This window comes from Strix uralensis, chromosome 12, assembly GCF_047716275.1.
Source record: "Strix uralensis isolate ZFMK-TIS-50842 chromosome 12, bStrUra1, whole genome shotgun sequence".
Taxonomy (NCBI): Eukaryota; Metazoa; Chordata; class Aves; order Strigiformes; family Strigidae; genus Strix; species Strix uralensis.
Genome location: NC_133983.1, coordinates 3,198,975 through 3,665,180, shown reverse-complemented (window position 1 = coordinate 3,665,180; position 466,206 = coordinate 3,198,975). Strand labels below are relative to the sequence as shown.

The following is a 466,206-nucleotide window of genomic DNA, read 5'->3' as shown; positions in this document are numbered from 1 at the left end:
CGTCTGTCTGGTGGGTAAACCAGTTCAGGAACTGATGAGCCAAAACCATTCGGCTGCTCTCGTTTCAGCCAGGCTGGTCATCAGCCGGCTCCACTCCCTGATGCTGCTCAGCCTAGGGACCAGCAAGGTGTGGGGACAGGGACAGGGACAGCAGCGGGAAGGGCAGCCATCGGCAAAGCCCTCTGCTGCCACTTTGGTGCTGCTACGGCAGTGTCTGCTGTACAGCTCGGTCCCAGCACTGTCCCTCTCGCAGTGCTCAGTGCATTCCTGCTCCCTCATCCTCACCGCAGAGCTGGGGGTCAGCTCGCCTGCCCTGCGGACACCCCAGTCCCTCACGTGAGGGACACAGCCCCCATGATGGAGCCTGGGAGCCATCAGCACCCTGTAACGAGGAGCAGGTGGGGTGTCAGCTCACAATGGGCTCACTGATGTCCCCAAGGCCTGCTGCAGCGAGGCTGGGGACAGCAATCCCCTATGCTCAGGAGAGGATGGTGGCAGAGACCCACCAGTGCAGCCAGTGGCTTTGCACCCTGTGCCGTGCCAGGAAACCTGGGCTGGTGAAGGCTGGACACCCCTGCCCCGCCGAGCTGGGACCACGAGCAAACCCCCAGTGTGACCCTTTGCACCACGGCGTACCCAAGGGACCTGGACACCCCAAAATCCAGGTGTGCAGTGCATCCCCCCAGCTCCTGGGCCATCACCGTGGCACTTGGCCTGCCCTCCCTCACCCTCCTTGCCTGCGAGTGCCGTTTGGGGCGTGGGTGGGAAGGGAAGGGAAGGGAAGGAAATGCCTTTCCCCGGTTTCACCAGCCCCTGCGGCTGCGGGGAGAGGCCGGGACAGACCGGGAAGCGCTGGGGGCTGCTGCTCTCCACACCACCATGGCCACGGGAGGCCGTGGCAGGGCTGGGCCCCGAAGGTCACCCTGAGCCCATGCCACTGGCGGGGCCGGCTGGGGTGGCAGGGTGGTGGCACAGCCGGTGAGGACAGCCTGGTGGGGTCACGGCCAGGGGTCCCCTCTGCCTCCCCCAGCACCCCACGATGGGGTGGTGGCCATTGTGCCCCCCCTGCACACGCCTGGGGTCTGGGGTGCCCACCCGGTTCAGGATGTGGGCGCAGCTGCCTGCAGCTGAGCACCCCGGCTTGTCCGGATCCGCCTCCATCCCCACCTCGACCCACGCTCGCCTGAAAAACCTTCGCCCCCGCCAAGGAGCCGCCCTGCCACGCCGGGGCTGAGCTCACCCACCAGACTGGGGCCGCCCCCAGCCACGGAGGGTGTCGGGAGAGCCCCCCAGGCAAGCGGAACCTCCCAGCCCCAGCACCTCCTTTGGGGGCTCCCGGCAGCCTCTCGGGGCTCCTCCCGCCTGGCCCCCGAAGGATGTGTCTAACCACCACCCTAAAACTTCTCCATGGGACCCCTCTGCACCCGCTTGCTGATGCACCAAGGATGCACCATGGTCAGGGACGTGCCCCCCCAAACTCTGCTGCTCCCATCGGGGTGAAAAATTAACCCACCCCCCCAAAAAAGGGACTTTCTCCCCGGAGCTGGTGGCGGGGTGACGCCGGGAGCCCGGTGGGGAGGTGAAGCCGACACCGGCCACCACAGCGGGTTTGGCATTCGTCTTGATTAAAGGCCTCGCTTAACACCCGCCCGGCCGTGTCTGACAGCACCCCACAGCCGGGGGGCCAGGGCAGGGCCGGGGGGCTCCCCATTCCTGAGCCGGCAAACCCCACATTAATCACTGGCTGCAGCCTGGTGGGGCCGGTGACGCCAAAATTTGCTGGCACGTGGCCAGCCCTGTGGTCAAGGGTGTCACCCCAAAGCAGCTCCCCCCCAAATCCCAGCGGCTGCTTGGAGGGAAGGCTTCCCAAAAAATGGGAAGAAAAGCTCCTTTCTTGTCGTTTCTTTGTGATTTATTTGTTTGTGGTTCTCTGAGGGGTTTGGGGCTGCTTGGTCCCGGCCCCCCCAGCTGCAGTGCCAGCCGCCTGGGCTAATTGCATCTGTGAAATTTAATTAATATTGAAATAAATCTGCAAACAGCGTGGGGGGATGTAGCACCTCGTGGCAGGTAACATGGGGGTGGAGTGGCCCCAGGAGGGACCCCAGGGGGGACCCCCACTTTCCTGGGGGCTGAGCAGGGACTGGCGCTCCCTCTGCCTTGAGCACTGCTGAGCTTGCGGCACCCCGGCAAGGGCAATACCCCCGGGGGGTCCCCCACACCCCCCATAACTCCCTGGGGTTGCCCTATACCCCCCAAATACCCCTCCAGGTACGCTCTCCCCGCCCCAGTTGCCCCCCCCGGGCTGCCCCTACACCCCCCATTCCCCCCCGAGCTTGCCCAGACTCCCCTTCTCCCCGGGGTGCCCCTGGTGATCCCCATAACCCACCCGGGCTTACCCAGACCCCCCCCCGGGGCATCCACTCCCCCCATCCTTCACCCGCACCCACCCGTGGGTGGGGACCCCCCCCCCCCCCCCCCCAACCCCCGGAGCAGGGCACCTGCCGCGGGGCGGAGCCTCATCCCTTCGGCGCAGCCCAACGGGCGGGGGGGGGGGGGGGGGGGCGTGGTGAGGGGGGGGCGTGTCCTGGCGGCATATGCATGTATGCAGATGAGCAGGTGCGGGCAGAGCGCGGCGGGCAGCGGGGCGGGCAGCGGGACGGGCAGCGCGGGCCATGGCGGCGCCGCGCTCCTTCAGCGCCGCGGAGGTGCGGGCGCGCTGCGCGCAGGGCGCCTGCCTGGTCCGCTGCCGCCGCCGCCTCTACGACCTGAGCGGCTTCGTGCGGCTGCACCCGGGCGGCGAACAGCTCCTGCGGCGCCGGGCAGGCACCGACGTGAGCGCCGCGCTCGACGGGCCGCCCCACCGGCACTCCGCCAACGCCCGCCGCTGGCTGGAGCAGTACTACGTGGGGGAGATGGAGCCCGGCGACGAGCAGGTACCTCCGGTTGCCCCGCGGCCGGGCTCTGCGGCTGCCCCGGGGACGGGAGGTGCGGAGTCTGCAGGGTGCCCCCGGGGCCGGGGTGTCCCGTGTCTGGGGTATACAGAGGCTGTAGGGTGCCGCTAGGGCTGGGGTGTCCCGTGTCTGGGGTATACAGAGTTTGTAGGGTGCCCCTAGGGCTGGGGTGTCCCGTGTCTGGGGTATACAGAGTTTGAGGGTGCCCCCACGGCCGGGGTGTCCTGTGTCTGGGGTATACAGAGTTTGTAGGGTGCCCCTAGGGCTGGGGTGTCCCGTGTCTGGGGTATACAGAGTTTGTAGGGTGCCCCCACGGCCGGGGTGTCCCGTGTCTGGGGTATACAGAGTCTGTAGGGTGCCCCCACGGCCGGGGTGTCCCGTGTCTGGGGTATACAGAGTCTGTAGGGTGCCCCCGGGGCCGGGGTGTCCCGTGTCTGGGGTATACAGAGTTTGAGGGTGCCCCCACGGCCGGGGTGTCCTGTGTCTGGGGTATACAGAGTCTGTAGGGTGCCCCCGGGTCTGGAGTGTCCCGTGTCTGGGGTATACAGAGTCTGTAGGGTGCCCCCGGGTCTGGAGTGTCCCGTGTCTGGGGTATACAGAGTCTGTAGGGTGCCCCCGGGTCTGGAGTGTCCCGTGTCTGGGGTATACAGAGGCTGTAGGGTGCCCCTAGGGCTGGGGTGTCCTGTGTCTGGGGTATACAGAGGCTGTAGGGTGCCCCCGGGTGTCCCTGTCTGGGGTATACAGAGGCTGTAGGGTGTCCCCGTTGCCGGGGTGTCCCGTGTCTGGGGTATACAGAGGCTGTAGAGTGCTCCCAGGGGATATACAGAGTCTGTAGGGTGCCCCTGGGGCCGGGGTGTCCTGTGTCTGGGGTATACAGAGGCTATAGGGTGCCCCAGGTCTGGGGTGTCCCACGTCTAGGGTATGCAGAGTCTGTAGGGTGCCCCCGGATCCAGGAGGTGCAGTGTCTATAGGGTGCCCCAGGTCCAGGGTGTCCCACGTCTAGGGTATGCAGAGTCTGTAGGGTGCCCCCGGATCCAGGAGGTGCAGTGTCTATAGGGTGCCCCAGGTCCAGGGTGTCCCGTGTCTGGGGCATACAGAGTCGATGGAGTGCCCCCAGGTCTGGGAGGTACAGCGTCTATAGGGTCCCCCAGGACCAGGCTGTGCAGGGTCTGAGTAGCGCTGGGTCTATAGAGCACCCCAAGTCCAGGGTGCACAGGGTCTGAGCCTTATGGGGTCTATAGGGCACCCCAGGTCCAGGCTGTGCAGGGTCTGAGCCATACAGGGCACATAGAGGCTGTGTGGGGTGTATGGGCTGTGGAATCTTTGGGGTGCATGTAGTGTATAGGGTGTATAGGGCACCCAGGTCCAGGTCTGAGCCGTGTGGGATGTGCTGTGTGTTGGGTCTGAGCTGCGTGGGATGCTTGGGGCCTGGCCTGTGCAGGGTCTGGGGCATGAGGGGTGTATGGGGCAGGAGGTGTTTGAGGCTCCTGGGGCCTGAGGGGTACAGAGTGCAAGGGTCTGGGCGCATGGGGCACAGCGGCTCTGGGGAGGTCTGTGGGGCCGGGGTCTGTGGGCCTGAAGGTAACGAGGTGCAGAGGGTCTGGGCTCCTTGGGGCCCGAGATGGACCCTGTCCCAGCTGCGCCGAGCCTGGGACCTACGGCGTCCCACCCCATGGGCACATGGGCTGGGCCAGGAGGCAGGGCCACTGGGTCACCCTGGTGTGCCAGCACAACCTGGAGGTGTTTGGGTCTTCGGAGGGGTGTGGGACAGGGGGACGGGCAGCTCAGTGTTGGCTGTAGCAGGGCCACGTGGCACGGGGTGGGCGATGGAGTGGGGGGCCAGGGTGCTGGGCGCTGGGGTCCGCTGGTGACAAGCGGCTGCTGCTGGGAGTGGAGCCCGGCCACCTCGCTCACTGTCTGGGCGTGGGGTGGCCGTCACTCAGTGCCGTCCCCGCCACACCAGCCCCGCGCTTGGCCGCTGCCCAGGCGGAAGGGAAAGTGCCCCGGGGAAGCATCGCCACCGCCGCCGGGTCAACTCCCAGGAGTCAGCGTGGCACCGGGCGCTGCCGCCCGGATTACCGGCCCTCACCGGCATGCCGTGGGCAGGACGCCCGAGCAGCGGGCCAGCCCGGCCCCCTTTGCCACCCCAGCAGCCGCTTTCCCCTCCGGACACCCCGGCGAGGTCGGTGACCGGTCGGTCCCTCCGGGCTGGTTGTTTGAACTGGGTTCTCCTCCCCGTGGCACAGCCTCGGCCCCGATGGGCGGCAGCGCCACAGACGGGGCTTTGTTCCTCCTCGGTGCGACGCCTGCTCTTTCCCCGGATCCCGGCGATGGCACCTCCTCTGTTGGGACACTCGTTGCCGCCGCCGCCTCGCAGGCATGACAAGCCTGACGGGTTGGGGCAAAGGAAGGTACCGGACAAACGAGTTCTCGTGCCGCAGCCTGCGCTGAGGGGAATTGCCACCGTCCCAATGCAAATACACAGTGTGATAACGCCGGGGCGCAAGGGGATCAGACACTACCTGGCACTAGATAAACTGTCCCAGGCTGTAACATGGCGGGGAGGATGAAAGCTGCCCGTGCCGCGTCCGGCATGCACCTGATGTGTGAGCTGCTCTGCCGGACTCGCCACCCCCAAAGATATCCCCTTTGGAGGGAGATGGGGGGTGTCCATGCCCTTGGTGGTGCTTGGGTTCTTTCTTTGGCTGCTTTTGGGCAGGCGTACCCCAAGTAGCAATTTGAAGGAGGCGTTGCATGGTCCCGGTCCGGCTCCGGACCCCCACGGCTTTGCCTGCGCCTCTTCTCGCCCATTGGAGGTCCCAGGGCTGCACCATCCCCATGTTGAGGGAGGCGGGAGCCTGTGGTCCCGCAGGCATCCAGCATCCCCTGCTTACACCCAGGGACTTCGAGGGTTTTGGAAAAGGGGAAAAAAATATGTTAATGCAGGAGGGGTGAAGAGGAAGATGAGAACCAGCCTTCATCTCACCAGCATACCTCTCCACACCCCTTCCTGTGGCTCTCGGGAGCTCGGCTCCATCCTTCAGCCGCAGATCCCTCTTCTGCATCACCCAGCCCCGTTTGGCAAAGGACAAATTAACCCCCAAACTTTTTATCTATGCAAACAGAACGTATAGGGGAGATCAAAGTGAGAAGTGATAATTGCCCAAACTAGACAGTGGATTTTAACAGCCTTGCTAGAGGGAAACTGGATCATCTAATTACCCCTCCAATTTAAGCAATGAGAGACTTTCATCACAGCCTCTTTGGGGTGCGTGACGTGGCTGTGAGTCACGGTAAATCCCTCGTCCCTCTCGGGGTTGGTGTCCTCCCCTTCCTTTCGCCCACATCGCTGCGGGTTGGGCTTGTCCCGGCTCTTTGTCCCAGCCTGAGCTCACTTGGACGTAGGCGCTCGCACGTTCTTCAGGGGTGTCACAAGAAGTGGCTTTTTTTATTATTATTGGGACAAGTTAAATTCAACCTCCTTTTAATAGTCCTGCTGCACCCAGTGTTTAATGGGCTGAGATGCAACCCGGTGGGGCTCTGCCAGCCACTGCCTGGGAACCGCGATGCGTTTGGGATGGTGATGCTGGGACTGTGCCACTGCGGGTGGGGACCTCGCTTGGGCTCCCTGTGCCTCGTGGGGTGTCCTTGTGCTACATGCCTGAACCTGCACTGCCAGTGCAGCCTGGCCTGTGAGGACATCACCAAATTGAGCCGTTTAGGAGCTCGGTGAAGGTGCTGGAGGCTGTGGGGTGACGCAGAGGCACGGCAGGGCTCCTGCAGGGTTTGACTCGCTGGGAAAACGGGCACAGGAGACAAAACCCAGGTCCGGGCTGCTGGCAGAGTGGCTGTCTGCAGGCAGCATCGCCCTGCTTGGGCCAGGGAGGGATTTCCAGCTTCTCCTCCTGCCTGAGTCCTCGGCACACCGGACACCACGCCGGGACCATCCCTCCTACCTGTACCTGCTCACATCACAGCTGGATTTTGTTTTTCTTTTAGCACCGTGAGCCCTGCTGCGGGGCAGCACCGCGGTGGCGTAGCCACTGCTCTCCACCCAGTGTGGGACCAGTGCTGGGCTCCCCACCTGACCCACGCCGGGCAGCGGGATGCTTGGAGGTGGATGCCAGGTCACCCAGTCACCATGCTGTGCCGTGCCCTGGGTGTTTGGCCCCGTTGCCTGCTGGCAGGAGAGCCAGCACCTTGCTGGTGCTGCCATTTTCCAGGGTGGCGGTGTGGGAAGGCGGCGCTTCATAGGCGTTAACTTTCCCTTCGTTACATCAGGCCTCTTGCACATCTTTCCTGGCAGGACCTGTTTGCCTGGGGACGAGTCAGATGCATCAGCATCACCCACAGGTGACAGGCAGAGCCCAGCACTCGCAAAGACCCCTCCAGCCTCCTTTGAACCCACCTTTTATTTGGAGGAGGAGGATGGGCAGAAGCCCCAGCACTGGTCTGGGTGCTGCTGGGGCTCAGTCCCCATGGGGCCCCTGTGTGCTTGGGGCAGGCAGAAGCATGCTGCTGCTCCAGGGAGCAAGCTGGGGCACGCAGGCATGGCTTGCACCCCGGTTGCACCATGGCTGCCCGTCCTTTTGGTGCCAGCCCCGGGGTGAACAAGAGGAGAGCTTTCTTCCTGCTCCCTGGCCGAGAAAGAGGAGGAGGAGGTGACTCAGGTGAGGCTGGGTGCTGGAAGGGAGCTGCCGTAGCACTCAGGGCAATGGCATCTTACTGGTGGCACCCATCCTCCCCAGCCTGGGTGCTGCTGGCAAGGTAGGGTCTGAGCCCCCCCGTCCGCCTCCCTGACCTGGGAGGACAGGGAAGCCTCTGGCCATGGTGTGATGCTCAGGCATCCGTGGGCAGAGGAGTTAGAGGCATGTGGACATTTCAGAAAGGGGAGGAGAGGTGCCGGGGTGTTGCAACAGCCTGGCTTACCTAAGCATCCTTCCTGCTGCTGAGGCTGCGGTGAAAGTGGTGAGGTGGCGCATGGGCTCATTTCTCGAGGGATGGAGAAGTTGTCTCTCTCTCTCTTAAAGCCAAACATTCTTCCAAAGCACCTGCAGGGAGGTACCAAAACCATAACTTGACCATCCTCATCTGGATTTCAAGTCATCCCACCTCCCCTGGGATTTCAGGTTGTCTGGTGGAAGGACAGGGCATGCAAAGTTGAAAATAGTGGTGGGAACCCTCGCAGAGAGAGGTGTGGTGGTCCACAGCACGAGCTCGCGCCGACGCTCTGCCTGCTCCAGTCCAGCCTGGCTGGAAATATCCCCTGCCCTGCCTGCTCCCCTGGGGCGAGGGGCTACCCCGGACTGGGTAGCACAGCTCCTGTACCAGTGGGATGAAGCTTGAAATCTGGCTAGCCTGGGAAAGGGGTGGGAGCCCAGCTGGCAAGGAGTGCCTGCTGTCGGCAAACAGCACCCAGGCCCTGCCTCAGCGTCACCAACACGGCACAGAGTAAAGTCCTGTGCACCCCGGTGAGGTGACGCAGGTCCTCCTGCATCCCAGCTCCTCCTGCAGCTCCCGGGGTGGGGAGTTATTCCCAACAGGGATGCGATGCCCTTGTGTCCCTCAAGGGAATCGCATCCCTCTCGGAGCAGCGGGGAGAGCATCCGTCGAGGAGCTCCGTTGGTGCTGCAGCTGCCAGGAGAAAATTCTTGTTGGCTGCAAGTGGCACGGCTGGGAACCCCGGCGGGCATTGCTGTGCCGGGGCTGCCGTGCCGTGCCCGGCTCCCGGGTTAATGGGTAACTCAAGGTGACAAAGCAGGAGAAAAGGCATGTTTGGCACGTCCTGCCTGCGGAGCCGTCGGGCTGCCGGGGGGCACGGCTGGCTCAGGGCTTGCACAGACACGCTGCGGCCTCGCCAAGCCCCCCACCGGCGGCAGGGCCAGTGCCGGAGCTGGCAGGGCTGCGGGAAGGAGGCCGGTGCTGGCAGCCGGCGATGCGTTTGCTTCCAAGCATCAGACGAGGCAGGTTTCTCCTGTTTCTCAGCCAGCCCTGGCAGCAGGACCACAGCCTGGGCTTCGTCCTGCCACACCAGCGCGTCCCCCGGGCCTCAGCATGCCCTCTCTAGCCAAAACCAACCCCCCACCCCACCTTGCATGGCCTGTGGCGAAGGTGCCCGGCCCAGCGCCGCCCTGCAAAGGGCACTCTGCCTTTTTCCCTGGGGCAAGTGAGGTCCTGCTGCATTTTTTCCCCTGTGCCCAGAGCCAGGATGGTGGCAGAGGCCATGTCACGCTCCCCTGCTCTGGCAGCCCGGCTTCCTCAGGGACTGAAACGCCAAGCTGGGCTTTGGCTGAAGAGCAGCAGTGTTGGGGGGGGGAGCCCCACGGCGCCGGCATTGTGAGCGCTAACCCGGCGATGCCCCTCGCTTCACTGGCGGCGGCGTTGGCTCAGACTGGCGCTCACCAGGCCACTGGCCTGCGGGAGGGTGAGCTGCGCTGCCGCACCGCCCCTCTGCCAGGGGAAACGATGGCCAAACGCAGCCCGGTGGGGTGGTCTCAAAACCGGGCTTGGGGGGAGGTTTCCTGAAGGACCCGAGCACGCGATGCTCGGCGCACGGTTCGAAGGGCAGCGCAGCTCGCTGGTGGCCGCATCCCTTGGGAACCTGCTCTGCAGGAACTGACTGACTTAAATTCATCAGATTTTTTCCCTTATTTATTTAGCAGGCGGGCGCAAACTCATTCTGCCCGTGCCCCTGGGTGGTGTGGCCACTGCCATCCCCAACCACGTCTGCCACCAGTGCTTCACCGTGGAGTTTCCTTCTCTTTTCAGAGCCACCCCGAGCCGGTGGATGAGAAGGTGGTGGAAGCTGCAGCCCAGAGCCCAGCACGGATGGATCCCCGCTGTAAAACAGTGGACGTGGAGACAGTAAGAGCCGGGGTGCCTCCAGCACACTGTTTGCCTGAGTGCTCCTGGGGCAGACGAGGTCTCCTCTTCCCCGCCTGAGCACTGGCTTTCTGCTGACCCTGGGATGGGAGGGATGCTGGGAGGGAGCCGACCTGGCTGCTCCCGCCCTTTCTCCCAGAGCAGACAGCATCGCTTGAGCTTTGTTGCCTGGGTGTGGCCATGCTGGGAGGCTCCTGTGGCAGCAGCGTGGGTGGAGGTGGCTTTCTCTGACAGTAGCTGTGTCCTTCGAGCGGGACGTGCTGCCAAGCTGCACCTTGCTTGCTTTATTTTATTTTTTCTTCCTTTCTTTTTTTCTTTTCTTTTTTTTCATTTTTTCCTCTTGACTGAGCACCAGCAATGAACACTAAGGGATCCCCCACCCCAGACAGGGCAATCCCCATGGTGCCCGGTGCTTCCTGCCCTGCCAGCTCCTCTCTGAACACACCACGGGAGCAGGGATTTGTCCCCAAGGTGCCTTTGGACGTCCTTAGCTTTCATGGTACCATCTGGCCGCCGTGCCTTGCACAGCCCCAGCTCACAGTGAGCATGCTTTTATCTTGCAGAAGGACTTTTTTTTTTTGAGCAGGAGAACACCTTCCCCCTTTCTTAATATTTTGCTGCTGACTGCCCTTAAAAGCAAATCTGCCATCCCAAAGTGACCTTTTTGCTCTAACTATTCCCCTATCTCCCTGACACAGGGTGTCTCCATCCCTGATGGAGAGCTGCCAGGCCTGGGGCTCGGCCGGGCGAGCACAGTTTCTGTCTTGGGGCAGAGGTGGGACTGAGAAACCACCTTATCTGGCCGGGCCAGCAGAAGACACGTCCAGGGATGCTGAGTGGCAGCAGAGGCAGTGCTGCCAGTTGGGTGTCTCTATTTTCATCCCGTGCAGACATGCGCACCTGCACAGGTCCCTTCTTGCTCTTGTAACCATCTGAACACAGTCGCTGTTCCAGTGCCTGACATTTGCATTCCCATCCTGTATCCCTGCTCCCCATCCTTTTCTGCTTCACTCCTCACTGCCAGAGCACTGGAATGGCTGCGGGTACCCCACGCGTCCTCTCCACAAGGAGAAAAGCCCTTGGCTGGGGCAATGCCATGGGGATGGGCTCCATGTCCTACCGACGGCTCGCTGGCATGGCTAGTGAGCAGGGAGCACCGCTGCTCGCTATCTAATCTTGGCAGCTCCTGGGTGGGGAAAGAGCCTCGGTTATCAGAGCCTGACACTGAGCCAGGTCCAGGTACAGCCGCCTTCACCTTGAACTGTCAGCAGGTACCCGGTGGCACGGGGGCAACCTCAGCCCCGCGTTCCTGGGTAGATGGGGCTGATGTGTGCCTGGCTCTGCTTGTCTGCCCCACACCGCTGCTTGTGGGGAGCTTAGGGCTGCTTGGAGCAAGAAACAGCTGCTTGTGGGGCATGGGAAGGGGTTTGCAGCCCGAAATCCTGCAGCTGCAGCGCAGCTTTGTGCCCAGTACTGGGGTGGTGTGTGGGTCCCATGGGGGTACAACCGCTCTCTGCTCCCCAGGACCTGGTGGACTGGCAGAAGCCCTTGCTGTGGCAGGTGGGCTACTTAGGGGAGAAGTACGATGAGTGGGTGCACCAGCCTGTGGATCGGCCCATCCGCCTCTTCCACTCGGATCTCCTCGAGTCCCTCTCCAAGACGGCGTGGTGAGCCCCCGGGGTTCTGCGCCATGCCTGGTGCCTGCATGGGGAGGGGGGGACAGCTCGCCACCCCACAGGGCACTCCGTCTGACATCTCCCTCTACCCCGTAGGTACGTGGTGTTCATTGTGTGGGCTCCCGTGGTGCTCTATCTCAGCTGGGTCAGCTACACCTCCCTCGCCCAGGGCAACACCAGGCTCTTCTCCTCCTTCACCACAGGTACGAGCAGCAGCAAAGCCTTTGGGCTCGGCTCCGGGGGGTGGACAGCCATGGACAGGGGGAAACCTCTGCATCCCTTCCCCATCCCTCCTTCCATGCATGCTCGCCACGAGCCACATGCAAGGGTGAGCCCCTGTCCCCACAGCCACCAGCTTGTCCCCTGCACGAAGCCGCCTGCGCTGCTTTAAAGCTTGAGCTCACCCACCTCCATCCCCTCCTCTCACCCACACCATTCGGTCCCCCTGGGAGGATCGATGGAGGCATAGAGCCCACTGGCCCAGGGTGCAGCCCGCTCCTGATTGCCTCCCTTCCCTCCATCCCCAAAACCGAGCCCCACCAGGACTGTGGTGCGTGCCCCCCCCCCGCTGACGCCCACCCCGGGCTGCGGCTGAATGCCGGCGTGGCGGGTGAACAAACCCGGCTCTCAGCGCTGCCGGCGTCGCACAGTGCGGGGCTTGTTTGCCCGAAGCGCTTGTCCTTGAATCTCCCACTGTCTGCTCCCCCGGGAATAACAAGCGTGGCCGGGGCAGCCTGTCTTCTTTGTTGTCCTTTTTTTTTGCTGGGCTCCCTATTTTTTTGCAAGGTGCCACCCGGTGCCAGCTGTGCCTGGCTGCGGGGTGGAGCGATTTACACAGGCACCCCCCTGCTCCTTGAGGCATTAGGCACCTTGCTGCCGAGAGATTTTTGGTTTTTTTTTTCTCAAAAATGAACAGGTTTGAGGGGGGATCTGAATTCTGCTAGCGAGGCTGCAGGACTGGCAGCCGGCCCTGAAAGGAGGAGGTGGCTGAAAAATGCTCTGCGGGGGAAAGTGCCCAACAAACCTATTCTTTTTCCCCAACATAAAAAAAAAACCAACGCCAGCAACACTGTTTAACCCTCACAAGTGCTGCCTGTGCAGATAAGGTCCCTCCTGCCTTGTTCTGGTGGGTGAAGCAGCTCTGTAAGGATGGGGCTATCCGTGGAGTTCATGTCATGTCCAAGCTCCCAGTGGCATCTGGGATGCAGGGGACCCCCCTCGCCAGCTCCTTACGGCAGCGAGAAGCCGACTGTTTCTTAAAGAGCGTAAATTAATGGGAATCAAAGGAAAATGTGCTTTGGAGCGGTGCTTGGGAAGGTAGCTCCCTGGGGAAGCTCAGGGTGAGAGGGAGGGAGAGCCGAGCTTCACCCCGATGCCTATGGGAGGATGGCGATGGATAAGAGCACCCGCACGTTGCCTGCCCTGCTGACCGCTGCACGTCTCGTTGTGTAGAGTACTCCATCCCCGTCCACAAATACTACTTCCCCTTCATCTTCCTCCTGGGGATGTTCCTGTGGTCCCTGCTAGAGTACCTCATCCATCGCTTTGTCTTCCACATGAAGCCACCTGCTAGTAACTACTATCTCATCACCCTGCATTTCTTGCTGCATGGGCAGCATCACAAGGTGAGTCGCAGCTTACGCCTCCACCGGCACCCGCCGGGCCGTGGGAACCGTGGCCTTTGCTCAGGCGGAGCCTGTTTGTGCGTGTTCGACGTGACTCGTGGCATCTTCGCCCCAAGCTTGGGCCCTTACCTAATACCGGTGAGGGCTGCAAGACGGGCTCGGTGGAGCTGGAGTTAAATCTGCAAGCTCCAGTTGGGCGAGGGGGAAGACCAAAAAAGCCATGGGCTCCCTCTAGCTTCACTGGAGGAAACATCCCCATGGAGCTTGGGGACCTGCCAACCAAAGCCACTGCCTGCCCGGCCACCTCGGTGTGGGCAAGGGGCTGCTCTCGCCAAGGGTACCTCTTTTGGGGGGGATTTCTGGGGGCTGCTTTGATGTTGGCTTGTCCTGAATGGGTGTCCCCAGTGCTTGGCAGGGCCCAATGCTGGGGCCCCCCAATGGTGGGGACGTGAGGTGAGCTAGGAGCTGCCTGTCCCACCGTCCTTCTTTGCTTCCAGTCTCCCTTTGACAGCTCCCGCCTGGTCTTTCCTCCCGTGCCAGCCTCGCTGGTGATCGGCTTCTTCTACGGCGTCCTGCAGCTCCTGCTGCCCGAGGTGCTGGGGCTCTCAGTGTTCGTCGGGGGGCTCTGCGGCTACGTCATCTATGACATGATGCACTATTACCTCCACTACGGCTCGCCGAAAAAAGGCACCTACCTGTACGGACTGAAAGCTTATCATGTCAAGCACCACTTTGAACACCAAAAATCAGGTACCACCGTGTTCCCTGCGCGTGCCAGCAGGGACAAGGGGTGTAGAAGCCCCGTCTGCCTGCATGTGTGCAGCTGATGCTCTGAAATATTTGGCATTTGGGATACCCAGGTGTTGCTGGGGATGTGGCCTACGAGCTGCTGCAGCCCCCATGGGGCACGTTTCTCAGCCCCCAGGTTGAGGATGGGGAGCCAGCACAGCACGGGGGCGAAGGCAGCAGCCCGTCTTGCTGACAGGCACCAATACCACCCGGGAATGCCGGGGTGGAGGCAGAGCCCCTGCGGCGCTGGGATGTGGGTGCCCGTCCCCGCCCGGGGCAGTATCTCCTCCTGCCGGGAGGCGTTGGCGGGCACAGGGTGAGGCCCCAGGCTTCCCCGGGTCCGTCCCACACCTTCCCCAGCCCGGCACTTGCTCAACCTGCCCTTTGCCCGGTTTCCTAGGAGAAAACGCCCCGTCCAGATAAGCTATCATCCATGGGGCTGGTGGCATGGCCCAGCCAGCTCCTTCTGCTCCCGCAGCTCTTCCTCCTCGCCTTGCCTTCCTCCCTCCCTAAAATGCAGGCAGTCCTCCCTCTTGGCTCTGGCATTGCTGGCAGCTGTCGTCACCTTTGCACCCAACCAGGTCCCATCCCTGCCACATGCCCCTCATGCTGGCTGCTCCCAGCCCCGCTGGTCTCGGTGACGGTGGCACCGGCTCAGTTAATATCGAGCGAGCTGCACCCTGTCCCCGACAGCATCCTGGTGACGGCGGTGCCGTGGGCTGAGCGCTCTCTCCCCTGCTCGCAGGCTTCGGCATCAGCACCCGCTTCTGGGATCACCCCTTCCGGACGCTCATCCCTGAGGAGACCTTCGAGAAAGAGGACTGAGGGCCCTGGTGCGGTGTCTGGCTGCTGGCTCCGTCCCTCCGGGGCTGGGGCTGACACCCCTCCCCAGCCCTCTGTGAGGCCGGCTGGCCCCTGCCCCCTTCCTGGGGGCTGTGTCACAGCGGTGGCCCCACACTGGAGCACCCCCGTGGCGCGCTGCGGTCCAGCTGTGGTACTGCTGAGGGGGACGCGGGGGTGAGGATGCGGGGAAAGGGGAGGAGGAGGTTGTGGGGCTCCCTGGGGGGCTCCTGCCCCTTTCTCGCCGCCCTCCTGCTCCAGGCCACGGATGCACGGCAGGTCTTGCTGCCCAAGAGATGAAGTGCCTGATGCCGCCCTCCCTCCTCCGTCCTGGCACCTTGACGGAGCACCCCCCGAGCCCCTGGCCCTCCTGGGGTGTCCCCTGCCCGGGGCATCCAACACGCTGCAGTTAACCCCATCACCTAACTTGTGCCGAGGGGCTTCTGTATCCCGGATCCTGCTCCCGGCCTGATCCCAGCACAGGGTTTTCTTGGCCTGCAGCCCTTTGGGTGGGGATCCTGCAGGTCTGGAGTTTGCCTTTTTCTAACCAGTGCACCCATATTTCTCTGCCAGATTTATCAAGTTCATGTTTTTTGTAGACATTGGCTACTTGAAACTCAAACTCCAATGAACAGAATTGCTACGAGATGCCTTTTTTGCTGATCCTGTGATTATTTTTTTTTTCTAATGTTTACTGCAGATATTTAAAGGTCTGGAATAAAGTTATACATAAAACTGTAGACACTACAATTGTAAATAAACTGTATATTTTGAAAAATAAAGCCTTTTAAAAAGGGCCTGGTGAATGTATCCCTCAGGGCTCCCACGTTCTCCCACCCTCGGTGCATCCTTTCCCATCGCTGATGGCCCTCGATGCCCCGATACCTTGTGGTTGCCTTTCTCGGCTCCCCACGCTGACGAAAGCTGTGCTGTTGACGCTGGCGAAGGAGATGCTTTTTGCAGGGAGGAACCACAGCAAACCTGCTTGACCCTGGGCTCTCGGTAAGCGGAAGCTGGCCGAAGCCACCGCTCAATTCTCCGAAGTTGGGCAATGACATCACGTGCTGCCTCACGCTTCCCAAAATCAGCCTGGCCCTCTGACGAAGCCACCTGCCAAGCTTCCTGCGCTCCCGGCAGAGGTCAAGCGCTGTTTCCAGCACTGGTGCCCGCAGCCTGCTCCTTTTGATGCTGGGGGGTCCTGAGCCTGCGGGGATGGGGAGGGGAACGGAAGGTCCCAAAGGACCAGCATCCCTCGTGCAGGACGGGTGTGCTCGAGGGTCCTGCTGCCCGAAGCGGGAAGCTCAGCAGGGTGCCGAGCTGATGCCGAGGGTGTTACAGCGCCCTGGGCCAGCCTTGTCGCAGCTGGCGGCACAGCAGAAGGGGTTGGGGTGCTCAAAATATCAGCAAGTGTCAATGTGGGGTGCACAGCCTCCCCCATTGCCTTCTTCCCGATGTGCTCCTCGTGGGCAACTCCATCTTCCAGCAGGCAAAACCCAGCACAGGGGGATACAGCTTGCCTGGCCCCTTCTTCCGCCACCCCGAGCAGCTTGCCAGGAAAGGGGAGCTGAGGGGGCATGGGAAGCCGCGGTGGGTTGCACAACATCCCTTCCGCTGCCGGCCGGAGCAGCAGCCAGGGAAAGCACCCTATAAATTCACGCTCATCCTGCCGTGCCTTCCCAGTCTGCAGAGGCAGCCGAGGCGAAGGCAGCAGAAGCAGAGGCGAGCGAAGCGGGCCCAGGTAAACCCAGCTGATTTCTCTTAGCAAGCAGACGAGCTTCTTCCTTGGGGGCCATGCTGGAGAGAGCCTGAAGAGGAAGGAGAGTGGCTGCAGCTTGTTTCTGGTGCGTTTCTGTCTTGTTTCCAGCCGGCAGAGCCCGGCACCCTTCTCAGCACTGGCTGCACCAATGGTGCAGGTGGCTGCTGCTAGTTTCCCTGCAACAGGGGCAGTTTTCTGCCCCCGCTGCCTGGATGCGGGCTGGGGAGCTGGAACCATCTCTGCAGGGAGGCTGAGCACATAGAGTTTGATTTAAAGTCTTAAGTGACAGGGCTACAGGGAGAAAATATAAAGAAGTTGGGGACACCGGGACTGTGAAGGCGTGAAAGCTTTTATTAGATGGGTGACAACAGAGAGAGACATTGGCTAGAAATGAAAATGGATCTTCATGGTCAAAGATGTAGGTTCTGTGGGCAGGACCCCAGGGTGGCATGGGGCCGGTGCTGGGGAGCGCTGCCCAGGGCATGCTCCTTGGGTCATTGCTGACTCTGCTCATCTGTGTGTAAGCTCTCTGGGAATGGCTAACACTAAATTAATTTACATACATCAAGCTAAAACATCTCTTGCTAATGCAGAGCGAGATGTGCCAATACTGCTGCTACCGATGTCTCTGTTTGCGTGTGCCCGCTCTGGTCTGCACGAGCGGCTGCGGTGCTGGGCAAAGCAGAGAAAGCAAAACAGCCAGGGGAGGTATAAGGGGCTGTAGGAGAACTGGAGGGTGGTGTGCCATGTTAAGGCTGTTCCTTAGGGTGGAAGTCGTGGAAGAGCCGCATCCGGCTGATCTCCGAGCAGTGCCCGAGGCTCATCTCCACCAGACGCCACCAGCCCACATCCCTGGTGGCCAAGCCCTTTTCTGCAAGCATGGAAATTGTGGAGAGACTCTTCTCTGTGGCCCAGGCCATCCACGCCCAACTCGAGCAGGTGAAGTGCTGTAAGCACCAGTGCCAGCGCCTCGTGGAGCGCATCCAGATCCTGCTGGAGCCCGTGAGGATCCTCGAGGCTCAGCCACACAAGTACATCTCCCACCAAGAAGAGGAACTGCTGAAGAAGCTGCTCCGAGCACTGGGGGAAGCCCAGAAATTGGTGATGAAATACAGCCAGGCCAGCTGGATCCAGAAGTTCCTGAGAGCCCGCAGCACCGGTGAGGAGTTCATCTGGGTGAATGAGAGCCTGGAGGACATTGCCCAGGGACTCTCGCTCCTGTTGCAGGCGGAACAGAAGCAGTCTTTCCTGGAGGCTTTCCAGGCAAAGACATGTCGCAGGCAGGACGCCGAGGACCTGAGGGATGACAGAGCTTTCTTGGACCAGGTGATCGCAAGTAAGTGCGCATTTAGCAATCCCTCTTTCCCTGAGACCAGCGGTTGACACCTCTCCCCAGCTGCTGCCCAGCTTCGGCTCAATGGCCATGGCCAAGGAGACCCAAAGGGACATTTAAACCATGAGAAAAACTAACTGCATCAGTCCTGTACGTTCATCAGCAGCCTCACCTCTGTACATTTCTCTCCCCAGGTACTGAGGAACCTGAAGATGTGACCAGGGAGATCTACATCGACAGGCAATGTATGGAGAGCAAGGTAGACTGGATGCAAAGCGAGCTGAACAAAATCATGCGCGTGATGGAATGTAAGTTGGCGTAGCACCTCTAAGCACCCTGTGCACTCTGTCCTTTCCCCCCGAGCCCTGCCTAATATATCCCTTGTTCCCTCCCGGTGCATGGCGGGAGCAGGCTTGAAGAAGGTCAATGTTGCTAAAAGAGAAGACATCACAGAGATCGAGCGGGACCACCTCACCTTCTACAGCCACCTGCAGGACACTGAGAGCTACGACCTCTACGAGGGCGAGTACCTCAAGTACCCCGTCGCCATCAAAACCTTCAAGAGGCCGCTGACCACTGACCCAGCGTGAGTTGTCCTGGGTGGGAGTGACACGGGGCAGCCAGGACAAGAGGGTGCACAGCGCTGTGCCATGCCTTGTTCCAGAGATCTCACTGTGCTGTCCCTTTCTGCAGGAAGGTGAGAGACATCTTTGAGAAGGAGATTCAGACCCTGAAGAAGTTTGAGTCTCCAAACATCCTGCGCATGTATGGGATCTGCATTGAGGAGAAAGGTAAGGGGTGTCACATTAATGTCACCCTTTCCCTCCCCTGCTTGTCCACAGCACTAGCTGGTGGCAGAGTTTGTCGTGGTCCCCTCCCAAGAGGTGGCACAAGGCAGTGTGCTCAAGGTTTCGCCTTGCAGATGGGAGCCCCTGCTTCTCGATTGTCATGGAGTACTGCAAGCACGGGACGCTGCGGGATGTGCTGACCAAGCAACAGCATCTCTCCTGGGAAGTTCGCATTCGGATGGCCCTGGGAGCCGCCAGAGGCCTTTACAGGTGAGCTCCTGTATAAATCGGTAAGTCCACCTGATGATCCACAGGCCACGCTCAGCTTCCTGGTGTCTCTCAGTAAGCAGTGGTATCCTGTTAGACACTGTTTCCACCACCTGGGAACAGTGGGATGGGAGGCAGGTGAAGAGGTAGGCAGTGGGTTTGGATGCAGTAGTGTCCATCTCCCTTGGTCACTGCCCCCTACATCTGGCTTCAAGCCTGCAAAGGTCTGGAAGGGAGAAACCCTCTTCCCCACCCCCATAGGGCAGCTTCAGGAGCACCCTACAGCACGGCCAGTTCTCCTTATGGGTCCTGCTCATCCCAAAGGCTCATTATTTTGCCCACAGCGGCTCTTTCAGCACCTTCTGGAAAGATTGGCTTGGCAGGGTTGGTCCACCAAGACAGGCAGAGAGCTGCTGGTTTCTCTGGGTGCATGTCAGTCCATCTCCTATGCAGCAGGAGAGAGCCCCGAGGTGGGGATGGATCCATCATGTCTTGCCCTTGGTTCTGTCTGGCTGCAGGTTGCACCAGACGGAGGAGAAGTCCCGACTCCACGGCTGCATCTGCAGTATCAAGTTCCTGGTGGCCGGGGATTACTGTGTGAAGGTAAGGACAATGCTTGGAGAAGCTTTTGGGAGTTTTGCATGTTTTTGTGGCTGTCTCCCCACCACCACCACCAAAGAGATTTACAATGGTCCAGAATAAAACCTGGGATTAGAGCCATCTCTCCTGTCACCTTAGACATTTACACCTCAGGTTGTCATTATCTCTGTTTTATCATCAGCAAAGCGAGCGTTTCTGAGCCATCCACCCCGGGATGAGCTGAAACTAGAGCAATTCACCTGCTTCCACCTGTGTTTTCACTTGCAGAAAGACCATGTGCCAGGCCGCACACACAGTTGCATGCCCAGGGCACCTCGCTCTGTTTTCTCCATCTCAGGACAGTCCCCAGCCATGCCACAGGTTTCTGTGTTTCTACCACTTCTCCCTTTCTCTCTCTCATTCTCTTAACCAGCTGTCAGGATTTGAGCTGTGTGAAACAGAGTCATCCATCAAGAGGAAAGCCAAGAAGAACTGGAAACAAGTCTCTATGTTGGCTTATGTTGCCCCTGAGAACCTGAAAGACATCAACTACCCCTACAAGAGGCCCTGTGAAATATACAGGTGTGTGTGCCCCTCCTGGGAGAGATGCCCGTAAGCAGGCAGATGTCTGGCAGAGTAGCTGTTGAGCTGTGGAAGAAGGCCAGGTTTAATCAAACACATAAGCAGCTGTTTGCAGTTGGCATAGCCCAACAGTCCCCTCTGTTAGAAAGGAGGATGACATGGTGGGATGAATGCTGAGACTCTTGCTTGTCTCTTTCCAGCTTTGGGATCGTGCTGTGGGAGATTGCAACCTCCAAAATCCCATTTGAAGGTGAGACAAAGTATCCGGTCCCCTGTGTAAAAGCCACACAGCCCAGTACTGCTGCTGTCTGGTGCTGGATGCTCCCTGCTCCTTCCCGGAGCATCCCACCCTGTGCAAGTCCCAGTGGCAGTGCCTGGTGTGCCTGACTCTGCACAACAGCTTCACAGCTTCTCCTGGGATTCCAATTCAGTAAAGCATTTCAGCAACATACTTAAACCACAAACACGCAAGTAATTTTTGTCTCTATTTGATGTTCCTGTGCATTGAAGCATAAACGCTTCTCCTTGCTCCGCTGGAGCCCAACGGCGTCACGCCAAATACTGGGGGGGTTCACTGCAGATACAGTTTGGGTGGCTTCTCTGTTGGTTTCGCCATGCCATGGGCCGCAGGAAGGCTCTTCGTGTGCCTTCGTACTGGGTTTCCTCCCCAGCACCCTCCTGTGGCAGCAGAGTTCCATCCTGAAGCTCCTGTTTGCACACGTGTTGTCTAGGCTGCACTCCTGAGGAGATCATGGAGAAAATCTGCAACGACCATTACCAGGACCCTGTTGGGGAAGATTGTCCTGAAGACCTGCGGAAAGTCATTGACCAGTGCCGTGCCTTTGACCCTTCCCAACGCCCTTCTGCCGAGGGTAAGTGTCCTGGACATCTGCTCCAAAGGTCTGTTGTATCCCTCAATCACCTGCTTCAGCGGTCAGTTAGCCCCTTATTTTCCATATGAATTTGTCTGCCTATGTGTTTCGGATCCCTCCTTCACCTACCTTCTCATGCTAATGAGTCCCCTAGTACTAGATCTCTCTTCTGTAGCGTGACGATACAGTTAACATTTACCCATGCCATGTCACTAATCACCAGGCTGTTCATTTGGCATCACATAAGAGTAAGCTTTTTTTTCTCAGACAAGTGCTGAACTGGGAGCAGGGGTGTGTGGGTTAGTCCCCTCTCAGGCCCTGCAGATCCCATAAGTTGAAGGAGCAGCCACCATACAGTGCAGGAACATTTGCTGCCTTGGGCTTTGAGCAGTAAATTGTAATCTTGGGAATTGCTCTGCAGCGGGGAAGATTTCAGTGTCTCTGCAGTTGGTCTGGGTCTGATCAGGTCTCCATCAGAAGATTTAACAGAAACAGCAGGAAAAGATAGAGGAATCTGGTGTGCTTGAAGGCACAGAGGTTGTACCCTTCCCTCAGTTCATCTCTCTAAGGGCAGAAAGCTTCCTTCCTTCAGTCTCATCTGCTCCATCCTATGGGCACAGTTTCCATACAAGAGATGTGGAAAATGGGCATAAGAAACCACTGTGTGCCGTGCTCTCTGTGCCTCCATCTCCCAACAGCAGGTCCCTCAGCAGACCCTGCTGCAGGGAATCGCCTCGGCTGAAGTGAAGACACCCAAAAAATCATCAGAGACGTTGGCAAAGCCGCACTGAGGATACAACCTGTCTTTATTACTCTAATCCAATGTCCAGCTGTGCCTGTGTGGTGCTGAGCTGGAAAGACATCTTCTCGCTGCTGTTTCCAAGCATCTCTCTGTATACGTGGCTGCTTGTCTTTGGGCTGTACTCACCTGTGTCTGCTCAGGCCTGTCCCCTGCTAATGGCTGCCCAGTCACGCAGGCCTGAGGAGAGAGTGACTCCATGTCCCAGTTGTTATCAGAGGGAAAGCTATCTTCTCATCAGGGAGGGGGAAAAAAAAAAAAAAAGCCTACAACAAATGTTCTGTTTTGATTAACGCCATCCTTGTGTTTTGCAGAGATTGTGGACTCGCTGGCTGACCTGCAGAGAAGCAGAAACCAAGGAAGTTAACCGCAGAAAACAGGATCGGGTGCCCAAAAGGAGCCGGGCACCTCGGAAAGCAAGCCAAGGGAAAGCAGCAGGCCTTCCTCCCACAGGCCAAAGCACGCGGCTCGCCCCTCTTCCCCGCCTCGCTGAGACCCATTGTTCAATACACGTGTATTTATTTCTGTATGCCCAGACCTTCACCTCTCCAAGGGGCCGTGCCTGGGTTGGCCTCAGAGGCAGCTGGCGGGCAAGGGCACCCTGCCACAGACCCCCCGAGACACCGCCCCGGGGACTCCAGGGGAGGCCGCAGGAACCCCAGGGGCCGGGGGGACCAGAGGGACGCCACCCAGCCACCTTCCCCCGGCCCCGCCGCTGCCCGCGGGGCGCTGGGGTCCGGCTCCCCCCGGGCTCCCTCAGGGCTCCCTCCGGGCCCGGCGGGCCCCGCCGCCATAGCAACGCCCCGCCCACCTCGATCCCTGTTTGAATCCGCTGGAGCTCCCGCTCTTTTCGCCCCAGCCGCAGCTCCCCCAATGGAAACTCGTTCCCCGGCGCTTGCCCCGCCCCCTACGGCTGCCGGGCGTCTGGCCGCCCAATCAGCCGCGCCCTCCCTACGACGTTCTGGCCAATCAGAGCAGGCTCTGGCTCCCCTCCCATCGCCCCCTTCACCCCTCGTTTCGTCAGACAGACGGACAGAGCGACTGTCCAATGAGAAGGAGGGCTTGGTCCCGGCTCGCCCAATAGAAGCGGGCGCAGGGTGGTGGCCAGCCAGTAGGGCGGTTGGGGGTGGGGCGGCGCGGAGCTCGAGCGGGGCGGTTGGGCCCGCTGGCAGGTGAGCGGCGGCTGGCGAGGACGGGTCCCACGGCCCGGGTGTCCCCCACCCCGGCCCGGCGTCCCCCGAGCACCGCGGGCGCGACTGGGACTCCACGGCCGGGCGCCGGGGAGGGGTGCGGGGTCCTGCCGCGGCCTGGCCTCTCGGGGGCCGGGCGGCGGGAGGCCTGGGTGATGGCGGGCCCCGGCCTGAAGGGCCGCGAGGCGCCCACGGGGAGGTCGGGGATGGCGTCCCGAGCGCTTGCGGTGCCTGCGGCTGCCAGAGGAGAGATGTTCCCCCTCCCGCGCCGCGTGTGTGACTAGCTCTTAGCTCGAATCAGTGAGCCCTGTAAAAAGCCAGAAATAAACGCGTGCTTGTGGAGCGTGCTCGTCACTTGGTTTGGATTTTTTTGGTTAACTGTGTGAAAACAGCTGCAGCGTGGTAACTCCCGGAGCTGTGGAGCGGGGCCTGGCTTTGCCCGAGCAGCGCCGAGGGAGGCGGCCCTCCGCAAGGGGAAGCTTGTGCTTCAGCGTTCAGCCTGCGGGTCAGGACTGCGGAGGCTGCTGTGAGGCTGCCTGCTGCCCTGCCCCGCACTCTGTCCTCTGAAAGCGCTCCGGCCGTTCTCAGCTGGGCCCAGGAAGCTTGTTTATGGAGACCTTCCATCTGCGGGCTCTGCCAGGGAGCACTGGCCTTTGCTGCCTCCAGAAAGAATGGCAGTATTAACATCTCTTTTTTTTTTTTTCTTTTATTAAGAAATCCACAGGGTTAGTTAACCCGCAATGGTGAATATATGCAGTATTTTGAAGTCTCATAGTTAATTTATGGGGAAACTAAAGCGTCTGCTATGCTTATAGGTAGCAGTTTTATCATGAACTAGTGCTAGAGAAGCAGTACTTGATCGTTGAATATTATTATATCTTGACTATGACTGTTCTGGTGGGAGGTGGCATTTAACATCTATTTTTGGCCAAACAGGCTGAATTGATTGTTAGGATAAGAATTATAAAATGATTCGTAAGTTAGAATTTCTTAAAAGGTCTATAAAATTATGTGCGCCTTAGTACATCCCCCTCTACTAATTCTTACGTACATTTTTCTGGTTATTCTTTGTACTAAGAGCAGCCTTTGCTCTGTTTGCACAGTGCCTAGCCTAATAAGTTTTGGTGTGTGCTTTGGGCTCTTAAGTAATGCTAAAGGTCTACAATTCCCAAGGCTTTTCAGGTTTTTGATTGCCTAAGTATTTTTTTGAGAATGTGAATGACCTTCAGCAGCTTGCAGAATTTAATCCACACCCCCATCTCCAAAAAAGGACTATATTTTTTTTGGTGCACCTATTTAATGAAATAATCTTGAACTTTTTTTGTGTTGTAAGACAGCTTGTAGAACAGGGTGACTAAAGTGCTCTAATTTGGTGGCTGACAGCAGCGTAATAATTAGCAGTGCACAGACTGTTGTCTCTGTTCTTCAAACCTAAGGTAGCACTTCTATTTAGGAGGTAACCTGAAATCTTTATCCCAAAGATGTTTGCAGGGCAACCATCCTTAAATAATATATGTGAAGTTTTACTGCAGATTTCGTGTTTATCTAGTCTCAGGCTGAATAGGGATCCACAAATGCTGATGCTGTAGGTAACTTGCTACCTGTAACATCTCAGTTGTGGGTTCTGCTGTGATACCCTTTCTGGGTTTGCACGGTGTTGGTGAATATAAAGTACTTGGAAGGCCTGTTAAGTGAGCTGTGGGTAAGGTTGGCAGTGATCTGTTACCGTAATGGAATTTTATTTGAAGAAACTTGAAAATAAACCCACCTCCAGAGAGCGCGGTGTGATGGACACACAGCTGCATTATAGAGCTTGTTTCTGGCTGTATTTGTGGGTGTTTGTGCAGTGCTGCTCTAGAATATTTCCAAACTCTCTTCTCCAAGATCCATATGAATTTACTGGCAAGTAAGTGATGCCAGCAAGACACCCTTAACTTTCCATACTCATCCAAAGGTTTACTTAAGTTGATTTTGCAATGTGCCTTTGGTACTAGCTGCTGTTGAGCCAAAGACTTGGAGTCCAGGACTCTGGGAGGGTGCTCCCTGCTGTACTAGCTCACGTACGTGTATTGACTTGAGATGGTTTAGCTCTGCTGCAAAAGGACAATTTTTCTCTCGAGTCTGAATTCTAAAATCTTTTGTAGTCACTGACTGCTGCACCTGATTCTTGCTACCGTCAGGCTAGAAGTAGGGTGCACACTTGCAAATAAATACTAGTTTTCTTCAACTCTTTGCAGAAATGGCTCAGGAAGAGATGGAAGTTGATCTCCAACCAGTGGCTGGTTACTCTGTAGAGAACCTCAGGACGCTTCCCACAGAGCCCTCTGGTCACGCAGCGCTGTCCTCCCATGCTGCAGTGCTCGGTGAGGGAGGAGGCAGCCTTACAGTTCTTCCTGCTGCTGATGCTGTTGGCATAATAAATGCTGGTACGAGGGAAGCAGCTGCTGAGCCTGACCCGCAGGTGGGTCCCGCCGTGGCTCTCAACAGACTGCAAAGGCTGCAAGGAGCGTTTGACCCGTATCGGCCCGTGCCACAGGTCACGCAGCGTCCGCGAGTGAGGAGAGCTCGCAGGCAACAGAGGGTTGGTGGCTCCCAGAGGACAGTCAGCGCCAGGTAAAGCAGAAATGAAGTTGGGTCTGAACTACACTCTTATCAAGTCTGGCATTGTTTTAAAACTGCCTTGCTTCCTGGCTTACAGAGCCCAGCTCAGCCCAGGTTTCGGCCAAATTCTGGGCAGCTCATATACCTTTTAAGCTCAATAATGGCACAGCGCTCTCTGATCTCTTCTGGCAGGATCTTTGCTCTTCTTAAGTGTATCTTCCTCTTTCTTATGTTGGCAGTGGTGATGTTGACTTCTGAGCCCTTCTATGCTTTCCATCTTGATGCAGAGCTTCTGCTCGCACCATTCCCTCTGCTCTGCCAGATTCCTGTCGGTGCTTCCTGCAGCAGTGCTGACTCTTGGCAGTTCCAGCCAGCATTTAGCTCGGTGGAGCGTTTCACCTTTGATTTGGGGATTGCCTGATTAGGTTTTCTGGTGACAATTGCTGCAGAAGCTTTCACAAACATGCAAACTAATATTTTTCTCTAGGGTTTTTTTTTGTTACCTCCGGGCAAAGAAAATCAAAATGCTATGTTTAATACTATTTGTGATGGGGTTAAAGCAGGATGCCCTCCAGTCAGAAAGAAATAGCCATTTCTGGTTTGTTTGGGTTTTGTCTCATCTTTGTAGCTTTCGTAAATGCTGTGGGTAAGATTATAATTAACTGGAGCATTGCCTTTGAATTCAGTGAGACCAAGAACTCCTCTCCTCCCAGATGATTAAACATAACTGTACTGTTTGCCCTTGATTTGTGTGTGAAGGTCACTGGAGTTCTCGGGGCTAGAAGGCAACCTGACAGACTTCTCTTTTGAATCAGAAGGGTAATTGAGATGATAGCTGAACTGATGGGGGGAGAGGGGAGGGTGTTTCTATCCAGGGATGAAGTTCCAGTAGGAAAGAAGAAGGAAAGTAGAAAGTCTAGGCCCAAAGTAGTCCATGGAATGAAACTCTGATACAGGCCTCGTGTATCTAATATTGCCAGTGGCTTTGGGAACCAGGTCTAAATTAGGATTGTAAAGTACAGGTTAGGAGTTCCTTAGGCTATTAGCAAACAAGACTTATGTCTTTGCTTTTCTTCTCTCTAACCCCCCCCCCACCCCACCCCAAAAGAAGACATCATCATTGCTGTAATGAGAAAGGAGATTTTCTTTGAGCTGAGTAAAATGAATGGTCGCTGTATGATACTGTTGATTGTTCGTAAAGTGGGCAATTGTGTGGGATTGCTCCTCTACCAGAGAAGGTCTGTTAACTTTGATACCTTCCTATTGCAGTCAGAGCCTGGGAATTTTACTGCAAACAAGTGTGGAGGAACATGCTGAGCCTTTAGCTTACCTGAAATAACTGGCTTTTATTTCTTGCTTTTCTGGACTCAGGGCAGCATTGGACAGTTACTTTCAAGTCAGCAGGACCCAAGAGCCAGCTACAGGACCAGTTCCACATCTGGAGCCCTCGCATATTGTGAGGGACAACCAGGAACACAGCTCAGATGAAGCAATAGTAGTGAGCAGCTCTGACAGCAGCTCTTCTGCTGAGGAGGAGGAAGTGGTGGAGGCTGCAGCACCGCTGTTACCATCGGCCCAGGAGACACCTCCAGCAGCTAGCTCGGGAGGTTTGTGCTATATTTGAGCTGTGTAGAGACTTGATTTCAGAAACTCATCTTGCTGTTTCAAAACTCAGCGGGGAAATCCTTTCAAGCTTCACGACAGACGGTGCTAAGAGATCATTATGCCCACAGCTGACAGGAGCAGGTTGCTACCACAAGGCTTTCTGGCAAGCAGTTCCTGAGAGCAGAAGCAGCAATGGGGGATTGCTACCATAATGTTAAATACAGTCTTTGCTGTTTGCAGGCTGCTGCTTATAAATAATCCTGGAAATGTTCAGAATAACTTCAGGCTTAGAGATTAGTATTTAGCACACTTCCGCTGTTATATATTATCAAGGAGTGTTATTGACCATTGTCACATCTCTGGAGATCAGCAGTGCTTTCAGCTTTCAGAGAAGGATCTGATTCAGTATTTTTTTAATGATTTGTGATTTCAGTCTGCTTCAATTTAGAGTTTTCTTTTCATTTCTGTAACTTCTTGTGACAGTTAGCTGAGGAGGTAGAGATACTTAGGACAGTGGGCTCTTTGTCTCTTTCTTTCCTTGGCTTTTTCTGGCTTGCAATCCTTTATCTAGACTCATGTTCACAGGCTGCCACGTCACTTCGATGACATTGTTTGTGGTGAACATATGCAGTTTATGTAAGAGTGACAAGTAGTTAACTTGCTAGTCAAGGTTATTGATGCTCAGAGAATATGAGAACAAGGTTATTTTTTGACTTCAGTCTCTAAGGAATGTCCTTAGGCTTCACTCTCTGCCCTTAGTTTTGTTTTTGACTGGCCAGCTCACCTTGACACCTTTTTTGAGGGTACATATATGAGGTGTCTTTTGAACAGATTCATTCTGCTTGCTTTGAGCTACTCTTACACGTGACAGGAGCTCAAGCTGTTCTGTGCTGTCTAATATTGTGTGAACATATGCTCTCTGTAGGGTTTTCTGGAATTCCCTTGTCTTTTTTGCTTATATAAGCCACTGGTTCCTGTTCAGCCCAGGACCACAAAGGCTGAAAACTTCATTGACATTAGCCAGGGTTAGGTGATACCTCTCTACTGGATTGAGAATACCTGCCTCGAATACTAAATGTGACTAAACTGTTTTGTTTTGTCAGGAGATAGGGGGTAGGCAGTGATTCCTGCTCCTTTTTTAATATGCTAGTGGTGGTAATCCAAACATAGTGTTTCTGTGTGCCCATGCTTCAGCAGAAGGGCTAACAGAGGCCCACCAGAAAAACATACGCCCCAGAAGAATTGATAGTTCGGATAACTACCAGCTGGAAAACTGCTTAAGTCAGGGTGAATGGACAGATAGCATACGGTAAATGCTTTCTTGGCGCATGAAATATGCATGCTTAGATCCCTTGGCAAAATAACTTCTTCATATTGGTGTCTGTCTTTCTCTGGGCATAATGATGCAGGATTCTATCCTTAAATCAACCTAACTAGAGACCTGTACACGGATATATTTGTTTCCAGCAGGACAGAAAATCCCGACAACAATTGCTGTCTTTAAAAGACCTCTCCTTTTCCACTGAATATGCTGAAATTCTGCTGCTTTCTCTAAAAGAAAGAGTAGTTTTTCAGCACTACCATGGGTGTATAGAAGGGCGTATGCACAGACTGCCTGACCTTCAGATCCAGGATGCTGATCTGAAGCTTTGTATGTAACCTGTGTAGCTGTTGCACTGCTTTCCTTATGCCCCGATGCTTTCTGGTCAAGTCAAGGAGAACTCCTTTCGCCCCCGTTATGTATCAGTTCATTTAAGCAATGCCTTCTTTAGTTTCCAGTCAGGTCCAAGCAGACCCACCTCAAGCTTTGTCTCAAGCTTCTGCAGAACATGGAAGTCAAGAAGGTGAAGAGGCTGAAGTCCAGCAAAAGCAGGTAAGATGACCTAGATGCTTTTGGAGACAGATTAAATATGGGCCATGCTGCATTTTTCTAAAAAAAAAAAAAAAATTGTGTGTGTGTTTATTTTTAATCCTAGAGAACTCCACTAAAGAAACTGGAACCATCAGTTCCTGTCGTGCCGCCGGATGAGGAGGAGGGGGATACCTGTGCAATCTGCTTTGAGCAGTGGACCAACGCTGGGGACCACCGTCTCTCAGCGTTGCGGTGTGGACACCTGTTTGGTTACACCTGCATTGAGAGGTGGCTCAAGGGACAAGCAGGGAAGTGCCCCCAGGTAAAATGGACACTTATGTCCACTGGAGAGGACTTGCTAGCGGGTAACTTGTGCTGCAGGTGTGCTCACTGTAACTGTTACAACTGCTTGCTGCATGAAGAATCCACTTTTGACTGCTGTCAGCAATAACCAAAATCACCTTTATTTTGATGTAGCTAGGCCAGGAACAACTAGCACTGCTTTAAAGGGAGAATTCTGACTTGGATTTTCTCTCTGAAGTAGAACATTTGTGAGTAGCAGACTCAGAAGTTTGAGAGTTCAAGTGCTAAACCTGTAATTGGTTTCAGAGCACTGCACTGTGGTCCTGGAGTGTGGGAATGGCAGACAGATTCCTAGAAGCAATTAACTTTAAGCATAAAGAATACGTTATTGGACAAGAAATCTGTTTGAGAACCGTTTTTGGTCAATTAAGCTTCTGTTTGGAGCTTTATCTGCTTTTGCAGCCTTTTAAGCAGGTTGTTTGGGTAGCTCGCAGAGAGTGAACTGAGAAACAAGTTGCATCCTTAATGTCCATTTGCAAGTGGAAGATCTGCTTTTTAAGGTGCTCTTTTTGGCTTACTTGGGTAATACTGATCTCTTTTGATTAGACCTACGCTTTTGATGTGCTTCCATTCCTTACTCCGTTTTTTCCAGAAAGGAATGTTGGCAAAAAATAGGTCAATGAGTACCTTGTAAATAGGATTCAGCTCTGCCACTTCCCGAGTTGGTGGCTGGAAGCCCAGGTTTTCTTTGGCTTTGTCATTTTGAGAGCTTCCATAGTCTTACTTGACTTGTTGAGAGGAGGCAATCCTGCACAAAGAAGCTTCCTGTTGACATGCACTGTGATTAAACCTAAAGAATCACTGTTGCCATAGCAAAGGCCCAAACCTTATTTTTCTCATCCCTGTCAATTCTGTGTAAGCTTTTCTTCACCCACTCCAGGCCCAGACAGGATTCTCAGACCTTCCTGGCATCTGTGCTCTTTGGAATTTTGTGACTGCTTTCTTCTTGAACCCTAACAACTCGTAAGGGGTGCTTGCCCCCTCTTTTTCTTCCAGCGATGTACTTACTGAAAATTTCCTGGGAGAACTTGCTCTGGAGAGAACCTTGCAGCTAAATCATCTTCCCTTCGTTTTCAGTCGCTGTCCTTTGCGACTGGGCATTCTCTGATTGAATAGCACAGAGTTGCTGTGCGTGGTGCTCTGTATACTAAGTGGCTTGAGTGCAAGTTACTGTGAAATTGCAGCATTCCTGATCCTGCCAGTGACAGCTGCTGGCTGCCAGGAAAGCTGTCTTAGCCACTTACTGCTCTGCAAGGCAGCTCTTTACAAAGGGAGGGGAGGTTGTCTGATCTGAAACTGTTGCCCATGATATCTTCGTGCTACTAAATAATAGAGAAGTCTGCATTTTAAGTGCACGTAGTAATTTAATGTTCAGCAGAGCTTACTTGATTTGAGTATTCACTGCCTCTTTTCTGATCAGCTAAGTATATTTGCAAAACAGTGAGCTTGCAGATGTTATAATTTCTTCCAAGTTCCAACTCAGGGGGAGGTATTATCCCTTCTTTTTAAGGTGAATCTAAACTACTAAATGGTCACAGCCAGATGCACAAAATTATTGAAATATCTGACTCCCCGTGTATCGCTGAAATCAGTGGGATGTCAGTGCTTCATACTGACACTGGAATGCTTTTATGGATTTGGGCCTATAGGATTTGATTAAAGGAATATAGTATGTCAATAACAGAGTTGGGAGTATGCTCAGGGGTTCCAAGATCGTTGTCTGTTGGCCAAGCAGCCAGTTTTAATGCTTTCAAAATAAAGGTTGGGCTGGTGTTTTCTTTTAGAGCTTTTGTCCCCCCTTTGTCTGATTTTTTTTTTTTTTTTTTTTTTTTTTGGGTCCCTGGAACTTACCTGACCATGCTGTGTCACTGGTGCTGTAGCAGAATAAATTTAGTGGGAAACAAGGAGATGCATTTTTCAAGTTGCAGTAGGATACATGACTGAAACTGTTGTCGCCCCGATTAGAGCTCTGGTGTCTGTATGAGGGAGCGTCTGGCAAACGTGCTGTGTTAATGTTTGTGGTTTTGTGGATTTGTTTTCAAGCAGACAACCCCTCCCTTCAAACCTATTGGGATTTTTCAGAATAATACCTAGCAGCTTGTAGAGGTGCATAGTTTAGATAGTTAAATTCTTGTAGATGAACTGAACTTGCCTTTTGTTTCAGTGCAATAAGAAAGCAAAACGTTCTGACATTGTGATCCTGTATGCTCGCACTTTGAAGGCGCTGGATACCAGCGAACAGGAGCGCATGAAAAGGTACGGAGTCTCCACGTAGAGCTACGACCTCACTGATTGCATCCCACTGAAAGCTGCAGTCTGGCTTCCACCTCATGCTTTAATTGCCTGTATTGTCTAAAGCAACTTGTGCATTCTCTTGGGGATTATCATGAGTATGGGTGGCTTAACAAACCAAGGCCTTGCTGGGTTGCACGTGTCTTACCTGTGAGAAGAATTTTCTTTTGGAACAGAATTCTTGAGTTTGTGCTTTGTGGCACTGAAATAGCTGTACCCTGAAATGTCATCATGGGAGAACATGCAGAGTTGTTGCCAAAAAGCCCTATATTGCTAATTCATCATTAGATGAGAAAAGCGAGGCATAGTTAGAAATGCAAGGGGGGTGAATAGCTGACCTTTTCTGCCATCTTTCCTGCATGCATTAAACAGAGTAATCTCTCATATGAATCACTTTCCATCGTGCTTTGTCAAACTCTTCATGTAGCTTTACTTACAAAAGGTCAGCAAGCATTACTATGACTCTACTTCCCCCTCCAACTTAAAGGTAGATTTTTTTTGTTGAAAAAGGAGGAGCGGGTATGAAAATGGGGACTAATTTCTTTTCAGTAAGATGCTGACACAGATATTATTCTGAAATTAAAAGGCTGCAGATATCTGAGTTCTCCTGAATCTTGTAGTGAATAGAATTTAATTGGGGTCATCTTCACATGTCTCTAACTATACTGCTGTTCTTTCAGTGCAGTCTTTCAATAGAAGCCTCACTATCCTGGTAATTATTAATCAGAAATGATTGAGGAGTAACTGTCAGGAAGGGAAAATATCTCTTCTGTCCAGATTGCCACTTCCTGATGGTGTTTGAACTGTACCTTTAGGAGGGTCACACTTCTTTTACTGGTTTGACACTGCAAAAACGATAAATAGTATTTTTTTCAAAAGCACAGAAGGCATTTGGGTGTTTAAATCTTGTTATCTCTCATGGAGAGGTAGTTGTCTAACTGCTGCTTGTGTCTCAGAATCTCGCTGCAGCCCTTCCCCACTTGCCCTACACCTCCTCTGCCTCCTGTTTTTGTTGGGAGGTAGACAGCAATGACTGCCTGTCAGTCCCGTGAAGTTGCTGGCAGCGACTGCTGTGTGGCACACGGCCACGAGTGGAGGACAAATGTGGACACTGATGCAGGCATCAATATTGTTTGCACATAGCCTTGAATTAGGAGTAAGATCATGGGTTTTGTTCTTTGCCTTCAGGCTCTGGGTACTTGCGTAAAGGATGTGTTTGCTATGGTTAAATACAGCATTTCACCTGTTTCTTCTGCAGAAAAAAAAAATTGCATGAAGAAGCTGAAGTGAAGTGACAGTGCATTGTGAACATGCAAGGCTAGGTCTGTATATTTAGAAGGTACTTAGGCAAGCTAGATCTCCCTGCACATGAACTGCTGAAATAACTGCAATATTGCAGCTTTTGAAGTGCAGAATGCGGTGGTCAACGTTACAGACCAAATCTACAGATAATTTTAAGGAATACTGGTGTTTCTTCCCCCTCTAACTGTTCCTTCATACATAAAGCCTATATGAAAGAGAAATTGAAGTATGTTATCAAAACTGCTGCTGCTAAATGATGTGCACTTTTAGGTTAAAGGTGAGGTATGGCTTCTATATGGGCAGTCACAGAGAACTTATCTGTATCTGTGTATTTCTGATACAGCTATATTTTCCTGAAATAGAAAATTAGTTACTGGTAGTAGAAACAAGCTTGAAGATCTTGCTGTGTTATGACTTGCTGTGTTACTGACATGGTATATTACATGGACATTGATGGTAGAGAATTTGCTAAACTGTTTCTGTAGGGGGGAAGAAAGTGATTTCTCTTTCACTCTTCTCTACTAAATTAGTACATTTGGAGAGGGTGAGGAGAAAGGCTGTTGTTTCTATGGAACAATACTTGAGTGAGTCATTTGGTACGATTGCATAACTGAGAACATCTTGGGGTGAATGTACTGGATGAGCGTGGTACCAGATTTTCTGTAACTTTTGAATTTACCTGAACAGGACTTGTGTTGGGATGAAGTCTGAAGATAGGAAGTGACAGCCCAGAGAAGCATCCTAGATAATACCTAGTCCTAAGGATTGCCTTTTCTCTTGTTCCTCCAGCTCTTTAGAAAAGGAGCAAATGTTGCGGAGACAGGCAGAGCTGGAATCTGCACAGAGCCGTCTCCAGTTGCAGGTTTTGACAGATGAATGCAGCAAACTCCGCAAACAAGTTCAGGTGAGTCTCATGCTGCTAATACACAGAGGATTCCCTTTCTCTTCAACCTGTGTTTTATATGTTCCCTTAGAGGAGAGAAGGCAGGCTTCCAGTTTTAATAAGCAAGATTTAGTAAACTCAACTGGTGAATCATCAGGAGTATCCTAAACATCCCAGGCTGCCATATTCATGTATACTACATAACACTGACTTTTTTTTTTTTTTTGTGCTTCTAAGACTTAAGCAAAGTTGCAAGTGCAGTTTAGCAGTAGAGTTTTTTGCTGCTGTTGCAGATTCCTCCTCAGGTTTGGTGGTGCCTGGAAAGGCCTTGTAATACACACCATACTTATTCTCCTCATCTTTCTCTCAGCTGCATCAAAATAAGTTTTGAAAATATCTACAGTAAACCTGTAATGGGACCTGTTATCACTAGTTAGTCAAGAGCCTTTGAGAAGTAATTTATGAAGAGGTGTGGCTATTTGCAAAAACAAAAGAAAACAAAAAAAAGCCTAATTTTTTTGTGAAGGTCAGTCAACGTTCTCCTTAAGCACCTTCTGGTGCCATGAGACCTGGCCTGTCAGTAGGGTAGGCTGAACAGCTGCTGAGAGGCACCTCTGTCCCCTTAGAATGCAAATTACTGAAAATAAATGACCGGTTGCTAAATGATTTCTTCCTTTCTGGCTTATGCAATACTGCGATATTTTGTAACCTATCACAGCTGCTTTTGCAGGATTCCTGTAAATTGTGGACTCTACTTGGTGCTTCCAACTGTGAATTATCTGGCATGTTCCACCAGTGCTAGGTTTTCCAAGAGCCTGTTTCATAGCCAGTTTGCTACTCTTTTGTTGTATGAAGTAGATAATATCTAATCTCTTGCTGTCTAGCAACTCACTTAATTTTATGCTTTTCTCTACTTCTGGATTTTTTTTTTTATAGCCTTGGCTATTCATGTCTGTAAATTAAGCAACATCCTCTTTGTTGAAGTCTTCCTGTGTGACATAAGATAAGGCTTTATAAGTTGCTTGCCTAAATTCCTGCATGAAGCTGTATGCTCATCAGAGCTAATAAGAAAATTGGTCCACTTCAAACTCTGGCTTAAGAAAAATGTGAATAAGATAAAACTGCGGGTCCATAATGTCTTCCTGCAATTCTTTTGGTGTTAAATGATAGAGTATCCAGTCTAACTGAATTGAAGTCGCATGTGTTAAAGATTAAGTACCCTGTGTTCTTTCAGCGCTGGTTCAGTATTTATACTGCATTCATCACTGTCCTATAGTGGTTAATGTGAATGCTGGAAGCAATTTTAAGGTGCTTGTTTATACTGTGACTAAACTGAAAGTAAAACAATTTGCTGGGGAGCAGAAAATCAGCAGGAAGTCTGGAATAAGTCTCTAAAGTTGTTTGATTATATTGGGAGCATATCTCTGACAAGTTCCTTGTCTTATGAGAGAGGTCATCTAGTAAAGCAACTACTTGCATAGAATCGTTTAGGTTGGAAGGGACCCCTGGAGGTTTCTAGCCCAACTCTAGTTGGGTAACTTCAGCGTTGGGCTGGGTTGCTCAGGGCACTGTCATGCCAGGCGTTGAGTGTACGCAACCAGATCACACAACATCCTGTCTGGACATCCCATTGTTTGACCATCCTCACTGAGAAATTGGTTTTTTTTTTTTCCTAATGTCTAATCTGAACTTGCCTTATTACATCTTCAGTCTGTTGCCCTGGTCCTTTCAGCAGGCAGTGTTACTGATGGCGTAAGAAAACAGTATGTTTAACTGGCATATAAAGCTGTAAGTCAATATAGAAACCAAAGTGCTGTGGGATTACAAAAGAAATGTGTGCAATATCTGTACACTCAGAGGGACGTTTGGTATGGCAAAGTTCAGTTGCACAGAACTTTATTGGAACAGTTTTGATGTTCATTGGTTGCGTACAAACCTTGGTGTCTGAAGTCTTAGGGAAAGCAAATGCCATCGGTTCCCCTCCAGAAGTCATTGTGTGAATCATTTTTTTGTTGCTAACAGCCTTGAGAGCTGTGCTTCATCAGCAGTCACGTCACTAGTTATGACCTGGTTTTAGGTTTGTATGCATTTTTCCCTGCTCTTGTCTGTTAACAGTATTGTACGTTGTACTTTGTTATTGAAGTATTTAGAATGATTGAGGCTAGAAAAGGGATGTTTTCTAAGTCTTTAGATGTATGAAAATACATGAGGAAAGGAACTTGAAGTCGAGGGGAAAGAGGGTAGGTAGTTAACTAAAACTCTGGAAGAAAGCTCTCAACTGTTGTTTCTATTTGCAAACCTGCCGCGTGTGCCGTGCCAAGCTATATGGTGTGCACTGCATGGCAGGTTCAGACTTGCATTTTGGAAACCTGGGGAATCAGATGGGAGCTATTGCAGTACACCTCCTGAATCTGCCAAAATTTTCAGTGTAAGTTAGCTTCATTTCTGCAAGTGAGAAACAGTAGCTCTGTTTGCATATGGAGCAGTAAAGCGAGGCCTGGCAGGGAAATGGCAGGAGATTGCATGCTGCTGTGGAGAAGAAAGCAAGTGTAATTGTGAGCCTTGCAAAGGTCAGTTTATATTGCTTGATGTATTGGAAAAGCTTTTTTAAATAGGATTTTCAGAGCATCCAAAAAGAATTGGGTGGCAAATTATCAATAAAATTTTGTGAACCTAACACCTGTAGAAAAATTTTAGGCTAATTGTTTTATGACATAAAAATCTTTCATCTTTGTGATCTTTGTGTTCACCTCCAGTTGATGTCTGGGGGAGATCTACAAGAAGTAAAAGCTGATATTTCATTCAGCTGTTACTTATAGTGAAGCCAATTAAAAATGCTCTGTGACCCTTTGAATTTGAACCTGAACCAACGGAAGGTGGAATCCCTGTAGTGCTGCAGCACAGCTCGAGGTTGTACCGTCCTGTGTTTCTCTGTTAAAGCAGGGCTGGGGCTGTGTGGTGTGAGACAGCAGGCATGGCTTCTGTGAGAGGTATGTGGGAGCACAGCCAGAGAGGGACAGTCATCTGATAACTGCCTTTGTCTTTAAAGCTTCATACTGGCTATTAAGATTGTAACCTAATACTCAAAAGAAAAGTGTTCTGAATTTCTTGTAGCTGGTGGTTTTCCTTTTGTATTCATTGTGCTCTCCTGCTTCTACTTATCGTGCATGCTCCTCAGGAAAACTTCTGTTGTATATCCCCTTCTTTCCCCAACCTGTGTGACTGTGTTCATTCATCGCTACAATGGTAAGCTGAAATCTAGGAGGTGGACACATGAGTGTGCTCTCAAGGCCCTTAGTTAACACCAGGCATCAGGAAAACTTTGCAAAGCATTTTGAAGGAAAGTATAGGCTTACATTGCCAGAAGAGCATACTTTTGAGCACAATTAGTGGAATTTGTTCTGCAGAGCAACATTTTTAATCACTGTGGTAATGTGTCTCCAGTAAGACTTCCTGATTCTGCTGGGTTCGTCCATTGTGTTTAAATGTAAACATGGTACTAATAGTCCTTGTGCTCTTAATTGTCTGGTTTCCTTTTTAATAACTTGTGTAAAAGTTGAATGTTGAGTGCAGGTGACAAGGAGTTTTGTAAACTTCCCAGAGCAACAAATAACTTTAATCTTTTCTGATCCTCGGTGGTGGTAGTATCCTCCTGCCTTTTAGGAATAATAAGTTTAACTTCTGATTAAGTCACTTTTTTCTAAGTTACCTGTGTTTTCACTGACTACTTTAAGCCCAACACTATAGCTTCCATCATAAGAATCCTGGCAACCCCCACACCTTCCTCCCCAGGTTGTTTTGTCTTTGCGTGATCTAATGGGATCATCTTGAGTCTTCAGCTTCAGGTTTTTTATTCCCTTGGGGAATTTGCAATGCACTTGATGCAAAACAGGTCAGACCTCTGTAAAATATCAGAATTGCTCTCCTCTTGAGCAGTTTCCAAAAGTTATAGGTCTTGATGATAACTATTAATGTAGAGCTTGATCTTTGATCTTGTGTCTTTGAGAACTGCTGCCTTGCCTAGACAGGAGTTAAGTGGTAGTGGCTGGTTCAATACTGAAGCTAGCTTGCAATCTGCTAATGTATTCATAATATCACTCTTATGGCCCTTAATTGTTTAAAAATTACACAGTATTTGAAGCATATCTTGCTCAGATAACAGAAAGCAAGTAGCAATTTTCTTAATATATACATTCCCTCCAATATCCCTGGGGTTCTGTACGGTCTGGTTTTGCCCTTGGATTGCAACAAGTTGGTCAACGTGCTTTTTTGAGGGACATTTTTAGTTGACTGACATTATGCCAGTGCCACTACTTGCATACCCACCTCACCCCTGACGATCTCTGTGGAAAGAGGAATTCTAGGAGTACCTTATTGCTGATGGAAGCTGCCTTTGGCCATGTCTCTGCTGAGCATCCTTGAGCATTCATCAGCTGAGGTGGAGGAAGAGGGGGGAGGAGGTGGTGGAAAACAGGGCTGGAGCTCTTGAGAGTTGTGTTGTTCCTGGAATTTGCTGCCCAGGATTTACAAGAACAGGGTCATCTTCATTAAATAGACTGACTTGTTTCCTGCAACACCCTTTATGTTAAAACTTGGGCTTTTATTTTTTTATGGGGCATTCTGAAAATTCTGGAAAATGGTTTTAATTGACTTTCTCTTGTGGTTTAGCCGCATGTAATACTTGGCAGTTCATTCTCTTCTAAACAGCATTGATCTGGTAATAATTGTTACTGGCTTTTATGTGTTGCCCAAGAGTCCTCTTTCACAGGGTCCAATACATACAATAACAGACTTTGAGTACACTCTGCCAGAACTTGCATAGCATTTGAATGCTTTTGTTGCTCACTGTCATAGTCAGTGGACTTGGAAATCCAGCATTTCAGGAACAGCGTGGAAATGGGACCATATTTTCTCTCTTTATCTGAGAACAAGTACAGTTGGAGCATTTGGAACAGATAGCATGGAAGGTTACATCACAGTGACGCATTAAAGCTCTTTGGGTTTTTTTCTTTGCAGGAGCTGAAGGCTCTGGTGGCCCAGCACAATGCGAGTGCTTCTCAGCAACCTGGCAGCTCCCGCACCTGCCCCCCAGGCGGTCTCCCCTCCAGCCAAAGCCAGCGCAAGTACCACTTGGAAAAGGTTTTTGTGGTGTCTCAGACTGGGAACTGCAGAGTAATGGCATACTGTGACTCGCTGAGTTGTCTCGTGGTATCACAGCCTTCTCCACAGTCTACTTTTATTCCTGGTAATTAAGCAAGTCAAGATTTGGGGGTTCATAGATGAAAGTAAAATGTGTTTTCTGCTTGCTCCCTGCTCCCCACTTCTCTGCTTGACCTCTGCATGTGCCTTGTAAACTGGGAATACTCATAAGATCCCCTGCAGTTCATCTGGCCCCTGTGCTGGTCGCTTCTGCTTAGTGAGGTAGCTTCTTTCCCCTGTCACTTCTATGGCAGAATTCTAGCAGAGGGTCTCTGGCTCTTCTGCTGAAGTGCCACATCCACAAGAAGATAAAAGGTGTGTCTGGTCCTTGCAAAGGTGGGTCTTCTGAAAGAACAAGGGGTCAGCACACTAGGGCCTGCAGAGAAGCTTCCAGTGCTTGAGGGAGAAATATTACCCCAAACTGCAGGTGGATTGATCCATGTGCAGCTGATTTGTCAATACTCTTTTAAAAAAAAAAAAGCAGGGGGGGTGGGCAAAAAAAAAGTTTAATATGACTGATAGGAGCACTGTTTCCCAGTGAGGAAATAGGAAGCCAAGAAATCATGGGCAGCCCTGCTTTTGTCTCACTGTTAAGGGCAGGGGCAAGTGACCTGACATCTGGACCAGCACCAACTTGCTTTTTCAATGAAATAGATGTAGCATTAGAGTCTGAGAGAGTTTATTTGCAAAGTACTTCAATGCTTGCTGAATGATGACACTTACTTTATTTGGTTAATGGTTTTGAGATTAATATGCCTTATCTAGGCATAACAAAATTGTTTTCTGCATTCCACTGACCTTATTTTTCTGGCTTTTGGAGCCAGGGAATGAATCTCTGAATGGAGGCTTTGTGGTGACTCTTGTAGCACACAGGCTAAGTTCACCTGTAACCATTCTTTGCAATGACACTTGTTCTCTTAAATAGCCATGTAATCCTACTGTGCTTGTTTTTATCTAGGCAAGAATGTCTTTGAAAAAACTGGCTAAAGAGCAGCAGGCTCTTGTAACAAAAATTGTAACACTGATACTGAGTTTGCTCTTGCTGGCTGGGATCCTTAAGGATTTAGGCCTGTTGCCTTTTGAACTAAAGAATGATTTGTGGCAGTTCTTCTCCAGAACAGCAAATAACGTTTACGTGTTCACCCCACCACAGGCTTCAGAACAGACGTTGTAGTTCTGGCACTGAATTGCTGGTTCTACATGTATGCCGCTTTGCGGTAACCTGCTTTATCCTTACTCTGTGACAGGTTGTGGTGTTAAGATGATGAGCGTGGCCAACCTGAAGAGCAGTCAGTACATCCCCATCCATAGTAAACAGATTCGGGGACTGGCTTTTGGCAGCCGAGCAGATGGCTTGCTGCTCTCTGCTGCTCTGGACAACACTCTCAAACTTACCAGGTGAGCCCTGTCCCAGCAGAGTTTTGCTTATGTGCAAGAGAGTGGATTGGATTTTGTTCTGTCTTGCTAGAAATGTCTTGCAGCAACTGCTATTCTGCTTTCTAAAAGATGCTGCTAAGATGAGATCAGGTCTGTATATTCTCCATGCATGTGGGAACTAAAAGAGGGAAAGACTTGTTCATGCTTTTGGATCTTTTAGGTGGAGGTGTTATGGAGCCAGCTGTCTGTGATGCTTTTCCCAGAAGAAAACAAGAAATTCAACACAGATTGGCCAAGCTGTCTTGTGAACAAACGTAGCATAATGTATAGATGTGAAATTTACTATTCACTTGGTTTTCTGTTACTGCAGGGAAGTGTGAAACATGGAAACTTGTATGGCATAAAACAGAAACAAGGGGTGTTTAGGTTGGGCGCTTTCTTCCCTGTGCTAACCCTTCCGTGGCTTCTCTGATTTTAAACTTCTTGCAGAGCAAGAAGGAATTCATCTGAGACACAGAAGGCATAGACAGCACTGTTGAGCACATGCTAGAGGAGCACAGGTTCTCTGGAGCTAGCAGAGGCTTAAAGCAGCAGGTTGAAGACTAATTATGCAGAGGCTGAGAGAAAAATGTGTCCAGTCCTGTTAGAATTTATAGTCTATGACTGTTTTCTTGCTACTGTGCTGCTCTTCAATCCTAAACTTAAGCTGCTTCAGAACTTTGTTGGCTGATTGATTCTTATTGAGTTATGTTAACATCTTTATGCACATCTGTCTGTCAGTTAGTATAGGGTTAGGCAGGGTATGTGTCTGTTATGACTGATTAGTCCCAATTCTTTCCCACGAGCGAAGCAATGGAGAGAACTTAATCCTGCAACAAAAATGTAAAGAATGTTGCTTTCTTCTTACCATGTTGAAATGTTTGCTAGACTAGTTAAAAGTAAACAAAACTGTCTGTCTCCTATGCTAAAGTCAGCATGTCAGATTTCTAACCGATGAGGTTGGTATTCTTTTCCTGGTTTAATCTGGAGAGCGGCTCCTCGTCACAGTATCTGCTCCGACGTTTGACTCCCCTATCTGCCTCTCACTGCCTCGTCTGCATCGGAACTTGTGATCCTCTTGCTTTTGTGCTTGATCCCAGAATGTCCTGGAGTTAAGTGCTTGCTTCAGCAGCATCTTTATACTTCTTTCAGTCTCCCTATGAAAGAAAAGTTCCCCTTTGGTCATCTTTCTTCTCTAGTTATTGATTTCATAGTCATCCTACCAAAAGGAATTATGCTAGATGTCCTTAAGTCTCCTGGTCTGGCTTGCAAGAGTTTAAAATAGCACCATGACTTTGGGGTTTTTTTTCCTGTTGTTTTGAACCAGACGCTGTTCTGATATCAAACTCCCTGTTTCCCCAGCCAGATTTGTCTTTGTGGTTGTTCCCCTTGTACTTACCCGGGAGCAATGACTTGCTTCTCTGGAGTTCTGAGCATAATTACCTCCCCTGGGGAGAAACCCATGTGTTGCAAAGGATATCCAGAGTTACTTTGATATGTGCTTTCTTCTATCTCGCACTGTTCTCAATGTGCTGAGCTTCTGCTGACAGCACTGCTCACTGCAAGTATGTTCTAATCGGACACCAACTTTATCTGCTATTCTGGGTTGTCCCCCTCTGTACTCCCCTCTTCTTCCTTCCACAAATTGTTTCTAAAGAATTAACACTAAATGTGCTTTTAATTGTCTACCCCGCTCACTGTCTCACTCTTGCTTAAATTGGATTCTTTTGAGGCATAAGCACTGTTACTCTTGTGTGTAAAAAAAAAAAAAAAAAAAAAAAAAAATTAATGAGAAATGTAATCTGAAGAGATGTGATCTCAGGAATATGCAGTATTACGGGATTACACTAGAGTTGCTTCTCCTAATTGTTTCCAGAAAAGTAACTTAGCTTTCTCTTTCCAGTAAGGCAGCTGAGACCCTGCTCTGGCATTTCCTTTCCCAGTCTCCAAAAATCAATCTGGAAAAAGAAGCACTGGTCTGAAAGAATTATAAATCACTTGGCAATATCCAAGTGATGATTCTGTCTAGATTTTCCAGATTTGTGTCTGGAATAAAGGAGGAGTTAATTCAGAATTCAGTCAAGAGAAAGGCTTCTGTCTAAAGACTTTTAAAAGCTGTATTTACTTACCTTAATTATGCTATTTTGTCATCAGTAGATGCTTGTGCCACAGGCCAACACTTTGCTCTTCTTCTGCAGCTTGGCAACAAACACTGTGGTGCAGACATACAATGCTGGCCGTCCTGTCTGGAGCTGCTGCTGGTGCCTCGATGATGCAAACTACATCTACGCTGGATTGGTCAATGGCTCTATCATGATATATGATTTGAGAGACACGAACTCTCATGTCCAGGAACTAGTCCCTCAGAAGTCCAGGTACAGTGTAAGGACTTTTCATTCCTTTCAACTTCACTAATATACATTAAGCTATATGTTTAGCTTAATAAAGCTTCTTTCATAAATCACACAGCAATTGTAACAGTTTAAATTGTTTTATGTGAATCTCTTGTTCAAACATTCAAATTTAGCACAGATTTGAGAAGCCTTTCATGAGGTTGCATGGTACATGTATAACTTAGTACGAGTGCTTGGCACCTGTAGCTTTTCAAGGCACACAGTGGTCAGAAATGGACCCACCGGTGCTGCCTAAGCAGGAGAATTGAATTTGTTTTGGAGTTGGGTTTAGTATTTAATTCGGAAAGCACAAATTAGAAAGAGGTGCGAGATGCTGGTACTTCCATCTCTTCTATTCAGGGAATCAAATGCTGATTTACACGCATCTGATGTGTGCTGTCTCCTTTAAAACATGAGGCTCAGTAGTTAAGTTGAATTTCATTTGTTCTTGAACTCATTGGGGTTCCTTGCTTGAAGGACCATTTTGTAGCCTCCTTAGGCCCTTTCTTTGCAATGTGGTGGGAGAGACGAGCTCTGAAGTGGTGAGGCAGAGCACCAACATGGCTGCAGCTGGCAGCACTGACTCTTACCAGTCCCACTTTCAGGTGCCCCATGGTATCGCTGTCCTATCTGCCCCGGATGGCCTCAGCCTCACTGCCTTACGGTGGAATATTAGCTGGGACCTTGGAAGGAGCCTGCTTTTGGGAACAGAAAGCTGACAACTCCTACCGGCCTCATCACCTGCCACTGGAACCTGGAGGATGCATCGATATTCAAACGGAGATCAGCACACGGCACTGCCTCGCAACATACAGGCCTAGTACGTTACGGCACGCGTCTGCAGCGCGCTTTGCCTCGCCGCTCTGGCCTGCTGCTCGTGGAGTTCAGCAGCAGCTTTGGTGCAGAGGGCACAGCAGAAATGTAGTAGCTGCCCTAGCTGGAGCAATGAGCATCTGCACATAGATAAGAATTGGGTGAGGGCAAAAGGAGGCAGCTGCAGGGTGGTGTTGCTGGTATTCCTACAGTTAAAACTTGTCTGCAATTCAGTTTTCCAAAGGTTACCTTTTTATTTCTGCCACACAGGTAAAAATAACCCATGTGTGCGTTGTGTGATGATGGAACTGACTTGCAGCCCGCTGACAGAGGCCTCGGAAGATGTGGTGTGTTCTTCTAACCCGGTTCAGACTTTCAGTGCTGGGCCCACCTGCAAGTTGCTGACCAAAAACGCCATTTTTCAGAGCCCGGAGGAGGATGGCAGCGTCTTTGTGTGTGCCGGTGATGAGGCATCTAATTCAGCCCTGGTATCTATCATTGCTCGCAGTGTGGTGGAGGGTTTTATTGCAGTTTTTAGGAGAGAAGCCTTATCAGTCACAGCATCAGTGTGTTTTGGTGGGAATTGTCTTGTCACGCACATTACCCTGTGCAGACTGGACTGCTGCACTTGCTGTAGCAGGTGTAACTCTTTGATGGCGTGGGACACTCGGTATCAGCCAAGGTCCACATCCGTCGAAAGGAATGTAGGCAGCGAGCCCCAGTTGTCCACCAGAGGAATGCAGTTGGGCACACTGGCGCAACTGGGCGCTGTGAGTGGTGTAACAGGCTTGGTGGGATAGCTGAGGTGGTATGTGCTGCGAGGGGGGACGCAGGCTCTTTGGGACTGACAGGGAAGCTGAGGGGAAGGGTTGCCCTTTATGTGAAAAAGCAGCTCGACTGCAGGGGATGGACAACAGGCTGCGTGAGTCAGGGTCAGAGGAGAGGGCAGTCTGGGAGATGTCGTGCTCGAGTCTGTTAAAGACCATCCAAGCAGGGTGCAAAAGTAGAGAAAGGGTCCTATAAGTAACTTGAGGAAAGTCTTTTCTCTAGAGAGAGGAAGCTCTGTTCTGTATGGAAGGGGGGATTTCTGCAGCCTTTGACCCTCTCTGTCCCACAGCTCTGGGATGCTGGCAGTGGCTCCTTGCTGCAGAAGCTGCAGGCTGACCTGCCTGTGCTGGATATCTGCCCCCTGGAAGTGAACCAAACCCACCTCCTGGCTACTCTGACTGAGAAGACGGTGAAGCTCTACAAGTGGCAGTGAGAGTGGTCCCTACGCCTGCCAGAGGCTTTCCAAACGTGTTGCTACCTGCAACCCTACACAACCGCTCCGTCCCAGGCTCTGCTGTCCTGCACGTGCTGCTTACAGGAGAAAGGAACCACTACAGCACCTTTCTGGCAGTAGGCAGGAACTGGGATGTGCTGGTGCCTGGAGCAATTCCCTTCTTCCTCCATCTTCCTTTTTAGGTCTACCCTTATTTCTTCTTAGGTCAATTTTCTTCAGTCAGACTCCGCAAGCTGCCTCAGCACAGCAGTAATTCTTGGACTGTCTCCAGCGTGTGTTGCTGCACTCTTTTCCAGTGTGAATACAGCACTTGCAAATCTCTTCTACGAATCAACAAAATAAGAGGAACTCGAAGACCTGAGACTCCCACCGCACTTTCTCGTGGAGTCCTGGTGTGATTACTGGGTGATGAAAAGGTGGCGATATTGGCATCTCGCTAGCGTGGCCGATACTCGGTGTAAAGGCAAGCTCACTGCTTTAGAGAACATACTCCCGTGTTCTTTTGAAGGTCTAGGGTCAGTTGGCAGTTATTGCCTGATGAGGACAGACCCTGTTTTGTACCTGTGGAGAGCACAGGCTTGGAAAATCTACAGAGAACCTTTTTCTTTGTGTTTGTTGTTGTTTTGTTGTTTTGTTTTGGTTTTTTTTCCCATGAGCATATACTTTGCACTGTAATTCATTAATCTCTGCCCCCATTTCCTCCTTCTCTCTTTCCTGCTTCACCCACAAGCAAACTTGGACAGTTTGGTTGTGGAAGATGAAACACTAGAAGTACAGGTAAAGAGGAGGAGATGTACTGTTGGCTGCTGAAGTCTGTGGTGTCCTTAAAGACAGCAATGCACTGAGACAGTACCTTGGAAAGGAATGCTGGCTGCTGTTTTTTAGGTTTTTTTGTTTTTTTTTTTCTTTCTATTTTTTTCCCCCCTTTGAGGAACTGGTGGAGACTCAGGGATTTCATCAGATTGCTTTCACTGACCTTTTGCCTTCCTTAAATCATAGTTACCAGTTCACTGGCAGGTCACAGGCAGCTTCCGGTTGTATTTGTGTGCAAGTGTGCTGCAGACTGGCTGATTTACGTAAAGCTGAGCCCGTGGGGTGGGTTCGCAGCGCAGGGGATGTGTGCTGGCCAGGTACAGTGGGCTCTTGGCACCCTTACCATAAATATGCTGAGGGGTGTGAGAACGTTTATCTCCAGGTCAGATCATGGAAGAGGACTTAGATTTCACTTTATGTTTAACGAAAACTTGCAAGGATGTCGGAAGCTGCAAGACAAGTTCCCTGTGCTGGAAACTTATCCCTCGGCACACCTCTGCCTCTGGCTGTGGTAAGCAGCATCTGTTCTGTTTGGATTGAGTGTGCCACCACTTAAATTGCCAGAACAGTTTTATTTTCTGAAGTCTGAGGCTTGCACAGTGTGATCCTGTTTGTCTTCCCTCTTAAACAGAGATCTTCTCAATCTCATTTTTAACTTTATATTTTTCTGTATAGTATTTTGTTCCTATATTTTTATATACTGTACAAATAAAGTGTTCATAGTTTATCAAGTATAACTGGTGCTGCTGTCCTTTAAAAATATCTCAGTGATATACACTGTGTATCTTGTGAACATCAACAAGCATCCCTGGATGCAGGTGAGGTTTCTCATGCTTTGTAGTATTTTCAAGTCACACTTGGCTTCAAACTGAAATAATGGAGGCCTTTAGTGACAAAATAGTCCTCACTGAACCACGCTGCTCTGACCAGGTGAGGGGAAAGGAAAGGGTTGAGCCAGGCTGTGCACCTGAGACGTCTTTTAAACTGGAAACAAACTCACTGATGTGAGACTTTTCGGCATTTTAATGATGATCGGGAACAAAGGGTTAGTAGAAAGAGTAACACTGAGATGGTCTCCAGTAAGACCAGCTAAAACCAGAAGGAGCAGGCTGCACTCTGACAACTTAGTGCAATGAGCTGCTTGTTCTCAGCCATTTTGAGGCATCATTTATGCTCAGTCAACTCCAACCCCTTCTCACAAGAAATTTGGGGAAATATTAAACATACACAAGAAAAGGAATTAAAAGGCCTCTTAGCTTTTTGATTTCCTAGGTAGCACTTGTTTTCTACTTTATACTGCCCTACAGGACTAAGAAGTACAAACTTAAATGCTATTAAAATAATAACGGAAGATGACACTTCCATGCTCTCTCAGTTTTCAAATCCAGAGTTTAAGAAAACTTTCAAAGATTTGAAATGTGAAGAACCTTGTAACATTGTCCTACTCACAGGTTTGCAGCAGGTTCTGGAAAAGAGCACCTAAATTGCATGCAGAAAGCTATCAGTATTGAGGGCTGATAAAAGGTCAAATGTGTTAATTAAATATTTGCTCATCACTGTCTAGAGTCAAAGGGGCAGATTCTGGGATAGAAGGAAGAAAAAAAAATCAGTGTCTCTGCAGGGTGCAGGGCAGCTGTCATTAGAGGCTGAGCTGTTTCACTGGCGTTTTAGGCAATAAGCCACTCTGTGGCTATTTCTGCCTCTGTCTCTGGGAAGATTTTGTTATCGTGAAGCAGGGCGGCCCCTTGGCAATTCCTGTAGTAAATCTGATGTGAGGCAATAGGTAAAGCTGGGCAGCGCTGTGGCTCCTGCAGACGGCCTTGCTCTTAGCTCTGCACCGGCATTTTTTTAACATTTTTCTCCAGGCTGTTGCAGGGGAGCACCTTTCCTAATTTTAATTCTTGCAAAACCAGGCCTGAGGGACAGCGTTGGCCAGAGCTGACTGCGGTGGCAGCTTGGCAGGAAACCCAGGGCCCGTGCCGGTGCTGAATACAATCCAGCCTGGGCAGCCCCTGCTGCTCAGGTGTGGGGTTGGGGGGTGGCAGGCTGGGAAGGGGAGGCCGGAGTCAGAGGGATCCGTGTTTTCCTGAGAAGGGCTGTCCTCCACCTGTCCCTCGAGCAGGAGTGACCCAGCGTCAGGCGGGGTGATGGGAGCGAGCAAAACCTGGCCAGGGGAAGGTCAGGAGGCAGCCAGCTCCCTGCCTGTGCCTGGCCTCTGCACCACGGGGGCTTCACTGCCACAGCACCCACCCTTGCGTTTGAGCTTTTGGTTCGTAGTGTCTCGGGGTGAGATTTTTAACAAATATAATGGAAAATGTTGCAGATGGCAAAAGGTAGTGCTAATAAAGTGTGAGCGAAGAAGTGAGCACGGCTTGGCATGCGTGCATGCAAGGCAGGACCTGCCAGGGCTTCACTTGGCTCTGGCCGTGCCTGCTGCTTCCTGGAGGGTGGAAAAGCAGCTATTTTATGTGTCCCAAACCAAATTGGATTAAACCCAGGCAATGCAGCAAGTGAAACAAGCAGCTTAATCTAAACCTTGTTACACTGAGGTAGCCAGAGCATCCCAGTAGGATTTCATTTGGTTCCCCTTTCTGGTTTGCAAGGAGACGTGGCAGGATCTTCTGCTAATGTAGATCAGCAGATTTTCTACCAAGGCAGTAAATCCCTTAACAGAGCTGGCTTTCTGCTGGTTTATGAAGGAGAGAGAATATGAGGAAACGGAATTCAGGGAGAAAGAAGAGGAGAGGAGGGAAACAAAGGAACAAGCAAGCAAAAACTAGTTTTCTGTTGGGCTTGATTTGCATCAAATACAAGAACTACTAAATGCGAAAGAATGGATTTCACTGCCAAGAGAGGTAGGGAGAAAGGGGCAAGGTCTCCCCTGCTGGGATGCGCTTTCAACTTTCTATTCGCGTATCTGCAGCAAAGGCTTTGCCCAGCTAAAATGGGGTTTTAGCTGAGTGCTCAGACACCCGTTGAGTCTAGCTGCCTCCCTAAAGGTTGTGGAGTTGCCTGCGAAATCGAGCAGAGGGGGTCACGGCACCTTGGCAGCAGTACTGACCCTCTGCTGAGCTGCTGATGTCCCCTGCAAGCGCTCTCTGCCTGCAGAGTCAAGCATGTTGGTGTAAACAGCCTCCACCACTTAAGATAACAATATTTATCATTGTTTATCTGTTTTTGAGATAGTTAGAGATAATGCTGAGAAGGCAGAAACGCCTCATGCTCACATTACTTCTTTTTGCTAAAGAGGGGCTGCGCTTGGATGGCAGCCAGAGCTGCGGGTGCCCTGGTGTCACAGCACTGGGTGCTGCGGGGTGGGTGTCCGCAGGGAACTCCTCCTCTGGTGCAGGGGAGTTCATTGGTAAAATCTTGGAGCTGTAGCAGCATCTTGAGAGCATCAAGGGCATGTGAGATGTTGCCCCTATCCCATCTCTTGCAAAATAGTGCCTCTAAGTAGAAAAAAAAATAGAGGAATTTGGGGAACTATGCCCTGAAATGCTTATCTAATCCTTGGGACAAACTTAGCAAGTAACAAACACTGTCTGGCCTGTGCTGGTCAAAAGAAAAAAAATTCCTCAAACTAATTTCAGTGATTATCCCACCCAGTGAAGCGTAATTAATTTGCAGGTCCAGGGGGTCCAGTCTCACATCAAGTCCAATTTGGTGTTTCTGCAAGCGGCAGAGGTGGCGGAAGGGGGAGCGAGCCCCCTGTCCTTCTGACAGTGTCAAGCTGGGAGCAGCACTGAGTGCTCGGGAAGGCGGAAGCAAGATTGGGATAGAATTGTGGCAGGTTGGAGGAAGGGTTGGAAAATTGCCCTTTTTTTTTTTTTTGGTAAAGGTAGGTGCTAACTGCAACACAGAGCTGCACACGTATGGGGGGGAGCAACAAGCTCTGCAGGAACAACCTGGGGCATCTGATGGTTCAAGAAGCAAAGACGTGTCACCAGCATCGCTCTTTTGTGAAAACCACAAATGTCACGTCGGCCTGGATGAGGAGTTATGCATAAAAGGCACAAAGCTGCCCTTGAGCTTGACACTCATGAGGCTGCAGCTGGAATATGGTCTCCTGTTTGTCCACAGCTTCCTTGGAAGCTAAATACTGCTGTGGCCCTCTGGTTATTTCCTAACGTGGACGAACAATGGTGCTGCAGGACTCTCAGCTATGAGAAAAGCTGAAACAAAGCGGGGCTGAACCTGTACATGTTGTGCAAATAAAACATGAAATACCAGGCTAGCGTTGCTGCCTTGGCCATCAAGAAAAAGTGCTAAATGTAGCGGTAACAAAGCACCCAACTAGGTTCTCTGCAACAGCATTTGCTGGTGGAGATGATCATCGGTTGGGAAAGTTTTGGGGGACCCACAGTGTTGGAGGGAGGCAGCTGAGCCAGTCTGCGTGCAAGGAAGAGGGCCTCAGGGTGCCGTGTGGAGGCTGAGCTGAGATTCAGAGCTGTGATCATGGCTACATGGGAGTGAGTGGTCTGTAGCTAATTAAAAATTGGAGCAGCTCCTCTGCGTGGACTGAGGAAGAGCTTTTCTCCCTGAAGTGGTGAGCTGGAGGGCGAGGATGCTGCTGGGAAGGAGTGAGAGGCGTCCCAGCATCTCAGCTCACCCCAGCCTCACTCTGCAAAGCTGGGGGCAATATAAATGCATTTTATTGCTTGAAGCGGTGAGACTTAAATGGGCTGCCTGCTACAAAAGCAGACGACTGCAAGCACTTAATGCAGCACCCACAGTCTGAGAGCCTTGCTGATAAAATGCTTAAAATGTGGCAATAAGGGAATTTCTACCAAGCCTGTGCTGAGGGAAAGGGGCTGCTGTTGTAATGAGCTGCTGGGGTTATTGCACGGGCAGAGATGTCGCTATGCACAAAGAAATACCTCTTCCTTGTTTAACTTGCTGCGTGGACACAGTGAGCGTAGGGCTCTTTTTATGAAACGCTTATTTAATGGTGGATTACACAGGATGGTAAAATCCAAGGTTGGGAGGAGGTTTCCCTTGAGCACAGGATGCTCGGCAGAAGTATGTGGGCTGCTTGTCAAAAAATGAGCCTCTGGAGAGCTCCCAAGGGTGTGGGAAGGAGAAGAGAGCTGTAACCCAGCTCCACTGCTCCTCTCCGTCCTCGTCCTGCGACGGGTGGAGGAGCAGAGCCAGCTCTCGCGCTGGGCTAGCTCTTCAAATAACTTCCACTAAGCCAAATGGGCTGCCAAGCACGGGCTGGATGTTGCTGGGTTTTGTTTTTAAGTGTTCCCAGCTGCGCGGACCCTGGGTGCCAGCACAAAGACACTTTCCCAAGTGCCGTGTCCCAGCATGACACTCGCAGAGACTTTGCCAGCTGACCCCCCCCTCCCTCTCCTGCCCTTGTCTCCACCTGGATGAGGTGGCTGTGGGTTGGTGGCCACGGTGCGCTCCAGTTTGCTCGTGGTGCTTCGGTAGCTCCTGGCGTGGTTAAGATGGCTGGTGGCATCCCCAGAAGAAGGGCTTTGCCCAGGCAGGACGAGGCAACCTGGAGAACTGGAGCAGCCCTATAGCTCTGCTTCACGCCAGCTCACCGAGCCAGGGCAGACCCATGGAGTGCCCTGGAATTCAGGCAAAAGCTTCTGACTTTGGACCAATGCTGGCTTGTTCTGGGAAAACTGCTCCTGGAGTCAATCAGGCAGAAGAATTGAGATGGGATTCTCCCTGTTTCCATCTGCCATTGGAAGCAAAGCTGAGATTTTGGGGTAAACCCATCCCGGGAGTGTGCTGTGAGCTGGTCTGGTGAGATCCTGCTGCTGGGAGACTGGGAGGGCACCCAAACAGCTGTGTTTGCTGAGCTGGTGGTAGACCTGCATCCCACTGCTGCTGTCGACCCAACACCTGGACAGATATATTTTTACTGTGAAATTCAGAGGTCTGGCTGCCGGGGTGGCGGGGGCCATGGCATTACCAAAACACTGCTCCAACGGAGGCTGCACAGTTGCAGACACTGCTTTTAGATTATCCGTCACCAAATTCAGCATCCAACTCCCCCTTATTGCCCTAGGAGGAACTTGTAGATCCTATCTACAGTGGGATCAGCCATTGTAGATTCTGCTTTGGGGACAAGGTCCCTCTTACAGGAGCACCCGTTTCTCTCCATCCCCATGAAGAAAGCCTGGAGCCACGATTGAGCACCACATGCCAAATTCAAGCCACAAAACAGAGGGTCCTGCACTGAAAAGGTAGGAGGTGCCACCAACCCACCAAACCCTAAAACAAGCAGTCTTGTGGCACCCCCAAAATGTGATTTTTCTGCCCTTGCTCAGCTGCCTGTTCCCTGGGAGGTACCCTAGGGCTGCACCACCCCGGAGCAGGTAGCAGCATTTATCCTGTCCCCTCCTGCCAGCCTGGGCATCCTGCCCCAGGAGGGGCCGCAGGTGCATCCATGCACGGGCAGATCACCCCGGCGTGGGGAAACACCGTCATGAGGGTTGTGTGTGTCGGTGGGGTTTGCTGCCCATCTCTGGGATGATGCAACCCTTAATTGCATGATCCTGTGCTGTTTGTTAATGTGAGCCCTTTCTTGCCCACAAGCATCCTAGCTGGCTGGCAGTCAGTATTCAGTATTCTGTGGTTTTTTCCAATATTTTACACAAGTTTCTGGTTTTTTGAGCAGCTATTCAATATCTTTTCTTCATTGTTTCATATGTGGCCCCAAGTTTTCTTGACTGCACACTGGTCCAACCCTGCTCTGAGCACCATTTCCTCATGGCCTCTCCTACATCCTCTATCACCAGGGCAGTTAAGAGCTTCTCAGGCTTTTAACGACTCTCCTCAATGTCCCTCTGAGGAGGATGGCACTGTGAGCTCCATTTCACGGGTGGGAACTGAGAGATTTAGGGCAAAAATTGGCCACAGCTTCTGGATACCTGCTGTGGGAAGTGTGGGGCCGGGCTGCCTTCCCAGAGGTGTGTGCCCTAGGGCATGGCTCCTCGCGTCCCCTGTCACCGGTGCTGCAGGCTCAGCAGTTCGGCAGGTGCTGTCTTGCGTGGCTGACAGGCTGTGGAGGCCACTGTGGGGCTGTGATGGCGGCCGGGGGCTCTAATGGCGGTCGGGGGCCATGATGGCGCCGGGGGCTGTGATGGCGCCTCGCCCTCGTGAGGCGACGACGGGCGGGGCGGAGCCACGGGGGGCGCTGGGGGCGGGGCCAGGACAAACCACGCCCCATCGCCCCGAAAGAGGCGTGGTCGGCGGAGGGGGCGCGGCGCGGTGACGTCACCGGCGCGCTGATTTGCATACGGCGTGCGTGCCGCTGGGTGGGCGGGCGGTCGCGCCGGAGGTGGCGGATCCAAGATGGCGCCGTGCGGACGTGTCCGGAGCCGCTGCCCGGGCCCGGCGCTCCTTCTGCTCCTGGCGCTGGCGGCGCGGCCGGCGGCGGGCGGCCCTCCTCCCGCCGTCCCCGCCGCTGGCGGCGGCGGTCTGGCCTTACCGGGGCAGGCGGTGGGGCCGGGCGCGGCGGGGCCGCGAGGTCCCCGCGGCGGCGGCTCGGGCAGCGGGTGGAAGCTGTCGGAGGAGGCGGTGTGCCGGGAGGACGTGGTGCGGCTCTGCTCCAAGCACAGCTGGGCCAACAACCTCGCCGTCCTCGAGTGCCTGCAGGACGTCCGCGAGGTGAGCGCCGGCCGCCGGGCCGGGCCGGGCCTACCCGCGGCGGCGAACAAAGAGCGGGGCTCCGCGCCGCCCGCGCCCCTCAGCCCCGCCGCCACCGCTCCTCGGCGGAGCCAGCGCGGCCCGGGCCGCCGTTCCCTGTTTACCTCATGATTTTTGTTTTAAAAAGCGGCGTTTGCGTGCAGGCCGGCGCCGGCCGCGCTTCCCGCGCTGCGCCCCCGCCGCTGTGGAGCTTCGTGTGAGGGGGACGGGCCGGCTCGGGGAGCCGCCTGCGGGGGTGACGGGGAGGGCAGGGGCCTCGGGAGAGGAGCCTCTTCCCTGCCGGCCCCCCTCTTTATTTGCACCTCCGGGCTCTGCGCTGCCGCCCTAGCAGCCCCCTCTTGCGAGGGAGAGGTGTCGGTGGGATGGCTTTGTGTTGGCTTTGGTGCCTTACAGGGTTATTCGCTTTCAGAGGTCTGGGGAGAGCCCTGCCCGCGTAGTGCTGAGGAGAGGTGCCTGGCTGGTGGCAGCAGTGACCTGAGAAGGGGGTTTTTTCAGGTTCAGATTCCCACCTTAGCGTAGAGCTCAGCTGCAGGGGCGGTTGGTTTCCAGTGATTGCTTGTGCGTGTATGAAACTAGATATACAATTTTCAGACCTGGCTTAGTTTACGTGAGCAGGCTGGCTGGGCAATCTGTGTTGTTCCCAAACATCTGTCATGAGTGGTTTAAGTCTAGCTCAAGGAAGAACTGAGTTGCCACCTCAGAGTCTTTCCTAGCTCCATCTTTTCATTCATTCCTTGGTAGTTCTTGCTCAGTTTGAAGAAGCCTCTGGGGACATGTCTTTGGTGAGCTGTTTTGGTGGTGAGGTCTGTTTAGTTCTTGGCTCCTCTGCTGTGAAGTCCAGGAATGTCAGGCTGGGTCAGTTAGAATGGTTATTCCGTTATTGCAGAGACAGCAGATGGCAGTGACTTAATGGTTACTCTCGTCAAGGGAAGGCTTGAACCAATAGGTGTCAGTGATTAATTCCTGTCTTAAAATCCAAAAATAATTTAGATTTTTTAAAATCTAACTTCATGTTTTAATTTTGGACAGGTAGTTTAGAGAGACACTCGTGGCAGACTTCTTAAACGAGTCCTGATGCACCATCTGTCACAGTTATAAAATGCTCTGATATTTGCTTTATGAATAACTTTATCCCTTCCTGTTTGTTCCACCTGTCTGGGACCTTTTGGACCCCCTGGTAGGGTGATGATCTTGGGAGCTTTGTTTACAAGCGGTGGCTCACAAGCTACCAGCCTGCCAAAAAGGCGAGCTGGTAGTGTTCCTTTCTTTCCAGTTGTGTGGCCCCTCCCTTCTCTTTTCATAGTTCCAGTGCTTATTGGTTTTCTGCCATTTTAGCGAGGTGGACTCTTTTATTGTCTAGTTTTTCAGATTTTTGCTGGAATATTTTTGTCATTTTACTGAGTTAAACACGGAGAGGGGGTGGGTGCTGGGCTAGGGCACAGGGGTGTGCAAGGAGAAGCAGAAGATGAAGGGATACTTTGCATCACACTATTTTCAGCAAGTACAAGCCCTTATGTTGGTTCTGCATATCTCATGAGAACTCGGCTGTCTTTTGAATGTATATCTTGCTTGTGGGTTTCTTTTTCCCCTTTAAAAGCCTGCCTTGTTGTCTAGTTTGCTGGCTGTTGGTCTTGTCTAGCTGTAATGCTGTCCGATATCCGGTGCCAAAGGTGAGTCTTTTCCTGGGGTGACATCCCAGGCATCAATAGGACATCTTGGGGTTGTTTTGGCTTGAGTTTTCTCTTTGAAGGTGCCCGTCTGTAGCCTTGTCCTTGCTTGTCTGTCAGGCTGTAAAGAGCACTGTCAGTTGTTCGCCTGCCATAATGCAGATGTGATGGGCTGTATCCTGATGTAAAAATGACTTTCCAGAGTGCTGCTCTGAGAAATGAAGATAACTGTCTTCTGTGTATCCCTACTGTTTTAACTCTTGATATTTAGACTCTTGAGTTGTCATGAGTTGTAAACATTGGGTGGCACACTGGGTGATAGGGAAGTGGGGTCAGATGTTATCTCAGACGTTTCCTTTGCATTGGGAGTGACAGCAGTGGAAGTAAGTGACATATTAGCTGTTACTGTTGATACAACTTTTAATTTTGACCCTATAGCATCTGACAGCTTGTTTGGACAATACCAGGAGTGTGACAATTACATTTTAAAATGAGTCTGTCATACGAGCCCATTTAAAAAAAGTTGTGCTGTAGTAAATGGAAGATTTGGGGAAGTTGCTGTGTGTGTAATAGCATCAGTGAGGACAGTATTTGGACACTCCTTTGCTACAAGTAGCAGGTAAGATTTTTAGATGCAATTTGGTGTGGAAGCAGCCTTTTTTTCATAGGTATTTAAGATGGTCTTACTTTTCTCATAAGTATTCTTCTAAAGTGGCAAAACTTTCAGTTTGAAGCTGAGAGCATTGCTGTTAAGATTATCTGTTGATTTTTCTTTTTAATGTGATACAGAAAAGCTAGGACACTTATAAATCTGAATAACCAGGAGAAACAGCTACTTGAAACCTTTCTTTTGAATCCATAAAGTGTAGGTAAGAGGTGTGCTTGTTTTGTTAGCCAGTGTGAATGCAATCACATTAGTTCAGTGTCTGCTGATTTGTTACCATGGATGTCTTTAAGTCCTTCCTTGTTTTTACTGGGTAGTTCTGAATCTAAAGAACAGGGGGTCTGTGCTTGACTGGTACAGCAGCCTATCTTGTAGGGTGAATTCAGCAAAGAATAGTTTGAAATAAGAGAAAATGGTAACAAAGTCCAAACAAACCAAAACCCCAAATCGTGAATTTTGAAGTTTTGGTTTTGAGAGGTTACTTGGAGAGTGTCAATTTAAAGTATTATCAGCACAGATATTTAAGCACTATGTATTTTTAGATATTTTTTTTTTTTAAATTCAGACGTCCAAACTGATCTCAAATACTTTACCACTGATTTTCCACTGGCACAGCACAGCGTCTGCTTCTGCAGGTGCAGAACTCTTCTGCGTTTCAGGTGGTTCAACTGTTTGAAAGATAGAAATCAAGGGGCAGTCATGCTTTCCTGCTTTCCTTTCATAATAGAAGAATGGAAAGGATGCTCCTTAATTGGAGGAGGTAGTGGTCAGAGGTAGTCAGCTTAAACCTCTTTGAGTACAATCAGAAAATAGAATCAAAATCATGTTTTAGTGCGTTTGCCAGATGGCTTAATTTCCTTCTAGTTAAAATTACTTGTGCGCTGGATATGTTACTCTTTTGAATCACTTAAATTTTGTCATCAACGTTTTAATTGTTATCCAAATAACTTTACGCCAAGACCTAAAAAGAGTAGAACAGGGTGCTGTATACTTCTGTTTTTCAAAAATGTGTTTTAAAGCAGTTTGTTTCTGCACCTATTCTGATTGCTAGTGTGTTTCTAGAGAGACTTCAGAGCTTGCATTTCACTCAACGTCGACTGCAGCCTTTAAGCCCTTTTTTATGGGCTGCCTGTTAAACTAATTTTCATGGTGGTTATAGTATAAATAAACCTATGAAATATTAATATATTTGCGAGGTAGAAATTTTTGCATGATTAATGATGACTTGCATTTAAAGCATGAGTGAGTTGTTGAATTTGAGGTAGGAAATGTCAGCAGGTATGAAAATATCTTAACCAGTGTAACTCTCTTACCTGGCTTATTAGCGGAGCATAATTTTACTGTTAAAACATACCTTAGGTCTGATTAATCGGTGAATTAACTTGATGTTATAAATGTTGAACTTTACTTGCATTGCACTTGTAAAGATTATGTAATATTTAAAGCATTATATTCATCTATATAACACTAATGCATTATAGGCTAAGTAGTTTTTCTAAGATCAAACAGTCATGCTTAAGTTGAGATTAGAGATCGAAGTTTTGGCCTTCGGCTACTAAGAACTGGCACATTTCTTCTGTATAAATGTTTCATTCCTCACTCTGTATGTACCTGAGCTCCTTAAGTGGTCTGATAAAATAGCGCCAGTGAAATTACCTAAGTTTTAAAATTATAGATGGAAAAGAGAAACCAGATGATAATGCATGCTTGGAGTCTTTATGTTTTTTGGTAATACTGTAGTTGTAGGAAAAGTCATGTGTGCTCAGTCCCCGTGCTTGTTCTCTAATTTCTTCTTGGTAAGGGGATTGGAAATGTGAAGGCTTCCCTGAAGCTTTTTGGTCGCATTGAGGCGGATAAGTGTGATCTGTCACAGTAGCTAGATTCCCCCCGCCCCCTTTTATCTCTGTAATTTATTGAGTTGAAGGGTGAAGGTTTTGTTTTGACTCAACATGCGACATTATCTCATATTTGAGCACATACTCACGTTATTTCCAGCTCTCACAGCTTTCCTGTGCGTAAGTGGAGGCTAGCATTTTAAGTACCTTTCTTTGAGGTGTCTGGGCTGTGGCAACAAACAACTGTTTACCTGTCCCGAGCTGTAAGTAATAGAGGGCTGTGGATTAAACATAGCACAGGGGTGGCCTAGTTTTTAGGAAATGCAAATAGTGAAAACACTGTTTACTGAGTTGGCCATCTCCTTCAGTACTTATAGTTTGTTTTGGTCGCATAAAACCTCCAGGCGTTCTCCATGATGTTCAGGTGAGCTGTTTTGAATGGAAACTGCCTGTTTCTCAGGATTGTATGTATGTGGCTGTGGGATGAAGGCTGTTCTGGTTCTCAAATCATTACTATTGCAAAGGAGTAGGCACTTAGTATTCCAGTGATGCTCTTACAATGCCTACAGCATTATCATCTGGTTCAAATATCAACACGCAAAGGGATTTTTTTTTTTAAAGGCAATGATCAGAAACCTGGAAAATGTACCTTAAGCCTTACCAAGGGCTTTGCTTACACCCTCCCTATTTTCTAAGGGATATTGACCTGGTGATGATTCAAAGCCACCTGTACAGGGCATGGGAGTTTAAGAACTCTTACATCCTTAAGAAGAAAAAGAAAGGAAGGAGAATTCTTACCTGTAGTTGAAGTTGAGCTAACTTAAAGTAAAAATTTGTTGCAGTTTTAAGAGATTAATTATTGGGCTGTAACTGGATGCTAGACTCTGTATGAGTTGAAGCCTGTGCATCTGCATTAGAAATTTCCAGATACCATTCTGTCTCAAACTGAATTTAATGAAGAATTTACAGTGGTTTGTGGCAGATGCAAGTTAATTTGCGTGGTCAAAACTGGTCCCTCCTGCTTCTAAAAGTCATAAAATGGAAGATGGATTTGTTGAAGTCAATGGAAGGGAATGATTTGGCCTAGGAGGAAGGGATTGAGACAATTAAGTTTTGAAAAAATATGAGCACCAACAAAAGAAAATGATGCAGTTGAGGCTGGAACACTTTCTGAAGCTGTTTCTCCTGAGGCTTGGTTTCTTAACTGAGATTAGCCACATTTTTGTTCTGAAGTTCTTGTTTTTCCTTGTGTTCAGATAGTGTAAGCCCAATTTCCTCCTGTCTTTTGTAGTTAAGTCTTAAAGTAAAATTATAAATACACTTTAAAAGTCTGATTTGTGTTTAGGTTACTTTGGCATCAACCTCTGGCTTCATCTCAGGATGTAGCAATATTTAAAAGTACCCTTTTCATCTTACTAAAGCCATGTGTGAGCTGACTAGAGGGTAAGATGGTCTCTCTCCTGCTAGGTCCTGGACTTAGTGTTTTGTGAACAGAACATTAAGCACAGGTTCTTGGTTCTTCATATTCTTAGTGATCTTAACAGTTGCTGTGCTTCTGCTTATCTGAGAGAGTTATTTTTGTGGATTTTGGGAGTATGTGCAGTGTTTTGGGGTTTTTAGTTTTGTGCTGTTCTTGGCAGGCTGATACTTGTGGTAGCTGGTTATGTATTAGTCTGGCCTGGGATGTTTGGCTTAATAAAAGGGATTATTTTATAAGCCTGCTCCCTCTGGTGAGCTGGCGCTGCTGGACTGCTGCAGCTCTGAATGCTGAGGAGGGAAGGAACGGAAATACAAGGGGAGAAATAAAGTTTGATGCAGGCTGCACAGTCTGAGCTTGGCTCAGGATGCGCTGAGAAAGCTGTGTTATGCAGAGGTCTGGTTCTGGGGAGGTGAGTTACTGAGCCAAATAACTGAATTTATTGGAAAGCAAAGGCTCGGTCAGTTGTGACAGTAGGGACAGGTACAGCTAGATTGTGTTCTCCTCACTTGCATCCTCTCCTTCCTCACACTGCAGGGATCAGGAGATCTCTGTAGCTCTGGTGCTGGTTTGGGTTGTCATGGTTGGAGTGGAGTGACTTGATGAAAGTTTGTTCTAGGCATATTGTGTGCTGTCTTTCTTTCCTAGTGTAGAGATAATGTCTAGATGTTCTTCGTAGTGTAGCTTTCCTACATGTGAGTACCACTTTCTGTTACTTTCTCAAAAGCTTTGTGGTTGTTCTTCCTAAGAATAAACCCCAAAGATTTGGATGAATAAAAGGTCTAGGTAATTGCTTTATTATTTGAAATCTTGCCTCAAAATAGTGTTTTGATCTTCCGACTAATCTAGTTTTAAGTTTTGTGAAGTTGGCTGCTATTGTATTAAAAAATTTCAGTTCTGTTAGCTGATCGTTTATCGCCATCATGGGATACTTTCATTTTCTGGATGTTCAGTTTATCAGTATCCATAGCAGTGTGTTAGGTGAGGAGCAGAGATCCTCCCTTCCCCAGGTACCAGCTTGTAGCATAATTGCAACCTCTCTTCATCAAGAGTGGATGAAAACCCGTACTGTTCTACTCCTGAGCAGAAGTGGCATTCATAAAAGCTGTGTCCTGGCACGCTGGTGTCTGAATGTCTGCAGCTCGGAGCTGAGGAATTTCCTTCAGTAGTTAGAGAGGTGTCTGTTTACTCCATGCTGTCTTTTTGAGGGTGTAGTGCCTGTGTTTATTTTATTTTTTTTCTTTGGATAAGTGTGTCTTGTAGGTCTTACAGCTTTGTGAGCTTAGATTTCACGTGTTTGCATTAAGAGTGCGTTACTTGGTTCTAATGTCTAAAATTCTTCTTAAACTGTACATTTGATGTCTTTATTATTGTCAGTGCTGTGGCTTAAGACTAATGGAACACTTCTAATATCTCTTTTGCCGTGTAACAACCTAGGGACAAATGACTATTAGTCATGCAGGACAGGAGTGTTTATTTGCTGCATTTGTTATTATTTGCATCTTTGCCTGAAACAATGCGTAAGAACTGCTGAGGTGACCAAAAGGTAGTATTTAATGTAATAAGTATTCGTGGTTTCTCTACATGCCTGAAGTATTTTACTCTTTTGCGGTTAGTGGTAGAAGTGTGTGCTCTTCTGTCAAAAACTTCTTGTAGTTTCCTTATTTGATTCTCAGGAGTTTTGAGTCTCTTCTAGAGAACGCAGCTGGTTATGTGGATGTAACTACTTACATGTAACAGGGTAGGTTAATAACAAACAGCTATTCCAGCCCTGCTATGCAAAATCATTCAGGCAAGTGTGCTGTCTTTTGTTTAAAAAATGCCTAGCTTAATCTGGTGGCAAGTTTGCTGTCTAGATCTCTCGAATCTTAATAGGAGGCTCACCAGCCTTCATCATGCTCAGTAGTTTGCTAATTGAGACTTTCTTTTCTAGACTGTCCTGTCAGTTCAGAGTAAAATACTTTCCACCAAGTGAACTACAAAACAAACTCAGCAGAGCATGCATTCTTCTAAGTGTTGAAGTAATTGCCCTACAAAAAGTTTTGATAGAATTAAAAAACCAAACCTGCTTGGCTTAGACTTTCTGTAACAGTCCAGGCTTGATTTGAGCTGAGTCAACTTTTCTTACACTGTTCTCAGCTGAGTTGAAATATGATCTGGAAGAGGCTTACAGTAAGCTCTTTCATTATCAAATTGATTTTTATTTGCTTGTGTCAGTGTCTCTGTGGCCTATCTACATATGTCATAAAACCAGGAAAACTATCCACTTTCAAGTAAAATCACTACAACGCTGCAGTTGTCATAATTTACAACATGAATTGTTCATGAGACTGCAATTTCTTAGCCATGTTCATGGTGATTTAAACAAATCAATATTAATGTGATCCTTCTTATCGTAGAATTCAGCCAGACTAGTTAAGATCTGGTCTCCATTGATACAAGGTCTGGAGTAAATGCAGGTGCAGAGAAATGTTGACCGTGAGTTTTATTTGTCAAGCATTTGATGCTGCTATTCGTGTGTGACGTTTTGTTGACTCTGCTGCTTTTTTTGTTTGTTATCTTTGAACTGATGCTGTGAGCACTGTATTGGTGCTTCGATACTTGAGACACGTGAGGGGTGAGATGCTGGGTCTCTCACTGTAACACAGCTGTTCAAATCCATGGTGACATCTGTCTTATCTTACCGAAGACTGTAGAGTTGACTCTGCATAAGCAATGAGCATGCTGATGCAGTATTTCTTGCTGCCAGTCTTCAGACCAAAGGTTCAGTCAGTCTGCTTTTCAGTAACGTACATACGTTGCAGCTAGCGTCATTAAAGTGTGCAGAGGTCTGAGTTGCCTGTTGTAGTTGGCAACTGGGACTGCATTCTTAATGAGTAGTGTAGAACAGCATACAGGAAAATCTTTTTAGGCAGCGTGGAACTGGAGAAACTCAGTATGCTGTAAAGTGTGGTTTGAATAGGAGATTTCTTATGGCAACCTTAATGATCCATTTTTTCCGCTTAAAACAGTGAGGTGAATTTTCTGCAACTGTGTGCTTTGCAGTCAAGGATTCAGCAGGATAACAGATCAATGCTTGCTGGAGGGAGATACAGGTTAGAGAATACTTAACAGCAGTCGCTGCTGGAAAACACAGAGCTGTTTGAGTCACTATCTGCAGCAGAAGTCAAAGATCTTGTGGATCTAACATTGCTTACTTTTTAGCTGAAGGCTTCCAGGCAGCGATCAGCAGCCATCTTCACTTACTTTGTTTCTCGTTAGCCGTATGAAGCAACGTTATTTTTCAAAGCCAAAAAAGAAGAAGCTGAAGCACTAGTTGTGTAAGTCTTCCCTGCATTTTTATTAAACTGAGTACTGGAATGGGACTCCCATGGTGAATGCTTGTCCTGTCTCTAGCAATCCCAATGATAACAGCATCATCTGGGAAGGTGTGGTACTCAGGGATGTACTCTTCCCTCAACTGATTCACAGCTCTAAAGGTGCATGCCTATTCTATTGGTATTGTTAATAGCCTTAATTAGATGTATATACAAAAAGTACCTGTGCTTCATCAGGCATCGAACCTAAGGTGGCCCATCACTGGTAATCCTCTTCTCCCTGACTACAGAAATAGCAGCCGTGTATGGGGTAGACTTTCCTGGAATAATGCAGGGCTTGTTCTAGCTCAGGTACTCAGCAGTGGCTTGAGCTTGTCCACATCAAACCCCTTTCGCGTGCTCTGAGGCTACGTTGGCTTTCTTTCTACGAGCAGCTCGTAGGGCCTACGCAAAGGGGAAAAGCATACAACAAACCACAAACTACAGGGCTTTTTGTTTCCCTCCCCTCCTCCAGGCATTTGTCAACTCTTCCAGCATCCTATTGTATAAACCCATAGTCTAAACTTGTTCTGCTAGGGAGAATGCTGATGGAATTTAAATTCTTTTTGTATGTCAGCTCTTCCAAAGTAATTTCCCCAAATACTTTCCTCCCTTGAGACATTCCAGTGAAATCCATCATGACTTTGTGATGCCCTCAAAGATGATTTAATAAATGTTGTCTTCTAATGTCTATTTTACTCACTAGGGTTCACAGTACCTTAAAGCTGGAATACTTGCACAAAGCATTTTCTGAAAATTTTCTAAAAATACTGGAGAGCTCAGGTAGACTGTATGGTGTTGGCATGCAGCTGGGAGGCATATTGAGTTTGGATTTCTCTGTTGTGTAATTAAAAGAGATGGTGAGAATCGGTGCTCCAGTCACTTTACCTGCTGGTTGTTGGTTCACCACAGCTGTGTTATCCAGTGTGTTGTCTGAAGTGATCTGGGGCGAATGGAAATAGGCAAAAACCTTCCTATGGCTTAGAGCTGTACATCATGAACAACTTTAAATAACATGGCAGCGTATTGTTGCCATCTTAAAGTGATCTTTTGTCTGTTGGGAGATGGAGTTTGATTTCTGACTGTAATCACTTCTGCGTTATCTAGTGGGATCTCTAAGTTGGAATTGGAATCCTGTTTGGAGATCAAAGTTTTGGCTTCCTAATACTGAGCCATTCAAGCAGAATGGTGAAAAAGGAAGATGTTAAGAGCAGGGTAGCACAGTAGTTTGTGGCCTGTTAGACATTAAAATGTTGGAGAACCTTTGTATACCTTTGAAACTTTATTGTCTCAAGTTTTAAGGCAAAGTATTATTTCATATAACTTGATTGTTCTGATCTTAAATTGAGCCAGAAGAGTCTTTCTGAACTGACCTTTTGTTCTCAGGAACCATTTAAAACAAACTTGTGGAGGCTGACTGATATTACAATTCACTACCTTGGGAACCATGTTGCAGAAAGTATTTCTGAACAGCCCTTTTGGGGCTTGGCATGGTTTTCTTTAGGTTCTTTGTTTGTGTGTTGCACACTTTTTGTAGCATTAAAAGCCATAGAATAACATGAATCAAGAGGTCATCTTTGAAAGGTATCTAAAATAATGCCTCAGAGCTGTTGAAACATTGCACGTGAGTAGGATTTGGGCGGTGTGAGTACAGTGCTGTTTGCTCCCACATTTACAGAGCTCTCATTGTTTTGTTTTGCCCTCTATAATAAGTTCATGAATTTGGGTCCTATTCCTTGGTAGCACTATTTTGGGTATGTTTTACTGCATGTTCAGACCTGAATCCAGGACTTCATCAGTGAGCTTCCTCCTGTGTATGCTGGTGAACCTGAAACTGCATGGATAGGTGAGTCGCATGGGTTGTCAGTAGATCAGCATCTTATAAGAGGAGGTCAGGGCAGGTGGGGAGTTGAACAGCACAGCCGCTTTGCCAGTCATGAAGCCACCTGGAAATGAAGGGAAGGACAATGATGTCAGGGTTGTTCTCCTCTCTGCTTCTGGAAGCTGATGTGCAGAAGCTGAGAGGATCCAGTCTCAGGCAGGCAGTGCTCTTTGCCGCTGCTTCCCTGCTGAGCCTCTGACTTCTCATGGGGTACTAGAGCAGTAGGCTCATGTTGAGCATCTGGGCATGTAGCTGTCCTTAATAGTCAAGGTGGACACTCTTCTTGTTTTGCTGTTTTTTGTTGTTTGTTTGGGGTTTTTTTAACATGGAATTTTTCCTATCCCTTCCTATTCACATGTCAAACCAAAGCTGTGCTGGTCAAATCATCTTAATTCTTTCCAGGTCAAGATACAGGAGCTAGTATTCTACTTGCTCTTGTGTGGAAAGTGCTTGTTTTCCTAGAAATACACTGTCATATTCGCTGATACTGTTAAAATCACAGAATTGGCCTGATGACAGTGAATATAGTAGCTATGTGTTCAAATGATTGATTTTGTAGAGAAGCAAATGAGAGAGTTCTGTTAGAACCTCTTCTTGGATTGCATGGCATACTGCTGAGATTTTGGCCATGGAAGTATTTATCTTGAAGTTCCAATATTTTTGGTCGGGTGTGGTGACAGTAGAAAGCTGCTGCCTTTCCCTGGAAGAGGTACATTATCAAGTGAATCTTCCAGAATAACAGTGACTTGGAAAGGATAGAAACCCTTCCTATCCTGGTGTTCCAGGTAGCAGTAGTTGTTAGCAGCCACCTTAGTAAAGCACATCTCACATCTTGTTCTGAGGACTGCTAAGCCCTGGTGCCATTCCTGTAGAATGACCCCCGTGGATATGCTCTTAATTTGCAGCCTCATCTGGTTTTTGTCTTACTGGGTTGCTCACATTTGTTCTTTTCTGGGTCTGGCTGTCCAAGCTGAAAATGGTACTGTAAATCTGACAGGTATCTGAGGTTGGTGACATCTTGGGCTGGACCTGGATGAGAACCTGTGTTAAGATCCTGCGTCACTTTTGGAGCCGCTGGCTAAAATAACTCTGCTCTGGTTTCCTCAGCTACAGTACTTGGCAACAGTAGAATAGTATACAGGCTGAAAGCGTGGGCAAAACAGCGAGTCTGTCTCGGTGCCGGGAACAGAGGTGAGGTTTGGGTTTGTGTTTTTGTTTGTTTTTTTCTCTTTTTTTGCTTCTCAGCATTACATGTTCCATAACAGTTGAGCTTTGCCTGTATAATCTTGGGAATGAGTAGCATCTCTTAATGGTGAGCAAATTGCATATTTTTTAAAACTAGTCTGTCACCTGAATGAGACATAGCTATGTTTGGTTTTCCTTACCCCAAAAAAATATGAACACATTTAATGTTTACTGGCAAGACTTGCTGTATCAAAAGATAACAGTGCGTTGGGCATAGATCAGAGTTACTTGGTGTTGGAGCTTGCTAGCTCTAATCCATGGAAAGTGCTTCGTGAAAAATACGGAAGAGGTTTTTTTGCCTGTGGCATCTCAGAGTCTTAAAAACATTGTGTGGGATTGAAATGTTGCTTCATCCTTCTTCTGGAGCAAATCTGTAACTTGTTTTAGTCCAAAAGGAATTCTAGGACTACAAGAACAGCAATATGCTATTTCTATACCAAAATGCCTGAGGCTCTTGTCAAAGAGAAGTGTGATCTGGAGTAGGATATTACTGCCCTGAAGAGCTTGCTGCTTCTTAGATTTGATGTTCACGTGCCTGGTAAATACTCTGGGTTTGACTGCCCTAGGCATTCATCCTTCAGGAAAGCTGGAACTCTTCCTTTTAATGTGACAGAGACCCTGGGAGCAGCTGTGGGGGAGGAAAGGGGCACAGGCAGCTTGTCCTCAGATTCTCTAGATGATGTGTCTTGCTGAGTTTCTCACGCATGTTTACGAAGTCGCACGTGACCTGCTTGAGAGTGTAAGAGCCTGAGGTACGTGTGTGCTGAATATTGCTCAGGACTTTGGGAATATTGCAGCGCTCCGTCTTGCCCTTGCCTGTAAGACTGTGGACACGGTTGGGTAGTTTTATCAATGAAACTTGCTGCTTGCTGTTGAGAAAAAAGCGCTCATTGAGGAAAACAACAGATAAAAGTTATCAAAATAACCCTTGCTCCCTGGAGAGCTGCTGGTGGAGTGGAGAGGGAGGCCTATCAGTCACGCTTGCGTTTGAATAACATGACATAACATAGTATGAAATGGTCTAGGATGAAGGGAACAGGGGGGCTGTACTTCCAGCCCCATAGGCTTGCTTTGTGTTCAGAGCTTGGTGTGTGGGATTTAAATGTAGAATTAAGCTTGGTAGTTTTAAATCTTGGCATGTGTCAGGCTTGTCCAAGCATAAACTGAATGCAGAACTAAAATCATGTGTATCTCTTACATGGATGTATTGTAGTGGAGTACATATTACCTATGTGATCGGGGCCTAATTTTTTATAAGGTGTTTGAATTTTTATGAAATGTCCTACTGAACCTAAGCTGAGATTTTTTTTTTCTCTGAGCTGTTTAACAGATTGCAAGTAATATGTGCAAGTAATCTGTTTCTTTTCTTTTTTTAATTAAAAAAAGACTCCCTGGTTGACTTCATTTGGACTGTTTGACCATTTACTTATTGTTGAGGTATCCACGTCCTGAATGGTGATTTTGGTGGGTGTTTCATATAGTTTATGCTGTAAATCTGAGGCAATGCTCTAGCAGAAAAGAGGCAGTGGCTCGCTCTGTGGAATGGGTGAAGTGGCTGCTCTGAGTAGTGAGGTCTGTGGCAAGTGGGGAATATATGCTAGAGATGTGGCAACAGTTACAGCTAAATTGCTGCCTGAGGATTCCAGATTTCCCTATTCCTGTAAGGGGAAACAGCGTTAGCTTGGATTACTTTGTTAACAATCTTCCTTCTGTTTATGGAATAAGCTGGCCTGTCTGGTCACTCATTCAGAATTGTTCCAGTTTCTGGATGAGGTGGTCAGCTCTTCTGAAGGAGTGATTTCCCTGGATAAAACAGTGCACGTTCAGTATAGCTTTCAAGTACTAGATGTAACTCTTGCACCCTAAGCTCTTACTGCAGTTGGTTTCACTCATTTGTTTCCAAGCTGTTTGGTTACAGAGCTTTTCTGTGTTTTAGTGCTCATTTTTGAAGAAGGGATCGTCTTGGGGATGTGTTTGGCCGGTTTGGGGGAGGAGTGCATAGCCTGTGTTTCAAGTGATAGAAAATTTAGTTTGTCCTCTCTAATACTGCACACCGGGACATTAAATAATGACAGTAATAGTATGGGCTAATTATATGTGTATATTCTAGGCTTGTCCTTTCTGAACTGAGCATTTTGTTTATCATGGTCAGAGGAAGATGATTAAAAGATTCTAACGAACTTTTCCTGGAGGTTTTTTGTGCTTTTACAAATGCCTTGTTTGTAAGGTCAGTGTTCCCTGGAGGTTTGCATGCCTCAGCCAGCCCTTGATACCTAGCTCTTGTCCCACTTTTTATGCTGTCTTAGCGATGTGTTAAAACTTCAGCAGAGTACTTCAAGAGAGCATTCTCTGAAAAGCCATGTCTTGCTTTATTCTGTCATGCTTTATGATACTCCTGGGAAGAGTGTTTTCAGGAGAGACTGAAGTGTGGTGGCTTGCTGACTAGGTAAGGCTGCTTCAGGTGCTCAGCGCTCTGGTTACGAGTCTGGGAGCTCATGGGATAGAGAAAGATGCACTCAAATTGCACGTTAGCGTGAGCATTCATATATAGGGAGGTAAAACTGAGGCATGATTTTAGGATTATGCACTGCATATTATGCACTGCATGTTATTAACATAAATCACAGTGATGGGCAATAGTTGGAGGTCTAGGCAATTGATGAAGTGAGCACTGATTAGACTCACAGAAGCAAATTAGATCCGTAAGTAATAAGTTTCTAGCAGTTGTCTGCTTCACTGCTAAAGGCTGCTGCTCCTGTGGCCAGGGTGGCTGAACAAAACACACAGCACTTCTTGTGCAGGGAAAATGGGAGCTGGTTTTGGTGTGTTTGTCTGTGAATGGCAGCACTTAGGAGTGGCTGCACATGTTTCAGGGGTCCCTGCTCCAGATACACTCGCTCTTGGAGAGACTTGGACAGTGTCAGCTCGTGCAGGTGAAACCTTGGGGGCTGAAGTTGCAAGTCAAGACCCTTTGGAGGAGCTTGATACTAAAGTCAGGAGGAGAAAATATTCCAGTTCCCTGTAACAGAAATAGGGCAAAGACTTGGTGAAGCCTTGATGGGAAAAGTTGTCCATATTATGGGAAACTGGGCTTAAAGGGGTTAAAATTTTGTACCTGTGGCACATGGCTGTGTAAATGAATTCAGATTAGATATCTAGGGAGGCTAATGGAAGCATGTTTTAATGAACCCTAGCTAATGACTCTATTAAGTTCTTGATCAATACCCATGAGACCTCAAACTGCTTGCAGATTGTTTTTTAAAAAACCCTTTTATATATACATATATATTTCTTTATATATATAATTTTTTTTACATCTGCATATAATCAAAACAACTGGAGGCTCTTGGTTTCTAGAGTTCCGGTTCACTAGGGCTTTACATATTTGGAGGCCATCTGTAAATTAAAGCTGAAGACAAGCACTTTGAAAAGTATTAATTGTGAATTTTTGATGGGAAGTACAAATGTATAAATGGGCTTGAAACAGCAGATAGTAGGGGAGAGCATGAGTTTTTGGAATAATCTTTAAGTGTATTGAAATGTGTGGGACGATTAGTTGGATTACTTTAATGTGGTCTGTTTTTTTGCTTTAGGGTTGGAACCTGTTTCGCATGCTGAGTGTAGACCAGACAAGGCAGACGTATGTGGTTTTCTAAAAGAGGAAAGAGTTCTTGTAAATACTTGCTGGCGTATGTATGTTCTTAAAAGTGACCTATATAAGGACCACCTCTTATGTTATCTCAGAAACTTGGTTTTCTCCAGAGTATTGTGTATGAATTTCAGTGGACTCAACATTAATATTAAATAAAAATGTCAGGCAGACAGCCTTACCCTTGAGGGATAAAGTACTGTCTTTAAATTGGTTCATATTAAGGAAGTTGGAATAGGTTTAGTCTTTTCTGATTGAGTTAATTAGCAAAACTATTGCATGTTCATAGTTAATACATCACTCTGTGTGTGTGCAAATGGATAATGAATGCAAAACTGAGATTAGGAAAGGTAACCCTTCAGCAAACAGCCTGCAACACCGTCTCCTTGAGTTTTGTTTCATGAATTCTTTGCAGTATTCAGCAAGAAATGCCAAGTCTGTCAGACAGATGGCTTTTATTCTTCTGTATATTCAACCCATTGCAGCCTCTGGCTCTATTGGTAGCAGCACTGATTGTATCAATGGAAAAGTATCTGTGCAGCCTGCTTTGATTTGGGTAGTGAGAGAATGACTATGCACATGAGGGCTTTAGACAGCCTGTCAGATGTATTAATGCTGTACCACTTGAAGGCTTGCCCTCATTCTGTACTTCAGTGGCAAAGGGGTATGAGAAGATTCATGTGCCTTGTAAAAAGGAAGTTAGGAGCCTAGCGGTCTCATTAAGGGAATCCCAAGTAGAGCATTCTCTGTATAAATGAACATCAGGTGGTGTTAACTTAAAAACACCCACAAACTCCAAGCTGTAGGTCTTACTGAAGATTATAGACCCTCTCTGACACCCACTGAAATGATTTAGTGGTTAATGGGCCGACTGAACAGATCCTTTGCCTGGGAGCTTTTCAGAATTGAAACTGGCAGGCGGTTCAAGGAGCCAGTTCCTGAGGTATGAGCAGTCTGCTGAAAAGCTATTTTATTAGACCCCAAAACTCTGTTAACTTGGTAGAAGCCTTGAGAGGGATGTTGTCACTTGCAGCCAGAGAAACCAGAGCCCAGCTGGGTCTTGAACTTTGTAAGAGAGAAGTCCCCGGAGCAGGCAGTTAGCAAACAGGGTTAAGAGGTAATACAGAAATCATGGGACTTTCTGAGGCAGAATCCAGCTCATTGCCCTCTTACAGAAAACCGAACACACCCTTTTCATAAATTTGAGATCCTTTATCCTGTGCTATCTGAAAGCAGCAGTGTTACGTTGTGTTAGCACACTGTTTCCTTGAAGTTTTCAGAAAGATCAGAAGATTGAAAAATAGCCAACAAACTTTGTTTTCCATATTCCTTCAGAAATGGGTGGGAAAGTTGGAATTTTATGCTTTAGTGTAATTGTACAGTTCGCTTTCTGTGTTCTCTCATGTTCCATTTAACGTTCTTGCTTTTGTGCTTAATTCTTGTCTGTTGTTTCGTTGTTGATACGGCTCTTGTTTAAAAAAGGAAAAAATCCCTGTCATGTTATCAAGAGGTTGTTCAAGCATGGCTAGAGATAAAATTAACTGTTAAGTCAGTGGTGTGTGCTCAGAGGAGTGGCTTCGGATGGTGGCTCACATTCCCATACTAAGAATGACCTTAGGCAGTGATATAAAAAGACAAGGGTGGGCAAGGGATACCAACTGGAGTGAAACTTTTCATCCAGTGGTGGATATAAAAGGACAAGATCTAACCTTAACAGCGGGTCAGTGGAAGACGGCTTTTTTTTTTATATGCAGAAGTCGTAACAATTAATTATTTGACAGTTATCACCCTTTAGTGCCTTCTGTGCTCATACAAGGCATCGCTGATCTGACTTGTGGCCTTTACAGAGCCTTTACTGAACAGCTTCAGTAAATGACTGTAATCGCAGTGATTCTGTGCTGCAATCTTTGTAGTTAGTGTCCGGCAAGAAGCGGGGGATCAAATACGGACAGGCTCTCTAACTGCTGGGCTTACTGATTATTTTGTGATTAATATGCTTTTTGCCTAGGTTCTCCTGGCTGTGCTAAAGAAACTGCTGTACAGCTGTGGATCATATCAAAGCCTTCAGATACGCTGGCAAATCTTTTGAGAATAGGCAAACATGTTCTGGAGTTTTACTGCAGTGAATTCCTAGTGCAGTTCCCATGTACTGGCTGAAGGATTTTCTCCCTGTGTAATCTGGTGTTTGCTTGGATTTCCAGAGCACGGGTGTGCTGGTGAAAAATCATGTGTCTGGTTGATGTCATCCTAAGAAACATGCAGAAAAGGCCATAGCCATTGAGACTTCCTAGGAGCAAAATTGATGAGTGAACACAGTAATAGTACTGGGTTTTCATCCTTTTCTGCTTAATTTTCTGTGGTTCCCTGGCTAATAACATAATTGAATTTTAAGTTTTCCTCAACCTCTTAGGTACTTGAAAAACGCAGGTTTTTTTTAATGGGTCAGCTACTGGCAATTGAATTCATTGATGTAGGTATTATTAAAGAGGCAACACAGCTGGTGGTCTACATTTTGGTATATTGATGGTTGTGTTCAGAAATCTGCTTAATTCGCTGTTAAAATCGGATGTCTGGATGTGTTGCTGTATGCAGACTCCTTTGCAGGCTGTCTGCAAGTAGTTCAAAAGCTGTTCCTTCTTAAAAATCAAAGAGAACCTTGCAGCCAGCTGAGCTGATAGAAAATCCTTTTCTTGATCTCACAGCAGCTTTACATTCTCCTGCAAGGATATCCTGGACCACATCTTTGGAGCTTTAGTTCGTTCAACTGGAATGTATTTACACGAGGTGCTTTCTCTGCTGTTGCTGGTTTATGAGGAGCCTCCTGTGCCACAGCCTGTCGCTGTTATGCCAGTTGAGTTGCTTGCAGGACTGAGCTGTGAACTGAATTCCTGAGTGAACTGGAGGTTGCAGGGCAGACCCGAGCCTTTGATCTACTGTTAACTTGAACGTGCAGCTCCTCAAACAGTTGCATTTGTGATGGCCTTCAGGGTGCCAGTGTGAACAAAGAGCCAGAGATTGGTATGGGATGTGCAACGAGTGGAGCAGGGTGGATCCTTAAGCCTGGTTTGAAGTGCCACGCTTCAGCATATTTGGTCCCCAGAGTGGCAGACCAAGATCTAGCAAGCCCTACAGGTAAAATGGTCAAGGAGCTGGGCAAGACTTAAGTCTGTCTCACTTAAAAGCACCTGTTATAAGCATGAGAGATGTACATGAAGCTCAACTTCTGGAAGTCTTAAATCAAGTCCATTGCCTATGACTTTGCAATAACAACTGAAGATTGAAAATACAATATAGTGTTGAACTGAGGTGCAGCCTTGTAATAGTATTGCTCTGTTTTGAAACCATGCGGTTATTGTCTGATAAGTTGAAGTGATCAATCTTGGAGGTTCTGGAAAAAATGAAATGAATTCTCAGAAGTTGAGGTGTCCGTGAGTCTCATGTATGAGAAACAGCAGCAATAATTCAGTTTTATTAGACTTGGCAACATAAGATGCCTAAAACTAAGCTGAAGGGGCATTTGATTTAAGCATAATACTATAAGTATTAATGTATAAAAGAAGGTTCAAAGAGAAAAGATGCTGCAGAGTGCATTTCCAGGTAGTTAAAATGTCCGTAACAGCTTCTTTCCTTGCCGCCTCCTTTCTTCTTAATCCTGCCATTGCCAGTGAATGTGACTACTGAGCGGAACTGGATGAACATGCGGACACGAGAGCTGCACAAATTTAACCAGTTGCTAAGCTTTCTCTCTGGCATAGTTTACCTCTACTTTTCTTTCAGAATTAATTCTGTTTAATTTTGTATTGTGGTAAAAGGAGGCTTTCTGGTTAGACTAATTTGCCGTTATTTTCTCTAGCATTGTTCAGACTTGCTGGTTTGTTTTGCAAGTCTCAAAAGATGTCTGATATTAAACCAGCTGTAGTGATCTGAGATATGCGTGTATGGAAATGATTGCTCTTGGTCAACAAAAGGAGCACCTTGATTTACAGTGAACTTCTGGGTGGCTCACAGACAGATGGAAATGTGCTTAAAAGGGATATAGACTTTATGGAAATGCTTCATTGTCCTTTCAAGTCAATACAGAAAGGTTGTCTGGTGCAATTTTCTGGTGACCTGTTTCTAATTAACATGCAAATTAACTTCTTGGTGCTGGAGATGAGGATTGCAAATACGAAGTGCTAATATGTGTTAGGCTGGGAAATCCCTGGCATCTGCTAAAGCCCCAGCACTGTCTACCTCACGTTTGCTGCTGCCTGCAGAGTGGTTGCCTCTGGAGGAAGAGAGCTGCTGCAGCCTGCTATCAAACAGCTCCTTTGTCTCACTTTAAAGAGAAGAGATTTTAATTTTGTGATGTTGATGCTTGTTGCCCCTCGTAGGGGGTAATTTGGGTGCATTTACAGCCTGGTTCACCAAAACTGGCTGTTGTGAAAATGGCCAAGATGAGCTACTTCAGATATATTTCCCTGGAGGAATTGCAGTGTTTCGTGAAGTAACTTATTTCTTTGTACTACTGTTACAAATGCCAACTAAATGAATAAATTAGCATATTTATTAATGCTTGTCATCACTTAAAATTTAGTTTTTCATTAAACGCTGCTGTAAAATTTATATTTAGAAGGTGGCTTTGATCTAACAGGTAGAGATGATTAATTTAGTAAAGGTCTGGTCAAAAAGTGAGGTTGTACCTTTGTCCTTGAGGCATCTGCTTATTTTGATGTCACAAAACATCTTATCTTTCCTCCTTGGCATTTTTGTGCCAATATTCCCTATCACCAATGATTGAAACAGCTGATTTAGTAACACATTTTGGCACAAGCTGTATAAGGTACAATAAAACCCCACTTGATTTTTCGGATCGCAGCTTTTTTCTAGTGCTGGCAATTAAGAGAAAGATCTTTTGTGCAAACTGAGCAAATTTGAAATGGAAAAAATGAAGCAAATAAGTGCTTAAAAGCCCTTTTCTCCAAAATGCAACGAAGACAATCTTTGGAAGAGAATTATGTTGAAACGTTTAACTGTCAACAAAACTGGGCCTATTTTAAAGTGGAGGAAAAATGACTTTTAGTTATGTAAGTCTGTTCAAAGAGTTAATAACCAAATGGTTTGGTTGCAGATGGAGGCAGCTCTCTGCTCACTTGGCTTCCCAAGGCACGTTGTGTTGTCACCTGGCCTCCTGTGAGCTGGCTCCAGTGAAGACTGTGGGACTGTGTGTGGTCAGTCCTAACCTGCTCCGTCCTAAACAGCACTAAACTGCACCAGCAAAGGGGGATGGAAGTGAATCTGTCTGAAACTTTGTGCTAACTAGGTTAAGGCAGTGTAGTAACAAAATTAGTTTTGTAAAAAAAAAATTGTAGTTTAGATTAGCATGGAGGCTGTTAATGAGCCTAACTGAAAGGAAAGACTTCTGAAGAACCAGCATGAATGACTTTTAAATTCAGGGGTGCTCTTGCATAGGCTGTACTTCTTTTTATTTCGGAAGATATTGTAAATCTGCCTTAGAAGAATTAAAGCATTTCAGCAAACCACCTGTCAGCACCTTATGTTACGGTGCTGCTGTGTAAAGCCTGAACACCACACACCTTTCCTGGCTCTCCTGTCTTTACAGCCTCACTCTACTAATCCTACTTCCAACTTTAAATAGAAGATGAGGAAGAAGGATCAACTCTTCAGTTTGAATAATTGATGGATTAACTCCGATTTGCTTATCTTGAAGGGCAGTAAGAACCAGCTTCTAGCGGTGAGCCCCACCTGCATTAATAAGATCTCGCTTGTTCTGACAAGGTTTCCCGCTGCACAGCAGAGTCCTTGAAAGAGGCAGCCTTCCAGAAACGTGTGGGAAACTACCTGCATGTTTTAGAGGGTGTCTTACTGCAAAAAGTCAGCAAATTTAGTGCCAAGTCTGTGCAACTGTCTGTTCCGCTTTTGAAGCGATGTGTAGGGAAATTGGCTATTCCAGATGTTTGGTACTTCCATGCAGAATCTCTTCCTCCAGTTCTGAAGTCAAACTGAGCGCTTGTGATAACTTGCTGAGCTGAAAATAGCAGAGTTAGTGTTTGTCCCCTTAGACCGGACAAATCGTGTTGCACCCACCTCCCCCTTCCCTAAAAGCAAGCCACAATTAGTCTCGGTTTGCAGAAGCAGCTTTTATTTATGTAGCTGTGGAGCTCTCATCCGCCTACTGCTGCGGATGCCATGTTCAGCAGGTTATATTCATTTGGCTCTTCTTTAGGATTGGGGAGGCTGGGATCAGTCAAGGACAGTTCACTGGGAAGCACAAGAGAAGAATATATGCTTTAGTAATATGTTTTCTTCACAGTTCTGTGTTGCACAAACAAGTGGAACAACTCAGTTTCCTGAAGGCTGTTGTAGTCTTGTGCAGTAACAATTGGTTACTTGATGTAGGACCATCATCGCTGAAACAGGGTAGCATTGCTTGTACTCTAAGAAACAGCTTTGCAAGTTCAAATGGGCAGAAGCTTATATGTCTTAAATTACTTGGAAATGTGTGAATCTGTGGGAAACTACAGCGCTAGCACTTGTGGTAACAAGCCTGGGAGCTTAGTCAGAGCAAAAAAAGCCTTTCTCGCAGTGGTTTGAGTTGGGTTTGGCGTACGGGCTCCCTTGTGGTTGTTGCACGTCTCTAACAACTTGGTGTTTGCCTGCAAAAAGCTAGGTTTGCAAGTCTTGGGCTCTAAAATGTGATCACAGATATAACTGATAAGGAACAAATTAGCTTTTTTGCCTGTGCTTTTTGAGTTTCGAGAAATATAGTGCATCTAGCACAGGGAGGTGTGTGCGGTACGGTGAAGACTTCAGAATAAGTCCTGAGATTTCCTGATATTAATCTATAATTCACTCGCATTTCTCATCCAATTTGCCTGAAGAATTGGCAGCTACTCTGGCACAGTGGGAATTTTTTTGTTTATAAAAATTACTCTTTTGAGAGTCAGCCAGGCTGTTCTGTGAGCCCACAAGTGTAACTTCCTTGGAGGTTTGTGCCCTTCTTTGGTTTCTTATGGTAAGAGCTGCTCCCAGGACTTCAGACTGGTAACCTCACTGGTCCTGTACAGAAGAGAATATAGAGATTTTCACTACTGGGGATTGGTTTTGAGGGAGCAGGTCCACAATAGCTCAAGTTGACCTGAGTTACTTGCACTTATCCTGTGTCATCCTTCCCCCCAGCAGCACCAGCCCTTGAGGCTGTTGTGAGAGGCTTCAGCTCAGTGGAAAGCAAGAAACTAGCAGGAAACTCTCACAGAAGTTCTTAAGGAGAAGCAGGGAAGGTGGTTTGGGTTTGTTTTTTTCCCTTGCATGGTCAACTGATGTTATAGTTCAGCAGCTGTTTATCAGCTTCCCGAGTTGTGATAGACTTCGCCTGAATGACTTTCCTTAAGTACACCTAAAAAGTACCAAAAAACTTTTTGCTTTGTAACACAGATGCCTGCAAAGCTCTTTATCACTGAGAAGGGTTAGATGGACACTTGATTGTATTGCACCTCTGTGCATCGTGGTAGTGATCTGTCTGTTGCTCCCTGCTAAATGCAGGTGACAGTGAAATGTCAGTGCTTCTGCAGCTTGAGAGGTGTAAAGACGATAGGCTTGTCTAAGTGGGGGGGACTCTTTGCAGTACAGTTACGCCACCATAGTTACGTGTAATGCTTTGAGTGGGGTTTTTTTTGAGTTAATTGTTTTAGGGTTTGTCTTGGAAAAAGGATGAGCTGAAACAGGAGAAGTTTCTTGTGCAATAGTAGATGAAAATTAAAGTCATTCCACAGTATCTCTTCTTGATCCTTGGTGTTAAGGCTAGTTTGGTTATTTGCTAGATTAACCATTATAAAAATATCCTTGTCAATCTGGCTGCCTTGGGTAATCTGGTAGATACTATGTTATGGTTAGAAATGTAAACTTGAATTTACTAAATTCAATCTTGCAGGCTTCGGGAAGCCTCAGAATGTTACTTTTGGATTGCCTGGCCTGTAATTAAATGAAAAATGTCTGAACGTGGTAGTTCTTAATTTGCTCTAAGGCTCTTCTGTCCTTCTTGCTTTCGAGGGCAATGAGCGTGGAGGTATATTGCTCTGCCTTTTAGGCTGCCTGGACAAAGAGCAGTGTTGGTGCCAAGCCTGGCACTCACCACGAGGTACGTATTTTTCAAAATGCAGCTGATACCAATGCATCAAAGGGAAAAAAAATCTTTAAATTACATTTAAAGGTCCCTTCCAACCCAAACTATTCTAGGATTCTGTGATGTTGCTCTCGCTGTGTAAGTCGTGTCTCTTCCTTATTGTGCTGTCTCTGTTCAAATGTAGTTTACAGAAAACCGTGTACAATAACTTTCCATTTATTGGGGGGTTGGAAAACCCCTAAGGAGTGCATCTGAATGCTGAATAGTCACTGAAGAAGGTTTTGCTCTTGAGTTCCTTCTCCATCTGCTCTCATTTTTATATACCTCAAACTATTGTGTCACATTTGGGCTCTTACCCAGACAATACCACTGGAGCTTTGAATGCTCACTTTCAGTATATATTTTGTTAAGCTTTCATTTTCACTGAAAAAAATAATAAAGTAGTATGTGTCTCATAAGAGGTAGTATCAGTTGCTGCTGTGCCAGGTATTCATGCAGACCTACTAGGGACGCTCCTACCTCTTGGTGTTACTTGGAAATATCTGACTTGTTTCAGGAAATCTGATGTAGCTACTACCTCTGGTATTCTGGGTTTTATCTTTCTTTAAAAATTGTCATGGGACAATCATATCTCCAGCCTCTTCTCTACTCTGTGTTGTATGGTAATCCTAAAATGCACAGATAAATTGTTAGGTAATCTGGTGGGTAAACTTTTAAGTTTTCTTTTGCTTTTGTATGGAGATTGACAAGTTTTTGCACCCAGCAGAGCAGAGTTAATTCTCACCCTGAGCAAGAACTCTTCAAGGATAGTCAAAGACATCGCGCGAGACCAGACTAGGTGGTTTTGGTTGCATGTTCCCAGAAGTATGCCACTGCCTCACCATGGATATGCACATTTTGTTCCCATGCCACTTGGATAAGAACAGATCAGACTCTTGAAGTCCTATTCTCGGGTGTTACCTGCTGGGGAAAACATGTTTATTCTGTTTATTGGCCTGGACAAAATAATCTCCCAGTGTTATCTGGTTCAGCAGTGAGGACTGTCTGGGCTTTGCCATCAGCATACTGGAAGTAATCCTGAAAACTAGGTATTGTCTGTTAGGCATTTCTGTGCCGAACAACTTCAGCCACAACTGGGCTTCAGATGGTAGGAAAACCTTGCTTTAGTGCGTAGCTTCAAATAATTTAATAGTGCATAACTATTGAGACAACCACCAACGACCAGAGACTAGAATAAGGTGTTTTCTATCAAGTGGCAACTGTTGCCTACTAAATACTTCAGCTCTGAAATTCTCTTTTAGATATGATTGAAAATTCAAGTTATAGCAAGGAGGTGTAGTGCTGCCTGGGTACTTGCCTGCAGCCCTTCCAGCCTGCCCTGGCTGGTGCAAGCAGCTGGCTTTTAGGTCTGTATTCCTCAGCCTTGTAATTGATTTTGCTGGTGTCAGAAATAATCAGGAGGAAGAATAACCAGCCGTTTCTAGAGCAGTTGAATTGTTGATTAAATTCCCATATTTTGACAGGTGAAAATTGTTCAGCGGTGATATTGGTGGTGGCACTGTGCGGAGTGGTGTGCTGTGTGTTGGTACAGAGCTGTCTGCAGCAGCGGTGTAGCATGGCAGTGACTAGCTTATTGCTTTTCTCCCCCCTCCCTCCCTCCCTCCCCCATTATTTTCTCTCTGTCGTTATTAGCAGAGAAGCTGTAGGTGTGCTCAGTCTTTTTAATTGCAGCTTGTCTTTATTCATAGCTTTTTAAGTAGGAGTTATGGAAACAGTAATTGGAAGGATTTGCGGGCAGGTGTCTGGCTCTCCTGCATACCAGTAAGACATCTTTCTACTAACGTTGCTTTCCAGAAAGCTCTTCAAGCTCACTTTTAAAATCCAGCATCAAACATGTCTTTTTTTTTTTTTTTAAAGTTGCTCATCTGTGCAACACTAGTCAACTATAATTTCTGCGTTTGGCTTAAGGGAAACTGTTACTGATCTGGCTGCTTACTGTGGTATCATTTTAAATCCTCCAAATTACCATTACGGTCAGAATTTCCAAGCAGAATGCTTGGCTTAACGGCTCTATATAGCTATTGAGCTGAGTAGTTCAAGCTGAAAAACCCTAGTGCTTTTTGGAAAGGAGCTCTCAAAAATACAGAATGCATTAAAAGCCAAGCTTCTATGGCAGAGAAGACCAGTACCTATGGAGGAGTGTGCTGCATCTCAGTGCCCCAGGCTTCTCCCAGGAGTAAGGTTAATGTAAATCCTTATCTAACCTCGTGAGGAGGTCCAGAGTTTAAAGAAGATGTACGTACAGTTTTCTGCGTTTTAATCCTTTAATCAGTGTGGTGAACTGAAGAAAGGTACTTGGTTTGGTCCTGTAACAGGGCTTTTGTTTGTGTGTTCTGAAGGCGAGCAGAATTTTTATTTGGTAGTTTGTTACTAATCCCATGGAAACCTTGCCTTAGCAGTGACTGTAAAGACTTATGTTGATTTTTCTGCTGAACAAAATCCAAGCAATTTTATCCAGGGTTAAAATAAACATTAGAATTTGCTTTTCTTCCAGTTGTATAAAGAAAACATTATGATTCATCCAGGTGAAAAGTTCTGTGGCTGTGTACAATATCATGCTGGTCCTGTGCTTTTGAAGAAATTGTGCCCAAGCAAAGGAGAAAAAAAGAGCCATTTAAATTAGTTTGTGTTTTATATCTAGTCTCTTAAAGTGACTTGTGGCTTGCATCTGCCTTTCCCCTGTATTTTGTACACAGATTCCTAAATAGCCTGAGCGCACTGTGTGCTATGAATCAGGCCTGCCAGTGCATTGATGACTCATTTCCTTATTGGTGCAGATGTGTATAGTAAATGTTTCTGGATAACTCTTTTCATATGAAATGCAGCTCCCCTGTGAGAAATGAACAGGCAGCAATCACTTTCATTCAGTGTGCACAAAAACTCGGTCCTGGAGAAAAGCTCAAATGGCTTTTCTTGCTGAAGCCTGCGTGGTTAGCTCGTAGCAAAGGGTAAGTCTTGGAAACTGCTGTGTGGTGCTGCTTTAGGGTTTTTTTGATTTATTTTTTTTATCTTGCTTCTCTGTCAAGCTTAAAAACAAGCTGCCATTTAAACCAGCACAGTTCTTTAAATAAATGTTTAAAGCATTTACCTAATCAAGTATGTCATGCTTTTCAATAAGACTTCTTTTGAATGGCGTGCTCTACCTTTTGGCCAAGCAGGAGTAAGCACTACTATGTTTTTCATATCAGGAAAGGCATTAACACTGTAGCTTTGCTGAAAATCTGTTTCACGCACTTGCGCGTATAAAATCTAGGTGTGTGTTGCTGAAGTATAGCAGAGATGAGGCAGTAAAGTAAAATAAAGTGCATTAGCCATGCTGCGTTGCCTGAGTCTCCAAGAAGAAAAATGGCATTTCCGATTTTGATGCTGGTGCTGAGGTCTGCAGATGAGCGCTGCACCTAGCAGCTCTGGTGTGAGTCACTGTGCCCGGCTGCCTTTCCTTGCCAGGCTGTTTATAACTTGGTTTAATGTTGTGATGTATAATCTGTCTGAATGCAGAATGCCGAACGATGTTGTGAATCAGTTGATTTCATCTTGTCTTTCTGGTCTTTTCCTTTTTCTTGTTGTGGCTCTTATGAAAGGAGAACCAGACACTAGGGAAATCAATTTACCACAACAATTTGTGTGGCTCCCAGGCAGATTGATTTAAATAAGCAAGAAGCTTAGATTTGAATAATTTCAGTCTTGCTTGAACACTCTAGTAATTTTTCTAGAGTTTTCTAGTCTGGTGATATTATTTTGCAGCTAATTTTAGCTTTTATTGCTAAGCTTGGTATGTTTCCTGACTAAGTTGATATGATCTGTAATTATTTAAATACTTGCATCTTAATGTTTCTATCTTTTTTTAAATAATGTTTAAAAATGGCAAGACATTATCTATGGAATTAGTTTTCCATGCATCAAGCTGCTTTTGGATAGAAATGGAAACAATTAAAATACAAAAGATGAGTATTGTTAAGGTAGAACTGAAATACTCAAATGCGGGATCAGAACAGGTGTTTTACATGAAAAAATTGTTAATACATTAGTCTAGCTTTCCTGGTCATCATGACCTTTGAGACTTGAGAATAAGTGATTTTTATTTTTCTTTCTAATGATCAGAAAAAATGATTTTTTTCAGTTCCTGTTCAGTGCCTCAGCTTCAAGGTATTGAAGCGAATGCAGTTGTTATTGAGAACCTATTTTGTCTGCACTTGTGGAGAAGGCTCGTTTGTCAGAAGCTGGTGGTGAGTTCCCAGAGGAGAAAAGGAGAGGTTTGGCAGTGTGTTAGCTGTTCCTAATCAATGGCTTCAAGAACAGAAGTACCCACTCCGGGTCACCTGTCACACAGCAGCCCTGTGACATGATTTTACCAGCATCCTCGTGAATTTTGAATTCAGTGCATCTTGCTCAGTCTTACTGCTTGGTGGTACCATCCATCAGATGGATTCGGTGGTTGTTCAGTTCTCCAGTGTGTGAGGAGAGAGGACCCAACTTCTGACAGCTTGTACACTCTTGAACTTCTTCAGTTTCTTGGTCAGAGAGGCCAGTGGTGGGTATCTCTTCGTGACTAAGGCTTCGCTTGCCTTATCCTGACTGATGTTTTTTGTCTGACCCAGGTTGCATTTAACCATAATTCATGGCAAAACAGGTAACTGGAGCTGTTTAATTGTGAGTGTAACAGGATGGATGCCCTACCTAAAGAAAGTTTTGGAACTTACTGCTGAGTGCCTTCTAACTGTTTTTTATAAAGGACATAAAACTGGTGGTAGATTATTGTTAGCTGTTACTTGGGAGGCACAGCTCAGTGCTGCCTTCTGAAGCGCAGGCTGGCGTAGGGAGCAGGGATTATTTTGGACATGCATCCCACGGGCAGCCCTTCCTGTATGGGAGGGACTCGAATCAGGAGCAGGGCACTGTGCTGTTTCTAGGACTCCCTAAAAATAGCCTACAGACTTTTCCTGCTGAGTTCAGAGGGTGATGGTGAGAATCCAGCAAAACAGATCTCATGGGAAAAACTCATACAGGGTTGGAGAAGTCCTGTGGTCTGCCGAGGCAGTGTCCTAATTCTGTGTTGCAGAGTGATGCTGCCTGCAAGGTGCCGTGCTTGCGAGCTGTGCTGTAGACCTTAATAGGCGTTAACACTTTGTGCTTATTTGCACGTATTCCCACTGTGTACAAAGGCAGTGCTGTTCCTTGAGTGAATTTATAATAGCCTCTCTCAGTGACTTTTGCTTCTCTAGTGTAACGGGATGTGCTGTTTTGAATAACCAGAAAGTTTCAACAGAGAGCTTTCTTTGGGAGAATTGGAGAATGAATAACATAGCAAGTCCAGCTTTTTTCTGATACAGGCTGATCTCTTAAAGTGTTTTAAAATCCAGACTTCTGGCCCTTGTAAGTGGTGTCAAGTCAAGTCTCAGCTCCTGTGCTACGTTTGACATAATGAACTTGGGTTGGAACATGTCCTAACAGTGTTTTAATTGCTGTCACCCTAGCATTGGGGAGCCTCAGGTTGCTGTCAGGTTTTCCCAGCAGCTGCACGATACCTACAGCTTTTTCAGTGAGCTTGTGAGTGTTGTAATGAAGAAAGAGAGGGTGGATGCAGCCCAGGAGAGAGTGGTGGCTGGGCATGGTTGTTGAGCATATGTCATAGGTTTTTCTTCATGCTTTGAATAGTACCGTGATAAAACTGACGCATACAGGGGATGATAAAGTTGGTGATTGTGGTTAATGCTGAAGCGTGAGAAGAACTGACATGGTTTATTTTAACAGCAGGGAGTTGCCTGGCTCAGGATTCTTGTTCTTCACCTGCCCCTTATTGCGAGGAAGAAGTGAGTGATGTGTTGGGGCCCTGCAGGTCTTCTGAAGAAAATTCCAGTGTTGTATTTCAAATCCAGCTGTCAGAAGTGGCTGAACACTGCCTGCACTAAGGCTGCCTCTTGCTTTTGAGGGAGACTTCCGCCTTGCACTTCATCTGTCAGGAAGGCATTTGGACTGACAGCCACGGTCCAGGAGACTTTGTGTTTTCAGGAAATCTCTCGCAAAGCTGGCACATAGGGTCCCTTGGTACATCCTGCCCCCCACTTCGGCGTTGCGAGGTAACAAAAGAGAGGCTGAATACCACGTGAGAATTCAGGAGCACATAAGCCACGTAGAAAGCTCAGATAGTCCTTTTCTTGTAACAGCAAGGGACTAGTGCTGGGTGTTGTGCAAGGACTTTTGATCCACATGTAACAACCAGGACTTTTTGGAAGTACTGATGTTAAATGTAATTGTGTGTCCATTGTTCTGATTTGAAATACTGTGATAGAGGTAACTCCAGGTTTATTTTGTCTCTATCCTTAAAAAATTGGGGCAGGTGGAGGGAAGAGTAGGGCTCTCACCACTGTCCTGAAGGAAGGAGGAAAGATTTCAAAGTAAAATTGTTCTTGTTGTGGTTTGTGGTTAAGGCTGAAGCAGCTTCTTTGAGGTATTTGATTTTTATTGCCTCTAAATAGAATAGCTGGCAGCAGTTAAAAATAGCTGAGTCTGCTTCCCACCTGTTTGGATGCTTGTCTTATTTTAGTTCAGAGGTGGAATGTGTGAATGTAAATCATCAGGATTAAAGCAGCACTGCTCGTGCCCCTGAACGATGGGCACGAGATGCTTATTGTGCCTTGGTGAGGATAGGCCCCCTGATTGATGTGACACATGTGCCTTGTTGAAAGAGCAGGAGGAAAATGCTACTGGGAAAGGATCTTTGGGAGCACTGTATGGCTTTCAGTGTGGAAAATTGGAATCATGAGCCCACACGTTAAACAACAAAGACAAATATGAATATTGGCTGGTTGAGTGTTTAGAGTATTGTTCTCTGTTGATGCTGAATGAAGCAAGAGCCCTCGGTGGGGGAGCCTGGTAATGATTAGAGATACCATCCAGCACATGAGCAATGTTAGTGTAATGAAGCTGCCTGCAAGTGGGGAATGTCGGAGCTTGATTGCTTTGATTGGCAGCATAACACTTCATTAAGTTGTGGGAGTGGGGAGATGAGTAAGCAGTGTTTGCTCTGAAACCTGCGCTTGAGTGCTGCACTCCTCCTGTACCTTGGGACACAGAGCTTTTGGTATGAACTTTTTTTGTAGCTTCCGTGCAAAGCTAATTTAGAAAGGATTTCTCTAATTCCAGGCCATGTGCATCCAAAACATTATTCTCTGAGGAGCAAAGCATGGTTAGGACAATGTGCTTCTATTGGGAGACAGGGGCTCCACCACGCCATGCACAGCAACCTTTTATTTTGTGCAAAACTGAATCTCGTTTGGGAACTCTTCATGGCTTTTGGGAAATTTTCTGCAAAGCTCCACCTGGGGTACTATAGAGTACGTACGGTCAGAAAATGTGTAATCTCTGTATTGAGAATAAGGGATGAAGTTTGACTTACTAAGAGACGATGAACATACTTGATAAAAGCTTTTTCATTAGCTGTTGCGCTGGAATTATTTGTTGGGGCCTCCATTCCTTTTTTTCACTCATTTCTCCTCTGCATCCCCCAGCAGATGCTGTGCAGTATTGCTGAAGCTCATGCTGTTGATTTTGCATCTCTACTGGAATACTCCTCGATGATTCTGGTTGGGGTTAAGGCAGAGAGTCATCCGGGAAGGTAGTTTGAGAGTTAGGTTGTCTCAGCATAGCTTAAATAGATGTATGGGCTGGCTGATGCTGCAGGTGGAGATGCCACTGTGCTTTCCCAGTAATCTGACTGGTGCTGGCAGGACTCCTCTGTAAGCACATTTGTACTAGCCTGGCAGAAAACTCTAAAACAGCAAACAGCTTTTCTGTTGATTTGCTGGGTTTTGGACTCTGCCGTGAGCTGGAGCCAGCGACAGGGGTGAGGAAGACAACAGACACCCGGCCACCTTGATCAGTGGGATATCAAGTCAGTTAAGCAGTCTACTGTGGTTTCACTTGGCTCTTTCTAACAGCTCACCTTCTTTCATTCTCTCTTGTGACACTACCAGCATCCTTGCATGCCTTTTGGTCTAAGATTTTTGCCAGTGTTGTGAGAGAGCTTTCCAGGAGCAAATCCTGAAACCTCCTGGCTGGATCTGCAGCTTGGTGTCGATGCCGTGCTTAGTAGCAGAGCTCTGTTGTGGAGGAGTGTTATGGGAAACATTATATCTGGTAGTAGTGCTGCCAAACTTCTGTGGCAAACACATAATTTCAGGGTCTGCCTTGCTCCACAAGGCACTGGGACTGGCTGCAAAGCCTCCAAGAGGAAGAAGAACAAACAAACATCTGGGGCAAATTTGCTTTGATCATGCCGAGTGTTAGGACATGCTCTGATGCGTGGATCAGCGTTGAAATGAGAAAGGTCCCTGCTAAGAGGGCTTAAGGGCTTGAGAGTCCCCCATGCAGGGAGGCAGAAGCAGCAGGGACAAGAATAGCTTGTGCAAGCAGGCTGTTCCGCACAGCGTGGCACTTCCAGCGCGGAGCAGCTGTGCAGCCTCCAGACACCCGCCTTGCAGCTTTGCACAGAACAGCCAGCTGGAGAAAGGGATCTGCTGCTACGAAGTAACCAGCAACGATATTTGGCTTGTTAGGTGAATAGAATGAGTGTGTTTCCTTTAATTGCACCATGATCTGTGGTCACTTTTGATGCATCAGAATTAAAACTTGAGCGTTTTCTGTCATTTTACTGCCAATGGTATTTGCAGAGGGAGGGATCTCTGCCGTGGAGGAAAGGCACCCAGTCTGCTGGAGACTTTGCTTAGTGTCAAGCAAATGTGAAATAAGCCAAACATGACAATTGCTAAAATTCTGTTGACTTCTCACCAGAGCTACGTAGGAAGGGGTAAGACTTGCTGAACTGTCTTGGTGTTTAAGCAGATACTGAACACTGGATCCTCAAAGTACAAGTGGACGAGGCCTGCTTCATCCTTGGCTCCTTTTTCCCTGGCTGCTGGGCCAGGAGATCAACACATGTGCTGGTGTTTTTTGATCTTGTCTTGTGATATCTTTCCTTGAGTGAGCATACGTGTCTTAATAGTGTCACACCCATGGAGGATATAAAATGTCAGCATAGATAGAAAAGTTTGTGGAATCTAGAATTCAGTGAAAAACAGTTGCAGAATTTGGTGGTTGGGGTGATTTGGTACTTGTACTTTGTGTGTGCGGGGGAGTGGCTAAAGAAATTACTGCTGGTCCTGATAATTTGACTTTCATATGCAAAGTTCTGTATATGTTTTAGAGGTGGTTAGGTGTTTGTGTATAACTCGTATTATTAAGTTTGCATAAACTAGGAGTGCCTAACCAGTGTGGAAGTAATTATTTGCTCAAGTGATTTGCAGCGCTGCAGACTTAGGCTCTCTCTTTGTAAGTGGGGAAAAAATTATTTATGTGAAATAAGTAAAGTATATGGAAGCTAGGAGCTTGATAACTTTGGTCCATGATATATGCACAGTACCATACTTCAGGCTGTTTTTTTTTTTCAAAGCATGAATGATAAGTGTAGAGTTTTTTTGCTGACATGACAACACTGGGTTTGTTTTTAGTACTAACAGTTCACTGGCATTGGAGAATATTTCAAGCTCAGCTTAACAAGTTTAACTTTTATTGCTCACTAAATGTGTAATTAAATCGCAAAGTCTTTTCATCTGTTTTGAACTTAAATTATCACTGGTTTTAACTTTTTTATCACACATGACACTTTCAGGATTGCAGGATGTGTGAACACGGTTTACTGTAGCCATATGCTTGTTGGCACAGAACTCCAGGATGTTTCAGTAGGTTTGAAGCATGGGTGGTTGTGTGATGTGTGGTTTTTCTTCTTTTACAAAAGCTGTGTTGATTCTTGCCTAGACTACTGTATCTGCTCTTGTTTCCACAGATTCTTCTGCAGAAACATTTCTAGCAGTTGCCTCAGACAGGGATCAGGTTTGCAGGAGGGTGGCTCCCCCAGATCTCTCCTTGATTGCTATCGTGCATCTAGCCTGTGCTGTTTTCTGGTGTCCTAAGTCTAGCTAGCTTGATACCTGCGGATTGAATCACTTCATTGTGAGTTTGCTGTCCGGGCTGGGTGTGTTTGATGCGAAGGGATTGCTGTTATTTGTGGGAAGAACACAGCTAAGAAATCACTTTTCCCTTTATCAGCTTGATAGCCTCCTCCTTAGAAGCTCCCGGGTCAGCAGGCCTGCTGTACCGTTTCTCTACAAATATTATTAGTGATAACTGTGTGTGTTTAGGTCAGAGTGGAAAACTTCAATGCAGTGGCTAGGAACCATGAGCTGCCTGTACTGCTTATCCATGTGCACCGTGCTCTGCAGGGTATTGTACATGTGACAATGCAATAAACCGGACAACATCCGCAATCTGGCTGGGCTTCTGTCTACCCTCTCTTTCATGGGAAGGTAGCTGCTTTAATTAACATCCTTACCTAATTGACCTGTTTGATGTTTTTGCAATCTGTTCCTGAATTTAGGAAGAGAACATCTACTGGGTTCATCCCATCCACAAGCAAATTGCCTTTCTATTTTGCTGTTTTGCTCTAAGCTGGTTCTTGGAGGTTTTTGCCTGAGTGAGTCCAAAGTCTGTTGTTTTCAATACCTGAAGATTATCTGTAGTTGGTATTTGAGATGTGCCTGGTCCTTACTTTTCAGCCAGTGCACTGTTACTCCTGCCTTAAAAGAATACTGAAAACATCTGCTGTCATGCCCTGCTCCTGCTCTAAAGAGGGATTACATTTTGGGAATAAAGGCACTGGGTGACTGACTTCAGACTCTTCTATTTGCATGACATTTGCAAGGGAGCAAAGGAAGGAAGGTCAGGCAGCTGCTGGTTATTACGGTAATCCCTGCAGAGAGTTCTCCCAAGACCTTGAGTTTTATCTATAGTAGTTGATTAGGATTCTTACCTTGCTTTTCAAAATCCAGTGGTATAAATTATTTTTTAGGATGCGATGAAATAAGACCAAATCAAGTCTGTGTTGCATACACAGCTGAAAGGGCCCCTGCCTCTTGAGCTGTGGGGGTGATAGTAATTGCACCCCAGACAGTGTGCTCTTCACTAGATGGTGATGCATGACACTGGTTCATGGTATAGCTATGACTAAATAAGTATTGCTGGGAACCAGTGTGATAGTGGTCCATTTCTGAAGCTAAAACACCAATGCCTTGGGCCTCCTTGAGCCTGGGTAGTGGTGGTGGGTTGCTCATTTGCTGTATCATTTTGACCTAGTTTTATACCACTGCTGGAGCAGAAAGATTTAGAAAGGGATGTCTTCCACAGCTTGTTTCAGTGAATTGAGATCTGGTGAGTGAGAAAAGGCAGTTTTAAACCCAACACGGTGTTGACGACCTCATAGTCTGGTGGTGATATGACTTCATACAAACCTTTGAATTTCTCTGTAGAGTCCACAATACTAATGCAGTATGATTTGTGTCTGTTGTATGTGGTTGAATGGAAGGAAATGCTTTTTCTGTTCAGGTTTTCCTGTAGCTGGTACTTGTTCTAAACTCTGCTTTTCCTGGGAGGTAGGAAGTGGTGTTCGTACTCTGGAATCTGAGTGTTAGTGCATGAAGGAGTTTGGAGGGCTTTTTAGAGAACTGCAAAGAAAGGCAACATATTCCCACTGAAGCTGCTAAACAGCAAAAGTTTCTGTGAGCCCAGAGGCACATGTACTTTCTGTAAGTCTGGTTTTAATCCCTCAATTAGGAGATGTAAGAGGAGTCCTTCTCCCTCACTAATCGGTGGAACGTCCTCCTTGCTGTCAGCTTCCTCTCCTAAAATGCCTTAACTAGCATGTGGTGTGGATCTGGGCTGTTCCCCTCCTTCCCCCTGCCCTGGGGGGTCTCCGAGCATCCGTGTTCCTCAAGCTCATCATGCGGGAATGACACAAAGCAGCTTTTCTTGCTCCTCAACTTCACTTAGTGGTAATATGAAACTTACCTTTTTTTCTCGTGACTTTTACTACACAAGCATATTGTTCTGAAACTGCTCTTGTTCGAAAGGTTTCTTGGGTGGATGTAGCGGATGGAGTGCCACAGGTTGTCTCCTTAGAAAGGCAGAACTGGTGTGGGTTGCACCGGGGAGGTTTTTCTTCCTTGAACTCAGCCAGTTCATCAGACACAAGATTAAAAACAATTATTATTTTCCTTTTGCTTCACTTCAATTGGGAGAAGCAGATCAGCATTGCCACTGAACCTACCTCTCCTACACTTGCAATGGTGAGAGGGAAGAAGGATCACAGCTTTTAGCTAGCAGGTGGTCATCTTGTTCCACATTTAAAGGATTATTGGCTAGATCTTATGCTTTTGCATATTTAAGTACTGAACTGTGAATGTATGCAGTACTAAATCTTAGTTAAGGTCCCATTTAACTTCTGTTACTCTTCTCAGAAGAGTAAGGCTTGATGGCTCCGAGCTGAGGTTTGCTGCAGAGTGCAGGGAAGGCTGATATTTCAGTGTGCAGTATTTTAATGTTGTGTGTTTCAAGAAAAGCTTGTTTAAGCTTCCCAAGTCAGTGAGAACCAGTCTGTTATCTTCTTGGGCTCATCTTTCCAGAAAAACTGAGCTTTAATCTTTGGTGGATCTCTGAAGCAAAGGTTACTAGGTTGGAGGATGCAAAACTAACTGCAGCAACCAAGAAGGGTTTTGGGAGAGTGCTCGCCAGCTCTTGTTCTTCTGCTTGCAGATGTGTTAGTAAGTCCTGTCCTCCAGAGGAGAATTACAGTGCTAGCCTATATAAAGAAACTATCCTTGACTGAAAGGCCAAGACACCAACTTCAGTGGAGGGCATTCTGACTCTCAACTTTTGAAATTAGCTTAGTCCAAAACCTCCATCTGTTGCTGGATGATTAGAATGGGTGCAGAAAATTAAGGAAAAACCACCTTGTAGGTCATGATAGTGTCGGTCTTACAGGCTGCTTTAAAATACTGTAATTTAGATGTCATCTTAGTTTTCAGGTGTGAGAATCAGTTCTCCAGTCTGAAGATAATAAGCCTTTTAAAAAAAAGTTGATATCTTAATTTTCAAATTTATGATTACTTTGGGAGATATGGTTTTAGATGGTCATGGTCTGACCAGACTGCAATTAATTACTGTGATCCTTCAGGTACCATTTTGGTTTTTATGTTCTAAGTGGAAAGGTAATTTCTGCCCCTTCCCACTATACAAAATAAAAGTTCTTTAGTTAATAATGGCGGTAATTAAGGACTTGGAAATGTTTCCCATGCTCTTTTTCCCATACATTTGTGTTTGTGCTCTCTGAAGCAGCAATGATGCAAGTCGTGCAGCTATACGACACGCAGTGTCATGCAGCAGCACGTGCTTGCGCTGAAAAACTCTTTGGCTATAGGCTGCTTGTGTCCAAAACTGATGAAATGCTAGTTTTCTTACATCAGATATCTGAGTTCTGATGTGTTGGTGTCAAAGCTTTGAGTGTCTGTGGCTCTTGGAGCATGTCTGGCATCTTAAATATCAGTGGAAGCAGACTTTGTGAGTCAGGGTTGATTTTTCTGTGGGTATGATGGGCAGGTGATTTTGTCCTGCATTTGTGCTGTTTTACTATGGAGATGAGATAACGGATTTGTACGATTAACTTTTTTCAAGGAGTTCTCCATTGTGGAAGCTACTCAAGGAGGACAGGATGGTTTGCAGCCACAGGTCTTTCCGAAGCAGCTCCCTGTGGAGCGTGGGTGTTTCTCTCCAACACACTAACTGGTCTGGTGGAGGCTGTGTGTTAGGACCTGTCAGTTGGATTGTCTTGAGTACATAACAGTACCTTCATTACTATAAAAGAAAGAATATGGGGAATATTTTTAAGAGATGTATGAATATTGGATGTTACCAGTTTCTCATGGTTGAAGTTGTAAATTTTGGGGCTGCTTTGGACCGGCCCCTTTATGTACAGCTGAAAGGAAAGATTTTGCTTCTCAAATGGGGCGTAAGAACATTTCAGTCTAGGGGAGGGAAGCGAGTCCTGCCTTTCTCCTTCAGTTGTATGCGTGAAACTTATTTTTCTTTAAAACTCTGCTACCACATCTTTGTTTTCCCACAGATGCTTTTTTGCTGCCTTAGTTTGGGCAATTGGGCCAAACACAGGTGCATTCATTATGTTTTTGCAGCGTCTACATAAATGTTGCTACTTTTGTGCCATTTATGTTCAGTAGAGTTAAGATAGCATTGTGTCTAAAGTACCTGTTATTTGGATCTTTTTGGTGCTTAGATATCATCACTTATGCAGGTTTTAAAATTTCCTATTGCTTATGTAAAATTGTTTCTTACAATGAAGATGAGTTGACAGTATGTTAGTTTCTGTAAGTTTATGGTAATGCATCACATCAGTAGTGAACTGACACTCCTTTTTTCTCCTTTCAGCCAGATAATGAAATCTCTTCAGACTGCAATCACGTAAGTATTGCTTTGTTTTATTCAGTCTCTAGCTATGACATTTGCATCTTATATCCATTATCAACCAATTTTGCATAGTTTGATAGTTTGCAAAAGGCATTAATCAGGACACATTTGGGTTTCTGGGCTGTCCTATGGAGGAAGAACACAAGGTGACTTCTTTAACCCAGTAGAGCCACTGTGGTCTTACTGGAGGCTTCTAAGTGCAACATACTTAAAAGCTTTGTAAACTGTACTTCTGTATCAGAGGAGTGTAGCAGACGTCTTTCCTATTTTATAGTTGGGGGGTGGTTCCCGTGAGTTACTGGGAGCAGTATGATGTGCTCCTTTTGGGAAAAATGTGAGCAGAACTGAATTTAAACTCTTAATTTCAGCTGTTGAAGCCTTCTATATTGCTTTCACAGCTGCTAAATTCTTAGACTCACTTGGAAAATGCTGTGGGGGTGTGATATTTAGAGGCAGTTTGAACCACTTGGCTGGTTTTAGAACAGATTTCCTCTCAGCACTGTGTTTAACTGTGAGCAAACTGTTAGCCAGTTTTCAGGCTGTCAAGCTGACTCTTCAAATCCCAAGACTCTTAAAAAATTTTTAAAAAAAATCATCAGAGCTAAGGTTGGTATTAGGTTTCCTTTGGCTTCTCTCATTTGCATTCTGTTAGAATACACCGTATCAAGATCCTGAATTGTTTGGTTAGCCCTGGACACAGTCAAGTGCATGCCTCAATGATGGACTTGGTTTCAGATGCTTGAGAAGCTATATTTTGGTTTATTACTGGAAGATATATTCCAGAAATGAAACCCGGCCATGCTGTACAACTAGTAATTTCTGACTGTGTTTATAAATTAACCTTTAGCACTGCACTGCCTGACTTCATGGCAGCTGTAATTCTCTGTTGCACAGGGTTGGATCAGATGGAGGACACATCATGTTTCTGTTTAAGTCTTTTCTTCTTTTTTGAAAAAGAGAAGTCTTCAGTAATTAAAACTTACCTACCTGACATTTAAATGTGCCAACAGAAATTACCTGAATGAAGAAGAAACGGAGAATTCTAGAAATCAAAGTTGGACCTTTCCTCTGCTGGATTAAATGGCAGTGTCTCTGCCACAAGGCAGATGTCAGGCTGCTGTGGATTATAGAAGCCATTCAGGAATAGGAAGTCAGGCAACGTCTCATCTTCCCAGGCAGAAATTGAAGGGGAATGATCAAAAGCTAGACCACAAGAGAGGCGTCTCATGTTCAAATGTTTTCTTTGCCTCTCTCTGCAGTCTTAGGTAGTACAACTGCTGATCATCTCCTGGGAAAATACTGCCTAGCGCTAAAATCGGGATTTTTAAAGCAGCAAGTTTAACCTTCCTTCTGTCTGTGGGAAGGTTCCTTTGGAGAGCATCTCATTTCAAGACTCTCCAAAGTCTGAGATTACATATGCGGAGATGTATTCTTATGGTGTTGGACCTCATTCTTGTCCTTCCGATCCTGTCTGGGAGAGGTCTACAGCACTCTCCGCGAGGACAGGTTCCCTCCTTATTCACTTCTGTCTATTAAACCTGCATATTTACAAGTTCGTACTCCCTCTGAAATACCCTAGAATCCCATCATCTCCTTTTTTTAACTTTTCACAAATCCATGATATGAGGTGTGGAAGACAGTGCAACTGTGCCGATTTAATTTTTAGTTCTCTGTGTGTGCTTCCACCCTCTTGGAGATGATGTAAAACTGCCTTCCTGGTGCATGATCATGTGTTTTGTTGTTTTTTTTCTAGTGTTTTGTGTACAATTGAAACTTCAAAATAAAAGTTTGACCAGACTGTTTATCTTTTTGATATTAATTTGATTTTGTCACAGAGGCAGAGTATTTGAAACAAATCTTTAAAACTATTTAAACTTTACTGAAAAATGTTTAAATGCAACTTGAGTTCCTAGAAAAAAACAGATGAGCTAATAGAGCTTCTCTCAGGCAACATCTCAGCTATTAATTTGCTGAGGCTTTGTTATCTTACCCTGTATTTTTACTTTATGGTGCCTCAGGAGGACATCTGGGATGTGTATATATCTGCAGAGTGTGACTTGCCCAAGATTGATTCTTGCACAATGACCCAATGCATCAAGGCTCCTGTGTGAGCTAATCTCTGGCTCCTAGAAGAACAGTCCTTGCCGAGGCATTTTGCAGTCTAGCGTCTAATGTATCATTGTGCTGAGCAAGAGGGAGAACTTCCTATAGGTCTGAAATGTATCTGCGTCCAAAAAGTTGTCTGGTCACAGCCCCTCACAGAAGGAACCAGCTGCATTGTCTCCTTCCTCTTCTGCTAGGTTTTTATTAGGTTTTCAGTATGAAATCTGCTCGTGTTGAGGATTTCATTTTTGTTAGATCATTTGCATCAGGCAGACAAGCCATGGTGCAGAAAGGTATGGTGGGCTAAAGACATTGCTAAATACGTAGCTGGTAGCAAGTTACAGCTTTCATTGTTTCATCCTTTCAGTTATGAAATTGTCTTCATTAGATATATTTCCTTGTAATGAGTCAGCTCATGACCTTGTGGAGAGATTTCTAATGGCATGAATTTGTTCAGTATGAGAAAATTATTGCAGAAATGGACAAAGTTGTTGGCAAGGAGACATTACATTGATTGTTGCACTGTAGAAGGATGATGGTACAGACTGGGAATAAATGATGTTTCATTATTTTCTGAAGAAAAATATTTGTCATTCACCGTGGGAAGCTCTTAAACCCTCTTTCTACAAATGCTCTCTCTATAGCTCTTGTGGAACTACAAGCTGAACCTGACTACAGATCCAAAGTTTGAATCCGTGGCCAGAGAAGTCTGCAAGTCCACTATTGCAGAGGTAAGCCAGAAGAAAGGCATGGCTGCTGTTGTGGCACTAAGGTTCTTTTTTCATTTCTTTGTGATAGTGAATTAGTGTGCAAATAAGGTTTGGGGAAGCTCTAGTCTTGGATGCCAAATTACTAGGTGTAATGAATTTGATCTCCTTGCAGAAAAAGCCAGTTACCTTAGTGGTGCCAGACAAAGGGGCGGGGGAAAGAAACGATAAACTAAACCCATCAGCTCTCACCTGACCTTTTGTCAGAAATCTGTTGTGGGTTGGATTTGTCCCCTCTTCATCAAGTGTTTGACAATTTTAACAGTGTTAGTGTAGGAGGGGTTCAACTGAACTCAGCATAAGGCTGATTTTGGATTGTGTCTTGCTAGCAGAAAGAATAAGCACGTAGGCATCAAATGATGAATCAACTTTTTTTTTCTTCAAGGCTCAAAGTTTAATTACTCCAAGGAGACTCTGTTAGGAATTTCCCCTTTTTAGGTTGCACTAGGAGTTAGTTCTCTACCTCAAGCATCAACACACCTCAGTCCAGCTTCAAAGATTACTTGATTAATCATTTATTTCCTTGTGCTCATGCTAGAGCTCTGGAGGCTGTGCACTCAGCCACACAGGAGCTGCCTGAGCCTGAGGTTTTTTCCCTTTGCTTGGGATAGTTTTCAGCTAGACTTCAGGGGAAGCAGTGGCACCAAGGCTTTTTACAGCAGTACAGGCTTCAGCTGACTTAATTCAGTCATTAAACCGTGCTCTGAAAAACATAATTTGTATATCCACCGGAATTAACTTCAACTACCCATAAACTTGCTTTTTAAAAAACCTGTTTGCTCTAGATGATGGCCCCTTTGTGGCTTTTAAAGTAGGTTTTCTTGAAAGACAGTCAGTTGCATGTATAGCAGGTTGTCTCTCCAACCCCGGTTTGTGTTGGCAGTTGATTTGCCATGGATCTAGCTTTCAGTGGTGCAGACTTGCTTATTAGACAAGAGGAATATGTCAGTGCTCAGAGCAAGTTTAAGATGAGTGGTTCCTCAAGTCCTCATGTTGTGGGTTCCCCATTATTTACAAAGTTTTCATTTGAGCTGAACACACAGAGATCTGAGAAATTGAGGATGTCAACAGCAGCCTGGCTCCAAATGTTTGGGAATTAGTAGTGTAGTTGAGGGGTATTCGATCGCTTTTTCTTCATGGCCTGCTAGGGTTCTGCTTCCCCTTCTCAGTACCAGCTGCCTTGCAGTAAGAATAGAGTTAGTGGGAAACCATTATTTAGTATGAGGAGAAATCAAGAAAACACTTAATACAAGAAGGCTAGAATATTAAACAGTGGAAGGAAAACAGCCTGCATCGAAGGGTTACATTGTGTTTGGAGTTCAGTAACTCCCAAAAGCAAGCACTGCAAAACCTGTTAAATCTCACTTTTTCCAATCATAGGGAAGATTATGTTCTTCTGTTTTAAGTCATATAGCTGCTGCAGAATTTTTACAGTCAAGGCATTCTTGAAAATGCTTTTTCAACAGTCTGTTTATGACTTCTGTACAGTGACAGTCTGACATTGTTGTAAATGGTACCCTCTAAATCTGGGATATGATGTGGGAAGAGCGTAGCATTTTAGTTGTACATCAGCCACCAGTGTTCATCTTATAATTGTGGTGAATGATAACATGAACTGCTGGTATTTTGCTGTTTGGTGAGTGCTTTTTATTTCAAGAAAAAAAAGTTGCATAAGTCACAATAATCTCGTGTTTGATCTTCTGATACTTAATACTAAGACAGGTGCATAAACTATTCCACTAATTTTTAAAAGTATTTCTAAAACACTCTTTAACATATGCAGTGGGAATATACTGCTAACATACAGTATTAGCCTATGAATATTTTTCTTTAATTCACATTAACAGGTAGGTGTTTTCTTGCTGGTGACTGAGCTCTGATTTTAAGTATTGCTTTGTATTAAGAACAAAATACAACTAGAAAAGTCATTTCTAGTAAAAGTCATTTGGAAATGGGTGACTGTCCCAACCAGGTTCATTCTGAAAAGTCCACGTTTAATTTTATCAGCTAAATATGGATTTTAAATACCAACTTTTTTCTCAACTGTTGCGATTTTGTAAGTTCTGGCAATAATTTTAATCTAGAATTATAGTTGGCTACCAGATAATGGTGGTTGTTTCAGAAGTGGCCAGGCAATAACATGATTGCTTGGTCTTTTATGCAATTCACTGGCTCAGGCCGTGGAGCTCTGGGGCTGTTTCCAAAGCCAAGCTCTTCCAAAAACAGCATGTTGCTGTTGTGTGCTGGTTTGGCTTGCGGTACTTGAGCTGAAGTAGGGCCAAACCGAAGATGCAGCTTTCTTGGAGAAAGCTTGCGCAACTCTCTCCCTTTCACCCTGCAATGACTCATACATGTTTTCACTTCAAAATGTATTTTAAGCGTTTTCTATAACAATTACATTGACCTTAGTAGCTATGTTTTTCTAATAGCTATATAGATTAATTACAAAATGTTCTACCAGCCTACATCTGCCTTCAAATAATGGTGTTTAAAATGTTGCATGTTTTATTTGTTACATAGAAAGCAATGGCCTCGTAAGCTGCGGCAGCAAGAGATCTGTTTTGTTCATCTAGTCTGACCTGTATGACTCTGTCGCAGTATGCCCCGAGTTAGTTTTCCTTTGAATTAAAATACATCTTTCTAGAGATGACGCTTCATTTTTAAAAATTTCCAGTATAAAGATTCCAAGTCGATATTTGAGAACTGATTAAATGGTTCCCTTAACATTGCCCTTGCTTGGTGTCTAAACCCGCCTGGATTATTGATTGTCATGGATCTCCTTTTAGACTGATGAGCCCTTCAATATTTGTACAGGAACAAATCTTTGATGTAATGAACTCAATCCAGGTATCTATTGCTTGAAAAACTGTCACCACTGCACTTCAGTGTCTGGCTGTCAAGCATGCTTTCTGCGTCGTCATGGCTGCAGTTTTCAGCGTACTCCTGAACAGGGAACACCAGAACCGGACACGTATTCCAACATGGGCTTCCCAGGGCTAAAAAGAGTCTGTGTAATCTTGGTACTCTTTGGAGCAAGGCATTGCACCGCTCCTATCTCAAGATTCCTCAGGGATAGGGAGGAATGGTGGTTTCTGATAAGGAACCATGTTTTTCACTTCCCTTGGAAAGACACTGTCAAAACTGCCTGCATCTTTTACTTCCAAAGGTGACCTTTTTGGCCTTACTGTCTGCTTCCCTGAACAGTGCAGGCTCTGATTTATATTGGGGACCTGTCTGTTCATGTACACTGCTTTTCCAATCCCTGCACAGCTTTCAGCTTTTGTTAGCCACGATTTTTTTTTTTTTTTAGACCACTGAGTAAAATGGTTTAGTATCAACAATCAGTTCCTCTAAGAGCCTGATAAAAATGAATTTGATGACGATTTTCCTTTATAGTAGTTTTCAGCTTCCAGCAGGTTATAAACAGTTCAATAAATACTGCACTGACTTTTGAATCACCCTCACTTGTAGCCAAAATGTTGTGTTGTAGGAGGTCAGGTGGCTAATGGGGGTCCAAGTATGATTTAGTGATGTTGTAATATGCTTGGTTTTCTAAATAAAGGTTTGTCAAACTAGCATTTTTCCTACAAATCCACTTGATTGCAGGGGTACAATGTGATTATTATGAAAGATTATTATTGAGCAAGAGGGTTTATAATTCTCAAGGTCACTGCGTTTGCTTTCTTCAGATACTGGCACACATGAGGTATTTCTCGTTTCTGAAATATTTTCAAGTATTCTGACTTACTGAAAATCAAACTGAAGCCTAGAGGGTTTCTTTGCCAGCAGATTTTGAAGCTTCAGATGCAAGTTTCTTTGAGGCTGCTTTTTTTAAAAAGGTTAACTTCAGTAACTGCAGCCACTGTATTTTTATTCTTTTTTTTTAAACAGATCAAGGAGTGTGCAGATGAACCAGTTGGTAAAGGCTTCTTGGTGTCATGTTTGGTGGATCACAGAGGCAACATCACTGAATACCAGTGCCATCAGTACATCACTAAAATGACAGCCATTATCTTCAGCGATTATCGGTTGATCTGTGGCTTCATGGATGACTGCAAGGCTGACATCAATCTGCTGAAATGTGGCAGCATTCGACCTGGAGAAAAGGTATCCAGAGAACATGTAGATTGTCAGTTGGCTTGTAAAAGTCATTCACTTAAGGAAACTTATGTGGAGACTCTGCAATAGTATTATTGTCTTACTTGCAACTGAGAAAATACATGGCATATCTCATCTGTCTGGAAAGGGTGATGTCCTGATTCTGTACAGTACCTTTTCAATAAATATGTATTTGTTCCTCTGTGGGGGACTGCTATTCAGAGATGACTTTCATTTGTCTTTCCTTACTGCACTACAGGTGATCTGGTAGGTCGTTGGCTTTTTGCTCACGCTCTGTCAGGCATGACTCATATGATGAGTCCCAACAATAGACTTAAGCAGACCTGTTCCTAGGCTTATTTCACAGTCTGGTCGGGTCTGACGCAGGAAGGTTATCAAGGTGGTGTGGCCTGTGCTATAACCCTTTCTGCTTTTTCAGGCTGTAGTTGATAGAATGGATCAAGAGCTTTTACCTGTTGGCTTCCCCATTCCTCTGCCCACCCAAAAACGGTTGAAGGGCACATATTACCTAATGTTGTATTTTACTAGTACAGACTTACTAATACTGTACTGGTTTTACTAAATCAATGTTCTTCTGCCATATGAAACTTAGGCGGAGGTTGATGAAAAGAAGAGTTTGTGGTGACTAGATGCGGGGTTATTTTCAAGGCACTGTCTTTCCCTGTTTACTCCAGCATAGCTAATGCAGGCAGCAATTATATAGTGCTGCAGGAATGAGTGGCTTCTTTTATGGTAAGTTTTTATGTTTAGGGATAAAGTTAAAATTAGCCTATCAACTTTTTTACAGTGCTTTTCAAATTATAGCTCTTATGCTTTTAAGAGTTAGTCTCTTAAATCAGCTATTAATTAGGAGGTGAAAAGATTTAACCAAAAATACACACTTTTTTTGGTTTTAAAAAAAGTTTCCCTAGTTGTTTGAGATACTAGCTGCTGTAAGCAGCTTCACATCCATAGTGTGTTAAATTAAAGTGCTAGTGTATTCGAGAATACTTAGCTGAACAACAGAAAGTACAAAAATAAGTACTTGCTTTCAAGAACAAAAGCAGCCATGAAAGTGAGAGGAACTTGCAGGCACTGCAGGTTCAGGCTAGTAACAGCTGAGTAACTTGTTTTCTCCATAAAGTAAAGGCTCTCTTCTAGCCATCACCTGAAGCTCCTCATGAAAAAAGGAATTGTTTTTAACAATCAGTATAGAATCAGAAGTGTAATATGGGAGTCCTGGGTGTCAGGTCTACATACTACCTGTGGCCTGACCAAATTAAAACAAATTAAAATTGAAATACTTACGGTAGCACTGAAGGGTACAGTAGGATACAGAAGGATTTCATGAGTCTAAGTCAAATCTCATGTAGCGGAATTGAAACCAGTGCTGGTGTAGCTGCATAACCCACTGTGTTGGTCACAGAAGTTGAGATGGGTGAAGGGTGAGGATGGCCGAGGAGATGAAGGTGACAAAGCATCTAGGAGAGGGAAATGAATGTAAATGTTGGGTCACCGGGTTTCTGTGGGACAACACAGTGAGTCACTAGCCAAACTTTTATGGGGGTTAGTGTGGTTTATGCATATTCCCCACTTTCTTGGTACCCAACCCAGAATATTTTGCCTTGGTTTGTGAAAACATTGCAGCCTGTCATGTGATGTCTTTTGTTGTGCTGTCATCCTTGGCACTTAGAGCAATTTTATACTTTATTTTATACTGCTATGGAAACAGCTATAAATGGCTATGCAAGCATTTCTTTTGTTGGTGTTCTGTTTATCCCTTCTCTGCTTTGGAGAAATCTCATCTAATTTACTCCCATCAGATGCTGGTTCAGGTATTATTTCCATGCTGTAGCTTCTGAGACTTACCTGTAGAGAAACAGTCATTACCCTTTTGTGTGACTGAATGTAACTGTGAATTTAATAAATAGGACCTGGGCACCTGAGGAAGAAGATGGGGAAAGAGATTCATCTCTCTCTCTTTTTATGGAAATAAGTACTACTAGACTGCTAACTCCATCCACATCAGGGAGCTTCTAGATGACAGTATGATAGCTTCATCATAGTAACTAGGATAAACTGGCATTTTTAAGTGGAAAAAGGCACTTTAGTAGGTATTCCAAAATGAGACTGCCTTTTGAAGCCCCTATGCTACCTAACTGTTCTCCTTTTCTATACTTCCTTTTAGTTTTAGCTTGCTTTCGACTTCCTAATTGAATTCTGTTCCTGCTGGGTTTGTTGCTCCTGATGTGGTGATTTCTGTACTTTCTTTTCCACGTTTCTTGTTGGTTTTCTACTTTGTAAGAGCAATAAAGTACAATTTAGAAGTCTCCATCTGACTCTAGACTTAATTTTGCTTTATATAGTAGAAAAAGCTTTCAAATGACACACCTGCAGCCTAAGTCTTGTAAGCTGGTTTTTTTTTTCTTCCAGTTAATGGAGAAATATTTAATAGTAGTTTCAGTCACCTTTCCAGTTGGCTATTGCACTTCATAGCAAATCTGATCTCCTGGTATTGAAAGCTTGCTTTGTCTTCATGCAATAGGGATCTAATTTGAAGTTGAAATAGGTAATTGCAACAGAGCTTTTCTTCTTGGGCTGCCTATCAGAATGAGCTGCTTTCCCAATCCCAGTAATGTCCAGGATTGTATCAAGCTAGTGGGTAGTGTATAGTTTCCTGGATTCTGGATTTAGGCATGATGTCTGAACTGGCGTTGATTATTTGCCATAATGAAGGCTATGTAAGTGTCAGTTTACATCCGTTGTTGTACTTTACCAGATAATAGTATTTTTCAGGTTCCTTAAAAAAGACACACTAGGAGACCATTGTTTTCTTACTTTTTTTCACCCTTAAGTGCTTTTGAGTACAGTTGCTCTCACTCTTTCCCTAGTTTCATAGAAGTACTGGACACAGAGGAGGAATGAGTCAAAGTGGGAAGAGATGATAACGCTCAGCTCAGTCTTTGTTTACTCAGTGTAGTATTATATCAGTGTGCTATCAGGTGAATTACTGGGAATTAGTTAATCTAGGAGCCATCCCCATAACCCTGGTGTCCGGGTTAGCCAGGTGGAGTGCTGAACTGGAACTTGGGGTAGATCTGCTGGGTTGTTTTCCGTAGCCTGACTGCTCTGGCTTCAGCAAGCCAGTATGGCCGTTCAGTGCAAGGTGCTGTGCTGGTGAGACAGATTGTGTTTTACCCTCCTGTCTGCTGCTCCTTTCTACTCCTGACACTTTTCTGGTCACTTTTCTAGTTTCTCTCTGCAAGTCTGCTGCTAGAATAGTCATGAACTTAAGGCATGTCCAGGTTCAGACTGAATAGTCTTTTTCTGGGGGAACTTCTGAAAATGACAAAAAAAAACCCCAAGAATTGCAAAGCCTAAAATATAGGGAGTGGAGTGGGGGGAATCTCTGCTGGAAAATGAATAGTAAGAACAAGGTTTTTAAAATTCTCTGTTGACCTAAAGCCGTGTACATGGAGTTTGAATTTCGGTCGGAGGAATTAAAGTCTCCAAAAGTGTTGTGCTGAAGGGGGTTTGCTTGGGCACATTTAGAACTTCGTTCCATTTTTCTGTGGCTCAAAGTGCCATCGGACAGCACTATCAGTTCATAAAACTAGGCAGAGTTTCAAGACACTCTAGACTAGATAACTATCTGGTATGTTTAACAGATCTTTGCAACTTTCAGTTAAAATTCTCCATTTGAGGTTGATAATGATGGTGAGACAACAGTTCCGAGAAACATGTGTGGTTTTTAGATTTAATCTCTTGTATTTGTGTGTTGCTCTGGAGAAATGAGGCCTAGACTCTCTCGGCCCCTGCAGCAGTTTTGGGAAGTCCTGACTTGTGGAATGAACTTAAAGGTCTTCAACTCTAAGGTAGAGGCTTTCTGACAACAGGGTACTGGATAGAGGAAAAGCTTTGGGATTCATTCCAGAGCAGAGCTGCAGCAGGCGTTTGTAACCTTGTACACAGCAGACAGCTGGTGCTGCAGCAGGACTGAGAGAGCTCACGCCGTGGGATGCCAACCCTTGGGTGCTGAGCTGGCCCCCCAGGACTGGTGGCACATGGAGTGCTGGTGGCAACAGGCAGCTCTGTGTGGTGTAGAGCTGCACAGTGATGCACGTACCGCAAATGTGTGTCAAAGCTGTCCTGCCATCCTTAGGATGAGCTTGTCAAACTTTTGCTTGTCAGCTGCCTTAGAAAAATAGTTGAATGCAGCTGTACGCATGTTTGTTTTCCCCTCCAGTCTGCAGTAAGAGATTGCACAATCTTAAATACAGTAGGTGTTAGCCTGTAATTAAAACTTGAAGTGATATTTCTCTAAACCAGATTTGTAAAGTCCCATCTGTATTCTGTTTGACCAGTAGCATGGCTGCCTTCATGCCCTTTTGAAGAAATGAAGAGTTAGGACCTCCTTAAGCTGACTTTAACTAGTCAGCGCTAGCACTCAGGGACCTGATACCTGCCTGAAAACAAACCCCAGGTTAGGTCAGTAAATCTCCCAAACAGTCTCAAGTGGGCACAGGAACACTAATGGCACCACAAGAAGGCATGTGAATCCTTGGAGGCAGGAGAAAAGAGCAGGACTGCATCTTCCAGGAGCTAGCTGTGTTGACTTGTGTTTATTTCTGTGAAGTCTGACATGTTTTTAAATTGCTTTAATGCAGGGCAGCAGAGCAGACAGCACCGCAAGATGATCTACCCAAATGTAAAAATTGTATTTGCAAAGCAATGCAATAAATTAGTCATTTCATGTTGTGTCCCTGAAACGCAACAGTAAACATTCAGCATCCAGCATATGGAAATTGGCTTTCACTAGACTAATAAAAATAGGTTTACTTTCATATATAGTATGACTCTGACCAGGAATCTAGATCTGTGCTGCAAGAAACCAGGAAACTTCTGATTTTCCTAGTGGGAAGAGCTTGCCTTGTGCCCTCATTGCTGACTTGCAAGTGAGTGAGAGTAGTCTTGGCCTGCCTTGCCTCCCAGCTCCAACCTCACCTAGGCTGGAGCAAAAAACTGCCAGAGGGGCTTAAAATTTTTGTTTTCAATCATTTAGACTTGCCGGCTCCTCATTTGTAACTGCAGCCTGTGACTGACCACAAGGATTTGCAGAACAGTGTTTGTGTTTGGTGTGGTTATGGATAAATGACAATTCTAAGTAATGTGGTGAACGTCCTGCTAACTAGTACTCCTCGGATCCCTTTTGGGTTCAATCCTAAAGGGACTGTTGATGTATATTTATTCAAAGATGCTGATAGCTGGCCAACATATGAAGTTGGCCGGTTTCCACTCAAAGAAAAGAGCAAACCAAAATACGGAGTTTTGGGGTGTGTGGGTTTGGGTTGTTTTTGCCTTTTTTTAAGGGGAAAACTACTTTTAACCCTTTTAAACTGATGTTACTTCTGGGTTGTGACTTTAATTGGCCAATTTTGCTTGTGCTCCAAGTGCAGCAGAGTGAAACAGGAATGAAGGGCTGCCTGCCTGAGGAGACGTGTCAGAACAAAAAGATTTGGAAGAGTTGCATGGGATTGAATAGTCATGGTCACGTTTTATGGAGACGGCTCTCTTATTCATGTTGCTGCAACAGCAATGGATGAACCTACTTGACGGAGCCAGCTGAAGGGATAGCTCCTAAATGGTTACTGCAAATGCCAGGTTGATGTATGCTTCAGGTAGTCTGATATAAGTTTAGTAGCAATATCCTCTCACAGCAGAGCAGCATAAATTGAGGTGGTCTTCACAAGAAAAACTTGCAGAAGCCTTGAGAGATCTGTTCCAGAAGACTTCTTGTTTATTAGAGGAATCAGAGGTATAGAGGGGTTATGGTTCCCTTTCTAAACACATAAAAAGGATGTAGGAAACTAAATGGAGAGTTGCCCTGCTTCTTCCGGGCTTTCATACAAAGCTGAGGCGCGCTCTGTTTATTGGCAGTCGCTGCCCATAGTCCAAATTCATCTTCAGGCTTGCAGGACGGTGGACGTGGCGTACAGTATTGGGCCAGAACGGCTTTGTCCGAGACTTCGTCTACTCTTGAATGCTTTGCTTTTTTTAGTCCCTTAATGGAGGAATTAGCATTAAGAAGTCTACATTGGACAAAGCTGCTTTGTGGCCTTTTTAGCATCACTAATTATTACCACCAAAACTGAAGGCTTGTCTCAGCACGGAGGAACTATGATTTTTCTCTCCCCCAAGTATGTTCTTAATGTGATGCTATTGCTTGCAGTTGCCATGGTGCGGAGAGAGCTATGTCAGATTAAAGATAATTTGGCTGTTTTGGTAAACTGCTCTGAGCAGTGTGACTAAGTAGTGATAATCTCATTAAGTCACATTAAAACAAACCCAGGGCATTGGAGGAGGGGGATTTCACAGTGGCCATCAGCAGGATGGTGATGTATAAAGCGTGTGGATAGCACAGATATTAACTGTTGCCTACTAAGAATGTAAATGCAGTTTAGGCTGAACTTTTGGAAGGCTGTATGTAGACTGTTTGTTGATTAATTTAGGTGGTGCTTATCCAGAATCACAGATAGTTTGATTACATAAGTGGTTGATTACAGGTGTTGTCTTGCTCTTCTCGTGTAGGATGCCCACTCGCAAGGAGAGGTGGTGGCATGTCTGGAAAAAGGCCTGGTAAAAGAGGCGGAGGAGACTGATCCTCGAATTCAGGTTTCTGATCAGTGTAAGAAAGCAATTCTTCGTGTAGCTGAACTCTCTTCGGATGACTTCCACTTGGACCGACATCTCTACTTTGCATGCCGAGATGATAGAGAACGGTTTTGTGAAAATGTGAGTAGTTTCCCCTTGCCTTCTCTGCTACACTAATTCATTCAAAAAAAAACAAAACCCCAGTGGAAGAAGGAACGGAACAGTAGAGTGGAGTCTGGGCAAGTTCGTGTAATACTGAAAACAGGCACCTTGTAGCTGTCATTTTGCAATAAATCTGGTATTAAATTCACTCACCCAACAAACAAGCATTACTTCCAGCGTGTTAAGGAACTGAATTGGCATAAATGGTTTAATGGGCACCAGAGCTGGTGTGACAGGGCATGGAACAACTTGAATGGGGAGGAGGCAGCAAAGGTAAGTGACTGCTCCCTTCTGCGGTGGTAAGCCTGGTCTGACTCTACTCACAGCACTCCTTATCCCCAGAGCGATGAGCTGGAGAGCTGCATTGTTCAGTCTGAATTAGCTTGTGTCAGCTGAGTGTCTTCTCACTAAAAGGGTGATGAACACAACCAGATTTTTTAAAAATGCAATAAAATTTTAAAGATTTTTATAGTAGAGGAACTATCACTGTCATTTGAAATATTAACTTTAATATATTTCTAGTTTGAAAAATAAATCTCTTTAGGTGTAGTTTAGCCTCCTTGTTAAGCATTACAAGTCTTATCTTTATTGGTAAATGTTACTGTTCTTTTTCACAGACTCAGGCTGGGGAAGGCCGAGTCTACAAGTGCCTCTTTAATCACAAGTTTGAAGAATCAATGAGTGAAAAGGTAGGTATCTGTCTTAGTGGGACAAATCCTTAATGCAGAAATCATCAGATCGTTCATCAGTCCAGGGTACATTATTCTTTTCCAGTGTTGAGGAAAATCCATCATCTATGTCGTAGGATAACTGACTGCTTTAACAGATGCTTTTACTTTGATATGTTTGTGTTTCCAGCTACGTGCTGATGGCTTGAATTAATTGTACTCAAGTTACAGCCTTTAAAGTTAAGAATTTAAATAAATCAAAGCTTTTAGGTGGGTAATCTGGGAAGGTAGACTTGGAGCTCAAGTGGTAGCATTGTGATTGAGTGTTTAAAGTAGAAGTCAAACTGTGCTGGGGTAAGCCTTGGATAAATGCTGTCATAACATACAGATTAGAAACAAAATGCCTCAGCACAGGAAGCTGTGTGTGTTTCAATTTTTTGTTTTCAAGGCTATGAGTGTCTGAATATGAAGCGGGACATTCTGTGGGAAAGATACACAGTTCAGTTACTGACACTTGCCTTATGTTTTTTATGAAGATGTGGTTTTCAACAACAACAAAGTTGTTCTAGAAAGCTAGTCCTGAAAATGTATTGTATTGGTGTAGGTGTTTTGAGAAGGCAAAAATGCCTTCAGTGATGTTGGAAGCAGCATCACAGTGTTTGGGATTATATGGAATTATATCATCTGTCTGAAAGGATACAAAGTTGGATATCCATAAAGCCCTCCTTGGAGAAGCTCCACTGAAGGAGCCCAGTTCAGAGGCCTGGCGGGATCAGACTTATTTCCTTTTCTTTAAATGCATTAGCTATCTGAAAGCTTAGTTCTGATTAACAAATTAAAAACTGAGAGAGTGATCCCTGAAGGCTTGAAACAAAGCTTCAGTTTGTACAAACACGTTACTGAAATGGACGGCTATTTTTGCTTACCCTGGTTTTGGCTGTGTAGGGACAGTGGGGTGTTTTTTGAGGGGTCTTTTCCATGGTCAGCTGTCTAAGATATGAATGTAAGATACTGAGAGGTTAGACAGAGCTGTAGCAGATGACTTGGTAGGGATAGAGGGGTGGGTGCTCTGACGGCGCAGTTTGCAGAGCAGGAGGAACACAAAATCTAGTTCTCGCTCTTGTAGCTGCCAAGGTTGGACCATCTGCAAAGTCACTAGTTTTGTAGAAGCTGTTACCCAGTAAAAAGTCCCTCCTTGCTGGTGACATAGGCTGCTGCGTACACATGTAGCCAACAATAGCTGCCTAGTGGGTGGCTTGCTTTGGGTAATCCAAAACTGCTCGCCAAGCTGGGCTCCCTGGCTGTACCCAACCTTCCCCTGCTTTGGGGGATGAGGTATCATCAAAGCAAGCCTTTATCTCCCTGTGTTTGGAGCTTGAAGTCTGTCCAGTCCCAAGGTCCCAGTCATGGCACAGAGACAGGACCGTGAAGGAGGGGATGGGAATATCTTGGAGTAGGGCTTTGCAGGTCCTGGAGTAGCTATGGGGAGGTATAGGAAGCTCCTGTAGCTGTAGGGCTTCTCTGTTCCTTGTGCCAAGATTGCTCTCCCCACCCTACACATACACAGTTTTTCTTCCTTTCAGATAGTCCAAGAATGGACAAATTTGCCTGAGCTGTTCTGAATTATCTGCCACCCTCGGATTTAATTTTCATATAATTTAAACCAAAAGCTATGAAGCGTAGCAGTGTTTTTACAGGCCCTTTTTTGGATGCAATTTAGAGGGTTGTTCTTGCAGCTGCTGGGTTTGGGTTTGGCCGCAGTGCATCCTTGTGAGCCTCACCGGTTGTGGGAAATGGCTAGAAATTCCCATGGTTAGACTGCTTTATCTGCTGTCATCTGTTCAGCACGTTACAGAGCAAACACAAAGAACACGCTATTTTGTAAATGCGACTGGAAAAAGTTGTTTCTTGAGGGCATGCGGTGAGCATGTACCACAGCTGGGATAAATGTCAGCAACTGATCCTAGTTACCGAGAATGAGTCACGCTCTCAGCCATAGCTCTTCACAAAAAGCTGGATGAATGTGCAGTTTTAAGTAGTGCACTGCAGAGGGCTGCTGCCTTTAAAACCCTTGATCTGTTGCCCTTGGTGCGCGTTGTTAACTGCGTGGTTTCTACGAGACAAATGAAACTTAACTGCAGTCCAGCTTAAACGCGTGAATTTTAAAGCATCGGTTGCCTTTTAAATACAACTTGAAAACTTATCAGCAGCAGGTTTAGCTCTCTGTCAGCAGTGTGTGGAAGCTCATTCAGCCATCCCAATGTGTCTCCTGCAGTGTCGTGATGCGCTGACGACCCGCCAGAAGCTGATCGCCCAAGACTACAAAGTCAGTTACTCGCTGGCCAAGTCCTGTAAAAGTGATCTGAAGAAATACCGCTGTAATGTGGAGAACCTCCCCCGGTCTCGGGAAGCCAGGCTTTCCTATCTGTTGATGTGCTTAGAGTCTGCTGTGCACAGAGGTACGTGGAGTTGAATCAAGGGGTGTGTGACTTGCAGGGACCTTGATTTTAAAAGTTTCTCCTGGACCTTCAGCTTCAACATGTATTTACCATCTTCTTCTCCAATAACCTTTTCCAAACTTTGATTCAGAGGCAAGTTTCCTCATCATAATGCTTTCATCACTGTTGTTTTGAAGATCGGAATAGCTGAGTAAACCTCTGACACTGACTGCTATTGTGTAGACAAGAAGTTTAAAATGCAGAATAGCAAATCTCACTTGGACGGATGATGTGTAATTGCAAATCCTTCTATTCACTGTGAATTCAAGCGGCTCTTTTCCTCCTTTATGTAGTAAGCATTAAATATGCTACTAGGTTAAAACACAGAATAGAGAACCTGTTTATCATCACTCAGGGAAAGCCAGGGTTACTCAGTCCTCTGCCTCTTGTAAGTGATATTCTTTCTTTGCAGTTCAGTAGCTTAGGTAGAGGCCTTAATTTTTCTAACTCTTACCTAGTTTTTCATATATAGAAGGAAGGTGTGAGAATATTCTTTTTGTACATTTAAGTTAGCTTAAGCTGGGAATGTCCTAACACTAGTGGCTCTCCTAAAGGCATTAGAGGGCCCTATACCATGCTAAAGGTTCTCTGTGAAATTGCCGTAGCACGTAAAACAACACATTATATCCTCTAGATCTGCACTGGAGAGTTGTTTGGTTTTCCTCTTGGCATGCAGCTGGATGGTTTGTGATTCAGCAGCAGGGCTGTATGCTGCAATGCCTCTGGCACGGGAGGGAAAGGCTGCCGTAACACCATAAGCAATCTGTGCATTTGTGAGTTTGAATAACTCATTCCTTCTGATTGATGTGGAAATGATGTGTGCTGTTTGTGGAAAAGTTGTGGGTTTTTATTTTTCCTTTTCTCTGCAGTAGGGCAGGTGCTTTCCTGAATTACATGGAGAAAACTGCTGTTCAGTTGTTAACTTCCACTTTCACGGTGGAACAGGTTCTGCAGCATGTGGCTCATCCAGGAAGCATAGCCCAGGAGGAACACTTAATTATTCCACGCACCTCCCCGGGTCTGTATTGCAACGCCTGGGAGCCCCTGTCGGGGTCTAGGACCTCCGTTGCACGGAGCCTTGTACACATAGGTTGTGATGGGGACTAGGGGGAGGGCATAGCAAAAAAGCTAATGTGTTCCTTTTGATTAAAACCCCCCCAAACTGTTTATATGGGGACTGCAGGAAAACTTACAGCAAATCTAAGCGTTTATTAAAGCTAGATTTCTCTGCAGCTACAGTGGTTTGGTAGACACTCTGTTATATGCTCTTGGTAACATGGTCTATTCTGGTTTTTGGCTTCCTGAGCAAGTATGTGTTGTTGCTCTAGAAAACCTTTTCCTCAGAGAAAATGTTTAACCTGCTGTCCAGGCAAATTCCTCCCCCAGGTATGTATCAAGCTGGTAAATTACCAGAGGTGCCTTCCATTTCTACAGTGGGAAAACAAGCCCTTGAGTGTACGGGGGAAAAGCTGATCTGTGCTCCAGACCTGCAGATCCACCGAGTGTTTTCAACTGTTCTTCAAAAGCAACTCCTGTAATGTGAAATCCAGAATAAGATTCTCCTAATCTTTCAGGAATCCTTTTTTAAAAAACATGTATTGAATCCATAGACCAGCTGTATTTTGCAGGTTCAGTTCAATGACGGGAGTTACCGTAACAACTGGTTTAATCCCTAGTGTGTCCATTCTGGCACATTTGCTGCAATCTGGTGGCGTCCAGAGTGTGGACATCATCCCTATTCTTCCAACATGATGGCAGCGTAGGTCAAGAAGCTTTAATGCTAGATCATGTTGTCTTCTCTTGGCTCAGGTCGACAAGTGAGCAGCGAGTGCCAGGGTGAAATGTTGGATTACCGGCGCATGCTGATGGAAGACTTCTCGCTGAGCCCAGAAATCATCCTGAGCTGCCGAGGGGAGATCGAGCACCACTGCTCAGGCCTGCATCGGAAGGGTCGCACCCTGCATTGCCTGATGAAAGTAGTACGGGGCGAAAAGGGAAATGTCGGGCTGAATTGTCAGCAGGCGGTAAGATGCTTTTCTATCACTTTGCTTCTAGGTTGCTCAGCTGATAGTAGCACCGATTTGTCTGTTGATTTTTTTTGCCTTGTGATGGAGATTCTTCTTGAGGCAGTCTGACTCTGCCAGGTACCAGTGAATGCTGGAGGCAGTCGTGTAATTGTCGTGGTATGAAGTGTAACTTGGTATCTAGCAGCACACGAGTAATGCGGTTTTTCTTCAAAAAATACATTTTGGACTGTTTGTTCTCCAGTAGTTGTTCTCCAGCAACTCTCAAGTCATGGAATTCTCTCTGGGGTGCAAGATACAGGGAAACTTGCTTTTTTATAAGTGTTGAAACATTCCCTCTCCTTCCCTTTTCCCCCTGTGCCCTGTCCTTTGAAATGCACTAAATCTTCTCAAAGTACCTTTCCGCTCAGTCTTATTTTTGGTGTTTCATTCAGCTTAAATGATGGAAGTGAAACTTCAGGGCCAGGTAGGTATGACATACTGCTGCACGTCATTGTAGTTGCAGCCACTGAAGGAAATGTTGTTCTTCTCCAAAATACCTCTTTAAAACGGGATGATTCTTTTGCCTTGTTTAAACTCCATTTTGGCCCAAATGCATCCGGTTTGTGTTATTTTTAAATTGAAACAATTATTTAATATTTATTCAAACTCATTTGTGCTTTTTAATGTGATATTACATTTTTTGTACTTAATACCTGCTTTTAATGACCTGTGAGCCTGGAAAAGTGACATCAATGCAAAAAATGTCTAGGGAGTGTTAGTGCTGATGTAGGAATTAGGCTCTTGGCCTCCTGCAATACATGGAACCGCTGTAGTCCATTTTCATTGTAAATGTGGCTTAATGCCTGAGCCGAAAATGTTGCCAGTTTGCGTATGTTATGAAAGAAAAATGAGTATCTGTTAAATTTTTGTAAGGGATAGGATGCTTTTATGATGAAGCTTATTTCTGCATAACTACCAGGTGTATTGGTGCAGCAGCTGTAGAGTTTGAGTCATTTCTGCGGTGAGCTGTAGTGCATGACTTATGCTTTGCAACATCAGTGTGAAAAGCTGCATACTTGTTTCTGTTTAAATATTAAATTGAACTTGCTGCCTCAGAACTTGATTATTTGCAATTTGTGGGAAGATCAGTCCGTCTTAGGAATAACTTCCAGATCATGAAGTGCATGTTCAGAACAAGTCATAAATCAAGGCAGGGGACCCACAGAAGTGATAGGAGATTTCAGACTTTTGGAGAAAAGGAATGTCTATAGAAATCTATAGGAGTTTTTTTCAGTTCTCTTAAATTTAAGCTACTGCTTTATTTTTGTACAGTAAATTGATGCAACAGCAAGGCTTGTCCATGACTCCCTGTCAAGTTGAATGACCTGTTTTCTGTTCTCTGTGCAAAAGACAGCAGGATCAAATTAAGTGTCGATTTTATAAAATATGTTTAGTTTGTCTGTATTTTTATGGGCAAGAAGAAATAGATGATTGCAAGAATAGGATAAACTATCCAGTGTTCTGTTTCCAGAGGACTGGCACGGTGCTATTATATAGCTGCCTACAACCTGAGGTACTAAACGCACTTATTGTTGATATTTTTGTATTTGAATGGTAATGGTTGACTCAGCTGTCACTGGTTTTGCTCTGATTCATTGTGTTAGAATGAGTTTCTGGCTTTTACCTTCTGTGGTAGGTAAATTATCTTTGTAAGGAAGAGAATATTGTCCCAAACCCTTACAGATACTGTGTGACTTGTGTGAGAGACTCAAACTCCCTGTCATGAGCTTGGCCCATACAACAGGCCGTGAAGAAGGCAAGTTAGAGGTCCATCCCATCATAGTAGCTGAAGTACTTGAGTTCCTTTTGGATACCTAGAGAGCACCTTTGTATGCTTCTGCTGAGCCACAGATGCTTTACTGAAGCTTATTCTCGGCTTCTTAGCTGCCACGTGTCAGTATAGTTCAGTCTTTGAGACATGTGGATGGTCTCAGAAGTGCTTTGGTAAATTCATTCATGGGGGAAAGATTGACCTGTGTCAGGGTTTCCAAAAACTGTAAGCAGACTGCATCAAAGAGCATGGACTGTTTTGGGGTTTCTTGTCTACAATGTAATGTTGGTGAGAGCTCCTATCACTTTGTACCGCCAGTGGCTGCTCCTCTGCACACAGGATGGCTGCTTCAGCCATCTCCTGCTTGCTTGCTGGCTACTGCTTGTTCCGCGTGGCTTCAGCCCAAGTCCAGCTGGACCAAAGCTGACTGATGTTGGTCCTTGCTTTCTGATGTTCTTGGGCGATTCTTATTTCAGGAACATGGTGCTGATGCTCTCGGATTGAACTTTGATGTGGCTGTTGATGGTGGAGCCACTGGTCTGTGGCCTCTCTACCTTATCACCTGCAGAAACAGAGGAAAGCAACATGGTTGCTTTGGGGTTGTCCCAGCAGAGTTGGCTGCAGTGCTTCGGGCCCATCTCCAGATGTTGTCTCTTCTATGTGGAGTCAAAAACTTGTGTCTCTGTGCTTTTAAGTAGCATCAGTAGGTAATGCTAAAACAGCACTTTGATTTCTTGGCTGGCTCAAAGCAGTAGGACTGGTCCTGAAATTGTTCAGACATGCTTGCCTAGACAGTTTGCTTGAGGAAATTGGAATGGGAAGCATCTAATTTGGATCTGTTTTTACTTACTGTCCTGTCTGTCAAGGTTTGCTCTGATTCTGTTTGCCTTATGAAAGGAAGACGCTTGCCCATCTGCCAAAAACAACACAAAAAAATCCCAAAACAACAAAACATAACCAAAAAACCTGCATGATTTTCTTTTCCTGCAGGAGCATCTGCTCATACCCTTTCCTGCACGAGGAACACGAGTGATTCTTTGTACTTAAAACTGTCAGTGAAACGCGTTCTCAAACCTTCTCAAACCCCAGTCTCTTGATCTGAGAGATTTTGTTTCTTGTGACACCTCAACCAGAATGATCTTTGCATATGAAGAAGCGTGCCTAAACCCTAACGTCTTAAGAGCTGTGTGGTTTTTTTGTCTCTGTTTCGATCAGTGAACTTGCCAAAATGCCTAAATTTTGTAAATAGGAGAGGAATGATGGCTTTCTGTGTGGCATAAATGGTTCAGCCTTAAGTTCTAAAAATCTCCTGGGTGTTTGGTCAGCTGTATCTTGCCTAACTGTAGGCTTAAGTACCTTCCTCACCCCAGCATACCACAGCACCACTCTAATGTGCCCTCTTAAGGGCTGTTTGCAGTTTGACTTTGCCATCTTGGAGAGCTCCCTGCCTGTTCTGAAGCAAAGGGTAAGGCTCCTATTATTTATACTACTAATGTACTTCTATGGGAGCATGCATTTAATTAAGAAAAAAATTATCATCTGAAGGAGATACTGGGAAGACATGCTCCAGAAGTAGTAAAACAAGTTCTTCTTTACTTTGGGGAAGCATATCCAGCTTGGATATGTTCCAGTCATTAAATAGTCTTCTGCAAATGTCAGTGTCATGTTATTCTTCTTCAAAGATGGAGATCCTGCACATAGGGAGGGCGGGTCTGCCATGCTGTAGATCATCGGACAGCAGATATAAGTGTCCCTTAATTGTGAGCATCAGCCCATAAAAGGGCTACAGCTGTACTGGCAGTGTCTAGCACCTATGGTGTCGCTTAGTGAAGCAGTATTTTATGCTAGAGCTGCTGGCAAACTGTTTTTCAAATATGTGGCTGTTATGTTGCTCTGGTCTTGTCTTTTTTTTTTTTTCCTGTTCAGTCCCTTGAGCATGGAAAACTATAATCCTTGCTAAAAGGGCAGATATTTCTGCTTTCAATTTCTAATACAGCTAATTAATTGATAGTTACTTTAGCTCCACATCAGGATAAAAGTTCAGATGATTATAAAGTTTTATCCAGCTGCTTTTCAGCTACAAGGGTTTGTTGTGGAAGGGAGGAGGATCCTATAAAACCTTCACTTTTATCACTGGTGCCAAATTATTCCTTTGCCCCTGCAGTTAGGGCAGCTGGCTCGCTGCTGTGCGTCTTGCATGTGGTTGAAGATTGGGACTGGGAATCCTGCAGTCGTGCCAGAGAGACTGGGAGGTGATCTGGTGCTTCCAGGCTGTTGTACCCAGTGCACTTTGGCCTCTTCCACTTGACAGCAACACAAATACCACTTAAACTGAGACCTGAGGAAGAATCCTGCCTACGTAATGCTCTGGCCAGTTTATTTAAACTGTGTGTGTAAGAAAGTGTCGGGTTGGAGGTTCTATTCACCCATTTGTCCTCGAGGGAGTAATCCCACTAATCGTACTTGATTCCTTTTGCTATGTAAATATCTGCCATGAAGCAATCCCAGCACTTTAGTGCAGAGTATTGCCCATCTGCACAGGCTATGTGTGTGTGCATGCCAGCAGAACTACCACGTTCTTCTGCTTCTTGCATTGACTCTTACAAAGCTTGTTACGGATGTATCACTTCTCACTTTTCCTGCTGATTAAGGTTTAGTTCCATGTTAGGAACTGGATCCCGTACTGGCTTCTGTTGGACCACTGTCAGAGTTGTATAAAATGTTTCTTTTTTATTATTATTTTTTAGTGAAAATACCCCAAGCATTTTTGAATCAACAGCTGGTGCCTGCTAGGCAGCACTCTTTCGGGCTGCCTGCATCTCTTAGAAACTGAGGCTGGGCCTGATTAACTTGGGCCAAGAGCAAGTTGCAGGAAATCCTGCGTTCCTCCCAGGCAGTCTGTGGTCTGTCTTCTTGATTACAAGCTTCCTATTGGATAAATAGCACTAGCTTGTCTTTTCTCCAGTTCTCTGATGCTTTTTTCTTCTCTGTGTTCTGTGATGTTAGGGTTTTGCCCCTGAAGGTTTCATTGGATGGTGTTCAGGTGCAGACTTCGAAAGGTGGAGGATAAAATTGTAACTGTGCTTTTGATTTAGTTGGGCTGGGGGCCAGTAGCAAAAATCATTAAGTAAGTGTCAAGATGTTAACAGCATAGACCATTTGATGTTGGTGTGCAGTTGCCTTCTAAGCAAGCTCTCCTTTTCCTCCAAACTTGTCAGCTAAAAATGCTTGCCTGTTGAATGATGATGCCAATTCGCCCTGTGTCAGTCTTTGGGAATTCACAGCTTGGTGGAAAATGAAGTGGGACGTGAGGATCTTGGACTGAGCGATGGCCCAGAAAGCTACCCTTCTCCCCAAAACGATAGGTTAAGTGAGATGATGAGATTTACCCAATGCCTCCCAAATTCACGTTCAGATGTCATGAGCTACGTGAAGATGACCTGTCTGTATCTGATTTTGAAGCTCAGTGCTGTGGATGTTAAATTATGTTTCCCTATTGAGACAGTTATTTTTCTGACGCTTTAATTGTAATAACTGTTTCACAAGAAAAAAGGACTTGATGAAACTGTTCATACTCTATTTATCTATGACAGTTGAAAATATTTAGAAGTCGCAAAAGGAGTGCAGGGATATCACAGCTTCAAGTTGGCACACCTCGAAATCTCTGGAAAGTTTTTGTTTTCATCTTTCACTTATACCATGGCTTCTCTTAAGTAGATAAACACTTTCGTGTTTTTTATATATATATATATATATATGGTATTACATATAATTTTATATATTTAATCATATAGTTTTATATTTTTATATATTAAAAATTGTTTAATATAGACCAAATTGTGGTTACTCTGGCTTCTCAAATCTTGAGCAGGCATGCCTGAGGAAAAGATATTTCATGGGCCAGCAGACCAGGACATTTTATCCTGTATTTCAGTGAAACCTTTGTGTTCTCTCCAGGCAATTGAAAAGCACTTTTAAGCTTCGTTTGTAGTTAGGCATCTGGTCTTTAAACACTGGTTTGGGTTTCAGTTTAGAACAGTAGATAGTCTTCATGGAAGTGTGAGAGATTTACATGTTTGGTATCATCAGTCTTATGGGATGAGGGTGGATCAAAAATACAATATTCAAATTTTACCAGTTTCAATTTGTAAATTGGTATGTAAGTGGTCCAGGTACACACTTGACCTTCAGTATGTGACCAGTCTCATCCAGTGTTCCTGGTCTGCTTCATAAGGATAATTAGGGTTCAGCAGCACTGGACTCCCATGTCTGGTAATTGAGTTGGCAGCACAAGCATTTGAAATAAGCAACTGTAGAGCAGAGGTCATACGTGGTAGTGTTGTTATTGACATAAGTTGCCACGCTGACAAGTTGTAAGTGCTCCCATTTTGATGATTATAAATTGTTTTCCTATCCACAATTTCTTTCTTCCAGCTTCAAACACTGATTCAAGAAACTGACCCCGGTGCAGATTATCGCATTGACCGAGCGTTGAACGAGGCCTGTGAATCGGTGATACAGACTGCCTGCAAGCACATACGCTCTGGAGACCCAATGTAGGTGGCTCTCAGTTACAACTGATTTTTGTTTCTTCCGGGCATCCCTGAAGATGGTGTGGCTGACCAGTATAGATACTAAAACGTGTTCAGAAATTATGGACTCCAAGCTAGCAATTCTTACAGGCTTGGAGGTGTGAACTGAGCTTGGTCTTCATTCCAACTGTATAAGCAGGCTAGTATTTTTATAACAGGGCTGGTTTAACACTGGTGAAGGATGTAGCTATCTCAGGTGCTTGGATTAAATTTGTAACATTTGATGTGCTAATTTCTCTTACTACGTAAGTCTTTAGCAATATCACGAAGAAAAATAACAAGCCTTGAAAGGCCGGTTAAGCAAACCCATACTGAAGAGAGAAATGTCTCCTTTATTCAGGTCTGATATATATTGTCTCCTGAGCCAGATTTTACATAAAATATTCCTTATGACTTTGTCATATATCAGACTTGCTGAGATAACTAAAACAGTGGGATTTAAGAGGGTACAAATGTGCTATACAGTTGGTTTAGATGTCATCTTTTTGAAGGAAGGAAAGGATCCTCACTCTGTTTGAACCTGTTATCTGTGGTTCATTGGAAAGGCTGATTTGGCAACAGCAACGGTTAGAAGGAAGCTCAGCATGATTATAAGTCTCTTGCCTAACTTTTTTTACCCTGTTTTCAGGATTCTGTCTTGCCTGATGGAGCACTTGTATACTGAGAAGATGGTAGAGGACTGTGAGCATAGGCTCCTGGAGCTCCAGTATTTTATATCTCGTGATTGGAAGTGAGTACTGTAAAACAAGAGTGATCCTCACTTGATGCTTGTGTTTAGTGTTTTGTATGCATTAGCAATTCCTTGTAAAATGGTATAGCTTATGCTTGTTCAGAAGAGGACTTTTAAGCATGCCAGGTCTGTAGGGCATTAATGTTGGGCTGGAACAGAGAAGCAAAAGCTGCTTAGACAAAGTAAGTGTGATGTCCACTTAAATCAGGTACTCACTTAGAAATGATGCAACCCTAAAAAGTGTCAAGTTTGAGCTCTGAAATTCAATGCATCTGTAATTAAAAGAATTCTCTCTGGGCTTACTGAAGTTGAAGGTCACTTTCTGTGCAGGTGGCAGCCAGTTTTATCTGCTCTGAGCGCTACAACATGAGAGTTCGGAAAACCAAACTAAGTATAACAAAGAGCCACTGTGTGAGAGGCTCCCTGTTTTCATTTCTGCCTTTTTTCAAATTCTCTAGGTGTGGTTACAGCCTGTAGAGCAGATATAATTCCCTTTGGAGCACTGCATTTTCAACTTTCTCATCCAAAGATGGCAGTGCTTTGTTTTAAATATACACAGACCCCCTGTGTCTCTGTGGGTTAAGATGAAGAGAGTATAAATTTGATAAATATGGCTAGTGAAGAAAGAATAAGTGTTTGGCTTTTCTTCTGAAGCAGGTTGAGAGGTGAGGAAGTAGAGTACATCAAATGGGGTTACTGCAAGAAATGGAGTAATTGTTCTCAGTGACCACAAGGAAGTAAGGCCAGAAGTCATGGGGTTTGATTACTGCAGAGGGCATTCAAATCAAACATTAAGAAAATATGACTCATAGCTGTATCTATGGGCAGCACTGCCAGTAGTTAGGACCTGACGTGCTCAGTGAACCTTCTGCTTTTAAAATACATGGGGCTTCATGGATCAGAGAGTTTAGGGCTTTGTGGCCATTTATTTGGTCATCTTGATAACTGTCTCCGTGGGTAGACAAGAATACTTCACTTTTTTCCTCCTCTTCCTGTATCCCTTCATTGCTGGTTCTCCTGCCTTGCCATGTTTCCAGCAGGTAATTAATTTCTTGAGCCAAATTTAAGTGATTGGAAGAAGGAAGACTGAGTATTTGCATTTTGCTGGCAGTAAAGATAATTTAATTCATAATGCAGGCTGGGCAACATTAACTCATCTTTCTTGTTTAAGCAGTGTTTCCTAGGACTGGCTTATAAAAACTGTTGTGTTAACTGTGCACCTAGCACAGATGCCTGGAGAAGAAATTATTTTCTTATTATCATTATTTATATAATTGTGTCCACTGATAATCACTTGATGTTTGCCTTCCAAAGTGTTGTAGAAATCTGAAGTTTCCATTTTGGAAACTTGGCAATATGTCACTGAGCTTTAATGTAATTAGATATCATCTTAAGAGACTGGCACTTGCAGTTTTCTTGCATGCAGAAGTAAGGGATGCTGAGTCTTCAGTTAGCTCAAACCCAGAGCAGACAATAATCAATCTAACTCAGATTTTTATGAAACTGGCATTTCAAAATGGCAGCAGTACAAAGTACACATAAGATATCCAAGCAAAACATGGTACGTACCTGCCTTTCTGCTGCTTTAGGACATCAAGGAGATGATTTCTCATGTGTCAGCGTTTGGCTGGCATGCTGCAAAAGAGAACGGGAGGCGCTTCAAGAAGCAATGAAAAATTGAAGACCTTGGTGTATTTTTGCAAGATTAGGGCGTTGATTGCAAATTGAGTGACAGGCATTTTACGACCTCTTGGTTCCGTTGGTTAGATGCTGCTGCTGAATGATGTGTTGGTGTATGAAACTTGGAAGTGGATTTTTCTGCCCCAAAAGCATTTCAGAATATGAAAAACGTTAAAGGTTTGAATGAAGTGCTCATGATAACTCTTCTGTTTGCAGATTGGATACAGTCCTTTACCGCAAGTGTCAGGGAGACGCCTCCCGTCTATGCCATACCCATGGCTGGAATGAGACCAGTGAGCTGATGCCTCCAGGGGCTGTTTTCTCCTGCTTGTACAGGCATGCGTACCGCACAGAGGAGCAAGGAAGGAGGGTAAGTGCTAGTGCGCAATTTACTGCTCTTTAATCTGTGATAGACGGGTTGCATGGCTGTTTGGAAGTTGGACACCTGCTAAAACTGCAAGAACTTGCAAAAGCTACTTAAAACCGTTTACCATAGGTGGTACTTGCACTGCTTTGGATGCCCAACTCCTCCTCAAGCGTGCCTTGAAGGTCTGTGTTGTTGTAGCCGCATCAGGATGTAACAATTGCCCGCAGGGGGAACCGTGTGCTGACAACATCTTATGTATGTGTGTTTAGGCACAGTGCAAGTCCTTCCCCTTGTCTTTCCAAAGAGGAATGTGATTCCTTATAGATAGCTAGCATAGCTGCAAAATTGGTTTTGTGCAAAAAGGAGTTCCAAGCCCAGCTTTCCTAGGCTGTTACTGATTAAGTTTTGATTTGAGTACAACTTCAGATTATAATTCATTAAATTCTTCCTATTGATATAAAACATCCTTTCAGTTCTTTGGAGCATACTGTACTGGTAAATGTGCTTATGCTGCCTTTCACGAAGACAGTAGGGATCTGACTTGCTGCTGTGCAGTCTGGAGATCCACCATGGTCACATTTGTTTGGTTCAGAGCTACTCTTTTCAAGTTTGCTGCCCTCTCGTGCCTTTATCAAGACACTCCCTTGAAAGCAGCTGGTTCCATTTCTTTTGGCGCTCCTAGCCACAGCCCCTAAGAGTTGGTGGGTCTACACAATGGCCTGGCTTAAAAATTAATTTCTACAGCTTGATTTAAAAGGTCTTTTGTGGCAGAGGTCAAGTATTGATTGAAAGCATCTCTCTTTTAGGAATAATTTTTTTAATGCAGCTTCTTAGTCTGCTGAGTTGAGACTTTTTAATTCCCTTTTATATTAGTGCTGACCAAAGAAATCAATAGCCTCCCTGCAAATAATCTATCAGAGAGAAAAGGCTTTTAAATGTATTTTTCTTGTGGAAAGTAGGCTAAGGGAGCAGCTGTCACTTTGAAATTTAGCATTTGAAAGCAAACTCATCAGAGATCTGTAATTTTTTTCTAGTGCTGTCCACAGAATGCTAGGTAACTTCCAGTAGTTCGGATTTTTAAATCTATAAAGTTTTAAGCCTCGATCAGTGCATTTTAGGTCTGACAAGCACCATACCAGTATCCCTTGATTTTCTACAATTTGTTGTTTCCTCAGTCTTGCAAATGCTGTCTCTGATGTGCTGCAGTGGGGATTGCTGATGAGAAGTTACAGCTGCACTATATTGCCTCATTCTGGGCTTCTTTTTTGGTGTTGAGGGCATGAGCTATTTTGACTTTCTTTTCCAGAATGGTCTGAGGCTTTGAGTGAAGGGGGCATTGCAGCAGATAATCTAGGGACCTACCTTGACATCTCATTTCAAAAGCAAGGTGAAGGTTTAAGAATATAAAATTTATTTTAGTGGAATGAAAGGAGCCTCCATCCAAACTAAATGACAGAGCTCCAAACTCTTTTGGAGCCTGAATCGCTTGCGGGAGCCCTAGCAGGCTCATGCTGAGCAGTTCAGGATTTGTTCTGTACTTTCTGGGGTTGCTGATGGCATTCGTGCTCGCTCAGTACCTTACCTGACAGCATCTTGTTTGCACTGTAGGGATTTAGAGACGCTCACCGCTCTTTGCCCTCTTTGCAGCTATCACGAGAGTGCAGAGCAGAGGTGCAGAGAATCCTCCATCAGCGTGCCATGGATGTGAAGCTGGACCCAGCCCTGCAGGACAAGTGCATGATTGACTTGGGAAAGTGGTGCAGTGAAAAAACGGAGACAGGGCAGGTACTGTACACAGTAACACTGCTAATTCATTTGCAGAGCTGGAGGGGTGGGAAGGGCAAGAAAGGGGATAAAGGGACATCTTACTGTTAGCTATATTAAAAATGCTTTTAGTTTGAAGCATAATCTACACTGGACTGAGAGACAGAGGTGAGATGAAGCTTTGCACCTACTGCATGGCTTCAGTAGGTTCAAATGTGTAAGGGAACGAGAAGGACTTTTTGATGAAGGAACCCCACCCCACCCTGACTCTTACTTTTAATATTCTGTTACAAGCTTGTCATTTCCCACATAAACTTTATCCCATTTCCATTTGGCAATTACTGACATGCTTCCTGTGTTTATACATAACTGAACTAACATCTGCTGCTACTTAAGAAAATTTCAACAAATACTTTCATGTTAAATTGTTGTGCTCTAGTGTAGCTGTAGGGGAGGAGCCGTTGAACAGCAGATGCGGCAGAACATACATCATTGTCTTTTTGAAGTGAAGAGCAAATTAAATGTGATATTCCAGAAGTGAAAGCACATCATGCTGCTTTTGAGAACAAGCAGTTACATCCTAGACCAACATTCTCAATAACTATTATGTGTATGTGTTCTGGGAGTGCCAGTAGAGGAGTGGGATTAAACGACTTAAGACTTTACAAGGAGGAGGGCAGTTTTGTGTGTGTTGCACTATTTCAAGCCCAAATTTTCAAACTGGGTTCTTGGATCACACACTAAAATGTCTGTTTTTGTAGGAGCTGGAATGCCTTCAGGACCATCTTGATGACTTGGTGTCTGACTGCAGAGACATAGTGGGAAACCTCACTGAGCTGGAATCTGAGGTGAGCAGTTTTCAGCCTGGGTTAAAGGCAGTAGTTGAGCATGTCTAGTAAGCATGTCATTTTGATAGTGATGAAAAAAATGAGGTTAGAGTAACTGCAGAAATACAGCGCTCTGATCAAGCAGAGACCATCCATTCTACCCCATACAATATAAGTTTTCATGTGGGATTCTTGAGGAAGAGAACTGAACAGCAGTTCAGGATTTTAGGCTGGTGATGACATTTCTCCTGCTTAAAATCAATAATGGTGCTGAAACTAAAATTTCTTGCCCAGGTAACCCAGTTACCCTTAGTACAAGTCAAGATATGTCATGGGACTTAATTTCTTCTTGGTCTTGCTTGCAAGTAGTTTTGAGTACCATATTGCAACTTCCCTCCCTCTGTCCCAAAAATTTTGCAAGAAGTAACTGCCAGGTGCATCATTAGAGGCTTTCAGTGAGGTCAGCAGCTTTACTTATTTTATGAAGCTGCATATTTGACTATCTTGGCCCAGACTTTTTCCCGTGTCTCTTAAAGTTTACACTGTGCCCTAGGGAGAGCTTCCTTCCAGTGGTTATAAAACAGTTTGCTCAGAACTATTATTAATCTTTATCTCCTGCCTAGGTGTAAGGTGATTTCTGGTGCTGTAGCATCCAGTTTGCAGAAGGTTGGCTGAAGTATCGAAGCAATGAGTTTCTGTGGAGAGCAGGCTCTTCCCTTAAGCTGGAAGGCTTGTCTTGCATTTGCCATGCTGTTGGCAAGAGTGACCCCTAGGATTTCCAGAACCGAAGGGCAAAGCTCTCTGGATTGCATCTTTCTAAAACCCTTATAAACTGGCTTGACTTTAACTTGTTACCACAGGTTTTTCTCAGAGCCTTTTTTCTTGTCCATTCACTATGAAAATGAAATACTGCGTATTTTTTGCAGGACATTCAAATTGAAGCCTTGCTGATGAGAGCGTGTGAGCCCATTATCCAGACATTCTGTCACGTGAGTGCTATTTAATAGTGTGAATGTCTTTGGGGGAAGAAACACTGTTTGGGAAAGGTTAGAGACTTTTTAGTATTAGTTCTTGGTGTTCATGCTACACTTCAAAAGTAAAATCAGACGTAAGCAGTTACAAAAGTCTCTAATTAAAAAGCCACCCTAAACCAAAAATTGTTAGTTCTATCTAGTATTCCTGCTGTTGTCAGAGCCCTAGCATAAAAGCTAGAGTTTGGAGATGAAAACTGCTCTGTAGTTGGAAAAAGGCACTCTTTGCAGTGGGTTAAAAGCTGAACTTTTTTCCTTCCCCTTGCCTTTGAGCAGCGTGTCTAGCCACTCCACTCTGTGCAGCTGCTCAGCATTGCTGAAATAACTTCTTTCATTGCTCTAGGATTGAGTTGTTACATAGCAATGAAGGCACCTAACTGTGGTACTTCATGTAAACATTGAGGCTCTGCAGTATGTTCTCCTGAATCTATAGTGGGCATGTGCCTGAGATGATTCTTTTCTGGACTATGTCTATGAATACTTGCATGGTACAACTCTCTTGTGGTCAGTTAATGGTGAGTGTAAGCTCACAATACAGTGAGACCGTAAATTCCATTATTTCCTGGTCACAGTGGGCTCAAAGAGGATAAAAATCATGACTTGTAAGAGTAGCTCATTTTTAAGCCTTTCATCTCTTCTTCAGGAGGTTGCAGATAACCAGATTGATTCTGGGGACCTGATGGAGTGTCTAATACAGAACAAACACCAGAAGGAAATGAATGAAAAATGTGCAATCGGAGTTACTCATTTCCAGCTGGTAAGCAGTGCTTTTCTCCACTGTCAACGGAAGCCTCTTCTGTTCGTTGAGGATGTGAATTAGCTAATTATGAAACCCCTCCTTCTTTGAAATTGATTTCTCACTATTTAGAGTGCTCTTGTGAATTCAGACAGTGGTACTTGCGTGCCTGGTCATAAATGGTCACTTCTGGAGATGATTTATTTTCAGGTTCTCCTTCCTTCCTGGCATACGGTAGATAGGTCCCAGCTTCTTCAGCAGTGCAATGTCCCCCTTGCTTCCCCATTAATAATAAGTTGTGGACGAAAGCATTTACTGATTGTATAATTCAACAGGTGTTCTTTTGGGCAGCATTTTTCTTTTCTATTTTTTTTTTCTCCAGGTGACCAAAGTTGGTTTTTTTCCTCATTTCTCTTTTGCAGGTTCAAATGAAAGATTTTAGGTTCTCCTACAAGTTTAAAATGGCTTGCAAGGAGGATGTGCTGAAACTTTGCCCCAACATCAAAAAGAAGTATGTAGTACCTGACCAAACAGCAATGTGAATGTAGAAATACGTGGCGAAGTTAGAGGATATTTCATGATGGGAGAGAAAGCACTGGACTTCCTTTTAAAGGCTGATTGTTTTGTGTGTTTTCCCTTAGTGACTGTGTTCTGCAGATGCTTAAGTTAGAGGCATTGGCTGCCTCTTTAAAATTACTTCTGCTTTACTCTTGCATACAAGCCTGTCCTCTTTATTTTTCTTGCTCTGAAAATAGCTAATGGTTACGATCAGTGGACTGCATCTCCCAAGATGTTTTATATCCTTGCTAGATTCACTGTCGTCTTGGATGCTGGCTACTGTTGTTCCAGTTTCTGGTCCGGGAGGGAAAATATCCCACTTATTTTAGCTGGTTTATTCATCTCAGTATAAGGGTTTTTTTAATGGCCTACTGCAATGATGTAAGGCTAAATTATACACAAGGTCAACCCTGTTCGTGGATAGCAAGTCTATTTCCATTTTATGATATAAATGCCCTTCCCATAATGCAAAAGGATTGTTTGCAATGCCATGTAGGTATTCACCTTCACCTATTTCTCAGATTAAGTAAAGCTTTTCTAAAGTTTTCATGTGATTTAAGAGCAGAGGTATTGCTGGGCAGGGCTGTGGTGGGATTTCGAATATCTTCCTGTCTGCTGGTCTAGCCTCCGGTTAGATAGCATCAGATACAGGTTTTAATCATGATCCAGTTGCTCTACATAGAGCTGTACTCAGGTTAGAAGTAAGCATAGATGCACAAGGACTTTATTTTGTGTTAGGATTCTCGGGGTCAGTTTCTGTGATGTTGTGATCTAACACCGGTCTTGGCTGGTCTAAGTGGAGGGTATACGAATAAAAAGCTATTTTCTTTTCCGCAGGGTGGATGTAGTGATCTGTCTGAGCACAACTGTGCGCAATGATACTTTACAGGATGCCAAGGAGCACAGGGTCTCTCTGAAGTGCCGCAAACAGCTGCGTGTTGAGGAGCTAGAGATGGTAAACATGCATGAAACACTTGATCTGCCTGCTCTTCTAGCGAGGTCCTTCAATTAAAACTTCCCGGTTTGTCCACCCTGGAAAAAAAGAAGCTCATTTGTAAGATGTATCCAACTTATTTTTTCCACTCTTCTTACAACACGAGGCTCAAATGCCCTTCACGGTGAAAGTAATGATTGTCTAATGCCTTAAATATAGTCTCATGAAGGCTAAGGCAAGCTAAGTGGTCATTGGAATTTCAGCTAGAAGTGATTATATTTAGTGTTAGATAGCAACGTGCTGCACATGCTGATGTCCTTAAAAGTCCTCTAGGAGAGAATAAAAGCTTCATTTTACAGACTGAGGAAAGAAGCACAGATGAAGCAACTCGACTCCAGCTGCTCTAAGTTCCTCAGTGGATAAATAGGAGTAGTATGTGTTCTGGTAGGCAAGGCTGCCTCTCAGCTTCCTGCTGCAGTGCTTGCAGCAATACACATTTAAGGTCTTTGTCCAGTAGATATTGTTCGAGCATGAAAGCTTCGCCTTAAGTAGGCCCATATCAGAAGAGGCAGCACGCTTGCCTTTTGTATGGAAAAATTCAAATGCTGGGTTTCACTAAAAGCAGGAAACTTCATTCACATCCTCCAGGTCACCCAATAGATAGGTGGCTATTAATATGTAAGATTTTAGTGGTCTTGGACATTTGTGTTGATGCCCTGTTGGGAGGAGCAGTGGAAACAACTTGCCAGCTCTAAAATTCAGTTTAAACCCTTTCTTCAGTATAAAAAGCCAGCTGATCCTCTGCATGGATTTGCAAAGTTGGTTTCCCACTAATATCACTTCCCACACCCAAGACCCTTAAATTCAAAGAAAGAGACCAGCCTCTTGTGAGAGTTGCTTGCTTTTTGTGAGTAGGTGGCTCTGGTTAATATATTAACAAAGTAAAATAGTCTTGTAGAGTCCTACTTAAAAGTTCCTATTGTAATTTATCCTGCAGACTGAGGATATCAGACTTGAACCAGAACTGTATGAGGCTTGTAAAAGTGACATCAAGAATTACTGCCAGAACGTGCCCTACGGCAATGCTCAGGTAATGGATTTTATTAATAATTTATAATTTAATTTGTACTTTCATTTCAGAAAACTTCTGAAGAACACTTTTGCCCCTGTGAGCGCAGCTTTAGATTTTCATTTTGGTATCACCGAAATCTTTTGGCAGTATTTTGGAACATTAAATATTTTTTTTTTTTCACTGGTTCACAAGCATTAATCCTGGGTGCATGCAATGCTGTGAGCACTTCATTTTTCAGTTAGTGCTAGTTCTAAGCTCTTAGCAGCTGATTACTGCAAATGTTGCTCAAGACTTCTTATGCATAATGTCTGCAAGATGAGGTTTGGTGTTTTGGAGGAAGGCCAGGTGACCTTCTTCATCTCCTTAAATCTTTGTGAGAAAAGATGATCTTAAAGCAAGTCCTGGTAATGACTTTTGATAAAATCTTGTCACTGGGGACTTAACTGCACAAATCAGGTGAAGATAGCCATTAGGGCAACACATAGCTGTGCATTTTGAGCAGCATATGACAGAATCACATCAACACTGTTATGGTTGTAATACTGTGTTGTAGATTATTGAATGCCTGAAAGAAATCAAGAAGCAGTTGAGTACCCGCTGCCACCAGAAGGTGTTTAAACTGCAGGAGACAGAGATGATGGATCCAGAACTGGACTACACGCTCATGAGAGTCTGCAAGCAGATGATCAAGGTAATGGTAGTGTGCTGATTTCAGAGGGTGAGGTTGGCATATAAGAGCTCTATCAGTTTTGAGCTTCCCATAAAGGCTTGTTACAAGACTGCTGTGTTGTTTCAGCAGCATGACTGCTTTTTTGCAAAGTAATCTGTTTCTTAACTCTGAATCAGGCTGAGGTTTCTTCAGGGCTCCTCTCTTTCAACTTTACTTCCTCCAAATATGAGATCAAAGCCTGTGCCCTAGTAAATTTGTCTTCCCAACTGCCTGCAGAATGGAGGAGGAAGTCTGTGCTGAGGCTTCAAATACAGTTTTCCTCCAGTTGGTTTGGATTTGGATTGGCTTTTAGCAAAGGTGAAGAAGTTATGATTACAGAGAGGAGTAACATCTTCAGTTCACTGCTGACTTGGTGCATACGGACTTTCATCAAACTGATAAAGCAGGCAAAATTATGCAAAGTTTAAAATTAAAAATGCTAGCTTAAAGTGGTACCACGTGGAAAGCATCAGTGATTGTTAATACAACCCATGCTTGCACAGTAGCCAGAATTGCAAGACCTGAAACACTAGCAAGTGTGGTCTGTATGCAGTACCCTGACTGCATATTGTGGCCGAAGCAGAACATCTTGAGAATTTATTGCTCTCCAGTAGAGGCTCATGCTCTTTTTTAAAGACCTGTAATCTCACCAAAATGGTGAGGATTAGAAGATACAACAGCCTTATCTTACACCTGCAGAATTAGTTTCCAACAAAAAAAGTTAGTACCGTGGTCTGAATTTTGGGTAAGCTGGTTCACTTTTGACTAGTGAATTCAGGGCAGGAATGGGCAAATTAGTATCAGTGAGCACTCCTCTGCTTTCTCGTTCTGTGTGGTCTTACTTTGTCCTGAGTGTTACTAATGAAGTCTTTACCTGTTGCTTTCTCCAGCCAGCATTTATGCAGAACAGCTGTATGTGTATAGATTTAAAAGATTCCCTTTTTAGTTTCTAAAATAAAGGGGAGTGAAAGTAATTGAGTATGAGACCAATAATTTGGTGGGTATTTCTTGCAAAATGTGCTGTAATTTAAGAATAGAAGATAAAAGCAAATTTCTTTTGATGCTGCTGACACAAGCTGGTGCCTAGAAGCCAGTCAGGACTGTATGGCTTAGTGCTCACTCCATAAGCAGAGATATTCATGCCCATAGTCAATTTAGAGAGTAGCACTCCTCTTTTTAATAGAAGGTGTTGGGGCTAGAAAGTGTGTTTGTATACCGCTGGGTTGGGCACGTGGTTGTTCTCTTCTCTCCCATTAATATAGTTGTGGGTTTTTTAAGTGCTTAGTGGTGAAACTTGGGTTTTTTGGTTTTTTTTTTTTGTAGCGGTTTTGTCCAGAAGCAGACTCAAAAAATATGTTGCAGTGTTTGAAACAAAACAAGAACAGTGAAGTGATGGATCCTAAATGCAAGCAAATGATTACCAAGCGCCAGATTACACAGAATACAGGTATCCTTGTCTGAAAAAAAAGTCAATTTACCTGCCTGAGCTGTTGAGTGGTCTGCATGGCTGAAAGAATATTTGCTTTGTTTTATTCTCCCTCGTGGTTGACAGTGCACACACTGACTTTATTCAGTCAAATTTTTGAAGGTCAGCATGTGTTTTTGGATCCACTTTATTCCTGAAAAAAATAGTATTTTTTCACAACAGAATTTTATTTTTTTCCCCAAAATTAAATTTACTGGTGGTACAGTGTCATCCAGGGAATTTGTCAAATCTCTTTTGGAGTGATATCCTGTAATCTGAAGAGATGTGTACTCTAATGAAGTTCTGTCATCTTTCCTGGTTAGATTACCGCTTAAATCCAGTGCTCAGGAAGGCCTGCAAAGCAGACATACCAAAATTCTGCCAAAATATCCTGAATAGGGCCAAGGATGATACAGAGTTAGAAGGGCAAGTCATCTCATGCCTGAAGTTGAAATATGCAGACCAGGTGAGTAGAGCTGGTGCATGCAAATGAGAATCGGTGCGGAGCAACACTCATTGAATAACAAATCAAACTTGGGCTTGTGGTCTGTGCAACGTGTGTGTAACAGGCTGTACGTAAATGAGTTTGTATGCTCCTATACAAGTAATATACAGGTTAAAATGAAAGGTGATTGATTTATGAAAATAAAGGTCATTGAGTGGGTTAATGACTTTCTCTGCTTAATAGCGTCTCTCTCCAGACTGCGAGGACCAAATTCGAGTGATTATCCAGGAATCGGCTCTTGATTATCGGCTGGATCCCCAACTTCAGATGCACTGCTCTGAAGAGGTAGGAGAAGTAGCTCCACAGCTACTTTTTCAGGATGAAAACTCCCTTCATGCTTCATGAAGTCCCTTCATGTAACAGATTTTTGTTTCTTAAAATGTGACCTCTCCTGATACTTAAAGAAAAAGCCCTCTAAACTGCTTCTAGCTAGTCAGGTTCTCTGCTTGTGACTTCTGCCCAGTGTTCAAGAATTGCAGTTTCCTGTGCAGTGCTAATATGAAGTTAATCTTTTCATCTGGGATCTCATCAGTTCTTGTGACTATGGAAAAATACTGCTTTCCTCTTGTAAAAAAAATGTGTGTTAGTTCTCTGGTCTTGTCAACCTTAACTGGAATACAGTCAGACTTTTGAGCTTCCACTTTTGATAGCCAAATCCGCTGTGCCTCAAGCATTGCTTATTTCCTACCTTAACATTATTTCAGTGCTGTTTTCCTCCCTGCCTTTCTCCTCAGTACAGCAATATTGACTTCTTGCTGTTGGGTTTTGAAGGGTATGCATATTGCATGAGCCAGGCTGCCTTTGGCTCTGGGGATTCTGAAGGGGGGAAAGTATCTCATCGTGTTCTCTAGCTGCACCCTGTGATGAACTAATGCATTGAGATACAAATGTGCTAAAAGCCAGAATGATTGTTGTGAACTACTTATGCTAAAACACCTTTTTCTAAATAGATTTCCAGCTTGTGTGCAGAAGAAGCAGCAGCTCAGGAGCAGACTGGGCAGGTGGAAGAATGTCTGAAAGTGAATCTGCTAAAAATAAAAACTGAAATGTGCAAGAAGGTAAAGGAAATAAATTGAATGTGCTCTAAAAGCAGGGATGGGATGCTTTTTCCAGATTACAGCCCAGGCCATGTTCTAGCTAGTATGAAGCCAGAGCTCTGCAAATTTCCTTACACAGCTCAGTTCTGGCCTGCAGCAATTCAACTCAGTTTCAATGTGCCAGTGAAAATTGTGCCGACAATGCCTCCTTTGCAATTTCAGGCTTGGATCCTTTCTTAATTATGGTTGCCAAAGTTTCTTGTTACTAATCTGTTCTCTGTTGCTGTCTCCGTTGCAGGCTTCCTGAGTGCTGGGTATGGCCTAGGCAGTGGCTATGATCAAGGGCTGTATGAATTGCCCTATGGCTATGGCACCTTATTTCAGTTCTAAATGAAGTAACCCTGGCATATTGACCTTGTATTTTAGATTAATAGGGGTATTTTAATGAACATAACTGTGGTAACCCTTATAAACCAGGACATTTAACCCAGCCTAAACCAGCATTCATAGCCTTATCCAGGGGCAGTGGTGGTTTTTCGCATGATCCTGGATTTACAAAGATGAACAGAAACATTAAGTGGTATGAGTTTTGTTCTCTCTTCTTTTTTTGAGATATACTTGTAATTTCCCCCTCCCCAGGAAGTACTCAACATGCTGAAGGAAAGCAAAGCAGATATATTTGTTGACCCAGTGCTCCACACAGCCTGTGCCCTAGACATCAAACACCACTGTGCTGCCATTCCACCGGGGAGAGGACGCCGTAAGTGCTTGTGCTTTACTCGTATAACCTCTCAGTCCCGAGAGCCTTAAGCTGCATTTTCTTACCAGCTTTATCTTAAGTAGAAGATATTTCCACCAGTCTTCTGCGGGTAATAAGGTGGAACAGCTGCAGAGGTGGTAGAAGATGGGTATCAAGAAGTCCTTCCTTGTGTCCAAGGAGGAACCTATTCAATCCTGATACAATATCCTTGCGGCCTTATCTGCAAATTTAATGAGTGTTTTACATTCCATCGTTCATATGGTTACTGACAATAGTGTGTGATACCAGATCCATAACCCTTCTATAAAATCCCTCCTCAGTTAAACCCCTTTGAAAATGAGCTCTTAATACACATGGACTGAAGTACATGGGCTCATTTTTCAGTGAAGTTTATCTCCCACCCTGTATCAGTTTCACAAGATACAGCTCCCAAGCTTACTTATGACAATGTTATATCAGACTGTATCAAAAGCTTCCCTAGAACTAAGCTGCTTCTCTAACAAGCAGATCGGTTTGGTTTCACAAGATTCATTCTTAGCTAATCCCCTTGGTCCTTCTTTCTTTGTGTCAGTCTTTGTCCATGGTTGGCTTCTTTGTTTCAGTATTTTTGACAGATAAAATTAAACTGAAGTCCTTTGATCTCTTTTTTTTCTTCTCTGCTTAAACATACTAGTTTTTTCTTTTCCAGTATTACAGAGGGTAGGTAATCTTTACTACACTTTCTAAGTTCATGTAGCAGCTACAGGCTTTGAGACTTCATCAGCTGTTCCAGGTCCTCCAAGACTGAGTTCAGCAAGTTCAGACCACTTGAAGCATCATTAAGCGTTTTCTAACCCATTCTTTTCCTGTTTGAGGTCAAGCTCTTGCACTTTGTTACTGCTATTACATTAGCTAGCTGAAGAGTATGTATGGCTGTTTAAGGAAAGCTAGCGGGGAAGAAAGTTCTGAACTTTCCCATCATTCTGAATTTATCTGGCTTTAAAAATAGCAGTCAAGTATTTTCCTAATCATTATATTTCGTGCTAGTTACCGAGTGCCTTTCTGAAATAATGAATATCCTTTATTCCTGTTTTGTCATAATTCTTTTGATGTGTGTTCTGATGTGTTTGCACTGAAGGTGTGCAGAAGTCTGTAGCTTAGAGAGGGATCCGCCTCTTGAGTGTTTGAACTGACAATTGTGTTTAAAAAGTCTGAAGTTAGTTTAAAGTTTGCAGCCTGTTTGCTATGAACAAACGTAACTCTTCACTGCAAAGCAGAAAGCATCCAATTAGGGATGATTCAAGTAAGGCAGCATAAGTATAAAATACAAAATTTTATGTCAGTGTCTGATATGAGCATATAAAAGAGCTTATGAGTTAGCCAAGACACTCTGTAGGCACCCAGAACATCGTGATCCGTTTCCTTTCACAGGACTGTGTGAAAACTCAGGAAGTGAACCGTTCCAAAATATTTTGTTGATCAAAAGAAACTCCTAACAAGCCTAAGGAGATAACACTGTGTTTTTTCCTGAGCTGCATTTGGTTTTAGTTCTCTCTAAAGGGTAGTGGCACAGAATTTAGAGAACAGCTCATTGAAGGTGCAAATTTATAAGACTTTATAAAATTTCACGTAAATCACATGAATTACATCTTGTATATGTACTGTAATTTCTTTTTGGAAGTCAAAATTCCTTGTGCCTCAAAATGCAGTATTAATCATGAATCTCAGTGAAGTTGCTAGCTTCAGGGGTACAACAGGGCTTTGTATATAGTCTATCAGGCGGGCTAGTCTGCTTAGAAAGCTATGTAATCATCAGCCTTTATGAGAATTGAAGTGTCCCTTTTCAGCAGCCTTTCCATAACATGTTGAAGCCAGTTTCTGTTTTGTAACACCATCTTCTGCACATTACAGAAATGTCATGCTTAATGGAAGCTCTGGAAGATAAACGTGTGAGGTTGCAGCCTGAATGCAAGAAACGCCTTAACGATCGTATTGAAATGTGGAGCTATGCCGCAAAGGTGAATATGTAAAGGATTTCCTTTTTTTTTTTTTCCCTTGCATTAGATCTTTCTGTTGCAAGCTATTTCTGAAAAACTTCAACTGTAATGAAATTCTTGTCTCTGATGTTTAGCATTTTGAGTTTGGTCCAGAAAAATTGAAGTCAGGTCTCCTCTTTTGAACTCGTATATCTCAGTCTCTCAGTGTCTGGGATGCATCCTCCTCAACAGTGCAGAGTTAAAACTGTCTCTTGTGCACACAGGGCTTGGTCTCCTGTAGAGGAGGTCTGGGGCAATGAAATAGTCAGCAGAACTTCCTGTTATAAAGCTGTCTCCTGAGCAGAAGTTCCTTCAGATGAACCATTGCAGGCCTGCTTGTTTGTGGCTCAGGCCAAGTCTGATGATGACAGGAGGCAATAGCAGGACCAGAGACTAAACCTGATGAATGCCAAGGCTGAAGGTCACATGGAAAGCACAGCTTGGCTCATTTATTCCCTTCTCACCTCCAGGTTGCCCCAGCAGAAGGCTTTTCTGACCTTGCCATGCAAGTTATGACCTCTCCGTCCAAGAATTACATACTGTCTGTGATCACGGTTGGCATCTGTGTACTCTTCCTCATCGGCCTGATGTGTGGACGCATCACCAAGCGGGTGACAAGAGAGCTCAAGGACAGGTAGAGCCTGGATTGCCTGCTGAAGAAATGCCTGCCCAGTGCCCAGTTTTGTACAGCCCTCCTCTGTATAGTCTACCCACCCCCTCTTGTGAGAGGAGAATAAAAAAAAAAAAAAAAAAATTAGAACAGCAGCAGGTGTTGGCTCAGTTTTCCCATCCTGGATCTCATCCACAGCATCTTCATCCTATGAAAGTTTGTGTGCAACATTGGCAACCCAGCCAGCAGCTTTTGTTACCCCTTTGTTAGCAGACTCTCGTTTACCTGCCTGTAGACAAGTCTCTATTGTACTGTTGGAACTGCCTTCACTCTCCAAACCAGACTGATATGACCTGCAGCTCAAGCAGTTTTTAAGTAAATTTTTAAAGAAAGACATATATCTGCATACCGACTATATGATTTAGGTAATGGTTCATACTGAAATCTAGTCATCCTCTGTGGCTGGGTGAAATTGAGGCAGGAAATTAAAGGGTAAATTGCATTACACCACAGTTGGCCTTGTTTTGGACATCTTGCTCATCTTATGTAAAGCATCTTCAGAGCATAGTCTTGGACAACCTAAGGACACCAGTCGCTGGTGTCATCTTCTAGTGAATATCCTGCTTTTGTGACTGTGGATTTTTTTTGGCTGAAAAGATGCCCTCCCTTTCTTCCTCTGCCACTTGCAAGATAGAATAAAATACTGACCAGGATCAAATACTCATGCGAGCTGTACAACTTGTATATCAGTAGATTAAAGACACGGTGTAGACGTGAGGCATGTAGAGCCTGTCAGTGGCGTACAGCGCTGCTGTCAGCGGGCATTAAGTGCCCCGATCAGTTACTCGGTCAACTTTTTTATTAGCGACGATGCAGTAAAATTCTAACACTCCTTTTATTTTACCTTGCTGCTGCTAAGCTATTACTCTTCCAAATTAACTATCTACAGATGGTATTGACACGCTGGTGATACAGCGCTCTGTCAGTGATGCAGAAAGCGACTGAACACTCAACATGCTCTATCTGTAAAACGGTTACTTTGTGGGCTAGTGCAGTGGTTTGTAACTGGCCTGTCTGGGTCTTAATGGTTTGAATGGTAGCACTGAAGAATGTTTTTCATTTCCACAACTACAGTTGATAGCGATGATAACTGATGTTTTCTGGGAGGTAGGACACAGGTGCTGGTCCAGAAGGCCAAACAGGAGTGGATGGGAGGGTGATAGTGTTGTATGAAAGGCAGAAACATCTGGATCTTTAAGGGAAGTAGCTTCCACATTGTTACCATCAATGTGTGCGCTCACACTCTATATAGTTACACTTCAGAACCTGATACTCACACCTGAGTGCCTGAAGAAGGTGTTTTAGAAAAGCTGCACCCAGTAGTTGTGGCCTCTTCTTACCATCATCTTTGTTCCTCAAGTACAAGGAAGCGGGGGAGGTCATAAGCCACGTGCTTTAGCTGAAACATTGAGTGAAATCTAGAAGTGACTGCACGAGAGTCCCAGTGTACAGTAGGATATCCTTTATTTGCCTTTTAGATGGGCTCACCTGCATGTGCTGCAGTAAAAATCATGTGCCTGAAACTGTCCGACTTAGGCTGATGCTTGAACCATAACTTTATTTTCCCACTTAGCGCACTGCTAGGTAAAACCTGACATTTCCAGTTCTCTGCATTGTTCTCTAGAAGAACTGGAGATGGTTTTGAGACATCTTTGGAGTGTGGGCCAGCTGATTCTGATGATGCTGCGTGTACAGAATGGCGTATGCAAAATACTGTGAGCTTTTGCTGCAACTGAAGCTTTTTGCAAATGTACCTTCATCCCACTCTGAGGATGGACAGCAAACTTAGGGATATGGTTTTAGACTTACTATGCTAGTGAGTCTTTCACAAGCACTTCTGGTTTTATATCAAAGTGTTATGAACACAAGGCAAGCAGTAGCGAAAGTCTGAGCAGTGAAGGTTCGGTGGAGAATTAGTGCATGGTAAGATTGCAGTTAAGTGGTTAGGCAGAACAGAACAAAAATTAAGCCTGAGTTCTTTTTCTCACCCCTTTTCCCTGGTGCTAACGGAGCTTAACTGGCCTTCTGTCAATGTGAAGTGGAGCAGAAGAGGAATGGCTGATTGTGTCTCTTGAGGTAGCACAGGTGTATAACATCACAAATGTTAGTTTGGCAATTATAAGCGTATATTGTTTCACTTGACAGAGTGCTGAAATTACTGCTGTAGAGATGGGTGTGTTCGCAGAGCTGCCGGCAAGGGAAGTGGGATCTTTGCGCAGCCTTGCTTGCTTGGCATGAGTCCTGCTTCTCAAAATGTCTATCAGGCATAATTAAATTGTTATCGGAGGGCTTTTTTTAAACTGTTGTGACTTTTTGAAAAGGCATTTTGTAACCTGATTAGCTTGAAAAGCCTAATTAGATGGTTTATTGTCTAGAAATAGCATCTTCCACTAAATTCCAAAAGACGTTGCAGTGAAAATTGTAGGTTTGTAGCCACAGTTCTGAATGTAAACCCTGTTCAGTTCTGAAGGTGACTTTTTTTAATTTCAGATATAAGGTCATCTGTTTTTTTTCCTTTTTAATCGGGAGAAGGTTAAGGTAAGGGTGCCTGGAGCGCTGTGTTAGGTGTCTGGTAGTGTTGGTCTGTAGTCGATGGTGTTTCTGACTGTCAGCAGGCTCACCTGAGAATTTGGTTTCAGTGTGAGTGCTCTGGGATGGTGTTATAGGTATGTGCCTGGAGGCCCTCTGAAGCAAAGGTCGGGTACTAAATAAATTTCTCAGATGCCCGTTGTCACTGTAAGGGCACAGATCCACTATTTAAAGGTGTGACACTGGCGATTTTATCATTGAGCATCCTTATATCTTCATGTTTTAAAATGGAACCTCCTGCCACTGCTAGTGACTAAATTTGATTTTTTTCATGACTAGAAATCTATCAGTCCCAGTCTTGAAACATCCTCCTCCTTTTCCTGTATACCTAAAATTCTAGAGGTCTCAAAAGCACAGAAGCCCACACAAGTACTCTTCCAAAAATAACCTGCCTGTGCTGTTGCCAACACAACATCTTGCCTGCAGGTAACCATTTGCCATTGGTGGGGAAAGAAAGAAATGGTTATAAGAAACACTGCTGTTGCCTTGAACTTGAGGAAGCCTTTTTAAGTTCTCTCATCTGATTGAGAGTGCTAGAAATAGCTGCGATCAGCCAAGAGAAGAGTGTTGATGTGGCAGAACCTGGGGTACCCTTTTCTCTTCATGACCTCTCGGTGGAGAAGGCTGCCTTCCACAGAATGCAATTCAGGAGGTGGTGGAGGTTGTTTTTTTTTCTTCCTTGTCACCACAAAACCTCTTGGAGAGCTTATTCTAGACATGGTGATGCTGATGCTCCTGGGGGTGTATGGAAGAGCTAGATGACCGGGACCTAGCAAGGCATGCAGCCTCCGTTTCCCCCCTGCTACTGCAAGGGTTAACAAGTTATGTTTCCTGGATGATGGCATGTGTTTAGATGACATGGCTAAAGGGACTGTGCATGATGTGCACCTCATTACGTCACTCCTGCTAGTCCGTTAGTGTTCATTCTTGTTGACCTTAATAAGCTTATTTATTGTTTACCTAGTGGGTCTAATCAAGTCCTTTTACTGAGTTTCAACTTGGGATTCTGCTGCCTTGCTTCTGTTGTTCAGGCTGCTAGAGTAACTCATCTGGGTGGAACAAAATTCCTGGCACTTCAAGTACTGTCCAGCGAGTTGAGTACTCGTATGTCTGTGTCACTGCAAAGGGCTGGGAAAGTCCTAATGAAGTTCAAATAATTCTGTAACAATTTAAACTTTTCACTCAGAATCTGACATCAACTCCATGCAAATATACTCAGTCTTGCTCTGAAAGTATCCACAGTAAGCACATTGTATGAAAAATAATGGAGAGGAGTGAGTGTCTCTAAGTACAGAAACTGACTGCAGGTGGGCACGGAGGGAAGAAACGTGACAAGCCAGAGGGATCACTCGAATCCCATAATGTAGAGGAATTGTGTTCAAGTTGGATGGTGATTTCTGTTAAAACACAACTTTATTATTTAGTTGAAAGATTGTAGTACTTTTTTTTTTTTTTACTTTATCAGTTTTGTTTTAAAAAAGGTAGTTTTGAGGTGTGTGTGAGTGCATGAGTGTGGTATGAAACCAGAACATTTCATCTAGCACTTCTTTCCCTATTTAAAACATAGCTCTGTGGACTCAAACAGCTGTAGTGTTGGTTTGTATAAAAGTACATTCTTAATTTTGGGGTTCAAAATCTTAAAGGCAGCTCCCAGGTACTGATCTTTGTGCAGTCTCCCCACCTGGAGGCCAAACCTGCTGGCTTACTTCCACCGATGAGTCGTGGTTAGAGGGGACCCAAATCTCACGCGTGAGGGGAAAGGATTCATCTGGTAGCGCTGCTTGTCCTGCACTGGGTGGGATTCAGCGCCGTACCCACTCCCCAACACCCAAATATCCTTCCGTAGCTGACCGAAAGCAGGAGATCTTCCTGAGCGAATGGCTGCACCCCAAAATCCCACCCCGCTGCCCCCCTGTATTTACTGAGTAGAAGCGCTTGCGTAGCTCTCACCTTGGCAAATACTGAACTAGGGGAAAAGGGAGAGGTGTGGCTTTGTAGACACTGATGCCGAAGGGAGGTGATCAGAAGCTGTGATTAACGTTTGTGTTGGACCGGGGAGCGTACCAGAGAAATCAGAGGCGGGTTTTCGGGGAGATGAGGGGTACCCCGCTGTCCCCCTGGCGAGGGCACTGCAGGCCTCCCCCACAGTGTACAAAACAGACCCAGAGGATTCCTGTTGTACAGCAGAAGCTGTTTGAACTTAGTCTCTTTTTTTATTTTATTTTTAAATGTGACATTAACGCGACTTTTTTTGTAAATTGTTTTCCCTTTCTGTGTATAAATCCTGGCCGGTCCTTGTTTTGGTTTGGTTTTTTTTTTTTACATGTCCATGCTGTGTAATTTTGAGATGTTACTGAGATTCTGAACATAATAATGTGCATTTTTTTCTGTACAGATGAAATGGGAGAATTTAATAAAAAGAGTCTGCAGGTTTTTACTTGTTGTAGTTTATTTCTTAGGGCTGGTCGCGCCCGGCTCCGGGGGGGCGGGGCATTGCCCTGTCACTCCCCCGGCCGCCGGGCTGGGGATTGGCCGGCGGGCGGGTGACGCAGCGCGCAGGGGCGGCTGTCGCGCCGCGGCTGGCGGCCGTAAAGCGCGGAAGGTCAGTCCGGCCTCCCCCTGCCCCAGGTGAGCCGGCGCGGCCCCGCTGTCCCCGCGGCCCCGGCCCGCTCCCCCGGCCCCCGCCGGGGCTCGGCCCGCCCGCCGGCCCTGGCCCTCCCCTCCACGCCTTCCCGCCGCGCTCGCCCGCGGGCCTGCCCCGCTCCCCGCGCTCGGGGGCTCCGGCGGAGGCAAGCAGGCCCAGGCGGCGGCTCCCGCGCCCCCCCGCTTCCCGCCGTGCCCCCCTTCCCCTCAGGGTGGGAGCGGGGAGCGCGGCGGCCCGTCACCTCTCGGCAGGGACCTGAGGCGTGGGGCAGGCTGCGGGTAGGAGAAGCCAGAAGCCTGCAGCTGTAAGGCGCTGAGCGCAGGCACAGGGCGAAGTGCCCGCTTTGGGCCCCGGGCTGAGCCGCTGTGCCGGCACCGCGGCCGGAGGCCCTGCGGAACGGCTTGTGGTAAAACTGGAGTTACCGGAGAGCACGTCTGTTCCTCATTCTAGTTGCTCTGGCCGCAGACTTCGTTTCCTTATTCAGGTAAAGGCCTGACAACATTAATAATCAAACTTATTTGCATCCTGTTAACCTCAGCCTTTATGAAAGATTTCAGAGCGTGGTCTGTGCCTGCTGGCTCTCTCCAGTCTGCCTATTGATGTGAGAGTGTTCTCACCATTCTTCTCCAGCTTTAGTCTGGTTCCTTGCTCATTGTCAAGTTACCCTGATGTCAAAACCAAAGGTACAATGCTCTGTACCCATTACGTGATCCAAGTTTAAATCTTAATAGCAAGGCTGTTGTGTCAGGACTGAATAACTGCTCTTCTGTTTGTTTACTCATCAGCTTTCCCATGTCCACTTATACCCGATCCACCACGTGATGTTTGCCACTGCCAACCTTGTATATAATAAGTGGTAACATGATTCTCGTCTTTTCCTTCCTAGAAGGAGTGGTACTGAGTTAACATCTGAGCACATCTATTTGGTGCTTTAAGAAAACTGTCAAAAAGCTGCCGGGATGTTTCTCCGATTACTGTCAGATGTCCGGTGGCGGGCAGCTAACCCAAAATGGAGAAGAATGACCTGCTCCCGGCGAAGTACCTCAAGTACAGCAGAACCTCACCCAATTTCCTTGCCAGCACAGGCGCAGGTTGTCATCTGTGGTGGTGGAATCATGGGCACCTCCGTGGCATATCACCTTTCCAAGATGGGTTGGAAGGATATAGTCTTACTTGAGCAGGGCAGGTAAGGATTTCCGGTAACAAAACAAAAGAAACAGGACTTCCATGTGTAGCAGCATCTGCTGTGATATGTTATTTCTACCTCTTCGCCAGGATTTGGACCCATGGAATAAGCTTATACTGAACATTAGTAACGACACTTACTACTTCTTCCCAAGCACAGGGCAGACCTGTGTGTGAGCGTGGTCAGTTAGCCTTGGTTAAAGGCCAGACTCCCCCACAGCCACTCACTTTCCCTCCTCAGCAAGACGGGGAGAAAGTGGGCTGAGAAAGCTCACAGATCAAGATAAAGACATGGAGATTGCTTACCAGTTACTGCCGTGGACAAAACAAACTTTCCTTTAGGGAGAATTAATTTAAAATAATTAAAGAATTACTTTTTTTCATGCCAGTTAAAATAGATTCAGGTAGTGCGAAACAACAAACATTAAAACCCCCTTTCCTTTCCCATACTCAACTTCACTCTTGCACTTCAGGTTCTTTCACCCTCCTCTCTCCACCCCAAGAAACACAGGGGGTGAGTGGTTGGGAGTATGATCAGTGCCAGGCTCCAGTGTGGGTCCTCCATGGGCTGCAGTTCCCATCACGAGAACTCTGCCCTGGCATGGGTTTTCCATAGACCACAGTTCCTTTGGGAGGTATCCATCTGCTCTGGCATAATCACAGGTAATCATGTAAAACACAGCACAGCTGGTGAAGATGGACCGTGTTAAGAGAACTAAAAATCTGTGTAAATCATCCAGCCCCTACTGACCATGTCTGGAAGTAGGATGTGATACACATATGAAGCATTACACCACTAGCAAAGCTCAGAGGTGGCAGGAGATGTGGAGGTTATAAGCAAACATCACTAAACCAGCACGCTGTAAGCTGGTAAAAGACTTGGGTTATCTGGTTTGGCTGTTGCAGGATTTAGTGCCCATCTGTGTAACAGCTAAAGCCATTACAGTTTGGCTGAGTACAAGTCTTTGCGTGCTCCTCGGTGAGTTGGATCAGCAGTCTGTGGCAGAGTACGTAGATCCTGTTGGAAACTGACTGTACAGCCCTTACCCGAGTTTAGATTTCTCGTTTAGAGGTAGATTCATGTTATTTTCATTTCAGCAATTTAGGAACCCTGGGTATGAGACACTGCTAAAATTTTGAAGAGTTTGAAGAGATGTTTATTGCAGCAGTCCCCCTAACTAGGTGCTGGACTGAGAATCTTTACCATCTAGCTTTGAGCTTCCCACCTGATGCTGCCTTCAAGAATAAGTAGCTGTGATTCCTTGACTTTGCATGACTGGGAAGCAGGTAGAATCAGGTTCTTCATAGCTGCAAAGAGAGGAAATGGGGTAGTTGCATCTGGAGATGCAACTGGAGAGCTGCCAGTCAGAGAGGGACCTGGGGGTGTTGATTGACAGCTGGATGAACATGAGCCAGCAGTGTGCCCAGGTGGCCAAGAAGGCCAATGGCATCCTGGCTTGCATCAGAAATAGTGTGGCCAGCAGGGACAGGGAAGTGATCTTGCCCCTGTACTCGGCACTGGTGAGGCCGCACCTCGATTACTGTGTTCAGTTTTGGGCCCCTCACTACAAATAGGACATTGAATGACTCGAGCGTGTCCAGAGAAGGGCAACGGAGCTGGTGCAGGGTCTGGAGCACAGGTCTGATGGGGAGCGGCTGAGGGAACTGGGGGGGTTTAGTCTGGAGAAGAGGAGGCTGAGGGGAGACCTCCTGGCCCTCTACAACTCCCTGAAAGGAGGGTGCAGAGAGGGGGGATGAGTCTCTTTAACCAAGTAATAAGTGATAGGACAAGAGGGAATGGCCTCAAGTTGCACCAGGGAAGGTTTATACTGGATATTAGGAAGCATTTCTTTCCAGAAGGGGTTGTTGGGCGTTGGAATGGGCTGCCCAGGGAGATGGTGGAGTCCCCATCCCTGGAGGTGTTCAAGAGTCGGGTTGACCCAGCGCTGAGGGATCTGGTGTAGTTGGGATCTGTCAGTATTAGGTTGATGGTTGGACTGGATGATCTTCAACGTCTTTTCCAAACTAGACGATTCTGTGATTCTGAGACCTTGTGAGCAGTGCTCTTCTGAGTGAAATTAGGTGCTAGGCTTCATTTGTAAGGGAGTGTAATCTTTACTAGTTTAGAGTGCAGTATGAATACCCCATTACAGATGCTGTACCAGCTCAGTCTGATACAAAATAGAATATTGCATTAGCAGAAATGTCTTATGGTAAGCACAGCACGGTGAGACTGTGCTTTGACTGTTTCAGTTGTCACAGAGAAGGGATGTAGCAAAAAGAATGCCTTACTCAACTGATTCTTTGGTTCAATTCCTGAGAGAATATGGACACGCTAAGCCAAAAGCAGCCTTGTCAAAGGCTTGCATAGGCAAGTGGAAAAAAGCAGGATTGTTTTAGCAGCAGCAAAGATGACTTGGAAATATTGTGGAAGCAGGTTGCAAGAGAGATGCTTAAATATAATTGTCTTGTCTTCCCCTATTTATGCTGTGGGGAGTTTTTAATAGATTTCTTCTCTACAGCAGCCCTTCACCAAATAGCTAGATGGACAGTGGCTTAAGGGCAGTGTAAAAAGGGCAAGAAATATGTGTACCTATCTATGGAAGTTGCTGCACAGTAAGAGGGACTCGTTCTTACTGTAAACCGCAAAGATGCAAGATTCAAATCGAAATTTGTTTTCATTTGGGGGAAATCTTGCTACAGAGAAAGAAAGTATCAGGTTGGCAGGTCGACTTAAGCATAAGGTAATTTTATTTAAAGTGTTTTCTTTGAAAAATGTCAGTGTTTAGAACTAGTTAAAGAGTAATTATTTTGCAATACAATGCATTTTCAAAAGTGAGCTAAAGGAAAAGCATTCTAGAGGTTGCATTATCCCTGCATCATCCACCTTACAGCTTTCGGTGTGATGTTTGGGGGAGAGGTGGCTGTCTGGTGTGTGCTGTCAGCAGAGCTGCTGGAGCAGCCTGATGGGGGTTGCTCACCTCTCCACCTGTCAGCTGGATGAGGCCTTCTTCACAATCTCCTGCAGGTTGGCTGCTGGTACCACTCGCTTCTGTGCTGGCATCGTGAGCACAGCCAGGCACGTGTCCATCGAGCTGAAGATGGCAGACTATTCAAACAAGCTCTACCAGCAGCTGGAACAAGAGACGGGAGTGAAAACAGGTACTGAAAGTGTAGTCATTGAGTAATCTTTGGGAAACTGAATCAAAGTATTGATGCTGAAATACAAAAGTAATTCTACACTGTCTTACGAGTTGGTGGTTCCTGTTCAGAACCGATACATTTGGACAGAATCAGATAGAAAGGGATGTTACCAATGTACTCAGAAGAATGGGAAGAAGAATATCAGATGAGCAAACTACCTGCAAACTGTGATGATTTTTATATTGTCTGTAACTTGGGCAAACGTAGGTGAATTTTCACAAGGACACCAAAAAGTATATTGCAGCACTGGAGCAAATGGCCCATTTCCTGCACTGATTCACTTCTTAAAAAGAGAAGGTGGTTAACAGAAGCACGAAAGCGTAGGCAAAGCAAGGTATCTTGCTTAAGTCTCATCCTGGAAGTAACAAGAAAACGTTGTGTTAAAATTCTTTCTCTCCCTCCAAAATGCTCAGGCATGTGCCTGATAGGAAGAACTTGGTCACTGAAAGTTTTCTGCTGACAAGGCCTTGTGGTATATGTCAGATTCAACAGAGATTAATAACTGTGCCTGTAATTAAGATTAGTATTAATCTGTTGCAGATGGTGGAGTCACAAAATGTCTGCATTTAGTTGTTGAGGTTTTATTCTTCTGAGTAGTTGTTAAATCACTTTTTTGCCAGTAACCTCTCTCTCTTTTAATAGGTATCACGTGTAAAGTTTAGGGGTTTTTATAAACATGAGTAAATGCAGTAGAAAGAACACAAATCAAAATTAAATTGCTTTTTTGAAAAGTTGACTAATGCAGTTTTTAATTACTAGCTGGTAAGCATTTAAAGTTATTTGGGGATCTGGGGTTTCCAGGCTCCTGAGTAGTGGAAGTGACAGGTCTGCAATTACATTAAAGCAATGGGTCTGAGATTAAAAAGGAATTCAAGATCCTGTCCAAATCTGACTTGACTTTGGTCATTGTCACAGGGTACATGAAGACGGGCTCTATTTCACTGGCTCAGACTCAGGATCGACTAATCTCTCTGAAACGCATTGCTTCATCGCTGAAGTACGTGTAAGCAGGAAATAAAACTGATCTTAAGTTTGCACTAGCTATCCTGCAAGACTAATGACAGCATTTTTCTTACGTTCTGTGGCAGTGTAATGGGGATACCTTGTGAAATTATCACCCCAAAGCAAGTGGCACAGCTCCACCCACTGATCAACATCCATGACCTTGTGGGGGCCATGTATGTGCCAGAAGATGCTCTCGTGTCATCTGCCAATGTGAGTCTGGCTCTGGCAACCGCTGCCTCACGGAATGGTATGAGGTTTTCTTACCTATAGAGTGCTCTCCTGCATGATAGTTATCTTCCGTCCATAAAAAAAAATCATGTTCTGCATCCCTTTTGGTATTGTAACTGAGCACTGAAGACCAAAACTTAGTTATTTCTGTAAGGTTCGGATTCTTTAAAACCTATTTTTTCCTCAAAAAACAGACTGAACTTTTTTTAACATACTGAGTCTTCACAGATCTGCTGTGATAGATCAGGCACGGATTTGTGGTCCTTACTGCTTATATGTTTCTCTGAATAAGCACACACTCTTTTATCATAAAAACAATCCTTCATAGCATCTGACTCGAAATTACACATCAAAAGAGTTTTAATTACCTACAAATGCAAAGGTGTGACTGAGTCTTTGTGGAATATTTCATTGGGCACATAGGCTTTGGAAATGCCTTTGGAACTGTGGTAATAAATGCTGTTTGCCCAGCGCTTTGGCAAATTTGGAGTGGTCTAGAAGTGGGAGAAAGGTTAGATGTGGTAACAGAGGTGAAACTCTTTAAGGATGAAAGTCCATCAGATTGTAAGAAGCTACTTAGGAAGATACCTCTCGTAGTTGCTTTTAGTCCAGCTTTTTTTGCAGACTGTTAATTGATTTTTTCACAAAATGACTGATTTCCTAAAAAAAGAACCAGTCTTACCATCTGAAACTACAGACTTTCTTGCATAAAGAAATCGTAATGGAAAGAAATCTGTAGTTGAGACTTTTTTTTTTCATGTTGCTAATACTAGGGTGTATTTATCACCCACATTGTCAGATGGGAAGAAGTACTGTAACTCTTCACACTCTCAGCCTTTAAATTATGTACAAATTGTACGCATGACATTTTACAAATAACAGGGTTTCGCTTAAGAATTACTGGGTCAAGAATAGAAATTTTGACTTAAAGAGAAAATAAGTGTTTAGGTTGAGTTCAAGGGTTTAACGTTAGCAGCCTGACACAATAGAAGGAAGGCTTGTGGTATAGTCACTTTCTTGTGTGCTCTTCAGGTGTCCAGATTCATGAACGGACGAGTGTCAGTCATGTCTCAGTCCAGAAGGGTCGTGTGACTGGAGTCGAGACCGACAGAGGACAGATTCAATGCCAGTACTTCGTCAACTGTGCTGGCCAGGTTGAATTATTAAAATTTTTCTTTCATTTTTTCCTTTGGTTAAGAACATGTGCACTTTCCTCAGGGCTTTTTTTGTTTTTCTTTTTTAATTTTTTTTACGGTTTGTGCTTTGGCTTGGTTTACCAGAGTAGATCAAAGTCATGTTATTCAGCTTCTTAGACCAGCAGGGGTGTGAAGGGGGAGAGCAGTGCTTGCTGTTTGTTTGGCACCAAAGGCTGGATGCTAACCTGCTGAGGCGCACCCTGCGGCTTGTTGGTACAGCTCTGGCCGTGGTCTCTCTCCTCGGGGGTGCACCCTCTGACAGGAAGAATTTTGATTTGGCTTTTAGTGAGACAGTTAAGTCTGTCTCTACCATTCTCTCTCCCCCCACCCCAAAAATTCCTTTTCTTCCTCCCCTCAGTGCCATGTCTTCTCTACTGTAAAAATACATCTGATAATTGATGTTTCTCAGCTAGCAGGTGGCTGCCTTGTTAGTATGGGGTCTGAACAGTACAGGCACCTAAATCCTGACTATTCTAGTGGCTGAGCCTAGTGTTTCTCTTTGGTGTACAGATCTTACTTTTTTTGTAAGTTTTGTAAGTTGATACTTCTTAGTCTTGCATCAGGGCCCCGCTTTTCTAGATCTTCTGTGAAGGACAGAAAAACAGTCTTTATCCTAAACAATTCAGATTCTAAGAAAAGAGAAAAAAATCTGTGTCTGTTTAAGGTTTAGGGTACTGAACCAAATCTTACTTGGTCTTTTATGAAAGCAACTCACAGAGGTGAGCTGTGCTTTTGTCCTGCCTTTTTTACTGGAGTTAGTTTTCTTCTTCTGCATTCTAACCTGCACTTTTTTTTTATTTCAGTGGGCTTATGAGTTGGGCCACTCGGGGGAGGAACCAGTCAATATCCCACTCCATGCCTGTGAACACTTCTACCTCCTGACACATCCTTTGAAGGAACCTCTGGCAAGCAGCTTACCAAGTAAGGATTCTTCAGCTCTACCTCACTTTTCTCGGTGAACTACATCTGCCTTTCCAAGGCAATGTGTAGTTTATGACAAAAAGGCCAACTAGGGGCTATCGCTTCTCAGCTCATTTGGGATTGTGAAGTACATTCTAGCTGAATTGCTCTGAATAGCCTCTTCTGGTGGTAGAAAGACTCTCTTTCCTCACTCTTTGGAAGGCTTTTGCTGCAGAAATTGATTTTCAGAGTTTGTCAACTTAGCAGGAGAATGACCTTGACTCTAGCTTGACTAATAGGTGTGTCTGAGACTTAGATTGTTACATTTGTGGGCTGGAGAGGGTGCTAGCCTTGGCACTGTGTTTTCCTTGCAGGCTGCTGTCCCCAAATGGCCCATCTATTCCTTTCCTCCAACTGAAGCTAAGGCTTTACAATGGCATTTACATGTCTATGAGCTGTAGGGGCAACCAAACACTTGAGGTAATTGCTCCTCCCCCATGTTCTGGCTTTTGGATCTCTTAAAGAAAAGCCCTTGTGTTTGAAAACTGTGGTTGGGAAGTAGAAAGCTTTGCTTATTTATTCAGTCCTTAGCAAGAGTTTCTGCTTCTAGTGAGTAATGTATAGACTCTCCAGGGAATTCAGAGTCCCTGAGTGCCAGAGTCCCTGAATGCTTCATTTCCACTTGACTGAGTAATTTAATTTTTTTTTTTTTTTCATGCACACGTATATATTCACAGCTTTTCCGTACATGGAAAAAATTGCTACGGAACATGTCAGGTGGAGTATCATAAATGCTTCAAGTTGACACTACCACTGGAAGAAGCAATCCAGGCCTGACTGCTTGTCCTCACCCCAGTGCTGCCCACCTTCTTTGTGCTGGTGGCCTGCAGCAAACTGGATCAGTGACACATCCCCATTAAAATTAACTGTTCTTAATATAGGAAGAGAAGCGGGGAGGGGAAAACAGAACATCTCTTGGTGGAAGGTCTGGTCTTGGGTGCAGTTCCAGTGGAACTAAGCCAGTATAATAGCTCAGCAGTGCCACAAGGGATCTGCCTCCCTCTTGTGTCCTCCCACTCCTGGTAACACTGTCTGCTGGCTTGGGTGCTCTTCAAGTTCAATTCAGTTTACTATGCTGCCCAAAAGTTAACAGGCGTAGTTGTGGTGGGAGTTAAGGCTGGTTTAGTAATCTAAACTGGCTCACCGAGGTGTCACATGAGAACCAGAATGGTGTGAAAGTGTGGGGATGGGGGACTGAGGCTGTCCCTTCTCATGTCAGGAGGCGACTAGCTTGGCCCAGCCTGTCACCAGTCCCCATCGCTGGTGTTTGTGGAACAACAGCCTGAGATAGCTATCCCTTCTCTCAATTCCCTTCCCACCTCTTTTCTTTCCTCTGCAGCTATTGTAGACCCAGATGGCAGGATCTACATACGCAACTGGCAAGGTGGCATCCTCTCGGGAGGCTTTGAGAAAAACCCCAAACCTCTCTTCACAGAGGGACGGAACCAGCTGGAGATTCAGAACCTTCAAGAAGACTGGGATCATTTTGGTATGTTAAGGAGGAAAGATTCTCACAGCAATGAAACACGTGGCTTCAGCAGAAGGCAGACTGTTGTTGACCAGCTAGCGTGTGTCTGCCTTTACCTGAAAGGTGTGGGAAAAATGAATATTCTCTCAAATTCATTCATCTCTTCGTTTGTCAGTAATTTGGGTAAAACCCTTTTACCAAGGACTACATCGATACCTGTGTAGTGTTTAGAAACACCCGCTACACCCTGAGCATATATTAATTTCCTCCAGTGCAGCAAGGTACTACATAAACTTTCCAATGCTGTTCTTCGATTTCATTTGATTTTTGACTGTCAGTGCCACATGCTGTGCTCCTCTTGTGATGCTGTAGATCAACACTGTTGACCTGCCATGTAGCCGTGGTATTTTGTTTCTGCAGCTCTCTTCAGCAGTGTCTGCCAAGTGCATTTCCATCAGCAGCGGCTGCTTTGTGGACATAACTTGGTATTGTTGCTTCCCAGACTTCATCCCACCATTGACAGTGCTGGTTTATTATATTACAAATGTTCTGTCTTTCTCTTCCCATTTTATTTGATTCTACTTTTATATTCTGTATGTATTTTTACATGGAGGGCTCTTTATGCAGGAAAGAACATAAAATGGTTTAGGGAGTCCTTCCCCCCTCCCCCCCCCCCCTTTATGCCTGGTAAGTTTGTGCGTGCCCTCTCAATTTTCAGATTTGCCTTTTCTTCAGGGATCCAGTTTTCCCTCTTTGCATCCCTTGTGAATGCACATGCCTCTTTATGTGACTCCAGGCACAGGTGGATTTTCGCTGATTTCTTTCTGCAGTGGTAGTATGTTCTTCCAGCTACTCCCCAGGTTAAACTGATTAATTTTACTTCCGTTTCTGTGAGGTGCCATATTGACACCATAAAAGTTTAAACTCCAGGGGGTGGAGCCAGGATGGGGTGCAGTTTTGTGCTGGCATATGCTAAAGTTTTTTAGATCTATAGATGCCTACAGACTTGCTTGAAGAGAATAGCTTCACTAATGAGTTGCCCGAGCTCTGCACACACTTCATTTTTGGTTTTCTAGGTACTGCTGAAATGAGAACTCACTGCTTGCAGGCACCCACAAATTGCTCAAGTTTCAGAAGAAACTGCATGCCATGTTCCAGTATTACCCTTTTGTCAGTTCAAACATACTGAACAGTTGAGCAGAGTCAGAGCTTACTCAGCCAATATTTGATCCTTTTCTAGGACTGCAGTTCCTGTGGTTTGAGCTCTTGCGTTACTGCTTTGATCTTTTTCGTTGGAACACCTTTTGATTTTAAAATAGCCTGTACAACTGCTTAAATGTTGGGCTGGATATGAGAATAAATCTAACACTGATCCTTCTTCTTATTAATAAGGAAAAAGTATGTAACTACAGGCTCTGACTCTGGAATTCTCATGCATGAGAGAGGGAAGGGAAATAGCAGGTCAGAAAGACTGTTTCTGCTTGTACCTTCTTAGGTAATGTGAAGTCTGATTATTTTACTCTCTGTGTGTGAATCTGAGGAGTGTTATTAGTGCTGATTCTTGAGGGCTTTTATCTGGAGTACTATGCAGAGGTAACTTCTGGACAAGAAAAACAAAGTAGATAGCTTGTCCCTTTATTAACATTCTCAAATGTCAGACTGTGAAGAATTGCCGAGGGACCTTTCCAGCGTGACTGGGCAATGAAGTGGCAACGAAATTCAATGAGGATAAATGTGAAGTGACGTGGGTGTGTGGGGGTGGTCTTATTTTCACCATACAAAATTATGGGCTTTGAACTGACCTTGGGGTTGTATTAGTTCTGTGAAGACATCAGCTCAGCAGCAGTCAAAGCAAAAGACAAGTTGTGAATTATTAGGAAAGGAGCAGAAAACACAGTCATTATGCAACACTAAATCCTTGGTGTGCCAGATACTAGGTGGTGTTCTAGGCGCCCTGTCTCCAGAGGGTACCGTGTGACTGGGGAAGGCCTGGTGAAAGAGCAGCAAGAGTCTGATCAAAGCTCAGATCAAAGCAAGGAACGACTGAGTGGGCTGGGAAAAAGAGATGATGGAAGGGAAATAAACAGAGGTCTATGAAATCTTGAATGAGACGGACAGGATAGATGGGGATCTCCTGCTCACCGTCTCTTCTGTTATGACAACTGGAAGGCATCAGAAAAAGTTAGTTGAGTGTGAATTTCAAAACAAAAGAGGCTGATTCCTCATACAATAAATATTAAATGTGGAACTCCTTGTCAGCATCTGTAGGATGTTTTCGTGAGTTTGGGGAAGACTGGTCAAGAAGAGAGATTAATTTAGGGCCTACTAAATAGGGAAAGCATCAGGTTTTTAGGAAATTCTCTGAGCTGATGGTAAGCGGAGGCTGGCAGAGTGTGTGGGACAAGCATCATAGAGATTTGCCTGTTCTGATTCCTCGCTAGGTATCTATTTGATGTCTATTCCTATTGTTTTCCCTAACGAAACTGAACATACTCTTGCACTGTTGAAAACAATACTGGGCTCTTGGTCTGGATTGGTATGGCTGCTTTTATGGTATGCTGTGTGATCCGTTTCAAGTAGTTTAGTTCCAGCAAGTGAATGGTTTATCCTGTGACTGTATTGAAACATGACAACTGTTTCTGTCTGTCAGACAACAGCATGCCTCTGCCGTGCTGTCCTGTGTGAAGTAGCTGAAATGCGTCAAGACCGAAGGCTATGACTTTTTGTCTTTTTTTGTTTGTCTTGTGTCCTAGAGCCACTTCTGAGTGCCCTTCTGCGCAGGATGCCAGATCTGGAGGCTCTGCAGATCATGCAGTTGGTGAATTGCCCAGAGTCCTTCACACCAGACATGCGGTGCATCATGGGAGAGTCGCCCACCGTGCGGGGCTACTTCGTTCTGGCTGGCATGAACTCAGCTGGTATCTCATATGGTGGGGGAGCAGGCAAGTAAGTGGTTTATCAATGTTATGTGTGTAAGTAAGGTTTTAACCAAGAAAAGAGACTGCTCAGGTGATCCTTCTGTGTAGAATGTTCTGGTCAGTATTTGTCACCTTCTCTCTTTCGTTTCCAACTTGAGTGAAGGCGCAGAGCAGTTGCCGTGTTCTGATTACGTTCTCCTGTGCGTATTCCAAATCTGTGTTGGACTCTCCTCCTGTCCTGCACACCTCTCCTCAGGCATCTCATCTCAGTGATCAGCAGCCTGCTCCAGATCAAGTAAGCTTCCTTAGAGCTCACTGGTCTGATTTTTTTTATCTACCAGGAAGAGATAAAAGCTTAGGAAAGCCTATGTTCCCTCATCTTCTGTACTCCATGATCCCCTTTAATTTATTATTTGATTTAAGTCCTTAAGATTATTCAAGTTGACCCAGCAGCTCATTTCTCTGAAAACAGAGAGAATCTGATGCAGATGAAGCACCACATACGTGATGCCAGTGCTGCCAGTACTGTTAAAGACTGTCCTCTGCCAGTGAGCTAGGGATGAAATCCTTTCCCAGTAAAATCCAATTCCTGTGTTAATGCAGATACTTTGACAGGCGTATAAGTGTGATCCCAGCAGCAAAGTTGCTTGCGAAGTGGTCATCACTCCCTCTGATTGTCATTTGGTTTTGGCAACCCAACATCCCTTCTGCCATACAGCCTTCTTAATGAGCTGCTCATTATTCATGGCAGGTGTTAGTATCTGCACTTGTCTCCACTAGTTTCTGTCCATTGTCTAGTAATTTAACTCACCAGGGAAGCAACTCATGATTGCTTTTCTTTGTCATATAAAATAGAGAGAATCTTTGCAGAGAGGTTCTCTAAGAATCAAAATAATTTCTGAAGGTAAAAGCACTATTTATCCATTTGTTGCTACAGCCTCAAGATAAGCAGCTTAGCTTGCTAATGTAACTTTTAATGATCAGTCTCAAACCCCTTTGTTTTTCTGTTTACTGACTGTGAACAGATCCTTCTGCTCTGCTTTGGTCTGAGCTGCCTTTGTCCTTTAGCTCTGGAGCATGCCTTCCTCCTTCACTGCTAGAAGTGTAGCTAAACATAACTTGGCTGGCACCTCGTGCTGAAATGAATGCTGTCACTGATGGTTTGTGGCTGAGCCTACAGCAGGTACTGAAAAATGACAAAGCAGTCAGCCTCCTAACTCCAACCTAAACGTACGCAGCACCTCCTTCTGTAGCGTAGCCCGAGGACTTGACCGTGTCAGCCAAGCTACCTGTCCAGGCTCTGGCTTCATTTACCACGTGTCCTTAACTTCCTGCTGCCCTGTATGTTTCATTCTCATGGGAAATTAATAATTTGGAAATCTGGTGGATGGGTTTTATAAAGGGAAACCTTCCAGATTCTGCTAGTATTGAGAATACCATGCTAGTTTTCTTCTCTCTCCCTACTGCCACACATTATGTCCAAATTGCCTTGCTTCTGCCTTCAAAGCTAGACTCTCCCTTAAGACATTGGCTGGTATCTCAGTTTTCTTTACTTCTTCCATCAGGTACCTGGCGGAGTGGATGGTAAATGGGTATCCATCAGAAAACGTCTGGCCTCTGGATTTGAAACGTTTTGGTACCCTTCAGAGCAGTCGCACTTTCCTCCGTCACCGTGTGATGGAAGTAATGCGTAAGTGAGGTCTCTGCATTCAGTGCTGGCCAGGATCTCGAGGATTTTCCTCTTTGCTGCGCCACTTCTCATCTGTCATCACTCTGAGAACAATTTTCTTTCTTCCTGGCCTCCTTTTTGGCAATACAGCCTCTTCCCAGGAGAAAGGAAAGGATGGGGGTTTTTTTGTATCAGCGGTGCTCTTATTAGCTTTTCTTAAAGAAACGCTGTTGGTACCGTGCTCTCTCCTATTTCTGTGCTTTGCCTCTGGTGTGGGGAAATTTGTGCGTATCGGTGTAGGACTCCAGCCTAATAAAACAATGCCAAGGTCTTCACTGGGAATATTACACTATCTCAAACACTGCTATTCTGTGCACGTCATTACAGTGTGGAAATGCTGTCACTTCCAACTTACGAGTGTGTGAACCAGTTATCTTAAATCATTCAGGAAGTCTTCATAGATGTATTCTGCTTTCTCCTGTCAAAGTCTGCAATAAATACCTTGCAGAATAGATTTGAGATGTCATTGTTCCTGTCTAAAGCCATACTTAGTTTCCTCCTATTGTTTGATTCTCTGTCTTGAGGTAATGTGGACGACTTCTTTTCAGGTTTCAAATGGAAGGATGAAGTGCTCCACAAGTTGCAAAACAGGAATAATTATTTGGATACCAAGTCTAAACTAAAAACATGTGTTCGAGTAAAAGCAGAGAAGTTGGGTTAAACCTCTTAGGCCTGCTATATCCAGGAAATAAAAACCTTATGCTTTGACCTTCCTCCCAGAAAAATCCCTTTATACTCTTGGCATTGTTCTGTGGTTGCTTTCCAATACAAATCTCAACTCTGAGAGCTACAGAATCACTCTAGTTTTTAGAAGATAAGTCCCGTACTCAATCTCTGCAGTGTTATGTTCCCATTCTAATCTATTTTTCCCTCTACCCATGCTTTCAGGAGTACCAGTACCAGATAATGCCAATAAAAACATTAAATCTTTAGCTGTGAGACAAAAACAATATAAGCATTCACTAAGAAATATTCAGCTTATCTTCAGTTTTAAGCAGTTTATGACCTACGTAGAAACTTAACATTTATAAAGAAGTATTCAAGCATCTTTGAGTAACTGCTCCCCCCTGGTAACCAGGGAGGATGCTAAACATTTATTAGGGTAACTTGTTTTCTAAATAAGAATAGTCTGTATTTTCTGAAAAGGTATAGGAGCCATTTGGAAAAGCTTCAATAATCAGAAAAGGCTGAACTGCCAATATTTAAGAAGCTGAATTAGATGATTCTTGTAGCTGTGGGCTGCCTACCCCAGCATTAGTATTGTCAGAATGATAAGTGTCTGGTATAGCGTGCTGTCAGGGAAGAATAATGCATAATTAATGCTAGTCAACATGACTTCATGAAAAATAGGGAGTTTTTGTTATCTTGACAGTATTGTCATGAGACCATAAGTATCTATAAATGTAAGTGTTCTGTGCAAATATTGTTACTCTGATTCTGAATAGCTATAAACAGATCAAAACAGATTTGTCGATTTTCAAAAACAGAAAAGGAAGGTCAGAACTGTTTTGAGGCAACGTTATTAATGGTTCAAATATTAGTAAGTATTGATCATCTGGAAGAAAATCTTAGATAATCGCTTCGCCTAATAACGGATCTTTGTGACCATTGCAGCCCTCATGTGTGATCTGAAAGTTCCCCGCTGGGACTTCCAGACTGGCAGGCAGCTGCGTACTTCACCGTTGTACGACCGTCTGGATGCGCAGGGAGCCAGGTGGATGGAGAAGCATGGATTTGAGAGAGTCAAGTATTTTGTCCCACCTGGGAAAGGTGAGATTGTATTCTCCTCTGCCTAGTTCATCCCTGTTGCTCTGTGTAAAATCCTAGTTCATCCAATTTATGAATTGTCGCTTTGATTCTTCTTTACATTAGATCTGCTGGATTTGGATCAGAGCAAAACCTTTTACAAACCAGACTGGTTTGATATTGTGGGTTCCGAAGTCAAATGCTGTAAGGAAGCAGTTTGTGTCATTGACATGTCATCTTTTACCAAGTTTGAAATAAGCGTAAGTACCTGGGAAGTGACAAAGCATCAGCTTGCTAAAGGTCGCCTTTAGTTTATTATTGACTGCTTTTGCAAAATTCTGTGTGTCCTATTGAGGATAGAGGAAGTCAAGCTATATGACCAAATTCAGGTTATACCACAATATTTAGCACAGATGGCTTTTTGTCTGTCAAAGGCCCAGTTTATAGAAATACCAGCTTAGTCTATAAATGGAATTTGACCTCTGGCACTACGTCACCATTGTGTCCTATCACGCTCGAGACATCCGTGTCACTATCATTACAAATTGAAAGAATTTGGGCCAGGACGTTGATGCGATCTTAAACAGCCCCAGTGGATTTGTATTGCTCAGACAGCTCGTCTGACTTTCTCTCCCTTTCAATTCATGTAGTCCACAGGAGACCAGGCCCTGGAGAGTCTGCAGTATCTCTTCTCAAATGACCTGGATGTGCCAGTTGGGCATGTTGTGCATACAGGCATGCTTAATGAGAAAGGGGGTTATGAGAACGACTGCAGCATAGCACGGCTGAGCAAACGCAGGTAGGTATGCAGACAGCGTCTTTATCCATCACCCTTTGGGTGTTAGAGCCTTTAAGAACCTCTTCTTGGAGATCATAAACCTTCTTCCCCTCTGTAAAGAAAAAAAGAAGAGTCTTGATTCTCTACTTAGGTTCCTGATTCAGTAACCCAAATGAGGATGAGCTCCTGAATTTACCAGTATTAGGGAAAATACACCTTTTTCTGGGACTACAGAGGAACATAGATTCCTACAAAATGTTAGGCCTTCAGATGTTTAATTTCTCAACTGAAAGACAAATTGTTTTCAGCAGTCATTAGAGTTTATTAATTTAGGTCATCATTTAAAGCACAAACCAAACGGTTCCTCATTGGCTCCTGGCCAATCTCCTCACTGGAATTGTATGCTGAAAATGCTACTTCCTGATTATTTCAACTTTCATTGCAGTATGGGTACACTAATTCTCAGCTCTGCAGTCTCGTGGTTCTTTTTTGTGCTCTCTGGTGCAAACTGACATGGTAACAGGATCTCATCCTTAGACTCAATAGTTTGGGCTCTCTGGCATTTAATAAAAAAACTTTCTCATTTAAAAACTTCTTCACGGACATGTCCCAACTGAATGTTGGTTTTATTTCTCTGGACCATTTTCCATGCATGCGTTCATTGTATTGGTGTGAAAGCATTCTTCTTTGCTGCTCTTTCAATTGGAAGCAGCTTTTCTTTCTCTTCCTCTTCTGTCTGCATTCATGTATTGCTTAAAAGTATTGTCCTTCTCTGTGTGAAACCAGTAGCTTTCCTCCTTGTCTAGTCATTTCTGCAGATGTTATCTCTGTCAATAATGTACTTTAACATCACAGTTTGCATGAAAGAGACTTATGCAACAAGTAGCTCATTTTCACGTATCAAGTGGAGTTCTGTTTTTGGAAACTGTTAATAATAACCGCCATTGTGTGTGAAAAGACTTTTGCTGAAACAAGAAATTGCTGTGTGAACCATGCACCCTTCTGACTGTCAGAGTAGACAATCGCTGGTCATGAAGAGCTGTGAAAACCTTCTGCAGAATGATTGTGACTTTTGAGCTACCCTGTGAACTTTCTGTAGAACTGCCTGTGTTCCACTTGTAGTCACTTCTTGTCACCAGACTACTGCTAATGCTTGAAGGCTGGGATTTCTTGTCCTGACAAATGTGATGGCATTGATCCAGAGACTTTAGCTGTGGTTTTTGCAAACCAGCTTGTTTTGGTCTCCTGTTAGCTTGGAAGCTGCTGAATGGCTCCAGTAGTTTGGGGACAAAGAACACACTGAATTATCTTGTGGCTGTCCATTCATTGTTTCTTAGTTTCAATTTGTCTGTTCCAGCTTCTTCATGATTTCCCCTACTGACCAGCAAGTCCATTGCTGGGCCTGGCTGAAGAACCGCTTGCCTGACGACAGCAACCTGACCATGGAAGATGTGACCTGGAAGTACACGGGTAAGAAGCCACTGAAAGCAGACCTCCTTATACAGCCTGAAACCACAAGTGGTGTCCTGTGCTGCGTGCCAATTAATTGTTTGAAGTGTCTAGAAGTGGTGACTGGGTCTCCTCCCCAAACAGTTGGATGAAAACAGCAATTCAGAGACTTCTCCTAGCAAGCCATGAGCTGGGAGACAGCTTTCCTTTCCTGTGGACTGTCAGGAGAGAGAGTTTAATGACTCTTTTCTCCGTTCTTCAACGTAAACGTACCTGTTAGTTCCATAGACACTAAGACTGTAGAAATTGGGGCATGCGCATATGCCAGTTAGACACTGGGCAAGGCTCCTCCAGTCTCATCCTAATATTGTTATCTTCCCCTCTTCAGCTCTCAATCTCATTGGCCCCCGTGCTGTGGATGTCTTGTCAGAGTTGTCATATGCCCCAATAACTCCAGAACACTTTCCCTCTCTCTTTTGCAAGGTGAGTGACTGTGCTTCCTTCCTCCTCACCCTGCTGGGTTTTTCAAAGCATGTGTGGAGGGAGAGGAAGAATTATGTTTTGGGTAGTTAGAGGGGAATTTAGATTTACGTAGAGGTTTACTGCAGTTACTGAGCTAGGTTGGTAATGAGCCCACTAGGCTCAACTGTAACTACTTCTGTTTGGGTTCTGCTTGCTAAATATATAGGTGAGTATGCATTTGTTTTCAATATTCCACTCACTGTAGGCTTGGTGCCATTTGATATCTTGGCATACTTCATATAATCAGTTATGAAGCTGTCCGAGGGGCAGCTGGGATCTGCGGCTTGGGAGTCATTGTCTCCTGTCACGTTAAAAGGCTGAGCAGATAGCTGCTCTTCAACTTCTGCCTTGTATCCAGAATACAAGTCTGTGTCCTGACCTAGTTCCAAGGCTTATTGCCAAGCATCATGAAGTGATTAAGAAGTCTGGATAATGTGACATCACTAGTTGAATTTTTAATTTAAATTCTTTGCAAGTATGTGCTGGTGGTGAACTGCGGGGAGGAAAGGGGAGAGAGGGCTGGCCGGTGTGGTTTGTATTACGCATTGTGCTCCTTCTGGATCTCTGTGCTGTGTTCCAGTTTGGATGATTTCACCCCCTCTGATTCTGCAGGAGATGAGCGTGGGCTATGCTAATGGCATCCGTGTGATGAGTATCACTCACACAGGAGAACCTGGATTCATGCTTTATATCCCCATAGAGGTAAGAGTACACTGTAGCCTTAGCTAATTAAAACAGTTGCTTGCATGCATAATCAGAAACACTTTCCGAGTTGAAATGTCTGGTTTGTACCATGAGAAAGCTGCCTGCAGGCAGCAGGGGCAGTTTCCCTGCTTTGTATTGCATTCCAGTCAGGCACACCTCTTGTGCTCCAGTGGCAGGGCACAGTCAGATGCTGTTGCTCTCTCCTGGTGTTAGTCTGCAGCTCTGTCTTTCAGAGTCTTTCACAGAGTCTCTGTCTGAGAGTCTTTCACCTCTCATTTGCAGTACGCCCTTCACGTGTACAACGAGGTGATGAACATGGGACAGAAGTACGGGATTCGGAACGCCGGTTATTACGCACTCCGCAGCCTGCGCATTGAGAAGTTCTTTGCATTCTGGGGCCAGGATCTGGATGCTTTTACCACTCCTATGGAGTGTGGACGCGAGTTCCAGGTCAAGCTGGAAAAGGTACAGTGGAAAACTGAAATCACCTGCAGCAGGGGTGGCTGGGAGAGCAGTACTGAACAAAAAGCCTTGCCATCCAAGTGGGGACATATATCGGGGGTTTGATGGAGCTGTGTGCAGTGCGAAACTATAACCTATATTCTTGTACTTCATAAAGGTGCTAGAAATAGCAAAAATATTTGTCTTCCTCCCTCCTGGGCAGCATTCCCAGTGATTTGTGTAGTGTGCAGTGTTGCTCATGTGTGCAGTGCTCAGTATAGTGAGGGTGCTGTGTACCTTACAGATGCTCAGAGTTTGTGTTTCTCTCAGCTGTTTTCCCAGTCTGACGAAGCAAAAGCCAGCCTGTGCACCAAGTGGTGTTTAATGAAGTTAAATATGAGGATAGGTGCCAAGAACAGGTGTTCTCTATTTTTACTAAAACGGGAGTTCTCTATTTTTATTAGAACAGTGTAGAGTTGTATCCTGCTTGTTGTGGTGGCAGGTGCCATCTCTGTCACTTGCTTGTTACCTTCTTTCTCGCGTCTTTGCATGAGCTAAAAGAAATACTTGTATCAAATAATTCAGAGAAGGGAATGTAGTGGTTAGGGACACAAATTTTATATGTTGTTAACAGATATAATTTTTTAATATAAAACATATATTTATAAAACATATATATGTTTTATATGTTTCCCTCTGGTTTATAAAACATGGGAGACTTCTGGAACCAGAAAAATGGAAAAAAGTAGAATGGTGACATGTTTTCACTGCAGTGAAAATTAGAATGAATTTTTTAAAGGCCCTCTTCACGTGTATTTTTGACATCTGGAACAACAAATATGACAGGCAAGCTTCTGTCTGAGCTGGGCTTCTTGCCTATAGAAGCAGCCTGACTTGGTAGGGCATGAGTTCCAAGCACAAACTCACCTTGTGTTAGGAAGCTTGCCTGCTAAAACTCAGCAGCTGCCACAGGTCCTGTTCCTTCCATCAGCTGACGCTTCCTTTTCTCCCCAGGGAATGCAGTTTGTGGGCCAGGAAGCGTTGTTGGAACAGAAGCAGAACGGTGTGTACAAGCGCTTCACCATGTTCATTCTCGAGGACCACGACACAGATGCGGACCTCTGGCCCTGGTGGGGGGAGCCCATTTTCCGCAACGGCCGCTACGTGGGCAAGACCACCAGCAGCGCCTACAGCTACACTCTGGAGCGCCACGTCTGCCTCGGCTTCGTGCAGCACTTTGACGAGAAGACGGGAGAGGAGCTGGTGGTGACAACTGACTTCATCAACCAGGGCGAGTATGAGATCGACATCGCCGGGCAGCGCTTCCAGGCCAAAGCCAAGCTCTACCCCTTGAGTTCCCTCTTCACGCACCGTCGCCGTAAGGATGAGGTGGAACTGAGTGGCTACCAGAGGGAGTAGTGCTGACTAGACCTGACCCGCTCCTTTTCCCAAGCTGGAGTCTTCTCCCACCATCTTCCAGTCCTTTCTACTCACCCCATAGATTTCTTTTCTTTTTTTTTTTGTCTTGCAACTTTTAAACTTTTTCCAGTGTGTTACATTTTGTATATTTTAAAACTTTCATTTTCAAGCTTTCCAGATCCTGTCTGTCTCCCTCCCTCCACCCTTTGCTTGCCAGGCTCCCCCATGCCCAGTGGATGAGGCACAGTGCTGAGCATGCATCCAGGAGTCCATGGGAAGCCTGTACAGGAGTGAACCCCAGCAGAGGCCCTAGCCTAGGGAAGGGTTGGGGTAAACCCCCGAGGACTGCACCCTCCCTCTCTCCTCTCCAGTGTAAGGCACGGGACAGCAGGCATTTGCTGCCTGTCGTTCAGTTCACGCTGTGACTTCACCCTGCTCTCCGCCTACCACGTTGTCGAGGGGTCGGTGCGTCGATGCACACAGCAATAGGACGATCAGCTACCTCACTGGCATGAGACGTAGTGTTGTGTGAGCAGCAGCCAAGAGACAGGTTTTGGTATAGTCCAGCCTGTCTCTGTCCCCCTTCATCCACCATTTTTTTTTCCCTAACAGGGAGTCAAGTAGATTTAATCATCAGATCATTGAGCTGACAGTAGTGCTGGTACGTTTTCTGTTGTTATTGGGATTGGGTTTTTTGCGTGGGGTCACTGAAACTAAATGGCCTTCTATAAATGTAACTGAAGATCAACATGTGTGTTTCACTTCTATAAAGGTATGAGATTTGGGGGTTTTTTATTAGCAAAAATACTGATTTCTAACAAGGACAGATGTTAGTGTTTCTTGTTCATAGCAGTGTTGAAATGCTGCTTCTGTTTCAGCTGTACAATCTCTTTGGGGATTTTCTTTCACTTTCCTTTGTTTCTGTGACTTGGCCAAGCTCATCTGGCAAGGTTCATGTAAAACTTGTGTTGGTTTGGGGAACTTGAGCAGCAGGAGGGGACAACACCTTCTGTTTTTAGCTGCCTGTGGTTATTTTGAAATTAGAGGAAAAGATGCAGTATTTTTCTCACCTGTGGTGCTGGCAGTAGTGCTGGGAAAATAGTGGGTTTTCTTCTGGTGGTGAGAAGGCATCTCAGCAGCTCCTGCTGGACTCAAGAAGTTGTCTTCTGTTTTTCTCCTCAAATCTGTTGCACTTCTTACTTCTCTCTCAGTAGTACCTCAGCTGAAGGGATTGAATAGAGGGAGTGAAGGGAGTGTGGCAGTGGAATTATAAATCACTTTCCTTCAGCAGAGCACTTTGCATCATGCTCCTCAGACAGAAGCTTCAGACAGTGCAGCTGGGATTCACCCCTTCTTGAGGTGTCAGAATGTGCTGATTCAAATGCTGATGGTAAATGGTAAAGAAGTGGGGGGATGCTGAATTGTACTGCACACGTTTGCATCTTCTTTTTCTTCCCATTGTGAGCACAATCAAAAGCAAAGATTGTCTTTATTTACCTGAAAAATATCTGTTAAATGTTTTCCCTGCCTCTGCCACCCACATATTCATCATTGTCTTTCTGCTCCAGCATCTTTCTGTCTGGAGCTCAAACACACCCTTGCACTGATGTCTGCCCTGTCAGCCACGATGAACACTTTATGATCTAGAACCTTTTTTGGGCACTTTCTTTTACGGTTAAATGGTGAGCGTCAGTAGTGTAAATATGAACTCAAAACCTTGCCTGGTTCTTGTTTTAAGTTCGCTTTCTGCTGCTTTAGTTGCTTCAGGTCATGCCTTCCGTTGAGTCTGTGGTCTGCGAGTTCATGGTCTGGGTGTTGTCAGCATGCAAAAGGAGTCGGATGTCCCTAAGGCAGGAAAGGTGAAAGTCTAAAACCTTCACACCTTAAAACAGGTTGGCAGAGCAAGCTCCCCCATCCAGGGTGATACAGAAGCTGTGAAACCTTGGAGTGAGAGTCGGGAAAGGGTGTAAGAGAATTAAGGATTTGAGAGTGTGGTGTAGTAGGTTGAACATATATGCCACTTCTTTGAGCACGCTCTCCTTTGTGAATGGTGAATTCCTTTGTAGTGTGTGACCTCTTCAGGGATTTCAAGCCTACTTTCAAATTGACATGCCAAAATTCCCCAATCTCTGAAATGTAGTGACCATAGTAGAACAGCTTTTTGGGATCTCGCAGCTGAAATTAGCGTGCATGACTCTTGAAGGCGCAGATTGTAATTTACTCCAAATTCCCCTATTACTGCTCTCTGAATTAAAATGTCTGGTGTGTCAGGATTAATTGCTTCATTGAAAGGTTATAAGGCATCTAATAGTTTAAAATCCACTCGCCTCTTGCATAGAGAGGCACTGCAATCCCTCTGTTCCCGTGCTGGATGGGTGTACTGAGGAGCACCTCTGCTTTACCAGCCTGCCTCCTGGGAACAGTGCACCAGGTCACTCAGAAATACTTGTCCATCCTTTTGTCCCTCCATTGGTTTTATGGGACATTGCTGTCCCTTCCTTATCTAGGGAAGCAGACATTCGACCAGACAAAGAGTTTTATACGTGATACTTAGGATGTTTCTTAGAACAGCCCTTCTTATTAGAGTTTATTGACCATTTGTTGTCGCTGGTGAGACATGATACTTCTTTGGGAGAACACAAAGTATCATTTAAGTTGCAGCTCGATTATATTCCTCCTTTTGATTGTTTTTTCTTTTCCCTAATTTATAGGTGCCTGCTAGTTCCTCAGACTGATATGGGTGTCTTTTCCCACAGCAGTTCTGACAACAAAATTGTGTTTTATGAGCTATTTTTGTCATTATGTCTGCTTAGGTTTATTTCATGTCTAGATTTATTGACTTTTCAATAGCAAAAATAGAGAATGAAAATAATTTTTCATCATGCTGATAGATATAGCAACACTTTCTGTAATGTTGTGTTTGCTGTTTGAGACTTAGAAATAGGTGGTTTCATGATTGTCAGTCTTGCAGCTCATTAACGCCTACTCTGGCTTTCCCTGCTATGAATTCTGATTCTTATTTTGTATCCCAACCTATAGTCTTCGGCTGCTGTTCAAGCTTTAATTTTTGGCAGCTATTTTTAACCTTATAATGTTAAAGAATAGTTTTCCTTCACCAGCTTGATTACCCATCAAGGGGACAATTGGATAGCGTGTTTTAAGATAGTGCTAGATACTGAGATGGAGGAAGGTCCTTCTAGTGTCATGTTTTCTTCCAGAGGTATTAAAGGGTGATGTAAGACTTTAATCCCTTTATCTGATGACTAAAAGTAGAGTGCCTAAAAAAAGAAGAACAAAATCTGTTCAAGAGTTTAAACCTTCAAATTAGATAATTAGAAATCGGATCTTGGAAGCTGCTGTGACACAGTCTTAGCATCTAGGATGCTAAATAACGTGGTCTGCAAAATTATACATGATTCTCGTCCTTAAAACTGCCTTAAAGTGCTTTCTGCTGAGAAAGACAGTTTGTTGTCGTTCTGTATGGTAAGACTATGAACCCTGGGTGGGAGATACTACAATAGCATCCCCCTCCTCTGCAGCGAAAGGGGTAATGGCCTCATTCTGTGCTGAAGCGGCAGCAGCAGGTCTGCCCCACGCACCTCCTGCAGGGGTGTCACCAATTCTCTGAGTCTTGCTGTCCAGAGTGGGAACAGCCCTGTAGATTTTGTTCATGTAGGCAACTTTGCAAGAGAAACACTTCAAGGGAAGCTAACTGGAGTTTAGTATGAGGAAATAATTTATCTTCTTGGCTAAAATAGGATACGTTGAGCATAACCCATTTTAGGCTAAAGTTATTACCCATCAGTGACAAACGGTAAGGAAAGCGTGACCTGTGGGGAGATAGGCCACTGTGGGTGGCGTGTGCTTGGCACGTGTAGGCTTGTTTTTTCTTACCCCAGAAAGCAACAAACATCTGAGTGGGTTTGCTGACGGGGCGGTGGTGAATCCATCTACGTGTACGACGTTCCTGTATGCTGGGAGGGGCTTGCTTGCCCAAGTGTCATCTGTAGAGTAATGGGGGGAACTTCTGGAAGAGGTAGCACTTACTGGGCAGCCTCTTCCATTAAAAGATTTCTCCAGAGGTATTTATGTTGTCTTACCCTTGTTGCATCCTCTTCTAAGTTCTGTTTTGTTAGTCCTTGAGTGAATGCTGAAAGACTTGAGTAAAAATGGTATTAGAGGGACTTTATTGTTGATATTTAACAACCTAAGGATAAAATCAAAGCAGACTACTTAAGAATTATGATTTCTGTTTCAGGGGGTGTATTACAGTGATTTTTTCCATCTGTTTTGGCCAGACTTAGTTTCTTCTTGTTTTCTCTGTGCTGACTCCAGTGTCCAGATTTGATGTGCCTTGTTGGACAGTTTCTTCTTATTATTTTGTGGCAAGGAATCTTCCACTGCATCTCCATGTCTCGGTGTGGGCTTGGATTCCTCCTTTCTACTGTTGCATTCAAGCTGCCACCGATCATGTTGCTGTTCCTGCAACGCCTCCAAACTCCAGCCTGTGCTGCTGTAGGACTTCTTGTGCACAAGGTTCTTCATTCTACAGTGTGCTTCATCGTCAGAGCCAGGCTCTGATCTGTCTCTCTGCGTCGATTTAAGCTCTTCAGCTTCCAGATGGTGCAGATACCAACATCCGAACTTCCAGACAGGTTTTTGGCCGCTGTATATTCCGTTGTTTAACCCTCCCTCTCCGTGCACCGGGGTTTTCCCACTCTCCTTAACACTTCCCTGATCTTCTTCCTCAGGCAGCTTGAGCACATTAGTTCCTTTTGCCTGTCAGAGAGCGAGGCACGATGAAATAAAAACAGGCAAGGGGATGGTGGAGTGGCCAGGCTGAGGTGGAAGGAGAAGCGTGGTTGCGGTTTGATCCTTGGCCCATTACTCAACCACTTAAGCCCAGCCTTGGGGAGATGATCAGGCCTGATTCTCAGCTCAGCCTTAGTGCTGGACAAGCACTGAGCGATAGCAATGGCTCTGGGCAGAGCCGGGACAGCGTTATGGAGGAAGTGAGAGCGGTGGTGGCACTCGTTTTCCAACATACATTTCCCCCTCTCATTTCTCGTTGTGATGAAGGGAACCGTGCTGCACGGGGGAGGTGGGGACTGTGCTCATTCAGTTGCTCAAAACACTTCTCTCTCTCTGGCGTGGTCTTGTAAGTGGTGTCTAACTGTAAAGGTGCAGCCCTGACATCGCCAGCCTTGTCCTTGCAGCACGCTTTAACCAAAATGGTCACATTTTGGGAAGAAATGTATAAAAACAAGGTAGTTTCCATGTTTGGCAGAGGAGGGACATTGCTTGCAAGGACAAAGTCATTCTTATTTAAAACAGAACACTTAGCTGATGCTAATGTCCAGCAAAACATTCACAACCTTCTGATCTGTCTTCCCAAATGATTTTATTATAATACTTGGTCAGGTTAATTTCTGCCCATTTCAGGATGCTTTTCTGTTATAAACTTTTTTCTAAAGTTATTATTTGGATTTCTGTTTAAGAAAAAGCAGTCAGGGATCAGGACTTGGGGAAGGAGGGGTTAATGTCATCACATGACTTCAAGCTGTCTCTAAAAATCATTTGAAAAATTTCTTTGCACTTTAAACTTTCCTTAAGCATTATGATTGTAGTGTGCTTCTAGCAGTCAGCAAGAGCAGTTTTTGCATTTGAGGGAGGAAAACAGAAACTTTCAATATTTGTGAATGCCTTAAAGCTTTAGGTGAGGTATTTGGGCACTGGTTGTGCCTGCCATTTGATTTTCTTCCTGGAAAGCTGTGTGCTGAGTGTACAAAGCAGACACAAACGTCGGCAGATATTTTTCCACTGGGGATGGTGGGAGCTACTGTTGCAGTACGCTGCTGGTCTGAGGCTGGAATTTGTATTGAACTAAACTATGCTGAGAGGCCCTGTGTCTGTGCTGACACCTTCCTTTCCCCCTGCCCCCCCCCCCGCCCCAAAATGGATTTATTCACTATACTGCTCATGCTATAATGGGTTTTCTTCTTTCTTTAAAGAAAGAGCCTCGGCTGGTGTAGAATACTCCATGAGTGTCCCGTTGAATTAAAGGAGACAAAACTCTCTGCTTGAGCACTTCCCTGCTGTACCAGCTGACATTTGCAGGCAGGAGTCAGGAGGAGCGGGAGTGGAGGGGATCTGCTGCTGCCGGTAACGGTTGCTGAGATGTCTCTGAGACTTCTTGTCTCCCATCTGTCTCAAAGCTCTGCTGGATTCCCGATGTCAGGCTGGCTTTTGAGTTACAGCACAAAACAAAGCGCTGCTTTGCAGGTACGGCACGCTATGCTGATTTACTTTATTCAGAGATAGTGCCTGTTCAGAATAAGGTATCTCCGTGAAGAGGAGTGGTAAATTATAGTGAAAGCAGCACCGGGGAAAGGTGTTCACAGTAGTATTTATTGATTTGTCAATGCTGGTAACAGCTGATCTGCCCGCATGGGTGCATGACACCTGCTACGAGCAGAGCAGATAGTTGGGAGCCGTCAGCCATCCCAGCTGGGGCGTGATCCACTCTGTACGGTGCCTTTCACTGTGCACCGCTGAGATTGCTTCCACATTAGACACCTCTTTCTGCTTTTCCTGTAGTGGAACAGGTTTCACTTACACCCTTCTTCCAGCATAACCAGAGGCAGACTAATGCCCCTGAAGTCCTTGATGGGTTCTCCTGCATCTCATGGTCAGGCTTGTGGCAGGACACGTCCCTGCTCATACGTGCTCTGCCAGAGAAGCAACCCAAGCCGTGCTTGGGGGAAAGGAGCACACATGCACTGTGAGTGCAGCTGTTCCCACACCGCCTGCCTGGCAGCTGGGTGATGGTTAATGTTTCCCACATCTTTGGGAAGAGTTGAGGAGAACCCTTCTTGTCCCAGATCAACTCCTTGCTGCTGCTCCTGAGACAATGTGCGTTCTTTCGGTCACTCTCTGCTCTGTTCCTAGCTGTGTGCGTGTGATGGCTCCCTGTCGCCGCTGGTTTTACAATGACTTGAGCTGTGTGGGAGGAGGGCTCCCCGCTTCTTGGGCAGGTACCCAGTGCAGGTCTCCCCAGCAGAGACTGCCATCTTGTGAACTGCACCAGTACATCCCATCTCCACTATTGCTTCTGGTTATCAGGTGCACCAGTTTGCTTCTCCAAAGCCCCTTCATGCTTTTTATCAATCTCTCGAGACCAGATTTTAAAGGACTGGGAGGACTTATGAAGTGTGCTACTGCTGAAACTTTTAAGAACAACTGAAGCTTGAACCTGTGAAAAATTTTTCTAGTGCCTTATGCTTGTGAATGTTGTGCAATGGATGTAGCTGAGGTGGGACAGAGCACAGAGCAACTTCAGTAGTGTGGTTCCCCATCCACTCTGCCCTCGCGGGGTCATGGCAAGCAGATGCCAACAGATTGTCTCTAGCAGCGCGGGGATGATGCTTTTCTAATCCCTTTGAGCTCTGGGGTTGTAGAAATGTTACACTGTAAAGCCTCGTGCTGGGTGGTCTGCCTTTGAGAGGAGCGGTGGTCTCACCTCTGCTGGTTTTGGATTCAGAGGGGTTTAGGAGGGACAAAGCTGCTCTGATTGCTAGACCCCATGGTGGAGGACGTGGTCAGTCGTTCCCAAGCGCACAAGTCGGGGTGAGTTTGCTGCTCTCCACTGAGGCCATGTTGTTACGTATGCTGTATTTATATCATGCTTTATTTCGTTTAATATTTTGGTTGACTTATATGTTGCTAGGTTTGTATATTAATAAAGAGGCATTTTAACTACCCTTGAATTTGGCGATTTGTTACGGAAGAGCCTTGTGTGTCTTTCAGGATCCAAACCCCCTGGTCATCTGAGGTGGATCCTGCAGGGCCTGTTGCAGGGTCCAGCCTTTGGTGGTGGGAGCTGGTTGCTGGAGCAGGCCCTGGCCCTGCTGGGTCATCCAGGGAGAGTCGCTTTTCCTGCCTGTGCCTGCCCCCGCTTTCAAAATTACATCCTTCGAGACTTTGTGTCCTTCCCTGCACCCGCCCAGGGGCTCAGGGTTAAGGGCTGTGTGGGACCGGAGCCTCTTTTTTAGTCTCCAGGGATGGTCAGGAGGGCTGTGGCAGACGGGGATGCAGGTGCTGGGTGAGCAGTGCCATCACCTAAGCGTGGGCTCTGGGCAGGGGGGTTGTGTGGGGGCTCTGCTGCTGGGCACTCTGGCTGGTGTGGGGCTGGGCTGGGCTCCTGCTCCAGTGGATGGGTGTTAATTAGAGCTGGTGGCTGGTGTCCGGCCCAGCTGCAGCCCGAGGGGAGAGGGAGAGGGAGAGGGAGAGCAGAGCATCCTGGAGGAGGGGAGGGGAGAGAGGAGAGGAGAGGAGAGGAGGGGAGAGGAGAGGAGGGGAGAGGGAGAGGGAGAGGGAGAGGGAGAGGGAGAGGGAGAGGGAGAGGGAGAGGGAGAGGGAGAGGGAGAGGAGAAATAGGGGAGAGAGGAAAGAGGATCCCATCCCATTGCATCCTCCCAGCCCCAGCAACCCTCCTGCACCCTTTCCCTCCTCCCCTGAGCCCCCTGACACCCGCTCTTGGGTGCAGGTGAAGGCGTAGCAGGCAGGACTACTGGAAGGAAAACACAAAGCAGTTCCGATGCATGGTTTTTATTGACTTTAAAAAAAAAAAAAAAGTTGTTTTAAGACAGTTGTGTGCAGAAGTACCCATGTACACAGAGGCTACAGGCGAAGCCACCCGCCTGCTCCAAGCCCTAGGTCAGAGCACTGCGCTCCCTCTCCCGGCGGGGCGGGAGGCGATGGGTGCTCGGTAGGCACCGCGTGATGAAGACTACCCCAGTAAGCATGGGCACCTCCTCCCTGCCTGCCCCCCTGCCCGTAGCCTCTGCCTACATCTCCTCTATGTACAGTACAGTGGTGCTCGTCGGCCCCCTCCCCGCCGGTTGTGCAGCATCCCCCTCCTGCCTGCGGCCAGCGGCCCCTCTGCCAGAGAAGCGGAAGTGGTTGCGAGTCCTAGCGGGACAGCTTAAATAAAAAATAATAATAATAATAAAAAAAAAGGGGGGGGGGGTAGGGGAAGGAAGTTAGCCAAAAAAAAATACTGTCAGGGCAGCAAGGAGCTGTGAGCGTGCCCTTTGCCGGGTGCCGGCAGTGCCGCTGGCAGGTTTGGTACCTGGGTTTGGTACCCAGCGCCTCTGCTCGCCCTGTGATTGTCTGGCCAGGCCCTGCTCAGCCATCACAGGAGCTGGTCCAGCCTCGTCATGCTGGATTTGGCCTCTCCAGCCACCAGCATGGTGGCCTGGATGATGTGTCCCTGCCTCCCTCAGCAGCACTTCCCAGCTAATTTCGAGCCCGGTGCAAGGAGGGAGCAGGTGTGACTGCCAGGACTGCCAGATAAATCGGCCAAGCTCCTACCGCCGGCGCGGGAGCGGGCACAGCCCAGCGTAGCCGACAGGAGATGGTCAAGGCACTCATTGTTGCTCATGGTTTTGTGGTTTTTATTTTTCTTCCCCTAAAAAAAAAAAAAAGAATAACCCGGGAAGGTGGAGGCTGGGGCTCGCTGCAACCTGCCTCCACATCCCGGGGTTTGGAGAGGGGCTCGGGGCTGGCCGTGGCAGTCGCAGGTTGTGGGCAGCACTGCTTCTACCAAGACCCACCACGAAACTCAGCAGTTCAAAGCCCTGTGGACAGAAAAGATTAATTTCCCCAGCCCAAGGGATGCTCAGTGCCTGCTCCAGGTGACCCAAACCCTTGTGTTTCACGATTGCAGAGAGAAACTTCAAAAACAAAGAGAAGAAAACCCTGAAAACCAAACCGAAGCAGAGAAACAGGTAAGAGGCTGCTACAGAAAAGCCAGGTACAAAAAGGTAAAAAAAACCTCCAAGCCCCAAAAAACCTACAGTGATTGTTCCTCAAATAACTATTGCAACCAGGCGGTGCGGACAGGGCTCCCCCCGGCCTGGCTCCGGCCCCGCAGCCCCTGCCCCACTCTCAGCACCGTGGGGCTTGTGCCACCGCTGTGCCGGGCACCCATCGCCGTCACCGGCTGCGCGGGCGGGTGGGGGGTCCCTCTCCAGGGGACCTTTTCCATGATTGCCTTTTTCTTGAGCTTTTCAGTATCTCCTAAAAATAAAAAAACCCCACCCACCTGATTGACCCAAAGAAAGTGGTTTTAATTACACCTCTGGGGAGGCAGTTTCCTTCTGCATCTCCCTGTCCTGTGCTGCGGGGCAGCCTGTCCACCCCAAAAAGCCTCGGGGACCCTGAGGGCACCGGCTGTACCAGACTGGTGTAAACCGAGCCCCACCCTCACAAACGGAGCAAAGACTTTGGGATTTCAGCTTCTCACCAAGAGCTGTCTGTTTATAGCAACACAAAAGCAAAAGCACGGTTCATTCACCCACTAAAGCTATCTCTAATCTGCTTTTTCCCAGCCCGAAAGTGAAGGGAAATTTCATCTCCTCCTCTCCAGCGGGGCCGGACCCGCTGCTGCATCCCTCGGCCGCTGCATCCCGCATCCCTCGAGTATCCGGCGAGGGAGCCTGGACGGAGGGACCGGGCTGCTGCTTCCACGGGTCTCTTAGCTGCCTTTTGCACAGTCGACCCCGTGATCTGTCCTACCCTTCTCAGTCCTCAGGGAGAGGAGCAGGGGTGCCCAGCCCCGACGCTGGGGTTCCTCTCCGTCCCCCAGCCCAGCTGTGCTGGCAGCCTGCAGCGGAGCGTTGGTGAAGGTCGGCTCCCCGCGATGGCTCCACGTGCTTGTGACCGCGCCGGGACCTGCCTGTGTGCCGGGAGCCTTCCCTGGGAAACGATGGCAGCGGCTGCCCCAGGTGGGTAAAAAAAAAAAAAAAAAATCAAAATAAAGGAAGAAAGAAGCAGCTGGGTTCCACTGGCGAGGTTGCTCGGCCGCCACGTCTCCCTCGGCCTGGACACGATGCTTGGGCGCTCCCCAAAGTCACCCAGCTTCGGGGCGGGGGGGGTTTGTCTTGTTTTAAAAAGAGCAGCATTTGGTTTGACTGTAAAGAGATGCGAGGCGGACACCCCCGCCGCCCGGTCAGTCACTGATTGTGTTTACAAATCCTTTCTCAGCTGGATTTCTTAATAATTATAATAATAATAATTAAAAAAAAGCAAAAAGTCTCCTTTAGCTCTGAACCTGATTGGCTGCTGGAGGCACCAAATATCGCCGGGGGCGGCTCTGCCGGTGGCGCGGGGCCGCGCTGCCCATCCAGCACTCGTCGCCCGAGGCCGCTGGGGAGACCCTCGCCCTCTGCCCCGCGGGCAGCAGGACCCGGCTGGCGCAGGGGAGCCGGAGGAGGCGCAGCTCTCAGTTCCCCCGGTAAACCTCGATCTTGCTGGTTTTGGCCAGCATGTCGATGATGTGCGCCTCGAAGTCGGCGTCGTGCACCCCCGTCTTCCTGAACTCCCCGGCGTAGCGGTTGTTCTCCCAGTAGTGGTGCCAGTTGCCCCGGCTGTCGGCGCCGAACCCAAAGACGTTCACCTGCAGCGGTGAGGATGGGGATGAGCCAGCCCTGATCCCCCCACTGGGCTCGGGACCCCCTCGGCTGAGCACCCCCCGCGCTGCCGGGGGGATTTGGCACCGTGCCGAAGGCATACGGCCCTCTGCACAGTCTTCCCACCGTTCAAGGCCCATCACCATGGTGTTAGGCAACCGGAGCAAGCAAAACTGCTGCGTTGGGTTCGAAGAAGCCACCTCCCTCCTTAACCCTGCGAGGTTCAGGATCCCAGCAAACCCACCCCACGCAGCCCATCCGGGACCCCGCAGCCAGGGGAGGACCACGAGGAGCCGTCACCCACCTCGTCACAGACATGGAGGGCGAAGAAGAGCACCAGCATGCCAGTGGAGGGGTAGCGCCCGTGGTGCTCCGTCCAGCGGTCATGGATGTACTTGAAGAAGGCAGGGTTGTAGATCTGCACCTGGGAGCACAGGCTGGGGTTAGTGCTGGAGTCCCAGCCACGCTCCCTTCGGCATCGGCACCCCAAGAAGGAGCACCAGGATGTGCACAGGGACCCCAGGGGAAGATGGGGTGATGGTGGCTGTGGCCAAACAGGTGCTCATTGCAGTGGTTGGGATGAGCCCCCCCTTACCTTTTCTTTGTCCACTCGCAGGAAAGGCTTCACGGGTGCGTACGTGCTGGCGAAAAAAGCAGAGAGGCAGGTGAGCTCCCAGGGGTCCCACACTCCCCAGCCCCAGCCTGAGCTGCCAAGGGACTGGCACCAGGGGATGCTCTGGGAGGGAGGACTGGATGAACCCCCACTGCTGCGGGGGGGCTGCCCCTGCGGTAGGTGAGCGGCCAGCCTGGTGCTGCCGGTGCCCACCGGGTACTTACAACCTGATCTGGCCGGTGGAGAGGGCACTGGCGATCCAGAGCAGGTCCAGGGTTTTGAAGGGCACCAACACGAAGCTGACGTTGGCGGGCAGGTTCTTGGCACTCTCGGGGTACATGAAGTGGTGCGTGGTCCGACCACCCACGTCACCCTCAAAACCCACTGTGGGGGCCTGGTTCATCCTGGGGAGAGAGTGGGGAAGGTGGCACCCCCCTCCCAGCCACCCTGTCCCTTGCAGGTGACACGGGTGTCCCCTGCCGGCTGCTGAATGCTGCTGAGGAGCAGTTTCCCAGCCTGCTGGTGCTCAGGGTGCTGGGAGGAGCTGAGGGTCCCCCCCCAGCCAGCCCAGGGTGGCAGCACCCACTGGGACCCTTGACCGAGCAACTGGAGCCAGGCTGTGGCATATGGCACAGAGACAACCCCCGCAGCATCTCCTGACCCACAGCAGACCCGGAGAGGGACTGTCATGGTGCACAGCAGGAGCCCAGCACCCACCGGTGCTGCCAGCATCGCCCCATGCCTCTGCGCTGCCCGTGGGGCTCAGCGGGCGGGCGGTGCCCCCGGCAGCGGTCGCCTGCCCTCACCTCATGATGAAGTCGTGCCCGTCGATCTCCGGCCCGTAACCGGAGCCACGCAGGTTGCCCGAGTTGCCGACCACGGCGCAGCGGCGGCAGCGGTGCGGGTCACGGGAGCGGTAGGGATCCTCCCCCGGCACGATCTGGAAGAGCTTGCTCAGGACCTCGTGGGTGTTGTGGGACTTGAACTGGGGCTGCAGCATCTGAGGGGGGAAAAGGAGGGGGGGCATGAGCCAGCAGCCCCCTCCTCACCGGCGGAGGAGAAAGCTGGAGCACATCACGGTGCTCCTGGGGGCTGGGGGACCCATGGGGGGTGGCCCATCCCCTCGCTCACCATCCACCACCTCTGGACATCGGGCGGCAGGTCCATGTTCTCCTTGGTCCAAACCGGGGAGACGGTGCCATCGTAGCGCCCGTCAAACCAGTCAGTAGCCCCGGCCTCCTCGGCCGGGCAGCGGCGGCAGGCGCAGCCCCGGGGGTACGGCCCCCCCTTGCTGAGCCGCTGCATGCCGGCGTAGCCGGGCACCAGCTTCACCCGGTGGATGCCGCCCAGCCCGCCGGGGTCCAGGTAGGTGATGCTGTGGTGGGAGTAGGTGAAGAGGAGGGACATGACGAAGACGAGCAGGAAGGCGGTCGAGAGGAAGCAGAAGCGCAACGAGCACTTCATGGTCGGCAGGCGGCTGAGCCGGGAAGGGCGCCCGCTCCGGCATAGGGCTCGGGCATAGGGCGCGGGATGGCGTCAGCTGGCCAGCGAGGCTCCCTGCGGGACCCAGAGCTTTACATCACCGCGGCGGGGGGGATGCGGAGCCCCTCCATGAGCCACCGTGCTGGGCTCCTACCTGCCGGGCTGCAGCTTTCCATCCGCGTGGTCCAGCCGCGGCGAGGGCCCCCGGCGGCTCCACGTGCCGGGCAGAGAGCATCTGCTGCTGGCCCCGGGGCTCCGGCACAGCTCGGCACGCCGGCCTCAGCCACAGCACCGTGCCTCGGCCGCTCCTCCGGGTCCCGGCCCCAGCTGGCTCTCAGCTGCAACGGTGCTCATCGTCCTCAGGGTTTAGCTGATCCGCTGGCACGCTGCCCTCCGCCGCTGGCTCAGGAACATGGCCACGGTGATACCGGCCTGGAGTGGGAAGGAGGGGACAGCGGGTTAAGGGATGGCCATGCACATGGCAGAGCCAGGGGGCTGCCACCGAGCAGCAGGAGGATGCTGGGAGGCTGAGGAGTTTGTTTATTCCCCGTTGGGTTTTGAAAAATGCCACCCAGCCTGCCTCTGGCACGGGGCTGCAGGGGATGAGCTGTCCCCAAAGAGGTGAGAAGAGAGCTGAGATGTCGGCATCGTCCCATCCGCGCCAGCCCCTCACCGGCGGTGCCGGGGGAGCTCCCAGCAGCTCCCAGGCTGTGCCCTCCCTATCTCTGCCAGACAAAGGCTCAGCCATGAACTCGCCTCTGGAGCTGAACAAGCGGCTCCTTTCTGTAGGCTCAATCCTTCTTCTCTATCAAGCCACAAGCAGCCCCTCCAAAATGCTCTTCACCGGCTGCCGCTGCCGCCAAGACAGACGGGAAACAGCCGTTTCACAGTCCGACACATGCCCCGGGTACCGACGCCGGCGGCTGTCCCCTGCCGCGTGTCAGCATCCCGCGGGGAAGGTCACCCGCTTGCTCGTGATCCCAGCGGGTAAAAATAGCCAGGGCAGAGGTGCCGGCGCCTGCGCCCAGGGAGGGACAGGAGGAGCGGCCAAACCCTCCGAGCCAGGGGGGGCAAAGCCAGACGCCCCTCCTCAGCCAAAAAAAAAGGCTGAAAATCCCCTTTTAACAGAGCTGATGAGCTGGGGCGGGATCCATCACCCTGGGGGGATGGAGACGTGACCCCCCGAGGGCTTCTTGGGGAGGGGGATGCCGGGGCAGGACCATCCCAAGGCCAAACCCTGCAACGGCTTCGCCTCTGCAGCTCAGCCCTGGCCCCAATTAGGCCAGCGCCGAGGCTGGCAGCGCTAATTAGGAGCTGGCAGGCACCGGGATTCCTCTTTCCTATGAAAAAAACATCCTCCGGAAGATGCCGACTTTCTTACTGGGGATGGAAGCTGCCGAGACCCCCCCAAAACGCTCCTTGCAGGGATGGGGGAGACTAAGCATGGGCCAAAAAATCCGCCCCCCCCAGCCCATCACGCTGCAGGCACAGATGGCTCCTGCCCAAACTATTAACCCGCTGTCAAATACTTGTCCAAGCGGCGACAACCTTTAAAGGAAAGAGCAAGAAAATAGGTGCACATCCCAGGCGTGACCGTTGTCCGAGTCTTTTTCCCGGCTCAGGGGGGGTTTAAGACGCCTACGCGGCACATGCACGGCCAGCGAGCGACTGCAACGAGTTTCTTGGGTTGCTGCCAGCGGAAAAAGCAGGGGTGGTTGTTAAACGGAAGGTTTGCATCTAGGGGAGTTTGGGATAAAGCCAGTAAAAAGCTATAAACCCTCCCTGAGATGCACAACACTGGAAGGTTTTGGAGGTAAAAGGCAATTTTGGGCTCGTCTTAGCTGCAACGTGGCGGGGACGCCGAGCAGGATGGGCTGTTCCCCCTTCTCCTGCTCCTGCCTCTCTCCGTCCCACAGGGCTTTTTAAAGGCTAAAGGAAATCGGCTATCACGTGCTCGTGGTATTTTTGTTCCCGGTGAAAGGGGGAAAATCCCTTTCCGGCTCCCCAGCCCAGGCCGGGTCCTGCCTGCCACATCCCAGCCCCGCCGGCATCTGGAGCGCGTTTTGTGCAGCCCCATCCCGGGGCCTCCCAGAGCTGCCCCCGACAGCGGGCGGGGAAAACCCATCCTCCAGCCCAGCTCACGCGCATTAAAGCATCCTTAAATACCAGCGGCTTATTTGAGTCATCACTTTCCTAGCAGGGGCTGGTGGCTATTTCCATCGCCACTGGTCCTTATAGACCCCAGCAGGGACACGGCACCTACACATCCATACATACCCCAGCATTAACTGCACCCTCCCTGCCAGCTCCCCGTGTCAAACTCAACGTGGCTCTGCCAAATAAAACCCCGCCGGCCGGAGGCATTGTGGGGCCTCTTTACACAGGTTTTGATGTTTCCTTCTTAAAATAACAGGGGATTTCAGGATTTGTTCCGTGGTGAGCAAGCCTGGCAACTCAGCAATACCATTAAACACTCTCCCGCTCCCAAATTCATCCCCTGGTCTCCTTAATTGCCTCCTGAAGACCGTGTGCTCATCAAACATGAGTTTTTCTTTGATTGCAAGGGATAATGAAGCGAGGCTATTAAAAGGTCCTGGCAAATTGCTCCGGCACTTTTACAGTTGGATGATTTTTCCAATCATATAATCTTTCATTTCGGGATGTAATCTTCAATTTCAGGATGAACGCTGGAGCGATGCGACTGACAGCCCCGGGGCCTGAAGGATGCCTTTCCCTTCCCCATCAGCAGCAACGCTGCTGGGCGCATCTCCTCTTGGCTTTTTTAGGTCTTGTCGGCTTTGTTTGCTCATCTCTAAGATTGTTGTTTTCTGAGGTTGTTGGCACTGATTTCCTTGCCGGTAAGTGACAGGGTGGGCGCAGGAAGGAGCTGGGATGTCACCCTGCTTGGGGCAGGGAGAGAAGGGCAGCAGAAGAGCAGAAGCATCGCTACCCGTGCCAGCTGCTGCTCCTCCCGGGGATGCTGGGGCTGAAAATTCTGCAGGGATTCCCTAGGAAATGCACCCCTGGGTGTCCAGGTGCCACCCATCCCAGGACCTCTGTGCAGGGACATCACTTGTGCCACGGCCGAACCACTGACCGACTGCCAGAGCAGTGCCCAACTTTTGCAGGTGGAGGAGGGGAAAGCACGCAGGGACCCCCCACCCTGGACCGGCATCCCTCCTGCTGTCATGGGTGGAAAAAATGAGATTTAGGGTTGTTTTTTTTTCCAACAGGGAATGGAGAGAGGCAAGTTGAGTCTTCTTCTACCTTCTTCAGCCCCAGGCAGAAAGAAGCGCCGCGTGGTGATTTGCCTTACCCTGTGGTTTCAGCCCAGGGTTCAGCGAGTGGGATTACTACAAAAATTCATAAAACCACTCAAATTGGCTTTTTTCTGCGGCCCAAGAGGCAGCCCGAGGTTGCGGCCGCCACCGGCACTGCTTTGGCCGGGGAGCGTGCCGAAGAGCGCGCCCGCTCGCCCCGCCGGGGCCGTCAGCTCGCGTTAGCTCGGCACAGCGAGCGGGGATGTGCCGGGGGCAGCGCGGGAAGGGACGATACTCCCGTCCTTCTGCATTACTTGGCTTCCAAAGCCAAACCGAGACCCGGCGAGAAAAGCACAGTTAATTAAAAAGGTCCTTTCCTGCGTCACCCATCCAGAGGGATCATATTTTCCCCTTGTTTTGTTTTTTTTTTCCCCTCCCTGGAAGCTGAATGGGAGAGGGAGCAGGGAGAGAAGCCGGTGTTGGTAGCGGGTGTTTGTCCCCGCTGAAAAGTGATGCCATGAGGGATCGCCGGCTGGAGGTAGCCGGGCACCAGGTATTAACAGGAGAAGCCAATTTCATGGGTTAAACCATTGCCACGACCCGACAGCAGTGAGGACCCAGTAACTTATTCTTCATCCTTTTAATTAATCATACTCTTATCAGCCAGCTCAATCAGCTAATGGAGCCAAGTTAATTGGGTTTCCCATGCCTTAAACCCTCCTCGCAGCCCTGGCTGGCAATGGCAGCAATTCCAGCATTTCCTTGGTGTCCAGAGGGGTTATTTCGGGCTCATTCCTCAGTGCTGGGATGGGGTCAGGAAAGAGCGGGGGAGGCAAATCCCCACCATGGAGCTGGGATGGAGCCAGCCACTGATGAGGCTGTTTCCTATGGGATTTAGGGGCGCAGGGGAGGGCCCAGCAGTGGGAAAGCTCAGAAAGGGATGCTCCCACCCTTGCCGGTGGATGGGGCTTGCAGGGACCGGTCCAGCAGCATCCCAAGCCTCTCGGCTTGACCACAACATGGCTGGGACCCCGCGGGCACCCGCTCCAGCCCCAACACCCCGCGCTGCCCGATGGGGCGATGCAGGGTGTGGGGAGCTTTGGCTGCAGAGCCCATCTGGCTGTCCTCACCTCCAAAACACACAATGGCAGAAGCAGCCGAGGCAGCCGACCGCCCCCGCAGCTCACATGCACGGACGCATCGGGACAGGCGAGCCACGTGTGCCAGCCCACGCGGCTGATGCCCCCGTCCCCGCGAAGGGACGCTGCTCGGCCATCTGCCAGCACCGCTTCCCCCTGCCTCTGCCAGCCCCCCGCAGGCCCCCGGCTCTCCCCGGGTTGCCGTGGGGAAAAGGAGACCCCAAGCCCCTGCGCTCCAGAGGGGTTGATAAGCCCAAGGTCACGCTCGCTGCGTGGCCTTGTTATGTCCGGCTCCCTGTGCCAGGAGCAGCAGGCTCCTCCCCGAGGCAGGACAGGCAGGAGGGGAGAGGGACTTACTGCTCAGCCTGATACAGTGGGGAGACTCTGCCCCCCCAGCCCCAAATGCCTGCAGAGCCGGACAGAGGGGCAGACCCACCCCTGTGGCACTGCCCCCCAGACACCCATCCCAGAGTCCCCAGTTTGCCACCAACTGCCTCAGCTGCTGGGTACCACCAAGGCACCAGATTGGGTACCACCAGCTCGGGTACCACCAAACCACCAGGTCACGTATCACCCCATCAGGTACCACTGGGTCAGGCACCACTGAGCTGGGTCCCACCAAGGGGCCGGGCTCAGGGCTGGCTAGCAGGTGGGAGCGCTAGCCAGCCCCCAGCAGAGCAGAGAATGCAGAGCCTGGGGTTCACCACTCCATCCTCCCCCCAGCTCCCCGTGCAAAGCCACCGAGCCCTGCAGGGAGCTGGCCGCCCACTGCCGGCCACATTTCCGTCTCGTCATCCCACAGGCGTGGGGTCTGCCCGGTCCGTGCCCCCCGCCGTGCCTGCCACAGCATAGCTGCACCCCACAAACACCCCTGAAGCAGTCTCCCCTCCATCCCCAGCCACCTGTATGGATGCAGCCACGATGGGTGCACGCATACTCCCCAGCAAGGGCAGGGCCCCCACTCGCCCTCCAACCCCAGCACCCCGTGCCGCCAGCGGCAGCACCCTGAGCCAGCGGCAGCACCCCGAGCCTCCCCACCAGCCACCACAGCCACCGGGAGGGAACCGCTCCCCCCCACCACCACCGCAGCTCGTTTTACCAGCCAGCACCCGTTAGGTTCACGCTCGATGCCTCACTGGGAAAATATGTGCAGGAGAGCAGGATGGGCGGACACCGTGCCGGGGAGGCGCCGGCGCTGCCGCTGGCCATGGCCTTTTGCCTGGGGAAGGCGAGCAGGGGCGTGGGGCCTCGCTGTGCTTTGCTGTCCTCCTCCTTGGGGCTCGGCAGCTCCAGGGATGGGAGGCGGTGGAAACCCAAAGGCTTTCGGGGCTGGTTGATGGGTGCTGTGACCCAAAGCCCCCCTTTCCCCCAGGACACAGCCTGAGCAGAGAACTGCAAACTCGGTGCACGCTGTGGGGCAGCCCGGTAAAACTGTCCGGAATTTCCTCTGTTTGTGGGCAGTGCTGTGAGGTCATTGAACCCGTTAGGAAAATTGTACCTACAAGATTTCAACACAGGGACATTATGCTCCCGCGGCAAGAGGCCATCGATCCCAGCACAGCCCAGTTACTGCCAGGGACTCCCATTAAATGTAAAATTAGAGCAGCTCCACTGGCGAGGGAACCCAACTTCTCACTTCTAGCTGGGGCTCTGCTCGGATACTTAGAGAAGGGGGAGCATTTGCATTTTCCTAATTAGCCCAATTACCGCTGCAGATCAGAAGTCCCTTGCTGGGGACATGGTGGCACCCGGAGCGAAGTGACTGCAGCTTGTTCTGGTTTCCCCAGAGCGACTGTTGCAGGAGTTATTTTAGAGCCCCAGCACTGAACTATTCATCCAGTAAGAAAAAAATAAACATCCATGTATCACACATGCATATATATATATAAAAATTGTTTATATATATTCACCATTCATCCATGTGGCGGTTCTGGGGGTATCTTTGGGAACTTTGCCATGGAGCTGGGGCCCAAATCTCTTGCAGTCTCCTAAAAATCTTCGGGGAGATGCTGAAGGCAAAGAGCGATGCGGAGCCAAGAGATCTGCTGGAACCCGACACGGAGCAGGGCAGGGAGAGGAGGTTCCCAGCCTCTCCCACCGCATCCCAAGCCCCCAGGGACTGGCGAGCTCTGATAAATCACAGCTGGTTGAGAAGCACCGAAGCCGGCCGAGCCGCTGGAGGGCAATTAGCAGTTTGCACTCTTGCAAGAATTAAATGCAACGGGAGCAGATGAAAGCCATTAAACTGCCGGGACTTTGGCGTGGGCCAAGCTGGGTGGCATCCAGCGTGCCGAGAGCCGGCGGGGAAACCATTGTGCCCTCAGTGCCACCGGAGCCTTTTGCCGAAAAGCAGAAGTTTGGAGCTTGTTTGGGCATGAAAATTCAAGCCCAAGTCAGTTGCCCCGGCGTGCAGCTGGCGGGGCTCTCCCTGCCTGCTCTCCCTGCCTGCTCTCCCTGCCTGCCTCCAGCGCCGGCGAGGCGTAGGCGGGCGAGTGGAGCGCGTCTTGCCGTTCCCGAGAACCGCCATGAGCTCCTCAGAGGAGAGGGAAACGCTTTTGACAGGCAGCTGCCGCGCACAACCGGCAGCGGGGCCACTGCTCGCTGCCAGACAGGGACAGACAGACAGACAGACGGGCAGACGCATGGCTGGGGTGGGGGGGCAGCAGCCAAGGCAGCCCCCCCGCTGCCCCAAGCTTCACCACTGGGGACGCAACATCTGGCTCCAATAAAAGGGGAAGGAAATGGAAAACGAAGCCCAAAGCGCTGAGCAACTTCCCGTCCCCACTCACCGCCCTGGCCGGGATGTGGCCGGTGCTGTCGCTCAGGGGGTACTGGAAACGGGGGAGCTCCTGACCCCTAGCCTGGCAGGGGACCCCCAAATAATGGGGGGCAGAACTGCCTCCGCCAGCTTGGAGCCACCCGACTTCCCGGAGGGAAGCTCAGCAAGTTTTGGGGGTTTGCTGTTATTTGGTCTCACCCAGCCATGTTTTTTGCTCATTCGCAGCAGGAGGGGACGTGGCCCTTGCTCCAGTCCAAGCTCTCCCGCTGCCCAAGCGCCGTCCTCCCCCCCAAAATCCTGCTGCTGGGATGGAGAGCCCTCACTCTGGGGAAATATTGGGGAGCTTTGCAATAAGTGCTCTGGCTCTGCAGCTGGAGCCTGAGCAAAACCTCACCTTCCCCCACCGCCAGCAGCACCCGAGCCCCCGGCGTGCGTGGGGACCCCCTGCATCGCCAGGCCCTAAAACGTGGGCTCTGACACCGACCCCGCTCTGGCAGCCGCGCCTCGGCCGGGGAAACACCCCGCAACAGCGGGACAGGCGCACACCCCGGCGGGTCGGACGCCGATCGGATCCCACACCAACGCCCGTGCTGGCCCCCCGCACGCACAGACGCAGGCAAGGGACATTTCCCTGCTCGGTGACACAGTTTCCTACCCTGTCCCCAGAGACGCCCGTGCTGTGTTTGTGAAATCCTGGCTGCCACTACCCAGGCAAGGGACACCGTGTGTCACGCAGCCATGTGTCACACTGCTGCTGAGGGACCTTCCACGCACACTGGCACTGGTGGGGACTGGGGGCACCCGCAGCCAGCCCTCCCACGCTGGCCCCACTCTGTGGCCACCCCAGCACCCTGCCGGGGTCCGGGCCCCGCGGCACCACCCCGGAGCACACGGCTGGAGAGGGGCAGCTCCCCCGGGCCGGGGGGAGCAGCACCAGCCCCGGCCCTGGCACCCCTAACAGGGGCAAGCATCCTCCCCGGGGCGAGCGCATCCTCCTCGGGCAGCACCCCGGGGCTGCACCCCAGGGCTGTGGCCAGTGCATCCTCCCTGGGGCCAGCACCGCAGGGCCCGGGCCAGCGCTCCGGGCCAGCGCATCCTCCCGGGGCCAGCACCCCGGGGCTGAATCCAGCACGCCCCGGATCCACGCTCCCCGAGGCCAGCACCGGGACCAGCACCCAGGACCGGGGCCAGCACCCGGCGCCAGCGCATCCTCCCGGGGCCAGCACCCCAGAACCGGCGCCAGCGCATCCTCCCGGGCCAGCACCCCGGGGCTGAATCCGGTGCATCCCGGGTGCGTGCTGCCCGCAGCCAGCACCGGGACCAGCACCCAGCACCGGGGCAGCTCCCGGCCAGCCTCCCCCGGCCGCAGCCCGCGATCCCCCCGCCCCGGGGATCGGCCCCCCCGAGCCGGGCCGTGCCCGCATTCCCCGCATCCCGGAGCCCGTTACCCCGCCGCGGTACCTGGCTCGGCTCCGGCATGGCCCCGCCGCCGGGCGCACCCGGGCCCCGCCGCCGCCGCCGCCCCCCGCGCCGCGCCCTCCGCGCCGTGCGGGGCCGGGCCGGGCCGTGCCGCGCCGTGCGGGGCGGGGGGTCGGGCCCGGCAGCCTGGGAGATGTAGTCCGCGGCCGCCCGCCGCCCGGCGGGGCTTGTGGGACTTGTAGGAGGCGAGCGGGGCCGCGCTGCGCCCACCCGGCGCACCGGCGTCTCCGGTATCTGCTCCGGTACCCAGCCCCCTACCCCGGGACATCGGCATCCTCCGGCGGCCACCCCGGCGCATCGGCATCCCCGGTGCCCATCCCGGTACCCACCCGGGTATCCACCCCGGAACATCGGCATCCCCCGGTGCCCACCCCGGGACATCAGCACACCCCGGTACCCACCCCGGGACATCGGCATCCCTGGCACCCCCCGGTACCTACTCCGGTACCCACCCCGGGACATCGGCACCCCCCGGTGCCCACCCCGGGACATCGGCATCCCCCGCTACCCACCCCGGGACATCGGCATCCCCCGGTACCTACCCCGGCGCATCGGCATCCCTGGCACCCCCGGTACCCACTCCGGTACCCACCTCGGGACATCGGCACCCCCCGGTATCCACCCCGGGACATCGGCATCCCCCGGCACCCACCCCGGCACAGGGGCACCCCCCGCTACCCACCCCGGTACCCACCCAGTGCCCATCGCGGTGTATCGGCATCCCCAGTACTCGCCCTGGCACTCACACCGGCCCATCGGCACCCCGCGGTGTCCACCCCGGTACCCACCCCCGTACCCCCCCGACAGCCCCCGGCCGCCCACCCTGGCACCCCCCGGGCACCGGCACCCACCGCCCGCACCCGGGCACCCCCACCCCGCTGCAGAGCCCCCCCGAGGAGCCGTGCTGAGGCCGGGCGGGCTCGTGGCAGGGATGACACTTGGGGGTGCTCGCCGCCGGCGGGACCCATTTTGGGGCAGAAAACGTCAAAAACCCCCATTCCCCGCTCAGCGAGCGCCGCGGGCGGTGTTGGGGGGGGGGACACGGGATGGGCCGAGGGGCGGGCCGCGGGGCGCACGGTAGCCGCGCAGGGCACGCTGGGAGCTGTAGTCCCTCCCACGGCGGGCGCGCGGGCGGCGGCGGGGGCTGGACTACATGTCCCAGCAGGCACCGCGGCGCGGGGGGCGGGCGGGAGCGCCGCCGGGACGGCCTGGGCCGGGGGGGGCGATGGCGGCGGAGTGGAGCGTCGTCCTCCTCACCTGCCAGCGCGGCGGCTGCGTCTCCGCCTTCCAGCGAGGCAAGCGGCGGGGCTGGCGCTCGCCCTCCCCCCCCTCCGGCGGGGCGCGGGGTGCCAGCCCTCAGCGCCGCCGGCCTCTCGCTTGGCAGAGCTGGAGGCCCGCCGGCTGAGGGGCGGCCTGGGCCCGCGCCCCCCCCCGCTCCTCCTGGCCGTGGAGGACCCCTGGGCCCGCCTGGGCAGCGGCGGGGCCACCCTCAACGCCTTGCTGGTGGCGGCCGAGCACCTCAGCGCCCGGGCGGGCTGCACGGTGAGGGGCCTCCCCCGGCGGGCGAGCGGGGGGAGCGGGGTGGCAGCCTCGGGTGGACCCGGGGAGGGCGGGAGCGGGGGGGTGGCTGTCCCGGCCTCTCGCTGAGTGTCCCCTGCTCTGCCCTCCCAGGTGGTGAGCTCCGACGTCCTGAGGGAAGCCCGCATCCTCATTCTGCACATGGTGAGAGCCGACCTGCAGCCCGGTTGGGGACCGCTCCCTCGCACGGCTGGGAGCTGGAGCCACCTCGCACCCTCTCCCTCCCAGTGACCCCCCAACCGCATTTCCCGTCCCACCAGGGCCGTGACTTCTCCTTTGACGACTGCGGCCGGGCCTTCACTTGCCTGCCTGTGGAGGAGCCTGGCGCCCCGGCTGAAGCTCTGGTCTGCAACCTGGACAGCCTGCTGGGGACCATGACACACCGGGTCTGTGTGGCCTGCGGGATGGGGCCCTGGGCTCCTGCCACGCGATGCTGGGCACCTTGGCGTGGGGGAGGGTTCGGCTCCCCCTGAAGCCTTTGGGGTGCCTTCAGTAGGCTCCCAGCATGGCGGGAAGGGTGCTGGGTGCCCTGCAAGGGCCAAGCCCCTTCCGTGCCATCCCTGGGCACGTGTCCCTTCTCTCGACAGCTCTGTGTGGGCTCCCCGCCTGGCGTGTGGGTCTGCAGCACTGACATGCTCCTCACTGTGCCTTCGGCACCAGGTGAGTGGGTGCCAGCCTTGCCTCCAGCACCCACTTTGGCTTGGGACAGGGGTCAGAGCTTGCGGTGGCACAGCTGTTTCAGCCTGTGCCATGCCCCCACGAGGGTGTGGATGCTCAGGTGTCACTGAGCCTTGTGTAGTTGGGAGCGTCTGTTGCGCCTGCAGCAAGGTGGCTGAGGCTGAATGCTGCTGTCACCATCTCTGCCATGGGCCCAGTTTTCAGGCAGTTGTGCCCAGTGCGGGTGCATTCACTGCCCCAGTGGGCACTGGTCTCTGTCCATCTCCCCAGGGATTGACTGGGACGGCTTCCAGGGTGTCAGAGTGATCGCGGTGCCCGGGAGCCAGGTGTATGCCAGGAACCATGGGGTCTACCTCACCGATGAGCAGGTGGGGAGCGGCTCCCCCTTCAAGGGGCATCCCTTGGAGGCGCAGGGGTCCCCACCCCTTCGGCCCCTTGGGTGCTGAGGTCTCAGCCCTGCCGTGGCTGCTTGCTTTGGGCCTCCCCGAAGAGCTCATCAGGGTGGTCTCTCTCTCAGGGGCTGGTGTGTGACATCATCTACAAAGGCACGGAGGCCCAGATCCAGCAGTGTGCGGGGCCTGATGGCACCGTCCCGCTGGTACGGTGTGACTCGGGCAGCAGTGGCCCTGCCAGCCCCGTCCTTTGTGTCACCACGGCTGTGGCCTCAGCCTTGCTGTGCCCTGGCAGGTCTGCGGGGTGGTTTTCTTCTCCTCGGATGCTGCTGAGCAGCTTCTGGCCACCCACGTCATCCCTCCTCTGGACGCCTGCACCTACATGGGGCTGGACTCAGGGGCACCACCCATCCAGGTGACAGCCCCTCATGGGGAACAGGACCCTCTCCCCACGGGTGCCGCTGCTCTCTAGGGCCTGTTTGCCCCCACACTGCCAGGCTTGGGTGGAAGAGGTGGCAGGAGGAGAGCACCCAGCAGCAGGGTGGAGGTCAGGGTGGCTGCACCGCCTGGCCTGGCTGCACCCAGCAGGTCCCTTCTCTCCCCAGCTCTCCCTCTTCTTCGACATCGTGCTGTGCATGGCAGGGGGGATGACAGAGGAGGATTTTGTGAAGGGTGGTGGTGACGCCAGCGTGAGGAGCGCCCGCTCCGTGCTGTGGACAGCTCTCCACACCTTCCCTCTTAGCATGGGTGAGTGATGCTGCGGTGGGTGTGTGCCACATGACCCATCCCTGAGCCCTCTTCGCCTGTGTGGGGAGAGACGGGGTGGTCAGGGCCCGGGACCTGGCTGTTTCTCCCCACAGCTGCAGCTCCCCCAGTCTTCTCTCCACACCCCTTCGACTGGGGATGTCCAGCCTGGCTGCCCTTGGCTCACACGGGTGTCAGGCACACCCACATTTGCCGTCAGTGTGCTGACAGCTCTCCTGCCCCCCCCAGCCTGCATCCCTGACGCGTCCTACGACTACATGACCACCTCTGCGAGCGACCACATCCGCAGCCTGACACTCCTGCCCGGCTCTGCCAGCCACCTCCGCTTCTGCAAAACAGCCCATTCCCACGTGGATGTAGGTCCTTCCATCCCCAGCCTTGCTCACACACGTTTTTTGGGGGTTTCCCCGGGCTGTGTGGCCAGACCCCGGTCCCACATGCCTCTGTGCCCCCGGCAGCAGCCCTGTCTCCTGGAGGACGGCTCTTCGGTCACCAACTGCCTGCTGGAAGGAGCCGTGCGGCTGGCAGCCGGCAGTGTCATCCAGCACTGTCACCTCCAGGCACGTGGCTGGGGTGGGGGTGACCCCGAGTTCTCAGTGGTCTGAATCGGCAGCAGGGTGAGGTGGCCCCGGCTGGGATGGGGGACCCATGGCTGTGAGATTTGCGGTGCCCTTTCTCTTCGGGGCTGCCTTTCAGCTGGTGCTGGCGATCCTGGTGGCTGTCACCCTCCCCAGGCCAGGGTAGGAGGCTGTCACTGCTGGGCTGTCCCTCCCTGGGGACCAGGGAAGACCCTCTCCCTGGGGGCTCTGTCATGGCTGTGAGCCCTGGGGGCTGTCACCTGCTCTGAATTTCTGCAGTCCCTGTAGCCCCTTGACAAACCCAAGTGTGTCCCTCTGGCACCTGGCTCCTGCTGGCCCCAGCTTGTCTCCCAGCGTGGCTCTGGTTCGGGGGCTGCTCTGGGGCCAGCCGTGCTACTCGGGGCCCTGCTGCTTCTTCCCCAGGGTCCCCTGGAGATCGGTCCTGGCTGCCTCCTCTCGGGCCTCACTGCAGGCTCCTCACCAGCCCTGCGGGGCTGTCCCCTGCGTGACATTGTCCTGCAGGGCCACCACGTCCGGCTGCACGACCTGCCCTGCCGTGTGTTCACTCTGACCGGCCGCCTCGACGACTGGCAGGTACGGACAGGGGTGCTGAGGTGGTGCCAGGCTCCCCGCGAAGCTGGGGTGTAACTGGCCCCTCCGTGCCCCTGCAGAGCCCTGCCGAAGAGGCCACCTACCTGAACGCGCCGTGGGCTGAGTTTTTCCTTCGAACAGGCATACGGTAGGTGCCACGGGATGGGACAGGAGACCAGTCCCCCTGGGGATGGCTGCAGTGGGAGGTGTCACATCCCCCCCACTCCATCCTGTGTCGCGCTTTCCCCTCCCGGAAGGTGCCCTCGAGCCCCGGGGCGGTGCTGATGCGCTCTCCCTCCATCAGGGAAGGGGACCTTTGGGATGCCGAGACACCGCGGAGGAGCCGCTGCCTGCTCAGCGCCCGGCTCTTCCCAGTGCTGCACGCCTGCGAGGCGCTGGGGCTGGAGGACGTGCTGTGGCTGCTGGCCCCAGCAGCGGTGGCCGGCAAGCGACTGGCACGCTGGCGGGCGGCCTGGCGCATGTCCTGGCAGGAACTGCTGCCCTGCCTGGACAAGGCAGCTGAGCTGGGTGCCCGCCGGACCCTCTTCTTCCTGCAGGGCCAGCGCAAGGTGCGGCGGGTGCTGCTGGGGCGCCAGGACAGCAGCCTCCTGCCGCTCACCCGCAGTGCTGTCCACGAGGGCTACCATGAGGCCGTGCTGGGCACACTGGACGAGGGTGAGCTGGACTCACACAAGCTGTGTCTTGCATTTCTGGGTATCGGGGCTGTTCAGTGCTCCCCACCCCCTCCAATGACCCCCTCCACTGCAAGAACCCGTGGGGATGCACCCCCAGGGCATCCGACAAGCCGTGCGAGTCCCTCAGCCTCATAAGAGCCAGTTTACTGCAGAAGTGGGCTGCTTTAGGGTGGCTGCAGCCTGGCTATGGCTTTGCAGCCTCCTTTTGTTTTCTAGTGGCCTCCACGGCTGGTGACGCTGGCATTGCAGCCCGGGCACTTGCCTGCATCGCCGACGTCCTGGGCTGCATGGCGCGAGGGGAAGGGGGCTTGCGGAGCGGGCCCGCTGCCAACAGGGAGTGGGCCGTGGCTTTCGGGCGGCTGGAGAGCGGCGACATCACCGGTGGTGTCCGGGAGCTGGCTGCTGAGCGGCAGAAGTGGATGAGCAGGTGAGGCTGTGAGCAGCCGCCGCCCCACCGTGGGTATTGGCGCTCGGGGAGCGGCAGCGGGGGGGCTCAGCACCTCTCTTTTCCCAGGCCGGCTCTGCTGCTGAGAGCGGCTCGGCATTACGAGGGGGCCGAGCAGATCCTCATCCGGCAGGCAGTGATGTCCTCGTGTCAGTTTGTCACCGTGGGGCAGGCGGAGCTGCCACCCTTGGGGCACTGGGTGCAGGTGGCGTGTCCGGCCCGCCTGGACCTTTCTGGTGAGTGCTTCCCCCAACTAGATGATCCATGCCTCCCCCCATGGGGGAAAAGAAGTCGGGGTGCCATGGGGAGCTGACGGTGAGCCTCGGCAGGTGGCTGGAGTGATACCCCCCCCATCACGTATGAGCACGGGGGGGCCGTGGTGGACGTGGCAGTGCTGGTGGACGGGTGCCGGCCCATCGGCGCCCGGGTGCGGCGCATCAGCGAGCCGGAGCTGCGCCTCGTCAGCCTCGGCGGGTCGCCACGGAGTGAGGCGGTGGTGGAGCTGGTGTGCCGGGAGCTGGAGCACTTGCAGGATTACTGCCAGCCACATGCCCCAGGTGAGGTGCCAGCCGCAAGGCCTGTGATGCCCCCTCGGTGTCCTGGCCCTGTGGTGTCAGGGTGGCCCTTTTTGGGGACCATGGAGGGAGTGGGTAGCGCAGCAGGCATCAGCTCTGCTTTCTCTTTTGGTTTTCAGGAGCCTTGCTCAAAGCTGCCTTCATCTGCACCCAGGTCGTGCAGCTCCCTTCACAGAAACCCCTGCAGGCCCAGCTGAGGGAGGGCTTCGGGGGTGGATTTGAGGTGCACACTTGGTCCAAGCTGCCCCATGGGTCTGGTCTTGGTAAGTCTGCAGGGAAGGGGCCGGGGAGTCCTCCACTGGCGCCAGCACCGGGATGGGGCATCCCCCTCACCACCCCGCAGCTGGGAGCCCCAGCTCCCAGTGGCATAGGCGGTGCCTCGCTGCCCCGGCCCTGCCTGTGCTCCCTGCAGGCACCAGCAGCATCCTGGCGGGAGCAGTGATGGCGTCCCTGTACCGGGCGGCCGGGAAGGCTGCCAGCACCGAGTCCCTCATCCACGCCGTGCTGCACCTGGAGCAGAGGCTCACCACAGGTAGTGGCTGGGGGGCGCAGCCAGGCCGTGGGGTGGGGGGCTCGGCGGGGGCTGAGGACCCTCTGCCCTGCAGGTGGCGGTTGGCAGGACCAGGTGGGTGGGCTGGTGCCTGGCATCAAAATTGGGAGGTCGAAGGCCCAGCTGCCGCTCAGGGTGGAGGTGGAGAAGATCCCAGTGCCCAGCGGCTTTACCCAGACCCTCAACGATCACTTGCTGCTGGTGTACACGGGGAAGACTCGCCTGGCCCGCAACCTGCTCCAGGTAATGCCCGGCTGCCACAGGCTCTACCCTCTGCTCCCCCCACAGCCTCGGGTGCCTGCCCCTGCTCTGCCCCATCACTGGTGCAGAGCTTTGCCACCCCAACGGGAGCTGGCACCGAAGGCTGCGGGTGCGGCACGATGTCCCCAGGTGTTGCTGGAGCCAGGAGGATGGTGACAGGGACGTTCTGGCCTCTTGCAGGACGTGGTGAGGAACTGGTATGCCAGGCTGCCCTCCGCCGTGCAGAATGCTGACGCGCTGGTGAGCAATGCCGAGGAGTGTGCCCAGGCCTTGAGGCAAGGTGTGAGCCCCTTTCCTGGGCCAGGGCAGCCCTTTTAACCACTGAAGAAACACAAACTTCCCCAGGGAGAGCCTGTGTAATCCTGGGTGGGAGGAAAGCTGGGGTGGCGTGCAGGTTCTTGCAGCTGCAGAAGCCCCAGATCTTCCCCCAGGCCCACGGGCATGTTGCAGGCAATGCCCCAAAAGTCAGGCTTGAGTGAAGTGGGCGTTGCCATCTCACTGCCATGAGCCATCTGTGATGGGGCTGAGGGCTGTGCCTAGCCTGTGCAGTGGATTCATTTGGCTTTTGGCTGCTGGGATGCTGTGGAGGGGAAGCTGGAGCATTAAAGCAAACAAATTCTTCCCTTGTGGAGGATTAAAAATAAACAGCAACGTGCCAGGGGTGAGTTTGCTTGCTTGGCAGGCAGAGCCGGGAGAACGGGGTAGATGAGAAGGCAAAATTTGGCTTGGGCTGAGCAGGAGAGGCAGAGGTGGGTTTCTGCCCCTTGGGCGAGGAGTAGAGGCATATAGTTTGTGATATCCTCTCCCCTGCAGGTAACCTGCCGCTCGTTGGTGAGTGTCTGGACCGCTACTGGCAGCAGAAGAAGTGCATGGCCCCCGGGTGCGAGCCGCGGGCCGTCGGGCGCATGATGGACGTTCTCCGGCCCTACGTCTACGGGCAGTGCTTGGCTGGGGCTGGCGGCGGCGGCTTCCTTTATGTCTTAACCAAAGCCCCTCGGCAGAAAGAGGCTTTGCACCAAATTCTGGCAAAAACCGAGGTGAGATGTGAGCTCCCAAGCGGTTTGCTGTCACAGGCAGCTTGCAAATGCTCAATACAGCACAAGCTCTAATTGCTTCTCACCCCACCCCGAGTGGGATGAGGTTGCCTGTTGCCCCCTTAGCCCTCCCCAGGACCTTGGAGGTGAGAACAGGTCCCTTGCTGGCTCCTGCCCCAACCTGTTTTTTTGTTTTTTCTAGGGACTGGGCAACTTCAGCATCCACAGCATTGAAGTGGACACGGACGGTTTCTCTGTGGAGGTTGTGGGATGCGATCAAAAGGACAGCGCTCACCCTGGAGAGGGGAGGGCTGTGTGAAGGCCTTCAGCCCTGACCATTCCTGGCAGAGAGGCAGGGCAGGGGAGGGGGCAGCCAGCTGCCTTCCAAAGCAGGGAAGTCCCTGCTGCTTCAGAGGCAGCTCCTTCAGCTGCTTCCAGCCTTAGGTCTTGATGTGGCTTTTTTGTGCTGCTACTTGCCTCAGAAGCCACAGGGCCTGGACAGACTGTGATGGGCTGGGCAGGCAAAACAGGCCCTAGAGTGGGGCCTTGCTGGAAGGACAGTTTACTTAAGGCCTCCAGGCTGATTTTGGGGTTTCACTGTTTTTTACGGTTCTCCAAAGGGAAAAAAAAAATTAGCATTTGTAATGCTGCCTCTAGCAGGAACCTCTCTGCTCTTCCAGCAGCCCATGCTGCCCATTGGGTCTGCAATGCTCCTGTGCCAAGGATGCACCTGGATATGGAATCAAGTCCCTCTCCCGCGCTGAGGGACTATTTCTGCAGTGAGTTACTAGTCCCTGCAGTCTCTTGGAATAAAAAAGCTTGTTCTCAGCACACGGTCCTGCCCCTCCTCCCTCCCTGTGGGATAGCAAGGGCCCAGCAATGCAGGGAAAAGCTCTTCCAGGGGTGAGGCTGGGGACTGGCTGCCAGGGCACAGGGGTATTTGTACTCGTGCTGTTCCAGTGCCAGCTGGGGGGGGCAGGAAGCTCCTCCTGAGGCCATGGCAGGGGTTGGAAGAGGAGAAATGGTGCATAGCTCTTGTCCCACACCTCCAGCTCCCTCCGGGCCCACAGCCACACGCACCACCCAAGGCTGCTGCTCAGCCAGGCAAGGTTTATTCACAGAATAGCTGTACAGGGCAGAGCGAGCTGGCAGGGACACAGCCCTGCTTCCTCATGTGGCTTTCTAGGGTTTCCCAAGTCCCCTCCCCACAAGGAAATCATTCCTCTTCCCTTCAACAGAGCACTCACCGCCACTGCCATGACTTGTAGGACTCTATAGCTGACCCTTAAGCTGGTGGCACAGAAGGAACACAACTGCAGCCAGCAGCACGGGCAGGGTGCTCTCTGCAGCCCCCTCTTTGAACCACACCAGCCCCAGATTTCCTGACCTGCAGCCTCCCGCAGGGCAGCGGCGTGAGGGGAGGCGGGAGCTAGCGCAAGCCTGTCCCTCAGACTAGCGCTGGTTTTCAGAAATAGTGTCACGCTGCTCTCAATATGAGAGATTCCTCTTGGTTCCGCTCTCACAAAAGGATGGCGGCTCTTCTTCCCAGGCCCAGGAAAGCCCTTTGCTCTGAGGAACAGGAGCAGAAGGGCCGACATCACCCCATCGACACAGTGTCTAACAGCCAGGCAGGACCTGGGCAGGCTCCAGGGCTGCAGCCTTCCTGTCACAACCTCCACGGTGGTGCTGCCCCAAGCACCCACCCGCTACAGGCGCAGGCGCTTGATGTCCTCGCTGCGGAAGTCGATTCGGAGAGCCAGCACCTGCCGGACCTCGGCGGGAGTAAGGCGCCAGGTGAGCGGGCCCGAGTTGGGGCCCCAGTAATCCAGGATCTCCGTCACCTGGAGGAAGAGGAGAGCTGCAGGAGACAACTCAGCACTGACCACCCTCACAGGCAAGTTCAAACTCTGGCTACGGTCATGGTAATTTCTTGTCACTGACCCCCTGCAGGCAAACACCCGTCAGGCACAGGACAACTTTTCCAGCCTCTCCATACCCCATAGGTGTGCCAATGCCTGGATGAGCCCAGTAAATCCATGTGGAGTCCGGCTGGGGCTCCCACAGTCCCCCAGTAAAAGCAGACCAAGTGCACCCCCAATAAAAGCAGACCAAGCGCAGCTCACCCTTTCCAGATTGAGGATGGTGGCCATCTGGGAAAGACGGGCAAACTTGTCACGGATAGTCCAGGTGGTGACCGTGGTGAGATAGGCTATGAGAGACCTCAGCTCCTTGTCAAACTGCAGACCGCCAAGCTGTGGGGACACAGGGAGCTCTGTTAACTCGCCCAGCAGGCCCAGGGGTTGCGTCGAACACACGATTAACAGAAGTTACAGGGGGGGCAGGGGGAGGCCTCTGAGCAGGAGGGTTCCAGTTAGACCATTTACTGCAGGTTAAACTGGCTTATGTTTAGACCCACCTTAAAAGCCAGCCCCTTTATTGATGCAAGCTTTGCCCAGCCCCATCACAAAATACACCTTCTCCCTGCGTGTGCCTCCCTCAGCTGGCCACCAGTGGTGGCAGAGCTTCTCTGAGGGTAACATCTGCCTCTGCCCTGCCCCATCCCTTTGCTGAGGGTTTCCTGGTGGAGGGTTTGCAGTCAAGGCAGACTACAAGGTAGAGGACAGTGTTTTGCTTACCCTGCTGAAGGTGGATTTGAGCAGCACTTTCTCCAGTTCAATGGCTATGAGACTGGTCATAAGACCAGTGAGGGTATCGTAAATCACTGGAGACAGTCCAGCCTGGAAGCAGAAACCTGTGTCATCCTTGTCAGGAACAACTGAGCAGAGGTGCACAAAAGCCAAGCCTATGAGAGCTTTCAAATAAAGACCCATCACTGGCAGGCTCAGCGAGGGGGGAGCGCCACAGCAGCGATCCAGGTGCGTGGGGCCTGCAAGCAGGCTTTGAGAACCACAGGAGAAGGGATTGGGGCTCTAAGAGCCCTGCAAGGCACTGGAGGACATCACTGGAGGACATCTGCTGTTCCCCTGAGCAGGGGAAGAGCTGGAAGATGCACGTGGAGGTCTGGCCAAAGCCTGGCAGGCTGCCACATCTCTCCTTCTCTCTCACCTTGAACTCTGTCATCTGCTGTTCCAGATTGACAATGAACTGCTGGACCCAAGGATCGTTAGCTTCATAGTCACTGAACTCCTCCTGACACGGAAATACAAAAAGGGTAGTTTATGTGAACAGCAGCAAACGGCCCAGAGGACCAGAAGGGAAGTCCTTCCTGGAGCACTGCACCCCTTCTGTTTTCTCAAGCTTGTCTCTAGCTAAACACCCCTTTCCAGGCTTGGATGCAGAGCAAGTTCTGGGTATTTTACTGTTACTCTGCGCCGAGGAAACAGTGGACAACTGAGGGGAATGAGGCAGTGTTTGCTCTGACTGTGCTGCTGAGCAGAGGATGGAGAGTGCAAAGTACAGCTGGAAGCAGAGAATGCTGAGCCTTACCTCCTCGATGTTGTGGGAGACAGAGAGGAATAGGTTGATCCAGGGCTTCACCTGGGGTTTGATGGCTGTGCTGTTCAACTCGTTGAGACCTTCCTGAGGGGGACAGGAAGAAGAGAGGAGAGCGACTGAGCACAGCTAACGTCCAACAGCACACAGCCTTTACAGCCAGGCTGTCTTGATGCTCCCTCCCATCCTCACTGCAAGCTGGGGAGACCGACCCCCAGACTTGCACGGGGAACTGAACCCAGAAGTCCCAGATCCCACACTCTTCCGGTGCTGGAGGGCTCTGAGGACACCATGACAACAAGAAGAGGATGTTGGCCCAGAAGCTGCCGTTGTGCTGACGTGCAGCCTGGTCTGAAGGGCTCAGGCTTCCCCCACCCCTGCCCACACAGCTACAGAGGTTTCCTGGCAGGAGAGAGGCATTCAGTTCACATCCCACCAGGGTAGGAAAGGACACAAACACCAGCCTTTCCACTCAGCACCAGCCAGGAGGACACTGATTGGACTCAGCTGATGCCTCCCACCTCCAGTGCAGCTTAGCTCAGTAGGAGAAGCTAAAAGGAGGATAAAAGCTGTAACCACAGTTAGTTCCCTGAATTAATCATAACCCCAGCACACGCCATCTCCCCCGAGCAGCAGGCTGTCAGCAAAGGCTGTTCTGTCCGCTCCGATGCTAGCGAGCTCTCTGAAAGCCCTCTCCTGCCAACCACCCCCATGTGGCTCAGCAAGATGTCAAGAAAGCTCACCCAGCATGAAACTATTCAGGTACCGATGCTGCCTGGCATTTGATGGAAGTTTTTAACTAAAAATGGCATTTCAGAGCTGGCCCTGCTGGCAATTGTCCTTTTCCAAGGCAAATTCAACGCGCCTGTGACTCAGGCAGTGCAGCAGCTTGCCGCTCAGCCTCTTGATTGCTTTGCAGCCAGCTTTAAGACTGCACTAGAGCTAAACTGGAGAGTTTTACTCCTTACTGATTAAACTTTGGTTTCAATACTGACCACAAGCCTCAAGAGGATTTGCTGGCAATACCAGTCTGAAGACACTTGGCTGCAGTGAACTACAAAGCCAAACAAAAAAATAGCCTGGACCCTCTGTGAAATACAAAGCTGATGGCAAACCTGGTTCAAAATACTCTCTTTTGCTTGATTTCTTTCCACGGGAGGTATTAGGTTCTTCCTGTTCTTCTCCCTGTCAGAGACCACTGTGAAATTTTAGGGCAACAGGCCCCAGCATGCCATACGAGACAGTGGATTTAGCCAGAGAGCCTTCTGCCCCATGCCAGGGAGTATTTCCATTCGAGAAAGAAAGAGAAACCTGAGGGAAGAGCAGCTCTTCCTCTACATACAGCCCGTCCTCAGCATTACCTAGTGAGGCTCTGGACAACCTGACAATGTGCTGTGCCACGAGGGAAAATGGAAGAGATGGAAATGCTATTAATAATTTCTTCTCCTGAAAATGCTGAACCAACTACAAGACTGTGCTGAGTGAAGACACATGGAGCAACATTCCTTCTGGCTCTGCAGCTGCTTCCAGTGCTTTTTATGCAGCCGCCAGCTGGTGAGGCTGTGCAAACGGGCTTGATCTGTCTCTGTACCTCAAAGCTGACCGACTGACTCCCTCCTGCACCCCTACCCAGCACTCCTGCAGTCAGACATGGCCCAGGCCTTGGGCTGAAATGATTTCTGACCCTATCCTGGTTAAACCAGGACACTGAGCTGTCCCTGAAGACACTGGCTAGTCAGTGTTTGAGGCCAGCAGTAACTCAGCAAGACACTCACCTGCAGCAGGTCACGAAATTTGTTGGAGACAGCAGCCATGTCAGAGAGACAGCTGTCAATCTTGGCCTGTGCTTGCTCACCCCCGAAGCCTTGGCTAAGCAGTTTGCTGCAGTCACTCTGCAGGGAAGAGAACCACGAGCAAGTTGCAAATTAATAACCTGGGCAGTTTCTATCCCTTCACGTTGCTGAGCTCTGGCTGCCCACCAGCACGCTTGCAGGATAGGACAGGCACCAAACTCTGGCCCCTGCAAAGGCACAGGCTGCTGGCTCCAGCTGGGGAGAGGACCGCAAGGAAGGAAGCCAGGGGCTATCTAGCCCAGCACCAGAGAACCACAACCTCTCAATGATGTTCATGTTGTTCCACTGGCTCCTGGCCTCTGCCAGGTTGGTTGAGCTGGAGAAACTGGTATTTCCAGTTGCTACTATCAGCCAGAGATTGCTCTGCCAGTTCAAAATTGCTTTCCTGAGGCTGGAGGGCAAAGACCTCAGGAATTAGGGCATAGTGAGGTTCGGGTGGTTTACTCGAACCCCCCAAGGGAGGATATTATAAATCTGATTAAGGAAAAAACAGTAAAGAATCCAGACTGCACCTCCAAAGTCTTCTTCAGGGTCATAATGTTTTCGCTGCAGACTTCCACATTGTTTAAGGTCACCTGGAAAAAACCAACAAAACACAGTACAGGCTGAAATGCAAATATTTAAGAGACAGAGGTGCTACCGTGTGATCAAAGCATCGCAGATTCACAGAGCTGCATGAAGCTGAACTACAGTAACTGAGCATGTGTGCTGAACCTGCAGCTAGTACAAAGTTTGAGAGTTTACTCCACTTCTTTTCCTCATCATACTGTCCACGATGTTGCAGTGAAGCCCCACTTGTGAGTGACTGGTTGAAGACAACTTTCTGTGACAGTGTCATGAAGAACAACACACCAAGAGCGGCTGGAGGTGATGCTTTATACACTGTGTCCAGAGAAGCAGGAGAGGCAGGAAGGCATTCGTATCTAGGCAGGAGGAATCGGCACCCTCCTGCCAGATGAGTATCTGTTCTTCACTGAACAGACTGTTCTCTGCCTGCTGAAGCTGAACTAAATGTCAGTATAAGGCTGAGGTTTGTGCAGACAAGGAAATGAGGCAAGCTGACAGGTGAATGAGGAATTCCAGTGAGAGAACTGACATTTTAAGCACTTTGCTTCAAGAAATGCAGTAACCTGTAACCAAGAACTTAATGAAATGGAAGAGTTCAGTCCCTCCTGTTCCTTTTGTTGCCTTCTCTCCTTGTACAGTGAAAGCTCCAAGGAGCCTCTTCAGCACCGGGCATTCACAGAAACTTACATCGAGGGAGACAAGTCAGGGTGAGGCAGCCCCCCTCCAGCACTCTGAGTCTCTGCCCACAGGTCTGCTCACACAGCAGGGCTGCCTGAGAGGAGAGAGTTGCTCTCCCAGTGAGGTCTTTTCCACAGTGCCAGGTCTATACAGCATCCCAACACGGGGAAGGGTGTGTTATGCTGCAGAAGACAGGAGCCACAGCCCTTCAAATGCTCTCCAAGGGGTCTCTAATGCCCACTGCCATGTTCTGGCCTGCTCGAGCGTGCAGAGTTGCAGTGCTGCTGCTGGGAGAAGGCAACAGGCGGATCGTGCAGGCCAAGCAGAGCAGACAATCCTGCTCTAACGGTAACTCTCTGATCTGATAAGTGAGAATAAAGGAGCCCTGAGCTTGGGCCAGGAAACTTTTTCATCTAGAGAAAGGTGTGGATGAGATGGTCTCCCACCACCTTTGTGGGAGAGCATGTGGAGAATAGGATTGACAGACATCTCAAAAGAGCACAGACTCTTCCCCAGCCTGGAGGGAATCAGCATCGCAGCAGGCCAAGAGGCAGTCACAGGATCATACTTGCACAGGCCTGGTGTGGAAACCCTACAAGTATGAGGTGAGGTACAAGTATCTACCAGACATCCAAAGTCAGGCCACCCCTCAACAGGTTTTCAGGTTCTCTGAACATGTAATAGTTGCACCAATCCTGTTCCCAGGAGCTCTCCACTGTCTTTCCCCTCACCCCAACTCGTTCTACACCAGAACAGCCACCAAACCCACCAGAAAGGACTGCTTGGCCTCGTCGGTGCTTTCAATGCCTTTGGTATCAAACTTGCCCTGCTGCAGGCTGCTGTGCATGATGTTCACGGCACTGGTCACCCCTCTCTGGAAGTCCTGGAAGGTTGTGGCTGGGAAGCCCTGCTTCAGCTTGTTGTACAGAACCTCCCTACGGGGCAAGCAAAACACATCAGGGCTTAGAGCAAATACTGCAAGCCACAGCAGAGTTGTGCTCTGTGACAGGGGACAGCCCTCTGGCTGAGCTGTGACCTGAACAAGGTAGGTAGAACTTCACAGGGACAGAAGAGGGCTGGCAAATATCTCCTGACAGCACCTAAAGGACATGAGGCTGAAAGAAAAACACAACCACTCAGCTTCTGAGCTTTCCCAAAAATCCTGCCTGCAGCTCCCTGCTGTCTTCAGGCACAGTTCTCCACTCCCATGTTGGGATGAAAAACAGGAACTGGATAGTTTCTGCAGGGTCACCCCAAGTTCAAGTTACTAAGCAATCTCACAGGCAACCCAGAGAACAGTTAGGGGTGACCATGCACCATCAAGCAGGGTGGCACTCCAATGCTACGTGATGACTTGGTCTCATAGGGATTTTGGGCCTGAGGTTCCTTTTTCTGTTTGTCCTACAGGTGACCACCACTACTGTGAGAAAAATATGCCCAGTTCCAGCTTCCCACACCACACCTGACGCTGCTTCCTATGAGTATCTTCCACAGAGAAGACAAACCAGAGGTTCAAAGGCGAGGAACACAGGGAAGACCATCTGACAGCAAACACTGTTTGCAGAACGTGAGGTGGAGGCAAGTTACAATGAACCTGGTGTATTTTCATTACCTGAAGTCAGACTCCAGCTCGGTGGTGGAGTGGTTGATCATGGCACAGAGACAGTCTATGCTGGAGCTGGACAGAGCACGCCCAATGCACTTCTTCACGATATAAAACACGTCATCCACCATGCTGGAGGTGAGCTGGCCCTTCTCGTAGCTGTCCATGGCAACAGCCTGCAAAGAAAGCTGTCTCAGTGCCCTGAGCTCAGCGAGCAAAGGTGCCCTCTCAGAGCAGTGCTGCGGGACCAAACTGCCAGCCCGCCGGTGTGTAGGCTGGCACCGCTCGTCCCAGTATTCAGGAGCTCTGGCAGGTTTGTCTCTGGAAGATACTTGGGTATGTTTGGAGTCAAAGTGCAGAAACAACCACTTGCTTTTCAAGGCCAAGGGAAACAAAAGACCTTCCCAACAACTGTAGACCTGCCGTGTACTCATCTCACTCCCTAGGGGTGCTCAGCAGAGGACTGTGGAGCACACGCAGGGCTCTCGGCCGCTGGCAGAGTGCAGGCTATTGAAGCAGCAGTCTGAGCCCTACCTTGTTGACAGTCTCCCTCATGAAGTATTCCTCCATGGTGATGTAGTAGCCAATGAGCTCCTGCATGGTGCGGCTCAGCAGACAGTTGTTGAGGAGCTTGTCCAGGTATTTCTGATGCTCTGCAGAACACAAAAGAGAACCATCAGTGGGGACCAAGTGTTAGAAAGCAGTTCCACCTAACCCCGCTGCTGCCAGTCTCATGGGCACACATCTGCAAAGCCCGACCTGGAATAAATCACAGGCCTCAACTATGGAGCTGAAATTGTTGAGCTGACTTTTGCAGGTGACAAAGGCGATTTTCAGAGCTCCATGAAGTACCAAAACCCTGAGCCTGTTTACCCTGTGGCTTCCACCTCTAGGATCTGTGCCTGCAGTGACCAAAGGGCCCTCCCTCTCTTTGAGGACCTTGTTTATTATGCTCTGCAGCCATTCCTAATGTTGGTTTTCTTGTTAGAGGGAACAACCAGCGCTGAAAAAAGGTCTGGGGAGGCCAGGCTACACAACCCTCTTCCACAGAGCGCTCCCAAAGCAGCTTTGCAGATCCTGTGTCACTCTGCTTTGCCACTGACTCAGATAAATCTCCACTTCTGACCGCAAGGAGCAAAGAGCCTGCAAGGATTGGTATTCAAGGTGTTACCTTGCTTTACCTCCTCTGAGGCCATGGAGTCTCCCACCTCAAAATCAGATATTATTCGTCTCTTGATGAACCTCAAGTAGAGCTCACTGCGGGCGTTCATCAGAGTGACTTCTGTTAAAATAGGGTCAAGTTCCCTGGAAGGAACACAGTAAGAATCAAGGTAGTAAAACTACAAAAGGAGAAGCACTAATTTAACTCAGTTAAGTAAGTGTGTTTTCTGTTCTCTTACTGTGAGATCAATACCGCCCCTTTCCATCTGTGCCGTCGAGTAGCAAAGCTCAGCAGAATAACTGGTATGTGCAGAGAATGCACATACAATCAAAACATGCTGAAAAAATCATTACAGAGAAGCTGCTTTTTTTTCCTCATGGATGTGAGAGCAACCACATTAAAATCACAGAAGGACTGCAAGACTCTAAGCAACCTGATATAACTTCAAAATTAGCCCTGTTTTGAGTGGAAGGTTGGACTAGAGACCTTCAGCAGTCCTTTCCTACCTCAGTTTTGCTATGATTCTGTGAGCCCTACCTGGCCAGTGTTAGAAAGGCCTGGTCCCTGCCATCTCCCTCTATGTGCTTTTGTGCACAGATTTATGTGTTTCTGTACAAATGATCAAGAATCTCTCTAAGCTCAACAGCTCAGGAAACATGAGACCACAAAAGCATGTGACGATGCAGAACACAGCATTCAGATCAGAGATGACTATGAAAAAAAGACCGTCACATCAGCAGCTTTTTCATCGGTGTGCACAAAAGAACTTCACAAATCCTGCTCAAAGCCTCGCAACACATAAGTGGGACAAGGAACCATTACCTTTATTTTATGGATGAAAAAGCAAAAGCTCAGAAAACATGGAATGCATGCAGTTACTCAGAGCAAATAATAAATGGATCTCTATATTAACACTGAAATAATTAGTCATGCAGGCTCACAGAGAGACAGCTTGAGGAACGTAAGTTTTCTTTCAAGGCATGTTTAGAAGTCACGCAATGGCAGAAGGTCTGGGTGCACTTTGAAACAGCCTTACTTAAGGGCTATACAAATACTTAAGAAGAAAAGGAGGGAGATTTAAAGTACTTCAGTTCATTAGCAAGAAACTGATGTTACAGAGTTGCTGCAGCAGCCATACAGATTAAATAAAACCCAAAGATTTATTCCCAATTCTGTCACAAATTATCTGCCCAGGGAGCTGTTCCATTTCGTGGGCTCTGAGGACCATACGCTGACCATCAAAAGGTAGTGAGCACAGGCGATTACAGTCTCAGTCCTTCACGTGCAGCGATATTGCCAGCCCTCCAGCGATGTTTAGGGCCAAGGCTTAAAGGTAATGAGTAAGCAAAATAAACCACCACAGAATTTGCCTTTATGAAAGGGCAGCGAAGGGCACTTAACAATTGGATTTTATGCTTTAGTAGCCACAGAGCCTCTGGAAGATGGGGAGAGTTATCTAAATGCTAAATAGTGTTAATAACAGCTCAAGAGTGGAAGGTTAGAGAGCTAAAAGAGGTTTAGCTTGTACCTTGGTTCAATCTTCTCTGCAGAAGCACTTCTCATCATGCTATTCTGAACTTGCTGGAACTGCAATCACAAAAAAAGAGAGAGTCATCAAAGTCTTTGCTGATGACTTGGAGTTAACAGCTGCTTCTCGTGCTGTAGGCTAAGGAGGTGCTTACTCAGGGGGGTTGACAGGAATGCTTTGCAGGAAGTGCTGCCAGAGCAGGGAACTGCATCAGCTCACCTCCTCCTCCAAGACAGAGCTCAGCCTGCCAGGAAGGGCACTGGGATGGGAACTGCAACAGAGGGACCAAGGTATGTGACCATGAGACAGTTACAGCAGTCCTGCATCTAACAGACTGAGCAGGAACAAGACAGGGGGGATGGTGGACTGAAAACGCCCTACAGAGCTGCAGAGCAAAGAATCCTGTGCCCGGGGTCCATTTAGCATGCTCCCAATGAATCCTTCTCTGCAACAGAAGGGATAGCTACAAGCTGGACCCCTTCAGCCATCAGCATAAATATGGAAGAAAGCAAGGTTTCTCTCAATACACAAGGTCAAACTTTGCCACCTCTAAGGCAGTCGGAGCCCCATGGAGCTGGATGGAGGCCGCAGTTGGCTGTGTCAGGCAGCACCACGCTCCTCTTACCTGCCTGTGATAGTCCCTCTCTTTGATGAACTTGTCCACCACTTTCTCCACCTGCCGGTCACACTCCACTTGCAGGTGCTTGATGAGGGTGTACAGCCTCCCTGGCCCGTAGTATGTCTCCACAATGGGCTGGTGGGTCTCCACAATGCGAGCAATCCCTGCAGGGAGAGTGGAAGTGCAAGAGAGAGACTCCAGCAGGAGCTCCCATCCAGTCTGGACCCAGAACAGAGCTACATAGCTCCACAGACAGGACCTAGCAAGGGATCATTCACTCCCCAGATAAACAGTTTAAACTGTCCAGCCACCCTGTAGTGCTTCACTGAAGGCCTGTCATTACCACCCCTCATTCCATGGCATCTTCTCTCTGCATATGACACCTTCCATCCTCTCTGCTGTTTAGTGCAAGGCTATAATGTAAATCTCCTGGAGCAGAAGCCATCACTCTTCCTAAAGAGAGCTCCTGCCATGCGATGTGTGTCAGCTGCCCTCCTACCCAGCAAGATGCAGGGTAGAAAGGTATGAAGCTTCCACAGGAGAAAGCTGCACGAGCTAAACCTGGCAGGGGGCATAACTGCCATCCAAACCCAGTCTCAGCTTTCAGCACCTGACAGGTTATAAGAGAAGAGCAGTGCTGGGAAAATCAGCCTAGGGAAAGCTCTGCTCTTATCTGTCACATAGATGCCCAAGAGAGCAAGCATTCATGAAGGCAAGACCTCCTTGGAGAAAAAGCTCATCTCCAAGGAGGTATCTCTACAATATTGCTTCCTTCTCACAAACTCTACTCCAAGTTAGCAACACTCCCCCTCTTTTGACGCTACTGCCAAGAAAGCCTCGGCGGCTCTAAGGACCTTCAAAGGCAGAAGGGTGCCAGGCTGGGAGAGTGACTTGGCAGCAGTGCAGCCTGGAATTACAGCAGACTTAATCGAGAAGATGGTTAATCACCATGGGATCTCAATTACTGGTTTTGGCGACATTCCCACAGAACATTCATATTTCCTTCTCTCCCTTCCCTCTCTGCTTTCAGGCTCCCATGGTCCTCCTGAAAGAGCCAGGCCTGGAGGCATCAACAGCTGCTCAGTCTTAAGGGATCTGATTTGTTTGTCTGGAGAGCTGAAACCTTCAGGGAATACCCATTTGTTTTGAGGATGCAGAGAACAGGAAGAGCCCAATTCCTGGAGGAAGCTGACAAATCCTTTGCAAATCCACTTTGAGCCTGCGCAAGCTGTACGTAGGAAAGCTTACTTATTGTAATGCCCTCTCCTGGCTGGGAAAAAGTCTATTAGTTGTGTCCCTGTCCCTCCAGCGTGACACTCCCACAGCTGAAAGGGGAAGGAGGCATTTTTTAATCTCCTGGAGCTAAAATTAAAAGCGTTTAAATTGATGGATAATCTCATCACGGACTATTTTCAATCTGTCAGCAATGAGACAAGGAAGATTACCTTCAAAGAGAAGTGTAAGGGTGTCTGCAAAGATGACAGCAGCTCGGCGGTCACTCATGTCTGTCCCCATCACCAGCTGCAGGTTCTCTTCTGCTTTGTTGGCCACCTGCATGACAACAGGACCCGTCAGCTGGTAACACTCAAAGATATTCTTCATCCCATAGGGTGGTCCTCTGTCCCTTGCCCTGTAGAGCTTTTGCTGCCTTCCCACTGCAAGAGCTATTGCTGTTGTTCCTCCTTTGAACAGGGATCCTTTCCTCTCTTATGGAAAACTCAAGGGTCAAGGAGAGGCCAAAACTTGTTCTTCTCTTTCCAGGCTCCCTTGTACGAGCTTTAAGCAAGCACAAAGAGCAAGACAGAAGGAGAAGCCAGCCAGCCAGAGGGATCTGTATTCAGACACCATAAAGTCCATCCCAGGATGCAAAATGCAGGGAGAAAGACGAACTAAGGCCAGTGCTGGTTTCTAAGATTAACACAAGCCAGAGCCAAGATCTCCTTCCACAACATCTGTTGATGAGACCGGATTTTGCTTCTCCCTAGGAGACCAGACAGGCCACAGCATATTTCACAGAACCTATTACCTGCTTGCAGAGGTACTCCGAGAACTTGCTCAGCCCCTCTTCATGTAAGCCTAGCAGAGGAAAGATCTTGAAGAACCGTTCCACCTGGGGCAGGTCTCCCTGCTTCATAGCCGCGTCAAATTTCTCTGTAACAATTGTCTTCAGGCGCTGCTCTGCTTCCTGCAGGAGCTTCAGGTTGGCATCAATTATGCCCCCTGGTCAAAAGGACAGAAAAGAAAGGGAAAAGTGACAGCAAACTGTTAGCACTGTATCAAGGGCTACTTTTTTTCCCAGGAGACCAACACTGTGCAGCCCTAGGATGAGAAGGCAGAAGACACACTGGAATTCCCCTACAGGCAAAGAAAGGTAGGTAAGTGTGTGATGTACACACAGCTAATGTTGTCGTCTTGCATGGAGGATGTGAACACACCAACCGGGACATTTCTTTTAGGGATCCTCCATTTCCAGTTGCTCTGCTTGGTAGCACACCGTAACACTGCAACGGTTCTCCCTGACAGAGCCTTCTCCCTCACTTCTTTTGTCCTGAACATTTTGTCCTTCACCTAGTTAGCGCCTGAAATACTATTAAAGATGTGTGCCAGGAACTCTCCTTTCAATTAATGATAATTCAAACCTAAGAACACTTCAAAAACGTTCATCTCTTACTTTATAACATATTAAGATTTTTGGCTAGTATTAGATCTTCTGCTTTGTCTACTGGGCTGAGGCTATCTGCCATGGGAAATCATGCAGCCTCTAGTTATCTACTGGAAAGGTGATTTATCAGCTTCTCCTCACAAACAGTACTTACCTTCCTTGCCCTGACGACTGAGCTCAATCACTGATTTGTCCAGAGACAGATAGCGATGGATATGAGCTGCTGCTTGTTCATAATCTTCATTTCGCAGGGCTGTTTGAACTCCATCCATGCAGAACTTCAGGTCAAGGATGTCATCAGCTCTCTGAATGGCCTGATAGAGTCGATTCTGCAAGAAAGGCAACCGGTAAGGCTTCCTGCTGCAGGTTGGACCAGGGAAAGAGAATTATGATAAGACAGCGTGGAGGGAAAAAAGGAAGAAACAGACTGAAGCGATATGTCTCTACACAATAAACGATCACATAAGCAGAAACCCCAAACTACTTAAAAAGTCGTAAGACCAATGGCTCTGAAAGGGAAACAGCATTTGTCAAAACTCAGAGTGAACTCAGAGGCCATACTCCACTTGAACAAACAGGCAGACACCAGAGATACAACCAGACATTCTCTGTTCTGATTGCAGCAGATGTGCTGAGCGCTGGGAGTTGACATCTCCTAGCCTATCTCTGTACAAAAAATATAACAGCCTGGATTCCTGACTGGTCTTGGGTGACAATGACCATCTCCACTGTCCTCAGCGCTGCAATAGTTGGCAAAAGAGTGCTAACGAAGACTAACTTCATCTTATTCACCACAGTCTATCAGGAGCTGCATAGACAGAAGGGGATGCTGGAGAACCAGCCACTATATGGAATAACACATGCACTATTACTCTTGCACCCTGCAATATCCAGGAGCCCAGCAAGATACCACTACCTAGCAACACTAGATACTGCTAAAATAAAGAACAAAGCAGTTTCCAGCCCACCTGCCCACTAAAGAAAAGAGCACATTTCTCTGCTGTGCTGTGAGCACACGAGCAGACAGAATACGGCTTGGAGGGGACAAGTCCCAGACACCCCCTCAGTCCAGTTACCTTGGCCAGGTCAAGCTGGCGAACTTTACTGCTGACATTCTCAGCCAGGTTACAGGTGAAGGTGATCATCCCTGCCAACTGCTGGGCATCCCCCTCGATGAGCTGCAAATTAGGGCTGGGAACACAAGCAAATTGAACATGAGATACAAATATTAAGTAGTAGGATGGTCTGCAACAGCAGGATGGTTCTTGCTCCAAACTCAATTGTTCCTCTCAGCAACAGCATCTCTCATATCATGCCCCTCCTACATGAGCAAAGCATCAAAATCAAACTGACTGCTTTGGAAGAGACTGCACAAACAGACTAACGACTGTCGGGCTACCAGACAGGGTGTGAACAAGCCACTGAAGCTTTATGATACTCTCCACTTCTGAAGTGGAAGATGAAGTCTGTAAACTTGTGCTCCAAGCTTCTACTAGACATAAGGCCACTTAGGATGACTTTCCAGACTGCTGCACAAACTTACCATGAAGAGGCAGTAATGTTTGACCACACCTGTAAACAGCCTGACACAACACATCTGATCCAAGCATTGATGCTGAAACCTGACAATCTTTGGGGTGAGACCTTCAAAGAACTGCTCAGCCTATGACAAAAAGGATCAGTCTGTGTGAGGGCACAGTAGTGTTCTCAGTTAGTGCTGCTGAGAAGAACTGGGTGCCTGGGGGTAAGGATCCAACTGCCACAAACCGATTTAAAGTCTGACATATTCTGAGAATGAATGTGCTTCCCTCACAACACTGAAACAAATTTTCACATCATACAGTAAGCAGGGAGGTACTGAACAGGGTGCAGAAGCAGGAAGAAGAGGAGATGGTGAGGATCACTAACCCCATGCGATGAAGTGCAACCATCTTGTTCTCTATAGTGCTTTGCTGTTCCAGGAGGGCATCCAGCTCTTCCTGCACGACTTTCTGAAAGAAAAGGACGAAGGAAGTCCTGTGTGAATTCAGCTCTCCTCCAGGCCAGCAACTTATCAGACTCTACATCCAAGTCAAGGACATGCAGCTAGCAAGGCCTTAGCACTTCCAAGAGCTCATGTGACAAATAAATCCTTCCTAAACTCTCAATATAATCCTGTCATTTTTCATATTTTTACCATTTGAAAGCATCAGTTCAAATGTCAAACCTCACTGCACAATTTTTAAGTCAGCTAAGTCACAAACTCCTCCCCTCGACGAGGTTTCAGCGCAGGAGGACCCTGAATCTGCAGGATGCTCATGATTCAGGGACACCAGTTCCGCGGAGGCGACACCATCCACCACCGGGCCCGAGGGACGGCTGAGCCCGTATTTAATAACTCTGCAAAGGATCCGGACGACTAGGGGAGCCGCGACAGTGAAGCACCCACTCTCCTTGTCACTACAACACCGGGCTGAAGGGGGCTGGAGCAGCGAACACCTCCGGGGGGCTGCGTCCCGCAACCCCCGGACCACCCCAGCCCAGCCCGCCCCGCCACAGCCCATCGCCGCCGGGGACCCTGCGGCCTCACGGGCCCGCCCCCCACACACCTCCTCCTCACACAGCCGGCTGTAGGCGGCCTCTAGGTCCGCCAGGTCGGTGAGCGACTGAATCCGCTCCATGGAGAGGGCAGAGACAGCCGAGCCACCGCCCTCTCCCCCCAGCGCCCTCGGGCCCGGCGCCGTGGCCGCCGCCATTTTGGAGTGCAGCTGACGCGCTCGGTACGGCCGTGAGGCCCGTCGGGGCTGCCTGTGGTGGAGCCTGAACGTTTGCGGCCGCTCGGCTCCGGCTGGCAGCGCGGGAGGTTCACGTTCCCCAGGCGCTCTACGCTAGAACACGACTGAGGATTTTTTGGAGAAGCTCTTGGTACGGGGAGCGGCCCCCATCGCCCCGTGATCATTCAGGCGCCGCCTCGGGCAGCCTCCCCCGCCATACGGCGCGCGCGCGCGCCGGGCCTGGCGGAAAGCCCCGGCGAAGAGGCGCGGGAGGGCAGTGCGCAGGCGCGGGGCCCATGGCGGAGCGGGCCGGCGGCGAGCCCGCCTAGGCAGGACCCGCATCCGCCGCCATCCGCCGCCATCTGCACGGTAAGGGCGGCCCCGCCGCGCCGCGCCCGCCCAGCGGCGGCCCCTCGGCGGGGGAGGCGCGGTGTGGGCCGCCATCTTGGTGGGGGGAGCGGCCGCGGGCCCCTCGGGGCCTGGCCTGTGGGGGGCGGCCAGGCCGCGCGTTGATCCGTGGTGTGTTCCTACGGCCCTGCTCCCCGCGGGGCTGTGCTGGGCGGCGGGGCCTCGGCAAGGCTCGGGGCGGTGGAGGGCCGGTTCCCCTGTGGTGCGGCCTGCAGCACCACTGAACTGGGGATGAGTCTCTTTAACCAAGTAACAAGCGCCAGGACAAGAGGGAATGGCCTCAAGCTGCGCCAGGGCAGGGTCAGACTGCCTCTTAGGAAGTATTTCTGTCCAGAAGCCGTTGTTGGGCGTTGGAATGGGCTGCCCAGGGCAGGGGGGGAGTCCCCATCCCTGGAGGGGTTGAAGAGTCGGGTTGACCCAGCGCTGAGGGATCTGGTGGAGTTGGGAACGGTCAGTGTGAGGTTCATGGTTGGACTGGAGGAGCTTCAAGGTCTTTTCCAACCTCGACGATTCTGTGATTCTGTGAACGAGTGCGGCGGCCTGGGCGCAGCTGGGCTTCCCTCCCGCGTTAGCCCCGGGGAAAGGAGTCCACTCGGGCGCTCGGTCCGGGCAGTTGCGGGTGGCTTGGCTGGTGTTAAATGAAACGGCGAGAGCAGTGATGTGTAACGGCCTTGGGTACCGCTAGAGGGGTTTCCTGGCTTCGGTGTCTGAACCGCCCGAACCGTAAGAGAAGCTGTTAGTTGGAAGCCCTGGTCAGTCGTGCGGCGGTAAGGGCTCAGCTCTGCAGCCTGGTTATCTTTGGGAGAGCCTTTTGCCTCAGTAAACACCCAATAACGAGCTGCGTGCAGTCAGTCTTCTAATGTAAAGTGATACGCACAGACAAACGAGAGGGCAGAGGTTCTTTTTCCATGCTGTATGGAAGGCTCTGGTTTTGCAGAGTGTATATTTTTGTTGTACTTGTTGCAGACTCGGTGGAACTACGCTAAGGTGAAGCAAACCCGTTGCCAACATGTTTCTCTACAACCTGACGTTGCAGCGTGCCACCGGCATTAGCTATGCTATCCATGGCAATTTCTCAGGTAATTTTCTTCTCCCTTCATACATCTTGGCTTGAGCTTTTTTGGGTAGTAGAGGAAAAAACGTTTTTTATTTGGTTGTTGAAGCTAGTGTGCTTCAGTATAGCTTTTTGTTTTTGCTGGAATATTGTCATTTGCTCTTGAGCATGTTACTTGAGCTATTGAAAGGTCAAGAGAAGTTCAGCTGGATTATCTACAGGTTTAATTTAGGATTTTGTCAGTTCTCCTGGTCTATTAAAAGATGCTCAAACAATCGTGGTACCTAATGTGATGAATAAGTTGCTTTGAGTTCTTCCATAATAACCATAATTCTTTGGCATTTAATAGTCATGAAGCTTTATCTCCTTTTTTTATAGTGCTTTTTGAAGTTGTGTGTTCTGCTGTGGTGTTGATAACTCTTCATGTTTTGGGTTCTTTAGGAACCAAACAACAAGAAATTGTTGTTTCCCGGGGCAAGATCCTGGAGTTGCTCCGCCCTGATCCCAACACAGGGAAGGTTCACACCCTGCTGACGGTGGAGGTGTTTGGGGTGATTCGCTCCCTCATGGCCTTTAGGCTGACAGGTGGGACCAAAGACTATATCGTCGTGGGCAGCGATTCGGGACGCATTGTTATTCTGGAGTACCAGCCCTCAAAGAACGTGTTTGAGAAGATTCATCAGGAAACCTTTGGCAAGAGTGGATGTCGCAGAATCGTTCCAGGCCAGTACTTGGCTGTAGACCCAAAGGGCCGCGCCGTCATGATCAGTAAGTCAGTCTTGTTTTCTCATTTTTTTTTTCTCATGTCTTACGGATATTATTTTGGCACGAGTTTCTGCCAGGTATAATTGGGAGTGTTTCTCGGGCAGTTTGTTAGTCTGTGAGACATGTCAGGGAGAATGCAGGCACTCAAAATAGTTCCTTGACGCTGATGGAATTGAACAAACTAATTCTAATGCTGGGCCAAAACAATCTGGAAAGAGGCCAGCTTGCTTAGCGGTGCGCGGAGCCCTGAAGTGTGATGTCTGGGAGAGAAGTTGGGATTGCAGGCGTCTGTGCTACAGCGTAGTCAGTCAGCTCCCATAGCTGAAGTGATGTTATGAATTTATGTCTCTTCGAGATACATCGTGGAGACAGCTAGATGCGTTGCTGATCAGGCTTTGCAGGTAGAAAGACACTTGGGTGGTGGGTTGTTTTTTTTTTTTTATTTTTAATCAGGTTTACCATGAGGTGGCTTAGTTACTTGTACGTGAGCTTTCCCAGTTTGCTGAAGTCAGCTTTGTCTGGTGCTGCTTTCCTGCAAGCTGAGAGCAGGGACTTGCAATGATGGGTAGTTTGATAGTGCCTCTTTACATCAGGAATAACAATAAACATTATTGTTTACTTTCTAACAAGTTGTCTTCATGGGTGAGAAGGTGGCACAGTCACAGTTGTGCCATTCACGTTGATAGTTTAGGGTGATACATGTTTGTTATGTTGTGGGTGCTGTGCATCAGGCAAGAATGCTTTTTTTTTTTTTAGTTAAAATATTTCTGAGGAAAGGTCTTCTTGCTGAATGGCTTTAAATGGTGGAGCATCTGGCTGCTTTTTTCACTTTGTCTCTGCAGTCTGTCATCTCTTGTGTGGTGGAATGAGCGAGTAGATCTGCGTGTAGCCGTTGTAGATTGAACATTGGGCTAGATGGACGTAGCCCGAAGGGTCAGTCTTCAGCTTTAAAGAGCTGGAGTTGTCATTTGTGCTTGCGGCCTGAAACATTAAAAATGAGACATTCAAAGTTAATTGGTGGCACAGAGATAAAAACCAATGGTGAACTTTAGCAGCAGAAGTAACACCGATGTTCTCTTGCAGAGTTTTATATTGATGTTGGAATACAGGCATGATCAAACTTGATCACGGGGTAATGTGCTTCAGGTGCTGTTGTCCTTTCCTTGCAGGTGCTATTGAAAAGCAGAAGCTGGTGTATATCTTGAACAGAGATGCTGCTGCTCGGCTCACCATTTCCTCCCCACTGGAAGCCCACAAGGCCAATACCTTGGTCTACCACGTGGTGGGAGTCGACGTGGGATTTGAAAACCCAATGTTTGCTTGTCTGGAAATGGATTATGAGGTGAGATGAACTTCTTTTATCTCCCTTTGCTGTCTTCTGAGCTTTGTTGTTCCTCCTCTTAATCTGTGGACGCCAGGAACGTTGGCTGCTTTTGCTGTCTGAGGCAGTTTTCATTTGCTGCAAGCTTACTTGCTTTTTGTCTTGCCTTCAGTCAGAATAGGCGAGTCTCTTCTGTCTTGGTGATTTTTCTTAAATTCTTGCTGTTTAACTGCAAATGTGCCTATTTCCTCCTCTGAACCTTTTTTTTTGCATCTTCCAGCAAGTCCTTTGAACTTTATTCTAATGTTATTCAAAAGTATTTCCCCATGTGTCAGCTTTGCTCTTCCTTTAATACCTTTCTTGAAAGACACCTTTGTGTGTTCTGTTTTAGGAAGCAGACAATGATCCAACAGGAGAAGCAGCAGCCAACACACAACAGACGCTGACTTTTTATGAACTGGACTTGGGTTTGAACCATGTTGTTAGGAAATACAGTGAGCCCTTGGAAGAGCATGGCAACTTCCTTATAACAGGTACTGGCCACTAATTTTCCTGTGGATCTACTTGGTTCCCATTCCCCAGGGAAACAGAATCAATACACTTTACATCTTAGGAGTTGTTTCAGTGGTACTCAGAGACATTAGTATAAATTAATTGACCTCGGAGTCAGGTAATGAGTGGTGCTTCACACATGGAAATACGCAAGAATTCATAGATACAGCTGCGCTTTGAAAGTGCTTCTCTGAGATCTCTCCTTTTAGATGTGTTCTGAATATTCTCTGGATTCCGAAGCTAAGAGATATTCGCTGAAATTAGCTGGTAGCAGATGGGAAAGCATGTATTTTTAGGTAACGCATAGGTGCTGTCAAACTCTTGCATGGGTTTCCATCAACTGATGTTCATTTGAAAGGCAGTAGATGAATCCGTGGACTAAACGCCGACTTACAGGGATTGAATGCAAAGCTAACCTAACACCTTCGACCTGGGAAACTGCTGAACCACTGCAGATTCCTCTCCCGAGCACACGGGGAGCTAAGCTAGGAGAGCATCCTTGTATGCTAGCCCTGTTGTATCTTCTGCAGGCAGCTGTCAAACACCAAATACTGGGCTGGATCTGACCACTACTGCTATCTTTTGTTACGCTGGGATCTCAATAGAAGCATTGTAAAAAACACTCTAAAAATGAAAGAAAGATGTGTTGGAAAACCATCTGGTGGATATTTTTGACAGCAAGCAAACATGCCGGTAACCCAAGGGGTGTGTCTAACTGACAAGTTGCTAATGCAGTATTTTGGGCACGTCATGGCTTTCTAGACAAGGATAAGCCAGGAAGGATAAAACATAAGCAATTTGTCTGAAACTGCATCCTTCCTTTTTCTCCTTCCTGGGCCCCTGGTTCCATCTGCCCTGTTCTCATGCTGACACAGACGGCTGTCTTTTGTCTTCCCCTTCAGTAAGAGCAGATTTGTATATGTAGGGTGACAGATAACACTGGAAATTATGTTGCTTTGAAGAAAACCATGAGGTGTTCTGCAGGCAGTAAGTCAGATCTGCGATAAGGGCCTTTTTTCATAATTTTTCATTTCTTTTTTGTGTTTTCAGTTCCTGGTGGTTCTGATGGACCTAGCGGAGTGCTGATCTGTTCTGAAAACTATATTACTTATAAAAACTTTGGTGACCAGCCTGATATCAGATGCCCAATTCCCAGGAGACGGGTGAGAATTTTGGGATTCCTACCCTTTTTTTAAGATTATCTTTGTCAGTGCTAAATGAATGCTTGGTATTTGCCTTTCAAGGTTAAAGGCATCAGGGAGGTTTTAAAGTAAGAAAAAAAAGGAGTTAAAAGTGTGTTGGCCTATCGTCTGCCTTACTGGCTGCATGTTAACCTGTGAGGGGAGACAGAGGTGGGCATAGCCTGAAGTGATGAGCTTTGTTCATGTCTCTTCTCTGAGATTTATGCTGGAGATACTTAAAAGACTCTGATCAGGCACCATGGTAGCAGTGCTGTCGGTGTGAGATAGGATTGATTACTTGAGATGGTGAGTCGTGGTTGCCATTGCGTACACAGGTGAATTCGACAGCTGCTCCTTTGCATCTAAGGCTGCTTCCTCCTCCTTTGGTATGGGAAATCATTGTGTGCTGTGACAGTGCTTTGAACACGTGCTGGGGTTCAGGTGCTCAAAACCAGCTGTGTGTGGATTGCAGCCCTTTCCTCTGTGTTTGCCTTTGATAAGCGAGAGAGTTGTCTCCGGAGGAGGGCAAAAGAGATAGGAGGGGTGATGCTTAGGCACAGTGTCTTAGAAATGTATTTCCTTCTGGGGTGGAGATGTACCCAGGGTAACTACGGGTGTAATGGAGGGGATATGCTTTGTGTTAAAAGCCTCCTCACATGCTGTCAGCTCTTAAGGTGCCTGGGAAATGGAAATACTTCAGTGAGTGGAATCACATCTGTGCTTGCCGGATAATTCCGCCAGTGACTTTCTCTTCCTTTCTTAACAGAACGACTTGGATGACCCAGAGAGAGGTATGATTTTTGTCTGCTCTGCTACACATAAGACCAAGTCCATGTTCTTCTTCCTGGCCCAGACAGAGCAGGGAGACATCTTCAAAATTACTCTGGAGACTGATGAAGACATGGTAAGCATCACATGAAGAACAATAAAACATCCATTGAGAAGAGTCCTTAGTCAACATATTTGGATTCTCTAAAGTGATGAATATTTAATATTGTGGTTTTAGCTGTGTAATGGCATGCGTTCTGTGTGATTTGTAATACAGTTATACCCACAGCTGTAAGTGCTGTTTACTCATAGAGAGACACAGCGCAAGGTTTGCAAAATTCTGTGAGAATTGTGCTGCAGGGTCACTCGGGCATATTCTAGGTGTTGTGCAGGCAGTCCTTTCTTCTAAAGATGTATTGTAAAGTGTGATCCATGAACCTGCTAGAGGGCATTCTAGAAACTAATTCTGGGGAACTTAATTTCTCTTGATCACAGTAGGTGCTCTCTATTTCATCTCTTGATTGCAGCATGTAAATATTCAATTAATCTTCTTGCAAATTGAGGTAGCTAGCTTGGTACAGCTGGTCCGTGAGTTGAAATAACAGGCTTGAAGTGGCTTGCTGATGCTTGTCCTAGTATTATGCAATGAAGAGGTCTCTGCTCCAGTGAGTCAGTTGGGTTTTTTGAGTAAATGTTGAATGCTGGTTCCTCCTTCATCTAAACATGTCAAATTTGGTACAAGGGATGATTGTGCAGCATCTTTTAAGTGGCTTAAGATTGTTCTTGGATGTTTCACCAAGAGCTGCTGTGACCATATCAAATGTAGAAATTTGCTCAGGACAGTTATTTTTCACATGTTGGGGAATGGCTGGGGTTCAGTGAAGCAAATTTCTTCCTTCTTTTGGACAGCTTGCTGTTTCACAGCTGTTTTTTTCCAAACTGACTCAGTGTTACCAAAGCCTGAAAGTCTTAGAATAAAACAGGCAGCCTGACTTATGTGTTCCAACTAGTCTGCTGGATTTTGTGATTTATAACCTGCTGCCCTGAACTACTGATGTGGTTAAGCTTGGCCCACTCTCTTGCTTCCTTTCTTGGAGAGGACAGCTAGGCAGTTGGTTTTTTATTAAATCACACGTGTGCAGCTCTAGCACTTCGCTAGCACAGTCACATCTTTCTCTGCTTTCAGGTAACAGAGATTCGACTGAAGTACTTTGACACTGTTCCTGTTGCTGCTGCCATGTGCGTGCTGAAGACAGGGTTTCTCTTTGTGGCATCTGAATTTGGAAACCAGTGAGTAAACAATTCTGTGTCAGCGTTTTTCCCGTGAAACAAACTGTTTCTGTTCGGGAGTGCAAACTGACCCTTGAACTTACTGAACATACTCAGACAAAACCTCTGTTTTAATGGGTAAATTAATGCTTTATTCACATGGCTTGAGAAGAACAATTGGTTTAGACTTTGACTGAATGGTGGAATTTTCATGTTGTTTGAATGCAGATTAGATAATATAGTGCAGAGAACAAAAGATTACATGCTTCTGCAGTAGATTTTGGAAGAATTGAGCACTTGCAGTTCGTCTAGGGTACATCATATATCCGGATGAATTATGTTTTAATTCGTTTGATAGTTTTCATTGCACTTGTGTGTGTTACAGCCCACTCAGAAGTAGATAGGGTTTGTTATCAGTAACTGTGGTCCTTTCCTTAATAGATGTATACTTGAGGGGTTTCTCAATTCATGTTTGGGGTTCTAGAATATTCTGAAGACTCAGAGAAGCCTTTGCACACCTTTGAACATGGCTTAACAGTGTTAAAGTGGGGAATTCAGAGGAATGGAAATTTATACTCTTGTCTGACTGCATCTGCAGTCAGCCACCTGAGGGAGCTCCAGCCAGTTTACTGGAGTGAATCTGAATTGGGTTGTATAAACCAAGCTCTTGAGGAAGCCATATTCATTTAAGCTTTATTAAAACCAGAAAGAAAATCAGTCTGTCTTCCTGGTTTTATTTTTTTTTCTTATGGAGTTTAATTTGATTGTTGTCATATTTAGACTCGTAAAATGGAATAGGGAATGTGGTTAAAAATAGTGAGGTGAGAGTATTCTGATAAAATAGATAACTGTGGAGTTGCAGTCTTAGCTGTTGGCCTTGCTGTTGGCCTCGGCTGTCAGTTGGTGCTTTGGCACTAACACAAGAATATCTGAAAGGCTCAAGGGTAAACAGAGAAAACACTGAAACTCTGGGACACCTTGCCAGTGACAGCTACAAATGAGAAGTCTGGGGGAAGGAGGTTGTGGTGGGGGATTTTTTTGTTTGGGTTTTTTTGCAGGTCTCTGGTTTCCTTTAAACATGTTGTCACCAAGACAACAATCCCTAAGGCTAAATTTGAATAGCTGTATAATGTCGGGAAGGATTTATCTCCTCCCTGCTGCCTACTGAATATTTGGCTAAGCCTTTGTTAGAGAAGGCTACACGAGCTTTGCACTGAACATGCTGTTCCTCTTGCTTTCTGTCTCAAGCTACCTGTACCAGATAGCTCACCTAGGTGACGATGATGAAGAGCCAGAGTTCTCTTCTGCCATGCCTCTTGAGGAAGGAGATACGTTCTTTTTTCAGCCACGACCTCTCAAGAACCTGGTGCTGGTGGATGAGTTGGACAGTTTGTCTCCTATTCTGTGTTGTCAGGTGCGTTGCCATCAGCAAGCTCCTGTTCACCACATAAGTCTTTCTGATTTACAGAGGAATTGATCATAGATGCATGACTTTGATTTTTATTTTTTTCTTGGACTATTTGTGTCTAAGTGGAGTGACCAAAGCTACGTTATCCTAGGTTTCCAGAAATACTGTTGTATACTAAATGCTGATAGAAAAGCAGTCTGCTAAATTCTCAGACAGCTGCCTAAGACTGGTACCTGGCCTGGCAGCCTTTGATTCCTGTGGTGATAAATATATATCTGGACACAGGGTGTCAGTCAGCAGTCCCGTGCTGCTCCTCTGCTGATCATCAGACCGGTTCTCTGCTCTGCAGAGAGTTTGGTTAAAACGACATTATTTCAGGGCAGCAGATGGTACACCCTATGGCATCTTCACTATTTCCAGTATTTGAACAAAAAAAAAATTCTTAAAGCAGTAGTGTGGTATATATAGCTTAGTTTTATTATCGCTTCCTGCAGATATAGCTTGACGCTATTTCTCCACACAGATAGCAGATTTGGCCAACGAAGACACACCCCAGTTGTATGTGGCTTGTGGTCGGGGGCCCCGGTCGTCTCTGAGGGTTCTAAGACATGGACTTGAGGTAGGACTTCCAGCACTTCGGAAGAACAGCTTGAGAGGCAAGTGGGAGAAAATCCTTGAAATAAGGGTGCTGAAATAAAGGGATTCTCCTTTTGCTGTAGTCTGGAGAGCAACTTTCTCTAGGGTTGCTTCTCAGAAATAGAAGGGTTTTACTGTTTACTCTTACAGTCTCAGAGAATTTTGTTCCATTGACTCAAACCACCAGCGTTTTGTTTCTTCTAATACTTGAGCATATTGAGCTGGAACATTCCCGGTGTCTCTGCCAGCTGCTGCTGATCTCTTTGCTGGGGATGGGTGACCTTGTTTTAAAGCTGATCATCCAGAGCTCTAATGTTGCTGTATCACTGCTGAATGTATTCTGCCCCATAGCACATCTGGCACGGGGGGGAGAGCATCAGAATTGGGAATTAGCAGCTTTCCTGCCTGGTTGTGGGAAAGCTTAAAAACCGCTGGTGGTTTGGTGACGTACTGTAGTAAATCTAAACATATGTTTGCAAAAGAGTCTTGTTCCTGTTTACTCTTAGGTGTCTGAAATGGCCGTCTCAGAGCTGCCTGGTAACCCCAATGCTGTATGGACTGTGAGGAGACATGTTGAAGGTATGCATTTTTTTCCTAAAGCACAGGGAGGTAATAATGTTTTTTGGTGTATTTTGTTTGTTTTTCTCGTTTTTCTGTCCAAGGAGGTAGGAAAGGTGCTGCCTGATGGTTGTGTGCCATCCCCAAAATTTGGGTTTTGAATCAGCAACCACTGGTTTGTACTGACAAGCCACCCTCTGGTCCCCTAGAATTGCCATGTTTCCCTTTGACAAAGAAGCACCTGCCTGCAGCTGCATCCGTCACCCAGTGTGCTGCATCAGCTGTACGTTTGCAGCCTGAAGCTGCTGAACTTCTCATCCTTTGCCACTTCCCATAAGTTCTTGCTCTGACATCAGCAGGCAATGATTATGCTTTTTGTTGGAGCACACTCGCTATTCTTTATATGTGTGTTGACAGCCACAGTAATCAGCTCTTTGTGAGAGACTGGGATACAAATTATGGAACAAAGAAGATAAATCGGCAACAGTGTCTGTATTTTATTACTTCCCTCTATGCATATCTGCAAAGAAAACAGTCTGTTTGGGCTAGGACACGCTCCCTATTCAGCAGTGTATAGAATGCTGCTGATTCCAGGAAGGTCAGGATAGAAATTCGCAGAATATAATGGATTGTGGGTTTGGTTTTGAGGTGTTTTTTTTTTCCTGATCTGAAATAATGGGTTTGCCTTACTAAAGTACAAGAGGAAATGTAATCCCTTGCCCTGCCTGTCTCTTGAGGGTGAGAATAGCAACACCTAAAAAGCCTGAAGTGAATCTGTTCTGGGTACTGACAGTCTCGGTGATCATTTTCAAGGCATTGCTTTGTATAAATCTCGCAAAGACTTGCCGTAGGTTTATGCACTGGATATAGAAATGCCAGATTGTTGTAGTGCAGGCCTTAGCCTGCTGTGGTGACATGGTATCTTGTTTTTAAGCAGCCAGAGTAGTGTGTCTTCCAGGGAGCCAGTAACCCTGTAGGAATTTCAGACATTGCTGTGGGATTTACCTTGCCATCCGAGACCTGCCATCAATCCTGTGCTCGTGTTCTGAGACTCACGTACTGCCTAAGCAGCATGGAAGTTGCTTTGAGCCAAAGTGTCTTCATGTTCCCCAGAAATGAAAGGGTCAGAATGAAAGTATTTCCACAGTTCATGTCAAAAATATGTGCTTTCCTTAAAAGAAGCATTCCGTTTTGTTAGAGACAAACCTTTGCTCCTGCCTTCTGGAAAAGGAGTGGGTAACATTTGTTCCCTCTGAGAGGTAGAGGCTTCTGACATCACCTACAGTTTTAAAACCTTTTCTCTTGGGGTTCCAGAGGATGACTTTGACTTTTCAGGAGGGGGAGAACCATTGTTAACCTGCATGAAACAGACCAATCTTGCTGCTGCTTTTTTTTCCTCCTTCCAAATTCTCCAGGTTCCAGCATGAAGATCTTCTCCATGATTTCAGAAAGGCTGGAATCTGCAGCTGTTGTGAACCATGCTACTTTTTGTATACAGTTTAAATTTATGTGAAACCGATCCCCGAGTTACAACTCTCTGAATTCAGAAATGGTTTTAGTGAGTTTTAATCAGACTGCAGAACCTTTTCAAACATGTATCTAATCCTGAAACTGCCCAGGTTCTGGTTTTTGAGTGTTCAGTTTGCAGTGCCGGGCTGCCTGGCTCTGCGTTGATGCCACAGCGTGTGCGTGCTGCAAGGCCACTGTAAGACATGGACAGGTTTGCAGCCTTCACAGCAAATACTAACCTTGGCTGGTACGTGGTGATACACACTACCAATACCAAGCCTTTTTTTTTCTTCCACAGGTGGCTGGTGGTGGAGGTGCTGATCACCACAGGTGTGTACCTACTGCTAGGGGCTGCTGTACTGCCCCACAGGTTAACCGCAGAGAATCCCAAAATCACGGGGCTACTTTTATGCTAAGCTTTTCAGTAAAGGAGTTCTAGAAGCTGTTGTGTAGTTGGAAATTGTTGCCTTTGTCGTTCAGTAGCTGAGGAGTAGAAAGCAACTTCCATCTTAGAATCTTCGGGGAACAAAATAATCAACTGTGTCTCTGCAGAATGCTCAGCTCTTGCTAAAATCAGAGGTGCACATTTCGGGGGTGTTTTCAGCTCCTGTCTAGGCTGAGGGTTGGCTCCCAGCTGCTTTGTGCAGACCTCCAAGAGAAAATGATCGAATGTGCTTGAAGCACAGGTCAATATTGCTGGCGTGGGGATGCCCTGTGGTTATGGGATGCGTCTGCCCATCAGACAGAAGTGGATGGGACTGGGACCAAACCCTCTCTTGCAGTTGAGTGTCGAGGTCTGTGGAGCTAGAGGGCTGTGTGCTTTGTGGGGCTGGACGTGAGCTCAGAGCTAACAGTCTGCGTTCCCTACCTGGCACTCTTGCGTGGAAAGCAATGTGCAGTGAGTCACAGCTGTGGAGTCTCCGTGCAGTAGTAAACAGAAGCCCAGGAAAATGTGCTGTCATCCCATCAGTATCTTTTAAGTGAGAATAATCCTGAACTTTGTCACCACTCATCTGTTCACTGAACTCCTCTGAGCTAGTGGTTACTCCATTTGTATCAGTGCAAATTCAGATGCTGCAGAGCATGAAAAAACTGTATCAGGAGTGGACTGGCACATAGGAATGGAATTCTCATGGACTAACTCGGACTGAATCCATGACAAATAACAAAAAGGACAGTAGTATAGAGTTCATGGACTGAAATGTGATGTTTTCATAACTGGTTGTGACGTGTGCGTGAAGCTGCAGAAAACTTGGAATGAATGCATAGGAGAATGAGTCCAGCTGTGGTTCTTCAGAGTTGTTAAAATGTCTGTGCTACTTGCTGAAAGGAGCTAACTAGAGTAATTAGAACGGTAATAAGCATCTCTGAAGTCTTGTGTCTGCATACAAAATAATGTCTATCTGTTCAAAACTCTGGGCAGCCTGATGTTATGCTTGGGATTGTGCAGAGCTAAGTCGATAATCTTTTCATATTAAAATCTATAGATCTTTTCTTTTTCTAACTGAGAATACTTCTCAGTGTGCCCCAGGGATTTAGTCCTCTTAATTTCAACTAGGCTGCTATATTTTCTAAACCAAAATTGTATTGTTTGAATCTAGATGAATGCGTCTTATTCACTGACTTAATTCTGGTAAATCAAACCCTTTATTTCAAAAGCTCCAGCAGAGAGGCATTAAGCAACACTACTGGACTTCAAGCAAAAATGCACTTGTCACTATTATTGACACAGACTTAAAGGCACACTCTAATATAACTGTAAACCAGTGAAAAGAAAGAGCTAAAAAAGTATTAAGAGGTAGGAATGAGTTTTCGTTTAGAGTAGGACTAAGGGAATCTGTTTTGCTTTCAAATGGGAGTTCTTTGTCCTGCTCCAAATCACACGGTTAAGCCTCCAGCTGGGACATGGTGGTTTATCATGAGAATGACAGCCCCCAGGGAGGAAGGCAGCAGCTCTCAAGGCGTTTGGAAAGCAACGATGGTCTTTGAAATGGAATTTTTAGAACATCCTGTCTACAGGATATTTATGAATTAAATGCTTAGCCTGTGAACTGCTAGAATCTCTGTTTAAAGTGATCGAGGAATTCTTGTAGACTCTGGTGTTGAAAAATTGATGCAGGTTTGTAGGAGAAGCTGCTGTTTAGTGTAGAAAATAACCAGTGTGTAATGGCGTATGTCTTACGGAACTCTTACCATCTGCTGTTAACGTTTGAGAGTTTCTCCTGTTACGCCAAGTGTTTAAATCGTTGCCGTTACTATCAGTTTCTGCGTGCAGGTTCAGTTCTTGTTTTCTCATTTCCCCAAGTGGACCCGCTCCTGTTTGTGGGGTTCGGGAGCATGTTGGAGGTTGTGGGCTGTGACCACTTAATAGAGTAGTAACGGAGTTTATGCCACAGACCGCTGTTGGAATTGCTTTCATTATACAGAGCTCTTCAGTTTGGTCAGGGCTGTGGTCTGTATACCAGATGTTGGAGAGAAGAATGATGGCTTTTTTTCACTTGCATATTTTCAGCTGTATGTAAGAACTTTCTGTTATAAACGTGACACAGCAGGTTTGGCAACGCCTCCCTCTAAACAGGGTGGATAAGAAAAGGATTGGTTCCTGAAACATTTGTTTCAGTTAACCTAGTGCAGCTTCTTTAAGCTGCTGCATGGTGTGTGCTGGCATCCTGCATTTGTCCCAGTGAGAGTTCTCTATTTTCTTTACTTAGAGAGTCATTAGCCACTTCTCCATGTCTCCCACATTTGCAAATTTTGGAGAAGCTGCTCAAGGGCAAAAACTGTGACAGCTCTTAACACCCTCACCTCTGCTAATTGTCTTGTGCTTTGGTGCATAAGTCTGAGCTTTGGGTAGAGTTGGGTTAAAATGGGGATTTTTTTCTTTTTAAGAAATAGCACTTGCATGACAACAGCAGCAGAAGTGGAGTTGCTTCTCTGAGGCAATCTTATTTCTCCACGGAGGCTCCTGGCTCCATTTCCCAACAGACTTCATTGTTTTTGTTGCTTTTGTTATTCTGTATTAATGAGATTCTCCTCTTCCCCACTTTAATGCCTATCACTTTCTGCAGAATACAAATGGACAGCAGTAAACCAGGGCATTTACTTTACCCAGTCCTACTACCCTTGTTTCCCCCAAAGTTTCCCTATTTTCAGATGAGCTCTTAAGACTATTTTGATTAGCATAGCCCTTCCACATCCAGGCTACTGGACTCTCCCAAACTGTCCCCTTGGGAGAAGCCAGTACTGGAGATAATAGTTGCAATAGTGTCACTTATTCCAGTAAAAGTAAAGGCTGATGTTTGCACTATTATAAAAACATAATTGTTTCTTATCCCAAGAGACTGTACGGGTGGCTGTGTGAAAGTAAGCTAGTTGAGCTTCTGCATGAGGGTAGAGCAGGCTAACCCTGAGCTCCTCTGCTGCAGTGCACCCTAATTGTTCTCTGCAGGCTTTTATTATGGGGATACTAGATAGAGATGTGGTCCTGCAGCCTCCTGTTCTCAGCATCCGTGGTGCAGTTTCTGCAAACGGGTTCCATGTGTTCAGATTATTGGAGTGTTCATTGGGTGTTAAATCTGAATTCAGATCCTTGTGTGAGGTGGGGCAAGTGTCTTAAAGGCTTCTAGACCTTGTGCTGTCTTTGAAAATAGTAGGCAGGAGTCTTGCTTGCCAGAATCCAGAGTATCGTGAATTGACTCTGTATCTGGATGATCATTTGATCCCTGGCTCAGTCTTGCATTGTTCAGAGTCTAGCAGTGGCTGGCTTTTGGACAGTGTGTCCTAGAATGAACTTGCACAATACTGCCAGCAGATGTAATTATCACAGAAATTTTGCTGAAGAGTAACATCTGTCAGGCTGCTAATTTTGTTGGGAAGCCTTGCATTTATTTAATCAGCACCCTTTTTTCCCTGTCTCCCTTGACCAGATGAATTTGATGCCTATATCATTGTGTCCTTCGTAAATGCCACGCTGGTGCTGTCTATCGGAGAGACTGTAGAAGAAGTGACTGACTCTGGATTCCTGGGAACTACACCCACCTTGTCCTGCTCTCTTCTTGGTGATGACGCTTTGGTACAGGTAATGGAAAGCTGCTTCTTGCATGTCTGCTTATGTCTGCCACACTCTTGCTTGCTGCACAGCTGTGCTTTCTGCAGTAGTACAACATATGTCACATCTAAAGGTGTGGATTGGCAGAGAATGACACTTATTCAGCCTTTCTCTTTCTCTATACTGCTGAGTGAAACTGGACCAGCTAAAGATGGTCCTAATCTTCGGCGTGTGCTCAGTAGTTCCCTGCTGTAATTCAAAGATGCTTCCAGCTGGCGAGTGGCTTCGTGCTAGTTCAGCCTGTTGCATAGTTAATGGATCACTGCTGCCAGGAGCGGTGCTTGCCTTTGGCTTTTTCTGTGTCAGAATCACCAGTGAGATGGGAGTTGTGAACGGATGGTAAATACAGAATTGATGTGACCTTTTTTTTCCTTCAGGTTTATCCAGATGGGATCCGGCACATCCGAGCAGATAAGAGAGTAAATGAATGGAAGACACCAGGGAAGAAAACCATTGTAAAATGTGCTGTGAACCAGAGACAAGTAGTGATAGCACTGACTGGAGGAGAACTGGTTTACTTTGAGATGGACCCGGTACGTGTGCTAATGTTGTGAATGAGTTTGGAAGAGCAAGGCAATGTATGGGGCATCCCAGAGATTGAATCTTGATCAGACCTGCAGAAAAGGATTCTGTAGTGAAGCATCCTTCTGGAAGGGATAGATCAGAGCCTTGCATATCTGGACTGTGTCTGTCTGAGATAGATGATTTAATGGCTAATCAAAGTCTGAAGTTCCAAGGCTGGAAATTGTGTACTTATCCTATTACTATTCTGGTTCTTCCAATTATAGCTGAAATAAGGCTGTAAAGAAACAGTTTAAAAAAAAAAAAGGCAAAAAAATCTAAAACCCTATCTTTAAAAAAAAAAAAAATGAGGTGGGGGGAGAAGGTGTGGAGAGACAGTTTGGTGCTGGTCTGCCCCATTGGCTAGATTAACAAGTCTCTTGTGTTTTTCTTTCTCAGTCAGGACAGCTGAATGAGTACACAGAGAGAAAGGAGATGTCGGCTGATGTCGTTTGCATGAGCCTGGCCAATGTTCCCCCTGGGGAGCAGCGCTCACGGTTCCTTGCTGTTGGGCTGGTGGACAACACTGTCAGAATTATTTCCCTTGACCCTTCGGTGAGTAGCTGTGCTGTTTCTGCCTCTTCCATTGCCTTGAAATGTTCAGAAGGGTACTCCAGAGGTGGGCTGTGTCCATCCAAGCTGTCTCTCCGTCTTCAAGTGGGTGACCAGGAGACCAGGAATGAATAGCTTGCATGACTTTTCTCTGGTTGGGAGGAAGCATGGCCCTTGAGCCTAGCCTGTAACGGATTCCCTTGTTTTTCCTAGTCTCACCCATGCCTAGAGGTTCAGCTGATGAGATATGAAAGCATTTTCTTTTTTTGTTTTGTTTTTTACCCCCTCCCTGGCTCACTGTTTATACCTGTACTAAAAGCAGATGAATTCTGCAAGCAGGTCAGCAGCAAACCAACATTATCATTCCTCTACCTGCAACAGATGAGTGTTCAGAGGATGACTGAAGTAACATAAACTTTGCTCAGGTCTCTCTATGCTAAATAGCTGCAAACTGTGCTAGAACAGTTTGAAAGGATCCAGTTTATCTTCTCCAAACCCCAGGGCTGCAACCACTCCTGCTTGCCAAAATCCACAGAGCCAGCGTCTATTGTGACTTCTTTCTTTTTTCTGTGCTGAATACTTCTTTATAGAGATTTAAAAGGACATCTTTAAGCCCCTTAGATGGAGCTTGAATCCCCTTTTGCCATGCCAAGCCTTGCTGACTGGTGTGGTACCTCTTTCCTGTCTCCCACAGGATTGCTTACAGCCGCTGAGTATGCAGGCCCTTCCTGCACAGCCCGAGTCGCTGTGCATCGTGGAGATGGGTGGCACAGAGAAGCAGGACGAGCTGGGGGAGAGGGGTTCCATTGGCTTTCTGTACCTGAACATTGGACTGCAGGTGAGAGGTGCCTGTCTGGTTCTGACAGGCCTTTCTTGGTGAGCATTCTCTTGAAAGATGGATTGCTGTAATGGCCTTACCATCATGCAGTACAACACAAAGCCTGACTGTTCCCTCTTTGTTACAACATGCTTAACAACTGTGACTGGGGAATTCACTGTGTGACTTAGTAGAGGTGCAAGTTTCCCCGTGCATTCCTAGACTTAAGACTAGTCAAAAGACAGCATATTGTCCCAGACTTCATGTAGGACAAATTGTGCTTTTCCCCTTCCAGAAAGAGGGCATATTCTAAAAAAAAAATTCTGGGTGAAGTGTTGGGCAGTTCTTTAGAAACTGCCTGTAGGGCAGAGTATCAAAGTAGTAACTACCCACAACCGCAGGCTCTGCTCTAATAACTCTGTTGTTACACGGCTTTTTCTTGCATCCAGTACTGACTCTGTGATCTTTGACCAAAAATGTTGTTTTGACAATTGAACATGTGGTAAAAATAATCAGAGCAGTCTAGGTTTTTTCACATGCCTCAAGTTTGATGTCAGAATGCAAGCTCTTTTTAAGCAATGTGAGTTTTGGGTAAATGCTTTGTACCAAGAGGGATTAGGATCTGGAATCAGCCCTCAGGTTTTTCATGGCATATGTGACGCACTAAACCTCTTGGTCTGTTTTATGGCTTTGGGGGAGGGGGGGTGTTGGTTTGTTTATTTGTTTTACAGTAATTCCTTTCTGCCTCACAGGAGTGTGCAGGAGCTATGCTTTTTAATATTAAAAGAGCCAGTTTAGATACAGCGTGGTTGTAGAAGGGAGTTGTACCAGAAGCTAGGAAAACAAACACCTAATTCTTCAGAAATTGCCATTTGAATAGTGGCTTAGATCAAGATTACAGATAAGAAATAGCTAGCTAACTTTCTGGTTTGCTAATGTCAAGAATGGTGTGCTGCTGCGAACTGTCCTGGATCCTGTCACTGGCGATCTTTCCGATACCAGGACCAGATACCTTGGTTCACGGCCTGTGAAACTCTTCCGAGTCCGAATGCAAGGCCAAGAGGCGGTAAGTGAGGCGAGCTCTCAGAGGGGTGCAGATCCAGTCCCCAGATGCAGCATCCCGGTTTACCTTATTGGTGGGCAGGGTGGGGGAGCATCCTGGTAGCACAGCAGGACCCTCTGGGTAAGGGTGGGAAGTAGAATGATTTCATTATGGAGCTGCCTGACTTGCAGCTTGCTCTTTCACAAACAGCCTTGATCCTGTTGGTATTCCCCTTCTTAGGAAGTAATGTGTAGTGCTGCCCTGTGTTCTTTGAACTAGGACTCATCTGACCCATAGGCTGGGTTTGCAGCGTGTCTGGAAAGCTCTGAGCAGATTCTGGGGCTTAGAGACACAGAAATATCTCGTTTTGCCTGCCTTTAGTGCACAGAGACGGGAAGAGCTGCGTGCAGAAATCTTACCCTTTGACTGCTTGATGAAGTTGATGGTCGTCTCTTCTGTGTGTTGAGAATGGCTTAGCCAGGGGCTGGACAGCTGCTGTGCATGGTTCAGGAAAATATTTGCAGGATTTGGCATAGAGGGAAGAACGTGTTTCATCAGAAGTGCCATTTCCAGCCCTTCTGATGTGGCACTGGGGAGATCAGCCACCCCCTCCTTGACTCATTTTTGGATGACACCTCCAGAATTGAGAAATATTGCCAGTCAGTGTGGGGGGCTGGATCTGGGGATCTGAGCTCTGCTTTAATGTTACGGTACACTGAGTGAATCTCTTCAGCTTGCTCCTGCCAGTCTGCCAGCTGTAACTCAGAGATGAGGTGGTTTGCAGCTCTAGCAGAGAATGCTTATGGTATGGTATAGCCGAGTACTGTTCTACTTTGAGACCATTCTTGGTTCCTTGTCTCACAATATGGGGAGAAAAAACATGCAGCTTATGACCAGTCAGTGATGGCCTGTGCTTCAATATAATTCCAGCTGTTGTTACTCAGGCAGAAAGTAAGGTTGCACTGAAATTGTGATTTAGCTGAATGCATAAAGCTCTGAAGAGTTTAGAAGTCCATCTGCTTCCTTTGTTTCCCTTAACTTGATTGATTGAAAATAGGCTACTGATTTTTTTTTTAAAGGAAATTTCAATTAGACTCTGAATCAGAGTGCTACAGTATTTGGATTGTGACAAAGCAGTAAATATTTTTAAAAGACCTGTTCCTATTTGAACAGGCTATTGTTTTTTTAAAAAAAAAGAAATTAAGAGTGTTGATCTTGGCTTTTACAGATAAAACAGTTTTTATTGCGCCTCAGTTTGAGTATCTATTGTCTTGATAGTACTTTCAATTTCCCCTTTGTGCGCTACGCAATATCCAGATAAAACTGTCCCTTGAAAGCAAGCAGTATCTCTAAAGGTATTCTTTGAGCTGGGTGGAGTCCACCCGCAGGAATTCAGTTGTTCTCGTGGGTCAGAGGCCAGCGCTTTACCTTCATTCATATCGCAAGGAGTGACCTTGCCTCCCTCTCCAGACCTGATACATCTGCTGTGTTGTCCGTTTCCCAGGTGCTGGCCATGTCAAGCCGTTCCTGGCTCAGTTATTCCTATCAGTCCCGTTTCCACCTGACTCCCCTGTCTTACGAGACGCTGGAGTTTGCATCTGGTTTTGCTTCTGAGCAGTGCCCAGAGGGCATTGTAGCCATCTCCACAAACACACTGAGGTAAGAACTGGTGGGGGAACACAGATACTTCTGGGCTGGGATGCTAGGCAGACGGAGGGGTGGTGAATGCTCACTAGACATTCAAAAGGAAAGAGGTAAAGTGACTTAAGAATTGCGGTCTTTTTTGAGGTTATTTAATTATGGATAATTATCTGATAGAAACAGTTGGCTGGGTTTCAGAAAACAATCAGAATACAAGTATAGTTACGCTGGCAAAAAGAAGTAGGGTGTGCTTCTCTGATTTGTGTTTTCTAGCTTTTTTAAATAACAAGTGTTATTCAAGTTATCCTTAAATTCTGTGATCCTCAGAGAGGGAAGCTTTTAATAAATGTGAACCTATTGTGTATTAGGATCTTGCGGTTTGAGATCTCAATTGGCTGCTTTGCAGAAAATAAGCCACGTGATCTAAGAAATCAGAGGCATGACAGGGGTGTATTTGTTGCCTTTTTAAAGTTCAGCTCAGATATTAAAAAGATAAATGAAAATGGAGCACAAATTCAGGAGCTCTGCTGTATGTACTTGAACAGGCGCTTTTTTCATATCTGTCCTCATTGGAATATTACAGCATTCATTGCTTTTAAAGGAGTCATTCTTTCTGGAGACACTTGTGGTTTTTAAGTCCCCAAATGCCAGAAGAACTGGCATTTCAGCTGGCAAGTCACAGGAAGAAAGAGTTGGCATTGCATTTTTCATACTCTTTTAACTAAAGCGCCTCTGAGGAGCATTTGATTACGTATCAAAGTCTGTGTCATATTTAGATTCAGATGATGTGTTCCCCAAACGTGCACTTTCCTTCTTCCATGTGCTCTTTGTTCCTCTTGGGATAGACTTGCTTCTGCACCACTCAGAATGCACCCCGGGGCAGTGAGAGCCCTCGAGTTGAGGGCCCTGTGATGCAGAGCACACCTGTCCCACAGCAGAGGCTCCCATTTAGGATACTGGTTTTGCTCTGCTCTGTGGAGCTGGTTGCTGGTTGCTGTCTGGCCCAAGAAAGGTGCTGCTTGTCTCCAGCACTAGCCGGTTTCACAGACGTAAAGCTCAACTCCCATTTTGTTCTCTTGAACAGTTGCTTTCGGACCTTGTTCAACCCATGTCACATCTTTGTCCCCCAGGATTTTGGCACTGGAGAAGCTGGGAGCAGTCTTCAACCAGGTTGCCTTCCCGTTGCAGTACACACCCCGAAAATTTGTAATTCACCCAGAGAGCAACAACCTGATCATCATTGAGACAGACCACAATGCTTACACTGAGGCCACCAAGGCACAGAGGAAGCAGCAAATGGCTGAGGTAATTGGGGTGGGGGACAGGTATATGCATCTGTTCCCCAGAGGGGACTCTGCAGCTGGAAATCCTCCCTGCTCACTCATTCCCAGCTGCTGTTGTCTACAAGTTTTTGTGCCCTATGTGAGTGCAGGGGCTGAAGCAAGTGAAAATCTGCCTCAAAACACAAATTTCAGCAGAATGTGCCACTTGCCAATGATCCTTTCTTTGCATGTTGTTATGGGAGGCTTCAAGAACCACAGATTGGAAGACAATCATGCTTGTGTAACACCATTCTCTGGGTTTTCTGTGACTGTTTGAGGATGTTTGGATTTCAGTGGGTTATTTTCTTCTCAGTGTTGTTTCTGGAGTTGTTGATTTGGAGAAGTAGCTCCTCAGACAGCTGCCCCTTGGGCAGGGCAGTGCTGACACTGCCGTGCTCTGAGCTGCAGAGGCTCCCTTGGAAATAAGCCCAGGGTGGGTGGAAGCTTTGGGATTTGGTGGCTTCTGTGTCTTCACAGGCAGTACCTTTCCCTGGAATACCTGGGCTTTGGGGAAAGAGGGAGGCTGTATTCTACATCAGCTTGTCTGGAAAGGAAATCCACTGAGCTGTTCTTCCCTCTGGTCCTTTAATGTGCCATAGGAAATGGTGGAGGCTGCGGGTGAAGATGAGAGGGAGTTGGCGGCAGAGATGGCTGCAGCCTTTCTGAACGAGAACCTTCCCGAGTCCATCTTCGGTGCTCCCAAGGCCGGCAACGGCCAGTGGGCCTCTGTTATCAGGGTGATGAACCCCATCCAGGGAAATACGCTAGATCTGGTCCAGCTGGAGCAGAACGAAGCTGCCTTCAGGTAAGAAGCAGTGCCAGAAGCAGCAAGAGTTTCTACTTACGATGAGTCTTACGTGTTTTTTTCCTTCTTTTGCTCAGCTGTTACTGAATTGAAATCTAGATGCAGCAAGTTATCAAGAGACTGGCTTGAAATTCCAGAAGTGATTGCCACATGCTTTTGTCTTGCCTTTCCTTCCCTTCCCACCCTGATTTGTCTGCATGGGACGCTAAGAGCTGGTGCTCCAGATGTGTTTGCTGGACCCCAGTGCTTAAAGAACAACACGGGGATGTAGATGACAGATAAGAGAGCCGGGAACAGGAGAATGTGCTGCTATCTCTCACTTCCCCTTCTCATCCAGATAAACTGAGCATAGATTAAATGGAAAGGAAGCGTTAGAGGGACTGGAGGGGAAGACCAACACAATAACCATGAAGAATAGTGAGTGCTGCCTCAGCAGGTGGAGTTAGGTCATGCTAGTCCAAAAGGCTGACTGTCCTGTTTTGTCCAGGATTCCCAACCTGGCTGAGCTACGCACTGGGCAGGAAGTAACACTGGAAGATGAGGAAAGTTTTACGTACATGTCTAAATTGGAACAGCCTTTGAAAAACAGCTTCTGGTGGAGCTTTGCGCATTGCTGGGCAGTGTCCAGCCTGTGAAAGCCAAAAAGTAATGCTTTGGACATTGTGAAAACATAAAAGTAATGCTTTGGGTGTATGTGGCAGCTGGAGCGTGTCTTTTTATATGGGGAGCGTGGAAGAGTGAAAGAATCTGCGTTAAACACTTCTGCAGGGAGGAGAAATGATCTCTGAAAGTGAAATGTCAGTGATGGAAGGTTGGGCTCCCGAACCTCTGCCTGGCGAGGTGCAGGTTGTGCTGTCAGGGAGCGCAGTCCGTGTGCGCGGCGTTAGCTTGTGTCGTGATCACACCAATCTCCTGGCATGTCTTGTCATCCCCAGCGTGGCTGTGTGCCGGTTCTCCAACACCGGTGATGAGTGGTACGTGCTGGTGGGAGTCGCCAAGGACCTGATTCTGAACCCACGCTCGGTTGCTGGGGGGTTTGTCTACACGTACAAGCTGGTGAATAGCGGTGAGAAGCTGGAGTTTCTGCACAAGGTGAGAGGGATGAATGGGTCACTTATAAGCAGAGTGTTGGAATGGCTGTTACTTCACCCTTAATGCTATAGTAATATTGCAATACTCAATGAATCCTGGGCAAGATCATTGTGCTGATGTTACACACTGGAAGCAGCCTTGGAGAAAATAAGGTGTCTCCTACAAAATCATTTGGGACATCTTTTGCAGAGCTGAGGCTCAAAAGCATCTCCCAGGAGTCCCAGTCCTTTGCCTTAGCTATGGTCTTACCCATCTAACTGGGTAAATAGGAAAGGAGCAGTGGTTTTTGTGCCCCTGTTAAGGAGGGGAGAGAAACATCTCTGCTTCCTTTTTGGAATATGAGCTCAGCTGTTCTGAGCGCTTGTTTACAAAGTTAATTCATACTGAGGTCACTTGAGCCCTGGTGCTAAGGCTCTCGGTCCTTGGCTGGCCATATGAAGCTGGTGTGAGCTGTCATCTTTCCTCTGGTGCTGTAAAAATGATTAGTTACCTAGTGACCAACTTGCGTGACAGGCCTCTGGGGCTTTAGTGAGGGTTTCTGCAGAACCCTGTTAAAACAAAATTCTGTTCTCCTTCCCACGTGCTTCCAGCATGGCTGAGATCTGAGCAGATGAGCACGTGGAAAGGAATGTTGTGGCTTATTCACTTCCTACGGTCCTGATGCACTGAGTGGGTTCTGTCCTGGACCAGGGCCTTTTCTGGTGCCACTGAACACCCACTTGGAAGTTGTCAGAGCTGATGATGTGAAGTAACTTCTCTTAGCCAGTGCAACCAAGCTGGGAACACTGTAACTAGAAGCTCTCTACATGTTCCCATTCTCTGCTGTGGCTGATCCTTTTGGATTGATTAGTGGTGGGAGATTTTTCAGCCCCGAGTGACTGGAATTATGGGCACACTCTGATTGTTCAGATTTAACACTTTCTTCAGTGGCAGCTTCAGAGCATCTCTGACAGATGGCTGAATTAGATTCATGCCTTTGTTTTAAAAACAGACAATCTGGATGGATTTAGGCAAAGCATAAAATCTTCCTGTTGGGGATAAAGTAAAACTAAGAACCAAGGCAACAAGATCCTTGCCTGCCTTTGCTGCCTGCCCAGTGTGGGGTTCTTAAGCAGTCCTACGCTTCAGTTAAGGTGCGCTGCCAGCACTGTCATCTGTACAGTATCCAGAGCTTTGTTAGCACCACGTGTGGTATGTGCTGCTGTTAAAAGGCCTACAGAGGACTGACCTTTTGGGCCTCCTGTAGAAGACTGTGATTAGCCTTTACGTTGAAAGCCTTAGCACAGGCCAATGAGCTTCAGCCGAACCATTACCTGCATCCATTCTGAAGCTTGGTGTAAGGTTAGCTCTGTTAATGGGGGTCTCACAGGCTTCCTCTTCCCTCTCTAGACCCCTGTGGAGGAGGTTCCTGCAGCCATTGCTCCGTTCCAAGGTAGAGTCTTAATTGGAGTTGGAAAGCTCTTGCGTGTATATGACCTGGGCAAGAAGAAACTGCTTCGGAAGTGTGAGAATAAGGTACTGGCTTTTGTTCTTGAGCAGAGCTGTTAATTTGGAGCAAGCGATGCTTTGCAGTAGGAGTAAAACAAGGATATAGCTGCTACTCTGGCCCAAGTGTGTCGGTGCACTTGGAGCTCAGAGCTGTGTCTGTACCTCGTTGGTGTGCGCTGGGTGCCTGTATTCAGAGCAGTGTTTGCTGGACTGGGCTGTTGTGCTGCCCCTCTGCACCCTGAGCACACATCACCTTCCCTTCGCCATTCCAGTAGCAGTATTGCAGGTTCCTTTTTGTACCAGCTCGATGCAGGCTGTGCAGGAGTTTCACAAGCCAGTACAGACCAGGCCTTTGGCCATCTGCTGCAAATGTGAGAGGTCTTACCCAGAAGGGAAACAACAACTGCAGGAAATGTTTCTGAAGGTTAGATGATCAGCAGACTGGGGACAGATGAACACGTCTTCAAATCCCCAGAATCTTGAAAAGAGGATTTTCTCCTTGAATTAGACGGTCCTCCTTGCTGAGCGTCTCTGGTACTTTAGAAAAAGAAACCACAGAACATGGTTTTCTAGCTCTTAATTGCCTGCTCCTCCCTCTCGTGCAACCAGCAGAACCTCTGCCAGTTGCTCATTACTACACAAAGGAACTCCAGCAAGCTCACAGGCAGACTGGGAGCTTGTAGGGGAACATTTTGTTGTGTTGGATGTTTTTGGTTTTGCTGTTTTGGTTGTTTTTTCCTAAAATGTGGCCCGTGTTAAAAATTGAAGCTTTCCTTCTTGGGTCTTTCATGACCACAGTAGTGAGGGCACTGAAGCGATGCCTGCCTGCAGGGCTGTCCCTGGCATCTCGGTTTGTAGGCTCGCTGGCAGTGCTTGTTCTCTGGACATTACTCATATTCAGCAAGCTGAGGATGATGCGTGGTGGATGTTGGGTTGCAAGGCCCTGTATTGACAGTGTATTTAGATTGGGGTTGTAATATGCCAGGAATGAGAGGTAGTTTTGAAGGGAATGATGGGAAATGGGGAGTGAGCCATAGTTCACAGGGGGAAGTAGTGTTTCAGCTGCAGTAGGGTAGAGTTAATGGGTTATGCTTCCCTGTGTGAAGCACTCAGGTTGTGTCCTTTCTCTCTCAAAAGCACATTGCAAACTACATCTGTGGGATCCAAACCATTGGGCACAGAGTCATAGTTTCAGACGTTCAGGAGAGTTTCATCTGGGTGCGCTACAAAAGGAATGAGAACCAGCTCATCATCTTTGCTGATGACACTTATCCCCGGTGGGTCACTACAGCAACTCTCCTGGATTATGACACTGTGGCTGGAGCAGACAAGTTTGGTAACATCTGCGTGGTGAGTGTGCCTCGGAGAAGTCGGGGCTTTTTGGACACAACATATTTTTCCTTAAAACATTCATGATTTGTCTTAAAAGAATGAGAATCTGTGCTTAGCTGGAGACAACGCCCTGTACCATTCATTTGTTTTTACAGGGTGACTAGCTGTCGTCATAGCAGACGGCTGCAGTTTATCAGTTTGTTAATTAAAACAAACAAGTTAAAGCAGCAGCAGGTCGAAAAAACATATTTCTGAAGCATTCAATAACCTGTGTGAAAATTGCCCCAAAACTTGCTGTGAATAAGCTGTAAAATGAAGCTCATGAGCATGAAAGGGCCCAGGAGAACTTGCATCAGGGTTATCGCTCTTGCTTTCCCTGGCTAAACCTCATTGCTGGCATTTAACTTTCTCTGTCACTTCCTCTTGAAAGTTGGCTTTGTCAGTGCTGACACTTCCCCACTTGGCTGGATTTCAGCAGGGGAGGAGGAAAGAATAGATGGTCTTTCTGCCAGAGCTTTGATCTCTTTCTGAAGCGTGCTTGGGTGCTTTGGAGTGCAGAGTTCAGCAAGTGTCTGACACTGCGCCTGCAGGATTTGGCCAACGTGCACAAATCCGTCCTCTTTGTTTTTCCTGCCCCACATCCATCAAACCGCTTCCTCAGCAGGAACCCCCTTCAGACCATTTTGACCCTACCTCCCAGGGTGATCTACAGGTGCCAGGCCAGGCAGAGGCCAGGTGGGAGGTCCTGCCCGTGTTTTTGAGTGATGGGCCCTCAGTCTTGAAAACACAGAAGTCGTTTAACTCTAAAAGCTTTGTGGAGGGGCAAATGGATGATTTTGCTGTGAGTGTAAAGTGATTCTTGTAGAGTCCACAAAGGCGGCCTTGCAAAGACCGCAAGGATTTTCCAGAGATAATGTGCTGCTCCTCTGCAGCTTGTTGACTCTTCTCTTCCTCTTTCAATGCAGGTGAGATTGCCTCCCAATACCAATGATGAGGTAGATGAGGATCCCACAGGCAACAAAGCTCTCTGGGACAGGGGGCTTCTTAATGGAGCGTCGCAGAAGGTAACGCTTCGTGGGAAGCACATAGTTATTGTGGGAAGAGAATATGCTGTTTTTCTGTGAAGTCCTCTGCAGTGTTGTCCAGGAGATGTATTGGCAGTTCTGCTTCTACACATCTCCTGTGCTGTGGGTGATCGGTTTTCACTGTCACTGGGAGCCAAATTCAGGTTCTGAAATTGCAGCCAATGCCTGTTCAGTGATGTTTGATTGAAGCAGCACCTCATTTTCTTTTCCTGCTTTCCCTCATTACTTGGATCCGTTTGTCCAGCTCAAGAGGGTAGTTCAGCAGCATGCTGAGTTTTGCCATCTGGTCACAGGTGGAAGGCACTTCCTCTTTAGAAAGGTGTTTCAGAACTAGCAGGTGGCTGAATTTATTCTGCTTTCCTCTCTCAAGCCTTTTGATGCTTTTATATAAGCTAAAGAAAAAACATACTTCTGTGGTTGATTTTCAGGCTGAAGTGATCATGAATTACCACGTGGGAGAGACAGTGCTTTCCTTACAGAAGACCACGCTCATCCCAGGAGGCTCCGAATCTCTTGTCTATACCACCTTATCGGGGGGGATAGGAATCTTGGTCCCTTTTACTTCCCACGAGGTAAACAAGCCCCATCATTATGCTGCAGAGTTGCTGCTTTTCTGTGCACTCATCCCCAGCCGGTGTGTTAGTGTGCTGCATCCCTTGAGGGTGACTCTAGGGCTCTGCAGTGCGTGAAAACCTGGGCTGCAGGAAGGCCTGTGGTAGGGCTCCAGTACAAAGGGGAAGAGAAGGAGCTTGTTAACTGCTCTTCTATGTTGGTTCTGTGAAGAGTTGAGAGCTTTTCTTGTTGCGTTGCTGTTCTAAATCTCTTCATGCTCAAGAGGAGCTCTGGGATGACTTAGTGTCTGTGAGGAGGGATCTTCGGGCATGCTTTGTGTAGGGGTGTGTAGCCTGTAAACTATTGATTGGGCACTGATGCTTCGTGTCCTGAACCTGGTATTCTCTGCTCCATTTGCTGTGGCCTCCTGGGGCCAGGTGCCAAGAAATTCCCTTTTGGAGCTGCAGCTCCGTGCTGCCCAGCTGCTGTATGCTCCAACTCCTGGGAGGTGCTCCCAGGGTGGAAGGGGTGAGGGGGTAACCGTGACCTTGGCTGCTGGGGGCAGGGCTGCTCTAGCAGAACCCGGTAACTGCAAGAGTTTCAGCCAGCACCGGAGCGCCTGGCTGATGGGTGTCATCCTGCCTTGCCTCTGACTGTTCTCTTACTGATTCTTAACCTTCCCAGGATCACGACTTCTTCCAGCATGTGGAAATGCACTTAAGATCTGAGCACCCTCCTCTCTGTGGACGAGACCATCTCAGTTTCCGCTCCTACTACTTCCCAGTGAAGGTAGGTCAGAATTTTTAGGATCAGACTCTCATGGGGGTGCAGAGACTTGCTCTGGGACACAGAACTGCTTCAAGGCCTGGCAGAAGCAAGTCACGGTTGCTGTTCAGTGGGGAAGGCTGGGGCAGCGTCAGCCACCGCTCGAGCAGTGACTGGCAGGAATAGCTCTTGAACAGCACTCTGTAAGGAGAGCGGCACTTAGCACTTAATACCTGGTTTGGTTTATTAACCCATGTAATGAGCCTCCTGGGGGTTGGTCTTGAGACGCAAGCCCAGAGGTGCTGCTGTTTCACTTCTCTACTTGCCACAGCATCTCCTTTTTCCACCCGGAGAAGCAGCATTACGTAGCTGTTTGTATAGTTAGGTCAAACTGGGTGTTGCCTGGGGGATGTATTTTTTCCGCCACCATTAAAAAGGGAAATCTCATAAGAAACAGCTGTTCCTGCCTATTTCTGCTTTTGAGGAACTGTCTTTGAATCTGTCAACTGCTAAAGGCTGTGACCGGAAGGGTCCAGAGTACTGGACCAGAGTAACGATGTGGTAACTAGTATCAGGGTAACCTACGTAGTACCAGTCAGAAAACTGTCGCAGCAGCTGAAGCTGTCCGTGCGCAGAGGGGGTTCTTGTTCTCGATGAGCTCGAGGCTGATTTGCAGCATGCACATCTCAAAGATGGCTCACATCTGACTGCAGACGCCTTTCAGTCATCTTCTGCAGCCTCCCCCGGCCTTCCCAGCGCGGTGCTTGGACCCAAGTCAGGTCCGTCTTCCCTTCCCTTGTGTGATTCTTCAGCTGCACCCAGGCTTTTGGGATTTCTCCTTTATTAATCAAGCTGGCCAGTAATTAATTTGATGCTAACTGCTATTCAGCAGATGAGGTCACCGAGCGTGGTCTCGTTTCCAGGACAGGATTAAGAAGCTCCTGGGAACAAACTGTTTGTTGCCATTTTTCCCCGTTTAGGCAGGGTTCAGTGCCTCTGTGTTGTGTTGATTCAATACTCTCCTCCTTGCCCCTCCAGAATGTGATCGATGGGGACCTGTGTGAGCAGTTCAACTCCATGGAACCTAACAAACAGAAGAATGTGGCTGAAGAGCTGGACCGGACCCCACCTGAGGTGTCCAAGAAGCTGGAAGACATCCGCACACGCTACGCTTTCTGAGCGGCAGCTGGCAGGAGCAGAGCTGCTCGCTGGGCTCCTACGGACGCTCTTCCAGGCACAGTTGGGAGGAGGAATGTGTGCTGCTTTTCCCTTCTGAAATATTGGTTTGCTCCTCTTGGTTTATGTTTCAAAGTAACGTGACTCCAGTAAATACAGTATCAGATATTAGGTCTCCCAACACATCCCGCTACTTATGTGAAGGCTTCTGACATTCTGGCTGCCAGCCACGGAGATTCCCTCTTGGGAGGTGCCAAGGAAGAGTGCAGGCTGCCCCTCAGCCCCACCTCCTTGGCCCCCCTTTAGGATGGGGGAGCCCGAGGGTGTCTTGGCCTTGCAGAAAGCCCCGTAGGGCAGAGCCTTTGTAGGCTTCAAGTGGGGTTTGCAATTTCCCAGTTTTTTGCTAAAGGAAAGAGCTGTGGCATGACTCGGGATTCCCAGGCTCCCTTCAGTAGTCGGGGGCAAGGAGCTCTGGGCATCCACCAGCCCTGGGAGCAGCCGGTGGGAAGCCTGGCTCTGTGAAGGCCGTAACTGTCACACTTGTCTTGAACGTTTTCTTCTGAGTTGCAAGGGGTTTTTGGACTCACCATTTCTGACTGTTTTCCCTGTAAATAGAGTTTTGTACAATGTTGACTCTCTTGGGGGTGGGGAAGAGCGAGGCCTGAGTCTGGGACTTGATTTGTTTCATAATAACTTTGGCAGGAGCAGTGTCTCCAGGCTGTGACTGTGAGCAGCACATGCAGAATAAAAGCCTGTTTTTTAACTAGCCTGACTCAGGGGCTCCTCTCCTTCGCGGCAGCTGTTGCTGACCTGGCGGGAGCAGGGGGGGAGGAGGAGGAGGAGAACAGAAACACACACCCTCAACCCTGTGTGGCCGCGGGAGCCGTACCGCGACCCTGCGAGCCCCTCTCTGCCCCCCTTCCCTGCCTGCTCTGCCTGCAGCTGACCCCAGGACTCACACCAAGCGGGGTACGAGGAGGCAGGGTGGGTGGGAAGGGTCTTTCCCCCCAGCTGCTGTTCCTCCAGCCCTTCCAAGCGCATGGCTGCCCCTCAAGGCTCCTCTTGCCCTGCGCAGCAGCTGCAGCTCTGGGAGGATTTCTCTGGGTTTCTCCCCGCTGCCCCCTCGCCCGCACGCCCGGTGCTTCCTGGTCTTGCCTCTGGTCTCGGCTTTGCTGCCTGGCTTAGTCCTGCCAGGGGGTCGGTCTGTCCCTGCGGTGCTGGAGCCCTCCCTTCACGCGTGGCACCCCGGGAAGGGGCCTGGCCTCCTCCCCACCCCGCTCTGCTCCCCCCGGGGGCTGGGGAAGGTGGGCAGCCCCCAGCCCGGTGACGCACTCGCAGCCAGCAGCCTCCAGCTTCCTCCTCGGGCGCCTGTGCTGCGTGGGGTGAGGGTGCACACGTGCCCTCCTGCCCTGGCCTTTGCACCCTCCTCTCCACGCTTTTCCCCTGTTGCTACAAGCCTGCGTTGGCAGCGGCTTACCCCGGGCTGCACCCTTTGGCTCCGGCGTGGCACCCAGCCTCGCTGCCTGCCGCACCCATCCTCTGCCTGGGACTGGAGGGCTCTGTGCTCCCTTCCCGTACCGGGCCGGGGCTGTCTGCGTCAGGGGAGCGGTAAATAACGTGAGCTGAAGGTGGTGGGGTTGGGCCTGTGCTTGTCGTGGAGGTGGGGTGCGCAGTTCCCATCCCCTCATCCTCCCCCAGGGCCTGATGCCCGCTCTGCGCTGGGGCGCTTCCAGGAGAGCTCCCGCAGAACTTGGCCCTCGGCCTGGCGGGGCAGTCCTACCGCTGAAATCGCACCCGGGGGGGGGCTCAGGGTGTTCCCAAACTGATGCAAAGCACAAGGTTTTGCTCCCTGGCCCGGGCCTGCATCAATAACCTGACTCCCCTGCAAGGCCAAGCCCAGGAGGGGCTGAGCCCCAGCCTGGAGGGCAGGTGAGCTGCTTTGCCCCCGAGGCTGAGCCCCCAGCCCCTCTTTGCCCCCCCAGCATGGGCTGTCCCTGCGCCCCTGCCACTGCAGGGTGCTCTGCTGCTGCTGACGCCCAGAGCAAAGCTCGCAGGGCCGGGGGTGGTTTGCCTTGGGCTCGCACCAGCGGTGATTTCCAGCCCGGCGCAGCCAAGGAGGGCAAACTGCCTCCAGCACCGCGCTGCTCCGCGCTTCTCTTCCTCGCCCCATCCCGGCTGCCAAGCTGATGACTACGTGGGCAGGGAACGCTATTAAATGGCTTCCTCTTAATGCCTGCAGCAGACGTGGGCAAAATCCTTGTGGCCACTGAGGTGAGGAGCTGGACCAGCTCCTTCCCTTGCTCGGGGCTGAGCATCTTGCCCCCGGCCCGCGTGGGGAGGCGAGGGCTGTGCCCGGGAGCTGGCCTGGGCCGGGCTGAGCTTGGCAGGAGCGTGGCCACGGCCCTGACTCCATGCCAGGGGAATCCCAGCGCGCTCTCCGCGCCTGCAGAAGTGCATTCCTTCCCACGCGTTTCCCTGGGAGCGCTGACCCCAGCTTTGATAGCCGGCTTCTCTCGCTGACCCCTTGGACGCCCGGCAGCCCCCAGCTCAGCCAGCTCTCCCAAGGGGCTCTTTGGGGTGGTGGTGGTGGGGAGAACAGTGTCCCGTGTTCCCCCTCCCCTGCTCCTGGCAGGGGCTCAGCCCCGAAGCAGCCTGCGAAGACAGTGTGGGCCTGGGCCAGAGGGAGCGGGAGCGCTGCTGGCCTGACGGCAGCTGGGGATCCCCTGGCCCCTCCGCGATCGCCCCTGCCCGCAGCGCGGCCTTCACATGGGCATGGACCAGCCTGGCGCCTGCTTCCGCTGTCCCGAAACGCACCCATGGGTGCCCAGTCAGCCAGCACCCTGGGGCACCAGGCCAGGGGAGCCCAGCACCCTGGAGGTGCCGGCACTGGCAGAGCAGAGCACCCCGGGGAGCCGGGGGGGGTGTGGTACGATTAGCCAAGCACCCTGGGGGGCATGTTGGCACCCATCTGGGTGAGGTGAGCACCCCAGGGGCACACTGCAGGGCTGGCCCAGCACCCTGGGGAGCAGGGGGGCATGCAGCATAGTTAACAAAGCACCCCAGGGCCCCTAGCTGGGGTGGCCAAGCACCTGGGGGGCACCTCACTGGGGTAGCCAATCACCCCAAGGAGCAGGGAGAGGTCCAGGAGGGCTAGCTGAGCACCCCGGGGACACCCATCTGGGCTAGCTGAGCACCCAGGGGACGCCCATCTGGGCTAGCTGGGCATCCCAGGGACACCCATCTGGGCTAGCTGAGCACCCAGGGGACGCCCATCTGGACTAGCTGGGCATCCCAGGGACACCCATCTGGGCTAGCTGAGCACCCAGGGGACACCCATCTGGACTAGCTGAGAATCTCGGGAGCACCCATCTGGGCTAGCTGAGCACCCAGGGACACCCGTCTGGGCTAGCTGAGCACCCTGGGGGCACCCATCTGGGCTAGCTGAGAACCTCGGGAACACCCATCTGGGCTAGCTGAGCACCCGGAGACATCCGGCTGGGCTAGCTGCAAACTAGCACCCACCCGGCCTAGCCGCGCTCCCCGGGGACACCCCCCGGGGCAGCCGCCCACCCACCCGCGGCAGGGCAGGGACGGCCGGGTCCCGGGCCGGGTCCCGGGCCGGGCTGTGCGGGGCGGGCGCTCGGTCCCCGCTCCCCGCCCGGCCCCCGGCAGCCGCCCCGCCCGCTCCCCGCGCCGCCGCCCCCCGCCCGCCTCCCGGGAAGCGCGGGCACGGCCCGGCCGCCGCCGCCCGCGGGGAGGAGACACGTCCCGCGCCCGGCGGCCCCGTGCGCCGCGCAGGTGGGTCCGCGGGCGCCCCGCGCGTGGGGGGCGCGTGGGGGGCGGGTCCGCGCGGGGGGCGGCTGCGCTGCGGGGGCCGCGGGGGCCGCCGCCGGGTGAGCCGCGCTGGGGGGGGGGGGGGGGAAGGAGGGGGGACACGGGACGGACGCTGGTCACGCATGGCCCTGCGTGGGGGACACGGCACGGACCCCCACCCCCATTCCCACGCGTGGGGACACGGTGTGGGGGGACACGAGCCGGCCGCGCTCGCATGGGGACATGGCGGAGGGACATGGCACGCGGGTCGCTTCGCGTGGGGACGTGGGAAGGGACCCTCGCGTGGGGACACGGGGTGGTGACATGGCGTGGGGACACGGCACGGCCTGCTCTGCACGGGGCCATAGTGTGGGGGCGCAGGGGGGGCCCCTTTGTGCCGGGACGTGGCAGGGGCCCTTCTGTGCGAGGACACACCTCCCCCTTCGCGTGGGGACACGGCACAGCCCCCTCCGCATGGGCGTGGGGACACGACACGTCCCCCTCCACCTGGGGACCCAGCGCAGGGTGGCCTGGCCACTTCACCAGCCCCGTCCCCCAGCGCTCCTTGGCTGACCTCCTGCTGAGGCCGGACAAACTCATCGCTGGGATAATGGGCCTGGGCTGCTTCTCCCCCCTCCCCCCACCTCCCGCCTGCGGAAATCCCCTGGGGGTGGCCCCGGGGGAAGCCCCGGTAGCCCTGCCCCGAGCGGCTCCACGGCCCCCCACAGCCCTCCGGGACCCCCCCGGGACTCAGGTGGGGGCCGTCCCTTCCCCGCAGCCCCCCGGGGCTCGGCGTGGGTGCCCTCCCGGGGGGCTGCAGCCCGGGCGCCCGCCTGCCCGGGGGCTGCAGCCGGGGCTCTCTCCCCCCAGATCCCCTCTTGCAGTGCAGGGGGGGGTCCCCGCACCCCCCACAGCGCATCCCTGCCGGCACCCTGTGATGGCCCTGGGACCTGCTGCCTCCCCGCAGCCGGCCGGAGAGGAGAAACCAGCGGGGACGGCCGGGAAGGGGGGCTAACCCCCCCATCCATGGCAGGGGGCAACCGCCCGGGGCTACCGGAGAGCAGCCCAGCGCCCGGTGCCCGCGCCCGTCCCTCGTCCCCCCGCCGCGCACCCCCAGGAGGCCCCCGGTGAGCCGCGGCCATGTAGGTGCAACCCGGGGTTCCGCCGACGGCCACCGTCACCATGCAGCAGAGCTACGCGGCCGTCCTGTGTGAGTACAGCCTGGGGACGGGGCTGGAGGAGGGATGATGGCCTCGGGGGTCACCCCCGGGGGTGTCCCCGGTGGGGGGCTGAGGCCGCTCGCTTTCGGTTGCCCAGGTGTCCTGGCTGTGCTGGGGCTGGAGGCTGCTGCGCCGGGCGAATGCGAGCTCACCCGCCTGCTGCAGGACAAGCTGCAGTACGAGATGCGCCTGCAGTACATGGTAACCCCCCGCTCTGGGGGCGCGGCGGGGGGACACAAGCCATGGGTTTGCTCTGGAGGGGGACATGGGAGGGCAGAACCCACTGTCTCTACAGTGACTGGGTGCTGGGTGGTGGGTTTTATCACCCGTGGCAACTTGTGCCCAACGGTGGGGATTGGCCACGGGTCGAAGGACTTTCCCCCCCGGGTCCCCGGTGTCACGTCGAGGCTGGCAGGGCTGTCCCCGTCACTTCACTACCAGCCCCTGTGCTCTTCTCCGCCTCGCCAGAAGCACTACTTCCCCATCAACTACACGGTCCAGGTCCAGTACGAAGAGGTGCTGAGGCCATCCAACATCACCCGCCTGGTAAGACGGCGGCGGGGGCTGGCCCTGCGGCGGGGACGCTCCGTGGGCCCGTGGGTGCTCTGTGGGTCTCACCCGGGGCACCCTCTCTCCCGCAGCGCAATGGGACGGTGTCGGAGGCGGCACTGCGGTACCTCTGGTTCCACGTCAGCTCCCAGGCGGTGCTGCGGATCCGCGAGGTGCTGCCGGAGAAGCACCCATCGTGGAAGTACACCCAGGAGCTGTGCCGGCTCTTCGACGCCCTGGGCAAGGAGTACAGCGAGTACCGGCAGGTGGGGAGACCCCGGGGCCCCCCAGCTCCCCCGTGCGCTCGCAGGCGGCCTGGCACACCCCTCGCAGGGGTGCTGGGTGCTCACACAAGACACGCGTGTTGCGTGCTCGGGCAGCACACGCGCAGATGTGGGGGTGCACGAAGGGGACGCACACACACAGCACGCAGACGCGCTGCGAGGACACGCACCCACGCGTGGTCAACACCCAGCGGGGCGCTGCACGGGTGTGCACAGGCCCACGGTGTGTGGGTCCTGTGGGAAGGGGTGGGGGGCAGGGGTTGCACCCGGCTGGGTGCGGGGCCGTGGGATGCTCCACATCTGGCATTGGTGGTTCAGTGGTAGAATTCTCGCCTGCCACGCGGGAGGCCCGGGTTCGATTCCCGGCCAATGCAACAGCATCACTTTTTCTTGCCTGTGACCCTCCTTCTAGGCCCAGCAGGGCTGGGGTGGGGGGAAACTGAACCATCACCACCACCGTCATGGGGTGGCAGTGCCACAGCTGGAGGGGGGATCCTGCAGAAGGTGACCCCCAAATCATCCCCATTTTCCCGGTGGCACTACCCTGCTGCAGCAGTAGCAGAAGGCCTGCCTCTGCCCAAACCTCTGCCGCCTCGATGGAGCTGCTGCACCCGCATTTGGGTGCTGGGGGGGGGGCAGCTGTCAGAGCTGGGTCTGCAGGGTGAACCCAAAGTGTATCTGGGTTGTCCTGTGCCATGGGGCAGGTTCTGCAGTCCCTCTGAGGTCTTCTTTTCAGAGTGTTAACTCTGAAGGCTAATGACAACCAGCTCTTGCTGGAGGGGATGTCTGAGGCAGCAGGAGGAGGGGCTGTTGTGTCTGGAGCCCTGGCATGAGAGCTGTCTGTTGGGGTCCCCTCTCTGGGGGGGGGGTTCATAGCTGGCAGTGCTTGTTCCTGCTGTGGGCACCCCGGCTGGGTGTGGGGCCGTGGGACGGGGCCGTGGGGTGCCCCACATCTGGCATTGGTGGTTCAGTGGTAGAATTCTCGCCTGCCACGCGGGAGGCCCGGGTTCGATTCCCGGCCAATGCAACAGCAGCAGCTTTTTGCACCCCAGTGTCCCTGGGGGGGCACCTCGGGGGCTGCTGGAGTTGCTCTTCATAGCGGGAGTCACAAAGGTGCTGCTTTGGGCACCAGTGTCCCCTCTGGCCCCTGTGTGGGTGCACATCGCCTCTGGGTGGTGTTGTTGGTGGGCAGAGCCAGCACCCCTTGGTGACTCTGGAGGGTCTGTGGCAGGGAGCTGCCTGGGGGCTCGGTGGCTGTGAGGGTCCCTAGTTTGGTGGCCGTGAGTGCCCCTGGCTCAGGGACAGTGGAGGACACTGGGTCGCTGATGATGAGGATCCCTGGCCCAGGGCAATGGGGGCTGCTTGGGACTGGGGGGTACCTCTGCACCCCGGGGGCATCTGCGTTTGTGTGCTGGGTGGGGGTGTCCTGTCATAGCTGGGTCTGAAGGGCAAACCCAAAGTGTATCTGGGTTGTCCTGTGCCATGGGACAGATTGTGCAGCCCCTCCAAGGAGAGCATTAGCTTTGATCAATCTTTTTGTCAGTGTTAACTCTGAAGGCTAATGACAACCGGCCCTTGCTGGAGAGGATGTCTGAGGCAGCAGGAGGAAGTGCATGAGGTGCATTCATGCCTGGAGACCTGGCATGAGAGCTGTCAGTTGGGACCTCCCCTCTTGGGGGGGCTCAGAGCCGGCAGTGCCTGTCCCTGCTTCTCCCAGTGCATTGGGTGTGGGGCCGTGGGACAGGGCCGTGGGGTGCCCCACATCTGGCATTGGTGGTTCAGTGGTAGAATTCTCGCCTGCCACGCGGGAGGCCCGGGTTCGATTCCCGGCCAATGCAACAGCAGCAGCATTTTGCACCCTAGTGTCCCTTGGGAGGCACCTCGGGGGCTGCCGAGGTGCCTGGTGGGGGTGGGGGTGGTGTGGTGTCCCAGAGGTTCTGCACTGTCCCCTTGGCGCCATCCCTGTGGGTGCTCAGGCTCCGGGGGTGGCAGCACCTGCTCTGCAGTGAGTGTCCCTGGCTTGGTGGCATTATGGGGGCAGTGGGAGGTGCTGGTTTGGTGGCAGTGAGCATCTCTGCTGGGTTGGGTGGCAGGGCGGGACACTGGCTCGGTGGCAGTGAGTGTCTCTTGCTCTGTGGCAGTGTGGGACAGTGGCTCAGGAGCAGTGGGGGGTGCTGGCCCCTGTCAGGGGTGCACAGGCTGTGGGCAGCCCCACATCTGGCATTGGTGACTCACTGGGACAATTTTTGCGCCCACTCGCCCTCCACAAGAGCCCTGGTTTTGTTCCCAGCCAATGCAGCCCTGATGTCCTGCACTTCGCCTCCGCAGCCCCGGCCCCGCCGCCTGATTTGGGCTCCGTGTGTCTCTGGGCTGCTCGGGGCTGGGAGGTGCCTCTGCACCCCGCGGACAGCTGTGTTTGGGTGCTGGGTGGGGGTGGCCTGTCAGCTGGGTCTGCAGGGTGAACCCAAAGTGTATCTGGGTTGTCCTGTGCTGTGGGACAGGTTCTGCAGCCCCTCCAAGGAGAGCATGAGCATTGCTTGGTCTTTTTGTCAGTGTTAACTCTGAAGGCTAATGACAACCGGCCCTTGCTGGAGAGGATGTCTGAGGCAGCAGGAGGAGGCACGTTCATGGCTGGAGCCCTGGCATGAGAGCTGTCTGTTGGGGTCCCCTTTCTAGGGGGGGTTTCAGAGCTGGCAGTGCTTGTTCCTGCTGTGGGCACCCCGGCTGGGTGTGGGGCCGTGGGACAGGGCCGTGGGGTGCCCCACATCTGGCATTGGTGGTTCAGTGGTAGAATTCTCGCCTGCCACGCGGGAGGCCCGGGTTCGATTCCCGGCCAATGCAACAGCAGCAGCTTTTTGCACCCCAGTGTCCCTGGGGGGGCACCTCAGGGGCTGCCGGGGTTGCCCTTCACGGTGGGGGTCACAGAGGTGCTGCCTTGGGCACCAGTGTCCCCTCTGGCCCCTGTGTGGGTGCACATCGCCTCTGGGTGGTGTTGTTGGTGGGCAGAGCCAGCACCCCTTGGTGACTCTGGAGGGTCTGTGGCAGGGAGCTGCCTGGGGGCTTGGTGGCCATGAGGGTCCCTAGTTTGGTGGCTGTGAGTGCCCCTGGGCTCAGGGACAGTGGAGGACACTGGGTCGGTGGTGGTGAGGATCCCCTGGTTTGGTGGCAGTGACTATCCCTGACTGCGTGGCAGCGGAGGTCCCTGGCCCAGGGCAATGGGGGCTACTTGGGACTGGGGGGTGCTGCTGCACCCTGCAGGCTGCTGCATTTGGGTGCTGGGTGGGGGTGTCCTGTCACAGCTGGGGCTGCAGGACAAACACAAAGTGTATCTGAGTTGTCCTGTGCCATGAGGCAGGTTCTGCAGCCCCTCTGATATCTTCTCATTGGAGTGTTAACTCTGAAGGCTAATGACAACCGGCTCTTGCTGGAGGGGATGTCTGAGGCAGCAGGAGGAGGGGCTGTTGTGGCAGGAGATCAGGCATGAGAGCTGTCTGTTGGGGTCCCCCCTCTCAGAGATGTTCAGAGCCAGCAGTGCCTGTCCCTGCTGCGGACATCGTGGCCTGTTGCGGGGCCGTGGGACAGGGCCGTGGGATGCTCCACATCTGGCATTGGTGGTTCAGTGGTAGAATTCTCGCCTGCCACGCGGGAGGCCCGGGTTCGATTCCCGGCCAATGCAACACCACTTTTTCTTGCCTGTGACCCTCTTTCTCTAGGCCCAGCAGGGCTGGGGTGGGGGGAAACTGAACCATCATCACCACCGTCATGGGGTGGCAGTGCCACAGCTGGAGGGGGGATCCTGCAGAAGGCGACCCCCAGATCATCCCCGTTTTCCCGGTGGCACTACCCTGCTGCAGCAGTAGCAGAAGGCCTGCCTCTGCCCAAACCTCTGCCGCCTCGATGGAGCTGCTGCACCCGCATTTGGGTGCTGGGGGGGGGGGGCAGCTGTCAGAGCTGGGTCTGCAGGGTGAACTCAAAGTGTATCTGGGTTGTCCTGTCCTGCGGGGCAGGTTCTGCAGCCCCTCTGAGGAGAGCATGAGCTTTGCTTGATCTTTTTGTCAGTGTTAACTCTGAAGGCTAATGACAACCAGCTCTTGCTGAAGGGGATGTCTGAGGCAGCAGGAGGAGGGGCTGTTGTGTCTGGAGCCCCGGCATGAGAGCTGTCTGTTGGGGTCCCCTTTCTAGGGGGGGTTCATAGCTGGCAGTGCTTGTTCCTGCTGCGGGCACCCCGGCTGGGTGTGGGGCCGTGGGACAGGGCCGTGGGGTGCCCCACATCTGGCATTGGTGGTTCAGTGGTAGAATTCTCGCCTGCCACGCGGGAGGCCCGGGTTCGATTCCCGGCCAATGCAACAGCAGCAGCTTTTTGCACCCCAGTGTCCCTGGGGGGAACTTTGGTGACACCCCGGTGACCTGTCCCTGCAGACGGACGTGGAAGCGGTGGTGGCCGACCTGGTGAAGCTGGTCCACAGCGCGGGCGCCGAGAGCCGGAGGAAGCCCGTCCGCCCCAAGGCGCTGCTGGACAACTGCCTCAAGGTCATGCGGATGCTCTATGGGGCACCCTGTGAGTTGGGACCAGGGAGGGTGGCACACACACACCCCCCTTGGGGAACAGAGGTGCCACGCGTGGGGTCCTGCCCCACGTGGTGACGCCTGTCCCCTCTGCCCAGGTCGGTGGGAGTCCACCTAACGCCACAGAAGACCCCTCACTCGACGCCTTCTCCTTGCCCTGGAGCCTGGGATGCTGCCTCTGCTCTGCCCCCCCAGCAGAGCCCCTTGGGGGGGGTCCCCAAGGAAGGTGCAAAGGCGGGGACAAATGCCACCCCCTCCAGGACCGTGGGACTGTGCACAGCCACGGGGTCGGCCCCATCCGAAATGCCAGGGGGGTGTGGGCTGGGTGGGCTCGGATGCAGCCCCCCGCAGGCAGGCAGCTGCCGGGTGGGGGGGGGACACACGCTACCCTGCCCTGCCCGCAGTGGGGGTGAGGGCATTGCCCCGCCTCTCTCAGTTTGTATTTTTTCCTCAGCTTTCATTAAACACCAGTTAATTCTCTAGCGTTGCAGCTCAGCTTCCAGCCAGGTCCCGGGAGCCTCCGACCTTACCCCAAATAAAGGACCCGCAGAGAGAACCCCAGCTGCCTTCACCGCCTCCTCTTTTGGGGTGTCAGGCCCCGCCCTCGGCTTTGTGGGGCAGATATTTGCCCCAGTATAGGGACCCCTGGAGCCGTCGCCTGCCGAGCTGCTTCCGTCAGCCCCGGATGCTTCCCTGGCCAGAAAACATCTGGATTTGTTTGTTGTGCTTGGCGGTGCTGTGCGGGCAGCGTGCCGGAGGGGCTGGGGGCTGGCCAGCTGCCTCCCCCTTTTCCAGCATAGTTAATTACCTTAATCAGCTATTAGAGCCCTTAATTGGTATATTCCTGGCTGCGGGCTGCTTAGGCTTGCAAGTCTGTGAGAAGGCACAGGTGAGGCTGCGGGCACTGCAGCATGAGCAGATGCAATGTCTTCCTTCGCCTCCTTCTCCTCCTCCTCCTCCTCCCCCCTTCATGCCTAGCAATGGATCATGTTTATATAAAGCCCATGCAGAGCTCGTATAAAGCCCACCAACTGTGAGCCACCGCTTGATAAAGGGCTTTAAATCAAGGGACCCCCTCGCCCATCCCTGCTGGCTTTAACAAATAGCCCCTGGATGGACTGGGGCCCCACCTGAGGTTGCCTGAGCCCCCAGGGCTGAGCTCCCACCTCCCGCTCCCTCAGGGCAAGCGTGGGAATGGTTCCCCGTGCTCTTCCACCGTGGGAAAAATGAAGCTGCCCCAGCAAAAATGACCCCGGCTGGGCTTCCCAGAGCATCCCTGCAGCAAGCGGCTGGGCTCACGGCTTGCCAAAGCCCTGCTTTTCCAGTCCAAGTACCCACTTGAGATGTTGTGACATTTTTTTTCCAGTTGCTCTTTCGAGGGATGGCTTCAAAAATGTCAGCTGAGAGCTGCCACGGAAGTGCACTCAAGTGATGGGGAGTGGGAGCCTGACATCTTGGGATGTACCGTGAGATGGGATGGATGCAGGGAAGGTCAGCCCAGGGCAAAGTGCCGAGGTCCCAAAAGACATCCCTAGGGATGTGCTAGGGCTTGGGAGATGCTCCTGCTGTGAAACCCCCGGCTGCTGGAAAAGGAAGAGCCTTTGATGGTCTTGAACCAGCACCATCAGCATCCTCAGGGCGGGCACAGAAAGGCCGACTGGTTTTCACAGAACCATAGAATGGTTTGGGTTGGAAGGGACCTTAAAGATCATCTAGTTCCAACCCCCCTGCCATGGGCAGGGACACCTTCCACTAGCCCAGGTTGCCCAAAGCCCCGTCCAACCAGGCCTTGAACACTGCCAGGGAGTGGCAGCCACAGCTTCTCTGGGCAACCTGTGCCAGTGTCTCACTGCCCTCACAATAAAGAATTTCTTCCTTACATCTAATCTAAATCTACCCTCTTTCAGTTTAAAGCTGTTACTCCTCATCCTATCCCTACAATCCCTGATCAAGAGCCCCTCCCCAGCTTTCCTGTAGCCCCTTTTAAGTACTGGAAGGCATCAATAAGGTCTCTCCAGAGCCTTCTCTGAACACCCCCAACTCTCTCAGCCTGTCCTCACAGGGGAGGTGCTCCAGCCCCCTGATCATCCTCATGGTGTCCTCCAGACCTGCTCAAGTAGGTCCGTGTCCTGGCATTGGTGCCCCCAGAGCTGGACACAGCACTGCAGGGGGGCGGGTCTCACCAGAGCAGAATAGAGGGGGAGAATCCCCTCCCTGGACCTGCTGGCCACACTTCTCTTGGTGCAGCCCAGGATATCATTGGCTTTCTGGGCTGTGAGCACACATTGCTGGCTCATAGTTTTCCATCCACTAATACCCCAAAGTCCTTCTCCTTGGGGCTGCTCTCCATCCACTCCTTGCCCAGCCTGTATTTGTGCTTGGGATTGCCCCGACCCATGTGCAGGACCTTGCCCTTGGCCTTGTTGAACTCCATGAGGTTTGCACGGTCCCACCTCTCCAGCCTGTCCAGGTCCCTCTGGATGGCACGTCCCTTCCCTCCAGTGTGTCGACCGCACCACACAGCTCGGTGTCATCATGAACTTGCTGAGGGTGCCTCGATCCCACTGTCCGTGTCACTGACAAAGGTGTTAAACAGTGCTGGTCCCAGCACTGACCCGAGGAACGCCACTCGTCACTGCTCTCCACTTGGACATCGAGCTGTTGACCACAAGTCTTTGAGTGTGACTGTCAAGCCAATTCCTTATCCCCTGACTGGTCCATCCATCAAATCCACGTCTGTCCAATTTAGAGTCAAGGATGTCATGTGGGACAGTGTCAAATGCTTTGTGGGAGCCAGGCTCAGCACGGTGAGAGCTGGGCTCCGGTAAGGATGCCCTATGGCCATGGTTTTGGGGCTGTCTGGGATGTCCCCAGGGCCCCAACCAGCGTGGCTTATGGCCACAGAGCAGGGCCACATTCAGACCTACCCCTCAGGCAGCGTAAGGTTGCCCAGGGGGATCCCTTGGCCCCAGGGGATGCCCCAGCAGAGCCTGGCACCAGGATGCAGGACCACGCTTAGAACATCCTTTCATCTGCTGCCCTGGCCCAACTCAGCATCTCCGGTGGGCGGGCAGCGACCCCAGTTCTCACCCCACCTAGTCCCTGTTCTCACCCCACAGAACCAGAGTGAGCCTGGTAATGGCAATTAATTAACTTTACTGAGCTCAGTGGCCACTGTTTCTGGGCACCACTCTCACCAGGGCAGGCTCTGCCCTCGCCAGTCCCAGAAGGTGCCGTTGCTGGTGGCCGAGAGCTGGGCCAGCAGCCGCAGGACGCCCCGAACGCTCTCCTCCACCGTCACCGGGCCCTGCAACATGGGGAAAAAAATGAGCCCAAACCTCCCTCCTGGCACCCCCAGCCCCAGCCCTGGGCATGGTGGGATGCCACCTCCAGCCAGGCAGGTTGGGGGAGGCTGGAGATGCTCTAGCAGCCAAGGAATGTGGCTTTGCACAAACTGATAATCTGTAATGTGGGTGCTATAAGGATGGAAGTTAATTTTATGGTTCCTAATAAGTGACTCATTTATTGCCTCTGCAAGCCAGCACGGGAGTAAGCCCTGCCCGGATACACTGCAAGAGGCTGCTCGTCTCCAACCTTGCCTGCCTCCCCTTGGCACGGTCAGAGGAGAAGCCAAATTTGGGGTGATTATGGCCCCCGGGCTGCATGAGGTGCTGGGGAGGCAGCACCCTGGGTGCAGCCCTGGTGCTGGAGCCGAGCGTGGGGTGCCCTCTGCTGACATGCGATTGGGATGGGAAATGAAATAAAAAATAGAGAGGAAACTGGATTGTTTTGGGGGAGAGTCCGGAATTGGCCCTTTGCTGTGTTGGCGAAACTCCTCTGGGACTGAGGAGCTGCCCCCAGCAAGGGATGTCCCAGGGAAAGGAATGTCCCCAGGAAGGAATGTCCCCAGGAAGGGATGGCTGTGGGAAGGGATGTCCCCAGGAAGAGATGCCCATGGGAAGGGATGCCCATGGGAAGGAATGTCCCCAGGAAGGGATGTCCCCAGGAAGGGATGCCCATGGGAAGGGATGCCCATGGGAAGGGATGTCCCCAGGAAGGGATGCCCATGGGAAGGGATGCCCATGGGAAGGGATGTCCCCAGGAAGGGATGTCCCCAGGAAGGGATGCCCATGGGAAGGGATGTCCCCAGGAAGGGATGCCCGTGGGAAGGGATGCCCATGGGAAGGGATACCCATGGGAAGGGATACCCATGGGAAGGGATGTCCCCAGGAAGGGATGCCCATGGGAAGGGATGTCCTCGGGAAGGGATGCCCATGGGAAGGGATGTCCCCAGGAAGGGATGCCCGTGGGAGGGGTGCCCCAGGAAGGGATGCCCATGGGAAGGGATGTCCTCAGGAAGGGATGCCCATGGGAAGGGTGCCCCAGGAAGGGATGCTCATGAGAGTTTGCCAAGACAGAGTGGCCGTGCATGTCACTCACTGTCCCCCGTCCCAAGGGAGGTGTCACACAGCCGGGGTCCACCGACACGCAGAGGATCCCGCTGCCCCCATACTCCAGGGCCAGGCACTTGGTAAGCATGTTCAGAGCAGCCTGGGGGGGACAACACACACATACATACACCCCCGCCACCATCATGGGCTGGCAGTGCCATGGCTGGTGGTGGGGGATCCCACAGGAGGTGACCCTCAAACTCCTCCCTGGTCTCCTGGCAGTGGTACCTTGCTGCAGCGGTAGCAGATGTCCTGCCTCTCCTCCCAAGCCTCCGCCGCCTCGATGGAGCCCAGGATGCTGGAGATGTTGACAATGGCGGCTCTGCTGCAGCTCATCTCACGCTGCCCTTCAGCCTCGGCCGCCTCCTTCAGCAGGGGCAGGAATGCCTGTGGGGAATGGGCGCTCAGGTACCACCATCCTCTTCCTCCTCGCTCCCAGCATTTGGGGCAGGGGGTGCCTGTGGCCTCACCTGGCTCGTCTGCAGGGGCCCGATGGTGTTGGTGGTGTAGACGAGGGTCATGTTCTCTGCCGTCTCGGTGGTCAGCGTGCTGCGGCGCGTGGTGCTGGCGTTGTTGATCAGGAGGTTGAGGCCGGCGCTTCCCACTTCCTCCCTCACTTTCCCAACCGCCTCCTTGATGCTGTTGGGGTCTGTCACATCTGCAAGGGGACAGGAGGGTTTGGGGACTGGCTGGGGAACATGTCCTGGGCAAGATGTTGTAGGACATGTTGGGAGGCAGCTCCCAGCCACTGAGCATCCTCCTGGTCCCGGCAGTGACCTGGTTGGGCTAGCCAAACTGAGGGACCCGCCTTCTCGGGTGGCATTTCTCAGAGCCACCCACGGGTGCCATTAAATCCCAAGAGACTTCATGCCCTTCCCACCCCAACACCTACCTAGGGGCAGGACCAGGACGTTGGGGCAGCCCAAAGCCACTTCGTTGATAGCCTACGTGAAGAAAGCAGGGAGGGGGGGTGGTGTCAGGTGTGTGTGGGGGAGTCACTGGGAGCCTGGCCCTGCGCCACGCCGGAGTGGGAGCTGGGCGGCCCCGCGTGCCATGGTCGGCAGGTTTCAACAAGCCCCAGTGGGAGAGATTTGGGGCGAGTCGCTGCTTCCCTGCACCCAGCTGAGCCCAGTGCCTTCAAAGCCCCCGGCACTGATGCCCCCGGTGTGGGGGCTGCCAGCAAACCACCCCCCTGGCACCCCCCACCATGCGCTTATCTATACCAAGAGGAGAAAAAAATTTAAATATATATATGTAAATATTTTTCCATGCCCTTCACGGTGTGGAACACTGACGCTCAGCCCCCGCCCTGCCAAAGCCAGGTGGGGATGGTGGCATCCCCAGATGCTGCATTTCCCAGCCCATCCTGGAGCTGACCCCTGCTGTGTCCCCCCCACCCCCAGCACCCTCCCTACCTTCCCCTGGGGGTCCAGGCAAGCGGCAAAGAGGTGCCGGGGGGGGCTGGGCTGCTCCAACAAGCCCTTCAGCAGCCCCAGGCCGAGCCCCCCGTCGCAACCGGTCAGCAGGACGCTGCCCACACTGAGCCCCTCCATCCCCACCGCTCACCGCAGCCGGTTGTGCCGCCCCGGCAAGGTTTGGCAATCAGCTTCGGTAATTTGGGAGGTGGCAGCGCGGGTGCTGCCGGGATGGGTGGAGGTGGTGGGGGGCACCGCCTGCACCCCCTCACCTGGAGGTGATGGGGCAGGGGGATGGTCTTCTGCATCCCATCACCTTGACCATGGGGATGTCTCACCCCCTCTGTACCCCACAGAACCTGCTCCCCCAGCCATGGGGACCCCAAAGGGGTGATGGGACCTTCCCACCTGTCTCCCATTATTGGGGTGACCCCGGGGTACCAGCATATCCATACGACCGCAGGCGAGGCTATTAATTACAGTACAACCTTTATTAATACTGGAATCTTCACAGTGCATTCGTTACTTGTAGCAGTGACTATGGAAACTGGGGGGAAGGGGTGGGTGGGAAAGAGGGGAATTGCCACCAAAAAAAATAAAATAAAAATAAAATTAAAAGAAAAGAAGGAATGAAAAAAAGAGAAAGAAACCTGGCGGAGGGATGGGGAGGGGGGGAAGCGGCGGCAGAGGCGGGAGCGAGGGGAAATAAATTAAAAAAAAAAAAAAAAAGGACCAAGTTAACAACAGCACCAGAAAAGTTACTTCAGTCAAAAGACAGGTCGTTTTTTTTTCTTTTCCAAGGAATTTTTGTTTTCTGTACAAAATAAGAGACCCCCTCCCCCCCCCCTCCCCCAAACCCAAACATTTGTCACTTGGCATCAGCGGTTCTGGGCAGGAGAAAGGGTGTGGGGGGGGGACTAAATCGTTATTCCTAAGGGAAAGGGAAAGGGGGGGCTGCGATGCGACAGACAGCGGGGCAGTGGGGGGGGCTATGTACAGCGGGGGGGGCCGGGGGGTTGTGCTTTCCTCCAGCCGCCGGCAGAAATCAGCTGCTTCGCTTAGGGGGGGGGGTCTGGGTGAAACCCCTGGCCCCCGGCCCCCACCCCCAGCAGGACCCTGTGCAGGGTCTGTGGGTACTGAGGGAGAGGGAGGGAGTTTTGGGGGGGGCTGGGGGGGGTGCCCAGTGATTCCTAAGGAGGGCAAAGGTTCGGCATCCTCAGCCACTGTGTCCCAGTGTCCCTCTAAGTTGGAGGGGGCTGTAGTGCCTGTGCTCCCACTGTCCCATCACCCTCTCACACATGCCCCCCCTCCAAACCCCCCAGCCCTCTCCCTGCTGCTTCTGACCCCCAAAATGGGTCTGAGCCGTGCTGGCCCCAAGCAGGCAGCTGGGGAGGATGGGGACAGGGCCCCCCGCTCCTGGTACTGCTCCTGCCATAGCCCCCATTGTCCCTGTCCCCTCTACTGGGGCTGGGGCCACCCGCCTGCACCCAGGGAGGGAGATGGGGAGGGAGAAGGGAAAACAGCGAGAGAAGAGGAAGAGAGGAAAAAAGGAAAAGAGAAAAAAGGAAAGGAGAACAAGGAAAAAAGAAAGGAGAACAAAAGAGGAGAGGAAGAGGAGAGGAAGAGGAGAGGAAGAGGAGAGGAAGAGGAGAGGAAGAGGAGAGGAAGAGGAGAGGAAGAGGAGAGGAAGAGGAGAGGAAGAAAAGAAGAAAAAGCGATAAGAAAAGAATGAGAGAAATAAGAAAAAGAAGAATATGAGAAGAGAAAAGGAGAATAAGAGAAGAGAAACAGAGAAAAGGTGAAAAAGAGAAAAAGAAAGAACAGAGAAAGAGAAAATGAGAAAAAGAGGAGAAAAAGAGCCAAAGAGAGAACAAGTGAAGGAAGGACATAAGGGAAAGGAAAGGGCTGGGAGGGGTGGGAAGGAGGAGACAGAGGAGCAGAAAGCAGGGGCCGGCGAGGGAGGGGCAGGGGCAGCAGGTGCCGGCGGGTGGGGGGCTCCCGGGGAGGCACAGTGGGTGCCCCCGGGGGGGTCCGTCGGCCGTGGTGGGTGCGTCCCCGCTGGCCAGGGCGTCATCACGATATCCGCGGGGCCGACCTGTCGTTGGTGACGGTCCTGCGCAGGCGCACCCCGCGCCGGATGGCCACCAGCATATCTTCGGCCGGGGGGTCCATGGAGGCCGCCGGGGGGGGCGCGGGGGTCTCCTCGCCAGGGCCGGACCCCGCGAGGGCGGTGGGGAAGGGGAACTGGCCTTCCCCCAGGGCGTGGGCACCGGCCACCAGCTCGCCGATCTTCTCCACCAAGCTGTGCCGGTTGGCGGCCAACTGTTGGTCCTCCTCTTCCTCGGCAGAGAGGTGCTGGCCAGCCCCGGGGTAGACAGAGATCTCCATGGCGCCGCTGCCCCAGGCGGTGTTGGGAAGGCTCAGCCTCTTGGGCGAAGCTTTGGCAAAATCCAGGGGGTTCGGCGAGGCGTCATCGGCGTAGAAGACGCACTCTTCGCTGCCCACTCGCGTGGGACCGGCGTAGCCGGGAGAGTCGGGCACCGTGGGGGTCTTCACGGGGACGATGGGGGGTCGGATGGGGATGGGGCCGGCGTTGGAGAGGGTACGGCGGACCGAGGGCTTGGTGGAGGGTGTGCGGCGGATGGTGGCCACTCCTGGGGTGGTGCCAGCTGGTAGGTTGGTGCCGGTGGGCAGCCCAGCGGTGGAAGCGGGGCGCTTGGTCTGGATCATCCGCCGGTAGTTCTGGGCGATGTTGCTGTTGCGTGGGATGGTGGAGGACTTGTCAAAGTCGCTCTGGGGGTCGCACTCTACATCGCCGTTCACCGAGTAGCAGTCATAGTCAGAGCCTATGAGGAGGTGGCAGCACGGTCAGCGTGGCTGGGTGGGTGGCCCAGCTGGCACTGCCAAGCCCAATCACCACCTTCACGATGCAGCCGCAGCCAGCCCCAACCAACGCCGCTGCAGCGTGACCACAACCGCCTCAACCACCACCACAACACAGTCCCAACTGGCCCCAACCATTGCTGGCACAACATGCTCACCATCAAGCCGAACCATCACTGTCACAAGGCAACCACAAGCAAAGCCAACCATCACCATTGGAAGGCAACCACAAGCAAAGCCAACCATCACCATCGGAAGGCAACCACAATCACCTCAACATTGAAATCACAACCAAAACCAGCTGTCACCATTACAACGTGACCACAACCAGCCCCAGCCATGACCATCACAACTAGCCTCAACCATCACTGCCACATGGTTGTAGTCAAACCCAACCATCACCACCACAACCACCCCAACCATCACCATCACAACACGATCCCAGCCAAGCTCCACCACCACATGCTCACAACTGGCTCAGCCAATACAATTTCAGCAAAACATGACTGTCCCCGTGGTTATTGATCTCCAGTTACCACCTCTGCTGTCACTACCCACCATCTGCCACCGTCTCAGCCTGTACCCAACCGCTGTGCACAAACACGTCACCACAAACCATCACCAACCACACTCCACGTGGTGCTACCTATTATTGCAATGCCTGGCACAACCGTAGCCATGGAGACCCAACTAACACCCAGCTAACCCAGAATCCTCGTGGTTACCACGTGGCACAACACTTGTGCTGCCCGCTGAACCCCCAACACACACAATTGTTAAATCTTCCCCGACCAGCCCCCATGTGACATGACTACAGCCCGATGCTACCAACACCTAGCGCATGCAGATGCTCCCCAGGACCACCAAAGCCTCTGCTGTCCCCCTCCCCTCTCCGGGTGCCGTTTTGGGTGGCTCCAGGTGGCCCTCGCTGCCATGGGGTGGGTACCTTGGGAAGGGATGGTGTCCTCGGAGCAGGAGGGGGTGGTGGTCTGCGTGCTGTAGCCGCTGGAGTACTGCAGCGAGTCCCGGCTGCTCTTCTGGTGCTCCAGGCTCAGCCCCCGGGTCAAGACCATGGCCAGGTCGCTGGCGGCGGGGGACACCTCCTCCCCGTGCTGTGGGGGCAAGGGGACACCATCAGCACCCTGGTTCCTCTCTTGGGAGCCCCCCAAAAGCCCCCCACCTCTGTGCTCGCCCTGCCAGAGCTGGTACCTTGGCGGCAATTGTGGCTGGTGACATTCGGGGCCTGGGAGCATCCTCGCCGCCGATGCCCGGGTACCCGCCGGCGGGAGAGCCCATCTCGGCTTCCCGCAGGTGCTCCACGCGGTCCTTGCGCCGCTGCAGGGTGGGGACCACCGGCTGGTCGTAGGGGCTGGCCTTGGACCAGTCCTGCAACGGGCAAGGCACAGGGTGACGCTGGGGACAGTGGGACCAGGAGCGGGGCAGGGCAGGAGGGGGCAGGCACCAACATCCACCCCCAAGCCACAGATACACCCCGTGGGAGGGGGTGGGATGGGGGGAATCTGGGGGTTGAACCTCCCCGAGGTGTGGGGGGACCCATGTGTGAAACACAACGCTTGTGGGAGGGGGGACAGGGCTGGGGAATGGAGGAGAGGAAGAAGAGGGTGCTGCTGCTGAAAGCGTCACCTTTCCGCCACCTGCCCGTGCCCCGGTGGCAGAGCAAGAACTAACCGAGGTGGGGGAGCTGCACTCGCTAACGGACTGGCAGGTTTCGGAGGCCTCCGAGGACGCCGAGCTGGAGGACTTCTGCCGTGCCGGGAGGCCGTGCCATGAGCCGGAGGGGAGAGAAGAGGCGGTTAGCAAGCACAGCCACAACCCCGGCGCACAGCAGCATCCGCAGCTTCCCCGGCTGGCCCCAGCCCCCAGCCCATGGCAGCAGACGCAGAGAGGCAAGCAGGATCTGATCCGGCGTGGGAGTGGGATACTTGTGCCCCATCCCCGGGCACGCCCATGGCGCCCCTGAGCAGGGCAGCATCCCCAATATTCCTAATATTTATCTCCCGTGATGCCAACACAGCTGGAAACACATCTCGGGGTGGGTCCCATCACCTCTGCAGCGGACCCTTGTGTTGCACTGAGCAGCACCCACCCATTCTACAGAAGGGAAAACTGAGGCACGGGGGTGGGCAGCGCTGAACACCCCATCCCCGTACCTGGCTGGTGATGTCCGAGGGCATGGGGGAAGGTGGTTTGGAGTAAGTGGCGTCCTGGGAGATGAAGCCGGAGTCGTGGGAGGAGACGCTGGAGAGGCGGGTGGCGGTGGCGGGGGGCTGCGCCAGGCTGCGGTAGCGATAGGTGGAACTGGGTGAGCAGGTCTGAGCCCCGCCGGGCCACGCCATGCCACCCTTGGCACTGCTAACGCTGCTGGGGGGGCGCCGGGGGGGACGGGGACACGCCAGCGGGGAGGACAAAGGAAGGAAAAGAGAGTTTAAGACGGAGGTTTGGAGGTGGCGGTGTCCTCAGGCACCCTGCCCCACACTCCAGCCTGGGGAAACTGAGGCACACGGTCCCCCTGGGGTGACCCTTTCCCTTCTGGGGTCTCCCACTGGCAGGGGAACATGGCAAAGGTGACATGTTTGCCCCCAGACCTCCCCCGCACAGCTCACATCATCCCCAAAACCCGGAGGACAGGGCACGTGCCAGGCACCTCTCCTACCCCATCGGCCCACCAGCCCCGACCCCGCACTCATCCCAGTGCACCAAGACCAGTTCCTCCACATTACTGGGGACCCATTGGCCATACGGACACGTGGAGGTGGATGAGCACCTCGTGAGCACCCCCAGAGGTCGTTAAGCACCATTAGCCCCTGGGGTTAACGAAGGGGCTGGATTTCCCGGCAGTGGTTGGGCGTGGAGCCCACCCCACCATACCTGCACATGCTGGACTTGCGGGAGCTGGAGCTGCTGGGTGAGGATGGGGGGGTCTGGTAGGACCAGCTGTAGTCAGAGCCCTTCAGGTCCTTGATCACCTGCAGGAAGGATGGGGTTTAAGCCCCTCAAAGATGCTCCTCCCCACTTCCCCTGCCCTCCCTGGTCCCCCCCACTGACCTGCTCGCTGGCGGGGGGCAGCTTGTGGGGCTCGGCGGTGAGCACCACCAGGTCCTCGATGATGCCCTGCAGGTGGGTGATCTCCCCCAGCATGGTGAGCTCCCCGTTCTGCAGCCAGACAAGGGGGAGCATCAGCACCCACCGGGCAGCAGCGAACCCCCCGCAGCCCCTCCCGGCCCCTGGCGCTCACCACCACGGGCTGCAGGAAGGTGATGAAGGTGCAGAAGCGACCCCGCTCCTCGATGAGGGCTTTGCGGACCGCCTGCTTCTCCGTCTCCTCCAGCAGCAGGTACATGTCGTTGACGTCCTGCAGCGCGTTGTCCAGCTGGGGCTGCAGGTCCCCCTTCCCTGCGAGACGGGGTACCATCAATGCTGGGCTCCCCCAACACCCCCCCCAATCTGCTGGGGGTCCCATGGCCAAGCCAAGGCCACCCCCAGGCTCCGGCTGGGAGACATCACCCCATCGTCACGCCCCAGTGGGTGCCATGGGTTCCCCTGTGCCCATATCCCACGGCAGCCCCGGCGGGGGGCTCCTCCGCCACCCCATCCCCAACCCTGTCGCCTGGGACCAGGGGACCCGCCAGGGTGCCACCGCGGCGGGGCTGGCGTCACCCCGGGATGGGGGGTGCAAGCTAAGCTAAGCTAGAAGCAGGGCAGGGGGTACAGGGAGTGGATGGATGGACGGACAGACAGACGGACAGAGGCAGCCCCGGCCCCGGGGAGACCAAGGGGGAGCAGATGAGGAAGCAGAGAGAGGGGGCCGGGAGGGGGGGCCAGCGGTTCACTTACCAAGTAGCTCTACAGGAAGGATGTGGAGGGGAGGGAAGAGAGAAGGAGACAGAGAAAACGTGTGAAAAGAGGCCGAGGGCCGGGGTGCGCCCCCGCCTCCCCGCCACCCCCCTTTCTGTGAGGGGGCAGCGGGACCCCCCCGGTGCCCACCAACCCCGGGAGGCAGTCAGGGTGCCCCATCCGGGATGCCCACCCCAGCCGGGGGTGCTGTGGAGGGGCTGGTGGGGGTACCCCCCCCCCCCAGGAGACCCCCCCCCTCACCTTTGCGAGCCTTTTTCTGAAGCTTGAGGGTGTCGGAGGATTTTTTCTTGATCTCGTGGCGGGCTCGCTTGTACTCTGGGGGCACAGAAGTGGTGTCAGAGGGGACCCCCCTCGCCAACTGGCGCAGCCCCCCAGCACGGATTCAGCCCAGCCTGGCCGTACCTTTCGCGTGGTCCTTGTCGAGCTGGTTGGCAGTTTTCTTCCAATCCTCAATCCTGTCCTGCAAAGGGTTTATCAGGCTCTCCATGAGGGCGCTGGAGCAGGGAGAGAGAGGCAGAGAGCGTGGGAGAGCGCCGGAGCTGGCGGGGGGGAAGCCAGGACCCCCCACCCCAGGCCCAGCCGACATCCAGCATCTCCTTCTTCAGAGGAGGGCTGAGCCCGGCCAACTCGTGTCACTGATGCCCTGGGCACGCTTACTTGGTGAACTGCCGGAGCTTGGCCTCGATGCTGCGGTGCCGCATGCACATGCGGGTCAGCGCGGAGCCGATGTCCCTTGTGGCACCTGGGGGGGAGCGAAATGCTGCTGACGAGGGGCAGGGGACACCCCAACACCAATCTCAGCCCAGTTTGTATACTGGGACCAGGCTGGCTCATGGGCGGACAACCAGCACTGGGATGTGCTGGGCTTCAGGGACACTTTGGGTTGGAGTGGCTCGCTTTTTCCCCCAATAAACCCACTAAATATTTGTTAGTGGATGTTGATTGATTTAAAGCACTAAATATCCCTTCCCGCAGCTTTGAAATGAAAACCTGCTCCCGGTTTGTCTCAAATCCAGCGCTGGGGAGGGGCAGGGAAGGGAGGGGGTGAGGTAACGCGCAGCCAGCCAGGCATGGACCGAGAAACTGGCTGGTCAGGAACAAGCAGCTCCAGGACCGGCTTCCCTCCCTGGCTCAGTGCCAGGCAGCCGGCTGCATCCCTTGCCTCCAGGCATGATCCCGAGTGTATAAAAAGGAAGTCAGAGCTCCCTGCGGGGGTATTGGCCAGCAACAGAAGGCAGGAGTGTCCCTTTTTGATGAAACCGCTGTTAACTCTGAAGCCTAAGGATGGCCACATGGTGGCAGTGCTGCCAGCAAATCCCAGGAAAAGCAGCAATCCAAATCCTTGGGTGCAGGCTAGGGAGTGATATTCTGCCTTTCTCTCCCCCAAAAAGCCCCCAGAAACACCTGTTGCCCTTTGCAGGAGTTTTGGGTAACCCCCAGCCCCGCAGTACTGCGGAAATGGGAGAGCCCCGGGCCAAGGGCCTTCTCCTCCTGCGCTAGGGTATTCTCCTAATCTTGCTCCTAATCCTGGCTCCTGCTGTTCCTAATCCGATTCCCTGTGTGCTCACGTGCCTCGTGCAAGGCCGCCAGCTGGCCCCCACCCAGTGCCCTGCCTCAGTTTCCCCCCATGCTGCCACTCTGCCTCCCCCCGCTCTCCCGCTCAAAAGCAGGGATGTCCCCAAGATGCCACCACCCGGTGCAGGGTGGCCCGTGATGCCAACCCCCGTGTGCTGGTCCCCAGCATCCCCCCTGTGTCCCCTCCTCCTCGCTTTCAGTGCCTGGGCTGGAGGGGAGCTGGGGGAGCCCTAATCCCCCCTCCCTGGTGCAGTGGGCCAGTGGGTTTGGAGGCAAAGCTGATCCCGGCTCAAGCTGCTGCCTCCTCCTCCTCCTCCTCCTCCTCCTCCTGCAGCTCCAGATGGCCTGGATGCCGCCAGTCTGCAAACCAGCCTGGGACCATCTGCTTGGCAGAAGCCGAGCGGTGGGAAGCAGCTCCTTGCCACCAGTGGGCACCCAGAGCGGGTCCAGGGGTCCGGCCCCGCACCCCAAAGCAGCATGGGGGGGCCCCACCTGCAGCCTCAGCTCTTCACCTCGCCTCTGCGGCGGGTTGGGGTTTGTCCCCGAAGCAGTTGAGCGCGTGCTCCTGCATCTTCTCCCTCCATCGAATCGCTCTTCCCCAGAGCCCCCTGGAGCAGCCAGGACCCCCCCCCAGCACCTCCTGGGTGGCTGCAGGGTACAAGGGGCACAGGGAGGGTGGCTCAGCCCCATACCTGGGTGCGTCCCAGGGGGCAGAGATGGAGGCAGGGGACCACATCACAGGGCTGAGTCGCCCCAAATCTCCCCACAAGCAGATTATCCCCACCAGAGGATGCCGGCTGAGCACCCATGGGTGGTGAGGAGTAGCACCCACAGGAGTGCCCCCCTGCACCCCCCTGCTTCCTGGGGGATGCTCCACCTCGGGGTGGGGACAGGTTGGACATGTTTCCATGGATGGTGGAGCCGCTGCCTGAAGCCTCCCCCAGCTGCATGGGCAGGGGACACCCCACAGGGGACACTCGCCACCCGCCCCCCTGCCCGGCCAAGCCCAGGGACACCCACCCCTGGGTGGGGAGGACCCTACCTCGGGTGTTGGTGGCCATGTCGGCCACTTTCTGGAAGGCATCCAGGAAGGCGACTGCAGCCAGCACCGTGGTCCTGCGGCGGAGAGAGTGAGAGGGGAGCTCAGCGGGCACTGGGCACCCCAGGATGTGCTCACGGGGGTGGGTGGAGTGTCCCCTGCCCACCCCCCCCCAGCCACTCACCTGAGCTGGGAGTGCAGCTTGGTGGCCTTCGAGTTGAAATCCTCCCAGATGGGGTAGGAGCTCTGCAAGGAGGGAAGGGGACAGTGAGAGCTGGAGCCCCTTGTTCCCCTGTACCCCCACCCCGGGCAGGGCAAATCCCCCCTGCACCCTTACAGCAGCTGGGTGGCCGTGCCTGGCTAGGTGTGGCTTCTCTGATGGCTAATAAAGGCTGAGCAGAGCCATTTTTCCCTTTTTCAGTCTGGCCACACAATCTCACAGACCATGGAGAACTCAGGATTTTGGGTGATGTCTTCCTCAAAGGGGTCAAGGCAGCTTATGGGTTTGGAAATTTGAGGGGAGGAAAGGAGCTGGTGCAGAGACAAGCAGAGCCCTCCAGCACCCACAGCCTTCCCCAAAGTAGCGATGGCCCCGAAGCCCCTCATGGAGGGCTCCAGCCCTGCAGTAGGTAGCCCCAGTCCCCAGCTCCCCCAGGCCCATGAGGACCGAGGGGGCAGGAGAGGAGGTCTGGGGTCCCCCCAGCCCTGAATGAGGCAGTTGTGTGGGGACAGGGACAGGTCACAGGTGCTGGGGAGGCCACCCCAGCGCCGTCCCGGTGAGGCCACCCTGGTGCCATCCTGGCCAGGCCATTCTGATGCCATCCAGGTGAGGCCATCCCAGCAAGACCAGTCCCAGTGCCCTTGTGGTGAGGTCATCCTAGGGGTGTCCTGGTGCCACCATCCCAGCAAGGCCATCCCAGCACTGTCCCAGTGCCACCGTCCCAGTGAGGCCATCTCAGCGCTGTCCCGGTGAGCCCAGTCCCAACAAGACCAGTCCCAAGAGTGTCTTGAAGATGCCAGTCCCAGTAAGACCATCCTGGTGCCATCCCAGTGGGGCCAGTCCCAGTAATGCCAGCTCCAGTGCCATCCCAGCAAGGCCAGTTCTGGTGCCATCCCAGCAAGGCTAATCCTGGTGCCACCATAGAGCGAGGCCATCCCAGTGCCACCATCCCAGCGAGGCCAGTCAGGTTGTCCTGGTGAGGTTAATCCTGGTGCCAGCTTGGTGAGGCCATCCCAGTGCCAGCCTGGCACAGCCAGTCCCAGTGCCACCATCCCAGTGAGGCCATCTTGGTGCCTTCCCAGCAAGGCTGGTCCCAGTGCCACCATCCCAGCAAAGCCATCCCAGTGAGGCCAGTCTTGGTGCCACCATCCCGGTGAGGCCATGCTGGTGCTGCCACCCGGGTGAGGCCAGTCCGGGTGCTGTTGTCCTGGCGAGGCCATCCTGGTGCCACCATCTGATGGCAGTGTTGGAGGCTTCCAAACTCCCTTAGGGCGGCCACCAGGTTGGGACATGGGCACGGGCGCTGGCTTTGCAGGACACAGGTCACTGCACATCCCCACGACCCCAGCTTGGTGGCACCTCTGGGGACAAAGTTTGCAATGAGTGGGCACAGGCCCAGCCCAACATTGTTTTTTGGGACCATGAAAGCCCCAATTTCCTCACGAGTCAGCAAAGAAGGGGGTTGAGGATGCCACTTCATGTGCCACTTGTGGCAGCACCCTGGCTCAGGGCCACAAGTCCCCGGGGGACTGCCATTGCTGGGGGGCTCAGGGCCACTGTCCCAGGGCCACCTTCCTCATGCCACCTCGGGCAGGGTGAGCAGAGACTCCCCCCAAACAAAGGGGCAGGTCGTGATGCCCCCAGCACCCTGCGGTGCCAGGCAGGAGGAGGATGGGGATGAGGACAATGGGGACAAGGACATGCCAAGGTCACCCAGGGATGCTGAGCACGCTGGAAGAGAGGCAACAGGAATGAAGGTGGCTCAGGGGACACTTGGGGACTGCCACCAGGCTTTGCTGCTCAAGCCCTCCCCAGTGCAGGCCGAGGGGTGCCGAAAAGCCACCCGCCATCCAAACAAGGTCCCTTTGCGCCCGTGCTCAGCACAGGGCGCCCGCCCGAGGGACCCTAAGTGCATCGCTGCTGTTAAACACCCTCAGCTCTTTGGGCAAGGGATTTATTTTTCCTCCTCCCCCAGCGCCAGGACACCCACGTGGCCAGGAGATGGGGACAGCGATGGGGACGATGCACCCTTAGGGGTGAGCGGTGCTGGGCCGGGGCTGCGCAGGGTTTGAGCTGAGCATGTTGGGGCTTTTTTCTTCTTTTTTCTTATTTTTTTCTCATCTTTCCCACCTTCAAGTGGCAAGAAAATGAATCCAGCCCGGTTTCCTCGGGCACAGTGGTGCGTGACGCTATGGTGAGGGGCTCCCAGCCCACCCACATCCCGATGGGGCTGGGCACGCCGCTGCGTGGCCGCGCTGGCACCAGCAGGGGAGGGGACAGCTCCGGGGGGCTCATCCCCTCCGCAGCCTCAGAGGGGGAACGGGGAAACTGAGGCACGGGCTGCTCCCACCTCCACCCTGGCAGCACGGGGCTCACCAGGGCTGCCAGGAGGGGATGGCCGGGGTGAAGGTGTCTGGGGGGGGCTGATCATCCCACCACCCTTCCCCACCAGCCCCAGCCCTCACCGCCCTGGGGCCAGTCCCCGGAGAGAGGGGGATTTTTTCCCTTGAGGGCTTTTCTCTCAGCCCCAAGCTGGAGTCCGGCCCCGCAGAGCCACCACCACCCCTCGAAGGGGTTAATCTCCTTCTTAGCAAGGCTTTTTTTTTTTTTTTTTTATCCCCCCTCCCCTGCTTTGGCAATGACAGCATTGTCTGGACTGGGCTGCAGCAAGAGAGGAAGAGGAGGAGGAGGAAGAGAGCTTTTGCTTCCCAAAAACGACTGGGGCTAAACCCCAACGCTGGAGCCGGCAGTGGGAATTTTGGCCCCCCGAGATGAAGAAATCCAGCTGGTCCCCTCCTCCCTTCTCAGCCCCCAGGCAAAAATACCCCCCAGCCGCCTTCTTTTTTTTTTTTTTGAAATGAATATAAACAAAAAAAGGCTTTTTTTTAAACACGGCCCCATCCTGCTCCCAGGAAGGGTGGAGGCGATGTCCCCTCCCCAGGTTGGGAAATGGGATCGAGGAACCGGGGGAACCTTTTTGTTCCATTGGTGCAAACCCAAGCGGGTCCGGCAGAAATCCAAGCTGGGGAGTGGAGGGTGGCGGGGGCAACGCGATGCCCGAAACAGGCAGCGATGCCTGATGTGGGGCCAGCAGCACCCGACGTGGGGCAGCAATGCCTGGTCTGTGATACCTGACATGGGGCTCCGATACCCAGGGATGGATACGGGGCTGGTGTGGGGCTCCGACATAGGGCTCCGATACTCGGGGATGGATACGGGGCTGGTGTGGGGCTCCGACATGGGGCTCCGATACCCGGGGATGGATACGGGGCTGGTGTGGGGCTCCGACATCCAACATGGGGCTCCGATACCCGGGGATGGATACGGGGCTGGTGTGGGGCTCCGACATCCAACATGGGGCTCCGATACCCGGGGATGGATACGGGGCTGGTGTGGGGCTCCGACATCCAACATGGGGCTCCGATACCCGGGGATGGATACGGGGGGCTGATGTGGGGCTCCAACATGGGGCTCCGATACCCGGGGACACATATGGGGCTGATATGGGGTTCCCACACCCGACATGGGGCTCCGATGCCCGCGGACGGATGCGGGGCGGCGATCCCCAGCCTGGGGTCCGATGCCCAACGCCGGGCCCCGATGCCCAATACGGGGGTTGATGCGGGGCTCTGGCACCCAGTGCCAGGCTCCGAGAGCTGATGTGGGGCCCCAACGCCCCACACAGAGCTCTGATACCCGGGGACGGCTGTGGGGCCGCGATCCCCAGCACGGGGTCCGATGCCCAACACGGGGCCCCCACGCCCAGTATGGGGCTGGTGTGGGGCTCCGGCACCCCAGTGCCAGGCTCCGACACCCGCCGCGGGGCTGATGTGGGGCTGCGATACCCGCCCCGGGGCCGCGATACCCGGCTCGGAGCTGGGCAGCAGAGCCCCGGTACCCGCCGCGGGGCACGATGCCGGCCGCTCCGTGCCCGCACGGGGGCTGCCCCGGGGGGGCGCGGGGGGGGGGTGTGAGGTGGGGGGGTGTCACGGCAGCGGAGCGGGGCGGGTGTCCCTACCTTCATGTCGTTGATGATGGCTTGGAAGAGGCCGCCGAGGGCTCCGCACTCCTTCTCCGCCGTCTCCATCGCGGCGCTGCGGCAGCCCGGGGCGGGCGGCGCCGCCGGGGGAGGCCGCGGCGGCGGGCCAGGCTCAGCGGCGGCGGGGGGCGGGCGGCGCCCGGGCGGCGGCGGCGGCGGCGGCGGGGCGGCGGAGCGGCGGGGGGGCCGGGCGGGGCGCGGCGCGGCGCATCGCCCCCTTCCCCGGGGGCTGAGCGGACCCGCCGCCCCCCTGGGCCGCCCCCCTGGCGGCGGCGGAGCGGGGCGCGGAGCGGGGCGCGGAGCGGAGCGCGGGGCGCGGAGCGGAGAGCGGCGCCCCGGGGCGGCGGCGGGGGCGGAGCGGGGCGGGATCTGCGCGGCACATGCGCCGCCCGCCGCGGGGCCAGGGCGGGGGGGGGGGAGGCGGAGGGGGAGCTGGGGGGATGCCGAGGGTGCGGGGAGGCGGGGGGGATGGGATGCTCGGGGGAAGCCCGGGGGATGCTCGGGGGGCAGCAGCGGGCACCCGGAGGATGCGCTGGGATGCGCTGGCCCGGTGGTGCTCGGGGACGCGCCGGGAGCTGCTGGGGGGGTGGGGGGGGAGCAGCTCCGGGAGCCCCGCGGGATGCTTGGCCTGGGGTGCAGCCCCACGTATGGGGGCAGCACCGGGGATGGCTCACAGGGCAGCGGAGGAACCCCAAGGGGTGCTCTTGGGGTGCTGGGTGGGGAACGGGAGAGCCCCGGGGTGCTGGGCCTGGGGTGACCCTCGGGACCGCTGCAGGATGCTCGGCGGCAGCCCCAGAGCCCTGGAGGTGCGGGGTGATGCTGCCTCCGGGCCAGGGCTCCCTTCAGCTTCTCTCCGAGGGCTGTTTGACCCCCACTGCCTCCCGGACCCGGGGAAGGCCCTCACCGAGGTGTGCTGCAGGCAGCCCCCTCAGTGCAGGTCGAAGTTTAACACCTCTGGGGTGATTATTTGGCAGCTCTGAAACGTCTTGGGGCACTCGATTGCCGGCGAGCCGTGGGAAACGTGCGGCCTGCCAGCAGACAAGCTCTTCCCCGTAGCCATCCCGAGGCCCCATCCCCAGCCTCCTGGGATCTGGGGGTGCCAGGCTGAGTCCTGACAGACCTCACCACACCTCACACTGAAAGGATGCTCAGCTGGCACAAGGGGCTCAGCCTGAGCTGCCTCTTCCCCCTCCTGCCAGAGAAGCGGCCCCGATCCCCCACCGGCGATGCCCCGGCGGCACCGCGCCGCTCTGGCCGGCGCTGGTCAAGAGCCACCCATAAGGAAACGATTACGGCTCGGCGTTCTGGCAGCTGGCTGGAATTTCTCCCCATAAACTCCATCCCTTGGTGTGGAAAGAGGCCGCTCAGTGGCGGTGAGCCCGGCGGGAGCGATGGGCAGAGCCCCGGGGCCAGCAGCAGCCCTGGCCCTGCTGGCAATGACCCGGCAGTGGTTGGGGACAGGCAACAGGGACACCCCCGGTACCCTGAGCCGTTGGTGGGCTTGGGAAGCCACCGCTTGCCCATCCTGAAGGGTTGGCTGTTAAAATTAACCCGCCGTGACCGGGTTTGGAAAGCCCTTTCCCGGGAATGACAGGAATGTCTTTATCCCGGCCAAAGCAGCGCTGGTGCGGGGCTGTTTGGGGAACCCGCTGCCAGAGCCTAGCTCCACTGTAAACAGGCCAGGAGCCATAAAAACTCCACAAATTCCTCCAACCCCCCTTTCCCCGGGATCAGGTGAGGGCCTGAAACACGCCAGAGATGCAACGGCAGCCCCTGAACTGCAGCAGCCCAGCACGCGCCGGCGGTGACCGTCCCTCGGCACCGCGGGACGGGGCGAAGGCAGCGCCGGCGGCTGCCCGGGGCCAGGAAAATGCCTGTCACCACAATGTGGTTTCGTGACCATGGCCTGGAAGAATTTCGGCGGTGTTTTTTTTTTCCTGCTGGGAATAGGAGCAGGCGGAGAAGCCCTGCTCGCCTGTGAGCCAGCGTGGCAGGGCTGGCCCAGCCCAGGGCTTTGGGGTCGAGCAAGATGCTCCCTGCCACCCCCTGCCCGTGCCAGGTTTTTGGCTCCCCTTGGGGCCAGATCCACGAGGATGGAGAGCCCAGCTACCAGGAACGGGCTGCTCTGCATCGCTTGTTTATTTTATCGTGGGGAGCTTAATGTAGGAACAAAGAATCAAGTCCAGGGCTGGGTGCGATGGGGGTCTCTGCCACCCCCCGTGCCCCCCGGTGCCGGCTGGGAGTTAAGGCTGTGCCGCTGTCCGTGCCAAGAGCTGGGGGCTCAGGGAGGGTGCGTGGACGTGGGGAGGGGGCCGAGTGCCACGCACAGGAGTGTGAGTCCCCGGGTGAGATGCTGCCGGCAGCTTCCGGCACGGCCTCGGAGCCGGAGGGTGGAAGTTGGGGTGGCGAGAGGTGCCCGGCGGCCCCGCGTGCTTGTTTTCCAGGGCGGGAGGCCAGGGGTTGCTCCCTTCTTCCCTTCCCCTCTGGTCTTGCTGGCAGGAGGCTGGTAGCTCAGCTGACAGTCACGGGGAAGGCATTAGCAAAGCAAAGGGGAGTTTCCTCACCCTATTGCAAGAGAAGACGAGGTGCCTTCCCCTGGCCCTCTCCTCCTGCAGCCCTTCCCCACATCCCCGCATCACCCATGGGAGAAGCCGGGCACAGCCTGGGGGTCCCCCACCATCCACACGCACAGCGGGGAGGAAAACCAGCCCCACGTCGAGCGCTCGCCCGTCTCCCTCTGCCATTAAACCCACCAGATCCTCCGGTGGCCAGCAACCGGTGTCCCCGTCCCCTGGTCCCTGCCCCAGCAACCGTGCACACCCATGGCTGCTGCGGGGATGCTCAGAGGACCACCCGCCGGTCCAGCTGCTCTGCCCGCCCGGCTCGCTGGTGTCGCGCTTCCAGGTGCTTGTTTTGGACCTTCTCAAAGTGTTGCAGCAGCTCCGTGTAGTCGATGTTGGAGGCTGATGCCCTCTTGAAGCCGGTGCTTGGTTTGGTGCTGTCCCTGCAGGGAGGGAGCAGAGAGTAAGGGTAGGAAAGGGCAGGAGATGCCCAAATCCCAGACATCCATCACAGGCAGCACCAAGGGCTTGTCCTGAAGAAGCTGAGCGCAGCACATCCTTGTGATGCTGGTGTGCCATGAAACACCCCTAAAGACCTGTTTCTGTCCTCCAAAGTCAGGAGAAGGAGCCCAAAAAGTCCTGGGACGAGAGAGAGAGGACATGGGACATCTGCCTCAGCACCCTGGCCCCACAGAGGAGGTTCAACCCCTCCAACACGGATACTCCCCCCCATCCCAACCCATTCCGGCCAAAAGCAGTGAGAGTGGCCAGAAAGGATGCCAGCGCCATGTGCCTCAGTTTCCCTGCCTGGTTTTACAAGCAAAAAAATATCCATGTGCTATGGCACAGAGGAGGACTGGTGGCAGTGGGGACAGCCCTGGGGGATGAGCACCCATGGCTGGAGCTCTGGGGAGCCCACAGATGGGGCTGAAGGAAGTAATTTGTGGGCTCCCCAGGACTCCAGCCATGGGTGCTCATCCCCCAGCGTTGTCCCTGCACAAGGCAGTGGGGGGACCAGCCATGGGATGCCTACTGGGGGACACGGGGGAGCCCACGAGAGGATGGCAGGCAGCTCTCGAGGCCCCCGCATCCCCCTGGGGAGGGGGTAGCTGGGGCTGGCCTGTTATGAAAGCCAGCTTCGGTGTTTGAAGGAATGTAGGTCAGAGTTAATCAGATGTTCAGGCCGTCTGACAGCTCTGGTTGCTCGAAAACCCCCCCGCTGCTGGGGCTAGGGGGAGAAAAAAGGCGGGGAGAAGCACATGCAGCCCCCTCTCTGCCCCCCCAATTAAAATCAGTGCCGGGTTGTGGGTACGAGCTCAGCGCCAGAGGCCACGAGGGATAAAAGCCAGTCGAGGGGAGCAGTTAAAAGCCAAGGAGTGGCGGCGGTGGGGGGTTAATTGAGAAACCTGCCCATCTTGGGAGCTCTTCTTTTTGTTCCCAGGGCTTTGCAAAGGCAGACCCAGCTTCATCATCAACTCCCCCTGCTCATTAGCCCAAGGCTGGAGAGCAAATCCCACCGCCCGTGTCTAACGAGCCAGGCGGGCAGCACCCCTGGGCAGGGAGCACAAGGATTTCGGATGGTCCCCAGGGAGAGGCCGCCCTTGCACATTGCTGCTCATGGCTCCCCGAAGGCCAGGGGTGGGGATGGAGCAGCCAGCCCCAGGCGTGCACGGGTTATGGGGTCCTTTTGGGTGCTCTGAAGGCTGTCTGGGCTAGGGGGGGACGTTTTGGGAGCACCCCCCAGCTGCGGGAGTCTCTCTCCATAAACCTCCTTCCCAGCTCTGCTCGTTTCCATAGCGACCCCACAAGTGAAATTTTCCATCCCGGATGCCAAATGCCTGTGGATGAGGCACAGCCCTCCCAGGGTTACCAAATATAGACACAAAAAACCCCCCAAGCCAACGCTCCCGGCCACGGGGCAAGGAGCAGCCGCGGCCACAAAGGAGCTGGGGGGCAAAAGCCAGCGGCTGGGGCTGAGCCCGGGATCGCAGGGATGCTCGCCGTGGTGGGGGACGGCTGGTCCGGGGTCCGACCCCACGGCACTTACGCGGTCTGCATGAGCTCGGGGTTGGGCACGCACTGCAGGCGGTGGGAGAGGAGCTGGAAGGCGCTGCTCTGGGGCAGCAGCATCAGCAGGCCGTAGAGAGCCTTGATCAGGTAGGGGTTGTTCTTCACGTCCAGCAGCTGCAGGCGGAGATCTGGAAGAGGAGAGGAAGAGGATGGGGAGGTGGGTAAAATGCATTTCACCTCCAGCCCCCAGAGCAGGTTCCTCCCACCTCTCTAATGGTCCTGGGGAGGCTATAAGCCTCTGCCAGCTGACCCAAGGGGCACCCGCATGGCACCAGCAGCCTCTCTCCTTCCATTAACTCATCCACCTTTGTGTCCCACACAGGTTAGAAGCCCCTCTCCTCACCACAGCCCCCAGCTACCAGCTGGGGAAGGGGGCAGCGGCTCCCCACGCTCCCATCCCTGCTGCCGCTCATCCCCGAGCCCGTCCATGCTGTCTGTCTGAGGACACATGTGCAACATGAGAGTGCTCCTCTGCTTCTGCACAATTAGCAGAAATACCCCCACCTGGAGCATCACACATCAGGAGGGCTGGGTGACACCGTCCCGGGGACCCTCTGGAGCAGAAGGGATCCTCTCCTCTCGGCCCTGATGGTTACTTGTGTTGGGCCTCGATGTTGCTCAGCAGAGGGGAAACCACCCTCCTGCTCCATCCCTCACGGTGCTCATGGGTGGAAGAGTCTTCTGGAGCACTACGGCCAACCGAGGTCCCACCTGGGGCAGCCCAGGGGATGGGGCAAGAGGTCTCTGCCCCAGAATGTCACCTCCTGCTTGCCACTAGCACCTCTGGTGTCTCCCTGTGATGGGACCCATGCCCAGGGATGCTGCTTGATGGGGGACACGTCTGTCCCCTAACCCGAGACTTGGAGATAAAGGTGAGTGGGGTGGGGAACCCTCAAGGAATAGTTTGGGGCCAGGGAAATCCACCAGACACATGGGTGCCTCACACGGTGGGAAAGTCATCCTTGGGATGCCAGAGCACCACAGGACAGAGCGTGGCCAAGGGCCACCCCACATCTCCACTGTCTGGCTGCTCTAAACCCTCTTTTCCCAAATATTCTGCAGCCCTGGACTTATATAGGTCCCCCCAAAGCCCCTACCAGGACACTTCACCGTGGCCTCAATGCCCAGCTCCACCTCCAGGGAGAAGGAGCCCAGCAGCAGCTGGATGCCATCGCTGGTGTGAGAAACACCCCCCCCAGCCATGGGTCACCCTGCCATGTCCTCCCCTCCCCATCCCAGCTCCCACCTCCACATCCCGGAGCCCCTGGCCAGGCCCTGGCTGCGTTACCCAATGGCGGGGAACCCACACTGCTGGGGACAGGGGAGCCAGATCCGAAGCTCAGCAGGGAGAGAAGCAGCTCTGTTTTTTTAAGGCTTATTCTCCTTCTCCAGAAAAAAAAAAAAAATCACCTTTTCTTGCTAAGGGCCCCAGCAGCACCCACGATGCTCGTACCTCCACGATACCCCATATCTCCAAGGGTAGCACACGTGGCTCCCCGCAGCTGACACCCTCCCCGTAGTCCCCCAGAGATGCTCAGCGTGGTCCAGGCCCCCCCCCATCCATCCTTCCCCCATCCCTTTGTTTGGTGCCAGCTCCGCTCGCTCCCTTAACCTATATCTGGAGGGCAAACTGACCCCCCCAGCACTGCCAGCGTGCCCGTCCCCAGCAGGCAGCTCCAGCGCTGGGCAAACCTCCCAACAAGAAGTCTCATAACTTCTGCTCTATTTATTTGTGCGGCGGCTGCCGCTTGCGACGGAGGAGCGGGGAGGGGGAGCACCACGTGCCGCCCCTTCCCCACGCAGAGTTTCCTCCTTACATGTGAATATGGGGCACTCGATGAGCTGCACCAGCTTGTCCACCTCGGTGAGGAAATCCACGGTGACCTCCAGATCCCCGCTGGATGCGGCTGTTAAGGACGTTACCTTGGAAAAGAGCGGCCCGGCAGCAGCAGATGGCTCGCCTGGGCGATGCCCGGCGTGGGCCGCGGCTCTGCCAAATCCTCCCTGTGTCCACAGTTCCCGCGGGAAGCGAGCAGGCAGGGCTGAAAGGTCTGCAGGGCAGCCAAGGGATGATGGAAGGAAACAGGATGAGCAGGCAGGGATGGGGGAAAAGGCAGGCTGCCCAAAAAGCCGGCAGCTTGCCTCGCCGGAGAGCAGGCAGGAAGATGGTGCAAGGGAAGATGGTTGCTTTTACCCCCCCGGCCTGCAGGGATGGCACAGAGGTGATGCCGAGTGCTCCCGTCCCCCAGAAGAAACGCTGGCGTGTGCTGGGAAGGGAACCTGAGCACGTTATTAAGCTTTGTTGTATGGAAAGCTACTCAGGGAGGCCTGGGGTTTGCCGGCACACGAAAATAATCATTCTGCTCCAGGCAGATGGTGAGCTCACCGGGAACCACACTGCGCCGGGTCCTGCCATCAAGCCAGGAGGCCAAAGCCTTCATCTTCCTGGGAGGAAGAGGATGCTGAGGAGCCTCCCCTCCCAGGCAGGGGAAGGTCAGGGCTCAGCCAGCACACGCTTTCCTCTTTTTACACCACAAAAAATAAGGACAACACAAGGGGAAGGTTGCTGGCGTGCGCCCAACACAGGCTGCCCTGCCCTCTCATTGCAGGAACGCCGCCCCAGTAATGATGGGCTGCAGGCAGGAGGCTGGGCTGGCCCACACAGTGACCTTGGTGGCCACAGAGGGACCAGGGGCCAGCCCAGCCACCAGCCTCACAGAAAACACCCAAAGGATACAATTTCTGGATGAGGTCATAGGCATGCTTGTAGTTCTGGGTGAGGAAGCAGAGGGACACGGTTGTCACGGGGTTGTGACACCAGGACCGGTACAGGCAGCAGAAGAGGTTTCGGCTTTCCTGGGGAAAGAAGGAGCCACTGGGGTCAGGGCACCAGCGGGAGCAAGGACGTGGCACAGAGAGCCCCAGGTCCCCGACACCAACCCACTGGGCTGGCAAGTGCCACCGAGACACAAAGGGACGTTTCTGGACCCACCAAGTCCACCTGGCACTGGCATGAGCCCTCGGGAGACGGAGACCAGGCGGGTTTTGGGGTGGCAGCGTGACGGGGTGGCCCTTGCGAGTGCTGTGTCCACCACAGGATGAGGGGCTGGAGAACGGTGGCTGTCCCACCCAAGGGGACACCACTGCATCGCTGGCCTTCAGCATGAGGAGGAGAAGTCTTCCTCCCTCTCCTTGCCTTGCTTGGATGTCACTGGTGCTTGTGGCAGCTGCTCGGCAAACCCCGCGGGCGCGTTCCTGGCAGGGACAGCTGAGGGACTGCGGGGTTCTGCTCCCGCTGTCACCTGTCCCCTGGCCTGTGTCGGGGCGGAGGGAGGTGGCAGCTGCTTGAGGGCTTGGGGAGCCCGCTCCCACCCCAGCGGAGAAAAGCAAGAGTTGGGCACGTCCTTCAAGCCCCTCTCAACTCCTGGAGAGTGGAGGAATGAAGGGGCCATCCTGGGTGCCTGAGCTCCAGCCCTTGGACCTGCCAGGCAAGACAAGGCCCCAGCTGGCTGCCAGGTCCCTGCCACCCCCATTATGTCCCCCCCAGCAGCTGAGCCTGCTCCCACAGCCCATACCGGGGTCTTCAGGTCCTTCAGCTGGTTCCTCAGCTGGAAGAGCTCAGAGGATGTCAGCAGAATGGTGTTCAGAGTGTGGACCATGGTAGAGGCGAACTTGAGGTCCTCTTCCCGAAGCAGTATGTCTGCCATAGAGTGGAAGATGTTTTCTGCGTTCAGAAGTAGACAAAGCTGCCTGCGTATCACAGAGGAGAGAGACCAGGGCAGAAGGATGGTTAATGAGCACACTGAGACCCTGACCTGAGCCCGTGCATCACCCCCTTCCTCCGGAGAGGACCAGGGATGAGAGGTCCAGCTGCACCAGAGGTTGGGCAAGTAGGGTGGCACCAGAAGGGAGATGCGGGGTAATACCAGGCTCTGCATTTGGAGGGTGCAGCTATTTACACCAGGGCAAGGCCAAAAAAAATAGCTGGGCTAATAAGATACAACCCCAGTTGTGCCGCCCTGGGACCTCACCAGTACCCACCACTGTGGCTTGTTGCTGCCTTGAGGCTCCCAGTGACCACTCTTGGAAGGTTTCAGCATCGCTTTCCTCCCTGACAACTGCAGGGAGTGTGCAACACTGTGGTTACAGATGGGATGGGATGGCCCAGTCAGACCAGCATCCCTCTGACACCAGGGAACTGGTAGGGAGCGAGCACGGCCACTGGGACAAAGCAACCCCTCCTGGTGCTGTGCAACCCGGGAGCCCTGGAGCCAGAGGCTGCCTTTCCCTCTACATCCTCCCTTTCTTCCAGTAACCTGCCCTGTTGCTCTTTGAACTCCTTCACGCTCTGGCTCCCAGGAAATCCGGTGCCAAGGGGCTCTGCAGCTCCAGCGGTGAAGCTGGGAGGTGCCTCTGCTCTGCTGGACACCCCGCCAAAGCGTGGCGTAGCCGGCGCCGCAGCCCACGCCGATCTGCCTGGCCGAGCCCGGCAGGTCACGGCAGGAATGTTCTGCTTAACAAACCTTGGGGCATTCTCAAGGTTTTAAACATTTTAGACCAGGAACCAAAACCCAGATCTTTTTTTTTTTTTTTCCTTCCATGTTTGTTTAGATTTGGGGATTTCCTGTTTTTCTCCAGGCTCCTGCCTTCTTGTGCGGTTTGTCTGAGGACACCTGAAACGCTGCCCAGTGCTGGTTTAGCTCTCTGGTGCCCGCATCAGGGAGACCTGGGGGAGCCCACCCAGCTCCCCAGCATCTCCTGAAACTAGGATGCTCCCGGGGTCCCCACATCTTCCCCATGGGCTGACGGGGAGCCTCGGCACCGGGGGGAGATGCTGTCATCCCCAGAGCTCCTCCACTTGCCCCCAACTCCTAACAAGCACTGTTTCCCCACCAGATAACATCAGCTGGCAACCAAATCCCCCGCTGGAGGCATCTCAGAAGGGTTCAGGAGGCAAAACAAGGAGCACCCTCTTCAGCAGCTGGGAGGGAGGCATTCACTAGGTGCTTGGTTTGGCTGGGAGGTGGGAGGCACACCTGAACTCCCCCTGAGGTCACGTTTTCACCTCCTGGGGTGAGGAAAAGGAAGAAGGCGAGTTTCCAGCCCCCATCCCCACAGGGAAGGACTGGTGGAAGACTATACGGCTATAGGAAGACACCAAAGACCATACCCTGGTGTTTTAGGGATGCAGGAGGTGGATGGGGAAATGAAGAAATAGAATTTCCCTCCCAACACATGGAGGAAGAACCCCCCCCATCTTCCTCCCAGTTCTGCCAAGCAACCCGTGCTCTCCTTGCCCAGCCCCGGCTCCTCTTCATCAGCAGCTCCCGCACCCCGCGTGGCTGCTGCCGGACAATGAGATGCTCTGTGCGGGCTTTTACGTAACCCAACCCAGCAATCGGCCTGGACCCCCTTAAAATGGAACGGGCAGTGATAAATAAGCTCATTTATCCCAATTATTCTTACGTAACCAGCTGCATTCATGGGGATGAAAACGCTTCCCCGATTTCTCACCGCTTGGACGCGGGCTGGCTGGAGGAGGGAGAGCGATGGGAAAGTGAAGCATCAAGGGAGGGAAGGGGAAGGCAGAGGCTTTTAGTCCAGCCTGATGGAGCCAAAAGCAAATCAATAGCTCAGCATTGCAGGCAGGATCCGGTCATCGCCAGCTGCGGCAAAGCAAGCCCAGCCTGGGCAGGTCCAAGCCCAGCCCAGGAGGGAGCTGGCTCCATCCTACCCTTCTCCAGTAAGAGGGCATAACTGGATGCCCCATCCTTGCTGACCTTCCTGCGGCAGCCGCGCTGGGCACTCAGACCACAAAGCAGGATGATTTACTGTGCCCAAAGAGGGGACGGGTCCTCCAGGGACAAACACCGGGACAGTTTTACCCCCAACTGCCAAGTGCGGCCGGTACAGCCAGAGACCGGCTCTTCTGCTTGTGGCCAGCACAGAGCCGGTGTTTTACACCTTCCAGGCAGAAAGGCTACAAAAAGAGCTCAAACAAGCTCAGCCAAACCAAAAACGGTGCCAGCAAGTGTCGAGGGCAATTCAGTGACCTCCGAAGCTGCCCTCATCCGCCCACGGCAAGGACGCCAGTGGGGTCCCCCCCTCCGCTGCTCCTCCATGGAAAAGGAGGGCTCTTGCTTTCCATAAATAGGAGCTCTGACATTTGGCTGGCTAACACCGTGCTCCCAGCGAGTGGGGGGCTGAACGCGAGCCGCCTTCTAATTTCAGGCCTGGTTTTGATTAGCAGGGAAGGGTCGGGTTTGTTCCCCCTCCTTTCAGTGGCACTGGGAAACTGGAAACTGTGGGGGTGTTAAAGGAGCAGCCACGCAGAGTCTGTCCCCCCCAGCTTTAAAGCTGTGTCACCCCCCCAGGGATGCTGCCCCACCTGGACATCATCCCCTCCAGCTGCCCCCAAGCTCTCCAGCAACCACCAGCAGAATGAGTTTGCCAGTGCTCAGCAGCTTCCCCTGACGCAGCCAGAGAACCCAAACTCCCCCCCTGCCACGAAGCCCCTTGGTCAGCACATCCCAAAAGCAGTCCCCAAAGGAGGGGACAACTGTCCGGCCACGCAGCTGCTGGCGTCCATGACAGCAGCCAGCAGCTGAGCCCAACCGCCAGCGCCGGGTGGCTGCCGGGGGGGATGGGAGGGTCCCTGGAGCCGGTCCCCTGGGAGGCTTCGATGGCACGAGGGGAACGCGAGGCTGGCTGGGGGGAGGCAGGGGACGTGGCCATACGGGGGACAGGTGGCTTCTAACTGACCAGGCAGCAGCCGAGGTGCCGGAGGGGCGGCTGGGCAAGAGGACGGGGCAGAGCGGACAGCAAGTGGGAGCCAGACCCCTTGTATGTACACCCCAAATATATACACCCCATAAATATAAATATAAATATAAATATATACACCCCAGCCGTGAGACTTAAACCCGCAGTAACTAACCGGCTGGCTGCGGCTCACCCACCCAGCCACCTGCCCATGCTTTGATGTGATGATGGAAAGAGCCATCTAATCCCCCCCGAAGCATCATCCCAGCAAGATGCCTCTCCCCGGGGCTCTCTCCCTGCATCCCTGTGGGCGACACGTGCGTCCCCTTGCCTGTCCCCTTGCCCACGGGGACCCGACGAGTCCCCGGGGACCTCCTGGCATGGGGAGAGGAGGGAAAGAAAAGTGTCCCCGGGGAGGCAGCAGGCGCAGAGCATCACCGCACCGCATCGCCAAGATGTCAGGCAGCCGTTGGCGCAGGCACATGGCGGCGATAATGAAGTGTAGTATTTAGGCCATTAAAATTTAACTCCTTAAATTAAAAGGGTTATTCAAGCCTTTCCAACAGAGCCAAGGAACGTGGCGGCGGGCAGATGGGAGGCAGCGCCTGCCTGCAGCGTGGCGATGGGGACCACCCCTTGCCCATTGCCACGGATGGGGCTGAGCTGCAGTGGGGCTACCAAGGGACCCAGTGGGCCACACGCAGCCCCTGCCGTGGGGACAGGACCCTGCCCTGCTCCTAGCCTAAAGGACCCCTCAGCAAGATGATACTGGCCAAGGGAGGAGCCATAGAGGTCACCACAAGCTTTGCATCGCCGTGCCCTGCTGCGTCCCCGAGCTGTGCCCCAGCTGCACCCCATTAAGCATCACAGCCCCCCACGATCCAGCGGCCACCGAGTCATTAGCGCAGCGATGTCCATCAGTGGGGTGGGATGGGGTGGCTGTTATGGGGACAAGCTGAAAGCCTCAGGGCAGGGAGCTGCTGCGGGGCTGCGTGCCAGAGCCCAGGGGACGTCAGAGCAATGGGGCAGCTTCAGAGCCACATCTCCAATTAAGGGCAAGCCCCGGCATCCCTCCCAGCCCTCATGCTTTGACAGCCCGATGCCTGGAAACCCGGCTAATCTAAACAACATCATTTCAGGGAGCTGTCGGAGCTTCCATCCCACCCTCTTACCCCTTTAACTGCTTCAGCCCTGTGCCCTGCCCTGTCCCCTGCCTCCTCCATGAAGGAACAGGGTGGCAGACAGTCAGGGCAGCCTGATGCTTGCTCACAGGGGGTGAAAGTCTGGTTTTCCATTAAATTTAAAAAAAAAAAAGATGAAATTCAGCCCCACTGCAAATGGAGACACTGTCCCCTCTGCTGGGACCTGCAGGGAGCCCTGGGGGGACAACACTGCTGGCCCCGTCCGGTTGCCCAGCCACGCTGAGCACTGTCCTGCTGCGTTCAATTAAGCAGGTGCTTCTTCATTAAGCACCACTGATTTGCTTTATTAGCTCTGGGCAGACATGGGGCCCCAGCAGGGAGAGTATCATGTCTCGTCCCATTTCCAGCAACTGGGGACAGAGGCGGAGCTGGGGAAGGAGTGATGCCCCAAGGGGGTCTGCCCTGCTTTTTGGCTCACAGGGCCAGAGCACCACCTCTCCATGGCTGTGAGGAGGGCAGAGCCCCTCTGTCCTTCCTCTCCACCCTCCTCTTCCTCCGCTCCCTTCCTCTCTCCTCCCCAGGGCTTTCCACCACCCTTCCTCCCTGCCCTGGGCTCCCTGGGAGATGTCCTGGCTCAACCCGCCTGCCCCGGGGACCTGCAGTCCTCGTGATGCCCGTCCCCCTGAAATCCTCCTGCTGGGAAAAGCAGCATCCCCAGCCCGGTCCAGCAGTTGGAATCCTTTAGGAATCTGCAGAGAAAGCAGCCTCACAGATAAAATTAGGATGGAGGGGAGAGGGAGGAGAGAGCAGGGAAGGCAGGAGGGTGCCATTCCCCCACCCTTCCCCACCATGGCAGCAAAGAAAATCCCAGACCTCCATTTTTCTCACTGTCTTTGCTGAATTGAGGCTTCAGAGCCGCTCCTCCGGGCAAGGGAAACCATGGCAACCCCGACAGCTCCTGCTTTCAAAATTCATAGCGTTTAATATAAGGGATTGTGAAGGGTTTGGGAAGTTTAGGAGAAGTGGGGAGCCTTCTGCAGGAGGCAGAGGGACTCTCTGCCCCCCCATCTCCTCTCTCCCAGCCACCCATTCCCATCTCAAAGCAAGCCTCCACCGGCACGTTTCCCTAATGAGCTTGGGTCCTCATCAAGAGACAGAGAGGACCTGGTGGGATCTGCCTCCTGGGGATGGGCTTGCAGGCACCAAGATGGAGTGAGATATATGGCAGAGCACCAGCATCTGCTGGATGTGGGAAGCTGTAAAGTACAACCTGGCCAAGGAAAGCCTTGGAGAGCATGGACGAGTCCTTGGGAAGGGCAGCTCTGGAGCTGGGAGCCATCATGGACAACGTGAGCAAAAGCAGGAGTTGCTCCTCTTTCTTCATGTGGCTTTTGGACTCTTCTTCATGTTCTGACATTCAGGCCCTGTTTTTTGAGACGTCAGGTCAGCCAGGAGCAGGAGCGTTGGATCAAAGGGAATCTGTCAGCAGGAAGGGTGAGGGTGTTTCGGGGAGAGCTAGTTTAATGTGCGACAAAGCCTGAACTTATCTTCAACCTCGCCAGCCCTGGTTTCTCATGATGGTTACCAAGTTCCCCCAGGAAACTCAGTGAAAGCCACGGACCAGAGAGATGCAGATCTGGGGAGGAAACGTGTGCATCTTGGGAATCTGGAGACAAGCCCTGCGATGCCTTTGCTTGAAAAGGGAAAGGTGCAGAGTGTTTCACTGCAAACAAGAAAACCCTCCCACAGAGTGTCTGCTCAGCAGAAGCCGTCAGCGTGACAACTGCTGAAGGAGCCGTGGTGCCAGCTCAGCGCTGGGCTGGGGCCGTCTCAGCTGTAAGGCTCTCCCCTGGGATCCCCAGGGGCCCCCAGAGCAACCACGGGGTATCCCCGAGAGGAGCACGGTGCCTCCTTTCCTGCAGCACAAACCTATATTAGTATTTCAGATCAGCTTCAGTTGGCAAAACAGCATCTTGGTCCTGCAGAGCCTCAGCCCTTGGCTTCTGCTCCTCGTGATGCTCCCCTCAGACACCAGACTGCCGGGGTGTCCCTGTCCCAGCTGGCAGGATGGCTTCCCCACTGCCCACCAAAGCTGCGAGTCACCTCCTGGGCATGTCCACCACGTTCGTGAGGAACCTTGTTCCCACCCTGACTGTTGGCTGCCTGGAAAACAGCGCCCTTCAAAGAGGTCACCTTCAGTGTATAAAGCAGATATCCAACACCTCCGGGCACTTATATCATCAGTGAAATACCCACAGCTCCATACCAAACAGAAGGGGGAAACTGGACCGTATCAAGGAGAAGGAAGAGTTTCTTCTGAAGTTTCTTCCTCTGATCATCTACAGCACAGAAGATGATCAACCACTAATATCCTTTGGGATGGACCAGAAGCTAAAAGATAATTAAATTTGGAAGTTTAATGGTCCACTCAGTCCAAGGCATTGCCCAACTCTTATGCATAACACAGATGAATGTGACAGCTCCTCCAAGGTGTAGCCCACTAGACACAGCACCAGCCTCCAGCTGCCCAAGTGTGTCCCAGGAATTTCCTTGAGGAAACCTTATAGTGACCCATGGATAAAGCTATCCTGCCTGCAAGTGTGCAGTCACTGAGGACCTGCGAAGTTTATGTAGGAACAGCTGAGCACAGTTTATGTAGGAACATCTGAGCATCTACAGGAGGCTCACCTGGAAAACAGGCAGCTCTCCCCCTCTGAACCCTCCAGGAAAGCAAAAAATAACCCCCCCGAGGCATTTCTTCACCGACTTTTGAACCTGCTGATGACTCAATGGCAAAATGGATGGCAAATGCAAGTCTCACCCTGGGTTCTTGGGGCACCAAGCCCCAGGCAGGAGGCACAGCCAGCAGCATGTGCCTGGCAGGGCTGAACTTCTGGCTCCACCACCGCCTGCCTGCAAGAGCAGAAAGCCTGGCTCCAGCCCACCTCTCTGGCTGAGGGAAACAACGCACGATCAACCAAGTCCTCCAGAGCCTGACCCCAGAGGGGGATTTACACCGGGCAGCGACATTTTCAGGCAAGCATCCTCTCTTTTAAAGGGGAGGAAGGGCAGGGGCTGGCTGAGAGGGGGGGAATATGTGTAAAGCAGCAGCGGATCCTTCCTTTGAGACATACGCTTCCCTTTCAGGCTGACAGCTGTGGCCTAATTTTCAAGAAAACTGACAAGCGCCTTATTTCCCCCCCTATAATTTCTCTTTGCTGCAAATAAAATAGGTTAAAGGAGCGGGCGCAAAGCTGTGACAACAGGAGCTGGCAGAGGCTGATCTGGTTCGGGGAGTGCAGAGAGATGGGAGCCGTGGTCCCTTCACTAGCCCTTCCCCTTCCCTCCCCGTTGCTTTGCTTTAAGATGAAGAAATAAAAGTGCTTTTGCTCCTAAAAGTATGGCTGAGGAGTAGGTTGCTGTCTTAAGAGGCGAATGAGCCTTTGCATCCCCCCTGTAGGGAAGGCAAATTTGGCAGAAAATGGTCTCGCTGGGCATTCCTAGAGCTCTGAAAGCGGAGGGACCAGCTCTGGGGTGAGGTATGGCAGGAATACACTGTGTGTTTGAGGGCGAAGCTTTCCTGAAGGAAAGAAAAAACAGAACTGGAAGGGGATGGCAGTGTCCCATGGGTGGCAGCAGGCAGGGACCCGCTGGCTCGGCCTGGGGACGAGTGTGCCCCGGGGTGGGAGGTGAAGCCGCCTCGTCTCTTCTGCCAACATCTCGAGTCGGAGCTGCCCTGCTGCTGACTTTTTCCTCACTTTGCTTGAGCAAACTGGCTGTATTTTGCTTGGTCAGCTCAAATCCACATACAGACGCATGCGAGGCCACGCTAGTCCTTGTGTGGCTCCGGGGAGAAGGGTCGGCAGGAGGAGTGGGTACACTCAGGCATGTCCTAGAGCTCAGGGAAGGAGGTGCCCATGAGTAACTCAGCGAGCCCAGCCACACTCTGGACTCAGGAGTGTCAGCTAAAAAAATACCCCCATTTATGCTGTGGTTTAGATGCCTCAGATGTTATTTTGGCTTTACTGCCGGGCTTGCCTCTGCGCCAGCCGCATCTCGCTGCCTTTCAGCATCACAGGGTGGATCCCGACGCCTGCCCTGCCAGGATCCCTGGAAGGATCCCAAGGTGGGTTGCAGCCTGAGGAGCCTTGCTCCCCCTAACCCTCCAAGGCCCATAGATGTGCAAGAGGAGAGTGGCTGGATGCTCCCTGCTGTGTCAGCACCCTAAGAGCACCCAATGCTACAAGGGGACCTGCTCCAGGCACAGCTGAGCACTGAGAGCAGCTCACGCACTGAAGGGAAGGAGCAGCAAAGGGAAGAAGGACCTCCAACCAGGGTGGCTTTTGCACAGCTCCACGCTTTCAGCGGGGAGTTGAAGATGTCCCATCCCAGGACATCTTATCCCAGGACATCCCATCCTGGGAGCAGAGCGCCTGGCTGGACCCACTGGCAGGAGCTATGGAACCTGCAGCTGGGGTGAGCTCTTCCCGGGGCAGAATCCAGCCTCGAGCATCTGCCTTTGATGGAAACCTGTGGCCAAGTGAGATTGTGGGAAGTGCTGGAGCATCCTCGCCCGCCTGCCGCTTGTACCTGCAATCGGTGGGCAGCGTGTGACGAGGGAGGGCCGCATGACTGCCGCCGGCGAGCAGCGACGGACTGCGAGATGTTCAAAAGCACTCAGGAAGGGAAAAAATATTCCTTGATGAGAGCGGGAGGCAAAACACTCAGCCCTGCCTTGAGGTTTTTAACGGAGTGTGCCCTCTGCCTTGGGGATAATCCTGAGCAAGATCCCCTGTAAGAGAGATGGGGGGGAAATGCCATTATTCAGCCTCACCCAGACTCCCTGTCCTGGCTTCTCCCTCCACGGAGATGAATAAACTGAGATGTCACATTTGCAGAGCAAGAGGAGGAAAAGCCACCAGAACACCCAAGCCCTGACCGGTGGGATCAGACGGGTCAATTTAGCAGCTAACAGCCAAAACCACCCCCCTTGTCTGCACTTGACTGCCGCCTCCCCACCACGAGGGTCCTCACCCCATCGGCTAGGCAAGGAAAATCTGGAAGACACCTTGGAAGCTGCTTGTGCTGAAGCCCTGCTCCAGGGAACATGATGGTTAGCAAGCACGGGAGCTGCAGGCTCCTCTCCCCACTGCCCAGCTCACCTTTTCCCACTTCCACAGCCTGCTTTTCTGAAGCACTCCTGCTGGGATCCCAGGGAAAGCACTTGCAGGGAGCAAATATCCTCCCCCGGGGACCTGCCCTTTGAAGGAACTTGGCCATTTTGGGAGGATTTTCCTCCCCTACGCACACTTCCCCTTCCTCCCCTCCACCCTCTCGCTGACCCGAATTAGTCCCAGCCCACTCCGGCACTGCTGCTCACATGTGGTTCCCATTTTTCTACAGAAAAACCCATCAAATCCTTCCAGGCAGCTCCGAACACAGCTGATCCCGGGAGCAGCCTCGGTGGGTAGGACAGCGAGCTCGTTCCCAGGGGCTGGTCCTTCCCCAGCTCCCATGGCTCAGTGAAGGCATCTCCCGTCCTTCTCTGGGGGGTCCAGCCCCGGGAGCAGGCTGGCAGAGGCTGACCAGTGTCCTCCATCGTGAAGGTCATCCTGCTGATGGCTCCCAGCACGTTGCAACCCTAGATCCAACCTCTAGCCTGGGAGAAATTGGGTTTTTCCCCTCCAGCTCCTGCTTCATGGGGCTGTGGAGGGTATCGAAGAGCCCAGCACTATGCCCCACCGTCTCAGTGAATTAAAACCTCATTAAGCACATGCTCCCTTGGGCTTGTGTAGCCCGTTGCATAATGTAAAATAGACAGTTTTGAGTGCTGGGGGGTTTTGGAGGTACAGTGGGGTTGCCGGTTCCCATCCCAAATTCACATCAAAACCCGAGATGAGCCCATGCCTGGCTGGGGCTGTGGGACACACATAACAGCGGAGCCTGGATGTCCCCACCCCACTGGAACACCACTCTGGATCTCCAGCCATGGAGTTTTCCATGGCTGGGTGGAGGCAAAGCTGGGGAGAGGAGGTTTTGGGGAGCGGGCAGGGGTTAAAGGGGCACAGAGGAATGAGCCGGACACAAGCGATGAGAAGCCCACAGACCTCGGTGCAGAGATGAGGATGCTCGCCGCCCTGCTCCACCACCCCACACCCGGCCGGGGGGGCTTAGGTGGGAGGGAGCCCCGCTTTCTGCTTTGCAAACGGGCAGAAAAAAAAAAAAAATAAAAAGCTTTCTCTGGTTCCTCCTTTCTGCAAGGCAGGAGGGGGGGGATGGAGAGTGCACAGTTCATTAAAGCAGAAGGGCAGGCGGCCAGCGAGCATCCTGGCAGGCAGAGCACTGTATTTTCGCAGGCTCGCTGCCTCCCGACACAGAAGCTTCCCTTGTAGCACTCACAGCTGTTTGGATTTTACCCGAGTTCATATCACAGTTTATCAAAAGGGCTGCATTTTTTTTTCCCTTCTTTTTTTTTTTTTTTTTTTTGCACTTTGCTGAGTACAAGCTGAACGGTTCCCGCAAAAACAAACGCAGGTTTTGTTCTGCAATGCAGCGGCCCGGAGGGTGGGAGAGAGGAAGAGGCAACACGCGTCCCCCCACAGCCCTGATTCACTTGCTGGTGGGGCAGAGGGATTTTCGGGGCACGGGTTTGGCAGTGGGAGCTGGAGGGGGCACGGTGGCATCAGCAAACCCAGAGGAAGGAGGAGCCAAAGGGGATCCTGCATCCCAGCCCTGGGAGCCTCCAGCTCGTCGGGAGGTTATTGAGATGCTTGGCCAATGTGTCCAGGGGAGCTCAAGAGCATCCAGGCCTGGGAGAAGAGGAGGATTTTGGCTAGTCCCAGCTCTTGAGCCTCCCCCGGCGAGGGGTGGGTGATGGGCTGGGAGGTGGGACAGCGAGGCAAGAGGGAAGGACGAGGTTAAGGATGGGGGAATGGGGGGGAAGTGGGGGGCAGGGGGACAGTGAATCACTGCAGGATGATCCTGGGGCTTCGGCATCCCCTTACCACCAAAGCAGACACCCACCAGCTCTGCACAGGATCCCCAGCATGTCCCTCACTATCCAAACCTGTGGCTAAACCCCCATCCCACTCCCTCCCCAGAGCCCTCCCCACCGGGATGCTGGCAGGCCGCCCTTCCCTTCCCACCCCCCCCCAGACAGAGAGCAGGGCCCTGGGAATGCTAGGCAGGCCGAGCAAAAAGCGATTTAACATGCTCCTCACTGCCTGCCTGCCAAGACCATCAGATGTCTGCGCTTCGTAGGACACGCCGGCCCTCTGCTCCCCTCCCCTCTCCAATTCCACATCCTGGTTAGCAGGTTCAAGCCCACTTTGCTTCTTTTCCCCTATTTTTGGGGGAGAAAGGGACATCGCATGGTCAGCCCCAGCCTCTCTCAGAGGCAGAAAGGTCCCCTCCCTGCCCAAAAAGAGGGGACCAGCCACCCCAGCCCCACGCCAAGGGCATCACTATAAAGGCCTTCATGCACCCAATGTGACGTGCTGGTGTTTGTCCCCAGCTCTGCCCTTTTCACTATCCAGCTCTCCGCCGGCATCATCCCAGCAGGACTTTAAGACCTCAAGGAAAAGGCAGGATTTCCAGCCAGGTGAACTCTTCGCATCTGCAGGAGCCATAAACCCACGGCCCCATCATGAGACTTGGGATTTTCCAGTTCCCCAGCTAATGTCATAAATTGGCCGAATAACCTTATCTGCTCCAGCCTACGTCTTCCAGAGTGGATGGAGAACCAGCCCACCCTCCTGGCCACCCCCCACGGGGTTCAAGCATCCCCCAAAAAGCCAAGGACCAACCCCAGTCGAACAACCAAGCCCTGCTGGGTGCATCATGCGGGAGGTAGCTGAAAAGTCACCCCAGGACCCTTTCCATGCAGCTTAACCTCAGAAAAACGCCCCGTGAGAAGGTGCTAGGCAGCGGGGAGGTTTATTCAACGGCTCTATAAAACAAGCTGAGACAATCCCTGTGCGCGGGCCCCTGCCTGGGGAGCAAAGCGCTGACTCAGGCATCCTATCGCGCCCCAGGGTGCCGCTGCTCAGCGAGAAAATGGCCTCCCTGGGCTTAAAAGTTAAGCCCCGCACTTCAAAGCATCCACACACAACGCGCACTGGGGTGTCTCCAGCCACTCGAGCACATCTTGTACCCCGGAGGGTTCATTTGCAGTCCTGGCAAGGTACATCAGCCACGAATGCCTGAGCTGATCCATCTCAGAGAGCAGCAAAAAGCCAGCTGCTTTGGTGCTAGGCTCAGCTTAGCAAGCTAAACCGGCTCCCAGAGCTCAGACAGACCCTGGGGACAGCGTGGGGGCTGCACAACTGGCCTGGGGAGAGACAAGAGGGAAGAACATGGCTCCTTCCAAGGGCGGCAAAGCTGCTAGGGCAGCCAGCCCTGTCCTCAAACCGCACTCTGAGCAGCAACACTGATGTCCATGGGGTAGGGCTTAGCCTTTGATTTAATCTCCCCATCCCACAGCGCTGGTACCAACAAAGAAGCATTAAATCCAGCCTGTAAATCCCAGTGCAGGCTGAAAACCTCGGTGTCGCTCCGCTGCCTGCCTCCTGACCGGCCGAGCAGCTTTCCCTCCGCAGGGTCCTTGCCCGGAGGACGGCCGTGCCGCTCCAAGGAGCCATGTGATGCTTTGGAAGCTCCTCTGCATTTTTCTGCTGCTCCAAGCCATCGTCGGGAGGCCAGCAGCTGAATGTGAATGTTTGCTTCTTGCTTAAGGGCTCTGTTGAATCCAGAATGGCCACATGCCAGCTAGGGCAGATAGCTCCTAATTAGCGAGAAGGCTGGAAGGTCTTGGGTCTGCTCATCAAGGTGAGAGGTAACACTGAGTGGGGGCTGATGCTCCTGCCTCTGACGGCCCTTTGGGAGCCACCTTTGAGCACAAACATGCCTGGCTTGAGAGGAGAAGGCAGCGCTTTGAATTCTGAGTTTTGAAGGTGGAATAAGTTTACTGGCTTCCAGCCTAAAAAAAGTCACAAGTGACAGTGAGAGACACCGACCCCCAAAGGAAACCCTTGTCTGCTGCAATGCAGAAAATTGACGCCAAGCCAAAAAAAATCCTTGGAAGAGATCACGGGAGCAGGTTTGTCACCTCTCCAGTTCCTCAGCAGGGAGGGGTGGAAAGTATGAGACTCTGGGTGATTCGTACCACTGGAGCCCCCTCGGCACATCCCTTCACAAAGAGGGTCCCTCATCCAGGTGTTCTTGAGGCATCTAAGTAGCTTTGAAGAGCCCTGAAGAGCTTTTTCCTGGATGTTGCCCTTCCCTTCTCCTCCTGCGCCGTGGCCATAGGCTCTCCCTCCGTGAGGTCCCCTTGGGTGGTGGCAGGGATGAGGCATCACACCATGGTTTGATCTCGTGGTGCCATGCTGGATCCCACCGGGGAAGGCGGCAGACCAAGAAGGGCACCTCTTGGGTGCACCAGCAGCACTGACAGATGGACCACGTGCCAGTGCTGCGTTATCCCTCCCAGGCAAGGGAGAAGAAATCTGGATTCTTCCTTATGAATGACAGAAGCTTTTGGAGCTGTTTGCCTGTTATTTTAAAGGCAGTTTGTGTTTCCATTTAGCTGCACCCTGTCTTCTCTGGCAAATCATCTCGAGATACCCAGCTCGGGACGGGGTCACTGATGGCGAGACCACTCATCACAGCCCCCACCTCTGCCCAGGAGGGCTGTGGGTGCTTCTCCCACCCATTTCCCAACGATGGGCAGGCACCGGAGCAGCTCTGCACACCTTGGGGACCACAGGTCCCTACAGAGCAAGAGACGGTCCCAGCGCCACAGGCTCCTCCAGAGATTGCTGCTCAAACCACATTCCTGTCCTCAAGCACATGACGTACCGTAGCCTCTGCCTCCAGGACTCTGAGGACATACCAGGAGAGAGACTAAAGTCCTTTTGGAGTCAGCAATCAGACATAAACAAGCTTGAGTTGGGTTAGAAATAAACTACCTTTAACTGTAGACCCTCTGCCTGACCTCACGGACCTTTGAACTTGCCCACTGGTAATGTGACAGGGAAAATTGCTGCGCTGTGCTTTAACAAAAATCCTGTCTCCCGTTTCCCTTTCCCCTGAACATTCATCCTTCAGCTGGAAATTATTGCCTAAACTTAACAGGTCTGTTTTCCTTCCCTGCTTTGTCGTTCCCGGGCCGGACGGCAGCAGAAAGGGGCAGCGGTGGACCCGGAGGGGAGGGGAAGATGATGGGTACAAAGGGAGCAAAGGGCTTGTGCCAGCGGTGGGGGACAACGATGCTTCAGCGCACGCTGTCCTGGTCCCTCAAGCATCCCCCTCGTGCTCTCCAGCCCAGGATGAAACATCACCAGCATCTCCCAAGTCAAACATGAGACTGGCTTCTCACCCCGCTGTGCAAAACAGCTGAGCTGGCTTGTGGACAGGGGAGGGATGTAATGTGGGAACGCACATACGGCTTCAATTTGAAAAGCAGCTAAAAATAGCACCACGAAGCTCCCACGTTCGCTGGGTCTCTCCGGCAAGAAATCAATCTTTTCCAAAGAGTCCTGTAAAAGTTTTCCTCCTCTATTCCCACCTTGGTTTTTCAGGAGGCGACAGAGATGTAGTTAACTTCAACCACCATCAGTAGGTTTCAGAGTTAATCACTAGTACCTGAGGGCACGGCTCACCCCTCCCAGAACCACCGCTTTGGCTCCAGACCTGCATCTGCCCCACGTGAGCCACAACGTGACTTGACAAAGGACAGAGTCATATTTTTTTTTTTCCGCTTTACCGGATTTTTGGGGGCATGAGTCACCATAAAAAGCCCTGGCTTGCTGAGCTGCTGCGAGCCGGTCCCACCGCACTGCCGGCTGGCTGCTGGGAAAGCCGGCCCCGCCAGCCAAGGCTCATCCTGCCAGAGCCCGAGGGAAAAAATTGAGGTGGCCACGATATGGGAGAGCTTTTAAATGGGACCCTGCCCAGGCTCACTATTGCTTTAATTGCTCTGCTCCCTTAACGAGGAATAGGGCCGCTTCCCCTGCTAAGGGCTGCTCAAACCAGGGGCTGTGCTGACCGGGGAGAAGAGAGGGGACACTACAAGTGAGATATTGTCTCTGCCCTACTCTTAGATCCCCATATGATTAAACCCAACATTTCTAGACTCCTATCAGAAGCAAAAAACCATCTGCTCAGACAGATTTTTTGAGGGGGGAAATGCAATGTATTACATTAAAATTTAATGTAAGCGTGGGGAGACCTCTGAAATCCTTGCCCTGCAGCCCAAGCAGCGGCTGCAACCCTGCTCTGCCCACGTTTCATCATTTTTGCAACCTGCCATGCTTTGCCTTGACGTTCATCGCTCACGGGATGAATCCAGTGGCAACTTTTCAGCGTGTTCTTGGGCTGCCCAAAGCGCTGCCCGAGCAGGTACAACTCAACACCCAGCTTGGCTTAATGGATTTCAGAGCTCTGCATGCTTTATTTTCCAACCGCAGTGATGGGACCCCCCCACCAGTACCTCATGCATCCCTCTGCCTTTGGAGAGGCAGCTCTCTTCTCCCATGGGACCATGGTTTGGGTTTCATGCTCTCCCCACGTTCATTTTGATGCCACCTCCCTGAAAGCGAGGGAGGAAAACCCAAGGTCCTGCTCTCTCCTCCCACCAACCTCCTCACTGATTTCTCCACCTCACCCCGACTGTTAAACCCATTATTTCCCAGCGAGCCAAGGAACTGGTGTCCCTTGCCCCACATTTCATTGCGTTAAGGTCGATGCCCTGCCAGCTGCCATGACGCTTGGCCTTCCAGCCTCTGCCTCTGCTCCTTAAAAAGCCGAAGCAAAACCTATCAACTCCGAGCATCAAAACACATGGCTTTGGGGGACAAGGCTTTTGCTGGGCGAGCATCTCACCGAGCAGGGTGGAGGCATTCACTTGACTTGGCACCCCGAGCGCAAGCCTGTCTTCATGCTCTGGCTGGTCGAAACGGGCTCTGACAATGCTATTTAATAAGGAGCTACTTTGCCTCCAGGGATGGGAGTGAGAAATACGGTGCCTCGACATGTGAAAGGCAAGTCCCGTTTGCTCTGAAACCATCTGCTGGCGAGCGAGGGAGGCTTGCAGAAATGGTTTTGGCTCTTATGGAGCTTGGTGCTTGGGCTGCTCAACCCAGTCATCCCCATCCCACCCTGCCTGGGGGGTGCTCGGCGGCTTCGGTGAGGCTGGTGAGGTGCTCTGACCTGATGATGAAGGCTCCTCTGGTCTCCAGGAGTTTCCGTTCGCTGCTGAAGCGCTTGAGCAGGTTGATCATGAACTTGTAGAAGTAGGAGTTCATGGTGGGCGTGGAGGGCGAGCACTCCAAGCCTTTCATACCTGGGGAGGCAGGGGAAGAGGAGAGAAAATCAGAGCAGCCGGGGCCCTTCTGCCAAAGCAGTCTCAATCAGAGAGCAGACATCCAAAATACGGTCGCAGAACTTGGCAGAGGAGGGCTGGGGCATGAAAAAAAGCTTTCCAAGCCTCGTATAACTGCATCTGCTTGGGCCAAGCAGAGCCAGTTCTGCCACAGCTCTCTCCATCCCACGGGAAAGAGTCTTGTGATGGTCCCAGCCCTTGAAGCAGCACGTGGGGGTGAAATGAGCTTTTTTGGGAGATCATCCCAGAGCCGTTTGGCTTCAGGAGCTGATAGGAGAAGGGGTGCCCGAGGCTCTAGATCAATAGGCAATCCTGTCTCCTCAGCTACAGCGTGTACACTCATTCCAAAACCCAGACTGCTGGTGAATTGAAGAGCCTTTAATCCAGCCCCACATGCCACAGATGCCCCGAGCCCAGCACACAGGCACGTAGTGGCAGACACACACGTCCAGTCCCGAGGCATGGCACGGTCACCAGCTTACGCTCGGTGACGTGATTTCCCCTGAGCACGAGTTACTTGGTGCAACATGGTCACATACAACATGCCCCAGGGCCAGCATGAAGTACTGATCAAACCACAGCAGAGCTCCAGCTCAGAGATTGTACCAAAAAATGGTTTTTTTCTTTGTTCTTTTTTTGCAAAAGCCCTTTATAAAAAAACAAGCTGAAGGTTAGGGAAGGGAGCCAGGCACGAAGGAACAGTGGTCCCTCCAGCGTGGAGCATCCCTGCTCCTGGAGCACCTGCTGGGTTGGGGCACAAACCCGCAGCAGCTGTGGTTTCTGCCCAGAAGGCAAACAAGGCTTCATTTTGACGCAGCAGCTATCACAGATCACACTTACAAGTCTCAAAGGCAGAAAATTATGGGTAATGAGAGTGGCCAGACTCTCTGAGCAAGGAGGGTGCGGGAAGTGCCCTGGCTGGAGGGAAGGGTGAGCGTGTGAAAGCAGAGAGAGGAGAGATAGCAAGGAGAGATTGTGTGCTCAGGAGAGCCTAGACCTGCTCCCACACACCCAGACCTAATGCACTTCCAGGATGCAAGGCTCTTCCGTGCTTTCTCCTTAGGCACTTCGCCCGGGGCCGGAGGATTTCTAGCAGTACAGGGAAGGGATGCTCTGCACCCTCCTGTCACGCAGGGCACCGGGAGCTGGCAAGCCTCTGCTCCCAGCCTCTGCCAAGTGGCCAGCAGCCCCTTGTGCACCTCCCAGGGCCATAAACTTACTCTTGATGGGCTCCTATTGCTCGTTGAACAGCAAATGGTGCTCCAGGTTGTAAGGTGAATGGGTTGCTGCTGTGGCACCCACTTGGTAAGAGGTCCTAACTTCGTCTGAGACTATTTGCAGGGTGGGTAGCCAAGGAGGCTGGCAAAGGGGCATCTCCCAGCTCAGGGTACGCAGAGAGCATTAGAAAAAATACCCCTTCAAACCCACAAGTGCAGGGAGCTGGCAGGTAAAGATTGCTTTTCCCACAGTGAAACTGCAGGGGAGATGGTTTATTTAGCAGGACGACGCTCAAAGCAAATGTTTGGAGAGAGGGTTTTAAAGGCGACTTTGCAACAAGGGGAGCCCTCTCCCTTAATTTCTCCTATGGAAAGACCACGTCTAACCACGGTAAGGAGGGAAGCTGGCACACACGAGTGCCCCAAGGTTATTCCCCCCCATCCTGAGAACAGCCACTATTTCCATCAGATCGCTGAAGGAAACCTGAAGAGTTTGATTTATGTATGTTTTCTGCTTCTACTGAGACTCAGCAGAGCATGGAGCAGCCAATTAAAGACGCAATCAAGACGCCAAAGCCCAGGAAAGCTGATGGAAAAGCCACACGGCTGCTTTCCACCCTGCCTGTCCCAGTGATACCGGGCAGCTTCCCTGGGTTTGGATTTAGCATCCAAGAGAACAGACACAGCCAAAGGAAAAGGAAAATTAAATACGAGGTCATCTGCACCAGAACCTGGTGTCTCCTCCCCGCTGGAGTCGCGTGCTCACCCCGCCTTGGTACACCCGAAACCCCAAACCAGGCTTTAAAGCAGGCATCTCCCAGAGCACAAGTGTTCGCTGTAGCATCATGTTTCCCCTCAGCTGTGGGGAAGATGATCTGGGCAAAAAAAATAGGATCTAGCTGAGCCGATGAGCTTGAAAACAAAGGTGCATTTGTTCTAAGGCAGGGAGTACCCGGTGTGAAAATACAGCCGTGCCCCACGTGTTGTCACTACAGCTGCTCAGCACCACTCAAAAGCGGGTTGAGCAGAGGCACGGTCCAGACATGGAGCAGCTCTGCTTTCCCACCGTGCCTGCCTGCGGCTCAGCCTCGCAACTCCCAGCCTGTACCACAGGCAGAGCCTCAAAAGCAAGCACTGGTTTTCTTTCTGGTGCCAAAGGTGGATGAAGAGCAGATGAAAACTGTCTTTCAAAGCTGCGAAAGTGATATTTTTTGCCTGTTTTGTCAGCAGTGCCAAAGCACCCAAACCGGAGCTGTGCTGCTAACCCAAGAGCAAGCAGCAGGCAGGACATCACACCTTCATCCCCACCAGCTAGTAATGCCCCAACATTGTCGCTTGTCCAGGGGAAGGTCTGATCTTGAAGTTTCTCCCGTCTCAACACCCCAAAAATCGTCTCTCTGACCCCTCACAGCATCAAGGGCAGCACTGCTGCCGGGGCTGGTCTCCCTCAGCAGCAGCACAGGCAGCAGCTCCTGCCCAGAGCTCCAGCGTTGTGCCTTACCGCTGCCTCACATGCCTTCCATGGAGAGCCCAAACCCTTACATATCCTAAAACACATCCCAAGGGAAAAACAGGAGGATGCAGCATCTTTCTGACTCCCTGAAAGACCCAGTGCTCCTGTCGCTGGGGTGCCAGCAGCACCATGCCCAGGGGATGAGTCTCTTGACCCAAGGAACAAGCGCCAGGATAAGAGGGAATGGTCTCAAGCTGCGCCAGGGCAGGGTCAGACTGGCTCTTAGGAAGGATTTCTTTGCAGAAGGGGTTGTTGGGCGTTGGAATGGGCTGCCCAGGGCAGGGGGGGAGTCCCCATCCCTGGAGGGGTTGAAGAGTCGGGTTGACCCAGCGCTGAGAGATCTGGTGGAGTTGGGAACGGTCAGGGTGAGGTTCATGGTTGGACTGGACGAGCTTCAAGGTCTTTTCCAATCAAGATGATTCTGGGATTCTGTGACAAAGCCCAGGAGCTGTGTGGCTGGGAATGCCGGTGCAAGACAGACCAGCCAGAAGCACCCTCAGGTCCGTGCTCCTGAGGTGGTGCAGCACCTCCCGCATCTCAGCCTGGAGACTCGTAAGGACCCGCTGTGTCAGCTGAGAATCCAAAAGCCAGAATCGCCTCGGAGATCAGGTCCTGGCTGCAATCTGCAGGACGATCAACCACCAGTCTTCAGTCCTGCCATCTTCTTCCACAGACTCGCTCCTGAACTTCCAGCCTCCTGCCCAGTCTGCAGTGGATCAAGGAGCTGGGAGCAAGGAGGGACTGGGACACAGAGATAGCAAAAACAAGCCTTAGCCCTGTTTTTTTTAGGAGGGGAAAGCATGATGTGATGGTCTGCCTGACCCAGGGAACTTCTTCATCATCCTTTGCCTCATGGAGCATTGAGACCGAGCTCAGAAGGGATCATTTTTCCATCCCTTGCCTGCCTGGCACCCAGCAGCTATGTCTGTGTGTCCTTAAGGATGGTTTCCACCACGGCACGCTCTGCCAGCTGGAGCAGCCTTGCCAGTGCTCTCCAGGGGTAACGCTGAGGGTGAGAAACCAGCGTGGAGGGGTCTCTCAGGCTGCAAAAGGCTCAATCAAATCTCAGCTGGAATTTAAAAGGCCAATACTTCTTCCAAGCAGGCAAAACATTTCTCTTGCAAATCCTCCAAACGTCCTATTTGCTCTGTATTTACAGGATGTCTAGGAAGCGGCTGGCACCTTGTTTGCCATCATGCAGCCCTTCCCAGCGTAGCCCAGAGCTCAGCTCACCGCCCCACGGGTTACAGCTCAGCACAGCAGCATCCCTGGCTCGACAGAACCGTAGGAGCAGCTTGTCAAGTGTTTCTACGAAGCACGAGAGACAAGCAGAGAGAAGTGTTATGAAAACTGTGGCTTAATTAATTGAAGCTTGCACCTCTCCCCCTTTCCCCAAAGCGAGACTTTGCAGATCCGTAACCTGCCAGCTAGGCTGTTAACGCACCCGGCGCGGGGCTGGTGGCACGTCACGGCTCTGCTGCCTTTTTTTTTTTTAACTTGCATGGGGGAAGGAGCTGGAAGAAATATCCTTGCTCAGAGGAATGATGAAACTCAGCCTAGATATCAGCTATAATAGGAACAAATGGGAATTTTGGGCTCACAGGAACATCAGAGTGTTGAAACAAGAGCCGGTAGAAACAGCCTGCAAAAGGCATGTGAAAACTGCAGCTCCGTGCAATTGCAGAAACGAGTCCGCACCATCCATCTGGCCTGGACCCCTCACAACGACTACAGCAACCTCCTGCATCCCAGGACGTCGGCCTAACAAAGCCTTTCCCAAGGATTTTCAGCCCAGCGTAGAACCAGGGACAGGAGTGGGCTTCTTGGATCATCTAAGCCAGCACCAGCATCTCTCCCCCGCACCCACGGGTTCTAGCTCGAGCGGAGCACGGCGAACGCCTGCTGAAACCCCCGGTCATCCCCAAGTGCTCGCCGGTGGTTCATGCTGTTCCCATCACTCGCGTGGCCACGCTATAAATCAACCCAGACAGGCAATTAGGGATCTATATTAAGGCCCTTATAAATATATATTGTATAGCAGCCTGGAACATTTGGGCCATCTGGCTGCTTGATGGGCTGAGCCGTCTCGAGACCTACAGTACCCAAGGTGTCCCCAAATTGCTCCGGGGGGGCCTGGCAGACTCTGACATGAACTTGGCTTTTCTACCCTGGCCGCAAAGTGCCGAACTTCACCCTGCCATAAAACGCAACTCCCACTAATTTACTGTAATTGTTTTCCAACTGGCCTTAATTAAAACCGGTGTGGACTTGCTTAACTCCATTTAAACCAAATTTAAATAAGATTGGACCAGAATTGATTCCTTTCTGAAGCAAGCTAAAGCTGGGTAAGCTGTTTAAAGAGTATCCACAAGGGTATTTGCAGCGGTTTAGCTAAAATGATTTACTGCAATCCCTAATTGAAGCAATTTCAGCTCGGATACAGGGAGGGCAAGCTAAGAGCTGGCGGGGCTGAGCATCCTTCCCACCCGAGCGCCTTCTCCGGGGCATCACATTTCCAGCTCAGCCCGGAGAAGGATCTCCCTCGGCTCCTCCCGGAGCAGTCGGGATAAACCCGGCAGCAGCCGGAGCCAGTCCGTGAGCCTTCAACCCACGCGAGGCGAGGATCGAGCGCCGGCAGCGTGGGAGTCGGCACTGCCAGATGGTGCTCGGCGAAACCCTGGGCGGCGACGTGGGAATCTGTGCTGCGTCTCCCCCCCCTGCCCCGCCAGCAGCCTTCCCCAGGATGTTTTGAATTTTAGCTTTTGCAAACACGGGGTGGCGAAACCTCGCAGAGCGGGATAAAAATAGAGCTGTAAAAAAGGCAAATCCTCCCCCCCTCCTCCAAAAATCCAGCACAGGGCGTAGCTGGAAACAGATGCGAACGTGTCGGCAGCTCAGCTGAGCTCTCCCTTCTCCAGAGCGCAGGATGCTGCTGAGGAAATAAAACCACCAAAATTATGGATGACACAGCCATGGGCTGTGCTTAGCCTGCTTTCGCAGGGCTGCCTGGGCACACAGCTGCCTCTCCCCTTTCTACCTGGCTAAAGAGCCGTGGGTTTGTAATTCCCAAGACTTCACCATCTTGCCAGAAAAGGGGTCCCCAGATGGGCCAGGGTATGTATTTTGATGCCAAATGAAGCTTTTTCTGCACTGATCCTCTGGATGCCACCGCTCCCACGCAGGGCCTGTGCTTGTGCCTTGCCTTGAAGGAGGGCAGCAGGCAACGATAAAGCTGATGGGTTTCCTAGGAAGGTTAGCAGCCCACTACTGCCTCATTTTTCTTTGTTAAGCTAAATCAATAAGCAAAAATGCAGCAGAGTTATAGCTCAGACAATGCACAAGAAAAGAAAACACCCAGCAGAGCTGCAAAAACGGGAGCAGTTAAGCTTTGTGCTGACTTTAGAGTGGGCTGAGGCTACTGCACGGATAGGTGAAGCACATGGAAGATAACCTGCAAGCAGGAGTGAGCAGCAATGGGCTTTGCCAGGCCATTTCTGCACCAATATTAATTCTGCTAGCTTAATTGTTTTCATCTCATTCCTCACCCCATCCTTCAAATTCCTTGCAACATCTTGGGAAAACCGAGGCAGTTACTGTAAAGTAACTACACTGGGGGTGCTTGGCTAGGAGTGATCTTATCCACACCAACAACTTCTCCCCTATCAGCCTCTACAGACCAGTAATCCCAGTTTTTATTCAGGAATCCCCAACCTTTCTGGCCAGCCATGTGCTGTAACCATCTCAGGAAGGATCGATACCTGAAGCCATGCCAGGTGAGTTACGGCTACAGTCTGGATGGTCTCTCCTGGGGTTTTCCATGGCATCCCAGCACTGCCATTTCAGAGGATCCACGAGAAGAAACAAATCACCCTTTTCTTTGAATTCCCCTCCTCTCCAAGAGGCAGAAGAGCATTTTTTATAGCCAACCCTCCTAAACAGCTCCATGCCAGTAGGGAAGGAGATGGCAGAGCCACTGACCATCAGGAACCAGAGTGTTTTGCTCAGAGCACTCAGGAGCGATAAGTCTCTCCTCTCGTGCCACCTGGCTCCTCCACTCCCTGTTGTCACACTCCTGATCCTGTGAAAGCTGTTGGAAACTGGCTCCTTCGAGAGCAAGTTGTCCATGGCGTGATGTCGGCTCTCTCCTTGCCTTTTGTGGAGAGGATGAGTACAGAGGAGCTTCACTTTTAACCTCCCCTACCATTGGAAATGCCAGTTTAGCAAATCTGAGCCATCTGACAAGGGGTCACCTTTTCTTTCCTACCTTTCATGGACGCCCCCCATACCCTACAGACTTGCCCGGTGTTTTCAGAGGCTGCCCTAACATCTTCCAGACCATCTGGAGGTAGGACCTTGTCCCTCCTCTGCAGATCTAGGCAGATCTGCCACCTCTGCAGAGCTGTGATTACACAAATGAAGCGATAGGCAACGTCAAGGGAGCGGTTTGGCTCACTGAGAACAAAAATCCCTCAGAAAAATGTCGACAGGAAATCCCTACCACAGAACATCTCAAGTTTGGTCCAGGCTCTGGAGCGCTGAATGTTCTCCAGTGGGGATACAGCAAGTCTGAACTCAACAGACTGTGTGTCTCGGGGGCTTTTAGAATCCTCCCCTGGAGTAATCCGCTGACTCCTGAGATATCCATGGACTGCTGGTGGAAACCAATGACCTCAGGCATGTTAGTGCACCCACGAATGGAGTCAGCCTCACTGTAAACATCCTATAGCGTGAGGTGCTCAGAGGGTACGCCACCAGCCCCACCGCCTCCGGCAGGAAGCCAGGCAGGAGAGACCAGACCGAGCTGGAAAGGAAAGTGCCTCCTGCGAAACAAAGGGTCATAACCACTTCTCCTTACAAAGCTGTGAAGAAAGGAAGGAAGAGATGCGTGCAAGAGCTACCCTGTATGAGGTGGCGGATGGTATCAGCATCCTTTTGGAGGGGGCTTTCTCCTCCCATGCAAAGCAGAATCGGAGACTAGGCTGGAGGGCTTGCACGTGTGCTATCATAGAATGGTTTGGGTTGGAAGGGAGCTTTAAAGGTCATCTAGTCCAATGCCCCCACAATGGGCAGGGACATCAACTCAATCAGGTTGCTCAAAGCACCATCCAGCCCGACCTTGAATGTTCCCAGGGATGGGGCATCTACCACCTCTCTGGGCATCCTGCTCCAGTGTTTCATCACCCTCATCGTAAAAAATTTCCTCCTTATATCTAGTCTGAAGCTACGCTCTTTTAGTTTAAAACCATTACCCCTTGTCCTATCACAACAGGCCCTACTAAAAAGTCTGTCCCCATCTTTCTTACAAGCCCCCCTGAAGTACTGAAAGGCCACAATAAGGTCTCCCCAGAGTCTTCCCTTCTTCAGACTGAACAACCCCAACTCTCTCAGCCTGTCCTCACAGGAGAGGTGTTTCATCCCTCTTATCATTTTTGTGTCCCTCCTCTGGACCTACTCCAACAGGTCCATGTCCTTCTTGTGCTGAGGACCCCAGAGCTGGACACAGCACTGCAGGGGGGGGGTCTCATCAGAGCGGAGTAGAGGGGCAGGATCATCCCCTTTGACCTGCTGGCCTTAGTGACAACCACTCTTGGGTCATCTACTACTTGTCCCAACTTCTACAGGGTTGGCAAAACACTCCCAAAGCAAAGCAGGCAGCTGGATTCCCATTATACAAACCAGATGGGCATTTGCACCATCATCCCAAAGACTGGGAACCTTGGGCACAGCCCTGCAGACCTTGTCCCTGAAAAGTGGGCATAAGGTATCCAAGGAGAGGTTCTTGGAGGTCAGCACCCAGCCACCCTCTCCCAGGGCAGCCGGAGGAGGCTGGGAGGAGAGCTGTCGGGTCTCCCAGGCGGTGCTGAGCTGGGCTGGCCCCAGCTCATTGTGTTTGGAGAAGGCGTCGAGGGCAGCTGACCTTACGTAACTGGAGAACAAAGCAGCTAAATAAAAACTGGAGCTGGGAACGGGCTGCGGAAGTGGGACACGGCTTTCCTGACTAATCAACCAGCATCTGAAGGAAACCGAACTCAATGGCAGGGAAACAACTGCATAAACACATCCCGAGGGAAGAAAGGGAGCGAGAGGAAGCGAGGGGAAGACCACGGGGGCACTGGCCCCTTCCACCTCCCCTCCTGCCCTTGCTGCTCAGGTGGCAAAGCCTGGAGTGCCAAGATGGAGAGCACTGCATGGCAACCTGCTGCGAGCTCAAGGATTTTAAGGGGTGTCCATGTTTGTTTACCTGCAAAGCCAATTGCACGCTCGGATGGGCCTCAGAGGTAGGAGAGACTGGACCTGAGATGGCTCAGCAGCTCTCCTCCCACTGCCAGCTCCGACGGCATCTCAGTCTAAAGTGTGATGAAGGGAACGGAGAGATTTAACTCCGGGGAGAAGCGCTGGTACCCTGCAGCCTCCCCTCCAATGGTGCAGTAGCATCCTACTGCTAATAAAGCACTGTCTGAGCCAAGGTTGCTAGCCAGGCAGGTGTGCTTGGGGAACACTCCCATACATCCCAGTACAAAACCAGTGACCCCAGAAAGGGGTACACTCTCTCTTCGGTGCCAGCACCTCATGGTTTTCACCTGGGAAGGGCTGTACTCACAAACTCTACAGGGCAGAGCTTGGGTTCACTTGCTCTCACCATATGTCACTACCCCGGGACCATGCACAGACAGGGATTTCCACTAGTCACCCTCCCGCTCCAAAAAAGCGCACCCCAAACAACCCTCTGATAAAAAAGAGTCTTTTCCAAGAGCCTCCTCTTTTCCAGGCATAATCCAGGAGGGTCCCGGCCCAGCTGTGACCCCTCAGCTCCCCTGGGAGCCGGAGCCCAGCAGCCGATCCAGTCTCAGCCCTGGGTGGTCAGAGCCAGACGGGACTGGGGCCATGTTAAACGTCTGAGGCCAACAAACCGGCTCCTTTTCACCTCCCCAAAAACGTCTGCCTTTGGGTAAAAGCCAACCACCCTGCAAAGCTCAGCCCCAAATAAATTTCCAAAGAAACAATTTTCTGGTGCATTACAAGGAAAAGGAAAGTAGGTGAGGAAGCCAGAGCCCGTTAGGACTTGTGTGGGGGCAAACTGCCCCACCCTGGGGCAATGGGAGCTCTGGCTCCAGCAGATCTGCTCAACGTGTGGAGAGCCAGACTCTTTTCAAACGTTACACTTGAATAAGTGAAGCCAAGTTGCTCTTCCAGATAGCTAACAGGGGCCACGGCAGCCATTAGGATCCACGCCATCCAGCCTGCTATTTTTAGATCATCCACAAGGAAGGAAACCTCAGACAACCATCAGTGTGAGCTGAACTGCAGCTCCTCAGCTGCTTGGCCAGCGCCGCAGGAGCTGCTCCACCCAGGCGGTCTCACTTCTGACACCGGGAGGATGGATGAGATTTTCAGAGGGCTTGGGGAGGTCGCCAGCATTGCAGCCCCTACCCCTCCATCGCAGAGCTAAAGCTGCCAGCATGAAACAGGTAGATCTGCAAAAAAAAATGCAAACCACCCCAAACAACCCAAAACCTGAGCTGGTAGCTGGTGCAGACATTTCTAAGCCCAGGGAGGGGTGAGTGATCTGGGATCTTCAGAGAAAACAAAGCCTGGGGAGCAGAAAACAAAGCCTCCCTCTCTGGCAGTGGTTTTGCAAGGCCCCGTGGCCGCATCCTGCGCAGGGAGAGGCAGCCTTGGCTCTGTGCTCGGGTTGCAATCCAAAGCTGCCGTGAAACGTGCTTTTGGCTGGGATGACCTGGCCTGAGAAGTACAACAGGGAGGCCCTTAAATAGCAGCAGTGGAGGAGAAGGGGCAGCCAAGCAACTGCAAAGGATGAGCCACAGACAAGGGAAAGTGGAAAAAACTTCCTAATGTGCCGGGATAATTAACGAAAGGCTTTTTTTTTTAATCCCCCAAGTCCCTAGAAGATAGGGTTGTCCCTCTTCATCTCTCTTCTGAGGTCTTATCTGACACTCAGAGCACCGTAGCAGCTCATAGTCAATGTAGGCAGCTTTGAACAGGCAACATCACAGGCACAGACTGATCTATGTTTTGGACACCTGGGCTGGCAGCCAGCATCCCATCCTGAAGTGATTTTAGGGCTCTGAGGGCTTTTACGAGGAGAGAAGAGGCTGGCACCCAAGGTCCTGTAAAAAATAGGACAACAATGACCTCTCTCCACACTGGTCTCTGCAGCATCCTGCTGCTAAACAGAGTCCTAAATCCCTGAAGCATGAGCTAGAGGGAAGAGCAATAAAAGTAAAAGCAGTGCCCTGGTCTGTGCCATGGCAGGCTTGATCCCCAAGCTATGCTGGGGATGGATATATTGATTTATCATTGCAAGACAGGCTTCTCCTTCTGCCTGAGCAAATCTGACCAGTGCCCCAGAGCATCGAGTGAGCCCAGGGAGCGCGGAGGCACGGAGCTGCGGCACTCACCGGAGGAGCTCAGCTGGCTGGCCCTGGCCGGGACGTGAAGCTCCACCGGGCTGGGTCGTGCATCGGAGCCATCAGAAGGACCGTGACCCTCCGTCTGCCCCGCCGGGGAAGAAGCGATCTCAGCCAGCACTTCCAGGTCCTTCAGGATAACCTGTGGAGAGAGAGACAGCACCGGATGAGCACGCATGGGGTGGAGGCAGCCGGCGGGGTGAGCCTTCCTTTCCACGGCCAGAGAGGGTCAGATGGGAAGCAAGCACCAAATCCTGGTGCATCAAGAAAGGCATAGGGGAAAGAAGGCTACCTACACAGTTCAAAGTGGAAATTTCAAACGATGGCAGAGGGAATGGGGCAGGAAAGAGAAAAGGGGAGAAAAAACCCAGTTTCTGCTCTGCAAGTCCCAAGGGAGCATGAGATATTAAACCAAATTTACGCAATCGGGCGCAGGGCTTGCTTCTCCCTCTTCCCACTTCAGGGAGGTCTGGGGTTTGCTGCCCCACGCCCCTTCATAACTCCAGATTTGGGACAACTCCAGCAAGAGCATGGGGATACTCATGGGGGCAAACACCAGTCTGCCTGTCTGCCCCCCCTGCCCCCGGCTTGCCCCGTTCAGGGCAGCATCCAAGAGCGGGCTCAGCTCCCTGCACTCAGCATGTCGAGGCAGAGCTGCCATTTGGATTTCATAGCTCTTTCTTTCCAGAAGTTGCTGAATTAGTCTATATATAGCATTTCTGGAGAAGATATTACAGGGTGGGTTTGGTTTTTTTTTGTCCTCAACCCTTCTCATGTCTCAGGCTATTTTGGGTCCCCCTTCATTCAAATGTCCTTGGGTCTAGATGTTTCATCAGCCGTCCCTGATGCTCTGAGCGTAGCAGGGCTCCGTGGAGCAGAAAGGCTGCCAAAAAGGGCTGATTGCCACGTCTAACCCACCAGCATCCAGCAGAGCACATCCCTGACCACTGCTTGCCCACCAGCACAGCGTCCCAGGCTTTCCATGTGTTCTCACACGGCATCTTTCTGAGGAGCTGCAGTTATATGGGAGTTTTAGCTTCTGAGCTACCAAAAACCCCCTTAATCCTGCAAAAAAAGGCCAATTACATCTTTTTTTGATCATGCAGAACTTGAAAATATGACCTTTGAAAATCAGAAAGCGGAGCCCCTGGGTTTCTCTGTTGCAAGTATCTTAAGCTGTTTTGATTTGGGTTTTCTTTTGTAATTAGGGCTGAGTTTTAAGCCCCCAGCAGCCTTTGAGCAGGCAGCAAGGTGTCCAGGCCTTGGTGCAGAGCTGGCCGTGGGGAAGCAGCCTGCCATGGGCACCATAAGGCTCCAGCACGCTTGGGAAGACCCTGTGCCTATCAACATGACTAAGTCCCAGCCTGCAGCTCTCCCAGGGCTGAAAAAACATAAGATAACAACAGCTTGTGCAACGAGGAGGTGCTGCTGTCCCCAAAGAATACAGCAGCTGCGTGATGCTGTCAAGGATGGGACCTCATTGCCATCATGGGATGCCACTGCCATCACCAGCCTTCATCCTCTTCCAGAGAAGCGATGCCACAGTCTGCAGCAGAGAAAAGTCCTTGGTCCTCCCTCTCTGCCCAGCTTTGCAGGGCTTCCAAGCATCGGTGGCGCAGATAAACCGGCACTGGTGGTGTTTTGTTTCAAGTGGAGGATGCCCCTGAGCAGAGCTCCCAAAGCCAGGTCTCCTGAAGGCCTGTGTAGATTCTCTAGTGGCTAATCACACAGCTCAGCTGAACTTGCAGCCTTCAAGCAGGGAAGGCACTAATTGGGGTCTCAAGCTCTCGCAGCTGGAGAAATTACGCCCATGGAGGTTTCCAAGTCTCATTGTCTTTGGCTAAAACTGGCAACGAGACTCAGGGCTTGGCTACAAGGGCTGGCAGGCGGGTGAGAGCCGGGACTCTTGTTCAGGCTACTGATTTTGCTGAGCCCAGCACACGTGCCAACACAACCAGGCTGACATATCCTATCATGCCAAGGCTGTATCAACACATGGCTGATGTACTGCATGAACCAGCCGCCTGTGATTGCCACCCTGCTGCATTCGCTGCTGCCCTGATCCCCCTCCCAAGCCCTCCCACCCAGCCCAGCGTTTAGGCTATCGCGCAGCGTAGACTTCACCAGCAGCTCCCACAGCATCAGGAAACAGAATCAAGACCCTGGGCTGGGCAAAAATCACCACTGCTGCCTCTCAAAGCATTTAGAGACTGTAAGGTTGGATCATTAATTCAACCTCCCAGCGCAGGTCTATCTCTGAGATGGTGTCAAGCTCCATCTCTGAGATGCTGCTTGGGCTCGGGATGCTCCTGCCAGGCTGCCTGGGCAGCAGTGACCAAGGGCATGGCTGGACCTCTCGAGATCTGGAGATGTTAAGGGGTGTCCCCCCAAGCCAGCCACGTAGGTCACAGGCAGGAGATGGAAAAAGCAGCGTGGGCTGAATTTTACAACTGAAAAACATGAAGGAAATAAGAAGCAGGAGGGACGGGTGCACAAACACCTGGAGGAAGAAGAGGAGCAGGCAGCCGTGAAGGCCTGGGGTTTTCCAGCCGTGGGAAAGAGGCAGGAAGCTCCAGCTCCTGCTGCTTCTTCCCCGCATGCTCTGGAGCGGGTTCCCAGCCGGGGACGGAGGAAAGCCAGGAGCGCTTGGTATGCGCTGCACATCCCTGCGCTAAGCAAAGCTAGAGCTGGCGGCTGGCTTTGTGCAAGCGAGGAGGCTGTAAGAAAGCAATATCCTGCCATTGCCATGGCAACGGGCTGGCTGCGCCAGGAGCGAGCTGGTCCCATCCGTCAGGAGCCGAGTGGCCGTCAGACCCGACAGCACCGGGAGCACAAGGCCGGAGCCATTCCCAGCTGCCCGGCGAAGGCACGATCGCGACGGCCAGCCTGGAGGAGCAGCCACTGAGGATATTTTCCTGGCCCAGAAGGGATTTCTGTGAAGGTTTCCCCGCGGGGATGAGATGTAGGGTGGTGTGCCCCTGCTCCGGGCGAGTTGGGGGATTAGTGTGAATGGAAGGAGCATCACAGTGGATGGGGAGACCCGGCCGACGTTGTGAGCCTCTCCCAGCACGGGGACGAAGAGCAGCACAGAGAGGGGCGAGCTCTTTGCACGGCTCAGGGATGAGGAGCAGGTTATCAGACAGTTATAAATAATCTACTATTTCTCCTCCCTGGGAATAGGCAAGATTTCTCCCTGTATCGCCTTCAGAGCAGAGATTTTGAGGGCACACAAAACTGTCGGTCTCTCTGGCCTCTCCAGATCTAGGTCAGGTTAATTTGCCGCTCGTTCTGGTTGAACGGAGCTGAGACCAGCTCTGCTGGCAGCGGCGCAGGGGAAAAGCTGCCCCCGAATGGTGTGTGCCGGATGGGATACATCTCCTGCCTGAAAAGCATCGCCTTGATGCTCTTGGCAAGGAATTTGCCTCTGGCCAAAATGCTGGGCTGGCCCCAGTACGGTTGGGTTGGGGCCTCCCAGGAAGGGGAGGTGACCCCAAATCTGCTGCAGACCCCCGTGGAGTGAGACTCAGCACCCTGCAGCACATACTGACTACCAGGACACCAGGGCAGGCTGCAGCTCCTGGGGCACACATGAGGGTGAGGATAGGGACTGAGCTCCTGAAGATTCTCTCCTTGCTGGTATTTATGGAAAAGCTTAGGAAAAAAAAAAAAAAAAAGTAGTGAAAAGATTAAAATGCCTGTGAGCAGCAGGGAGGTGCTCAAGGGTGGCCTGGGATGTCCCAGAGGGTGGGTATTCCCTGGGCAATGAAATGGGGGACACAACACCAGGGAGAAGGTTATTCTTGCCAAGGAGAAGATTGGGAATTCAGCTGAAGCAAGATGCTACCAAAAGGGAAAACAAGAAGGTTAAGGGCTGCAAAGCACTTCTTCGAAGAGGACCAAGATCAGGGAGGCTGTGGAAAACCCCAGAGTGTTACCAGGACTGGCAAGGTAGGGGGGTGGAGGTGCGACCCGGTGGGGACCAGGAAAGCTGAGGATGCTGCTGGGTGCCTCCTCCTGCTCCACCACTCAAATGCAGCCCTTTGCCGCTGCAGCAGGCACCGAGGCTTCCCCAGAGGGCTTAATTTATTTTATTTTTTTCAAGCCCTCCAAACCTTTTAGCCGCAGCCAGGGGAGGGGAGGCGAGCATGGGCAGGCGGTCTCGGAGCCAAGAGCAGCCAGCAGCAAGGCTGGCCAAACCCCAGACACACACGATGTGAAAAGCAAACTTGCATCCCCCCCGCCTCCACCGGCTTTAAAGACAGAAAAAGAAAAGAAAAACCACCATTAATCTTCCCACACTAATTTAACTGGACCTCTTTTCAGGTCCCCGGCACATCAACTTTCATCCTCTGATCTTGCCAAGACCTTTTTTTTTTTTTCCCTTTACAGCCGCTGGATTTCAGCCTGCGGCTGGGAGGGGAGCAGAGAAAAGGCAGCAGGGCTGGGGGCTTCTCCTCTCCTCCCCAGTGCAAATCCTGCTGCGTCGTGCTAACCCACGCTCACAGCATCAGTGAATACAGCAGGCAGTGGGGGGGTCACTTGGTAATACAGCCACAACCACCTGGAACCAAGCTGCAACCTGAAAACTCCCCATCCTCCCTCCTGCTTTTGCAAATCCCCCATTGTCCCTGCTGCTGGGTGTGCGAGGGCCAGGCCTGCAGCATCCCGAGCAGCAGGAGCACAAGCACTGTCACAGCTCAGAGCACCTCTTTAAATGTGTTTAATTAGCGTACGGGGAGCTTAACGCACCACCTGATGCCAGTTGCAGGGCGGGATGCCAAGGAGGTGTTTCTTCATGTATTAGAGGGCAGGGGAGGAGGCACGACAGGTGCAGCCAGTGGGATGAGGCTGGAGGAAGCCAGAGCTGCCTTGGAGTATCCCTGTGGGCCACGCTGTGGGAGGCTGGATGCCTGCAACCCCTTCAAATTCAGCACTCAGAGTCCCAGAGCTTATGATAAGCAAAGGGCTTGCTTTTATTTGCTACCCTGTCTCCCATACCAGCACCTCCACATCCTGGAGAGCCAGGCAACCAAAGCCAAGCTCACCAAATCCTGCATCCTGTACCTTCATCCCACCCTGGACCCACTCTGAGCCAGCTCCCCAGGACAGGGGTTGCCTGTCCTCTGCAGCAGACAGGTTTCCTGTGGTTTTAGTCTGCTCCGTGATTTCACCCAGGAATGCTACAAGCACCACCTTGAGCCCAGACTGCCAGCTTACCACTCGTCGTTCTGTATACGTATAAACTGTGGATGCACGTGTATATGCAAGCCATGCAATTATGGTCCAGAACTGGTGCTGAGCCAAGAAGCTCCCTGTGGATCGCCCTCCCCCCAGGAATCTTCCCATTCCTGCACAACGCAGCGCACAGATTATCTTTCAACCCAGTGCCCTTGCAAATGCCTCGAGACCTTGGAGAAAGCATCACCCCACCCTGCTTTAAGACTTCTGCTTACGGGCTGCTTCCACATATGGCAAACTGGGCTGACCACATTTTCTACCATCCAACTGAAATTATATACCTCTCTCTATACCCCACCATTTCAGTCCTAAGCTCACGCTCAGTGTAACTTCCCTCTTGAAAACAAGTAGCCTCCCTGCTTCGGTACCTTGTAGCTTTGAGTGGCGAATTAAAGGCTGGGAGCTGGAGCACAATGGGTCTAAAACCAACAGAGCAAAGCTCCAAACCAAACCACGCTAAGACAGCTATTCGCTTTGGCACAAGCTTTTGTTCAGCTTCATTGTACTGGGAATCAGGCACGATGGGAGAAGTTCGCCAGGATTTAGCACGACAGCAGGGATCAGAGAGCAGGGCAGAGACCCGGGCTTCAAAACCCTGCGGTGCTGCAGGACACACAGGAGGGGTGTAGAAGTTAACAGCAAAGGAGAGAGACGAATACCAGCATACCACCATACCTGGGGTTCCTCCTCTCCTAGTTTAATACTGGAAACCCAAGAGAAGGGCAAAATGTTTCAGCTTGTCATGGAGAAGTTGACTTGAAGGTCACGCAGACATTCGAGTCCATCGCTACCTCCAGGGGCAGTGGTAGCCCAGGCTCAGCTAGCCCTCTCTAGGAAAGGGTATCAATTCTTGTGCAGTGCCAGGAGCAGACTTCTGAGGGATGTTCTAGGAGATACAGCTGCAAACAGCAAGCTAAGAAATCATTTGGATCTTCTTGCTGTATTCAAAGCCTTGCCTGCATCAACGCAGGTAGGTTTTCACATTAGCAGAGTTGAGAGGAAGCCGAAGACTATCCTGCTTCACATCAGACACCAGTTTCACCTCATGCGTCATTCCTGCATGAGTCAGACTAAAGTCCCAGCACAACTTCCAACCCCCAGCAAGATTAAGAGGAGCAGATAAGCAAACAGGAACATGTTCAGCCATAAAGAAATAACTCCATTTTGGAGCCGGAGAAAGGAAAACAAAGCAAAGAAAGAAAACCAGCAGTGTCACTGCTTCACAGTTTTCTCAGAGATGCCCTCACTACTTCTTGTGTCCAACTAAACTCAGCACCTGGCTCCAACTGGGAAGATCCCAGGGAACTGGACAGTTACATCAGAAACTGCTTTTGCACCAGGAGCTTGCAGAGGGAGATGACAGCTCTTCTTTTCAGCAGTGCCTTCCAGCAACAGTGCTTTTAACCTGTGAGTGGAAAGGTCCAACCCACTGCTCCCACAGGGTGCTCAGGCTTTGACTTTTCACCTTTTTTAACATCAATTCTTCAACCACGTATCAGGGCTGCAAGGCTCGCACCGATGAAAGGAGCAGCTTGTGCAAAAAAAACCCCATTCCCAGCAGGACCTTGTTAAGTCTTGCAGCTGCGAGGAAGTTTTTAAGCACATCAAATTTTAACCAGGGCTTTTAAAGATTGCCTTCAAAACCAGGTCTCAAAACGCAGGACGGAGCACGTCCCTGTCGGGGAAGCACGGGAACCAGCACGAGGTGACGCAGTGCAGCAGTACGGCATCTGACAGCCAGGAATCCTGTATCCCGACTTGTCTACATATCAAAGGGAACTGCTTGCTTCAGCTTCGCTCCAACTTCTCTGCGCTGCCTTTGTGAATCTTAACTAGGTCTCTTGACCATTTCTTTACTGGCGCAGGAGAACTGGGTAGGAAGAGGAACAGGAGAGAAGGCAGAGATGACTCAGGACACCGCAGATGCATCATGAGATACTGGCCCCTGTTCAGCACGGTGGAGGTGGAGCAACACCTTGTGCTACTTTAACGATAAAAACGCGTGACAACTTAAAGGACATGGATCTGGCTCCATCCAGCACGAGTCTCTCCTTGCTTTGGGTTTGATTATTTATGGCAAGTGCACAGAGAGCCTTGGAGCAGCTCAGCAAGACCAGACCTTAAAAATAAGGTGCCTGAGCATGGTCTTTCAGTCCGATGCAAAGCCCTGACTAGCACTGACCCTCCAAAGCCAGATTCCCCTTTGGTGATGAGCTAGCGAGAAGAAACTGCTCCAGAAGAGTTTCAGAGCCCATCAGGAGAGCGACAGCTGGCCTCCAAACTGTGCATGGGGGCCAGGGGATCTGCAGGCACTGCAAAAGGATGTTCAGCCTTGCTGGGAAGAAAGATGGCACCGGCACTGCTGCCCAGCCAGGTTCCCTTGGGGAGAGCATCATTGCAGAACGAAGACAGCAAGAAAACCTCACTGAAGATGTGTGTACACATTGTGCTACACCATACAACGTGTGGAGCCCTACCTGGAAAGGGGAGAGAGATGCTTCCTCGTCAGAGGGCTGATGGGTTAGCACACATAGGATCCCACACTAACCCGGTGATCCGCAGCCCATTAGCCAAGAGCTTCTGGGGATCCTGATCTGCTCTAGGACAACGTGAACGTGCATACAAATACTGTACTGAGCAGGGAGTAAGGGTTAAGAGAGCACTCTGTGTCCCCTTTTCTAATAGGCATTGACATTGTTCCCAAAAATGCTCAGCTCAAAACCCCCCCTACTATTTCGGTCATTTCTATTTCCTCTGCAGAAAGCAGCAAATCTGGTTGGGAGCCAGCTGAGCAGTGGTGTTTAATGGATTGACTCGTCTATGGATTTCCTTAAAAAAACCCCGCTCCAAACATTTAAATAAATAGAAGACAGGATTAAATAAATCAGCTTAAAATTACTTTTGAGCCATTCCCAGTTATGTCACATGGAGGAAATGCATCACCAGGGTCCTTTCTTCACTGCTTTTTTCAAATATTAATAAGCAGTGTAATTGCAACATGACTCACTGCGATCTCCTGCCAAGCTGGAGAGACTATCTGCAAGATGCAGGCTTTCTAGAGCGTTGCAAAGGCAGATGTGTGCTTGGGGACTCTTTTGGAAAGGTTTGCATTGTAAGCAGCAGGGTATGGAAAACGGCCAGGCAGTCGCTTGCCTTTGCAAGTCATTCCTTCGCTTGCTTATTCCCTGTCCTCCTCTCTTAACGACCCCCTCACACATGGGATTTATTGCAGGGTTGGGGTTTGATGCCCTAAGCATGTAAGGCAAAGCAGATAGCACGTGATTTTTATTCCATGAGGAAGGTCTGGGCTGAGACACCAGCCAGGATCATTCGCAGCTCTGGGCAAGAGGTATCCAGCGGATGGTAGAAGCGCTACCGGTGTCTGGGCCAGCTGGGTGCCGAAGCTGCCAGCCTCCCACCCAAGCACTAGAAATGCTCCAAGGTGCAATGGAGAGGGGGGAGAAGACACCAAAGACGCCAAAATTGACATGACTGGAACCAGAAAAGAGGAGTGAGGAAAAAAGACGAGGAAACAGGAAAATGGTGCAGCGCCTTGGGAAGGGAGCAGCCTGGGAGATGAAGAGCACTGCGCTGGGAGGGTAAGGTGAAGGCAGAGCAAGCTGACCCACTCATTGCCGCCTGATTTTCTTTGCTCACTTCCAAGCCAAACGCTTCCCAGCCAGCTTGATGCCACTGGGCATCTACTGCAGCCCCACCAGGCAATGCTGATGCTGCCCTGCTTGTGGTGGGTGCTGCTTAACCACCTCACGACTTGGATTTTGCAGTGCTGGCTGGACACAATCCCCCTCACATCCCTAGAGAGCTGTTGCAAGGCGTCCGAATTCCCACTCACCAAGGATCTGACCACGAACCAGTCCCATGGGAAAGGCACCAGCTCTGGGAATGGAAGCCCCACCTGTCTTCCCAGGCAGGCAAAAACGATTTTTAGGAGTTGGCTTTGAAGGATCAGCTCTCAGAGATGGAGAGGAAGGTTTATATAGACAGAAGGTCCCAAACACACCAGTCTAACCAAGACAACAGGGCCTTCAGCCAGGCAGCTATCTGCAGGCTCTGCGTTGGGTCTTCTTCCGTTTAGCCAAGAGGGTTAAACTCCCCAGTGCCAACACTGGCCAGGCCTCACAAAATCCCTTGGGTTCAACCCAAAAAGTCCAAAGCCCAGCTAGATGTGGAGACAGTAAGGAGGACTTCTGCAGCAGCTGCAGCACTTACCTCATCTGACTCATCTGAGAGGGTTCGCAGCAAGATGGGGAAGAGGCTGTCGGTGTGTCGGAACATCTAGAACCAGAAATATGGTTGGCATCAGTCCTACAGGCCTGGTCACCCCCTGCCACACGACCCCTCGCCCCAGGGGAAGCTGCCGAAAGCTTCACCAGCATTTTCTATCTGATCTGGAGAGCTCTTCTTCCTTAAGCTACTGGGTAACCAGCAGCCAAAGCCGCCTCAGAGAAGGCAGGTGGACACTTGGTTGCAGTGCTAGCAAGATAATTACAGCTAATTCAAAGGCAAGGAGCAGGCTGGCAGCGGACAAGCTCAGTCCCACAGGGGAAGCAGCAGGCTCACAGGCTGAGTTCCTGACCTACCTTACGAGGAGTCTTGATGTACAGGTGGTAGAGCCATTTCAGGACTGCAATTCTGGTCATCATCCCAATGGACGTGTCATGGAGGTGGCAGTCCAGCACCTGAACTATTCCATCCAGGTTCAGGGTCACCTGGATCCTCTCCGAGCTGCATGGAAAGGAAAGAGGCTGGTTCAGTGCTGTAATGTCCAACTCACTCCTCCCACAGTGGGGAGGTCTACAACACACCAGAGGCTACATCAAACATCTCAGCTCAAACCCTAGGAAACCTCCTCGGCCTGCTCCTGCCCCACTCAGCCTGGCCACCCACGTTTCTTATTCCGTGCATCCAGATCTGCTCATGGCAAACCCAACAACTGTGTTCACATCTTCAAGGCTTATGACAGCCAAGAAGCAAGCTCCAGCCTGGCCAGGTTTGCCCATGTGGCATAAGTAGCTTCTGATGGGCATTACCAGATGGGGAAGCACCATGAGAGACACAGCAACACACCAGAAGCTTGCTTTGGAAACAACAGAAATCTTCCAAGCTTGAAGGTCTACCACTTTCCCAAAACAGCTGCTACCTATGCATGACAAGACACCATGCTAGATGAATCCAGTACCATGGCTGTGTTGAGAAACTGGTCTGTATTGCAGTCACCAGGCTTGGGATTCAAAGACTAGAGATCCATAAAATGCACTCAGAATCCCACTCAAGTTTGATCAGCTCAAACATCTCCAGAGAACACCAACCCACGTGGCCTCAAACTCCACTAGTTGGGGCCACCCAACCAGGTGAGGACATTCAGCTTCCGCTAATCCCAGCGGACTCGTGCTGAGGACTGCAGATGGTGCCCTGGCTGGCAGTGGTTTTGGGACACAGCTCTCTGCTACAAGGCTGCCTTGAGAACATCATCTTGTTTCCCAAAAGCCATCCCAAAATATGAGGATAATTCTTGGTCTCCAACCAGGGAAGAAAGCAAACAACTCCCTTAGTTCACTGGGACATTGCCTCTTTTATAACACCAACAGCCTGAAGACCCTTAGCTCTTACTACGGTGAAAAACTCTTCAGTTTCTCCCCAAACAGCTGGGACCTGCACTGGGACAGGTGACCCCAACGCAGGGGAGGTGATGTCACAGCATTTTTTTGTCCTGTTTGTAATCCTGAGGTCTACCTGATGGTTTCCCATCTCTTCCAACAGCAAGAATGTGGGAATTATCTGTCACAGGACACTATGTTAAGGAGAGATGGTTGGACCTGAGATGGTTGGAGCCAAGATGGTTGAAGCAGACCTCCAAGAGGTAGCTGCACTGAAGAGCTAAGTCACTCCTGTCCTACCCAAGCTACTGAATTATTCAAGGCTGAACCAGACTCTTGACGATTTTTCTAGCGCACGCAGAGCTGCTCTGCGTCTCGTTTGATAAGAAATCCTAAGGGGCAGATTTCTCATGGTATAATTTGCAAGTAGAGCTGCAGCTTAATGGGATTTGATCTTCCCCAGGACACACATTCTAAGGGCGAGACGAGGAGGCTGCAGCCCCTCACAGCTCTGCAGATATCGGACTGCTTGATCTGCCTCACGTAACAGATGCCGGGGTCTGCAAATTGCATTTTGAGTTGGACTAAGTTTTGCTCTGATGTTGCAAACAACAGCTGAGGGCCAAACACTCAGACGTGCAGAAGCAAGGGGAAGGAGGAACCTAGAGCATGGGAAGTTTGGGAGAGGAGATGTCCAAGGGAGCAGTCCCAGGCCATTTAAGCCAGCCTGAACAAGCCCTGTAGCTGGTTTTCCTGCAAAACCAGCTCCTGCTGCAGTGGTGCACCCAGCCACCCACCCGGCACGGGACTCCTGATGGAAGAGGAGCACGAATCCTCGACCCAGTTACATCTCCACGCCAAAATATGCATCGTCTGTGAAGGATGGGGAAAAAACCTGAGGGTATTGTGTGTTTCCAGAGGGAAGCAGCTGAAAGGATGGCACAGAGAAGAGGCGTGTGAAGCCGGCCGGTTTGGAGGTGGCCTCGATGCTGTCACATCCAGCAGCTCCACGCTGCTGCGAGGCAGGCGAGGAGGACACGGGGTGGTATCGTTAGAGGAGGACGCTGGACTGCTGCCAGCACATCAACGCGCCATTTCCAGCCTGGCTCGTGCCAAAGTTGCTCATGAAAACCCCTTCCCCAGTGGTGCAGCACCCGCACAGAAGTGGGCTGTGGGCAGAGCCTGGGCGGCTCAAGTCAAAATCCACCCGAGCTGACCCCAGGAGGTGGCTGGCAGTGTCGGGCTCACCTCGAGTCAGGCAGACCCCAGCCATACCACACACCACTGCCCTGCAGCTCCGCCGGGCTCAGCTCCTGCTAAAGTGGATGGCAAAGAGCTGGCACAGCTCCTCGCCAGCTATCCCCTCCCCACATCTGCTGAGATAAACCTTTTAGGGGGGTTGCCGGTGGAGAAGCAGCTCATTTACACAGCACAAAACCAGGGCACCCTCCTGAAAGGCAAGAGCTCCGATGAACATGTGGAATTGGGCTAAAAATCTCCCAACCGACCATGCTCCCTCCTCTGCCTCCAAGATGGAGCGGCACCAGATTTCCCTGGGCTGCTGCCTTTCCAGGGGGGAAGGGAGCAGCCGAGCACACCAAGAGCTGCCGTGGTTGCAGCTCCAAAGCGGGCTCGCAGCTCGCCCTGGCTCTCCTTAATCCCCAGGCAGTGTGGAGTGGGAGCAGCAGTAACAGCACCGCGTTAACAGGATCCTCTGGGCCTGCCACGCCGGCTCCCACCGCCGGCATCTGCGGCAGGGCAGATGTCAGATGCAATCGCTTCCATCTAACCCACTACCCCAGATTCTCCTCCGGAGGATGAACGCAGCCCTGACACTGCCTCTGTGGTTCGCCTGCGATGGTGGGAACATGTTTTTAGGGCGAATTAACCAACAATAGGAGCTGTACCAGGCTCTCACCTCTGGATACTGGTACCTTTTGCTCAAGCTGAGTGGTAGGGCAGGAGACCCATCCCCCAGCACATACCCCCTTCTCAGAAACCATCCTCCAGCACGGGAACAGAGCTCACTTTCCCACCGTGTTCAACCCACAGTGATGTTTTTCACCCTGTGTCCCTTATCAACTCATTTTCTCATTTCTCCCCTTTCTTCAAGGGCTTCTGCCATCTCTCTCCTCAGCAGTCGCCTCTTCTCTGCCAATGCCTGAGCTGTCATCTCTCTCCTGGCCTCCTGCCCAGCCCAGCTGCTTTCCTGACCCCATTTTCAGACAAGGTTAAGGTCTAGGCCAGGCTCTAGCCTTTAAGCGGCCTTGCCAAGGGTGGAAATATCCAGGTCCTTTCATTGTGGTCCAAGTCACAAGAGCAGCTCCCATACGGGCTGGCAGCTGTGCTGCTCAACGGGCTCGAGCCAGCGGCCAGGAGGTAAATAGCTCCTCTCTGCTATCAGTCCCACAAGCTGTCGCTTTCTTGTCCTCCATCGCTCTTATTTTGGCACTCTTGGCTTCCTTCTGCTTACTGTGGGTTCCAAGTACTGGAAGTGCCCACAGCACCGGCGCAAGCTGATCTCCTGGGGAAGCGATGAGGCTAAGGTCTAGGCAGAGGCATCCAGTCCAACAAGCTGTAGATGACCGTGACAAGGGCTGGGGTAGGGTGCCCGAGGTCCTCCTCCAGCTCATCTACCCCACGGTGCAGTGGGAGCAGTGAAGGGAACCCGTCTCCTTGCTCCAGGCTGGAGAGGAGGGCCAGGAGGATTCTCCCTGAGGGGACACCCTGGACCTGAAAGCTGCAGCAAGGCAGACTCCACCAGACAAGCTGCTGGAGAAAGGGACTCCAAGGTTGGCTTGGTGCATGAGCTCAAAGTAAGACATGGTGCTGCCTTCAGCCAACCGTCCCCTGGGTGCTGCAGGGCACCCAGCACCATCCCTACCCCAAGTGTTCATCACCTCCATGAGCTCCCCAGCTCACCGGCTGCACACCCAAGGCTCTGGGCACGGGGCTATGGTGACTTCCAGCACAAGCAGCAGCAATTTTCGCTTTGTACAAAGCCCTAATTACCATGTTTAAAAGTCCGATTTAAACGCAGCCTCGGGCAGTTCAGCCACGTGGCAGCTGTTTATCCTTCCTACAGAGCAACAAGCAGCTTCACGTGTCCACGTGCTGCTGAACACCACCCAAACCAAGAAGCCCTCCTTGCATCAGGAAGGATCACATAGGCTCTTCTGGAGCCCCCACGCCCCTTTTCTAGTTTGGTGAGGGATCGTGGTCCCATCACCCTTGTCCAGCTGCCACGCATCCAACCCAGGCAGCCCTGCTGACCACTTGCCAGCCATGCCTGACCATCCGCCCGGCAGTACGGTTAGGAAGTTGTCTCAAACCATCCAGGTCTTGTGTTGAAACACCGATGCAGTTACAAGAGCCTAAAAGGCACTTCCCAGCTGTTTTGGTCCAGCGACACAGGACAGACATCTGCATCTTCTCTTGCAGCAGCTCAGACCGACGGAAGGAAGGCCGGGCTCTGCTCCAGCAGCCGCGCTTCCACTTCCCCTTCCTGATCTGGGCTCACACCAGCACTTGCAGCATCGGCAGGGTCAGCTAGGGCACGGGACGGCTCCAGCACCTCTGGAACACAGTTCTGGTCCACTTCCAATGATGGCTTTTGCAGAAGTTGGAAGTGGGGACCACCACCTGCATGGGGACCCCCCCAGCCCTGTGCAGCCAGGCTCTCCCAGGAGCCAGTTTCTGTCCCAGCACAGTCACAGTCCCCATTTCCCAGCGAATGCCACCAGGAAGCTGGCAATTACCCTGAAAGCATTTTGGATTGCCGACAGCATGCTTTAGGGGCCTGGGGGTGCGTGTGTCAGTTTGTGGCCATAGGAACGTGCCCAGCATCCATCTATTGAGCATTCAGACCTCGTCATCTTCTTGGATGGCATCTTCATGGAAGACGTCTCTCTGCAGACGCCGGGCCATGAACTCCTCCGCCCCTGCTGACCGAGGTCCTCCTCCTTTCGCCGCTGCTGCAGCGCTCTCCCTCTGCAGACTCTGCTGCGCGGGGAGGGCAGGAGAAGGGGGCGTGAGAGCTGGACGCCTGGCACCAGGCCACGCTCCATCACTCGCTCGCCGGAGGAGACTGGGGGAAGCAGGGGGGGGGGAATGAACAAAAACACAAGCGAAGAGTGACTTCATCTTAAAAGGCAGCTGCAACTTCCTCCGTTCGCAGGCTTTCCAGCTTTTCAAAGCAAGGCAACGGTTTCCTGCGGTCCTGTCTTGACACCCAGTGGGCATTCAGCATGCAGGCAGCTGCCTGCTCCCTGGTGTGAGTTACAGCTGCAACCAGCTCCGGGTGCCAGCTCTCGCCTTCCTCTGGCTCCGGGGCCGAGTCAGACAGCCTGAGCAATAGATGGAGCACCAGGCAGGTGTCCAGGGCTCCTGTCAGCCATGTAGAGACCCCTAACCCTGTGCCAGTCCCCCACAACAGGTCCCACAGCAAAGATGCTGCAGGTCCTGACACGGGGCCAGCAGAGAGGTCACACAGATGGGGAAATGGGCTTCAGGGCAGGTAAACCCCAGGATAAAACCTGGAGTCTCCTGTTTAAAAAGGCTTAGGATTGCTCAAGAACAAGTCTCTCTGCAAAATCAGGTCTCTTAGAGACACGAGGGGTCTCGTCTGCTGTCCCAGGTGGTTTTCCCTGGAGCTTGGGGAGCTGGCAGACTGCTTCAGCTCCGACAGCCGTTCTCCTGGCTCTCAGTGACACTGTGACCAAGTCACTCCAGCTCTCCCTGCTTCTGTCCCCCTTCGGTCTTTGCTCCCTCTCTCCCCCAGGTGCAAGCTCTTCAGCACAGAGATGCAGTTATCACTTGTCCTCCTGAACTCAGCACTCTCTCCCTTCCCAATTTCAGCCCTACACATGCCCACTTCTGTACCCACTAGACTTTAATGGCTGAGCAGGGCCAGGACACAGTGATCCCAGGAAAGCCAGGAAAAACCATTTAACAGCCATAAAACATAATCTAGGCACAAATGAAAAGACCTGTACTTTCAAGAGAAGAAAAAATTAAGGGCCTCATTAAGAGCAGGGAGTAGCTGGGCTTTGCAGGACTGCAAAAAAGGAACAGAGGATACAAACCATCAAGCTGAAAAGCTCTGGGATGTGTTATGATGGGCATCACACGTTAGCCTCGCTGGTAAGGATGCAGCTAGAGTAACACATCTTATTTTGGGGCCCGCAACAACAAATAAGCATACGCATCAGCACAATAAAATTGTTGGAAATCACAACCTCTGAGGAGGGAACTGCAGGCAGCAAAAGGAAAGGAAAGGTGCATTATAAGAGCAGATGGATTTGTCCCCAGATTCACCGACAGCTGGATGGGAAGAAAGGTATTTGCAGGAGAGATGATTTAGACGAGATCTCGGGAGAGATCGTGCTGGGCACGGAGCTGCTCTCCGCAGGCACGGAGCTGACTAATGCCACGCAAGGCTGGCAGGGGGACAGGCTGGCAGCAAACACTGCCGAGACCCCTCGCCTCTCCAGTGGCTGGAGCTGGATGGCGTGGCTGCAGGAGCAGCCCCACAGCACCGTGCCGTGGTGGGCTGCCAGGACTGCGGTACGGAGGGCTGCAGTGTGGTGAAAGAGGGTCAAGTGCTCTCCAAGCTCTTCTGCCAGCCCCACAGTTCACATGCCACCTTCTCCTGAGGTCTCTGCACCTCTGGCAGACTAGCACACCTCTGTTCCTCCACCTCCATTCCTCTGGAAAGGCAGGAGGGAACCAAATGCCTCCTATTTTGGCCAAGCTAGAAGAACCACGACCAAGACAACCATCCTCTCTTCACCTTCACTCTATCTTTAAGCCGGAGTGCCCAACCTGGGGGCTTGAAGACAGGTGAGATGCAGAATCCCAAGTGCAGAGACACTCACTGCCTCACCAGACTGCCCTGGGGGCTTTGCAAGGTCTCCTGGGGGGGGCAAACACCTCAATTCAAAAAAAGTCAAGACATTTTGCTGCAAACACATCAGAGAGAAGCAGTCAACTCCCAGAGCATCCCCAACCATCTACCCCACAGTGACCCAGGAGACCCCAAATGCTTTCCAGCCCAAGCCATCCCTCCCTGCAGCTTTGTCAGTATCTGTCAGTCATTGTCTCTATCCTGAGAAGCCTTCCCTTGTTCTCAAGCCACACTGAAGCAACAAACAGACCCTACCTGGTTACTGTGAAGACACTGCTGTTGCTGAAGTTGGAGTCACCAGACGCATCCAGAGAGCCTGGGGGCAGATAAAAGGGAGACACAGTTAGTGGGATGGAAGGGAAGGCAGAGAGCAGGACTGGGAGGCTGGAGAGCTGCGTGACCTTCTGCAAAGACATCAGCAGCCATTGTCTGAGGCTCCGGGGACCCTGTGGGTCCCTTCTGCCTGCAGTTAGCATTTTACACTCCTTGTCAAGCTCTTCTCCACTGCCAGAGGTACTGGACAAAGCTGGTACAGGACTGCACTTTCCTGGCAAAATGCAGGTTGCACAGCTTTAGAAGTCTGCCCCAAACTGGGTCTCCTCCTCTGCAAAGGAGACCCAGACACATCCTGATGGTTTCAGCTGCCTTCCATCGTCCAGATTTCAACGCCTAGAGATACCACACAAGCACAGGAAAGGCTGAATTCAACCCAGGAGACCTCCACAGTGCCAGCTCTCCTGCAGCGTGACTTCATGTGAAAGCCAAGTGACCCAAACAGCTTTCCAACCTCTGTTCTATGCTGAAACTGGGTCTTAAAAGCATGGTGACAAAGCACGACAGGATGAACTTGACTCTTCATGCTCCCTTGTGCCAATCTTCACGCTCCCTTGTGCCAACAGCCTCTACTCACGCACACAGCGGCACCACGACATCAGCACAACCAGGGAGCAGAGCTGAGGGTTTGTGAGGTGAAAACATCACAGGTTGATCTGATCCTGCCTGCTTCAAGGTGCAGTCCAACCCCAAAGGGGTAGAGATTCAAGCAATTAAAGTTTCTGTTGATGTTTTAAAGCTCTTCTGCAATAGATTTTAATAAAAGGAGGTATTCTCGGGACAAATAAGGAATAAAAAAAGAAAACTTCTCGCTGCTGCACTACGGCACTAAATTTTTCCCCTCCAGCCCTTCCCAAAAAGCTGCTGCATTGGCTCGAAAACAAACCCAGGCCTCCCGTGTGGCAGGCGAGAATTCTACCAGTGCTGCCCTGCGTGCTGCCTGCATGCCCCGGCTGCCTGCTCCTGCCAGCCCCACACACTGCTGCCTCACGCAGCTCCCTGCCTCCTCGCCTTCCACGCGGCCGCTGTTGTACAGGAAAACCCTTCAGCCTTTTAATTCCCACCTTCCTGCTCACCCGCACGGCAGGACTTCCCAAACGCCGCTTGCAGGCGTGTTACACAAGAGCACTGGGCTGAACACGCAGCCCCAGAAGAATACAACAGATCAGCCCATGTGATTTAAATGTTACACATATTTCACGTGCCTGGACAACAAAGATGGGCCAGAAGCAGCATTTAGTCAATCCAAGACAACAGTATCAAAGGGATGCTGGAAGGCTAAAGCCACTGCTGTTTTCAGGCCTCGGTCCACCAGGCTGCTCTCCATTTAGTTTCTTCTCACTTAAAACACTCTTCCAGGTCTCCCATCCCGCTTGCAAACTTTTGCCTTTTTTCTGTTCTGGAAATTTTAGGACTGGGACGATACCCACACGATAGTCTCAAAAGCACCATTTGGAAAGGACCCAAAATTCTTCTCCTTTCTGTTCTCTACCCTTCCCCAACACAGGCATCCTCCACGCACGTGTTGATGCTCTCCCAGGACTAACACAGCTCTCTGAGCTCTCCTTTGGGTGGTGGTAGCAACTCTCAAACCAGCCACTGCAGGACAGGAGGGCTACTCTCTTCCCGTGTTATATAGCAAGACACTAAACCATTAACTACAAACCATCTTTTTCAGGTCAACTTAATGACTGTCTTGAAGCGAAGCATGGTGAGGGGACGGGGGTGCTCACCAGGGAACGCAGCACTGCTTGGACTCTGGGCCAGATCAGTGACCCTGCTACGCAGACAGTGCCAAACGTGTCTGTCTCAGCAGAGGATTAGCTATGAAACAGGACTCTGAGACTCAAAGAAAGCACGGAGCTCCCACATGCCCTTAACTGCCGCAGGACACCAAACCAACTCAAGAACTTCTCTTGAGGACCTTCCCTTGACGCTCCTCACACCTCTGATGGCTCAGATCAATGGGAACTCACCGCTGGACGCTGCCTCTGGATTAGAGACGGACTCCTCTGGGGTGGGCTCTGCCAGTAGGGTCATTGACTGCTTGGCCTCATCCATTTCATCGTCTTCTGGGATGACCAGCTTCATCAGGCTCTGGTTGCACACGTTCGCCACCTCCTTGATGTCTGAGTGCAGGCAGTGTAAGGAACACTCAGTCCCACACGTGGCTAGCTGCCACATCTGGCCAGCCACAGAGAAGCCACCACAGTCCCACCAGGGCTGCCCCAGTCCAGCTACGGCAACCCCCCTCACATCCAAAGGGCTGGAGTAGGTTTTGGCACTTGGTGGGAGGACTTCTCCTGGCCCTCTCCAGCTGTGCAGCTGGCCCTGCGCCCCAGAGGCAGGAAACAGGCGCTTCCCTGTGGGTTGCTGTAGCAGGAATGGGAGCAGCTCCGAGTTACAAGGATACTCTTCTTGCGATCATCATAGGAGAGACACGGCAGGACAGCGGTGAGGATCCCTGAGGAGTAAGGCAGCATCACCCGGCCAGCCAGCTGGATGAACTCCCTCATCCAGCACATGGCTGTCAGCTGGATCAGGTCATCTGGAAGACATTGGACAAGCAAAGATGAGAGAAAGGACAGCACTGGCAGCTGAGCAAACTCCGCTGGTGAAGGACCAGCTGCAAGCAGAGAGCTGCCTCTGCTCCGTCCAGAGAGACCTTAGTCTGGGACAGTTTAGTCCCAGAGGAGATAGGTAGACCTGCCTCTGCAGTGAGGTTGAGATTAAACACAATCATTAGGTTTCAGAGTTAACCCAGTAATCCATAATCCAGGTTTCCTCATTTGCAAGTACTCTCTCAAGCTTCCCAATGCATAAGGATATTTCCACTGTCACACTCGTAGCAGTTGTGTGTCTGGGTCAAGCATCACCCCTAGAGCTGGGGTTTTATTAACCTCCCCAAGTCCTGAAAAAGGGAGCACTGCTGGGGCCGTCAGTGATGCAGGGCCAGATTTTAGACTTAAACAGTGTAAATTCACTGGGCATCACTTTAATCAAGAGCAAGCAGTCTCAGTCTATTTCTATTTTTCTGTCTCACAAGAAACCCACTCCCATTCAGCACCATTTAAAGAGCAGTTTAAGCTCGATGAGCACAGCTCCAGGACAAGATCCTTCTCAGGAAACACATCCAGCTGCAGCTGTAACCCTCTGCCACTGCCTACACAGCAGACCCCCAGGATCTACAGTGCAGCACTAACACCAAGTGCCAGGCAAAACACGTTTAACAGTCCTGCCTATGCACCTAGTGCCACCAGAGGTTGAGATAAGCCCCTAAGGAGATCCTTCTAGATGTGCTGGATATCCTCAGGTGTCACCCACAGCCAGATATTTTACTTCCAGGCACCTCTGCTTCAGGAGGATGCCAGACCTGTATTTGAGTCTGGGGGATCAACAGTACAAGAGCAGTCATGTCAATCATGGTAGAGCTGCCTGTCCACCCCTTTCACAGAATCACAGAGTCATCTCAGTTGGAAAAGACCATCTAGTCCAACCATGACCCTCACACTGACCGTTCCCAACTCCACCAGATCCCTCAGCGCTGGGTCAACCCGACTCTTCAACCCCTCCAGGGATGGGGACTCCCCCCCTGCCCTGGGCAGCCCATTCCAACGCCCAACAGCCCCTTCTGCAAAGAAATCCTTCCTAAGAGCCAGTCTGACCCTGCCCTGGCGCAGCTTGAGGCCATTCCCTCTTGTCCTGGCGCTTGTTCCTTGGCTCAAGAGACTCATCCCCCCTCTCTGCACCCTCCTTTCAGGGAGTTGGAGAGGGCCATGAGGTCTCCCCTCAGCCTCCTCTTCTCCAGACTAAACCCCCCCAGTTCCCTCAGCCGCTCCCCATCAGACCTGTGCTCCAGACCCTTCATCAGCAGAATTTACATGCACAATGACAAAGAAATGGCAAGCGGGTGAGCTGCTGAACAGCCCCTTGGAAAACTGGTCTGAACCCACGGTCAGCACTGCAAACCCAGAGGCAGGTGCTACGGCTTGGTCCTGTGCACTCACCCGCCGCCTGACAGTGGATCACCAGGATATTGGCCATCTCTGCAAACTTGACACTGGAGGGATTCTTCTTGATCTCCTTGAGGAACTCCCCGAGAGCCACCTCACACCTGCAGAGAGGCAGAGCAGCTGGTTAGCGCTCAGTTGCCTTAAGACAGAGAAGTTACAGAGAAGTTTGGGAGCTCAGCGTCCTACACATGTACCTAGAAAGGACACTGGTGGCACGGCAGGCGTGCCTCCACACAGCCGCAGGGCCACGAAGGACAAGGCTCACAAGCTCGCCCTGCTCCAAGGGAGAGTCGGCACACAGCTGCGAGGATGGAGGCGATGACTGCCCAGAGCCCCCCACACCTTCCCACAGCCACTCTGTTGAGACTGAGGGGTGCCTGGGATGGGGTCTGCAGAGGGGAACAGGGGGGAGGATGATACCCAAAGCTTTCAGTGCTTGTTCCTCGATTTGTGGACACTGGGAAACAACGAAGCAGGGAGGATCCAGGAGGGCTTGGCAGTGGGAGTGACCCAGGCCAGCCTGACCACTTACTTGTGCCCTACAAAACAAGTCTGGCTGCTCTCTCCCAGTGCAAGGAGCCAAGATCATCTGACCTCCCTGGGAACACCCAGCCACTCCTGTGCTTCAAAACGCCTCTGCCTTGAGACCAGCAACGCATCTGAGGAGCAAGCTCGCTGTGCTTGCTTCTCTTCTCCACCCAGGAGATGCTGGGTTGGTGCTCTACCTTGCTGGGAGAGGCTCGCACGCTGCAGGTTTGTTCACAGAGCTGACAGGCCATCCTAGAAGCACACATGAGCCTCTGCAGCTCTGATATTGGGTGCAAAGCCTGGGAAGGCAACAGCTCAACTCAAAAGTACATCCCCCAGCACAGACCACGGTGTCCTCCACAGCCACTCCAGCCACAACAAACCGGTGAAGGGAGGCACTGGCCAAGGACACTTTGATCCATCGACCAAGCCAACCAGATTGCTCCATCTCCTGCCATGCACATGGGGTTTCGCTGCAGTTACACAGAAGAGTTGCAAACAAAGGTAGAGGGGGACGGACAGACAGCAAGACGCAGCCGCCGCGCCCGACCAGCCTCCACACTCACATCTTCCGTATCTCCTTGCTGTTGTCTCCCAGGATCTGGAAGAGCCCGTCCAGGATTTCTGGCAGGTAATCCAAGAGGTTGATGTCAGGCACAGACTCTAAGACCAGGATCTAGCTCAGGGGAGGAACAAGAAAGAAGAGGTGAGTTTCAGAGAAGCTAACTAACATCACCAGCACAAACCTGGCACGATACCGAGGAATTCAAAGCTAAGCTAAGGGGAAGAAGGACAAGAGGACAGCGTGGAGTTGCCCACCTCAGAAAGAAGCTGGGCTAGCAGAGGAAGCAAGCAATCAGCCTCCAGCATTGCTACATCTCCAATCACAGCTCTGTAAACAGAGCAGGGATCGGGAACGATTGCCAAGACACATGCAGGCAGACCTGGGACAGCAAACAGTATGGCTGGAAGAGAGCGCAGAGGCACGCATCTCTCCCCAGACCCTGGCCAGGCACTGAGAGCTCCTGCCTTCCACAGAAAGGAGAAGGCAAGTGGAGGTGCCTTGCCTCCTGGAGAAGAACATCCCTCCATCACCGCTGGGTGATCGAAAGAAGCCTGGCACTGTCCTTTGGGAGACTGGAACCTCTAGACCACAAGCTATTTACACAGGCAATGCTTTGACCGTGTTTTCTAACTTGGCGTGCAGCGTCCTGCACCAGGCTGGCAGAAGTGCAGCATGATCTCCCTGCAACTGCAACAGCGAGGTGACAGGGAGCTGGCATTTTAAAGAAGCAGGTGAAAAACTCTGCTGGCATAAAAAAACCTGCCCAAGTAAATTCAGGTGCCTGAGTTCACACGTCGCCGGAGATATCTGCCGTTTGCCCAGGCACATGCTGGGATGCTGACGGGTCACAGTATTTTGGAGTTTGGGCTGGCAGGCACGTGTGGCACCGTGTGTACCTACCCAGGATATGATGAACTGGCGGGCATACTGGTTGTTGGAGTAAATCCTCTCGCGCAGCAGTGGGATGAAGCCTACCAAATCAAACTGGTTGCTCTCTGTCACGATGTCCTGCAGAGCCCAAGCAGAGGGTGTTAGGATGGATGGTCACCACCCCACACCCACACAACCAGCCCCACCCGGCCTTTTATAAGGCACATGACAGGAAAAAGATGACAAGCAGTTGATGCATGGGTCTGCGGGTCAGGAGACCTGGGGAGAAGGAATCACGAGGTTTTATTCAGGCGATGTAATCCCCTTTGGGCAAGGACTAACGATGAGCGGGACCCAGAGAGGGAAGCTCCTGCCTGCTGTGAGCCAGCCCGGCTGAACAGGAGGAGGATGGGAGCTTCATGCCTCAGTGGCATGTTGCACACATGAGCAAGCCCCTTTGATGTAACCACCTGTATCAGGGGCCTTCCTTTAAAGCTCTTCCTACACACTTGGTGGATTTTGCTGCATGGGTAAGTCTCTTGCACCAGCGTGGTGGAGCAGATCTCCCAGCCGGAAGGTTTGCAGTAGGCGATGTGGAGGCTGCATTAACTGGTGTGATAACGAGGAGGAGTGAGGGCAGGACCTGGCAGGGAGCCACTCACCTCTGAACAGAACTGGGAGGTCTGCGAGAGTCAAAGCCATCAGCAGGCAGAACAGGAACAGAAACTGAGCCCCACACCCCGAAGCAGCAGCAAAGCAGCTCCGCTTGCATCACTGCTCGCTTAGGCAAGGGAGGAAAAATAGGGGAACAGCCCTTCTGCTGCCTGGGACAGGGCTGAAACCCTGCTCGGACTAAAACTTGGCTTCCCCAGACATCCAGCTCCCAAGAGCTGAATGCACACGTGGCACTGTGAAAACCTACCAGCCCCTCAATCCAACTGCCTGAGATCGTCACCAGACCCTTAAACTAAGAAGCTACGGTCAGTGAGAGAAAGGAATGTTTTGACAGTAGCCACAGGACTGAGCTGGGATGGTTTCAGCAGCTGCAGCCTCAGGGACTGACACGTCCCCAGACAGCACATGCCTGCAGCCTGCACCAAGGATTCTCAGCTGGAGAGGGAAAATACCTTGAGAAGCCGATCGAGGAGCTCAGAGCCACTTTTGACATTTGGGTCGGGATCAGCAGCCAGCTGTGAATGACAGAAACAAGAGCCATTGCAGCAATGGGTCCCAGTCTGCTCCCCGCTCTGCAGCGGAGCTCCCAGCACGCTCACAGGACCATTGCTCTCCTTTGGCATTACAGGGATGGACACAGAGAACTCTCTTTATCTCCAGCTCCTCATTAGGCTCCAACAAACTCTCCTGAGAGACTTCCTAAGGGGGATATCAAGCACCCGTTACCTCCCCCAGCTACACAGGTTTTCATGGGACAGCAGGACGCTCCCAAGTGGCAGAGAAATACAGGTTTCCAGTGAAAAGCTGCAAAGACAGGTGTACATAGACATGGTTTTGACCCTACAGACCCCACAAAGCCGCAGAGCCACCTCACTTGCAGCAGTCCTGTCAGCCTTATTTCCGAATACCACTCAACAAGGAGCAGAGGGTGAGGACAGAGAACAAGGTATCTTACAGCAAACTCCAGCACCCACATCATCAGCGGCCAGTGTGCTGCTGCAGAAACTGCTCATTCAGTCCTTCAGACCTGCCTGGGTCAAAGCAAACCAGTTTACTTGGAAAGACAACCTTGGACAACTTGATTGGTTTGACCCAAAGAAGGCAAGGACTAGAGAACAAGTCTTACTTCTCCAGAGCGGGAAAGAAAAACACATGGGGGTTGAGAAGGAGCTTCATACCTTGCTGAGGCCATCAAAGAGCACGTTGAAGTGTGGGAGGACAGAACCTCTGGCCACCTTGACAATGTTATAGAGGGCCTCGCAAGCGTAGTACCGCAACCGACTATCGGCATCGTTGAAACACGTCAGCACTGGCTCAATCAGCTCCTTCAGGTAGAGCCCAGAGTCCTGGTGGACAGGAGGAGACTGGTTAGTTGAGGACCGTGCCACAGGGACAGGGAAGAGATGGCGCTGCCCTGGAACATACTGCAACGATTCAGGCTCATGACGGCTTATGATGGACAGGATTTATTAATGAATTTTGAATTATTGAATTTTATTATTCAGGTACAGTGATGGTCACCTGAGCAGGCTGATAAATTCTTTCAAGGGAGTCTACGCCAGCAACTGGAGTGATTACTGCAGCTGTACTTGTCTGGTTTTGCTTCCCAGAGATGCCCTTTCAAAGCCAGAGGGGCTGCCCCCCTCTGCACATCATTCATCTCTGCTGCAGGCTGACCCACAGAGGAATCCATCCCTGCCTCCCTTGGCCCTGCAGGCAGGTCCCCAGCAAAGCCAGCGGTCACCAGCCCTTACAGCAGCCAGCTGTCAGCCAGGATTTAGCCCACTCTGCCAGCTGGTTTTGGCATAAACCCACCCAGGTTTCCAGGACCAGGGAGAACATCCCAAACAGTGGCAGATCAAGCCCACCTGCACCTTCAGTTAAGCAAAACCGCCCTTGGTGTGTTGGGCTACTCTTTGTAATGTCAGGAACTGGCTAGTGCGGAGGAGCTGGTGATACAGGCTTCACAAAAAGAAAGACAACTGGCAGTGCCCAAAGCATCTTCCTGCCCTCTTGTTTCCAGAAACACCAACTTAACCGTGGTCCCAGTGACCAGAAGAGGAGCAGCTTCAGCCTGTGCAGCTGCTACTGGACAAGGAGCTACAACAGCTGGCAGAGTTAAGCTGGACACATCTGTTGGATGAAGTGACTCTGGAGCTCTAATTCTCAGGCAAGATTCATTTTACATGCTGAAGTTTGTCCTCCCGTACCATGGAAGAGCCACGCCAGACTCACCCTGACTCTACCCACAAGCAAATATAGTCATTAGTGAGGTCACTCCCCAGCCCAAAAGACTTTTGCTTAAGGATTCACTGCCACAGCAGGAGTTTCAGACAAACCCAGAGGTGGAGGCAGGAGGTTGGCTTGTTTTGAAGTTAAAAAAACCCTACTTTGGGGAAACAGGCTGGCATTTCCTGAGTGTCTAGTAAAGGAGATAAGAAAATCAACAACACACAGACTAGCAGATTAAAGATTCAATGCTAAGTCTTACCAGGGCCCCTCAAGGCCACCAAAAGCAACTCCTCCAGCCCCCAGAGTCAGCTGTCCCCGCACCGTGCAGGAGGAGAAAGTGGCTTACGTGCCTGGGCTGAGGGCAGAGCAGAGTGTTGCTCATCCTCGGGAAGGAGGGTTTTGCAAAGAGATTCTGCATTTTAACAAGAGGATGAAGTCAGAAGTGCTGCTCAGAAGCCCCCGGCCACCAGCGTAAAGGCAGTTAATGTAAAAGTCACCAGGCTTTGAAGCATCTGCTCAGACTGTCATTAGAAGGGGAATAAATGAATTAAAATCTACCTTGTATCTCTTCCAACAGGCACAGCCTGCTCTTCCCAAGCCCTCTGCTTTCTCTGACGTACATCTTACTACAGACTAAAACAACTCCTTCCCTTGCAGGTGCTTTCAAAAACCAGCCACATGGTTTGACTCAAAAGCCCGACGGAGCTGTGAGCCTGCGGAGTTTGTGCTCCCCTTCACGGGAATCCACATACTCTGGCATAGCCCTGGAGGCAACTTACTGAGCTTGTAAACATTATAAAGACCTTAATCGTGACAGAAATCAGCCAGCTTCCCATGCAAAGAGCATCAACGTAACACCTCCAGAACCAGACTGAGCGATCCACGCATTCAGCAAGTAAACCAGAAAACTGCTAGCTCAGGCTAGCACAGCTTGACACCTTATGCCACTTGCTTACTTTGACTACGACTCTGTCACTGTTTGGCCCATACCTTAACGCTGCTTCCCACAGGCCCTGCCCGTACTGCCGGAGCCAGCTGAGCTGGGAGTGGGAGGTGGAAGGGCTGCACTTCGTCTCCGTTCCGTTAACACAAATTAGTACCCAACCTGCTGAGTCTAGTTCAGCTGCTGGAGACACAGGATGGACAGATGCACTTAAATCACACCTAGGGAGCTGCCAAGATGCACCCAGACCAGGGACCAAAGGATGTGGCTGAGTGTGTTGGGGAAACTCAAACACAACCCAGGTGTATGGTGCAATGCAGGGAGGGGGCTGGGGAGCTGCAGGGCCACCAGCCCGAGTCTCCCCATCACACTGACCAGGAGGAGCCACCACTCTCCCACTGCAACCAACACAAGCCAAAAACACTCCACCCACACCTACCTTGCCCAGGGCGATGGAGCAAGCGGCCAGGCCAATGAGTCCCCCTTTCCGGCTGTGGGGGTGCTGGGAGAGCGCAAACTCCTGTGACAGGATCTGGATCACGTGTTTGATTTGAGATGTGTTGTTCTGAGCCACAAACTCTCGCACCAGCCTGGGGAGAGAAAAGGAAAGCACCCAGAGGGCTTCAGATTTTGCCCAATAGCTGAGCTCAGGGGGTCAACTCCCTGCAGTCATCAGAAACAGGGATTTTTCAGCCATGACAAACACCACAGAAAGTGGTACCGAAATGGGGAACGCTGAAGGAACCCACAAGTGAAACCAGAGCTCTCCCCTCCTCCCCGCTCCCATCCAACAGCAGCTCACTGCCCTCCTGCAGCCTCCCACAGCATTCAGGAACTCCCAGCCCAGGATGGACTCTCAAGGGCTGCCTCACTGTGGCTGTGTGCTTGAAGAGAAGTCACCAGGTCTTCAAACACCCTTTCCAACATGGAGGGTTACGAGGGTCATTTACCCCCAACACAGAATCGCAGAATCATCTCGGTTGGAAAGATCCTCCAGTCCAACCATGAACCTCACACTGACCGTTCCCAACTCCACCAGATCCCTCAGCGCTGGGTCAACCCGACTCTTCAACCCCTCCAGGGATGGGGACTCCCCCCCTGCCCTGGGCAGCCCATTCCAACGCCCAACAACCCCTTCTGCAAAGAAATCCTTCCTAAGAGCCAGTCTGACCCTGCCCTGGCGCAGCTTGAGGCCATTCCCTCTTGTCCTGGCGCTTGTTCCTTGGGTCAGGAGACTCATCCCCCCTCTCTGCACCCTCCTTTCAGGGAGTTGGAGAGGGCCATGAGGTCTCCCCTCAGCCTCCTCCAGACTAAACCCCCCCAGTTCCCTCAGCCGCTCCCCATCAGACCTGTGCTCCAGACCCTGCACCAGCTCCGTTGCCCTTCTCTGGACATGCTCCAGTAATTAAATGTCATTTTTGTAGTGAGGGCCCCAAAACACAGCACAAGACGCCAGCAGAGAACTGCTCGGCACGCACCAGGAGCGCTGGTGGCTCCGTAGGGAATTGTTACCCACCAGACTCACACCCAGCGCCAAAATTTTGGACCTTTCCAGCCACCCATGCATTGCTTCAGCTGATGTTCCATATACTTAAATATATTAATAGTATATTTCAATATACTCTTAAACTGCACAAGCCTTAACAAACAGCAAACAAGGTTTCTATAGGCAATACCTGCTCCTCCTCCCCAGGAACTTGCAGCTGGTTACCCAGAGATATTTAACGCATCAGCTGTGCTTAAATGAAGAGATCTGTAACCCCGCGCCAGCCTACACAACCACTTCAAGGTCCCGGGTCGCCCAACCAGCCTTTCAGCCCCGGCTCCCCTGTGGCAGAGCCACTGGGCAGCCAGAGGCGCAGGCAGCTGTGCAGGCAGCTGTGCAGGCAGCAACACACAGCTGGAGCATTGGTGGTTCAGTGGTAGAATTCTCGCCTGCCACGCGGGAGGCCCGGGTTCGATTCCCGGCCAATGCAACACTGTTTTTTTTCCCCTTTTTTCTTTAACTTCCATCTATAACTTGGATCCAGACATCTCAAAATCCCAGCCTAAATAAGGATCTTTACCTTAACCTTCAGTGAAGGTGCAAAAGCTTCCACTATCTAACTGCATACAGGGGTTTTCTAGCACTATCTTGAATCTCATGCTGCCCTCTCCCAGATAGGTGCCACCAGCCAGTCACCCATTTTGTAATCCAGGAAAATCGTTATAGAAGATGTTTATGAGCTTCTTCCCCCAAAATGACTAACACCTGCTCTGTTCTCACCCTGATCTGAGCAAAGTGGCCAGCAGGTTAAGGGAGGGGATTCTCCCCCTCTACTCTGCTCTGGTGAGACCCCCCCTGCAGTGCTGTGTCCAGCTCTGGGATCCCCAAGGCCCCAAGGACATGGACCTCCTCGAGTGGGTCCAGAGGAGGCCACGAGGATGATCAGGGGGCTGGAGCACCTCCCCTGTGACGACAGGCTGAGAGAGTTGGGGGTGTTCAGCCTGGAGAAGAGAAAGCTCCGGGGAGACCTTATAGAGGCCTCCCAGTAACCAAAAGGGGCTACAGGAAAGCTGGGGAGGGACTCTATCGGGGAGTGTAGGGATAGGACGAGGGGTAACGGCTTTAAACTGGAAGAGGGAAGATTTAGATTAGATATAAGGAAAAAATTTTTTACTGTGAGGGCAGTGAGACACTGGCACAGGTTGCCCAGAGAAGCTGTGGCTGCCCCCTCCCTGGAAGGGTTCAAGCCAGGGTGGACGGGGCTTTGGGCAACCTGGGCTAGTGGAAGGTGTCCCTGCCCATGGCAGGGGGGTTGGGACTAGATGATGCTTAAGGTCCCTTCCAACTCAAACCATTCTATGATTCTGTGAAAGCAGCTGCCCCCTTTCTCCCTCACTCTCCCCACTCTGAGGCCGAGTTCGCCAACAGTTACAGCCCGACCCACTCTCACAAACTGCTGCTTTAGGGAAGACGGCTCCACCTCCAGTCCCACGCCAGCAGCAGGCTCCAGCAGGAAAAACACACCGAGTTCAAGCACCACCAACCCTTGGGGTGATCCTTTTACTGCCGAGATTTAACGGATGGAGCTTTGTTTGAACAGGAATAGCTTTACAGACTGTCTTCAAGAGTTTCAAGAGCTCAAGATTTAACTAACGAGGCAAAAGGCTGTGAAAAGTAATGTGCAGCACCAGAGAGTCTGCAAGCAGCAGGACCTGCTCCCACGTTACTGGCCAGAGGACGAGGAGGTACCTGAGCTGAGAGGCAGCAAGTCCCTCCTCGCTCGATGCCAGAGACATGGGAGAGACCCTGCTGGTGCCGTTTTGTGATGGCTTTTAGCTGACCTAAACCTGTGTATCTGCAGAAAGAGTTGGCCCTTGCCTTCCTCCTCCTCATACCCACGCTGGGTTTCCAGCTCGATCCGCTGAACTGCCTGACCCCAAATCAGCCTTTGGTTGGTATAAGCCAACCACGGAACCCGAATCCTGGGGCAGAATAAGTCAGAGCAGAGCTGCTTGGGTAAGACAAGGAGTATCACCCCTCCCAGCAGCAGCCGTGGGGCAGTTATGAGGACTGTGCAACACATCTGCCACAACCCACCCTTAAGGAACTATTCCTATAAAGAAGAGAGAAAATGAGGGAAAGGGGAACACACAGAACAGAAGAAGGGGCTGGCTGGGTTGGGTTTGTACCTGAGCAGACACTCACCCCATCCGAAGAGCCATTTTCTCTGCTGCTCATGTACACTCTCCCACACAGGAGCCCCACATTCAAGGCACACAGCTCCCACCCCACATCCCTCCCGCCTCTCCTGCTGAACCCTCAGCAGAGTGGCTCCATCCCCACATCACTGGCTGCCAGGAGCAGCTGGCTGCTCCCCTCACAGGCTCACCAGAGCCACCTCTCCCACCCAAAACTCACCCTCCGGCTTGGATCGCCGCTCCCAGCCCTGCGCCGGGCTGTCCCCTGAGGAGATGCTGCGGATGTCCTCCATGAGCTGAGCTCTTGGGCAGTGCCCGGGGAGGACACCGTGCTTCCTAGGCAAAGCTGCGGAGCAGAGCAGCTCAAAGCACCCCGACCAGCACAGCGAGAGCGACAAGATGCACGGGGAATGTGGATGGGCAGCACTGGAGGGGGCATGGCCGTGCCAGCAGACGCCCGCACACCTTTGCCTAGGATGCTCCAAGAGGAAGGCCCGAACTCTGCCGAAACAGCAGCGGTGCAGCAAGAACTAAAGGCAACACCCAAGAGCTGGGGGTGACAGCAGGCGCTTTGCAGCCCTGCAGCCGGGCCCGAGCGCGGGATGAGCTCGGGTGAGAGCTCGGCGGAGAGGCGGGATGGCACCATGAGGTGATGAACCCCAGCTGATCTCAGGCAGGCCCTGGATGATGAGCACGGCCGTCCCAGCGCCAGCCTGCTGTCCCCACTGCGGGTCCTGCCTGCTGCCCAGGGAGACCCTCGTGTCCCCCAGCTGTGGTCACAGAGCCAGCCACCTCCACGAGTGTCCCAGGAGAGCGAGCACCGCACCTCCAACAAGTACCACACCTCCAACGAGTGGTCAGGCGTTTCTTCCACACAGTGGCACCCACCGCCAGACCGAGGGGCTCACCGGCACGACTCCCGCCCTGGGACACGTGCCCCGAACCGGCGGGTCCCCGCGTGTGCCCAAGCGCTGACAGGCTCGGAGAGAAACTTCAGTGAGCGGTGACACGGGGATGGGAGACACGGGGCCGCGCCGGGACACAGCCCCTCCTGCCCGGGCGCTGCCCAGGGTCACCGTGCCACCCGAGTCCCCTCCCTGGGCTCCCAGGCCTGCAGCCCCCGCCGGTGTCCCGGACACCCCGGGGGTCACCCCTTCCCCCGAAGCCCCCAGCTCCCACCGGGGAGCCGGGCCGGTCTCCTCCTGCGGCCAGCTCCACCGGGCACGGCGGGACCCACCCGAGCATCCCGGGCCGGCTCTCGCCACCCCACCGCCGCAGGTGGCCCCAGCACCACCCCCAACACCCCTCCCAGGCCCTTCCCGGGGCGTCGAGCCGGCCTCCATCCCCCCCTGCCCCGCGGCCAGCGCTGGGGCAGCCCAGAGCGGCACCGCCCCCGTTGCCCTCCCGGTTCCCGGCAACCCCCGCCCCTCCGCGCCGCTCACTTCTCGATCTCGAGGGCCGCCACCTTCCTCTTCTCGTAGAGCTTGTCGTTCAGCGCCCGCACCACGCTGGGCGCCAGCGGCGCCAAGTCCCGCTCGGCGTTCATGGCCCCACCGCCCCCCCGGCCCCGCCGCCGCCGCCACCGGCGGCCACGTGACCGCGGCCGGGCCGCCCACGTGACCCCTCCGCTGCAGAGCGCCCCCTGGCGGCGCGGAGGCCGCTTCACGGAATCACAGAATCGTCTCGGTTGGAAAAGCCCTTGAAGCTCCTCCAGTCCAACCATGAACCTCACACTGACCGTTCCCAACTCCACCAGATCCCTCAGCGCTGGGTCAACCCGACTGTTCAACCCCTCCAGGGATGGGGACTCCCCCCCTGCCCTGGGCAGCCCATTCCAACGCCCAACAACCCCTTCTGGAAAGAAATCCTTCCTAAGAGCCAGTCTGACCCTGCCCTGGCGCAGCTTGAGGCCATTCCCTCTTGTCCTGGCGCTGGTTCCTTGGCTCAAGAGACTCATCCCCCCTCTCTGCACCCTCCTTTCAGGGAGTTGTAGAGGGCCATGAGGTCTCCCCTCAGCCTCCTCTTCTCCAGACTAAACCCCCCCAGTTCCCTCAGCCGCTCCCCATCAGACCTGTGCTCCAGACCCTGCACCAGCTCCGTTGCCCTTCTCTGGACACGCTCGAGTCATTCAATGGCCTTTTTGGAGTGAGGGGCCCAAATCTGAGCCCACTCATCGAGGTGCGGCGTTAAAGCATTGAAATACTGCAGCCTGAACAACAGGCCCTGAGCCAAAGCTGCTAACTTAGCGTGTAGTCATTAACAAAATATGTATGCTCATTAATGAAAGATGTAGCTTAGATATCATATACTCATTACTGATGATGAATGTAATGAAAACATGTCTATGCTGAACGTATCTTTCTTCTTTGTGTAGGGGTAAGTCAACAAGGCTATGGAGCCGGCTGTCCGGCCTTGGGAGCAGATGTGTGGCCTTGTTCTGAAAAGAACATACATAAATTAGATAAGCAGGGAAACTCCCTTCGCTTCTCCCTTGAGCCCTGGCCAGGCTCTGGGGGAATCTATTGGAAAGTGACACCAAATATTTTCCGCTCAAAGCAAAGGTGCCAGTTATTCTGCCTTGCTGATTTTTGGTACATAAGGCTGGACCCGCTCGCAGCGACTTTGGATGCCTCAGCTACGGGTGGAGGCACCGCGTAGGATTTCCCACTCGCCGGGAAAGGCTCAACAAATCCTCGCTGCACCCGGGGCTGCCCAGCGCCTGCGGGTCTGGATGATGGTAACGGGTGCAAGTGGGGATGGATCTTTCTTAATCACCATTCTCTCATGTAGTAATGATTTGATGCATTACCCTGTATTTTCCTATTTGTTTACTTTAAGTGCACTATTCTGCCTTTTCTTACTGCATGTTTTCTGTAGTACTCTGCTACATTATTTAGTTATCCCCAGTAAAATACACCTACTCTTTTCACTCTGGTGTCCGAGTTTAATTGGTATCCTTAATCAGCAAAACAGCCAGCTGTGCTGAAGCCAGTGCTAAGAGCACCCCAATCTCAGACCCTACTTCCAGGAATGGCCTCAAGCAGCCACCGAGGAAGAGTGCAAATCTGGGGAAAGTGTGTGTGGTATTTCTACTTGATACTCTCCTGACTGCCCATTGCTTCCAGCTCACCAGTGTCCCAGCCCACCTGTGCTCAGCAGCCCCCAATGGGACCCTCACAGAGACTGACGTGTGTGTGTGGGGTGTGGAGAGATGCCTGCTGTTCAGTACCCACCCAGGACACCTACAGTCCCACCAGCGGGCACAGGGAGGTGTGAAAACAGGTGTGTAGCTTCTCAGGGAGCCAGCAGCAACTTGGAAGGGCCCACAGCCTCATGTCCGCACTTACCATTGCGTTAAAGACTTCTTCCTTGTAGGAGAGGAAGGGGAGCTTGTAGTCCTTCTTGGCAGAGCCTGGCACATCAATGTATTCCAGCCCCTGCAGCACAGAACTGCTTTCCAGGTTTTCTGGTTGTTGCATTTAAGGGCGGAATTAATTTGGTAAGAGATGAATCCCCTTGTGTTCTAGCTGGTCCTCAGAGATGAGAGGGACTAGGGGTGGCTGGACTTATCTCTTAATAGGTATGCCAGTTGGGACCGTGACTATAGGTCTGACCCAGATGCATGAACAGCCTGTATGCTGTAGGTCTGGTTGCATTCAAAAGAAGCCATCAGATTCACGAATAGTACGGTTTATTTTTATGCAACATCTACAGATTCTTTGAGATTGCCTGCGATAAATGCACTAACTGCAGGTGGGCTCTATAGCACTACACAAAAAGAAAACAATTGCAATCACACACACTTAATTCCCAGGTAATCACTCGGCGTAGCCAAGGGCTCAAGTCTTACCAAAAGGCGAGGGGGTGAGCGAGGAGCACAAACCTGCCGATCTGTCCCTCTGATTTGGTGTCGGATTATCATCCCTCCAAGTTAGGTACAAACTCGGGGTAGTATTTATCCTAGTTTGTATGTGTGAGTGGGTGGGACTGTAGTCAAGCCATTATCTTTTGAGTAACAACACAGTACATTCCTTGGTGCGAGGGGAACAGCTGGTTTTTGTGGGAAAAAGAGGGAGGATGAGGAACAAGCCTGGCAGGCTACTGCAAAAATCATCCCTTGAGAAAGGGGTAGAGCAGGAGATAAATCTGTCCTTGAGATAAGTGAACAAATGGGACCGTGTGATCTACACCTTGCTTCGCATTCCTCCGTGGCGCCACGACAAACACAAATCACTGGACCTCCATCCCGTCCTGTGTTTGCTCTGGGCACCCTGTGTCAAGAAAACGTGTGTTTTACAGATTTTTCACTGTTTTGCTTTTCTCACACTTCCAACTCCTAACACTGGTGTGAGCATGTCCACCACCACGAGGAACCTGTGGGTGAGAAGGATGCAGTGAAGGTCAACAGGAAGGACTCCCACAGGACACCCATCGTGGCAGGGTACAACCCAGCCCCTCTTCGCCTCAATGCCCCTGAGGGAGCCAGCTCTGATCCACCTGGGAGGAAAGCCCTCCGGGATGGGTTTGTGTAGGCAGAACGTGGCTGGCGTGATCCCAGACACCTACGGCCAGAAATGGCCAAGGAGAGCGAAAAGCTTGCAGGAAGGAGCTTCCAGGCAGTGGGAAGCCCTTTCTTGTGCCGCTACAGGGATTGCTGATGGGACGAGACTTCCTGGGCTGGACTCACCTCTGTGTGGCCTGTTCAGCCAGCTGGAGACAGGGATGAGCTCAGTGTAGGAAGTCCTACAGGGCACCTGCTGGAAAATGGTCCCTGAACACTTCGGAGCCTCAGCAGTCCCTCGCAGGAGGTAGTACAAGCCTGTCCTATCCGGCAATGGGAAGTAGAGGGAGCCCTAGAGACAAGGAATAGGATAAGTGAAAGTGAGCTCGCCTGCTCTCTGCCTGGACCAGTCACTGGCTCTCCAGCACACCTGGACAGTCCCATGTCTCAGGCTGCCACCTGAGCAGCTTTGGGCAGGTCCAGCTGGCAGGGCTGTGACCGCAGCCCCGTGTCCTGCGCCGATGGAGATGGCCATGTCGTACCCGCTGGGGCTGGCGCAGCCACAGGACACAGAGGCAGCATGTCTGGGCAGAGCAAGGACACAGCGGCCCTGCAGCAGAGCTGCTCTGACCATCCTAACACCCCTTTCCCTGGGCACATCAGCTGCCAGCCCTGTGCTCGTGCAGGGACAGCCGTGCTAAGGCGGTGGCAGTCCCTGCCAAGCTCGACTGCCCCAGCATTACTGCCTGTCAGGGTCCCACCAGCCAGGGTGGGCCATGAAAAGTTCATATCCAGTCCTCATTTCGGGTGCCAGTGGGTCAGAGCCACCTGCCCTGGGGCTTCTCCTCTGCCCCCAGAGCAGCTGAAAGCTGCAGGACTCTTCATGCAGAGCTATACATTAAAGAGATGCTGAGCATGTGCAACCCCACAAGGCACAGATCTGCTGAACACCCTGGAGACTGAGCCCACAAGTCTCTAGCCTCCACTCAGGCCCAAATTCTGGTGTGGTAGAAGGTCAGCTGGAGTGGGACAAGGACCCCAGCTCTCCCCCAGAGCCCTTCTGCACTGACCCCCTTGATTTAAGAGCTTGTCCCTGGTCTGTCTCAGAAAACACTGCCCATGCAAACAGAGGGGCCGGTCACCCCCAGACCTGCAAGAAAGGCTCTTTCCAAAGCTCCTGCATTATGAAGGAGATGTCAAGAGAGATCTCGGTGTCGTTTCCCACCTGACTGCTCATGGCCAGGGGGGCACTGAGAAATGGCGGGGCAGCTTCTCCCCTCTAGTTCCCTGTGTGCTGCAAAAGGGCCTCAGTGCAGGCAGAAGTGGTCGTGCCCAGGCCGTGGGGAGCCTGTGCAGCCCACAGGGCTGAGCATGGGGGTCTCTGAGCCCCCCTGGGCTGCACAGGCAGCGACTCGGAGCTGCACAAAACAAACTTCATTTCCTGGACCATCAGACAGCTTGGCTTTTTAGGTTAGCTGCTCCAATACGTTCAGAGGTCAGTCCAGACTTACCACCTGAACTTCCCGTACACCTGGCCTCTAGCCACCAAGAAACCCAGCTTCCAACATAGGACCTCAGGATAATTTCCATTCACAGGGGACCTCTGAAGGTCATCTCATCCAACCTCCTGCCCAGAGCAGGGTGAACTATGAGGGTCACACTGTAAGGGTCAGCGTGCTGGCGCAGCTCACGTACCTGATGCTTCTTGTTCCCACAGCTCGTGGTTAGGGGTTCGTAAGTGATCTTGTAGGGCTTGTTTTGTTGATTGGCCTCCAGATGGAAAAATTCAGGCCCTTTCTAGTGTTGCCCCTCAATGACAGCTTGCACGGTGCAGTCCTCATTGCTCGGGTTGGACAGGAGGATGGTCTGGCTGTGCTTCTCATGCACGGCACACGTGAAAGTCAGTGTCTGCAACAGGAGCACAGAGGCTGCTTGGCCACAGCGAGGAACCCTATCCACTCTGACTAGCTCTGTGCACAGGGAGCAGCTTTTCCTTGTCGTCTGCAGAATTCCCCGTGATGCAGGACCAGGGAAGCAGTGTGAGGCTTCCTCTCTGCACAGCAATGGAAATCAGAGACAAGTGATACAGCTGTACAGAGGAAATATTTCCATGGGGTAGGAGAGGAATAAGAGGTTGAAACCCAGCTGTCTCTAAGCACAGGTTCTCCCACTGATGGTTCCAGACCCTGACACCACCATGCATATCACTGCTGTCTTAACGTCAGGGTAACACCCAACTCTCACTCAAACTGTACCCAGCCAGCTCCTGCTATACATAAAGCTGAGTCAAAGGGTGGTTTTGGCTTCTGTTGGCTGGCTGTGGGCTCAAGGGCTGCCTCCATTCAGGCTGGTAACTTCCCACATGCAGCAATGACCTCAGACGGTCCACTGAAGGGGTGATAGTCCCCCACAATTCAACCCACCATGTTCAGAAGAACAGAAAAACTTCCTACAACTTGCTAGGAGGAAACCCTACAAAGCATCCACATGAAAAACTAGGGGTACAGAGAGCCTCAGAAAAGAAACTGTGTCTAACATCCGGCTGCTGCTTGGCCAAGCCAAGAGCAGGGCACACATCTTCGCTGTGTGATTGACCACGCTTGATGGTTATTGAATTTACCTTCTCCAGGAGCGTCCTCCTCCGTGCCTGCAGCTTGGTAGATGCGGTGTGTGGTGGGCCTGGCTTTCATGGAGAAAACTCCCCCTCCATCCAACGGGTCTATCGTCAACTAAGAAAAGGGAACTCAGAGCACAACCCCACCGGTGTGGGTACAGGATGGCACGTGGATTGACACCACACCGCTGCTGGTCCAGCATGGGGAACCCAGCACGCTTCAAACACAGCTCTTAGCACAAAGTTTAAATAAAATCAGACAGAAAAAAAGGTGTTCAGAGGCATTAGTTATATTTTAATTAAATCCCAAACAGGACAGAAAATACTAAAAGTAAGGAGCAGAATGTAATTAAACTACAACAGAGTTTAATTCAAATGTAGTAAAATGGGATCAAATGCAATCTAATGTAACTAGGACATCCAGGTGAGAACCAAAATACGAGAACAGAGACGGGGGGAAAAGTACTCCACCAACTTTCTTGTCCTGTGTTTAACTGAAAAGGATAGACTAGTCAGAAAAATCACATTTCCAAGAGGAACTCCCTTCCTGCACAGAAGTCAGTCATTTTCCCATGTTTGCTGGGACCTTCCCAGACCAGAGAGCCCCCTGAGCAGGTCCTCACCGGGACAGGTACGATGCCACCGTTATGAAGGACCAGGGGGAGTTTTTCTGAATCACCCAGCGACAGCTTCTTGAAGAGCAGCAGAGGGTTCCCCTCTTACTGTGAAGGACTGGGTGCAGGACTATCACCTGAGGCAGATTCCCATCTCCACTGATATTGAAGGTCAGGCTCCGTGCTTTAATTGCTGTGGGGCTGCAGGAGAGGCAGAGGAGAGATCATGATGGCTGGTACTAACCCATTCCCCACTTGGCAAGCAGAGAAGCGAGTGCTGCCTGCTGCGTGTTCCCTGGCTGGTTTTCTCCTGTACCCCATGACACAGCTCCCCCTCACCCCTCTCCTCCCAGTCTGATCAGGGCCATTCACAAGACGAATCTGCTCTGAAGAGCCAGAGACTTCCAGAATAGCAGTTAAATATCATTTCACTTCATCGAATCATGCAGTACAGCACGTAAATAATGAGGCAACAGATGAGATGTGGCAAATTTGCTGGCGGCGGTGATGAGAGACATATGCAAAAAGCACAAGCACAGCATGAAAACAGTATAAAAGCAAGAAGGGAAAAATAAATAAATAACACCATCAGTAAAGATTACTTCCAAGGACACTGAAAAAGGAATTGCTTGTTATGGCAGAAAGCTGACTTATCTCCTCCCAGTTCAGCGACTAAAGGGCTGGGGGAGAGCAGGTCAGAGCCCCAGTACACAGGTGCCCGGACAGAGGGACTGGGCTCCTCTTTTACAAGGGGTCCAATCACTCCTTTAACATCAAATATCTTAGTATACGCCCAATAACCACATCGGATCATCTCAATTTAACACACACAAGGAGGAAATGATGCCTGCTGACTTGCTGGCACAGAAACTGCTACATCTAATCCTTTGTCCATGGAGAGCCCCAGCTCAGCTGTTGCACATCTCCATTTTTTTCTGATTCAGTAACTTCCAGTTGGCTACCTAATATTACACTGTCCTCAGAGTTACTCACACAGGCTAAACTAAGACTCTTACTTTTCTGCTCTGCTCTAACTAGTAGTTACTGCTTCCTATAGGATCTAATGCAGATGACACCTATAGGATTGATGATTCCTATAGGATCTTTGCAGATGACACCCAGTTGGGTGGGAGTGTTGATCTGCTCGAGGGTAGGGAGGCTCTGCAGAGAGACCTGGACAGGCTGGAGCGATGGGCTGAGGCCAACTGGAGGAGTTTCAATAAGGCCAAATGCCGGGTGCTGCCCTTGGGCCACAACAACCCCCAGCAGCGCTACAGGCTTGGGGAGGAGTGGCTGGAGAGCTGCCAGTCAGAGAGGGACCTGGGGGTGTTGATGGACAGTCGGCTGAACAGGAGCCAGCAGTGTGCCCAGGTGGCCAAGAGGGCCAATGGCATCCTGGCTTGCATCAGAAATAGTGTGGCCAGCAGGGACAGGGAAGGGATCTTACCCCTGTACTCGGCACTGGTGAGGCCGCACCTCGATGAGTGGGTTCAGTTTTGGGCCCCTCACTCCAAAAAGGCCATTGAATGACTCGAGCGTGTCCAGAGAAGGGCAACGGAGCTGGTGCAGGGTCTGGAGCACAGGTCTGATGGGGAGCGGCTGAGGGAACTGGGGGGGTTTAGTCTGGAGAAGAGGAGGCTGAGGGGAGACCTCATGGCCCTCTACAACTCCCTGAAAGGAGGGTGCAGAGAGGGGGGATGAGTCTCTTTAATCAAGTGACAAGTGATAGGACAAGAGGGAATGGCCTCAAGTTGCGCCAGGAAAGGTTTAGACTGGATATTTGGAAACATTTCTTTCCAGAACGGGTTGTTGGGCGTTGGAATGGGCTGCCCAGGGAGGTGGTGGAGTCCCATTCCCTGGAGGGGTTTAAGAGTAAAGTTGACTTAGCGCTGAGGGATCTGGTGGAGTTGGGAACTGTCAGTGTTAGGTCAATGGTTGGACTGGATGATCTTCAAGGTCTTTTCCAACCCAGACGATTCTGTGATTCTGTAATGCTAAGTACCCTGCCTAGGGCTACTAAGTTAGGGTTAACAAAAGGTCTGTGTGCTCCCAGAGAGGCAGCTATCAGAAAGGTCACCCCCAAGGTTTCCCAGGGTGAGTTACCTTGCCTGGACATCAAGGGAAGCCTCAAAAGTGCACTGGTAGTTCTGCATCGTTTGCGGAGTGAAGGTCACCGTGGCAAAGGCGTGGGAGCAGCTGGGCACACACATCCCAATGGGATCCACCTCGAAAATGTTGCTAATGTAGCTGTTAAGCTTCGGGGAACCCACAGAGCGGTGTTAGGAGGAAACATCCTTCAACGTGATGCAGTCTTATTCATATACACATCATGGGGAACAGTCCCAACAGCGTGTCTTCCTTCCTGCTTCCCTGGGCGGGCTCCTTCCATCCCGGGGGGTGACTCCAAAGTGGTGCTGCCGTAAAGCCCAGGCATGCAAAAGCTCACTTTGAGTGCTGGGCAGCCATCCCAGCACCCATGGGAGCTGGGGACTGCATGGAAAACCCTGCAAAGAACCTAGAATTGGCCTTAAAGAGAAGGAAAAGACCAGGGAGCCTGAGAAAACAGTCTGCTTTGAGCCCTGGTACATCAGCCCAGCCAAACCCCCAAGTGTGCTCAAATCGAACTCAAATTATTTGCGGTAGCGATGGACCGGAGCTGATGACTCAGAGACCCGGCTAGTCCTGGAGCTCCAGATCAAGTGAGAAGTTCTCCTGGTTTCCTACTGAGCTCTTGGTGTGTATGAGAGCACTGGCTCAGTGTCCACAGGCAGCACGTACGTTTGGGATCCACCTAAGTTTCTGCAATTTGAACAGCAGCAGATTGCACCAAACGGGTATTTTCAAAGAAATTCCCTGAAGCAGAGGAAAACATCTGGCACCCCCCTACAAAGTCTTCTCTGCCACCCACACATGGGCTGGACAACACACTGTACTGTCAAAAACCTCAATCTGTTTTTAACAACTAAGGAATCACAGAATCATCTTGGTTGGAAGGGACCTTGAAGATCATCCAGTCCAACCATTAACCCAGCACTGACAGATCCCAACTCCACCAGATCCCTCAGCGCTGGGTCAACCCGACTCTTGAACACCTCCAGGGATGGGGACTCCACCACCTCCCTGGGCAGCCCATTCCAATGCCCAACAACCCCTTCTGGAAAGAAATACTTCCTAATATCCAGTCTAAACCTTCCCTGGCACAGCTTGAGGCCATTCCCTCTTGTCCTACCGCTTGTTCCTTGGTTAAAGAGACTCATCCCCCCTCTCTGCACCCTCCTTTCAGGGAGTTGTAGAGGGCCATGAGGTCTCTCCTCAGCCTCCTCTTCTCCAGACTAAACCCCCCCAGTTCCCTCAGCTGCTCCTCATACGACATGTGCTCCAGACCCTATAGTAGAAAAATACTATTGGCAAAATGAAACTTAACTTAAATGTTCCTTTGACGAACGATGCCACCTCCTTTCTGGTTACATTTATGGAGGGAGGAAATTCAGACTTCGAGGCTCAATTATCACCCATTGAAGAATGCCGATGCATTGTGAGTATTTGCTCTAAACTCGAGAAGAGGGAAATTTTGACCATACACTTGTCTCTTCCATCCATCTCTCTACCTACCTAGGTGTTTGAATTTGCCTTCACAAATGTGGGTGTCTGTACATTCCACTGGATTCAAATAGTTCTGTCTGTCTACATATGTGTATGTTTTGTGTTTATACACATACACACGCTTTGGTTTAGGGTACCTTGTAGGAAGTTAGTGTGAAACTTGTCATTCTCGAATCTGTAATTACGTTGCTGTTTTAATTATAACATATTCTGCCAAATCACCTTGTTAATCTTTAAACTGGTCCGTCGTGAAGTGCTGCTAAAATTCAACCTTTTGATCTACTTCATACCATTAATTGCTGCTAAATCATAACCGTGTCAAATGTTTCACGGCAACATTACCTGTCCCCTGTCTTTTCTCAAGGACACGGGGAGGTAAGAATAGGGTGAACATGGCCAGGCAATCTGCTCTTTGCCATTTGCTGCTTTGCACAGTCACGTGCAGAAGATGGAAAATTTCCCAAGGAGAAGCCTGTCCAGGCTGTTTCCGCCCTCGGGAGGATTTTGAGTTTGTGCTTTTGGTGCTGGGAAGGAGCAAATATAAGATAGCTGGTGGTATTAGACCCGGTCCTACTGGTTGAAGAACTCATCCAATCCTACTCTTTGTGGTTTAAGGGACAAAGGGGACATCCTGATTCTTTCCCCAGTCCATGGTAGGCAGATATGAGTTTGCTTTGGCTGCACTCAGGGCTGGTAGGGGATGCCTGTTACAAGCCACAGACTTTTACGCTGCAAATCCTCCAGCAAGCTGGGGAATGGGTGGCTGCTAAAAGCCTGGGCTTCCTGTTGGAAGTGTCGGGAGCAAAACCAGTGAAAAACTGCAAAACCCACAGTTGCTGAACACCTGGTGCCTAGAGCAGGTACAGGACAGTGTGAAGATACGGTGGTTTGTCTTGCCATGGCCCCAAGGAAGAGCGCGAAGCGAGGTGGAAGCTGCGTGTTCCCGTTCTTCCGCTTTTCACAAGAAATGTTTTGCACAACTACTCGGAAGTTATACCAAGAAATGTTTTGTGCTACGACTCAAGGTACAGTGGATTGACCCCAGTCCCACCCACACATACATGCACACTTCAGGCAATCTCAAGGAATCTGTCAATGTTTGAAAAGAATAAACCGTGCTATTTGTGCATCTGACTGCTCCTTTTGAACGCAGCCGGACCTACAGCATCTGAGTTGTTTGTGCATCTGGTGTCAGACCTATAGTCACGGCAAGAATTGGCCTATCTATTAAGAGATAAGTCCAGCTGCCCCTAGCTCCTCTGATCTTTCAGGAATGGCTAGAACGCAAGGGGATTTATTTCTTACCAAATTTATTTGTCATCTTAAACAAAACACAATGTGAGTAAAACTCGATGGGGAACTCACATGGGTTCTTCACCACCACCACCCCCTCTGCTCCACGGCTGTACGGCAGCAACGGTCCCAGCTCGAGCACTAGGGGGTTGAACTCCAGCTGTGGCTCCAGCCCATGCCCTGAGACCTGCAGCTGGAGGTGCTGGCTGCTCTGGCAAATCTTCAGCTCGCTTTGGTAGGACTTCTGAAAAGAGAGAAGCACAGAAAGCTCCTCCATCAAGTCCCAGGTGACAGGGCCTCAAATTCAACCCTTGTCCCGAGGGCAGTGCTGTCACCAAGACCTCTAAGGGGAATGGAAAACAGAGATTGACTTAGAGCAGGGGCTACAGCACCTGCATGCTGGCTCTGAGTAACTGGGATGAGTCCTGGTGTGAAGCGTAACTGGATATTTGGGTGTCAGATGAATCCAAAATGGACCATCTGGTGTTTTCACCTAGTCACCAGGGAGCACGATGCTCATGAGGGTTATGCTGCCCAGACACATTCTTGGCACTGCTGCATCAGGCAAACCTCAGCTCTGTGAATGAGGCAGATGAGCTCTCACTGCCTAGAAATAAGGGTCGTCTTCTCTGCTCAGTGTTTGGCTCTGGTCAAAACCAGACACAAGATGGTTACATCTCTACTAGCAATGAAAACATCCCTGGGACTGTTCCCAGGCACAGAAGCACTTCTGTCCATCCTGCTACACACTGCCAGTTTCCAAGTCACGGTGGCCACAGGCAAACTGCCTTTGGGAATGCTCCATCATTTCAGCTGACTCCCAGACTGCCTGGGAACGTGTAGGCAGGCTGGGCCAGAGCCAGAGGGACTGCTGGCAGCACACCACTCCAGGCGACTGTCCTGCCATGCCCAGGAAGGTGCCTGGTGGCTGTTTTGTCTGCTGGTACCAGCAGCAGGACTTGCCTAGATTGTCTCTTCCAGGGTTATCCCCTGGGAGCGCGCCAGCTGCTCTGCACCAGGGCGTTGCAGCCTGCAAATACGCCTGTGCAAGGGGGAAGATGAGGGCAAACAGGCAGATTTCCACCCCCCGTGTGCCAAGAGGCAGCCACCCCACAGTGCCCTGATGCTCTCTGACCAAGCTCCCCAGGGGGATTTCCAAGACCATCTCAGAAGAGTGTGCTGCAGGGAAAACTGAGGCACAGGGGTTACGGGGCTTGCAGAAAGCTCTCTGTGGAGGAAGACCCCATCTCCTCCTCCCTGTGCTGGGCTCTCGTTACCACACTGCCCTGCCAGACCTCCTGGGGGTGACACTCGCCCATCTCACCTCTTCTGTGGGTGAAAACCTGACTCACATGTTGTGTCGCTGTCCTGGAGCGAGGGTAGCGCCTCAAAGACACAGGGCTGGGCCTTCAGCTTCTGGGGCAGCTTCTGACGCACCCTCGCTGGCCAACGTTTGTCCACCTGAGCACAAAAACCAATTGTGTGAGGTCTCCTTGGTCTGCGAGGACAGACCCGTGGTTCCTGCAGTGCTCTGAGACACTGTCATGGTGCTGAGCACACCCACAGCCACCCCTGGCCTAGAACTGGAGTGAAAACACGTCAGCAGGGCAGGCAGATGCGGAGGCACCGTCCTCAGAAGAGGAGGAATGGGTGAAGGTGGCAGAGAAGTGAAGCACCAGCTAATGCACAGGTCCAGGTGAGCCAGCCTTGCTCTGTACCCTCCAAAGCTTCCTCAGACGAGCTGCAGCCCAAGTGCTCATGCAGCCACAGGGGCAGAAAAGGCAAGAGAGGCAAAGAAAACCCAACTTAAAAGTTACGTGTTACACATTGTCTGTGCTTTACCTTCTTAACAGGCTCATTTATAGTGATGAGCCAGTTACAGGGGACCTGGAGCTGATTGTGGAGCTGGATGGTTTCTTCCTGGTACTGCCCACACTGGAGAGTGGAGAACTCCAGTCTGTCCCTGGAGACAAAGAGGGATGGCATGGCCACGCTGGCATGGAGGTAGACGTGGAACCTGGGGCCTCCTGCTACCTCGGGAAGGACAGAGCATCCAGCTGAGAGCCCCGGTGACATCTGCTGCTGTCCCCAACCTGCCATCTGCCCCGAGAGTGCTGCGGGCACAGCAGGGTGAGGAAGCATGGGGTAGGTACCTTGATGGGCAGGAGCACGTCTGCCTCTCCCAGTGGCGGGTCAGCACTCTATGGGTTGAAGAGCACTTTGAACATCTCGGTCTCGCAGTATGGCAGATGCTTCACGTGGTCCAGCTCCACATTGAAACCTTGAACAGATGAAAATAAAGCAGCTGAGATACATAATCAACATGAAAGTGTCACAAGCACGTTAAGACCATAGGGGTATCCTGGCTGGCAGCTCTGTAAAGGACCCCTTTGCATCTGTGGAGAAGCTTGCCACTCTTTCTCCCTCATCACCACACAAGGAGAAAGGGTTTTCACCGCCAGAATCCAAGACCCACACGGTAAAAAGGAAACGTCAGTTGAGAAGCTCTGGCAATTCCTTCATCAGGCGTCCCAGGGGAGGATGCACAGACCTCTCCAAAGGAGAATTTCCAACTAAGATTCCCCCATGCCATGGTGCTCCCTGAAAAACAGTTTAGAGGAAACACCTGACCACCCTTCAGACACAGCAAGTCACCACTTGATGGTACTGCAGCCTTACCTCAAGGCCTGTTTCGGAAGCCTGTTTCGATACAACAGAGGACCTCACAGGCTGTTTTCTCAATAAAGGCTGAACAGAAGTGCTATGACATTACCAACTTTAAACAAAGCGCTTCCAAACCATGAAGGGTCCATCTGTTTGCAACACAAGCCCATGAAGTGCCTAAAGAAACTCAGATGGTGCTCATGGTAGCCAAGAGCAGAAGATGCTGAGAGGTGACCAAGGTGACCAGCCCATCTAGCCCCTACGATGATGTGTTAGGGCAGGCACAGGCAGGCCGGGTCTCTAAGCACTGCTGGCCAGGAGAACTCAGGCTCTAAGGCACCAGGCAGAGGGTCCCAAGGAGGAAAAAGCTATACAAACAAGCACTCAAAAAACTCCCCATGTCCAGTGGCTGAAGTTCATCTGTCAGAGACAGCTCCTTCAAGCCCATGTGAAGTCTCTCCAGCACTGGTTACCTGTGTCACGCAGCATGGAAGGACACAGGGAACTGCCCAGTGTTGGTGATCTTCACGATGTGCTTGTGGATGTTACCAAGAATGAGGTAGCCAAAGTCCAGGATGTGCTCGGGCAGCTCAGCTCTGAAAGGAGTAAGGACAGTCCTTAAACCACAGCCTGGCTACATTCCCAAGAGCACGGAAGATGCAAATAAAGTGGATATTTCTCTATTCCCTGCTGTAAAAATTAAACTCAAGCCCGTGAAACCCAAGGCTTGACCACCTGGTAATAAGACTTTGGTAAGTCACAGAGAATGTAGCTCCTAGGTTTTATCAGCTACCAATAGGACCTTAAAATAAAACTAGTTTAAAATGGATTCTGGTCACAGCTCCTCTGCTATGGAAAGCAATTAAACCAGTGAGACCTCCACTGGTCTCAATGAAACTGCTAAGCTTGGTGTACAGCCCCAGCCTGAAACTGCTTCAGGACCTTGCCATAAGATTTGCCTGCACAGGAAATCTTCACTGCTCTGCAACCAGACCTGTCCCCAAAGCAACAGCGGCAAATGCAGTAATCAACACCTACAAGATTCATGGGAAGGTCCTTTTCCAGAGCAATCACTCTCGGGAAAGCACATACGTGATCTGTTTTGCAGAGCATCTTCTTCCTGAACTGGAGCCTACCATGCCCATGCCTCCTCATGAAGGAGCAGAGGGAAGGACCAAATTACCGAGGTAAGCCCTGCAGTCCCACCAGCATCCACGCCACCCAATTTAGGGTTTGTCAAGGGTTTGTCAACCTGTGCGTTTCCCTGCTCTTTTTGCTCAGTGTGGTCTGTTAGCTGGAACAAAGATGCCAGCTTTGAGTTGCCTCTTTCAGAGCTGGTCAGCAGGGATGATGTCAGTGCTGTCTGGAAGGGCTTAATGCTCTGCAGTGAACCCCCTCAGCCCTAAGAGCAGAACCCAGCATCTGTGGGGAGTTGAGCACCTCCAAAGTTCAGAGTGGCTCTGTGGAAGTGAGGACACTCAGCTGCTCACAGGGAGCATGTCAAAGCTACCAGGATCGGACCCTTTCTGAAGTCCCCAGCTCTTCCCAGCTCTGCAGACACAAGGAGCTCTCCGGAGCAGGGATGCACTGCTGGGTGTTACCCTTGGGGCACCTGGAGATAGGGTACAGGAGGCCCTACTAACTTGAGAAGCCTCTGATGAGCGTGCTGGTCAAAGGCAGTGGCCTCTGGGGGACCAGAGGCGAGAGCTTTCTGCTGCTCCCAGGCGTGTTCCTCTATCAGCATCTGCTCCATCTGCATCTGCAGCCGAGGGTCCAACTGAGGGAAGGACAGGCAGTGGCTGGTTAGCAACGGTCCTTCTCAAGGGTCCCCCCCTGCTCTTGTTGAGAGGGGTGATGGGGTCCTTCTGTCTCGCTGCTCAGTGTCTGTGACTCCTCCTGCTCTCTTAGCCAGGGCCTCATCTCAAGGGAAATGAACTCCAGCATCTTTGCCTGCCCAGTCACTGTTACAAAAGCTGATCTGGGCAGACAAACAGACAGACAAGCCAGGAACCTTCCAGAGCTCCAAGTATTTGCCTGCCCCCAGCCAGTGCCAAAGCAGCTTGGACAAAAGCTCTCTTGAAAATGAAGCCACGGTAAAGCTGGTGTCTCTTAGATATCAACACTGGCAGCACAGTCCCAGGGCACAGTCAGGCTGCTGACATTAAGCTCTGTAAACCTGGCAGGGCTTGGGTGGTGAGCAACAAATACCCCAGTGGTGACCTACATCTCCATCCCAAAGTACCATAAATTCAATCACTTGAGCAGGGTCTTCAGGATCTCTCCCTGGGGCAGCCCCGGGGGCAATGCTGAGCTGATGCAGGATCATGGGCAGGTGTGGGCAGGGAGGTCCCAAGTGCCACCAGGGCACCGGGAAGCCTGCTGTGGGCTGCAAGGGACCAAATGACACCGGGGGAGGGTGGCACGCGCCGAACGGGGCAGCATCCATCCTCACCATGGTGTCCAAGTTGTCTGGGGGTGGCTCCACGGCTGCAGCCTCCTGCAGAACAGCTGCTTCCTCTCTCTGGTTGTCTTCTTCCATCTTTTCCATCACCTCCTTGAGGACCTTATCATATTTTTCATTTCCTGAAGGAAGAAAACCAGGTATCTTCCATCCACAGATAGAAGTGTGGGCACAGCACCATTCCCATTTAAGCTGGGAAGCCCCACTCCCCTGACACTGGCCTCTCCCAGAAACACCCTCCTCAAGCAATGTATGGAAAAGATGCTGCTTTTCCTCTACCAATCCTGATGTTCATTCCCACTGATCTTGCTCCCCACATAGGAGCATCTCATCCTCTGCAGTGCGATGCAAATCCAACCCTGTCAAAATCCCTGCCAGCCTGTGCTCAGCTTTCCCAAGCATTTCTGTCTAGCCATCGCCCCTCCAGGACTCCGACACATGTGCTGGCAAGCTCTGCGGGATGGTTCCTGGGGCAAAGCCCACATGGGCTCATCTGCCAGAGCCTCAGGAAGAAACCAGGGGGTTGAGTGTTGGTCTGACGGCCCTGAAACCTCCAAGCTCGGTGGAGGCAGGTGTGAGCTGCCCTATGGGCATATGACATGGGGAAAGAACAGGGGACCCTCCTGGGGAGCAGAAAGGCCGTGCTCACCTTTGATGTTCCTGGGCAGGTCCAAGTAGATCCTGAGAAAGCTCCCCTCTCCTTTCAGGGAGATTTCTTTGGGTTCCAGGTGATCCACTTGGACCTGGAAAGTCCTGCAGAAGACTCCAGGCACTCCTGGCAGATAGACTTGCAGCACTTGCTCCTGGCCAGGTCCAACGTAACCCTGCAGGGTGTGGGAGAAGAGGGAGGGAATGCACCAAAGAAGGTTTGGTGGAGGGATGGCTCAGACAACAGACACGCTGAGAAGGCTGGTTCTCATATATAAGAAAGTATCAGACAACATCACTTTGTGGCTTTCCTGTATCCAAAAGCTGAAGGCTCCTACACCAGTCCTTCAGAGGGCTCGTAGGGATGCATTCCCCCAGGACAGACCTACAGACAGGCCCTTGCTCAGCATGAGCACAGCTCTGCCCCTAACGCTGTTCACCCTCTGCTAGCAAGAGCCAGACTGAAGAAATAAAAGCTCTTTTACCAGCCACTACAGAAAATAAGTGAAGCGCCCACACTCTCAGCACGGCCAGCAGCTCCTGCCACAGCACATCAGCGGTTCCCAGGCTGGTGTTGAAGGGCCTGACCCCTTATAATGATGCCAACCAAACAGTTCCTGCCTGCGTGGTTACACCGAGGGTGTGTGAGCCTGTCCAGACTCACGGTGACCTGCAAACATGCATCTCTGGAAAGGCAGGAGCAGAGACTAGGACAAGATCTGGGGAAGGTGTTGCCAGGGAGGGCAGCTCCTCTCTGGGCTTCCTGAAAAGCTGCCCGAGCCCCAGGCTGGGCTCACACCAGCCAGGTTGAGAGCAAATGTGAGCAGACAGCAACACAGCCCTGGGCGATGGGACAGAGCCACAGCTTTCCTCGGCTCGCCCTCTGCACGCTGGGCTGGACCCTTGGCTCCCCACTCCCCTTCACGCTGCCGGGAGAAGCTGCTGAGCGGGACAGATCCTGCCACTTGGTGCCCTGAGCCCCTGGTGCAGCACAGAACACAGCTGCAGCGAAAGCCAGCCCTGCCAAGCTGCCAGCACCGATGGGGCTGTCACAGCAACTGACTGCGCGGGTCCAAGCAGAGTTGGGTCTTCGGAAGCTTGCAGGAAGAGGGCATCAGTGTGTCATCCCTTGGAGGAGACAGGCATGAGGAAATGTGAATGCTGTTTGGCTTCCTCTTCCCACTGCAAAAAGGGACTAGACAGAAATGCTGCTCCAGCTCAAAGACAGCCACGCAGGACTGAGAAGCTGGGATGGTGGGATGCTGCAAACTCCTCTCCTCACTCTTCCCCTCACTGTCACACAGAGCTGCTGCAGAGCAGCAAAGCTGTGGGAGTGGGGGACCGGTACAGGGGCTGCTACAATTTCTGGCAAAGCAGCTTCATGCCCAAGTGAGAGAGAGCGTTTAAGTCCCGCTTAGTGCTGGCAGGGTGTGTTACAGGCAGGGACAAGGAGTAAGCCCTGTCCGATCACACACCCTGGGCAAGGTGACCCTCAGGAGAGCTGGCACAGTCCAGCCCCAGTGCCCGCACAGCCAGAGCGCTCAGCAGTTGGGGTCCCCAGAGCCACCAAAGCGCTGGTGTCTCCGGCCGGTGGCTGCTGTGTGACAGCAGGGTCACCTGCCAGCAAAGGCCGTTAAGGGAGTCCATTAGGACTGAGCTTGCTTGAACTTCCCATCCCTGCAGCAGCAACTGCTTACAGCCCTGTCTGCCTTTGTGGGTTGTTTTTTAATTTTTTTGTATTATTTTTTCCCCCTCCTGGGCAGCCTGGCCCAGAGCCAGGGTTAACCACTCGTGCCACCTCTGTAGTCACCGTGCTGGGCAGGACCAGGGGCACGCCGGGCAGAGGGCTGTCTGCGGTGCCTTAGCACCACGTAGGTGAATCCCATCTTCCCGCTGTTCTGCAGGGTGACCTCTGCTTCGGTGACTTTGTTAAACAGCTGAAGAGAGGACAGAGGAGTGGGAAGCTGAAGACACAGGCCTGATACTGGGAACCTCCTTCTGCTTTCATTGGGATGAGAGCAAATGAACACAACACGGGAGACAAGCAGAGGCAGAGGAGATAACGGGCACTTGAGTCTCCCAAGTTAACCTGGGGAACCCACCGCCACAGGGCACCCCTTAGCCCTACACAGGAACAGACATTGATGGCAGCATGAAGAGGGGCAATACCAGAGATCAGTAATAAGGAAACCAAAGAGGAGAGCAGCTCGCTGCACTTTATGGCATCATCTCACACCCAGCTGAAACAAAGGAGGTGGCATCAAGTCATTGCAGAAGAAAAGGCACCCACAGTGACAACAAAAGGGGAGACAGTGCAATATGTACAGAGCCAACAGCTAGAAATATCAGTGGGGTTTTTAACTGAAAAGGAGTCAAGGGGTGATTATTCTGGGACATTCTCTCCAGCTACAGTGACTGGGAAGCCCAAGTTAACTTCCTCCCTGGTTTATTTTGTTGATTAATCAAGAACATTAAAAGAAGGCATCTCCTTGGACCTCAGACTTTAGGAGTGGATCAGTGGATGGATGCCTCAGGGCACATCCCTCTGGAGATCACCACTGGGACCCTGCCTGCCCCAGGAGGCAGCGCTAGTTACCTTGAGGAATAGGAATTCCCAGCTGGAGGCAGGTGGAGATGGCCATTAAAAACCAGCTTGGATGCAGGACGTATCACTCCAAGGTTGTACTTCCAAGCCATAGAGCCAACACAGCAGTTGGGAAGGGGAGAGAGCCCTAGCCCTAGGTGGGCAGCAACCCGCCGGTGATGGTTTCACAACAAGGACCTCTGCCAAGAGAATTGTGCGGTATCTGCAGCCCGCAGTCGATCCCCGTGACGTCTAGGAGGTAGTTGATGAGCGAAGCCTCCCCACTCAACGCAATCTTGTAGGTCGGGCCTCCCTCCACCCTGCACAGCACCATGACATGGGCAACGATATTTGTGTGGCCAAAGAAGGTGAACATGACCCGCTGGCTCTCACCCGGCTGCAGCACACCGTAGAGCGGCAGGACATCGAAAACCTGGAGGTAGGTGAGGAGAGATCAAGATGTCGAGCATGGAAATTGATGCAGAAGAGCAGCCAGGCTTGGAGCAAAGTACGGACACAGCTGGAGGGGCCTCTTCCTGAAACACAGGCAAAATCATCCTAATCTCATCCTGTATCCATTCCACTTACCAGTGGAGGGGCCATGGGAAAAATCTTCTCCCATGCTCACTCATTAATGCATTAATTAAGACACTACATTAAAGTAATCTGGAATGTCTCCTGGCAGCAAGAAATTCTCTTGGCTGCAGAACTTGCCTTTAAAAGCACCTTCTACTGCCTTTAGAAAAACACGATATTTGGAGGTGAAAGCCCTTAGAGCCGGGGGGAGGACTCCAGCCCAGCTCATCTGACTCCTCACGCTTTTCACTCTCTCTCTCTGATTTGCCTGCTGCTCTCTCTCAAGATGCTACAGCAAAAGCTACTGCAGAAATTTCCAACTGACCACTTGATTAGTAACAGGATGAATAATGCCCTCCATAGCTGCTGCACAGGTGACATCCTTGGTCAACCCTACGACATGTCCTGCATGGCAGTGACCAGATGCTTCAGCAGGGCTGTGGATGTGCTTGAGGGATGTCAGGCCACTCTGTGAGCAGCATCGAGGGCCACCAGTGGGAGTGGGAGCTACATAACTGCTTGCTGGAACTGGAAACGTGGCACAAGACAGATTCCCACTTACTTCCTCCATTCCCAAGGCGAGGGGCTCTGCCTCCACAAACTGCACCAAATTCTTGACCCCCACCAGGCTCTGAGTCTCCACAGCACCTTCCAGCTCCGCAGCAGTGGATGGCAGCAGCTGGAAAACAAGCACCATGGGCTGCAGTGAGCAGCTGGCTGGTCTGGGTGAGACCACTCTGCTGCAGGCTCCGCTACCTCATCAAGCAGCTGAGATGGGACCTGGGTGCAAATCAAGTACAGGTATGTCCGTGCCATCCGTTGAGTGTGGGTCCAAGCCCATCCACAGATGAGACACAGGCTCCATCTGCACTTCCTACACGCAAGCTCGCATGGGGAAGCTGAGTGCACCCAGCACTCAGTCGTGGCAGAGACCTCAAGGGCATTTTGCACCCCTGTGCCAGCCCAGCTTTGCTCACTCCTGCCCAAGGAACGTGCCAAGAACCCCATGCCTCCACAGGTTAGGTTCTTCAGGACAAAAACAGGAACTCAGCTGCAAGTGAGAAGTATCAAACCCAGGAAATTAAGGACTTAGAAAGGGCTTGGCACAACTATCCAATTTCAGAGAGTGCTTAGGTTTCATCTCATGCACCCATCAGTGCTGGAGAGCTGAGGATCTCCACCAGGTCATTCTTCTTGAATGACACTTTCCTGAAGAAGGCAGCCGAGATGTTCTTCTGTTTTGCAGCAGCTGAGAGCTGGTGTTTGACCTCAGAGGTGCCATCTTTCAAAAGGAACCTCATCCCTGGGCTTCTGACCCTAATTTAGTGAGTGAGGGCTTTGTGAGTGCTCCTCAAATGTAATAATACCTGCTTCTTCAGTACTGTGAAGTGCTTTGTGCTGGAGCCTTGACATCAGCAGAATCTGCAAGAATATTTATGAGACATCTTTACCCTTAATCAGAGGCTACATCTCCCCAGTAGATAAAGCACTGGGGAGGGCCGAGTCTTCTCATGTTTCAATACTCCTCCTCTCATCTCCACATTTTCATACCTAGCAAAGCTTTGCCAAGCACGTATTCCCAAAGATGCTAACCCACATCTTTCCTAGGCCTATGGTCTCCCACCTCCCCAGGGAGGCTACGTGGATATTGCCTTGATACAGTGACACAAGCAGAAGATGAAGCTGCAAATCCAGACATATCCTTTGAAGCAATTCTGGATCCTACTTAGCCATATCTACTCGAATTTCTCTGGTTTATTTGTGCATACATGGCAACAAAGCAGGAAATAAAGACGATTTCATGCTTCTATCTGAAAACATTCGGCCACGCTATTCTTTACGTCTACAGGGCATCATTTCTTCTGATTCAGAAAAAAATGTGCAGAGTTATAATGTTAAAACGACTGGTATTTGGATGTGAGCAGGTGCAACCCCTCTCCTTGAACTTAATGCCAACGCCAGCACTTTCAGAACCTCCTGTGCTTTCTTACATCCTTCTTTATTGCCCCAGGAGCAGCCTCTGTCCCACACAATGCAGAACAAGGCGCCAGTTCCCACTGGCATGGAGGTCAAGCTCCAAAGCACCAAGGTTCACCAGGAAGGTCAGATGACCAAAGGCCATTTTCCATGCCAGGAGGAAGAGACAGCGACTTTGCAAAGTCTTGTTTTATCAAAGACAGCTCTGTGGCCATCACTGCAATGCTGCAGGTCTCGGGTGAAGGCAGAGACGTGAAAATGGGCAGCTCTAGCTGGGGTTGAGAAGGTGATACATGGAAATCACAGTACTTGGCACAGCTTGATACAGGAAGGAAACTGGAAGCCTTCACATCATGATGCAGATAGAAGCCTCATTTTACATTGTAAAAAAAACCAAGCCAAAAAAAATCCCAAACTCAGCATAGGTCTGTAGGATCTGAGTGGGCTTCTCCAAGCAAAACTATCCCATTTCTCCCTCCGCAGAAGCTCCGTGTCCAGCTGCTGGCCCGGCTGCCCAGCCCACCCTCAGGGCACATGACAGCAGGGCAACAGAAAGGCGGGTTGGCACGAGCACGGCTTTTTGGTGGCAAGCTGGGGGAGGCAATGCAAGTGGTAGGTCTACAAGAAAATCTACCTTTGCTTCCAGGGAGTCATCTGCATCTGCTCACTCTTGGGCAGGATCCCCCACTGCTCCCCAGGCTTCGGCTGGCTCCTCCACACCTCCATCCCTGCAGCTGCTCCCTGCAGGCGCTGAGTGCGCCGACCAGGCTCCCTCCTCCCTTGGTGGTTGGGGTTTGATGAAAAATTTAGGTGCTGGAGGGCTGAACCTGAAAAATAACGTAACTTTGATCATGAACCTGCAGTGGGGGGGAGAGAAACCTGCACAAGCAGCTCCTCAGCAGGATGAGACCCCTGGCTGGGCACTGGTGGTGTGAACTCAGTAATGGGTCTGACCCAGCAGCTCTGAAACCGGGATGGAGATGACCCAGCAGCTCCAAAACCAGGATGGAGCAGGTCAACATATGGGGCTGCCTAGGGATGACGCTGGTATAGTGGTGGCACAGGCAGCTGGCAACTAGTTGCAAGGAGAAATGGAAGGGGACACAGGTGAACGCCTTGTGGAGAAGTAAAAAGCACAGCAGGAAAGGAAGAGAGACACAAACTGTGTAAAAAGGTGAGACTGAGAAACAAAGGGGCAGATCCGGACAGCAACAAGCCAGTGCAGACCCACCAGTGCCCCCCTGAAAGCACCCACCGCCGCAGACTGTGCCTCCCCCACCCAGAGGGCCAAAGCCAGAACTTCTACAGCTCTACCAGGTGTTTATCGTGAATATTCCTCCGCAGCTGCAGGTCAGTACAAGGAAGCAGCAATGCCCATGGCTTTCTCTAAGCACCATCAGGCAGGAGCAGGGATGGAGCCCGGAGCCTGCTGTGCCCTAACCCCGACAGAGCCCAGCACGGTGTGGGTGCACCCATGGAGCCCAGCACGGGACACCCTCACACACCCAAGGCAATGTGGAAAGACACACTGAGCAACTCCAGGCAGAGACTCACAATTAAACAGCCCATTGATCCCTGAGGAGCACCGAAGCAGCAGCGATTGGTGCTCTAGGGAAGGAACCTTTGGTCATTTTTAATCAATACACAGCAAATGTTGATGACAAGGTTCAGCTCCTGCTGTGCCACAGTATTCCCTGGTTGCAAAACACTGGCTCCAACTGCACCTCGTGCTGAAGGGGCAGCAGCTCTGCTGAAACAAGGTTATAACCAACGTGGCACTTACCAATGGAGTGATCACCTCCCCAGTGGTTTCTAAATGCAAACCATTGGAGGACCAATTTGGCAAACGATTCAGCAAAGCAGTTCAACAGAGCTGAGTTGATAGTTTGACCAACATGTGACAGTAAAAAGTGTATGGTTTAACATTTTCAAACACCCCCAGGTGACTCAGATTACATTCCCTGTTTTAAATCACAGCAGGTGCTCACAGTAACTCTGTTCATGCTTCTAATACCCCATGGAGGGACACGCTGGAACCATGCCTGCCTGTCACCTCGCCTATTTGCAAGTGTTCCCAGGGGCAAACGAGGCAGATTTTTTACAGCAATGTGGGTGCTTCATTCCCAGCTGGGAATTCAGTGCCTTTAACGATGCGCTCCCAAATGAGTATTTGTCTCTAGCTTGGTAGCTGATCATTTAAGGCTGGTTTCCATTTCTGGATTAGAGGCTCTGCTCTTCACAACCCCCAAGAGATCCCACCTGACTTGTCCTTCCTGCAACCACATGCAAGAACAAGGCTCTGCCCAGGCGAGCTGCCCCAAGCGATGAGCAGCAGCACTGTCACCCCTCCCCAGCCCCCGCCTCTGCCTGCTACTGGGACCCCACGGGGAACCCCAAAGGTGACCTCAGCACCGTCCATGTGGAAGAGCAAAGCAGGACTGGAGGGGACAAAGGCGCGCGCTTGCCCCTGCAGAGCATCACCCACCTCCAGACCCACCTGTGCAACCTTCACTCCTCTCAGCTGAGGCACCTTAATATGTATTGGGGTGCCCTGAGGGGTGACCCACCTGCTCAACACCTCCAACAGCCACTAACTTGAGCATCTGTGGGAGGATGAAATAAATTCAGCTCACCTGCAACAACGGTGCCTCTGGGCAGCCTGCAGCTGAACGCTGCCTGTCCCTGGTGATAGGGAGATGCCGGCAGCGCAGGGGTAGAAACATCCAGGGCCAGGAGCACCTCGAAGCCCTCCAGCTACACATCAGTCTAAGCACCAGTTCAGCGCATGGCTCTGGCCATTGTTATGGTGATTGTCCCAATACTGCTAGCTGTGATCCATCCTAGCCAGGAAATGAGAGCACAGCTCTTAGAGCCGCTTGTGATAGATACTGTAGGTTAAGAACAGCTCCTGAGGAGAGGTAAACCCCCGAGATGCAAAATCCATAATCACTTATTAAATTACCTTTAGTTTTATAGAATGGCTTGAGGCAACTTCATGGGATTGTGGTGCCTAGACAACAATATTTTTCACTCTAAAGTAGAAGCCCTCTGGGACCTGGTGCTGGGAGATGATGTGATTAGTGAGTCCTGCTGCAGAGAAGCACAGAGCACGGCAAGGGACTTTTTCCAGTGAGGGAATGTCAAAATGAACAACAAGAAGTGTAACATGAAAAGGAAGGGAGAGAGGAACCTAAGGTGTCAATAGAAAGCTGACCCCTGGGACAAGAAATCTTCCTGGTGCTGAAGAAAAGGGGGTTGTCTTCAAAAAGGAGAAGAAAGGGGAAGATAACTAGATGCTCAGCATCAGCCCAAGCTTTAGGCAGCTCTTCCCCTCCAGCACCTTCTAGCCAAGGCTGTGAATGCAGGGAGGAAGGCAAGCAGCAGAGAGCAGCTCCTCCACCTGCAGAGACCAACCATCCCAAACCAGAGAGGCCAAAGGGCTGTGGACATGCCTCCACCAGCACCGTGGAGCCTCCTGACATAAGAAGGTCAGCCTGGAGATGGAGGGGCTGAAAGCAAGGGGTTAAACCCTCCGGGTCCATCTCACCCAATCCGGCCACCCCTCAGGTGAGACAAAACGCATCCAGGAATTAACAGTGGGGATTTAATGGGAGCATGGGCGGATTGACACCAGGGAGAGAAGAGTCCTTCCTGCTATGGCCAGGACAACCTCGTGTCACCCGCTGTTCCCAACCTCTGAGATGTTAGAAAAAAATATCTCAGCCTGTCTCCTGGTTTCTGAGCCTGCTAGGGACACAGCTTCACACAGCTTCCCACACCCGCCTCCCAAAATAGAGGAGCTAGAAATCACACCGCTTCTGCAAACTACATGTGAAGATTCACACAGGATGACGTGACCCGGCCGGCTGAGGCGGTGCGAGAAACAGCAACATGAGCACTGTCACCCCAAACCTGCAGCAAGGGGAGTGCTCCAGCTCCCCACAGCCCCTGCCAGCACCAGGGACACGTGTCAGAAGCCACCACCCCTTTGCATTAAATGCAAGAGTTTTAACAGTGCTGAGAGTGCTTCCCTAGTGCATAGCACCCACGTGTGGAGCATCCTTGCCCAGACCCCCAAGGACCACCTGCTGGTGCCCCCACTAGCCACGGCACCGGGTTAAAACAAGCCTCCCAACAAAGCATGAGCTCTTCTCAGGTCATCACAGGGAAAAGCATCAGAGACCGCATGCCCATGAGGCATCTCAACAGGCTACAGACCCCTACAATGCACTTTTATTTCTCCTTCAGGCCATCAGATGCATAATAAAAAGGCACTTTGGAGCAAGCTACTGACAGCTCAAGGGTGTTTGTAGCTGAAAACAAAATAATATAATATAGGCACAAACCAAAAGCCTTCCCAGAGCACCGTGTGGGAACAGTGGGCTTGAGCTGGGCCACCTGGCCAGCAGCTGAGGCAGGCAGCGGCAAGGGCTTGCCCTCATCAAGAGTGACTATTAAACAGCATTTCATCCAAATGGCCCTGAAGCCTATTTCTTTGCTGGGATAAATTCCCCTGCTGAGCTAAGGTTTGTGTAGTTACTGAACCACCCATTGAAATTCAGACCAGGCAGTGGAGGGACAGAGAAGCAATGTTGCTGCGGTGAGATCCGACACCTCCAATTCCTGTCTTGCACACGCTGGAAATGATTAAGCTGGATTTGGCGTTCATCTGAATGCAGTGAGCGGTCCTGGGCATGTCCCACTGTGACCAAGTATTAATTAACTTGAAGTTAATATGCAGTTTCAACAGCCACTTACTTATCCGAGTCAAAAAAATGTCAGTTTTGAGAGATGAGGGAGAATTTTGATTTCTTGTTTGAAAGTAGAAATTGTGTAGGAATGGATGCAGGGATGTTACTACTGAAAAGAACTATCTCACATTCCTGGGGCAGCAACCAAAGCTCTCCAGCACCTCTGAGCAGGAGCCACAGGATTTCATTTTTGGGTGCACCAAGATTCCTCAGCTCCTGCTGAAGCCTACAGACCTCGACCATCCCATCACTTCTGACAAGAAGGGTCAGAGGAGGGTGTGAGGCCCCTCAAGCTCCATCTGACAGGGCTCGTGCTTCTCCCAGAGTATTTCCACGGGATGTGGCTGGTCTAGTTTTGCAGGGGACAGGCACTAAAGCTCCTCAGGCACTTTGGTTCCACCAAAGCTGGACCAGGGCCAGGGGGTCTTTGGGGAGATCATCCTTTGGCAGCAGGACTTCCCTCTCTTGACAGGTCATAGCCCTGGAAGAAGCCTCCACTGACTTTACTGGAGTTATTCTGGCTCACACTGCTTTTAAAGATGGCAAAACATGACCCAGCAAATCCTCTCCTTCCTCATACTTTGCACATCAGCCAGGTGATTTACAAGCATCAGCTGAGCTCCTGATTCTCTATCAGACACAAAAATGCTTCCCAATCAGACTCTGGCCAGAGGTCCCTCTGAACAAATCAGTAGCTCTAACAATAAATATAATTTGTAGTCTTTGTTCAAAATTAAACAAGCCCTGACAGCTGTAATTTGCAGATGCTATTTAAAGTAATCAGCACCATTTACAATCCTACCAGCTACTTCAAAAATTAGGTCTGCCAACAGATGACTGTATTGACCCCCCCTAACTGACAGCAAAGGAGGAGAGATGTGCTCCAGCCGCCTTTGTGGCAGGGATCTGGACACTCACCATTTTAAGGTGTCTTCATGCGGACAAACACAGAGAGCTTGGAAACACGAAGGGTGTGGCTGCAAGGGTTAAGAATACCAGGAAATACGGGGGAGCCAAAGAACTGGTTGAGCATAACCAGCTGAGAGCTGAAGGCTGCTCCTGGGTGATTAGAAAGGCAAGCAGGAGGCTCCCAGCCCTGGGAAGAGAGAGATTCTCAATCTCTCCTCTCCTTGGGGAAAAGGCTGCAGGAGACCGAAGCTGGATCTCAACAAGTTTATGAAAGGGATGAAGAGGATGCAGCCTGAGGTGGTAGGGACCAGGCTGTGCGGGCTTGGCAGGCCAGCTTCACCCTAAAGGAAGCCGAAAAGCAGCTCAAGCCTGAGCTGAGGCATCCTGGAGATTGAGGACCAGCAGGTACCTGGACTCTGCCCAGGCACCCATGAGCTCTGGGCGCCTCGTTGCACCCCACAGCAGCACGCAAAGACCTCACAACCCCTGGCCAAGCAACCTCCAGAGCACAGGGGCTTGCAGCTGCACCACAGGAAAAGCCAACCATGAGGACAAGCTCATGGCATGGCTGCCAGCCCCTCTACCCGCCCGCTCGCATCACTGACCCTCCGCAGTGCCAAAAGCAGACGAGGAAAAGGAGGGAGATGAAATGACAGCGCATGTCCTGAAGTCCTCACCTAGAAGGAAACATCTCTGCTCATCTCGACTGCATCTGCTGAACCCGGGGAGGTGTCTCCACCACCCAGCACTGGTGCAGGCTGCCTGGCATGCCCAGGGTGGGCAGCGATGCCACAGCACACCCTCCCAACAGGGGTCTGCAGCAGGTCACCACAGGGGAAGACAGGAGAAGGTAATGCAGAAGTAAAAACAAACCAAAAAAAGCTCCAGTTTATTTTCAGAATTTTCAGAATCATCTCAGTTGGAAAAGCCCTTGAAGACCACCCAGTCCAACCATGAACCTCACCCTGACCATTCCCAACTCCACCAGATCCCTCAACGCTGGGTCAACCCGACTCTTCAACCCCTCCAGGGATGGGGACTCCCCCCCTGCCCTGGGCAGCCCATTCCAACACCCAACAACCCCTTCTGCAAAGAAATCCTTCCTAAGAGCCAGTCTGACCCTGCCCTGGCGCAGCTTGAGGCCATTCCCTCTTGGCCTGCCGCTGGTTCCTTAGCTCAAGAGACTCATCCCCCCTCTCTGCACCCTCCTTTCAGGGAGTTGTAGAGGGCCATGAGGTCTCCCCTCAGCCTCTTCTTCTCCAGACTAAACCCCCCCAGTTCCCTCAGCCGTTCCTCGTAAGACATGTAAGACAGTTTCATACCCTTCCGAGGGTCTCATCCCCAGATCACTCAGGCAGACACTGAAGCTCCAGCCCGAGTACACCAGCACCGCCAGCCCTCCCCTGTCCAGAAGGAGTGGGGCTTGTCACACCAGCAGAAATCACAGATTTAAGGCTGTGCGTGGCTTTTACCCTGTGTAAAAGGCAGGTTAACATCACTGATGAGTTGTTATTAAAGGCCACTCCCATAGCACAACATAATTACCCCCTGCATTACCAAGAACAAGGCAGACATACTCCCAGGAAACGTGCTCACAGTCCAATGGCCCCACTGAGCTCCTGGGGACGGGGCAAGGGATGACCAGACAGGATTGGCCTGGTCCAGGTGACACTGGGGACAGCTGCGGACAAGTGTGGGGTGATGGAGGCAAGTGGGTGAGGGAGAGGTGACAGTTACCACCAAAGAGAAAGAAAGCAAAGCAAGCTCACAGTTGGAAAGGTTTCACGCAGAGGAGAAAGATGACTCTCCCGAGGGCAGAGCAGCTGAAGAGGCAGCATTAATTGAGTTAGGAGCTCTCAAAAATGCACAACATGCCAGCTGGCCCAGAAGGACCCTCAGAGTGCTCAGCTCCCCAGGACTCCTGCCTCCTGCTGTGCAAAGCAGACAGTGTGGATAAACCAACCCTTCTCGCACCAGCCTACACCACTAACTCTGGGGTGGGCACCTCTTTGGGCTGCCCCGCTCTTTGCAGAGCCCAATTAAATCTCCCTGGGACCTGAAGTTCTCCCCAAGCTGCTGTGCTGTAGAGAGCTAAAGGTTTCCCCTCTCTTTGCCCCTGGCTGCCTCCCTGTCCGAGTCAGGAGACACAGATTTATGGCGATACATCCCTGACATCCCAAAGTCCTCACCTGGGCTGTTTGAACCCAGGGTCCATACTGCCTCAACTCAATTGCTACTTGTTCTCTGAGCTGGCAAAGACAACCCACCTGCTTCTGTGAGCAACGTGGCAATCTGTCAAGAGTTCAAGGATCACCTGGATGATGCTCTTAGTCATATGATTTAGTTTTATGTGGTCCTTTGAGGATCAGGGAGTTGAACTTGATGATCCTTATGGGTCCCTTCCAACTTGAGATACTCTATGAATCAATGCTCCTGCGCAGCTACAAGGGCAGTAGTAACAGCAGGTCTTCACACTGTGGCTGTTTTCAGGGATGAAGAGATGGGCCAGGTGGATAAGAGATGATTTTTTTTTATAACAGGGTCATTTAACAGAGCCTATCACAGCTCCTCACCTAGAGCACACGGAGCTGGTGGCTGTGGCCAAAGAAACTGTTGGCAAAGAAACCACTGTGGGACCAAAACACTGGCTTGGGTCACCTGGCTTTTAGAGGAACTGCAAGCATTGCTTCTGTTCCACACTGGGACAATCTCCTGCCTCCTCAGTGATATGAGAGGAAAACAGAGCACTAGCACATGCCAGGCAGATCCCACCCTTTCTGAAAAAGAAATACATCATGATGTTTTGGGAAATGATCTCCCTGAATGGTATTCTCCTCGTCTGCCTTAAACCAGCCACTCAGCAGCAAGAGATCTGAAACCCACCCAAAACCCATCCTGCCCATCCACCATCCCAATATCAGCCTTTAGAGGGGAAAGAGTGGCTGTACAGAAGGATGAGCACTAGTTTCACTGTCTTGTGAGTGTCCAGCCTCATGCAGGAGAAAATCCCTGTTCTCTGGAAGGGTTTTTGTTGCCAATCCCTGTCTTGGCAGCAGCCAGCTCAGGGCTGATGATGGGACCAGCAGGAAAGCCGGGCTCTCCATCACCTCTGCACTAGAAAGCACCTTGGACTAGAAGGAATTGTCACAAAAATCCCCAGTGCAGATTTACACCTGAAAACATGTGAAGATTTGGCACCTGGATTCAAATTTGGCTTGAGGTCCTTCTCCTAAGCATTTAAAGATTTCTCACCTATCCTGTGAAGACAAGGATGCACCAGGAAAGAGCACAGCAATACTAGAAACAGCACTCTGGGACAGAGCGATGGCAGTGGCTTCAGAGGGATTTTCCCTTAAGGAAACTGTTTGATGCACAGTTTGCTGGAAGCAGGAAAAGAGTGAAGGGTGAGAAACAGCTGGAGAAATGATGAGAAACAAGGTCTGGAAAATTATGTCACCTTACTCCTCATTGGCACATGCAGTGACAGCAGGTCAGCAAACAAACAGGAGTAAATAGCTCATCCTGCCCCCCAGATTTCATCGGGTGCCTTCCCTACTCAGTGCTCTGCCAGAGGGATGACGGGGAAGCAACAGCAGCGTTTCCTGAATCGATGCTCTCGCTCTGCCTCAGCCAGGCTCTGACAGCAAGCTGTGCCCACCACCACCAAAAAAATTAAAAAAAAAAAAGAATCAACGTTTTGTTTCATAAACATTAAAGCTCTGCAGAGATGGGCCTCGAGCGGCAGCCTCCTGCCCAGAGGGAATGAAAGCACGAGCCAACCAGGCAGCACAGGTGTAACGGCATTTATAGGGAGAAGGATGCTGTTTGCAGTGCAAACGTACCTTGGGTTCCCGCTGCGTGCCCTGGGTAATGAAGATATTCAGAAAGCAAAGACAGAAGTCAGCTGCTCCCCAGGTTTGCTAGCTGAACATCGCTGACAAAGAAAGAAGTCGTCACCTTCCAGCTAGCGTTTGCTGACCGGCTATAAAACCAGAAGGCAACCCCCATCCCACCACAGCCTGCTCGGGGCGTGGATGACACATGGACACCTCCCACACGTTGTCCTGATGGCACAGGACAAAGCCAGGGAGACAGGCAGCTGCCTGACAGCACCTTGGGTAGGATGTGCAGTGCTTTTCACCTGAGCAATGCTTTCTCCTTCCCCGCTCCTACCCTCAGTCTGCTCCTCCAACACCCTGGGGCTGCTGCCCAGTCCCCGAGGTGAAGGACAGCTCTCAGGGTCTGTCAGCCTTGTACAAAAGAGAAGGCCAAGCCTCAGAAAAGCCAAGAGTAATAGTTAAAGCGATTCTCATACAGCTGTTCTGGGCTCCAACCTCCATTGCAATGGCTCAGGAAAAAGTCCTCCAGGTGACAGCATAACGGGTGGTCAGAAGCCCTGGGGCAGCAGAAGCTGTCTCAAACCTGCAGTCACACTCCCACGAGCTCAACCAGAAGGTGCCATGCCCAGGCCTGGGGCAGGCTGGCTGACTCACCAGCACGTGAGCTGGGAAAGGAGCAGCACCATGCTGGAAGAAGCACAGAGATGGAGGGTGCGTGGTGACAGTAAAGAAGAAAGCAGCTTACAGACACGTTGCAAATAGGAAATCACCACCCCCCAACCTTTGTCCTGATAAAACATCACTGTACCACACCTAGTATCCGGGTTTATGTCTCTAATATAGACTTGGTAACAACATACGCTCGCTTACGCCTGGCTTCAAACCCCTCCTGGGCAATAATTTTATTTACTTTTCATTCTGCCTGGGTGGAGCAGGTAGCAAATTTCCCAGTCTCCCTTGCTCCAGCTCCCCAGTGTCTCTGTCCACGAGTACAGAGCCTCTCCCTCCATCAGCTGTGGGCAGTGGCCACACTGCCACCCCAGAGGTGAAGCCTGCCTGGCACCAGCCCTTGCTCCAAGACCCTCCATCTCTGAGAAATAAGAGGCCACTTCTCTGTTACACCGAGCAAAACGCTTCTCTGCTGCTGCCAAACCACATAGAGCCATTCAGCAGCACATTTCCATCACGACTCAGCCCTTTTCTAACTCACCCATGGGATTTAAGCAGGAAAAGCAGCACCCATGGGGCTACCAAAGCCCAAAACGTACTGCTCCAAGGAGCTGATGGCACAGGGGGGATGAGGAGGAGGTATGGTCTACTGTCCCCCATCTGAGACTTCCCAGCATCAGGGGCACAGTGGATGTGTGCATTTTGGATGTCTATTCTCACTGCTGCTGTTGCTCCCTCTCCCCTCCGGCGGCTGACAGAGGACTGCTGTCAGATTTTTGCCTTGCACTGTTTTTCACTGCCTGCATTTTCCATTTCTTCCTTGTTACAAAAACAACAAAGCAAAAACCCCATCAAATATAACAGGGAGTTGAGTTTTTCTGGTCAGTAACAAGGGTGGGATCTGGCTCGCAGGGCCCCTGCACTGCAACCTGCCAGGGGACATGGAAGGAGAGAGGGCAGAGGCATGAGAAATTACTCATGCTATAGGAAGACCCACTTGGGAGGAGAAAGGCTCCTGGTTGCTTCAATACACATTGGCCGAGAAAACCCTGGATGGAAAGGAAAGTCATTTTCTACACATCTAGCTCAACAAACCCTTTCCCCAAAGAATCTACTGGCAATTCATTACACTGGATTTGTAGCCAAGAAGTTCCCACTCTCCAGGCATGTCAGATCAATAAACGGAGGGGGTTTGACACGTGCCACCGAGGTGCAGAGCTCCCTGCTGATCCATCCTGGCACAGGGACCACTTGGTGTGTGTCAGCTCCATCCCAGGGAGGGAACGTGTCTTGCATGAAGGGGACAAAGAGGTGATGCAGGAACAGCAATGCTCAAAGTAAATGACAAGGCACGGATCCTTAATAAAGGATGAAAACTCTAGAGAACAGCTAAGTTTGGGGATGAGCCTTTGGCAGCCTTTGTCATAGATCTCAAAGAAAATCCTTGTATATCCTTTGGATTTAATGTCTTCCTTTTGATGGGAAAGCCAAACAAAGCTGAGGAGCTGGATACTGCCCTTAGAAAGGGGGACAAATCAGTCTTTCAAGAAGCCTTTAAGGTAAGAAATATGATGAAATGCTTGAATTTGACTCCGGATCTACAATCTCCTGCTGGGTGGCTCTGGCAATCCATTCCAACACTGCAGAAAACATCTTGGTGCAAAGGCTTAACTCAGCTTTGAGCTATCAAAGGCCCAAGGGGTGAGGAGAGCCTATTCTCAGTCTGTCTCTAACCACATAGGTCTAGAAGAAGAGTAACCACAAGATATATATGGCTCAACAGTGCCAGAGAAGGGGCATGAGTTGGCGTGAGTTGGGCACGTCCAACCACACAGCAATGGTTGGACTGCGTTGCTTACATGATTGCTCTGCTCAAAGTAGCAGCAGTGATTAAAGAGGAAAAAATAGGTTGAACAATTAGAAGACAAAAAGATCTAAGCACACAGTCCTGTCCAGGCAGAGAAACAACATTTTTCTCTCCTGGCCAAAACAAATGTGTGTGTCTGATTGATGCTGGGAGTCTCTGATGATCGGCTCCAGCAAGGTTAGATGTATGGATGGTTAAACTCTATTGATCTCACCTTCATGAGACCTGATGTTTGATTCCCTCGATGTCAGACTGAGTTAGTTTGATCTGATAATTTAGAATACCAACAGTGCTTAATGTGGACCAGAAATAATATCTGACATGCTGCCCTTCTGCTGGGCTCTTAATGAGCAATTTGAGGTGTTAATAGCTTGGAGACCATCTTCATTTCCAGCTCTGCCATGGAGAATCACATGGTGTCTGCTGAGGGACCCAGAGAGAGTACATTACTGCTTAATTAACATGCAGAGCAGAAAAGGGAGCTGCCCAGTGCTAACGAGCCAGTGAAGGGGCTATGCCAAGCCCTTTGGAGCAGAGGTGCTATCCTGCCAGGTGCTCAGGACCCTCAACTGCTACTGACTCAGCAGAGTTGGGTGACTCAGCATCCCCTGCAAGAACAAGCACCTGCAGGCTCAGGTTCAAAGCCAATTTAGGTGGAGATGGGGTAATTAAAAGCTGAAAACTGATTCAGCATTCACATTTACAAAAACCTAAATTAGTTCTCAAAAAAAAAAAAAAAGGAGTAAACAGGCAACTGGCCAACAAGTGGCCCCAGAGGAAATTAATTCCACACAGGCTTTGCTGTAACGTGCTTGCTTCTCTGTTATTATAAAATATATGCATTGTTCTATCATCAAAATTAGATTTTCCCTCTAGCTTGTAATTAAACCCTAATCTAATTTACCAGGAGATGACAGGAGCCTCCAAGCACAGCTTACAGCCCTGCTCCTCCTTCCCTGCCCACCTCCCTCCACCTGCTTTTGCAAACTTTCCTCTGCATTTTAGGGTCTGTTCTTGAAGGTGCCGTGCGTCAAGAAGGGCCACACTAAAGACTGTTACTTGGGAAGACCCAGCTGTGAATGGGCTACCCCAGTGCCCAGGTCTTCTTCCCCAAGCCCTCCTCATAGTCATAGCTAATCTCCAGTTCCCAGTAGGTCGTATCCTTTGAGCCAGATCCCAATTCCCTAAACAAAACTGTTTACTGATGATCTCTATTATTTGTAATAGCAGCACTTCAATGCACAACGGTTAACTTTGCTCGGTTTCCTAGGGCATTATGGAAAAACCATTTGCTACTGTAATTAAAACTGCCCAGACTAGACTTTTATACTATGCAGAGAGGCCACAGCAGGAGGAACTGCTAGAAATGTGTTTATAAATGTGCTCCAGCACAACTGCAAGATTGCTCTTGGGCTTGGAAACCACAGCCCAGCGCTGGCTGGCCCTGCTTCCCAGGGACGTTCAGACAAGTGCTCCCACCAACACCTACAGCTGTACCCAAAGCTGCAGCAGAACCTGCTGTTTCCCTGTAAAACACTGACTAGCTGTTTGGGGAACGTGATGTGCAGTTTAACAGATGAAAACTCACTTCACCAACGTGGTGTTTATCTCAGGCCACAAAGGTCTGAGGGTTCCCAGGGGAACCAGTATGGGGGCTACAGCAAAGGAGCAGCAAGAGACTGGGACAGCAGAACATCATTCTGGTGGCAGTGCCTGTGTAGGTTCTTAGTGTAAAATGACAACACACAGGGTTGGCAGGGAAGAAAAAGAGGTCACATGATATACGTGCTTGTCCCGGTGCCTAAGTATAGGTTTGTAGCTCCAGAAATAAAGCAGGACTCTAGGTTATGGGCTGTGCAAAAAGTGTTGGTAGCATCTCACAGCCCCAGCTTGGCTGGAGAACGTTGACTCCTTCCCAGCATCAAACTGGTGGAGAACACCTATTCCCTGAGCACCTAAGCCTGACCACGGCTGGTAGGTGTTACTCCCACAAGGGAAAGTTGAAAGCAATTTGTCAGCTCACAGGCAAACAGCCTTGGTCTTTGCAAAGACAAACAGGACACGAGGAAGGAGAAGAGCTTCAAGGAGAGAGCAAAGGGGCACAGACCTCATCTGGCTCACGCGGCTGTCCATCAGGAACGACCAGTGGTACTGGACAAGAAGCAGGCTGCAGTTGGTCATCTCGATGTAACACACATCTGCAGTGTCATTCAAGATGCAGCCAAAGTCCAGGGCCATGGGCTGGATATGGAGATTCGGAAAGTAGAATTCTACCCAAACGGTGACCTGCTCCTCATGAGGATGCTCAAGTAACTCTGTCTTCAGAACCTTCTCTGCTACCCGGGTACTCAAATCTGCTCCATAAGCAGGGTTAAACCTGATGGAAAGATGAAGTTCCTCCCCTATCTCCAGCTTCATGGGCCGCAAGGAAATGAAGAGTATTAATCACTAGCGTGATGAAGTCCCAAGGTCTAACAGCACAGAACGTGTAAATGTTCAAGGTGTGACCCCAGCGTAGGCTTCTCAGTTCATCCTGCGTTTTCTTCACAGTGTGCACCTGACTACAGACACCACCACACTCTTGTCTGAGGCTATCTCAGGCTCACCTCACTGTGCTCTGCATCAATACATGAGGAAAATAAATATTGTTCTACTGAATGCTGGACCCACAGAAGCTACGTGCTAAATACACAACTAAATCAGCACTCTGGCACACCAGGGCCTTTTGCCCCAGCTCTAGAGGAACTCCTTTACCCTCACAGCACAAGCAGCATGGCACTGCAGCCTCACCCTTGCACCTTGGACTGGCATGGCACAGAAGTGGTGGCCGTGCCTACAACAAGCGTTTAGCAGAGCCCATGTCCAACACCTTCCACCAACAACAGGGCAGGTGCTGGGCAGTGGCTGGAGGAGCTTCCTCAGCCTTCCTGAAAGCAGGGCTGCCCTTGAAGAAAGCAAGCTGCTCGTGAGGTTATCTGAAAATGGCTGCTGGAGAGCTGGGATGGCTTCCAAGAGACACCTTTATACATGGCTTGCCCAGGCCTAGCTGCCTGCTCCCCTCTCCTCATGTCTTGGAGCCAGGATGTATTTCCCCAATTCAGATGATATTTCATTTCCTTCAGCAGCTCATTTGAAATCTGATTTAGTTCAGGCCAGTCTACTGCTGACTCTAAGGAATAAACTTCTCTACTAGAGGACCTCCCAACAGAACTGTACCACCACACTCCTCCCTCTTCAAACCCCACCAGCAGGAAGGCCCACGGCTGCTCACCTGAACGTCTGCAGAGAAGGGGCTGCCGGTCTGCGTCACAGATTAAGAAGGGCTGCTCTAAGGCCAGGACAATGCTGAGTGGCAGGGGGGAGATGTTTTTTTAAAGAAAGAGGCTGGTACTGAAGAGTTAGGACATCACTGGGTTGCTACAGGAACAGGAGACAAGGAAAAAAGCAACCTGAAGTGGTCATGGAACTCCTTCCTTTTCTAATGTATTTCAAGTTTTTCAACCCCAAACGTTCATACACCTCTATTTACTATTTTTGTTAGTTTCTACTCTTCTAGGTGGCTTTTCTCTAAGTATATGAGATGCTTTTCATGTTTAGAAACCACAGCATCCCCCGGGGGACAGGGAAACACTCTTGCATACAGAGGAGGGAATAGGAACCAGAGAGGAGGCAGCTGCATGAACAAGATCAACACCAGAAAGTGAACCCAGACCACTTGTCTCCAGTTTTGTACCCTCTCTCAAGCAGAATGGCACAAGATGACTTTCACTCGCAGACAGTAATTTCTTACAACCTTATCAGCTCTAGTAGCCTCATAAAAGCAGTGATGCTGGTCAGAGGGGAAAAGCGAGCAGGATTTGGCCCAGAATGGAAAGCCTGCAGCAGCCTAAGGTTAGCTTTGAACACGTACATGCACATACAGCCTCAACAGTCAGGCTGCAACGGGTGTCCTGCTGCCCCTGCTCCAGTGACTGTGGCCTCAAAGCTCAGCCCTGCCTAAGCTATTTCTGCCTGTTTATGCACTGCTTTGGGCTTCCTGTATGGTCTACATAAACTAGACAGTGTTTGGGAAACTAGTTCTCAATGTATTGATATCAAACAGCTGCAGTGTCATAGCAGTCGATAAATCAGAGCGCATGGCATCAAGCAGACCACAGGCAGACATCAGGGATAGCTGGAAAGCTTCTAATTAAACCTGAACTGCCTGCTCACAGGATTCTGTGCTTCTCTGAAAGCCTGGGAATTGGAGGAGAGACCTGAAAACACTGAAACTAAATAATGAAATATCTTCTCTTTTTCAACACCTCACGGGAGAGCGAAAGGTGATGCAGGAGTCAGGATCCAGAGACTAAAGGGCACCTGCTTTGCGCTGGTGTTATTATCAGTGCAGCTGAAGGACATCTGCGAGTCCTTTGAAGAAGGTGAGGCTTGGGGAAATGCCAGGAGCTAGCATCCATACCAACAGCAAAGAGACAAGAGATGACAGGTTTTTCTTATCAGCCTGAGGAATTGACAGGAATCTCAGTTCCCAGCTTCCCTACAGGATCGATGTTCAGACATCACTGTGCCTTGGAGGATCCCCAAAAACCTCCCTTCATACTGAGTACATACTGAGAAGTAGCCATGATCCCCCTCAGCAGAGCAGCTGTAATCTCAGTTTTACTTGGGTGAAGTTAAAAACCAGTTCCATCTCTAAAAACATCCTCACTTACTTTACGAAGCGCCTCAGGAAGGGTGAGGAGGGGGTTCAGCATCGCTCAGCTGCAGCACTCTGCTCGCCCACCTGCAGCCCCAGCACACGAGGTGGCTGTGCAAAGCCCACGCTGTTCTCGTGGGTCCCACACATCTCACCCTGTGCCCTTGGTTCAGCAGCTCAATTCTGTCTCCATATCAAGAAGGGCTGAACAGAGCTGGTGATACTGTTCCCAATCCCAGAGGAGTGAAATATTGATATCAGTGTAATGGCAAAAGCTTGGTCCGGCTCAATAGCTAAAGCCCCACGGACTTGGAGAAGCCATTTAACTTCCTCCTTTGAACACAAGCACACCCCCCCCACCAGCCTTTCAGTCATCAGCCACGCTATTAAATGCCAGGATGAAATCCAGAGACTTACCTTTTCCACCCAGAAAGTGATTTCTCTGGAGGAATTTTGCAGAACGGGAGCAACAAACTCGCATGTGACATCTGTGCCCCCCCCCCTTGCTCCCCACGACGGCGTGGCACAGCAGCTGCTGCTTCACCACCTGCACGGAGGAGTCACCCGTCACCCAGAAGGGGCCATCAGGGCGTCCCAAAAACACACTGCATTTGCTACCCACCCAGCCACAGACCGTATTACCTCCATCAAGTTACAGCCACTGGGCTCCTCAACAGCCCCCTTTTCTTTTTATGCTGCATCCCATTTATTCTGCTCTCAAACGTTCGTAATGCTACACCCCACTATCCACCAAAAGCACTCGTGAGTCATGTGCTGCCTACTATTGTAAAAGTCCCTGCCCCAAATGATTACTGGTTTGATTTGTCCCACTGCCAAGCATAACGCTTACAGAAAGCTGTAGGAACTGATTAAAAAAAATAATACAACTGTATTAAGGGAAACAGGTGATAGAAGGGCCAATGCCAGCAAACCCTCCCTTGGAAGCTTAGTGGACTTTTCCATAGGAAAAACCCAAATAGCCAGCCTGCCTTCAGGTAAAGAGGGGGTCACTCATTCCTAGCAGGTACTGTGCCCTCCTAGAGCTGATTTTAAAAGAAACCTCCCCAGGAAAGAGACGTCTTGCACTTCACATGAAAACCCTCTGCTTAAGCTGGATGCTCTTAAGATTTTTCCTGATTTCTCATGGTTTCAATTCCCCAAATTCTTCCCTTCATCTCTCACTCTTCCCCTTGATACAACACCAAAACCCACTCCTCCTCAGAGTCTACAGACTTCAAAATCATCCGTGTTGCACGTGCAGTGCAGGGAGTTGGGCTTCTGACCAACCTCAACACTATTAAGTTCTCAAGACCCGAGGAAGGTGGAAAGCCCACTCCCAGGGTCTTGGCTTTGACTGCAGGAGCCAGGTAGCCACAGCTGAGCTCACAGATCCCCTTTCGGCTTTCCAGGCAAGACACCCTCACCAGCACCCTGATCACTTTATTTCCTTTCTGGTACCTTTTCCCCGCTTCAGCAAAACCTCTGGGCTCAGAACTGCACAGGGACAGTCCCATCACAGTCAGTTAGGTGAGTAATCAAGTCTTCCTCAAGCTACCACTGAGGCAACCCTTTAAAACACCTCTCAAAACACAAGTATCAGCAGGAGCTTAATGCAGATTTATTCCATATTTGCCTAAACATCTGTGCCCAGCAGTCTCAGAGAGAGGGAATGCACACCAGGGTTAGCTGGCAGCTTTTCTGCAGAGCTGGATTTCCCCTGGAAAGAAGGATCCACGGAGGAGAACACCCAGTGACCTGGCTGAAATCTCCCCCTCTGAGCTGCCATCCAAGGGTGCTGCAAGACCTGGCTGCCCTTGGAACACCGGGACTGGCTGAGAAATTGGGGCCAGCTCTTATGGAAATATTGACAAAAGTCAAGCTGTCAATTATAATGATCCCTGGGAACAGTTTCCCACGTGGACGAACATCATCCCGATCATTAGAGCTGACACACTGTGTTCATTTTTCTCTTCCAGGACTCAGTGCTAGACAAGCCCTCTGCCCATGTTTGTCTACAGAGGAAAAATGATGCTGCTCCCAGACACTCCCTGCCTTCACAGGTGTTTTGTTTTACTCACTGCTTCCCCCACATATATTACTTCACATTTTTTTATTTACTTCCTGCCAGTGCTCCTAGTCTGAGTGTAACTTATTTTCTCTGCCTTTCCTTTCTGCCTCAGCACACGACACCTTGTAACCTGCTGTTTGCCCCTGAAGTAGCAATATTTCCTTCAGCTGGTGTTTTGGTATCAGCAGGTTGGGTTTACGGTAGCCATGGAAACACTAAAAAGCCTTAGCAACTGATGGTGGCCAGCAAGGAAAGCAACTGGTGCTGCCATGGTAACTTGTGGCTTAGAACAGTTTCTTGAAAACACTTGCTCATTTTCTCAGGCAAATTTCAAGGGGCTGCAGAAGAAGTCCCAGTGGAGGTGATCTGATGGGAAAGGCTCAGCCCTCAGGGAGACCTCACCTGGGGAGAGCTGGAGAAGCCTTCCAGCATCATCTCCATAGTCTTGCCTGGCATCAGCTCCATCCTCAGCGGTTGAAGCTTAAACACAGGGCAGGCAGGTTTGGGGCTTTCGGATGAACCTTTGCCCTTGGTGGTGCTGGTGGCGGGGACATAATCACGCTGGTGAAACAGGGCAAAGCCTTCTGTTGGTCCAATAAAACTGATGGGTGCGTTGTCCTTTGTTAGTGGTAACAGCAGGGATCCAGGCTGGAAGAGAAAAAGAGATGTAAAATGTCACGGGAGCTGCTATTTCCCAGCAGCCGCCCAGCTTCAGCACCCTGATGGCGTTATCTGACTGCACACTCAGCAATAAAAGCACCTCCAAAAAGGCTGACCTAGATCAAAGCTTCAGCAAAAGCCAGACCTTGGTTGCCCCAAAGTTTATCAGCATCCAGCTGGTCTGTTTGTGTACAGCAAGGAAGAGCTGCATGAAGATCATCTCAGTTGCTGCAGAGTGTCACCAGCCTTTGGTGCTTAATACTTGGAGTGTTTTTCCAAGGTGCTTCCTGCAGGTCTTGCTGCATCAGATGCTAAGCTGGCCTGTCCTGGCTGCAAGTGGATGGAGGAACAGCTTCACTGCCATTTCCCCTTGGGAGCTGCTGCCTCAGATGTCTTCCTCTGGAGATGCTACTGGGGAGCTACAGGGTGTAGCTCATTCATCTGGTGATCTGGTGCCTCGCTGGTGGGGCCCCTGCCCTGACACCCACGTTATCCCCTCACTCCTCCATCCCTGAGGCAGCATCCAACCCTCATCACCCTGAACATATTGTTCTTTGCCTGAACGGTGCAGCTGGTTTTGTGTTTTAGGAAGATAAATGCACTGTGAGAACATAGGATCAACAGAAGTTTCCCCATACAAACATGGCAGCAAGACCAGGTCAAGCTGCCGAGGGAATGGAACGACAACGAGAGATGAATAACCACAGCTAGATAGAAAACAAAATGAATGTTCAATGGAAATTGATTCCTTCATGTAAAGAAACACTAACTGCAGGCTAGTCTGGAGTAATTATTTTACCTTCTATAAATCTGAGTATGACCAGGACATGAATTGTTCCTGGAACTGGTTTTTTGAAGCCACAAGCAGCTAAATACACAGACCTGAGAGTATAGAGCAAACCAGTCTTTGAAACAGACTGTTAAAACATGATGTGTACAAGCTTAGTGTGGAATGGTTTATGTGGGGGACAGCACAGATGAAAGCCTGGAGAAGCTCTGGGTGGATGCAGAATTTGTGGCTCTGGGAAAGCCCAACTCATCTGAGACATCACCTGGGTCCCATCTCAGCTCACCTGGTGGCAGCTCTGCAGCCGGCAGCAACAACTCCAAACTGAGCCTGCAGGCCCAGACGTGAAGGGGGGCAGAGGACGATGACACAAATCACGCTGCCATTGTCCCCTCCCTTGTGTAGCCGATTTGTGGCTGCACAGAGCACAGGACACGCTGGACAAGCGTCAACCTCCCTGCAATGTCCCTGCTTATGTGGGTGGCTTGTGCATGCAGATTTAAACCCCCAAAATCTATCCTAAATGCTTAAGGTAGTATTAACCCGCTCTTTCTACCCCAAAATTTAGGTACTGGAGCACTGTGGATCCTCTTTGCAGCCAGGGAAAGGAAGAGGCACCTCGAGAAGACTATTCTTCTCGTCCCAAGAGGTCTCCAACACAAGGCTTATTTTTCTCCTGTTTACAAGAACATGCCTGGTTTCAGACACAGGCTTTAAGACCAGTGAATCCCCTCCTTCCAGCTAAGCTCTTTAATTAACACTCTCCATTTATCCTGCCCAAACTCAGCGGTCTTCTCCTCCTCTCCCTTTCAGAGCTGGTCCTGCAGCCACCCTCGCCCTTGGTGACGCCAAGGCAAGCGGGTGGGAGAAATGAGGAAAGAGCGACTACGTCTAATAAAGAGCAGCCTGGCAGGGGAGACGGGGAAGATGAGAAAACTGAGGGATGATATGGGGCAAAGAAATTCTGCTGCTCCTCCAGGACTGCTGGGCAGAGGGCAAACAGAACATTAGCACCACTAATTTAGTTGAGGAGCTGCTAAGAAGCTACCACCAAGGTTTTCTGCTGTTGCGAGATGATACTCCATAGTGAAGGGAAAAACAAGCAACATTATTGCAAAGGGAAATATGTTTATACTTGTAGCATTTTCCACCCAGAGGCTTCCAGGCCCTGCTGTTTTCCTACAAATCTTTATTTGATAAAGTGAGAAAATATATGTATTATAACTAAAGACAATTCAGTGACAATTTAGCGACTGGTTTCCATTTTGGTGGCTTTTGAGGGTATCTAACAACTTTCAAATGGCCATAAAAGGTGTCTAAAGGAAGCCCTGTGCCTTCAGGGAAACAGAGCCAGGACCTTGAGCGCTGAAGAACAACTAGCCTGAAGGACTACAGCAAAACTCCTTCTTGCTGAGCCCACGGGAGAAGCAGACACTAAGAGACACCCTACTAGAAGTGGGGTCCCAAGTTGAGCTCCAGAGCAAAGGGTTTGTTGGTGACAATCGTGGTGCCAGTGCCAACAGCCCGGACGGGGCTAACATAGGTGTGGCTGTTCTCTATGAACAGGTTCACCTTGTCCTTGAATTTCTCAGTGTCATCCAAGTTTGCTATGACAGCCACAGATACCTCCATCTCGGGGGGAATCACTCCTTTACTGGGTTCAATCCTCCAACACAAGCATTTGCCAGCCTGTAAGACAAGCCAAACGCTAACTTAGGATGGAAACCACGGACCCTGGTCCCTTGTGGGGTGCAGGAAAAGGAAGGACTAAAGATAGAGGGTAAAAAACATAAAGGCTCCATTTCCCTCAATCTAAGCTACACTGCCTGGAAACAGCAACTATGCAGGAGCTTATACAACCTGTATTTTACCCTCCTTTAACAGACTCACTTCATTAACTCAGTTTTGCCCAACCCAAGGGATGCTCATCCTCAGGAGGAGGTTATTGCCCCTCCAGTCTCTCTTTCGGAGCGCACGCCAAGGGAAGCTACTTTATCTCTCTTGGCTTCCCGACAGTAGTGGCTGGGTTGGCATAAAGGCTCAAGGCCAGAGGAAGCCAGGACTGCTCAAATCCCACTGCAGCAGCCACATGGCTGGGGGATACTGCTGAGAGCCTGAAGAATAACTCTGCAAAACCGGCTGATCAAAACCCCGACACCAAGGTCTTCTTTCCCAAGAGTTACTCAGTGCTTCGCAACAGCCCCCGAAGAACTGAAGCACTCAGTTCCCACTGATCTTCAGCTGCAGTGAGGTGCCCCAGTGCCCTCTGCTTTGGAAAATTCGGCTATAAATGTTCATAGCAGGGCAGTAAAGCAATAAGCAGAAAGCAAACTGGAAGGCATGTGCCCTGTAGGCATGGCCTGAGCTTCCCAAGCACTCTCTTCCCTCTGGTTTATCATGGACCTCCCTCTACGGATGGGGCAGTGAAGATGCTGGACCCCCCACCCATCTAAAACCACATTCCCAGGGAGCAAGCCTGCAGAGGAGGAACGCACACAGTGCTCCCTGGCCAGTGGGAAACGCACTGGGATGTAGATGTATGGCTTCCAAGTGTCCATCACAGTGTCAGTGGTGCCTCTGCACCCCACAGTTCAGTGCTGTGTTTGGGACAACAGGCACTACTCACCCAAAACTCTGCAGTATGGTAAAAGAAAAGGTTTTTCCCCTTTTATTTTTTAATAGAAAGCAACAATGTGCTTGGAGGCCTGACATGATCCAAGCAAATGCTTGATCCAGGTGAAGTTAGCTCAAGTTTCCATCCTGGCAGCACTCAGCTCTAACAGGGCACCAGCCAGCTCAAAGGAGAAGAGCATCAGAAAACCAAGCAGCACTTTGAAGTCATGGGAAGCATTTTAAATAACCCTCCAAAGCGACCTCTGCTAGCAAGGGTAAGACTAGCTGGGGGCCAGGAAAGCAATAACTTGCTGAGCAGTCAGGGTCCCAGCAGCGTGTGGAGGTGCCCCAGCTATGAGAACTCCTTAGGCTGGCTGTGCCCTGCATGGAGAGCAGGTCAGGTCTGCACGCCTGCACCCTGGGATGGAGCATGCCAAAGGCATCAAAATTATTCCAGGTGCTGGCAAAATCAATCAACTCAACTCCATTTAATTTGTCCTCTAGAGCTGCAAAAGAAAGTCTTAAAGAAAGCAAGACGAGAAGGGGATGGAGGAAGGTAGTTGGCACAGAGCGAACAACTCTGGGGCCTCACGGACCACACAGGATCCCACCAACCCTCCTCTGCTGCCCCTGCATCCCGTGCGCAGCCCATCACTAGCCTCAGAGGCATCCACTGCGCTGCCACCAGCCGAGGGCTACCCAGCCAACACGTTCACACCAAGCCAGTGGGTGTTAGGCTTTCTTTGCCATTAACGTACAACTTTTCCTCTGATTCATGCTGACACAGGGTAGCTCGCTCAAAAAGGAGACCCCATAGCTCTGCTCCAGAGGTGAATCTGCAAGCCTGCTGTCTGACAAAGCTCATTTATCAAAGCTTGGCCACAAGCCGGGCAGTGAATTGTACCCAAGAAACTATGACTGAGGAATAATGATAGGCTGTCTCGATGGAGCCAGACTTTGAATTTCCCAGGGTGACCCAACGCAGACCCACCAGGCCCTGCCAGGCCAACAGCCCACTCCAGAGGAGCAGGATTCGCCTCGTGTCCTCATTCTTTCAGTTAGCATTTGGTGTGGGTCCAAGGGGCAGCACGGGGCAGCACAGTGCACCACTGAACAGGAGACCTGCCAGGACCAGAAGGCTCTGCCGGGCCAGACTCACTCAGGTTTCCAGGTCAGCTTCTGCCTACACAGATCCAGGCTGTGTCCCAGAGACAAGAAATCTCTTGGAGCCACTCTAAAAAATCCTCCCACTTTGAAGACCAAGATCTAACTTCTGATCACATCCCTGCTACTCATTTATCCTTGAATGCTCCAGAACATGATGCAATAGCCCTGTCCACTGGACAGACAAAGACAGTGGCTATTTCTGTCCCTGTAGGAGCTTGCACAGAGTCCCTGAGTGCTGGGCAAGGACTGGGATCAATCACTTATTCAAGAAGTTCAACGCTGGGATCATTAGCTTCTCCCAGGACAGATTTCCACGGTGAATAAGAGCTGCCAAAATTCAGTTATAAGACACCACCATGCATCTGAGAGCTGTATGGATGGACAGATGGATGGACGGATGGATGGATGGCTGCCCTAAGGGATGACTGAGGACCCACCACACTCGTTTCTCTTGAAGCTACTTAAAGCTAGTTAATTAAAGTGATCTGGTCATTCTGGCCTTGCACGAGTGAAAGAGGAAGCAGAACTCAATATTAAAAAGCATTCACACACCTTGTCAGCCGACCCATCGCTCCTCACGGAGGTTGTACATGAAGGGGAAAATAAAACCCCGTCCTACATCAGTTGTTGCACAGAGCCTCATCCCAGGTGTTTCAGCAGTACTGAGGCAGGGGACCCTGCATTCTTCATCTCAAAGCTACTCTTTAGCCACACAAACTGCCAGTGGCAGAAAAGAGCCCCAAACCGTCCCAAGCCCCAGCAGTAGGTGGAGATCAGGGCATGAGGCTGACTAGATGCTCCCAGCAACCACCAGCCTCCTCCTGGCACCTCAGCACCAGCATCTCCTTAGCAAAAGCACGGATGGGGACCACTCCGGTTTAGCCTCTGCCCCAGAGCACCATCAAGGGGATGTTTTATGAAATCAAAAGGCAGAGCCTCTAAAAAAAAAGAAAGCGTGGCACTCACGGCCACTGACAACAGAGCCTAATTTGTCAAGCTTGGTTCAGCCAATAGCAGACTGCTGAGTGAGCTAACAAAGCTGGTCTCCATTTGTGTCCCCTGTCCATAGCTCACCCCTCCAGGTCCCATCTGCCCTCCCTTGCTGGGCTGGGGAGACCAGGACCACCACTCTGTACATCAGGGTTCTCCAGCCAGGACATGGGCATGGCTGGGTCAGCTGCTGCCAAGCACTGCATTTGATAACCAAACTCCTCCTGCTTTTCCTTAGGGGCAGTGAAGATGCTGGACCCCCCACCCATCTAAAACCACATTCCCAGGGAGCAAGCCTGCAGAGGAGGAATGCACACAGTGCTCCCTGGCCAGTGGGAAACGCATTGGGATGTAGATGTATGGCTTCCAAGTGTCCATCACAGTGTCAGTGGTGCCTCTGCACCCCACATTTCAGTGCTGTGTAGGAGCATAATTGCTTCACTCTTGCTTGTAGGAGCATAATTGCCTTGAAGATTCTACCCTTCTTTAATTCAGTTAACCAACAGGTGCAGCACGATACAAGTTTAGTTTCCCTAGAGAAGCAAAATAACAATTTCTTCCATTACTGAAAAACAGCAATTTTGAAAGGGCATGAACTCATATAAGATACCTGACATGCTAAAAACCAAACTCTCCCCCATAGCCAGGTTTCAGGCACCTTTTCCAAGGTCTCCTCCAAACCTCTGCTCCCCTTTCTAAGAGCCACATGCTCCGGACCTAAGCCTGTGTGACACTGGGAGGGACACAGCCTTGCACCTTCCTCGGGTTTTGGTACAACCAGTCACCAGCACAAGACTGATGCTCCTGGCCATGACCCCTGCTCATGACTGATGCCATGTGTTTCCAGGCACAGTTGGCTACAGTGAATGGTTCCCTCCAGCTCTGGCAAGACCAAACTGCGTGGAAATTAGCAAATTGGTACTGCTGCATTAGCAAAACACGGCCTTTAAAACCTAAACCAATGGTTTAAGTCTAAAGGTGAGCTTTTGGAGCACCATGAGGCTCTGGTGGGCCAGCTCTGGAAAGAGTTAAGCCTGTGCATCTTATCTTCAGAAGTTCTGCTCACCTTGGAAGAGACCACATATTCAGGGCCAGTGCTGCCCATACCCTGGAAAGTTAATTTAACACTCATTTCTAAATAGCATTGCAGATATCATTTGAAGGGCACAGCACTGCCTGTCTGCCTGTGTCTTGCTATGAGCAAACACTGACGGGCTGGTTAATTATTCAGATGCTTGGGGGGGAAAAAAAAAAAAAGCAATTTACAGTAGATTTGAAAACCAGCCCCTCTTGCCAATTCAAGTCTGCTCCGACTTCAGTAAGAGCAGTTGGAGAGAACTACAAACAATGCCAACATGCTCTTCAAAGCCTTCCCTCCCCACAGCCTGAACAATTTGCTCGGATATCAACAAAATCGCCCATCAGCCAGAACAGGAAACAGAATCACTAAAGCAGCATCCTTTTATCGGCACCGGTTTTAAGTTTATCTCCATGTTTTGCTGTCTCTCCATATGGCCGTTTCTTTAATAAAGGGAACGTTGTCAAAAGCTTGAGATAGTAAGCTATGAAATTAGTAAATGAAACAAATCCTGCACTAATGAGGAGAGAAGCAAGTACAGGAATGGGAACTGCGTGTTCTCCCCTTGCTTACACCGCGTTTGACCACGGGCCTTTATACGCTGCCTGAAAATCAGCGGCCATTTCTCCAGTGAATCCTACTGAGAAGGTAAAGAGTTACAGCTTTGGGGTTTTTTTAAATAAAAAAAACTGGGTCTCTTCTGCAATGTTGGCTCCAGTTGAATCTGATGGCGGTTCACCCCTGGGAAGGTGGAAGGGGATCTACTCACCAGGCACCCTCCTGAAGAAGACAACACAGCTGGCTGTACGACCGCTGCTGGAAACCAGGCAGCAGCGAGCTCCACCAGGAGCACAGGGCTCTGGATTAGAGAGGTCAAGGATCAGGTCAAAGGAGACAGGACCCCAAATTAAGACTGCCATAAGAAGAAGAAATCCCAAGAAAGGTTTTCGCTCTCCTCCCTCATTACAAGGCACCAGGAAACCACCGTTTGCCTCCCTGCAGTAGCACATGACAGTCCCAGCATGGTGCTTACGCAGGCAGAAGAAAGCTGCCACTGATTAACAAAAATTACACCCTAGGTCTGTCTTGTCTTTCCTGATCACACACGCGTGATATGCAGCTGCCTTCCGTGAGGCCAAGAGATGTCATTCTTAGTAGCCAAATAAAAGATCCCCACGGAGACAGACTGACAAAGAACAAGTAGGAAATGATCAAAGAAAGATGCTGTTTCCTCTCTGCCTTTCTGCAGGGAGAGCAAACACTTCCATTAACCAATACAACTCTTTTGCACTTGTCAATATGGCAAAAAAATCAGACACTTAGGGAAACAGGAAAAGAAGATGACAGTGGCAGCAAGGAGGAGAAACAGCCACCTTTTTCAGCAGGTTGCATCAGTCCCCAGCTAAGCTGCAACAGCCCCTTCATGTTGACCTGTTCCTCCAGTCTTTTCTACCCAAAAATGCACAAACCCTCCCCTTGCTGGATCCAGAGTATTCTCTAACAGGGCTGCCTGGCAGCTGGGAAAGCAATCTGACAAGGAGAAGTACATCAGACACACAGAGGATTCAGCACAGGATGACACACTGGTCCCAGGGGTCACAGACCTGCAGACACCCTGGCACGCAGGGATAAGCCAGCAGAGGACTAGGCTACGAAGTCCCTACGCTCTTCTTCAAACCCCAAAAAGCCCCATCTCAATGCACAGACTTGGAGGGGTTTTATTTCTTTCTTTATGGTGGCAGAGATGTTCAGTGCTGCTCCCTGCAACTCACAGAACACAACAGACTCAACTCATCCAACAGAGAGAAGAGGAGATGGTACGGGGAAGCCTGTGCACGAGGGGTACTCCAGGTAATTCCTTAAGTCACCACCCCAAAGTGAAGTTATCCACAAAAAAGCATCTTGGCTTGCTCAGATAATGCTCTTTTCTCCCATAGAGCAAGAAGAAATCTTGACTTGACAGGAACAGCAATTTGCATGTGATGGTTAACACCACCACCAAGGTGGCAGCATGGCCATCTGCATTACAGCATTTTCCTTTCCTGTTTCAAACAAGATACCAACCTTTTACTTGCCCTGTTGCTGTCCCTTAATTTAATCTCATTCAGTTTGTTGAGCTGCCAGTCAGCGTGCTGTAACATTGCTGATCCAATGCCGCTGTGAAAATTTCAATCAATACCTCTTTCCTTTGAGCAGGGACCATGATCTATAAGCCTAAGTGCAAACAGCCTCGGTTTCAAGATTAGCCATCAAACAGGAGACAGGGAAATCACAGCTCACCGTCCTGCAGCAATCTCCAAGCAGGAAATCAAAGCAGCAGCTTCGGCATCTTAGAGAACACAAGACTTGGGTTCAGGGGCACAACTGAATGCAGGATGCCCAAGTCACCCACCAGCTAGGCTAAAGGACAGCCTCTGCTCTCAGATGTACACGTGCAGTTCACCCTGACGCCTGACTGCATCTCAAATTTTATCTCTAAAATTATTCCCTCCTCTCTTCTTCCCATCAATAAACTGCCACGCAGCCTAAAGCAGCAGCAAAGGGCGAAACTTCAACTGAGGCAGCAAAGCAGCACCAAAGGAGGCAGCTGCTGAGGGCAGGGGAGCAGCTGGAGCACACCTCGCCTGCCGCAGTGCTGCTCCCACCCGGCACGCTCAGCACTGTCGTGTTGAAGAGCCTGAAGAGCCCTTGTTGAAACGACTGATCCAGCAGGTTCTCAGGACCTGCTGCCTTTGACGCCTCTGTGATATCAGCAGCTGTCCTGAGAAGCTGAGGTGCTCACCATGGGGTAAATCAACCCTGTGGGGTCAGCAGGGGGGACTGTGGAGCAGCAGAGCCCACCCTTACTGCAGGGAAAGAAACCATCCCTGAACCACCTCGTATTATTGTTCTATTTATTGATTAGCCACAATATTTGCAGAGATTGCAGTGAAGCAGGATAGGATTTATTGCCCAGTCCCATACCTTAGGGCCTGAGATACCCTGTGAGCCCCCTTGGGTACACCACAAGCTGCCCAGGGAGGGAGGGAAGGCGTGAGACCAGGACAGCAGTGCTTAAACAGCTCTGCGGGTCAGTGCCTGGTATGAGCACGCAAACCCCATCATTCACACACCAGTACCACCCACCCCAGGTGGCTTGCTCTCTGCAGAGATGGAAAGCAGGTTTTCATTGTAGAATCAAAGCAAGCTGCCCTGGGAATCTCCCATTTTGAAGTTACATTTATCCCCCCAAACAGCTGGAAAAGCAGCAAGAGGGAAAGTCAGCCCCCTCCTTGGCCCAGGAGGCTGAGCCTGTACTCTCACACACTGCCTGATGCTCCATCCACAGACACAGCCAAGTCCACAGTGGCAGGTCTGGGCTAACCAGCTCCAGAAGTTCGACCCACCTAGCATGGAGAAGAACAAACCTCCTCCAAACCCCGTTTTCAAGCCCCTCACAGACCCCCCTCCAGTGGGAAGCACACCCCACCCAGCCTCAGCACACGAGCCTGTCCTGGCTGCATCAGCCCTGCTCCTCATGCCAGGGAGCAACCCAACCTCCTCCAGCTATGCAGCTTGTCACACCATGCAGCCTCCATGAACTAAATAGCCTTTTTCTGCAGATAGTCTCCAGAGATGCTCTGCAATGCGACGGAGTCCACAGACTCCGTGGGTACACAACCCTTACAAGCATATTTTTGTGCAACAACCCAGCTGGTTTGACCCCCAGTAGGTGTGAAACTCACCTCACTGCCAGCAGTTTGAGGACAGACCTCACACCCTAGTCGCTATCATTAACAGCAATCTGACACAAAGCAAATGCAGATCTAACAGGGAAACCATAGGGAAATCCATGCTCTTTCAGGAGCAAAGGGCCACAGGATTCTCTTGATCTCAGAGCTCCAAAAACATGACTTTTAGAGCTAAATACCTTCCACAAAATAAAGGGAGAACTTGCAAAAATGATCCAGACTCATTTCTGCTCAAACATCTATGCAAATTCTGTTTTACTGAGGGCTCCCCCAACTAAAACTGCCCCCAGAACCAGGCTCCTCTTGCTGCGGTGTGACAGAATACGTTGCTTTCTCAATCATGTAGTGATATGCAAAGGTTGCATATAAAAATCAAGTCACAGGTTGCTTGTCACTCATTTTTTGTTGGAAAACAGCCCCACAGATACTTACCATCTCTGCCCTGAAGGATGCAGGGATGACAGTCTGATTGGAGAGGTGGAGAGGTCGGGAAGCATCTTGTAGAACTTGGATACTGCCAAAATTTATCTTACTTCGATGCACGTAGACAACTGGTCCTTCTCCAGTGCTCACTAAATGGATTTTCTGCTCCAGGAAGCAGGTAGGAAAGATCAAAAAAAACAACAGGGAAAGTTTAAAAAGATTAGACAGCTCTAAGGGTACTCTAGACCGGGGGATAATTATGGCTGTTTGAAGTTTTCAGTGCTGTAAGACTGAAAAAGAAGGCCTGGAGCAAGTGTGGGACCTGGGCTGATCCCATCTGAAAGCCACAAACTCACATTATCAGGGGGTAAAGAAACCCTGTTTCCCATGCTTGCTTTTTCACACCTCCTCCACACCGTTAACTCTCCTTCCTCTACCTTGTGCCTGCTCCCACTCCTTTTACTGCTCAGTTTTGCCCCAAACCACCCTCCCTGACTTCTGCTGCTGCACAGCACACTTGGACAGTGACTTCTTTAACATTCCCAAAGCTACACCTGTGAAAGTCAGCACAAGTCAGAAGCAAATCAGGCCCTTCAGAGTAGAGATCACGCAAGTTAGTTGCCTCTGATTTGTGCATACGTGTATTCCTGGTATTATATGAATAATGAGCATTAATTATTAATTACATCAGTCAAGTAGTATTTTTTCTTCTGACAGGCTGAGACCCAAAAGTTTTGTTCTTGCAGAACTGGCACAGACTACTGGAGGAGAAATGTGGATCCCTTTGCTAAACCACCTTCTCACATCATTAAAAACAATGAGAATCTGGATTTCACTAGTTCTAAACACCCCAACTCTTAAACAAGATCTGAATGCAGAAAACTCCCAACACTGACAAGATGCTCTATGATTTGCTGGAGGGCACAGAGTATGATTTAACCACAAAAGAAACCAGCCTCCATGATGTAAAACCTTTAATGATGTCTGACTCAAGGCAATGGCATTGACAGCTGTCAGAATCACTAGTCCAACTCAGCCAGAAGGAGCAGCATCCAGAAATGTTCATCTCTTGACAGAACGCTGCAAGAGCGAGCCAAAAATCACGTACCAAGGCTGGTACCTCAAAAATCAGGAGCTGAAGCCATGCATGATGACAGACCTTTTTTCCCTCCGGGAGAAGGGAGGCACGGAGAACTGCAGGCTGGGTGATGCTGCCCAAAGCTGCCAGGGAGGAGGAGCTGGAGGGAGGAGGTGTGCCTCGCCAAGCCGGCTTTGCTTCCAGGTGACAGTGGGGCAGAAGCAGCAAAGGCAGGGCAGAACCCTTTGGAGATGAGCAGAAAACATCTGGGGGATGCCAAGGCTACCTGGCTTCAATCAGAGTGTGTACTAACACAATATATCCTCGCAAAGGAAAGGGCTTATAGAAGAGAAACTCACCTTCCTCTACAGTCTGCTTAAAAGGGACAAGAAAAACCCCATTCAACAGGTAACCCCAGGCTTGGGTTTTACCAGCTCCTTAATGCAGGAGATTACAGACACCACACTGAAGCTGGCACGCAGTCACCTGCAAACAAAATACCAGGCAGCAGACCCATGGAGGGACTCCACCTCTACACACCCTGGATGAAAGATCTGTACCACATTTCACCTGAAACAGTGTAAAGATTTGGAATCGATACCAGGCAGCATAACCTAAGACAACAAGAGCAAGCTCATATTTGGCTTTATTGGAGTACACTGCAGCCAGTGCTGAGGTCAGATTTGCATCGTATGATCCATACGGGTAGGACGTGCCACCGGTGCAGGAGGTAGAACAAGACCACTGGCTGTTCTGCTAGCCCAGAAAGCTCTGGTTGAGCCAGCTTCTAGGGAACTACTGAAACCACACTCCAACTATAAGGCAGAACTAGAGAAAATGCCAACGGTCTCGCCCAACAGCCAGAAACTCAGGTCTGTGCTGTCGATAGACCCAGCGAGGTTTCTACCAGCACTTGCTGGGTGCAGCAGCATCGGAGCACAAACGCTGCACGTTAAAGAGTGACTTAATGGGCACACACGCTCGCTCAGTCTCACGCTAGTCGTTTCTTCAGGGACAGCTAGGCCTCTCCAGCTGAAATGCTCATCCTCTGGGTGAAAGGCTGACATATTCATCTCCAGATAAAGCAGATGAAGGCAAGGCAGAGTTTGAAACTACAAATTGTTAACTCAAGGGTAAAAGCTTTGCAAGAAATCTCTAGTTAAAAACCAAGCTGACAGTTGAACAATTGGTTATTCTCAGGGGGAGAAACCCTCCTTTTTAGGGGAAGCATGCTGTATATTTATGAGCGACTGTTTTGTCAATCTTCAGACTTCCCTGCAAGGCCTGCATTGGCCTTTCTGTTGACTGGTTTACACGCACATCCACAGTGGCCTGGATGGAGATGTTCAGTGGCATCCAGAAGATTTAGCAGCATCATTTCCATTTGTTTTATTAAGAGTTTAAATCCCTGTGAGTACTTTTGAAATGTCAGCCTTTCTTTCTGTTACAGAAAGCTTAAGGAATCCTCTGACATCCTCTTCATGCTCAGAGACGTGAGAAGACATTTTAAAACAGCTGCTTCAAAATTTAATATCATTTTAAAGTTTAATTAACTAAATTGGTTCTCAATTTCAGCTAGATGAAGCCAGGACATTACCTACAACATTCTCTTGCCTACATTTTGTTGTCATTGCTGCTGTTGTGTGTGCCTGGATGTGAACCATCATCTTTCAGGAGGCTTTAGCCAGGAATGCTTTGCCTTATCCATTTCCAAGCTTGGTAGGAAAAAAAGTCTCTATGCTCCAGGTGCAAGCGGTGTGGAGACTCATGAATCTTTGGCTGGGGCTTTTGGCAAAGAGCTATGATGGATATTTCTCAGACGTGATGGGCCTGACTTTCAGCACGGCCTTTTACACAGCTCTTGCTTTAGCAGGATTCAGGGACGTCCCTGTGTGCTCCTGAACAAAAGGCCTAATGAAGCAGCAGTTGCTGTTCATCTAATAACCCAGCAGAGTACAACACCCAGGGGTTGTTCTGGGTTTCAGACTGCCCTTCTTATCCCGTCTCACCGAGCCATAATTAAATGCTGTGTCAGACACTTAGATTACCACCTAGAAGGATACCAGCCTTCCTCTTCTCTAGGCATTAGCTGTGCCACAAACCCCTTCTTTCCTTGTCCACACCAGCATATATTACAAGTTCTTGTTTTCCCAGGAAGGATCCCCAGAATTAGCAACCCTGCCTGTACACTTCACACCCCACCAGGATGAGTTGCAAAGGCTCACGTCCCCTAGAACTCACCAGAGGGGACCCTTCACTCCCAAACACCACAACATGAGCAACAGTGTCCTACTCTCCTGTCACCTGGGGCCTCCAGTGTCAATGTGACCTCCACTGAGCTGTGAGGCTGGACAATCCCCCACGGCACGGGGCTGGAGTACCACACAGAAGCATCCTCCTTGTGTTCCTGTAAGAGTCAAACACAACACACAAGAGTGACCTTTGAGGAAACTTTAAACTCCTCAACATGTACCACGATGGCAATTCACACACATTTTCAAAAATCCCTCAGAGAAAGCAGAAAGGCACAAAGCAAGATACATGACTTGTATGAGCTTAGCATCCTCGGGGCGTCCAAAAGCTGCTGCACCCACAAACACCCACTCCTGTGCTGGCAGCCTCCTTGCAGCAGCTTTTCACAACCCTCTAAGCTCTCCTGCATGAAAACACCCCAAAGCCTAGAATATAAACTGCTTCTTAAAAAGTTTAAACTGCTTCCTGAAGTTTATATTCAGGTAGGTTCCAACTGAACTGCTTCCTAAAGTTTATATTCAGGTGGGTTCCTGTTCTCAGCAACGTTTAGGTTTGAATATAAACCATCAAGGTCTTATCCAAACCCTGTTTTTTCCCTAATAAACCCCTTGATAACATTTGAGGGCAGGAGGCAGATGCAACGCCAAACCTGAGGAAGAACCCTGTAGCAGCCTGGAAGATTGCTGTCATTCACAAGGGTCAGCATCTGCTGATAAAGTAATTTCAGAAAGCACCATCCAAACGTCATGATGGGGTTGAGCACTCACAGTGGAGGAACTATGCGTCTAGGCAGAGAGATGACCAAAAGGGAATTAGAGATACTGAGAGAAGGTAGAGTTTGTTTACTCCCCGAGTAGCATGAAATGGAGCATAACACATTTGTCACTGTCAAATAGACACTTAATACCCCTACAGCAATAAATCGCCTTTAACTTCTTTTGACTCAACCACCTCCTGTAAAGGTGGGGCAAAGCCCTGGGACTCAGCCTCGCAGAGGCTGCCAAGTGCCCAGGCAGCGCACAGTGCCCTGGCCCAGAGCTGCCTGATCAGCTCTGCCCACTCTTTGCCCCAGGAGGCTTGCAAGGACCCTCCCAACAGTCCCAGCAAGGCGTGAGCTCTGGGGGAGCCTTCCCACCGAGGACCAGCACTCACCAAGGCTCAAGACACACAAGACTCCAGTGTCTCAGTAAAAACGACTCCCTCCTCTTTCATACCGCTGTTGCCCTCCCTGAGAACTCAGCCCCTTGCCCCAGCGATGGAGGGCACAAGCCACCCCCTGCCTTAGGCAGTGGGGGATCCCCCTCTCCCAGTTCCTGCACCCCCACAGCTCCGTGCACTGTCTGTTCCCATTTGCACTTGTTTTACAGAGCTGCAGCCCAGGCACTGACTGGATGACTCTGCCTGGGAGAGGGAACAGCACCAGTGAACTGCATCCCTCTTGTAATTAAACCGACACCCACTGCAGCACAACAGCATTGAACCTGGCTGCAGCAAGAACAACTTTTGGCTTAAGACTGAGAACATTATTACTCAAAAGAACCAGAGGGAAGCAGAGAAACCTGAGCTCACCTTCCACATCAAGGACTATTTTCCCCTTCCTAAGATCTTGCTTTTAGCTTTCCCTCACCAGTGCTGCCATAAGCTCCTTTCCCATTTGCATGTGCCTTCGTTAACTGACCCAGACACCAGCTCTCAGCAGGCTGCTCGCTGCGGCCCAAACGAATTTTGGTTGCAACCCAGCACAAGTCCACCACTTGCAGGAAATTTATTATACCTCAAGCACCAAAAACCAGGCCAATAATGAATATAATTACTGTTCCCTTTAGAAAAAGGCTCAGGGCCATGCCTGTCCGTTGAGCACAGGTGCTTCTCAACACATGCTGCTTTCAAAACACCGCCGATCTCGTATCTAGCTGGGCAGAACTAGCTCATTAAGCAGCACTTCTCATTTGGAGATGAAGCCAGCAAACCACGTGCAAGGCAGCGTGGTGATGGATGCACGAGGAGAGACGACGAGCTGCAAGGAAAGCGCCGATACCTGGCTGTGAGGAGCAGCGCCGACCCCGCCTTGCCAACACCGCACACGTCCACCACCAGTGCCAGCTCGTAGCTCTTCCCAGTGTTGGAACACAGGGTGACCTGGGGGAAGAGAAGAGCATCAAACACTTCATCACTCCCAAAAGCCATCGTCCACGTGTGCTGTCCTCTGCTTCTCGTTCCACAGTAAGGAAAGGGAGGATTTTGCCCTAATTCTTCTGCTGGTCTGTGTACAGAGCACAGTTGCTGGGAGTAACAGAAGTCTTCTGACAAATCTGCTTTGTTAAATCACCTTGCAGTTATCAGGGCATATGTAAGCTAAATTAGAGCACAATTAGACTAATGGTCTACTCACCACTGTATTCAAATTAAGGGACTAATTTTTAATCTCAACTACAACAGCATAAATGCAGAGGCAATCTGTTGACTTCAACAGATTCAGCTTTATGTTGGGAAGCTGAGGGCAAAATGCAGCCCAGCAGATGCTGTGCAGTTCATGGCTGCCAGAGCTTTTTCAGTCCCCACTGGAGATCACGCAGCGAATACGACTCATTCTGCTCAACAGGAGAGGAGAAATAAGACCGGGAAGAAAAGCAAACTGCTTTATACAATGACATCTCTCTTTTTAACAGCCACCTTCTGTCCTCATCCTTCCTCTGCCCACTTTAAATCAAAGAAATTGCTCAAAGCAGCTCTCAAAAACATATGAATGGCTTCTGTCCTTGACCATATGGTACATGATCTTCAGCTTACAATGCTGGAAACAAAACAGTGCTCCTTCAGAAAAGTCCCAGAGTAACGCAGCTAACAAAAGCCTAACACTAGTGTAGATATCTTACCCGTGTTATGCTCAAAGCTAGCGGTGCTAAAGCCCTCTCATTCCTCAGAGAAGCTCCAGCTCCACCCGCCAAAGCACAGATGGCTGGACTCTTCCCATACCTGGATATCCAGGAGTCCCAGGGGGCGGATGGTCCCTCTGCGGGGCTTTATGGTAAATTCAGTTGGCTTGAAGCGATGTTGGGCTCCCTTTCTCTGGAGTAGGCGAGTGCTGTCTGACAGCTGAACAAAGCTGCTGACACTGGGCTCTCCCAAGCCGTCCCCAGGAATGCGAAGGTTGAAGGTCAGGGGCACCCCGAGGAGGTGTTAGTGAGGCAACACAACAAGGTGTGAGGAAAGTCTAGGAAAATGACACAACTATGAATTTATGCACCCAATATCCCGTGATTCTTGGTGTGAAAAGCCTGTTATGATAAAAGTGCACTCGGAGTTTAGCTCTTTTCAATCTGAATTACAGCTGAGAAGCTACACAAGGAATTAATTGTCACTTAAACTCCCTTTTATGCTGATCACAGAGATGGCTTCCTTGGAAATGCCCACTCTTAGCGATGCTGAACACCACAAGTTTCTCTCTCTCAATAACTGTGAGGAGCTCTCTCACCTGCCCTCAACCCAGCACCAATTATTTCTCACTTACAAGCGTGCATCCAGACAGACCATTCATTCTGGAAATTCAATCCATAAAATGCTCATGTTAACTCTGAGAACACTCCCACAGTTTTCAATATATAAAAGCAGTGTATTGTCATCGAGGAGAAGCTACAGTAAAAGAAAGGAAGGATGAAATTGGGAATGATTTTTTAGTTTATCTAGGCAGGATCCTTAAGGCATCTCCTGTTTGGGGCTGCCAGACTGAGCACATGACAACTCCCAGTCCACTGCACTGGAGGCAAACCTCCCAGTCCACTGCACTGGAGGCAAACCTGATGCTTAGAAATTAGCAGGAACCATGTTTCACCTTACCTAGCAAATGGGGACATCACTGCCACACTGCACACTGGCCCACAAAGGCTGATATCACTTTAGCTGTGATACTCGCTTTCCATCGTGGAAAACCAGTGATACAACCACACTTGGTGGGGATGTTCTGCAGACATCAGCCCACAACCTGCTCTGGCGTGGACATCTGGCTTGGCTGGCCAGCTCTGCGAGAAGGAGCCATCTCCCGTGGCCTGCTTACCAAGCCTTGCTTGAATACAGACGGGGAGGAAAATCAACTGCAGCCACAGCGAGGAGTTTCTCCATGTTCAATAACAGTCACCACTGCCCACCTCCAGCAATTACTTCAGCAGGGAGGCAGGAAGGGCACAAAAAGCACAAACACAGACTTCACAATCCCAAACGAGACCAAAGTCACGAGATGCAGGCCAACAGTCAGCAGCACAGTTAAAAGAAGCAAAAATACAATAGCTGCCTTCAGCTGAAAAGGCCTTATTAATGAAATGAGATTAAGGAGGATGAATCTCCTATTGCATAACCACATTTCTGCCTGGTGTGTTCCTTGTTGTTTTATTTATGCAAAAGGAAATAAAGAAGTGGCAGGGCGGTGATGGAGGGAGGGGAAAAGCAGCTCAGGAAAGGTAATGAGTTTTCTTACAAAGTCCATGAACAGCATGAAAACACAGAGACATCCTGGGCGCAGAATGATAATGGCCCTTCAATCAATCCACAATTGATTTCACATTTAAACTGTAGATCATCTCAGTAAAAAGCCTTTTGTGAGACCGAGATGGAGAACCAGAATCTGCATTTCAATGGAGATGCTCTGGATGCTCAGCCACCGGCTCTGTCAGCAGAGCTGGGCTGGTGGTGGGGAAGGAGAAGGAGCCTGTGGCTCCAAGGACATCAGTGCCTGATTCAGAGCTATTGCTTGGGCATGTTACCTGGTAGGTGACAACGAGGGGCCCTCACAGCATTAATTAACATCTGGCACTAAAGGTCAGGTGGGTAAATGGTATCCTTGCCTTGCCACAGGAACATCTACCCAGAGCAGCTACAGGCTTAAACTCCCTTCTCCCACAGTCCCAATTCCTTGGGTCCTTCTGGGACAAGGACTTTCACAGTCATTCTTCTGCCAAAAATTGAGAGATTGGGGCTGAACAGACTACGAGGACACCAGAAAATACTGCCTTTCTATCCCTTTGGTCCTATTTGATCTCACAAGACCACCTAAGCAACCAGCAGCCCTGGCTTTAACACCCTGAAGGCTGCTATGGAGGAACACAAGTGATGGATGACCTTATGTTAAAGCACTCCAGTTTGGTAATTCACAGAGCTCTCAACCCGTGGCCCAAGCCCAGGGCACACTCACCAAGGGAGACATCACCAAAGTGGAGGGCAGGGACGTTGAAATGAAAAGTCGGTCCAATGACACAGCCCCTGCAAGGACAAAGACAGGCAGAGGAGGCGTTGGCTTGGTCAAAGAGAATGGCAAAGCATTCAGCTTTCCTCACCGCTCGGGTGGGTAAAAACTGGTCTCAGAACCATGGTGGGTTTCAAATCAACCTGTCACCCCTGTGCTCAGCACAGCATCCGTGTGGACAGCAGGCAGCCAGAGCAAAGTGGTCAGCAGCCGACCTGCTGCTGTGGCTCAGGGCACCAAGGCAGGGTGTGCCCCCACGCTGCTGCTGACCCCGTGAAGGTCCCTGAGCAAGGGATGGCTCTGTGCCTCAGTTTCCCCATCTGTAATGTGATCAGCACAGAGATGTCCACACAAAAGTGGGCTCATTATAACTAGCCTTCCCAGCCACAGGTTCCCTGCTTTGGTATTTCTTAGCTGGAACTGGTGTTTCCATGGAGTATACGAACACCCTTCTCCAAAGACCTTGATCCACACAATCATTACGCATGCAGGACTTTGAGCCATGAATCCAGGGGAGCCCCAAACATCCATTGAGAAGAGCAGCAACAGTTCTACACAGTGAACACCTGAATCTTGGAGGGAAGTATCAGCTTGTCACCAGCGCACCAGCTGACACATCCAAGAGCAACACGTCTTAAACCGCCGAACACGGGTGTCCTGGACCCACCACACCACCTCGCCCATCCTTAAACTCAGCAGACAGGCTCCAAACTCTAAAACTCACTAAAATCCACTGAAATCAGCACTTGAAGCTTCACAACATTCATTAATTTATTTCATGCTTGATGCCAGCTCTGCCTCTTAGTTAAAAATCAAGGGCCAAAGTCAACAGTGTTTATTTATCTCATTTTATTCGCAGGACTGCCACTGTCATTATCCACGTTCTGCACATGAACAGACCCCAGCATCCCGCAGGAGGGACCTGCGTTCATCCATGGTGTCCCATTTCCAGCATCCTCTTCTAAACACCAAAGAAACAAGCATCCAGCACCTCGTAAGGTTGGTTTCCAAGTAAAGACTAATCACCTATGGTCTTGGCATCTTCTGACTGCATAGTCAAAAAGTACTCAAAAACTGACTTTCAGGAGTTTCAATCCAACACTAATTCTTGGTTCTTGGAGCTGAATCAGCTCCTAAGAATAAGCCAGGTAGCAAATCCCTTCTGATGGTGAAGTTCCCTCTCCAGGGACCTCACATAACCAGACTTGACCTCCCAAGCCCTAACAGCTTACTTCAGATGAAGCAAAGGGAACAGACATGCTTTCTGTCACAGCACTTGCCAGGAGACGATGGAAAACTACCTCCAAACCAGCCATGACTGGGGATGACACTGGGAAACTGCCAAGGATGAGCCTTGCCAGGCAAATGGGGAAATGACTGCCATTTCTGCTGAGTGCACCGTATCTGTGCTCAAGGAAGTTAAACTGGAATGACTGCCCAGAAGGATCAGGCAAGGAGCCAACCCAGAGCTCTGTGCACCACAGCTGATAACAGTACAGCTTGCAAGAGAATGGGGGAAAAGGCAGTGGTTTTGGCAACAACTGTTTTACAGTAGCATTAAGTAATGCACGTGTGAAGGGAGATCAGGGTCCTGGCAGAGCAGGAAGGATAACACAAGGTGGGAGATGAACTTCTTGAACTCTCATCCCTATTCCTTCCTTTGCAGCCAGCTCACCTCCATTCAAAAGAACTGGGAGCTTTTCTCCATGGAGGATGAAATCCAGTGCACAAAACCTCCCGAAGAGGGAGGCTCAGCTCGATCTGGTGGGAGGACATCTCAAAGGCATTTGAAAACAAACAGCTTGAGTTGTGGGGCTGGAGAATAACAGAAGGGCTGGAGAGGGATCCTTGAAAAAGGCAAGACAGAGCTTGAGGAGGCAGATGCCATCTCAGGGAGGAGAGCACTGCAGTGGGAATTGCTGCTGAGGGACAGCTGCATGGGAGCAGGCAGGTGTGCTGGGGTGCCATCAGATGGGCTGCACAGGAGCCACCATCCAGGGAGGAGGAGCGCAAGGATGGGGAAGAAATAAAGAAAAAAGGACCAGCAATCCGCTTTCACTGAGACAGAAGGTCTGCACTGAGACCAACGGGGTGCTGGCCAAACAGGGCAGAGAGTGGCCACAGAGAAGGGGAGGACGTTCTGGGCACTGGGAGCCAGGGCATCACTGGGGAAAAAAGGACCACTTCATTTGGCTGTGGGGAAGCCAAAACACAACCATCCCTCTGACAGCTCCTCCCTTCCCCAGGAGCAAGGGCACTGCGGGGCAGAGGCAGCAGGCACTGTCCAAGCAGTGCTGTATTCTACCTGTCATAAGTGCAGCCTTACCAGCAAAACCTGCCCTTGCTCAAGGAGAAAGCTGCTTATGCAATAACACCCCGTGACCAATTTGGGGGAGGGACAGAGGAGAATAAATTATTTGATTGTGAAATGTTCCCTCTTGATTTCCAAAAAAAGCAGCACTTTCCCTCCAAACACAAAGCAAACATAATTGTTTCTTTACTGAGGTCAACAGACCTACTCACCACTCTTCTCTTGCAAAGTAATAACCTTTTTGTTCTTTTTTATCCATTTCCCTCACCTTATTGGTAAAATCGACTGCGGATTCCTTTCATTGCTTTACTACCTTGATCTAGTGCCTCCCAGCAGCAGCAGCCCAGGAGGCTGGTTGCTGAGGAGGCACTGCCAGCCCCACAGCTCCAGAGCACCCAGCACCAGCCTTCCTGCCTACACCACGTTATCCCACCAGCCCATGGTTAAGACTAGCTGGGACAAGTTTGCATGCTGCTCTGGTCCTGACAAGTGAGCTTTGCCTCTCCTATCATCAGCTTTTTTTCCCCCCCCTTCTCCCCTTTGCTTGGTGAGGATTATCTTTTGCCGTGGCACCAACCCACGGGGATGATGCCCAAGTCTGTGTGACAGAACTTGCTGCAGAGCTCCCCATCTCCTGCGTCAGCACTTTTCTGGCTGCAGAAAGGAGGTACCACAGCACAAGAGCCGGGAGGACAGCTTGTCCCAACACATTAGAATGAGAGATGATGCTGAGGCTGCTGCTACCCATTTGGGATGGATTATTAGCAGAGGAAATTAAAAACACTGCCTCTGGCTGCAGTCACCCAGGCTGGCCCATCTCCAAAGCCCTGTTGGTCTTGCTCTGTGTTCGGGGGGGGGTGGCCCAGACCATCTACCACCCAAAGTGATGCCAATCCCGCTGTCTGCCATGGACCAAGGGGGAACGAGCTACCTGTAGGAAGGAGTCATTCCAGCTCCTGGGTACCCAGACCGGGCAGCAGGCACCTCCACACCTTTCCTGAACAGCCTCCAGTCAAACCGTTTTCCAGCATGGGTAGTCACTTAAAGCCCCAGAGCCCTCACACAGAGATGTGTGAGAACCTGCTGCTGCCAAATTCTGTGCAAACAGCATCCTGGAAAATCAGAGAACCACCCGCCTCCACCATGAAGGCAAAGCTGCTTCCCAGAGGAACCCAAGATTTTGAAAGTTAAACTGAGTATTGAGAGCATAAGAGGCATGGTCACAGGTGGCCAGCGGGTCGAGGGGGATGATCCTGCCCCTCTACTCTGCTCTGGTGAAACACCCCCTGCAGTGCTGTGTCCAAGGACGTGGACCTGTTGGAGTGGGTCCAGAGGAGGGACACAAAAATAGTAAGAGGGATGGAACACCTCTCCTATGAGGACAGGCTGAGAGAGTTGGGGTTATACAGCCTGAAGAAGAGAAGGCTCCAGGGAGACCTTATTGCAGCCTTTCAATACTTCACGGGGCCTTACAAGAAATATTTGGACAGACTTTTTAGTAGGACCTGTCATGATAGGACAAGGGGTAATGGTTTTAAACTAAAAAGAGGGCAGATTCAGACTAGATACAGGGAAGAAATTTTTTACGATGAGGGTGGTGAAAGACTGGAGCAGGTTGCCCAGAGAGGTGGTAGATGCCCCATCCCTGGGAATATTCAAGGTCAGGTTGGACGGAGCTCTGGGCAACCTGATCGAGTTGAAGATGTCCCTACCCATTGCAGGGGGGTTGGACTAAATGACCTTTAAAGGTCCTGCCAACCCAAACTATTCTATGATTCTATGATTTCCTCTCGCAGACAATTACACTTCATTTGCTGCTGCAACTGCAAGGTTCAAACTGGAGTCAAGATTAAAAAGCCCTGGCTCTTAGTGTGGGGATGCTAGGATCAGAGCCAAGACTAAGACCTTAGACAACACCTTTTTCCTCTGTTCCATCCTAAAATGAGGTAGGTGGGAGATGATTACCCAGACATAGCTACAGATGTGCCCACCAAGCTCCTACAACCCTCCTCACCTGATAGTCAAGGTCACAGGCTCAGGGGATCCATTCACACTGAACCTGAATTCTTCTGTGAACTCCCCCAGGATGGTGGAACTGAAGGAGATCCGGATGACTTGGAGCCTGTCCGGCAAAATGATGCCCTCCTGGGGGAGGAAGGTGAAGCAGGAGCCCAGAGCTGTAGCTGGGGGGACCAAGTTGAAGACAGCATCGATGGCTCCTTTGTTGAACAGGACCACCTGCAGCAGCAAGAAAGCAAAGTGGAAATACATAAGGAATCTTCCTTTCTTACAGAAGGCTGATTTGTTTTCTGATTAACGAATTAACGTCTGTAAAAAGCAGAAGATGCTGTGTGCTGCTGCTTGGCAGAAGCCAAAGAAAATACAACAGGACAAGCCCTGCCTTTGGGTTTTTCATGCAAAGCAGTGATAACTTCATAGAAACAGAGTCACTCGGGGTTTATTCCACTGACACAGAGCAGCCCACTTCGACTTGCAGTGCAGAGGAGCTGCTCAGCATCACCAGGTTGATTCAGAGCAACGAAGGGCAGTTGCAGCATTACTAGTGAATCATCACACAACCGATTCTGCTCCCAACGAGTCCAATCCTGTCAAGGGCAGAACACGTTCAGCTTCCATTGCAGCCAACAAGTTTACTGCATGTAGGAGACACCTCAGGACAGCACTAGAACCAACTTCAGAAGCACTCCCCAACTGTGCTACAGTATGTAATTTAAGTTTCTTATTTTTTCTTTAATGGGATACTTTCTTAGTCTCTGCTCAAACAGACGTGTCAGGAAGGGATGAGTGTGCAGTGCACAGCAGCTCCATCTATTCCAAAGAATTTATCTTTCCTAAATATTCACAGCCACCATCTACGGCTTTACCATCATCAGAATAAACTGCAAATTTAGAACTAAGCCGTATTTGTTGAAGACTCGAGAGATCTATTGCCTCGAACAAGCGACACAATCCCGCAGCACTTGTGGAGATTCAGCTCTTTTCACGTTGGGTGACAAATGCCCACAGCTGCTGTGAGTACCAGCACGCTGTCAGTCACCAACAAACCCACCCAAAGCAAAGCTGTAAAGTTTGATTGCTGCAGGGAGAAATCCTGCCATTTCCATGGACTTAACTACTTGCCTTGGATTTCTTTTCCCTAATTTTTGTCCTTGCAAAACCTGTTAGAAAAATTGAGACAGAAGCAGAGAGATGTCCCTTATTTTTAAATTTTGCAGCTGCTGTTGAAAATATTCACGTATTCAAGCTCTGCAAGGGTAACCTGAAAACTACTCTCTCCTCTCATGCCTTTTACACCTCAGTTACCAATTGCACTTAGGGATCCAACGCTGAGCTGAGGTTTACCTCCAGTCTAGCTGCTTAGTACAGCACTAACGGTATCATCTACTTAGTCACATTTTCTCAAGTAATGAAAATAATAAATTGAAAGAGAGAGAATCAATAAAGTATCACCATTAAAAATGCATAGAGAGCACAATATTTTGGTAAGAAAACACCTTAATGTGTCCTTCCCTGCCAAGTCAAGCTTTTGTAAGTGCCTGGCATGATGTATTGCCTCATTTTCTACCTCTTTCAGTTGCTCTATCTTATTTTTTTGCAGAAGACTTGACACCATTGGCGGGGGGAGGCAAATACGTAGAAAGTTCTTTCACTTCATCTCCAGAAATGCTTTGCTCTTCATAGAGATGCAGCAAATCTGAAGAGTGGCGAGAGACTGGTCAGCAAGGGAAAGCACTCCCAGTTTCGATGCAAGACACAGCTCTGAGCCAGGAGGCTGGACAGCTTTCCTCCAACTCCCAGGAATCGGCAGGATGCAGTTAACCAGAAACTGTTTGCAATGGACTGGAGTTCAAACACAGTAAATTTGTTCCAGCTGCTTTTTAACAGCCCGAGTACAAAGGTGCATTGCATCCAGGGCTGAAACAGAAGCCTCTGAATATTTATCTTTTTGACCCAGTGTTGCTTTCATGTGTCAAGGGAGTATTTTTTCACAGGAAGCCTCCCAGCTGATCTCCAAGGAAGGCTGCCAAAAAGCAGGGATTAAGGCTTCACAAACAACATATGCACCTTTCAGATCCCATCACAAGTATCCAGATTCTGGGAAACCCCCCAGATTTGACTAGTATGGCAAATACTCCCTGCTCACAATTACCCGAGTTGCCAGAAATTCCACAGGTCCACGAGGCTGCCCTGGGAGCCATCAGGATCCCCCCCAACCCCTCAGAATCCCAACTACTCACCTCATAACTGTGGTCTGATCCAACAAAAACCTTCCTGATGTCCAGCTGGTCAAAGCTGAAGCGGAGCTGAGGCCCTATGCCTCCCCTTTTGGTGCACAAGGGTAGCCTGGTCTCGCGGCCTGGGGAGAGATTTCCACTTCAGTACAGTAATTCCCTCTGTTATCCTGGATTGCCCAGACTGCCTCAGTGCTACTCCCTGACTCTGGGCTGGATGGGACCAGCTCTAGATGCTCCAGCAGGAGATACAGGACCCTTCTCTTCCCTCAGGAGATATGCCTTGGGGCTGGCTTCTAATTTCTAACCAACCCCTCGGGCTGGTTTCTCATTTAGCCATCAGTTTGCACCCTGAAAAAGCGATGCTGAGTTTAAAACACAATCTCTGAATTTCTTCCCATGTGCTTAGATGAGCTCTGAAATCCATTCAGTGAAGGCACAAAGCTCATGAAAAGGAACTGAAGATAAAAATACGCCATCTATACTGATTCAATTGGAGACAAGAGCACAGGAGCTGAGAAGTACGAGCCCAGGCAAGGCAAAGCTCCCTGCTAATGGTGCTATGCACGTCTGAGTGCTGCCTAGAGCAGGCAGAGCATCTCAGCCACTGCCCGTGCCTGACACACAGCTCCATGCCTGGGGCTCCGGGGCTCACCTCCTGCAGCAGCACCTTTTAAATAAGACAGGGCTTTGTGATCTCCAGACAGCAGCACTCACCTATTCCCACCATGATACCGAGAGCTCAGCTTTGTAAAGACACCTTACCTGAAGCACGCTGAAGAGTTATGGAAAACCTCACTGCTGAGGTCAGAGAAGCCATAAATACACTGCTAATGCACACACTCCTTGCTGCAAAGGAACTGAGACTGCGGGTCTTATAGCTAAACTCTAAGGTGCTCATTTCCTTCCGTAAGCCTGCTAAGATGACAGTGTGGGAGCTTTCAGTCTGAAGGCTGTTCTGAACCACTGCAGCAGCCTAAAGTGCCTGAATCCTGGCTCCAATCTCAGCTTGGGTCTCCCTGCCATCCCATCCTACTCTGCACAGAAAGTGAGTAGCACAAGGAGGAAAAGAAAGGCCCAGAAGTTGTATCTAACCTTCACTGTAGCTTTTGTGCAAAAATATTCCTCTGTCCTTTTGTGCAATGCTCACCATTAATTAAAGATTAGAGATTGAAGGTTGATTTTTTTTTTTTTTTGAAGTCTGCTGCATAGTTATTCCAGAATGCCCAAAATTACTTCCTATTGCAAAGAACAGCCCGGGTGGGACAACACAGTGACTAGATCACAACTCAGAAAAACTCTCCTGGAAAAGCCTTTTCAATGACTGCTAACTTTTTGATCTTGCAACCATGGGACGAGGGTGTTTGATAATGTCCAAAGCCAGAAAGGAAGAGTGAGGGAGCTTTTGTTGAATTCAACATTTTTAAAGTGGATCCAGCCAAAGCCCAGCTCATAACAGAGATGTTAGGTTGCACAGCTCAGGCATTAATTGGAGGGTTATTTCTATTTCACAGACAAAAGAGGCAGTATTGGGTGCTCACTGTCAAGAGATTTCTCTCCCTTGCATCACGTGGGGCTTAATTTTCATTAAAAACTCTAGGTCTAAACCATCAAAGTTCTTAGGAAATGGCAAAGATTTCCAAGTGACAAGCTTTTGCCCATGATCATGCTGAGACACACATCCCATGGCCACTGCAATCAAAACACCAGTGGCAGTTCTTCCCCTTCTGCAGTAGGTCCTCATCCTCTCCAGGTCATCTCTGGAAACCATCCTTTCTTCTACCCCTACACTGAACTTGAAACTTCAGGAAATCCCAGAAATGTTGCTCTTCCTCCTTTCCAGGTGAACCACAGAGGAGGAGGAGCAGACTAAACTGCAGGCAGCATTCAGGAGAGCTGAGAAGGAAAAAGAGAGAGGATGTCCTCCTCTTTGCTAGGAGCTGGGGCTTCCAGGAGCATCCAGCCTTTGCCCAAGGCCTGGCTACAGCTGGGCTGTGGCCCTGTAATGCTCCCACTGTAACATGTCCCAGATCACTCAGGCCAAGGGCATGGAGGGGCTACAGCCTCCTTGTCCTCAGCCCCAAATCCACACCTGGTGTTGTGGAGCAAGAATTGGGACCTCCGTAGGAATAATGCAGTGGCATATCACACAGGGTGTGGAATTCAGCACTGCTGCCCTGCTTTCAAATAAATAGGGGTGTAGGTGGCCCAACAGCACAGGGCTTTGCTGCCAAAGTCTTTAACTTCTGCTGCTTTCTGACACTCAGTTGCTTGTCCACAGAATGTCCCCGTCCTTTGTGACTGGTTTTGAACACAATTCTCATCTGGTCACGTCAATAAACAGTTTTACACGATGCAGGACAGTTCTGTCACAAGGTAAGGGAGTGATCATCATTTGCTTCTCCCTGCAAGAGTGACTTCAGAAGGGGTTTTGCAAGGTGTAACCCAATACAGTTCCGTGTGCAGACAAACCTAAAACTGAATTTTAGGTGTCAGAGCCCCCCAGCACGTGCTTCCTTCCAGCACTCAAGAGCCACAGCTTTATTTGCATGAATAACTAAGAAAGTTCATTTTGAGATTAAATATTTGCCAAGGGCAAATTTCAAACCACTTCTTAACTGCCAGCTTTGCAAGTTGCACAGTGCTGATTACTTCTGTAAATCACCTGATCCAGAAGCATCTGCTAAGCAATTTATGGAGGCACCTGCAAAAAAAGAGGGGGCAGGCAAAGCCCCTTTCCAGTGGGGCATGAGATCCAGCTGCACAATTCACAGGGCTGCACTGGGGCAAAGCTTCCAAGTGTTCCCAGAAGGGACACACACCCTCTGCAAACGATCCTCCAAAGGGATTTGTGACTGGCATGCAAATGCACGAGGAAGGCAGTCACGCTTCTTAGAGGAATCAAGAAGCAAAATTAATTGACTCCCTAGTTAAAGATCGTTGTTTTCTTCTTTAAACTCTTCTTGCACTCAGGGGCCTTGTCTCTGGGATTGTTTCCACCCTGATAATACAGCAGATCAGCTCTGGTTTGTAAGGGAGGGAGCTAGGTGCATCATTTAAACGACCTCCTTGAGGTCCTCTTCCAAGGAGCCAGTGGAGGAGTTAAGTTCTCCCAAGGGCCCATCAGGATCTTTTCAAGAGCAGGCTTCTCTCTCTAAACACAGATCATTTGCCCAGCAATGTTTCCTATAACTCCCAGACCAGCTCAAGAGTTGCATCCAAGTAGCTTTCCTGTCTCCCTGCAACAAAAACGCTCTCCTGGCACAACCCCTGGAGATGCCTGCAGCAAAATGATGGACACCCCTGTCACCAGAGTAAAAATCCCAGAGCCAGGAGCACAGCACTGAGCTAGGAATCCCTCGGGAGCAACTTTTTAAATCAATGCTTTCCTTCCACAGCTCTAACAACTGCAGCTGGCGGGCAGGAAGACAGTTTGTTAACACAAGCCCTGGGTAATGACTGTAGGTGGCATTTGCCAAGTAAACCCTGTGCAGTTACAGTATAAATAAAAAGCTGTTTCATGACATTTGTATCCCTCAGCTCAGAGCAGTAAGGAAAGCAACAAAGCAGCTGGGTTAGTGACTTCAGCACACTCCAGAACAGGTGCCTGGCTGCTGGGGGACCATGGGCCTCGCACCTCTTCCTCTTAGATGGGGAAAAACCATAATGTTCCCTGGATGGAAGTCTGACAGCTCTCTCCAGTCTTGAAAAACACCTTAAGCAGCACCATGCAGAGACGGAGAGGAAGGATGAGGTCACCCCAACCCCGCAGCCTGCTGCAGGCATTCCCTGCCCCGTGCTAGCACAGCAAAGCCATCACCTCTCCAAGGGCAGAGATGGTACAGCTCAGGTGGGCCAGAGATAACTGCTCCTAGCAAAAGATGCGATGGCACTTCTGTAAGACAGCATGAGCATAAAGCTTGCCTAGCAGACTGCTCGGACTCTGATTTCCAGGGAGGGTGCTCACCCCACTGAGTACAGCAAGCCCTGTGCAACGTACTCAGAGGCACCTCAGACTCAGAGCCACAAGGTGACAATTCCCACATGCTGGCCAGAGGTGGTCCTTCTGCAGACAGCCTGCGCTCAGCAGGGCTCAGCCACCCAAGGTCTGGCAGTGTCGGGGTAGCGAGAGGGGATCCAGGGTCTGGAAGCACTTTTGTAACTCAGCTTCTACCACTTCAGGAGTCTGAAGATGCATCCGTGTAACTGATTCCTCTTGGAGGCAAATGGTCTATAGGGACTTGGTGCTCATCCACTGAAGCTGTTTAGCTCTGTAGCTCTTCGGCCTCTACAGACACCTGGCAGCAGAGCAAATGCTGGCAAACCTACAACATGAAAACTTATCCCTTCACTGCCTTGGTTGTTCTGGGATCAGTGATCCAAGCTTGTAGCCACACACCCCGCAGCCACACACCCTGAGGGCTGGCCTTAGACAGGAGACCACCTGGAAACCGCAGGGACAGTGGGCACACGCCAGCACACAGCTGACCACTGACCCTTCCTACCAACTACACGAGAACCGAGTGGGCTGGAAGACTATTTGTGCCTTCACTGTGGGTAACAGAAGCAGGAGAATGGAGCTGTACCTGAGACGTCGCAGTAGACTGTTTGTTGATAGACTCTGGCTTCTCAGGGTTTAAAGATCACATTAATTTCAGCTGAAGAATTTGGCCAGATATCTCCCTCCTAAAACAGAAGGAGACAGCAAACCATTTATCCTCAAACCTTACATTTCTTGTTTTCAACCACAGCCTTGTAGCCTTTATTTAGAGCACCAATGAAGAGCAGGGAGCAAACACTTATCAACAAAATTTGTAAGAGAGTTTGGAAGCAGCTGCAAAAAAACCTAAGTCCATTACCTTTAGTGGCATCTGGTAGAGGCATTTTGTTAAACTAGGACTATAATGACCAAGCTGGCTCACGCTCCAGTGAATCAAGCAGGATTTCTTCAGAGGTACCAGCCAGTTTAAGGAAAAGGTACCTGTCTCCTCCAAACCTTCCCATATATCTCTGTAGCACTATGGCTACGTGAGCACTTTTACTCAGATCAGGAGAGATTTAGCAAATCAAATAGAATTTTCCATTCTTAGTTACAAAGGTGCTGCCTCTTATACCCTTCACCTGTACATGCACATAAGTATTTAACGTACTCTGGTGAGTGGGGGCACTCAGCACCAAGCAGAACGAGCCCTCCTGCCTGGGGATGAAAGGACAAACTCCTGCCCGCTGATGGCTGCTTCTGCCCTGAGCCGTGAGCCACCAGCCAGCACGCAGGCTCCTCCAGCTGACGGATGATCTGGGAAAGGAGTTGAGAGACAGATGCATCCTGTTTCTCTCTGCAAGGTACACACACTCCTGTTTCCCTGAACACAGGCTCAGACAAGAAGAGGTGGGATTTGCTTACAGCTCCACACCTCTTTCAACCAACAGGCTCTTTTCCGTGTCATGCTCTTGCTCAGGGATTTAAGTCTGGGCCATGCTACCAGTTTTTCCTGCAACTGCCTACTGCTTCCTCAGGGTCTTCTCTCTCTGCTTCTCGCCCAAAGAGTCCTGGCACTGGCGCTCAGTCCCAGGGAGCCTTGTTGCACATTTTCAGAGGCATGCCTGGCTTCTAAAGGCTCACACTTCTTGCAATGGGTTTAAACAAAGACATCAATGACACCCCCTGAACCCCCAGCATTACAAATGTTTCTTTGTGTATTTGTTGACATAAATATAGGCACCTCTGACAACTGTAATAATACTCTATAACGAATGAAAAATTCAGCTTATAGGAGACAGAAAGAACAGAGTTATTTTTCTATCAACAAAGTGAGGCTTTGATTCTGCTTGCTGCTGGGTATCCTCGCTACTTTGTCCAGAAGAGCCTTGAACTGAGTGGAGCCTCCGGCACTCCTGCAGCATAAATATTAAATAACTATAATACTTCCCATCGACTTAGCCCTTATAGCTCAAAGGGCAGCCCCCACAAAAATTAAAGAGCTATGACATGGTGAGTTATTAGGCTGTAGCTGCAAATAATTCCCTAATGCACAGCCCGCTCAGAGTCAACAGAACAGAGGGAAGAACAGGTAGAGAAAACTGTTGCAAAAACCAATAAACCAATAATAAGAAAAGGGAAGTGTGAAAGAATAAAGCCACTTGGATTCTTCTCAAAACCTAGAGCAAACACATTTGCCAGATCAAATGTACTTCGTGTTTCTATCCAGCAAGCAACCGGATGAAGACGGAGCCTTATTATATGACAACACACGCGCTTGAGGAAGCAAACTGGGGACATCGACCCGCAACCCCCAGTCAGCGTGACACATATCAGATCCCTCAGGCCCCATAGGGATGCTGCATAGACTCACAAGCACCCAGAGAGTTATCTTGGATTGACAGGAATAAAAGCATTTGGGGTGCGCCGAACAACATAAGCTCTGCTACGACACCTGGAGCTTGCCTAAGCCGAGCCACTGAGGAGAAACACTCTGATGATAGATTTCACTGGCTTGGCTAATTAGAGTCTAATAACTCACCGGTGCCCATCACCCAGCTGCTCACTGTGTGTTCAGCAGACTGAATTCAGTGGTCTCACCCCGGGCAGACTGTCCCTGGCGAGAGGGGGTGCACCAGGCAGCTGCTTGCCTTTGCTCCGAGCCCCCAGCTGTAGCTGAGCACACAGCTCACGGGGTTCTGTGCTGCCCCTCAAAGGGTGCAGCACGGGCTGAGCTGCCCAGTGGTGCCGTTTGATCCTCCAGCTGCTGTGCTTCTCTGCCCAGAGAGCTGCAGACAGCCCCCGTTCAGTTCCTGCACGCAAACGGTGCCTTGCCAGGCTTACCAGCATCATCAGCTACACAAACACTCCCTGCTGAGATGCTGAGAGCTGTGGTCATGCTCCAGGTCTTCATCTTACAGAGGGGCATAAAGCAGGGGAGGAGAGCACATCCTGAGCCTTAAAACCAAAACGCAGCAGGGCAGTGAAAGGGAGGGAAGTTCAGCAACCCGTGGGAATGAAACGAGCCCCATTTCAGAACGGCCACCCAGATCACTCCATTCGCTCTGTAGAGCCTCCACGTGCCAGACAGCAAACCGGGGAGAAGGTATTTGAATGAGACAGGACAGGACCAGCAAGGCCAAGGGTGAAAACTGATGCCAGGATTTGACTGTAGTTCTGCCATCAGGTTTACAAGGGCTGTGCACAGCCAGATTACGAAGGGCAGGCAGCTTTGAGTTTGCACTGGGTCAGACAGACGATACCCACCATAAACTGAGCATCTGATTTGCTGGGACTGTGTTATTTCTTGCAAGACTTTGAGATCTATCTGAAAAAGCAGTCAGATTTTACACCATGTCATCATTTAGCACAACACTGACTGCTCTAAAGCAGAGTTCATACGAACAAGAACAAGGTCTCAGAGCCAAATCATTCCCAGGAAACTCAGAGAGCATCCTTCCTTCCACCAAGGCCAGAAAACAAACAACTTTGAGCCTAATACAGCAGTATCAGTCTTTCAGATTAACTATCTAACAAAGTACTGTTTTGCCACTGGCTTTTGCTGGACCACACGCCGATGGTATTCACTGGTCTATTTGACGTGCCATAGTCAGATATACTGGCCCTGCAGACACTTCGGGCAGTTTGGTTATGACTCAGAGGTTGACAGAGGCAATACATCTCCTGTTAACAGAGGCAAGTGTAACACAACTCATAAGCAAAAAATGAAGCTAAGCAGGAAAGGAAGCAAATTAAAAAGAACCGTTGGCCTGATGAATATGTATCTGCTAACAACAGCACACTTTTCTAGCTGAGTGAGTTTAGCTGACTTTGGGATTCAATGAACTCCAAGGCCAGCACATCTGCAACAGAAATACAACCGACACGGTGATCCTACCCCACTGTTCTGGAGCACAGCAACAGCAATACATCACGGAGGCAGGGACAGACTTGACAGGGCAGGAGACCTAGGAAGGTGGTGCAGAGCCAGATGGCAGGGACAAGAGTGGGAGATCAGAAACAGTCGGTGCTTGACACTCGTGACAACTCTGTCTTGCTACAAGCTGCACCCACACCACCCGCCCTGCTCTGGTCACTGTCTGGCTTCGGGTGAACAGGACTAGGATGGCAAACTTACCTCTTCCCCCACTAAGCTCTGGCAGCCAGCCAGACTGATCCTCTGCATGCCTGAGCCCCTAACATGACTTGCACAGCAACGATCCCGACCGCAGGGGTGAATACACACAGGGAGATGTTGTGACTAATGCAGGGAGGAGGTAATAGAAAGAGAACTTCATAAGAAAACATTTCAGTAAGTTCCACTTCCCCATTTTACAGCTCACAGAAGTGGAGGCACAACAAGGCTTTCACCCACCACAGAGTCCATCCAGGCTTCTGTGGTACTTCCAGTGCCCCTCTCAGCACAGCGAAAACCTTCCAGGAGCTCCTCGGTGGCAGGGCAGCACTGTCAGCCTCAGCTTCTCCAAGGAGGTCCCAACGGACAGAAGGAATAAGGGCTGAATCTTCAAGGCCTGAATGCCCAAGTGTTCAGGGCACTGAACACAGAGATGTGGGAGTATTCACACTTATAAACTTTAGATACCTAACTTGGATCATCTACACGGAGCCTTGGGCTACAAAGCCGACATTCCCCTTGAATGTAGAAGCTGAACATCCTGGGTTCTCCACCAACCTGGGACACCTGAGTTTTGTGTCAAAGTGAGGATACCCCTCCTCCCCTGAGTAAGCTAAAAATCTCTGATAGTCCTCCCACCCCAGCCGTGGTATACTAGCCCCAGGAGTGTATGGCTACATGCTATCTCCTAGTCCAGAGAGCAGCCTCTGTACATGCCCTGGGCTCTCTGCAGACACTGAGCTGGATACCAAGAGCTGCCCCATGGAGCAATTCCTTCTAGTCTTTGGATTAACCTGGTCTGGGATTTGGGACAACAATGCCCACACTTATCCTGTCCTCAGGGGACAATTCCTCTTGCCACAAAACTGCTTTGTGCAAGCAAGTCTGCTTCAATATCCTTTCTCTCTCCACCCTGGGACCTGTCCCCATGAAGCCCTTGTCCCCAGCTAAGCCCTGTCCCCAGCAGCCCCTACACATCTAACAGGCACCAGGTAGCTGGACCTTGGCAGAGGCAGCAGTGACACCCTGCCTGCTGCTGGGTGCCAGGGCTTGCGGCCAGCAGGACATCTCGGAGCAGCTCCTGGAGAGAAAACCATGCCTGCCTTCTTCTTTGCAGAAGATATTTGGAAAACAGCTCTCAAAGGCAAGGCCCTGTCACCCCAGCTGGGACTCACTGTCCAAGGCTCCCTCTGCTTACGGGCGAGTGGGCACAGAAGGCAGGAGAGCAGTATCAGGGCTTTGCAACCTGCTCCGGCTGCCTGCTGCTCTCCACGTGGGATATGAGACACTGCTCACGACACAGAAAGCCCTAGTTGCTCTGGCCTCCTGCCACTCCCGCATCACCACTGCTGTCAGAAGGGGAACCAAAGCTGGGTCAGTGCCTGCGTGGTGTTTGTCTGACACTAGAATTTGATCCTGGCCCAAGATAACCCAAACTGAACATCAAAACGGTGAACTTCCACTGCACAAAACAAATAGCTTCAGCAAGAACCTGGGAGAACACTGCAAGTGTACACCTCCAAACAGCAAGGGAGGGGAAATGAGTCCCTGCAGCCGTTACTCAGAGCAGCCAAGTCCCTGGTGGGACAATTTGCTCAACACTGCCGAGAACACAGTGATTGCTGCGGTGTTGCTGGGATCTCTCTGTACAGTGTCTAATTAAACAGTGCGTGAGGGAGCCTAAAGCTTTGGGCCAGTCTCATTTCTTCTTTTACAACCTAAACAGACGAGGGTGCAGCACACAAACGCCCTTGCCATGGATGGGTCTTGCCATGCTCCAGGAAGCCATCCAGTGATGCACCGAGATCCCGACAAGGGACATCCCTCCATACCTCTGAAGTGCCGCTGGAGCCCAAGGCACAGCCAGATGAGACTCCTCTATGGCACCAGAGGAAACAAGCCTACAAACTAGTAATAAAACCCATCCTCTTCTATGCATCAGCACAGCCCTCTGGAACAATCCTAATGCAGTGTTATTACTGGAGCCTTGCACTCATCTCTTCACTCCCAAGAAAACCTGCACCAGCAGTTAATAGACTCAAGTCTCTTGAGCTCTTGATATGAAATCACCACGCTGCAGGCTTCAGTGTATTTGGACAGAAACTTTTGGCAGTATGTCCACAGACAGCTTCCCTGTATTGTCAGTGAAGCTAGAAGCCAGAACATTTGACTCAAAGGTGGAGGGCAAGAAGAAATAATCAGTTACGCTTTATTCTACTATTCCGTGGCTAAAACAAATTCTTTAAAGATGTAACTATTCTGGGAAACATTTGTCATTTCTCCCGTCATTACTGTTGTATGTCAGACTATAAAACTAGAAAATATTGTGAGTTATTTCTCCTGGGAAATTAAAATAGGCTGTTGAAGAGGTTCCTCACATTCCTGCTACCCCACAGGGAAAAAAGAACTGCTGCTTAAAAGGAAATGCTTCATCACCCACCCTTACAGACTACTGCTACATGCGTCCGAGCCTCAGGGCACCTCAGGAGCCAGCGGTCTGCCTGGGCTAGCGTGTTCTCTATAGGATGGCAGTTGAGTCAGAGCATGGAAGACTACCCTGGATGGTAACTAGGACAGATATAAAACCATGCAGTGCTGTGAACATGATACTGCAACACTTCTGGCCACAGACAGGCTGCAACTGGCAGGTGGCATAAAATACAGACGGTGGATGTATGATGATACAGCACAATCACTCCAGCTGTCATACCCTGGCTTTGCTACAGCATAAAGCAAGGTGATACGGGAGGAGATGGCACACCGTGACTCACAGGTACAGAAGTGATCTCTCAGCAAGAACCCAACCATAAATACATGCAGATCCTATTTCTCCTCCCTCAGCCCCTAAATGATGAGAATCTGCTAGATCTCCACCCGCCTGAATAAGAAAAAGCTGGTCTTGAAAAGCCAGGCACCACCAACTGCTGGCCAAATCACCTGCTTTGATTTGCTTTGCAGAGGGGGAAGGCAACCCATGGAAAGGAAATCACTGCTCAAAGCAGTCAAAGACAGAGCTGGCAACAGAAATACTAAAATGACACTCAAAGTGCATCCTGTCAGCTCAGGGCACTTAAGAGAAAGGCAGTGCCAAAGCTAACATCTGCCTCTTTCCATAAATAACTGAACCCACAGGGAGCTGTGGGATGGACCACGGCTCCCACTGGAGATGGTGCCTTCTGCCAAAAACCAAAGTGCTCTGCAGTAGCCTCTCATCTGGATGGGGAACAGCTTGGTTCCCCAGCTGAGGTGCAGATTTGCAGCAACAAACAACACTGTCACCTCCTGGCCCAACCTCTGGATCAACAACAGTAGCAGCTTCATAACCTGGACATCTTGAAGACCACCTCCACGGGCTCAGAGTTCACACATGACACTGAGGAGTCACTACCAGGCAACCACAGGACAGTGATGACTTGTCAAGGTCAGCGCAACAGTAACAAATCCTTGTCCTCCCTTTCCTCTGGTTTCCATTTCCAAGGAGTCAGCTCCCACGTGTCTGCAATGTGACTTACAGCTAAGCTGTGGTGAGGAGGATGCAGCAAAAAGCAAGGACTTTGTCCTTTGGTAGCCACCTGGGCCTCTATCACAGCTGCCTCTGCTGACATATCATGTGTAGTTGCAAAAATAAACCAAATTTGAGATGTGCTCGGAAAGTCAGAGTTGCATAACAGCTTGTTTCCCACAGGCTTGGACGGCTGCTCAAAATGTTCACGGTCACATGGAAACACCAAAATCACTGCCTCCTCTTTTTTGTTGTTATTTTCATCAGCGAGTTAACCCTATACATACAGAAGTGACCTGTTGCAGCTTCTACAGATTGCAACACCTGAAAATACTGGCAGCTAATGGTCCACTAACACAGCAAAGCTTCTGCACAAACCCTGCAAAACCATCCTGCCCAGAAAGCGTTTCCAAGACTACTCTCCCTCCACCAGCCTCCTAACCTCTGGAAGCAGTTATTTCCTCCAGTCACTTCTTACAAGGGTTTCATTATTTCTGTGGGGTGCTCCCACACATCACGGGTGAGAGGTGGGAAGAAGAGAGCAGCCGCTTTTGGCCAGAAGGTCTGAGGCAGCAAGGTCCCATCTCTAGGGGGCCTCTCCAGCAGATTTACATGGCAGTGCCACAGGGGTGTCTGCCCAAACTAAAAGTTACAGGGCTGTCACCCGAGAGAAGGTTGTGGAAGCCAGCGCAGTGGATTTTTAGATTCTACATTTGATAAAGAGGAGAAAAATCACAGAATCACAGAATCGCTCAGGTTGGAAAAGACTCTCGGGATCATCGAGTCCAACCCTCAGCCCGACTCTACAAAGTTCTCCCCTACACCACATCCCCCAACAGCTCATCCAAACGACCCTTAAACACACCCAGGGGTGGTGACTCCACCCCCTCCCTGGGCAGCCTATTCCACTCTCTGACCACTCTTTCTGGGAAAATTTTTTCCTCATGTCCAGTCTGAACCTCCCCTGTTGCAGTTTAAAGCTGTTCCCTCTTGTTCTGTCACTAATCACCTGTGAGAAGAGACCAGCACCAACCTCTCTACAACGTCCTTTCAGGGAGCTGTAGAGAGTGATGAGGTCTCCCCTCAGCCTTCTCCTCCTCACACTGAACAGTCCCAGCTCCTTCAGTCTCTCCTCACAGGATTTATTCTCCAGGCCCTTCCCCAGCCTCGTTGCCCTCCTCTGCCCTCGCTCCAGCACCTCGAGATCTCTCTCGTATTGAGGTGCCCAAAACTGGACACAACACTCCAGGTGTGGCCTCACCAGTGCAGAGCACAGGGGGACTGTCACCTCCCTGCTTCTGCTGGTCACACTATTTCTAATCCAAGCCAGGATGCCGTTGGCTTTCTTGGCCACCTGGGCACACTGCCGGCTCATGGTCAGCCGCTTCTCAATTAGAACCCCCAGATCCTTTTCTTCTTCTACTTACTATCATTTGATGTAAAGACACCCGTATGCTGGGGGGAAGATAGACACAAGCAAAACTCTGAATGTGAAACTGATTGTTCCATAAATAACAAAATTAATGGAAATCAAAGGATTGATAATGCTGGACAACACGGAAGGGGAGAGACTCATGCAGTAGCCCACTTATATTCAGTCCTAGAGCAAACTGTGTAACATTAACATAGCTATTTAGGAAAGTTTTCCACTCAAGACTTGAGGCCAGGCTACACTTTATGTCTGTACATCACTACCTGGAGTACCAGGGCTCGGTGCTGTAGGCAGCCGGACTTCTGGACCTCACCTTAATGCACTTCAGGAGCTCAAGAGCAGGTTAAGCTCATTGTGGAGCCATAGCCCGACTGTAAAGCAACAGGACACACTCCAAAGCCAGCTCTGACACACCACAGGGTGCTCTTAATGCTCAGCTGATCAGCTCCCACTCTCTACAATATTCCTACTGCTCTGACAGAGTCTCTTGGTCACATCATGCTGCTGTCAGCTGTAGTGGTGTGAAACTGCAGTTGTGCTGACATTGGTGGCTCTCAGCCTTACATGAGATGTAGGAGTAACCAACAATGTGATTCCCTTCCTTGAAAAAAAATAATTAGTTTCACCTGTTTTAAAAGAAAGAAGAGGTTGAGATTATTCTAGGATTTACTCCAAGATGGAAAGGGATTTTGCATTGCTCAAACAGTGGGCATTCTTCATCTCAGACCACGCAAATACTCCCAGTCAGGGCTCTGGTTGATTGAAGGACATGGGGTTTTGCTTGCATAAACAGAAAAGCAACAAAATTTCTGTACCTATGTGCAACAGAACTCAGAAAGTCCATTTAAATCTGCCAGTCTTGTGTCCAGGCTCACAGATGACACTGGAAGGGAGATTCAGCCGTGGTATAAGCCATGGTATGTCTGTGATCAAATCTGGGCTGAATTTGGCCTCCTTTCCACAGAGGACCATTTCATTCCTCAGGTCAATATGTGAACTGACAGTGCTCTAATATCCTTTGTTAATCCCCATATGCTACACGTGACGTGTGCCTTTACTCATAATAATTGATAGCTCTGAATAGTGTAAGGACACTTATTAAGTGCTCTTAATTTATAGTCCTTGCAGCAGAGCTCAGCTTTAGGCAGGCTCTTGCTCTCTGTCGGGAGCCCACAGAAATGCTTTTTGCAACAAGCTCTGCCTCACTAGAAACCTGGTGTTTTCTCTTGGTACATCAAGCCAGCTGATGCAGGGATTTGCCAAGTGACCTCAGCCAGGGAGGAGAAGAAAGGGAGGTTCTCATCTATCGCTTACCACCGGCTCAAGGGTGAACACATCGTCGGAGAAAAGCATGGAGTCCCCTTGCACGTTCTGAAAGGTGCAGGAGAGAAGGGAAAGGCGTTCTGGGAGAGCGGGGTCCACCTCGCACTCCCTCAGACAATGATCCATCTTGTCCTCTTTCTGCCTCTGCAGCCTGCGGCCACGGGGAGAGACAAACCAAGCGGATAATTTAATAAGCAACATATTTGCAGAGACTGTCGTGTGAGCGCAGGGGCAGCAAAGCGCTCGGGGAGGAACAGCAGCTGCTCAGCAAGGGGCTGACCCCAAGCCACGGGGTCCCACACGGATCAGATTATCACTTGTTGTTTGCTGGCACGGCACGTAGTTTACAAGCTCAGAAGAGGTTTCTGAAAGCCAGCAGCCTTCAAGAGCCTCCTGGCTCAAAGCCTCTGCCACAACTGATGGAGAACCCACCAACAACCTCAACTGGCTTTTCCTACCACAGAGCTGCTTGGGGGAGGCAGATCAAGATGAAGGAGCACCCACTGCAGGGCTTCACTGGCAAGGGGAGACGCAGCTGGGTTTCAGCTGCAGGCTACTGGCATCACTCTTTTTTTCTTCTCTTTTGGACCTGCAGGGATAAGCAAGCTAAATGTGCTCTCTGTTCCCTATGCTGCCTTCCACCAGAGGATCCCAGAGCCCTGTAGAAGCAAACTAATGAATTCAGGCATCGCATCACTTTGGTGAAATTAAGGGCTTTATATGCATGAAAACAGAGGCCCTGAGAGGGAAGGGACGTTGCCTAGCGTCACCCACTAAAGAAGTCTGGACCAGCATCTCTGAATCCAAACCCTTTCGTCTAGCCTTGAACCACCTTATCTTCTTCCTCTTTTTGGCCTTCTCTGTAGGGCTTTAATGCAGTTAATCTCTCCCTTACTTGGTAGCTGTAGCAGAAATCATTCTAGCATTTAAAGATCACAACCAAGAGATAAGGGAGCACGGCTACAGAGCAGTTGCTTCCTAGCTGGCATATTGCTGTCCCCCCTTCACGCTCCAGTCCCTGGCCATGAAGAACCAGCAAGTGACAACTCTGGGGGGATGAGTAGAAGGCTCCATATGTAGCAAATCGAGGCAACGGAGTATAAACAAGATAGTGATCATCACCCAGCTAAATTCAAATACAGTTCGAAAGGAAATACAGTCATGGACGTTACTAGCTGTACACAGACAGAGCCTCGGGCAAAGGCTGGCACCAGCGCTAAAAATACTTGCTTTGGCTCGCTCCCCCTGGAGTGCAGTGGGAAATGTTTCTCCATGGCTGACCTACAGCGCTGCATGTGAGGAGGGCTTCCAGCCACCGATGAGCAACCCTCAACTCAACCTCCATCAATGGACAGTAATTCCACCATTACATCCCAGAAAGTCCTGCAGGAGGGAGATAGAGCTTCTCCCTAGAGATAGGTCTCTCCTGGAGAGACCTTCTAATGATCTGACTCTTTTGGGGTCACAGCCCAGAGCAGGGTCCTGCATTGCCTCCTCTCATGGAAAAAGTCCTCTCTGCTCTGAGATCTCAAAAGCTTCTCTGACAGCAGGACAGTGGCCTTGGAGCTATGGTCATCCCTAAGATTGCAAGTAGGAAGAACAGAACGTCCTGGTCAGAGTCTAGGACACAAACTGGCACAAGATCAAATGTAATTGGAAAAGAATCAGGCTGAAGGTAACTGTGCAAAAACCTGGTTTGTTCTGAGGGGAAGAGGATCACTCAGGGTCCAATCTGAGACAGGCAGGTGGGAAGAGACAGTAAAGGAATGGTCCAGGCAAGTGCCAAGAGAAGGTAATGAGATTTTCTTTTAACACACTGAGCTTGCATGGAAGTCACACACTGTAATTAAAAATAGGGAACAGTGGAAAACTAGTTTTGGCCTTCAAGGCATTTCTGACCTAATTACATTGAACTTTATTTGCTCAAAAGCCCTTAAAAAGTGCTCCAGTTTAAGGCAGTTTCCTGATCAGCTAAGGGTTCACGCTAACTCCTTACACCTACACCGGGCAAGTCTGAAAAGTCCCACAAGGATTCCCTTAATCACCCAAACTTTTGGGTGTCATTTCCAATTCATCCCCCTGGGCTATAAGCGTTTCTCTGCTGCCTGAAAGGGGAATTTCAAAGCTTCACCACAGACACCCTTTGAAGAACCTGCCCCATCTCTCAGCACCACGAAGACACAGGGTGCTGAAGCCCAAAAGCACTCTGTCCTGTGCTGCCCTACCTTCCCTGCGGAACCCTTCACCTCCCCAGTCTCTAAGGAAGGGTAGAAATACCTCGTTGTGCTGGAAACGGGGACAGTGCAAGGCAATTCAACATCCTACAGCAGAACAGCCTCGACTTGCTGGGCCAACGAAGCACTTTACCTGCACATTACTGGAGAAGGAGCCTGCCACCTTATCAAAGCTGGAGTGGAAGAAGCTGCAGTGAATATCGTAACAGTTGTGCTACCTGCAGCTATGTTAAGTGCTGCTACTCAGTGCAGTCCCAGGGAACAAGTGCTGACACCTTCCTCAGTCTCATGGACCCTCCATAGCCCAGGGGTCTCTGGATCTCAGTGGTTTGGGGCTCCCACAAATGCAGATTTGCTCTCTGAGGAAATCCAGTCATTGCAATCAACCTTTCCTCCCCAAAACACCATCCTCAGCTGGAGTATGGATGGAGCTGGAATGGGAGGCACTGAGCTCCATTACCCTAAAGCCCAGGACACATAACCTGATGCCATGGATGGTTTACTTGTCCTAAACCATTCAAAAGCACCAATACCCCTTGAGACCATACATTAGCTTTACCCTTGGGCAGTGTATCTTACTGAAATGAATCCTTCAAATGAACCTCAGCTTCTGATGATCCTCCTCTTCCTGAGTAACAAAAGCCTTCCACTGGAAGTGGACTATGATTTCACTCCGATTGTGAATCACCACGGATCTGTGGTTTGACAGCATGAGGTAACTCTTCTCAACTGTTAAGGAGTTCCTGGCCAGCCTGATGTTGACATCTACAGCTGCTCCATAAAGGCTTGTGTGAATATCTTCACCTGGAAAAACCAAAGGGGAGTCTTTTCTCATCTCACTTGCTGATGGAAGTACGAGGACAGAGGAAAGCGTTACAGTTTTTAGCTGTATTAGCAGTCCCACAGAGCAGCACATTTATCACATCCTGATAGCTGCCCGTGTACAGAGTGAGGATGTCCTGGGCACCACCTTCAGCACCTTATTTATCCCCAAGTGAGATTTTTCAGATGTGCCCAGGTGGCCTTTGTGTTGCCATCCCACTCAGGTCACAGGGAATTCTGCATCCACATCATTCAGGTGACTCTGAGGAGTCCCACCTCAGTCACGGCTTGCCCAGGGTCTCCTGCAGACACACCACCAGTGTTGTGTCTCTCCTGATCCCTTGTTGCTGACAAGCAAAGATGCCTGGGAGCATGTGGGCAGAAAAGGGAGGTTCGGAGGAACAAGTGACAGCCCAGGGCAGGATGGGACACAGAAGAGAGCTTCACTGTGCTGCAGAAGCAGCGCCCTCCCTTGCTGTGGGTTTGTGAAGACATGTCAAAATGAGACTGGTGGGGCACGGCCCACCCCAACCTGCCCATTACAGTCCTGTAAGCCCATTTCCTCAGCCAGGACCCTGTTGCTTATGCCTGAGTCTGCAAGTCTACACTGGGTCTTCCCAAGCCATTCAACGGCCAGAGTGAGGGCATTTTTGCTTTCCACCTCAGACCCAGCTGAAGAGGAGAGTGTCCCTGGCTGTGCACATCAACTGACTAATGACTGGAGTACCTGCCAGCACGTCACCCTCCCGAACAGACTCCCACCAAAGGCTCCCTCATTTCCAGAGCTTTCAAACCTTCCTTCTTCCCAAGTAACTCCTGGGAGTCAACTGAGCTCAAACTTCAGTACCAAGCCCACTCTTCCTCTTGCAGGCAAGTGTTTCCCAGGTGAGATGCAACCAGCAAACATCAGACATGCTCTCTAGAAATGGCATTTCTATGGAGTGGTGCTTAAAGCCTCAGAGCCAGCCCCAACAGACAAGTGCAGCAACCCAGCCATACCCCAGAGAGCATCCTTCTGCAAAGGCTGAGCCTCCTCCTCACTGCAGAGGTCACAGAAAGGCAGCCAGTGGAAGGACCTGCCTTTAAACAGCTACCGTGGAACAACACAGGGAGAGAGCTGGATGTGTGCTGGGTGGACTCCTGAAATCCTAAGCCAGACACAACACATCAGAATTGCATTCGTTTTGGGGGGGGAAAAAAAAAAAAAAGCAAGCCTCCTCTTTGGAGTGGTGCTGGGGAATGAAGCAAGACTCACCCTTAAAATAGTAGATCTCTAGAGTCATTCATTCATCTCCACACATGGAGAATTCAGCCTTCATGCCTGTATAGCCTCAATTTCTCTGCTCTTAAGGGAGTCTGGAGCAGTAGGGATTGTGGCCAGAGATGAGTTACATTGCGAGGACAGCAGCAATGTTTACAATGACTGGACAATCTGCTTTCTATAATGGACAACTTAGCATACAAAAATAACTGACATTCAGGAGAGTTACAGAGGCGAGAATGCTTTATAAGCATTGCCTCTCCCCTCCACTGAATCCTTGGCATACATTGGCAAGCAGAGGAGCCAGGACTCAAGAAATGGGAGACATGCACAGTGCTTCGAGCTCGGGTTTATGGAAACACGAGCTAATGCTCTACAATAATCAAGACAACAAACTGCTACAAAATAAACACCATGAAAACTATCATCTCACTGTCTAAACCTACGGCCGTGTGGGTCTTGAAATCTTTGGTATAGTTCTGATCTCAAAAAAACAAGCTGAAGCATTTGAAATTAAATAGAGAAAGGCAGAAAGAACAATTAAAAGTATGAAGCAGCTTTTGTATGAAGACTGAACAGGATTCCTCATCCTAGAGATCATATGGGAGACAGATGGGAGAGGTTTGTAAAAGCATGAATGGCCTGGGAAATGTGAATAAGGAAAAATTGGTCACGATTTGTCATAAAACAGGAACCTGAGGGCCTGAAATAATGCTGTTAGTCAGAAATTACACAAAAGTGGTAGTACTTTTGCAGGGAGTATTCCTTCCTTTGGAACACACTGCCACAGGAGGCTGTAGAGGCTAACAGCCGTAAATCCAGAGAGCAACTGGACAAATTCTTCAAATATAAAGCCATCAGAAGCTATTAAGCAGCGATGAGAATAAAGCCTCCAGCACAGAAAAATGCTAACTCTAGAGCCCACGAGGGAGAAAGCATATGCACTGCCTGTTTCTACACAATTTGCTAAACATCCCCTATTGCTGCTCTCCCGGGGAGGAGCTGGGGATGCAGCCACCCCTGCGCTCCTGGCTGCAGGCACCCAGGACTCTTCTGAAGGCTGGAAGGTTTGCCGGAGCACCTTCTACCACAGAGAGGATTTGGTATCGTGCTGAATACATAAACCCACAAATCTCTGGTCCAGGAGAGCGTGCACAGCTGCCAGCGAGTCAGGAGGAAGCCACAGATCTGTCTGCCAGGCCGATGAGCTGACACAGAGAGCAGACCTGCCAGGGTTGGCCACGGGCAGCTGCAGGCTTCATGTCTTGGGTGTCAAATTGGATGTGACATTTCATTTAAGACTTTTGGTTGTTTAATATATAAGTTTAAAAGAAACCCCCCCCCGAACTGTAACAGCAATGAAGCACTTGACAGGGTAATGTCCATGGTGTGTGGTTTGGGATGCTTGGCTGCCATGAAAGCACATTTACTGAATCTAGATGTATCTGCCCTATCGTTATTTACAACACAATCTTATTACAGGCTGTCAATTCTCTCATCCTTACATGCTTTTGATGTGTTTCCTACAGGTGGCAGGACACAGCTTTCACTCTGCAACCCGAACAAAGCAAAGCCTGAACTTGAAATTAAAAGCTAGACTTTTTATAGAGCAGTAGAGCGGATGCTTTGGGTTGTGCACTCCTGAGCGATGCTCTTTGACACAGCAGAAACACCACTGTGTTTTATCCCAGCATCCATCCACATGACTACAGACACAGGTATCTGAGCACACCATGATAACTTTTCACTACCTTGAAGTGAGAAATCTAGCATCGGGTCATCCTCTGTGGGGCTCCTGTTGTGCAGGGAAACAGACAAAGAGGGAATTTACAGAAGAGCTAAAATATCTTTCTGAATTCTTCTAATGCTACATGATCATCCTGGTGCCAGAGGGAATAGTTGTTAGAGCAGTACAAATTGTTCTTAAATAGAAAGACAGAGTTTGTTTAGCCTGAAATAATGGCTCAAGGAATGGATGAGCAAACCCTTGAATAAGATTTCAAAACAAATTTCAGGTTTTATGAAGAATGCTTTGCTAGTATTCCACAGCTAGTACTTTCTTTCATTGATTACTGCTCTAAACATTAGGAAGCTGGTAACCAGATTGATTAGGCTGAGTAGAAACAAACCAGCACCCTGTTGCATTTCTTCTTCACTGAGACATATTCTTCCTCTACCCCTGTGTCTCCCTCTTTGCTGAATTTGGATTTTAAATCTTTATAGGAGTGAATGACAGTCAAATTTGGAAGATTTAGGTAGCATGGAAAACAAGTGTAATTTCATTTGCCCAGTTTGTCAGAAGACAGTGCCTTGCTCTCATCTCTTCTATGAACGCAGCTGGAGAGAGGCAGGTCCTGCTGCTTTTTCACTGAAAATACAAGCAGGCAATGAAAGCAGAGCTCTTCACTCAAAAGGATGTTACTGTACCTCCATATCGATCTACAAGAAGTAATTCTTTTGCTCCTGCTACTATCATACCCAACTGCCTCCCCACTGCCAGCATATTTTTGTTTTTCAAACAGCATGCAGAGGTCTCTGTTACCACTTCACCGCCGGAGAAGCGAGTCACTTCACCAGGCTAAGCGATCTCTGGAAAGCTGGAGAAGTCACCTACAGCCTGACCCAGCCCCCGCTCCCCATCTGCTTTTTGCTGCGTCTCCCACAGAGCTACCACCAGATCAGAGGCAGGAGCACTGCTCTGAGCTGTTTCGCTGTCGGGAAGCTAATGGCATCACCTATGAGGTGTGCTGAGTCTCCGCCGGCCTGAGAAAGGCCATCTGTCCATCCCCACGCTTGTATTTCCAGCCCCAGAGCAAAACGTAGAGCAGCAACAGTCATTTTAAAGTGCTTCTCCGAGGCGGTGTTCACAAGCTACCTTCAGACATCATTAAACCATCACCTTCTTTACTCCAGACGTTGTTTATAAACCTCACCACTAAATAACTGCCGCACAGGTGTTTCTAAAGAACCATTCCCAGGCTAACAAAGCTCAGAGCATCCTAATCATTACTGTTGCCACAGTTACTGCTGTTAACGGTCAAAGTCTCCAGCACGGCCCAGGCCTCAGCAAAACACCCACTGAGCCCATGCAGCACACTGCAAGAAGAGGGTCTCCACCCCAAAGGCATTGCAAGGAAGCGTAAGACAACAGATGGGGATGAAAAGGGAGGTGGAAAGCAGTGACCAGCCGGAAGTGCTCTACAGGACAGGTTGCAGGCTCTTCAGACATCTCTCTTGCACGTTAAGTCTTCTCATTTTCAGTCAGGCTCCTCATTATGCATCCGTCTGTAATGGAGCACCCACAGCATTCCCCATCACCCCCTCTGCACTGTGCTTAGGAAGATCTGTTTGCCTTGTTCCAGGATGAAATGCTCCAGCACAGGAATATCTGGGCGCCAGCACGGAGGCTTTGTTCTGCCCAGCATGAAGGAGCTTCGCAGAATGTATTGAAAAGGACAATGAAACCGTTGGATGATGAAAGACAGCGCTGCCGCATATCCGGGATGCTGCAGGCTATTTTTAATCATTATTGCTACTACAGTAACGATACGCTGGGGTACCTGACTGGCTGAAACATTGCTTTTGGCCCATGGGGAAAATGGTGCAGGAACGTTCATTCTGATTGCCTGGCAAAGACATGCCCAATAGACCACTTAATAAATCAGTCACCCTTCAAGCTGCTCTTCTGCTTCTCAGCAGATGCTGATTGATCCACAAGGAAAGGAGGCTAATGAATGGTCAGTTCTGCCCTGAAAACATCCACTGTTAATGACACTTCAGAACACATTAGTGATTTCCACTGATGACAGAGTAGACAAGCTGCGGTCAAGGATGACCCACAGATGAAAACCACATTCTTCCAGAAGTCTTTCATGTGCTAAAAATGGGATACGCAGCGTCACGCAGAAGTCTGTTTCTATGCCTGCCTGACGATGAACAAAACAGCCAAAAAAGAGATTTTTAACTTCCAAATGACCCTCCTAGTACATACATCCCAGTCTGTGCTCATGCGGTCAACAACACGGTTGCTGGAGCAGGGGTTTTGTTCAGAGGGGTGTTATGGAGTTGTGGAGCTACGAAGCTGTGCAAAAAAACCTCAGGCAAATGAAACACAAACTTAATTCCCCTTCATCTACCCTCAAAGTGACAGACCATCTGTCTTGAAACACAAGGCCCTGGAGAGGGGGCAAAGGCCGTACTCTGTTTGCAAGGAGCAGAACGACCTTATCTAAAACAGTATAAAAAAATAATTCATTATTACAAGCAGTTCTAGAAAATGGGAACAAAGAAGGAAACAGTTGTTACCTATTAGCTGTTTTGACAGAAACAAACACTGGAGACCGATTAGACTCACCCATCAATCTAAGTGATTTGAACTATAAAAGCATATAACCAATCAGTTGTGTAAAGTATTAGTTACCAATCCTCGGTCTGTTGCAGTGCTCCTACGATTAAGATGCAAAGTCAACATATAATTGCACAAAGTCCTATGTACAACTTTTTTTTTTACCTACAATATATGCCTCCCTCCACTCACTTTGAAACAGATGTACAAGAACATAAAAGTCTGACAGAAACCAGCCCCACTGCTGGGAATTCTCACAAGCGAAGGAAAAAAAGCACAACGTGCACTCACCACCTACGACAGGCAGAAAGAAAAATCCCTTTGCAAAGTTTTTAAATGCCTGAGAGTCCAAGGAAAATCTAGAGGCGCTTCTTGTAATAACTACAGCAGCAATCTGGCTTACACCTTAGGATAAGAACAAGATCTTCTTTAAAAACTCACAGAATAAAGTAAGTTTCTAACCATCTGCCAGCACCAAACACAAATGAAAAAGAATTACACCAGTTAGTGCACCACAGTGAGGCTTTGGAGTCAAAAGGGGCTGCTGCTTAGGAAGTGGAAGATTTCCTCACCTCTTAGCACTTGTAAGCAGCTACTATAAATGTGTCTGGTGTGGAAGAATGGAGAAGTGCATGAAGATGAACAACGGCAGACCGGAGTGGCAGTGGCACACAGCGGTGGCCATCAGAAGCTCAGGGTCTGTTGCCATAAATTCAGCTCAACGGTAACTTAACGCTGCTCACGGCAACGTCAGAGCCCCTGTAAACACTGGCACAAGACTAAGATTAAAGGCAGAAAATGGTTTTGGTATTCCCACCCTGGTATCCTGCACAATTCAGGGACGACTCAAATATGGAATGAGGTAGGGAGTTTGCTCAGACAAGTACTGAGCCTCCTCCATTCTGGCTGAAGTCAGCGCAAACTGAGGGCACTCAGCAACTCGTTTGAGTGATCTCAGGAATGGAAAATGCAACACAACAAGGGCTAAACCTCAGTTAAACCCTGCTGCCCGTCCACATCCATCAGTGGATTTACAAAGGAGAAAAAAGAGAAAGGAAAAGGCTTGATCTAGAGACTAAATCAATAGGATTTTCATTTCATTTTCAAACAAGTTCCTGGAAGCCATTGATTGCAATGCCAGCCTTGCAAGAGAGATGACAAGACCCTTGGTCGAAAGGGGGTTCTTAAAGGAAAGAGAGCAGAGCTCTACAAAGGTCGTTGTTTTCTCCAAAGCCTACACAAAACCACAGACGAATATCACATCAAGGCAGTGCTTTTCTCAGATGCTTTATCCTTGTGGGTAGCTGAGATGTTCAGAGGTGCTGACACGTCCATGCTAGAGTTACTTGTTCAGCCTCAAACAGCAATAAACAGCCAGGGCTGGGATTTCATGAGTTGCCTGCATGTGTATAGCGACCACTAACACACTGCCAAGCCCTTGCATGGGTGGCCTCATTTACTGAAGTAAGCCAATTCAGCCAAACCCAGCATCAATTTTACCTGAAGAAAGGGATTCAGCATCCCGACACATTTACATTCCCAGCTGGCAAGCCCACGCTGATCCAGGCGGGAGCTGAGCTGTCACTAACACGGCTGACAATTCCCCCTGGCCCATTTCAATGCGATGCAGCCCCTACTCCAGTTTGTCACCGTGGCCAGGATGCACAGGCTTTGCTTCCCCTGCTGCCAGCCAAGCACACCCAGCTCTGCAGTCACCCATCATCTTCACCAAACCCAAACGGCTCTAATACATCACCGCAAACTCGCTGGCGTTCCACAGGTGACTAAAGAGCTCCACAGCAGCATTTGTAAACATGCCTTCATCTCTCCTGTGACCTCCTGCCTCATTTTCCCCATTGGAGATGAAATGTCAGTGTTTTCTCAAGCTGGCAGTTACCACTCATGGCTCCAGAGGCTGCTGCAGCGCAGGAAAGCTGTCTGTGGTTAGACCAAGAAGGGCAGAGGCCACTCAGGGCAGTGGCTCAGGGCATCCTGTGTAGGATAAAGACCCAGATCCACCTCTGATACCCCGCTGTAACCCTGAGCGTTGCTGCCACACTAAGGACAGCGATTCCCATTCAGTTGAGATCTCCCAGGAAATTTTTTATCGCTATTTTTTCTTCTTCCATTGCCCCAAGGAAATGGTATCTATCCTACAGGCATCCACGCTGGCTCAGAGGAAGGGGAAGATCACAGACCTGCTCACCACGCTCACTCCAGACACCCAGAGGGCTGGCAGCTCTAGAGGCAGTCCACACAGACAGGTACTGATCAACCCAAACCACACCTCACTGTAGCTCTCATGTGCTCAGTACCAAGCACCTGGCTGTCAGCCAGCCTTTGGGACTGGAGAGGACTACTAGAGGAACACTGCCAGGGAGGAGACATTTAGGGTCAGGGCTTGCTTCTCCAGGCTGCAGCCTAGTGCTGTGTAACATGAGGCTGATCCCGTTTTGCCCTGCATCCAGCCAGCAGCAATGGGGGGAAGATGCTGGGGACCCCGTACAGTCAGGGCCGGCCAGCAAAGCTCAGAGGCAGGGGAACAAGGCAGCCAGAGCCTTCCCCGACCCAGGGCAGGGCAAGGTCAGCTCCACATCATCTCCAGCTCCCACTGTGCTGCATTGGAGAAACATATTTAGCTGCTCTCTTCTCCCAAACACAAATAACCTGATTTTGGCAGAGAGCGAGTTTTGCTCCCCAGGGCTCAGGAGGGGAGACGTTACTTCATCCACTTCCCATAGGGACAGTAACTAACCCAGTGCAGGAAAACTCAATCTGATTGACAACTACGGAGCCAGAGGCAGATGCTGCCTGCATCTTCGACCTGCCCTTGAAGTAATTAATCCAATAGCTGAAGCTGAGCGCTCCCTTCCTTGCCCTGGGTATGCAGAGCCACAAAGGAGGCTCTGAGCCTGGGTCTGTGATCCACAGCAAACAAGCTGAGATTTGCTTTAGGAGAGCTCCTGCTCAGGAACTGTCAGCCCTCCCGTAAGTCATGTAGGAATTTTGATGGAAAACAGGGTATTAATCTGCCAAACACCCAGATGGTTCATCAGCAGGCTTTTAGCACGAGGCTAGAGGCTTCCAGCAGGACTAAAACCACTGAGAACTCTTCCTGCGCCCATCTCTTCGGGGGAAGCTGCTTTCTGGGGCTCTGCACCAAGAGGAGACAGGACAGTAATGGAGTAGACATTCTCCCTTGAGGGCTGGCTCTTCTTGGACATGCTGTCTCCTAACATTCACATACGAGTACTGGCTCTGATCTCTCCCCTCAAAGAGGGCGAGACCCTGCCCCCAGACTTTTGCTTCTGCGTTAGTCTCGCAGAGCCACCAAAGGGAAATGATCTGCATAATTACTCTTACTACTGGCAGCAATAAAAGCGTCTCAGTACAGAGTGTCTGTCAGCCACGTACAAGCTCACAGGGACTTTGCTAATTACTGAAGCTTCCTGTGCTGACAAAGAAATCCCCAGGGATGTGACAGCCGATGGGAAAAAAACTGTACAGAGGAATTTCAGCACCACACAACAGACCTCCTGGACTAGAAGCATGTTTTAGCACCTTGTCACAAGGTCCTGTGGGCACTGCAGGCACCCACATACAAGCACAGAATCTGGTCCTACACCCTGAAGACCACCCATCAGACCATAGTAGGTGCTTCTTGGAGACAGGAGTCTAACGTGAGTCGGGATTTAGAGAGCTCTGAGCAGAGAAGTAATCCTCCTTCCACAACTCCCAGCATCTCTCCAGCACCTCCTTTACTCCCATGGAGCACCTGATGCAGATGTTCTTGTTTCTGGGTGCTACGGGACTGTTGAGTTTGTTTTGCACTTCCAGCACAGCTCTGGGAAGCTGTCACACATCTCCTTAACCATGTGTCCCTGAGCAAAGCTCGCCCTCCCACGCCAAGCTGGTGCTACACTGTCAGGTTGCAATAAACATCATGACTACAGCAAACCGGGTCTGATGTACAAACAGCAACGCTCGGGGCAACCAGCTTGGGCATCTCACATGAGCATTGCTTGAGAGCTAAAAGAATACCTAAGCTTTATGAAGACTGACTTGGTTGAGAGTAGACTTAACCCCACAGACTTATTTTCCCACATCCACATGGGGCGGGCTAAAAGTTTTCTGGGAAGGGCCAAGCCATCAACAGGATTTTTAGTGGCACTGAGTGCCAAACCCTTTCCAAACCCGTATGTGTGCTTGGCATGCAGGCTTCAGAAACCCCTTCTGATACCATAACCTGATGTTAAGGTGATGAATGGGGATGTGCTGTAGCCCAGAACATGCCAAGTCACCCTCATTTCAGTATGAGCTGGGATTTTTCACACCCAGGCCCATGTACATGGGGGAAATGGAGAAGTTAAGACATGTAAAGCAGTGAAGGTCAAATTTTCATTGTAAATCATTATGCTCTTAGCAGCAAAGACATTTTCTTCACACTCATCTGCAAAGTTTGTAGCAACAGGACTACCACCACCGCATATACAGTCTATCCAGGGGACAGTACCTGTACTCCTAAAAGATGCTCAATTCAAATCAACCAAAGAATAGGCAAAGGCAAAATTGTGACTTATTCACACTGAAGAGCTCCATGTTTGCTTAAGCAATGCTAGAGACAGATTTGACTCAAGTTCAGCAAAAACTAAAGCCACGCACCATGCACCTGATCCTGCGTCAGTCACACTAACAACAGTGTGATTCACTGAGAACTACTGCCACTTGTGAGCAAGTCAAGACAGATACACAGCAAAGCAAGGAAAATGCCTCCCAGCACCCTAAGCTGCTATTTTGCTCTTAGTGCCTCTGTTTCATAAGAAACAGTCTGTTGGTGGCTCTGAAAGAGCAACCCAGCTGCTTTTTGTATGCGAGTCACAGGGAGTCTGACTTCACGCAGGACAAATTAGCCAGGGCTCGCCCCACGAGGTTGGATAATATTGTCTGGTGCTCTGCACTACACCTGCAATAAGCAGCTTTTAAGACTGATTGATTAAATGTTTCGGTTTCACTTCAGCAATTAATCTCAGCAACCTTTTACTTATTTGTATGCTTCAAAGCTTGAGAGATAATCCCTTAATTATTCCCTCGCTCTCCTTCTCAGTCTGTGGTTTATTGAAAAATAACTGCAGCGCTGTACTGACAGGCAGGAACAAATCCTGGCTTCATCTCCCAGGTAGCCATATTCCGGGGAGGTCGCCCACCTCAGAGCCAGCAGACAGTTTGATCCCCGTGGCCTATCCATGCAAATCACTTTTGCAAAGATTAACCATGGAAGAATCAGGTGTTTCAGAACGAACAAGACTCAAGTTTTCAAAGCAAGCCGTGAAGATCCTGGCCTTGGATTCTTTGCTTGGTCTTTTCATTTCACATGGTATAAACCCCACAGCCCTAACCTCTAGCGTAGTTAGCCCTGATCTAGCCCAGGAAAAGATCTATCCCTCTGAAGTTTATCCTATAGGTTCTTTATATCCATACAAATGAGGCACCTTTTGTTGTTCTCTATCTGAAATTTCAGTAGTTCTTTCAAGAAAGTGTCACCCAAATCAATGAGCTACTCTCAGAGAGCATAAACCATCCTCTGTGAATATGTCATTAACTGAAAAATATTAAACAAAGCTGTGATAACTCAGAAGGCTACAAAGAGCTTATGGTAAATATAGGAGCATTTCTAGAACTTCTACAAACTCAAGACAATAAAACGCTCATTGCTGGGCTAAAGCATCACAGCAGCACCCAGGTGAGGACATCACACTTCTCAGGACTGAAGTTCAGGAATAGGGACAAAACAAACCTCTCTTTCAGGCAAGAGAAAATGCACACCAAATGCATTCAGGCAGCTGAGGAAGCGTCTCAATCAGCATCACAAGATATCTCTGCTGAACCAAGGCAGACAGAAGCATTTTAACATCACACCTTTTTCTTGAGTTTTTCCCACTTACTCTTAAAGTGACTTACAAAGCTGACAGCATTTCTGTGGCCTGAGCTTGGCTTCTCATACCCTAGTATAAATTTTATACCTATCTCGGGGGGCAGCGAGCACTCCCTGCCAAACCCCAAGAGCCCTCAAGTCCTGGCTGCTTTAGTCTTGATGCTGTGAAGTGTGGGATGTAGGTGGGTAGAGGGCAACATTAAAAAAAGGTCTGTGGCAAGACACCGGAGAAGCAGTAGAGGGGACAGAGGTGTGTAAGAGACAGGGGGCATTTAGAGAGTCCAACATTCCCCAGGTTACACTTCAAACAGAGCACTGTCTAGGAATAAAACTTCACACCTGCATGTGCACACTGCAATGGAGAATCAAGGTTCCTCCTTCCTCCACTCAGCAACTCCCAGCAAAGCAGCCTGCCAAAAATCTCATTCCTGCTTGAGGGGATCCACTTTAACAACCCCCTAAACACCAACTATTTGTCACTTTTGCCTAAGGTAAAGGACAGGGGAGGCACACCTGGAGAGGGAATTAAGGTGGCTGCCACAAAGGGAAATGATGGTAAATGACTGTCACGGGGGTGTGCTGGGTGGAGAACACCATGCTGACACCAGGGTCTCCCAGGGATGGCCCAGCACACAGGACACACTGAACAGACTCACCCTTTGCCCCTTATCTGCTCTCTTCTAAGCACTGAAACACACAGAGGTTTGGGAAGAAAAGCTTTTAAAAGTAGTTTGCAAAGCAAGCGTAACATTATTCTGCTTAGAAAGGGCTCTGTTCTGAAGGATGCAGAGAGCGTGCACTGCCCGGTGCCCAGCACTTACCTGTGTCATAGTGAACTACCAGGGAACTGGAATGATCCCCAGTCTTCAGCGGGTGAAACTCCACTGTTACTTGCATGATGTCACCAATCCCAAGAGTCCCGATGGAGGGATCATCAGCGACGGGGCTGCAACGCAGAGAAAGAGACACATCAGGGCTATTGTGGACTATACTGCTTTTGCAGTCCACTCCAGCTCACTTGTGCAAGCAAGAAGCAAACACAGTCAGTAGGAAAAAACCCCAGAACATAGAGGATCAGAAACAGCGCTACTGACTCTCACTGCTGAAGAGATCCAGCTCTCCGAAGATCCTGTGGTGTCAAATGACCTCATCTCCCCCATACTCCGCATCCCCTTCTCTGCAGGGAGGTTCAAGAGTCCAACCACTACAACCAGAGGATGGTTTTTGAGGAGCACAGAGATGGGAAGAGCTATCTGCAAGCACAACTTGACACTGACTTCCTCAGGAATCTGTCTTTTCCTGACACCTAGAAACCTCACCTCAAGAGATGCAAACGTCAGGGCATTACCTGTCCCAGTGAGACTGCAGCCTAGGAATCAGACACGTAGAATAAAAGTCTTTCTGGAAGAGCAGAGAATAATTACATTTAATTTGCAGAATTCATTTTTTTTACCTTGAAAACATCCTGGTTTAGCCTAAGAAAGGGCACATTTCATCAGCATTACAATGAAAGCTGCTCTCAGAAAAGGAACAATCAGAAAAAGCTGAATGAGTGCAAATGCAGATTAGAGCCATACAACAACATGGAAACAAGACACAAAAGGAGGATCCCATTTACAGCCGGAAGGATTAAATCTCTGGTTAAAGGAAGTGCCATTACCAGGAGCATTTCAAGACGAGTTTATCAGGAGGTTTTCTGTGTATTCACAAGCACTGCAATCTGGGACTCTGGGTTGTAATCCAAGCTCAGTAACTTTTTGCTTGGCCCACCGAACAAATTTTGTGCAATGCGTTGGAAATAATTGCAATAATGTGTTGGGGTACTTTGGATTTAATACGAGCAATTACGATTTGTTGCCAGGTAAAAGGCTTTTGGCTGACAGACACAAAACTCAGTGCTTTAATGCAAAGGGATAACTCAGGTGAAACATGCTTCTGCACAATGGCAGCTGGCTTTGTGGCTATTCTACAGCCCCATTTAGAAGCCAAAGTTACTGGTTTTAGTGCTTTGCTGGTGGTCAATTTATCACCTTAAAAACATGTTCTGGAGAGTTTTACCATGATTAGAGAATGCAACACACACAAAAATAATGAGAACAACTGGAGCCATGCGCAAGCTGAACTTTGTTCGCGTAAGTAGTGACAGCTGATGAAATTGCTGGAGTTTCTGCTCATTAAGGAGATCTTGCTGCAGTTAGGGGCCTGACCTGTTCCCATTACAGTTAGTGAGAACACTGCTACCGAAGCACTAGGCCTGCAATGTTTATGTGCTGGACCTGAGGCTTTGGAGAGAGAGGAGGAAAGACAAGGCACCACCAGCCTCAGAACTGGATTGCTCTATGTGGTCCTGCATCCCCACTGACGGTTATGCCAGAACTGCTGCAGGTGTCTGCTGCTGCTTGGGTGGGAAAGGCACAGGTTTTGTTTTTTTCCCTTTTCTTTTGCCAGAGATGTTGCCAGAACAGAAAAGCTGCTAGTTAAGGGGGATCCCGGACAACACTTCAGCACTACCTCCCATCCCATCACCTTCCTACTCCTTCCCCATGTCTACATACTCCTGCCCTCAGATGGATGGGATGGGAATAACACTCCTGGGGGTGACTTCAGGGGATGCCTGAGAAAGAAGATATCTTCATGTTTTCAAATTATCAGAAGAGGAGGATCCAACCAAGTTCAGGACTCACTTCTCAGGACTGAGAAACGGAGCACAAATCAGATGCTGCACGTCCTACATCCCACCCCATGCTGTACCCACAAGACAACTCTCTTACTGCTCTAGCAGGAGATCGTTATCCCTCTCCAAGACCCAAAGATGCAAGATCCATGGTTAAACTTAACTCCCCTGAATTTCAGTCAACATCACTAAGCTGTTGCCTGGAGCCTACAGATAAGAAGAGATGCTAAGGAGACATCCCTGATACACAGTAATAGCCAAACGAAAACCACTGCCAAGAGATGAAGCTGGAGGGCTAAACTTTGGCTTTTTATCCATTAATTGTGAGCTGCTCTTTAAGATAATTTTCAGCCTGTTAGATCTACCCTTTTAATGAATCACTACTGCTCCTGAAAGACAGAAAAGATAAGGTTTGGAGGTTTTTTAATAGCTCGTTTTCTTCTGACGTGCTTTTTAACTATGTCCATTTGCATGTTTGCTTTGTTGTACAACATCTAAACTTTCACAGGTCCAGATCCCCCAATGGCACCTTGCAATCCCCAGCTTGTATAAACTTATCTAGCCACACCAATTTAGAAGAGACCTGCCCATCAGTACTTGCTGAGATCTTGCCTGTTATTGCCCTTCAGAAAGAAAGCAACACTAGATTCATAAGCAATTTCATAATGATATATTTTGGCATTTACATCTTGCTTACTTTTACCAGGCAACAGCTCCCCATCTTGACAGAGTTGGGCAAAAGTTATGTCCTGTGATGATACCAAGGGTCAAATACTCCTGACGTAACTGAGAAACACGACTGACAAGTGAACAAAGCTGGCAGTTCTGTGGCTCAGGCTCCCAAACCACCACGCCACCTTTTCTCCTGCAACCACACCTTTGGTAAATGCAGTGTGCAAGGAGGATGCAACATATTTCAAGTGCCATGGCATGTTCATCTTCTGCAACCAACCTTTCTTTGGTCTACTGGTGCCTTAATTTGCATTATAAAATCATTGGAGTTTGGGAGAATCGATTTCATTACAAGCTACCTTCAAACCCAAGACAGTAAAATTACTGGTGATTGAATTGCCTCATCTGTCCACTAGGATCTACTGCAGGAAAAAAAACAAAGTAATGGTATAACAGCCAAAGTCAAGCAGTGTAACTATTCCAGTAAACCCAGTCTGTCACGGTCAAAGCATCCAGAACTCCATCTCGGTGCTGAAAAATCCTGTGTGGAGTCAGCATCTCGCCAGCTCTCTATTTCCCTCTTCCACTGCAGCTAGGCTCTATTTTCATATCCTTGGATAGTCTTCGTACACCCTATGGTAACTCTCCAATCTCACGCCTCCATGTAGTGTACGGTACTACAGGAAGGGATGCAAGGGGGCTCGAGGCACTGTGCCTTGTAGGATCATTTCCTGAGCTTTCAGAGCTTGGTGGGGACATTCCTAAATGGATCTTCTCTCGGACTGATCCCCTCTGGCCCCATAGCATGGCATAGCACAACGTTGGCAGTGTCAGGAAAAGGCAGAGCTGCACTGATCTGCTTCCAGACACCATTTTCAACTTGAATGTACTGGAATGACATTTATCTCCGTGAATGTCATGGAGCAGAAACTCATTATCCTACCTTAACAATGAGACAACAGGAAGAGACATTTTCTATTTATACTATTATTATTTTTTATTACCATGCTATGCAGTTAAGAGCTGGGTATGGACCTGCAGAGGGAGGAGAGGCACAAAGCCAGACTGCATAACGGCGAGTGCTTTGGTGGTTTGCTCCCTTCATGAAAAAGTGGTCAAAACGCAGCCATGTTTCTGGTAGAAACCATGGCAAGGGAGAGCTCCAAACAGGAACAGCAGAAGGATGCTGAATTGGCCCCTGGATTCACTTAAGAGCTCTTTCCAGGAGGGAAATGCACAACAGAAAACATCGAAATCTTTAGATAAACAAGTAACAGGCAGGGAACGTCATCATGAAGTGACCAGATGTAAGAGCTGAGCTCCCAGTACTGACTGAGAGGAAAGGTTAGGATTGGAGATGGGCTGAAAAATGCACTGAAGGTGAAAGCAGACAGCTAATGCTTGATGCCACAGAGAAGGGAATCCAGAGAAAGGAAGCAAGGAAAAGCGATATGAGCAGCACGGTGGACTAGGAAATGGTGGCATCTGCAGCTGACTCTTGAATGGGCAAGAGCCTGAACTTGCTCAGGCCAGAAAAACAGAAGTTTAAATTGTATAGATAGAGAATAAAGGATACAGAGGTCACCTGATGGGTCTGTAAGCTTAGACAGATCTCTCATTCCCTTCTACCCCACTAATCACCCCCAGCAGCGCTACAGGCTTGGGGAGGAGTGGCTGGAGAGCTGCCAGTCAGAGAGGGACCTGGGGGGGGTGATTGACAGCCGGCTGAACAGGAGCCAGCAGTGTGCCCAGGTGGCCAAGAAGGCCAATGGCATCCTGGCTTGTATCAGAAATAGCGTGGCCAGCAGGGACAGGGAAGGGATCTTACCCCTGTACTCAGCACTGGTGAGGCCGCACCTCGATGAGTGGGTTCAGTTTTGGGCCCCTCACTCCAAAAAGGACATTGAACTACTTGAGTGTGTCCAGAGAAGGGCAACGGAGCTGGTGCAGGGTCTGGAGCACAGGTCTGATGGGGAGCGGCTGAGGGAACTGGGGGGGTTTAGTCTGGAGAAGAGGAGGCTGAGGGGAGACCTCATGGCCCTCTACAACTGCCTGAAAGGAGGGTGCAGAGAGCTGGGGATGAGCCTCTTTAACCAAGTAATAAGCGATAGGACAAGAGGGAATGGCCTCAAGTTGCACCAGGGAAGGTTTAGACTAGATGTCAGGAAGTATTTCTTTACAGAACGGGTTATTAGGCAGTGGAATGGGCTGCCCAGGGAGGTGGTGGAGTCCCCACCCCTGGAGGGGTTTAAGAGTCGGGTCAACATAGCGCTGAGGGATATGGTGTAGATGGGAACTGTCAGTGTTAGGTTAATGGTTGGACTAGATGATCTTCAAGGTCCTTTCCAACCTAGTTGATTCTGTGATTCTGTAATCATCCTCCTCCTCTCACATGCAAGCATGCTTCTACATATCGACACACACCAAAGCTGTTTTGCGATACTAAGACTGGCTTTAACAGAACACCACATCCTTAAGAATGGGAATAAGAAGAGACTAAAACAGTCCTGAATTTAAGTCTGTAAGGCTGGCACTCCTTTCCCCTAGCACCTATGCCATAACTCTTGATTACTGCATCTCATATATATACTTTAAGCTCTCCAGGACAGGGAACATAGCTCATTCATTTCCAAAGCACAGTTTTAAGTGTTCTGTGATAATAATTCATCATCAAGTTATTATGGAAGTCTTTCCAAAGAATTAGTGACATTAAGCTTCACTACCTCTGTTAATAACGATGCAGCTTTTGTTATAGCCTCTATAACAGGGAAATGAATCCCCCAACATTAGCAGAAGAATGGCCTCTCTTGTGAAAACCTCTTTAAAAATATTCCTACAAAGACAATGGCCAGCTAATGATCTGTGAGGCCTGTGGAGCGGTCTGTTGGTGCGATTCTCAAGCCAACTTGTCATGCCAGCTGGGAGGCCAATTCTCTTCTGCTGGGGTTGCTAGAACCACAGGGCTCACCTGGCAGCTCTGTGGTTGGAGTACAGGCAGTAAGGAACCAACCATTGATGGCTGCTATCAAGAGACTCAAGTCGTTAGTGCGAAAACTCACAGGTATGGTAGAGAAAAGAATCAAGAAAAGAGCTGGTGCAATGCAGTCAGGATATGTCACTCCATATGGTCCCCCAGTGCTGGCTGGAATAACCACTCCTGGCACACCATGGCCTCATCACATAGGGAGAACATGGTTGTTCTGGTCTTGGGCTGCAAGTGGACATCCTGACCTGCTCAAGGGGAGGGAACACACAATTCAGTGGAGGATACCAAACTGGGGGACACAGTCGATGCACTGGAGGGCTGGGCTGTTTTTCAGAGGGACAATGGGCTGGAGAAACAGGCTGATGTGAACTTCACGTAGTTCAGGGATGGAAAATGTGAAATCCTGTATTTGGGGTGTGGAATAACCCCTAGTACAGAGTGGGCACTGATGGGACAGGAAACATTTCCACAGAAGAGGACCTTAGGGGCTGGAGCACAGGACACACAGGGAGATGCTGAGATAAATGGGTTTGTACAGTCTTGAGAAGGAAAGATGAAAGCTGATCTTACTTACTTGTTGTGGTACTTGCAAGCCTGATCCAACTTTGACACTGGTCTTTGCTTCAAGCAGTGTGTTTGCCCAGATGATCTCCAGAGGTCCCTTCCAACCAAAGTTATTCTATGATTTTATCTTCTAAATCAGCCCAATTCCATTTCACATATTCCCCAAATCTCTCATATTTCCTATACATCTTGCGTATATGTGTAGGCAGATGGTAGATAGACAGGCTTTAGAACTCAACCTTTAAAGAAAGTTCCCAGTGAAGAATTCATTATGACGTATTGCTGAATACTTAAAGAAAAAAATAAAAGAGAGCAGAAACTTCAGAGTATTTAAAAAGAAATCTGACAGAAAGTCAGGGCAACTTAATTAGAATAAAATGCTGCTTATATTCAAAGATTTAAATCATCTGTTTGAAATTTCAAACTGGCTTTCAAAAGTTCATAATGAAATGGAAGAGATGACAGATGCCCTCAGCTGACGATGGAAATCATATCAGCTTTCGATCTCTGTACACATGCAACCCAGTTATTCAGAATATTCTTTGGTGTAGTTTGAAATAAAACGTTTGCAGTGCTTCCCATTTCTTTATTGCAAATCAGGACTGAAATATTTAATTGCTGAAGTTCAGAAACTCTTCAAATCCATATCATGCAGGATTCCACATGTGCTGTATCACTCAATAGAAGAGTTGGAAATTACATTGCAGAAAGATGCTAGATTTCATTGAGTATTTATTTTGGTGGTGACATCTAGATCTGGAGATCCCAGAGAAAAACTGTGCAGTGATTTGCAAGTTCCTGCCTAAGTGTTTCCCCAGTGAGAAGAAGCAGCCTGCTTAAATAGCCTTGCCAGGCTTTGGTGGAAGCTCCTCTTGAACCCTCATGTTTCACAGGAGGAAAGTAAAAAGTTGTCTTTTGAGCCCTGTTTTCCTGGGGAAGAAGTTGAAGCAACTCAGGTGCACCAAGTCAGACAGCAGGTCTTTGCTGCATTCTTGACCTCAGACCTCTGGGACCAGGGAACTCACAACTAATTACCCACCAAATGAACCAATTTCCTTGCAGCTGCGGTGTCAAAAAGACATTACCCTCTCCCATTCAGCAAACTGGAAAACCAGTGACTGTCTTCTGAGACAAAAAGGAGCAGTACAGGCTGTCCACAACACAACTCATGTCAGGCATTTGATTAGGGGACCACCACGTGCTCGCAGCCTCCCAGAGAATGGGTGTCTTTGGCCAACACTGGTATGTAACCATTTCAGAAGGTATTCATGATCAGGAGGTTGCAAGCTGGATACTTACATATTCGAGCACTCTCCAGGAAATCTGGGAGAGATAAAGCTCTAGAAGAAAAGGCCCCCAACCCATGCACCAGACACTTGCTGCATCTTTTGCCTGTGCCCTCATTAGCATGCTGCTTTGGGACTGTAGTGCAGTTTTGAAGCCAGTGTCGGCTCATCTCCACTTAAGAGCTCATTCTACTTAGTATTTGGTCCCAGGGACCAGACCAAACCTACCAGATAACAAAGTTCCTGGACCACACAGTGTTCTTCTCAGGGCCTCAATACCAATTGCTTTGATCTACGATCTCTAATTGCACTTGCTAATGTAGACACAGCTGCTGATAAATTCTTAAATGTCTCTCTCACCAGCTCTCAGCTCGCCCATTTCCGAACACCACATTTGGTCTACAGGAACCGAGCTCCTAGAGCTGTTGCCTGCCTGCCGTGCAGCATCTTACACAGCCCAAGCTGCCTTCCTGTGTTTGCTCTTTCAATCTAACAGAATCAGTCTTGCAAGACGCTGTGGTGGAGACACCCCTGCAGTACCAAACCTTGCCGCAGCACACAGAGTTTTATCAAAGGTTGCATCATGCTTAAAACACTATAAGCAACAGCAAAACCCATGTGTCCTGCCCATTTTCAGCTTCGGCTGCAATACAGCAGCTCAGATGCTCTTGTTCCTTGTTGTTAACGTTTACCAACCCTGTTATCATGCAACAGTGTTTTGCACAAAGAAGACAAGCTCCTTTACCTCTCAGTGCTGATGCGGTAGCGAGCCTCCCGGTTCCCGATGTTGCGAACCAGCAGAGTTTTCTGGGAGCTGTACTTGACTGGACAGACAGAGAAGTTCAGCTGGTCAGGGAAGTCCAGGATAGCTCAGGCACCTATAGCTCGGATTGGCACAATAAACTCTTCCGTTTCTGTGATTCAGGTGAGCTGGTGGAAATAATCCTGCAGGGAAAGAAACCATCTCAGCGCAGTACATTCAGTACCATCCCACAGCAGAAGAAAAACTGCTGTTTTCTATGACTCTAACAGCAGCATCCAATAATGTCATAGTACTTTTTACCTTAATGGCCTTTCATTCCTGTAGCATGACTTGAACAGGGCTGTTAACTTGCAAAGAAGAAACAACACCATTGATTCACCTGCTTTCACAGCAAGCTGGCAGAACCAGACAAAATTATCTGATACTTTGATTCAGAGGCACCAAAATAGAGCAATTTCATGGAAGGGATTACAGCAGTAACGAGAACCCGCTTCGATCACCACTGCAGATGATCAAAGGGCCCACCAAGAACTCAGTTGTGCCACAGCACTGACTCCAATCCCAGCACCCCAGTGACCTCACTGACGCTGGCCAGGGGATGCTCAGGTGCAGTTTCAAAAGGACTTTGCCACATGAGCGATCAACACTCAGTCTGCAGTGAAATACTTCACAAGCTGGACACGGTAATTGTTTTAATGTCAGGTGAGCGTAGGGTACCTGTGTATTTCCCACTCCTTCCCAGAGCATTATAGGGACAAGGCTGGGGACACACACCCTTAAAAGCTATCTGATCCATCTCCCCACCCCAGAAGTGGCTCAGCTCTACACCCAAACTATTCTTGCAAGATGTTTGACAAGTATTTAAAAGCACTAACAATGCCACCCATGCCCTCAGCAGCCTTTTCCAGCTTTACCCTAGATTTAAGAGTTCTTCCTGTGTCTAATCTCAATTTCCCTTTAGAGCTCACCTAGCCTCAGGGGACGTATGAAAAAGCTTTGCTTCTTCTCTGCTGCAGAGTTGATGCCTTATTAGCATGCCTACCTGAGGCAGGTGGTAGCAGGAGCTGCAAATGGGAGACACTGGGACAGCCCTGCCAGAGCAAACTCAGCTGTGCTATTCCCCCTCATTGGCTCGTTCACAAAAGAGCCAGACAGTCCCCCCCAGCTGTCTGGCATTTAGCAGCAGGGAGGCAAATCAAATCATCAAAATCATTTTACTGTAGGGAGGAGCAGATCCATCTCCAGATGGACGGTGTGGCATCGCAGGGCTGCAAGTATCCCCTTGCCCCTGCTGAAATCACTGGTAAAACTGTTGCAGCAGGGCCAGGAGCCATCACCTCCAGCAGCTCTCTTATCGATGAATTGATAAAAGCTCTGCATCTTATCACTCACTTGCTGTCCTGATCTTTTTTCCTCGGTGCTTTTAAGTTGTTTGATATTTTTATCATTGTTGAAGCAGCAAGCAGACAAATTGATTTAGGAATTGCACACAACAAACTCTCTTAACCAGAACAGATTCAGATTCCTCTGTGCTTGGGCTTTCCTGCTCTCCCACACCTGTCCCCTCCAATCCTGGAAGGGCCCTAAGGCAGCCAGAGGAGGCACAGACACAGAACTACTGCTTTAACCCAACAACTAACACCCAGCGCTACCCACCAGCTGAGGTTTAAGGTTGCTGTAACAGATGCGGTCACAGCCAAGATGTAAAAAGAACAAAGAAGGATCTTTTCCTCTAGACATATCAAATATTCACACTGGACCTTGCAGAAGGGCTTTTGTGTCTCATATTTGGAAGGTAAAATAGCAGGAAGGGAACTGCAGCAAACGACCTACAGAATTGAGTATCACATTTCAGGAGGGCGTTTCATCTTCAGCAAGTCTTTCTGAATTAGCAATTTTGTACTCAATCCTGCAGCCTAAGCCATCTAAAATAAAAAGGTATGGGCAGCCCAAGTGAATTTAAAGCACCTACTATCTGGGTACTTCACATCCTGGACTGTTTAGATCCTCAGAAACTGCATTAGCAAATGAAGAATGCTATTTACTTTTTTTTTTTGTTCCTTTGGCCACACTGCTCTAACAAAGGGACTGTAAAGCCACTTGAAAGCTGCCTGCCTTGCTAAGTCTTGGCATGCCATATTTACTTATCTCTCCCTTCCAGATGCCAGGTAGACAGAGGAGGATGCAAGGAGTTCAGATCAGCAGAGGGATAAAGAAAAAAGAAACTTCAACAATTGGAGGTATTTAAGGGAAATACCAGGAAACCATTTTCAAGTCACTGTCATTGCTAAGGAGCAAGTGGATCCACAGCAATGTAAATGAGAGCCCAAGGAATAAATGCCTCCCCCAGGTGTAATCCCCCCAAAAGCAAGCACTTGCCACCTTCCCAGCTCTGCTGCTGGGAAGGGGCACTGGGACTGCCTGCACTGGGAAAGGGACTTCTCCAGGTACACGAAGGCAAGGCTAAAGCAACAGGGATTTGGCCTCACAGAGACAACCATGACCTTGAGAGAGAAAGTTGCCTCTCACCATTCATGCACACGCACGTTGCGTGCTGAGCCCCTTCTCCAGGGACGCTGCCTCCTGTACAAGGCTGGACTCACAGCTCTGCAGTGCCCTGACCCTTCAGCCACACTCTGTCACCCACCAGAATGGGACCTTGCACCAAGCTGAACGCAGCCTCAGGCCAAACGGGGGGAAAGCCAAGGGAAGAGGGGTGCCAGGCAGAAGCTGGCTGTTGAGGCTGCTGTGAACCCACAGTCTCGTGAGCTTTTGCAAGCTGAATCACCCTCCCTCGGGAGGAGATAGAGGCTGCAGTTCTCCACTGCAGCACTGCCCTGCGTTACCAGCTCGGCTAGGCACTTGCTTACAGTCTGCGGTTACAGCTGGAACCAGTTTACAGCCTTGTTTTACTTCACAACTGCAAACCCTTAGACTGTTTCAAATCAGGTTTCTAAATGCCTGGGTGAGAGAGGGGTTGCATCACTTCTATGCTTTAAAGATTGTTTTTAGACCCACCAGTTTCAGGCTACAGATTTTCATGAAAATACAACTTCATCCTTCCTACAACTCCTCTCCCAGTTTCAAGGAAAACATCTGTCACTGTACAATGGCTCTTCTTCTTTTATTCACCTTTGAGAAGCAAGAAGTTACAAGCTCTGGCCTGCAAAAGTATCCCCACTGGCATTTGAATTTGCACCCAATGAAATTAAAGAACTGCTTGTGGCTCAGAGATGGCATCTCAGGCTCTTTGCAAACTCAGGTTAACATTAATTACTGTCACAGCGACACCAACCTTAAGTGCCCAGTACACCAGCAAACACAGATGTTGGTTTTGCTACATAACCAATCCTAAATACTTCACTGAATTCCTCGCAGCAGACAACTGCAAAGAAGAGATCCTTGGAGCACGAGGCAACGTAGCAAGTCAAGCAGGGAAAGCTCCCTGCTGAAACCAGGATATCATAGAGGCTGGGAAATAAGGGCCATGAAAAGAGAGGAGAGACTGGAGGGTGAAGACAGCTTCCCATGAGAAGGGGTGGCCCTTCTCCTGCCTCCCTCAGCCACCAATTCACAGGAGGCTTTGAAATCAGTCACTTTGCTCCAGGTTCATTTTGCACAGGGCCATTTACCTTGATTTTCTGCCCCTTTCCTTCCCGCAAGAGTCATCTTAAAAGTGTACTTGGAATTGCTTCTGTGTGCTACCAAACATCTAACAGCGCCCGACTGAATTTTAAAGGAGTTAATTTCGGTAATGCAATAACTCATCAGCCTGTCATATTTCATATTAATCAATGAGCATTAATTCAGTCTCCACTGAGCATCAGTAATGAATTTGGCAAACCTTACAGACTGAACTTGTATTGCTTGAAAATATTGTATTGCTACAGCAAAAAGAGCGAGAGGACAAAACAGAATAAGCTGTGCTATGTTTTCATAGGCTTCTTGCTTCCTTCTTCCTTTAAGGTAACCTATTAATAAGCCCAAAGGACACACAAATGTATTCCTGTCTGTTTATTTGCCAGTCACTTCCACAATGGTTTCCAATTTGGTGGAGACTGTCAGTCCATAATGCAAGGACACCTGGAACACAGGGTGGCACGAGAACACCCACATAGTACAACTGAAGCCCTAAACCAGAAATGTGTACATCAGAAGCAGCAAGAGTAACTAATTGGAAATGTTGCCCAACAGAAAAATTAGCATTTCGTATTTCTAACGCAAGTGCCAGTAAACAAAGAGACATGTCAGCTATTTATCTACTTTCTGACAGTCCGATCATGTGGCACATTCCCAAATGACTGCAAGACAATAGGAAACTGCTCATTTTTCAAGCAAGGGCTACATGGCACGTGGCATTTCAGCCACTAACAACTCACATGGTCCTTTTATTTAGGGCTTAGCAGCAATTTTACTCCCTCGAATCAGGAGTGACTTCGCTGAAGTCAGACTTACCCCAGGGAAGAACAGAGAATTATATAAACCAACTCCACAGCAGGAGGACTGCCCAGCCCTGGCAGAGGGGTTTGTACCTGCGTCCTAGCTCACTGGGTGATCCACCATCCCTGCAGATGATGGAGCAGCAGAGGGGCAGAGGCTGTTCAAAGGCAGCACTCGTCAGCCTTCCACAACTAACACACAGGTATTCTGCGTGCAAGCCACTGCAAGCCCAACGCAGGTGGCTCTACAGAACCATTTCTCAAAGCCTCTTTGCTAAGGGGTTTTCAAGGTGCCGTGCACCTCCTGACTGCGCTATTGATGCATTTCTAGCTGAGCTACAGCACTCTGGTACTTCGCTGACTCACACTCCATCAAGTACGAGACAAAACGTTCGATTCGTACAAAATTCTGACTCTGCTGTATAAATCCCCACGTGCTCCTCGCTGAGCAGCATGCACCCCTCTGCCCATGCCCTGCACAACCCCCAGTGCAGCAGAAACCACCGGAGTGTCACTGAAGCTGTGCAGAGGACCTCTCGCTGGCAGAGCTCCCTGCTCCATACACTCGCCAGTTCAAGGGCAAGACAAGGGACAAAGTATTGGACATCGGTGTTCTTGAGGGTTCTCTTGTCCTACTTGTATCTGTGGTGATGTTCACGTGTTGCTCTGCTGCCTCTCTAAACTTAAAGAGCAGCACTTTGCCCTTCACGGGCACCAATTTACCTCTCCCACCCCCAAAATGAACACTAATTAATATGAATAAATCACATTTTGAAGGCACCAGTGTACTTTACAAAGCCTACCTCAATGAGATTAAGCTCTTGTGTCACTCGGGTAGTTTGGAGAACTGCCCTAGGCCAACATAATTTTAACCCTAAATATTAATGATGTTAAATAATTTCTCAGGCCCTCCAAGGGAACAGATTATTTCACAAGCATGGGGAACTAGGGACCACAGGGCATTTCCTCTTCAGTTTTCTATATCCATGCTGTTTGAGGATAGGACAAAGTGTTAAACTAAATCTAAGCAGCAAGTGAAAGATGAAAAAGCAGGTATGCCCAAAAGAGATCTTGCACCTCTGGCTGGGTGCAGAAACATCTGCTGGCTCAAAGCTATCCCCTAGCCTCACCTCTCCAACAAAGTCATGCGAAGAACAGTGCTAAGAGGTAGCAGGATGCTGGTAGAAAGAGTCAGCCTGCCTGTCCATGTTTCCCTGCAATGCTTCCTCCCTTCTATGCCAGGTATTAAATCCTACTGTACTAACGAGCCCCCAGATAACAGCATTGACCCTTCACATCACAGCACTGAGAATCAGACTTGCCAGGGCCACAGCACTGATGTGCAAACTTCTAAGCAAAAGCATGGCATGTTTGGCATGGAAGAGGTGCCAGCTGACAGAGCAACCACAACAACATGCATGCAGACACAGCCACACCACAGGCTCTGGGTAATGTGTCTGCCTGCAGATTGTACCTGTCTGTTTATTCCTGTACATGCTCTTTCAAGCAAATGTCTCAAAGTCACCTGCAGCCCACCAACCTCCTGCCAAGTTAGGGACATCTAGAGCTCAGTGTGCCTGTGCCAGGCTGGCTCCCTGCCACGTGTACAGCACTCCCTCTGCCCCAGCCTTGCAGCTGGATCACAGACAGACAAGTGTCCTCAGGGACAGCACAGCTGCAAGGCTTGAAAACAGAGGGTACGGAAAAGCATCATCTTTGCTCCAGCCCAGGGTGAGGCAGAGAAGTGGCTGCCAGATGGGAAACAGAAAAGCTCTCTGGATATATTTGTTCCTCTAGTATTTTCCATAATAATTAAACCCCTACCATTGGGTAGAGAGATGGCTAAACATCTTATCAACACCCCACCCTGCCATTTTCCTACTGTTCCATGTGCATCTCCCCTCGTGAACGCTCAAGAAAGCGCAGGGAAGGAAAGCACAGCCTGTCAGTCCCTGCTGCAGCAGCTAACAGCACCCTGCAGTGCCAAGAGGGGACCAGCTGCAGACTGCCTGGCCACAGCCTGGAGCAGACCCCACAGCAGGCTGTGGGCTATAACCAGTGGGCAACAAAAGTGATGACTTCAGACATAATGTTCCGCTGTCTCACTACCGTGTCCAACACGCTAGGCATTAAGGTGACTCCAATTTTCAAAGGTGGTGGTCCTCACTCTGATCAGGCTCACTTCAGGTCCTCCAAATAACAGGTCACTTTTAAACACCTTTGTATCTATAATTAGTGGAGCAAACCCACAATCACACAGCAATGGACAGATACCAGAAATCAACACCCCGGGAGGCCGCCCCACCACAGACGGCAGACTCTCTTATCTCTGAAACCAACAGACATGACATTAAATGTTCCATCACTGAAGGACAAAACCAATCTGAAACATGTAAGAGACTCCAGCCTATGAGAGTACAATCTTCACCATGGGGAAAGAGTTTCCCCCCAGTTCTAGATCCAGAGCAACCCCACCAGAACCAGGACAGTTCCTCAAAACCCACACCAGATGCCCTATTCTGAATCCAGCCCTGCAGGTTCAGCTTCCACTGAAGGCACCAACCTCTCTGAACCTCCAGTCTCACCATGTTCTCCTCAGGGGTGAACAGGACGTGGAAAGTTGAACGCATGCCAGGTGCTACCTTACAGCACACATCACTGGGGCTGATCAACTTGAAGTAAGGCATCTCCAAGACAACCTTCTGGACATTAGGAAAAAATTTTTCACAGAAAGAGTGGTCAGACAGTGGAATAGGCTGCCCAGGGAGGGGGTGGAGTCACCATCCCTGGGTGTGTTTAAGGGTCGTTTGGATGAGATGTTGGGGGATGTGGTGTAGGGGAGAACTTTGTAGAGTAGGGCTGAGGGTTGGACTCGATGACCCCAAGGGTCTTTTCCAACCTGAATGATTCTGTGATTCACCAGTCGAGGAACCTGCAGAAAGACAGGAAACTATGATTTTGCCACTCATATGGAAACATGAGGAGAAAATACCTGGCCAGGCCCTGGAGACATCCTTCCTTAACCACCTTTCCAAAGCACTTCTAGCTTTTGAGGTACATGCACCTAATACACAAGGATGGACTTGAATCCATCCTGCCAGGGCAAAACAGCTCTAGGCCAGAGGCAGTAGGGCAATGCCCTGCTGTGAAGGAATCACCGAGCAGGTGAGACACCAGCAGTATGGAGAGATAATACCTGAATCAACTCATCTACATACTCAACCAGCCCAAAGAACCTGCTGGCTTCTGCCTGCACACACCCATGCAGTCATGTCTCTGGAGGGAGATCTGAAGGCAAAATGATAGGTGTACCAGGGGAAGGAAGAAATTCACTTCTAACATACTGGGTTTGCGTGGAGCAGTCAAGCTGCAGTGCTACAGTCATGCAGGCAGACCAGCAAGAGAAGGAGACCACAGACACTGTGCCCTTATTGGGAATAAAAGCAAACCTGAAGAGCAAAAAGAGGAACATAGGAAGACAAAAGAGACAAGAAACAAGGAGACAGCTAAGGGAATTTAAAGGGGGCTGAAAGAAGCAAGGGAGAAGCCCAATACACTACAAGGAAAGGCTGATACAGAAGATGAGAGCAGACAACTTGCCAAAATGATGGAAAGCCAGACGACCCCCCAGGCTGTGCCTATCAATTATGGGCTTCAAAGGCATTTTCTGCCTCGAGATACATGACCAGCACTGACTCACAGTGTGGTTTCATTATTAAAAGCCACTCTCAGCTCTCTGGAGGCTCTTGCTGCCTGGTGCCTGCAGCCAGGCAGCTGCCAGTGCAGGCAAGGCACATTTCTGGGTATTCTTCCCCACACCCAGGAGTCCAGGCAGGCACCCTGCTGCAAGTTTCTGCCTTCTGGGATACCACAAGCACAGAGACAGCAAATAGGTGTTTTCTAGCACACTGCTATCAACCCCTCAGCATCAAATCTCATCTCAGAAAGCCTAAAATGGGCAATTTTGACTGACAGACAGCTTCGCTGATAAACAACAAACCCACGTGAGGCTTGGCAAAAATCAAGGTTCATTCTTCACCACCCACTCGAGCCGGATAACCCATGGCCAAGGCAGTCCTGAAGTCTCCAAACGCCCTTTGCTCCCAGCAGTGCTCTGGGACAGTGAGTTCCAGGAGCCAATTTCACACTGCAGACAAACATTTTGGTCACCAAGTCCCTTGGGAGATGAGCACGCGTGGCTAAGACCTTCAGCAAAAGCCACCCAGAACATCGCTGAGGGTGGTGAGGAGCAGCTTGAAGACAGAAAAGCGATTTTACAACACACAGGTAAGAGCAGTAACTATACAGCAAAGCACTTCTGTATTTGAATGATTACAGAGCCTCTGTTTGGAATATACTTCGCTGTTAGCTGGATTTTTATGGAGCAGACAACCTCAGGTTACCATGATCAGTATGATCCAGAGTAATCTGCGAAACCGGTCACAAAACTTTGAGACAGAGTACAATGTTGCTGGAGATCACCAAAAGCCAACAGGATTGAATATAACCACCTCTCTTGGGATTATCACCTCTATCTTTGTGTATTTAAATATGCCAAGGATTTTCCTTAGAGCTCAGCTTACTTTTACACCAAGAGCTGTCCAATGGTTGAGGTCTTACTAGCTTCAAAACTAATTCATTTTGGAAAAAATCAACAGCTCACACATTGCCTCCCCTTTACAGAGCATACAAATCCCAAGGTGCAGCTGTACAAGTTTATTATTTTTCAGTGGGAATGGCAGAAATGTTGATGCAGATGTTCTTTTCCACTTGAGGAAGCATGAATAGAGCAAATTAACTGTTTGCCTGTTGGCTGGTACTTGGCAATGACAAATATTTTGAAGTGCTGCCTGGATAATGGAACAGCTGAAGCCAAAAGACTTAATGGGAACAAAGCAGAGCTGTAGGAAAAAAGAGAAACTGAGGCACATTTTAATCAGGAAAGAGGATACCTACAGCAAAGAGTGCCCAGAATCAGCGTGGACCCCATGAATGGTATCCCTTGGACAGGGGCACCCACGCTGCCTCAATATTCCCAAGCTAAAGGCCAGGCCAGGCATGGCTCAGTATTCTCCAGGAATAGCTGAGGGACCACCCTGCAACTTTCTTTGCCAAAGGGTCTTCCATTTTCAACCATGTCCCTGTCAAAACCCATTATCTCAGAATATACTCTGACTTCTCTTGCTGTTCCCCCACCTGCAACATGCCCTGACAGCTTTTTTTGTCCACTTGTTTGTTTTCCAACAGGTAGATTTGGAGGGGGGGTTAATTCACGTGCTCTCACGTACACTTCCCTCTGCCCATCCTGCCCTCCTCTCACGTACACATCTTACTCTTCATTACAGAACAGTATCTTTAATTACACCTTTCTTCTTCTGAACTTTCTCTGCTTCCAGCACACTTACTCTTACGTGCCAAGAGAAACCCTTGCGTGTACAATGTTCTCTCCCAGAGCACCTTCTCAGCTCCTTTCCTCCCTCCTGTCTTTTCCCACCAGCTTGCTCTTGGCACATGCCTCGTTCAAGTAAACGTTTCCCCTGCTGAAATTCAAAAGGTCTCAATTTTCCTCTTTACAGTGCAACAACATTGCTGACATTTTTCAACTTTTCCCTTCTCAACTTTCCTGGGAAATCTCAATATGATCTCAATTCTTTCAAGACAAGGTGGAGACCTTCAAGAGCACATTACTCTGGATGTGCTGTGGTTCTCCGAAGGGAAAGCAGAGAGCCATGTTGTCTTAGAAAAACCTGAGCAGAACTGCATTAAGCTTAGCAGGAGCCTAAAGTGGCACCTAAAGGCCTCCCACTGCTTCTGCTAAATCAGTCCATTTCCCCTGCTGCTTCAAAACATCTTTCCTGGAGTGCTAATGCCACTAACCATAATTTCCTCCAGCATAAAGTGGAGAAGGCTCAACCCCTGGTCTTTGACAGTGAGCTGCACAGAGGCAGCTAAACAGGCTGGGAGAGGCAGAGGTGCCCTGCCAGAAACCGAGATTAACCAGGGAGCCACCAGCACATGGTGCAGACTCAAGGTAAAGCAGGAGAGAAGGTAAGAACTGTACAACCCTCAACATTCCCATCAATCCAGGGCTTTCAAGGGGAAGGACGCTGACTAGAAAAGCTCCTTTATGTTAGATACCACCAATGCGTGGCCAAAATCAGGGGGAGAATCCCCAGCATGGGAAGATTTCCACCATCTTGCAAAATAAAGGTGGTGAGACATTTTATTCTGGATGTGCTGTGCTGCAGCAGATAACTTGCTATGCTGTAGCCACGTGAATTACACTGCTCTCCTCTTTCAGCACAGTGTTAAACCTCCACATCCCAGCACTTACTTTGTCAGTGTTCCTCAGAGTCAGTGGCACTTCATAGACCTCGAAGGGGACGTAGTTCTGAAATACCACCTCTGAAGGAAAAGGCTGAAACAAGCTCTGTTCCAGGTCAACTGCTGAGGGCTGGAGAGGCAAGACAGAGCGGTGAGAAGAGGGTCAGCTGCTGGGAGAAAGATTTATGAATCAGAATCCTACACCGATCTCCAGTGGAGTACAGTCTCTTGGTGAGTACATCCACGCAGCTCACGCTAGGGAAACAGCCCCCCACCTGTGTTCTGAGCTGATCAAAAGTTTCTGGACCACACTGAGCAGGCTCGAGCTAAGAAGCTCTTTTGGTAGGTGTTCCTCCAGGTTTCCTTCTCCAGAATGCAAGGCAGCGCTTACTGCCAGCAGAGCCCTGTGCTAAGGTGGTCACACAGCTCCAGAGCACTTCCTGGAAGAGCCACGAGCACTCATGGAGCAAGTGAAACCCAAGAATTTACATGAGACTCCATGGGAAACAATTTTGGGATGATCTTTACTCTGAGACAGAGAGACTGAGTCCCACACATCCCTAAATATCTTTTTTGAGCCTAGAAAACAGTTAGAAGACAACACTACCAGAGGAGGTAAGGCTAAAAGGAAAGTAACACAGTAGTTGGGAAAAAGACAAAGGAGGTGAATGCTGGATAGTGATAAGGTTTAGCTCTTTTCTCAGCATTACTGGGCAACTTGAGTAAGACTGAACTTGGTATCTCCTTTTTCCACAGGCTTTAAATAGATGCTTTATTATATTCCATTATTGCCATTTCATTTAATACCACTGCAGAAGCGTGTCTGAAAATATACACAAACAGCAAATGTTCACAGAGCAGAGGCAATATTTTGAGAAAATTTCTCCCTGCTTTGTCTCCCCTCTCCCAGCTGCACTGTTCCCACTGAAAAAGGCACAGGCAGGTCTCCTGCTTCTCCACAGAAGCCACACTCACACAGAAGCTCGTGCCTGCAGCACACTGCTAGTTATGTGTGCGCTCATCTGATGCGTTCCCAACCTCCCGTGCTGTCTAGGGCAATCCTTAACCAATTGGTTACAGGTCTCTTGCTGGCAATTTTCTGCTCAACAGCCTACCTCAGCAATCTACCCGTTTGGACTGTGTGCTATAGTGAGCAGTCCTGTAAGAAAAGCAGCTTTAAACATACATCTAACATTGATCCAGATAAAGCACATCCACTGCCCTCTGCCCAGGGTGATTCCCCTGTATATGGGGCAGCCTGCAAAATCTAACACCCTGTAAGGGTCCCACACATTGTTCCAACCCAAAACATTAATGCACTTGGTTTTGTTAAATCTTGAGTAATTACTATAGGTCCTCAGCCTTCAAAGGCCAATGCTGCCACCATTGAGGGAGTCCTATGACCCCAAGCATTTGACAGTGGCTACACCAAAGCACGAGGTGGCTCTTTCACCAGGAGGATGAAAAATGGCAAGCTTGGCCCCTTGCAGCCTGTCCCAGCCTTCCCCCAGTATCGTGCTTCAGCAGTGGTAGCTGCACTCCAGCAAAACCCACCAACTTCAGCAGAGGTTATTTATATTGACTTAGCACAGCTCAGGACTTCCAACCTCTCACCGGGGAAAAACGTTCTACCTTTCCCCAGCAGAAGGAACTCCACCACCACCAGCAGTTTGAAAAGACAACAGGACTCAGTCACCGAGGTATTTAGATGAGCCGGAGGCACGTCTGTCACAAACACACACCCTCTTCTAATGTCACATCAAGCAGCAAGGAAAAGGGCAGGAAAAGGCTACCTTGTGATGGGAGGTTTCACTCATGTCTAGAGGCTGAATAATCTGGGGCCGCCTCATCTCCCGGGTGCTGGCCAGGCTCTGCTTGGTGGTAAGAGACATCTCTTTCAGGAAGGCAGAGGGAGTCAGCTGAAATGCAAACCACCAGCAAGAGCTACAGAAATGCCTTTGTGCAGAAAGGCTTTTCTTGTTCAAGTGCCACTGATGAATAATTTGTGATCACAGCCACTAGGATAGTCCTGGAAGTCCCGTAAGTTACCTGCTGAAATATTTAACATCAGTAAATTAATGATATAGAGCGGAATACACACGCTCTAAGCAAGTGGCTCTGTCCCATTAGCTTCTCCTTCAGGACATGATGTGACATGTTTGGGCATTTCTGCTCTTTGGATATTTGTTCCCTCTAGTTTTGCTGGACTGAGCCAGAGACCTTTGAAGAGAGCGGGGAGGAGTTATCAGCAATCCCCTAACTCCACCCTTGCACAGTGCTCACAACCAACACGCAGGTGGAGATGGCACTGCTGGGTGAGTCAGAGGAAAGCAGAAAAGCAGTGTTGTGCCAAGACTGAGGTGGAGAGGAATGGGTCCAAGTTTTTGTTATTTCTTTTCCATTAGCACTTGTTTTCTCTCTGTTCTGGCCTCACAGACCCCTCCACAGAAGGATACAGAGATGTCTCCTTGACAGAGCCTCAACACTGGGTCACCTCCAGCGAAGGGAGCTCCAGCCAGCAAAGGGGACAGTTGTGGGTGGGAAGGAGGAATCGCCCTGAATCCACTGCTGTTTGCAGGGCTGCATCTGTGCTCCACACAGGATACAAGATACAATAAAATAACTGTTTTGGAAGCTATTCTATCTGGGACCAACCATGCTCTGCCAAGTCTCCAGGCAGAGTTTGAGCAGCCCACCTCATGCCCAGCTGCCCAGAGGTATAGTCAGGGCAGCACTGGCAGGTATGCCTACACAACAGAAGATGTTACTGCCACCACAGCAAAGAGGATGGAGGGAAGCACATCTTTGTGCTTCAGCTACTCCAGTGCAACGCCCAGTGCATTTCTTTAACTTGGCTCCACTGGCACATTCAGGCAAGACCCTGGACTTTCCCTGAGACAGCACACAGTCCATCCCCCACTGCACCACGATAGGGGAGGTCAGGCCTTGCTGAGCTTTGCTCAAATCCTTCACCTTCATGCCAAGGCCAGAGGTGCTTCTGCAACTAGAAAAATAGGATGGCTTGGCTGGCTGGGCAGAACACAGTAGAAAACTGAAGTTGCATGAGATGGCAAACAAGAGCCCTTCCAAAGCAGGTATCTGGAGACTAATTCTTGCTTCACAGTCAGCATCACCGCTATTTCATTGAGAACTGTCCAGGACACCTCCAATCCCGAGCCTTGGGCAAATGCCATGGGACTGCAAAGTGGGAAATAATTACCTGAAAAGAACATGTCATGACTATTCATCTTCCCCACACTTCCTCTCAAACAAAAAGGCTTCTGCCTAAATAACCAGGCCTGAGAAGACCCGTAGTCATTAATGCAGCTTACCTGGGCGGCTGTGCATTGTGTCCCCGGGTCACAGCAGCCTTCGGGCAGGGCTCACCCTGTGCCACAGGGGAATGCCTGGTTGTCAGTGTACAGTCTCTTCCAAGGACTGAGCAACAAAATACAAGTGCATGCAACAAAAAAGTCACCCCTGGTATGCAGCAGGAGGGCAACTACATCAGCACACATAGCAACACGGTTCATCCCTGCGGAAATTCCGAATGACAGCACTGAACAGGTCACCGCTTGCTGAGAGCACCCCAGGACAGTCTGCAGGTGCTAACTTCAGCCACCCAGGCTGGAGCAGCCCAGCACCCGCGGGGCCCCAGCTCTGTCCCTGCCTCAGACAGGCTCCTCAGCCTCCCTGCAGCGCCCGTCGCTCGAGGCAGAGCCTGGGTAACCCCTGCAAAACCTGCTCTCAGCCTGGAGGGAGGAAAAGCCCCTTGGCCAGGGCCTGAAACACCCAGGCAAAACCCTCCTTGGCAGCAGGGAAGAGCAGACGCAGCCCTGTGAACACGGAGCTGCAGAGACCCTGAGGATCAAGCAGAAGGGCACCGGTGCTCCCTGCAAAAAGCAGCTTTACTGGATTCTCTCGGCTTTTGCACGCAAAGCCCTTGGGGGGCTCCGGTGTTTTGCAAACACACACGTTCTGCCAAAGCTGCTTAATTTCTGATGGCAGGGAAGCTAAAAGGGACTTTGAGGGATAGGAATATACGGCATCCCCAGACAACCCCGTGGGGAGGTGTCACTGCAGGTGGATGCTACCAGCCAGACTGCTGGCAGCTGAGCAGAGGGAGGCCACAGCAGTTTGTCCTGTAGCTTCTTTACCATAACCATGGCTCTTGATGGCTACAGACACCAGGCAGTCCTGCCAAGCTGCCAGTTTGGAACAGCCATGGACCTGAAATTAAAATCAGTATGGGTGACTTGGATCCAAAGCTACTTTAGAAGCTGCACACACGGTTCAGAGTGACCTGAAGGACAGAGAAGACTGCAGCCACTGCTCTCGGACCCAGTCCTGGGCCTCACCATGCTTGGAGATGGAAAAGTCCTAAGACAGACCCCTCCTCTCACAGAGCTCTCTGCCCAGGTACACAGGTGCAGCTGAGACAGGGAAGTGGAGGGAGGACCAAATCTCTTCCAGGCTTCTTCCTGAGGACGGGGCTTATCAGTTCAAAGGCAGCTTGCAAGCCAGCCACAAAATGAAGCATCAGCCATCTCCCCCAGGGGAGACCCACGTTTTCAAAAAGAGAGCCCAGAAGCTGAATTTCACACCACCACGGATGCTCAGGACCATGGACTCAGAGGAGGCACGGGGTTTATATCGCTGCTCCCTCTCCATTCCTGGGGTTGTATATACCCATCTCTGCTCCCTCAGGGACCAACAAGCCCCTCTTCCCTTGCCAACATTCTCTCTGCCTCATGAGCTCCCCTCTGTTTTCCTTCACAATATCCAACTGTCACCATTAGGTTCAGCTTGGAGCCATCATTCCCAATTCACACTTGGCTCTCAGTGGGCCGCCTGCGTTTCTAACTCCAAGAGGACACATGTCAAGCAGCACAGACTGCAGCTAGTCCCCAGGAGTGGAAAGGGGATCACACTGGCACACAGCCCAGCACAGAAGCAAGCCAGCCCCCTCAGCACTTCAGACAAGCCACCCTCCTCCATCCAAGCAGGGTCTGACCAAACCAGGCTGCTGGCCCTGCTCTCTTCAGAGGCACAGGGAACTGTTGGTTCATGCAGGGAGCTGCTCTACAGGGCTGAAAATCCTTCCCCCATCCCCTGGGAAACACTGTTTACACAGCTCTCATCCTCCTGCAGAAACAAATGAGCATACAGCCAAGAGCAACAGGCAGGCATGTGGCATTATTAACCTCTCTCTTGCTGCAGTGCCTGAAGGGCACAGAGCACCATCAGCCTGCGTCCCCCGACAGCCCTGCTGCAGGCTCCTAGACGAAACCCAACAACACGGGCACTGCCCAGCTTCTGAACACCAGGACCAGAGCCCCTGGGGGTTTGACACAGGCACATCAGAAACATCTTTCCTGGCATCAGTGCTGCACTCATCAGATCGAACCCACAGAATAACTGGGCACATTTGGTGCCTTGCAGAGGACACGGAGCTGCAGCAAAGGCAAAGACAAGGGCTGCAGTGAGGCCCCGGGAGCGCAGGGAAGTGCTGGCACAGTTTACAGCATCAGATGGGAGCATTCCCTACCCCCATTTTAACCCATGAAGGAAGAGCTCCAGCACTCAAAGAAAGGACTGACTGCAACACTCAAACTGGTTTAGACGCTATCAAAACATTTCCTACCAAATAACTGCAGTGAGATCACTTACCCAACGGCAACCTCATGAAGTCCCAAATAGTAAGCCCATAATCCTCTTTAATCCAAGCAGGATTGGTACTTGTTTTCTTCTGAGAAGGAAGGAAAATAAAGTTGGCTCCTTCTAGCCATGTTTCCCCTGCCTTCCTCTGAGCAATGCAATCCCACATTGCAGGGGAGAACATTGATTTTTTTGGTAGCACACACACCCCCCTCAATGCACAGTCCTGGGTTTGCTTTCTCCCTTTTTATTCCCATGTTTGGAATCAATTTTTTTCCTCACTTTTCTCTTTATTCTACATGTCACTTTCAAACCCTAAGGTGCTCCTCTACTCCTTTTCTAAATGAAGGCAATATCTCAAATGCCTACATTTTGGAGACCCTGACATTAGTGGTGCAGCCATGAAATCCAAAAAGAGTAAATTATTTTTTCCCCCACTGCTTTTTGAAACAAAGCAAAGTCCTTGGCCTCGACAAGTGTAATGCCTCCTAGGTTTTCTTTTTCCATAATACTATGAAACCATTTAATCCAGCCAGCTGTCTTTGTGTAAATGCAGAAGAAAGTTTACAAGCCTCAAGAAGTTATTCAGAGTTCAAGGGGAATCTCTGACATGGAGGCTAGCAAGACAGTAACTGAGGCTGTGACTGCCAGCAGACAATGCCACAGGAAGATGGGTAGATTTTGGATGGAGGTTCAGGCCTGACTCAGCAAGGTCTTTAGGCATCTCAGGCTAAACAAGAAAGTGAACAGATGTCAAGGGCACTGATCACCTACACAGTTACAGGATGGTTCCATAGTTGTTCCTGGGCTGACACTACCTTAATCCCAACTGTCTTGGCCTTGTGTTTCCTCTGGCAGCTAAAAACCACCTAAGTCCCCATGATAGTGAGGGCAGAAACAGGCTGCAGTACCAGCACACTGTAGGAGAAGGGCTTAGTGGCCTTTCACAGTCACAGAGGCAGAGCAGGCATCAGTCTCTCCTCCTCCACACCCAGCTCTTCTCTGCAACTGGCAGGGTCCTGCCAGGGCATTCTCCATCCCACCCAGTGCCATGGGGCACCACAGGCTGAGGAGCACCAGGCCCTCCTCTCCTCCACCCAAGGAGGATACAGAACCTCCTGCGGAGCCTAAGCACATGGCAGCTCTCTACTACTTGGCATCACACGCATTTAAAACCATGGCAATACCTGAGCACCCATAGCCCAGCAAGATCCTCCCATGGTCAGCTCCAAGGACCATGCTAAATGTCACAAGCAGCCCTTCCCTCCAACTTCTCCAGGCCAAGAAAAAACCAAACAACTCATGTGCTTTACCTGGTCCACAACAGCTTGGTTGGCATTTGCAGCTTCTGGCATCACTTGGCAGCTCCATTTGCAACAGAACTGGTCTCCTTGGCTCCTGGCTTCACAGCAAGTCGGTCATCCAAAGCCCCAGCAGGTCCAGTACCTCTCCCGCAGGGCACTTTCAAACACCAACATCTGGTTCTGTGATTTGAAGCAAAGGAGAGGAAGATGAGAAAAAACAACAGCTGTAAGTGGGACACAGGGAAGGGACAAACCCAGCCCGTGACATGCATTTCAGCCTCAGCCCAGAGGAGCCCCAGGCACAGTCACAGAAGCTACAAAGCACCACAGCGTGTTCAGAAGCTGTGCTGGGAAAGGAGTAGCTTGCTTTATTCATCCTTTGTGATGCACTGAAGGGTCAAGCTGGTCTCCTTGCCACTGCCAGGCCAGTGCCAAGAGATGCTGGGGCAGCCTGCAGGCACCAGCTCTGCTGGGTGAGGAACTTACAATGTAAACAAGCATCAAGGAAAAAAAGCAAAGCGGAATGTGGCTTTACCTGCTCTGGGCAGTTGCCTTCACAGGCCCAATACAACCATGCAACAGCCACAATTGCTGAGCCTGAACTCAAGCAAAATCCCAAAGCAATTGCTGGTTTGCTTAAGAAGGGACTACGGGATTAGTCAAATATTTGACTGCATTTGTATCCAAAAGTTTTTTGCCAAAAAGACTGGGAGTTTTGTTAAAGAACAGCCATGCAGGGACTGTCCTGGGCTGGAACCTGAGCCAGGGCTTTATGGTTTTTAAACAGGGCATCTAGTGCACCCCTTAAAAGAGCCTCTGCTCTCTGCCGTGGAGGTACTGTCAGACTCTACAGCTTTGACGTGATCAAGGTCTCCGTTCTGACTCCCAGCACATCACATTTTGGCCATGGGAGCAGAGGGGCAGATTTTCATTTTCCACATAGAGATTGTCCAAGCTGAACTGTTAAACCAGCTCCTCGGGTTCTTCCTTTGAACCTCTTCCCATCCTTCACACATCCCAAGAACTACCATGAATGAAAGAGCCAGTAACAAAATCAGCCCCAAACATCTCCTGGAGAGTCTCCTTGAGAGAAACTTTCCCACTCATGAAGAACCAGCTTTGTAATAAGCATATGGCCTCAAACATAGAGGGGAAACCCCTTCAAAACACAAAGCAGGAGTGGAGCCACTTGTGAAATTAGAGTGGTTGACCAAAAAAGCTGATTGGTCTGTGTAGGGAGCACCAAAGGCCTGAAAGAATGAATCTGTCAGGGCACTGATATCATGTAAAACAGCTGGGATTTTAGAAGACAAGACAGTAGCTACATTAAATTAAAGAAAAAACAGAAAACAAAAAAACCCCCAAAAATTAGGATAAAAAATTAAAAGATAGGCACCCCAGTGGGTCCAGAAAGAGCCAGGCTTGCATCTCAGTGACCACCAGCACAAGCATCTCTGAGTTTCAAGGCTCAGCGTTGCAGGACAGACCCACCCAACCCTGAGCTGTCAGCCTCACGGCAGAGCTTTTGTTTCCCATTACCAGGTCTGTTATAGGAGCAGCTCAGGAGGGTGCAGGTTTGATCTGAGCAGCCTCTCTCTGCCAAGGATGAAAGCAAGGACCCGAGTACCCCATTTGTGACTTCCTCTCACATTGAAAAGTCTTCCTAGTGCACTCTGGCACCTGATCTCATTAAAAGGGAAGAGGGGGAGCAGATGGAAACAAAAAGCAGCTGTCAGCTGCCAACCACTGACCCCATCCGACTCCATCCCTCGCCCCACTGCAGCAGAAGCACAACTGGCTGCTCCTGGAAAGACAACAACAAGGCCAGCAGGAGACAAGGAGGATTTCAGGTGGGCAATAAACAGCAAGAGCAGATGACATCTTGGTAAATCAGAGCTCCTTTTGTCAGAAAGAAATTCATTTGCAACCAGGAAAGGCAACATATGAGGACTGTGCCATGTCCAGGAACCGTTCGCTCCCTGCAAGCAGTGAGGAGCGGTGTGCTGGCTGGAACAGCCACGATGTCTCAAGTCTCTCCAGCATGTCTCTGCCTCCAGGTACCAGCAAAATCAGGAGCAAAGTCCCAGTACATGAGCTGGGGTCCCCAGCACGGCCTGCAGGAACCTCACACCCCTACCTCACAGCCTCTAGTTCAGGTATTCAAGCATTCTAGGAAGCCTCAGCAGACCTAGGTGACATCCTATAAGCAAGAGCATAAGAGAAGGTACATATATCCATCACCCTTCTTTTCAAGGTGTTTGTTTCATTCCTAATCCCCAGAACATCCCTCTTGGGCTCCACGGCAGAGACAGCCCTGCAACTTTCCCTTACAAAGCAGCACAGGGACTCCCAGGGCAACAAGGCCACAGAGAAGAAACCTTCCCCATTTCCTCCTCCTCTTTCCCTTAGACAGAAAAAAAAAAAATTCCCTCCCCTCACCAGAGGCAGGACATAAAATGGATCAAGGGAGACAATGAAGGTCACAAATTTGTCCTCATCTAACTACAGCTCTGCCAGGGACCAGGGAAGGTGTTTGATCCCACAGGGACTCAACTTTCCTACCCGCCAGGCAAGTCCAGCAATACTTATTTGGGAAAAGGCGAAGGCACACAGGCTAGCAAACAACTCACATTCAACACAGTGCTGTGAAGACTATGGAGAGGCTTATCTATCCTCTCTCTGCAATCCGCTTCTCTCTCTAATGTCTGAGAAGCCCAGTGTTTTTAGCAACATATAGAATAAGCTTAGTAGAAAATGGGATTTTTTTACCAGACTAACTTGATGGGAACAAAAAGTATTACTGACAAGCCTTATCTTATCCGTATCCTTACAGCATGCTGGCCAGGTCAACATTCTTTAAAATATGTGCCTACAGCAGTCCTGAAAGGCAGGGGAAAAAAGGCATCTCAGCTTTGCAGATAGAACTGCGATGCAGATGACACTGCACAGGAAAATTAAGGTGTAAGTTTATCATGCATCAGCTGTTCTCCAGCTACTGCCTACAAGCAGGGTCCTGTCCCACAGAAGACACAAGGTGTCATACTCCACCTTTGCTGTGGGCTCAGATGCCCGGCACATCTGCAGCCAGGTTACAGCTGCCTGCCTCCTGCCTTGGCCACCCACCTAAAAACCTTGAAGGGGGAAATGGAAGGGCACCGAGCACCCAGCTGGTGCCTTCAGCCCCCAGCATTCTCTATCTCTAAAGAAAAACAGAGCAGGGAAAGTAAAATTATGCCCAGGCACCAGGACCTTCTAGATGCATCCACCCACTGAACTTCTAACTGAGAAAGGAATACCTACAGTTTCTCTTTAGCACAGCCTCAAGGCACATACCTTCTTTTAACCCTCCCTGGCTGCTGCTCCCACCTTTTTAATTAGGAACTGGATACTAAGTTCTCCCAGACAGGTTCACAATAACTTGCTGGGCTGAACACAGAAAGATGGCTTCTGTTTAATTTTCTTATGACTAGAAGACAGAAGTTTCCAAACCTGTTTGGAAACTTTTTTTTTCCCCTGGCTGGTCTCACCAGCACTGAGAACTCCTTTTACAAATGATATCTCATTAGAGATACATCTGGGATTAACCAAGCTAGCTACATCACACCTTCCCAAGGAATAGCTGGGCTGCAAGGGGAACTGATCAATCTCCTTATGGAGCAGATCTGGATAATTAGCCCAGCAATGAGACTGGTCAGGAAGCCAGCTTGTGAATAACACTTCTCCCTGAGCAAGAGCAGTGACAGCTTTGCAGGCTGACTCTGGAAGGCTCCAGCTGCTGGCAGAACACAGCTCCCTCCTGCGCTGGTTTGCAAGCCCTCCCTCCCCAGGCAGAGGCAGCAGATGAGGTAGCCAACCTCTCTTCAGACAGGACATTTGAGTCTATAATGGCAGCTTCAGTTCCTGGGCTGAGCTTTCTTCCTCTCCACAGCTCAGAGAGCTTTTCTGCCTCATTGGACACACTGGTCCCTCCCTGCCCTGAACTTCAGAGAGGGCCCTGGGGAGGTCGTACTGGCCCCTCCATGCTTTCAAGCTTGCTGGGCTGTATCTCTGTGAAATCCACAGTCTCTGCACATAAGGGCAGCCCTTTTTTTAGTCTCACTGGCAAAGTGAGCTGAAAAGCAGTCGGGGAGAAGCATTCCCTTTGGAGAGTGGGATTTCTCCTTCCCAGCGAGCAGCATTTGCACGGCAGCACACAAACTGGTTGACATTTCCGAGAGCTCTGAAAGAACACAACCCTCTAGAAATGCCCATCATTAGTCCTGCTGTTCTTGGCCCACAAAGCTTGTCTGTCTCCCACAAAAGCTACGACAAAAGCACAACCCTTGCACACACCCTGTCTCCCTGGGAACTAATCCTATGCTCGTCCTCCTCAACTTAGTCATCCACTTGAACCCACAGCAAAATTTCAAGGCCTAGAAACACCTGGCATGAAATGAAAACAAAGGTCAGATATCAAGTGCAACCTCTCCTGGGGATGTACGCCCAACAAGAAACCCTCTCTCATTATGGTCATAATCCAGGTAAGCCTGAAACAGCTGCTCTTGAGGAAAGAAGCAATACACAGAGCTCCTCCCCAGCACATCGCTCCCAGAGCCCTGCTTGGTCCCTTGGCAGGGCAGGGGCTGCTGCCAGCATGGGCTCCCTGCCTTCCAAATTCCCCCCTCAACATTCCCACTTGCCCCAAGTCTATGTACAGGCCCATCTGGCAATTTCACAGCAACAGCAGCTGTCTTTTCAGTAAAATAAATTCATCTAGAAGAGAAAAGGCAGCTAGCATCTGCTCCCTGGCAGAGCTTGCTGCAGACAGGAGTACTGCTACATTTCTACATGTTTTATAATGCTTTTTTCTCTTCCTTTCACTCCTCGTAAAGCAGACTGCATAGGTCATCAGCAGGATCAGGCACAGAACTATGGAAAAATTTAGGCGGAACAGACTTTGGATGTCTCTGGTCCAACCCCTCCACACAAAACAGATAATTTCAAAGTTAAAACAGATTGTGCAGGGATGTGTCCAGCAGTGTTAAGTATCTCCCAGGATGGAGATTCCCCACCTCTCTGGATCACAATAAGCCTTTACCTGCCTTTGAAGTTACCAGATGTTTGTCCTCAACTATAGCACAGGCTCCAAGAGATACTGTGTGTTGTGATCCTGCAGCCTTTGTTCTGGAAGTTAACCTCAGCACATGCCTTCAAAGTCCTTGGCTCCTTGAAAAGAAGAAAAAGTCTCCTGTTTCGGGTGGTTTTTTGTTTTTAAGCAGCCATCTGCTGAACTATTGTCTGAGACCAAAGTGCCAGCTGCTTCATACCAAAGAGGAAAGCCATTGTACAGCAGAAAGGCACTGAGGTTATCTGCCCTGTGCATGAGAGTGCCAGAAGATGTGCAACGGACCAATAATCCCATGGAAATAAAAGCAACCTTTCTAGGCAGCCTTTATCTTTGGCCCTGCAAGTGTAATAAGATACCTACCTCTTTTTCCTGGTCTCTGGCAATACAACAGCACCAAGAAGTCCCTGGTTACATGCCTGTTAAACAAGCTGAGCGTTAAGATGGAAGAACCACCAGGGCTCTCAAAACTAAGAACAACATAGAGTTGGTAAAAGAATAGTTAAGTGCCACTGTTTTAAGGAATGGCTAGATCTCTAACTAGCATCAGGAGACAGAGTATGGGCTGGGTTACCCATTCTGGGTTACACACACTCCTTTGACAAACCTTCGCACCTTGCTCTGAAAAAGCTGGTCGCATCACCACACGGGTTAAACAAAGCTTCACCACCGTCCAGACTGGCAGCTCTGTGCTCCCTGGGGTGGGGAGGCAGGTGATGGTGGTACGAGGGTCATCCCCGTGGCACACACTAAACATGGGCAGTGAGCATGGCTAGCACACCCTAAAGCCTGATAGCAACAATAATTTTTGAAAGGGTACTTCATTCAGCCCTGTTGCTACTACAAGTTGAATAGGTACCACTTGCCTTTAAATACGGGTGATTGCAACAAATTGGTACAGACTTTTAACTGCTCCAAGTAGATAAGGTACTCTAAAGTGCTAACGTCTGCCCCAAGACCTTTTCAGTAAGAAGCACATGAAGACACAGGCTTCCAGACTTGTGCCAGTGAGAAGAGGAAAGGTCAGCACGTCAGTGATTCTTGCTGACTGGCTCTTGTCACAAAGTCAGGAGGAAGAGTTTCATTTTTTTGGTGCTACATCTCTTTGTGCTTCCCTTTCCTGGAAAAACTAAAGGTGATGGTTGGAGCAGTAATACAGAAAGGGCACGTCCCAGTCTCAGTCAGGGTCACCTACGTTATAGGAATGGTAAGGTCTGGTCCCCCAACGCCACCCGGAGCTCCCTGCAGTGGTAGGAGGGGGTTAACTGGGAAGCACCGATGCCTGTTCCACTTGCTGGTCTGTCAGCTGAGTACAGACAGAGCAAGTCAGAGATGGACATCCAGACAGACAGTTGCTTGTACAAACCAAAGTGTTTCAGCCAGAAAATAGTAAAGAGAGGCCAGAGTCCCAAACAACCTGATAGAGCATGTGGTAAATGGGCTGATGGAAAGGAAAGAAAGAAAAGGGCTCCCAAAAGCACCCAAGCTCCACAAGGCAGGAAAAGTCAGAAAGCAGGTAACATTCCTGAGAGTCAGGCCAGCTGTACACGAACCCAGCTCATGGGCTCAGAAAAGCACAGCCATAACACGTACTGAGTGCCAAGATTTGCTCAGCTAATATACGCCAAACACTCAATAAAACAGCAGTTCTATTTTTTTTTTTTTTCCACTGGATGAATAATCTTTTCTATCAGGATGCAATCAGGAGCCCAACTCCAATTTGGCTGGGACAGCCTTTCCTCTGATCAGGAACCTGGAAATCTCAGCTCAGCCACTCACAAGTTTCTCACTCGCAGGGAGACTGCTTATAACAGCGCAGCAGATTAAATACAACGAGCAGTCACTGCAAAAATCAAGGCAAAAGCAGAGCTGCTGCTTGCCTATTCATACAGCTGCAGAGCATTTTAAAGGAGAGAGCAGAGCAAAGGATCCTTCTTTCACTGATCCCTTGAAAGTACACACTGCTTTCCATCACTCATTTCCAATCAAATTTAGAAGACTGAAGGTGTTCATTTCTTTCTGGAGTCAGGGCCAAATAATGGGGACTTGTCACCTCCACACATCTGCGCTTAGGACTTGTCCACATGTGACTGACACAACCACTGCAATAACATAGCACAAAAACAAAAGTCCATCCTAACATTTGATAACCACGCCTAGAAGGTACTGCTCATGAAACAGCAGGGCCAAACCCTGAAACAGAGATCTGCCCAGGGCATGGGGAAGAACGAGGAGGAAGCACTGAGTTCCTGAAGCTAATAGCAGCACAGATGCAATCTAGACAAAAAGCTCTATCTCTTGTATTCCCATTAAGTAATTAGTGGGAGGTTTAGCTTTCTGTATTTTTGAGGTTGTCCTGTACCTTACTCAAAAATAGCTTGCTAGAGGGGTATGTCTCGTACAGATCTGCAGTAGAGGATGTCTTAATTCACCCAGCCTTGGCAAAACAAAGATGTATCCTAGTGACAGAAAGCAGAGCTGAGCTGAGAGATGGGACCAGTGTGAAAGCCACTGGTGGAAGCCCAGGACAGAAAAGCAGAGGTCTCTGGTCTCCATCAAAAGGGGCTACTTTCAAAGTGCCTCCTACCTTCTGGTCAGTAAAGCCGTAACTTACAGACCGATGACATCTTTGAGAAAGAGTCTGAAACCTCCACTATCAACACCAGACAAGCCCCAGATGTCTTCAGCACAGGGTTGGGGGGATTATTCACAGCCAGGGAATCAGCTAAATGCAGTTTATCTCATTTGCCTGCTTAATCTAGAGCACTTTTAAATCCCCATA

At 50.4% G+C, this 466,206-nt stretch overlaps 14 protein-coding genes, 1 long non-coding RNA gene, 8 other non-coding genes and 1 pseudogene across 50 annotated transcripts; 17 read left to right on the top strand and 7 right to left on the bottom strand.

Moving 5' to 3' along the window:
* The first annotated feature begins 2,627 nt into the window (after window positions 1-2,627).
* FA2H (fatty acid 2-hydroxylase) lies at window positions 2,628-15,560 on the top strand. The gene is made up of 7 exons (XM_074881819.1): window positions 2,628-2,933; window positions 9,720-9,815; window positions 11,358-11,500; window positions 11,606-11,712; window positions 12,962-13,134; window positions 13,632-13,884; window positions 14,669-15,560. The coding sequence occupies exons 1-7, from the start codon at window positions 2,673-2,675 to the stop codon at window positions 14,746-14,748; spliced, it is 1,113 nt and encodes a 370-aa protein (XP_074737920.1). The 5' UTR covers window positions 2,628-2,672; the 3' UTR covers window positions 14,749-15,560.
* A 917-nt stretch (window positions 15,561-16,477) lies between these two features.
* On the top strand, window positions 16,478-22,265 carry MLKL (mixed lineage kinase domain like pseudokinase). Of its 2 annotated transcripts, none has more exons than XM_074881667.1 (11): window positions 16,478-16,604; window positions 17,286-17,855; window positions 18,047-18,160; window positions 18,264-18,438; window positions 18,546-18,643; window positions 18,775-18,910; window positions 19,426-19,510; window positions 19,920-20,068; window positions 20,269-20,318; window positions 20,800-20,940; window positions 22,054-22,265. In XM_074881667.1, exons 2-11 carry the CDS (start codon window positions 17,399-17,401, stop codon window positions 22,104-22,106), a joined length of 1,458 nt encoding a protein of 485 aa, XP_074737768.1. In that variant the 5' UTR covers window positions 16,478-16,604; window positions 17,286-17,398; the 3' UTR covers window positions 22,107-22,265. The 2 variants fall into 2 exon arrangements, with proteins under 2 accessions (XP_074737768.1, XP_074737769.1); XM_074881668.1 differs by having other exon boundaries at window positions 16,480-16,501.
* Window positions 22,266-22,267: 2 nt separating this feature from the next.
* RFWD3 (ring finger and WD repeat domain 3) lies at window positions 22,268-46,473 on the top strand. 2 transcript variants are annotated; one of them, XM_074881666.1, is made up of 13 exons: window positions 22,881-22,911; window positions 25,167-25,542; window positions 26,902-27,137; window positions 28,908-29,008; window positions 29,112-29,309; window positions 31,515-31,606; window positions 33,734-33,848; window positions 38,844-39,072; window positions 40,274-40,424; window positions 42,641-42,817; window positions 43,441-43,655; window positions 43,919-44,136; window positions 44,766-46,473. In XM_074881666.1, the coding sequence occupies exons 2-13, from the start codon at window positions 25,169-25,171 to the stop codon at window positions 44,907-44,909; spliced, it is 2,250 nt and encodes a 749-aa protein (XP_074737767.1). In that variant the 5' UTR covers window positions 22,881-22,911; window positions 25,167-25,168; the 3' UTR covers window positions 44,910-46,473. The 2 variants fall into 2 exon arrangements, with proteins under 2 accessions (XP_074737766.1, XP_074737767.1); XM_074881665.1 differs by lacking the exon at window positions 25,167-25,542 and having other exon boundaries at window positions 22,268-22,911.
* Window positions 46,474-53,032: 6,559 nt separating this feature from the next.
* Window positions 53,033-138,994, top strand: GLG1 (golgi glycoprotein 1). Its single transcript, XM_074881704.1, has 26 exons — window positions 53,033-53,369; window positions 91,694-91,726; window positions 94,480-94,566; window positions 98,494-98,709; window positions 105,289-105,492; window positions 106,131-106,202; window positions 108,457-108,640; window positions 110,489-110,703; window positions 116,951-117,072; window positions 117,737-117,838; window positions 119,735-119,888; window positions 121,533-121,670; window positions 122,411-122,497; window positions 123,403-123,465; window positions 124,151-124,264; window positions 124,666-124,754; window positions 125,639-125,756; window positions 126,733-126,825; window positions 127,361-127,498; window positions 128,840-128,963; window positions 129,305-129,447; window positions 129,670-129,771; window positions 130,437-130,544; window positions 131,163-131,283; window positions 133,174-133,280; window positions 133,769-138,994. The coding sequence occupies exons 1-26, from the start codon at window positions 53,055-53,057 to the stop codon at window positions 133,934-133,936; spliced, it is 3,417 nt and encodes a 1,138-aa protein (XP_074737805.1). The 5' UTR covers window positions 53,033-53,054; the 3' UTR covers window positions 133,937-138,994.
* Window positions 138,995-139,124: 130 nt separating this feature from the next.
* Window positions 139,125-167,914, top strand: PDPR (pyruvate dehydrogenase phosphatase regulatory subunit). 7 transcript variants are annotated; one of them, XM_074881708.1, is made up of 18 exons: window positions 139,125-139,185; window positions 140,091-140,387; window positions 143,415-143,548; window positions 144,506-144,587; window positions 144,679-144,842; window positions 145,856-145,977; window positions 146,823-146,940; window positions 148,319-148,468; window positions 151,201-151,393; window positions 152,931-153,055; window positions 154,709-154,864; window positions 154,967-155,100; window positions 155,491-155,639; window positions 156,976-157,088; window positions 157,456-157,550; window positions 158,202-158,291; window positions 158,577-158,759; window positions 159,750-167,914. In XM_074881708.1, the coding sequence occupies exons 2-18, from the start codon at window positions 140,161-140,163 to the stop codon at window positions 160,152-160,154; spliced, it is 2,640 nt and encodes an 879-aa protein (XP_074737809.1). In that variant the 5' UTR covers window positions 139,125-139,185; window positions 140,091-140,160; the 3' UTR covers window positions 160,155-167,914. The 7 variants fall into 7 exon arrangements, with proteins under 7 accessions (XP_074737809.1, XP_074737808.1, XP_074737807.1 ...); XM_074881707.1 differs by having other exon boundaries at window positions 139,128-139,185; window positions 140,088-140,387; XM_074881706.1 differs by lacking the exon at window positions 139,125-139,185 and adding an exon at window positions 139,226-139,685.
* An 831-nt stretch (window positions 167,915-168,745) lies between these two features.
* ST3GAL2 (ST3 beta-galactoside alpha-2,3-sialyltransferase 2) lies at window positions 168,746-182,414 on the bottom strand. Of its 6 annotated transcripts, none has more exons than XM_074881629.1 (8): window positions 182,360-182,414; window positions 173,875-174,152; window positions 173,370-173,795; window positions 173,045-173,238; window positions 172,463-172,642; window positions 172,221-172,266; window positions 171,930-172,049; window positions 168,746-171,612 (listed from the first exon to the last, which is right to left on the bottom strand). In XM_074881629.1, the coding sequence occupies exons 3-8, from the start codon at window positions 173,700-173,702 to the stop codon at window positions 171,439-171,441; spliced, it is 1,047 nt and encodes a 348-aa protein (XP_074737730.1). In that variant the 5' UTR covers window positions 173,703-173,795; window positions 173,875-174,152; window positions 182,360-182,414; the 3' UTR covers window positions 168,746-171,438. The 6 variants fall into 6 exon arrangements, with proteins under 6 accessions (XP_074737730.1, XP_074737731.1, XP_074737733.1 ...); XM_074881630.1 differs by lacking the exon at window positions 182,360-182,414 and adding an exon at window positions 180,030-180,072; XM_074881632.1 differs by lacking the exon at window positions 182,360-182,414 and adding an exon at window positions 179,219-179,237.
* A 1,166-nt stretch (window positions 182,415-183,580) lies between these two features.
* FCSK (fucose kinase) lies at window positions 183,581-191,350 on the top strand. Of its 6 annotated transcripts, none has more exons than XR_012630588.1 (23): window positions 183,581-183,672; window positions 183,762-183,919; window positions 184,049-184,099; window positions 184,216-184,341; window positions 184,543-184,615; window positions 184,904-185,001; window positions 185,151-185,231; window positions 185,321-185,440; window positions 185,631-185,772; window positions 186,019-186,146; window positions 186,249-186,350; window positions 186,792-186,962; window positions 187,040-187,107; window positions 187,264-187,634; window positions 187,871-188,081; window positions 188,169-188,335; window positions 188,429-188,656; window positions 188,794-188,937; window positions 189,018-189,206; window positions 189,280-189,467; window positions 189,666-189,725; window positions 190,299-190,522; window positions 190,722-191,350. XR_012630588.1 is itself a non-coding variant. In XM_074881907.1 (23 exons), the coding sequence occupies exons 1-23, from the start codon at window positions 183,603-183,605 to the stop codon at window positions 190,836-190,838; spliced, it is 3,324 nt and encodes a 1,107-aa protein (XP_074738008.1). In that variant the 5' UTR covers window positions 183,581-183,602; the 3' UTR covers window positions 190,839-191,350. The 6 variants fall into 6 exon arrangements, 5 of the variants coding, with proteins under 5 accessions (XP_074738008.1, XP_074738009.1, XP_074738007.1 ...); XM_074881907.1 differs by having other exon boundaries at window positions 186,252-186,350; window positions 189,666-189,765; XM_074881908.1 differs by having other exon boundaries at window positions 189,087-189,206; window positions 189,666-189,765.
* Window positions 191,351-191,609: 259 nt separating this feature from the next.
* COG4 (component of oligomeric golgi complex 4) lies at window positions 191,610-207,433 on the bottom strand. Of its 2 annotated transcripts, XM_074881911.1 has the most exons (19): window positions 207,233-207,433; window positions 206,553-206,635; window positions 205,721-205,835; window positions 204,799-204,973; window positions 204,009-204,202; window positions 203,428-203,533; window positions 201,989-202,146; window positions 201,364-201,422; window positions 199,845-199,978; window positions 199,208-199,326; window positions 198,683-198,849; window positions 197,840-198,005; window positions 196,338-196,400; window positions 195,748-195,864; window positions 193,967-194,059; window positions 193,586-193,669; window positions 193,156-193,257; window positions 192,643-192,771; window positions 191,610-192,360 (listed from the first exon to the last, which is right to left on the bottom strand). In XM_074881911.1, exons 1-19 carry the CDS (start codon window positions 207,377-207,379, stop codon window positions 192,226-192,228), a joined length of 2,346 nt encoding a protein of 781 aa, XP_074738012.1. In that variant the 5' UTR covers window positions 207,380-207,433; the 3' UTR covers window positions 191,610-192,225. The 2 variants fall into 2 exon arrangements, with proteins under 2 accessions (XP_074738012.1, XP_074738013.1); XM_074881912.1 differs by lacking the exon at window positions 196,338-196,400.
* Window positions 202,157-204,001, top strand: LOC141948903 (uncharacterized). The gene is made up of 3 exons (XR_012630589.1): window positions 202,157-203,212; window positions 203,407-203,560; window positions 203,744-204,001. It is a non-coding gene; the product is annotated as an uncharacterized LOC141948903 (long non-coding RNA).
* Window positions 207,434-207,636: 203 nt separating the features above from the next.
* On the top strand, window positions 207,637-237,930 carry SF3B3 (splicing factor 3b subunit 3). 2 transcript variants are annotated; one of them, XM_074882187.1, is made up of 26 exons: window positions 207,637-207,766; window positions 208,772-208,884; window positions 209,301-209,627; window positions 210,794-210,966; window positions 211,337-211,478; window positions 212,548-212,660; window positions 213,445-213,582; window positions 214,633-214,736; window positions 215,964-216,129; window positions 216,647-216,742; window positions 217,266-217,338; window positions 222,753-222,904; window positions 223,312-223,467; window positions 223,895-224,050; window positions 224,742-224,885; window positions 225,808-225,930; window positions 227,411-227,565; window positions 228,678-228,852; window positions 229,469-229,674; window positions 230,610-230,766; window positions 232,156-232,281; window positions 233,392-233,604; window positions 234,552-234,650; window positions 235,100-235,243; window positions 235,908-236,012; window positions 237,027-237,930. In XM_074882187.1, exons 2-26 carry the CDS (start codon window positions 208,815-208,817, stop codon window positions 237,165-237,167), a joined length of 3,654 nt encoding a protein of 1,217 aa, XP_074738288.1. In that variant the 5' UTR covers window positions 207,637-207,766; window positions 208,772-208,814; the 3' UTR covers window positions 237,168-237,930. The 2 variants fall into 2 exon arrangements, with proteins under 2 accessions (XP_074738288.1, XP_074738289.1); XM_074882188.1 differs by lacking the exon at window positions 237,027-237,930 and adding an exon at window positions 236,558-236,838.
* On the top strand, window positions 212,857-212,936 carry LOC141949038 (small nucleolar RNA SNORD111). The gene has a single exon (XR_012630636.1). It is a non-coding gene; the product is annotated as a small nucleolar RNA SNORD111 (small nucleolar RNA).
* A 2,899-nt stretch (window positions 237,931-240,829) lies between the features above and the next one.
* Window positions 240,830-249,480, top strand: IL34 (interleukin 34). Of its 3 annotated transcripts, none has more exons than XM_074881406.1 (7): window positions 240,830-240,962; window positions 241,848-242,187; window positions 242,295-242,398; window positions 242,666-242,743; window positions 242,839-243,012; window positions 247,450-247,588; window positions 247,695-249,480. In XM_074881406.1, exons 2-7 carry the CDS (start codon window positions 242,160-242,162, stop codon window positions 247,712-247,714), a joined length of 543 nt encoding a protein of 180 aa, XP_074737507.1. In that variant the 5' UTR covers window positions 240,830-240,962; window positions 241,848-242,159; the 3' UTR covers window positions 247,715-249,480. The 3 variants fall into 3 exon arrangements, with proteins under 3 accessions (XP_074737507.1, XP_074737510.1, XP_074737508.1); XM_074881409.1 differs by having other exon boundaries at window positions 240,878-240,962; window positions 242,011-242,187; XM_074881407.1 differs by having other exon boundaries at window positions 240,910-240,962; window positions 241,945-242,187.
* TRNAG-GCC (transfer RNA glycine (anticodon GCC)) lies at window positions 243,334-243,404 on the top strand. The gene has a single exon. It is a non-coding gene; the product is annotated as a tRNA-Gly (tRNA).
* TRNAG-GCC (transfer RNA glycine (anticodon GCC)) lies at window positions 243,987-244,057 on the top strand. The gene has a single exon. It is a non-coding gene; the product is annotated as a tRNA-Gly (tRNA).
* On the top strand, window positions 244,798-244,868 carry TRNAG-GCC (transfer RNA glycine (anticodon GCC)). Its single transcript has one exon. It is a non-coding gene; the product is annotated as a tRNA-Gly (tRNA).
* TRNAG-GCC (transfer RNA glycine (anticodon GCC)) lies at window positions 245,801-245,871 on the top strand. Its single transcript has one exon. It is a non-coding gene; the product is annotated as a tRNA-Gly (tRNA).
* TRNAG-GCC (transfer RNA glycine (anticodon GCC)) lies at window positions 246,636-246,706 on the top strand. Its single transcript has one exon. It is a non-coding gene; the product is annotated as a tRNA-Gly (tRNA).
* TRNAG-GCC (transfer RNA glycine (anticodon GCC)) lies at window positions 247,306-247,376 on the top strand. Its single transcript has one exon. It is a non-coding gene; the product is annotated as a tRNA-Gly (tRNA).
* A 1,309-nt stretch (window positions 249,481-250,789) lies between the features above and the next one.
* Window positions 250,790-253,600, bottom strand: LOC141948741 (C-signal-like). Its single transcript, XM_074881551.1, has 6 exons — window positions 253,463-253,600; window positions 252,940-252,991; window positions 252,518-252,705; window positions 252,276-252,434; window positions 252,037-252,147; window positions 250,790-250,903 (listed from the first exon to the last, which is right to left on the bottom strand). The coding sequence occupies exons 1-6, from the start codon at window positions 253,598-253,600 to the stop codon at window positions 250,790-250,792; spliced, it is 762 nt and encodes a 253-aa protein (XP_074737652.1).
* A 334-nt stretch (window positions 253,601-253,934) lies between these two features.
* On the bottom strand, window positions 253,935-267,220 carry MTSS2 (MTSS I-BAR domain containing 2). Of its 6 annotated transcripts, none has more exons than XM_074881544.1 (15): window positions 267,074-267,220; window positions 263,020-263,081; window positions 262,839-262,912; window positions 260,879-260,963; window positions 260,624-260,715; window positions 260,462-260,536; window positions 260,201-260,209; window positions 259,602-259,759; window positions 259,412-259,519; window positions 259,235-259,332; window positions 258,517-258,727; window positions 258,035-258,109; window positions 257,555-257,731; window positions 257,292-257,457; window positions 253,935-256,308 (listed from the first exon to the last, which is right to left on the bottom strand). In XM_074881544.1, the coding sequence occupies exons 1-15, from the start codon at window positions 267,140-267,142 to the stop codon at window positions 255,536-255,538; spliced, it is 2,232 nt and encodes a 743-aa protein (XP_074737645.1). In that variant the 5' UTR covers window positions 267,143-267,220; the 3' UTR covers window positions 253,935-255,535. The 6 variants fall into 6 exon arrangements, with proteins under 6 accessions (XP_074737645.1, XP_074737646.1, XP_074737650.1 ...); XM_074881545.1 differs by having other exon boundaries at window positions 258,517-258,724; XM_074881549.1 differs by having other exon boundaries at window positions 258,517-258,643.
* A 1,989-nt stretch (window positions 267,221-269,209) lies between these two features.
* VAC14 (VAC14 component of PIKFYVE complex) lies at window positions 269,210-335,351 on the bottom strand. The gene is made up of 19 exons (XM_074881913.1): window positions 335,214-335,351; window positions 330,527-330,677; window positions 328,091-328,258; window positions 327,365-327,427; window positions 326,268-326,375; window positions 325,369-325,478; window positions 324,269-324,375; window positions 322,675-322,809; window positions 322,238-322,390; window positions 320,184-320,244; window positions 313,007-313,151; window positions 312,636-312,701; window positions 303,159-303,309; window positions 291,837-291,969; window positions 275,301-275,475; window positions 274,463-274,581; window positions 273,543-273,622; window positions 271,703-271,853; window positions 269,210-270,098 (listed from the first exon to the last, which is right to left on the bottom strand). Exons 1-19 carry the CDS (start codon window positions 335,315-335,317, stop codon window positions 269,936-269,938), a joined length of 2,343 nt encoding a protein of 780 aa, XP_074738014.1. The 5' UTR covers window positions 335,318-335,351; the 3' UTR covers window positions 269,210-269,935.
* Window positions 331,993-332,063, top strand: TRNAG-GCC (transfer RNA glycine (anticodon GCC)). Its single transcript has one exon. It is a non-coding gene; the product is annotated as a tRNA-Gly (tRNA).
* A 5,809-nt stretch (window positions 335,352-341,160) lies between the features above and the next one.
* On the bottom strand, window positions 341,161-355,042 carry LOC141948992 (hydrocephalus-inducing protein-like). Its single transcript, XM_074882115.1, has 10 exons — window positions 354,766-355,042; window positions 352,171-352,345; window positions 351,513-351,643; window positions 350,704-350,837; window positions 349,534-349,656; window positions 348,550-348,677; window positions 348,239-348,359; window positions 347,712-347,857; window positions 346,469-346,640; window positions 341,161-341,701 (listed from the first exon to the last, which is right to left on the bottom strand). Exons 3-5 carry the CDS (start codon window positions 351,606-351,608, stop codon window positions 349,539-349,541), a joined length of 348 nt encoding a protein of 115 aa, XP_074738216.1. The 5' UTR covers window positions 351,609-351,643; window positions 352,171-352,345; window positions 354,766-355,042; the 3' UTR covers window positions 341,161-341,701; window positions 346,469-346,640; window positions 347,712-347,857; window positions 348,239-348,359; window positions 348,550-348,677; window positions 349,534-349,538.
* A 21,581-nt stretch (window positions 355,043-376,623) lies between these two features.
* On the bottom strand, window positions 376,624-445,489 carry LOC141948652 (hydrocephalus-inducing protein homolog; annotated as a pseudogene).
* Window positions 445,490-466,206: the final 20,717 nt, after the last annotated feature.

Coding starts and splice junctions, on each gene's coding strand:
- SF3B3 (XM_074882187.1), top strand. CDS start 208,815: ATGTTTCTCTACAACCTGACGTTGCAGCGTGCCACCGGCATTAGCTAT. Junction 211,479..212,547: donor TGGCAACTTCCTTATAACAG/GTACTGGCCACT, acceptor TTGTGTTTTCAG/TTCCTGGTGGTTCTGATGGA. Junction 233,605..234,551: donor AGTTTGGTAACATCTGCGTG/GTGAGTGTGCCT, acceptor CTTTCAATGCAG/GTGAGATTGCCTCCCAATAC.
- MLKL (XM_074881667.1), top strand. CDS start 17,399: ATGGAAATTGTGGAGAGACTCTTCTCTGTGGCCCAGGCCATCCACGCC. Junction 18,161..18,263: donor AATCATGCGCGTGATGGAAT/GTAAGTTGGCGT, acceptor TGGCGGGAGCAG/GCTTGAAGAAGGTCAATGTT. Junction 20,069..20,268: donor AGGCCCTGTGAAATATACAG/GTGTGTGTGCCC, acceptor GTCTCTTTCCAG/CTTTGGGATCGTGCTGTGGG.
- RFWD3 (XM_074881665.1), top strand. CDS start 22,268: ATGCCCAGACCTTCACCTCTCCAAGGGGCCGTGCCTGGGTTGGCCTCA. Junction 22,912..26,901: donor GCGGTTGGGCCCGCTGGCAG/GTGAGCGGCGGC, acceptor TTCTGGACTCAG/GGCAGCATTGGACAGTTACT. Junction 27,138..28,907: donor TCCAGCAGCTAGCTCGGGAG/GTTTGTGCTATA, acceptor TGCCTTCTTTAG/TTTCCAGTCAGGTCCAAGCA.
- COG4 (XM_074881911.1), bottom strand. CDS start 207,379: ATGGCGGCGGCCACGGCGCCGGGCCCGAGGGCGCTGGGGGGAGAGGGC. Junction 204,203..204,798: donor CAGTCGTCAGGGCAAGGAAG/GTAAGTACTGTT, acceptor CCTTTTGACCAG/GGGGCATAATTGATGCCAAC. Junction 203,534..204,008: donor CGGAGTACCTCTGCAAGCAG/GTAATAGGTTCT, acceptor GTTGTCATGCAG/GTGGCCAACAAAGCAGAAGA.
- ST3GAL2 (XM_074881629.1), bottom strand. CDS start 173,702: ATGAAGTGCTCGTTGCGCTTCTGCTTCCTCTCGACCGCCTTCCTGCTC. Junction 172,643..173,044: donor GGGCACGACTTCATCATGAG/GTGAGGGCAGGC, acceptor CTCTCTCCCCAG/GATGAACCAGGCCCCCACAG. Junction 172,267..172,462: donor TCCACCGGCCAGATCAGGTT/GTAAGTACCCGG, acceptor TTTTTTCGCCAG/CACGTACGCACCCGTGAAGC.
- IL34 (XM_074881406.1), top strand. CDS start 242,160: ATGCAGCAGAGCTACGCGGCCGTCCTGT. Junction 242,188..242,294: donor GAGCTACGCGGCCGTCCTGT/GTGAGTACAGCC, acceptor TCGGTTGCCCAG/GTGTCCTGGCTGTGCTGGGG. Junction 243,013..247,449: donor AGTACAGCGAGTACCGGCAG/GTGGGGAGACCC, acceptor CTGTCCCTGCAG/ACGGACGTGGAAGCGGTGGT.
- LOC141948741 (XM_074881551.1), bottom strand. CDS start 253,600: ATGGAGGGGCTCAGTGTGGGCAGCGTCCTGCTGACCGGTTGCGACGGG. Junction 252,148..252,275: donor TCTGCTACCGCTGCAGCAAG/GTACCACTGCCA, acceptor TGTCCCCCCCAG/GCTGCTCTGAACATGCTTAC. Junction 250,904..252,036: donor CTCCCTTGGGACGGGGGACA/GTGAGTGACATG, acceptor CCCATGTTGCAG/GGCCCGGTGACGGTGGAGGA.
- FCSK (XM_074881906.1), top strand. CDS start 183,603: ATGGCGGCGGAGTGGAGCGTCGTCCTCCTCACCTGCCAGCGCGGCGGC. Junction 185,441..185,630: donor CAGGGGCACCACCCATCCAG/GTGACAGCCCCT, acceptor TTCTCTCCCCAG/CTCTCCCTCTTCTTCGACAT. Junction 186,147..186,248: donor CAGCCCATTCCCACGTGGAT/GTAGGTCCTTCC, acceptor TGCCCCCGGCAG/CAGCCCTGTCTCCTGGAGGA.
- FA2H (XM_074881819.1), top strand. CDS start 2,673: ATGGCGGCGCCGCGCTCCTTCAGCGCCGCGGAGGTGCGGGCGCGCTGC. Junction 9,816..11,357: donor AAACAGTGGACGTGGAGACA/GTAAGAGCCGGG, acceptor TCTGCTCCCCAG/GACCTGGTGGACTGGCAGAA. Junction 11,501..11,605: donor TCCCTCTCCAAGACGGCGTG/GTGAGCCCCCGG, acceptor TCTACCCCGTAG/GTACGTGGTGTTCATTGTGT.
- PDPR (XM_074881708.1), top strand. CDS start 140,161: ATGTTTCTCCGATTACTGTCAGATGTCCGGTGGCGGGCAGCTAACCCA. Junction 143,549..144,505: donor AGAGACGGGAGTGAAAACAG/GTACTGAAAGTG, acceptor TCATTGTCACAG/GGTACATGAAGACGGGCTCT. Junction 145,978..146,822: donor TCGTCAACTGTGCTGGCCAG/GTTGAATTATTA, acceptor TTTTTATTTCAG/TGGGCTTATGAGTTGGGCCA.
- GLG1 (XM_074881704.1), top strand. CDS start 53,055: ATGGCGCCGTGCGGACGTGTCCGGAGCCGCTGCCCGGGCCCGGCGCTC. Junction 121,671..122,410: donor AAAAAACGGAGACAGGGCAG/GTACTGTACACA, acceptor CTGTTTTTGTAG/GAGCTGGAATGCCTTCAGGA. Junction 130,545..131,162: donor AAACTGAAATGTGCAAGAAG/GTAAAGGAAATA, acceptor CCCCCTCCCCAG/GAAGTACTCAACATGCTGAA.
- VAC14 (XM_074881913.1), bottom strand. CDS start 335,317: ATGAACGCCGAGCGGGACTTGGCGCCGCTGGCGCCCAGCGTGGTGCGG. Junction 325,479..326,267: donor GCCAGTTCATCATATCCTGG/GTAGGTACACAC, acceptor CCCCTGAGCTAG/ATCCTGGTCTTAGAGTCTGT. Junction 322,391..322,674: donor CTATGATGATCGCAAGAAGA/GTATCCTTGTAA, acceptor GCCTGCACTCAG/ACATCAAGGAGGTGGCGAAC.
- LOC141948992 (XM_074882115.1), bottom strand. CDS start 351,608: ATGGAAAAGATGGAAGAAGACAACCAGAGAGAGGAAGCAGCTGTTCTG. Junction 350,838..351,512: donor CAGACAACTTGGACACCATG/GTGAGGATGGAT, acceptor TCCTTCCCTCAG/TTGGACCCTCGGCTGCAGAT. Junction 349,657..350,703: donor GCTCATCAGAGGCTTCTCAA/GTTAGTAGGGCC, acceptor TACTCCTTTCAG/AGCTGAGCTGCCCGAGCACA.
- MTSS2 (XM_074881544.1), bottom strand. CDS start 267,142: ATGGAGACGGCGGAGAAGGAGTGCGGAGCCCTCGGCGGCCTCTTCCAA. Junction 263,082..267,073: donor CCATCATCAACGACATGAAG/GTAGGGACACCC, acceptor CCCTCCTTGCAG/AGCTCCTACCCCATCTGGGA. Junction 260,537..260,623: donor CGACAAGGACCACGCGAAAG/GTACGGCCAGGC, acceptor CTGTGCCCCCAG/AGTACAAGCGAGCCCGCCAC.